A 576716-nucleotide genomic window follows, 5' to 3' on the forward strand; every position below is an offset into this window, starting at 1 on the left:
GAAGATTTAGTAAAGGATTTTCTCCATTCTACATATTCTGCTTACTTGGGTCTGCTAAGAGAGCAAATGTAATTTCATAACAAACAGACAAGGTGATTTAGCCATGCTCATTATTACCTTATTAATTATTACCTTGGGTTTGCATTAGTAATGCATTAGTGCATTAGGTTGGGCAGACATCTGCAACTTATTACTAAAAGATAAAGGTTTTTAAAAGATTTCTATGATGTCAGTCACAGCGGTTAGATTCAGCAGGATCACCTTTTTTCTGTATGTTCCTAAGATTAGTTAAATTATTTTTGAATATTTCATGATTTCACTAAACAGTGATTACCTAAATTTGATTCAGGCATGGTTGGTAATATGTTGCATAGTTACTTAACTTGGGATGGGCCAAAAAGACTTAACACATCAGTTTACAGGAAAAATAAAGAGAAATACAAGAAGATCTCTGGCTCAGCAATTGTATATTTCCATATTCAAGCAGATTCAACTTGCTTCACACAACATATATTTACATACATATATGCATTTAGCAGACACTTTTATCCAAAGCGACTTACAGTGCATTCAGGATATACAGTTTTTTACCAGTAGGTGTGTTCCCTGGGAACTGAACCCACAACCTTTTGTGCTGCTAATACAATGCTCTACCACTGAGCCACAGGAGCACAAATCTGTTTATCATAATTTTTTTTTTCAGTTAGATATAATCAATAAAATTTCAGTTAGATATAAATCAATAAATTTTTTGAGCTTTGGCAGAGAGAAATATTATTAGTGAATATTAGCCAACATCTTGGTCTGTTCCTCACACAAAGGCTATCATATGGCTTCAGAAAACTTGGAATATAGTAATATGTTTATATGCACTATTTTAATGGTATTTTTAGTTTAGGAATAGAGCTGCATGAACATTCTTCAAAAACTGTCCTTTTGTGTTCCATGGAAAAAGGGGTTCCAAATTTCTTCTTCTATTGTGTTTAATGGCGATTGGCAAACCAGCTTAAGGTGCATTTCCGAAACCTACTGGGGTGGAGTGTGAGGCCTCGATGAATGAAAATTTTACATACTATATATATATATATAAATCTTCTAATCAAATCTATTTCTCTCAAATATTTAAGATTATCATATGTCGAGTTTTGGGATGCACCATTCCATCTATGATCATATGTCGAGTAAATGTAATCAACATCCAAACCACTAAGTTTTTCAACAAGCTGCTTTTTCTGGTCTGTTATATGCCTCAAAGTGTAAGAGCACATGTTCAACTGTTTCTGTAATTCCACAGTAATTGCACCAATCTGACTCACTTTTTCCTGTTATATACAATGAATAAATATGGTTAGAGTGTCCTATACGGATCTTGGTTATAACAGTATCTTCTCTTCTGTTTCCATATACCTTTCTTTCAATCCCCACTTTATATTGAATGCTAAATAGGTGTCTCCCTTTTGACTCTTTATTCCATACATCTTGCCACATATTTCCCAACTGCTGTTTTAATAATACCCTTTACTTCTGTTTTACTTAAAGGAATTTCTAAGTCAATCTCTTCTTTTCTCATGTCCTTCTACACCTAGATGGGTATCCATAAAAACTTCTGTTTGATTTATTCTATATAAATTCTGTAAAATTTCATAAAGTATAGCCTGTCTAGATGCTGATTTCCCACTATTTAAACTGTTTAATACTAAATATGAATCTGAACAAACTGCTACACTTATAGGATTAATTTCTTCCACCCACTGCAAAGCCATTAGAATTGCCATAATTTCTGCTGTGAATACAGACACATCATTAGATAACCTCTTAACAGTGCTATATTTAAAATAGGGAATATATATAGCTGCTGCTGTACACCCAGAATCTGGATTTTTTTTACCCATCCGTATATATTTGAATATTATATGCTATGCTGTGATTTCTTCTTTTTTGAGAAACATATCACTTTAGTTTTTTTCTACTGACAGTCTAAAATTCCACTTATTTACCCATTTTTCCACTTCATTAACTGCTTTCTGCATTCTACTTTCCACAAATACTACATTTCTTCTCCTTTTCCAAAAAGCACCATCATCCACATATAAAGATTTACCAATTCCTTGTCCAATCATTGAAAATATGTCATTTATCATTATATTAAATAAAACTGGGCTGCGCACACTTCCTTAATCCATAATACAATTGTACATTTTTCTTTTATTCCCATTTTGTCTAATTTAGCCTAACTAAAAGTCCCTCTTTCCACAGCATATCGTAGGCTTTTTTCCACATCAAAGAACACACCTTCTAACACCTCCTTTCTAATTTCAGATTCTAGACATTTTATTAAATGCATTTTATTACGCTCTTTTCTAAAGCCACTCTGATATGAACATATTAGGTTTTTCTTTTCTACTACATAATTTAATCTGCTAATTATAATTCTCTCCATCAATTTGCATAATTTAGATGTTAAAGAAATTGGTCTATAATTTGATGCTTTCGGGTGATCTTTTCCGGGCTTTCCAGTTGGAATTATCAGTCCGCGTTTCCAAGAGTTTTAGTTCCAAATTTCATTCCAAACACTTTTTCTATACTAAGGGCTTCCCATCATGATCTCGCGTTTTTTCGGGTATCCATGTGACTTTTCCAGTCACGTGACGTACAGCTGTCTGAACGTCACAGCAGTCCTCGGTCTGGATAATTGTACACGAGCGAAAGATGGCGTTCACATTCGCGGCCTTTTGTTATATGCTGGCGCTACTGCTGACGGCGGCGCTTATCTTCTTCGCTATTTGGCATGTAAGTATTTTGATTAAACTCCGACCGAACTGGTGAGACTTTGAGCTAACAGATAATTGGCGGATAGTGGCATTAGTTAGACACAAAGCAGAGAGCGAGACAAACCTCGAATGAATGGCACGAGCGAAAGCTGGTGACATTTATTATCATCGTCATCATCAACACCGCTATTCTTCCGTTAAACAATAAGGGGCCTTTCATGTATTTAACCGTATTCTCTACAGAGTTAGCCACATTTAATGCATGCTATGTTTATCAATTTGTCATATCTGTTAGTGGTGACCACGAGCGGATGGGGCGCGCGCGCTCCCGTTTAGCTCTCGTGCATGTGTTTACAGATCAGTGATAAATCAGGACTGCTACTAAAATCAACAACATAAAGCAGACGCTAATAAACAACAAAAACCCGACGCAGTGAAATCTTTTATACATGAACCTCTCAGTCTGGAGTCACTGGTCCTGTCTGTATTATTAGGCCCTTTAAATGTTAGATTTAGACAGAACTGTTATGTTTTTTTGGTTGTTGTTGTTGAAATTAGGAATCACATTTTGAGTTATTTGCGAACAGAATAGCACCACTGTTCAGATATCTTAAGGCTGATTCATTGCTGCCTGGTGCTATTAACCAGTTTCAGAGATAACACTTTTATAACCAGCATCACATTTCTGCCTAAAATGCCAGATGCATTCAAATGCAGACAAATGTCACTACAGTGACAGGAATATTGATTTCCGTCCTTATTTTTCCCAAGATAAAAGGGGTAAATGTTTATATTTCATATAATAATATTACTTTTGGTAATAAATTAGATTTTTAGTATTTATGATTACTAGCTTTATGACTATAATATAATAATTATTATAAAAATTATATAATTCATGAGTAAATAATTATAATCTAAATGATTCAGGCATAATGGATAATACACTGCATATGTTCTGAATTTAGGATGAGTCAAAAAGATTTAACACTTGAGTTTACTTACTATTAAAGCAGTTTAAATTTACGCAAAACTCATAAAATATGAAGCTCCTCAAGCTTTCATGTTTGCAATTCATCTTTGTTAGCGTTTTATAATGTCTGTTTATAAATGAAAATAAATTTAATTCATTCATTCAGCACAAAAATATTTCTGAATGTTTAAAAAAAAAATGAAAAAGTGGTGTTTTTCAAAGAATAACATATTCCTGACATATGATGATGTGAGAAGTGATTGCATATTTACCCCTGGATCATGTACCCTGCTTTTGCCCCCCCTGTTTTTTAGATAATTGCTTTTGATGAGCTGAAGACTGACTATAAGAATCCTATAGACCAATGTAACACGTTAAACCCGGTAAGTGAGAGATTTTGGAGAGATGGCGTATGATGCATGCACTCCTGTTTCTTCTCTTCTACCTCAACACTGTTCTGCTAATCGATGAAATCATCTGCAGTGAATGTTGCTTTCCAACACTAACACTACTTTGGTTCGATTTTTCTGATTTGCATTTTGTGTCTTATTTTCTTAATATTTGCTTTTTACCTTTTTTCTCTGATTGGCTCAAAGACAGTTGACAGGGTGAAAAAAATTAAAAGGGTCAGGCTTGCTCTGAAGGTTGGTACCAGAATTCAGTTTAAGACCAGTAACAGTCTCTCTGTGTGCACGAGCGGAGTGTTTACAAATGTCTTTTCAGTTAACTAACACCTCACAAATGTACAAACAAGCCAAGCAGAGGGACAGGACCTGGATTACGCCAACTAGACAGCTTGAAATCAAAGGTTGTCTTTGTTAGAAACGCCATCACATCTGCCGAATGAACATAACCCAGATCGCTCCTTCAGGGTTGCTCTCATTTTGCTCATGTTTGGCTGGTTGAGTCCGTTACTGTGGGTCTGGGCACAGGCTCAGATGTCATCTGCACAGGTGTTTATTTGAGTGTAGGAAAGACAGCGGTTTACAGGGAAAAGTGTTAACTGAAAAGACTTGCAAATGCTCAGAACATGCATGTGCCGTTCTGTCCTCCCCTCCGTTTGCTCTTTACCCAGAGCGGCTAACTCCATTTATGACGTCTCGCCTAGATAGTGTATTTCTAAAATTGGCTCCGCTGTAAAACAATTGCACCATTAAGATCATGCAGAAGTAGTCATTATTTCAAGTGCACTTGAGTGATGAACGGGAAAAAAGAGCGGTGTATTGAGCATCTTTGGTGCACATAAAGTTAGAGTTTAGCAGTAGTATCCTTTAGAAAGGGGTATTTCTGGTGTCCGATCACTATCTGAGTAAATGCTTGATGAATTTTGAGGCCATTTTACATATTTATGTTCTTCATAATCACCATTGACAGTTTGAATAATTTTTTTTACAATGTGTTTGTGTTGGGCAAAAGCAGAATACACACACTTTCTCTCTTTTTGCATGGGCTTCATGTGTTGTCTACATTTACTGGTTATGATCAGGCATGGCAGGGGCAGCTTGGGGTCCTCGTAGCTGCTCCCTCCGTCAGCATGGCTGCTGTTCTCATTCTGCCTGGCATTGTCCCTGTGAAAAAACACAATCCTGCCTCTGTTCCCATATCTTTGTCTGTGGGCTGGGGGTGTAGTTAGTGTCGACTCATCTGTTTTTTGCAGAAATTTGCTAATGGCCAGATGTTCTATTTGCCTAATAAAAGAAACTATATTTAATAAGGGCACTCTATATTTAATTGAATCTAAAGCAGATGGGGTACAGTATGCTTTTGACAAAATTAAACCGCTTTAGGATATGATAGATGGTCTGTTTCGGAGGTTATTGAGCAGAGATCATTGGCAGGAGAGAGGGTCTCTGGTTGGTTTGAATTTTGAACTTGATGTCTTAAATTCTTAAATGGATCAAAGGTCCTTAGGCCATGTGTTTGAAATTTGCTGAAACTGTACTTGTCTGTGGCCATACATCATTTAGACACCTTTGTCACTTCATCAGAGCTTATTTGGAGAAATTTAGCATTGCATCACTCGCTCACCAACGGATCCATTGTAGTGAATGGCTGCCGTCAGATTGAGAGTTCAAACATCACAATTAACTACTAGTAATTCACATGACTCCAGTCCTATAATTAATGTCAAAAAAGCTGTATGTTTGTAATAAATCCATTACTTGTGGATTATTGTGATGATTTTATCAGCTGTTGTACTCTCATTCTGATGGCACCCATTACTGCAGAAGGTCTCTTTTGTAAGCAAGTGATGTAATACTAAATTTCTAAATTTTTACAGATGAACAAATTTATTTACGTTGTATTCTCAGCAGATCCTGCTCTTTTGAGGTTTCGAGAGATTTAGATGCAGATCAGTAAGTACTAGAAGCTCATGGGATGTGGGTAATATGAATGAATCTTACACCTGATTAGCTAGACTTGGGATGAAGGCTTCAGACGCAGTAGAACTCTAGTCTCTGAGATGAATCGGTGTAAATGTGTTGTTCACTGACCATGTATTATTTGGCTTCCTCAGCTCGTCTTGCCGGAGTACCTCATCCATGTGTTCTTCTGCGTAATGTTCCTGTGCGCCACAGAATGGCTGACGCTTGGACTCAACATACCCCTGCTGGCCTATCACATCTGGAGGTGGGTGAGGCTCTCAGCCCTAAATGAATCACAGAGAACATATCAAACCTCAGCAGATGTGTCAAGTTAGTTTCTCTAAAGTTAATAAATGATTAGTGTCATGCTCAAAGTGCAGCGTCAAGTGTTTGTTTGTGTGCAGGTATATGAGCCGCCCTGTGATGAGTGGACCTGGATTGTATGACCCCACTACAATAATGAATGCAGATATTCTGGCATACTGTCAGAAGGAGGGCTGGTGCAAACTTGCATTCTACCTCCTCTCATTCTTCTACTATCTTTACGGGTATGTAGAGTTTTTAAAAAATAATATGTATTTATATTTTAATTTTATATCCACTAATATTCAAAAGTTTTGGGTCAGTAAGAAACCTGATAGCTTATATTTTTCTCTGGTGTTTATATTATAGGATGATTTATGTTCTGGTGAGCTCTTAAACTGGATAGAGCTGGAAAGCATATATGGAAGCGTTTGAGATGCTGATTTTAAAACCCAAATGGAGCGGAATTTGGACTCTGCCATCTCTCTCAGTTCTGCTCGGCTGTTTCAAATGGACATTGACTTTATTTACTTCTCATTGGCAAAGAACGATCCAGGAATCAAGCAGCCTGCACAACTCCAGAACTACACATGCAAAAATGAACGATTACCAACTCTTCAGTACAACTAGACTAGACTTACACACATATGCCGCACCAATGCCAAAGCACTTCACACACTGAGAGCATTAGTAGATGAGATGAGTTTACATTGACCAGATCATGTCCAAAGCAGAGGCACAAGGGCTTCAACACTATACCACTGATGGATATGTGCAAAGATTTTACTCTTGTGTTTTCAAACTGTAGGACAAAATAAAGATCTTGATTGTAGCATTTTTACAGACTTATTTTATCTTCTATATATTACTGCCTTCCTCGTAGCTCAGTCAGTTCTTTAATTTGTCATTCAGAGTCTTGTGCTGCTTTGGTGGTTCATGATCTTGTAAGTCCATGAATTTGAACTCATGCTGGTGGTCTGCTTCATGTTGATGGTTCTTATCAGATGAATGCTCCATTTCAAGTGTCAAAACCACTGTTTACTGTCTTGTTGGTAGCAAATGAGAACTGATGCTTTCAGTGTGTTGAAGGCTTTACTTCGCTCATACCCTGGAAATACTCCATGTAACCTTTTTAAATTTATTTTTGTGTGCATTTTGTATTTCTAAGTGTAATTGTTTTCTGATTTAGTTTTACTTCCGTTATGTTTTTGTGAGATAGAAATGAATGTGGACACTGTTGAATAATTTTTGTTCATAATCACCAAGCTGGACCACCAAGGTGATATTCAGAATAATAGATTATTTTAGATTTTCCCAGTTATTTAGATTTTTATTTTTCTGTTTGCTGTTTTCCCCTGTGTGTATGAATCCAGCTTGATGTGTGTTTGAATGTAATAAAGTCTTGCAAGAGCTGTAGTAAAAAGATTTTTTTTTTCTTTTTGGCTTGTAATATTGTTTTAAAGATCCCAATAAAGCCCACCATAGACAAATCATGACAAATGCTCATAGCCTGTTTTATCATGGCATTCTGTGTGAACTTCAGTTTTTTTTTTTCCATTTGTATAAAGTGTTCATGGTTAAAAATGGGTTTTGTTTAAACTAAAAGAATAGGACAATAGTTCTCTTTTTTTTATGATGATTGTCTTATGAATAATTTTGTGACATAATACTTATAGCAGTTTTTCAGTTTGTTTGTCATTTTAACTTTAAACACTGAAAACATGAACTGCATACATTTTCAGTAAAAAAAATAAAAAAAATCCCAATGATAAAATTTAATCTCTTAAATTCCAAAAATATTATACAACATTGATACTGTTTTGCACAAAGCTATATTAGTAATAGTTTATCGAAAAGTACACCCATGTGGAAAACATGAAATATATGAAATATCAGTAGTGTGACAGCATTTGAATTGTTTTGATTGTATAACAATTAGTGTTGCTTTGTTTAAATTAAAGGTTTGGTTAACTTAACAGGTAATTGATGCAACAGATTTCCTTGCTAATAACCACTTTGATAAGAAAGAATTGCCAGGAATTATTGCAAACAGCTGCATAATTACTTATCCACCCCACCATCCAAATTACTTCACTCACATATGCAACATATGGTTTCCCAGACACAAAAACCAATGTTACTCACATATGGAAACTAAACAAAGCAACCTCGGTCACCGGTGTCCGTTTTCGACTCAACGTCTCTCCAGCACCTGACAGTCTGCCTGATTGAAAGCTTTCTTTTTCCAATGATATTCCTCTGAATATTGTTCTAGGTAAATAAATGTCTCCGCCATCTCTTCTACAGTCTAGTCAAACCTCCCGCTTGCTCCTCCCCATAATGAGTGTAAACACCCCAATTGCTGATTAGCTACAAGTGTTATGTGTTATCTGATCGGTTCAATCCACTTTGTTTTTTCCCTTATTTACACAGCCAGGACTATGTTCAAACACAATTTGGTTCAGCACACACACAGATCAAAATTGTTTGTTTGGGTGTTGATAATTTCCAACAGTGGTTCTCAGAAATCACTTACTGCACCTTTAGGACTCACTTACTGAACAAGACCCATTTAATTGCAAAAATAAAGTTATATATTAACTTTTAAGATAGACATAAAAATACAGAATTTTATAAAGTGCCATCAGAAAAGAAACAAATGCATTCATAAAGTAGAGAAAATCTTTAGTGCAAAAACTTCTATTAATGTAATTTGTCTTTTTTTCTGCTTTTACATCATCTGGATGTCAGGTTGATTATCGAGACACTGATCTCTCTGAAAGCCACTCTTTGGTTTCTTGATATGCTTCAAACTTCTCACGAAACTCATGAAGGAAGTTGTATTGCTATAAGAGATAAATGAGAAAGCATTATTAACAGCTTAGCTTTACGGTTAGGGAATGTGAAGCATTAAGGTTTTTGGATGTTGCCTCTTACCTTGATGGTCTGAATGGCTCCGCCTCCTCTCAGCTCCCTCAGGATCTCTAGAGCAGCACCGGGTGTTATGGAGACAGAGAGCTGCAGCAGCAAACATGCAGCAACTGTGACAATGAACCATAAGTTAAACTCCTAATCACACACACAGGACAGGACTAATCACACACACAGGACTAATAGTGACATTGCACCCTGTTTAAGCATTTGATACTTACTTAACCCTGAGCATCCCAGGCCTCCATAGCAACTGTGGGGGAATAAAAGCACACAGTTAAATGCTTTTAAATTAAGTCTCTTATTCTCACCAAGGCTGCAGTAAAGTAGTAAAATCAGTAATATTGTGAAATGTGATTCTTATTTTAATATACATCATTTATTAATAACAATAATAAATTAATTTATAGTAATAGCAATTAATAGTGATAGCAAAATTGAATTTTCAGCACATGATCCTTCATAAATCATTTTAATAGGCTGATCTGGAGCTCGGGAAAATGTATCATTATTATGAATGTTGAAAACAGTTGCATTTATTGTTTATTTAAAATATTATAATATTACAAGAGGTTTCTGTCATAATTTTTTTTTTCAATGCATCCTTGATGAAAATGTCTTGTAAACAATAATACTTTTAAATAAATTAATATTATATTTTAAATACATTTAAAATAAAGGTCAATTAAAACTAAAAGGTTTGATTTATATATATATATATATATATATATATATATATATATATATATATATATATATATATATATATATATATAGAAATAAAAATATAAAATAAGAATAAATATTAAAAAAAATCACTGATGGAAGAATATCTCTGAATGGAGTAAGAGAGAGTGCTTCTTACTGTATGACAGTCTTGCGTTGATTCTGCAGGCAGTGCTGCAGTTCTTCCAGAATGCAGCAGCATTGAGGAAGCTCTGGAGCGCCCCCGTCCGGGAAGGGGAGGTGGTGCACTCTGAGTCCATTCTGAGAATAAACCTCTAGCAGACAGGGCACCCTGTAGCGCACCAGCTCTCCTCTGGTACAGAACACAAACACGTCCTCCACACCCTGATCACACATCTCAGCTACACACAAGATAAATCACAGTCAGGACATCAAGCGGAGATCCAAAACAGTCAAATTTAATGTATTCAGGAAAACAAAAATATCCTTTAACAAACAACAATATAACAATAAAACAAACCATACTCATGCAAATAAACTCATATAGGTCAAAATGAAATGGAAATAATTATGGTCTTTTCTTTCTTATTGCGACATCCAAATAAAACAGCTTCTTGCTTCAAATGAAAGAACTTCTCAATGTTTGTATCTAAAGAATTTGTGCCTAAATACCACAGATTTTGATTAGTAAATGTGTTCTGGCGTCACCTTTAAAAGTTAAAAAGACTATTTAGCTTGCTATCCTAATTATTCATGATCAAAAACTTTATTTATGAATTTAGCACTGATTTTACCTTGCTCCTTCACAAACCGATCAGAACAGACCTGTAACCAATCAGTCAAGAACCACTGGTTTAGACCAGTACTGTATGTGTGTGTGACAGACAGACTCACAAACATCTTTCTGCAGGTTTTTTCTGATTTCTTTATATCTGCATCCTGAAATGAGCAGAAATTAGGGCTGCATGATTAACTGAAATAAAAGCGACATCATGTTATGGCTTAGTGCGATTATTCAAAGTGAACCGCAGCTCTGTGTTCATTTATACCCAACTAGCTCATGATCTAGTGTTTTTAGTTTGGTTTAAATTAGTATTAGTATTGTAATTTTACAATTGTACTGTAAAATACAATCATTATTTTTCTTAAAGTTTTTTTTATTATTATTATTAACACAACTAACATTGCAGCAACATTTTTATAGGCTTTATATGTTAAAAAAATGCAAGTCTACAATACACACAAGTGTAATGACACCAAGATCATTAATCAACCCGGACACTGACATATGAGAGCTGAAATGTGAAACTGAGATCCAAACAGCAGCTTGTTCTGATGGCTTTGGTTATCATGTAGGAGAGGAATTGAGAAACTTAGATCATTTCAGTCTAAACTGATCATATGTTGTGAGACATTACTAACAGGTTTATATATATTTATATTTATATATATATATATATATATATATATATATATATATATATATATATATATATATATATATATATATATATATATATTCTCGTTTGCACAACTCATATTTACGCACTCGACACCTCGAAGTTATTCGAAGAATGAAGCATTACATTTCTACATACAAACATAAGATGGTAAGCGACAGAGAGAATCAACAACCGAACAGAGACACACCACTCCGCACTGCGCATCCGCGGCTGTTTTAAAACATACTTAAAGGACTCGTCCAATCATGTTGCACATGTTTGAAAACCACGCCTCTGTTTGTAGAAGACACGCCCTCCGGGCGGTGTCCCTTAATCTGATGATTAAATATTAATGAGACGTAAACTTGATTAGTTTTATCAGCTTTTTCGGAGTGGGCTATGATGACAATGTGCGTATTTATTAAAACTTTGATTATACCTTTGAATTTCAAAGGTATAATCAAACAAATAATATCTGGGTTATTGAATAAAATATTTTGACCTAAGTTAAAATAATCACAAAGCACGTAAAGAGTCCCTAATCATCTCAGTGCATTCTAGACCTCTGATATGTGAGTGGAAGACAAATGGAGCTCTAATCAGCCGAAAAATTGCTCTTTTTCTGACTGCGCAGGAGCGCGTGAACGTTCCCGAGACACAGGACGGCGCGCGCAGTCCGTGTTCTGTTTCTCCTCCCGCAGCAGAAAAGACGCAGTGCACGACACCAGATAAACCGGACACCGGGACACAAGAGCTCAGGGATAGACACTGAACTGCAAAAATCATGACGTTGTCGCTGTGTCAAAGAAATGGAATAACATTTAAACTTAAAAGGAAATCTTAAAGATTTTCACTTCTGGTAAGTGAGCGCGCGCTGTACAGTCCCATTTCTTGCTAGTATTATTAATAATAATAATCGCCTTAGTTTGATCATTAAGATTTGTGTTGAATAGGCTGAAATACTAACTTTTTGAATTTTTTGAATTACTTTAGTGTCGTTTTCAGGCTGCTACTTACATTATTGATAGGACACTTAGTTTTACATCTGTATTGTACAAGACTGTAAACTGTTTTATGAAAGTAGAATATTATGCAAATATATTTTGGGAAAAAGGAAACTGATCATTTTTACATCTTTTTCCACTCTCTGCTGTAGGGTGGAGTTCTTTGGCAGGTATCTTCCCCCCACCTGGAATTCACTGACAGGGCGACCAGCTTTAGGTAAAACACAAGCACGCGCGTTGGTTTCATATAGATCAGAAACAGCCACACAACCCTTTCTGCATTTTTAGATTTTCTTTACTAATAACTTATTTAATTAAATAACTTATTTATTACAAGTTTTGTTCTCATGCTATGGGTGATTTCAGGTTTTGTTATTCATGCACTGGAAAAAATGCCAGGAATTTACAGGATTAAAGAGTATTATTTTACAGTAAATTACTGTAGTCAGAAATTGACTGTGAAATCAATGCATGCTGGGTCATTTTCAGCAGAATGATGCTAACATCACAGTAATTTACTGTTCTTGTTTTGCTGTGAATTCACATTATAAAATTGCCTTTAACTGTGCCACTGTGAGAATTGTGGTTGTTTACTACTGTAATTGTTTTAAAGTCACCATAATGGTGATCCCATTTGTTTGGGCTCTTTGACCTTGCATATTCATATTCAAATTTCTGATCGAGGCATGTCAGAAGTGTGACAAATGAAAACATTTGTAAAAATGATGACAAGCTAGAATATGAAATAAGTGAACTGCCTGATTTTAAGATGGTCAAAATATTCTTTGCATGAACATGATTTTATTTTAGCATTATTTAAGCATGAAGATTATTTAGTTGCTTATTTCATATTCATAACTGTTTGTTCACACTATTGAAGCAACTGCTGAGAAATGTCTTTGAAAAATATAAAATCCATATCCGACACACAAAACAGAACAATGGTAACACTCAACAAATAAAAAAACAACACTTACAACATAAACCAACATTACAAAATAAACATAAAATATAAACTGCTATAAGTGAACCAAAAACAAGTCCAATAGCACAAATAAAACCAACAAGAATTAAAAAACCAACAAGAATTAATAATTCATGCAATTATTAACCTGGATATACTATAACTTCACACTAACATTTTTAACAGTGTGTGATGACAAACGTGGATAAGATGATTATGAGTTACTATTCTTGTGGTGATAATTTGTTTAAAAAAAAATGATAAGATGGTTAGGTTAGTATAGGATTATACATCTGGTGACTAACCTCTCAAAAACTTACAATGGATAAGATGATCACAGATCGCTTCATGTAGTGAGTAACTTCTTATAAAACACGTTAAATGGATAAGATCTGCTAAGCAAGCATCAGACATAAGTACTGAATTGCTGTGCATCTTACTATGCCAACATAAATCTCAGCGGTCGTCTGGCAAATAAAGCCTCTCCACAGAGAATGTTTACAAACCTTTGAGACTGTGTTAAATGATGTTTGTGTATCCTCACACAGAAAATGAAATCTCATGAGGGAGAACTGGAGAGAGAGATCTCTAAGGTAAACAAACACACACTGACTTTCTTCAGCAGCTTAAAAAAATAACAAGAAATGTATATGAGCATTGTAAACATTCATATGTCTGTTAAAAACACATTATGGGTTAGTATGTGTAATTACTTGTGATTAGTAGGCCTGAAAAAAGTCACAAGTCATTTCTAGCTATACTCTAAAATATTAAACTGAATAGAAATTGTTCTTTAACAGCTTAATCTACATAAAGTAATCAAAATCTACTTTGGAGTGTTCAGTCTCACCTGATGGTCATGTGGATGTGTTCAGGTTCAGGGCATGGTGTGTGAGTTGCGGGCAGGGTTTTCTCGAGCGCTGCTGGAGCTGAATCAGATTCAGCAGGGAGACACTGAGCTGCAGAGCCAGCTGGAGGACACAAGACATGGCTGCAACAAGCGCTCCCTTCACCTGGAGAGTCTGGTGCTGTCCCTCAAGGTGAGGTCTTGTAAATCTCTTCTTTGGTTCCTTTTAAATCCCTCAAAATGATGCTTCCTCGTTTCCTTACTCCTCCATCCTCAAGCCCAAGTAATCAAAGTTAGCCATCTTGAAAGCCATCTCAAATCTCAGATTGCACCACGAGGAGGTGAGGAACGAGGAGCTGTAAGCGAGGATACACAGGTGTATCCTTTGTGGAAGTCTTTCTTGTCGAAAAACCGGATGCATGTATAAATTCTCCTCCCCTTTACATCTGAAATAATAATTTCAATTTATGTGTTACTTTTGCTATTTAAATAAACCATATGTCTCATATTTAAACACAGTATCTTGCTTTATAATGAATGTCTTAAATAACCAAACTTTAACAAGGGCAGATCACCTGATCTCATTATACTATGAATTGAAACTACACTAAACAAAAAAATAATAAAATAAAAAAAAAATAACCTCTCATTCCACCCCCCATACTTTCTTCCATGAAACCAAACCACTAAAGCAAACGAGGATATGCAAATAAGAAATAAGAAGCACCCTTTATGTGTTTGTCATAGGTTTGTTTTGATGTATGTCTCTTTAGGAGGAGCTGGAGGAGGTACGTTGTCAGTTTCGTCAACTCTGTGAGGCACAAGAGAGAACGCCACCAGAGAATCCAGGAAGAGAGAAGTAAACACACACACACACGCACACTGACATGTACACATTTACATTTAAAGTTTGACTGAAACTGCGCTATAGTGTTGATGTGTGTATGTGTGAATGCAGTAATGGAGTGGACGACAGTAGCGGACAGAGTAATGGTGCTGCAGAGGCTCCTCCCCTTTCATCTGTGGGTGGAGATTTCCTCATACACTGTTACCTGCAGGGATTACAGGTGTGGCAGTGGGCCAGACAGAATTCAGGTGAGCTTTTCTTTTTTGGGGTGTAAAAAGAAAAAAGGGTTTTTAAAAGGGTAAGGGTTTCAAAGTGAAAGTTTTTATATAATACAGACTACAAAAACACAACGATGAAGTCATGTGCATGCATATTACATGTTCAGTCTACTGGAATGTATATGTTTGTGCATAGCGCATACTGTTTCTTTAGAAAGGGACATTGCCAACTACTGGCCTGGCGTGCCTAATACAGCATTTTTAGTCGTTTTCACTGATCTGTGAAAACGGGGATCGTTTTGACAATGTTGTCATCTGTATGTGTAACTTTTCAAAAATGCAAAGGAAAAACTTTTCTGTTTTTAGTACAATCATTGTTTTGTAAACATACCCTAAAATACATATTTTTAAATATGTTAAAGCAACACTATGTAACCTTTTCTACTCAAAACCGTGTTTTGTCCTTAAATCACTATGGTAAGCCTATAATAACTGTTTATATTTTAGAGTGGTTGGAATTAATTTCCTGGTTAAATGCATACTTTCATCATTTGTCTGTGCGTGTTTCCATGTTTTTGCTATTGTTTTCATATTTGCTGAAGGTAATGACTGAAAAGTATTCTGACCAATATTGAGTAGGCATTGTACATAATCAGCCCTACAGAAAGCGGTTAAAGCAATGCAAATATGCATATACATATATTGGAGAATGCAGATAGCATGTCAATAGCAAAATAAAGCAAAAACCCAGACATTTTAGGCTATTTAGAAATCTCAGCCAGGACTTATGGTCACCCTACTTAGTAATCTCCAAAAATTGCCAAACTTTTGTACCTCAAGCCATCAGATTCATCCTCACAAAACAGCAGTGCCCAAGCACAACATGCATAATTACTAAAACAGTGTTTCTCTGAAAGTTACTTGTATTTTTAGGCTACAGACGCTATAGAAGGCCAAAAGTTACATGGTGTAGCTTTAATATATTGAAATAAAATGTTAAGTAATATAACGTGGCAAAAACTAATTAAGGCGATGCAAATGATATTTAAAAAATGCTTAAACAGTCTAATCACATTACAGTGAGTTTTGTTTACTGTTTCAGGTGCAGATTCTCTATCCTGTCATGTAACACACAGCTGCCTACGGCGGGGTAAATAATCTGTTCCCCAAGCCTTTGAACTGCTCAGCATTCACACGTGGATCCTCATGTCTCTCTGTTTCTCTGTCAGGCAGGAGGCGGGGTGTGGTGGAGATGCTGTTGCAGTCTGAACGTGATTATGTGTCTAGTTTGAATCAGCTCTACGAGAAATACAAATCTGCTGAGCAAAAGTAGAGAACTATAATCACTATCTGTGTGTTTCATGTAATCTCTTTATTTCTGTCTGTACCAGGCACTATAACAAGTGTATTTGTGTTTGTGAGACAGTGTGGCGTTTGTAAAGCACATTGATCAGATGCTACAGCGCCACCTGCTGTTCCGTAACACCCTAGAAGAACGACTGACCACCGATGAGAGAAGCTGTGCTGCTGGGGATGCTTTCCTCAACCTCATTGGACAGAACAATGTAATGCCATTGACTACTAAAATAATCATATGTAGTCCAGTTTAAAATTGATCAAAAGTGACAGTAAAGACTTTTACATTGTTACAAAAAAACTAATCTAGAATGATGTTTTTGAACTTTCTATTCATCAAACAATCCTACATTAATATCACATTTTCCACAAAATGCGAAGCAGTACAAGTGGTTTCAACATTGATAATAACGAATGTTTCTTCAGCAGCAAATCAACACATTAGAATGATTTCTGAAATTACACTTCAGAAAGACTGGAGTTGTGATGCTCAAAATTTAGCTTTGCATCACAGAAATGTATTAGGATAGAAAATGCTTATTTTAAATTATAATAATATTTTACAATATTACTGTTTTTATAATTTCATTGTTTGTCCTTCTGCAGAAGTCTTTCTCTGATGCATATCTTGGATACGTGGCCAGTCTGGGAACTGTCCTGAGAACAGAGATCAGTACAACTTCACCCCACAGCGACCCACAAAATGCACAGGCAAAATATTATGAAAAATGCTTAAGCACACAGTGATGCCTGTTTTGTGTTTAGCTCAGCAGTAGTGAAAGGACTATCAAATGAATCTACAGCAACCAGGCCCAGTTATATCTAAGTGCAAGTATATTGATTTTTACTTTTGCATAATATTGGTTTCATGTGTTTATGTTTTTATGCTAGGAGGAGAAAGAGAGCTTCAGACTGCTTTCATTACTATTTGCTCCTGTTTCCCGCATCCACAAATACCTGAACATCATACAGGTGAGTCACATACTTGAAGAATAAGCTTGATATAAATGAATGAAAAATATGTTAGCAGTAACACACACACACAATGCTTGTTATTTTGATCTACAAAGGCATGTAAATCCTTTAGTTGAGACTATTCTAGCTGCATGAACTTCTGTGTAACCCGTGATGTGTTTGTTTTATGTAAACAGCAGAGATTTTCATAGGAAAAAAAGGGGATTGTAAACTTTTGGGTCTGGAAATCCATGATTACTGGATCCTGTATGCATTGTAAAAATAATTTTAAAACATTCAGTAATAAAAAGATCTGATTTATGCAGTGATTAATGCTATAGCTATCACAACATACCCTACTGTAACTTAAAACAGCCGTTATTATTATTATTACGTTATGATGAATTTAGGTCAAGATACTTTTGAACCTCTAAATGCAGAAATATGGAAAATGTTGTGATGCTAGACGTGACACTGGGGTTGTAGCCCATGAGTGGGCAGTGAATGCTAGAGCATAGTCGAGCAGGGTCCAGATGGCATTTACCGCACTGCTGAACTCATGCCACCTTTGCACACTACTGCACTACTGTCTGAGACAAGTAGTGCAAGCAGTTCAGTACATACAGTATACATTTTCTTCCTAAAATGCAGTTTGCTATTTTCGAAGTGATTTTAATTTGCAGTGTTCCTACAAAAGATATTGCATCTTCTCTATTGCATGCCCTGCTTCCACCAGGCTCTGATACGCAGTTCTGGCTCTGGACATGCAGACTGGTGTTCACTGCAGGAGAGTGAGCGGGTGCTGTGGGACCTCTGCACAAGCTGTCACATGACTTTAGCAAAGACCGGGCCGTGCAAAGAGGGGGAGGGTCCTGAACAAGGGTCAGACTTATTATTTTGCCGGTTTGTCTGTCATGTAAATCGCTCTTCTGAAGTGCTCTTCTGTTTAACTGGATGAAACTGGCTTTTGTGGCAGGTGGTTGATGCTAATTTTAGTGTGTCTGCAGTTTTAGAAGCAGGTGCTGTGCTGAGAGCCCCGACTGTGGCCCTTCCGCTTTTACCAAGTACTGTGCCAACACTAATGCGAATACAGCCAGCGTCACAGCGGGCGCAGGCATAGACAGCACTGTACACCAGAGGAAATGCTGTCGTGTTGGCATGTCACGGACGCTACCTCGGCCCAGTGGCATTTTAAGGTACTCCAGCGTAAAAAAAAAAAATATATATATATCAATGCAGCCTATTGATCTTTTAAAATCTGAAAAAAAAAAAAAAAATCTGATCAACCTCAATATGAAAGCAGTTTCTATCTGATTGCAAAAGATGATGCAGATCTTAAATATTTAATTCCCATATAAACATTTTAATGTAGCTACTTTCATAATTATCATAATAATAGATACAAATATATTATCATTGCTGAACACACTTAGAATAAATACAAGAAAAAATGTTTGATTTATATATTTAATTTATTTAATTTTCATTACTAGAGCTGAAAATGAATACAAGTCATAAAAACATGGGCATTTCTAGTTATACTTAGTTTATAAAATATTACATTTGCTTCTTTTGACAGTGAATTACTGTTGAAATTGTTCTTTGACAGTGCAATTTGCATAAAACCCTAATTTTTTTTTTATTCAATAATTGCATTGAAAATGTATATAGTTTTAAGGCTTTTCTTTTTTTAGCTGCTTTAATGTATGACAAAAATGGCAAAACATTTGGAACTGCAACAAATCTAAATGTATTAATGTACTGAACAAAATCAATTTAAGCATGCAGGTACAGATTATGTGTATTGGAAACAAATGGCAATTATTTAATTTTCAAACAACATGTCATTTTCATAATATCAGTTTTTTTTGTTTTAATAAAACATACATGGATGAATCATTCACAGCAAGATTTAAAACATGTATTTAAAAAAATAAAATATATACATTTTCATTACATGTTGACAACTTTAGATTTTTTTCTTTAAAATTACATTTTTCTTACCTATAGTATACAACAATGTCTCCCCTCAGAAACGGCCATGAGCATATATGTGATCTGACCCCTGGTGGCAGGAATGCAGAGTACATGTGGAATGGCAGCGCAGGGCAGAGCCACAAGGGTCCCATCTGTGTACCCTTCGCTCGTCATCCTAGAGAAGCCGGCCGCTTTCTGAATCCTGTTCCACCTGTAGGTGTCGGGGGAAACCTCACTACTGCTGCCAATAGTCAGAGCTCTTCGGCTGGTCTGGCCGTGCGTGTGTGTGGGTCTCCAGGCCTCGACGGACGCATATACACATCTGACCTGTACCCTCCGTCACATCGTCTTGATGATGGGGACACAGACTGTGACGTGGCTGATGCATCCATTTTTGACTTCTCTTCTGTAACGACCTGTAGCCCAGATGAAACTCTGAATCGACTCAGGGGAGCGGAAGCACGTGATGATGAGGATGATGATGATGAAGAGGACAGTGAGGTTCCAGTTCTCCTCAAACCTTCATACACTCACAATTCTTCAGCTGTGCAGACAGGGGGAAGCTTATGCATGCAGTGGCAGATTCCTAGACGGGCTCCTATTCCTGCTGAGGTTTGCATTGGGGCTCAAGGAAAAACGCTTGCCCCAAAACCACACAGAATCCCTGTCAGTGCCTTCCGGCCAATTTGGGACCCGACTTATTCACAGGTTTGAGACTTCACACAAAAATTAGCACAGGCTGACTGCATCCTACAATTTTGAATCACTATTATAAGGCCCACTTCTAATGTTGGTCAAGCTGTTTGCACCAAAAACATTGGCTGTCTCCGAAATCACATACTGAGTAGGTACTCCTTTAGTAGGCTAATTGCTTCGTGAGCGTTAAAAAAAACGATGTTCTATATAGTATGAACATGTATAATATGAATGTAATCTGGACATACTACATTCATCATATTGTCATCATCATGTGACCTACCAGCATCAGTTTCACAAATCCCCTCCCGTGGCCTCATGGGATAGTAATGTGTCAATTGGATGTCACGTCAGAAGTAGTAAGACATCCAGGAACATTTCACCTGCTGTTTTATGAACACCATGAAGTCAGACATACTACTCTTTTCACATACTGTCACCTATTATGTAGTGCAGTGGTTCGCAATCCTGGTCCTGGAGAACCCCCAACACTGCACAATTTAGATGTCTCCCTATTCAAACACACCTGATTCAACTCATCAGCTCATTAGCGAAGACTCCAAGACCTCAAATGTGTGTGTCAGATAAGAGAGACACCAAAAGCATGCAGTGTTGGGGGTTCTCCAAGACCAGGATTGGGAACCACTGATGTAGTGGATAAGTATGTGATTTCAGATGCAGCCACTGAAATATCACATGAACCATTACTAACACAAACACTCACCTTCTCTTTCAGGGTGATGTGACTCCTGCAAAAGAGAACTCTGTGTCTTTCAGCTCAACAAATCAGATCATTAATCAGCAGCAAGAGACTGACCTATCACGGTAAGCAGCATACGGTAGCATTCAGAATAGCATTCTACCTGGATGACCTGCCAAAATGTGCATTACATACAACAGAGCATTTAATAATCCGTTCAATTTGAACTGAAGGCAATTTATTTAGCATTTGACATTCCGTGTTAATTACAGATGCCGGTGCCATCCATTTGTGTAAAATACTTAAAATAATCATATAATAAAATTTTACAATTATTATTTTTTAAATGGAATATTGCAATCTTTATTTTGATTTTTCTATGCACATTATTAAAAAATGAATGTACCCTCTTAATCTTTAATAAAAAAATGTACCTGGACACAACATTGTCTCCCTGCACACAGGCAAGACAATAAATCCTTCCCTTTAGCAACATGTCAATCACAGCAATTAGCAAACCACAATGAACCAATCAATTGTCTATGGACAAAATCAAGTCCTGCCCTCGTTTCTTCAAAATAGGAAAGAAAAGACGGTCACTATATCACGCCAACTTAAAACCAATTAACTACAAAACTACAAATTTTTAAATAATGCACAAGATACTGCATGTAACGATAAAGTTCTGAATTACATTACAAATTGGCTTAGAAGTCATCCTTTTTTAGTGTAACTGCAGTTTCAGTTTAATTTAGGGTGTTTACTTCATTTTAGCTACATATTAAACAAGCACTTACCTCTGAGCCTGCAAATACATCTGAGATATCTACAGTGCCAGTAGTTTGCCATTCCAAAAGATCTCTGAAATCAAATAAAAATGTTAATAAAATTATGTGCAGTTATCTCTGTGCTAAACTTAAAATAGTGTGATGCAGTTAAGGTCACTCCAAAGTAGTAATGTGTGTATATGTTGTTTTAGATCTGCATATAGAGGGACTGGAGTCCAGCGGGCTGAAGCAGTGTGGCATGACAGTGAGGACAGTGAAGGACCCTGCAGTACAGTCTGACACACTCCTATGCCAGCAAACAATTAATGTTATGCACTGGAGCAACTAATCATACACAAGGGGAACTTCTCTGCTTCATCCAATGAAATGACTGGAATCCTTTTTTTTTTTTTTAAATCTGAGATTACAAATGATAACTTTTTCTCACTGTGAACTGACATGAAGCACCAGCACCCTCACCACAGCTAAATTCAACAAAAGTCTTCCAGCATGATTTAATCTGTCAGAGAGAAATAAACACTTTGATGTAACAGAATGCACATAAACAGAGGAATAAAAACGTTCAGTAGAAAATAAGACTGCGAGTTTATTAATGAGTCTCATGGAGAACATGGTACAAAAGCAGTTACAGGCTTTGAATGCACACGCGCACACACACAAACAGTGAGTTTTTGGGAATTACTAACACTTCAAACCAACTGACCAATCATCTCTGTGGGAGTGTCCAGGATGAGATTCTACACATACAGGATGTGACATCACTACAAAACACTGCAGTCCCTCTATGGCTGATCGCCTCGGAGACCATTTCCGTGGTCTATTGGATAGGAATTGCTCTGGTGATGAAGCCCTTCCTGTATGGACCTGGTTTGGTTGATGGAGCGGACCTGAATGAGAGCAGGAGGCGTGATTTACAATAGAATACAATACAACATTCTGACCGCAGTGCAGAAACAGCCTGACGGTTGTCCTGACCAGCCCAGAGGACGGGGGTTAGCAGGACAGGGTCATAAGGTCACAGGATTGTGAGTTTGAGTCCTCTGCTTCTCTGTAACAGTACTGCCCTAAAGTGCAAAAAAGGCTCACCGCACACTATTAAGACACACAAACTAGACACAGGTCCACACCAAACACTCTACAACAGTGTGTGAATCCGGTGGGTCTCAGACTGCGATTGTCAGTAGATACATCAGCATCTGGGCCGCCACGGCGCCGAGGTGAGCAGTGAGGGCAGATATGTCACTCTGTACAAAATACTTGGAGCGCACGCACACAAACGGACGAACAGAGGTGTTGTCTAGACATTTGATCTAAGCATGGTCAAGGCGAATGCTTTCAGACACTTAAATTTTGTTCAGTACTGATATTGAAGGCACATTAAGAGTCTGGTGCAGAAATCGCAGGTTGTAAGCATCGGAGGAGGGGTGTGGCTTGTGATGAATCAATGAATAGATGAGTACACCTTTGAGGGGAGGGGTTAAGACATCATATTGGCTTTAAATAGTGTAAGGAAAAAGCTCTCACCAAAACTTCAGGAAAAAAGCTCTCACCAAAACTTTAAGAGTTCACCTGAAGGGTACAATCTCTGGTCAAGGTCACGGCGATGAGTTAAAGGCAACTGAAGAGAAGCGTACTGAGGGTATTCAGGTTGAACCCTGGTTGACCTTTGACCTGCAACCAAATAAACATCCACAGCAGAGTCTGATGGTGGTGAAAGGCCTCAGAGCAGCATTTCCATAAGTGAATGTGCTGTCGACGAGCACATGACCTTGCGTAGTTCTGCAAGCTGAACATCATGTGACGGATGTGAAAAATTAGTTATGATAATATTCCTCAAGAGCAATGAGCGTCTTCAGGTTTTTATTAGCATCAGATTGTCTGATTCCAGGTTAAGCGTTGTTAAAACACACACACACACACACACACACACACACACACACACACACACACACACACACACACACACACACACACACATTGTATTTTAGAGAGTGATGCTCTTATTCGTTGCTGTCCCTGTTGTCAACTAGTGAAAGAGTGTGTATGGATGGCTGTGAGAGAGTGTGTGTGGATTGAGAGAGTTCTCTTTTGTAAGTCTTGGGTGGCAGTTTTGGCAGCGCAGGGGTGGAGTTGTGCCGAGGCGGTATGGGAGGGGGCAGGTGGACCAGATTGGGTTGACTGATGCTGGGTGTGCAGGGGCGCCGAGGCACACGTGGAGAAGGCGTGCCGGGGGCCAGAGCACGGGGTGAGGGAGTCCCAGGAGGGGTGTTGGGAGTGCTAGGCGAGCTGGTGAAGTCCCAGGGGAAACGGCCTCCTGGAGATGGCTGCATGTTCACTGGGTAGTTGATGAAGATCTCCGGCGGTCGTTGCGGAACTGGCGGAGGTGTGTCTGGCAGGGGATCGCGGGGCAGAGGGGGTGGAGGGCTCGGCAGCGGCCCATCTGTTGGCCCATTGATCACTGGAACACGTGGTTGCAGGCGAGGAGGTGGCGGCTGTCGTGGTGGAATGGCGGGAGGACTTTCAGACCTGAAACTTAACAAGACAGGACAATGCATTCATGTAAATATGACAGCACAACACAATGCAATGATGAATTCCTGTGAATCTGACTAAATATTATCTTAGTAAAGCAAGAGGACAAATTTATTTAATTCATAAAAAACAAAAAACTAACTAAAAAACAAAATAAAACTAAATATAATCACATCCACAATTCACAAAAAAACTCAAAGTAATGTGCTCTTTTTTTTCCATCTTTTTTTTACCTTGTAGGTCTTAATTTCTTTTAATAGGGAAATTTGTAATTTAAGCTTGAAATGAATGAAGAAAACATCTAATCCTACACAAATTAAGCCAACTAATATGATATTCATGTATAGTTTCAAAGAAATGCAAAAAGGTGTGCACAACCAAAAAGACCCAAAAATTGGGTTCAAGTGCGCAACAGAAAATGATACATATAATAAACAAATACAATGTCAGCGCATTGGAAATTAAAGCACCAAAAAAAAAAAAAAAAAAATGATTTTTTAAAATGTTTTTGGAGCTGTAATTTTCAGTGTGTGGACATTACAGCATGTTTCAAAGTAACTTCCTCAACACTGTATGCAAGTCACCTTGGTCTCTGAAGAGGTATCTTTCCTGCGGGGAGGTAATGGAGGGGGTTTAAGCAGCTCATCCCCAGTCAAATGGTGTAAACTGCCACACGACACAGACTGAGACTCTGACAAATAGAGAAAACACACACGGTCTCACAGTCCGTCACATAAAGCAGGAGAGCTCTGCTTTGGGAAAATTATGACTTCACACTTACTGGACTGAGGCAGCAAAACTGAGGCAAATATGCTGTTGTTACCTGCGGCAAAACAAACAAAAAGACATTTAAGCATGTCTAGGGAAAAGTTTACTAGCTGATCCTTAACCCTTGAGTTACCGCCACTCCCCTCTCTCACCATAGGAGCTGCTCAGGTCATGCTCCATGAACACAGAGTTGAGGTCAGAGCTGGCAGACTGTGGAGGTGTGGGTGTGTTTGGGGAGGTTGGGAGAGAAGGGGAGGTCTCAGGTTCTGTTTCTGCAATGCTCCTGAAAGTGATTTTGTGAGGTGGTTCTCGTTCTAATGGCACTGGGTGACCTTTCAGCGTCCCTCCTCCTCCTGACGCTTGCCGCACTGGTCGAATGCCAGGAGACTTCAGAGAATACATAGTCTTCCTGGGCTAAAGGACACAACATGCTCAGTGCAAAACCAACATACTGTTATAAATTTAAACCACCACACTTTACTCATCAACAGTGGAAAAACAACACAACACATTATCTCTCCAATATATTCATCTCAAGAGATTAATCTTTTGAAGAATTCCTTCTTGTACCATCAATATTCAGAAAGAAGCCGTGGATCTGTAATAGGGATGTGCTAATCTACAGATTTTCAAAAATTTGTCAGTTTTCGTCTAAATGACAAGCATCAACATAAACTGTATACATAGAAAATAGGTTTAGAAAATATTTCACACAAAAATAATTTCCATCAAATGTCCAGTTGATTAGTGAGATTTTTTTGCTTTTATTATTATTACTACTATTCTTACTATTATTAAAGCTTTAATTTAAATTCATTTAATTGTTTAATAATTACAGGCTAAACTGTATTAATTTAAGCCAAAATGTCCAAAATAAATAAATAAACAAATAAATAAATAAACCAATCTCACTCAATAAACTATAAACTTAAACCAACTTATAAGCTGCCAAATAAATAAATTTGTTGTAAGTAAACATTTTTTTTTTTTTAATTATTTAAAAATTAAAAATGATACATTTAGACATATATGTTTATATATAGACATAGTGCTTTTAATAAAAAACTCACAAATCTGGGTGGCTGTCTGCAGTTCCGTGGTTCGATCTCTAAAGACTTGTTGAACAGGTAGTCAGAAAACTCCTTCTCGCTCATGTTCCCCATGGGATTCAGATTCTCAAAAAACCTCTACAAGACAAACAATCTCTTAGACACATAAGAACTAGACGGAGGAAGAGGAAACAGGTGAGAGTGAGTGATGAACATGTAAACCTTTATATCGTGTTCTACTTTGAGGCAGTAGGGTTGGTTCTGGTACTGCTGGATTTCTCCAGTGATTTCTGCTACTTTGCGTCTTTTGCTAAAGTTGATCAGTTCTTTTCCATCACGTTTTAGAAAATCTGGATTTCCCTCTTCAGTCTTCAGAATGTTAGTCAGGTAGATACCTGAATACACAGAACAAACAGACAGGAAACATCACATGTGCACACACAAACAGACAACACTGTTCAAAATGTTGGGGTCAGTAAGATTTTTTTTATTTAAAAGAAATTAATACTTTTATTCAGCAAGGACAGATTAAACTGATCTAAAGAGATGGTAAAGACATTCATAATGTTACAATAGATTTCTATTTGAAATAAATGCTGTTCTTTAGAACTTTCTATTCATCCAAGAATTGAATTCCACAAAAATATCAAGCAATACAACTTTTTTGAAGACTGGAGTAATGACTGCTGAAAATTCAGCTTTGGTATCACATGAATAAAAGTAACAATTTACAGTAAGGTTCCATTAGTTTATGTATTAACTAACATAAACAAACAATGAACAATACATTAATTACAGTATTTATTAATCTTTGTTAATGTTAGTTAATGAAAATACAGTTGTTCACTGTTAGCTCATGTTATTTCACAGTGCACTAAATAATGTTAACAAGCACAACTTTTAACAAATGCTGTAGAAGTATTGTTCATTCTTAGTTCATCTTAACTAAAGTAGTTAACAAATTAACCTTTTTGTCATGTGTTACCGGAATAAATGACATTTCAAAATATATAACAACAGGCAAGTTATTTTAAATTGTAATACTATTTCACAATATTACTTGCTTTTACTATGTTTTTTGACAAAATAAATGCAATGCAAAATAAATGCAGCCTTAGTGAGCAAGACTTCATTCCAAAACATTCAATAATCCTTACCACCCCAAACTTTGTAAATACATGCTAGTTTGTTAAAAAGCATCTCTTTCTCTTACCAAAGAAAGGTACACAAGGCGGGTTGATGGATTTGAGCTTGGCGAGATATTTCTTAAAATGATCTTGACTGAGTTCTACAGCTTCCTCTAGAATCCTCCTTTTCCTCTCAGGCACGGCCTACATATGCACAACAAAACCACATACTCCATTATTACCTGTCAGTTACTATTCTGATTCACACTGTGAGTGCATAAGGAATGAACAGTTCACCTCAAACGTGTGGTCGAGACGATACACCGGTACTGAGTTAATGGCACTTACAATCTCCAAAACTCCATTAAAGTTATTGAGCTCTTGAAACACCTGCAGGATCTCAATAATACGAGAGAATACAGCAACCCTCTCATCCACATTTTCAGCCTCTACTATACACCTGAGTGACAGAGAGAGAAACAAAGAATTTACTTACAGAATTTATAACATCAAGAATTGAGATGATGTTTTTCTGCAATATAAAATGTGTTGTACTGTTTGTGGAGATGATGCAGTTGGCTATGAGCTAGTTACTCACTTTTCAAACCACAGTGTCAGATTGGTTGTGTGTCTAATCATCCTTAGCAGATTGGGAGAATTCTTCTCTTTATCTTCCTTTGTCCAAACGCTTCCTACCAGCTCAGATGGACGAACGGCTCTATGTACACAAATGTACAATAGTCAGTCTAAGTACTGTTATCCTAACATATGCTTATAGTTCTGACTGGCTCACCTGTATAGATCAGACTCTAGAAGTGTTAACTGACGAGCAATTTCTATTGGATGAAGGGTCATGAGATCAAAGGTGTCAATGCTCCCGGGACGGCTGATGTGCCATTCAATAGGAGGAGGTGGGCTCTCAAAGGTGATGTTGTGACTGATGCCATTAGATTGAGTTTGTTTTTTCCGTCTCATGATCTTGATGATAGATTCCACCCACTTGCGCATCGATTTACCTGAAAAACAGAATATCAGACACAAGTCTTTAAATTTGTGTTTGTGTACATATAAGATCTACATGCTCATACATCATGCATGCACATTCAGAAATGTTACAGTGTGTGTACGTACCTCTAAGTTGTGTGGTGCTGGTGAGGTATTCTTCAAGTCCACAGCTGAGTTCAGGATCATTCTCAAAGTCATAAAAGTGATGTTCTACCCACTGACGGAATACATTCAGAACCCTAAAGACACACATACAGACATCAGACCGACGTGCTCACAGACACTATTAGAACTGATGGACAGCAGGACTGTGTGGGGTGACATTGACTGAAATGAGCAAAAGTTAAAGCAACAACATGATGGTTGAGTCTTACAAAAACAATAAAAAAAAATTAAATAAAAATAAAAAATATATACACACTACGGTTCAAAATTTGGGTTCAATAAGATTTTTTTTTTTAAGAAATATTTTTATTTAGCAAGAATGCATTCACTTTATCAAAGTGACATTAAACACTGTTTGCTGTTGTATTGCAAAATATTTCTATTTCAATTAAATGCTGTTCTTTTGAAGCTTCAATGAATCAAGGAATCCTGAAAAAAAAAAAAAAAAAAATGCATCACGGTTTCCACAAAAATATTAAGCAGAACAACTGTTTTCAACACTGATAATAATTAGAAATGTTTCTAATTACGAGCACCAAATCTGCATATTAGAATTGATTTTTGAAGACTGAAGACTGGAGTAATGGCTGCTGAAAATTTAGCTTTGCCATCACAGGAGTAAATCACATTTTTAAGATATATTCAAAGAGAAAACAGTTATTTTAAATTGTTATAATATCACGAGTGCGTCATGCATGAGTGTGCTTGGCGAATGAGAATGAGTGTGTTTTACCTGAGTTGGACAGGCTGCACATATTCTCTGCGAAATCTCTGAAGCTCAGCTGCCATTGGTTGCTCTCCATTCCAGAGTGCCTCTCGGTCTGCTTCTGATGGCTCTGGCTCTGGAATCTCAATCCTGAAGCATCATGGGGAAACAAGTAAAACTAAATGGCATGCATATACTGTACATCCTAACATGAAAGGGAAACGCGACAAGAAACATCAAACGATATTGTGTAAGTTGTGTAAATGCAACAAACTCCCTGATGGACATGCAGGCATTTCAGAGTGACGGCAGAGCTATGAATAATTTAACAGAATTCCTCTCTTCTCAGTGGCTGAACATGTGTGCGACACAAGTGTATGTGTGCTTTACCTTTCAATCAGTAGTGTGAGCAGGTCTTGTGGTTTACAGAAAGAACGGTATGTAGTCAGAAACGTACGCACAAAATTTGGGTCTGTGTGGAAAAGAAGAACAGTACTTATAATGGCATGCAGGGACAAATAACAAAGAAACACACTAGTAGGCAAAGGTTTGGTGACATTTGACTGAATTTCTTTCTTAAAAACCTTTAGATCTAAAGGAGTGTTTTATTCTGTACCTGCATACATGTGGTACGTCAGTCTCTCAATAAGCTTGACAACTGTCCCGGCCTTAATAATGGGGATTCCAGTCTTTCTCTGCGCTCCCTCCTCAAATACGATGTTTTCCTCAGAATCCTGTATAGCAAACCGGTAGATGTCCGGTGACGGCAGTCTCAGTGGTTGTGCTTGTTCCTCACGGTGCAGGACGGTGTCCAACATGCGGTCCAGAGTGGGCCGGTACTGCAGTGTGACCAGGGCAGCCATCCATGCACTCTTCTCTTCCGCTGAACGCGCGCTGAAAACCGCACCGCTTTCCTCGCGGCCCACCAGCTCAAATGCATGACAAAAATCTGGCGAATCCTCACGATCTACAATGCGATACTTGCGTAAAACAAACTTCTCTTTCAGACGAAACTCTGCCCCACTGCCTGCTCCCGGCAACCTGGAGCTCTGGTTGGCTTTGCAGCTTATCATGAGGCCATCGAACAGGAAGTTGTGTCGTTCGTGTTTAGCTCCGGTCCGTAGGAGCGCCCCCTCCATGATGAACTGGCTGCAGCACTGGCCAATATCTCTGCCTTCCCAGCCATCAATACACCTCTGGATGTCATTCATACGCTTTATTGCTGCCTGCTTGCTGCGAGATGCACGATTATATAACCGATACAGCGGCTCCCTAAAAGAGAAAGTCACAAGAAAGTAAATATTAAAATGGGATTTAGTACAGACATATAGGTTTATAAACCCTGGTGTTTTCATTACCCTTGTTTGCGCCGTGGTTGGTGTTTAGCATATATGCGTTCAATGCTGCACTGTAGGTTGATCAGTGCAGTCTGAGCCTGTTTTAAACACTCTCTGTCGTCTTGGTCTTCACTGCACTCCTGCAATTGCTACAGAGACAATGATACATAAACCTCAAGTAACACATTACACAGCTGTAGGTAACTGATTGTGTGAAGTGTGTTTAGTACTCACCTGTAACAGTTCAAAGTAGTGCATGCAGTGGTAAACGGGAACCATCATCAACTGAGGAAGCACATACTGCACTGCCTCCTTAAAACCCTCTGCAATTGACTGAAACACACCAGAGGAGACAGAACATCTGAGATCATGCCTGCAGAGATGAAGGCTTTGATTCAAAAGTTACAAAAATACAAAAGTTTCTTTTTACATTGTATTATCTGCCTTCAAAATGTGGTACATATAATTTCCCAGATCAACTAATGACAGAACAGGTTGTCTTAAGTTCAGTTAGTCTCATTTCTAAGAGGCACAGTACTGGATAAAAGTGAAGCAAACATGACTGATTCATGCAATACTAACCTACATCATAAAAACAATATCTCTACAAAAACAACTGGACTGATTAATAAACGAGTTTGAAACCTAAAAAGAAAAAAAAATCCTCAGTGTCTGGAGATATTTCCTATTTTTAAACAGGTTTAAATTTATTAGGTATATATCAATTATCAATGTAGATATTAACAAAAACTAAAATGAAAAAGATAACTGAAAATCAGAAATGTTGTCTTGGCAACTAACTGGAATAAAATAAGTTTTAGTACTATAATTACTAAAATTAATTTAAATCAAAGCTACGGAAAAATATTTAAAAAGCAAAAAACAATATTACTAAAACTTAAACGTAAAATGTAAAACATAAGTAAAGCTAATTCAAATATTAATAAATTTAAAAAAATAAAAAAGCATATAAATAATACTAAAATAACAGCTATCGACCAATATTATTATTTACATTAATTTATTAGTATTTGTTGAAATTGGATATTTAAGTATGCAAGCTTCTTTCCACATTTTTTTCCCATTTAGTTTATCATTGCTGTAACAATATGTTAGTAATTTAATAACACTGTTAATTGTAATCTTTATTAACTCACAATTCAAGATTGAAAAAAAGATGAACCAGTCAGAGGTCAATGTTGGTACTGACCTGGAAGTACAGAGCAACAGTGGGGCGGGACATAAGTGTGTTGAAATGTTGACAGTATTCTTTAGAGAGGATGTCCTGAGAGAGTGTCTCATAGGGATCAAACGCCTGCTCCTGTACACAACAGATATGCAAACAAACATTTATAACAACTCAGTAATGTACATCATACATGACGGTGTTTCTCATTTTTGGACTCTCATGAGTGTTTGAGTTTCTGTACCTCAGCAAGGTCTTCGAAGCAGCTGCCCACAAGGGGGTGTGGACTCCCATCAGCTGTCATTTCTACGGCATCCTCAATAAGACCCAACAGCTTAACTGTTAACTCGTGGACCTCTAGAATATTACTGAATGCCAGCTCCACATCCTACACACATTGCAGGCAGAGAGAAAACTGACAATAAATTTTAATAAAGAGAAAGCAAACAGCTAATCCCTGCCAGTATGAATGCTTATTTCCATTAGTTCATTTACTGATTGGTCAGAAGAATGCACCTGAGTGGAGAAGAGTTTGCTATTGGATGTTAAGGCTTGCCGGAATACTTTGATGATGAGATCGAGTTCCCGCAGATACTGACGCTCCTCAGCGATCTCCAGACGTACAAGGTCATCATATGTGAGCACACCAGAGGAAGACACCTCCTCTATACTCTGAGACACTAGCCCCATCTCCTCTTCCTGATCGAACATATCCATTAACACCTGAAGGCGCGCGCACACACACACACACACACACACACACACACAAAAGCAATACTAGGACTGTTAATACATTAAAATCAATTACAACTATTCACTATAATTTATGTATTTAACTTTTATTGGTTGTGGTATTCAGACCTAATAATTCAGAATAATCTTTCATTATTATTTTTATTTCTGTAGTATAATGGAATAGAGCAGCTTTGCATAAAATAATAATATTTGAAAATAACAGCAACAAGAACAATAATAAACTTAATAATATAACAGATCCCTGTAGACCATAATGTGTCAAGGTCAGTGAGCCTCACAAAACTTTAGATCATTTGATTTTAAGATATATTATAGTCTCACAGTATTAAAGAAAAAAAACATAAAATAAAACACATATGAAAACTGAATGAATAAAAAACAACATTTCTCGAAACTTAACACATGAACATATGTATATTAAACTAGATTTTTCTTTGCATCATCTTGATCAAGATTTATTTAGACCCTAGTGCCAGTGTCAACATATTGACATATGCAAACTTAAATTAAATTTATTGTAACAGAGAATTATAATTACTTAATTGCCATTTCTTAATTAATTGCTCATCTTGATTTAATTTATAATTAAATTAGGGATTAAGAAGGTCTTTCTCCATCATGTTTCAGACACAGTTGTAATAATTGTCATAATTAAATGTGTATCATCACTCTATTTTATTTCTTCAGTAACTTCACTTAAAACATCCTTTCAATAAACAAAAGCTATTTATACAGACGTAATGAATCAGTAACTTTTTAAACACACACACACACTTCTGACCTTGTCAGCACACATGGAGACAGTGATGTCTTGCTGGCTGATCTCATAATGTCGAATGTTGCTCACATAGTTTCCAGCCAGCTTGAGGATATCGGCTGCAATGTACTCCAGCACAGCAACAATATACAGACACACATGGTAGTCGATCTTATAACCCAGAACCTCCTGCACACACAAAACCAGATGCATGTTACTCAGTGTGCTAGCTATCAGTATGTGAATATTGACAATGTGTTTGAGGTTTTCACACCTTCAGTAGTGGATGTATCTTATCGACGGGCAGCAGCAGCGGGTTCCTTCGCTTGCGCTTCTCTATCGCAGACTGAGCATCTGACATGGCCCATTTATCGATGGGATTCGGGAACGTCTTCTGGACACGATCCTATGATTACACATCAAGCCAAAGGTGACAAAACTGATCAGGCAAACACATACTGCCAGACTATATGCATGCATTCGTGTTTAACTATGTCAGGTACTATTCAGGGTCATGGCTACCTCTTGATTTTACTATATTCATAAAAATATATGATTTTTAAAAATGTAAGAGATTTTGATTGGATGAGCTTCATTTGAACCTAGATTCTACATCAGCTGAATATTATGCAATGTGCATGCTTTATTAAAAGAAACCTTCCTTGTCTTGATTGTTTAGGACACACGTCAATCTGTATTTTTACATTCCTCTATGTATGTCCACTGTCACATGTAAATAATGTAAAGCAGTCATACCCACTTATTAGCAGCATAAAGTAGGGGTGGGCGATATGGCAAAACTATATCACAATTTTTTAAAGGAATATCACAGTTCACGATTTTTCACATTGGCTTTACTATTTTGCAAGTTGTCTGAGCAGTACAGCCTTATTTCCCCATTTTAAAATCAAATCCTTATAAGGTAAAATATAAAATAAAAAAAGAATGGAAGATATTTAAGCCACAGTGGCCGAAGATAAAAATCTTCGTCATTATTTTATCTTTGTTATTAAAAAATAAGAAAAAAGATACACAATACAAAAAAACAAAATCAAAAAATAAAACAAACATAACTTAAATTATCAGTAACAATAAGTATAATTAAAAAAAGCATAAAAAAAACTGAATTAACAAATATAAATATAAAAATAAAACACTATATACACTATATACATCAATATATATCACTCTCAAGTTGTTTTAAACCCGAATGAGTTTCTTTCTTCTGCTGAACATAAGTTATTTTGAAGAATGTTGGTAACCAAACAGTTGCTGGTCCCAAGTGACTTCCATAGTATTTTTTTTCCTACGATCAAGGTCAATGGGGACCAGCAACTGTTTGGTTACCCACATTCTCAAAAATATCTTCTTTTGTGTTCAGTACAAGAAATTAATACAGGTTTGGGACAACATATGAGTGAGTAAATAATGACAGAAATTTAATTTTTGGGTGAACTATCCCTTTAATGACAATCGGCAGCATGTTTAGTACTGTCGCTTTAAGACACGCGTCTAATGTAATGTGTTTATATGTAAACCTTGTGTATTTTTGACAGTATTAACGCAATCAGACGTGAAAGATACCTTGGTCCAATTATCAGGTGCTGTTTAACAGGCTTTTTTAATGTGTGCGCACTTCAGGTGTTCATGTCATAACAGCATACAAATTAAATGTTTAACTGGCAAGGCTTAAAAGCACATGCAAATATTGTACTTTTGTGAGCAGTGTCCTGTGAGAGTAACTCTACCACTGAGTTAACGTTTGATGTGAATCTATGTCGCATTGTACGGTTTATTGAGACGAAAGTGCCAGAACTGCAACTGATAGAACGTGCGCTGAAGCACAATACTACAATATTTCTTCAAAAGCAGATAGTGGAGATATTTTAAACGTCCACAATCAAATCATCATATCGCACATCCCTAGCATAAATGTATAGATCTGAATAGCACTATTGCTGCCAGCTGACACATTTCTCCCATAGTACACCATACAGTATGTCATAAAGCCCATCCCTGATGTGTACTTATGTTAACCTCGACATCAGCTATTGTTCTGGGCTGTGTAACACACAGCTTGTTCAGGAGCTGTAGTATGAGCGCCTCGATGTGCTGGAGTGCGTCTTCTTTAGCAGACAGGTTTGGATGCACTTGTAACTGCACCTGCGCATATAAAAACATAGCAATGTTATAACTTCATTGTAACACTGAATCATGGATGCATTTTAATGGTATCACCAAGACAAATGCACATAAAAAAAATATATATATATGGTCTGCGATCACAGCTCTCTCACAGATTTATAGATAGACACACTGTTGCAAAGGCAACATGACATCATCTGACATACACACGCACACACCTTCTCAGCTCTCAGTTTGGTGGACAAATAAAAAAAAAAAACTCTTTCCAATTTTATCCCCCTCCCACCTTACTGGGCTGTGTCCTGAAATAGGAATGCAGTCTGTTCAGGTAGTGTGGCAAAACCAGTCAGTGAGAGACTGCAAACAGTAGCAGTTTCAAATCAAATAAAAAAATAGCATTTGTGTTACGATGGGTAAAAAGGTTAAAGGTGAGCACAGGTTCGAACACAGATTTAATCCACTTCTGCAGTGCAACTGTGAAATACTGACCCAAAACAAAGCAAATGCATGCAAGCACATATATACACACACACACACACACACACAAATACACAGATGAGAGATGGCTTGTGCTCTCTGCTCTAGTGTCTGATTACATGCTGTCCTCCATTAGGCACTGAGAGCTACTCTACTGGGACCCTACAACACACATACACACATGCAGATACAAACACACACTCTACCCCTCTGTCTTCTCCAGGGATGGGGGGATGATAGTAGCAGACAGAAAAGTATTGACGTGGAGAATGGGAGAGCAGGCAGACAAAATGATAGATGTGAGTGCTAGTGAGTGTATGTCCAGAGTGAAAAACATACAGGATGAGATTTAAAAGCAATGCTCCGTATTTTACATTTTGAAGCTTTAGATTTGCATGAATAATATAACTTATACGGAACAGATCAGTGACTAATAGATAATTCTGATATTATTTATTCACCCTCATAACGTTCCAAACCTTTATGACTTTCTTCTGGAGAAGGCATTAACTATTTTGAAGAAAGTTGGTAACCAGTTTTGGTTACTACTGACCTCCATTGTAAAATAACCACTGAGATATTTCTCAAAGTATCTTCTTTTATGCTCCACAGAAGAAAGAAAGGCATACAGGTTTGGAATGACATGTTGTTTAAAGTTCTTTATTTGTCTCAGTGTGTCACTCACTTCACATTTATTTTTAAGGATTTGTTTGGTTGGAAGCACAAATCATTTTCAGCATCAGATCAGACGCAGCCTAAATCCATTTTTTTCTCACAGCCAATAACATTCACACACACCATCTGCTCCCACAGTCTCCTGATGGTGCTGAGATATTTTTCTTGCAGTAGTGAGAAGAACAAGACGGAAGGGAGATCTGGAATACATTTTGGCATTTATTCTGGCAGGGAAGCCCTGGAATCCCTCAATCTCAAACATAAATAAAAAGAAACTAACTAAATTAGTGTGTGTTTGTGTGTACCTACTTAACCATATTTTGGGGACAAATTTGTACCCAAAAGTGAGCAAAACCTGACAAAATTGCCAAAACCCTCCATTTGGGGACTTCCTCATTTGTAAAACTGGTATAAAAATAAATAAAAGTTTTTTTTGAAATTGTAAAAATGCATAAAGTTTTCTGTGAGGGATAAGTGTGGGTTTAGGTTAAAGTATAAAACTATCTGTATATAAAAACAATAGAAGTCTATGTAATGTCCCCATTTAGATAGCGAAGTAAACGTGTGTGTACAGTCTAATTTTTACTTTTTAAAAGAACTAACAAGGCATGATAGTTAAACATTGGACTGCTTGGTCAAAGGTAAAACTCAATTAAAAAGTAGAAGCCAACAAACTGAACTCTCCAAACTAGACACTAGACCAGACATGTCGCGTCAAAGTGTGTGTCAACTATGAAACCGTGACTGTATGGTGTTTAGGCCATGATATAATTTTAAAGAAACATTTTTTGCATCTTGCACAGCTGCATCCTTCAGGAACGTCTCAAAGCAGACACTACGTAACGTTACAGTTGTGCAAATCATCATACGGAGCGAACTCTGTGTTTCAGCTTTGCATAAATGCTCTGTAAAACTCACTCATTAAGTTTGAGATTCAATATAAGCAAAGTGAAAAGAGTGAATGACGGACCGAACAGGGTCAGTACCTTTCGTAGCGCCTGAACGAACAGGCCTCGCCATCTCGCGCTGCTCTCCTCGTTGGAGCTGAAGTCGTGCTGCATGCCTGCGGCTCTGCATCGGCCCCGCGCGCTCCCAGCAACGGGAACAACCACCCAAGTTTATCCGCTCTCACGGCGCGCGCACACAGTCAAAACAAACTCAAACTCTACCACATTTACGCACCAATAAGGCTTTTCGACACGTGAAGCACCTCATTATGTTGGAAAAAAACTGTTTTTAATCAAATTAAGCAGTTTTAAAGAGTGTAAAAGTGTCCGGATCTGTGTCCTGACAGCCGTTGGAGTGTCGCGGGTGTCTCGCGAAGCGCTTGTGCGCTAATTAGCCGCTAACATATACCGAAATTAGCCGCACATGCTAGTCGGGCAGTTCGCCCAGCTGCTCCTCAAACAGGACAACCGATGTCATGTCTTTCTCAGAAGGTGAAATGTTAAATGAGGCGTTGAGTGTCGTCAGGCTGGCGTTCGTCTCGCGGTGTTATTGTGCCTGCGGTTAACTGCAGCACATCTGGCGGCGCGCGGTGGCTCTGTGGCCTCGAGACTTTTCATGAAGCGCGTGAGCACCAGTTTCTCCAACGGGAGACTGTCATGGTAGTCCGTCTGCTGGGCATATTCCAGTCACCAAAGCGACGTCTGAATCCGCTATAATCCGACGAAAAATCGGGGAGTGCTAATGTCTTTGTTTTTGTTGTTGGCAACGTCCCGATTCAACTCCGATGTAGTGCGCTCGTGTCTATGACGGTGTAATCACAGCTGCTCACTGCGCGCGCTTCCCGCATCTGCGCAGCCCGGAGGGAGGGATCGCCCGCTGCGTGCCAGAGAGTGAACGAGCACAGCAACATAGCACATACATGAGATGTCTTATTTTGGCACAATAAACACACATGCACAGAAGCGTATTTTCCAAAATCATTTTAACAATTTCTCACATTTCACTGCTGATTATATATATGCTCTATATAATCGTGTATGTGACGAATAAAAATCTATTGTATTTGACGGCACTGAATAATCATTAATAATTAAATAAATTAAATAATAATTAAATGCTTAAAATAAGTTTAAATAGACCGTCGCCCCTTGCCAGTGCTACTTCCTAATATTACTGATTATTTTTCCTGATTATTTTAGTTACTATAAATCTAAAAATCCCCCAAATTTCCAGCCAACCACTGCCATCGTATGGTCAAGAGCGGAATGGTCACGTGGTATGATCATTTAAACACTTCACGGATCTGATCATGGGGTAACTTAAAGGATAAGTTCACTTCCAGAATGAAAATTCTGTCATCATTTACTCACCCTCCACTTGTTTCAAACCTGTGTGTTTCTTTCTTCTGTTGAACACAAAAGATGATATTTAAAAAAATGTTGGTATCCTAACAGTTGATGAGCTCCATTGACTTCCATAGTATATTTTTTCCCTACTATGGAAGTCAGTAGTGCCCGTCAACTGTTCGGATACTAATATTTTTTTAAATATATTCTTTTGTGTTCAGCAAAGAAAGAAACTCATACAGGTTTGGAACAAGTGGAGGGTGAGTAAATGATGATCTTTCCGAAAGAGAAATGATCCTTTAAGTAAATTATGCTCTAGAAAAGCATTGAGAACCAGGTGGCCGGGGCCCACAGCAAACCTTTTAAATAAGACAAAACAAGCATTAAAATAGGTTAAAACAAAATAAAATCAAGCTGTTTAAAAATCAATTAATCTCAACAACTATTCACAAGGGTTTGTAATGCCTAGGAAAAACATGGATATATGAGGTGTGTGATTTCCAGACAAGAAATGTATATCAATTCAATATTAAAGAGTAAAAAAAAATTGCAATTTAATAATAAAAAATTTCAGTTAAAAACATTAATGGGCATTTCTATAAAGAGTATACGTTTTTATAGTTATGTCAAGCTTTAAAATATATTTTGTCTAAAAATTTAAAGTAAAAAAAAAACATAAAATATAAAAGAAATATAAAATATATATATAAAAATCCTTTACCAGTAAAGCACAAAGAACTGTAATAGTCATCTATATTAATTGAATAAAAAGAGTTTCTCTAAAGAACATTCAGCTTCTATTATTTCGGGAATCCTGAAGTTTAATTTACAAAAACAGGCAGTGTTCAGGCTTTCAAATATTGTTACAGACAACGGGAGGCCTTGGAGTCAAAAAAAGATGAAAACCCTAATTCAACAATGAACAAATCAGAAGAGTTTTTTTGAATTACCCAATATCTTTCTTCAGACATGAGAGATTAGTGATAATTTAAAGACCCATCAGCTAATAGAATTTGCCATGCTTTATTTTTACAAATTGAGATATGTAGTGAAAGCATGCATTTATACATTGTTTTAAGGCAGTTCTTTTCCTTCATAAATTATCAGATTTACAAAGAAATATTAACAAAATAAATCTAAAATCTGTGTCATTTTCAAAAGATACCTTAGACAAGAGCACCAGAAATGTCCTTATATTATTACTGTTCCACACTACACTCTCAGAAATAAAGGTACAGTGAGGGTACAATTAAGTACTTTAAGGTACAAATTTCACAAATGTGCCAGCAAAGGAACAAACATGTATCCAGCTGAGTACCAAAAAGTACCTTTCCAAAGAAAAGGGGTACACAATGAAATATGCATGGTGAAAGGTACATATATGTACCCTTTGAAAAGGTACATTGTCATATAAAGTAATAGTTAAGGTACAACATTCACAAATGTACCATTAAAGGTCCTATCGTGTTCCCATGGGGTACTTAGAAGTACTTTTTGGGTACACATCCTGTAGGGTACAAGAAAAGTACCTTATTCAAGTCAAAGGGTACACTTCCTGTGGGGTACTAAGAAGTACTTATCAAGTTAGGGTACACAATCCTCTGGGGTAGCAGCTGCCTTTTCTAAGACTGATAGAGCCTTTGTCAATAATTTGTAAATGTGGTATGCTGAATAATCCTTTGTGATAAGTGCATAATTATTATCACTATCAGTTTTCGTAAGTATTTTCATTTGTTTCTGCTAGGAATTATTTACAGATTTATACTCGATTTTTATAATTGTTATCATTATCGTTTTCATTTAAATAATTGTTGCATATATTTTGGGTTCTATAATAAGCACTATTGGTTCAAATTAATTCAATATATATTATTATAGTTAAGATGGATGTGTGTGCTTGTTTGTGCGGGCGTGGGCGCGGCATTGCGCGCATTTAGAGAAGGAGTTCTCGCGATACGTTTCATTCAAGAAAAAGCAACGCTGATGATCGCGTCGCTTAAACTTCTTGATTAATGTCATCCTTTACAGGTAACGAATGTATAAAATCAATGGCATGAATGGAATTTGAATGTTTACATGAACAGCATGTAAACAAACGAATCGTCAACGGCGAAATAAAAGCCGCTAATGTAAGAGACCGGTGTTCTGAAATATTCGGTGTCTGAGATTTTCGGTGACGCTGGGCGGAGCTTACATGAATATTCATGAGTTTCCTGTTTCGCGTTAAAGCGTCTCTCTGATAATATTAGTACGTTTTCACCGGATCACAAAAAACTGTTCAACAAGGTAGGTTAATTACGTTTCAGCTTCTAACGAAGATAAGCAAATGTTGAATATAAATTGTTCGTTTGTGCACAAAATGTTATTGTTTGCTGTTTTAAATGTTTACTCAACGATTACAGCCACTGATTTGCCAGAAGCAGCCTATCGTTAGAATACGCTACAAGTAAATGGGCCAGTAGCTGTTAAATATTTTCTCATATTCCTCTGTTTTGCTATGAAAAGTATGTCATTTGAAGTTGTGTAGCATATGGTGGCACAAACTTGCTCACTGTATTGTAAGACTGTAAGGTGAGAAATGAAGAACGATATAAAGACTCTTATGTAGTAACAACTATTTAACTTTTTTTTCTCCTTAAAAAAGGTGTCACATGGAAGTGCATGACAGCCTACAGTTCATGTGGAGAAGCTGTTTGTTTGTAATTAATATATCTGTTACAAATCAGCAGAGTTTGATACTTGCACTTCTGCCTGTTATTTTTTTCCTATAGCTTACAAGCTCTTCTAATGGGGGAGACTTATATTTTTGTCAAGTTATATATGAGGCCACTATTGCACACATAGATGAAGACATGCGTAAACGTTCTCAGAATTAACTTTTGCTTTTTTATCTGATGCAGGGGATGGTGGATGTGTACTTTATCAGTGTAATAGTTAAACAAATCATATGCAAAATAAAAAACTTGTATAGCCTACTATTTGATACAAATGTTGTATTATTTAACCAGTTTTAAAGTTTTACTACATTTTGTTCCTGAAATCCACACTTTTGGAATCAAGATAATCAAAGGTAATCAAACCAAGCACAACCTAATAAAACATGTTTCATGGATAAAGGGTTTTGTAAAAAAGTTCATGTTGGTGGATATTCCACTAATATTAAAAACATGTGGGTCATTCTTGAATGGCTTATTCTGCAGTGGTATAAAACAATATGATCCCATTGATTTGGAAGCATGTTTCTTCTCCCAACATTTAGACTGATTTCATTGAGTTTGTTCATGGTGCATAAATTTCTGTTTGCCATTTCTTGTTCATATAGGAATTTACTTTAATAATGTATTTAATAATTTACTTAAAACAGAAGTCATATAACATGTGCTTGCTTATGTTGATCAGTAGGCCTATCCCTGAACACATATACAAGTTGTTACATCCTTGTGTAGCTTTCACCTGTTTTTTTTTTTTTTTTTCAAAACATGACCATGTATTTTATATTTATACAGGTGTGTAGTAAATGTCATTTATGTAATGTCTTCACCACATCGGTTAATAAAACTTTTAACACCGAATCAGTTGAAGTCTTTATTCAGCAAAAGCAATCTACTTTTATCTTTGAAATGAAAATATACAAATTACTGTATGTTTTGATATAGCCACTTTCTATTAAACTACAAAACATTTTAATTGTTATAAGTTTGTAGAAAATAAGCAAAAAATTGTTAAAGTACTGCAAGGTTGTGGATTTCAAAACTTGACCAATACACATTTTGAGTCAAAATGATTGTCAAGTGCACCACAATGTGTATATGATTAAATACAATAATAAAGTGTATAAAGACATTTGTACACTTTTGTTTAACTATATAGTGCATTTTATCTACTAAATGTATATTTTTTAGACAAATAAATAAATAAATACAGAGATTAAGAATGTTTATATTCCAGTTCATGTGTGCATTAAAAAAAAATTCATCTTTTGCTTTGTTATTAAAAACATTTTTTTGAATGATTGAGCAAACGATTAGGAATGACAGAATAATCATCATACATTTTATTATGGCACAACAGATACATTTTGGAACAGTTATTAAACGACACATTTTAAGGACTCTTAATATTATAAAAATGCTTAATTGTTGTAGGCTCATTTGGAGCGTAGCCTACATCAGGTAAATCATTACGACAATCACAATCTTTAAATTATTTTGCATATTAACAATAGTAATAAAAACAACAATACACTAAGCATAATGTCATTCTAGGCTAAAACATACCTTTTTTGAAAATCGTTTATGTTTCAGTGACAACGTACTAATATTATCAGAGACGCTTTAACGCGAAACAGGAAACTCATGAATATTCATGTAAGCTCCGCCCAGCGTCACCGAAAAATCTCAGACACCGAATATTTCAGAACACCGGTCTGAGAGACCTCCAGCTCACAGCGGGGTCTCTCTGAGCAGGACTGGCCGAGCGACGAGCTAGCGGCTGGGGCAGGCGCCTGCTGGCTGTCGCCTCACTTCATGGAGCTTCTCAACTCCGAAAACTTTGAAGCAAATTGTCAATTCGGCATCAATTTTCACAAGACTGCCCATATTCGAAATCTAAACAGTTCTTTTCTCGCCTAAAACGTTCTCAAAAGTGAATTTAGTGATGAATAAGATGGCGAACATTGTTAAAATTGTCCCGTTGCTGGTCTGTCTAATATTATGACTGGCTGTTCTTTCGCGCCGTTATTCGTGTTCTAGGTCAGCGGTCACGCCTCTTTCTTTCACTCGGCGCGGCACTCGCTGGAACCTGCAGGACGCTTGACAGCTCAACAATGGCCCTGCCAACTTTATCCTCAGATGAGCTGATCCAAACATGACAGAAGGTGGTGTAACTATGACAGAAGTTGAAGCACAGAAATTCAGAGGTGAGTAATACTGTCGTTAGCTAACGTAAATTTACATATAAGTGACACTTGCGGCCCGCTGATTAAAGATGGCTGCACGTTATCTCCAGTTAGATCGAAATAACATTATATCGGGACTTAATTGTAAGTTACCACTAACGTTAGTTACATGTAGCTAGTTGTAAAGATTGTAAAGAAAAAAGCATGACGTTAGCTGACCTTAGCTAGCTTAGAGATGGCTACAGCTATCGTTAGCTAGCTCGAGTTCCTCGTACAGCCAACGTACTCAACTGCAAAGTTGATTTAAAGTTAAGTTGGTGCCCAAATAGTGCTGCAGCTATGTAGATAATCAATTATATAAGTGTTTAGTGTATGGGTATTGTATATTTATAAGTTGATGTTCAATTCCATTTGTGCACGCGGAACACAGTTTAACGTTAGAAGATGGCGGCTATGTTGTGTACGTTAGAATAGACTAGTTGCACGTGGCCGCCATTTTGGATTTTGGACCAGCGAGTGTACGGTTAGACACTTCCGGTTTCTCATTACGTCCTGTGCAGGGAGCCGGAGAAAGCCGAAATGTATCTTTTATAGTTGTTTATAGAATCAATTATCAATTAAAATACTACTAAGATCCGTATTACTATCACACAAGCGTATTGCAATTAAATGCACGGATGCATAGTCAGATTAATGAATGAAATACCACTGTTCACGAACAGAAGATTGTATTTGACTCATGCTGCATACACATACGCAATGACAATTATGCCTACTGAAAAATATAGAGTTACAACTACAATTAGAGTTGTTTGCATAAAATGCACCGTGAACATTCACATGTTTGCCCCATGTCTTCTTTGCTGTATTCTTCAGGGTGAACACAACACACCATACCCAATTGTCCAGGTGACCCAAGAAGACTGGAAGTCCACATTTGAGGGACGAAGCTCCTGTTCCCTGAAGGTAGACAGGGTCGAGGTGTGTGAAGGCATGAAGGTAGAGAAAGCCATGATCTCCTCATTTTATTCATATTTTGTTTTCAATCTTGAATACCAACCCAAAAACAAGAACACTCTGACCTTCCTCCAGCGATGCATTGCGAAAATGACATCCAAGATAACCATGTCTTTCTTTCCTCAGTGGGAGAGAAATTGTTTTTTGAGGAAAACATTTCTGGATTTTTTCTTCTAACAATGGAGTTCATTGGTTACCATCGTTTTTAAGTCCAAATCAATGCAGTTTCAAAAGTCTTTGAAGTGTTTAAACGGGCTGTACGCGATCACAGCTGAAGAAGAGGTTGTTTTCTAGCGAAACGATGGGTCATTTTCAAAATAAATTATAATTTATACTTTTTACCTTCAATAGTTCGGATTGAGCTGATCAACAAACGGACAGAGAACTACATCACGTTGAAAGGTCACGCTGGCAATACTATTTTAACTACTATTCATATTCATCAGAATGTTATTCATATACTATTCATATTCACTGAATACTATTACTATGTGTGTATATATATATATATATATATATATATATATATATATATATATATATATATATATATATATATATATATATATATAATAGCAAACAATACTATTTGAACTATCCTCCTACATACGGTCGCATTGTAAACAGTGGGGTGGTACTTCTGCTGGCGCCGGCGTGACATTTCAACATGATGTAGTTCTCTGTCCGTTTGTTGATCAGCTCAATCCGAACTATTGAAGGTAAAAAGTATAAATTATAATTTATTTTGAAAATGACCCATCGTTTCGCTAGAAAACAACCTCTTCTTCAGCTGTGATCGCGTACAGCCCGTTTAAACACTCCAAAGACTTTTGAAACTGCATTGATTTGGACTTAAAAACGATGGTAGTCAATGAACTCCATTTTTAGAAGAAAAATCCAGAAATGTTTTCCTCAAAAAACTATTTCTCTCCCACTGAGGAAAGAAAGACATGGATATCTTGGATGGCATTGGGTGAGTAAATTATTAGGAAATTTTCATTTTGGGGTGAACTAATCCTTTAAGCATACAATGAACACTCACAGTAGCTTTTAGTCAATATAAAGCATGATGTTATGTTATGTTATGTTCTTACACTGCAGTATGTAATGCATTTATAAAGTGATTCTCTATTAAAGTTGTTTAAAATGTGAAAAACTTTGTTTATTAAAGTTTATTGTAAACGAAGATTGTGGTGCGCGGTGTCGTTATTCTCTTTCCAGTATTTTAATTTGTACAGTTTAACTTCTTTTAAATCATTGATTGTGGGAAAACAAAACCTTTGCTTTCTTTTGCTCTCATTCTTTTCTATTTGTCAAGGACATTTTTGCCACTTTATAGGTACAATGGGATCGTCGCTGGGGTGGTACCCCTAACGAGAACAAATTAGTACATTTTTGTACCAGTGGATTAAGGTACAAATGTATTGCTAAGGTACCATATTGTCTCTCAAAAGGTACAGTATAAAAGGGTACAACTCTGTACCTATGGTAAGGGTACCATTGCTGTACCCCGGGGGTACCACCCCAGCGATGAGCCATTTGTACCCTCAAAGGTACATATTTGTACCTAAAAGGCACAAACTGTAGGGGTACTTCTTTGTACCCATTAATACGGTACAAGTTTGTTCCCCTTGGGGGTACTGCCCCAGCGACGAGCATTTGTACCTTTTTTTTGCCTTTTCTGTACCTTTATTTCTGAGAGTGTATTATAAAAGTAACACTTATTCTATAATTAAGTTTTTAATACTCTGAATTGGTTATGGTAACGTCATTTGAGGTATGTCTACAGTTGAAATCTTTTCTCCAGCTCATCTGCGATCATCTCAGTGATGGCCAGGGAGGAGCCTGCAGTGGGTGACAGTGCATTTCGTACATGCAGAATCCGGCTGCCCAGCTCTCCCTTCTCTCCATCTAACACAAAATCATCCACCAAGTTTCCTTCAGAGTCCAAAGTCTGTGCACACAAACCTGAAGGCCCCCTGCACAAACCAACATGTAGAAACATTTACAGGCAGGACAATTGTAATAATAAATGTGATTATGCATGACTCGTATGACCCTTCTCAATAGTGTTTGTGTGTCTGTACCTGAGGACATCAGTGGGGTTCAGTTCAGGTATGAACTTCTGCAGGTGCTTTACCTGAGCACTGGTAAACACACCTCTGTATATTTCCCCCATTCCATAAACAATATTCTTCATTACCAACCTCTGCAGACCTATACATACACACATATACATTATGAACACGAGCAAGGAGCCTTGAATGAACCTCATCTTGAATGAACACCACTATGTACTTAAAGAAATATTCTGGGTTCAGTAAGCTCAATAGACATCGTTTTTGGGGTAATTTTTCGACTCATCCCTTGTTTTATACAAAAAAAGAGGAAAAATTTAGGTAACAACGAATCATTTACAAAGGAAGTAAATGGTACCAATTTACTTAAAAGCCATTTATAAAAACACATTAATTTGTCTGTTAAAGCATATTATTTAAGCTGTAAAATTTTAATTTTTATGGTAGTTTTAGGCATTATGTTGTCATGGTAACAAAGTTGTAAAATTGGCTATTACATAACATGAGTTAGGAAGTTAACGCACATTATTTAGTCAGGTGGCTATACTATTGAGTACAATGGGTATTTTAGCATTTAATGATTGACCCCATTCACTTCCATTGTAAGTATCTCACTGTAACATTCTCACTTTTTTTAAGAAAACTAGGTGAAATTAATTTTTGTAGTAATCAACATTATGCCACAGGTGTTGTCGACTGAGCTTAACTAAGCCCTGAGTATTTCTTTAAGTGCACTCTATGCATGAGAATGTGTTAATATGAGTGTGCACTACTGTTAAATGTAAGATCTGTAAGATTTTTAATTTAATTTTTTAATGCTTGTGCATTTATTTTTAGCAAAAACACAGTAGAAATAATAATATTGTGAATTAATAATGCAATTTAAAATAATTGTTTTCTATTTTAATATATTTTTTAAAAAATGTATTCCTGCGATGGCAAAGGTGATGTTTTCAGCATCACACAATCTTTTAGAAATAATTCTAATGTCCTGAACTGCTCAAGAAACTTTTTTTTTTAAATCATTATCAATGTTGAAAACAGCTGAAGTTTAATATTTGTTTCCAAGATTCTCTGACGAATGGAAAGTTCAAAAGAACAGCATTTATTTGACATTATTTTTACTATCACTTCTGATCAATTTAATTTGTCCTTGCCGAATAAAATTGATAATTTCTTTAAAAAGCATTTACTGACCCTAAACTTTTCAAGTTATAGATGCCAAAGTGTATTTCATTGCACCTGTAGGAGACCCCATTAAGGAAGTCTTGTGTGTCAAAGTCAAAGAGTATATCCCTCCCGTTTGGGCCCAGCCAGACGCTACCGTCCATACGAGGGGTGAAATGGAATCCAAGAAATGGGAACCGTGGGTTTGGCACAAACAGCATACAAATAGAGTCCTTAAACACACGTTCTCATATATCTGTGCATTATGTGTTTGTGTGGGGTCTTTCTACTCACAGAATAGATGTTCCTGACCAAGTAGTTTTTCTCTAGCTTGAGCACCAGGTAATCCCCTCTGAAGGGAACAATACGGGGCTCTGAACTACAGCCAGATATCTCAGACAACAGATCAGAGTAAAGGCCTTCACACGTCAACACAAACCTAAACTTCACCTCCTTCCCCTGCACACACACACAACCATACTAAAACACCAACCCAAGAGATCATAAAAACATGATACACATCAGTTTCTCACCTGTGAGCTTTTGACGGCGATGGGATATTTCAGCCCTAAGCACACATAAAGAGATGAATACAGTGATATTAAAGAAAATAAAGAGCTCTGAGACTTTGAGCAGGTCACGTGACTCTCCTTCAGCACTCCCAGCTGGGCTTTCTGGTGCCACCTTAATGTCAGATGCTTCAAAGTCAGTACAGTGCCACCCGCTTCCTAAAAGTCCTTACCGTAGGTCAGAGCTACTGACTGCCAGTCAACAATCCCTGTGTTTGGAGAGTCCAATTCCATGATGTACTATGTATAAACAAAAATAGCATACATTATTACATGTACAGTCCGTTCTCTGCTGTTTGATGTATACTCAGGGTTCCAGACTGCGACCCTTTTTTCTGCCGGTGCGACTAATTTTTGTGAACGGTCGCACTGGCGCGACCTCTGCGTTGTCCAAGTCCAACTCATAAGTGCTGCCATTTTTGTTGCATTTGAGAAACATCAAACTGCAAACTAAACGAAAGCGAAACTAAACCGCGCTACGTTTCAGCTGCGCAGCGCGGACCGCGACGCAAACAAACTTGTCCGAGCTCAGAACAGCTTTACTCGCGAGCCAAAGCTGATTTCGCGACACAGTTACTTCACATTCTGCACAGAATTCTCTGTCATGAACAGCGCTGCCATACAGTACGTCAGGAAACCAGAAGCGGTAAGACCAACTGTAACCATGGTGGTGTTGCGGTAGAAATAGTCGAATGTATTACATAATTCATTTAAGTGTTTGTACAACCTTTTGAGCGAGCAATTCAAGCACTTTTCAGTGACTTTCAAGCATTTCACACAACTATTTCCAGCACTTTAAATCTCTAAAATAGTCCAGTTTGAGTCATTTTTAATGAGATGATCAAAATATACTTTTAAACAAACACTTATGTAAAAAAAACAACAACAACAACAAAAAAAACAATTATTATCAGTAGACGGCAGCAGAAGAGTACTTATTGGCTTATAAGTTAGTCATTTCTACTTTTTCTCTATATTTTAAAATGATAAAATCACTATTATAAAATATCAAATCATCAGATTTTGTCAGAATCTTACACTTTTTTGTGTGTATGAAGTAAGGAAAGTCACAGTGCCTTGAAAAACAAACTTTTCTTCAATTTGCTACTATTTGCAGTTTGCTACGTTTATCTCACCAATAGACATGACATTGTTCACTGGGGGTGGCTCAATGCTGTTTTCTACAGGTAAGTTTTGGATATTTTTCAAAACAACAGTTATGTAACTAGTTTAATCTTTCTCTAATGTCATAATTTATATCCTTTCCCCATCCACAGCAGACTGTAAAGCACCTGAGGCCAATTACAACAACAACAAAAAAAATGTTGAGTGTTAGAGCCATACATACAAAGGGAGTAATGTCCAGACTGGAGTGATCAGTCTGTTCCAGGAATCCCGTCTGCTGATCCACAACAACAGCTCTTATTTAGAGTCTGAACTTGATATAATAATAGCATCTATAGCATAATAGCATCTAGTCTATGTTTTATGTGCTTTTACTGGTCATTATTTCTTTTTAGTTTCTACAGTTCACTTGAACAGTCCTGAAGCGTGACAAATTAATTTTCAAAGTTCCATGTAGAACATTCCTGTACAGAAGGTTAATAGTGGTCAACAAATATGTTTTTCATTTATCAAATACTGATGCCAAAAAGCTGTTTTGCTACTGGCTGCTGTAATATTTAAAAATGCATTTAGTGCGGTCACAACAATTAAGATATACAGTGCCATTCAAAAGTTTGTCATCAGTGAGATTTTATTTATATTTATTTGAAAAACAAAAATACTGGTATTAAGCAAAAATGACAGTAAAGACATTTATAATGTTGTCATGTTATATAATGTTATAATGTTGATTTATAATATTATAAATTGTTCTGTTTCAAATAAATGCTGTTGATTTGAACTTTATATTCATCAGTTTTCCCAACAATATTAAGAAGAACAACTGTAGTCAACATTGATAATAATAAGAAATGTTTCTTGAGCATCAAATCAGCAAATTAGAAGGATTTCTGAAGGTTCATGTGACACTGGAGACAGGAGTAATGATGCTGAAAATTCAGCTTTGCATCACTGGAAAAGAGTACATTTTGAAATATATAAAATTAGAAAATAGTTTATCTTAAACTTTCATAATTTTCCGCAATATTACTGTTTTGCTTGTATTTTTGATCAAATAAATGCAGCCCTGGTGAGCATAAGAGACTTCTTAAAAAAAAAAAAAAAATTTGAATGGTAGTTTATACAAAATTGAAAATGTGCACTATCCACTGAAAAAGGCTAAAAAGCAGACATTTAATTGGTCTATCACTGATTTTAGATGGCCCTAAACAGCAGTCACTGCTTGAAATGTTATGTCAGCTTCCCAGATGCAGTGAAACGTAACTGTTGTGTTCTTTGATCAATATAGAGTTGATTATTAGCGTATTAAAGTGGTGGATCCTGATCGAGCTGCTGCCGAATGGCTCCTGAGGTGCGGTGCAAAAGTTCGGTTCCGTGGTTTCGACCGCTGGCAGCATGACTACAATGGACTCCCGACTGGGCTGTTGGGACGGTAACAGATAGAAGCTATTGATGCCACAGTGTCCTGCATCATGTATTGTGGTTTTGATCATCTGGGTATGTAATCGATTAAGTGCATAAACACCCTTCTCATTGTTCTGACCCAGTTACCTTTATGTAGCAGAATTATCTTTGAACCTTTAGCATTGGGACATTACCTATGCAAATTTAATGAAATAATCAGTGACTGGAGAAGGTCAAATGCCTGCTTCATCTCTAAGATCTCTTACTCCATTTGCTTCAGCAAAACAGTCTTGCATTATTTATTAAACTAGACCCCAGAGAGGGAAAGTTTGTGAAGACACTACCATGTGTGTGTGTGTGTGTGTGTGTGTGTGTGAGATGTGGTGAGACACTGAGACACTGTCTGTGTGTCACAGGTGAGGATGTGAGGTTCAGTTGTGGAAAAAGTGACGTAAAGCTAAGGGGTGTTTTACACAGACCGATACAGTGCAGTCCTCTCTTTTTTTCAGTCTACTCACTGTCTTTTCACACATCCAGTTTTACTGTAAAGTACACTACATTTTACATTTCTACACTTAATATCACAGCACCAGCAAACTTTAACTTGCTAGACAATCTAGTCATAATGCCGACCAAATGATTATCAGAGGATGGCAACCTTGCATTTGTTGTTTATTTAGGATTTCTGTGGATGCAGAAGACAGAAATGATAGTCAAAATATTTAGTAAAACACAATGACATTGAAACTTAAATTATTGTAATTTAATATTTAATTACAATTTAATTGAATATTTATGAAATTCTGCTACATAAAGTAACTGATTGAAGTGACAGTAAAGAGACAGTAATATATATATATATATATATATATATATATATATATATATATATATATATATATATAAATACAGTTCATTTGAACTTTCTATTCATCAGAATCCTGAAAAAAAATCAGTTTCCACAAAATTATTAATTAGTACAACAGATCAGTTTAATGCATTTATCTCTACTTCAAAAATGTATTTCTTTAAAAATAAATCTACTGACGTCAAACTTTTGAATGTATTAATTATATATAAATAAATTATATATACAACATATTTATTTGTTTTAAAAATAAATAAAATGCAAGATTTTTCAAAGAATAAAAAAAGTCAAAATGGTTGCTGACCGTTTGGAATATAATTATTTATAATTATTTAATATTTACCAAAGGCATCTAAAGAATTGTTGGTACTAACACGCATTTGTTTTTGTGTTTAGAGGGTCTTGAGCACATAGAGGAAATCAGGTTCAGTAAGTGTATTTATATAGAAGATGCCTGTCTGGAGCATTTGAGTCAAATAAAGACGCTGCAGGACAGTTTGAAACACATGACGGTAGTTTCCTGTGGCAACGTGACAGATAAAGGAATCATTGCTCTTCATCACCTCAGGTATGACAACAGCATCTTTAATTTCAGTTTGGCTCTCAGTATTGCCCATAAATGTGTGTATGCCATATAGGCATAGTAATTGGATGATGTTGATAATCTCAAATGACCCAACTATTGGAGAATTAGTCAGCCAGGTTTCCCAGAAGCAGTGTAAAGCAGTTAAAGGGGTAGTTCAGCCCAAAAATAAAAATTTGCTGAAAATGTACTCATCCTCAGGCCATCCAAGATGCAGATGTTTTTTTTTTTTTTGTAACAGTTTAGAAGAAATTTAGCATTACATCACTTGCTTACCAATGGATCCCCTGCAGTCAATGGGTGCCGTCAGAATGAATTTTCAAACAGCTGATAAAAACATCAGTATTCCACAAGTAATCCTAGCAACTCCAGTCTAGCAATTCATTTGTCTGTAAATAAGTCTTAAGCTGCATGTATTATGATGTTTTTATCAGCTGATGGCACCCATTCACTGCAGAGGATCCAATGCTAAATGCAAGTAATTTAATGCTAAAATTCTCCAAATCTGTTCCAATAAAGAAAAAAACTCATCTACATATTAAATTGCCTGAGAGTGCGTAAATTCTCAGTAAATTGTCATTTTTGGGTGAACTGTTCCTTTAAGTTGATCATAGAGACTGGCTGATATATTGGTTTGTCACTAGAGTAAAATCAGTGGTTTCTGCTACTGACATAAGTGTTGCCTCTGATTGTGTGTGGATATTAGGAACCTGGAGTGGCTGCTTCTCAGTGATCTGCCTGGTGTAAAAGATAAAGATCAGACTGTGGACAGACTCCAGACTGCACTTCCCAGACTCACCATAGAACTGGATCTCGCTTAGCCAATCACAGCGCTTCTCAGAGCACATTTGGAAAACCACAATTCTCACAGCCTCATGACCAGACAACCCCTCTGGCTGATGTCCATGACTTGCTGTGGCAACAGTATCCAAGCAACTGAGCATCCCAGGGACAGATGCAGAGAGCTGCTCTGCTCACTTAACAACACTGAGTTAGCTTTGATCAAACAACATGGAGTTTTGTTTTATTGCCATTATCAATGAATTTTAAAAATTGTTGTTTCTTCATACACTACTTGTTTCATTTTTATAAAGAAGCTATAGAATCAAATATATGTTACAGAAAGATCTTTAATGATTTAGACTGAAAACAACCAAAAACTATTTAATTTTACAATATTCATTTTAACACCAAAAAAATAAAAAACAACAAAAAAACATTTTCACATATTTGTGAATCACATCTCTCAAATTTGGCATTTGGTGCAAGTCAGTGGCTCAATTATAAGCACCAGTCATAAAGGCAACAAAACATGTCCACAATGTGGTAATAAAGGTTAAACAAAATACAGGATTATGTCCTGGCCCACACAGAATTTCTGCACAACTCAAACTAGTTCTAAACATCTACAAACCTTTCATTTATTAAATAATTTGGCTAATTTGATCGTGCTTTCAGCAACTCAGAATTCTGATTTTTAAAATCCATACTGGAAAATTCCACAGTCTTTTATCTACAGAAAATCTGAAAAAAAGTGTTGATTCTGTCTGGGTCTGGTTACGTCTCTACAAAACGATTTTAGTCATATCTACACACTTCAAACATACATGAAGCATCATTAGGATTTATAATCAAGAAGAATATCTGGATCTAATAGAGGTAAAAAAAAAATTGGTATCACGGAGCAAACTCTTCTACAGCACTGATGTCAGTTTCTAAACAAACTATTAAGCACAGCATTCAGTTTTAACAATATTAGTACTGATGTTGTCATTTTACGTATTACAGAAATGCCTCTGTGAGTCTTTGGCAGTGTGACATCATTGTTCTACAGGCAGAGCAGAGCCCTTTGTCTTATCTCTCTCTCTCTCACACACACACACACAAGCTGGGAGGTGGTCGGTCAGTTCTCGGGTTCCTGATGAGTTGATATCCATCATATGTTGGGCAGATGACAGTTGAATCTGCGCAGGTTGTTGTAGTATTTTCTGTTCTCCACGGCTGGGAAGATGGTACTGCTGGCCAACTGAGGCAGATACTACACAGACAGAGAACGAGAATTTAAAATATTAAACTAAATAGGAGATTTCTATGGATAAAAGTAGGGATGGGCAGTATGACCAAAATATTTTATTAAGTAATTTAGTGCATTTAGAAATTGTTTATTTCGTAATATAGTTTATACCTGAAAAGAAATAAATAATAAACATAAATGTATAAATAAATAAATATTCTGTTACATAAACACTGTTCAAAAGCTTAGGGTTGGTAAGCTTTTTTTTTTTTAAATGTCTTTGAAAGAAGCGTCTTATGTTCACCAATGCTGCATTTTTAATAAAAAATACAGTAAAAACTGGAAATAACTTTCTATTTTATTTTCTATTTTAAAACTAAAGTCTTCAGAGTCCTTCATGTAGTTTATCTCAGTAGTTTATAAACTACTGGAATAATTGATAACTACTAAACTCCACAGCTTCACACACAATAAGGATCACACGGCCCAGCCCTTGATGTGAGTGTTGTAGTCAATAGCAACAGACCCCAGGAGGCAGGTGTTTGCGTGGTTTGCGCGTACGTCTCTTGCGGTCCAGTTCACGTGTCACACTCTCGCTCTCTTCTCGCAGACTGTCAAAGTATGGCAGTTCCAGTAACTGCTCACAGGACAACCTCTCAGCTGGGTCCATCCGCAGACAACCCTGAGAAAGACAACAGACAGACGTGCTGGTACTGGTTCTGAGTGCGCAGCGGACTTCTGTATGAATGGTGTGTGTGTCTAACTGACCTTCATGAGGCTCAGCGCCTGGTACGAGAGATTTGGATACTTCAGTTCAAGAGGCTCCTATAGATTAGACACATATTGAGTGTGAACGGGTTTACTTTTTAAGATCTTCAGAAAATAAACTTGAAACCTTGATCATCTGACCATCTCCTGTGGTTCAGGGACACAAACTCCGCTGAAGAACTGGTTAGTGCTGAACACCTGCTGGTGTCGAGGAATCAACTCGCCTATGAACACAACAACACACAAATAAATTCTATTCATTACATGCATCCATTCACATATCATATGAACAGCTGGAGTTGTGTGTGTTTCTTACCCAGAGATTTACTGATCAGATACAGCTGGTCTACATCGGATTTGCCCGGCCATAAAGGAGCACCAGAGAGCAGCTCTGCAAACACACACCCTACTGCCCAGACGTCCACTGGTGGACCATACTGGGTGTCTCCTACTAGCAGTTCTGGAGCTCTGTACCACCGTGTCGCTACATAATCAGTGTAATAATCACAAGGACCCGCTGGAAAAGAGTGAGCTATTAGATGAATGGAAAGTAGAAGGTAGAGAGTGTGTGTGGTGTGTATGGGTTATATGTGTACACGCACTGAGGATCCTGGCAAAGCCAAAGTCACAGAGTTTGATGACCTGATGTTTGGTGATGAGAATATTTTCAGGCTTCACATCTCTGTGGATACACTAAAAATACATGTTTAAGTCACTCCTAAAACATCTCATTTAAAACAAAATTAAGAGACTTTACTAAAATTAAATTGACTTCTTTCAGAGTCATTATGTGGTGGATCCACTAAAATAGGTGCTGGTTCCAATTCTAGATTGTTCATGAAACATATACAGGCTAAAGCATTTGATGTTGGGGATTTACTAAAATAGGTGGCAGATCCAGTTTGTGAAACAAACAAACAAACAACAAAAAAAAAACAACTTATTTTAGATTAGGGTTTCTTGGGGGTCTGTGAATAATTTAAATAATAACAATGAAAAAATACAAAATGTTTTTTAAATTTTTTTTTTAAATGTCAAAGAACATTTAGCTTAAGATATTCAATTCATTCATAAATATGTTTAATGCAATATATATTTTTAACATATTTAAAGAATTTGGATACTTTATACAAAGTAAATATTTTCTAGATAACATTGGAATAACTTTTTTTAATTTAGATGTATTAAAAAATACATCAGGGTTATTATAGTGAACTATTTTTAATAATTTGATTAATTTAAATTTAATAATTTAATATTTTTCAATAGTAATTAAAAAAAGATTTAAATTTCAGTTGCCAGGCCAACATCTATTTTCAACTTTGATTTTTCTTGTTTTAATTTAGTTTAACTTGATGTACTAAAATAACTAACACAAAACTGAAATAAAAATTAATAAAACTATATAGACAAATAAGTAAAACTACTAAAATGACAAAAATGCACAACAAAGTAACTTAATTATATATATATATATATATATATATATATATATATATATATATATATATATATATATATATATATATATATATATATATATATTATTAAATATATATGTACCCCCATCTATGTATAAAAGCAGCTGCCTTTATATTTTATACAGGGGGTACATTTAAACTCTTTAATCTGGGCTAAGGCATTAAATCTGTGAAAATAACACTGTTTAGAAGGCAATATAGTGTGAGACAGCAGCAACAAGTTTGAAATTCTTACGTTTTGTTTGTGGCAGAAGTTCACAGCCTGAAGTGTTTGCCAGATGATGCTTTTAACCATGTGCTCTGGAACGCTAAGTGAACATACACACAATAACCGTTACAATGCAGTTGAACTCAAACCTCACTTTAACCATTCATTCTGCTCCATTCCTTCTGTCTGTCTGTCTGAACCCTCCTACTGAACTCCACACTAGCCCTATAGGTTCTGATGATATAGTGTGTATGTGCATGTATGAGTGCTCTATTGTGCGAGCTTTGTTGATTCTTGACTTGTAAATCAAGAGGACGACACATAAAGAGTTAAATGTTGTTAAATGTTTAACAGTGTCTCCCTCAAGTGCACCACAGAGGACAAATGCATCCTGCTGTAAACATTCCACTAAAGACATGCTGTGCGTCATAGCAACAAAAACACAATATGTGTGTTAATGTGAGAAACGCAGAGCTGTTTTATAGGTGTGTCTGCGTGTGTGTGTGTGTGTGTGTGTGTGTGTGTGTGTTCTCACCCTCTTGGGTATCTTTCCAGCTCATTTAGGACGGTGTGGTCGCAGTACTCAAACACCAGGTGCAGTTTTCTCTTTCTTCTGAACACCTCAATCAGATTCACCAGGTTTGGATGTTTCAGTTGCTAAACACACACATAATGTAATGAACAAATCAGGATTTTTATGAGTGGAAACATATACAAAAAAAGTCTAAGAACACTAGAGAAAATGCTTCTTATCTGATTCTAATTTAATCATGTTTTCAGAGCATGTTATTATTTGGTAATCCCCCTTTTGCTTTAAAGATGAACGCTACAAATTTGTGTAAAACCTAATGATCATGTTCTCCGGCATAATTTGAGATGTTGTAAAGAGAATTTTGTGCTTTAATGAAAGGAAGAACAATCTGATCATCTGTCACAAATGTTCTTTTATAGTAACAAAATACTGCAGAATCTTAAATATTTCTTATTCATTTTGCATAATCAAAATCCTAAAACTTCAGATGATACAACGTTCATATTTCCAATGCAGTCTGAAACTTTTGACCCCACTTTATGTGTGTACATGTGATTTGGCATTCAAGTGTTTATACAAATATGTCTTATCAAATGTTTCATAACACACAATGACAAACACACCCCACATCAGTGTTGATATTGTTAACTAAAACTAAAACTTAATATGATAAGTGAAAAAAAGCTGAAATAAAATAAAATAAAAATATTACATAAACTTTATTGGATGGAAATGTTGCCTTAGTAACAAACTGAAATAAATTAAAGTACTAAAATTACTAATCCTGACATAAAAATAAAACTTAATAGAAATATTTTTAATATATATATATATATTAATGATATAAAATGAAATGATTAATAATTTGTTATTAGTAAAAATGACAAAAGCACATCACAAATTACTAAAATAAAAATGTAAACTAAAAATATAAAAAAGCTAATTTTAAATATTAACAAATAAACAATAGTAAAACAACACTGTCCCATATCACCAACAGAAACAGATCACCATCCACCCTAGAATAAATCCTAGAACCATCTTCAACTGCAAGAGTTCAGAATAAACTCTCTTTAGAGACAAAATAATATATGACTAAATAAATGGACTAAAGTCTGTGGTACAGTAACCTCCTGGAATAAAGCCCTCAAGGCAGGGGAAGGGAACAACAAGAATATTCATCCATCCATTCATGCATAAAAGAGTGAAATTAATTGGTAAGCCGGTGCTGGCTGATATGTCAGATCTTCAAAGGGCCACTGCTTTGCTCTCAGCTCAAAGGAAAGAGTTTGCAAATCACACAAGAGCTCCAGACACTGATTATTAAAACATCCTGTCCCACTAATGAGACTAAAAAACTACTAATAATATTCTTCAAGTCTACAAACGACGATAGTAACAAAACAAGAAGCAAAAAGACTTCAACATCTGCTTGGCTGGTCTTACTGTCTGGTGGCTGGTTTTAAAGGGGATCTGGGCGTACCTGGCCATCCTACAAAACCAGCTTGTCCAGAATGGGGAACTAGTTTAAACCATTTCAGACCATTTTATGCTAGTTTAAACTGGGATTATTCCAGCAGTGTCAGACTGAGTATTTACCTTCAGCATGCGGATTTCTCGCAGCGCTATTTTCCTGATGATGGGATCATCCTCAGTCTCCACAAACTTCTTGATGGCAATGATCTGCCCGGTGTCTTTATTCCTGCACTTGAACACAACGCCGTAAGAGCCTTCCCCGATCTTACTGATTTTCTCATACTTCTCCATCTCTGTGACAACAGCAGAACACAGTTAAGATACTGCCTCACTTTGATCTAAATGTGAAAGATGACATACAGGACTGGAGATAAAAATGTTACATTTTATTTCAACTCAGTTACAGTGTAATTACACAAAGTAGTACTACAATAGTAAGCACATACAATATGTTACAAGGACACTGTAACCAAAAATCCTTACTGTATATTTTTTCTGGGCCTCTTTACCTTTTTAAAAATAACATTTAGAGATTGTTTTGGGCCAGTAAATGTTCAGTTTTGACTCCACTAGGGAACCAAACTCCTCACATTATTTTTATTTACGTAATATCAGCAGGTCACTGAACTTTATTTCTTATTTAATTTGTATTCCGAGGTCTTCCTTGTGCTAAAAGACATTAGTTATGTAACATAATTGTGTTAAAAATCCGTTCTAGTCAAGTCTGCTCTAGTACTCAACTGTCCAGTTTACCAAGAAAACTCTAAAACAAAAACATACAATATGCATAACGTTACATCTTATATTATCTAATAATATAGAGAGAGCATAAAGTTAGGTATCCAGCTTACCTTGCGGTGTCTCATCCAAATATTTGCTTTATGATGAAAAATTGAAAGCGTATACAAATAGCAATTTCCTGAGATCGAAAGTAGTCAAAAAACCCGGATCTGTGTTGTTGAGCGAGTCTGAGGCACAGTTACAGCCGCGTGTCCGCGCGCCGCGAGAAATGTGTTCGAGTTCGAATGGAGAAGAGAACACGCTATTTACAAGCGGCCCGTCGTCTTAGCAACCGCGTCGAGACTCCGCCTCCACTCTGCACCGCAGCACGCTGAAAGCGCTAAACAATCCGCGCGATCTGACCTCAGATCAGCCATTTACGAAACGAGAGCAGCGGGCTGGGACTGTAAATCTCTGCATCCGATGACATAAATCAAATGTCACGCGTTTTTTCCACCTGTACACCTAACAGTGCACGCACAATGTTTCTCTTAAACGTAAATCCGCAGGAGAATGTCATTTCTTATTACATAAGGTGTAAGAACAAACAAACCAGTCCCTTAGTTGTTCACACAACACACAACACACTTGTATATAGTGTACTTGTACTAATAAGTACAACTACAACAAAAATACAACCCTACTCCAATATTTGGTCTAAGTATGGACTTTTTTTTTATTGTGAGCATGTCCAAATATATTGGTTTTGAGAGATTTTCATTATAATTCTGTGTTTTTTGTTTTTGTTGAAAAAATAGTTCTGAAATAACTTTCATAAACATCCCAAAGTATTAACAACTGCCTTTTTATTACAAATGCTGCATACATTAAACCTACAGCAACGGAAACACTTGAGATATCACAGTAACCTCACATCTCCCATGTTTAGTCATTTTTAAATACAAAAAAGAACATGTACAAAAGTGCTTACATGGTGCAACTATTGAGTTAAAGTTACTTTTAAAAAGAGATAACTGAAATGTAAAAATTTTACTCAGCTGGAGAAAATAAAAGAGCTGCAACAAACAAGGAGAAAATGACCTGCAGCAAAAAAATATTCACTCATGAGGGCCAAATGCTTCACTCACATAAATAACACTCACTCATTCTCCCAAAACTCTCCCCTTTAGCCGGCATGAAAACCTGACATTTTAAATCCACATTAACACAAAACCTCAGAAGTTAGTTATGTTTAATAAAACCGTTCTCTTATATGGCACTTTTTGAGCAGCAATGCATTTTGCTCAAAGTTCTATTTTTACAGCTTTAATGTTGGTTTAATGTTTAGAATTATTACATTTAATAGGGTTTTAAAAAACAAGTATTTAACACAGAGCACTATTGCTTGTAGTTCTGGCAACTGCTTGCTTGATTTGCAAAAATCTGATTGGCTGCTGTAGGACTGCATGATGTTTGATTCTGAATGGCTGAAGTGGCGAGAAGTCTGGGTGTCTCTGGCGGTGGGCAGCGTATGGCATAAGGCTGCAGTGAGATTTAGCACTAAACACAGTCTGCTCAGCAGCTCAGCTGTGGTTGTCCAGCGTTGGTGCCGTTCCGAAAGTAATGCATCATGGGTACTGCAATGGCTCCAGGAGCAGCGTGCCTGAACGGCTGAAGGAGGCGGAGCTAATAACTGTTCTCATGTCCAGCCAGGATGTAGAGGTTACTGAGAACAGTAGGGTTATCTGTAGGCCGGCTCTCCAAAACAACAACCCTAGAATGCACAAATGCCCACAAATATTAACACACAAATACTCTTATCAGAATCAACATGTACCATATAGAGGAGGTGAGTGTAAAAGGGTGGAAGAAAGCCATGATTATGCAAATATAGAGGGGTTGCGTGATGTTGTTGCAAATGGGAGGCTGGTCGTGTCCTCAGCAGCAGGCGTCAGATGAAATTACAGCACCAAGACACAAGCCTGGCACTGCCAGTGTAAATAAAATATGGAGATCTCAGAGAGAGAGAGAGAGAGTGAAAGAGAGACAGTATGTCCTAAAGAGGGTCTTGGGGTCGTGCAGGGCCATTGTGTATGTGGCATCAATGTATGGTGACAAATATGTTTTTGTGTTGGCAGAATGTTGGCAGGAAACAGTCTAAGACAGCAGAACAAAACCCTCATCAGTGAGCTTGGGTGTTAAACTGACAGACCTAATTTAATCCCGTACGTCATACAAAGCTCAGGTCCCCCATCAACCTAACCCAGGGCTTCCCTCACTATAGAAACAAAACCAGTAGAGACACTACGTTCTCTCCCTGTTGGCTTTTTTTCCTCCTCATGTCTCTATTTCTGTCCATTGCATGTGCTACATGCAGAGTTTCTGGCAAGACATGGAGGCAGAGAGTATTGTTTCCAGGATACAAAAGAAAGAAAGAAAGTCAGAAATGATTTGATCGGGTTCTAACCTGTCTGATCCCAGGAGTCTGAACACTCTACTTGGGTCCGAAATCTCCTGTGTCACCTGCAGACAAGTGGAAAAAATATTCTTTAATAAACAACTGTATACCTGGAGAAAAAAAGTTCCAGGAGAGCCATTTAATGAAACTTTTGTACAAGCATGGACATAAAAAAAAAAAACTTTTAAAATAAACAAAAAATACACTGAACAAATTAAGCCCCTTTCACACTGCCAGTGATTACCTGGAATATGTGCGTGCGTTCACACACAACCCGTAAAGGTCTCTTGAAAAGAACATGATATCAGGGTGTGACGTGTAATGTACGAGTTGAAAACGCTAGGCACGTTAACTTTCACTTAAGCTGGGGAACGATCTCAGCTTCAGCACGGAAAGTGAGGAATAGGGCTCACTTTTTGTTCGAAAATCGATTGCACAACTGATCGGACCAACCAAAAAAAGTTTCGAAAACGAAAATAGGGAATCGATTTTAACCAAATATGTACACTATTAATTTTAAAAGAATTAAACAATTAAAAAATATAGATGTAACATAACTCACAAGCAGAAAAAGAAAAACAATTCCGAAAGTGCAGTAGGCGTTGCGAAAGCTAGACAGAAAATACCCAGCAATTTTACGCGCCCATAGTTTCACGGTTTCAATTGCTGCATCTAGTGTTTTGCAAAGAAAATGGAGGACAACGGCAATAAACGTGTGCAACACGAGAGACATGTGATAACCCCGAATAAAATAGCCTTTTTGCGCATTTCATTATGCCTGCGTAGTGCCGCCTAGCCTAAGTGTCGGTTACGTTCAATAAAAAACACACATGGCCTGTTCTCAACTTCAAGTAAGTCCATTTAAAGTTTCATTTTTTAACAGTTGTTTGAAATGGATTGAATCATTATTTAAAATAATTTTGGAGTTTTTTGAATTGCCTAAATCATAAATGCAGCCGGGTTGAAGCCTACAATAATGTTTTTCATTTATGTTATGGCAGCAGTCCACTCTATATATTTTTTTTTCGAGAATGTTGCACTCCTGTTGCTGTTTGTTATTCTGCATGAAACTTCATGCCAATAAATAAGAAATATTGCTCTCTTTACGTTCGTCCGTTATTTGGCATTGAAAATGGAAACATCTTTTTTTTTTTTAGACATGGAAAATCGATTTTACAATCGATTCAATGAACACTTATGTCTTAAAAAAATCAAAAAAATTTTCACAAAAGTGACAGCCCTAGTGAGGAACTAACTGATCTCTGCTTTGTTACAGTTTGCACATATTTGTTTCGTTGCGAACGTTGATCTGCCTTCAAAACACCCGCTAAAAGAGTCGCGCGATAACATGCGTCATCACTACGACACACCCTGTACGGCATTACTTCTGGCTTTTGTTCTCAAAATACAATGGTTGGCAATGCAGGTGCACCACCTGGCAGGCTGTAAAGCTCTCCCTAAATACACACACAGACACACTTTTGAGGGGTGTAGGTGCCGACCCCTTTTCATTGGAGTCAGAGAGGAGGAAAAACAGCTGAATAATTTAATTCATTACTCTCTGGCCAGCTGGAGCTTTCTGATTGTACATGAATTTTACATCATCCATCACACTCTGTCATCTATGTCTCACACACACAATCACTATCATATTTCATAAACACTGTGCTTCACCTCCAGAAGACCTTTGGCATTTTATTGTTAGACACTACAGACCCAAGGAATGGGAAACAAAATCTCACTCACATTATACAAATAGATACCTCTGGTATGTACACAAGATGTTTCACCAGTGCTTGTGCTAGCATCACAGGTTTGAATGCATCAACAGATGCAATATTGAAAATCTGCTTTTACCTCATTTGATTTGAAATTCTTCCCTTGCATCCCATGTTTCCAGAAGGCCAGAACACTGTCCTGGAGACACACTGACACAAACACACACACATATATTTAAGGTTACACACACCCATCATACACTACACAATAGAATAAAAGCATATCAGAGCTATGCGAGTGCAGAAGTGAATCTCTCACCTACGGAGTCGACACAGAAATCAAAGCTCAGCTCAGATGCCAGTTTCTTATTAGACTTTAGCTTTCCCTGCAAGTTCACTATTTTTACGTTCTCTAAACACACACATGAAAAAAGGGAACATTAGAAATTTGTAATAATTTTTGTGTTTATGTTTTTGTAAAATAATGATTATTAATGTGTATGCTGAATGTTGTTTCACTCACTGTCCAGGCACACGAGTACAGTGTCTCTCTCCAGCTGCGTCACGTGGATCGCATCGACCTGGTTACCTCCTACACCAAGATAAACATACACACTAAAACTGTTAGGTCCATTTGACAGTACTGAAAAGCATGGTATAGGACAGTATGAAGGAGTAGAATAAAGTGAGTGAGTGAGTGAGAGTGTGTGTGTGTGTGTGTGTGTGTGTGTGAGAGAGAGGGAGAGAGAGAGCGTGCCATACCTGTGCTGATCTCAGTGAACCAGGACGAGCAGGAATTGAGATTGATGGTCTGGAAGCGAACCACCTGTCCCGGCTCTGTGCCCTGACTGACCGCCACACACACCAGAGGATACTCCTGCTCAGGGACCACCAGCATCTCAAACACACGCAGCGGACTGGGCAACGGGAAATCAAAGTGCTGTGAGAGCGAGCGAGCGAGCGAGAGAGAGAGAGAGAGAGAGAGAGAGATTTAAAAGCTGCCATTATTTAAATGTAATATGCCATTATGTTTTATTCAGTCTGGATTAAATTTAACTTTCCTTCTGGTTTGCAAATATTGTGTTCTGCATGTCTAACCTTTATAAGCATGAATCTCTGCATAGGTTCATACCACTGCAGCAAAACAATCCCAGACTGCAAAGCTCCGCAGAGATACTTGTGACCTGTGTACGGATTCCGCACTGAAAGAGAGAGAAAGTGAGCAGATCAATCTCAATCCGAGTGTGCATGTTTGTGTTTGTACAGAAGTGTTTAAAGCTTTACCAATGCAGCACTTGTGGCATCCCTTTGTGTCGGGGATCTTGGTGGTGAGAGCAAATCTCCTGTGAAGCACACAACAGTGTTGTTATTGTTAACTAAAATTAAAATGTTATTTAAATGTTAATTAAAAATAATTTTTGAAAAAATTCAATAAATTTGAATTAAAATAAAATAAAATATAAGATGAAAATTTTTACTTTTATGGAAAAATAAGTTTAAGTTCAAATTCTAAAATGGCTAAAACTGAAATAAACGTAAAATAGAACTATTAAAAAAACAAATAAAAATAACAAGTAAATAACAATGACTAAAACTGAAAATATAAAAATAAATACTACAAAATATAAACAAATACTATAATAGTACATAGATAATACTAAAAGGTCATATTTCACACGTTAGTGATATAACTAATAGCTTTAAAATATTTAATAAACTGCATATAATAGATTCATGTAAAATAATGTTAAAAGATAAATTATTATTTTTAAAATATTTTTTAAATTAAACTTTTTAAAAAATAAATCTTAAAATTATATATACTTCATCCATTCACATACATACACACATAGTATTAAAAATGTGCCTTGATTTTTAATGTTAATACTTCTTGTGTCTTTAGATCTAATTAAAAATAATCAAGGCATGTTTCTGACATTTTTAACATTTAAATACATAAACACACACAAATCAATTTTTTATACTATTTAACGATTTGCTCCAAGTGTAAGGACACTTTCTTTAGGAATGGCTAACAACTATTATCAAAGTGTTTCTTAACTTTATGTTGCTAATAAAATCCTGGCAAATATACTGTGAAATGTGCAAAAACGGTGTGTGTGTGTGTGTGTGTGTACCTGGGCAGTATCCTGTCAGGGAATCTGTGGGTGTGGAATTGTGTGGCCAGTCCAGGTTTCCTGAGCTGTTCAAACAGCCCAATCAGATTATGGGAATACAACTGAAATGTTTTCCCTTTAAACGAGAGATAACACACATCACACACGTACCTTACACAGGGTATGACAACACAAAGGAAATCCAACAAATGACAATTCATATCATTTGTGCTGATGAGAATGGAAAATGATGCCCCACAGAAATGACTAGTCATTACTCCCTGCACAAAGAAAAGCTGAGCTGTGTAGTTATGCAAGTTGAATCAAAATCAGATTAAGAATGAGGCCAGAAAGATGATGTGATATTAGCTGTGTGGATGTGTGCGGTAGAGGACAGAGGTTTGACATTTTACCTTCTGATTATGGTGATTTAGGCATTAGAAGAGCCAGCAAGCAGTGAAATCAGCCGTGAACACAGGGAGAAACGGACAGAAAGACAGAAAGGGATCATATAGGTTCTACAGAGAATCTCAGTAACAGAAAGACAGAAGAGCCGCTCCCACATCACTCTCACTCACCTGATAATGACATCAGATTATTATTGATTATGTACAGCCATGTGCATCGCCGTGGAAACAACTGAAACGCATCAAAACAGCAGGTTGTGAGTTCATGGACCTGTTGTCTATTCAAGGTCAAGGGTAAAGGTGAAAGGTCAGAGTTTAGGCTCTACCTGCTCCATGGTGGCTTCATGTAGCTCATTCAGGTTCAGAGTGTAGATACCGTCTTCAGTGCCAAATATCAGATACTGGTCTAAAAAAAACCCAAAAAGAAGTAGTAGTGTTTACAGGCTCATATCAAAGAATCAACATTTTCCAATACTAAACAGCAAAACTGCTTTCAACACTAATTATATAAAGAATCAGCATTGGAGTGGCATATGAGAACGAGCAGCAAATCAGCATTTTAGAAGGATTTCTAAAGGATCACGTGACTCTGAAGACTGGAGTAATGATGCTGAAAATTCAGCTTTGCATCACAGGAATAAATGACATTATAAAATACATTAAAACACAAAAGATTTATTTGTAATTATTTTATTATATAAAAATCTTAGCCATTAAAAACTAAAATTTTATATCAGACCTATTTATCGGTTATTGGCACTTTACCTTTAGTATCCGGGTGAATCCATGAAGTGGCACAGTTAATTTTAAGAGGACAACCATCAAAGACCTTTGAGAAACAAGCTCCCATCTGCAGACACGCAGAGAGGTAATATGTGAGCTTATGACAGTTATAAAATACAGAATTAAAATAAAGGACTGCGCCAATAACTGTTGAATAGTGAGATATTAGCATTTAATCAGCATAAGTGATGTGTGATGTCACTCACCAGGACTTTGGGAGTGGGCGGCAGGCCGTTAATAGCAGATTTCTATAAAAAGAGAACAGAAAAATGAGTAGAGAGCAACGTTCTTCTCCTGCGTCACACTCGTCTCAGCAAGACACATTTCACCCCCCCACCCACCCACCACAAACACACTTACAGGAAAATCTTTTCTCTCTTTTCTCTGTGGACGACCGGGAGGTGATTTTGAAACATCTCCATTTACACTTCCGTCTGAATCTTCCTCTACAGCGAGGGAGAGAGAAATCGGATCAAATCTGATCATTTATTCTGACTTTCTGGAATGTGTCATTCTGATCAAGTCTGGTCAAAATTCATTGTTCAATATTGCACCACATCAGCATATTAGAATGATTTCTGAAGGATCATATGACACTGAAGACTGGAGTAATGGCTTCTGAAAATTAGGTTTTGGCATCACAGAAATAAATCACATTTTAAAATGTATGAAAATTATTATATTGTATTATATTGTAAGTGTATTATATTATAATCCATTATTTAAATTGTAATAATATTTCACAATATTACTGTATTTATTGTATTTTTAATCAGAGAGACTTTTGAACAGTTCAATATACATGAGAGTGGTACATGAACAGTAGCTGTGTATAATCATGATTTGGAGAATGAGCGTGTGTGTGTGTGTGTCTTACCATGGTCTGCGGTGTGTGAGAGCAGTCCTGGGCTGCTGACGCTCACAGACAGGTAGTCTGAGTGGGAGTGATCTGCATTACTTCCTCTCTCAGGTGTGCTCTGTCTACGAGCCACTGGGACAGGCTCTGAGCCTGGGAGCCTCCGCACCGTCTGACAGCCGTCGGTCAAAGCAAACTCATCGGATTCACTGCTCAACCGAGGCTGAGAAGGCTGAGAAGAATAAGAATTTTCAAAAACACACCAATAAAAAAAATTGTTATAGAGATGTACACCTATACACAAAGTCACAGTCACCTTAGGAGGAAGCGGTGGTGGCCTTCCCTGTTTAAGAGTTGAACTGAGAGGGGGGAGATGAAACAGAGAGAGAAAAAGAATCGAGTGACTCAGTTGGACTTTGCTTGGGATAAATTTTGTAGTTTTCTCAGCACATATTTTTTCCAATGCTGATTTTACAGAATATGATACCTTACAACCCCAAGTGATCAAACCCAAGAAGAATAAAAAAGTCTTTAAGATAATGTTTAATGTGTAAGAGTGCCACACTTACAGATCGACATCCTCAAAAGCATCTTCTAATGGCGCCAAATGCCCTTCAGAGACAGAACGAGAGAAATGGACAGAAAGAGACAATATTCATGAGCTTATTAGTTCAAGGTTAAAAGAAACTAAATAATGGAATGAATATCACATTTTTTACCAAACCTGATATCGTATTTTTCCTTTTACCAGTTATACTGCAATTATTTACACCACACATACATTTCTATTCATTTCCTTTAGTACTAAAAGCCTGTTTTTTCTCTTATTTGGGCTCTTGGTGAGAGTTAATTTTAAACCCTGCGTTGAAGTTTCCATGGTTCTGTTAAAGAACAGCTACACAAACCAATTTTTTTACCGTATAAACAACTCCTCCTCAACGCTCTTCAGAAGACTCTTCAGTGGAGGAGTGCACAAGAGGGAAAAAGTAAAGGAAAACGGGGAAAAGAAAGAACACAACAGAACAGTCAAAGTAGAGGGAATGCAAGCAGATCTCATGTGAGATTCTGCAGAAAGAAGGAAGTGCGTAACTTTTGGGGACCTCAGAGAAATGTTGCAGACAGAACAGAGAAATGACTGCTTGCGGCGTTTTCATGCGGGTGGCAGTAGCGGGAATGAAATCATTCATGAAGTCACAAAGAAAACTTTTAATGGTTACCTGGAGGTGATGGGGCCCTCTGTAAACGGGCTCCAGGGGGAGGAGAAATCATTGTCTTTCACATCCTGCAAAGAAAGAACCATATATACACACACTCTCTTTTAAAAACATACAAGTCAGGGTCATTGCATATCTGATCTGGGTAAACAGACAATTTACCTGGCAGATATTTGCATGGAAAATGTTTGGTTTTAAGCTTATCAAACAATGAACTGCAAGTTTATTCTGTAGTGTGTGTGTTTAATATCAGTGATGTATTTCTCTTACCATCTCAGCACTTGCTTCAGTCTCCTTCCTCATCGGCTTCTCAAACTGAATCCTATCAACTGAAGTACAGAGATGAAAGTAGAGTTATTACTGCACTTATTAACCTAACATGCCACTGACAAGACAAAAACATTTCACCATTAATTATCTGCACTCTGCAATATTTTTGACATTCGGTTCAACACCACTGGAACACTTTGTACATATACATGTGTGTTGCCTGTCAAAGCCCTTGTTCAAAAAATTTATTAGAGTCATTTGATCTTTTATAGTGTGTTTTTGGTCCAACTCATGAGCATGGTCACACTCTTGATCTTATTTTATCTTTGGGGTTTTCTGTTGGTAATCTGAAAATTATTGATACTGTTTTTTCTGATCATAAGACTGTTCTTTTTAGCTCTAATTTTACATGTGATGTTTTAAGTAATGTTTCTGTTCCTGTTTCATCTCGTGTCCTCACTCCTTACACAGCTAGTAGTTTCTCAGCAGCTTCTGAGGTTTCTCTTTTACTTACTTTGTTTGAATCTCCCTGTCATAGTATGGATTTTGAAGAGTTCGTTAATCAATTTAACGCTTCTTGTTCTGCTAATTTAGATTTTGTGGCTCCTTTCAAGGCTAAAAATGGCTGTCAAATTAGCTAGAGCAAATTATTTTTCTGCCATTATTTCCAGAAATTCTAGAGTATTTTTTTCTACTGTAAACGCTGAGCTCCATCCTGTTGCCACCCCATCACTCATTCCTTCTGCTGATATATGTGAAGCATTCTTAAAAAAATTTATTTGCAAGGTCGCTGGAATTAGATCTCAAATTTCATCTGCTAGCAATGATCTGATCACTCCTGCCAATCCTATTAATCAATTGACAAGTTTTTTGCCTACCTTCTCTGCAGGCCACAATACAGAGTCTGCTCTTTTGATATCTGTCTCCAATGATATCTTAGGAGGCGCTGACTCTGGGAGTTGTGTTGTTCTACTTTTGTTAGTTCTTACTGCAGCATTTGATACAGTTGATCACGATATACTTATTGCTCATCTCAAGAATCATGTTGGTGTTCAGGGCTTAGACATTTTCAGTCAGTTTAGGTGATTACTTTTCTTCTACTGCTCCTCTTGCCTGAGGGGTTCCTCTGGGCTCTATTCTGGGACCAATTTTCTCTGTACATGTTGCCATTGAGTTTTATTTTTGAAAAATTTGAGATTCATTATCACTTGTATGCGGATGATTCACAAATTTATTTACCATTCAAACAGGACCATAAATGTGCTTTGCAGTCTCTGCATCAATGTCTGACAGAGGTTAAATGCTGGTTGGCAAATAATTTTCTTCAGTTGAATGAAGATAAGACAGAGATGCTTTTATTTGGTAATAAGGGTTATGTAAATGATGTGAAAGTGAAAGTCGTGACATTTGCCAAGTATGGTAACCCATACTCGGAATTGGTGCTCTGCATTTAACCCATCCAAGTGCACACACACAGCAGTATGAAGTGAACACACCCAGAGCAGTGGGCAGCTATATCCTGCGCCCGGGGAGCAACTGGGGGTTCAGTGCCTTGCTCAAGGGCACTTCAGCCATCGGTATTGAGGGTGGAGGAGAGCGCTGTTCATTCACTCCCTCCCACCTACAACTCCCGCCAGCACCGAGACTCAAATCTGCGACCTTCAGGTTACAAGTCCAATTCTCTAACCATTAGGCCACAGCTGCCCTAAATGTCTATGACTGCTTGGGGCAGTTTCCTGGGAAGAAACTGTCCAGTGTAAAAAAAACCTTGGTGTCATCTTTGACTCTGAGCTATCTAAGGCCCTTCAATCTAATGCTGTTGTTAAAAACAGCTTTTTCCATCTAAGGTCAATATCGAAGTTTAAGTCCATGCTCTCTTTTGAAGATATGGAGAAGGTTGTGTCATCTCATTTGGACTACTGTAATGTGTTGTATCTGGGTTTGAATCAGCTTTCTCTCTCTTTTTTGCAGCTTGTTCAGAACTCAGCTGCCAGACTTTTAACAGGTACAAAGGGGAGAGAGCATATTACTCCTGTGTTAATCAAACTGCATTGGTTACCTATATGATACAGAATTCATTTCAAAGCATTGTTGTATGTTTATAAGGCTGTGCATGGTCTATCAACTGACTATTTTACTGATTTAATTAGTGTTTGTCAATCCAGCAGATCTCTGCACTCAAATGATCAACTACTTCTAATGGTTCTGCAATCTTGTAGAGGGGATTGTGCTTTCTCTGTGGCAGCTCCAACTTTGGGTGTTTTTCAGAGGGTGCCTAAAACTCATTTGTTTTATCTAGCTTTTGACAATGTTTTTTAGCAGTGTATAATATTTGTTGTTACTAATATTTACTTATTTTGAATGTTCCTTTTATTTTACTATTATTATTTTTAATTTGTTTTTATACTATAATACCTTTTTTACTCTATACATCACTTTACATCACTCTTGTTCCAGAAGAGTTCTTTAAAAATCTTTATAAATAAAGTTTGAGTTGAGTTGAGTAAATCTTAAATGATCACAAGTTCGGTTACATAGATCTTTAACCAGAGACACCAGACCCCTCAGGCTACTACTTTTGGATTCCAAAGAGTAGCTTTTAGTAAAGATAATACTTTATATTTCGATGGTTAAGATGACCAGTATTATAAATTGAAATATAAGATTTCCAGCCAGGAACTAAATAGAGCACACAAAATAACGAATGAAACTGTTTTGGGGTTCAATGGGGATAGTATGACAGTGAGACACTCATAATCATGCTCAGGCCTGTGACTGACGTACAGTTGATCTGTGACTTTGTCCTTTCAGCACGAGAGCTTCTGCTGTGGGACGAGCGGATGGTGTGACGCTCAGCAAGTGGCTGCGACCAGAGAAAGAATAATAGTAAAAACAAGTTATACCACACACAATCGTTTGCACACATTTACCATTTAAAGTCATGTGGACTCACACTCATACACTGAAACTCTGACATTTACACACAAACTCTCACACACTAACAGACAGAGTAGATTCACAGACGTACATACTAACTTGCCATTTCTCTCGTACATGCGCATTTGCACACACATACACACAAAAGTCACATGGGTTACCTCCAGGTCATCTTCATCTCCCTGGCTGAAGTGAGACTGATGATTATCTGGGTTGTTCATCTTATCGAGTAGCTCTAAAGCTAACCGTCGAGTCAAACCTGTCTGAGCCACAAATAAGTGCTGCATGCAAAAACAGAGACAAGTACAAGTGGCTGCTTGTGAAGTAGCCTACGTAATATTCAGACAAAAATAACAGAATAGAGGAATGCAATCAAGAAGATAATTAATATTGACTGTATGAACACAAGCGATGAACACATTTTTTCATATTACACATATATTTCTAATTATGATACTTTTACCACAGCATACTGTGATTTAAACTACTGTTCAAAAGATTAAAATGGAGATTGAGAGGAATTTTTTACCGAGAGCAGCTTCTCAGCTGTTGGTCTCTTCTTAGGGTTTTTTGTAAGGGAAATTTTAACAAAATTATGGAAGGCTGTTGACCTGCAGAAAAGCAAGAAAGTTAAGACAGAAAAGGAAAGAGATAGGGATTGAACATTTTATTTGTAAAAGACTCATTCAGAACACACTGTATATTTCTCTATAACTCAAATATACAAACAGGCCAGAGAGACTAACCATTTGGTCTTGTCCTTTAACTTGGGTGGCTGGAAGTTGCTTTTAGACATCAGAAATAAAGCCCTGCACATACACACAAAAAGTAAGAAAGGAGGAGATCACATAAAGATACAAATCTCTGAGTAAATATGTGAGGATTTGGTGGTAGTCTAATGGTTAATTATCACGGCTCCAAACATTTTTGCACATAATTAAGTTATTAAGATTCACAATAACTTTGGGCCTGGAGCAAATGCCTTGGTTAAAAACATATCTGCTCACTGGCAACAACTGTGTGTGTGTGTGAGTATACCTCATGGGATGAAGGTCAAACATGGGAGGTTGTAGTTCTGCCAGTTCTATAGATGTGATTCCAACAGCCCAGATATCACACAGATGATTATAACCCCCATTCTTCTCCACTGCCGCCACCTCTGGAGCCATCCTATAAACACAAACACAGAGCAGACGAGACATTAAAATCCACAAACACTACTGTTCTAAAGTTTTTTCTTTTTAAAAGAAATGAGTCCCTTTATTCAGCAAGTACAGGTTACAATGTGGATAATAATCAGAAATGTTTCTTGAGCACTTAATCAGCATCTTAGAACGATCATGTCACAAAAAAAAAATATCCTCAAAAAACACATCTACAACAACACAAAAAAAAAACTTTTTTTTTTTTTTTTTTAAATATATTAAACCAGAAAACAAGTATTTTAACTGCAATAATATTTCACAATATTTCTGTTTTTAACTGTAGTTTCGATCCAATAAATGCGGCCTTGGTGAGCCTAAGAGGCTTCTTTCAAAAACAACTTAAGGTCTGATCATTTGCTCGACTTTTACAGACATTTAATGAGTGAGGGGAAACGGTTTCTAACATAATGGCGAAGCGGCTGGTTCTGCCCGTGTGCTCAGTTATCAAAGCTCATCATGAACAGAAATACACACAAAGTCTGATTAAGTCACAAAAGGCTATTTAACGCTCCTTAACTCTCTATTGAAAGTTGCAGGGCTGCATTCTTGTCTCGTGAGCTGAACTTCACATGCACTTTGCGTGTCCACCCTCGTCTAGCCGACTGTGTATGGCACAACAGTAGTTCACAGAAATCCTGAAGGAGCCATTCACTCTGAATAAGGCACTTATTGCCATGTTTCTTTGTTTTTTGGAAGTCTTTCAGCGTTTGGTCATTGAACTGCACCTCTGCTGTTCTTATGGTATACTTCTATTTTATAATGTGGATTATGAGATTCTATGCATGTTCACAGAGTCTTTTATAATGATGTTATTCCATTTTTTCCCCATGTTGTAATATCTTTTCCATACTTTTCAAATGTACATTGAGCTTAAAAGAACATGTATACCAAGCATATTTAAATATATCTGCTTCTTCATCATAGAACAGGTCTTACCAGTAGGGCGTCCCAATGAAGGATTTCCTCTTTGCCATGGTGGCCGTTATTTTAGCAGCGACTCCAAAGTCGGCTGTAAAACAGGAAGATTTGTTTAACATTCAAATGGCACACAAACACACACCCTGCAATTATTGCGTGACCATCTCACCTAATTTGACATCTCCATTGTCAGTGAGCAGAATATTCGCCCCCTATTGCACAATGAGTTGAGAGTTATTAACTAGCAGTTAGAAAGATAGTTTGAAACAGGTAGAACACCAAATATAATGAATACATATAATGATTATAAAGCTGTATTACCTTGATGTCTCTGTGCATCTTCCCTTTGGAGTGCAGATAAGCCAGACCCTAAACACACACACACACACACAAATCATCTCAAGATTAAATCATCTTAAAGGTTTAATATAATAATAAATAAATTCTCTACAGCATTAGACCATGTGAAAGATGACCATGTTTGAATGACCTTACCTGTAATGTCTCTCTGCACACATAGGAGATCTGAAGTTCAGAGAGTGGACCTGTAACTGCACATGTACACAAACACACACATATTTAGCAGTGTAATACGGGATAAAAAAAAATAAATTGAGGGTGTATATTTTCAAAACACACAACCAGTTTACCATGATAAATGTCTTGTAAGGATCCTCCACCGCAGTACTCCATACAAATCCACAATTTCTCACGGCTAGAGAGAGACAGAGAGAAAAGTATATCTTTAAGCTTAAATGTGGGGCATTTAAATAAATCTTTAATCTTTTAAATAACTAAAAATCTTATGTTTTATAATCGCAATAAAATTTTGTCATCTAAAATACTTTATTAATAGAAAAAATCCAATTATTTGTTACCAGAGGTAGCTGCCAAAGTAAGCCACAATGTTGTGATGGGTGCATTCCTTCACCATAAAAATCTCCTGCTGAATGATTGAGAAATCATCACCTAAAAGAGAGAGGAATCAATATATGAGAGCTGTATAATTTGAACAGTGAAAATAAAGATGGAGTGCTTGAATCAGACAACACAGACAGCATATCAGAACTCATGTCAGTTTTCCTTTACTTCTCCTGAGCGGATTTTTGTTAATTTTTTACCAAATATAAAAAAGGTCTCCTAAGGTGGAACTCAACCACTCTTTGATCTCTTCACCCTCCTCATCTCTAATTAGTGGTCGACCGATATATCGCCAAGGCCGATATTTGGCATTTTTCAAATATTGGCATCGGCCGATAAGTTTTTAAGTTTGGCTGATGCGTTCGTGGCGGGACTTTTATTTTGAACTGTTAAACAAAGGAATTAAAATGTACGCAAAAAAGTATTATAACGATTGCTTTTATACTGTTAATAATAGAAAGGTAAACGTTATAATACTTTCCTGTTTCCGTCAGCATTCATCAAATACGCATTTATATAATTGAAACAAATCGTTGAATGACTAATGAACATCTAATTTCAAAAACCTTGCAAATTTTGTCAAATCCAGCTGAGATCTTATGAAGTGTGCATTTTAGGGCTGTGCGATATTGAAGAAAAATGCGATATGCGTTTCGATATTGCTTAAAGTGTGTAAAATTAAAACATTTCAATTATATTTTATAATATTTAAAAATGAAAATTATATAATCAATTTGTTTCACATTCTTTCTTGGAAAAGAAAAGAATCACTACAACTTCTGAAAAAGTGAACAACAGTTTTTTAGCAGTACATAAAAAGAAATGTCACAAATCAGAAAATGTCATTTTAACATCAGTGTGAACATACAAACAAAAAAATTTATGACACTAATTTTATTTTATCGTAACTTTGCTTTCCATACACTTTCAGTACTTCTTCATATACCATAGCAAAAACTATAGTCTGAGAAAGTTCAAACATGATTAAAGGCAAGTGAACAGTCAGTAAAAAAAAGAAAGAAAAAGAAAAAAAAAGAAATACACAATTTACAAGCACAGATAAAAATAGACCGTATTATTCAGGTACAGAAATTTAATAATTAAGTGTAAAATAACACTGCATAGTGTTCATTGTATGAATTAAATTTAGATTAATCTTTGTTATAGCTGTTTTGTTGTTTGATTAACATTAGTGACATATTCAGCAGCACGGATTTATAGGCTGCTGTCCCTTTAAAACAGACTGCATGGATCCAGTATAATGATACACATCCGATTTTTTTCTCAGCTGTTTACATTCATTTAAAACATAACTGACTGCGTTTACGAGAATGATCGTCGAGGCGGGTACTATTGACATAATTCTGTGTGTATGTGTCTGTTCAAACATGAGGAGTTGCGAAAAGACGAATCAACTGTGTTCGTGCGCCATCTGAAACGCATCTGTGTGTGTGTGTGTGTGTGTGTGTGTGCGCGCACACACTTCAGGTGCGAGTCAGACAGCAAGACGAGATGGCAAAGAGTTGTTTTCTGCAAATTATTGCACTTATCTCTTTTTAACAGACCTAGTGCATTTGTATCCTGTCGATCATGTTTGCTCTGCATGACGGTCAGTCCTTGCGAATTGAATGTACAAGAGGACAGTCCAACTTTCATGTGACGAGCGATTGAAAAAATTTAAACTCGTGATTTCAAATTATGCTGCGCTTCATGCTTTTTGCCTAATGTCATATTCATGTCATTTTCACTGTGTGCTGTATGTAAAATGGGTTACCTTGGCTTTGTTTGAAAAAAAAAAAAGTGCTCTGTTGGTTACAGTGTTTACTTCCTTTTTAATTATATTATTAAATATTTGTTTATTTGTGAAAAATACATTGTCATTTGAAGTATAAGCATGTTTATTTGACTTATTTTTTTAATCCATTTTCAAATGATTTAAAATTTCTTAAATATTAAATAAAATTATATCTGCTTTATATCGGCCACCGGCCACCCTGCTTTCCAAAATATTGGCATCGGTTGTCAAAAAAAAAAAAACAATATTGGTTGATCTCTAATGCTAAATAAAGCCTGTGAGTGTGATGGGTTTCCCCCTGTTTCTTCCAGTAATACAGATAATTAGCTTAGCTTCCTGCTGGATCTGTGTTAATACCAACACACGTCATGACAACACTCAGGTCTCTTCAAGAATGAAGGCATTGAAAACTGCTGAAGTATAATTTTTCTGAACACCATATTTGCCTGATGTATCATTATTCCCATTATTATTACTCGTTTCAGATGGAGTTGAACTGGAGTTTGTGAACTTTTTTTTTATTATAAACACCTGACGATGCTCATTGTTTTTATATATTACTGAGAACATTGAAATAATTTTTTTTCCAAATTCAGTTTTTTTCATTTTAATTTTTCTGGATTCCATTTTTGTTTTTCAGTTTTAATATTTCTGGCCCCTTTTTTATGGTAGCCTATTAAATATTTTTTTTTCCGCCTCAGAAATTATGTGTTTTGCATTAAAAAAAAATCCTGGTTATCAAATAAAGGCATAAAACATTAATTCAACTGAGCTTTTAACAAAAAAAAAAAATAAATAAATAAAAAAATATTTAGTATTAACATTAAACCATGAAAGAAATATTGTGTAATTATTTCTTAAAAAAAAGTTGCAATAATTTTAGTAATAGTAGTTTAGTAATTGTATTTAAAAACTTATTTGTTCCACTACAGGACCACTTAAGTGAACTTTTATTTATTAAATTTATAATAAAAACTTGGTGACCAACAGCATCTAAAATATAGACGATACATATGCATTCACATGCACTGTAATCTAAAATCTTAAGTCAAATACTTAAATGAATGATGTGTCCTTTGGCCCATAAAAAAAAAAAAAAAAAAAAGATGCTATAAGGCAAAATTTCACACCTCAAGCTTCACAACCTGCTCTGTTAAAGGAGTGACACACACACCTTCATGTTTTAAAGAGCTTTCATTCACCGTGTGACTCAGAAAACAGGCATCTTTGCCCAAACACATGATCTGTTTATGACTTTAATGGCTGTGGTACAATAAATACTGCACTGATTCCTGCAGGTGGTGCGATTTCCTTTACACAAGAATTGGTCATCCTGATGCGCAGAGAATCTCTTGATCGGTTCAATACAACCAATAATCTAACCAACAAAAAAACTAAAAAAAAAAATTAAAAAAAAAAAGAAAAAAAGAAAAAACTAATACGATGGAGAAATGTGTCCTCCCTTAAAACATAAACCAAGGTTAATTACTAGATTTTAAAGTAAGATCATTACATTGTAAAAACTGCTTTTTAATATGATGAAAGAGGTAGTGTAGTTTCTTAAAACAGTCTTTCGATATGTTCTATGACCTCAAACCTGTAATAGTGTAATAGATGTTAAACAGCTATAGCCACTTCTCTATTCTGCTGCCGACCTTTAACTTAGAAACTCACACACAAAAAACAACCTCTTGTTCCACACCGACAAAAAAAATTACATCGCGGTCAGAACAGTGACAATGACTAGAAGGAACAATCAGTCACACTTTTGCATTTTATCACCTCATCCCTGGTACATCTGCAGCATCACAATGTATGTTTGTGTGACAAACAAGAATCAGCACAGCAATGAAGTCAAGCCCACCAGCTCTGACCACTTCCTCTCCACTCAAGATAAACAGGCCATGCCCAAGAGTGTGTGTCTATGAGATAATGAGAGTCTGTGTGTCAGAAACAGCAGCAGGGCCTGAGGGTTTGTCTTCTGAAAGCTGAACTTAGGCAGCTTCCTCTGAGCTTGATGCACTTCTCAGAAAACAAGCTGTTCATATATCAAGCTAGCCATAGCTAAACCTGTCCCTTTGGCTACAATCCCCGAGCTCCTCGATATCTTGGATTGGAATTCCCACATTTACAAAACTAATTACAATTTGGGAGAGGATACAACATTCTGTGAGATTTTTACTGTAATTCAACATCATTATACAGCCATTTAAATTAAAGGGATGAACACAATCACAAATGTACTGAATTCACACAGCAATGCAGATTTTTTTTTTTTTTTTTGACTAATACTTTATTATACTTTTCTAGCGAACACAGTTACCAGCAATGACAATACGAATTTTCATTTACTTCAGTTAATCAGTGTGGACAGTATGGCTGAGAACAAATATAAAAAAATATATATAAAACATAAATATATAAATACATGCATATATGTGTAATATATTCTATGAACTACATTATAGTGAGCAGGATTTTTAGATTGAGCTGAAATATTTTCTGTCTCATTATGAATATTCTCTAGTGTGTTAATGCCTTTGTCTGACCAAGGAGAGCAAGTGCATACCTTCATGTCTCGTAACAGGTAATAATTGTTCCAGTTTATTTAATTGTTTTCAGTTTATTTTTTACTCATTCCCATAGGTTTTGTGCTTATAAAATTTCCCACAAACACATCAAAGAAGCTCAGGACAGTTGATGGAATTCATCATTTGTGTCTTGCCATTTAAAGTCTTGCCATTTAAACATGCACATGATTTTAAACTATATGGTAAAAATACAATAAAAAGTATTACAGTAATTTTGTAAAATATTACTACAACTTAAAATAACTGTTTTCTACCTTTTAAAATGTATAAATATATATTTTAAAAAGTAACTTATTAAATTAATAAATAAGTAAAAAAAAAAAAAAAAAACTAAACTTTTAAACAGCAAAGTATCTAACACCATAATTACAGCATAATATGTGTGGTTTGTTTTCAAGGGAGACAATTCCATTTGTTTGTCATGAAATTGTTTTTAATTGTCTTTTACACCAAAGCTGACAGACCGAGAAGAAATTTATTAATTATAAGTAAATTCTAAATTTTGATGTAACAATGTGAAATATTTGGGAACACACTTAAAACTACATAAACGACTTGCGTGAAAAAGCCTCACTTATCTTGAGGCATTCAAATGCAACAAGTATACTAGACGTCACTGATTAGATCTCTTTTAATGTTCTGCCAACAAAATGTTTTCTGATATTAGACAGAAACTAGTACCAACTATCTAATATATTGGAGTTTATACAAAAAAAAAAAAAAAAAAAAAAAATCAAAGGGATGCTGCAAAAATAGCCCACAATCTAAACCCATGATCTAAACCTGTGGCAGAGAAATTAGCCAGTTGTTCGTGATAAATTTAGAATTGAAAGTATCAGCAAATGGATCCCAAATTAAAAGTGCACCAGAGGGGAAAACATTATTTCATCTTACTCACAATTAATGATTCCATTATATTTAGTCATGCTCTGCACATTTTACAATCGGGAATCATATTTAACATTTCCACAAACAAAACTGTGACAAAAACCACCCATCCGCTCTCAGCAGTGGAACAAGAGCCTAGACTTCCACAGCAAAAAAACACTCTTGACAGATGTCCCTCTGGTCAGAAACAGTTGCTATGCTCTGACTTAGTGTTGTCACGGTACCAAAATTTCACTATTCGGTACCAATACCAGTGAAAATCCACAGTTCTCTGTACCAATTCCGGTACCAATGCAAAACACAAAAACATACTAATTAAAAAATTTGACTATACTTTCATTTAATCCAAACTGTATACATATTTAATTTTAAAAGGATTTTAAATTTTAAAGCCAAGAATAACAACTAAGTTAGCTTAACAAAAAAAGCCCAGAACTGCTTTTCTGACTGATATGACACAAACAATGTTAACCATTTGTACATTCTCTAACACGTATATTTTAGATTCACAATTCATTAAAAAGCCTCTGGTGTGTAAAAATAGTAAATATCATCATATCATCCAGTTTTACCCTAATAAAAGTTATAGGAGCATTAAATAGTTAATAAAGAAACTTAATTCTAATGCTCATTATATCAGCGTTAGCTGCGCTTATGCTAACGATTAACTACTCTAATAACAGCGTTCATTTCAAACCGACATTCAAATTAAAATATTTCATAGTATTCATAACAGAAGCGGTGTTTCCCACAGCGGCATATGCAAATTCATTCTCTGCCTGCAGGAGGTGCTTGTAGAGTGCGCGAGAGAGAGAGGTTTCCCCAGTAACTGCTGTAATCAAATATGCGCTCACAAACACTTTTCTGAAGACAGTCGGTTTTCTTCAGAAATACAGTGAGATAAAAACACCTGCACCGGGTTTAGAATTTGACACGTGCAGTGCTCATGTTTATTCAACGAAGTCAAAGCCTTTTGGAAAATCAGTTTGTTGCGGTCAGTTTTGATATTTCCCAATGTATGGAAAACACTGTGAAACTTACCTGCTTAAACTCATCAATTTGACCTTCTTTAAAGTCTTTAAATATTTTTATTAGTTCCCTCCCTTTCCTCCTTTTGAGGTCACCTCATCTCAGTGCTTTTATGAAGAGAGCGCATCTGCGCACCTTTCGGATAGCGCACCAAGAACTGGGTTGACCGGGTACTCGATACCACCGGTACTTAAAAAAAAATGGCACCGTAACATTTTCATTTTTTTAGTACCGACTTGGTACCAAAGTACTGGGTCTTTTGACAACACTACTCTGACTGGATCGTTTCTAGGTGGTGGACTGTAAAAAAGGCAACAAACAAACAAAGAAATCTGTCCTCTACATTGACAAGAGTGTCTCAGCTCAATCTTTTTGAAGATCCTTTCCTGCAGCAGGGTAAGAATGTGGCTAGTGCAACAATAGTTACAGTCAGTTCTTCAGTTTTTCAGTTCTCCATGCGATACCGTTGGTGGTCACGTACAACTCTACACAAATACACACAGATGCACAGACAAAAACTGCAGCTGATGGGCTTCTTTTAAAGGCGACTGCTAAACATACAAGAACAAGTCAGCTTTCTAAAAAGGCAAACGCACAAAAGAGCTCACACCTGCTTTCCAGGTGGATATCAGATTCCGGTTATTTTTCATGCACACTTTGTCCAAATGTTCCTCTGGTGCCTCCCTTCTCAACTTCATATGTTTGATTTCACATGACATTGACAAAAACAGCAAATGACACAACCAACAGAAGGAATCTGATAACAATCAACAGCATCATGCGATCTGACACTCTCTGACAAAAACGCACACACATCATTCAGCTCACCCTGAGTACTATAAAAGGTCAATCTGCCTCTTTTGGGACCAGAGTATGTGAGCAGAGTGGAGTGGGAGTGGAGCGGCGTGATTTTGCCTGGAGCTAGGAGGGGATTTTTTTGAAAGTCGAGTGTTGTGGTTTTCACTCGCTCTGAGAAACCTCCGCTACCGCTGCATCATGAGCACAAATTATGCCAAATCACACATTAAACATAATTAGTTAGCTTGACAGATATATGGATCACATACGAAGGTAAAAATGGCGATGGATGAGTGGGGGAGATTAAAGCATGTTGTAAGTTGTACAGTTTGTTAATCTCCACTCTAAACTAATGTGCTGCTACACTGCTGCACACGGACAGACCACACAAGCTCGCACATAACGTACAGATCACGTGCATACATTCAGGAATGAAGAAAAACGCAGAAGTTACAGCATATTTTTTCTGTTTCTGAAGTAACTACCCTCAGCTTCGCCATAGTAGAGAGAGATGTGCACAGACATGTAAGCTAAGCGAGTTAAGCAGTCATTTAATAGGGACTTAGGCTAATTGTAGTGTTCCAATAAACCATGTTAAAACTACTCTTCTAGTATTATGCATTTACTTTTTCAAGCATAGTGAAATAATTTAGCCATGGAGCGAAGGCCAAGCAGTGTTTCTGTCCCGGAGCAGAGTGATTACTGAATGCTTGGAGCGTGGAGGGGAAACTGTTGCCGCTCCACTCCACTCACATACTCTGTGACAGAAGTGTTGGACATGGTTACATTAGAATTAAAGCAAACAGAGAGCATCAAAGGGAACTTGTGTAACTTCATTCTCTATAAAGGCTTCTCAAACCAAACCAATCACTCAGTGGGAAAAATGGTGAACTGATTTCTAAGTTTACTGGTAAGGGATGCCAAAGATTAAACTTTTTTTTAGCAACTTCCCAAGCAAAATTTCAAGGGATTGAGGCGACATATGATTGTGTCTACATATTATGGCTTTATACAAGATGCAAAACACTTCAAAAGTCTCAAACAGGGTTGTCCAAACCTGTTCCTGGAGGGCCACTGCCCTGCAGTGTTTAGCTCCAACCCTAATTAAACACACCTGAACCAGCTATTCAAGGTCTTCAGACTGACTAGAAACTTCCAGGCAAGTGAGCTGGAGCTGAATGAAGCTAAACTCTGCAGAATGCTGGTCCTCCAGGAGGAGGATTGGACCCCTCTGGTCTCAAAAATGTGACCCAACTGAACCGTACAGCATGGAGAAAATATATTTGTGGTTTGTTTGACTGTACGGTGCTCCCATCTAAACAGCCCTATTTAGGTTCATTTGAATTCTTTGAAGCACTATGGGAAGTGAATTTTTTTTTTAATTACAAGTATACTAGAGATGTCAAAAATTACCTTTTCATATTGTGTCATGTCCACCAGTCCCTTCAATAGGGTAACTAACAGGTATTCAACTGTAAACATTTGTTGCACACAAACAATCACAACTATGCACAAAAGAATTCACTACAGTGTGGTACAAAACTATGGTGCCAAAACTCTCTTCTAAGAAGTTGTGACTGAGAATTTTTTTTCTGTTTAAATGCACCACACAATTTGGGGGGGGGGGGGGGGGTCTAATTAAGGTGAGTGATTTAAAATAATAAATAAATAGGGCTGCACAATTTGACTATAATAATAATAAATTATGATTATTGCCAAAAATTTAAACAAAACAAATATTACTATTGCACCAAATAAAAATATTAAACAAAACAAGAAAAAATATTTTTGTAATACTTAATGGTGAAATAAAAATTATTCAAGATAAACAATATAATAACAATAATAATCAATTGTATACAATTGTGTGTCTGTGGATTTTTAAATTAAACCATTAAGCTTTTATTTTGTCAGAAACCATGCTCAAAATGCATGTTATAAGCATCCCAATTTAACATGAAGCACATGCTGAGATGAATTTGTGTGGACCAGCAATAACTATGAATCCAACCGTTCTGAGACAAAATACCAGATCATAATACCAGATCATAAGCTGCTCAAGTGAAAATGAACATAGTGCCACACTTCACTCTGAAACATGCAGCGCATATATTTATATACACCTTACTGCCATATTACATCCTACATCACTATAGCTGATCATCTTTTATTAATAAATACATTTTAACATAACAAGCACAACCAATATATATATGGGACATAATTCAAATATTTAGACTTTACCTATATTTAGACCACATTACTAAGTACTTCCAATGACAATGTTTGTTTCTCTTGATCTGGCTCTTAATGATTTCAGTCATCTCTTGGGATATTTGAAGTCTGGCAGTTTTGTCCATAATTCAATGCTATAACTTACAAATACATTATGTTAAATATGAACTAACTGCAATTGGACATGTGCGTGAGCTATCACCAAAGACCATTTCCAAGCAAGTATAAACTCTGCATAACTCTTTACACTCATTTAAAATTGTGGGACAGGACTCTGTCGAGAGGTCCCAGCAGAGCCTGAACAATCTTAATTTCTCCTTTCATTCTCCATTGGTAAAAACAAAACAGGATGTGTAATATGAGCTACACCACAGACTTCACATACCACACCTCCTCAAGCTCAAGAGAATGGCGTCATACTCACCGGGCTCAAGTTTGATGATCTTCACTGCTGCAAGTTCTCCAGTGGAGATGTTACGAGCCTGCAGAATACAAACACAGGGAGGGAAGAGTGATTCAAAAAGGAGAGAGCGAGAAAAGTTTCCGATCAAAACACTGGAATGTGAGCGTGTAAGTGAGAGCCGCGTCTCCGATGGAAACAGTCTCATCGTTTCCAAATGGAAGTAGGACGACAGCCATCAAAACACATAAGCACACACAGAAAAGAGACTTTTGGGCTGTCCTGGATGAAATGTTCATTACCTCTATTTTAGACAACTAGTATTTTAGCCAGTGAATTTTCTTACCATTTCTATTAATGTTTTATGATTACTGGATATCGATTTTTATGAACTTTATTGGGGATATAACGATTCACTTACTCAACGATTCGATTCAATTCACGATTTTGATTTCATGATTCGATTCACAGTTTTTCTTTTTTACAAAATGAGATTTAAGTCCTTTAATTATTGCTTGGACAAAATGCTGCACGTTTCTTTGTGAAAATTAAATATAACACTATAATAATAATATAGCACTTGCATATTATTGCTCTTTTGATGGTTTTGATTGCTTCTATTGTCCTCATTTGTAAGTTGCTTTGGATAAAAGCATCTGCTAAACATCAAAATTTAAATATAATGTAAATGTAAAGAACAAAACTACATTTAAAAAAATGTAAATCAATATTTTAAAACAAGCCCCAAATCAAATAAATAAGTAACAAATAAAAGAAATCTCTTCATATAAACAAAATAAGGCTTTTGTGTGCTCTTTGCATTTAACATCACTGCAACCACTGCATTTTAATCATGACCAAACAAATATGCTGCATACATGCAACATGAGCAGTTTTTAATCTAAATTAGATTGCATAATTTTGAAATTTGACACAAAAACAGAATGGTTTGACTTCAGTTTTGTAAAGCTATACATAAATAATATCTGAATGAGACGCAAATTTCACTCTCTTCCAGCAGGTGGCACTTAAAGCGTTTCCTTGGTTTCTGCTGTAAACAAAGCAGCGGTACACTTATGAACTTTAATATGCATTATACAGAGGCAAGATGAAAAGAAAAAATAGCATCTTAACTTTTCTAAAGACAGTAAGTTCCCCTCAGACATACATTCATATAAACTCCTACCCCTAATTGAATCGTGATTTGTTTTGCATCTCAACTGATTTGAATCGTCACATTTTGAATCGATTTTCAACTGGCTCGCAGTTAATCGTTACATCCCTAAACTTTATAGAGACTCACAAAGAGAAATTTCAAATTGACCATACAAATATCTATGACATTTATATGATTTTATGTATTCAATGTCTTCTCCAGATCTAGAAAATCACCATTTTCAAAATTCCCAGAAAGGATTTTCTGAACTCTGTAGCTTGCCATATAACCTGCAGGTTTGATTTAGCAGTTCATAAAAAGTGTTTATCTTAGGACTGAGCCAGATAAACAGGAAAAATATGATTGTGTGTGTGTATGTATGTATGAGACAACAAGATTAAAAAGACACATACACATCTGAGGGAGAACAGCAAGTGTTAGGGAGGAAGTTACATGTGGCCTGAGCCTTAGTGAGAAAAACACAGCCCACTACACGTAACACCAATCCCTGTCTATGCCGTCCATCGTTAACACACAACAAAGTGTATCAGTATGACTGATTTGTACTATCTTTATTGTAAAACACACAGTAGCACCATGGAAGCTATCAGTTATCTGGATCAGGTAACTACATTATTATTACCTGGCAGGTAAGATAACAGTATCCATAGCATGAATACAGTTAACTAATCTTAATACAATTTAAACTGTATACTGTAATCCATTATGATTCAGAATACAATTCCTAAACTAGTTTGTGACCAGTAAACCAGCCCATTTTGATATGTAAACTAGGGCTGAACAATATATTGAATAATCACAATATATATGCAATGGTTTTGCTGTTGACAATAAATTAAGCAAAACTGTGAAAAAAGTGATTATTTTAATTCAAACTTTCTATTTCGATAAATCAATTCAAGTCATAATTATGTAAAAAAAAAAAAACCTTACTTCTGTTTTTAGTATGTATTGTTCTATTTAGGGCTCTTTGAAATATGCTTTATTTTTTCTAAATTCTGTTTATTTTCCCCCAAATTCTATGTTTCTGTGTGTACGTTAAATTAATTTAATAACAAAAAAAGCATGTCTTATCAATTAAATTCATTAATATTTAACAACTTAACATATTAAATTTCAACAATATTGGTGCACATAAATTTTCTTAAGCAAAACGTAGTGTTAAAAATAAATGAATAAGTAAATAAGTACAATAAGCTGTTTAAAAACAAACACATAATGAGTTATTAAATATAATTAGAACAAATCCTGTGAAAAGGAAAAATTATATACATTTGTAATTGAGATAATAGCTTTAGGTGCATCATCCAGCCTTACAGTAAACAGTAACCTTAGGACCCTAATGTAATCGGGCGGATCAATGCTGCTGAACCCTCAGATAATCCACACACCCAGCCAGGAAGTGTGTCCAGCGAACAATAACAGAAGCAGTGAATGTAATATGCAGACCAACACACACACTCCTGCACTCTGCTCAATGAATGGAAACTACAACATTCACCAGATTTCCAAGCACTCCCAGACCGCTGGCTACATCCAAATCCTTTGGGGACAAAATGTGTGTGTGTTTAGTCTGCAAATAAACAAATTAAACAATAATGTTGCACTCAGACTCAGTAAGATTTTTTTTAATGAATCTCATTCAGATCAAGAACTCACAGATCCCAAATGCCCTTTTCATTTTCAAATATTTCTACTTTATTTCTTAACAAAATGTATGAACAAAACTCAAAAAGATTAATTCAGCTTTTAGCCAGAATAAACCAAGTATTAACATTTTCTGAAGAGTTGTGTTTGCATGTGTAAAAAACTGGACAAGTTATTTGTTGAAGTTCAATATTAAGGATTATTGGTTTGTTTAAATCTATTACTCAAGTATGAGCAGCAATAATAATAATGATAATAATAATAGTGATGCTTGCCACTAACTGCATCACCTAAAAATTTAATTTCCTAATGGTTTCCATCAGCTTTTTGTTTTTTAACTACAAAAGACACTATAGAAAACTTCACAGGAGTATTCGCTAGGTCTACTTACATAATAAAGTTCAAACCAAACTGTTCTTTTCATGGTAACAGCTAGGGCTGTGATGGTCGCCTTGACAACCACGTCACCGTGGTGGTTGGTTGCCACCGCAGTTGTCCACTGCCACCGGCGGGAGTGCACGTGACATCACGCACTCTACGCACACTTGTTTTGTATACAAGTGTATTAACAGTAATTGTTGCAAATTGTTTTATTTAGACTTTAAGTCTATGGTAACTTACAAATTATCTCAAACAGCGTTTCCTTTAGATTGGCAGGTTTTAGCGCAGGAACAAATAGTTTATGCATTCAGCAAATTGATTTTGTGTTGGGCGATTGACCTTGTTGGGAAGCCAAATAATACATCGTCGATCTGGAGCCATCTCCTTTCATGTCACCCATCCGCATTTGTACAAGTGTCTTCAAGTTCCCTGGCTCCGTTTTGTGAGCTTCCACTGACTGCATGCGCACCTTCCCAAACGGACAAGGCTTTTTTCAGTAAACCATGTCTACACCGGGCACAACACCGCATCGCAACAGCTTTGTCTTGTGTCTACACTGGACATTTGAACTCTGTGTCATGAGTGTCCGGTGTATTAATGACATATGTGGATGGTTGTTTCTAGGGCTGTGACAGTGGCAGATATTTACCACTGCGGTGTTAAAAATCTGCCACTGTCACAGCCCTAGAAACAACTAACCACATATGTCATTAATACAATGAAATGTTATTCTTTTCACAGGAGCTGCTACCGAGACATTTTCTGACCTTATATGGCCCTTTTCTCGAGGGATTTGGAAAGGCAGTAAATGAACTCATGCCGAGATAACGCACGGTCAGAAATGAGTCTCTTTATATTCAGAGCTTTAAATCTTGCCAGACATATTCCATGTGTGGTATGACAGACATTTCATGAATGTGACCTGCCACACTTCCTAAAAACAGCTCAAAACTAACAATATTAATAACTAAATAAATACATTATTCATTTATCTTGCTACAGCTCATATAGATAACCCTCTGTATGCAAATGGCGACCAAAGTGCCTGAGGCTGATGACTCCTAGTAAAAATCCAGACCCAACACGGAAATATTACAACCACATAATCATATTAACAAACTATTACTGGCTAAAATTGAAAAGTAATATTAACTATACACACACACTCCTGAAAAAAAGTTTGGGATCATTAAGATGTTTTAAATATGTATTCTTCTGCTCAGTAAGGCTGCATTTATTTGACCAAAAAAACAGAAAAAAAACAGGAATACTGTAAAATATTATAACCATTTAAAATGATGGTTTTCCATCTTAATATACTTGAAAATATATTTTATTTCTGTGATGCTAAGCTGAATTTTTATCAGCCATTACTAGTTTCTTCAGTGTCTCATGATCCTTCAGAAATCATTCTAATATGCAGATTTGTGATTTATTATCAATGTTGGAAACAACTGTGATGCTTAATATTTTTTGGAACCTGTGATACTTGTTTTTCAGGATTCTTTGATGAATAAAGTTAAAAAGAACAGCATTTATTTAAAATAGAAATCTTTTCTAACAACACTTTTTTATCAATTTAACATCCTTGCTGAATAAAAGCAATAATTTCTTAAAAAAAATTTTTTTTTTAAATAAATACAATTACTGACCCCAAACTTTTGAACGGTAGTGTATATTGTAACAAAAGATTTATATCTTGAATAAATGCAGTTCTTTTTAACTTTTTATTCATCAAAGAATCATGAAAAACAAGTATCACAGGTTCCAAAAAAAAATTAGCAGCAAAACCGCTTCCAATATTGGAATATTAGAATGATTTCTGAAGGATCCTGTGACACTGAAGACTGTAGTAATGATGCCGATGAAAATTCAGCTTTGCCTCAAAGAAATAAATTATATTTTAAAGTACATTAAAAAAAATTGCAATAAAAATTCACAATATTACTGTTTTTTTTCTGTATTTTTGATCAAATAAATGCAGCCTTGATGAACAGAAGAGACTTCTTTAAAAAAATTACATTACGTTACAGCTGTTTTATATATATATATATATATATATATATATATATATATATATCTCCATATATATATATATATATATATATATATATATATATATATATATATATATATATATATATATATATATATATATATATCCATTAGGATTTTACTATCTGCGCTAAAGGAGACATATAATAGAGTTGTCTCATGACTCCATGGTATAATGGGTCCGGTACCTTATACACGTCTCCATAGGTCCCGCTGCCAACTCTCTGGATCAGCTCAAAGTCATGCTGTGGGTTTCTGCGCTGAATCTCCCCTCCGGACCGGCCCAGCGGATCCATGCTGTCGGACTGGAGGATTTACAACTTTAATGACCCAGATTCAGTTTTACAACAGACCTGCAGTCCACATCCCCCTGAAAAATAACAGAAACCAGAACATAATGTGATTAATAACAGCAAACCTACGATTAAACTGACAGACAGACAAACAGGCTTAGAGACAGAGAGACAGGTTTACAGATAGAAAGATAGACAGCCTTTTTATAAAAACTTTTTCAGCAAATACATCTGTTAGCAAACTATACCTGCTTTTAATAGTGTAATTGGTGCAGATGTTTCTTCATTTTAAAAACATATATTTTTAAAATACAATATAGGAGATTTTAAGCTGTGCATTCATTTGTATCATATGTCATTTGGACACGTCAAAATTATTGACGGGTGTCAGGAAGCGTTAACTGTCCAAAACAGGTGGTTTGTTTTTAAAAGTTTCGCCCTCACTGTAAGAAAGAGAGTTTAACTTTTTTTGTTTAATGTTTTAATAATTAAAGTTCATTTTCTGTCTGAATCTCCGTGTGTAGAGCTAACTCAGCTAACTTCTGCTAACTAATCTCACATAATCACTTCAGTTTTAAACTTCATTTTTAAAGACAAAATATAAATACACAACGATGTTCATAACCCAGTTTTTACAGATATATAGTTGCATTTATCTGGTGAGTGTTTTAAGTGCCTCTCGCTCTGGTAACGTTAGATCAGCCAAAGCTAATGCTAATGCTATCAACAGCGTCAAACTAGAACACAAAATAAATAACTTAAATTCAGAAACTTCACCATTTGTGCGATTAATCTTAGTCCTCGGAACTCATGAAGATTTAAAGTTTTCCTAAATGCCGAAGTTCATTTGCGTCGAAATAACCATCCAAACAGGAACAGAGAGAAGCGCAAACTAACTTCCAACTGGAGACAGTTCACCAGACCACACACGCGCGCACGCACGCACGCACAGAAAAGCAAACATAATATATAAAAGCAAACACAGTGTTAAACATTACACAATATCTCTTTCACTTTAATTCACTCACTGAATTTCATGTGAATTTATGTGAGCAATAATGGTACCATTGTAGAGACAAAATAGTATCTGGTTAGACAACAGTTGCAGTCAATATTTATAGTGAGAAATAAATAATTAAAACAATATATAAAATAAATAACTGGTGTTATTTATTTTTGGTGTTTTCATGTGTAAGATGTATATATCTTTTACGAAGCGTATGAATATTATTCTTTTTTAATGATTATTAGACCAAACCGTTCACAGTTATTTGCAAATTCGCAGTCCGAGTGAGTATATTAAATAAACATAAAATCAGTGTTATAAATCAATGTATGTATTTTTGGAGACATTTGTACGATTAAAAGCAAATATTCTATTATTAATCTATTATTATTATGGTTTGGAACGACATGGGAGTACGCGATTAATGACAAAATGTTCTTTCTGGGGTGGAGCATCTCTTTAAGTTATTACATTATAGATGTTTACCACCCGAGCGTCCCACAGCGCCACCAGGCGATCTAATGGTGCGCTACACATTCGTTTCAGATGAGAATGAGCCTCCATCACAGCCTGCTGATTTCCAGCATCGCATTCGTCTCATGATCGCTGTTTAGAACCGAGCCGACTCGAATTCTGAACAAAACACCCAGTGCGACATGGCGCGAGACAAAAAGGACAGAGACAGCTGGGGTAAGTCCATATTTAATATAATAAACCACCCAGACGTGAGACACACTACGAGACGGGTTATTGTGCGATTCTGTAAATTATGAGGATGCTGTTACATAGACACTCTGTCTGTATGTTAAGGAACACACACAAGTAAACACAAACAAAACAATGCTTTTCCTCTGCCCAAATCAGCTGATTTGGTCCGGACCACAGCCCTGTTCCGCCCTGTATCTGTGCGTGTGTCTGTGATGACAGCTGTTTTACTGCAGTAATAGGCTGTCTATATTTAAAAGCAATGTGAAATTTGCGCTATTGTAGGTTTAATGTCTGTGGAAACACAAATTGGTGGTCGTTTATAAAATGCACCCACCCATTTCTCACAAATTTCAGTCAATAATATGCTTTATTTTTTTTAAATAATACATCTTTGTGTTATTGAGACTGATGTTTCAGTTGAATTGATTAGATCACACGTCGCAGTTCTTCTGTTTTTCTAAAATCAGAAGTGATCTGACTGTGTGTGAAGTGCTGTGCATTGATGCCAGCAGTGACCCACATAAGCAGAGCTCTGTACATCTGCTACCAGGCCTTGCATGGAGATGCTGGTTTATATAATATACATGGTAGCCATATGAATGTTTGCTGCTCTTAACAGGCCTGAGCAGGTGAATATGACATGGTAGATAGCAAGAGAGAGAGAACAGGAGAGATAGAGAGCTCTACAAGGTAATTTGAATGTAAATAATTTATAGTGTTGGGATAGTATTGGGGTTGCTTTGGTGCTGACCAATGGCAGAAGTGTAAATGCAATGCTATGAACAGCTTCATCACATCCTTATAATCTGAATTAGCCCTGGTTGAAAATATCTAATGTTAGAAATGTTCTAATTCCCCTGTCAATATCCTTCACTGTTCAGCTGCATGTAAGAAAAGCTTGACAAATGCATCAGTTTGAGGGCAGATCCTTGATGACAGAGGTTAAGATCATCACTAAAGCTCCATTAGGACGGTCTGCTACATTAAGCCTTACTAAAACATGACTCCACAGTTTCTCCCAGGAGAATGTTAGATTGAGAAAAGAGAGATTTGATCTTGGGCAACTAAAATATTCTTCCATAACATTTGTCTTATGATCACTTGTCTCTGATGTGGATTTAGGCTTCATTTGATATCAAATAGATGATTATCTTAAGCATAATGTGACATTAATGCTCCATTAATTCACAAAAAAATGCTGTTTCCCACACACACCCAACCAGAGTTATTATTGGTAACTGAACTAACTATTAAAAACATTTGTGTTAGTTAAAAAGTTGAAATTATGTGTAAACATAAAACATTTAAATAACTATAAACTGAAATAAAAATGAATGAAAAAGAATAATAATAATAAAATGACTAAGACATATTAAAATGACTTATTACAAAAAAATATGAAAATGAAAACAAAAAAAATACAAATAAAAGCAAATTCAAAATATTAATATAAAATATTATACAAATAATACTAAAATAACAATGGACGACAGTGTACTAACAAACAGACTGTCACTTTTTTGGTCTTTTGATATTGAGGTATCAGTACAACTCATACATTATGATCCATATAGAGCACTGCATTTAAAACCAGCAGGTTTAAGAACATTAACAGTACTTTACAGGTGTCTCTGTCGGCTGTGTTTTGCATACATTGCTGAAGATTATGTCTATGGTTACAAGTTACCACTTTGACAGTCATTGCAATTGCAGAAATAACATTTAAATGTGGTTGTGTTCAGGGTCTTTTGTGGATAAAAACGTGTATGACTGGAGTTCAGAGGAGGAGGAGACAGATGGACGGGCACGTCCCGTGCAGGTGTTGGTGGTGAAAGACGACCACACGTTTGAGCTGGATGAGGCTGCACTCTGTAAGATCCTGCTGGCCGAAGAGGTCAGAGACAGAGAGGTGGTGGCCATCTCTGTGGCAGGAGCCTTCCGCAAGGGCAAATCCTTCCTCATGGACTTCATGCTGCGTTACATGTACAGCCAGGTGAGATAGAAATACAGTATTATTGCTCTCAGACTAGTTCCAAATCACAATCAGTTTCTTGTTTTAAGTTTGTGTCATCTGTAATATGTGTGTTTGCATTCAGGCCAGTGATGAGTGGCTGGGAGACCCGGACGAGCCGCTGACGGGATTCTCATGGAGAGGAGGGTCAGAGCGGGAGACCACTGGCATTCAGATCTGGAGTCAAGTCTTCCTGGTGGACAAACCAGATGGTAGCAAGGTAAGATAAAGAAGTCTCACCAAGGAAAGATGCTTACCAAGGCTGCATTTATTTAATCAGAAATATGGTAAAACAGTAATACTGTGAAGTATTATTACAATTAAAAATAACTTTCCTATTTCATATATTTTAAAATGTGATGGTAGAGTATACTCACTCGCATGACTTGAGTGAATCTATAATCAAACATATTTATGTAAGACAGAGCTTGTAACTCAGCCCTGAATGTGAAAATGAAACAGCTCCACTATACATGAATGTAGTAGAAATGCATTTTGCTGTTTTTCCCTTAGGTGGCAGTGCTGCTAATGGACACACAGGGGACCTTTGACAGCCAGTCCACTCTCCGTGACTCAGCTACTGTATTTGCCCTCAGTACCATGATCAGCTCTATGCAGGTAGTACACAAATATCCCTCCCAATAAACCGTGACCGTGTTTTCAGTGTAACTGAATGGGACCTTGATCTCATCTTTTCTTTTTTAAGTGTATAACATATCTCAGAATGTCCAGGAAGATGATCTTCAGCATCTGCAGGTATAGCGACACTCATTTTACCACCCGCAATGCTGCTGAACTGTAGTAGTTATCTTATCAGACTTTTTAATGACTATTAAAAATTATTTATAAAGCAAAACAGAGTGTACCAAAAAGTGCTGTGTAATTACAAAAAGATAATATAATCAACATTATAAAATAAGAATGGCAATTCCAGGTTTATTCTTGAAATTAGATAAACTTGACAAGCTTGTACGCCATCATTTTTTGAATGGTATACAGAAAAGCCGCAGGTATGAAATTAATAAATATCTTGAAAGGACATTTATTAAGAGTGCAGTTTTTTGTTTTTGTACTGTGAAAAAGCAAAAATGGATTACTATAATAAAATGTGTTTGCGTAAAAAAAAAAAAAAAAAAAAAAATGTTTTTGTTGACCTTTATAGCTTTTCACTGAATATGGTAGACTGGCCATGGAAGAAACATTCCTCAAACCATTTCAGGTATTTTTAAAACTTTTTGTAGTTTCATTCTGAAACCGACTGTTCTTCATTAAAACTGTCATTATGAAATGCTTTTTCATTACATTACTATAAATGACCATAACTACTCATGTGGTATGTGTTATTTCACTAGTCAATGATCTTTCTGGTGCGGGACTGGAGCTTTCCATATGAGTTTCCCTATGGACAGGAAGGAGGAATGAAATTTCTGGAAAAAAGATTAAAGGTCAGTAGGTTAATATAAGGAAATCTGGAAGGGCTAACATGAAAATCCTGAAATCATTCAAATAGAACCACCACAATGTGTGTTTCTGTGTAGATCTCAGAGAATCAACATGAGGAGCTGCAGAACGTGAGGAAACACATCCATTCCTGCTTCACCAACATCTCCTGCTTCCTCATGCCACACCCGGGACTCAAGGTGGCCACAAACCCACACTTTGACGGCAGATTGAAGGGTATGTCTACAGATGTACACTAATCAGTAGATTGTAGCTGAGCTCATATATGTGGAAACTATGTTGGCGTCCTTAGACTGTGAAGTACAAAAACAGTGTAGAAAGACACCTGTTTCCAATCATGTGTTTCAGAGATCGATCAAGAGTTTATCAATAATCTACAAGTGCTTGTTCTGTGGTTACTATGCCCCAAAAACCTGGATGTAAAAGAGATAAACGGAAGCAAAATCACCTGCCGTGGACTTCTGGAGTACTTCAAGGTAATAGTTTGTTTGAGGTAAAATCACCACTACTAGGAATAAAATATGAATTTACCAACCAATATGTTTATTGAGAATGCACCAGTATTAAAAATCTGTCTGATAACTTTAAAAATATTTTTTATTAATAGCAGGCCAATAGTAATATTTTATGTTTTGTGTATCATTAACAGTGTTCATAAAAACTAAAACAATTTGATCACTTATATAAGCTAATCTGTTATTACTTATGCATAAAAATGACATGGTACATGCATAATACTAAGCTAACAACAGTTAAACAGCTACCAAAAGTGAGTCGTCCAAAACTTCAGAAAAGTTGGATGAAATTTGGCTTTTATAACTAGTCCCGCAATGTTCTGTAATTCAAAAAGCCCTAGAATATTCCAGAATGTTACAGAAACTTCTAGAATGTTGGCATTCTTGCAAAAGGAAAATATCTTTAAAAAACATGTAAAATAGTACAAAAACTTATCTGTGCTTAACCACTGTTTCATAATTAATGATAGTTCTAAAATTGACCTGACCTAAATATTTACCAAAATATTGATGCTATGTGAAAATAAATAGGGCAATAATAATAAGTACCACAGAATTACAGAAGAACCATAAAAAAAATAAGTGAAGCAAATTTGTTACATTAGTGTAACAAAAATAAAACACTAAAAACTAAAATTAATTCTTTAAAGTGAATTTAGGCATCGCAACATGCCTTTACTGTATAAAGTATAGTACAGTTTGAAAAATGGATTTTTTTAATATTTGCTAGACATTATATTTAACGGTGTTAAATGAGGCAGTGGTAATCTGATTGTAAAAACAGAGGAAATATCAGATGAGATCAGTAAATAAAAAATCTTCAACCAATATGGTAACAATATATCCAATAATAATAATGAAAAAAAAAATATATATATAAAGTCATTTTTATTTAGTTTAGAATTGTTACAGTACAATTTGATATTTTGAATTCTTGAAGTAAACTGAGCAGCCGTTTATGATTTTAGGCATATATCAAGATTTATCAGGGAGAGGAGCTGCCACATCCGAAATCCATGTTACAGGTATGACCTCTTAACCTTTAGCACACACGTTGCACATCCACAGCCTGACATACCGTAAATACACCCAAGAGCTAATAGCATCATACAGTGTGACAGGGTTAGGGTGTGTTTGTATGCACAGGCTACAGCGGAAGCAAATAATCTGGCCGCAGTGGCTGCAGCTAAAGATCTATACAACAGGAAGATGGAGGAGGTGAGTGTGACAGCTATAAACAGCTGACTTCTCATGGTATAAATGTGACTCATCTTCATAAAATTTGTTTTACGGTACAGGTGAGCGGAGGAGATCGGCCTTTCCTTGCACCGAGCGAGCTGCAGGCGCGTCACTTAAAAATCCGTGAGGAGGCATTGACATTGTTTCGCAGCGTGAAGAAAATGGGTGGAGAGGAGTTCAGCCGGCGTTACCTGCTGCAGCTGGAGGCGGAGATCGACGAGCTGTTTGTGCAGTACATCAAACACAATGACTCCAAGAACATCTTCCACGCGGCACGAACACCCGCAACGCTGTTCGTGGTGATCTTTGTGATGTATGTGGCCGCAGGGATCACGGGGTTCGTGGGGGTTGACATCATCGCAAGCATCTGCAACATGGTGTTGGGCTTCGCACTCATCACTCTGTGCACCTGGGCGTACATCCGCTACTCAGGAGAATACAGAGAACTGGGCGCCGTCATTGATCAGGTGGCCGGAGCGCTGTGGGATCAGGTAAAACACAACATTTCAGAATCAGGATCAGAAAGAGCTTTATTGCTAGGTTTGTTTATGGTGAAAGTAGCTTCCACAGAATGACAGATACAGATAATAAAAGCGGAATAAATAATAGAAAATGAAAGTGATGTGACATACAGCCAAGTATGGCGACCCATACTCAGAATTCGTGCTCTGCATTTAACCCATCCAAAGTGCACACACACACACACTCACACTGTGAACACACACCCGGAGCAGTGGGCAGCCATTTATGCTGTGGCACCCGGGGAGCAGTTGGGGGTTTGGTGCCTTGCTCAAGGGCACCTCAGTTGTGGTATTGCCTGCCCGAGACTCGAACCCACAACCTTAGGGTTAGGAGTCAAACTCTCTAACCATTAGGCCACGACTTCCCCCCACGACTTCTTACTGTCACGTTTTTTTTTTTTTTAGGAAATAGCCATATACAACACATTTTGGTAGAAAGGCACAATATACAAAATAGACAATAGATGGTATTTGTGTGTACAGGTGTGTTATGTACAAATGCTAGGAAATGCCCATAATCATGGTGTGTTAAATAAATAAATGCATAAACAGTGTTGTGAGTTACATGTTTATTGTAAAGTTAATTGTTCATGAGATGGATTGCCTGAGGGAAGAAACTGTTCTCAACAGTTCAAAGAGGAAGTAAAAGAGGAAATAAAAACTTACTGAACTTCAAAAACAAATAAGCATTTAGATGTTTTTCAGCAGGCATTACTCCAGTCTTCAGTGTCACACGATCCTTCAGAAATCATTTTATAATATGCTGAATTGGTGCTTAAGAAATGTTTTATATTATTATCAATATTGAAGTTGTGCAGCTTAATATTTTTGTGTAAACCGTAAAGATTTTTTTTCAGGATTCTTTGATGAATGGATCGCAAAAACAACAACAACAAAAAACGCGTCAATTTGAAATAAAATTTTGTATTTACTGTATTTAATTATTTACTGTCACTTTTCAATCAATTTCAGTAAGTCATTGCTAAATAAAAGTATTAATTTCTTTAAGAAAAAATCTTACTTACCCCAAATCTTTGAATGGTAGTGTATACACACGGCATATATAATAATAATAATTCATAAAATAAAGAAATAAATTTAAAAAAAATCCTAATTTATATGTCGTATAATGGTGTGTGTGTGTGTGTGTATGTGTGTATATCTATCTATATATATATATAAAAACAACTTTCTCATTTATGTCAATGAAAGAGTTTGATCACCTTGTTTTTGTGGATTAAAATGTTTACTTAAAATGTTTCAGGCAAATGATGCATGAAAAAAACCCTCTGTACTCTTTGAAATTCTTCAAAATATAGATAAGAAATAAAATTGTAAAATCTTTGATGAATTAAAAGTTCATACATATACACACAAAAATATAGATATATATATTTACATTTATGCATTTTGCAGATGCTTTTATCCAAAGCGACTTACAGTGCATTCAGGCTATACATTTTTTTTTACCATGTGTGTTCCCTGGGAATCTAACCCACAACCTTTTGCGCTGCTAACACAATGCTCTACCACTGAGCCACAGGAACAGGAATATATATATATGTGTGTGTGTGTGTGATAAAATTAGGTCACATTTTTACTACAAATTTAGTAACTGTATTCCTCATTTCTTTGTTTTAGGGAAGCACAAATGAGGTAAGAGGGGGTTTACTGTACCTGCACACACCTGAACACACTATTTAGGCATAAACACAATTTCACAACATCTTACAACCATAAAGTGAGATCTCACATTAACATGTTGTATCTTTCTGTTGGCTCTCTTAGGCTCTGTATAAGCTGTACAGTGTAGCGGCAAACCACAGGCAGTTGTGTAATCACGCCTTCCCTGGACACCAGACTGACCAACAGCCTGAGCAGAACAAGAAACAAAACTGACCCCCCACGGTTTCACACAGACGCACTGTGGACAGTGACAGTGGAGCGTAGTCAGAGAGAGAAAGATACGCAAGACTGTTTGGCACTACAACAGGAACATATCGCTACAATCACCCACCACAGCAACATCCTGCACCTACAGTTCAGGCCCATGGTCAGACGGTGAGGACGTCGGTGTGAAGAATCAGACTGAAAAGGGTCTCAAACGATTCAGTCTGACTACATCACTTGCGCCTGGATTAGAAGATCACAGTATTAGTTCTGACAGTACATCTTTTCACTGTAAATCCTGATACTCTCTGACACTCACATGAAAGCAGTCTGTTCTTATTTTGTAATGGATGTCGTATGTTGAGTTCAGTGCTATTTATAAGGGAATAAAACACTAAATGTTTAAAAACACAAGTATTAGTCATTATCATGGACTGAACAATGTGTTGAAGTGATTTCACCTTCCATCCCATCATATTTGGGGCAGTATCATTGTCCATTTTCAGAGGCATAAAACCTGAAAAAAAAAAAATACTCTGAGAGAACCTGCACATTTGCTCCACTCAATGGTAATCACAGTAGAGCTCCTGGGCTGCTATTTGCAGTTCCTGTCTATTTTAATGGGAAAATACCATTTGCCAAGTGTTTCCATAACAGAAAATCACCAAGAAAATCTGACGTTTATAGTATAATAAATTTACTGGCATGAGTGCAAAAAGTTAGTATGCTAAATTTTTTCATGGCAGTTTTTGCTTTCATGAATCTCAATTTTTTCCCCCTCACTTTCAATTTAGGAATTTTAGGCCCCAGATGATTCCTTTGTGATGCTACTAAGGATTGGCATTTTGAGCGGTAATACTTGGTTTCATCTCTCTCTCTCTCTCTCTCTCACACACACACACACACACACACACACACACACAATACAAGGTCCTGGTTTATTTAGTGTTGATGCTCAAAATAGATTTTACAGTCATTATAACTGAAAAAACAAAAAAGACAAATGTCACAGGCTCAAACGCTTCATACAAAGTGAAATTTTCACCTTTAAATATAAGCAGCAAATCCCTTAAAAAAAAAGAATCCACCTAAACCTTAAAGGATGAACCTCAAAGAAATGCCCAAGTCAAATTTCACCATGCCAGAAATCACAAGAAACAAAAACATTTATTTTACTTGAAGAAAATAAAGCACCGTGTAGATTATTGCATTACTTTCATTATCAGTATAAATAATGCAAAAAAACAAACAAAAAACTAGTGATTTTTGCTATTTTTTATAACTGTAAAGTATACATCATGATCGTATTTGATGTAAAACCATTCATTTATGCTGATTTACATAACCCTAAATCAAGCTTCATTTTCTTTAAGCATATTTTCTTTTTCTTTTAACTATAAATCCAATAATTTTTTAATTTTTTTTGGTGAAATGTGACCTGGATAAGATTTTTTTTTTTTTTAGATGAGATTCACCCTAAAAACAAAACTATAATTGAAAATATGAGTCTGATTAAACATTAAAACACTGATAACTGATAGTTGTGATTGTCCAAAAACACAATGCAGAAGGAGTGAGTCCTGACAGTCCTGACATGCACAAAGAAACACACACTTTCAACATGGGCTAACACATTCACAACAGTCAAACCAAGAATAGACTTGTATTATGGCTGATACGATATATAGGAGTAATAGTGTAAAGTTCCCAACAGGCTTTATGTGGTGTCTCTCTTTGGGCTTATATTTGGAGCCGTTTGAGGAAATAAATGAGAGTCTGCAACAGCAGCTAAGGCACTGATAACGATGGACTTTGGGTATGTCTTATACAAGTCACATGTTAGGAGGGAAGTTTTTGGCTGGTTGTTGGGCATACCACTGCTGCCGCTGTTTGCACGTGTCGAGTTCGCTGAGCAGCGCTTGTCGATATGCTTCATAGGATTTAACGATGCACTCCAGCTCCTTCATGAAGAGCAGCTTCAGCATCCCCTGATACGTGTCCAGATCCATTAACTGGAAGAGTTCCCACTTCAGGATGTGGTCATACCTGAGACAAAGCACAAACACACACTAATATGACTGAAGGTCAATGGCATTGGCCTTTACCAGACCCCATCATTATAGCCAGTTTACAACCTCTGATGTAAAAATGAAATGAAATAAAACTTTCAAGCAAGAACTCTTCTGGCTGATGTCGCCTCTGAAAAAAACATAGCCTTAACTGGAATGCTAGTCTCCCAGCACTGGTCTCTTGTCTGGTTTTAGAAGGGTTTTGGGTAATTTTCAGATGCTCAGACTGGAAAAGCAGCTAAATCAAGACCAAGACCTAAAATATAATTAGTATTCAAAATACTAATACTTACTATAATAATAATATATAATAATAAAAGTATAGTATTAATAATACTAAAATAACACTGTATATCATGTAACTTTTCATTTATATATATATAAAACTCAAAATACTAATAATAAATTATAAATATATAATTAGAAGAGTTGTGTTTTAAGTCCCAAACAAATAGCTTATATACATAGCTGCATACCTGTGACTGCACATCAGCTGAATTCTATATTAATGCAACTAGTAAACTACAGTTACATCATGCCAACAATGGACACATGCGGTGTGGGTTGATGCATCAAAATGAAAGCACTCCTATTACAATCAATGAAGCTGCCTACACCGAAGCACCCGTCTATGACGCAGACTAGAGTGTATGTGATAGTTTTAGAGTCTGACAGTGTGTGAAACTTACTTTAGCGGGGCTCTGGCATACACCTGCAGCCAGTCTGGGATCTCAGCTGTGTGATACGGGTTTGCTGGCACCAGTACGGGCTGGTTGCGTTCTGGTGGGCGGGGCTGGTAGGTGACTGGTGGGGGAGGGGGCTGGTCATAACGTGGAACACTGAGCGAAAACAGAGTATTTTAGATACAAAATGGCACCAAAAAGTCTCAGAATGTACTGGAACGTCTCGTCACTCACCTGGGAGCACAGGGGTGTCTGTACTGGGCACATTTGTTGATGTGATCAACATAATACACTCCAAACTCAGCTGACTCCACCCTCTCCCACCCTGGTGGAAGCCCCTCCCTCTCCAGCGGGTGGCTCCAATGAGTGGTGTTTGTGTTGTGATCGATGTAATACTTTCTGCCTCGAATCGTCCAATCAACAGTCCAGCCAGGAGGAAGAGCCGCCTCCTCCCCACTCATGGTCGTTAGATTACCCACCGACTTTGCTGGCACACGGCCGATTGCTAGGAAAACACAGACAGCGGGAAGCATTACAGATCTGTATGCAGGAAGTGTTTCTGTGTGTATTAGAATGAGATTTTGTATTTATTTTCAATCTGAACACAAAGGAGGTGGAGTGAAATGAAAGAGAGATGGGGAGAAAACAAGTCACAGCTGCAGGGTCAAAAATATAAAGCAAAAAACCCCAGAAGAAACGCATCAGTGTAGGGTGAGGAAGAGGGCAACCAAGAAAAATCCACATTTCTGTCATTCTCACACACAATGAGAAATACTACACGAGAGTGACAGCTCAGAAAGTGTGTGTGTATTGAGCGAAAACGTGTGTACTGAGGAAGGCTGGCAAAATAAAACTGAGAAACAATGTAAATATCTAATTTCTCGTTTATACTTCAATAGCAAAATGATGTTAGAGTTGGTTAGACTGATTCATTTTTACAAATCTGTTGTAATGCCTTGTTTGCATCACTCAAAAACATTCACTTAACTCACTTTTTTTGTCTTAAAATGTTTTAGAGTGTTATATATATATATATCATATACTATATTAAATGACAGTAAAGATGTTTATGGTACAAAAAAAAAATAAATCTAAAAAAAATACATACAGATATTAACAACAAAATAATCAAAAAAAAAATCAGTAGTTTCCACAAAAATGTTAAGCACAATTGTTTTAACATTAATAATATTAAGAAATGTCTCCAGCACAAAATTGAGCATATTAGAATGACTTCTGAAATATAAGACTGGCAATTCCACTTTTGCTGTATTTTTGATAAGAGCACAAGAGACCTTTGAAAAACAATAAAAATCTTGCAGAGTCAGACCCCAAATTTTTTAACAGTAGTGTATCAAGATATACATCAAGACATAATTTAAGCTGCGTCACTCTGCTCTAATCATGAGCATATGTTTGTGAGGGTGTGTGTGTTTGTGTGAGAGAGAGAGTCAGAGCTGGAATGTGTTATGACGTCAGTGTACAGTTTCACATCTCTTCTCCTGCTCAATAGCACTAGAGATTCACCTCACTCATATACCCTTTAATAGACACTGGCCCCCAAAAGTATTTGAACACTTATGCTAGACTTAAAAAAATGAATGAATTTTGTACATTCAAACCTTTTTAGTCTAGCCTAGTTGTGCAAATATATTGAGGCCTCTGCATCTAACTGATTCATTTAATCAGAGAACATCACGTCATACATATAAATACATTTACATTTACATAGTATACATTTATTATGCAATGTAGGATTTAGGACCAAGTAAATTTCAGAATATGCATGATGACACTACAAAAATAGAAAACAGCAAAATGTCGTGTCACTCATCTTAGCTGGTTAAGCTGTATTCAAGGCAAATTATTCCATAAAGTGTCCATTTATATATTTTGTAGAAAAGGGTCTTCAAGGAGAATATTTCAGGTTTGTCGTCACTTTGCTGCAGTAGTTCTGTGCTGTTTAGACACAATCCTTCTTAGTGTTTGACAGTTCCAATCATACACTTTCGGTTTTTGGCCCACTATTCTTCTGATGAAGTCTTGCCGGGCAATGTGTATGCGGTCATAATCATAAAGGCTATTGATCTTAAAACAACAACCAACTGGGCTATTAAGGTTACAGACATTCCTATTAAATTTGCCCTTTTTGGGAGTCTAACAAATCACTCATTTCACTCAAGGTACTAAACACTGCCGAACACAACTTATACTACACTGACATACAACCTAAAGAATACAGACAACAAAAAGATCATTAAAAAAATAACTGCAATAACTGTAGCCTTCACAAATGATATTGATCCCTATAATAACAGGTGTTCATATTGTTTTGTTGCAACCCCTTTACATCTTTCAAAGCTTATTATTACCTGTACTGTACAATCTAAACCAGAATTTCCCAAACTGTGGTTAGTGAAGGAAATGCAGGGCTTTCACGCATTTATAGAAAGCTAATATAAATAATAAGAATTTTAAAATAGAAAAAAATTAAATAATAAAAAAGTACTAAGTAAAAAGTTTAACTGCATGTTAACTGCATGACCGTTACCTGACATCATCATAAGAACCGTGAACGTTCAAATGTGCTATTAAATTATTTTAATTAATCTCAGGAGGTACTTCAAGTAAGTATTTAAGGTCAAAAGGGTTTGGTTAACAAAAAAAAGGGTGAATACCTGGTTTAGACAGAGGAGACTGAACGCTCTCATAGTCAACAGCATATGGTCTCATAAATAGTGTGTTTACAGTACAGAAAGACAGTCATGTTTGTTATTTAATGAGGAGCCTATTATAATGCGTGTGAATCTGTGCGGGTTGTGTGTGAACGCACACGGGGTGATGTGTTACTCACCTGGCGGTGGGCGACTGTGTGGCTGGGGTGTCTGGGACTGTCCTGGGTTTCGTGGGTAGTTGAGTTCATTTTGCTCATAGTACCTGTAGTTCTCATTAAAGTGGTCTGGTCTGCGTGCTCGTCTGGGTTGGTTATTGTAGTACGGCTCTGGAGGGTAGTAATATGGGCCGCCGTCTCCATTCTCCGTAACTGAACCAGCATCGCTCATGTAAGATGGCGAGGAAGGGGAGTAATCGCGATGAAAGTGTGGTGGGGCAGACAGCCGATGACTCTCCCTGCGTGACACCTCGAGGGGGGTCCGTGGCGGTGCGTTGCGCAGGAAACTCTTGGGGCCACTAACATCCCCAACAGAGCCAGAAGAATACGGACCTGCACCAGACACCCCGGCCGGAACTGGCTCCACTAACGGGGGCTCACGCCGAAGAAATGTTGGATGCCGGATAAATGAGGGCATCAAATCTGGAACGAAACATGAGGGACACAGAAGAGAGAAACCTGGGGTAAGTGGATTAAAACATACTCTGCAATATTTATTTTGTAAAGAATGCTCAAGATAAATTCTAACATTAAATACTATATCCAGTTATTCAGAAAATAGTGACAGTGACGCAAAACAAAGTTGTTTCAGATGTGCACAACTGATCATTATTACAATTCTTTGCCAAATAATGTTTCTAATATAAAAAGAATATTTACATTTTTAAATCATCATGATTTACTGGACTACAATTATTTTCCCATGTCCACAGAGCCCCACTTGAAATTTTTTTTTTTTTTTTTACAAAAATAAGGGCGAAAATAATTGGATTTCTAAAATTTTTTCCAATACAAATAGAAGTCTATGACTGAATTATGCTAAATACATTTGTGGCTAATTTGCAATTTTTATACTGACCGCAGTTTTTGTGAGTACCTTGAATTACTACTGTCCAGTACTCTTATGCCCCAATACTTTTACTTACAATTAAAAAACTATGCAACATTAAATATATGCACAACTATGTGTTATTCAAATAACTACAAAATACCTTTAAAAACGTCAGGGTAAAAAAAAATTCAGGGTAAAGTGTGACAAAATATACTTTATTTTAAAAGTAAGCGAAGTTTGATATTTTAAGAGGTGGACAAAATATTAATATGAAATGACACTTAAATTACACTATTAAATATAAGCATATGGCACATTATCTTAAAAAAAAATAATAATAAAGTACTCCCAGGTTTATAATAGAAGTCTATTAGGCTGATAGCCTTAAAATTTAATTAATGATGACATACAGACACTTAAATTAGGTTTCATTTTCAAAAGTTTTATAAACCAGAATGCGCCGAATGACTACATTATTTAAGAATGCAGATTATTTAGTGGTGTGTTTTCTGTTTAGTGGGGTTTGTTAGGCAGATTGAATGAAGTTACTCACTTCTCAGAAGCGGGGACGTTTCTTTCTTCACATATTTGCCCTGAACTTCTGCTGGCTTGGACGCTTCGTTTTTACTCTTCTTCCTAGAGAGCATCGTTAATCCGAATCGATTCTGGACCGATTAGATCGAGATTCGCACTGACACTCAGAACCGAGTCCATTTCGGAGCGTTTAGCAGAATGGCTAGTTTGTAGTTATCATGGCTAACGTTACAGTCTGGAAACATAAACACGACACAATTCTGGCGATTAGTTTGCATTTAGCGAACGTGCCGTTGTTTTAAGTGTTTAGTCGAACATGACGAATGTTTTTCGAATATTAATTAGCGCTCCCCGCGCGCACTGTCCAAATTACGCCCAGAGAAAAGCGTAGGAAAACTTTTACCAGCTGAATATGTCCAACCCAACCCTCAGTCTCCTGATCCCAGAGCAGCTCTCACTGGAACCCTCCTCGCTACCTGATCTCAGATCAGCTGTTTGGATCCATAACTTCCAACTGCCTGATTTCGGATCAGCTTACTTTATTTTTAGATTCAAGAAGTTTTACTAGTATCGCAAAAAGAGCTTACATAGTCAACGCTTACACAAATATGTTTATTTATTTATCGTATAACGTGGAAATCTATTGAACCGTTCCTTCGCCTGATCCCAGATCAACTCTCTGGATCGCTCTCTCCACAGCAGCCTGATCCCAGATCAGACCTTTCCTAAGACAGGTCCTCATAAGAGCAAAGCATTGTGGGAAATATTTGACTCTTGAAGAATTTTCCTCTATATCTCTCACATTCTTAAACTTTAGCAGGACAAATGTGGTAGTTCATTCAACACATTAGGTTCAAAATAAAGTAATGTGTTACAAAATAGGGCCTAAAACCCTTAAAAGTTTATTTATCAACAAATGGTCAGTGAAAGAAGTTACTTCACCTTCAGAAGGTCAAACTAAATGTAAACTATTTTATATTAGCAACTATGTATTAATTTTTGTGGGGTTTACCAAAGTAACCACAATAAAAAATGAATACATTAAAAATAAAATGATAAATTATAATATAAACAGAAGATATATATATATATATATATAGATATATATATATATATAATATATATATATATATATATATATCAAATGAAAACTCAAACCCAGTGTTTGCTAAAACGTTTTTTTTTTTTTTTTTTTTTTTACAAAAAAAGAATGTTTTGTGTTTTTACATCCAAGTGTTATACAATTAACACTTAAAGGGTAAATAACGTCATTTTCATAAATAGTGGTAAAGCATATCTTATACTTAACCTAAGGATGTTACAATACTAAAAACATAAGGACACATATTTCAAAGCAATTTCAAAATGTTTAAATGCCTGCAATTCTCTATGCATTTTTCCCCCCAAAGCATCAAAGCTCGTAAACTGTACTCCTTTAGAGACGTCTGAATGAAACATCATAACCAGTAATTTTCCTCTCCACACACAAATTACACAGTGGTTACCACAAGGCTGACATCTCCGAGCTTCTTTTACTCCACATAAATATTTTAATGTACTCCGTATTATTCATATTCACAGTGCTCATAATACACGATTACAGTTCATAAATGAAAAATAGGTACACAAAATAAATAAAAAAATAAAACTAAAGTAACATTATGGGATGTTTTTTGGTGCACATTCAAAAGTAAAAAGTGTTTATATTAACTAAACAATCACAAAGACATAAAATGCACCATAACAAAGAGAAAAAAACAGTAAAGAAACACTGATGCATTTTCCCTTTAACTTCCTTCTCTGAGATGCAGGGAATCACTGACTTTGTTTGCATTTCAATAATACTATGTAATGACAGGCGGCTGCGTGCACGTGTGTGTCTGTCTGTGTGTGTGTGTGTGTGAGAACACGGGGGCCTCAGCTGCTGGACAAGCTTCTCTAGGTCTAAGGAATTTCACCATTCCTTAAGACCACCTTCCAGTTGAAGTTTGAGGTCCAGACTAAAAGCAATAAAAAACTTAAAGGAGAAGTTCACCCAGAAATGAAAATGAATGGGAAGGAGATTTGGGATCTATGGCAGAGGGGAAGATTTTCAGTAGCCTAAATAAAACTTAATTTCAGTCTGCTCATTACACGAAGCTTTCGTATGGCTTCAGAGACTTAGAATATAGTGCACAAGTCACATGGACTACTTGGATTTCGTGTCCTTTTTGGTGCTTGACGTTGTATAAAGAGCAGCTCGGACATTCTGCTAAACGTGGAATCATACTGGAATGGCTTGTATGACTAAAATCATGTGTAATACAGTTTAAAATCAGGAGCGTGTGAAGTGGTAGGGCGCAGGAGTCATTGGGGAAGGGCCGAGGTCACGGACGATCTTATTGAGGCTGGAAATTTTCTCCTCTAGGAGGAAGTTCTTCTTTTCTGCTATTTTCTGACGCTGTTCTGTCTTATCCAAGGCTTTGAGCAGCTGAGCATTCTCCACATACAGGTCTTTGATCAACACATCTGATTCGCTGTTCCTGATCAACTACAGAAGCAGAGAGAACAGAACGTTATACTGGAAGGCTGATTTGGACACAGGGTTAAAGGGCAGGGGAGAACGTTTGTGCATTTCTGTACCTGTTCTTTCAGCTGAGAGACTTTCTCCTGTAGCAACAGTTTGAGGTTTCTGAGCGTGAGCTCCACTTCTCTCATTCTCTCCTCCATCTGTAACAGCACCACCTCCCGCTCGTCCTGCTGAGCATACAGATCAAGGTCAAAGGTCATGACAGATTATGATGGTTAACTGGTTTGCTAGAAATCCACTACCTTAGTTATGTTAACATTAAGTGCTTATAGAATAAAGTAATTTTGCATGGTTTCTGTACCCTCCCTTTCTTACAAACATAAAAAACCTCTAAAATAGATTATATATGAGCAAAACAACAAACAAACAAACCATCTAAATTAGATTATATGAGCAATGGAAACAAATGTATGTTTTTTTGTAATATACAGTAATGTAAAATCGGGGACATGTAAATAAGTCACAGACAATCAAGAGAAAAGCTTTTTTTTCCTTTAATTAAACTTAAATGCACTACACAAAATATTTCACCTAATAGTTTATTTGATCTCAGTTTTATATATAAACACATTCACATCAATAAGGGACATAACACATTTAAACCAAATAAAACATTCAACAGAATTCAGCTAATAATAAAAAAGATCAATAAATTAAATCAATAAATAAACGGCATTCATTAATTATAAATCAGTGATGCAAAACGTCCAGTAAAACATCTAGAGGTAGATAAAGCAATAGATTGAAGTTTTCATAAATAAAATTAAATAAACAACATAAAAACTAAAAAAAAAAAAAAAAAAAAGACAGATTTATCTCAGAACAATCATTCATTACAACTGAAGTGCAGTATCACATGTTAAAACTGTGATGCCATAACAGTGTAAACTTAAAACAATACAATACTGCTTATTTAAATGCCTTACGATCTTAAAATCAATTCATAATCATAGATTGTACTGCCCTTAAATGGAATTAATGTCAAAATGCTATTTTACTTCATGTGTGGCAGCATCTGGACCAAAGAGGAAACAACTCACAGCCAGCATACATGCAGCATGATTCAGGGCATTACCAGCTGTAAAGCTACATTGATCCCGACAACTCAAACAAGAACAACCAAATCTGGCAGGAAGGATTCGGTGATTGGACCACATAGACTAAAGGTCAGAGTTCAAAGGGGAGGTAATCTCACAGGTTGCAATTCTTCTGTTATTGATGCTGTCACATCTCTTACACCTGTAGAAACACATACACACAGCACTATATACAGACTTCTTATATCCACACACACACACATAGTTGTGATAGAACAGACTTACACAAACAAACCCCCAAACACTTAATAAAGATACACCAAGAGCGTCATCCAACACCATTCACATAAACAACATAGGGGTCACTCGAACACTGCTTCTACAAATAGAACAGGCCCAGTGCTTCCCACATGCCTCCTAAAGAGTGTGTATACAAGTGACGACTGTTTTTCAGAACAGAGCAAACAAACAGAGACACCAAGCGAGGCCAATTCACAGAAGGACCAGACGCACAGTAAATATTCCCCAGAAAGTGCTGTGTATATACACCATTACAGTGACCCCGAGAGTGTTTGGGTGCAAGTGTGCCTTGTTACCTGAATGTTGAAGTCTGGGCCATCGCTATGGTGCTGTCCTCTCTGTGCCCCTGGCAAATGTAGAGGAGATGAAGGCAAGACTGCAGCCAGCTGAGCCTAAAACAACAGAGTATCAATGTGTTATTATGAGGGTTTCTGCAGGATTTTAAAGCTCAAATTTAAGAATTTTAAAAGACCTGCACAATTAAAATTAATACCATATAAGCAGGGAAGGGCAGTATCTATGGTAACATTAAACTGTAAAATGATTGTAAAAGCATGATTTACAGTTCAGATATAGGTTTCAACACAAAAACAAGATTTAAAAAAAAAAAACCCACTATGATTACTATAGTTAATCCATGGTAACCACAAATTAACCATGGTTTTGCTACATTAACCAACTTCCTGATTGTGTCTTATTCTAATTGAAGTCAAATGCCTTTGATCTTGATACCTAAAAAACATATGGTTTAGAGGAAACATGAAATAAGTTTAATGTTATAGATTATAAAGTTTTTTATAATGAAAAAATCTGAAAGGTTGTCAAAAAGTTAACCCAACTTAGAGTTCCCCCAGTGAGTCAATATGCTAAAACAACAACAAAAACAAACAAACAAACAAACAAACAAACAAAAAAACACCTAATTACTACACTTTTACTATAGTAAAACCATGGTTAATTTTCGTAAGGGAAAACTATCAATTATTAATGTAAACAACTAACCAACTATTAATTAATATATTGTTTACATTTTATAATGCATTATCTTCTTGTTGATTCACCAGTTCAAATTTACAACTCTGCGTAAAAAAATGGGTTGAATTTCATATTGGTCCGATCAAAAACTGCAGCTCTACCAGCAGGAGGCGCTTTTGAAGTGGCAGAAATACGTGGTTTCCCCGGTAACGGCAGAACACAAAGCATTGCAGCGCTGGTCTCTGAAACTTGCAGTGCTCGTGTTTATTTCATAAATTCATTGCCTTTTGAAATTTAATCATCAAATTCAGCCATATCACAGTTTTTGTCTTTCTCGTCCCCAAATTTAAGACCTCTTGAAATCATAAGACTTAAGACTTTGTTGTTCCATTTAAGACTTTTAAGGCCTTACATTTGATACGACTAAATTTAAGACTTTTAAGGCCTTACATTTCATACATTAAATCTAGAAACTATATATTAGGCAAAAAACAATATGTAAAATGAGTGGTGTGTCCAAATTCACAGTATTCACAGCAAGCAAAAAGTTCCCGAATGACCTACTACTTCAGGAGATATTCTGAGGTATGGATGTGTTGTGAAACTGACGCTGGCAATGACAACATGACGGATATAATGCATCCAGATTTTATTTATACTAAACACGTTCCTACTATATAAAACATAATTTAAGGTTGGAAAGTAAGTTACTACCTATTTAAAAGAAATAACTACCCAAAGAGTATGCAATTTTGAACACAGTAATGGACTAACTGCTAGGTAATGGCTTTGATCAGCACTAAAAAGCATGTAAAAAGTTTAGTTTGGGGACTTGGGGGGGTAGGGGGGGTAACCTTGTTCCTTGTTGACAGCAGCTGTACATGCAGAGCCTCCATTTGACGTTTCAAGGCAGATTTTTCTTGATCTGCAGTTTTCACAAGTCCTCTCTGTTTCAAACTTAATGCCTCCAGCTGGCAGATCTAAAAAAGAACAAACTTCATCATCAAATGCTTGCACACATCCTATGGCTGGTGTTTAGTAAACATGCTCTGACCTGCTCCTTTGACGACTGCAGCTCTGAGCTCATCTCGCTCATCTGTCGCTTGAGTTGCTGGTTCTCCTCTGCAAGTGAGGCATGCTCCTCCTCCATCAGCTCAGAGAGCTCCGCCCACACACGCCTCCCTTGTTGCTGACCAACAGACACAACGGAAACCTCCAACAACTGATATAAAGATAGAGAGGAGAAGGAAGGAGGAAGGAAGAGAAAGTTAGTTACAGTGGGTGGGGGAGATGAAGAGTTGTTTCAGTGTCCCCATATAACAAATAACAGGAGCTCAGGTCCTCTACAGTATACTCACCTTCTCATTGGCAGCTTGCAGTTGTTTGTGCAAAGAAATCACTTCCTGTTTAAGGGCATCTCTTTCTTGCTGTGTGATGCGTAGGTCAGATTTGAGACGAGCGTTCTGCTGAGTGACCGTCTGTAAAGATGAATCCAGTGACATGACCTGAAGGAAACCAAGAGACATTTGGCAAAGAAGTCCCTTAAAGCAAAAAACAAAACCAGCCCCCCCCCCCCCCCCCCAACAAAAAAAAAAAAAAAAAAAAAAAAAAACACAAACAAGCAAAACCAAATGAAATCAAAAAAAAAAAAAAAAAAACAATAACAAAAATACACAAAACAAACACAAATGGAAAAAAAAAAACAATGGAACAAAAACAAAAAACTAAACACCATACAAAACAAAAATAAACAAAAGAAAAAAAACAAACAAAACACACATTAAAAAAAAAAACAAACAAAAAAAAAAACACCCAGAGTAGGCCGTGAGGTGGTCTTTCATTGTTTGTGTTTTTCATACCTTTTCTATGCACCGATTGAGTTCCGATCTAAGCAGTTCCTTTTCTGTTCTGGAAACAATCTCCTCCCTATCACACAACTGTAAATAATTGTGTATGTGTACATAGAGAAAGACAGGCACAGAGAAAAAAAAGATTTTTATTAATGTTCATCCCACTCAAACTCTTGAGCATATTACTATGAAACTGACACATTTAAAACCATACCCCATTCTTCTCATTGGCTGAGCTGTCATGCTGACGTATCACTTCCTGGAGCGCATGTCGAAGTACATGATCTGCATTCTGCTGTAATAAAAAATTCTCCTCCTCTAGCTGCTGTCCCAGGTGGCGAGGCTCAGAGAGCTGAAGAAAATGAAATTAAGAGTGTTTTTTTGTGTGGACATGCAAATTGTTAAATACAAACGTTTAAACGTGTATGCAATTTTAAATAGAAAAATTAGAGATGGCAAAAGTGGTTTATAAGTGTATACAGAATCCTAATTCTTAGAGTAACTCCATTTAAGAAAGTTTAACTTTATGGGTAATGGAATTTATTTCTTACCTGTCTCCTAAGAGCTTGTACCGATCTCTTCCCATGCTTGATGTGATGTAATCTGGACAAAGACATTTGTCACATCATTTACCAGCTCTTACATAGTACAGTTAAGAACTCTCAGTGTGCCTATCTTACCGCAGGTCATCCTGGTTCTCTCTCAAGTCCTCCTCTCTTACTGTTGAGATCTTGTGCCTCAGAATGATGTTCTCTTTAGCCAGACGACAAACTTCACTCCTAAACACAGAGTGCATTGCAAATCACTTGGTGGTACTAAACTGCATACTTGCATTAAGGCTTAGTGTAAACAGCTCCTTAGTCTGTTAAACTTACAACATGCTCCATAGTGCACTGAAAATTTGTAACAGTTTAGACAAGGGTTGGGTCAAAACAGGTACAGAATGTCACAAAACTTGAGTACAACTCCACCAGAAGGTAACAAGTGTGTTGGAGGGAGTAAACATGGTGGATGGGGCTCAATCTCTGCAAAGAGGTGGGGTTTACAACAGACACTCACGCAGAAGTGACTGAGCAGAAGGGAGCAAGAGCGGGGATACTGATCTACTGAAGCAGGACACAGGAGACAAGGACACATGGTACCTCCGATCTTGCATTTGTTCATGGATCCTAAGAGATTTGCCCTGCAGATCAGCAAGTGCTTGGCGTAGTTGAGAGTTCTGTTTCTCAAACTCCATGCAGAAGAATTCAAGCTCTGTCACAGCGGCAATCTTCTCCTTCAGCTGGGAGTTGTGGAATAAGTTGTTTGAAGTATCGGAAGAGTCAGAGTCCCACTGCAGCACCTTATCCTGCTTATCAAGTTCCTGGATAAGTACCTTCGGTTTGGAATTCTCCATTCGAACTCGTGCAGTCTCTTCTAGCACAGATGCCAGCTGTTTGTGGAGATCCTGGACTATGTGCATCTTGCCCTCCAGACTCTTGACTCTCCTCTCCAGTTTTTTGTTGTGCTCTACAAGCTGCAAGTTCTCTCGGATGCTTTGCTCAAAACAGACCTTTATCTCAGCAAGTTGCACATCTTTGATTTGCGTAAAGTGCTTTGGTACTTGAGGTGTGATATTCTCTTTCTCCAGATCCTGCCATTTAGGGCTCTGCAACTGAGAACTAGTGCATTCTATAGCTTTCCTAGACTGCATTACTGTTTCTTGAAGGTCCAGGATCTCCTGCATGCACACATCTCTCAGATCCGTCACTTTGTCCTGCTCTGTGTCAACTTTTAGGGTACAAACCTCCTTTACAAAAGCCCTGATTTCATTTTCAAGAATTGCCATGCTTATACCGTCCTCTGGACTTTCTTCAATCTCAGGTTCAACTGGTTTGCCATTGTATTCAGCCTGGGTGTCATCTTTGCTTGGAGATTCATGGTGTTGCAAGCTCTTCTGGTTATAGGAAGGTTTAGATTCTGCAGAGAAATGACCTTCTGTTTCTATGCCATTCAAAATAACCTCGGCCATCTTCAAAGTGTCATCTCTTTGAGTCTCTGTGCTATTGTTCTTAACATTCTGCTCTTTTCTCAATTCAGTAACTTCAAAACTATCCACTCCAGGATTCTCCTTAATCTTTTCCTTCTCTACTTTAGAACAAGCAGGGGTTTCTGTTCCACTGTTGTTAGATTCTACATAAGCTATGTTTAATTTAACATCAGAACACGAGATCAAAGTTATAACTCTGACCTCTGGGCATCTGTGTAGCTGTGGATTTCCAAGATCTGGGTCAGTAACTTCAAGCAGCCATTCCTCTTCATCTTCTCTGTTTAAAGAACACTCCCCACATATGATGTGCTTTGGACTGACTTCATGACTTTTTGGACTGAGTTCATCAAAGGGCTGTACTGTGGATTCTTTGCAAGTGTCTTTACTGTCATTTCCATTGGGTTCTACAGAGGACTCTATGTAAGGCTCCCCAAAAGTTTTTGTAGAAGGTTCTCCAGTGGTTCCTGTCAAATGCAACACAGTTTCCTCCAACTGCACCACTCTCAATGCCAATGCATCTCTCTCTGCAAGCAGAGCCTTTCTCTCGTCCTTTAATTCCTGACAGAGAAGCCCTTCACCCTCCTGCATTCTGCATTCCAGCTCCACGTTTTCAGAGAATAAAAGTACTTCCCCTCGCCTGCTCTCCAAAGCAGACAAACTCCTTCGCAGCTCTGCTCGCTCCTGGATAAAGTCATCCACGGCCTGCTTCAACATCTCTTCCAGCTCAGTGGATTTGTGTTCTGCTTGTGCCAGCAGCAGATCTTTGGCCTGCATCCTATCCTGCACATGCTTGTGCAGCTCATTGAGTTGACGGCTCAGCTCAATTTCTTTGGTTTGAGCAACACTGACAACAGCCTCCAGCTCGGCCTGAAGCTGTAGGTTCTTGTCTGTCAGAGCTTTAATATCTTGCGCGTGTGTGAGTTCAAGGCTTTGGCGCTCTTTTTTAAACTCCTCCCTCTCTAGGTCCAGCGCCTCCTTCAACAGGTTCCACTGTTGCTCTGCTTCCTTGGTGGCTGCCGCTGACGACTCCTCCCAGTGGATGCGATCTGCAACACGCTGTTGGGTAAGGGCTGCAATCTCACTTTGGTAATGTTGTTCGAGTTTATGTACATCCACCTGAAAACGCTCAGACACCGCCTCTTGGTCATCACAGAAACGGATTTCCACCTCTTCAATTCGCTGAAAGAATTGTTTCTCCAGCTCTCTCCTGTATATGGCCAATCAACATCAATAGCTTATAACTTGACTTTGCTGCCTTTATATCAGTGTTCCTCAAATTTTGCCCTGGAGGGCCAATGCGCTGCAGAGTTTAACTATAACCCTGATCAAACTCCCCTACCTGTGATTTTCTAATGATCCTGAAGACACTGATTAGCATGATCAGGTGAGTCTGATTAGGGTTAGGGCTAAACTCTGCAGGAAAGTGGATCTTGTGGGACAGATTTGAGGACCTCTGCTTTATATGGACCAAATTCCCCAAATATTTTAAACTACAATGAAAAAAAAAAAAGTTTTAAAATAATTTTTCAACCAGTAAAAGTAAAAAAATATATATATAAATACTTGAGGAACAATACTGCATAAGACTCCTTTTCAAAGAATGTACCTTTAATTCAAGTATACTTGTAAGTTGGTTTTATGGTGTTTATACTATAAAAATATACAATAAAAAAAAATTGCTAGTGCAGTAAGATTTATGTTTGTTTGTAATTTAACACCATGGCATTAAACAGGTAAAACACAATAAAAGATACTGAAGATTAAAATCTAAACAAGATTTTTAAATGTTTGTATTATTAAAAATAATTGAATAAGTAAAATTACAGTCCAGTTAAATTTGCTTAATATACACAAAGATACATTCTCTGAAAACTACTCTTCTATTCTTATACAGGAAATTTATCTTGTTTCAAGGATTCTAGATATTTTAATTAAGACAAAAATACATGCTAAGTAATTTTATATTTTTTGCTACGTATTCATTTTAAGCACCTACCTTAAAAGAAAATGGCTAATTATATGTATACAATTTACGTATAAAAATGCCAAAGGTTTAAAGTTAGTAATTCTAACTAGTATGTCTTACCTCTGTTCTGCAATATCTGAGCGTAGTTTCTCCAAAAGGCTGCTGAGTCTTTCTCTCTCCTCGCTGTGTTTGGCACTCAGCTCCTGCATGGCCTCCCTGTGTGCCACCTCCATCCGGCTCTGCTCCTCATTCAGCACCTGCTGCCACCTCCTCTCCTGCTCCTCCCTCTCTACTTGCAGTCTCTCTCTCTCCTGCTCCAAACAGGCTTGAAGTGCTCCCTCATGCTGTTTCTCCAGCTTAGCCCTCTCTCTCCCCCAATGCTCCATTATAATGCTCTTTGTCTCCTCCTGCTGTGAGCGGAGGTGTTCCCTCTCCTCCTCCAAACGCTGTAGGAGCAAAGTGTGATGTTTGTTCTCTAACGAAGCCCGCTCCTCATCCCACTGTTGCCTGAGCCTCCTCTCCCTCTCCAACCTCTCCTCAAGCAAGGCCTTCAGTGCCTCCTTACTGATCTCCTCTAGCTCCCGCCTCTCCCGCTCCCATTCCTCCTTGAGCCTCCGCTCTCTCTCCTCCAGCAAAGCTTGCAATGCCTCCTTACTGTTCTCCTCTAAATCCTGCCTCTCCCATTCCCACTCCTCCCTGAGCTTCTTTTCCAGCTCAACACACTCCTGTTCTGTTCTATGCTGCATCTCCTCAAGCTGAGCACTTAGCACCTCCTCATAGTTCTTTTGCTCTTCTTTCCACTGCTCCTTGAGCCTCTTCTTCTCCTTTTCCTTCTCTTCTTGCAGTCTTTCTCTCTGTTCCTGCAGATTGGCCTCCAGCACCTCCTGGTGCTTTAATTCCATCAGACTCACCTCCTCAGCTTGTACTCTGATCTGCTCCTCATAGGCAGTCTGTTTTTCCTCCAAAACTTGCACCTTTGCTTCCAGCTGTTCTGCATGGCTTCTGGCATCCTGCGCCTCCTGCGTGAGAGAGTGTAGCTCCTCTTTGTGGAGAGTCTTGAGGGCAGAAATTTCCTGCTCCAATCTGTTCGCGCTCTCTTGTTCTCTTGCCAGCTCTTCCCTCAAAACCTGCACCTCCTGTTGGTGCTGCACGGAGAGATGACTCCTCTCCTCCTCTGCAATGCGTTTTTCTTCATAAACCTACAGAGGGGGTCAGAGAGCGACAGGAAGAGTCAACTTTTATTCTTTGAACATCTAGGAGAGTCTGGCATATACTTTAATCTTGAAGGTACAGTTCACCTAAAAATGAAAATTCTTAAAGGTACATTTTCGGGTGAACTATCCTTTAAAACTGATCTGAATGCAAATACACGAACCCCTCCTTTGGTTTCATACAAATCACAAAAACTATACTGCAGCTATACATTTTTTCATAGTTTTAGCTTATGTGTGTCTCACCATTGCCCTGATGTTTTCTATCTCTCGTTGGTGCTGCTCCAGTAACATCTCGGTCTCTAGACTCATGTTTAATGGCTGCTGCTCCTGAAAACCTACAAATGCACACACACACACACACACACACACACACACACACACACACACACACACACACAGAACAGCACAGCTGAATACATGTGACAGAAGATGGACTCCAACTGTAAGCATTTAGTGTTCTATGAGTACATCTGAGTATTCAGTATGAGCAGACATGTTGGTTACCTGGGTCTGGACTCTTGCTGGCCAGTTCATCAGACAGGCTCAGTCCGGGAAGTGTTGAGGATATGTGGCCAGAAGTCTGATATTCCTCCAGCTGAGCTTCCAGCTCATCGATACGATCTTGCAACTTCTACAACACCCATACAGATATAGATGTGAATTTGAGTGAGAAATAAAAGACTGAAACAAAAGGAAAGCAAACATAAACAGAGATGTTACAGACCCTGCACTGCTGCTCATAGCTCCTGCGCAGCTGTCTCAGACGCTCCTCCTGCTGGTAAAACTCTGCGCTGTCTGGATCCAAATCACCAAACTAAACACAAAAGCATTTTCCTATTGTTCATGATTTACTGGACAAGGATTTTCCAAAATAAATAAAATTGGCATAACTAGAACATTGTTTATTCATAAAAATGTATAAAATGTCTACAGAGTTTTATGTTTTAATTCATTTACTTGACTTTTCCAGTCCAGAATAAAAAATCAACACAAAATAGGCTACTTTATATACCCAGATTTATCAAGATAGTATTCAACCTGATGTAAATAAATAGTTGTCTGTAATGATGTTAGCAGGCTTGAGTAAGTGATGTCGGGAAAGTTTGGTGTGTCTTTGGTGATGTTACTATTGACATATGCATGTTTCTCCTCATGTCAGTCCTGATGTCTGTGTCCATGCTAATTCCAGTACCTTCTCTTTCAAAACACCATCCAGATTTTTTTGCACTTTGTTCAACTGGTTTTCTGCCTCGACCAGTTTCTCTGTGGTCTCAATAAGCTCTGACTCCAGACGACCATTTTCCTATACAGTACAATGTTATTGAAGACAAACAAATAGAATACATTTTGCATTTCAAATCAAAATTAAAATGACAGGTTGACAGGAATGTGATGCGAACATGTAGCAGGCAATTAATGGTGTTAAAAAAAAAAAGCAAAATACTGATTACTTTAATAGTGAGAGATAGATGCTCTCGTAGGAAGGTTTCATCTTCTCTCATCTTGCCAATTTCCAGTTCAAGCTCATCTCGTTGCTGATTGGCCTGCTGCTGCACAAGCTCCACCTCTTTACTAAGCTCTGCCCTCAAAGTGGTCATACTGTCTTTATATTGCTGCTCCAACTTCCTGTTTAAATTGCATGCATGGACATAAACACACATGCATTTGACATGAATACATCCACATGCATCACCCGTCAATGTCCACAGAACAAGCCTTCTGTGTTTAAGAAGCAATTTCTACAGGTAAACATCGATACAGCTGTGGAAAACATCTCATCACAGATAATATGCAGAAAAGAGATGGGATTGGAGAATTTGAAATCTATAAGAGCTTTCTGAAGTATGAAGTAATATGGGTTCATTTATGAACAAGGTAAAAGGGGATTATGCATAAAATGCATAAAAGCTGATTGAAGGTGAAAGGTTACCGGAGGTTGAGTTCGTTATTGCGCTCAATGGCAGCATGGTGGTCATCAACTTCAGACGCCAGCTGAGATTTCAGTTTCTCTGCTTTGTCCAGATCAAAGCGAATCCTCTCCTTCTCACGCCTCTCCAGGTCAACACATTCACTGTCCCAAAGAATTATGAAATTAGAAGCAAACTGGAGCCCTGATGGTTGTAAAATGATCTTGAATAAATCTGAATAATGAGCAGAAGTGTGTAAAAACAATCTGGAGTGAGTCTGAATAATGACCTGGATTGAAGCAGAATAACAATAAGATGTGATTTAGAATAAGATAAAACAACAGGTTTTAGCATTCTAGTCTGCATCATAGTAGCAAGCAGGGGTGATCTGGAATGAAGTCCTCATATTAAATTAGAATCATCTCAAGTAAGTATGAATAAAAAGCCAACACAATTTAGAGTCATAGAAAAGAAAGGGCAGGAGTGATCTTGAGTAAGTCTGAATAATGATGTGGACAGTAGTTCTCAACATTCACAACCTCCAAAGACCTCCCCTTATTCCAAAACAATATTTGCAAAGCCCCCTTCCTGATAAAACATTTTAGCACTTGACATAGCTAGAACAAATATAAATTCATTATATTAATTACCATGACTTCTGAATATTTTATTACATTTCTAAGACGGTATATATCTATTTCTAGTTCGGTATATATATTTTATCTGTTTATATATATCCAAGTTTTTCAAGACAGTTGGAATCCTGATTCTTAAAGTGCCACTATTATGGGTTATGAAAAGTTCATATTTTGGTTTGGGGAGTCCACAACAACAAGCTGACATGCATGCGAGGTCAAAAAACACTTTCATTGTCTTATAATATGCATTTATTTTTAACCTTACTCGCTCAATGACTCCCAAATGATTTGTTCAACGATTCATTTTTTAAAACCCCTCCTTTGCGTGACACTAATCTGCGCTGCAGTGATTGGTCCGATGACCCAGTCTGTTGTGATTTGTCTACTGCATGCAGCACAACGCGAGAAGACCAACAAGGACATAAATATGTTAATGTTTCATGTTGACATCAACATGAAACATCGAAAGATTTGTTTTAAAAGCGACTCATTTCAATGACTCAGAGGCAATAACTTCATACACGGTGCACTTTCAGATTTAAAACTCTGCAGGATGTTTTCTTTCACATAGAGCGGTGTTACACACTGAATGAACGGTAATTTTCAAAAATCCATAATAGGGGCACTTTAAATAAAAATGAGTTAAGGTAACAAATAAAAATACCTCAATCATCTTGTTTTTAGCATTCTAAAACATATTTTGTCTTATTTTAAATCCATTTTGCGCCCCCCTTGGAATTGTACTAAGCCAACCTAATGGGCCCCAGCCTCTTGGTTGAGAACCACTGATCTAGAATGAGATGGAGTAAGTGTGAATAACAAACTGATCTAGTGTGATGCAAAGAAGACAGCTGAAGTACTCGAGAGGGAATGAGAATAATGAACTGGTGTGATCATTAGTACATTAGTTAAATTTAATGAATTATTATTTGGATGATCATACAAATTATAAATATGAATCATGCAGTAGTACGCTGGAGCAGTTTTAGTTCTAAATCTGGACCGAGCTTGAGTGAGTTGTTAGAGTTGGAATGAGCTAGAGTTCAGATACATGGACTCACAGCAGATGTCTGATTTCTGCCTTAAAGCTCACTAGCGCCGCCTGGTGGATTGAGTTCTTAGTGCACAGCAGCTCATTCTCTAATGCAACGGTCAGCTCAGACAGATTCACTTTACCTTCCAGATTGAAATCCAGAGCCTACAGACAGACACACACATATAAAACTTGTTACAAATATCTCAGTTTAAATGTAGAGTTTTGAAGACGCTCGATGTCTATGTAGGTTACCTGTAAGATCTCTGAGCTATTGTCCACTCCCTCTTCCATCCACCTGTAAAGCAGAGTTTCCACAGGAGCATGTCCCGTTCCATCATCCAAATCAGAAAACACCCGCAGATTGATTGTACTGCTCAAAGCACATGAGATCCTACGGCCCGACTCATCAAATTGAAAGAAAGATTGAGAAAAGAGGTTTAACACTTATATATAGGCATGATTTGCACACAGCCTATTTTTGTGTACTACCTGAGTGGAATGGAGTCTCTTTAATTGTCTGTAGGGTGTAGATGCTGATGGTGTGGGTGGTCTGCTGTGGTTTATTATGCATGAGATGAACTCCTGTACATCCATTGCGTTTTCATCAGCACACTGCAACTGATCCTCACCCACCTGGGAACATTCAAACACACAGGAAGCACATGTTAATATGGTACGTGAAGGGATAGTTCACCCAAAGATTTATTTTCTATTTTCATTTACTCACCCTGTTGGCCCAGACCCATAAGAATTTGGTTAATCTTTGAAACAAAGATTTTTAATGGAACCAAAAAGATCATTAAGGGATTGTAATATGATTCCATATGAATCAAGCTGATTAATCCAGGTCTTATGAAGAGATATAACTGTTTAATATGATGAACAGATTGGATTTAGGCTTTTATTTGCATCTAAACAACGATTGACACACACATACAGTGCATCACACATGGTAAACACTGGGTGTCATTAAAAATATCTTAATTTGTGTTTGAAGATTAACCAAGGTCATATGGCTTCTGAACGACATGAGGGTAGATGACCGTTTTCATTTTTGGGTGAACAATCACTTTAACCACTTAATGCACCTCAGGTTGTGATAATGGAAAATACCTCAATGCCTATGTGCTGGCAGAGTGTGTGTAGCTGTTGCAGTGTGGCCGTGCCGTTTATGGGTAGAGAGAGCTGATGGCAAGCGTTATGCAAACGCTCCTCCATGTCACAGAGTGGCACTGCATTGCCACGTGGTGTGCTGGGTTCATCTGGGTTCCAGAGGTGCAGCTGACCTGCACACAATCCAGTGTAAACGTCTTCCATAAGGGATTATTTATTTTTTTTTTTTAAGAGTATTTAAACTTACCTTCTGCTTCAAACTCTTCAGAAATGCTTATGTCAGCATTCCAGCGCTATAAAGAAAAAAATAAAATGCACAAATGAAAAACTCTGATAATCACAACCCCAGGAGGGGCAGTACCGAGCAACAATAAGAAAGCAGCAACTGATATGAGCTGAGAACACATTTAACAAGAAGTGTTAATGATTAAATTGTGGATTGAACGATTGTTTATCATTTATAATGTAATTGTTTAGGCTTAGTGACTGTCAATTAATCAATGTCAAAACAAATGCCTGTTCTTATTGATCCACTTAATATATGCACTATGGTTTCAAAATTTGGGGTCAGTAAGATTTATTAATATTATTTTTTTCAAGAAATTAATGCTTTTATTCAGCAAGGACACATTAAATTGAAGAAAAGCGACAGTAACGACATTCATAACTTTACAAAGGATTTCTTTTTTCAAATAAATGCTGTTCTATTCAAAGAATCTTGAAAAAAAATGAGCACATTTTACAGAAAAATATTAAGCAGCATAACGGTTTTAAATATTGATGATAATTAGAAATGTTTCTTGATTTTGCATCAGCATATTAGAATGATTTCTGAAGGATCATGTTACACTGAAGACTGAAAATTCAGCATTGCCATCACAAAAATTACATTTTACATTTACATTTCATTGTTTTGCTGTACTTTTGATCAAATAAATGCTGCCTTATATATATATATATATATATATATATAGTACAGACCAAAAGTTTGGAAACAATACTATTTTTAATGTTTTTGAAAGAAGTTTCTTCTGCTCATCAAGCATATGTATTTTTGATTAAATAAATGCAGGCTTGATGAGCAGAAGAAACTTCTTTCAAAAACATTAAAAATAGTAATGTTTCCAAACTTTTGGTCTGTACTGTATATATATACACACACACACACACACACACACACACACACACACACACACACACACACACATATATATATACACACATACATACATAGTAAATATATTAAAATAAAAAGTAAAATAAATATACTAAAATAATAAATCTGCCATAAACCTGCATCCCTGAATGCAAAACTAGCCACAGGTTGTGAAACTAAAAAGCCACTCAATCAACTACTTTTCTATTGTTTGGTCAAGATCATTGTGTGCGCATGTTCAAATATGGACAGAGTGAATTTCTGGGGGTGTAGGCAGCAGATGGAGAATACGTGCAATGGAATCCAGGGGGTGGGGAAGGGTCATTGTTGGTCAATAGAAAGACCCCCCCCCCCCCCCCAAAAAAAAAAAAAAAACACACACACACACCCCACACATCTGCTGTTGTAGAACTGGAGGATTGTTCACACATCGGACTATCAGAGAGAGCTCTGCGCAGCAGATTAATGTGTATTAATGTGCACCTGCTGGGAAGCGTGGCCAGAGTCAGACACAAAAGCTCACAAACACAAGCCAGCAAGAATTTGATAAAATTCTTTTCAGCATGAGACGTCATTGCCTGATAGTTCGAAGTAAAGTGGGTGTATCTTCTGAGAGTCTGAAATCTCATTAACTCAAACTAAACTGCTGTCAGAGCAGAGGGCAAAGACACACACACACACACACACACACACACACACACACACACACAGTCACACCGCAGCTAGCTCCAAACACAGACACAGACTGTGTGTTTTGGAGCTAGTTGCGGCTGAATAATTTAGATTGTTTCTGAAGGAAAATAGCAACTTTAACCTTCAGCATTATCTGTGTATTCAGATATGCTTGATTCCAAACGAGAAGAATTTGGCTTAATCTTTAAGCTTCACCGTTATTCATGTTTGTGTGTGTTTGTTACCTCACGTTTCCTAGGTACAGTCCTGTCATCGCTCTCTTGAGCATCTTCATCTTTCTGCTCCTCATCTTCAGCCTGTGTGTGTGAATCAGTCTGCGTATGAATGAACTCTGGAGCAGAGCGGCGGCCATAGCGCTTACTGCCCTTTACAAAGCGTGGCTGGACTTCTGGGGAATCTAGAAGAGAGATGAAGGGACTCTTACAACACAAAATAAATGCATTCCTCCACAGTGGCATCTAACAAGAGTTCAACTTTCAAAATACTTGCTACTCTTTCACAAATTTTAAACAATTTTATATATCAGGTCAGACAACTTTTTAAATAATTAAAGATACCGTAAAACACTAATATTTTGAAATATTACAAATTATTTTTTATTGTAAAACATTAAAAGTAAATGTAATTATTTTTAGTCTTTGGTGTCAATTCAGAAATCATTCTAATATGCTAATTTGGTGCTCAAGGAACATTTCTTATTATTATCAGTGTTTAAGGCAGTTGTGCTGCTTAATATATTTGTGAAAACTATGATACCCTTTTCAGGATACGCTGAAAGTTCAAAAGAACAGCATTTATTTGAAATAGAAATCTTTTGTAACATTATGAATATATTTACTGTCACTTCTGTTCAATTTAATGCATCCTTGTTACTTTAAAGTATATATTTTCACATCAAACGTTTGAACAGTAGTGGAAATGGGCACAACAGAGTTTAAACAAACTAAATCATAAACTCTGCAGATTTCATTACAAGATCATTCATGGTCTATTAGTAGCAATCAAGCCAGTGGCACATTTTGATAAGAGCGGAGGACATTTTTAGGAACAAAATCTGTGAACCATTTGTTTATCGTCCACCTCAGAAACCTTTGACTGAAATGCAATTGAGAGCATGAATGAACAATGAGTGCCAAGTTTTGTTTATTGAGGCCCAGGGTAACACTGTGTGTATAAATGTTGTCTACCAAATGTTTTTAAGCAGAAATGATTCGTTAAGGAATAATGTTTACTAATCATCACCATTTCTATTGCTTATAATTAGGCAAACATTTAAAACACTGTAGCAACCGCATAGCAATGCTTTGGCTACCATCATTAACTGTGAGATGTCATAATTAGAGAAGAGCTTGTTTTAAGATAGTATAGTCTTTATTTACACTCTCACAGTTCTCAGAATAATCCTCCTTAATCCAGATTTAACCTTACATCCTCCCTTCACTCTCTGAGCTCAGGCTGTCCGGTTTCTAATACATTCTCGATTACATCATGATTTCTAAATGCTGAGCAGAACCGTTCGATCACAATCTGTATTTAAAACTGTGTGTCCAATGTCAATTATAGTAAATAGACATATTTATTTGTTTACAGCTGTTCACTATTCGGTCTGCTTGATTTATGACTAATGCATGACTGATATGATACATGTATGACTGATACATACATACATACATACATACATACACACATACACACACAAGTCATACATTAGTCATAAATCAAGTGGACCAAATAATGAACAGCTGTAAACACATAAAGATACTATATTAGATTTAAATTGATATATAGAATTAATAAATGGATATTTATTTCTAAAGGTTTTGGTGACTTTTATGTAACATCACAGCATGTATAGATATTGTATGAAAAGGGTGCTTCAATGGTAATACCAATAACCAAAGACGATTATATTTTTAGAATGGAATAACTATACAACTTAATGAGACATTCATAAAACTGAGTATTTAAACTGCTCTTTTTACACAATATTGGTTCTAGCAGGCAAGATTACATGATGCCAATATTCTAAAATGATCAATTAAGTTTAATGACCTCATGTCCATTCATTTTATGGTTTAAAACTGCAACCTTTTGGTTACCAGCTCAGATATTATAAGGATGTTACCTGGTCGTTCAAGACATTCTTCTGGATCATTTGTGTTCGTGCTGGATAACACAAGGATCAGCGAATCCTTAAACTGTTCAAAATCAACCTGAAAAATCAAAACAGTAGCACTTAATCACTCCTCTTTTCACCAAAGCTTATCAAGCCTATGCAGTCTCGTGTTTTAGGTGCTCTAAAAAGATTTAGAACTAGTTTCTGAAATGTAAGCCACACTCTCTTGACCATTAACAGAATTTAATGTCTCAGCATTAAATTTAACACACACACAAATACACAAAAAAAAGACATTAAAATAAAATAAAATGACTAGATAAAATAAAAATAGAAAATGTCACTAAATGAAATCAAATCTAAATAACGCATGTGTATCTATATTATCTCTCACCCGTGCACGGATCTGGTCCTCCAGCAGTGTGTGTAAGAGTGTGTTCAGTGTGTTCTCCTCCAGCTGAAGGGCCCGGCAGAGATCGGTCAGTTCTTCAGGACTCAGAGAGCCCAAACCACTGCCATCAAAACTCTCAAACACCTCTTTCAATCGTTCCTCATACTGGTCCCTCGCTCCATCCATCAGCCTTTCCTACAGAGACACAGACAGAGTTACAAATCCCATCCACAGAGATCTAGCTTATTTAGGCAGAAAGTTCCCCTCCACACTCACAATAACTCCTTGTAACATCTTGTTCAAAACACAAGGATGCAAAAAGAACCATCAATAACCAGAGTGAGAGACAGAAAATGGACAGGAGCAACACCGAGATCAAGCGCAAGTGCTTGACAAACTCACTTTTACCAAGGAGGCTGTCAGCCATTTAAGGACTACAGCTTTTATAACAGCAGTACCATGTTCCCACACTTGACTAATGGATTTCCATGACTTTTTCAGTCGGATAAGGACTACATAGAAATCTTTTACATCTCGGGGCTTATTTCGGTTTTTATGTCAGGTACCAGTTTTTTTAATTAATAAGTGTACAGTATTATGCTTATTAGGGGTGCACAATATATCTGTACCATACACGTTATTGGCCAATATAAATTTTTTTTAAAATGCATCACCGATATTTAATTGTGCATGCTCATTTCCCCGTTTGAATATTTAGATATTTATTATATATTATTTTAATAGATCATTTTATAATAAATATGAATTAATTTGTATACTTTGACAACATTTGTTGTCATCTAACAAAAATGAAAAATAGATTTTTAAAAGACACTTAATTTAACACTGTTAAATGTCTTTAAAAAATCTTTAAAAAAAATGAATATCCATTTATACTTCTGTTCATACTAAACATTATAATGCTGAAGCTGATTTTACTTTTTAGTATTCTTTGTGTCATTTATTACGGTAATTGGAATAATCCTTCATTTATCAATTATCAGCCATATCATCATAGTTATCAGTATATCAGTTTATAAGGGACATTCCTAATATGTGTTAATGCACAAACATCTCCAATGAAAGTGCCCATGGACAGACATGGTTATGTTTGTTTTACTCAATGGCAATGCATACACTAACAAACAGCAATATATAATCAAATAAATATTTTATATGGCTCAGTTTCCATGACTTTTAAGACTTTAAACATTTCCATGAACTTCGTGCTCATAGCTATCAAGAGTAAATAAGATTCAAAATGGAACATTAAAGCTTGAGCCAGAAAAACGGAGAGCGCATACAGACCTACAGCACTATTTCTGACACTCACAATCCCTCCGATCAGGAAGAGAAGAGATCTGTGGGCTAAATACAGAGCGGAGCACAGATGAGAGAGGCCAACATCAGGACACACAAGATATAACATCTGAGCTGAACACAATCAAACACACTCTGCAGGCCGCAGGTGTCTTTTGTCCCAAGGAGCCCTGACCCCACTGAAAGCCTTACAAGCATAGAAGTCTGTGCATTCATTTATTATTCTTCAGTGGATGGTGCATACACACAAACACAAAAAAGGGGAGGGGTTTGGTATCCATCTGTTCCTTGTCAATGACATCATCAATAGCCCCTTACAAGGACGTCTGAGAGTGGCCAGGTGTCCTTCTATTCAGGAAGAACAGATTCTCAGGGGCATTTTTTTTTCAAACCATATAAAATGTACAGAATCATCCATTTATGTCAAATACTATTAAATCACAATCTGAACAAATATGACTGTAATATATAATATCATATCAATTTTAATACAAAAGTAGCTGTAAATGGGGTAACCACACCTTTTATCCAATTCAATTCTTTGTCTTTTCCATTCATTTGTGATTACTGGATAATCATATTTAATTTTTTTGCCATTCATTTAAATTTTATTCATAATTATTTTTGAGATTGGCTCAAAATTCCACTTTAAGAAAATTACAGCTGCGCATAATTGGAACAAATTAAACGTATTAATTATTTAAAATTAATATATTTTTTAATATTATTTAATTATTTTTTAAATTGTATTAATATTATATGCCACATACATAAATGCAAATTATGATATCTGGAAATCACAATTTTAAAATTCTCTGATATAAGCAGGTTTTCTATGACTAACTGTTTTTATCATGTACATATAATGCACAAGTAATCACAATACAACAAACATACTGCTAGAATACATTTTAAATATTTTTCCTCAAATAATTTCACTACATAAAATCACATATATGTATAAAGTCTGCTTTGTTGGTCATGAGCGAGTGGCACCCATTGCAGCTCTGTTATAGTACCTGATAGCAACAGGTCAAAAATATAGGGCTAGAATAGAAAAAGAGAAATCGGAGAAATCTCTCTGTAATAATTCACTCATAATAAACTTCATTGGCTTTTAACAAACAAGAGACCACAAGAGACACAAAGGAGGACAATGACAGACACACACACACACACACACACACACACACACACAGCAGACTGATCATCAGAGACATCTAAATGAACAGATGCTTTGATTCAGTTGCAGACAGAAGACTCATTCCATCACTTTGGTCCCTAATTCGGTTTCCACTTAGTTTTGCATGGCTTTTAAACAATTAGTCATTATAGAAACAGTGGCACAACCTGTTGAAAACCAAAACTACTTCCCGCATCACATGGCTACAGTTCTGCAATCTCAGAAGATCGAGGTCATCAGTCCGAAACAGTGACTTAGCAACATACACACAGCAACATTAAATACACAAACACAACATTAAACACGCAAAATACACACCCATGCTAAGATCACTGCCACTTCTTTTTCACTTCATTTATCTAACATGTTTTTTTGATAAAAAAATAAAAACAATCTTTCACTGTTAAAGAACGAAGTTCTGAACTTAAATACTGCAGCCAGTCATAAATGAATTGCCAAATCACGAAACATACTCAAACCATATGCAGGACACATAATACTAAAGGTTAAAGCCGGATGAATGCGTGAATTTATTATGAGTGAGATGACTGTGATTTATGTGTGATAAAGTCAAAGTTAAACCCATCAGAACTTACCCGGCGGGTTCACAGATGCGCGCTCTCTCTCTCTCTCTCTCCGTTACTCGACTATAAGTCCATTAGTTTGATCCGGAGCTCGCGCTCAAACTGAACCGATCTGTGTGTGTTTGGATCTGATGCTGGAGCTAAAGCTGTGAATGTGGTGCCTTTCCGCTGAATGCTCGGGTCAGTGTGCTACATTGTCTGTTATAATGGGGCGGTCACTGAGATTTTGAAAGGCCCTGCAGGAGGAAGAGGAGGAGACGAGCAGAAACAGCGCGCAACAGCGGCTCCGGCAGGGCACCGATTAAACTACACACCTGTTGAACATGACCTTTCTTCTTCTTCACTCTCCTGCTCCAAGTCAGTACAGCGAGGATATATTAGCTTGATTTACAGCATTACCAAAGCACTGCAGATAAATAATACAATTTACACTGCAGTTCAAAAGTCATTTATGCTCACCAAAGCTGCTTTTACTTTATCAAAAAACAGTATCATTTACTGTTAACAGTGAACAGTAACAATATATTCAAAAATACAATTTAATGGCAAAGTTCAAGTAACATATTTTCTATGTGTGTGTTGTAATATGTCTTATGTTTAATAAAACCTTCATAATTTAATATGTCTTATGTTTATGCAAACCGTGATACTTTTTTCAGGATTCAGCAGAGAATCCTGAAAAAAGTATCACGGTTTGCATAAACATATATATATACACACACAGTATTTCTCTTTTTTCCCCAAATATAAAACATTGAACAGTTGTGTATATTACATTTATTTATTTGCTGGATGCTTAGTGTATTCTGGGTGATTTGTTTAGCGTTGTGTTTCACTGGAATAGAACCCACAACTTTGGTGTTGCAAGCCCTTGCTCTGGTAAAACTATTTCATTTTCATTTGTACTATAAAAGTGCAGAATGTCTGTATGTTGACCCATGAAACTCATTGTCCTCTGCCTCTTATCCACTCTTTGTTTACTCAAGTAATTTTCTAATTTTTCTAATACATTTTCCATAAAATCTAAATATTTACTAAGACTATATGAATAAACTGACTCAGATGCTGAATGAAAATATGAGATTTATTTGAGCTTTTTGCTAGTACAAGGCACTCCTTTAGAAAGTCATGCATGAACATTTGAAAAACTTAAAAGCAAAAACTAAAAATGAATTCATACTAAGTTAAGTAATTATATTAATTACTGTAACAAGTCTTCTCATGATCCTATGACTCTGTGCTGACGTGTTCAGTTCTTGCGCAGGGTGCGAGCGGTTTCCTCCAGAGCTTCACGGGGTTCGCTGGGTGGAGGAATCTTCAGGTCAGTCGGCTCCACTCCCCAGATCTCAGTGGCGTACTCTTTAATGGAGCGGTCACTGGAGAACTTTCCAGATGCCGCAATGTTCTTAATTACCACCCGAGTCCACTCTCTCTGATCCTGTCCAACACAGAGAAATATGGACTATTTTAATTGCACTTGTAAGGTCTCTTTGTATTTTTTTTGGAGCATGACAGCCATGGTCACAGCCATAGTCAACTATTGCTACATAGAAAAGAACCGTGTAATCATTTTTAAGTCTCACATTCAGTAAATCACAAGATTCTTAAAATTCACCATAGAAAAAATAGCGTGGAGCTGGCAATTAACAAACTGAGTCAGTAAATGAGTAATGATGATGTGTCACTGAATGTCATTGAATCAAATGTAAAGTAGTGATGGGAGAAACAATGCTTTTAGAAACTCTGAATCAACTGAATTAATTCTCAAAATGATTCACTGTTACAAACATGCATATGGACAGTTCACCCAAAAATGAAAATCACCCTGAAGCTTCCCTAGGTGTATGTCAATATTTTGAAGCAAAATAAAGTGCATAAATCCATCATAAAAAGTACTCCACACATTCATGAGAATACATTTGTCAATGTGTAATGTGCGTACGACAATTAGCGGAAACTTTATAACCAGAAATAAAGTTTTAAATATGTATATTTTTCTTTCACAAACACGTCGATTCCCTTCAGAAGGCCATTAATAACCCCCCGGAGCCGTGTGGCGTACTTTTTATGATGGCCATTTAAAAACTATCACTGTACAATTTTAGAAATTAATGTTGATTAAATTTTATTAATTTAATTCAATCTGAATCTACATTATTAAACTGACCTGAGATCAGTTAAAACCATCTATTACAAAGCCTCATTCGCTAAAATCCTGTGACCTGGCCCGTTTGATATGTGCTGCAAATCACTGATTTGAAACAAAAGTTCTGCAAAGGTTTTGAAGCTTCACTGTTTCAAAAGTCCCCATCACTAATGAAATGAATGTTGAACATTAAATGAATCTCCGTGTGATAATGTTCACCTTATACAGAGCGCTGACTCTCTCTTGACACTTCACGTAAGACTCGTAGTCTGCGAAAACTTTAAACCTGGAGGACAGTTTTAGAGAGCGTGAGGGAGTTTGCAGTGCAAGAATTTGAGAAAGAAAGCGTGAGTGTTTTACCGATCATGATGGAACAGCATGTTGATGATGTCGCTGAACATCTCAGGCTGTTTCGGTGAGAAATAGCCACTTTTAATCTGATCTACGGCTTGTTTAAGCTCTGGAAGACTCTCATAATATTGTAATGCATCATAGCTGCACACACACACAAAGGAATTGTTAATGTCTTCAAAGATAGCATGAGATTTACTCAGCATTTATTTCCATGCATATAATCTCTTCATCTCATTCCCTACCCTTCTTTATCCATCTCTGCTACATCTTCCACCCTCATGCCAAAGATGAAGAGGTTTTCTTCTCCGGCTTCTTCTGCCATCTCCACGTTGGCACCATCCATAGTGCCAATGGTCAGCGCCCCGTTCAGCATGAACTTCATGTTTCCCGTCCCTGAAGCCTCTGTACCTGCAGTGGAGATCTGCTCTGACAGGTCTGTAGCTGGAATCACTGCACATAAAACACACATAATCATAAATGTATTCATCAATACACTCATCTTATACTTATGTTATCTGTGAGGGTGTATGTTACCTTTCTCTGCCAGTGACACTCTGTAGTTCTCCAGGTAAATGACCTTCAGTTTACGGCCAATCACAGGATCGTTATTCACAACATCAGCGACGGAGGTGATCAACTTAATAATCATCTTTGCCATGTGATATCCAGGAGCAGCCTGCATAAACATATGTAGTAAATCATACACTCTTATTAAAAAATTTTTGAAAAAAATTAATACTTCTGTTCAGCAAGAATGCATTAAATTGATTAAAAGCTGCAATACAGGCATTTATAACATAGAAAAATTCTATTTCAAATACATGTTGTTCTTTTGAACTTTCTATTCATCAAAGAATCCTGAAAAAACTGTATCACATTTTTCACAAAAATATTAAGCAGCAAAATACTGATAATAATGAGAAATGCTTCTTAAGCACCAAACCAGCATATTAGAATGATTTCTTAAGAATCATAAAACACAGCATACCATAACAATAATAAATAAAATTCAAAAATATAATAAAAAAAAAAAACAACAAATTTAAATAAAATTAAATAGAAATTGTGATATTATTTCTCAACATTACTGTTTTTACAGTATTTTGGATCAAAGAAATGCAGCCTTGGTGAGCATAAGAGACTTCTTTCAAAAACGTTAAATCGTTTTACTAACCCTAAACCTTTTGAACATGTACATATTGCAAATCAGCCCATGTGAGTGTGTTCAGAAAAGGCTGTTTGTTTTACCTTTCCACCGATAATCACAGTCCGTGGTACAAAAGGTTTAATGGGGCCCCTTTTGATGCCTGTGTGTGAAACGGGAAAGATTCTTCAGTGTCTTATTTTGTATTGCAGAGAAGATAGTCAGCCAAAGATAAGTCAATAATGACAAAATGTTCATGGTTTAGTTAAAGGAGTGTCTAAAACATTAAATAAAATGACACAGCTTAAATAATGTGTGTGTATGTGTTTGCGTTTCTGAACATACGGTTGTACATGGTGATGACGTGGAGGCAGTTGAGCAGCTGTCGTTTGTATTCATGGATTCTTTTCACATGGACATCAAACATGGATGCAGGATTTATGTCCACATTGTACACCTTCTCTAAATACTGTGCAAACTTCAGCTTGTTATCCTACACACAAATAAACACGGCAAAAAAAGACATTATCTCCTAGATTAATAAGATCTACAAATTTATTGAGAGGAGTGTGTGTTTTCTAACCTGTTTGACTTTGGCTACATCTCGGATGAAAGTGTCGTAGTCAACCAGATCATTCAGCTTCTGCAGATGATTTAGATCTTTCACATAGTCTTCACCGATAGCCTATAAGCACACAAACAAAGCATATGAATTTTTTTTTGGAAAAATTAACAAATCTGTTATAAAAATAGAGAAAAGCACTGTGCGTGTTGGACCTCTGCAATCAGATCAGCGAGTCCTGGGTTGCAGAGAAGCAGCCAGCGTCGTGGTGTGATGCCATTTGTTTTATTCTGAAATTTCTCCGGTTCAAGCTCGCTGAAGTCTCGGAATCTAAAGGATCAATTCAAGTCAGTTAAAAAAAAAAAATTGTAGGATTGTATGTATGTGAGAGAGCAAGAAAAAGAAGCCTACACGTCTCTTTTGATTATGTCGGAGTGAATCTCTGCAACTCCATTGACTTTGTGTGAGCCCACAATGCAAAGATGGGCCATGTTTACTCTCTTTCCCCCTTCCTCCTCGATCAGAGACATCCTGCGGATTCGATCCATATCATCTGGAAACAGAGATGCTATATGCTACAAAGACACACGCACATACACACATATATATACAAAAACATTAATTTGGTTTCTGCTCTAAACGTAAGTGTGCATGTGGGTTTATTTAGCTACACTTTGAAGACAAATTTGTCCACAAAAGTTTACTTAAACTGACAAATCCTCTATTTGGAACATTAGAGCTGTCTTCAACTGGATAATAGCTTATTAATAATTAAGTAAATGCAGTTTTCCTGAGTTTCCTGTTAGTGTACTCACATCCAAGTGTATTTGGTTGATCCTGTATATGATTTGCAGGTGTCGGGGTAAAAGTCTCTCCATCAGTTCGACCGGCCAGCGCTCCAGAGCTTCAGGCAAATTTCAGTAATCATGTTGCTTTGACAAAATCGACATAAGATGACTGTACAAAACAAAAAAAAAAAGGAACATCTCTAGGTTACGTATGTAACCCTAGTTCCTCGAGGGAACGAGACGCTGCGTCGAACGCTTTGGGGAACGCGTCTAGCGTGAGCGACTCTGAATATTGTGTGAAATCAGTCCAATGAAAGAGCGTGACGTCACGGGCGGGGTGAGGTATGCGACCAGGAAGCTATAAAAAGCACATGCCGCGCAGCTGGCATCAGCTTCGAGTACCAGCAAGCGCCGGCAGGGGTGCCTGGGGTATGGCTCCGAGACGCAGCGTCTCGTTCCCTCGAGGAACTAGGGTTACATACGTAACCTAGAGACGTTCCTCTTCAGGAACTCGAGCTGCGTCGAACGATTTGGGGAACGAGTACCAACGCTGCCAGACTACCAAACCCCTGCCTAGTGTGTATCCGCAGAGCACAGCTTAGGACGAGAGGACGGATGCGCCTGGAGTGACCGGCATGTCTAAGCCATAAAATCTTGTGAATGTAGAGGGCGTGGACCACCCCGCAGCATTGCAGATGTCCAGCATGGAAACACCTGCGAAAAAGGCCTTGGAGGCCGCCATACCCTGTGTGGAGTGAGCCTTGGCTCCCAACAGCGGGGGACGACCAGAGGACTCATAGGTGGCGTTGATAGCCTCGACTATCCAACGACTAATAGACTGCTTAGAAGCAGGAGAACCCCTCTTGGGGGGACCATAGCATACAAGCAATTGGTCTGTTTTTCTCCACAGGGCAGCTCTGTGGACGTATGCGTCCAGTGCTCGAACTGGACACATACAATTTAGCTTCTCTTGGTCGGGCTCCCGAAGGGAGGAGGACAGAAAGCCTGCAGCACTACAGGTTGTGGGGTGCCAGAGGGGACCTTAGGAACATATCCCGCTCGAGGGTATATGAACGCTTTGGTCATACCAGGTGCAAAGTCCAGATAAGTAGGGGCCACTGAGAGGGCCTGCAAGTCTCCTACTCTCCTCAGAGAGGTAATGGCCAACAGAAAGGCGGTTTTAAGTGTCAGATGTCTGTCTGAGATATCTTGAATAGGCTCAAATGGAGGTCTGCACAACGCCTCTAGCACCACAACCAAGTCCCACGGGGGAATACGGGGACCGTACTGGAAGTCTCAGCCTCAGCGCACCGCGGAGGAAACGTGTAACTAATGGGTGTCTTCCCAAAGACTGACCATCGAGAAGGGCGTGGTAGTCCGCAATGGCCGCCACGTAGACCTTCAGCGTGGAGTGGGTCAACCCTGCAGAGAGCCTGGCCTGTAGGAACTCCAGAACTGTACCAACTGGGCAGTTTACTGGATCTAGCTGGCGGTCTCTGCACCATGAGGTGAAGGGTTTCCACCTCAGGGCGTACAGTTTCCTCGTTGAGGGAGCTCTGGATTGGAGGAGGGTCTCAACAACCTCGGTTGAGAGACCGGATGCTATGAACTGCGCCCCCTCAGGGGCCACACACACAGCTTCCACAGCTCCGGGCGAGGGTGAATTATCGTGCCCTGCGCCTGTGAGAGTAGGTCTGTCCTGATCGGTATCTCCCAAGGAGAGCCGTCGAGGAGCGAGACCAAATCTGCGAACCATACTCGGCCCGGCCAGAACGGGGCTACTAACAATAGACGGACCCCGTTCCGGCGTACTCTCGCCAGAACTCCCGGAGCAGAGCAATAGGGGGAAATGCGTACAGACGAAGCCTCAGCCAGGTCTGTACCATAGCGTCCAGTCCCAGGGGAGCTGGATGAACTAGAGAGAACCAGAGGGAACATTGCGATGTCTCTTGAGTCGCAAAGAGGTCCAAAAACTCTCCATATCTGCTTCACCACCTCAGGGTGAAGCCTCCAATCCCCGGGCCTCGGCCCCTGTCTCAACAGTATGTCTGCTCCAACATTCAACCTCCCAGGAAAATATACTGCTCTGAGCTAGAGGAGTTTATCCTGGGACCACAGAAGGGTCTGGTGTGCCAGCTTGTACAAGGGGCACAAACGCAGACCTCCCTGCTGGTTGATATAAGAGACCACCGCTGTGTTGTCGGTGCGCACCAACACATGGTGACCTCTCAGGTCTGGGAGGAATATTTTAATGCTTGATGCACAGCTAGCATCTCTAGACAACTGATATGCCATGTAGAATGGCGACCGCTCCACAGACCGCGGGCAGGGTGGCCACTCATGACCGCACCCCAACCAGTGAGGGATGCATCCGTCGCTAGTGTAACACGGCGACCAGGAGCTCCCAGCACCGGGCCCTGATTCAAGGACCAAGGTTTCTTCCACATGTCTAAGGCACGGAGGCAGCGCCGCGTGACCTTGATAGTTCGAAGTGGATTGCCCCTCGGGGAAAATCCCTTGGTCTTGAGCCACCACTGTAGGGGTCTCATGTACAGCAGGCCAAGAGGTAAAACGTTGGACGCAGCTGCCATCAGACCCAACAATCTCTGAAATTGTTTGACAGTGAGTGACTGGCCTTCTTTGACTCTCTCGACTGAGATGAGGATTGACTCGATACGAGCAGGGGACAATCGTGCCTGCATCGTGGTCGAATCCCATACTACGCCTAGATAGGTGGTTCTCTGAACTGGAGAAAGTACACTCTTCTTGGCGTTCAGTCTCAAACCCCAGCTCCCCCATGTGGGCAAGAACGACATCTCGATGTCGAACCGCCATCTGCTCTGATTGAGCTAAAATCAACCAATCGTTGATATAATTTAGTATGCGGATGCCCCGCAGTCGCAGTGGAGCCATTTGAGCAGCATCCACGCACTTCGTAAACGTGCTGGGTGAGAGTTCAAGGCTGGACGGAAGTACTCAATATTGGTACACTACGCCCCCAAAAGCGAACCTCAGAAACTTCCTGTGTTGTGGAAGGATGAAGACATGGAAGTATGCGTCTTTGAGATCTGTCATAACAAACCAGTCCTCAGACCTGATTTGTGGTACAACATGCTTTAGAATAAGCAGTTTGAACTTCAGCCTCATAACTGAGCGATTTAACTGACGTAGATCTATGATTGGATGCAACCCCCTCATCCTTCCTTGGAACTTGTGAAATACCGGCTGTAAAACCCCGGATTCCCTGTCTTGAGGAGAGACCACCTCAATGGCCTCCTTCTCTAATAGGGTATTCACTTTTTGTTCCGTAACCAGAGCCTGCTCGGGTCCGACCAACGTCGGAATAACCCTGTTGAATTTCGGCGGTAAGAGCCAAACTAAAAGCAATAGCCTTATTGTCATATGCAGGACCCATTTGAGATACATCTGGCAGTCATTCAACTGCTGCTAAATGATCCATTAAGGGAATCAGTCTCTCGAGACGGACCTCTGGTGTAACTGAGGCAGCTAAATCGGCGCCTGAAGTAGAACACCATTCCCAGCAGCTGATCTAACTACTTTAGAGACCCCCGAAGGGGTTGCGAGCCTCTCAGCACCGCTACGCTCGCGGGCGGAAGAAACTGAGAGCAGCGCTCGCTGGAAACCGCTGCGCCCTGGAGCTCTGGCAGGGTTGGCAGATCGACTTCCCGAGGGCACTGAGGAGAGACGGGCACCGTGTAATGCGTGTAAACACCACTCTAACCCAGTAGGGGTCGCCCTCTGCAGTCGTGACCGATGTGTCAGGACTTCTTAGCCGAGGACCTCCCAGCCTAAAGCACGGCCCTCAGATCCGGCTTAGGATGGGAAACCCTGGCCCAGAGCGTTGCTTCAGCCACCGGTCCCGACACGGGGGAGCGCGGGCGGCAACACTCTGATTCTGTGCCTCCCTACATGAGGAGACGGTACACAGAGAGGGCTGCTCCCGCCCAGCAGCCCCTCCAGTATATATAACTCTCAAAGTGAGATAAATGTCATTATATTCCTCAGAATTTAATGCAGTCACACAATCAGACAAGTATACACGGTCTGGATTGTGATACAATTCATATCGAAAGTGATATATAATCAGACTTCTCAAAGTCAGGTAAACACTGAATTTAATTCCTCAGAATTAAATGCAGCTAAACAACCAGACAAGTATACATGGTCTGGCGTGGTAAGATTCAGATCAAGAATCAAAAAATTATATATCTAACTTCTCTCAGTCAGATAAATGCCTCATTTAATTCCTCAATATTAAATGGAGCCAAACAATCAGACAAGTAAACACGGTCTGGCTTGTGATACAATTCATATCTAACTTCTCAAAGTCAGATAAATACTGAATTTAATTCCTCATAATTAAATGCAGCTAACCAATCAGACTAGTAAACACGGTCTGGTTTGGTAAAATTCACATCAAAACTGAAAGTGATGTCATATACGCGTTGCCTCGGCAGCGCGCGAGCCGCTTAGTCACACAAACAATATTAATCTCCTCGGAGATAAATAGCTGCAGCTGCGAGTTCACGGTCAGAGGGGGAAGGAACCGCAGCGCGGGCTTCCGAGCCTCGAGAACGAACTCTAAATCTAGGGAACACGGGTGAGATAGGAAAAGCCGTCTCCAGCCCGTCCCCAGATATGCGAGAAGCACAGTCAGCCCCCTTATTTTTCCCGCGAGCTGACTGCGCGAGCTGCGCTCCTCATTAATGCTGCTCGTTATAAAGTTTAGGCATAATGTGCTTGTGAAACTGATGTCTGTGCAACTGAGGTTTATGCAGCTGATGTTTGTGTAACTGCGAACTCATCGACGCCCTCCGTGTCAATCTCCTCGGAGAAAGAAAGGCGGTGCGTCGCGGCCGTTACTCGGGTGGAAGGACCGCAGCGCGGGCTTCCGAACCAAGAGATCAGGCAGATCTGGCGGGTGAGGTAGGAGATAGGGCAGCGCCCGTCTCCATTCCCTCCAGCAGATCTATCTGCGAACCCAGCGAATGCAGGCGCCGCTCCGCCTCGGCGAAAGCGGGACCAACACCGCGAGGAACACTGGCGAAGACCCCCTCTCGAGGAAAGCCCTCCGGGATCGAAGTGTCCGCACTGGCCGTACACAGTGCAGGCAGACGGCTCCCTCAAGAGCCGAATCAGCGTGCTTCGATCCCAGGCAGATCGCGCACAGACTGTGTGTATCCCCACTCGTGATGTAGCGAGGGGGCAGGGAGGAACACACAATCTGAAACGCTGATCTGAATTCGCCTTTCAGATGTCTCATCTTAGCTTTGCACTTTGACTATTGCTTACTCTTTGAGGAGCTAATAGTGACAAACAACAATAAATAAGACTGACAAGACAGAATGACATGCACACACAGAGCGCTTGCTGAAGACGCGAAGCTGATGCCAGCTGCGCGGCATGTGCTTTTATAGCTTCCTGGTCGCATACGTCACCCCGCCCGTGACGTCACGCTCTTTCATTGGACTGATTTCACACGATATTCAGAGTCGCTCACGCTAGACGCGTTCCCCAAGATAACACAACAAAAAAAAAAAAAAAAATCTAAAACTCATTTTCAGTAATCATGTTGCTTTGACAAAATCGACATAAGATGACTGTACAAAACAAAAAAAAAGTCTATCCTAACCAGTTTTGTTGTTGTTAACTACAACTAAATCTATTAAAAATGTTTTTTGATAATTAAAATTACACTGAAATAAAATAATATTTATTACATAGAAGACTTACACATTAAAAAATTCTTAATTATAAGATTAGAAAATAGAAATGTTGTCCTAGCAACTAACTGAAATAAGATGAAGAACTAAATGTAATAAAACTAAAACTTGTAAATAGAAATAAAAAACTAATAAAAATGACAAAAGCATATAACAAGATTACTTGTTAATTAATTAACTAAAACTTAATTAATATTAAAACATACTTAAAAGTATAAACATAAAATTAAAACTGAACATTTAAAAATAAAAGCTAATTCAAGCTAATATTAATTACAAACTCCTCTTAGAGACCTTTAGCCTGTTCTGATTTAATCTTGAAGTACTTCGATTGCATAAGTATGATTTCATAAAAGCATTTTAAAATATGCTTAAGCTTTCAGGCCTGGCTATGTCAACATTTCATTTATACATTTTATATTAATTTTTGTTTTCTAATTTCCTCCTTCAACATTACTGAATACTGAATCTTAAAATCAATAGTAAAAATACTAAACATTTAAAACGTATGATATGAATGTTGTATCATTATTATTCTATTGTGTCAGTAAAAGCGTGTGTCACAGGATTATTAAAATTTGAGAATCATGAATTATTCATAAATCTTACTGTGTCCCAGTCTAGTTTCTCAATGTCCACAAATATCCTCATCAGCTCAGGGATGGCCATAGCAGGATGAGTATCATTCAACTGGATGGCAACCTGACACACACACACACACACACACACACACACACACACACACACACACACACACATGCATGCAGAATCACACAAGTACATTACTTAAAAGTTCATTACATAATGCAAAGCACTAATGTAGTGACTAGCATGGGTGGTAAGTGCCTGCAGAATTACAGTGTGGAATGCTTGTTTCAGGTCGAGTGAGATGTTTAGTGTAAAGTGTATAGCAAAAACAGACCTTATCAGGGAAGCTGTCAAATGACAACGGTCCAGAGCAGTTCTTCTTTGAAGTCTTAAAGCGCCGAATCACATCTTGTAAAGTCGCTGCCACCACAAAATATTCCTGCTTCAACCGCAGCTCCTTTCCTTCAAAGAACTACAACACCCACAAATTCCAGTGTCAGTGTCAAACTACAAAATTGCATAATGGAGAGTGTGTTTGGGCTACACTGGATAATTGAAACCTAATTTTCTGCACACAATAACTAATGCAGATTAATACAGTTTAAATGCAGAAAAGCCATTAAAACTTCAATGTGCCTGAGCACACAGAGAAAAAGGGTGAAAAAACTTACATTGTCATTTGGATAGAGTACGCGGGAAATGTTTTCTGCTAAGTTGCGGTCCAAAACTGCCTGAATGTAATCACCAACATTAACTGTGAAAAGAAAACAAAACATCCGTCATTGAATTAATCCATATAAATTCCGGTGGCACTGATTTCAGGTGTCTGAAGAAATTGCGCAGGTCAGGGTTACTAAAAATATATATTACAAAAAAAAAAATAAATTATATATATTTTATTTTATATTTAATATTTAATAGAAATTTTAATTTAATTTAATAGTAATTTCCACTTCAAATAGTTAAATACTGGTTAAATTGACTGGTTAATATTTGATAGTAATTTAAATTAGTTCAATTTAATATTTAACATTAATTAGATTCCATTTTGAATTGATAAATGCTGCTTAAAACTGAAAACAGACATGAATCGTTCACAATAAGACCAGGAAATGGGGTGGGGTACATTTTAATTTTGAAGCTGACTTTAGTTAAAAATGGCTTTTATTGTGTTTGTCTTATATATAATCACATAAATGTCTGCAGTTAATATGGATTGGTAATCTGTTCTGTTGTGTGAATGACTCACAGTCTCGCAGGTTGAAGTCGTTGGGTGCGCGTGCAGACCACAAGCGCATAGTGTTCACCGTGTTGTTCATGTATCCAGGGATTGGCGTGTCGTACGGCATGGCCAGGACCACCTATACCACAAACATGCATTACAAACCTGGCCAGGGTACCGTTATCTTGTTAGTGTGTATTTATTCATGTAACTGTGTTGATACCTGTGTATTGACCCATTTCGGCTCCTTCCCATCCTCTTCCTCCACACGGCCATAGAAATGCACGGGCAGCATGAACTCAGGACGGGCTTTCTCCCAGGGGTTCCCGTACCTCAACCAATCATCCGCCTCTTCAAACTAATAGACAGTGATATAGCTATGATGAAAGAGAACATCTGCACTGGAGGGAATAGTACTCAAATCTAGGGCAGGTTAAGGTTCAAATGTGTCCATTTTTTAAAATGAGCATTTTCACTGCACAAACACACCATTATCACTGTCCTTCTGCAAATAAATCGAGCTGCTGTTTCTTATCAGCCTACTACTGCTGGCACAAGATCCCTATTGGTCCAGTATTATCAGCTCTGTGACAAGCTCACATGCACCAGGCCAGTGACCACAAATGCAGTGAACTCCTGGCCCATATACACTGATTTTTATGTAGACAGTGTCCTACAAGTATTTCAAATAGCAGAGTACCCAAAATGTTGTGGAAATGGAATATATATATAGATTAAAAATATATTAAAAAGTACAACCACAGAAAATATATATATTTAAATAGGAAAACTTTTGACACTTTATTTGTATTCCGAAATATATTTAAAAATATATAATTTTACCTAAAAATATATTTTTGCTATATGGGTCAGAACTACTATAGCTAATTGTATTAGGACATCAGAAGTTTGCATATTGGAACTTCATGCATAAATTAAGGAAATCTGTGTAAATTAATTCACCTGCCAGCCATCTTTGATTTTCTGGTTGAAGATTCCATACTCATATCGAATCCCATATCCATAAGCAGCCAGACCCAGAGTCGCCATGGAGTCAAGAAAACAAGCTGTGGATTGTGCACACACACAGTTAATATTGCTAACTTATATTATGGTATATTATTTGTATAGAGTGTGTGTGTGTGTGTGTGTGTGTGTGTGTGTGTGTGTGTGAGAGAGAGAGAGAGAGAAAGAGAGACCTGCTAATCTTCCCAGCCCTCCGTTGCCTAATCCGGCATCTTCTTCCATCTCTTCCAGATCCTCCATATCCAACCCCAGCTAAAAGGAAAAAGAGAGATTTACAGAAAGCCAGACACACAGATGGATGGACAAGTGTTTAGTCCTCTCTCACCTGGTAGATAGCCTCATCACAGGCGTTCTGCAGACCTAGATTAATCATGGTGTTCTGGAGCGCCCTGCCCATGTAGAACTCCAGTGACAGGTAATATACGCGCTGAAGCACACAGAAATATATAGAACACACAAAATAAATAAATAAATAAGCATTCTTGCATTATGCATTGGGTGCAAATTATGCCAAAATATTTTTCATATGATAGTGATTTTAAATAATCTGTGCATAATTGTAAAAAAATCATTTACAAAAGAAGTTTAAAATTTTTATGAATTTATGACAGGAAACAACAATAAATACATTAAAATATTTTTTTATTATTATTTTTTATTTTATTATTTGAGTCCATAAAAACTTGCATGTTATGTATTACGTTTCAAAAATTAAAAAACAATAATCTTACACTTTACACGTTGAAACATAATGGTTGAAACAGTGCATGCACACTAAAAGCCTGTCAAACAGAGCCTGATAATTGGACTAAGTTATCTTTCGAGTCAGACTGCACGAATACTCTCAAAAACACCCAAGGTTTACATATAAACACAGTTGGTTATGTCTAAAGTGAAAGAAAACAGTTGAGGAAAACGGATGCGTGCCTGTATATTAGATGTGTGTCTTAAAGCAACAGCAGACTAATAATACTTAACATGCTGCCGCTTGTCATTAAACAATAGTTCACCCCAAAATTAAAATTCTGTCATTATTTACTCTCATGCTGTCCCATACCCGTATTAATTTTTCTTTTGTGCTGAACACAAAAAAATATATATTTTGAAGAATGTGGGTGACCAAACAGTTGCTTGTCCCCATTGCCTTTGATAGTAACTGATTGGTTCAAAATAACTTTTATGTTCAACAGAAGAAATTAATTCAGGATTAAAACGACTTGAAAATGAGTTAATGACAACAGAATTTTCATTTTTGGGTGAACTATTCCTTTAATGTTAATTAAACAACAAAAAACAAAGAGAAATATCACTCACTGCCCTTGACTGAAAAACTTTTATACAGTTGCTTTAATATGAATCTATAATTTATACAGTGAAGTGTTTATAGTGTTTTATTTTTATATTTTATTTTATATTCACTCTAAAAAATCCCGGTTTTTTTCAACCCAATTTTGGATCAAATATCGACTAACCCAGCTGTTGGGTTAAATTTTGAAATTAAAATTTTAACCCAAAAGTTGGGTTCGACCATATTTGACCCAAATTTGGGTTGAAACAACCCAGCATTTTATTGTTTTCAATTTCTTGACTGCTACTGCTAAAATCACCTACTGTAGGCCTACCTGAAAAATAAAACACTGTTTGTCTTATTTGTATATCATGTGTATTTGTAATGTGTATCTTATGTTATTATTTTTGCCCACTTTAGCCTAAACGTCTGCTATTCTTTTTTATTTTATATTTTTATCTTGTAAGGTTTTGTTTTTAAAATATGGAAATTGGGCTGTACTGCTCAGACAACTTGCAAAATAGTAAAACCATGAAAAAGAATCATCATAAAATCGTGAATCGTTATTTTCTGATATATTTTTACCATATCGCCAACCCCTACATCAGACTTAATTTACCAGACTGACAGCTTCACTACAACAGTGAGTTTAAATGAAAATATTTGTCTTATTAATGTAAATCCAATTTTTCCAAATTACATTTCGATAATTAATTTTAGCTGTGGCTAAAAGTTTCAAACAAAAGTTATCACCAGAACTTTATTTAAGACTTTTTGTTTGTTTGTTTTTTCTGCACTCACCTTCGGGTCGGCCTCATAGTAGAACTGCTGTGTTCGGATCCAGCGGCCCACCAGGTGATCACGCACCGTGTGCGCGAGCGCGAAATAATAATCCCGCGGCGTCGCGACGTTTCTGTCTTTGACCAGCGTGAAGTGCAGGTGCCGGTTGAAGCCCTGCTTCAGCTCTGCCACATTCTCCACACCGACGATCCCTCTGATGCTGATCTGCTTGCGCTTCTCCTGGTCCGTTAGAGGAGTCGCCATCCTGAAGATCACCGGTTACACCGAGCGCCTGTCGTCACAAGCCCCATATTTTTATAGGAGGCACAGAGGGAGGAGCAGAAAGTGTCTCTCTGTCTGTCTGTCTGTCTGTCTCTCTCTCATTTGACTTATTGAACCTTTTTTTTTTTTGATCAATGTCTTGACGTTAAAAATTCTTTCCAAAATACATAATAATGCAGCTCACACAGTCACTTGAATGCACATTTTCTATGATGAACATGTTTACAGTTTTTTAATTACTTTAATTTTAATTAATTTAATTTTAATTAGTTTAGATTTTTTTTACGGCTTCAAAGAGAAAAGACTACTTCAGAGCTACCTTTAGACGTTGTGGATGGCGACACGTTTGTTTAATAATCCATTTGACATAGCTCACAAATTGAATGAATTTTTAAAATCTGTTTTGCCATGATTCTCAAACATTTTAGAAAAAAATAGTATATATACTGATTATTTTTCACATAGATTCAGTCTATTCTTTACAAACATCAATATGTATTCAGAAAAAAAGACTTTGCTTCACCTGATTGACAAGGTTACCCTTGCATTTGAAAATCAAGAATTTACTTATAGCATTTTTTTTTAGACCTGTCAAAAACTTGATACAGTTTTTAATTGATAAATAAACTGATAAAAAAATTATACAATTTTAATATTTAATGGTTGATATTATAGCAAAGCAAGATTACTCTGTGGGGTTCCTCAGGGGTCCATACTTAGACAATTACTATTTCTTATTTATATAAATGACTTGTCGAATGTTTCAAATATTCTTAGTCCAGTAATGTTTGCTGACAACACAACCTTAGTTCTCTCTCACTTAAATTTCAATTAATTGATTAAGAATGCAAATGATGGTCTAATTGCTATCGCTAATTAGTTTCATTTAAAACTAATTATCTTTAAATATAAAATCTAATTTTATTATTTTTAGTGGTAAAAAATAATACCCTTTATGAAAAATTACAATTGAGTCAATTGAGGTGCCTCTACAAAATTCTCGGGAGTTTTTGTTGATGAGACTTTGAGTTGGAGGGAACAAGCTGATTACGTGAGCGGTCAAATACATAAATCTACCAGTATTAAGGAGGCTTAGGCATCTTGTTACTATTTCATCTTGTTAATGTCTTCTTACGGTTTACTATAGTTTAATTTATCTATATCTTTCATATTGTAATATAGTTTGGTCGAGTACTTTCCCTACTTCTCTTCAAAACAGTTTTATCCTTCAGAAGCATTTTGTTAGGACTACAACCCGATCAAAAGCATATACTTCATCTGCTTCTTTATTTCAGAAACTTCAGGTTCTTACTATTTATGACTATGATTGAATATTTTACAAATGTGTGTTTTCATCTATAAGATATATTCAAGTAAGGGGAACATCCAGAGCTATTTAGAATGTATTTTAAAGTAAATTCACTCATCAATTTTCATATTTTCATATTCCAAAAATTCTCACTTGTAGAGGTCCAAACTTGATAAGATTGAGAGGTATTAAATTATGAAATGGTTTATCCCATCTAGCAAAAAATAATATTCTTTAACATGTTATGTATTAGGATGTATAAAGGATCATTTTAGTGCTGCTTTGTAATTGTTTTTTGTTTGTGTGTTTTTTGTTCTTTATGCATTTTATGTACCATATAAGGTTTGTTTTTGGATTACATTATCTCTGGGTTTTGGATGTATGTTGAAAATTAATTTGCAGTCATTCACATTTACATATTTGTTATTGTAAGTTATTGTAACTTCCTTAATTTATTTAATTGTTTTTGTTTCTTTATTGTTTAGGAAGAGGCTCTAAATAAGCCCTTTTGGGTTTTCGGCATCTCCCTGCACAGTATATGGATTGTACTTTTCTACAATTTGTATATATTTTATTTTTGTGCAGATAAACTAAAAAAAACAAAAAACCTAAAAACTAAACTTTAAAGTAATAATGAAACTGTTATTTATTTAAATTATTAAAATATGTGTGTGTGTGTGTGTGTGTGTGTATATATATATATATATATATATATATATATATATATATATATATATGTATATATATATGTTACCTCACATTATTACAAGTTAAAACATTAACATTATTACAAAGTTTTGCCATTGCAAATTTGCACAAACTATTTTCAAAGGGAAATGACAGAAGACAGCTTTATATTGCAACTAATCCAGTTTATTGAGTATAGAACTTTACAGATAACAACAATTCAGACACAATATTAATAATAATAATAATAATAATAATACATTTCTTATATTGGGATTAATTTATGAAAAAATACAATTTACAATGGGTGAAATTTTCCCTCACACATTCAATTGTTTGTTGAGCATAAACCATCTGCTCAACAAACAGATAAAATACAGCACCTGCTCCATATTTTTAACCCCACCAGTGGGATTTTAAATATTTTTCTTAATGTAAAAGTACATCCTTTATGGTAAACTAATAGCCAATGCTTCAAGCAGCTACAATGTATGTCGTCTTGTTTAAAGTTGTCTCTCTTATGGATTTGCAGCTCTATTCTTTTATATTGCGATATTTTCTCACATTTAACATAAGCAGCACCAGATATTTGTTTAGCATTTGCGTTTAGCTTGTGCAGATTTGAGGCAGCAAAGGAGAAATAAAACAGAGAGAGAGAGAAACAAAAAGTTTATTCATTCTCATCTCTCCATAATACGTTACGCAAGGCTGTGAAAATGCCTGTGTGTGTATGTTTGCATGTATTTGTCCCAATTAGTGTTTCCTATTCTGTTCAACAAACAGAAAGCCATTACCTCCTCACTGACACACATCCAGCTCATTCTGGCATTGTCTCATATGTCCCAAATGTATGTTTGATCATCCACTGTGAATGTGGAAGGAAGGCTGGAAATATCTCATGTTGATTGAGGTGTAAAATGACAGAGTTTAGGTTTAGGGATCGGGTTTGGGTCAGGGTTTACAGGTATGGTTTAGGGTATATAACATTAACTGAGGCATAATATGCATGAGGAGGTTGTAATATCAGATATTTTACTCTAGTTTCTGTCCCCATCAGCAGTTAAAATCACCTTTATATGCAACAGAACATGTTTATGTAATGTAAAATGCATCCTCTAAGGTCTAACACATCAGTAACTTATTTCTAAGCTTAACTTCACACAGAGGATTTTATCATGAAACAACAGACAGACAGACATCTGTTCATATCCAGTAATCTGGGTGTTCACATCCATGAGCACCTTTTCCATAAAAACAACAATGACAACATCAATAATAATAATCATATCTAGAAAAGGTGTAAGAAAGAGAAAGGGAAATGATTCAAGAATTTCAATATCAAATTACCTCACTTACATCAGGGTCAGAGTTAAGGTTAGGGTTAAGTTAACACTAACCCACACATATATCACATCCATTTACATTTCAGAGCTCTCAGACAATGTTAAAATGAATTAATGACTGTCTGCAGCAATTCCCCCGCAAAGTACTCACAGCTGAATCCATGCGCACTTGTCTGTGCGTGTGTGTTTGTATATGAGTGTGTATCAGTTGTAATGACTCTTCAGCAGACTGAGGCTGCAGCTTCAGATTCTCCAGGTGTATAAAAATCAGGAATAGGCAGCCCAGAATGAAGAGTCACCTATGAAAAGAAACACACACAAAAATTAAAATATATCTTATTGCTCAAAAAAAGCCTTTTGGTTCAAGTTAGCATATTAGTATATATACTTTATATAGAACTTTTTGAAAGCAGATAGAAAGTGTGTTGCATCATAAAATCCACACAGATCCCATCACATCCATTTTCAGGTAAGTATATTCTTTTATAGATCTTATTTCATTGAATTAATGAAATTAATGTTACCTGAACATTGCGGTTGAGGCTGATGGCCGGGTAGTACATGCCCTCCAGTGTGTTGAAGGCAACGGGTCCCTGTTGCTCATCATTTATCAAAAACAACAGAATCCCACGAGTGAAATCCAGCAGCACACCCACAGTCGCTCCTTTACTTATTCCTCCATCGGTACTGAGAGAGGGAGAAGAGAAAACAGAAAATGAATGCATTGACCAATGCATTGACGATGCATTGACCAAATAAGAGTGCAAGACCTATAATAGACCCTATAATAGAAAATGGAATGCAAGAAGTGTCATTTTTATAGTCAACATTAATCTGAGCATTTCCTACAAATATATTACTGAGACTGATAGCCTGCTGTTAGCCTTGACCTCTCTCCTCTGCATGAGAATAATATGAACCAGCAGCAGGTGGCAGTAATGCATCACGTTTTTTCCATCCACTTGAATGTGCTGTAGTTTTGCTCATTTCCACCACAAATTAACCAGCCCCATCTTTTCATCATGTGCATTCTGTCTAAAACCATGCTTTCAAAAACATGATAGTCAACCAGATGTCAGCAAGCCTGAACATGCACATTAATTAACAGGCAGATATATTTTTGCTGTTCACAGAGCCTAGGACTGTCACTGAGACAGGTGTAATTTCCCAGGACACCTATTTCAGTGATATCCCTCAGATAGTAGGGACATTTTATGCATGTTAACCCACAACATATGGCGCCTTAGAAATAATATTCAGATCCAACAGCTGATTCTACCACACTATCTATAAACAGGTAAAGACACTGAAGGTGGCAGAGTATGGAAGATAAAAAAGAATGAAAACAATAAAGCATACTGTTCACTGTGAGAGTGTGGGTGAAGATGTTATTTCTATATTACCAGCTGACTGTACAACTGCGGTGTGATTTATGAAACTGTAACAATAGTGTTGGAATTGCAGTCTCTAGAGAAATGCCTTCTTCTTTTTTTATGTAAGTGGGTGTATTTTCTGTTTTGACAGAAAATCATGTTTGCTGGATTCTTCTATGTTGGCACCTTTTGTCACATTGCACATTGTCACAATTTTGTTGACATTTCACAAATATATGTTTTAAACATAGTTTATGAGTCATTATGTGACTAAGGACTATTACAACAACATTTAGAGGATATTCATTTATTTAATTATTAAAATTAGCTTCATTCATTGCTTCATCTAAGATTAAAATAGCATCCACTCTGTAACCAAGGGCAACAGTGAACATTTGTGATGAGGCGCTTTATTATTAGAATTTATTTCTATAATTTTATAATAATATAATATAATGCATTTTTTTTTAAAAGGTGATTGATATCTACACTGTAAAAAAAAATATATATTTTTAAAAGTTGTAAATGAAACAAAGATTATTGGAGTATACTATTACAGTTTTTCTACAAAATTTCACATTTAATTCAGTGTGTTACTTGTATCTTGTAACTGTTTGTGAAATTTATTAACATATTTTCCTGAGTGATAATTCTTTCCACACCAATCGGTTTTCAGTGTATGAGAACAAGCTGGTAAGCAATTAATTGCATTAAATTTGCTTGTTTTTAAATTTTGCTAAAAACTGTGAGCAACATGGCCTTTAATGGTCATGGCTTCTGAAAAAGTAATAGCATCATATATAGAAATTTAATTGTTTAAGATTATCATGCTAATCATGATAATTATCATGCTAATTTGTCCTAATTTTCATCTAAAGAAGTTTTAAAACACAAGCATGCACACATAGACAAACATGTATTTTTACCGATTGGTGTGCGAGTTGTTATGCATGAACCAGGAGCGGTTGTTGTCCACATACATGGCCCAGGCTTTATCATCCTTCCCCAGCATCACATCCTTCATGACATCCGCCCGGGCGATTCCAAACGCAGGGTCAGGGTGATTGTCATAGCGATCGATGGTCATCTCCCAGTAGTGCACGCCACGAGAGAACCCTGTGTTGCCCATGACGACACGGTCGTCGTAACTGTTACACGTCACCGTGAGGTTGTCGTTGGACAAGATGATGTCAGGGTGGGCCGATGCAGGGTCAAAAGTGAACCAGGCAACTGCAGAAACAACATACAACACATACATACAGTCATGAAGGCAGGTTGAGCTTTGATTTACAGTAAGAATAAAAGTCCAGATGAGTTTAAGAACACAGAGACACTGCAAATCAAACTTGTAAACACACACTCACTCTCACTCTCACACACGCAAACAAACACAAGCAGACAAGAAAGGGTATATGAGTTTAACGATGACGATGTTCAGATATTCAGGCATTCATACCTGCTGCCAGAGTGTTACTACCATATGAAGGTGGACTCACTGAAATTAAGAGAAAGAAAGAGGGGGAAAGAGCGAGAGAATGTTGAAGAGATAAAGAAAAGTGGAAAAGACAGAGAAATGCAGAGGACAGAAAATGCAGAGGGGTGAAGGAGAGAAAAAAAGAAAGTAACAGAATTGGGTACTGAAAGAGAGGAAGGAAAGCAGCAGATCAGGGAAGCTGGACTTACTTAGAGCTTATAAGTAATAAATTACTATAGAGCGTTAGTACAGTTAGTAACAGCACAGTAACAACGATATTCATTTATATTAGTAACATACAATTAGACATACAATGGTGTTCATAAAGTCCTCCACAGCAGACTGTCAATGTGACGTCACTGGCACTTTCCATGAATAGGGAAAAAAAGAACCTGAATGTCTTTAATTTTTTTTTTTTTTTTGCATTAAATGATCAATGGTAAATGCTCAAATTCCAGGAATTCAAATTAAATATTATAAGACCTGTTTGATATTCGATTTATTTTATATGATGATTTTGCAACAATGCAACAATGTGTGGTTTCATTATTTTCTAGTAATTTACAATTAACCTGTTAAGTCTGACATATTATATTTCTTATTACATTATTATTTTATTATTAATATTATTATATATAATATAATAAAATATAATATTATAATATAAAATGTAAAAAAAAAATTGTTGAGTATTATATTTGATACATCAGGGTTTTGTAGCTCATATAGTATGACATACGAAAAATATGGAGCTTAAATATGAGGAGGAAAAGCACCATAATTTTATTAAGCTATTTTATTTTATTACATTTTAAACAGAACATTTAGAAATTAGGTGCAGTTGCTGATATTTATATGGAAAAAAGTTAGCTAGCTTGCAATACAATAATGATTGAGAGATATATTAATAAATATTCCTCAAAAGCCTGATGTATCATATTTGATACTCACCTTTTAACATAAACATCAAAAATAAATATACATCTATAAAATCTGAAAAAATATATGTATAAAAAATCTAAAAAGGTAAAGTGAATTAGTTTTGAACAATGTTTAAGGGTGATACGTACATGCATCTAATTTTAAGTTAGAAACTAGTTTATAAAATGTATCTGATGGCCTTACTATAAAAATGTATGCCTCCCATTGCTTAAAAAAGACACCAAAGTATATACTATTTGTGGAAACTGCACACTATATTAACGAAAATAATACAAATCTGCTGTATTATCTTGCACTGACATGCTCAAGCTTCCCTGTGCATTAAGAGTGAGTGTGTATGTGTAACAGTGAGGTAACATCTCTTACTCTCTGATGTCTGCATGACAAGCGTTTTGCTGTACTGGCCGACTCCACTGGAATTATATGCTTTAACACGAGATTTATAAGCGCTGTTGAAGTGTAGACCATCCACAGTGCATATCATCTCTGTACCAACATACACTTCCTGCAGAAAACACACTTCAGTTAGTAAACACACGTGTTAACCACCTTTACTGCTTACTGTATACTGGACATTATATACTGAATACTGCCTACTATTTTTTAAACAGAATACATGAAACATTATACATGTTTCACACAATTTTGTGTGAAAATGTGTTAACGTGGCAGTCTAATCAAATACTGAATGAAGAAAAAAAGTTAAAAACCCTTCAAGTTTTTTGGTCACACTTGAAATGGAAGGCCAGACTGAATGCACTACATTGTGGAATATGCAGTAGTACCCAACACACAGTGCCCTGTTGTAAACTGCATTATGACTAACACCACACTCTATTACTATAGTAAGAGTAGTATGCTACTTAAACTTCAGCCTTGGTATTTCAAGGCATGCAGAAAGTATACATTCTACAAAAATAGTAATATGTTGTATGCTATGTGTTTTCTATTTCTGCAGTATGTAGTACACATACTTAGCATAGAATGCAAATTTCTATATGCTGTGAATATCTTGGGAAAAACACAATGGGATACTGTTGCTAAAAATCTACCCGAAAATGGAGCAAATATGAGAACACATGAACCTGACTTTCTAAAATAAGAGCTTGGCCTGTTTAGAGGATAGTGTGTGTGTGTGTGTGTCAATGTGTAGGTGACAATATGTGTGTCTAAGAGAGAGTATTTCAATGCATATATGTAAGTGTGAATGTGTGTGGCTATATATGGTAAAAACATCTAAGTTTAATCTCAGGTGATTCATTTTATGATCAGATCACTCAAATCAAATCATTATTCAAAGTTTTTTTGAAAGAAATTAATGTTTTTTTTTAATCAGTTAAATTATTCAAAAGTAACAGTAAAGACTTTTATGTTGTGACAAAAGATTTCTATTACAAATATATGCTGTTCTTTTGAGCTTTCTATTCATTAAATAATGCTGAAAGAAAATGTGACATGGTTTCCACAAAAAATATTAAGCAGCACAACCGTTTTCAATATTGATAATGATAAGAAATATTGCTGGCTCAACTGATCAGAAACATCGCTCTGCCTTTGCTCCATGATTAAACTTGTATTTCATTATGTTTTGAAATATCACAAAGTTCTTTTCAGAACATTAAACATAAAATAAACACACAATACTAGAAGAACAGTTCAAAATCAAAATCATTTCATCAAAAATATCTTAATTTGTGTTCCAAAGATGAACAAAGGTCTTACAGGTTTGAAGTGAAATGAGGGTGGGTAGTTAATGATGCATGTGTGATCGTGTAAATCTGTGTGTTTGTGGGTGCAGTGGTCCTCTAATATAAATAGACTTCTGCAGTGAGAGGCATGAATCATCTTTAGACTCTTTAGGCAAATGTGAGATGAGACACCATGTTTGTGCACTTGGTCTATTGGAAATGCATGCGTGTTCCTCATCATTTAAATGAACTTCACTCATTCTGACTGCTCACTGCCAAATGACAAACCCACGCAAAACAATATCACTGTATTAATACAATACACACTCACATCAGATGTGTACTTGTGTGCGTGTATGCATTAACAATGTTTACTCTAATTTTTGTTCCCTTAGAGCAAAACCTCTTTCTCTGACAGATCATTGAGTCAGCTGAGCAGAATCATCGTGCAGTGTCCAAAAAATAATAATGTATGGTCTCTGTAGGATTACATTTCCTTGGAATAGTCATTATTATTGGAGTTTTGCTCTATGCTGCTATGAAAATATCTGTACTATTCTACAATGCAGTACTTTTATCATAAATTTAATCAGTGCTGTGTATTTCCACAAATGATTTTGCACAGCTTCAGTTCCATATTGAAAATTAATGTGTGGAGTTGAAATGCTGGCCGTTCAATTATAGGGTTCAATTTAGAAAATATAAAGCTTTTCTAGGCCCACATTTTTTTTTTTTTGCATTCTGCTCAGAAATGTTTTTGGTGTGCATGCAGAAGCAACATGCCCATTCAAGCTCAGAACTGTCTGATACCTGGATCAAGAATCTAATAATTCCCATTCATCTTCATTGCAATATAATGACTTCAAAATAGATGTACAGAGGAGAGTGGTAGTTAAAAGTTTGGAATAATTAAGAATTTTTAAATTGAGGTTAATGTTTTTGAAAGAACTCTCTAATGCTCACTAAGGGTGCATTTATTTGAGCACCGAACGAGCATATTAAAATGATTTCTGAAGGTTCATGTGACTGGAGTAATGGCTGCTGAATATTCAGCTTTGCATCACAGGAATACATTTTATTTTATATAATAAAATTTTATATAAAATAGTTACTTTAAATTGAAATAATATTTCCCTTTTTATAGTATATATATATATATATTTATTTATTTATCAAATAAATGCAGTCTTGGTAAACAGGTAAACATAAGAGGCTTTTCGTCTTTTTCAAACATTTAAAAATCCTTAATTATTCCAAACTTTTGACCGGTAATGCATATCTAATCCTGTGAATGCAATTAGCACTGAAGGGTTCACTATGTGCACTGTGAGTGTATGTGACACTCACTCTGAACTGGCCTCCATTCCCATCATCCAGTTCTAAAATGTAGCCATCCACAGCAATGGTGGAGAGAGGCGGCTGTTTCCACGACAGAGTCGCACTGTTGGTTTGAGTACAGCACTCCTCTAACTGAAGAATAGGAGCAGCTGGAACTAAACACACACACAAAGCCACAAACAAAGACAGACTGAGTTATTTTGGGTCCAGTTTTCTGTCTTACTGTGTCATTAAGGAAAACCATGCAAAAAAATGAAACACACCCTATCACACACACACACAGACTCACCCTTCATCTGGACGAAGTCTAACTGGTGTATGGTCTGCAGCAGGGGTCCGCTGTCCAGCGTCAGGTCAAAGTCACTGCTCATGCGAGGGGTCAGAGAACCCTTCCCCCACTGATTCTCCGTCATATGGACCCGTCTTATCAGAGCATCTGAGATCTACACACACACACACACACACAGACTGTGATTCAGAATATATTACATGGCATTAAGTCAAATTAATGAAGTGTTGCCATTATGTAAATGTATGACCTTCTGTTAATTTAATTTAATAAGAATCCTTGAAGCAAGATACATTTTGTGATCAGAAAAGTTTTAAAAGGCAAGGTGTCATTGAGCAAGAGTGATTGTAGTTGAGGAAAAGTTTTATAGGATCACACACTTTTTAACAAATACATTTCCATGACCTTTCCATGCCCTCTCCACTCATTTATGAGTCATTTCTAGCCAGTTTTCCATTTGTGTATCAGGTACCAGTCTTTTTTAATGTTAGTGAATTGTGCAAAAGTCTTCACCAAGGTTCTCAAGAGACCAAATGAAATAATGGCTGATGACTATTATTTTAATAATAATTTTATCATTTAACTGTTATAATTATTAATAGTTATTATTATTTAAAAAGGAGATATTTGCTAAAAATAAGAGTATTATTAAATTGTAAGTGTTTTTAAAAAATAACTTAAATGAGTGTTAGATGATGGCAACAGTAATCCATATAAAAATAAAATAGAAAAAGATAAAATGAGCATGCACAAATATCTAATACTGACCAATACAGAAAAATAAAAAATTAAATATGGTACCAATACATATGTTTCACCCCTAATATCTAACCAATTAAATATTTTAGAGCAGAGCAAAGGTTGAGAAAAACACTTGCTGCAGTGCACTCTGACGAAGGACTTCATTGACCAATAAGAATTTCAGAGAAGCGGTCCAGTCTTTGGAAATCCAATTTGCTTTACAGAAAACTGATTTGGATCTTGGTATACCCTTAAAATAGATCTCATGCATTCCCATCCATTAAAAGTTTTATCTGATCTTTCTCTAGTGTATATTCATCCTAAGTTTCTAGCAGATTAGTGTGATACTAAAAGGTTCAATGACCTGCAGGAAACCGCTGGGGTCATTTTCTTTGATAACTTCCAGACAGTATTCCATTAGTCCTGTGGTCTGCCTCAACTTCACCGTGCAGTGGGATATCTGATCACGAACCACCTGAGACAAAAAGGAGATAAAGAGGCAGAAAGAAAGAGAAAGAATGAATTCATGATAACTGTGCTGTGGCAGGGTTGCTAGGCAACAGCAAAGACCAATTGTCAGCATCCTCTCTGAGCAGCAAACACATTACTGACCTTTTACAAAAAAAAAAAAAAAAACATATTAAAAATCCATTTGCACTTCATGTCTGCATATTTCAGTGGATGAATGTATGTGTCAATGTGTGCCTCTCCACCTTCTACTTAAACCTACCAGTTACATCTCCTTTACACGATCCACAAGTACACAGTAATACACACACGTCCTCTAAAGCTGTAGACAGTCTCAGAGAGCATCTAACCACATTGAATGATTCAAACATAAAACACTTCACATCAAATCCAAACAGTATGAGACAGAACAGAACTGAATAAATGCAGTCTCATCTCGCAGAGCCACTGGTCAAAACTAGAACCCCAACATCTTTGTAACCATGGGAACAGGCCTGTGGCAGCATGGAGACAAGAAGGGAGAATAGGCCTATATAAGATGCTAGCAAAAGCACCAAATCTCAAATACTAGACCAGGACCAGGACAATTTTAACATTACATTTATATTTTCATTTTTGGTTGGACTATTTTTGACAATTAAATTTAGCTTAAAAATTCTCACAAAATGATACAGTTTTTTTTTTTCAGAGAGAAAGAGAAATCTACTGCAAATGAGTTGAGTTAATTTCATCACTCAAGCTTATTAAAGACATTTGAATTAAATAAAATAGAAAACTTAAAAGAAATGTTGAGCAATAAAAACACCTCAAATATGCAAATCAAGTTTTACATTTGCATGCATTTCAAACTGGACACGTCATTTAACATTTAGTTGCTTTTTGCAGCACATTAGATGCATGCATTTATTCAAACACAATGGAACACGTCATTTAACAATACTGAGCTGCATTCAAAAGAAACCCTTTTTATATGGGCATCAGGCTGTCAGTGTTAGTTGCATTTATAAGGTAGAAAAGGGAACTTGACTAGAAATTCTTTAGACTGTTTAAAAGCACAATGTGTGATTTGAATACATTTAGTTTTCGTTACCTATTTTAATAACACTAACTATAGATGCAGTCTCACTGGATCAGCCAGTCTCACTGGATCAGCCCAACATAAACCCCCCCTCGCATGTCTCACTGTGATCAGCACTTCGGGATTCAGAGTCTCATCAAAGGAAAGAAAACACCCGCCCTTTTGGTCAAGGACACAATAACTCGAGGTTAAACCTAATGTCTCTGTGTTAATAGCCCAGATTTTTATCCACTGAGCTGCATTCCTTCCATGAAAGAAACCCTTTTTATATGGCATAGAAGAAGAAAACAGGCTGTTTTGACACACCAGTAATGGCTGCTGCCTGAAGCTTGAGTCCATTCTGAATCCAACTTTGGCAGAAAAGGGACATTGGTTCAGGTGAAAGGGAACTAATAATACAGAAATGTAATGAAAAAATATAAACAATAAACATAGCCAAATAAACTTTAACAAACTAAACTATGTAACACTAATGTTCCCACAACGCACGCATCACCAGCTGAGCGGACAACGCAGAAGCTACAACAACGGACAATTTCGAGCTCAGTTAAACACCCGATCAAAGCAAGTACTTTCTTATATCGCAACTTAAAAATTGCTGTTTAAGGTGGTCTAGGCTATTCCACTAAATTATCCAATGACTAAATCTCTCTGTCTGTTTGAAAATCACTTGAGAAATGCTCTCCTGCTAGAGTCAAAATAATTTATTTTGAAGAATTCTGATAACAAAACAGTTTCTGTTCCTATTGATTTATTTTTGTCCATACAATGGATGTCATAACAAAACATACTATTCATTTACTATTGACCAAACAATGTACATAAAATGGATCCAAAACGACTTATTTACTACTTTCATTTAAAATACTACAAACAGAAAATATCTTCTTATTTTGGTTGTTCCACATATTTGTAGCAAGTTCGCGGGACGAACGGAGTCTTACAATATTTTATTCCCTCTTTGGGTGGACTATGTGTTTTCACTTCATTTGAGTGAAAGTGATTTGCTACACTGTAGTTCTTAATTTCAAACTACAAAGCTGAAAATTCAATAAAAAAGAATCCTCTTGCAACTGAAAAAAAAAAACCCTAAGTGTTAATCTAATTTGTTCATCACTTCTATTAAAAAGCTTTAAGGTGGCACTCGCTAAACCTCCAATTAAGAAATCAAATTGACTTGTGTGATTTGGGTAATTAGCACAACATCCATTTATTCCAACCTTCCCTTTACCTTGAAAATAGTACAGAGAGCTGTCATTCTGCTTTTGTTGTGTATTAATGAAGTCCTAAAAATAAGGAATTAAACCCAGTAACTGAGAAGTGAATGCTGCATGTTGAGGAACATGCCATCTCTTAAAAAACAGGCTGGATAATTGGTTTAAGCTTTTAACCATCTTGCCGTGTTCTATATGATAATGCATATGAGTCCCTGCTGCCCTGTAGTTCATGTCACTACACTCCAAAAATCCATAAAAATTCTATATGACTCAATAATGTAAAAGACTCTGTAATCTTGGAGGTGTTTTACTCATATGTTGAATTAAATATTGTATTGCATTTTAGGTTTTAAAGGAAATGTCTATTAACGTCACAGAAAATATCCTGTCGCAAGCGGCATACTACATTCATCTTAGAGATTAACTTTTGGGGATGTTTTGTGTGGTTGTGCTTACTGAGAGTTTGTGTTCATGTTCTTTGGTTACTCTGCTGAGAAGCTGAGCTTTCCTGCGGTTGAGAGCTTCAATCAGAGCATCACACTGGGCCACCAAACACGCCTCGAATTCAACTCCATTCTCCTGAAACACAAGGTGAGGAAGAAATCATATCAGAAAAGTTGATATAGCACGGCACAGGTGTGTGTATGAGTGCATAAGTGTTAGTGTGTGTCACTGCTGTACCTGTATGTGTTGTACCATATTTCTGAGCTGCACCAGGAACTCTTTGGCCTCTGTGGCGCGATCAGACAGAACATTCAGTGCTTGAGAGAGCTGTCCCTGGAAATATAAAGACAAAAAGAGACAGAGATGTGAGAAGATATAGAAACTATATATAAAGAGCAATTGAACATTACTAACCTAATTTTAATAAAGTTTTAGTAATGGACTTATGTGTGGTTATGTGTGAACCTTTCTAAAGCTTTTTGGATAAACCAGTTCCAAAATCTAACAAGTGACATAATTTGTTAGAGGTTAGTCATTAAATCTGTCATTTAAAGAGTGGGTGAGAGAATAGGAAGAGGAGTGAATGTGTGTGCGTCAGGGAAAGTGAAAGAATGTTACTTTAGAGTGGGAAAAATTTCCCATTATAAATGTTCTCACATTGCTATGACAACCATCCGCCAAGAGACCTCCACTTTCATTTGTGGTCTGTTCTCAAACGAGGAACAAAAATGAGAGAACAAGGAATGAAACACAGTGCTCCAAATTTCATTCTATGGCCTACAAACTAAATCACAGCCTTGTATCACACTACAGCATTACACACTAAAACATTACATACTAGAGTCCTACATATGACAGCCTCACACACTAAAGCCCAGCACATTACAGCATTACACACTAAACTAATACATAACATCCTAGACATTCTAAAGTCCTACGATGAGAAACCAGCAGGGACAGTGTTACAGAAACATCATATCTTAAGCTTTTATTCTAATTGAGAGCTGAAATCACCGTTCTTGGTAAACAGATAAGACAGGATTCTAGAGTTCGTTTGGTTCTGTAATAATGGCCCAGTTGCTTCAAACCAAAATGTTTGTTTTTCTTGCACTGGTCAATTTTGAGATTTTGGGCTTTTGAGCTATATCATATATCATTTCAGACTAGTGGAAAGAAAACATCCAAAATACACATTTAAGAGTTCATTATACTTTATGCATTTGCATCTGTAGATTTTAATTGAAATGCATAAATTTTTTCATTCTGCACTAAGCCAGAGATCTCCACTTCAGTAACACATCAGTTACATGTGCCAAGTGCAAAATTTTACTACTATTTAATTTAATTTTTATTTTATTTTATTTTTACAGAGGGGTTGGTCATATCATTCACCTAATTTATATAACATTTTATTTCTAAAAATAAGGAGAACATTTATTTCTGTAAAAACCTTTAACTTTGTCAACAAAATGAAAGAAGAATTTAGAACTCGCTTTATCCAATGTTCAAATTTCCATTCTGAAAAATGTATGCACATTTGTGCATATTTAATAAGATAATGCCTCATTTGCATATTCAAACATAACACTTCAGAAAACATGTAATACAAAACAATTGTCTTAATGTACTGTGATTAATCAACCTGGAATGTATGTTGATATCTATTAGTTCAAATTTATACCACATTCACCTGCGGTGTCTTACCTTGGTCTTGCCAACAACTGTAAAGGTATTATCACAAGAGTTCTCTTACCTTGAAAGATTTAGTCACAATGGGATAATGGGATCGGTAAAAAGGGCAACAAGAATATTATGTGTTTATAATGTATATATATGTTTAGAAACAATCTTTTTTTTCGTATTTCCATTTGATTGCACTAGTGGTGCAAAATTGCACACTTTCAGAGAAAAGATGAAAATCATCCATCTCTGTTCTGGAACAGATTGAAATCATCACTCTGTTGCATTTGAACTTTACTATAAATCTTTAGCAATGTATGTTTTCCACTAGTAATAAACCAGTTCTCAAAATCGCACTTGAAATAAATAATTTCTGTTTATAATTTAGTAAACTATAAGTAAAATCTGTAATGTCTGTAAAATAACAATTCAAAATAAGTAAACTGTTAAAAAATACAAAATATTATATATGGCATTGTTGTATCTGAAACCCAGCACCATATCGACATTGGCCATATCTGCTGACTATTATTTTACCAATTAAAATATTAAAATGGAAATAATTTGCACTGTTGCAAAAAGCAGTAATATCATTTTCAGAACATCAACACATCAAGGGCCCCATTTCCTGCTTGCTGTGTAAGTGTCTGTGTATGTAACATGGAAAGATAGATGGAGAAATGGAGAAAAAGAGAAGCATATGGTGCCCTGAGGCTACAGCAAATCTACAATCTGTTTAGTGAATGACGAGCAAGTGTCTGCAGTGTGGAAAGAGGCCATTTTCCTCTGATATGAGGCCAGCTTGCCAGTGTTCAGTGAAACAGCTACATATGGGACCACAGTAGAGGACACTGATCCAAGATCTGATCTGTGCGTGCATGTGTGTGTGTCCCAGGTGCTAAAAGGGGGAAGCCGTATTTGGGTCTGCCGTGATGCTGCTGCTGTCCCAGTTCAAACTGATATTATGTAGCCACAACATCACACATGGAGCACTGAACAGAGAGTAATGTAACTGAACACACAAAATAATGTAGCTCAACAAATGGAGTAATGCAGAGCTCGAAATGAGGGGGTGGACAGTGAATAGGAATGGTTTCCTCATGCTGGGTCATTTTTTCTGCTCTCACATCTGTCTGCACCTGAAAATGTCTCCTTACCTACTTCAAAAGTGACAGAGGGTTGAATGTTAGTACCATACAACAGCAGTTAAGGCAAATTACAAAATAAAATGCAACCAAATTCCTGAAATGTACTATTTTTTAATTATTTGATTTGATTTCTTGATTAACAGATTTGATTAAATTTATAGTAATTTATCAGTCAGTATTAGATATACATAACTGTTAAAAAGTTTGTGGTCAGTAAGATTTTAAATGTTTTTGACAGAAGGTTGCCTTTATTTGATAAAAAATACAAAAATAAAAACAGAAATATTGTGAAATATTATGACAATTATATATTTTATAATGTAATCTTTCCCTGTGTTGGCAAAGCTGAATTTTCAGCATCATTACTCCAGTATTCAGTGTCACATGATGATCCTTCAGAAATCATTCCAATATGGTGATTTGGTGCTCAAAAAAACATTCCTTATGATTATCAATGTTAAAAACAGTTGTGCTGCTTAATATTTTTGTAGATACTTTGATACCACAGTTTCCACAAAAACAAGCAGCAGAGCTGCTTTAAACATTGATAATTTCAGGATTCTTTGATGAATAGAAAATTCAAAAGAACAGCATTTTCCGTCTATTACTCACATAAAGTTAATCTTTAAAAATACCAATAATTTAATAACAACATTAAAAGTAATCTTCAGCAAATATCTAAATGAATATAAATTTTCATACTAACAATGTGGTACTTTAGCATTTAAAATGACTGGTTTTACTTTTTACTCTACTTTGCCCATTTATCACTTATCAGCCATGAAATGACAATAATTATCAGGTTTTCATATCACCCAGAATATTTTATATCGGAGGATCACTAGGTGGTCTCACACCAACAATATTTCTAAATTCTAAAGTAATGTACAGGCATAACCTGTGTGAGCCGTGTTAAACCATGTACTTATTGATCCATCTCCCTTCCTGTTAATTGCTCATGTTTATGGATTAAATAAAATGGTATTGCTGATGATTTACCGCTAAATTAACTTACTCACAGTTTATTAACTTACAGTAGCATATTAGGACTAGGAGAGAAAGTGGGGACTCTTTCCTTATTCTTCGCCTCTCCTATGGATACAGTCTTTCTCTTCCACAGACAGACATAGTAAACCAGCTCACTGCCTCACTGTTTCATGTTGCCTCAACAACAGGCCACTGCAGTTTTACATGTTCCCTGAGGAATCCAGACACACACAGTTAACACGAGCATCCTGTACCACTGAGTTCCCATCAACAGATATTTTGAAAATTACACAACATCACAGGAGCATTAAACCTCCATAACTTTAAAACAGCACCAAATGTGCACTGTTATGATCATAGATGCCTCAAAATCCATACAAATATATATTTTCCACCCGAAGGCTTGCCTTGAATACTCATATTTGAATTACTTTGTTTTTTTCTGTTGAATCTAAGCTAGAGAGCTGGTGCGCAAGTGTTTTTCATTTGGCCTGAATCATGCTGGTTGTGTCGTGCACTGTGTTTTAATTAGACCGGTGGTGTCTCACCCGTCTTACTGCACTAGACCTCTAAAACCAGAGTGCTCAGCCTGCTGAAAGGAGATTTGAGCTGGTTTTAAAATGGTTTAGGGCACTTTTTAGCTGGTCAGGCTGCACACTCTTAAAAATAAAGGTTCTTTATTGGCATTGTTGGTTGCATGAAAAACATTTAAAATCCATGAAATCTTTCCACTACACAAAAGGTACTTTACAGTGGAAAAATATTATTTACAGCGTTCTTTACACTAATAAAATAATGGTTCTTTAAAGAACTGTTCATTGAAAGATTCTTTGGGGAACCAACAATTATTCTTCTCTATTATCACTGTGAAAACCTACTTTTTTTAGACCAGCTTAAACCATTTGGATAGGCTGAAAGTCATCAGTGAAATTTTTTAATAGTAAACAACAATCTCAACCAGTCCCCACCTTGTGGAGCTTCCACATGGCCCCCAGAGCTTTGACCTCATGAGTGGAGTGTTTGCCGTCCTCCAGACACTGGTAGCACACGGGGGTCTTACACTGGACGCAGTACATACTCAGGTTCTCCAGCTCGTGCTCAGTGCAGGTGGAGATCTTTCGGGGACTCGTGCGGCGGCTGATTCTGCCTTGCGCCGGCGGCACGAGCCGGTGTTTGGCTAGTGGACCCCTGGGCGGGTGGCACCGTAGGCGGCACGGGTCGCAATAAAACACGTCGCACTGCTCGCACATGACCGTCGCCTCGCGGGGACTCTTCTCGCACAGCTGGCACTTAAGCGCGGCCGCTTTACTCTGCTGGTACCGGTCCACAACCCCCTCCAGAACACGGTTCTTGGGGAAGCCCCGGAGCCCCCGGTCATCCAGCGTCAGGCTGCGGTGGCACTGCGGGCAGGTGAGGCAGGAGTTTCGCGGGACCGGCGGCAGGACGCCGGTGTGAGGCAGCAGGTGGTGTTGCGCCTGGGGCGGATGAGGCACACTAGGGGGGAAAACGCGCACCCCGTTAGGGGACTTTTGGCACGGGGTGGTCGGTGCGCTCACGAACCCACCGTAAGAGCCGTATCCGCTGTCCGCCTCGCTGTAAAGACTCATCTTATCCAGATCTAAGTAATCATAATCAGAGCCCGACGCGCGGCTGCTCTGCGGGGATTCGGCGTCGGGCGTCTGCACTAGGATGTTTCTCGCGCAGGCCAGGCAGATATTGTGCGAGCACGGCAGGATGATCGGCTCGCGGAAAAACGAGCCGCACACCGGGCATTTTAACTCCTCTTCCATTTCATCCATCTTGTTGTTCGAGCCGGATTCGGAGACTTCCTATAAACAAAAACGGAATATTCCCTCCGATGGCAGCTCTGTACGTACGCGTCTCCTTCGATCTCTCCGTATGTACCGGAGGATATAGGAGGGGGCGGTATAAATTCGGTGGGCGTAGGCTGACTGGTGCACGAGCGCTAACAGCTACTGCATAAAATCGCTGTCAGTTTACGTGATGAGCTCCAGGAATCCAATCACACTGATGATGCAAAGTATGGCAGAAGTGCTTGTTGAATTTGAGACACAGCCAATGTTTGTGGTAGTGCACCTGCTCTAACAGCGCGCGACTGATTTTCCTATCCAACGCCGCTTAAGGTGTGTTTATGTAAACTACATCACAAGTCACTCTTCAGCTCTAGTGTTTGAAAAAAACTCGGAGCTAAATCTGAAATTTTTCTCTTAATTGCAAGGTGGTGATAATTGCCTTAGGCATAATTTCCATGGTAACAAAAAAGAGAGCAGATAGAAAAAAAATAATACAAAAGAGAAAATGTGTCCAACGCGCAATTTTTTGTCCATTCCGTCCATAGACAGCGATCCAGCAGCTGCTATGGTTATCTCTCAACAAAAACGATATCTGTTCAGACAAACTTTTCTGGTTACTGGAAGGTTGTTGAAAATGTTGTATGCATACTTGAAAACGTGTAGATATAATTTATGTACATATACATATATATGTTTTTTAGACAGCCATCCGATATAGACACCACGTTATACAACAAAAACAGGCCTGCTTTAATTATTTATCACATTATTATAGATTTACACATCACAGTTATATCACAATAACTGTAATGCTTCTTTAAAAAAGTATTAAGATTGTCCACCGTGCTAAAAAAAGGTTGACCACCATCAGGGTCATTGAAAGACTGTCACAGATTACAGTAAGAGCTGCAAATAATGTTATTGTTAATGTTTGTTATGCATTGACTTTCTTGCGATCCCTGACAGGAAGGTAATTGTGTGTTTTAGAATAATCTAGGTGATGTTTGTCAGGTGTGTGGGAAAATTTTACAGTGCAGCTGCTATTGATTTGACCAAATTTGTGACCTCTGTGTTGTATTGTGTCATGTGTTTTTAAACACGTGTGAGCATCTGAAACGTGAGTGCCAGTAGAGGAGTGCAGGAGAGTGTGTGTGGGTGTATTGAGGTTGTTGTAGAGTTGAGTGTGTGTGTGTGTGTGTTAGAAGGCTGTGATTGAGAGCCATGTGAATTTTGTCCATGTGCCACTCTCGTGAGTATCTGTGTGAGAGAGACTTGGTGGGGGAAATTAATTGCTTAATCATTTTTATTCTTATGACAGTAATTGGGTCACAGAGCAGGCTCTAAACTGGGGACAGTATGTTATTGAAGTTCTCAGAGTAGAGAGTCAGCCATATTTGCATGACAATCTTCAAGGAGATGCTTAGATCTTGACCTTAAAAACAAACAAATCCAAGAAAATTATGAGAGAATTAATGTCTATGGAAAAATTATAAAATTGTATGCAAAGCCAACTCAAATAGGACACAATGCAACCAACATGCCTTGCACTGCAACACATATTATTTCTTTAAAATATTATCTAAGACTGCATGAAACTGTGTTTAGTATTGTTGAGATACTCATTAATCATTAAGATTTTGTTAATATTTTGAAAGTTTAGTCATTTTGTTGTAATTTTGTCATTTTTATTAGTTTTTTCTAAATATAGTTTTTGTTCATTTTTATTTATTTAGTTTTAGTTATTTTAGTATTTCATGTTAAACCAAATAAAAATGAGAAATGTTGCCTTGGGAACTAGCTAGAAAAAAAAGCTTATTTTTTATATATATATTCAAAATCATTCTCACAGACGCTTTTCTGGACTGTTCCCAGTTAGTGGAACAACCTGCCTATCTCAATTCAAGCAGCTCTTTAGCCATTTTCATAAAAAATCTAAAGACATCTTTTTGGTCAGCACCTGACCAATTATTACTAGCACTTATCTATTCTATTCTATTCTATTCTATTCTATTCTATTCTATTCTATTCTATTCTATTCTATTCTATTCTATTCTATTCACTCTAATTTATTTAAAATAAAAAACAAACAAACAAAAAAACACCTTGCTATGTGTACTGTGCTAGACTAACAGAGACTTGTCACAGCACTTGTATTATGTTGCTCTCTTGTTGGTCTGATTGCTTCTATTGTTTTCATTTGTAAGTCCCTTTGGATAAAAGCGTCTGCTAAATGATTAAATGTAAATTTCAGTTAACATTTATGAATGAAATAACTTGATTCTTCTTTCACTTGATACTTGTTTTATGTTGATACAGAATGATTTATTGATAAAATGCTTATATATTTAATTTTCCAAGCTTCAGAACAAATTGGAGAAACTCATACTATATTTAAGGCCTATACTAAAAAAAAAAAAAAAACCCTCTAATGAACTCTGAACAAACTGTGCTTTTCCTCAAGCTATTGATCTCTAAATACTAGCAGGGACAGCGATTGTACTCGCAGCTGCACAGTAAACCTACAACATCTCTCTTTGGCTCTCAGCTTCCGTCTGTCCATCTGGAGCTGCTCTTGCTCAAGGAGGTGATGCTGAATCTTTTGAAAGATTTTAGAGACATAAAATCTCCAGGCAGAAGCAGTTGGGCTATAAAAACTGGACTATAAATTGGCTTGGATTCTATCCCTAGATTGCTTCGACATCTTGGCTGTAAAAATTTGCATCAGATAGGAATCAGTCAGACTCCCGTGTGTGGATTTAGTGTTACGTTCTTTTTTTTTCTTCTTCTGTCTGTGTGCACAAGCTGTTCATCATCCACAGTTATATAAAAGCTGTACTGCAATCTAATGAAGACAACCCGCATCTATAATAGCATTTTTATGTGTATGTCTGTTCATTAGCATATGTGTGTGGCAGTAGTTCACAGAATGGGATTTATTTTTGGCAGGTCTGAAAATGAACCCGCTCTTTCTATAATGCTGAGAGTAGGCAGTGCCTTGCATAACAGGTAAAAGGCTGTTTCAGATTGAGGATGAGAGGGAGAGGATGAAAACTAGAGGGGAAAGTAGATTTCTCTATCCACCTACTCCTATTCATGCTGTCTCCGGCATTTTCTCTCCTCCCACATGCATCCTGTCGTGTGTGTATGTGTGTGTGCACAGACGTCAGTGAGAACTGTCACTGCGTAACACTCCGTACATGGTGATAACCGGATGGAATGTTGAGATATCAGAGTACAGAGACTCTTTTAATTACATAAAAAATTTATTCTACACATTTGAGATTTTTTTCCTGCCCAACTAAATAATTTAAGAACATTTTGCTAACCAGTGTTGGGGGTATACGCATAGTGTAACGCGAGTTACTACAGATTACTTTTTTCAAGTAACTAGTAAAGTAACGCATTACTTTTAAATTTAGAAGTAAATATCTGAGCAAAAGTAACACAATGCATTACCTTCCATAAAAAGTAACTAAGTATACTTTTTAAGGGAGTAATGCAGTATTGTAATGCATTACTTTTAAAAGTAACTTTACCCAATGCCGTTGCTATGTTATTGTTTTTATTGTAATGTTTTGAGAACATAATCAAAGACCAGATAACTTTGAGCAAACATTTTTAAAGTTACTGGAAGAATGTTTCTTTGTAATGTTATAATGTTAGCTTTTCTTTTCTGTCTTTTTTCTGTATTATTTTATCAATCTCAGACCCAGATATGCTTTTTAAAATTCATCATTAAATAATAATTATTATATTTTTTAAATTATTATAATCTAAACATAGAGTGAAACAATGACAACCCATTTCATTATACGGTGTAAAATGTTTTATATATACATTTTTATATATTACTTTATTTCTACCACAATTAATATCTTTGGTTACCAAGGAAACAAAATTATCAGGGAAGAGCATACTTGAGATGAGATATGAGACATGGTGTGTGAGGACACTTGACATGATGTGTGGATGGAAAAATTTTATTGCACGTCATTTCCAATGAGCTGTAATTTTGTCAAATTATTCAAGTGTGAAAAAATGCCATTTGAGATGCATAAAATGCTAGCAATGAATCCTAACTAGCAAAAAAATAAATTAAATAATAATAAATAAAAATTAAAAATGAGTCAGCTGTTTTATTCCAAAAATGTTTCAATATCCTTTTCACCACTTTTATGTCCACCACAGAATGTCATCAAACATAGTACATAACTGAAATGTGGTGTAAATGACATTTAAGATAAATTACACACAAGTGAAAGTATGAAACGTGTGTTGAGAGTTTAATTCTGAAACATCCACAGGGCCAGACATACCCATTTTTTGTATTTAACTACATTCACACAACATACAATATGTCAGTGCACTAGATCAAACCATGCGTTATTATATTTTATTTCTTTTTTCCCCACTGAGTTCATATTTTTGTTATTTTCAGCAATGTCAAAATCTGTTTATTTCCATGATCAAACAACTGGTCTTGATTGAATAGCACAGAAATTCTGGAAAATGATTTTTCAACTGTGGATTCTATGTAAACAATCGCCTAATTCCACCCCTACATAATCATCTTTCCTCAATAAATCAGTTTAAACAATTACATCAAACTCACAAACACAACACATTTACACTTTAATATATTCACTGTAACACGCAATTATCACATCACTGCTGTCATTAGCACTCATTTAATATCAGCAGAGAGTGAGTAATAGCAACATTCTCTGAGGGTGTGACTGCATGTGTTTGCATGTGTGCATTTCTGCCTGATTGTGTTTGTTTAGCAAACTGTGAAGCATTCTCTTTTTTATTGATCTGTGCACGCATGCACACACATACAATCTCAAAATCTATTTGCATAATCGTTAAAAACCTTGGCTTGACCAGGTTGCTTTAGGAAGAACAAGTGAACGGAGTAGACAGCTAAGGGGATAAATACAAGCAAATATATAACAAATATTTTATAAGTGCATTTTCTCTTCTTGAACAGCTTTTCACTGTAAAACACTTAATTTCCAGCTACTTTCTTCATGATTTATATATTCTCCTAATGGATTAATAAATTCAACTCAAGTTTCTATCACAAAGAGTGCAGTAAAATTATTGTAGGTTATGTGCTTTTACTAGAGCTCATAGCGCCACCTTGTGTTCTGTTTTTTTTGTGTCCAAGTATTTCAGTAAATATGTAAAAACGTTTTTTCGTCAATTTCATATGACAGGCGGACAAATTTTTTTTTTGCAAATTCTGAATGCTAAATCAGAACTTGACAACTTTTGAACTTGAAAACATTACTCAAATACAAATTAAATACATTTAAATGTAAAAACACTTATTGAAATATATACATAGAATATGTTTATAATTTCGATACACGTGCTTAAGCTAGAGCAAATACCCAATAGCAGATAAAACAAGACAAAAAGTACTAATTTTAATAGACTGTAACATAAATACAATGGGCCACATATACAATATACAATTAATTAATCATATGTTGTTATAATATTTTATACAACCAAAAATAGCCCAATTAGTAAATATCTGGCAATGGGTGATATAGTTTTTTTTATTTTTATATATAGTTTTTTTAGTTATAGGACATGACGTAAATGAAGCGGAACGTCAGAGTCGAGGCGGAAGAGGAAGCGAAGCAGTGAGCGCTGAAAAATGGCGTGCACATACACACGCAGAGTCAGGATGACAGCCGGCGCGTGTGTGTTTTCAGCGCTCATCGCAACATGTGTGTTGCAGCTGCCCGCATCGGCCAAACAGGGCAATTTAAGACTAATCACAGATGGAAACTGGGAGGATATCCTGACGGGAGAATGGATGATCGAGTTGTGAGTTACTAAACTGAGTTGTGCAAAAAAGTCTGTTTATTTATGTTTATCTATGCATGGTGATTAGTGCTGCACATCTAAATTATCTAAAATATCTAGCTTCCGATTATTACATTATTTCATATTGCAGGGTTCTTGTGCTGGGCTCAGAATAGAGGAAGTTCAGTGGTCTGACGTTAAAGGCATAGTTCACTCAAAAATGGCAATCATCAGTGCCTCCCCCAAATGTTGATTCAAAACCTCATGGTTTTCTTTCTTCTTTGGAACACAAAAGAAGATGTTGGAAAGAATGACAGCCTCAGTCACCATTCACTTTCATAGCTTCTGGTGACTGTCATTCAGCCTAACATCTCTTGCTGTGAGTAAATGATGGCAGAATTATCACTGTCCCTTTAATGAAATCTCTTTGTTTAATGTTTAAGTCGAAATTTTCCCCTGCACTCTTCCTCCAGCTAGAGCAATAGAACAAGAGGGTTGTAGTTAAATAGATCAGATAGAAAACAAATGAGCCTCGGTGTCTTTGCGTCTCCTCTGGCTGGGATTGTGTTACTGGGTTTAAAAGGTCTGCCTGTCTGCTGCAGCTTTGCTCCGTGGTGCCCAGCCTGCCAGCAGCTCCAGCCCGTGTGGAATGAGTTTGCAGAATGGGGAGAAGATTTGGGAGTGAATATTGCTAAAGTGGACGTCACCGAGCAGCCAGGTATGCTGCTATCTGTACACAACCTGTTCCTCTGCTCACCTGATCGCCCGTCTTTATGATACTCACACTTGTCTCTCTCTCTGTGCTGCAGGTTTGAGCGGGAGGTTCATCATCACAGCTCTCCCAACTATCTACCAGTGAGTCTCGTTCCACTTTACACACATTTTACCCTTTCTTTAGAAGTCAGTGAGCTCGTAATTGGTGATAGATAAGATTAAATTAAAAATAGTTGTGAACTATTGAAGTATTTACTGTCATTTTTCATCAGTTTAATGCATTTTTGCTGAATAAAAGTATTAGTTTTCTTTTGAACGATTGTTTAGATAGATGCATGCTAGCATTTTTGTTTTTAGATGTCTGCACAGTCTCTGTGTGGTGTAAAGGCAGTTATAAATGGTTAAACATGGCTGTTCGTGTGTGTGTGTGTGTCGCAGCTGTAAAGATGGTGTGTTTCGGCGATATCAAGGAGCTCGTTCTAAAGATGACTTCCTGAGCTTTATTGATGAAAAGAAATGGCAGAGCATAGAGCCGGTCTCTTCCTGGTTTGGCCCCTCATCCTTCCTGTGAGTACATGCAGTGTGTGTGGGTGTGTGCTGGGGCTGGTTTCAAGTTGTATAATAATGCAATGGCCCTGGGCGAGTCTGGCAATATCTCTAGAAAAGGGAGTTTAGAGAATCCACAGCATGTGGTTAATGAAGATTCACAAGTTGGCTCCCTTTTAATGTAATACTGACAGGCTATCTTTACATTTGATTTGATACAATTTCTGTGACTGACTTTTTATTTTTTATTTTAGGATGAAGGCAATGTCAGGCCTCTTCAAGTTATCCATGTTCATCAGGGTAAGTGTGTATACCAGTTAATATATAACTGCTGCATTCTTGTCAGTTGTAAGAATTCATTTTTGAAAGTATATACACTATTTTCCTAGCAATTTGAATAATTTAGAGTTAGTTTAGAGTAAACATCTAACTTGATGCGTTTATAGTTTGCTCATGGATGTTTTGATGCAGTAATTTAAATGATCTTTTAACACTGTGTTTTGTTTCAGAATTGCCATAATTACTTAACGGAGCAGCTGGGCGTCCCAGTTTGGGGCTCGTATGGGATATTTGCTCTAGCTACACTCATCTCAGGATTGGTCCTTGGATTGGTGAGAATGCACACAAAACACACTACTATACAAAAAAAAAAAAAAAAGGTTGTGCGATTTTTAATGGTTTGCGTTAGAGCATTGCATTAGAAGCTCAAAAGGTTGTGGGTTCGATTCCCAGGGGAACACATTTTAGGTTAAAAAAATGTATATCCTGAATGCACTGTAAGTCGCTTTGGATAAAAGCGTCTGCTAGATGCATAAATGTAAATGTAAATGCATAAATGTTTCAAAAAAAGTATTGTGCTCACCATAATTGCTTTTGATCATCAATAACTCTTTTATATTTTAATCTATTCAGCCAAGCTGAATTTTTAGCAGCAGTTACTCCTGTCTTCAGTGTCACATGATCCTTCAGAAAACGTTCTAATATGCGATTTGGTGAAAAAACATTTGTTGATAAGAGTTGCTGCTTGATAATTTGTGGAAACAGTGATGCATATTTTTTCAGCGTTCCTTTGGTGAATAGAAAATTCAAAACAACAGTATTTATTTGAAATAGAAATATTTTGGACCATTATAAATGTCTTTACTGTGAATTTTGATCAATTTAATGCATCCTTGCTAAATGAAAGTATTAATATCTTTTTGAAAGTATTATTGACCCCAAACTTACTAATGTTTATGCAAAAAAGATATGTTTCAAGTGATAATATTGGAGTGGGTAATCCCAGAATACATTGCAACAAACTCATTTATCCAAAATCTTAGATTTAAATGTCTAAATAAGTAGCTAAAGTATCAATAAAATGCTCAATTGAATGCTGTGTGCTTTAAACCTTATTAGAATATTGCATCGTTAGCTTTAAGCCAGCTAACATAAACTCTATTGCAATTATTTATGAATCAAATGTCTCTGATTTTATTTTCTCTCTCTCAGGTACTAGTTTTCATCGCAGATTTTGCTTTCCCATCACGGCGGTTTGCACCAAATTATCACCACAGTAAGTCTAAATGTTTATATGAACCTGCCTGCTTGACTACAGGAATGTACCAGAGATTCATTAAAACATGAACTATAGTCAAGTCAAGTCAAGTCATCTTTATTTATATAGCGCTTTAAACAAAAAAGATTGCGTCAAAGCAACTGAACAACATTAATTAGGAAAACAGTGTGTCAATAATGCAAAATGACAGTTAAAGGCAGTTCATCATTGAATTCAGTGATGTCATCATGCAGCTCAGTTCAGTTTAAATGGTATCTGTGCAATAATTTGCAATCAAGTCAACGATATCGCTGTAAATGAAGTGTCCCCAACTAAGCAAGCCAGAGGCGAGCAAGCAATATAATGAAATGACGTGTAAATGTTTCTGTAGGGAAACTGCCTGCTGGGCAGGCACGTCTCCTGCAGCAATTGGAAGATGAACAGGAAGCAGATGGAGAGGAAGAGGATGATGACGAGGAGTACAGTGGAAAGACTGAAGAGTGGCAGCGAGCAGATGGAGCCGATGTGCTCAGGAGAAGAGGCGTGGGTGTGCCGGAGGAGGACACCTAGTGGACTGGAGAGGAACTGCCTCTCGCTCAGTGTGCACAAAACAACCACACACCCCACATCGCTACAGCTATGCCCTGGCAGCGCTCATTGAGCTTGATGATGTCACATGTGATGTCATAGCTCCCTCTGAAAGATTGATGTGGTTGTGCTTTTCTCTCTTTCTTGCCACTGGTTTGTGTGTTTTCTCTTTTCCACCTGTCCAGTTTTAATTATTACACTCCTTGCTATGCATTATCTCTAGAGTGTGTGTTTGTGTGTATCAGATGAATATTAGGACTTACTTAAAGGAATTTCACGACTCACAGTTGCAATATTCCCCATACAAATTCTGAGCAAAATAACCAAGATCTAACAACGATCTCACTGTGAATCTGTTGTAAATGAGGCTTTTGGGGATATGAAAGCTTTTGTGCTTTACTTTGTAAATATTTTATCATTTGAGCTTTTTGGATGCCTGTTATATAAAGCCAGTATGTTTAATTTGCTGTTTTAAATGGTTATTCTTCCTACTAGAGTTCAGCTTCATTTTTTTTCTGGAAAATTAGAAATGGCTGAATTAATACTTGATTATTAATGTGTGTATGTGTGGTGATTGATTATTATTTGACAATGAAAGATGCTTCCATTAGTTCATGTCACTTAGGACATTTGTGTGCTTATAATTTGCTTTAAATGAGTTTCACTCATTTTCCACACCCTGTTTCTTTTAAATTTAGTTTGTAACTCTTTATTTCGATAGTCCACTTCAGACATTCTACAAAGTAACTTTGCAACTTCATGTCAACTCACTCTCATTAGAGCATTTGTAGACTGTTAGGTTAGGTTTAGTAGAATAACTTGCCGTATTTGAAAAGTTACTTACAGCCAGTAGAACGTTTGTTGAGCAACCATTGAAATATTTTGAGTTTTAGTTTTAGTAGCTATTAAGCAGGCAAACTACTTATACTCTAATGACTGCTAGTTGACATAGAGTTGCAGAAAAGTTATTTATAGGTAGTTGAATGTATTAAGTGAACTATCGAAATAAAGTGTTACCTTCTATGTTTTAGTGGATTTTAGGATGTGTCTTGGTCTTCCAACTTTTTGGATGCAGTTTATTTGTACCCCTTTGAGTTCTAATAGTTTTCTTATTATCATTACTATAGTCTGACCCCTGACATTTGACTGATCTGTTAGAATTAAAGTGCTTCTCAGTGTGTTCTGCTCATTTGTCCACAGCAGAACAAATGTAACGTGTGAATGTCAGCATTTACAACTCTTTTGCTTAAAGTGTGTGTGTGTGAGAGAGAGAGATTGGTTTTGGAATGTTTCTGTATTTGAGACCGTGTGAATCTGGACTGTTAATAAACAGTTTAAAGCTGCAGTGCTGAGTATTTTCACAGACCTGTAATGAACATGAGTCTTAAATGCAAATTTGTTGAGCTGTATTTGACATTTTACATTTCAAAAGTCTGGGGGCAGTAAGGTGCTTTAAAGTCTCTTATGCTCACCGAGGCTGCATTTATTTGATGATAAATACAGTAAAACTGATATTTTGAAAGATCATTAAAGTGTAAAATAACAGTTTTCTATTTGAATATTTTAAAATATAATTTATTCCTTCGACGGCAAAGCTGTTTTTCAGCAGCCATTAATCCAGTCTTTAGTATTAAATTATCCTTCAGAAATCATTCTAATATGCCGACTCAGTGCTAAAGAAACTTTGCAGTGCTGCTTAATATTTTTGTGGAAACCATAATCATTTTGTGCAATTTTTTTTTTTTTTAATTAACCAAACTCCAGGAGAGCCCCAATAAGTCTTACAATTATTGAGCCGTAGTTACATAATCTTTATTAAAAAAAAAAAAAAAAAAAAACTTTATGTATTTTTTTGCTACAGTTTGTTTTATTATAGTAGTACAGTAGTGTCATCTTAGATAGGATGGGCAAAGAGTGGCCTTGGAATCAAAATGGTTGAGAATCACAGCTCTAACATGCATGTATATTCACTGCATACATGCACATTGGAAAATATTTATAATGCTTTTAAATCTGTAGAGGGCAGTATTTTTTAAGTTTTCACTACTCCACATACAGTATGGCCTTAGATAAGAGCTCTCTGTCAGGGAATCTTCAATGAGCTTCACTGCACATCTCTGTTTAACAGGGCGGAAACCACACAAGAGCTCTCTAAAGAGCATGTTCTAATCTATGCCAGAAATATGTAAAGTGACACAACCAGTTCATTATACGTTTATTATATGATCCTATATTTAACCAAAAAAGTTGCCACTTTAACGGAATGGATGTTGTTGATACATCACCCATCCAATTTTTTTTAGGGTTTTCAGATTGAAGTGCTGTGGTTCATGGATGTTCAGGGATTCTCCAAGCGCAGTGTGTGTTTATCAGGGCTGGGTGGTGTACGCTCACTGATCCAGAACTAACATCTGGAAACTTCTTTCTCCTTTCTTGTCTCATACACACACTTTCACTGTTTCAGAAAAACAGCTGCTACTGCTGGAAACTTCACACTCTCTGAACGGTTTTCACATCTTCTGTACATATGCTTCTGGTACTTGGAATACGCATGCATTCTAATTCTGATGTTTGGAGATTCCTAATTTACACAAAAAGCTACCTACAGTTATGGACATTTTACATTATTGGCAGTTTGATCACTAATTAAGTAAGAAGTAATCAATAAATCTGTTTTACAATTTGGCTTAATTAAAAGTTTGACAAATAGTGTCAGTATTTTTTTCAGATGATCATTTTATTTATTTTTTTCATAAAGCTACATAGACACAACTCTTCAAATGCTTTATCAGTGTGTTAACAAAGCACTATATAATTATCAACACACTAAATGTTCTACATATTTATTGTTTTTAATGTATTTTGGAACACTAGATGCATGCATTTTAAAGATTTTCATTGTTATTTTCACATTTAAAGCTTATATATATATATATATAAAACGATGGTTAAATGTTCAGAGAATTGAGATTCTTTGTCTAGTTCCAGGCATATATGTGAAATCACATGCTAATGCACAATATTACATGGAAGTATCTTGCTTGTTTAACCTGTCAATTTGTATTGTGCATGCTGTTCAATGATGATGAAATTCAAAATAATTATTCATTGTCAGATACACGTACACACATTGCTGGAGGCTGCTTTTGCCCTTAACTTGTGCCTTTAGTTGCATAACCAATGACATTGTCTGATATTGAAACTCTCTCTCTCACACACACACAAAAAAAGCTCTCTGTGTCTGATATCCTTCACTCCTGTCCTCAGGGACATGCTAACCTCCTTTTCAGATGCTCTACTTTGATTATGTTGCTCCACACTTTTTATGCATTCATATACATGATTTTTACAGTCTTAAAAATCTTTGGCACAACTTTGAAATCTCAGGAGACCAGTGTTAATGTGGAAAATGTAAAAGAGTTTTTTTTTTTTTTTTTGGAAGGTGCATAAAGTATAAAGTTTCATTCATGCGACTATGAAACCAAACACTTCCATACACATGAGGACTTTATATTTTGTAGATGTAGTGACATTATCTAAGATAATGTCACTACGTCTACAAAATATAAAGTCCTCATGTTGATACAACATACTGCTGTCTTTCACTCATACAAATGGTGCACATAATCTGCCATAGTTGAGACACTGATCTCAGTATTGTGAAAATAAAATGGCATTACAGCCAGATCAAGCTGACAACAGTGTTGAATTATCAACATAAGATAGTATTGCATTGTAATTTAGCAGTGAGAAACGAGAATGTACCATTAACACAGCATAAAATTAGTTTGGCGGCAGTTTTCTTTTTTAAAGAAATAAATACTTTTATTTAGCAAGGATTAAATTGATCAAAAGTGACAGTTAAGACATTTTAAATGTCTCAAAAAAGCATCAAATCAGATTCAGCATATTCAGAAAAGTATTTTAAAAAAATCCCAGGATCATGTGACACAACTATTTTCAACACTGATAGTAATGATACTGAAAAAATTTTGTGTGATTAATAAATTACATTTTAAAATATATTAAAATACAAAATATATTAAATAAAAAGTATGTAAATTAATATAATTAAGTTATTTTTATTGTGAAGAGAAAACTCTGATAAAAGTGAATCTAATAAATTTTGTGTGATTAGAATTTTTCATTGAATTTTTATGTGCTGCAAAACATATAGCAGCCAAAATGTAGTTACAGCAGAAAAATTATAGTTAAACAAAACAACACACAAAACATTTTAACAAAAGATACGATTTAAATCTAAATATATAAATACAATATGTTATACTATGTGTACATAATATCAATATTAATAAATAAACGAATTTATTTATGCAAAAAAAAAAAAATATTTATTTATAAATGACACCTGATTTCTTATCATGCAGAAAAATTAATACTTTTTCAGTCTGTGAAACTGATTATACCAGAATTGTTTAATTTACAAAGTTCATCGCAAAGATAAAAAACTAAGACACAAGATCTCAGGCTAAACTTACGGCATCAGAGAGAATCACGTATGTTGTTTACAGGGGTGGTTCTCATTGTGAGAGGTAATTACTGTAATTCTCAGAGCAACACAGGGCGGCACAAAGACATCATGGGACTCTGAAGGGAAGGACATAAGTATTATTTTAGTTGTTGCATCAGAGTCCACGTTCCTTTTGCTTTTAGCATCTCAGTCTATATTAAAAACCAAACCTGCTCTGCAATTCTGTGTGTGTGAAACTAGAGATTTACAGGAGGACAGTGATTTGACCAGCAGGTGTAGTCACAATGTTCCTGGTTGGAATGTGCTTGTCTGATTTATTTTCCCATGAGCTTTTGCCTCCTAAAAACACACACTTTTAGACTCCAGTGCATGACTGAAACATGGGCCCACTCAAACTCTCACACAAATTTTTTATAAGTTTATATTTCAAATTTCTGTCTTTTTTTCCCCTCACAATTCTTAAAAAGAAAAATCTTAGAATTGTGAGATAGCCTACAGTATATCAATCCAGAATTGTAAGATATAAACTGAAAAGATGGGTCTGAATTGTGAGATTTTGCAATTACAATTGGAATTTTTTATTCCATGCAGAAACCCCTCCCAGAAACTCTATACTGTATATTCTCACTCAGAATTGCGAGAAAACTCATATATAAAACTCAGAAGTCAGAAGTGCTGCTTGTTGAGAAGCATGCTATTCCTGGTAATTTCCACCTTAACAGGTCTCATCTATATCTAGGGACTAGTTCATATCGTAGAACATTTTATATATTATAAGGTTATATAATATCTCTGTGTATGACCTTATATCATTTCATTCTTAAAATAAACAGCAGCTGTTCCTCTCTATACAGATTGTTTACTACTATGAAGCTGTAGAGACATTGTGCTTTTCGCTGCCCAATTTAGAACTTTTTCTGTCTCTCCAACCCCACATTACCACCCCACCCAAACCCATTTCCTGAGGAGGCCTCACAATACACACACACTCACACATAAATATACAAACACACACACATGCTCATAATTTTTACCCTGAAAAGAAAGTTTGAAATGAAAGAACCACTAAAATGCAGTGATTTTCTTCTGACTGCGGCATTGCATATGATTATAGGGAACATATGATTACAGAAAAAACACAACAGACAAACAAACATATTGTGTGAGCACTCTTCTGTAATGCATGAGAAACATTTTCATTTTTGCATGTTTTATGAGATTTTTTTTTTTTTTTTTTTTACGTTGTATGCATTGCATTGATGGTTCCATAAAGAACCTTGAACCTCCATGGAAACCTTCCATTGCACAAATGATTCTATATAGTGGAAAAAATGTTCTTTACACTAAAACGGTCCCTTTATGAATTGTTCACTGAAATGTTCTTTGGGAAACCAAAAATGGTTATTCTATGGCATCCCTGCAAAAACCCTATTTCGGAACCATTATTTTTAATAGTATGCTAAAAAGAAGCAGTTGCAAATGCATCCTGCAAAAATAAAGTTGTGAAGGCTATGCTATAAAGTTTGAGTTTTGGCCCTGCATGTTTTGTGTCTGAAGTGATCTGTTAGGTCCAGTGGTCTCTAGTTACAAACGGCAAGAACATCTGGATGTATTTAGCCGCTTGCTCTGCCCAGCTACAGTACAGCCTGCAGCTCAGAGGCATTAAAAGTTGCATTATGCTGTTTCTGAAATATGATTCTCAGCAAAAAGATGATGTGTCTGTTAAACAAAACCTTTCTGGTCAGATTGTTTACACCAAAGTCTTTGGACTTAAGCAGGTCTGATTTGATCTAAAAGCACTGTGGAACAGAAAGGGAGGAAATGCTGGGAAAGGAAGGGGTTTCCTTAGAGTTTCCTGTGCCTGGGCCTGATTCTTTTCTCCATTGGGGTTTTGTCCTGGTCTTGTTTTGCCAAATCAGCAGTGTCACGGTGGCGGTAAGGACATGGCTTTGCCTTCACGTTGCTGTGGACTGCTGGGATACTAGGTTAAGCAATGACCAACACTAAACATGAGAAGTGTTCTGCACTGATGCTGTTTGTGAATGAGTAAACTGTTGTAGGCTCTAAAAGTCTTGATTGTTTGAGAGAAAACAATGCTGCTTTCCTCTCTGAGGTTTCACTGTTCTTTTTCAAAACAGAACCACTGGAGGAGAGAGCAGCACCAGTTTGTATCAGCATGCTGTGTCATCTCATACACACACACTTTTCATAAAGCTGAAGGTTTATTGGTGAATGCACGATTGTAGCAGAAGAAACTGGTCTGGTGACTGTTTGGAGTTTCAAACAGAAGCATAATCAGCTTTACAACATGACACTGGAGCGTTTTTCAAACACTAGAATATTTTAAACGTGGCTCCAGTTGCATTTGGGCATGATTCAGCATGGTATATACAAACCATTTCCAGTCGGCCATTACAGTTAATGGCAAAAGGAATGTTTGGAAATGTAAAATGATATATCCTACTGACACACTACAGCAAAATATAGAACTTACTACCATTTTTCATTGTTTTTTTGTTGGGGAAAATACTAATGGCCCAAGAATTTTGCACAATATACTTTATATAGGTGTGTGTATGTATTTGGCGAGTTTCTCACCTGTCGCTGCTATTGTTTTCCAGATAAAATCTTTCAGATTATTTTCTCCGTGCACTTCTAAAGATGCTGTCTGTAAGACAGATCATACAGTGGTCATGAACAATATATCTTTTCAACAGGAAAGCCTCTTTGATGATGATGCCCAACACATCCAATAGGGAATTTGTATGCTGTGCTGACCTTTCTGTCTGGAGCATTTGTATTCGGATTAGTATTTGAAATATTCAGCAAATTTAAATTTGAATGTCTGTGCAAACTGCCAAACAGCAAATACTTTCTGCAATAAACTGTGTAAGTGCTATAAAAGGGTTGCTGACAAAATTAGACTTTAAAAAAAAAAAAAAAAAAAAAAAACTTAGCATCTAAAGATGTTTTGAGGACAACAGGCACTGCCTTTCTATTCTGAACATAGCTTGGTTTTAAGAAGCTTTTATCATGTTAAAAAGAGATATTGTGTGTACAAAGAGTTGTAGGATTAGTTTTGTTGTTAATGCTAAAACCAAAATAGCAACTACTATAATAAAATAATATCACCATTACTATTGTTCATAGGTCAACTGCACAACAATAATTCACAACACATAGGATTTGCACAAGCAATTCTATTCAGAAAATGTTAATGTTAATATAATTTTTTTTCAAAGACATTTCTGTCCACACTCACAGGCCAAAATGAGTCGAACAATCTAAAGAACAGAGGCCTGCTTTTATCCAGCTCATCGGGGATGATACAAACAGGAATTCAGGTCACACATAAGAACAGCATTAAATCTTATGGTAGACAGTCGATAGGCATCTTTAAGCAGGTTAGGGGTAGCATAAAAATAAAAGCTGTTTTGCGTATCACAGAAAAGCTGATCTGCTTGATCTTTACCAACAACAGAGTGACTTAAAGGATTATGGATATTACAGAGGAGAAATTATGAAAAGAGCACTACACCTGCACAGGCAGAGGTGTGTGGAAATGAGTACAGATGTACATTATTAATAATGACACTAAACAAATCATTTAACTAGAGGCAAATCTATTTATTTTGAAAATATTAATACACAACCGTGCAGATCACGTGATCAAAACCAAATACATGTAGCAGGATTTTACCCTCATAATTGACTCCAGTATGCTTTGTCTTCAGTGAAACTAAATAGGAAGCAGTAATGTCTCTGGACTCTGGACTGTACTGCGCACAGACACCCAAACAGGACCAAATATTTACTTAAATCTTCTCTGTTTCCCCCTGCAACATAAACTACAAAGTCAACCCATTTTTCTCACTATATATACTTGATTTTACGTTTCCCAGGCCAAACTAACTCTTTAAAATTATAATAATTATATAATTCAAAACCCCATTAGACTGACACTTACGAAAAAGAAGTTTATTCAAGTGTGCTATTAGTATACTTATTTTGAACTAAAAATAGGAAAGTATACTTTTAGTTTACTTTTTATGTACTTCTCAGAAATGGGCTTTATGTACTTCTAAGATATATACTTATAATGACAATTAAGTATACTTGACTTATACTTACAAAAAGTCAAAATATACTTGAACTTTACTTAAGTATACTTAATAAAATAAACTTGAAGTATACTACTTTTTGGTAAGGGGAGACACATGAAGAGAGACAGCGCAACACAAACCAAAGTCTGTGCAAAGTTAAGTCCAATTCTGAACTCCTGTCTTGACCTTGTAAAGGTAGCTAACGTGGTATGTAACTCTTCCATATGTACAAGGATGCTATAAAGCTACTGTTTATTTTGACAAAAACCACAGGAATTATATCTGTAACTCATATTAAGACATTAATCCACCCAAAATAGTATAACGTTAAAAAATATTTTAAGCCAACTTACAAACACTTTTCCACAGAACAATTAATGTAAACACAGACACGAGCAGCACATTTCTGCTTTAAGCCCTTTGGAATGGCTTGCCCTGCATAGACTTCCATTATAAGTATTCTGTTAGATGTCAGATGTTTTTAATCACTTGCATGACACACAATTTTGAATTCTAATTACCATGAGAGCTTATTATTTTTTCCTGAACACTTTTTTGTATGTTTCTTGCCTAATAGTTTTTTTTTATTGATAATATTGAATTAGCTTTTAGTTTTACATTTTCAGTTTTCATTTTAATGTCAGGTTAAGTTTTAGGAATTTCATTGTGCACTTTTGTTGTATTTAAAAAAAATATATAGATTTAATTTATTTCATCATTATTTCAGTTTTAGTTTTAGTTATTACTTCAACTTTAACTTATGTCACTTCAATGAATATTTCTTATTTACTTTTTTAAAGTTAAAATTTTCATCTAATGTTTGTTTTATTTTAGCTTTATTAAAATGAGCAAAACTGACTTTTAATACTTTTAATAGTTAAGTTAAAACAACTTCATTTGTGTCTGAATACATCACAGTCATTCTGCTCTCCTTGTTCTCCTCTGATGCGTTATTTAAGTGCAGTGCTCTGGGTGATTGTGTTAACATCCAGGACTCATCATGAGGAATCTCATAACAACATGTTTGGACCTCACATTCGCACAGCTAGAATGAGGACAAACAATCACTCCAGCAGTGAGTCTGTGTGTTCTCACACTCCTGAGAATCTCACTCAGGGTCATGACCTGAAACCGTCTCCATTTGTTCTCTTTTTTTAGTCCTTTACCCCTTCTCACCTAGCAAAGGTGTATATTAAGTGTAAAAAATAAACCCAGGCAATCCTAACCCAAACAGTTTAGAGCAAGAAGCCCTAACTCTAATCCTACATCATAAACCCTCCTCACAACATTTTTTTGTCATGATTCTAATCCTCCTAAACTAAAAGTTGACAAATTCACTTTTGGCAGCCTAGAATTTTTACTCTTCTAGAAAAAACTGGACCAACATATTGAAGATTCATCCTGCATTAGACATTTTTTTTGACCAATCAAAAGCTCTTAAAATTAGATTTGCCCTCTCCCAATCCTCAAGCAAATTCTTAAGGGTTTTATAATTATGCCTTTAGGCATTTTTAAGACTAAAAAATACATAAAGTGATGACAATTTTTTGAAAAAATGAAACGCAGAAAATAAATTCACTCCTTATTCACCCTATGTACAAGGGAACCATGCATGTCGATGATTTGTCAACACCCGCACAGTTATTCCAGTCCACTCCCGCATCAGTTACTGCGTTCCGAATTTCTATTACATTCGCAAAAGCGCTCCAGTTCTCGCCAGGCTGCGAATTCGAAACTCTACTAGGGCGAGGGCTTGGCTAATGAATATTAATCACGTAAAGTGACGTTTGCCTAATACGCATACGTGATTGGCTGCAACGCAAAGGGCGCTAGACTGCTGGCGAATTGGGGAATCCTGCCATAGTAAAGGCTTGGTTCATGGAAATTAATTTAGATACGTGACTGGACGCTCCAAGAGGGTTACCAAGCAACGTCTCACTTCATTAATATTTATAACGTAATCCTTCGTTTTGGTATCAGGATCATCCATACAGTCTCTGAGATCATCCTGCAGGAGCAGCCGTGGACACTACCAACGTCAGCTGCAGAGGGGTGGTCTTTCGTCCACTCTTGGTTAAATGTAAACACCTCGACCGAACAAAGATAGCGCAGCCGCTAACGTTACGTTGCTTTTAAAAAGTGTTGGAAAGAGGCGCTGTGTGGCAGACACGTTTCCGCCCGATTCCTTTGGAGTTTGTCACCCCTCCTACACAACGATTGGGAAATTCCCTCCACATGTATAGTGATTTGTGAGTGTTGGGGAGCCCGATGGGATTGAGTTCGCAGCTCGGGATTATGTGCTAGACTGGCGAGCGCTGTAGAGGTATCAGAACTAGAGTTATATGGATGAAGGTGTCTTTGGGAATACGCGGAATTATCGTCACCAGGAAGGTGAGTTTCGTTGTCTTAACTTTAGTAATTCGTCTACATGGGTACTAGGGTTTAGAGAGGGTTTAGTCTCCTTCCGTTTTCCCAAATAACTTATTCTACGTGGCAGCGCTGGCCCGCAGAATCACACACACACACACACTCGCGCTTGACCAAAACACAGCAGTGTGTTTGCATTCTGCCTTGCAAATTTACCATGATAACGATAGCCAGATACTACAGTTAATTTTACAGTAGTAAAACTGTGCTCAGTTGGCATAAGTCACCACTTTCTGAAATGTTTTACAGTGGCAAGATCCCGAAAGCTTCTTACTTTGTTTCACTGTGATATTTTCCACTCATTGTGGTCATTTTGGCGGAAACTATGGTTAAGTTACCATGGTAAGTTTCTACTGCTCAAATCCGTGTTTTGGATCATAAAACTAATGTTACTTCTAGACCATGATATGGCATTCCCTGGCTATTTTTCGGAGTAATTTGGTTGGTTTATAGCACCCAGTCAGCTCATGGCCTACACAACCCCGGGGGTTATGTGGGGTTTGTCCAAGTTAAGGTCTGCTGTAATAAGACTCTTTGGATGTGTCTCAAAACCAGACGTGCTGCCTACCAAGACAGCGTTTTTGAGCATCATAGCAGCATTATTGGCATGTTTACTTACATATGGGGTCTGAGAAACCCAGAGACCCCTTTGAGTATCTCATAAACATTCTAAATATATAAAATAATAAAGTATTAGGTATTGATATCGAATTTTGTAAGGGTTAATAAACAAACGTTCATGATTTGTAAAACATGCCTCACAAGTCTGCCAGGACAATATTATGTAAGTCTGAGTTTTGGAGACCTCAGATATTAAACACGAACAGTACAATTCTGTGGTTGGTGCACATTGGTAGAGGTCAGTTTTTTAGAATATATTTTATTTATTTTTATTATTGTATTTTTTCGACAATGTGTCGACAATCACTTAGATTTATAGATTAATGTAGAAATTACTATTTTAATTTTTACATGCGCAGCACAGGGACCCCAAATCATCAGGAAGTGATGTCAATCTCGGTGGAACATGCAGGTTAATTGCATCACAGCACAACATGAATCAGAAAAGATTCATTTTTATTCTCCCTCTCTCTCTCTCTCCTTGTCTCTTTTGGATTCAGGAATGCTCACAATTTCCTCTTTGCGGTCAGGGCGGGTTTAATATTAGCCCAGTGCAACTCTACACCGACCGGTGTTTAAGGGTCTCACATTTATCCTCTCTTGTGTTACAGTGATTTTCTCTAAGCACTGAAAATCTTTAATGCGTAAGGTTGAAGTGTAGGTCTCTGAAAATGTTTATGCCCTCTTTCTGTTTTTTTACCAGCACGGGGATCATTTCATCGGCTCCTGGAGAATAACATGTTGAGATAAAATTAATTTTTATTAAAAAGAGTTGTTAATTAGTTGTATTTTCTGACTTTTGTTTTGCTCAAAACAAAACAAAACAAAACAAAAACCTAAAATCGTGACTAAATCAATTTGTGTATTCAAAAATCGTTCATAATAAGTTATGTTTATGTAATTTTAACATTTGAATATCAAAAGTGTTTGATATTTTTTATTTTTTTTTTTACCCAGAGTAGCATTCCATCCATCCAGTCATACGTGTCAAATTGACTTTGTCATTGAAGATCGGTCAGTGTGTTTGCTTTGATGCAGGTTTGCCTGAGTCGATCTGTAGTCACATCCTGTGTGTGTTCTCATGTCGTGCCCTGAAGAATAATGAGGTCTAGTTTTGCCAGGCATAGTGTTAAATTTGCTTTTGTGTGTTTGTTTATTGTTGTTTGGTGCCAGGAAGCATTTTCTGCTCTCCTTTTGTTTCCTTTCCTTTTTCTTTTTTTAACCTCAGGATGTTTTCTTTGCTGAGCTGCTCTTCGTTTGTGTGTGTGTGTGTGTATATGTGTGCATGTTTGTGGGTGTGTTCATGAAGTCTTATTTGCCTGAAGGCAGCTAGAATAGATGTTCAAAAAAAGATTTCTCCCGAGTGAGTAAAGATTTTTCAGCCATCTCTGGTCTAACTCATCCGTGTGTTTCTGGAGAACATGGCTCAACTGGTTAATCTTACTTGGAAATGTCTCTTAAAGAATGTTTCATGATTATGTATCTGGACTGTAAACACAAGGTTGCAGTTTGAATCTGCTTACTGCTTAATTAATGCTGTTGACAGCCATTAAAATCCAGGTATTGCTAGTGCTTTTAGTGTCTCATCAGTGTGAACTAAGTGAATATTTTTCCCAAAAAAGGTTGTCCAGTCGCCTTTATTTATAAAGCTCTTTATACAATACAGATAGTTTCAAAGCAGCTTCACAGTATCAAACAGGAAAAATAACAGTATCAATGATACAAACTTTATTAGTTATAAGACAAAGATATTGAGCTTCCTTGTGCACCTGCATGAGCATGTTTCATGATCTCACTCCTCATGAACATGCTGCGTGTTTGAAGAAACCGTATCTCTCACATGACATGTTCTTTAATATTTTAAAAGAAAGCTTGCGTTCTGATTGGCCGTCTCAGGGGCAGTGTAGGAGTGGTAGAGGTGGGTTAGTTTACCGGCTCACTTGGGTAGGTTAAACTGATACGGCTATTGTTTGTAGGTTTGTTGTTATTGTGTGTGCAGCACCCTAGTCCTTTTAATGTGGTTTGTATGTAGTTCTTTGTGTTGCTTTTATTATTTGCCTCTCCAACAGCTGTGTTATAGTGATCCTTGTGTGTTAGTATGTTAAAGTTAGTTGCCTAACAGTTATATTGAATGGACGGAATTACTGTAAAAGGTTTTAGTTAATATTGTCTCTGCATGAAATCATCTGACTTGATATTATTCATGGTTGTTCAGTATAACATGTATAAATAATGTTTAATGGTAAAGGCAATTCTTTGGGTTCAGTGTCTTGCTCAGTGGTACTGTTATGATGCCTGTCCAGATTCAGCTGGCAGCCTTTGTGTTCACAGTCTGTATGCGGAATCATTAGACATCCTTTTAAAGATGTTTATAAATCAAAGTAATATCATGAATGGGTTCACCACACAGTGATACATACACATGGCATAGACCAGCATTGCCAGAGGATTTTTTAATCAAATAAAAGCAATGTTGCCATAATGTGTAAATATGAAGAATCATCACTCTGGATTAGGGATCTCGATTTACAAATTCAAACATCTGGGTTGTGCTGTTCTGTTGTAAATAAATCTTAACCTATGATTCCTCATTGCATCTACTTTCGGAAAGCCAAATAAAGTGCTTTTGCTTTGGCACAGAAACACACAGTGTCTCCCTGACATGGCTGCATCAACACTATTGTGTTTCCTGAAACCACACCTTCTTTCTTTGCATGAACATTTGGGCGGCATTACGCAAATATTTCCACATCGTGACGTTGACATGTGGGGGCTATTTGAACGAGGCATTTTAGCCCGGTCTGGATCAGCCTTCTCTTTTAGACAGAATAAATCCTTTTGTGGGAGACTCTGAGCTTTGTAACTCTGCAGATCTTATACATGCACAAATAGCTACATAACACACTAAAAAAAAGGAAAAATAGAAATCACATCATAAGACCCCTTTAAGAAACATTTCTAATCATTATCCATGTTGAAAACAGTTGTGGTGTTTAATATTTCTCTGGAAACTGTGATACATTTTTTTTTCCATTTCATTTCAAGAATATCAAAAGAAATATAGGAATCATTTTCCACAAGTTGATATGATTTTTTGGGGTCTTAATAAAAAGTCTGTAACATAGTTTGGTTAAAATTTCTCAAAAGTAGTGTAAAAAACACCTTTTTTTTACCCTGTCAAAAACAGCTCTTTTCAGAGCACACAGTTTTGTAGCATTTTTCTTTAAATGTTAATGAGCTATGCTGACCCTGTAAAAGACGACTGCTATGTTCATTATTACATCCAACAACAGAACACCTCTATCGCTTAGGAGACATTCTTGTCTACATCTGCTCAGGTGGTGAAACAATAGCAGACTGATGACAGCTCACTCAGAGCGGGTCTAAGGTAAGACGCCAGCCCAGTCTGTGCTAAAATGCTACTGTCAATCAAACTATCATGGGAGGGGCCTGTTTTTGTGACATCACACAGACAGGCATCTGAAATCAGCTCGATTTGAGAAAGGGGTAAAGATTTGTGCAGATAAAAAAAAAAAAACACTGGGTGGATTTTTATCATTTTAAGGTGGTTGTGTACACACTGCCAACACGCATTTCAGTACAAACAACTTGTAAAAGTGCATGTAGCATCATATGACCCCTTACCTCAAATGTTTGTAGTGTACATGACAGATATAGATGTTTATGTCATCTGCTTTTTATCTGACAGATTACTTATGTTCCCTGTTATAATCATCTACTAAGTCTGTCTTTTATTTGGTCTTAATTAAAAAGAATCTTAATGCTTCAAAGATAAAGTTCAAAGGCAAAAAATTACTCTATGAGCTTTTTAGTAATTATTCAGACAGGTGTGGTTTAAAATGGTTTAACATGAAATTAGGTCATGATATTGAAAATCATCCCACAGCTGATCTAGCTCAAACTCATACAGTTTGTTTTTTTAAATATATAGTTAATGTAAAAATACAAATAATATTTTGTCTCTTTCTGGTTCATTTAACTTTCTTTTTATTTGCCTTGAATGTAATTAAAAAAATAATAGGCCTAACTGCTGGATTTTTGCAAAACATATTGCTGAAAGATTTGTCCTGATGTTTGCTTCTAAAAACACTACTACCAAGATTACTGTATTGTATATTATTTGTAATAAGCTGTATCATAGCTGGCAGAAAACAAAAGTGTATTAAAAGACCTCTTGCTGAACTGTTCACCTGATTTATAGACTCCAGATTCCTCTTTTTTATCCTTTATTACATTCTTTTATTTTGGTCTTTAAACCCTCTGTTGCCAAAGGCTCTTCCGTGTCTTTTGTGTAAGGAGAACTTACTTGCGTTCTTCATTGAATTAAGAACTTTATACAGTGGATGTAATAACAGGTGTACAGATGATCTGATACCAAACTACTCCTCTAGTTGTGTCTTCTGCTGCGGCACAGAGAAACAGTTCAGTGCATGTAAAAAGGGGAATGTGTTTGGGATTACAATCACACTAAATAACTGTGGACCAACAGTGTCTGAGCAAGTCTGGACATGCGAATTCCACCTATCAGTGGCATTTCCTTACCTCTCATACTTCCATGTTTGCTTTGTTTTTTTACTGGAACTATTTTAGTTCATTTTCCTTAACTTTGGTGGAAGGTTTTCTGTCTGCATGGGTTTTAGATGTTTCCATTCTGAGAGGTAAAAGCACAGTGGATGATATAAGATGGTTCGTAAAAACTAAACCCCAGCACTTCGGCACGTCTTTTAAGATAAGGTAAGATTTGATCCCTGAAGGCAAAACGAGGCGTTAGCAGGATGACATAGATGACAGGCGTACTGTAGCAGATTATAACAGTCTGTGACTGGGACTTTATATGTGTGTGGGATGTATTTGTCTCAAAAATTATCCAGGAAGTTTCTCCATCTTTTCAGCAAGGAAATGCCGCACATAACGTCATGCAGATGTCACACATCCTGAAAAATGCAGTCGTCTCTTCCGTTCTGTTTTCATCCTGCTCAGAAGAACCAGCTTAAAATGGCTTCAAAATGTAACTTTAATCAGACACGTCATAGATTATATGATTTTAGGGCTGTTATTGAGCCCCTTTGGGCTGTTTGCCTGCTTTCCTTTTAACTATTAGTGTAGGCAATGTTTCTAGAAACCTAAAAGTCAATCCCTTATGAACTCCTCCTAACCATAATATGAAAAGCCAAAATCCACGTCATTGTCATCTGATGTATGCATCTCTATGTTACACATCTGTAGTACGTGTAGCAGAGAGTGTGTGTGTGTATGTGTGGAAAATCAAAGGCCTCTATTGTTGGAATGAGAAGCAGATGTTGGGTGGAATTCTCCTGACTGCTGCACATTTTCCTTTTCTCTCTGTCTCTAGCTCATGCAAAGTCTACTCGCTACTCCATTTTGCCTGACATTTTTTTTTTTAATGTATACTTGTTTAAAATATTTATTTTAATGTTACAATAGAACAAGCTTTAATGAAGGCTGAAAATGTCACAGCAGCACATACACAGTACCACAAACCACAAAGAATATTTTAAAATCAATTAATGGAGTCATATGAAAGTGTCTACTTGTGGAAAAAATAATTTAATAAAATAATTTAAATTCAAGTTTAAATGTTTTTTAACCATGTTTGGTTAAAAGTTGTAATGTGGTTAACTTGGTTTTGGTAAAACTAAAAACAATATTAAACCGATTCCTTTTTTTCCCCAGTTTCTGTAGGTCTGCGCTCGTATCACAGATACTGATGGAGACAGAGATATCAGTTTTTTAGCGTTTCATGTCTTTTCAAGCAGATGTTATGTCTGTCCCAAAAATATCTAGAATCACAGAGAGAATTTTGAATCAAGAGAATTTTGAAACGTGACAAGTTTTTGTACCTTGACTGCGGTTGGATGAGAAAATTTAAAACAAAGACATCCTAGTTTAGCAAGTTAGCTAACTAATCTGCAGAAAAGCTTGTCTTGCAGATGAATAATATAATTCTGTTTTGTGAAATCCAGTGCTGCAGTTCCTGAGTTTCTTAAAAAATGCTGTCAATTTTAGCTTTCTAATATTTATGTGAAATACTTGGAGAGTTGCCTGCCAGTATGTATGTCAAACAGGAATACTTTGTAGTTGCATTCTTGTTCAATTCATTTATTTCTGTCTTTCTCTCTTTTTCAGAGTTGTTACAGAGTGCTGGGGCTGCTGTGTGTTTGCGTTGTGTGATTGTGTGTTGATCCAGGAGAAACAACTGGTTTGATACAGTTGTGAGTCAGGTCTGATTGTGTGTGTGTGTGTGTATGTGTTTTTTTTTATGTCTGTTTGTCTGAGTTATCTGATCCATCGTGACTGGGAGGTGCTCAGGGGTGACGCTCCAGTGAGGGGCACAAATCTACAGGCTGCAGCCTCTCAAACATGAGCAAACTGACTTTTCACAATAACAAGACGATGCAGGACCGCCGGTGTGTGTGTGTGTTCCTCCCGAATGATGAAACGCTCAATGTAATAGTCAGTGTGAGTAGAACTCCATGCACTCAATGACGCACACCATTGGTGATTGCTTTAAGACCACACAGCTTCCATGTCATTTAAAAATAGACCTAAATGTAAAAAATGTAGTTGCAATTATCTATTTGCATCATGTACAAAGATTATTGTTTATGGACAGCAGGTTCTAAACATGTAATTTTGGGTCCTGCTTGGAAGTTGTGGGCTTGCATTGGAAACATAATCTGATCACAAATAAATATTGTAAAAATGTAGCTCTATTTATTGCATAATTTCACAGTTTAGTAAGAGTTTGAGAAGCAGGATTTAGGGCCAGCATTACAGACAGCAAAATAATATTTAAAAAAAAAATCCTTTCTCTCTTGAATATATCTGTTCTTTTCTCTCAGGTTAAGGCAGTGTGTCAGGAGTTGTTGGTGCAGGTCTGTGATCTGCTCAGGTTGAAGGACTGCCACCTGTTCGGCCTCAGTGTTATTCAGAGTAAGGCCAAAAACACTGAAACACACACACAAGTACAAATGGGCTAAAACAGCTTTATACTTTCTTACACTCTTATGCTTTTTCTTACACTTGTCTATTTAAAAACAACATAACATGCATTACACGGGTCTTTGTAGTTGATTCTGATTTGATTTGTCAGTTCCGTGTTCACATGTTTTTATATTAGGGTTGCTACAATGTATTGATTATCAGTATGTTATGTGCTTTTTCCCCCCTAGACAATGAACACATATACATGGAACTGGGACAGAAACTGTCTAAATATTGTCCAAAAGAGTGGAAACGGGAAGCCAGCAAGGTATCACACACAGGGTTTTATTTTCTTAGAAAAAATTATATGTGTGTGTGTGTTTATGATTTTCTTTGATGCACATTTTGACTGAATTCTTGCCAACTGCAGGGAATTGACCAGTTTGGCCCTCCGATGATTGTTCATTTCAGAGCACAGTATTATGTTGAAAATGGCAGACTTATCAGGTGAGTCACACGCATGTCTAAATTCAAAATTTTGGGGTCAGTAGGATCGAATGCTTATCAAAAGTGACAGTGAAGACTTTTACATTATTACATAAAATCTATTTCCAGTTGTTTTCTTTTTATTTATCAAAGAAATATTAAAAAATATCACACATTCCACAAAAATATTACACAGCACAACTGATTTCAACATTGATAATAATAAGAAATGTGTCTTGAACACCAAATCACCATCTTAGAATGGTTTCTGAAGGATCATGTGACACTTAAGACTGAAGTGACTGCTGAAAATTCAGCTTTGCCATCACAGAAATAAGTGTTATTTTAAAATGTATTACAATTAAAAATTTTTTATTGTAATAAAATTTCACAATATTACTATTTTTACTGTATTTTTGATCAAATGAATGCAGCCTCCTATGAGACTCCTATCAAAAACACAAAAAAGTAAACCTTTGAACAGTAGTTTATACATACAAAATGTCTATAGAAAAAAATGAATATGTTCTATGTCTGTCTGTTTTAGCGATCGGGTGGCACGGTTTTATTACTATTGGCACTTGCGGAAGCAGCTACTGCAGTCTCAGTGCATCCAGAGAGAGGAGGCTTATTTCCTTCTGGCTGCATTTGCACTGCAGGCTGACCTGGGAAACTTCAAACGGAACAAACACTTTGGTGCCTATTTCCAGCCGGAAGCATATTTTCCCTCTTGGGTATGTCTGCACAGCACCCCATTAAACTGCTTCCTGATGAATCATTATGCTGATTAAGCCTGTTAAATGTGCATATGCTCCGACTGCCCTCTGTGTGTGGTTTATGGGCTGCACTGTGCTGTCCCTGAATTTAACAGAGCCTGTTGTAAAAAGACGCTTTATTCATCACCATGTAGAGGATTGAGGTTAAAAATAGTCATAAGCTTTTAAAGAGAAAACTAGGGTGCATTAGCTTTAGGCTTGCTGAGCTGTGCTATCATCTGGATACACATGGTGTAAGACACTGCTTTACTGCAGGACGGTGCAGCCAGAGATAGACTGTGTTGTTGAACTCTTGAGAGATTACAGACAGCCCTGACAGCACTATGATGATGATTTTTGTGTTTTTATGAATGTTAAGTGTTCAGGGACAGCATCACCATAGCCATGGTTGACAACTAGTATTATATCTGCTGAATGTTAGTCTTATTTTATTTTTTTATTTTTTTTATCAGTTTTAGTTGAAGTTTTAGAGAAAATCTACCATAAAACTAAACTTTTCATTTGTAAAATAAAATAAAATGTATGCACTGCCATTCAAAAGATTTTTTTTTTTGAAGAAGTCTCATATGCTCATCAAGGCTGCATTTATTTGATCAAAAATACAGAAAGGAATGTAATTTTGTGTAATATTATTACAATACTGTATATATTTTCAATTTTAATATACTTTAAGATATAATTAATTCCTGTGATGCAAAGCTGAATTTTCATCAGCCATTACTACAGTATTCAGTGTCACTTGAAACTTCAGAAATCATTCTAATATGCTGATTTTTTATCAGTGTATGAAACTGCGTATTTTTTGCTGCTTATTTTTTTTTTTGGAACCTGTGATACTTTTTTTTCAGGATTCTTTGATGAAAAAAAAACTGTTAAAAAGAAAAGAATTTAACTTTTTTTAACAATATAAGTCTTTACTATCACTGTTTATCAATTTAACACATCCTTGTTGAATAAAAGTATTAATTTCTTAAAAAAAAATAATACAAAATAACATACCAAAAACATTTTAAATGTATTACAAAAAAATTCTAAAAAAAAATTATATTTTAAATAAATGCTTTTCTTTTTAGCTTTTTATTTATTTTTAAATGCAGTCTGCCAGTCTCTGTAAAATGTTTTTTTTTTTTTTTTTTAATCTGTATGCAGTAATTAAGAATAACAGGAAAATCATGTAAATTTATCAGTCAAGAGGTGTGCTTTATTATTATTCTGGTTCTATCTTTTCCAGGTAATTGCGAAGAGAGGATGTGACTATATTCTCCGTCATATTCCAAACATGCACAAAGAGCAGTTTGCTCTTACAGCATCAGAGGCTCAGCTGAAATACATAAAGGAAGCTGCACTCTTGGATGACGTGACTGTTCATTATTACCGCCTTTACAAGGTCAGAGAAGAACTATTGACTGTGTGTGTGTTTGTGCATACATACAGGCTGATTTTTCAACATAAGGTTTTTTTTTAAATTTTTTATTCAGGATAAGAAAGAGCTGGAGGCTTCTTTAACTCTGGGACTGACCTTACGTGGGATTCAGATTTTTCAGGTATGCTCCTTCGGGTACACTTACTGAAGGAGTTAATACAGCAAATTCAGATAATACATTGTGTATTTCTATGTATGATGGTTACATTTATTTTTTTCAGAATGTGGGAACTGTCAGGCAACTCTTGTATGATTTTCCCTGGACCAACGTGGGGAAGCTAGTGTTTGTGGTCAGTGTTACAGTGCTTTATTAGTATGATTTAAAGGTGAAGTGTATAGTTCTGTGCCATTAAGGTCACAGTGTTTAGAATTTTTATAGGAATCAACCTTTGACTCATTTCCTGTGCACAGGGGAAGAGGTTTGAGATTCTTCCTGATGGTTTGCCTTCAGCCAGGAAGCTCATCTACTATACAGGCTGTCCTCTGCGCTCACGACACCTCCTGCAGCTGCTCAGCAACAGCCACCGATTGTATATGAACCTACAGCCTGTGCTGAAGCAGGTTCGACGACTAGAGGAAAATGAAGGTATCTGGAGAATATGCATGCCAGATTTGCTGGAATGGTAGCATTTCTTAAACTAATAATTGAAAGTTAAATGAAATCTGTGATGTACAGACAGATAAGTCAACCTTTAAATCAAGCTAGGTTATTAAATTAACAAATAAAAAATTAACGGCATATACACTTTAAGCATTATTTTTATTTTTAAATCATACACTGTTAACTGACTTTACAAACATGGAGACACTAGAATATGATAAAAGCCATACTCAGCAGAATGAAATTCTTTTATTTGATTATTATTTATTTTATTTTATTTGTGTTGTCATGGAAGTGTTATTGTTTTGTTTTTTAAAGGACCTAGAGCATATGGTTGATATTATTAAACTATGTCTGTTCTCAGAAAAGAAGCAGTACAGGGAGTCATATATCAGTGATGCTCTGGAGGCGGACATGGAACATTTAGAGCAGCGTTCGCGTGCCAGCGGCAGCAGTGCAGGCAGCACGTCACGACCCAATCCCTTTTCACGTCACTCCACCATGAGTCATGGCAGTTCCCGTACATCCGGCATCGACACTGACAGTTTCCGAACACCTACGAACACACCCCATCGACCGCTGAGAGCACACACATCTTCCAACACCAGTCATGCCAGCACACACACGTCTGGCATCGAGAGCAGCAGCAAAGAGCACTGCCTGGATGAGGATGGTAGGAGACACACACACAGATGAATATGACACTTCTCTGATAGCCAATTAATTGTATATCACTGGCTTATTACATTAGTAATAACAGTGTCAATAAGAAATGCTGTATGGTTAAATGGGTGCACTGATCAAATCTCATCAGGGTTTTTGCGGGCCCTTTAAAAGTCTTAGATTTAGTTAAATTTAAGGCCATAAATACTTACTTGAATGTACTGTGGTTACCAGGGAAACCACTATATTTCTGCAGTTCCAAAAGCTCCACCTGCTGGCAGAGAATGAATGTGAATTTCCATTAAGGCTGTCTGCTGTTTTTCTTGAGACCAAAGCCAAAATCCACCCCTATTTTAACACAGCAAACACGTAAATGTAAACCGCTGGATCGACAAGAAGCTAATACCAATGCATTATAGAAATCTAAACAATTAATACACTAAGATATAGTTATATGTTATTAAATTAATATAATAATTGATAATTGTTTAAATAAATATAATTGATACTTTTGAATCCCTTTTCTTATAAATGGTTTAAAGGCTGAAATTTTGTTTGTGTAGGTGTTGAAAAAGGATTTAAAGTCTTTTTTGAAAAATCCTGCAGAGACCCTGCTCATTCATACTAAGCATAGTACTGAAGCAGTAGCAGTTTCAGTGCTCATAATTCTGTGTGTGTGTGTGTTTTTCTTCAGAGATTGAGATGTTGGTTGATGATCCGAAAAGTTGTGAAGATCTTCATGATATAGATCTCAACCAGGAGCTGTGTATTCATATCACAGAGGACATGCTGTCAGCACAGAACAGCGGATGCTACGGTATATACAAGCATAGATTATATTATATTATATTATATTATATTATATTATATTATATTATATTATATTATATTATATTATATTATTGTTAAAAAAAAAATCAGCAAGGAAGCATTAAATTCATCAATCGTGACAGTAAAGACATTTATAATGTTGCTTAAGTAGCACAACTGTTTTCAACATTGATAATAAGAAATGTTTCTTGAGCACCAAATCAGCATATTAGAATGATTTCTGAAGGCTTGGTTGTATCAACCACGCCTGTTGCTGACAGGTGGATAAATTCAAGCTGTGTCATCTCTGGAGGCAGACATTAGCTGTAGATTGACCTTTTAGTGCCACCTTTTCAAGTCAGTTGGTCAGTCAAATTCTTGCTGTCCTACAGTTGCCCAGGGTGAATGAAGGACTTTGTTAATTGATGATTTGCACTTTCAAAACTGTATTGAACAGGCTTTAATAAGAACATTTTTCAGGCCTGGAAAAGTCATTGGAGATTGCTAAATGTCCAAAAGCCATAGCAATTTATGCTCCACTCTAAAACGTTTCATTGACTAGAAATTGGTCTTTTGAGGTGCTTTATAAAATGATTTTTAAGAATTCAGATCCAGTAATAATGGATGGCTGGAAAAGTCATGGAAGAGTCATGAAAATAATCTTAGGAAGTCACTACTTAAAAAGTATGAGTATCCTGTCGCTTTAATTGACAAGTACCTGAAAGCGGTGGAGTTTGAATTGACAACTTAATTTACTGTACACCCTAGTCTGACCCTAGTGACCTTCAAATGTCTGATGGGATAAAATGATTAAGGATGCATGTGTGTTGTATATGTGTTTGTGCATTTCAGGGTTAGTGGTGAAGGAAGTCAGTTCTTCGACATCCAGCTCATCAGAGACCATAGTGAGAATGAGGGGCCAGAGCATCGAATGTCTTCCCCAGGTGCACCTATACACACACACATTTACACACAACACATTACCGCTGTTAAATGACATCGTCTCAGCCGCTGAAGTTAAACCAAGGACATCTACTCTACATTTTGAGCTGCATCGTTCTTCTGTTGAGTAATCATGTAATCTCTTTTAACAGTGCTGGTAACCCCACTTCCTCTTAACAGTATTTGTTTAGGGTAGCCTTACCCTACACCCAACAGCATTGTCGTTTCTCATCTGTCAATTCATGTGAGTGTACAGCTAACCGCTCTTGAGATTTTAGGGTTAGTTGAGAGTTAGTGTAGTCTGTGATTTCTGTGTTTTAATGCAGCTTGTTAGTTTCCTTTGTGCTGACATGTATTTCATTGTCTTTGTTTTATTAGACGGCGATGGGCAGGAAGGGCCAGAGCTCCACAGACCGGCACAGCCAATCACTGGATGATGTTCGTCTGTTCCAGAGGAACTGTCAGGAGTGGGCAGAGCTTTGCCAGGACACCGCACATAGCTATACGTTCGGCTGCGAGCCAGACCTCGGGGACACTGTCGGCTGTGGGTACCAGGGACTTGCAGATCACTGCACTGGCATCCGGAATAACCAGCATGCATTTCCCATCAAGAGAACCAGCAAGTATTATTCTCTGGATCTGGACAGAGAAGATCTGACCACAAAACACTTGACCACAGAAGCAGAACCGGAGTTTGTGGTGTAAGGCAGAGAGAATTAAAAAGAGCCCCAGAACAAATTAAAAGGATAGTAAATGGAAAAACAGAAATTCTGTTATTTACTAACTGTCACGTTGTTACAAAGCCAGCTTGCTTTCTTCTGTGGAACACAAACAAATTCTGATGACTGTGCTAGTTGCACTTTTCCATGCTGGTACAATAAAAAAGGATGGAAAAAAAGTGCTATAAAAGTAATTTTCTGTTCTATAGACCGTAGTCAGGGTAGTGACATATTTTATATTTGACAGGAATGAAAATGAGGTTGCAAGGGATAAAAGTACAGTGTGTTCAATGGACTGTACTCTTGTTTAATAACATCCAAAAGGACTTTTAAAACTATTGAAAGTTGTGAGAGAGAAAATTACATGTGATCTAGGACGTTTATACAATGTCTTCCATTGTGAAGACTAAGTCTATCACTTACTGCCCCGTTTTCATCCATGTCTACCCAAAAAGGAACATTCTGTCATTTACACATGCTAATATTTTTCCAAACTTGTATGCATTTTTTTTCCCTTCTGCTGATCACAAAAGAAGATATTTTGAAGAATGTTGGCAAGTCAACAGTTTTGGTTCCCATTGATTTCCATTGCATTTTATGTCCATATAATGGAAGGCAATGGCAACCAAAACGGTTGAGTTGCCAACATTCTTCAAAATATCTTATTTTGTGTTCCACAGAAGAAAGTCATACAGGTTTGAAATTACATGCGGGTGATTAAATGATGATAAAAATTTTATTTTTGGGTGAACTATCAATTTAAATTCAATATATTATCTACCCTGACTAAGGTTTGTATTTCAAATCTTCTAAAGCCACATGATAGCTTTTATGGATGGATGGTGCTACTTTTATGTTGCTTTTTGTAATTATTTTTACAGGTATGACAGCCCTGGTTACCCTTAAATTAAATTTTATGGAAAAAGAGCAGTGTGAACAATCTGCTAAACATCTCCTTTTGTGTCCCACAGAAAAAAAATTGACATAGAATTGTAATGACATTACGCTGTGTAAATGACACAATTTTAAATTTTTAGGTGAATTATCCCTTTAAGGTCATTTAGTACATGTGTGCGTGCATATCCAAAACTAGCAAGAAAATCTACAATATCCTAATGCCAAAATACTTAAATCTAGAAAAATCTGCCTTACCAAAGTATGCAAAAGATTGTGTGTGTGTGTGTGTGCTGCCCTAAATGAACCCTCAGTGCCTTGAATTCACTATGCAGGTTCTCAGAACATAAAACTAAAGTTTCTGCACTCCTGTTTACTTCCACCCTCATCTCCAAGGAAATGCCCCAGTCTTGTCTCCAAGAATAACACTAAACCTAATGAGCTTTTTGGGATTGTGGTAACTGAATCATGTGAGCATCATAATCAGAGGGCCCAGTGCCGGGTGTGCCGCCCCGCAGGATGAATGACTGATGGGATTTCAGGCCGCCAAGGCTCTTGATTTAGAGACATTTGCACAAAGCTGATTCTTTGCTGATCAAAGTCTTCCATGGACTTTCCCATTTTCTTTATACATATCATGACTTTGTTTATTTGTCAAACTGGAAGTTTATTTCTTTTAGTTTTATAAAAAATGACTGCTGTGTGTGTGTTTTAATGGTGTGTTGCCTGTCAGTATTAAGCTGTTAATGGGAGACAGTATTAGAAACCTTATGTAAAGGTTGCAACATGCAATGCTTCCATTTAAACAAAAAAAGAGTGTGTGCACACTCCGTTCAAAAGAAGGTAGACACTAAACATGAAGAATCAGTGCACATAAACCCATTTCCAATGAAAAGCTCCTCCTCTTTGCATGGGTGGTTTGGATGAACAGCACTTAAAAGCTCATGTGCATGTGGGCATTCATGTCATGACTTTGTGTGTTCTGTTAAACACTAGTAGAGTACCTGTAGATTCCCTCACCAATCTTCACATTCATCTCCGCTCCTTTGAAAAGCAGTAATGAATTTGAAATGGCCAAGCCGTCTAATAATAATTTTGGTTGCTGTTGGAGTTCATGGTGACTGAACACTTGCATCCGTTCTGCGTGCAAACGATCATACATGGGCTCTGTGTACTGTTTACTCTTTGTGTCTGCAGCTAGACCTTGTCCTTTCTGTGAAAGGAATTCCCTATGTGAAAATGAAATGATTATTTTTCCCAGTTTTTTTGCAGACCCATTCGACTCATTCGCTCTCTCATGAAAGTGTATTCTGTGCCTTGCAGGTGCCAAAGTCCTCAAATGTTTGCAATAAAAGGTACCTTCATTTGTAATTGAATCTGTCTTGTATTGTTTTTTGTCTGCAGCACTTTAAAGTAATTTACTTCATAAGTGCTACATGATTCATTCTTTCCTGATGATGTTCATGAATAACACCGTAATTAATATAGGTTACAGCAGTTTCAAGGTTCTCAAATATGATTAAACATAATCCTGTTGAATCACATTTAATTACCCATTTTTTCACAATTACCAATAACTTATGCTGACGTTTGCACTTTCTTTTGTTTCATTCTTTTATTTGCATTACTTTGCACTTCTTCTACAATCAAAGGAAAAACAAATTGTGTAAAGCAAAAACATTTTTTGTAATATAGTATTTTTATTGAAATGCTAATAATAATAATAATAATTGGATGGATGGCCTCAAATTTGACCCTACTGTAGAATACTTTGGTATACAGAAGAGTTCATGGTTGACTCAATGACTGTGAGGTGCCCAGTTTCTGTAGAGTCTGCGGTGAAGTTCTTGGGTTGTCTGCCATTTCTTTGAGCGATACACGGTATGTTCTTGGGGTGAATTTGCTGGGACGTCACGTCCATTTCTGGGAGGATTGGTGTCTGTTTTGAATGACTTCCACTTGTGAATAAATTTCCTCACTGTGGAATGATGGACTTCAAATTGTTTGGAAATGGCCATTTTACTCTTAGTTTGATGGCAGCAACAATTGCTTATGTAAGGGGCATTGCTGATGCAACATATATATATTATGTATATCATATGCTGATGGTATGTGTGCATATATATATATATATATATATATATATATATATATATATATATATATATATATATATGTATATATATATATATATATATATATATATATATAAACAAACTCTCTCTCTCTCTCTCTCTACACTAACTTAGTTATTAGTCTGCCGTCCACGGCTCAAACCTCCGTTACTAGGTCTAAAATGATGTTTTGGAATTAGCAACGCAGGCGTTGGATGTGATGCATAAGGAATTAATTCTACACAACAAATTGTGTTTTAGATCCAAAAACCAGATGAATGCCTTGAAATATATAATCTGATCGATTTCTCCGGGGGATGAGGTAACCGAGGTACATTAGAAATGACTCCGCTCTGTTGAATTATTAGAAAATAATGGACACCCAAGGTGTAAACATACTAATTCAATGGGCCCTTCCCCTTTTTTTTATAACAGTATTGGAAAATGTCCGCTCACTGAGACTTGATAGAAATGTATAGAAATTCATAGAATTAAAAAAAAAATGTATTTATAGAGCAATAATATTGTATAATAATTCTATATATGATTTGAACACTAAAATTATTGCCTTTTTGCCCTTGCTTTTTAATTCAAGCCTATGTGTGTTCATCATCTATAATGGACCTGACCTGCAAATGAAAATAGTATTTCTTTATTTGAACAGGCTTAGAGCAGCAGACATGTTATGTAATGTTATTTGAGAGATAAATTAATTTATGCATTTATTATATATATTTATTAATTTGTATTTCTATTATTATAGATTGGTTTTAATTTACCACTCAAACTGAAATGGTTCTCATGTTGATGTCAAAGTCGTGCCCCTCAGATCTGTGGTGTCTTTGGATCCATGATATCTTCCTGGTTGTAAACTATGATAAAGTGAGACAGAAAACAGCACTAGACTTCACTCTGCCAAGGTTGTGAATGGCTCATCAAGGCCCCTCTGTTCTGGACAGCTACAAAACACTTGAGCAGATTATCATTCAGACCTTGGAAAGGAGGCAGAGAAACACAATATATTTTTTAAGCAACTTATTCTTAATACAAGCTTAGAATAATAGATTGAAAAAAAAGTTGCTAAAAAGGAAAAGAATAATTTAAGAATAATATAATATACAGAACCTAGTTCAGGGTTTCTTAACTCTGGCCCTCGAGGTCCACTTTCCTGTAGTGTTCAACTCCAACGCTAATTAAACACACTTAAACAAGCTAAACTAATCAAGATCTTCAGGATTACTAGAAAGTTACTGTGAGTTTAATCGAGGCTGGAGGCAAACTCTGCAGAAAAATGGATCTCGAGGGCCCTTTTACGAGTCATACAGCAGAGGGCGACATAGGCTAGTTCATCATAAAGTGACCTTTTTTTTCATCTGTGTATAACTGTATAACTTACATGTTTTATCATTAAGAAGATGTCAGTTGATGCCACATTAACAGCTGATTCATTTATAAAAAAAAAATGTTATTTTGTAAAATATAGATTTTTCTTTCTCTGGTGTTGGATATGTCTTTGTTAAACAAATTAATGTTACTCTTAAATAGAAAAGAGATTGTTTCATAAGGTTGTACTTATTAGATTAATTTCTCTACATTTTCGCTGTTGTTGTGGATGTTCATGCACATTTGTTTACATGGTTGTCTAGTGTTTATTTTCCAGCTCACAGGACAAACAGCAGACTGGCCTTCACCATAGGATGGGTAAATATGATTAAATTACAAGCTTAGTAACTGACAAACTGATATTATTCTTTCTCCGGGGTGTTGAAAACAGTTGTGCACCCTAATATTTTTGTAGAAACTGTTATACATTTTTTTTTCAGGATTCTTGGACAAATAGAAAGTTCATAAGAACAGCATTCATTTGAAATATATATATATATATATTTTGTAACATAAGCATATTAACTGTACTTGATTAATAAATAAAAAAATAAAAATCCCAGACCCCAAACTTTTGAACGGTACTTCTATTGCAGTTTATCATTTTTAACTAAAGTTGAAACAAGAGCTGGTAGAAAAAGAAAAAAAATCTAGCATTTTTTAATATCTTCTCTTTGTTTTAGGAATGTAGACATATTTCTGATAATGAGTTTTTATTTTGGCAGATTCTGGGGCTTAAATTATATTTGCTTATGCCTTATTAAATCTTAATAATAACAAAGCATGTAATTAGCAGCATGAACATGAAATAATCTTCCTTAACAAAGAATTCACTCTCATATCGTGTCAAGTACTCTGGTGTTATGACAGAGATATTGAAACCGAATGTTTTAGTCACCTTTTCAAGTTTATATAAATTTGATTTCCTTTGAAAAATATTGAATATTTTCCATTGCACTGTCAAAATATAGCAGACTAATATTTAATCATCAAAGGGCACCTGCGTGTGTGTTTTATCTGCACTTGTTTTTTTCTGTTAATCTGTTTGTGACCTTTAATTGGTTTCTGGGAGCTCAGCGCTCTGTGGTTTATCCAGAAAAACTCAACCGTGATGTTCAGTGCTCGTTCACACTGGTGTTTATTGCCCTAATGGTCCAGCAGGTGGCGCTGGTGTTCCGTTCTGACCCTGTTTTGAGCATCAGCTGGTCTCACAGAATGTTTGCTGGACAAAAAGGCAAGATGATTAACACACACACACACACACACACACACACACACACACACACACACACACACACACACACACACACACACACACACACACACACTGTCTGAACTGAACGTGTAGTGGGTTTCCTAATATGTCTGAAACTCTAAAGAAACATTTTATGTTAGCAACCGTGTGGAATTTGCTTAATGAACTGAAAGGGCCATATATAGTTTATTCCCTGAAAAAGAGTAATTTCTGAATACATTCCAGCATTCAACGCCCTTTCCCTCTCCAACTTTCAAGAAAATTTACGATTGTGTCCCAGATTTCAATTTCCACAGCATCTGGCCTCAGAAAACCTCAGCAAGTCCAGCAAAAATGCATCGGAGGAGAGTGTAAAAAACAAAACAAAAACACAGCAAAGCGTTGGAATATCATGAGAAAACAATAGAAGCTCATCACAGTATATGAAACACTTGGCTGAGTAGTTTTACCTGTATTTTTAGTGAGGCTGAATCCAAACACAGCTGCACTGAATGAAATATCAGAAGAAAAAGAGCCAATTTTTGTGCATTACAGTGTCAGACCTATTCCAACAGAGGAGAAAGAGAAGAAAAAGATCTTTCTCTCAATGCCTTCGCTCATTCTTTTTTTCTGAACAGCATCAGCAAAGTCTCTCTTATATTTTGTTCCCACATCTTCAGAGGTATCTTTGTGTAAACATGGGATATTGCTTATGAATATCCATGTTCCTTCTCCAGGAATTAATACTGTCTACACTATTGTTTAAAGGTTTGGGGTCAGTTTTTTTTTTTTTTTTTAAAGAAATGAATACTTTTATTCAGCAAGGATGTATTAAATTGATCAAAGGGACAGTAAAGACACTTTATAATGTTACACAATTATATTTCAAATAAATGCTGTATTTAAACCTTCTGTTTATCAAAGAATACTGAAAAATTTAAATGTATCACTGTTTCTACAAAAACGTGAGCACCAAATCAGCATATGTGACACTGAAGATTGGAGCAACAGTAATGTCAGTCTACCACTGTAGATCAAATTTCATTAACTGAGAATTACTTTTTAGTAGCACTTTGCTATAATTTTCAATTTGTCAACTTCAGTTAATGCATTAGGTATCATGAAGTAACAGTGAACAACAATTCTTAACAGCCTATTGCATTAATTAATGATAACATTGAACCTTATACTAATTTTTCTTTACTTTTTCTTTACATTTGTTTACTTTAGATTCAGTCAAACTAAGGTTCACTGCATGCTCCATCGTCTTTTTACTGCTGTATACACAGTACTGATATCTTTTTCAAAACAGTACCTTGCAACACTATCAGTCACGTGAACTCAAAAGCCCAGGTTTGGGAAACTAGCTGCGTGTTGCCATGGCAGCACAGTCAGTCCTTCTTCTAAGAGAGGGTTAATGGAAAAATCTTCCTTGTGATCAGCATGTACATGGTTTAAGATAGAAATGTCAGTCTCTTTTCTCTTCTTTCTATTTTTTCTTCTGTTTCTGCTTCCAAGGTCACTTACAACTAAGACAAGATAAGCTACAGACTGTTCACAACATTCATCTCCATCACGTTTCTAACTATAGATGACAAAACTCTTATTCCATCATCAAGATGCCGGAGCCAGAAAAAGTGCCCAAACTTGAAAACTTCCACATATTTTCACCAAAGAAAATTTGTTTCTGGGGATAAAAAAAAAAAAAGAATGAAATCCTATTTGTTTTCTAATCGCATGTGATTTATCATAGTGTGAACGATTCATCTCTGCATACTGTTTTTTTTTTTTTTCAACCTCATAATTTTTCATTAAAATATCATATCTTGATCTAATACAACAAACTTCTTCCTTGTTGATGTATACCAGATTTCTAGATTTCTCCGAATATTTAGTCTGCCCCTTTAATACAATTGACTGCAAGCTCACATTCAGATTTGTTTCCAGCCAATCAACAACCACTGGATTTAACCAAGACTTTTTTTTTTTTTTAAAGCCATTGCACATTTACATTTATGCATTGAACAGTGAGGGTGAAGGTTTTGGAAAGTGACTTTTTCCTTTTGATGTACAAAGGAAAATAACGCTACTCACTAAAATTGTTACAGTGCAACTTTAAAGTGAGCATGCTAATCTTTTTTTTATTTTATTTTGTCTTTATTGTGACGTATATCCAGACGGATCAGCTCGGACATATGTCAGTGTGGGCATGGCATGATTTTGTCCATTGGAATTCATTGGATCATTGTTGTTTGGTAATTTCTGTGAGCTCTTTTTTAATGATATTCCATAAAAAAATAAGAATTTTCAGCTTTGATTTCATGGTGACTTTAAGCATGCTGACTTTGAACCATGAAACAATAACATCATAAACCAGGGAGTGCGGGACAATGCAAAACAACAACTCAAATCTAGATTACTCCCATTATAATCAAACTACCCTTTGCTACACTTTGATATCAGTTGACACTAAAAGTTCACAAAACTAGGAGTAAACAACCTTATAAACAAAGATCGTGATGTGCATGTTGAATCAGTAAAAACATAGTCCATTCCTGAAAGGTTTGTAGATCCCGCAAACAAGGACCAGGAATGTCATGAGCATTCAAACGCAAACCTCTTATCTCCTCTTTCTTTCCTCTCAAGGAGATTGATGTCTCCAAAGTTCTTCTCTCTCACCACCCTATCACCTTTAAACCTCATCTACATCTTATTTCTCCAGCATTCATCAGCTCATGTCTTACAACTAGCAACTTTCCCCATCATATTTAAGTGGCCTCAGATAATGGCTCTGCTCAAGAAACTTAAACCTACCAGGGCAGTAAAAGCAACAGAACTGTCCAACACAGGCTCATTGGAAAAACGTGCCTCTAAACTCCAAAACGTATCTACATATGCAATTCACTGCAGTTTCCAACTGAAGCTGGCTTAATGTTCCTTAATTCCTGTCTTCTGCATTTAGTGATTCAGCAGATGCTTGGTGGTACAAAGTCACTTGCTCTCTCTGTTCCTCTGTGATGGAGTTTCTCAACCTCCATCTGATCTGCTGAGACCATCACAATCTTCAAGACTGAAGACACACCACTTCTCTGAGCGTTTAAACCATAAACATAAACAATAGTAAATGCATTTTTCCTCTAATTTTTTTTTTTTTACTTTGGTTTAATCTTGAAATCAGGTGTTAAGGTGCTAATAATATTAGCATTTGTATGATAAATTGCTTGTGCTTGTCCTCGTTTGTGTGCTGTACACCGCTTTAGAGAAAATCATATCTTAAATGATTAAATCTAAATGACAAAATGTAATAAATGTGCAAAAAGCAGCAGCTACAGTGTTATGGCATTACAAATAGTGAAGAAACAGGAAAGAGAAGCATTGACTTCTGGCCTTGGTAAAAGGCACTTTATTCCAAAAGAGAGTGTGTTGCTTGTTTTTTAGAGACAGAAGGGTTGAGTGCAGTCTATTATTCAGACAAGAGAAGGTCTTTAACCAGCCAGTTCACAGACACTGCAACCTTAAAATAAGTCCTTTTTTTCGTAGCTGACTTGATGGATTCAAGTCTTTGAGCTGAAAACATTAAAAATTTAAGTAATTAAGCAAACAGTTTTAAATTACTCTCCTGGAAAGTCTGATTTGAGATCATCTAGCAGCTCCAGCTGTAACTCTGACAATCAAAAATCTGATTTTAGATAAGTTTTTGTACTTGTGTGTAAGTTCACATAAACTTGAGCCTGAAAATAATCTGAGCTTTAGACTTTGGCAAAACCTTTATAGGAAAACGTTTCATTTGTGCAGAATTGGGCAACGGGGAATCATAAAAACTCCATTAGGACATGGAACCAAATCCCAGACCCAGTTTGACAGCTCCCAGTTGCTGGTAGTCATTTGTCAAAGTCTGAAACGCTTTTATCCTCTTTTTTCCTATTTCCTTTTCTCTTTTTTTCTTCTCTATATTTCTGTACTCCTCTCTTATAACGTTAAGACCAGAGCTAAACTGGTTTAAATGAAGAGCTGGGATGTAATACTGGGGTACCCAGTTATCTATTGAAATATCTCCCCTGAGCCATTAACTGAACCAACCAATAGATCCATTTTGGAAAGTGAATGCCAGCTCATTTTTCCACCGGTTGGCTATTACAGGAGATAATGGACTCTCCTAAAACCCATCTCTGCCCACTCCACCTGGCATTTGCCATTACTGCTGCCATACGGAAAACAGTTGGAGAAATAACTGTAATTCAGAAACAATTACGAAGGGCATTCTGCAAAATTAAACCTCGCCTGCTGAGAAGCGGTATAACCAGCATATGACAGAACAAAAAATTCAACTCATTGCCCTCTCTTTCTCTCACATGCTCTCTCTCTACTCAGTTCCCCGGCAAATGAAAGACCATGGAGAGGTCTTGAAAAGGAACACACGGTTCTTTAATTTGTGTCCTGTTCCGGCTTGTGTTTCACTATTGTCTTGAATTGGAGCCGACCTGCCTTATTGGACAATGAAGAAATAACAAGATTTGCAGAGGACTTAGAGGGAAAAAAATAAAAAGTTTTTAAAAACAAAAATTTGGGTTGAGGGAGGATGGGGTGGACTGAAAGGAAGTGAGAAAGTTCCATTATGTAGGATAAATGGATCTGGAGAAAAATTTGTTGACACAGTGGTTAAATAACCATATATAATTCAAACTCTACATGGTTGAGTACATACGCATAAGTACATAGTGTGCAGTCGGCAACCTACGGCACGCGTGCAAAGACTATAGAATACCCAAGACATGTCACTCATATGGTTTTGAATAGGGAAAAATGCAATGTTCAGTATGGCCACTCTATCAAAGGAAGCCCTGCCTTCTGAATCAAAGAGCCAATCGCTAATCTGTAAAGTCACTCAGCTGTCCCATTTGTTATAGAAACAGTCAGCGTTCTGGAGATGTGTGCTTAGGACTGCACATGCACACTGGTCTAGCCTGAACAATAAGCCTTTTTAATGCAAACAAAACTACATTTATGATACAGTTGTTATCAGATTTCATTGGTGATTTCAAATATGAAATATAATTGTAAGCTTGGCGAACAGTTTTGGAGGATTTGATATTTCCATTCAAAGGGATAGGAGCTGCACTTGAATGCCCGAGAGACGTTTCAAAGATGGCCCCCAAGTGAAACGACTTGCCTTAAAGGGACTTTAGCTACGTCCAAAATGACGCACTATGCACTAATACACTAATACATAGTCATAGAACAGTGCATAAGTACACGTTTTGGGACGCATCTTTTGCCCTCACGGTAATCGCCATATTGAATATTTCGAGGATGAAAACGAGGCTGTGAGGGATTTGTTTTAGCTGAACAGTTTACATATTAAACCACAGTAAGATCCTGTTAAATCTCTCACACCCTTGTTTTCTTTCGTCAAAATTTAAATATGTATAAAATAGAGTGATATATAGGCCTACTGTGTCTTTTCTCTCAAATATATATATTTTAAATATTAGATTTTTTGATTTTAACATTCACATATGCTGCCCCCAAAACTCACTGGCAAAAGACTTTATCAGCCTTCAATTTAGTGCAGCATGTTAAAGGACCCACTCATATTAATGGACACACTCTTGATCTTATATTGTCTCATGGGTTCTCTTTAGGTGATATTTAGATATGTGATACTAGCTTTTCTGATCACAGTCCTATTTTATTCAACACATCACTGTCATTGAATGCTGTAAAACCTCATGTATCAGCTCACCTGATGCGGAGGATCAATGCTGCTACCTCTGCTTCTTTTTCTTCACTCTTTTGAATCTGGGTGTGGTGTTGGACAGTGCCTTAAAGCTTGATAGTCAATCAAGTTGTGAAGTCAACCTTCTATCGGTTGCGAACACTGGTAAAAATGAAGTCCTTTCTTTCTTTTACCAATTTTGAAAGAGTAATCCATGCTTTTATCACCACAAGGCTTGATTATTGTAACTCTCTTTATTTGGGGATCAGTCAATCCTCCTTAAACTGCCTTCAGATGGTTCAAAATGCTGTCCTGCAGTTGTTGCATTGGTTACCTGTGCACTACAGGGTTCATTTTAAAGTGCTCTTATTGGTTTTTAAGTCTTTAAATGGTTTAGCACCCTCTTACCTCTCGGACCTGTTGTTAGTCCACCAACCTGCAAGAGCTCTCAGGTCTGCTAACTTAAGGCTCTCAGTGGTTCCTAGAACCAGACTCAAGTCTAGGGGTGATCGAGCATTCGCCGTAGCTGCTCCGAGACTTTGGAATAGTCTTCCTACAGAAATCAGAACTGCACCAACAATATCCAAATCCAAAACAAAAACAAAAACATTTTTATTATTCATGTTTTGCATTGCTCTGTCCTGTGTCTTGCATTTCTATTTGTTATCCTTGCCTTTGTTTTTAATTCTGTTTGTGGTTGGTTACTTTGTACGGCACACTGGTCAACGGTAGTTGTGTTTAGTTGTGCTTTATAAATAAATAAAAAATTGAATTGAAAATTAAAATCTTTTAATATTGTGCATTATATAGCAATATATTTTCTACTAGTAAATTCTGGTGGAAGCTAGTAACCGTGAACTTTGACCATGGATATGGTGAAATGTGGTTTGATATGGTAATTTCCTCTAGGCTTGTTGTTTGTCTTAACTTGTAAATCTCTGCCTCATGCAGTAGCCCGAATCTAGGGGCGGCTCCGGGAGGGCGCGGCTGCCAGTGACGCGCTTTTCTAACCTTTATATCCAAAGACAGAATTTTGCCAAAGTACAACCAGGCAAAGTGCGCTACCAGGTGCTTGCATGTCTCTCTCTTTCTGTCTTGCGTCTATCGCTTTCTTCAGTGCTGTTCTTTATCTTTGTGCGCGCAGTAAATCAGATCGATACGGCTGCGCAGCGCGTTCACAGCTGATCAAACAGTTCTCTGCCCTCTAGCTCTCATCACCTGCTGTCGGTAAGTGCTATTTGTAACTAAGCTTACTAAAACGGTTACCATAGTTTCTGTCACTAAAGATGTGCTAACTTGGTACAAGTTGCCACGGTCTCAAAACAGAAACTGAACCAAATGAAAGAGATACTCGAAGCATCTTACACTGTTTGAAGGATTAACGTATTATGATTTTACGCAAGTGACAGTAGCTAACTATAGTAACTCAGGTATTTTGCCGGAAGCTATGGTTACCACCATTGTATTTTTTGTAAAGGAAATCAGCGAGAGATTTGTTAGTGTTCATGTGAGACAAAAGTTTTGGTAAACCTGACTTTGTTAAACTTTAAACCTTTTTGTTTATGTCTAACAAATGCGCATATGATGCTCGCTAAAAAAACCTTTATGAAACTTGTTACAATGGATGAATGAGTTGATATGAATATTAAGTTTTTATGATTTGATGTTCAGGTGACAACCCGAGTGTGCTTCAGTGTACTTTCCCGGGCACCCCAAAAGAGCCACAAGGGGGTGCTAGTTAATGTCACATAAAAAAAAGTATAAACAAGTTTTAGAATGGTTTTTAATAAGTTAGAAAAGTAAAGGGCACACCTCAAAATAAACAAACAAATATTTTTTATCCTTCTTTCTATACAATAAAAAATAAAAACAAAAACAGCCTATGCATAAAAAAAAAAATCCTTATCTAGGCCACTGAAAAAAAAGAAAAGAAAAAAAGATGTAATAACTTTTACAAGTTAATACTAAAAGCAGTGCCATTACTGTTGTATTTAATTTTTATAATTTTTACAGTACATTTCAGGTGATTATTATGGGTCTGCTGTTGTCATGTTCTAGACTTTTTGCAGACAGTGTTTATTGGCTCTGCACAAACACAGTTTATTACTCAATGTTGATCGTGATAAGATTATAATGACATTAGTGATAAGAGAAATGAGGGGTTTTGGGAGGTATGAGTTCAGTGAAAGAAGGAAATCATAAAATAGGGTGTTTAGACAAAGTGAATGAGACAGGATAACAGACCACCACCTGAATGGTGTAATTTATCAATCACGTTAAAATAACAAAAAGAGAGGGTTTCAAATAACACATTTGTTAAGTACTGTATAGTGTTAGCATGACCATCTGTTGGGGTTTTGTATTCATGGTTTGAGTTTTTTATCTCATAAGCTACTTGATTACTTGACAAAACATTGTTCACAGTGTTCAACATTGTTCATCATAGCTTCATCAGTTATTTACCCTTTTTACAGTCCACCAAATTATTTATTTTTTTAAAATTCCCTGACATATAGAACATACTATAAATTGCTGGGACATATTATCTCTTAAGTTCATGCACCTAAAATTAAACCCACAATCTTTACACAAGTTCAGAAATGGATTTTCGCTGTGTTTTTTTGAAGGGAGACACCCTAGAGAATGTGAAGGAGGAGAAGAAACTGTTTATCATTTTAGACAGAGGTCCTTGTCCTCTTGAGCAATGGATGAGAAATCATACGGAACATAATGGCCTGTTATTAAAAATCGGTGGTATTTGTGCTGATGGCTACAGACTGCACCCTTTTAAAATTAATATTTATTCATGCATTGCAACACTAGTCTATTATTAACGTAACATATGCAAGAATAAATTATTTGCTGTGTTTACTTTCAATTCCTGTAAAATCTATTAATATTGTTTTAATGAAAGGAACTAGCTGACATGTAATGACATTTTAGCATTTAAAAGGAGATGTTGCTGAGTTTTGGGTTTGCAGCAGGAGGTTTTATCCGTGGCACAGCAGAAACACACACATACGCGAGTGGACTGTTCTGTTGACAGGTTTGTTGACTTGTGTGACCACTGATAGGAGGATTGGATCAAACTTTATAGGCTGTAATCAGTCTGTGTGATTTAGTGATCTCAGAAATCATGTTATCTAACTCTCTCCCTCTTATTATTTGGATTTTTTGCACCAGAGAACTCTGTCTGGGATTTTAGAAGGCTAGCTTTTCTTATCACCCGTCACTCCCTGAAAAAGAAGTGAGTCTCAATTAAGAGAGCATGAATGGTGTCAGGGATTGGAGTGGTTTCAAGTGTGAAGAATGTGCCTATATACACAAATGTGTGTGCATAATTATTTGTGTGTAGGTTTGCTACAAGTGCAGATAAAAGGCTCAGTTAGTGGGGTGATGTTGGCCTTCGTGTGCCCGATGTGAAATAAATGGAAACTTAATTCTTGGGTAAGTTCAAAGAAATTTCAAGTTGGCAGGAGGACCTTATTAGGATGGAGAAAATTTCTCCCAGGGACTGTGTGTGTTATGTGTAGGGGTTTCTTCGTCCTGTCCTTGGCCTTTGTTCAGTGGTATGCGTGTCTGGATTGTAGCCAATCGGAGCTTTACAAGAGTGTCAGTAGGAAAGTGTTTAAGTTCCTCTGTCTTACAATCAAATTTAGATTCAAAAGTTGCTTTAGTAAATGTGACCATACTTAAAAATATATAAAATTGTTCTTATAAGTATTATAAAAATAAACTTTTGGTTTGGTTGAGCGGGTGATTTTTAAATGGTGAAATATAAGGAGCAGTCTCTTTATTTTAATGGATTTTCTGTGCTCTTGTACTTAGACCATCTATTGCACACATGTGTGTGTATCATATTCCAGTGTGTTTGTCTGAGGTGTCTTTTTAAGACAACAATCAACAATATAGCAATAAAACAAAACAAATTTTATGAATTATAAAACCAAAATAGTTTATAAACCACATTTCCCCCCATAAAGTAACACTTTTCAGTAGAGACAGCAGATAAAGGTAAAAGCAGTGTCTCTAAAAAAAAATCATTGGTTAGAAAGTGTGGGAACCCAGTGTTGTGTACTGCAATCACACACCCCGTCTCTCTATTCCTTTCTGTCTGCTGTAAAAATGATAAAGAAAAGAGTAAAAATATAATATAATATTATACTGTATATGCTAATGTTCAAAAGTTTAAGGTCAGTGAGATTTTCTTTTTAAATGATTCTTTTATTCAGCAAGGATGCATTAAATTAGTTAAAAGTGAAGGCATTTATAATGTTACAAATTATTTCTGTTTCAAATAGATGCTATTCTTTTGAACTTTCTATTTATCAAAGAATCCTGAAATAAATGTATCACCGTTTCCACACAAATAGTAAGCAACATGACTGTTTTGAACTCTCATGATAATAATAAATATTAGTTGACTGACTGATGCTGAAGGATCATGTGACACTGAACACTGAAATAATGGCTGCTGAAAATTCAACTTTGCCATCACTGGAAAAACAACATAAAAATAGATTTATTCTTTTTAATTAAAAATGAAAAAAAAAAGTTATTAGATTTGTTAATACTTATGATTTTTTTTATTATTATTTATATATTCATTTATTTATTTATTAATGAAGTTGTTATCATATTTTATTTGTTGTCAGCACTCAAATTATATAAAGACAATCTAAAAAACCCTCAACCCAGAGAGTGAACTTTGCCTCCTGATTTCAGTAGTCAGTCACATGCTGGTGTGTTTATTAGTGCTGGTTTAATGTATGTGTTCTATTTACACGGTGTGCTTTAACATTCTATATTTACAGAGAATGTTTAGCATAATGTTTCCGGGTATATTCTTTATGGATATGTGTTCTTCTTTCAGACAGAACACAATATTTAGTGAGTTGTCTCAGTAATAATGTTGGCACAGGGATGTCTTACCTTTACTCGTTGTGTTTACCGAGGCAGTGGGCCAGACCTCTGACCCAAGACCCACAGATTCCCTTTAGCCTAGAGAACAGGGAACCCTGGGTATTAAAGTAAAGTTAGAAACATTAAAAACATTTTACATTTCACACATAATTAATAGAAATGCTCATAAAATTATTTCACCTGCATGAAAACATATAGAAAATATTTTGAACTTTTGAGATTTACTCAAAGTAGTCTCTGTAATGGTTCTCTGTAAAGGATTTTAGACATTGTTTTAGACTCACTTACATTATTTGGTGATGGCTTAAAAAAAAAAACAGGATTTCCTTTTTCCTTATTTTTGTCTTGTTTTCCAGTAAAAATATTTAAACATTCTTAAATCAACAACATTACTTAATATATAAAAGGGATCGTTCACCCAAAAATAAAAATTACCCCATGATTTACTCACCCTCAAAGCCATCCTAGGTGTATATGAGTTTCTTCTTTCAGACGAAAACAATCAGAGTTATAATAAAAAAATGCATCCTATCATCCGCTGGAACACTACTTTCTAGTGAAATGCATGTAAGACAGTTAGCAGAAGCTAGAGATTATGGTCTATAAAGTCATAAATATGGATATTTAATGTCATGATTTTCGACCTGTTTGTGATTTTCATTGTTTGTTTCCAGAAACTAATCTTGGCAGGCAACATAAAGACAACACAGGATGCCTGGTTTTCATAGTTTTATTAGCAGATGCATTTCCTTTTACAAATTTTTTCTCACATAATTACTGGAAGATAGAAAAATGTCAAAGAGGAACATGATGCATATTTTGATATAATTATTTCTAAATCTACATGATGCATAGTGAGACTGTAGAGGGAGGTAAAATAGTCTCTGTGGCAGGTTACACTGGTCTCTTCTGGGGAACTCATCACACCAAACCAGATTGGATAAATGCTTTAAGTTTTTTTTTTGATTGAGTCTTTAATTAATATTCTACTGATGACTGTCCAAAGAAATGCTGTACAGATTTCAAATCAGTTTCAAAGACTTCTGTTTGGAAGTTAGCAAAGGTGTCTCTATAGGCGTTGGCCTATGAAAGCTGCCATAGATTCCAGACCTTCAGCTTTTACTAAGGTGAAGTCAAGTCACTTTTATTTATATAGCGCTTTAAACAAAAAAAGATTGCGTCAACGCAACTGAACAACATTAATTAGGAAAACAGTGTGTCAATAATGCAAAATGACAGTTAAAGGCAGTTCATCATTGAATTCCGTGATGTCATCATCTCAGTTCAGTTTAAATAGTATCTGTGCAATCATTTGCAATCAAGTCAATGATATTGCTGTAAATGAAGTGTCCCCAACTAAGCAAGTCAGAGGTGACAGCGGCAAGGAACCAAAACTCCATCGATGACAGAATGGAGGAAAATACCGTGGGAGAAACCAGGCTCAGTCGGGGGGCCAGTTCTCCTCTGACCAGACGAAACCAAGCAGTTCAATTCCAGGCTGCAGCAAAGTCATATTGTGCATAATAATCATCTGTTTCCTGTGGTCTTGTCCCGGTGGTCATCTGAGACAAAGTCTTTACATAGGATCTGTATCTGGGGCTCTAGTTGTCCTGGTCTCCGCTGTCTTTCAGGGCTGTAGAGGTCCTTTATAGGTGCTGATCCACCATCTGGTCTGGATACGTACTGGATCCGGGTGACTGCAGTGACCCTCTGACTTGGATACAGACTGGATCTGGTGGCTACGGTGACCTCGGAATAAGAGAAAAACAGACTACTATTAGACTAATACTAATATCATTCTTCTAACGATGTAGCAAGTACATCGGGTGTTATGGGAAGTGTTCCCGGTTCCGGTTTACCTAATTAATGTTACAAATTATTTCTGTTTCAAATAGATGCTGTTCTTTTGAACTTTCTATTTATCAAAGAATCCTGAAATAAATGTATCACCGTTTCCTCACAAATAGTAAGCAACATGACTGTTTTGAACTCTCATGATAATAAATAAACCATTCAGGGCTTTATAAGTAATAAGCAAGATTTTAAAATCTATACGATGTTTGATAGGGAGCCAGTGCAGTGTAGACAGGACCGGGCTAATGTGGTCATACTTCCTGGTTCTAGTAAGAACTCTAGCTGCTGCATTTTGGACTAACTGGAGTTTGTTTACTAAGCATGCAGAACAACCACCCAATAAAGCATTACAATAATCTAACCTTGAGGTCATAAACGCATGGATTAACATTTCTGCATTTGACATTGAGAGCATAGGCCATAATTTAGATGTATTTTTGAGATGGAAAAATGCAGTTTTACAAATGCTAGAAATGTGGCTTTCTAAGGAAAGATTGCTTTAGATACACACCTAGGTTCCTAACTGATGATGAAGAATTGACAGAGCAATCAAGTCTTAGACAGCGTTCTAGGTTATTATATGCAGAGCTTTTAGGTCCTATAATTAACACCTCTGTTTTTTCAAAATTTAAGAGGAAGAAATTACTCGTCATCCAGTTTTTTATATCGACTATGCATTCCGTTAGTTTTTCAAATTGGTATGTTTCGCCGGGCCGCGAAGAAAGAAATATAGAGCTGAGTATCATCAGTATAACAGTGAAAGCTAACACCGTGTTTCCTGATGATATCTCCCAAGGGTAACATGTAAAGCGTGAAGAGTAACGGCCCTAGTACTGAGCCTTGAGGTACTCCACACTGCACTTGTAATCGATATGATACCTCTTCATTCACTGCTACGAATTGATGGTGCTCATATAAGTACGATTTAAACGATTTAAAGGTGTCTATAACTTTAAGAGGAATCTGTCACTTTCATAATAGTCTAGAACTTTTAGAAGAGTATATAACTTGTTGAAGGCCAATTAATGGAACATACAGTAGAGGCATGTCAGGTCAGCATTGGTTTTGATTCAAATGTTTATTTAGTAAGAGATGCAGAGGAGAAAGTTCTTTTAAACAGTTTTTCACAAAAATCCATAGTCCACTGTGCTTTATTTAACACTGAAACCAGAGATGAACAAATAGACTATGAGAATTCTCAAGAGAGCCAGAATAAGCAGCAAGGCTGTGTGTGTGTGTGTGTGTATGTGTGTGAGAGACCATTCTTCAAAAATAAAATTATGTGTCAAACAATATGTTTAATGTGCATTTTTATATTTAAAAATAAGTAAATTTTCTTACAGTTTTTACAGGTGTTTTACTGCCATTGGTATTTTAAATTAGGCATTCCATAGTGTAGTTTTTTAGGGTTGTAAATGTTGTAATTGTAAAATGTTGTAAATTGTGAATAAATATAACAGAAAATGTACTGGAAATGGACTTTGAAAAAAACACATAAAGCCATTTTTTTCTCCTTGTACACACTGCTACAAGCAAACACAAAGAGTTCCATGCACAATCCCCCACTCCAAGTGGTGAAAATTACACCTGCCCTTCTCAAAAAAAACAAAGAGAATAGTGTGTGCTTGTGTGTCTTTCTTTATCCATAATATATCTCTATATTAGATCAGAATCACAGGACACATGAAATCTTGGATGACATGGGGGGTGGAGAAATTATCAGGAAATGTTTATTCTGGAAGTGAACTAATCATTTAAAGGTTTGTGCAATATGTACACTACAGTTCAAAAGTTTGGGGTTGTTAAGATTTTTTAGTGTTTTACGCTCCCCAAGGATGCATTTAGTTGTTCAAAAATATGATAAATCCAGCAACATTGTGAAATATTATTTAAAACAAAATGTTTTGTCTGTTTTAATGTATTGTAAAATTGTTTTTATTCCTGTGATGTTTTTTTTAGCAGCCATTACTCCAGTCTTTAGTGTCACATGATCCGTTCAAAAGTTTGGGGTCAGTATGGGTCAGTTTATTTTTTTTCTGAAGAAATTCATACTTTTTTGTTCAGCAAGAATGCATTAATCTGATCAAAAACGACAGTAAAGACATTATTACAATTTTAATAAATGCTCTTCTTTTGAGCTTTTATTAATCAAAGAAATCAAAAAAATATAAAAAAAAACACACTGACCCCAAACTTTTGAACTTACTGTCTGCTTAACATGCAGGAGGTGTAAGCGTTACTCTTAAATACCTCAGGATCTGACTTCTTTTTTTTTGTGTCCTTCAGCAAGAACTTCCTCTGACACAGTCGGGCCTATGATGCAGTAGTCTGTCAAGCCAGGACCTTTCTTGAGTTCTCCAGAATGAGCTCCTCCCCTGGTCCGGCCCCTGCATCAGCCTCCCCTGCCCTGGAATCTGGCAAGGCCAATCGAGGGGACCCATCTAATACCTTCTCCCGTCTCTACACTTCCCCACTCGACATGGACAACCAGACCGTCTGCATTCCATCTCCGTATGTGGAAGCCTGTCAGGATTATTCACCACTGCATGGGGGAGAGATCAGCCACGGAGCCTTAACGCTCTACAGCCCCATGTCCTCCACAGTGCTGGGGTACCCTCATCCCCCCGTGTCTGAAAGCCTGGTCCCACTCAGTCCGACAATCTTCTGGCCTCCCTACACCACACACACTGCACTGTCTCTGCACTGCCCACCTCCAATGGCCTACAGCGAAACACACGCACACACTGCCTGGGAGGACGCCAAGACACACACGCTTAACCAGAGCAGGTGAGAATCCAGTCATAGACATCACATGCAGAGTATTAATAACTGATATATGCATTTAAACTCCAAGTAGAATCTGTCAAATGGATAGTTCAGTTGCCATAGAGACAATAACAGCCCTGTGATCACATAAAAATATTTTATCGTTTAAATTCATTTTATCTTGAGGTGCTTGCTACGGTATTTTAAATCATGCAACTTTTTGCGCAGATACATGATTTTGCTTTTCTTATTAGATTTTTCACGGGGTAGACAATAAAACAGGTGAAAGGGTCAGGTGTTCAGGTCTGTTCTGATAGGATCAGAGACAGCGGGAAAAAAATTATTCTAAATGCAAATGAGAAAATTCACTTATAATTGTGTATAGTTAGCTCAGCAAAATAAACAGACTATTATACAAAATAAATAAATTAACATAAAAATGCATTAAAGGCTATAATGTAAAATATTAATTAACGTAAAAAACGTTTTCTATGATGTTTTTGATGCTCCTGACACAAATTACGAACAGGACCAACCAACCAAATAAATATTCAAATAGGATATTATCACAAAGGGTTTAAAAAGCAAATAAAAAAGATAAATTTAAATAGTAATAAAAAATTGCCTGGATTTTCTAAGCTGGGTTTATTGCACCAAAAATATTAAAAAATAGTTTTAAGTCAGCTAGTCCGTAAAGCAACATTTCTCTTTTTTTTGTGTTTTCTTCCTATTTTTAAAACATGATATACTAAAATAACTAAAACTGAAATTAAATTTTATTAAAATTAAAAATGATAAAAATTATAAAATCAACAAAATTACTAAAACTGAATTTAAAATGAAAATTGAATATATAAAAATAAAAGCAAATTCAAAATATATATAAAAACTAGTTTCACACAGCAAGCACCACTCAGGATTTCTTATCTGTACGTTCATCTTTTATAGTTCTGTCCTTACTCATGCAAAGCTGTTAGGGCAGCAACTGGACGGTGATGATGGCTTGAATCCTTCACCAGGCATTGTGGGTAAAGGAGACACACACTTCTGTGCGGTGTGTCATGACTATGCCTCTGGGTATCACTACGGTGTCTGGTCGTGTGAAGGGTGCAAGGCTTTCTTCAAACGGAGCATTCAAGGTAAAAATGGTCAAGATAACCATTTAACATATCAAATACATGCTGAAATGCCATGTTAATCAATGGAAGGTTTTGCCTTTTTTTTTTTTAATGAATCCTCAAATACTGTACTTCTTCTGTGTGTGGATTTCTTTGAGTATGTCAGGGTCAGTTCTCTGTGTTCCCCCATAAACAAGTTTGATTTGACCTTTCAATCTATAGACGCTACTCAAAAGGCCAGATATGTTAAAACACATACGTTTTTACAAATAATAAATCTCAGTAAAAACCACACAGTATTTTATTTTTTAACCAACACATTTTCTTATCACAGATTACATTAATTCCGTGCAAAACCTGAATTCCCTGGTCAGTTTGTGATGTTCCTACTAATATCTCCAAGGATTACTTCAATGAAAAAATAGATTATAGAGGAATATTTTGTAATTTAGATTTTGCAAACATCAGATAGAAGTCAATGTGTGTGATTAGAAGTGTAATGTTTTCATTATTATTGAGGTATCACTTTACAATAAGGTTCATTAGCTAACATTAGTCAACTACTTTAGTTAACATGAACTAAGAATGAACAATACATTTATCTTAATGGTAATTTCAGCATTACTAATGCATTTTTTAAATCAAAAGTTGTGCTTAGTTAATGCACTTTGTCAACTAAGAATGAACATATTTTCATAAACTAACATGAACAAAGATTCAAAAATACTGTAATAAATGTATTGTTCATTGTTTGTTCATGTTAGTTAATACATTAAATAACATTAACTAATTGAACCTTATTGTAAAGTGTAACCATTATTACTTTTAACTTTTACTTCTACTTTTACTTATTACTTATAGCTATTTAATTTGTTTCTTTTTGTTCAGTCTGATTTCTAATGAAAAAAGGATATATTATTTTTTTCTATTGAAATATATTTTAAAACGTAATTTATTTCTACAATGGAAAAGCAGAATTGTGAGTCTAGTCTTCAGTGTCACATGATTCTTCAGAAATAATGTGACACCCCTATTATTATAAATTTTAAAACAGTTGTGCTGCTTAATATTTTTGTGGAAACCGTGAAACATTTGTTTTCATGATTCTTTGATTAAAAAAAGTTCAAAAGAACAGCATTTATTTGAAATATATGTCATTTGTAACATTAAACGTCACATTTGCTAAATTTATAAACTTTTTATACACTGCCCTTTCACAAAAAAAGTCACACACTCTAATATTTCGTTGTACTGCCTTTAGCATTGATTATGGCACGCATTCACTGTGGCATCATTTCGATAAGCTTCTGCAATGTCACAACATTTATTCCCGTCCAGAGTTGCATTAATTTTTAGCCAGGATCTTGTATTGATGATAGGATAGTCAGACCGCTGCGCAAAGTCTTCTCCAGCACATCCCAAAGATTCTCATTGGGGTAAAGGTCTGACTCTGGACTCTGTGGTGGCCAATCCACGTGTGAAAATGATGTTGCATGCTCACTGAACCACTCTTTCACAATTTGAGCCCGATGAATCCTGGCATTGTCATATTGGAATATGCCCGTGCCATCAGGGAAGACAAAATTTATTGATGGAATAACCTGGTCATTCAGTATAATCAGGTAGTCAGCTGACCTCATTCTTTGGGCACATAACATAATCATCCATGCAATAATTATCCAATGGGAGGATCTTAAATATTTGCTTAGTTAAATCCAGGTGGTGACTTTTTTTTTGGACAGGCAGTGTATTATACATGCATCCTTGCTTAAAAAAAGTATTACTTTCTTTCAAACTTTTTAACTGTAGTGTGTATTTAATTATATTTTGTAAAACATTTCTAAAGGTAACACTGATTATTAATATAAGCTATTGTTTAATCACATACAAAAATTTGTTTATACAAAAAAGTAAAAAGAAAATATGTTGGTGTAGAGACAATTTTCACTCAGAAATTGCTAGTAAATTCCATAAATGATTACAAAGAAATAGCAAGTAACATTGAATTAAATTATATTTTAGAGTAGAAAAATAGTACTTTCTTGTAATACATAGTCCAGCAGTCTTCCAAAAAAAACAATTTTCACAGTGTAGTGCAAAAATGTTTGAATCAATTAACAGCCCTAATAATATGATCTTAGACAACAGAAAGAGATGACATTAAAAAGCTGAATTTAACCAAGGCGTTCACTGTAGATCCAAGGATGTGAGCTTAATATCATTTTTTCTCCCAATCTTCTTTAGGACACAATAACTATATTTGTCCAGCTACCAATCAGTGCACCATTGACAAGAGCCGACGCAAGAGCTGCCAGGCCTGTCGACTCCGCAAGTGCTATGAAGTGGGCATGATGAAGTGTGGTAGGCAGACGCCTCTTCCTTTTCTGTGTGTAGACACTTATTTTATATAGAGGGAAAGATATGTCATTCTTTATATATTTTTGGTCACACATTAGTTTGAGGACCAATTCTCACTATTAACAAACTATTAACTACAACTTCTGCCTTAATCAACTTCTAATTTGCTGCTTATTAATAGTTAGTAAGGTAGCTGCTTGGTATGTGGTTTAGGTATGGGTTGGATTAAGGGATCTAAAATATGCAGGATAAGACATTAATATGTGCTTTATAAGTTTTAATAAACAGCCAAAATTCTAGTAATATGCATGATAATAAGCAACTAATTAAATTAATAGTGAGAATTGGTCCCTAAAGTAAAGACGGTGTGCTGAGTGTGCGCTTTTGATGTGTGTTTGTAATTGTGTGTGTGAGAACAGGTGTGAGGCGGGAACGCTGCAGTTACCGTGGTGCTCGTCATCGTCGCAACCCCCAGATCAGAGACAGCTCAGATGGGGCATTAGGGGTCAGACGTCGTTCCCAGCATCATTTAGAATTTCCACTCAATCCCACTCATCACTTCTTCCCTTCAGGGGACAGAGCTGAGGGGCGTGGCCTAGGCCTCTCCCCTGAGCAGTTGGTCAACTGTATTCTGGAGGCGGAGCCTCCTCAGATTTACCTGAGAGAGCCAATAAAGAAGCCGTACACCGAGGCCAGCATGATGATGTCACTAACCAACCTCGCTGACAAGGAACTGGTGCTCATGATCAGCTGGGCGAAGAAGATACCAGGTGTGTGTGCTCATAGAAATATTTTAAATGTTCCCCTAATTTGTATGTTATCACACATTGCACTTTTTAAGCAATGCGTAAGTTTTCCCATATGGAAATTTAATATATGACTTACAGTATGTTGCCCTATATCGAGAGTGATATTGCCATATATGTTACCTATAAGGGGATATAAATGTTCACATACTATTTATGTGTACATTTATGTGTACAATATATGTACATTTAATATATGTACATATATTACATTTGTGTATGCTTTTTGATTTTTATCTTTAGTTTAAAGTGCTTTTAAAAGTTAAGTATTTTTATTCACATCAAATTGATTTCTTGTCATTTCTAAAAGGTTAATGGGACTCAGTCATCATTCAGTCACCCTCATGTTGTTCCAAAACCATATGATTTTCTTTCTCCTGTGGAATAAAAAACATAGTTTAGCAGAATGTAGCTCTTTTCCATTCAGTGAAAGTGAATTGTGAGCAGGGGCTGTCATGCTCCATAAATGACAAAAAGCATAAAAAGCATCATTTAGTGTGAGTGTATGTGTATGTGCACTTACATCCTGTATTTGAAGGGCAGCAGCTGTGTTAGAGTGTGTTCTGGAAGGCAGTTTGTTACTCCTCTCACAGGTTTTGTGGAGCTGACTTTGTCAGATCAGGTACATCTGTTGGAATGCTGCTGGCTGGATATTCTTATGTTGGGATTGATGTGGAGATCTGTGGATCATCCCGGGAAACTCATCTTCTCACCTGACCTCAAACTCAACAGGTAACATCTCCCACTGACACTGGAATACACAGATCTGATATGAGCACATTGTGGACAGTCATTAAAAATGGTCAGAAAATGTCCACTGGAGTGTGTGGAAGGAGCCGTTTTCTGACCATTATTACTGACTGTCCACAATGTGCTCATATCAGATCTGTGTATTCCAGCAGTCATTTTCTGGCTTACCTACTTTGGTTGCTTAAGTAATCAAGTTGCATTCAACACTATGCCAAGTTATTTTTTCTATAACAACTGGAAGCTGAAATCTGCCAGTATGATAGCATGCTGGAAATTGGACGAAAAAGTGGTATACATCTCTTTGTGTTTTGTCTGTCTATGCTATGCCATGGGATCTATGATATCAAAACCTGAATGATGAGGAATAAGCTTACATTTCAACAGGTCAAACTCACCATTAACAGAAACTGAATTGAAATTCAGCTTTAAAGCCACCTAAAAGTGTGATTTGATTGAGTGTGATTGAATTTGTTAAATCAGATCAGTGTTTTTTCCTGTCATAAACATAATACATAAAATAGTCGTGCTGTCATTGTGTATAATTCTTTAGATTAGAATTGTTTGAAATCTGAAGGCGTCTTCCATAAGTGGGAGAGATTGGCTCCTATCTTGCTTGATGGTAACATTGGAAAAACACTGATGATTTATTCATTGACCTTCAGATAATCTTCTATTGTGTGTGTGTCATTGAATGCACTGTGTGACACGTGTGAACATAGATTTTGAAGTACATTAATCAAGAAAATGGATTGTGGAGAGATGACACCTTTTTTGTTATGATCTGTTTTTGTTCTCTTTTGTGAATGCGTGGCTGGTGTGTGTGTGTGTGTATACCTGTTTATTATTTTGTGTGGAATTGAATATTCCTCTTCCTTGGTGATTATCTCTAGTGTCTTAACAAACCTTGGTGTGTTCTCATAACACAAGCTTAGTTTGTACTATTCATTTCTCACACAGGATTTAGTGCGTGTGTGTTTGTGTGTGTATAAGAAAGTGTGAGACAGCTTGTACTTCCTTTGTCTTTCACCTGACACTTTAAGGTCATCTGTATTCATTCAAAATAAGCTGTGTATGTTAGCTAGTATTATCTTTACCTGGTTTTTCTATTAATTCATTAATTATTATTATTGCTACATGGCTCCAGAGTGATTAGTCACAAGACATTTATGGCTTAAGTGTTTGGCATTTTCTGTTTTATCTCTGTTTCATACCCTCTCTTTTTTCTCTCAAATTTATTTTAGGGAGGAAGGGAATTGTGTTGAAGGCATCATGGAGATCTTTGACATGCTGCTGGCCACCACCTCCAGATTCAGAGAACTGAAGCTCCAGAATGAGGAATACGTCTGTCTCAAAGCCATGATCCTTCTCAACTCCAGTATGACACTACTCTGATTGTGTGTGTGTGTGTTATTGTGCGAGATTTAAATGCAGCTTGTATCTTGTTTTTTCTTTATGTAACTGTAGGGCTACTAATAACAACATGCAAACTATATTTAGCATGTTGTTCAAAAACAGAAGCTTTTGATTTACTGGTCAGCGGTCTGATCGCTGATTCTATGAAAAGACTGTGTCTAGACGGTAACCTTTGTTCACTGAAATTGTCACAAAATGATCTGTTTTCTCTTTAACCGTATCAGATATTGTGATTCACTCCTTTTGTGTGCTTATTAAAAGATAACTGTTCAAGCTTGCCACAGACTCCTGAAGATGTGGAGAGCCGTGGGAAGGTTCTGAGGCTGCTGGACTCTGTGACTGACGCTCTAGTTTGGACCATCTCCAGAACAGGCTTGTCCTCACAGGAGCAGTCCATCCGGCTCGCCCATCTGCTGATGCTGCTTTCACATATTCGACACCTCAGGTAGCACAGCAGGTCTCACAAAGGCGTATGTGTTTCAATTTTCCCCTCATCTGTCACTGGCTCACTGTTCTCTTCATCTGTTGTCCGTAGCAACAAAGGCATTGAGCATCTGTCAACCATGAAGAGAAAAAACGTGGTGCTGCTGTATGATCTCCTGCTAGAGATGCTGGATGCCAACACGTCCCAGTGCAGCCGGATGCTGGCAGCTCACACAGAAGCCTCGCTCCAGTCGGACACACAACAGACCACAGAGATCCTCCACACATCCAGACAGAGCGACCAGGAGTCCCGGCACAGTCCACAGTGAGTGGATACATGCACACTTGTGTTGAATTGTGCTGTTTTTGGTAATACAGAAATCATATTTTGTGAAAAATACACCCAAAAATTTATCAAAGGGTTAACCAAATGATAGTTAAGAGTTTATGTAACTGGTTGCTATTTAAACGGTGGGGTCAGTAAAAAAAAAAAAGAAAAAAAAAGAAAGAAATTAATACTTTTATTCAGCAAGGATGCATTAAATTGATCAAAAGTGACAGCAGAGACTTTGAAACAGTTTACTGTTAGAAAAGATTTCTATTTCAGATAAATGCTGTTTTTTAAACTTTCTCTTCATCAACAAATCCTGAAAAAAAGGAAACATGGTTTACACAAAATATTAAGCGGCACAACAATTTTCTATACTGATAATAATAAGAAATGTTTCCTGAGCGGCAAATCAGCAAATTAGAATGATCTCTGAAGGATCATGTGACACTAAAGACTGGATTAATGAGGCTGAAAATTCAGCTTTGCCATCACAGGAATAAACTACATTTTGAAATATATATATATATATATATATATATATATATATATATATATATATATATATATATATATATAAAAAAACGTTATTTTAAATTGTAATAATATTTCACACTATTACTGGTTTTACTGTAATTTTGATCAAATAACTGCAGCCTTTTAAAAGTTAACCTTTAAAAACATAAAAAAAAACTCTTACCGACCCCAAGCTTGCAAAATTAGTCCTTTCCTGTTCACATGATTTTTGTTTGTTTTACAAACTGTGTTAAATAGACTGTAACATGCTGAACCTGGAACATTCCTTCAACTAGTGCAATCAAATGAATCATTATATATTTCTTAAAATGACACTTTTCACACAGGTTTTCGATTTCTAAGATAACACATATTGTGTGTGTCTCTCTAGAGCTGAAGAGACAGTGGATAAGACATTACATTGTAGTCTGCATCGAGCGGACATGGACACAGACTGACAGTGAGTACCCCTTCTGTGGGGTAAAAAGCTCCCTGGATGCAGCATTGCAATTGAATCCAATTTCCATGCCGCGTATCCTATGTAGAGTCTCAGGGGATACAAACCAGACCTGAGAAAAAGAACTTTAGATGACCAGCGACAAACTGAACCAAACAGGGCTTTCAAATGGCGCTCAGTCCTGCTTCAACACAATGCAGTTTGAACTGTTGCTTTCCTACATGCTGTAATGTCAACCCGAAGAGGAATCCTCCTCATTCAAACCAATCATGTGTTCAATATTCAAGAAATCCAAAATGGAATCCTTTCAAACACTCCCCAATCTGCCATTTGTCAGCAAAAAGCTAGCACCACCCCTAAATCGGACCATTGGATGAGCCAATGTTATGTTGTGTCCTTTTGAGCCATTCAAACAGATTGTCGAAATTACACACTGCTCATTTAAATATTTTGTTTGCCATCCAAGATGTCTAACAACCTTTGACTCAACATGACTGTTTCTCTGAAAACTGGCCAAGCTAAATGAAATGCACACTTCTAATAGTTATGCATTTTGTACTCTGTGTCTTTGTATTTGTAAGATGTTGGAGTGCTGTTATTTGCTGTCCTGTGGTGCTTTTTGTGGTTTATAAAGTACTTGTCATTGACAGTAAATGAAACACTTTCTAAAACATCTGTGAGTGTTGACGCCTCTTTCAGATGTTTTCTTAAAGCCTGGCTTATGCGCACAATCAACATGTGAAAAGTGTATCATTCTGAAAATGTGACTTTGTAATGTGTAATTACAGATGCGGTTGAGTTTTCCTGGTGCTACAAGTAACGGTGCATCCTGACACAATTCCTTGTGTAAAACTTTCTGCACCTGAAGTGTCCTAAGAAGCAGGTATTTGCAGGAATTAAAGCTGAGTGTATAATTTCTGCACACGTCATCAAATAGTATTACAATGCTGCGTTCTGTCCTTAAGGGCTCGTCCCAATGTTCTTATCCCTTTGAAGGGTTTACCCTCCTGAGTGAGCGCTAGAAAGAGTGTGCACTTCTACGTCATCTTGCCAAGCAATTTAAGGAGTCGTCGTAGTCACATAATTAAAACTGTGCAAAAAATGGTGGGAGCACAGTGTCAGTTGTACCCTTTGAAATTCTTCTTTCTTAAGTGCCCTTCAGAGGTGGAGTTACAGTATCTTGTTTGGAATGCAGGATGAAAGTCATTTTTAAACACAGAGTCCTAAACTCAAGTTGAAATGCTCAAATTAGCTTTTTAATAGCTCCACTGTGTTTACAGTTTTTGGGGAATTAACCTACTTATAGTTATCTGATTAAACTGAGGTAACTGAAAAGAAATTGCACACTTCAGCTTTAAACGGGGAAAAAAGTACTGATGATACAGTGACACAACAGTACGTTTCTAAAGGTAGCAAAACTAAATTCATTTTTATTGTATACAGCTGCAAAATAAATATGTGGGAATTAAAGGAGTGAACACTTGCATATTTGCACATGGTTTATTTTTTAGTAAAACTGACTTCAAACTCAGAAAAAAAAAACCATTAACTTTATATTCGCTTTAACCATTGTTTGACACTGGCAGTGCAATGTGTGCTGCAAAGTAAATTCATGGATATGTATTTCATAGCCTATTTTAGTTGACCCATAATGTAATCCATACTATAACAATTCAATTAAAAACATTAAACAAACAACAGGATGAACAGCACTCTTTTAGTAACCGTAATGAATTATAAAGCAGTTTGACACTTTGGCAGTTAGTATGAATAAAAAGAGTGACTAATGGCCTTTTTACCATATTATCATCATCATCACAACTGACTTTCTATAGATTAAAAAAAAAGTCACATACAAACATGTGGACACTTTTGAAATGTGTTTCTATGAGACACTTTAACCATTCAGCAAAAAAACACACCTGGACACCAGAATTTCCTGCCAGAAAAAATCTAGCTATAATCTATAAAACATAATTAGATATAATTTAGATCTCCACTGAGATCATTTACCAATCATAATTAAATAATTTCAGTAGTTTAACAATATTCACACACACGAAAACAAGACAGCCACCAAACTTTAGGCTGAATAAATTAAAGGACTATTACATTTGCACACACCCTGATGCCTCTCTGTGACTCTAATCCATGGCTTTGACCAAGAAATGGCAGCTAAGAGAGCTACAATTAAAATATATTCATAATTGAAAGTAATTTTACATTGACTCCTAGAAACAAGACTGTATGAACATAACTGATATTTAAGCAAGCCCCTTATTTAGACATATAAACAGGGCTTCTAGTTAAAAAATACAGGCCGACTCAAAGCCTATGAGTGAGCTATAGGCTTTAGGTTCAATTATGTATCATTCACATTTCAAAAATAAATACATTTTTGTGAAGGAGTATTTCAATGTTTCAATGGATGTGCTGCTACATACTATACAGTTAGAAAATGAGTGCACCTTTGATGAGGAACTCTTGTCATTCTCTAAGATATACATCATGAGGAAAGGTTCCTGAAGAGAAGGTTCGGATTGCTTGAGAAGAATCCCTCTCCCTTTGTAACAGACCTCAGATCCAGAAACAAGATTTGATTGTTGCAGGAAAATCTACTGAATCACAAACACAAGGGCTTTCACTCAGATTAAACATAGCTACAGGATCTGCTACAGGAGAGTTAACCAGGAGGCTTGGACTACATCCCATTTCCTCTACTGATTCAGCTGTGGCCGTGTGTAAGTGAAGGGTACGTGTGGTCATTTTCATGTGGGTGGGGGTCCGTTGGTGTAGAGGAGCATGGGGTAGAAGGATCGGGCAAAGTTGTTGGAGAGAGTGCAGCTGTAGTCGTCCTCTGAGAGAGGCACCAGACACGCCACAACCAGCAGCAGCAGGAAGAGGATGTGGAGGGGGAAAGCCGCTCGTAGGACACGATATAGGAACGGCCTCGCTGGGGACGAATTAGACTTGTCAGCCCTGCAGAAAAGTCAAAAAGTTTGGATTTTTTACACTACTGCTTAAAAGTTTGGGTTTTGTCTTATTTTTTGAATAAACATTTATTCAGCAAGGATGCATCTGATCAAAAGTCATAGTAAAGACTTTGGTATTGTTACAATTTTTTTTTTCTTTTGAACTTTTTATTCATCAGTGAAGCCTGAACTAGTTTCCACACAAAAACCTTAAGCAGAACAACAGTTTTTAACATTAAGAATAATATTTCTTGAGCACTAAATCTGCATTTTAGAATGATTTCTGAAGGATTATATATATATATATATATATATATATATATATATAAATAGTATTTTAAACTGAATATTACTGTTTTACCATATTTTTGATTTTAAAAAAAAGGCAGCCTTGGTAAGCATAAGAGTTTTTCCTCAAAATCATGGTGTGAGTGGAGCAGATGTGTACAAGTGAGAAGAACTAGAGAGTGTGAAGAGAGTACTAGAAGACTTCATGACTGAACAGACGCATTATAACATATATACGTATAGAACAGCGTGTACCTGACACTCCCCTGTGTTACAGCGTGAACTCCTGCGGCTTCCTAGAAAGAGAAGAAAAATAACTCTGTGTTTGTTACCATCTTGTAACCATGATAAAAACAGACTAGAGATTCTTAGAAAAACCTCATTTACTGTCACTTTCAAAACCAAACTCCCCAAGAGCAGCGTTAGAAGACAAAATCTAAAATTACAATGACCTAAGGCTGCATTCATTTTACAATAAAAAATTTCTTATATCAGTAATAAGAAAATTAAAATTATAATAATAAACCTAGACTCTGTAAATAGCACCAATTTATTTCACCAGAAACTAAGTCAGATCAGTCTGAACAGGGTGTTAATGCAGAGAGTGCTTCTGTACCTGGTGTTGTGTTGGTGCTGTCCTTCCCACATTTGGACCTGAAGAGTCCTGTGACAGAACAGAAGGGATCAACACATCAGTGTGAGAGAGTGAAACCAGTCTGGCCTGCAGAGAAAGTTTGTGCTTCTGTGTGTGAGACTGAATGAGACTTACCAGTCTGCTTTGCAGTGTGTGCAGGTCGTGTGCGATTTGTCTGATCAGCAGTCGTAACTTGTTGCTGATGACATGAACCTTCTCTTTGGCCTCCAGGGTGTCTTCTCCATGGTCCTGTAGCAGGATCTGTGAGGAGATCTCCTGCAGGCAGAACACCTCCCTCTCACGAGACTGTAAGTCCTGCTGAACAGTCTATTATGCACAGATAACAACTTAACAGTTATTGCTATTATTAAAATGGATTTAACCCATATATTAAAATATAAAATTAAGAAATGTTGTCCCACAATTAATCATTTTTTAATTAAATATTATTTTTTGTGGGGACATGTTTAGACATCGTTGACACACTGTTGTACCTTAAGTGTGTCTTGATGCTCTTGCAGGATGTTGAGGTCTGTGTTTTGGTCATGGATGTTGACCATGTAGCGCTGGCTTTCTGCTTTAGCTAACCACAGCAGCAGAGAGTGAAGAGTCTCATGAAACTCCTGTGAAAAAAGAAAAACGAGTCTCTGTTTCTCTTCATTAAATGGTGCTTGTGTGTTTGGTTTAGGCTTCACTATATCAGGACCTTTAAAAAAGCCCTACAGGAAGTGACTGAAAAAAATGGTCAACAATTTTTAAATAAGCCTGAGAATACCCCCCCACCCACCCTTTTTTAAAGAAATGGCATTTTAGACATTTGATACATCTCTGTCATGGTATACTGTAGTTTCAAGAACAACATGTACCCAGCATTTCTAAAACCTTTTACACAAGAAGTAACAAGTGCAGATGTGTTTGAGTGCACAGACATGTGCTTACTAAACACAACTTGTGTTGCAGTTGCACAAAAAAACAAAACACAACACTCATGTTTTTTTGCTGTGTTGTCTGAACTCTGGTTTCAGTGTCACTTTTCACGCTTGTTTTTCCTCACCTGGCACTCCATGAGTGCTTGATGCAGTCGGTGTTCCCAGCTGTCCAGGGCCACACAGGCCTGTGCCCATTTCTGATTTGCTGACTGCAGATTCTCACGCAGTTCTCGTAGTTGAGTGCTGTCTCCGTACTGGAAGCCCCGCCCACTGAGATTAACGGCAATCATCACTGATTTGTAGCCATTAAAAGTCCTCTGCATGTCTTATGAAAGAACAAAATGACAAAATGAACCTACTGTATACAGTATATGCCTAAATAATGTACTATAAAATGTTTTAATGTTTTTGAAAGAGTCTCTTATGCTCAGCAAAGCTGTATTTATTTGACTAATAATACAGTAAAAAATAAAATTGTGAAAAATTATTACAATAATTTTTTTTACAATTTTAACATATTTTATAATGTAATTATTCCTGTGATGGCAAAGCTGAACGCTCAGCATCATTACTCCAGTCTTCAGTGTCACATGATCCTTCAGAAATCATTCTAATATGCTAATTTGCTGCTCAAGAAACATTAGTTATTATTATGAAAGTTGAAATCAGTTGTGCTGCTTAATATTTTTAAACAACGATACATTTTTTTTTCTTCAGGATTCTTTGATTAATAGAAAGTTCAAAAGAACAACATTATAAAAGAATAAAAGTATATATATTAAAAATATATTAATATAAATTAATTTTAATATATATGCACTCTTTCAAGTGGCTTACTGTTTTATAAACTTTCTTTGTGTCTGATTCTATCACTCTTTAAATGTCTCTCTCACTACCTTTAGTTTGTGGATATTGCTCTCCATGTCTCTGATGGTGATTTTTGGCTGTAGAGTTTGAAGTTTTTCTAGCTCAGGCATCACAGTGTTCAGCCATGCCATGACATCAGAGAGGTCAGAGTTGAGTTTGTGCCACTGCTGAAGATCCTGCGGCACGCTGCACGACTGCACCTGCAGGAGCTCCCATCGCTCGATCACACCTGAGGCCACAGATCCGAGGACAAAGGTCAGATGTCACTAAAACTCAACTGATGCATGAACAATCTGTAAAAGTGTGTGTACATAATACAAATATAGCAGTACCTGTCTTATCTGCTGCGGAGAGGACCGTCAAACCCTGATCGTCCAGTTGTTCTTCCTCGCTCAGAATCAGTTTCACTCGCTTTATACTGTCTATACTGCCAGCACACTCAGACATGAGTTTATCCTGAAGGATGAGAGAGGAAATAGAACACAAAATGTATTTATATGTGTGTGCCAATGTTAAAGTGTGCTTAGTGAGTGTGATGCATATGTGAGGACTCACATAGGCCTGTGGGTGATACTGAGTGCTGTTGTCAATGGGTGAGGATGTGAGACTGCGTATAATCTCTCTGTTCGCTCGCTTCCTGTCTGGGGCATCAGGAGAGTGCCATGTCTCCACCACTGACCTTCCTCCTACGCGAAAGACAGAGCAAGATGTTTTAACTTCCAAAACCAATCAAAACAAGCATGCAAAAAGTCATCCCTCAGTTGCACAGCATGCTACAGAAACAAAAAAAGAATATAGATGCAATTGGTCACAAAACCGACATGCATTATGAAAAACATCTGTACTGCAACACATGCAGAGGAAGATTCTTGGCAAACATAAAAACAAGCATCATGGGATTTCAAGAACATGGGCAGTTGCTAAAGAGATGAAGTTGTTAACCAGCCAGGCAGTGAGCATAAAGCAAAAAATGTTTATTAGATTTAGAGATTATGGAAGGAAACATGTCACATATGCTAAAGCACGCATGTAATGTGCAGTGAGAGTGCTGACAGCATGCAGCAGGCTGATGCCTACCGGACACAGCCTTCAGAGCTTTAGATGTAGCTTTAAAAAATAACTGAGAGCTCTCAGTGACTTCTACATCTGCAACAGAAGAGCAGCAGACAGACAGAGATCTAGAGACACTATAACAGACAGATAACCGACATCTATAGAGAGTCAAATATCAGACAGAGAGATCTAGATAAACTCAGAGCGTCAAATACAGTATAAAAGAGCGGCAGACAACAGGAAGATGTACAGTAGATACATTACCAGAGCAGTGAATAACAGAGCTTTAGATAACCTTATTCATCATATGGATCATTCTATAATTAGTAGTACGTTTCACAGCAACAAAATCTACATTTATTATCAAAATCAAGTTCTATTATTGTTATTTAATAGACCTGAGCTAACATGGACTAACAATGAACAGCTGTATTTTTATTAACTAATGTCAACAAAGATGAATAGATACTGTAACAAATGTATTGCTCATTGTTAGTTAATGCATTAAATAAAGTTAACAAATAGAACCTTATGCTTTATTAACAAAACGACTATTGGTTTCTTTATATATTTCATCAGTGTAACACACTTTACACTAACTAGTTGCCAAGCTTAATTATTATTACACCGTTTTAATATAACAATGTAAAAAAACTGCAAATTAAACAAAAGTTGTAAATAAATATTATTAGTGATACAAAAAAAACAAAAAAAATAATAGCCTATTTCAGTTTTTCTATACTTCAAAATTCCATAGTTAATACAATGTGTTATTTGCAATTTCTTTGTAATTGTTTGTTAAATTTACTAGAAAGTCGATGGAGGCAAAATTTGACAAAACGTAAGTAGACATAAATGTTTTCTTAATTCAAAGAAAATTAAATCCATACAATTAAAAAAAAAAAATCCTGAATAATTTAGATTTTAGAAATAAATATAATATTGATAAATTTGACTTTAACTTTTTTTTTAATTCATTATTTTGAACTCGAAACCCAATCACACAATAACAGACACTGCAAAAACTCTAATTTAAGGGACGTCAAGGCAATTTTAAGCAATAAAACATGATATCATTTTTTTAAGAAAAGTTTTAGAAGGAATATAATGATCATTAAAGGTCATGAAATGCACCCTAAATTGTAGAATGACATATATAATAGATAAAGAGATCTAGATACAGTATTACAGATTATTAGTGCATCTATATAGACTAATAGATCTACATTTACCTAAAAGTGCAGCAGATAACAGATATAGAGACTACATAGACTTTAACAGAGCAGCAGATTACAGAGAGTGATAAATAAATTCAAACAGAGCGGTACATAACAGACAATGATATAGAGTGCCTAGATCTTTCTGTTTCTTCTATACTGATTTGTTTGCATGTCTAACACAGTGTCATGTAAGAGACAAAGATTAATAGTGCAACATATAGCAAACAGAGTGATCTAAAAACATAAACAGAGCGACCTATAACAGACAGACAGATCTAGATATACGTACTTTAATAGAGCAGCATAGACCAGTCTGTAAAGAGGTACCTGATAGGGCACTGTAGAACGTCAACTCCTCATCATCCTCTGGAGATGAAGATCCTCCCACATCGACTGTGTGGTCCCACTCCAGCGGGATTGAATCCACACTGACGGGCGTCCCACGCCCTGAGCGCTCCAGAGCAGGTGGTAACAGCTGGGATACGGCCTGACGTACTGTCAGAGAAACATCAGAGCTCATTGCAGCCTCCTCTTCCTCCTCCCTTTCTTTCTCCCACACCCCACTGAAATCAGCCGAGTCCTCCGGATCTGTGTCTCTGTCTGAGAACTCTCGGTCCTCCTCAAGCACCTATGAAACAGAAAAGAGTGGGAAGGGTAAAAGTTAGTAATCAATCAAGAGTGTATTGTTTAGAGTTTGTGAGATGAGGCTTTTCAAACTGACCGGGCGTCTGCTGATAAGACGGTGGTGGAATCGGGCGACTCTGCCAAACACTTCCTGGCAGTAAGAGTGCAGCTCCTCTAGTTCATCTTCGATGAGTACAGCGTCCAGTGGAGCACTCTTCTGGATCAGGTTCTCTCCAAATACGATCAGAGCATCGATCTTATTTGTGTTTAGAGTGATCTCCTGCTGAAATGCCTGCAGGAATCAAATAACAAATTATGTTTCACTCTGACTGTGTGACCAGACTCATTCAACCTTTAATTTTTAAACCTTTAATAGTTACAACAGAAATTTTTACATAAAATCAGTGTACTGACGTTAAGTTGTTGCATCTTTTCATGGATATCGCTCTCTGAAAAATGCTCCACATTGGTGAGCTGAAGGTCCATTTCCGTCAGCCAGACCAGAATCCCCTCCCTTGTTCCTTCAAAGTCTTCACGCTGGGATGTGAAGTGCTGCACAGCAGAGAAGCATTTAGAGTTCTGTTACATTTTAGAAAATTTAGTTTTGCCCGCAAAAAGTATACTTTGTTATCATGGAAACGAAGAACTGAAGGTCAGAGATGCAATTAATTTGAACATTCTTACAGGTTTTAGGTTTATTAGGTGCCATTTCCAAACCAGGCAGTATTTGAAAATGTAATATATATTAAAAAGTACTGTTCAAACAGTGGGATCAGTAAGATGTATTTTTATGTTTTAAAGAAGTCTCTTGTGCTTTCCAATGCTGCATATATTTGAATGGAAAATACAGTAAAAATAGTATTGTGAAATATTATTACAATTTAAAATAACTATTTTCTATTGTAATGTATTTAAAATGTAATTTATTCCTGTGATGGCAAAGCTTCATTTTCAGTCATTACTCCAGTCTTCAGTGTCACATGATCCTTAAGAAATCAATCTCACATGCTGAATTGCTGCTCAAGAAACATTTTGCTGCTTTATATTTTTATTTAAACTCTTATACATTTTTTTCAGGGTTCTTTAATGAATAGAAAGTAGAAAAACAGCATTTAAAAATGTTTTATTGTCACCTTAGAAGCATTTATTGTGTGTATATATATATATATATATATATATATATATATATATATATATATATATTACTGACTTCTGAACAGTAGTGTATGACCCAAGTCTGACCTTTAACCTGCGGAGCACAGCGGTCACTCTCTTCTGTAGCGTATCCCAGCGCTGGTTTCCCTCATGCACCATCAGCTTCAGCTTACTGGCACCATCTGTCCGGTTCTCTCGTGCCAGATGTCGGTATTGTTTGTTCACCAGCTCCAGCTGTGTCAGGCGCTCATGAACCTGGCGCTGGAATGCCTGCGTGTGTGCAAGTTTAAAAAAAAAGTGTTAATTGTCCAATAGATTAATATGTCTAGATAATGACAAATGCAAAAGCCACGACATTCTTAAAAACAAGTTATTTATTGGCATCTGTGGTCCCATGAAGAATCTTAAACATCTACCGAACCTTTATATTGCATTAAAGTTTCTGTATAGTTAAAAAGTTTTATAGTAGAATATTAAAATATTCTTTCCAACAAGGAAAAAAATGGTTCTTTTAAGAATGGTTCACTGAAAGGTTCTTCGAGCAACCAAAAATGGTTCTTTTATGCTATTACTGAGATGATGAACAAGCTACTATTTGTGAAAAAATCCTTAAAAAGATCTAAACCTCAAACTTTTTGAGTTCCTCTTTAGCACAGGTGTAGAGTACATCTTTGGTGGCAGGGTTGGCTGCTGTACGTTCTGCTGTGCTCAGCCACTCTTCAAAGCGTGAATAGTCATCCAGGAACTTGCACCACAGACGCCATGTCTCCTCAATCCTGCAGGAGGCAGTATAGAATACAGTGGTCAGGAAAAAAAATAATAATTAGTGACACTGATGCAGCCAAACATGCTGATCTGGGTGTTTGTATTGACCTCATTCTCCTCTCCATAGACATGGCACATATGTTCCTCCAGCGGCGGTCCAGGCTGAGAGTGGTCTGCTGAATGGAGTCGTTCTCTCCATCGCTGCCACAAGCGTCCGCATCATGCAGCAAAACATCACACAGCGTCAGAACAGATGCCACACCCTCTGTGTGCTGTTCGATGTCTCTCTGCAAGTCCTAGTGGAGACCAACAAAATCACACTCTAAAGGCCCGTTCACACCAAGGACGATAGCTATAAAGTTCTAATAATCATTTTAATTCTATGAGAATAGGAAAGTTCACACCCCATTTATAACCATAATGACACAGATGAGCAATATCGTTAGATGCAATTTCAAAATCCATCGTGCCTTAAAGAGTTTGAGCATTCTTGGTGCAAATGGGCCTGAGACTAACTCATCAAACTGTCAGTCGTTTAAAAAATATGACATTGCCAAGACATCAAAATAATACAACAAAGGAGGAACATACATGTACACTTAATGGTAAACATGAATAGGTTTAGAGGCCCTCTTTACCTATACTCACCCTATACAGTATTGGTGCTTAGATACATCTTATGCATAACGCATTGTGCTTTTTGAAGGCATAAAATAAGTATGTGAAACATAGTTTGGTATAGTTATTGTGGTTTTGTTATTGAATGCACAGATTACCTGATGCTCTGCTAGTTTGCGCTGTATCTCATCACTGTGGCAGACGCTGTAGATGATGGGTTTGGCCAGCTCACCCTCGACGCGGGAAAGCCAGGTACGGAGATTAATCATGTTCTTATCCAGCTGCTGCACTGTCACCAGCGTCTCCTTCAGCTTCCTCACCCTGAAATACAATCAGTCAGTCTGTCAATTTCTTTAATTTTTTAAAGTTTTATTCAGTAGTACAGTGTAAGAGGAGACTTGAAGCCAAAAGAGCGAGAGGAACAAGATTGGGAAAGGACCTTATGCTGGGACTCAAACTCAAGTTGCTCAAAGTCACATTTGTTTCAAAAAGACAACTTTTTAAAACAGAATGATATCTTGTTATTTTTTTTTTCACTTATTCTAGACTCAGACTTTGAATTTTCAATCTTTCAATCATAAAAATATGAATTAGTACATTACTTACAAACTATCATATTCTAAACAAAGAGTGAAATAAACTATTCTAACAACTTTTAGAATATCACATAGTGTGTATAACTTCACAGTAGTTAAGAGTTTTGATTGGTTGGACATTTGCTTTTCTGTAAAACGGTTTCTTATTTAGAGTGCAACAGTGTCTGTCCACTTTTTTAGTGCCCTTTTCCCCATTTATTTTCCCATAGCGGAAAAAAAAGTCTTTGCTAAAGCAATTTTTGCAGTTAAAAATGATTATTTAGAAAAATAAGTTGAAAAATTGTTGATATGAAACACGGTTTTACCAAAACATGTTTTTTTTAGAGGTTTATAAATTATCGCTAAAAAACAATTTTCCTATGGAGACAATGAATGGGATTTTACTATGGGGACCTAGAAGATAAGGATATAGAAATGGATTGTTGTTATGAGTTTTGTTCTGTGTGGAACATGAGGAACAGTTCACATAGATAGCAAACATTCCTTGACCTAGTGTCATTCCTACACAGCAAGCCTGCCAGCTGAGGTTTACAAAGACACAATACAGGACAAAAGGCTTTTTATTAGGTCTGAGTGTGCAACGACCCACGTCAGGTCCGTCTGTCGCACTCTATTGAACCCACACCAGAAACACAGAAGTGTTAGGACTATCTGAGCATGTAGACGGCTGTCACCCCACTCTAAGAGTGACGTCATGTGACTAATAGGATGGGGGCATTCCTTCATAGTCATGTGACATTTCCAATGGAGGTCTGACCAAAACAAACCGGAGTGCTGATGTGGAAGAAGTGACATCACACAACAACTCAACTGCATGTGACAGCAATGCATTGAAGCGCTTGGTGTTCGTATCAGAGGGTTTATTCTTACTGTGACAAACACAAGTGCTATTCGCATTATCACAAACAAAATGAAGAGAAAACACACTTAAATAAAATAGCAAATGCATGCAGTCACTCAAAATATTTGGTGCAATGAAATAAGGCAATGAAACAAGATGTCCTCTGTATCACATCAATATAAACATAAAAGCCTTAAAAGATGACAAGATTTAGAAAGATATACTCTATAAATAAAACATTAGTTATGCATGATTCTATGCATGATGCATGATTCCAGATGCATGCATCTTTGCAGCCTGTTTTTGGTGCATATCTGTTTAGAATTGAGAACATGCACCATCTGCACATCGCCAGCATGCATGTCCTCCCTAGATACAAGTATGGTTCCATGCAAAGCAGAATCTGGTCAGTCCAGCACTGAAGCTAGTGTTAGCCACTGAACATACACTGACAAAAGCACTACCCATCCCCCTCACACACACACACCAATGTTTATATGAAAACCTTGTGTGTGTGCAATTAGCAAACACTTACTCGCAGACTGGTGAGGCTCCATGGCTCTCTCGTGTTAGCGTTAACATGTCTGTCTTAATGGCTGTGGCTGATCTCACACACGCTCTTCTCACAGACCGTGAGCTGCTGTATAATCCCACCCTCCTGTCCCTCTGTCATATTCAACCCCTCTCTCTCTTCCTCTCACTGAATGGCCATGAGATACGTCATTTACAGTGGAGATGTGAGGATACTCCATGCTCCCATCACTTTCTTCAACTGCATTACAAATACAGCAAGTAGTTTTAAATATTTAGGAGTATTTATATACTGTCATATCACAGACTGCATCTTATTCAGATGCTACAGCATTTTGGCACGAGCAAGCATATTTTAGAGATGGTTACAGGAATCTTGTAGAAAGTTTTATGTCTTTTATTATGATTCAAACTTCTCTAGCATGCTTAATTTCAAGCAGTTCAGCTAAATGAGCTGAGAAATCTGGGCCACAGGGAACCACGTTGGTGGGCCTCACACAGGCAGAGCTGCTTGTCAAAGGCTTTCAGTCTTTAGAAGAGGGTAATTCACGGGTGTTGGGAAGATTCAGAGCACACTTCAGCTCTCTGATGGGTTTAATTCAATCGTCCCACTTCACGGTTAGTCAGTATTTGATATCCATTCAGGATGATAGTCATGGTGGATTAAGATTGTTAAAACGTGGAATATTATTTGTGAGGAGACACACAAAACTGCACATACACAAAGAGGCAATGCTGTCACACAGCATAAAATAAGCTTATGGCAAACTTGTTGCCATAGACGCACTTCCAGCTACAGGTGTCTAAACTTCCGAGTGAAAACTGGAAAACAAATTTCGTCATTCAAGCACTTTGGTCAACATCCCACAAAGGAGTGTAAAATGGTCCTTAAAACAGTGAGTAGAAAATTTTAATGAACTTTTCTGAATGAGAATCTTCAAGATCTTTTATGTGTGTTTGTGTTTTTAGCGGGGGTGTTTTCAACATAACATCTGTCCCATGTTGGCCCTTTGTCCAGCAATAGTGAGCAGCTTTGTAAGACACCAAGGGTTCAATAATACAATGGCTGCCATCACTCAGCAAATAGCAGAAGAGCAGAGCCTTGATGCTGATTGGCCGAGAGACACAATAAATGTAGACAGAAGACTTATGGGATGGATAGAGTGGACACAAAGGCCTGTGCCAGCAGACAGCAGCTCCCGCGTGTGCAGATGCTGTGAGGGTGAACTCTGCTGTGCTTTTAGCTGACAAAAGAGTCGGACGTGTCTATGTCAACTTCTATAATCCTGCTTAGAGACTTGTCTCAATCACACACTCCCATTTGAAAGTTGTGTGAGTGACACACACAAATATGTACTCATAAACTGCCATTATAAAATTTAGGGTTGGTAAGATTTTTTTAAATGCCTTTTAAAGTAGTCACTTATGCTTACCCAAGGCAACATTTATGAGTTACAGTAAAATATTATTACAAATAACTTTTTTCTATTTTAATATATTTTAAAATTTAATCTATTTCTGTTATGGCAAAGCTGAATTTTCAGCAGCCATTAACTTGAGTCTTCAGTCTCACATGATTCTTCAGAATCTAGTATGGTGCTCAAGAAACATTTCTTATTATTATCAGTGTTGAATACGATTGTGCTGCTGCTTTGTGTGGAAACTGATATATTTCTTTCAGGATTCTTGGATGAATAGAAAGTTCCAAAGAACAGTATTTATTTGATTTTGTAATATTATAAATCTTAGTGACCCCAAACTTAGTAAATAATGGTACTGTATAGAGTATAATAACATATCACTTCAGATGGTGTAAATAAAAATTACAAATAATCTCTAAACACTTGATAGTGCCAATGAAAACAGAGCAACTGACTGAGACAGGCTGAGGCATGCTGGAGTTATGCTTGTGAACTCTGACCTCAGACACAGAGAAAAGAAATTACTTCAACAGTATTATCGACAAAAGCTCAACCAATCAATAAAACATTATGTACACAAAGTGAATTTAAAGGAAAAGTTCAACAAAATATATAAAGGCCAGTCAGTTGGATTATTATCCCTGACAGTGTAATCTTGTATCATTCTGAAGGTGTTTATTATTGGATTACAAACAGCTGGCTGCATGCGTTTTGGTTAAACTCGTGCTCATGGAGTCTCAGTGATTGATGGAAAGGAATACTGACAGGTGTAAAGCTCCAGCTCAAGGTGACAGCCAACATACAGACAGGTCTCGTGCCTGGTTATCTACTGATCCACAAAGCTACATTTAGTGTCTACAGGCACATGCACAGCCAGTGTTAGCTCTAAAACATTGACATTAGTGGCAGAGAGCCAGAGCTAACATTCAAATTGCTTATAGACGCTCAGGAATCTGCTCAGCTGGGAACTATGACAGAAATCTCTGCAGCAAGGCAAAATTTGTCTGCACGCTTGTTTACAAAGCAGATTAAAACAAGCAAACATGCTATTAACACACTAAGGCGGCCAGTTTTTGAGACTCGGCTACCTACAGAATTTTAATTACTGTCAGTGTGAATGCAGAGATTTTTGCTCGACTGCAGATGTGAAGATCTAAAGCTCTACAGGTGAATTTATCTGCTGTAATGAGGTAAGAGGAAGCTGCAGGTAAAGCGTGCAACAGGCCACCAGCTTCTTTCCCTTAAAACCTCCAAACCCTCTCTTGGAAGAGGCTTGTTTAAGCAACACAATTACATTAAATGACATTCCACCAGCTGATCTGCTTACTGTTGCAATGTGCCAGTTGTATTTTGAATTTTGAAATTTACAGTCTTTAAAAAAAGGCTCTTTAATGGTTCCAAGAGCATGACAACATTTAAATCTCTCTCTCTTGCAGTTTCTGACTCAGTGGATCTGATGTTTACGCGTCACTGAATGTAACAAACTGCACTTCCTGTCTGTTAAATAAAGTGTGGCTGAGATTTATTGGATTAACATCACTGTGTCATGCATCTTACAAAGTACTTTGCAGTTCATATCCCATGACCCAAATGCTTGTAAAAATCAAGAAAAGTTCTTATGTAACTTATGCACCACCATTTTATGGTCACATTCTAGCAGCATTTATAATAAAGGAGTATTGTGTGCTGCGTCTGATTTAGTATATTTGATGATGACCATGCTCAGGGTTACTCTAAGATCTTACCTGGCCTCAATGTGATCAAACAGATGCTGCCAGCGGTCGTTGATGTCCTTGATCTTGTCATTGATTTCTGTCTCTTTGGTCTTGTTGCTAGCAGTGATGAGTTGTTCTCCCAGCTGTTTCAGATGGGTCTTATTTTCACTGAAGAGGTTGATCTCCTCCATACAGTCCTAAAGAGAGTGAACATTTGAGTGTAAGAGCCAAGGAAAGTAATAATGATTAATATCTTGAGAGTCATACTCTTGTTGTTTGCTTGCTTGCAACATTAGGTGAAATAGAATAAACGCAAATAAATGTGGAATAAACATTTGTTTTGCTATCGTTTTGTGAAGACCTCTTTCTCACCTTCTTGAGTTTCTCCACCATCTCCTCAATGCTCAGCTCAGCGCTGTGCGCCACCTTGTTTTCCATCTGTGTCAGCCATTCACACAGCTCCCGATTCTTCTCATTAAAAATGATCCAGGCATTCAGCCGGTCAGCAATCTCCTGCTTACGCAGAGACACCTACAGAGAGAGAAAATACATAAGAGATATGACAGCATGACTGCAGCTCACACACAGACAGGGAATCTCACTAAACCTGAAACCACTAAAGATGTGCAGGTCACCAAAATCAAAAGAAAAACATGTTTTTTTGCATTCTGACAATTAAGAATACAAACAATTTTCAATACTATAATTTTGTAAATAAAAAAATAAAATAAAAATATTGTAATATTAATTATGGAAGTCTTGTTGTACTGCTTTTATACTGATTTTAAAAAATAACATATTACAGCTATTTTTACTGTATTACAATAAAAAATACTTAATCACAGTAATGGGAATCTAATAAAGTCTAACGAATCAATACTGAGAATACAGGGAATTACAAAAAAACTCAAAATTAAAATATGTGCATATTGTTGTAACAATTTCTGGGTCAAATGTACTTAATTAAAATCATTAAAATGATGTCAGTTATTTTATTTTTTATTCAAAACAATTTCTTTCCATATATGTATTTAAAAATCACTAGCCAAAACATCTTTATGAACCTTGTTACTCAAAAGTTTTAAAATCCAAACTAACTCAACAGCTGCCACATGTGGACTTCACTGTTACTAGGCAACACTTCCATACCCAACAGACACACTCACACACGTGACAGACACACACTGGGAGTGATTTCCAAAACAAAGAGCTAAAGACTCCTGCTTCAATTCACTTGTGTGTGTCTTTTTTCTGTTTTTTGTCACTCTATACCATCTGCTCTCTCGTTCCAGTGTCAAAGACCCCCACCCACCCCAAAACTCAGACCAGACCCCCAAAACATGACCCCAGGAGATTCCAGCTGTCTGAGCCAGCACCATATTCATTAAAAACCGCAGCAAGACCTCATGCGAGTGATGCACAGGTTCAGAAAGTAAATCAATACATGGTCACCAGAACAACATACATCAAGGAACTTCACAGGAACAATGACTCCAGCTGAATCAATCAGCACTGATGAAAAAACAAACAAATCCTCACATCTGTTTCTTGGGTATTGATGGTGTGCTAACATTGTATTTAAAATAGCTGGAATTCCTTTGAGCATGTCATCTGTGTAGGTTTACTTAGCAGTAGCTGGAGACAAAACTGTCTCCAAAAGTTAAATATAACAAAACATCCCCTTGGATGTTTAATAAATCAATAAATGAAAAAAATATTCATTAATATTTAATAATTTAGATTAATAAATAATTGTAATAAAAACTTATAAATAAATAAGTTCTGTTTAAAGCATAGAGTTTTAGTTTAGGTTAGGTTTTACTCAATAGTTATTATAATTAACTTTAGAAAACAACAAAAAATTTCATCTAGATTCATTCGTCTTCATTTAGATATCTGCAGGTAATCACGTGTTTTAACATCTGGATGTTTTAAAAGCAGAAGTTTCTAAGTATCTATACCTTCAACTACATTCAAATAAAACAGATGCATTCATTATCTTTTGCTGTTAAATATTTATACTTCTCAGTTCTCAAACACTAAGGTTTATCAGTCAGCTCAGTGCATTAGAGCTGTCAATGTTTAGACACAAGATTCCTGTAGGGAATTTATGTTTGCTCTGTTTTCTCCCATTTCATCAAAAAGTCTAAAGCATAAAATACAAAAGTCTCTGTTATGTCTGCTAGGTAAAGATATTTGTGGCTTACTTTGAGGCAGAGCTCTTCCCACTGGCAGTTTAGATGGTCCACTTGCTCCTGCAGGAGGAGGATGTCATCGGTGAGGATGTACTGGGACAGGTCCGTCTTCATGGTGCTGATCTCGGAAAGACTGACAGCCCAGTCCTCTAAACAATCCTGAACCTCCTGCATAACATAACACACCACAGTCACACACACTCACAGCAAACACTGCCACTGGTCCCAGCTCTGACTCACGCAATCTCTCTCTTTCACCCTCTGGCCCAACGAGATTAAAGCCCACAGGACAAAGGGGGAGGGCAGGAGAGAGAGAGAGGGAGGGAGGAGAATCACAGCTGAATAAGCCTATAGCAGGGAGGAAGGGAAATCCAAAGTGTCATGCAATACAAACAAAATCTGTTATGTGTGATTTTAGCACAAGCTCATGCTAACTTTGACCATTAGCTTTACTAAACACTTTTTTTTGAGTACATTATTAAATTATGCCTTTATTGCTCTTTTATTTATAAAATGCTTAGTGAGTAATTCTTTATCCCACTTCACTCCTTATTACACTCACTGTCACTAAGTCAGTCAACACAACAGTACATAAAGTGGAGCAAATCAGTTCACCTCTTGGAGTTAAATGTACCTTCACAAGGAGGTGTTCCTCTTCCATCTGCTCCTGCTGATCTGGGATCGACTGCTTCAGTCTGGCTCGTACCTCCTCCAGGCACAGGGCCTGATCAGCTAGCCTGGTCTCACAGGTCTCCCATTTCTGCAAAATTATTTGAAAAACATATGAATTTAGGCTGCTATAATGCTCTAACATGTTTTTGATTCAATATCTGATCTGTAAGCCTAAAAAAATAATGCAGAGAAAACACAGAGGGTACAGTAGATCTGTACACACAAACATATGTACAGATGGACACTAAATCAGACCAATGTCCCGGCTCAGAGACAAATGAAAAGATAAGACACGACTAGGGGTAATGTAAACACATGCATGCACAAACACACACGCATCTACATGTTTATACTGTACACACACGTCACATACACAGTATAATACAAGTAAAACCATAATATAACAAGACACTGCACAGAGGAAAATCTAGAGAATATGGCAAAATGTTTCAGTGCGCTGGCATTCATTTTATAAGATGTTGCAAGAGAAATAAAGACTGGCAATGTACTGTAAGAGAAAGACAGAAAAGCTGAGACAGACAGGGAGAGCTGTAAATCCCTAGACAGGCTTTACTATAAACCCTTTAGCACATGGCAGGTGCATGTACTCATGAACACACACACTGTGTTTGTTTTCTGTGTCTTCATATTATCTAAACTACAATCAAGGTCAACTATGAATGAGGAGCAGAGAAACAGACAAATAGACAGTGACAGACAAAGAAAAAAAGACAGACAGACACACAGGCAGACAGACCTGCATGAAGACTTTTCAAGACAGGAACACTGAAATTAAAATGAATGTGCTCATGGGGGTGTAGTAGTGTGTGCAAAGGTCTGATCTGGATTAGTCCAGCTGCTGAATCAGAGGGAATGTAGGTCAAACTCAGCTGGACTCATTCCTGCACAAAACCAACATACTGTAATACTGTACAGTGTCTCCTTATTCTTCACACACAAACACAATCCAAAATTTAGTGTTGCCCTGTATCATTCTAGAGTGGTATTCTATAATGGCAGACTTTATTCCCGGGGAAGTTTTAGACAGTTAATATTGGTTGTTCTCGGGAGCAGCTCTAAAGAGGTGTTCATAAGATTGACAATCCATAACCTGCTATTTCTTATCTAACCTGCAATTTCTTATCAAATCATAAAAATTCCAAGGGCAAATTTCACTTAGCGGTAGCTGTTTTGTTATATAAACTTTACTCGCATAAATGCTGATATATATACTACAGTAGATAGGAATGATATCTGACATCTAGAACATACTTTCCTATTTGTTCACAATTATAGGGATTTCCCCCTCACAATTATATATTTCTAGATAGCCAAATATTTTACAGATGAGTAGTGAAAAATCGTTAAAAAAATTCTGGACATTTCCATGATTTTTAAACAATTCCTTTCCCAGGTTTAGATTAGAAGTCAGAATTTTCTAATATTCCTAGGTTTCCATGATCATAGGAAAAATATTTTAGAAAAAAAAAAGTCTGATCACACAAACACACTCAAATAGCTTTATGTGTTTCCCATGTGACCTTTGACATTCAATATAAGGATAAGGATAAAAATAACTGACATTACCATGTGAGTCTAAATTTTAAACACAACAACATGTCTATAGAACTAAGCAATAAAACACAAGAGTTAGTTAATTCAGAGGTCCCATTTCAAAACCAGTCAATCCATCTTACCTTTATGATGTCAGATGTGAGAGTCTTTCTCTTTCCCAGCATGCAGTGGCATTGCTCCCAGTCCTCCTGCAGGGCTGCCAGGTCTGTCTGCAGCTGCATCTGCGTCTTCGGGTCACTCACTGAGAACAGCTGCCTGCCTACCTCCATCACACACAGATACGCAGAGACTGACCTTTGAAACAACAGCTCTGTTCGCTTTACAGGGACAGAGAGAGAAAGAAAGAGAGGAGGGAGAGAGTAAAGGGTACAAACAAAAAAGAGAGAGGGAGAAATGGTGAAAAAAAAAACTTTTGTCACTAACAACTGCAAGCGAAGGTGACAATATGAATAAATCTCATTATAAAATATATTAAAATAGAAAACTGTTATTTTAAATTATAATAATATTTTACAATATTTGCCTTAAAGTATTTTTTTAACAAATAAATCCAGCCTTGGTGAGAATAAAAGACTCCAAAATTTAACAGTAGAGTATATACTGTAGAGTACTGTGACTTATACAATATCTTCATCATTGATGATAATGATACTTGAAAATCATCTCGTTACCTTCAGATCTTCCAGCAAGAGACGCAACTGCAGGACACTACAGTGTGTGGGACCGGCAGGCGACAAGATTGTGTGTGTGAGTGTGAGGAGTTTGTGGAGTTTCTGCATTGTGTGTGTATAAAGGTGCCAGTGCTGTATGAGCCCTTCCACTAGAGCACGCCGTTGAGCCGCTCTCTGCACCGCTCCCTGCCAGTGCTCTCTCAGCTGTGCCAGTTTTAACAGGAAGTCACTCCTGAGGGCACAGGCAAAGTGGTTAGTAAAACTACAAATCTCATTTTGAATTTTTAAATATAAAACTTCCAGGTATCAACTTAATATTTATAAAAGTAGGTCATTTTTTTCACGACAAAGTGATAAAATACTATATTACACTACGGTTCAAAAATATGGGGTCAGTAAGAATTTTTTTTTTTTTTTGATACTCATTAATGCTGCATTTATTTGATCAAAAATACAGAAAAAAAACAGTAATATTGGGAAATATTATTATAATTTTAAACAACTCTTTTCTGTTTTAATATGTTTTAAAATGTAATTTATTCCTTTGATGGCAAAGCTGTATTTTCAGCATCATTACTCCAGTCTTCAGTGTCACATGATCCTTCAGAAATAATTCTAATATGCTGATTTGGTGCTCAAGAAAAATTTCTTACTGTAATCAACATTGAAAACTGTTGTGCTGCTTAATATATTTTTGTGGAAACCATGACACATCTTTTTCAGGATTCTTTGAATGAATAGAATGCTCAAAAGAATATTTATTTAATTAAAAAAAATATATATAAACATCTTTACTGTCACTTTTGAGCAATTTAATGCATCCTTGCTGAATTAAAGTTCTGATTTCTTAAAAAAAAAAAACTTACTGACCCAACTTCTGAATCATATTGTATGTCACAAGCAACTATACAAAATCATATTAAATTCAAAACAGAGATAAAAAAAAACAAGTTGAGAATCATCACCTGTCCTCCACATCTCCCTTCTGCAACAAGACGAGAGATTCACTGATCACAGAGTGAAGGATCTGATGGCCTAAAGACAACTCAGCCTGAAAACACTAGAAGAGAAACAGATAAAAAGATAGATTTTTTTGGGGGGGCGGATCTATATATGTGTTGCATTTGTGGGTGTGTCGACTGTTGTACCTGGTGTGTTCGTTGTTGTTCTCTTAGTTCAGGGTAAGTTGATGCAATTTCTACAGCCAAACTGTCCTCCATGCGCTGTAGGAAAGCCAGCCAGCTCTCACATCTCTGCTCAAAGCTCTGCTGCTGGAGAGAGGCTGCCTGCAACTCACTAAACACACACAATATACAGGTGCTTCTCAATAAATTAGAATGTCGTGGAAAAGTTCATTTATTTTAGTTATTCAACTCAAATTGTGAAACTTGTGTATTAAATAAATTCAATGCACACAGACTGAAGTAGTTTAAGTCTTTGGTACACATGTACCTGTACACATACACATGTAATATGCTGAGGACTGAATCATATGTTAGTGTCTTTCTCAGGTGATCTGATCATAAGTGCCAGTAACCTGCATTTCTCCTGAGCATGTGCGGAGGCCTGTGCCCACTTCCTGTTGAGGTGCTGCAGCCTCTGTGTCATGGGGTCACTGAGGGTCAGCCTGTAGCTGAGAGTGTTTAGTAGATCCAGATCAGGAGAGAGAGAACTGACCTCCATCAGACCCGACTGTAGACAAGGAAATAAAGAAACCATTAATACGGGACATCTCTTCAATAAAATGATGTGAATGAGTTATGCATGTGTATGTTTTTTTATATATATATTACCTGAGATATATCTGTGAGTTCACTGTCCATCCTTTGCTTGCTTTCCCACTGCTGTAATTGTGTTTCAAGGGACTGGAATGACCTTTCAAATTCTTGAAATTGCTCAAGATCCTCCTGAACAGACATATTTTGAATTGAGGAGTCAAAAATTATGTCATCATTTACTCACTTTTATGATGTTTGGACTTACAGACTACTATTATGATAATTGATGGTGCTATTATTGTGTTTTTTTTTGTCCTTTTTGAAACTTGACAGCACATGGACATATTATGGAGAAAAATAACAACAGATGAGTTTTTAATTGAAATGAGTAATACTTCAAACACTTCCATGCTTATTAAAGCACAGAGGCTAACGTGTGCAAGTCTTACCTGCATGTGTTCAATTCTTCCTTTCAGAGTTTGTTCTAACTGCAGGTAACCGCGTGTTAACAAACGACATTCTGATCTGATGAAAACTGCATCCCCATCATCCATCTGTTCAATCAGATCCTTAGACACTTCAAGCATTTCATTCACATCAGTCTGTAGAGTCTCTGAGCATTTCTGTAATACCTAAAAGAAGGAAATAAGACAATAACACAGTCTGTCACATATACTGTAATGCAGTCCAAAAGTCTTTTGTACTCTTTCTTAATACTTTTATTCATTCTTAATACTTTATATTATATTATATTATATTATATTATATTATATGATATGATATGATATGATATGATATGATATGATATGATATGATATGATATGATATGATATTATATTATATTATATTATATTATATTATATTATTGCGTTGTACTCACAGTCTTCAGCTCTGCGATGCTGTGTGTGAGTTGTTTATTGTCAGCAGGTGTTTTGGTATGCGTGTTGAGCTGCTCTTTGAGATGTTGGAGCTGCTCTGAGCAGGAGCATCTCACATCAGAGTATTTCTGCCACACCTTCAGAAGACTGTGTGACCTCTGCAAGGCCTCTGTGACCTTTTCCTTCACCTCTGACCACCTGTGGGTGGTGGGGTGATACAAAGTGTATAACCTTGAACATTTACATGCACATTCATATTGTTTTGCTGGTATGTGGGAAGTCTAACCTTGCTTTTTCTTTTTCTAGGTGCTCCAATAATATCTGGGTGGAGTCTGTACTAATTCCACCAGTAAGAATTACTGTTGTCTTGGTAAGATCCTCCCACTGGCTGTCAATCTCCTTTGTCTGTGCTTTTAAGACCTGCAAATAATAATTTGTGAATATAGAATACATCATAATAAGTATCTCTCTCAAGCCAAAGGTTTAATCTTAAGTTAACAAATTTGACAAATCCCCTCCCCAAAAAAATCATTCAAAGAAATCATTATCTAATGCAATCATATATGTTATCACATATTTAAATATAATGAAATAGTTCATACTGTGACCACACAGTTGTTGATTTACAGCACCTGTAGCTCATCAATGTTGTTCTGGATGGCAGAGAGGGAGGGCAGAGGGGCGTTACAGTACTCCAGTGATTGGAAGATCCTCATTGTGTTTACAATTGCCTGACTCCTCGCACCTTCAAACTGAGACCACACCTTACACAGCTCCTTCAACGTATTCCCAAGGACTATACTCTAGAAAATGAACATTTATTATTAAATTCCTAATTAAACGCACTCAAAAAATGTTTATAAATATTTGACGGTTTTGTTTCAACTCCATACCTGTTGAGAGAGGTCAGTCAAAAATTGTGAAAGATTGTGAACTTTTGAGAGGAAGTCTTTATCCCTGTCTTCTTCATCAGTGGTAAGTGTCCTCTTCCCCAGCTCAGCAAGTTCTGAGAATTTGGACTTCAACTTTTCCCCCAGCTCCTGAGAATGAAAGAAAGACAAGTAAACTTCCTCAAAAATGTAATATAAATAAATTCAAATAAAAACTGAAAAGCTTTTGAAAGTTTTAAAGGTATGTGAGCATCAACATGATCAGTTACCACAATCAGAAAACATCAGCGACTCACTTCACAATCCTTCAGGCTCCTCTCAGCAAATGAGCGACTGATGGGTCTTTCAGCCAGTCGCATCCATTGTTTTTGACCTTTGACCCAGCGCTGCAGGATTTGTAGTTTATTATCTCGCTCTGCACATATCCTCACCTGATCTTCAGCATGTTGGATCTGAGAAACACAGTACACACTATGTTAATCTGTATTGGTTTCTGGAATAATAATAAATAATAATAATAATAAACTCACCTGTGTGTTCAGGTGAGCCTGTAGAGTTTTCCATCGCAGAATAATGTTACCCAGGTTTTCAGCAAATGCAGTGTGTTTGTACCTGCTGGTGTGAGAGTCAAAACTGACCTGCTTCAGCTCACACTGATGAAGAAAGTCAACAGACATCTGCTGACATGCCATCTCTCTCTTCATCCCCTAGACAGAAAGAGAATAAGAGACAGGTAAGACCAAATGAAAGTTGATGAAAGTTAAAACTACTTCACTACATCAGTAAATTCAATAAAAATGTGCTCTGTCAAAAAAAAGTGTTAGAGAGATTTATTATACAGAGAAAAGGAAAAGTAAGAGTGAAATAGTGAGAGAAAAGGCTAATTACTCTTGTTTAATGTACCTTCTATAATTTTTATATATATATATATATATATATATATAAATTTGTTATTTTTTAAAAGAAAAATTATAATCTGTTATTTTGCACTGATGTTTAATTTTGGATCAAATAAAATCCAAATCGAAGATAATTATTTATTTGCTAATTATAATTTTTTATTGATAGAGAGATTAAAGGGATACGCCACCCATGTCGTTCCAAACCCGTAAAAGCTCTGTTCATCTTTGGAACACAATTTAAAATATTTTGGATGAAAACCTGGAGGCTTGAGACTGTCCCATAGACTGCCAAGTAAATAACAGTGTCAAGGTCCATAAAAGTTATGAACGTCGTCGTCAGAATACCAGAATATGCCATCAGATATGCAATCTGGGTTATATAAAGCGATAGGAACACATTTTGTAAGCGAAGAAAACAAAAATAATGACTTTATTTAATAATTCCTTTGTCAACGGTCTCCTCTGTGTCTCTCCATATCACCGTATCCTTGTGGTGCGGATGATACAGAAGAGCATACGCAACATACAGTGATATGGAGAGACCTAGATTGCACGTCTGATGGCAGATGCAATATTCTGACAACGACTTTCATACCTTTTATGGACGAACAGAGCTTTTACGGGTTTGGAACGACATGGGGGTAAGTGATTAATGACAAAATTTTCATTTTGGGGTGGAGTATCCCTTTAAATGTGAGCAAGGTACCTGATATGTTCTGAGCCTGTGTGTGAACACTGCAGCAGTACAGGTGCTGTGATCCTCTCGTTCAGCCGCCTGTAACCTGCTCTCAGCACTTGTAATCCAGCCACAAACATGAGCCAGCAGTCCTTCAGGAGATAGGCTCTCCACCACACTCTGAGAGAGAGAAAGAGAACAGAGAATGGGAATAAAGACAGATGAAAGTAACAGACAGAGGTGGAGAAAATAGAGAAGAAAGAAAACAGTAGAGCCGCGTTAGGGGTGACATATAATCAAAGAAGAAAAAGGGGAAGAGAACAAGAAAGAGAGACCAGATAATGGATAGTAAAAAGGACAGACTCTATTACTCAAAGATTTCATCAACTTCTGAGTAATACAGGAAATCATGCCTGGATGGCTGCCTGACTGACCTCCATGATATCTTTTTATACATGATGTTCTCCCTCAGAGAGACAAAGCTCCAAACTGAAGAACTTGAAACTGACAGGTCTTTCTATCCAACCATACAGGGAACTGTTAGTAATGATGCAGTAAAACGTACCTGATGCAGTCCCTGTTGGACAGCAGGAATGAGTGTCTGTATCTCCACCCAGTCTTGTTCCACTTGAGACAGCTGGGAGTGCAGAGTCAGGAGAACTGGGGACAGAAGCATCTCTTGTTTTACAGATAACTCAAATGCAGATGCGGTTGGTTCCTCAAAGACAGCACCTTCATTTATGATGTTTGCATCTGATCCTTCTGTTATAGAAAGGGTTTCTTCTGAGGATATGTTTTGAATAGAAGAAACATTGGTTTCTGAAGGAAGGGTGGTATCTACAGATGTGCAGTTGCTAGTTTCACTTGGCTGCAGGCCTTCAGAGGTTGTTGTATTTCCAGAGGGAGTGGACGTTCTTGGAGCACTGGTGGTTCTGCTGATCTTCTGTGTCTCTCTTTCACTGAGCAACAGGATCAAAGATCCAGAACTGATCACTGATGCCTTTAGGGCCGATTTCACCTCTAGCTCCTTCACAAACTCCTGCGTCAAAAACATCACAGTTTAAAAAATGTCCTAATATAACCAGTGTTGTCACCTATTAAAAATTATTTTCATTCATTGTTATAAAAATGTATTTAACACACATAAAGGAAGGTTGAATCTAGTTCCTGTAAATAGTCATCAAATTTTTTAATGTTCAAAAAAGTCTAAACTAGAAATTAATGATTAGAATCACTGGTTGACTGACTGTGAAGTGCTTAAAATTGGAAAGGGTGTCCGCTTCCGGTTCGGCTGTGGTCATGTGATCTCTCCATGTATGCAGGCGTTGTCTGGCTCGTCCCATCCACTCATTCAGAGCCTCTGAATCGCTTTGGTACCTGGAAAAAAGTGTAGTTGAAATTCTTTATATTTTTCCTCTGTGTAAATTTGAATGGCAAGAATGGCAAGAATTCTTTCAGAGTGAAAACTCTGGCTTGATTAATTTTACCCACATCATTCATTTTTACCTGTTCCAAAACTTCTTAAGATGGAGGGTGGAGTGGAGTCCTTGCTCCACCTTCCTCTGAAGTGCAGCCAATCGCTGCTCAAGACTTGCTGTAGACATACCCAATATATATATAGGAAAACCTATTTCACTATTAGAAATCTGCTGCTGCTGTCTGCAGCCCTCATCCAGAACCAGACTGATCCGAGCTCTGTTCTGCTCCAGAACTGCCAGCACACTCTGTCACAGACAACAAGTGGAGTTCAGGGATCTTCAAATATTGCTGCATTCTTATTTAAAGTTATATTCACCATATATAAGTTTAAACCATTACATGATAAACAGATATATTCTCGCTAAGCTGCTCCTCAGTTTGGTCCTGCAGAGGTGTTACTGGAACTTGAGTCTCTAGCCTCTGCAGAAGTGTTTCTAACCAGGAATGATCTTCATCCCATTGAGTGCAAACCTGAAATGCATCAAAATCCTTATCAAAGGCAGAGGAGTATTAACTAGAAATATAATAAAAGCTGCTGTTGGACATTCAGTCTACCAGTTATTTTATTCATGCACCCATCAATCCCATTTGTTTGTTCTTTTATTTATCCATCAATCTCTTTTCCATTCTTGAATCTTCTTGGTTGATGCAGCTTTCCATACAGAAAAAGTGTAATAAGTGTCATTCCACATGATTTCCTGATTTCCTCACTCTCGTACCTGCAGTGCTGAGTGCAGCACTGTGCCGACAGCCTGAGCCTGCTGCAGGACACTGGATACTTCACTTTCCACCTCAGACACTTCAGTCTTCCAGCCAGAGGCGGCGCTGTCTGGCATCCGCACACTCAGTTGCTGCAATCTCCTCAGGTGGGCACCCAGAGACAGGAAAAACACCTGCAGATTTAGGGAATTAGGGAGGTGAATGAGAGATTGCAGGACCTGTAATGGTGCTATGTTGTGCATGATTTATGTGTGATATACAGTAATGTGTGTTTTTTATTTTATGTATTTGTGTAGCTGATTTACTTAAGGGCTTTATGTGTGTGTATTCAGTTAGGGTGTTTGAAGGTGTGTGATATGTTTACCGTGTGTGTGTTGAGGTGTGTCTGTAGTTGTGCTGGATTCCTGAGCTCCAGGTGAGAGGTGCAGGTGAGTTTCTCTCTTCCAATAGTCAGGAGCATCTGCAGACCCTTCAGTATTTTTCCACTCATCTTCTGCTCATCTAGACTCCACTGCACAACTCCACAGCGCTGCTCTAGATCACTCCAAACACTGTCCAATACTGCCTACAGAGAGTGTATTTTATAATTTATGGCAGCCATTACTCCAGTCTTCAGTGTCACATGATCCTTCAGAAATCATTCTCATATGCTGGTGCTCAAGAAACATTTCTTATAATTATCAAGTGTTCCACTTAAAATTTTGTAATGGCACTAATAAATGGCACTTTTGATCAATTTACATTTTTTAAGGAACATTTTTGAAACAGTCTTAAAATTCTCTATATTTTAAATGCAATTGTCACAACTGTTTTCTGGAACATCAGAACTCTATTGCATGTCTGCAAAATGTAGTAACTCACCCAAAACATTTAATTCATGCTTCAAAACCTAGTTAGTGTTATTATTATTATTATATATGTTTTTTTCAGGATTAGAATCAGAATGAGCTTTATTCAGCAAGTGTGTTCAAACACACAAGGAAATTGTTTTTTTTTTTTGCAATTTCATTTAATATATGTTATATGCAAATTTAACATTTTCTACTTTTCTGATGACATACTGCTTTCTATACTATACAAGAATGTCAGTTATATCTGACACTGAGCACTTCGAATTTTAGATACAAATTTCAACAGTAGGTAAAAAATGTATTGGGAAAAGTCAATACTGTAGTACACAAAAAGAAAATGATTTTTTATTTATACAGTACATAAATTTTTGTGGATATGTGTTACCTGTAAACTGAAAATTCATTCAATGCATATTCAACACTTCCCCTAACACCACCACACATTCTTACAAATATTTCTATTGCTCTTCCACAACAAGCAACTGTGAATTTTCAGTTTACATGTAACACATTTCTACGGATAAATGTACTGTACTAATATACAAGGCAGCCTTTTTTGATCATATTTACCAAGGGGGCCAATATTTTTGGCCTCGACTTTAAATGTATTTATATAGTACTGCTGTTGTGACCTTCCTCCTTGTTCAAAAATGGTAGTGATTGTGCTGGGCAAACTCCATATACTGTATATGCTGTCTAACTTGATTGATTGTCAAGATTGTGATCCCTATTTCATTACAATGGCAAGTATGGTTGCAAAGGGGTGGACATGTTCTGTTAAATTTCTATAAACTTTCCAAAAGTTTAGCAATATTTACATAATTATTCCAAAATATTCCAAAAAATCCTGGAAAGTTTCCAAAAATTCTGGAAATTTCCTGTAATTTTGTGCCGCTTTGGAACCCTAATGGCAAGCTATTTGCCAACTTAGCAGACATTACAACCATTCCAAATCAGATATTTATGGAATATAAACACGTCTGACAGATTTTGATAACTGAATGGATCATTTATGCATTTGATGGCTCACACAATGAATGTTTTGTAGTTGTAAAGAGTTTGACAATTTCATTGAGAATAAACTCAATCAGTTTTGATCAACAGGCCATATGTATTAGTTATTGTGCAAACTGTAGACAATCGTAGTTACTCATTTGCACACATGTGCCAAAACATATGCAACTTGCCTAAATCAATAAAAAAATTAAATCTGATGTGAACAAGAAACTAATTGTTCCGACATCTGAATTTTTTGTTTTGAGAAAAAAAATTTTTTTTTGCCAGAGCAATTGAGAAAAACTGTAATGTGTCCTTGCTGAATAGGGACAAAAAACTTTTGAAAGGTACTGTATATATTTCATTATATTGTGTAAATATATTGTTTGTATTGTAACATGTTAATTATACTAATAAATAATAAGTTTGTAATAATTTTTAAAAACTACACTTACAGTTTTTGCTTTACATAACATTGACATTTTCGTCAGTAATTCTATTTCAATTCTACTTAAGTCATCTACTTTCAATTTGGATTTCAATTTCAATTGTGTCTCATGCTGGCTACCAGTTACTGGAATTTGAAAGGCATTTTATTCTGAATGCTGCGCACCCATACCTCCAGTGTGCTGATCTGCTGTGTGAGGGACGAGGACTGATCTCGACTCTCTGTCTCTTCTCTAAGTTCTGCCAGCTCTCTCTCGTTCTGCTCCACTTCCTGTTTCCATCCAGTGATGGCCCCCATGGAATCACAGGTAGAGAAAAAGTCAAAATCTCAGACTTCAAGCGCAATTAAGACCTAACAGGAAGAACATAACACATCTGCATTCCTGAAATGATGCTTGTTTAATCAAACGAGTGGATCAGAACTAATAAAAAAAACTAAATTACGACTGTCTCTGGTGCTAGAATTCCTGACTAACATTATGAGTTGTCTTCAGCAGAAAAATGTAAATGCTAAAAAATTGTAGAAACTTATAAAATGCATAAATGTACAATGAAGATATCAGCATTTTTTTCTTGCAGATATGTAGAAGAGTGTTACTTCTCCAGTAGTGTTTATTTTTCACACACTCATCCTGAGGTGTTACAGGCAGTGTTAATGACAGGCTCGTGTGCTTACCTGCAGCTGTGTGTGAAGGTCATGGTGGGATTCTCCGTTAGTTGTAAGGTGAAGGATTGACGTGTTAGTTAGTACTGAGTCATGCAGGTCTTTCACCCTCTTCTGAAGGTTTGACACACAAGGAAAATTACAATTTAAGTCACACTTTTACAAAAAAAGGTCAAGAATACAAAAAAGATTAAAATACGAGTAGACCTTAAATACTTCTAGCTCATCTTAAATGCAGAGATAGAATTATGGGATTAAACATGAGACTGAAAAGAACATTATGTCCGACATTATGATGACACAAGATTTTTCATAACAAACAAGTGTGAGTATTTGTGACAGTTATGAAGGCGAGATATCCGAAGGTTTGTGGTGTTAAAACTTGAAAAAAATGTAACTGCTGACACATAACACTGTAAACACATAAACATCAACTTTCTGAACCATTTAACGTGTCTAGTAACTTAAACTGCAGGAGAATTTTTAAGTGACTGTTGGTAATAAGCAGATAAAAGTCTGACCTGCAGCTGAGTCGTGTGTTTTATTCGTTCCTGTAGCTGCTCCTGTTTATCATCAAGAGTTTTTTGAATGTCACATACACGCTGAATCAGCAGGTCAAAACAAGTGGAGGTCTCTGATATCGCTGAACCCGAACCTAACAGCTTTATGACCTCTGACCCCTGGGAGGTCAATATGGCACCCAAGGAGGTCAGCTCTGCAGATAAACCCTATAAATCAGAGTAGAAATGAGGACTAATGGATAAATGGAGGGACAGAGAGATGGTCTGATGGATTGATGGACAGACAGACAGACAGACTAATGACCTGTAGCTGTTGTAGTTGGTTTGGTATGTCAGTGTTTGAGGTCGCTGGTTGATACATGAGAGTCTGTGTGAGAGAGCTGAGACTGAGATCCACTCCACTCAACACCTCAAACAGACCTTCATCCAGAGACTGATGATCCTGCACACAGACACACAGACAGATCAGTTCAATATAATTCTGTTATATCTGGGTTGGACAATATTGAGCGTCTGTACTCTGATCTTGTTCTTGTTTCTATCTGTTTAAAGTGTTATAAACAGTAACCCTGTGTGGTATGTGTGTTTGTTATTGACACCTGAGTATCTGCTGACTTGTGCAGTTCTTTAAGCTGTGAGATGTTGGATTGAATCTCCTGCAGACAGAGAGAAACAGCAGCTCCACTCCACAAACAGACAGATGGAGCGAGGATCTGTTCACACGCACAAATATGTTAGATTGCTGAAATATCACCATGCTTAAAATAACTAACACAGTAAATTAACTACACATTAAAAACTACAGGAAGAAATTTCAAATAAATATTCGGAAAAAAATTCTGGAGTGTTCAGACCTCAGATGGATCCTGATCTTTATCTCCATCTTGACCTTGCTCGGTCTCTGCTGTCTTGACCAATCTGCTGCAGAGGTGTGTCCACTTCCGGTGGACTGATAACTCTACTTCCTGTCTCTTGTCTTCATTCTCATTTGCTGGCGAGGGCCTGCAGACAATCAGGGAGGGTTATATGGTTACAAAGTGTAGGCATAAATTTGTACAAATAAGGGTGTGTATTTAGATACCCTGCATGTTCGTCTGCACTCTGGCTGTGTGCTCGAGCTCTGCTGCCTTGAACTGCGATAGCTTTAGTTAGATCCCTTTGTTCATTCAAACCATGCTCCAGTTCCAAACAGAGAAAAAAAGATTGTGAGAGAGCAATGATAATGATGGACCAATATGACATGTTATAGTCTTAGAAGCATTAGAATAGGTTAAAAATCAGTAGTGTTTTGTAGTTTAGGCCATAATATTCCAGCAGAAGTGTATGAAAACATAGCTGTCGTGGAGTTACATACTACCTTTATAATATCCTCTTTTTTTTTTTTTTTTTTTTGCTAATTAAAAACCAAGTACATTTAATTTTAATTTAATTTAATTTAATTTAATTTAATTTAATTTAATTTAATTTAATTTAATTTAATTTAATTTAATTTAATTTAATTTAATTTAATTTAATTTAATTTTAACTTGAAATGTGAAATCAAAAATATACACTACTTCAAAAGTTTGGGGTTCAGTAGGACTTCTTTTAAAAGAAATGAATACTTTTATTCAGCAAAGATGCATTAAACAGATCAAAAGTGTTAGTATATTGTTACAAAAGATTTCTATTTCAAATAAATACTGCTCTTTTGTACTTTCTATTTATCAAAGAATCCTAAATGTATAATGGTTTCCTCAAAATATTAAGCAGACCTTTTATAATAATAAATGAGTTATTGGGCACCAAATCAGCATATTAGAATGATTTCACATGTGACACTGAAGACTGGAGTAATGGCTGCTGAAAATTCAGCTTTGCCATCAAAAGAATAAATTAAATTTTAAAACATATTAAAATAATAATAAAAAAGTATTTTAAATTATACAAATATTTCACAAAATTACAGTTTTAGCTGAATTTTACTGTATTTTTGATCAAATACAAGCAGCCATTTAAAAAATCTTACCAATCACCCAGATTTAAATCTGCATTTATGGTAGGGTCAGTGGAAATATTGTTAGGGCAAGAAAAAAATCTAATCCCACTATAGGCTAGTAAAAAAAACTCATATTTTTAAGTGTGTGAATAAATGTGTGTTACCCTTTGTTGTTGAAGGCTGCTCTGTCTGAACAGTTTGGTTTTGGAAGAACTCAACATTTCTTGGACACTGCTGCTGTGTGTCAACCTGGCCTGCAGGGGCAGCTGACTCTCAACAAGCACCTGCAAACACAGAGAGAGAGAGAACATAACACCTCAGACGGTTCTGCTTTCACAGCTCAAATCCAGGCACTTTGTAGCCTCTCAATAGCAACACTTCTAGGTTTAATACCTCAGAATTGGCAAATGTGAAAATCAGCCGCAATTAGCATGCCAATGATCACTTTCTGTCATCACATACAATCTGTTCATTAAGTTCCTTTTTGGTTGGTACCAGACTAAATCCTGGTTGTATTAGTATACGTGTGTGTACCTGATCTTCTCCGTGTCTCTCTTGCAGCTGTAATTGGACCGTAATCAGTCTGTTCTTCAGCAGCTGGAGTTTGGTGTTGAGCGATTCAGCCTCATGTTGCTCCTGTTCCTTTAATCCACACACAGGAAGACTGGAGATCTTTTGTTCAATTTCCACCAGGATTGTCTAGAAGGATGCAAAAAATACATTTACAAGTCAGCACACTCAAACCAAATTCTTAATCACTCTAACACAACCAATACACTCATAATGACAAGTTGTTACAAAAAGCACCTATTAAGGCAGGTAATAGAGAAAATGCAATTAATCAAAAGTAATAAACACCATAAAGATCAGAGTCCACCATAGAGAATGAACTAGCAGGTCTGAGAGGCAGGTGACAGGTGTTTAATGCACCATTTGACACATTTTACACAACGCTTGTTCTTAGAAAAACAAAAATGAACAAAAATCTCATTAATAATCCAACACACAGACTTTAGATTGGGAATGATCAGTGTCTCATAGAGCACATAATTTGTCTTAACTTGATGATTCCTTGATGATAATAATTATCATAACTTCATTCAAAATTTCATTCAAATTCATTCAAAAGTTACAATTCTGTCATTATTTACTCACTCTCATGTCATTCAAAACCTCACAAAAAAATTTGTGAGAAAAAAAGTCACAATTACTTTTTACATTTTTTAAATCGCTTTGTTGGAAACAAACTTCCATAGGTTTTAAATAACATGAGGTTGAGAAAATGATCGCAAAACTGTAATTTTTGGGTGAACTATAGCTTTAAAAGGTTCTTGATCAGAACCAAATGTACGCAAATGATCAGATTTATTTCTCTACAGGCTGACTGATTCCTGCATATGATGGCTGTTGTGTTCGAGTGATAGCAATAAAACTGTGCTGGGACTCAGCTATATCTCTAAATCTTTGATGAAGGAGTTGGGTTACACACACACACACACACACACACACACACACACACACACACACACACACACACACACACACACACACACACACACACACACACACACACACAGACAAGTAAGTACAGTATACTGCATATCTGGTTCAACCACTTTAAAATGACGTCAAATATCTAACTATAAATAATAAATGGTGCACATCTGTTGCCCTTTCCTTGTGAGATACAAAGTAAATTTGCATGTCCAAAGTCTAGCATGACCGCACCTTTAGCCTGGTAGAAGCTAGCAAACCTTTTTAATATCACAGTAATATTAGCTCTTAACTGCATTACTGAGACACATGACCACCTCCAAACAGCACAACGAGATTGAAAGTTCAATGGCAAACTCAATAAATGAGAGGAGCATAAACATCTGTATACCTTTTAGTTTTTAAGACACACTGAAAAAGATTTGATAGGTTAAATTATTTTATTTAAAAGGAAAATATTGCATCAGTAATTGACAGATAAGAAAGATTTATGTCCAGCTATCTCTCTCCTCAAATAACTTTAATCTGAATGAAAGTGAGCACTCAATAACTGAAATATCTGCATAGAGAGTTTCCTTAAGAAAAGAGAAGTTGAAATTCATGATGCATTGACACGTTCATGCATCTGAAATAAAGTGCTGTGTGGGTATGCAGACATCCTCATGCATGTGTTTAAAAGAGAATAAAATAGGTTGAGAGAGAGAAAGGAAAGAAAGAAGCAGACAATGATATGTTTCTGATCGCTTCTTGTCTTTACACATCAATGTATTGTCATGAGCCGCAGGGTTTAATTTGGTTTTGTTTGTGTATGTTTTCTTGACTCTCAAAGCTGTGATCCCTATTCACTTCCATTATACTGTATGACTGACAAACTGCAACGGTTTGAGTTAAAAATCTTCATATGTGTTCTACTGAAGAAACAAAGTCACCGACATGCCCTGGGGGTAAGCAGATAAACATCACATTTTCATTTTTGGGTGAACCATCCCTTTAAGAGCAAAAGCAGTCATCCGTCATCAAATAAGACAATAAAATAAAATAATTATTTTGTTTCCATAGTCACTAAAACCAATCTAATCTTATCTAATTTGCTCCAGATATGTATTTTTTTTACACTACAACTATTATTCTAAACAAATAATACATTTTCAGTCTAACCAAAATTCTAATAGTTAAAATAAATTTTGAGAGTCTATTAATCATAAAAAATTACTCCATTGTGTTTAAATGTAGGCCTACATCATGAGATCTGAGTTTGTGACCTGTGATTACTGTCATCTGCAAAAACATTTTGATCTCCGAGCAGTGAAAGAGTTCACAGTTGTAAAACACTGCAGAACAAGACAGACAATGAAAGAGCAAGGCACCAAGAAAAAGTGAAAGACTTGATTATATAGGAGAGAACTGATTTCTACAGAAATTGATAATGAAGTCTTCTTAAGTTCTAAAGAACTGAACAGTTCTGCTTTTACAGACAGAAACATTAGAAGAAGATAGTATGATAGTGTCAGATTGGTCTATAATACTTATGGTAGTTTTAGAGGCAACTTTATTTTTTAACAGAAACAAATACATGAACAGGCTCAATGCATGACAGATCTCTGCTCTGAGCACTTCCTGTGCTGTTGAATCAGCTTTAGCAACAACAGTAGGCAGAGAATGTGTGTGTGTGTGTGTTTTGTCTTTTTTTTCCCCATGTCAATATGTCAGAATAGTTTTTAGTTAGAGTACTAAATTTTATTTTATTTTTTTGTAATTTTTATTTCAGTTTTAGTCATTTTAGTACATTAATTTAGTAAATGAATTTAGAGAAATGTTGCCTTGGTTGAAGTTTTTAAATATAGATTTTTTTATTTCAGTTAACTTTTATTTTTTTGTCAAATGGTTTTAGTTAACTATAATAACCTCAATATACATTTAGTCATGTGCAGAGATAAATCAAACATTAAAACATTTCCTTGACTTTTGAAATGCAGGTATATGTGTGTGTATAATCACCTGGCAGTGGTGAAGCTGTTGTTCAATACAGTGCTGCATGGCTGTGTCCTGTGCTTGCTGTCTCGACCCCTCTAGGCTGACCTGTGCTCTCTCCAGACATACCTCCAGCTGCTCGGCCCTCTCACGGCAGGCATGGAGCAGCCCATCACTGGACAACCGTCCACCTGAGCCCCCGGCTTCACTTACGGCCTGGACAATCATACACAACAGCAGCTCAGAGCCAGAACATGAAGAGAGAAAAGAAAATCATGATAATAGATGGATAATAGAAGGAGACAGGTGTACTGAGAGAGAGAGAGAGAGAGAGAGAGAGAGAGAGAGAGAGAGAGAAAGAGCACACCTGGTCTGGTTGAGTACAGCAGAAACAGTGAGTTCACAGCAGCACAAATACAAAAAACACACACTGGGTGTGTCCTCTGACCCAGAGACAGACTAATTTTCACACTCACTCGCACACTCTGTTTTCTTTCTCTCTCAGTTTCTGTCTCACACAGGTTTAACCCTTATGTTTGTTTCTCTGCCCCCTGGTGCAGTCTTTATCTCAATAAACTGTCTCAGCTTTCATACTAATCATTTGTCATGTAGCTTCCCTCTGTCTTTCTCTGTCTGTCCTTACTCCACCCACCTGCGGCTACAACTACTTCCTGGAATGTCGTCACTTTCGAGGGCAACTTGTGTGACAAGGAACACACTCACACACACATAAAGGAGGAACTATACTTTTGCCTTGAACTGACTCAAATAGCCTAAATTATTTTTTGTCCTTTATTCTATTCCATTACACTTTATTTCTTTCTAGCTTTAGATAAAAACCCTGCTTTTGTCCCTCTCAGATGTCACAGAATATCTTGTTAAACTTATTGGTATTACTGCAATTCATAGATTTTACTTCCATATATCAGAAAAATAGCCACATAGATTAGTAGGGACCTGATATAATAATTTAAGAACCAATCATTGGAAAAACCTATATTGATGGGCCGCAAACCTGAATATTGTTGGGAACGTTTCCCCTTCAGTGTCTTTGGTGGTTATGGCCCTGGGTCATATTTTATCAAACTCTTTTCTTTGTACTATGAAAACATACTTTCAGAAATCCAAAAATTCCTTCCCAGTCCACAGAGACCTAATATGCAAGATGACTACATTTTTGCTAACAGACAGACATATTTCAACACTCAACTGCGTGTATTTACATCAACAACGTCTTGTCTGTATTCATAGAGTAAACTAACAAGGAAGTAGGATTTCTACTGTAAATAACAGAAAGACTAATGATAATGATGTTTATTTTTTAACTTTAGCTCATTTCATATGCAAAGAGGGTATTTACATAGTAGTATTAAAGGCACAGCAGTAAAAAAGGGCCTGCTCAGTTGTAAAAATCAGAGAGCAAAACAATCATAAATAAACTAAATTAAGACTTTTGGATGAAAAAAAATTAACATAAGTGGACATTAGCAGAAAAATATGTAAATTGATCCCATTCAATATTTTCTGCATATGGGTGGATTCCTGACTTTGCGCAGTTTAACACACAGTAACCGTAATAATAATGTTAATAATATTAATTATAGTACGTCAAGCTGTTAATTATTAAATAATCATTAATGATTAATGAAGGATTCATTTTAGGGAATCACCTAGTTGCAAAGGTAAATTCCTGTTACTGTATCCAATCTTTGAGATCTCAGACTGCATGAATAGTACTGAATACGCTATTCTAGTGTAAGACAAAGAAAGAAAGAATTAATATCTCACTTGGGTGAGCAAAGATAAATGTGCAGATAAAATGCAACACACACACTCAGATTAATGTGAGTTGATGTTTCAAGTGTGAGTCAGTGGGGTGAGATTCACTATCAGCATCTGTGCTTACCAAAGATGCACTTGCAGCCTGTGGCTCTGTCCTCTCCAGGCAGGGTTTGACTGTGTGTGTGTCGTGTGTGCTTCTGCTGTCTGACCTATGGTCTTCTGCATTTGATGGAGTAGTGTGTGTCAGAGTGTGTAAATGTTTCTCTGGTGGTTTGTCCGATGGTGTGATTGTGGCGCTAAGGCTCTGAGGCGCAAAGGTGGTCTTCTCTAAGTGAGCCTGTTCACTGTATGTGAAATGTTTTTCTAAGGAATCACCCAGCCCTTCATCAGAGGTCATGACATTAGGTGAGGTCAGCATGTCCTCTGTTTCTGTGGGTGGGGCGTGTGGCTCTGAATGTTTCTTCGTGTCAAGTGTCATGTGTGTGAGTGTGACATTGGTGTGTGGCGTCTGTTCCCCCCTCCATGCACCCTGCTCCTGACACAGACAGAGAAAGAGAGAGACGAGCAATGTGAATTTTTGTTGGAATTTATTTTTTTCAGACTTGAAAGGAGCATGGTGGTAATCACACAGGAGGTATCAGAGGGAGAGATCAGGAGTACATGCACAAGTGTGTATAAGAGTCAGTGCGTTTACATGGCACAAGACAAAATACTAAACATAAATAAACCATATCCTGCTATTCTTCTAATATTCTTGAGAAGGAAAAGGCTTACTTTTAAAGAATGTGTCATGTAAACAAGCAATCATTCATGAAAAACAAATTTATCATAATACACATGCATTTAGACATAACTGTGCAGAGTGAGCAGCCATTGATTAACTTACTTTTAATGTTCACATTACATTTGTTTCACTCCACGAAAAAAAATTTGTTCAACAATCCTTTCAGAGTAACCATTTTATCTTGCAGTTGGATAAAAGGAAACTCATTTTTTTTTCTTTTTTTTTACAAATAAAATAAACACTGCTATATAAAAAAACAAAATAAATACATGCCATATAAAAGATATTAGGTATTATGTTTTTGGTATTATAGTATTGTATTTAATTATTAAACGTCAATGAGAAGATATCATGCAATGGAAAAATACACTGATTTTCTTGCTTAACAAAAATAAAGACATTTAATGCAATAATTACAATTAAATGCGGAAAATAGTAATAATGAAAAGATAATGAAAAGTAGGTGTCCACATTTTTGGCTAGTAGTACACAATGAAATTTGTAAATATAATAATTTTCTATCTTTATAGTTACTGTGCAGCGTATATAAAAAATAGTGGTTTTGAAATAAGGTGCAGTCATATTTATAATTGCTTTGAGAAATTTTGTGGGTGAAATTTCTACTGAATTCAGCACAATGAACTTTGCCCGATGGACTTCTGGTGGCGAAATACTATTTCCCCATTCACAAAGTCGAAATTCATGTTGGGTTCAGATTTGGTAAACTTTGACAATTCGTAGCACTGACCACTAGCAAGCCTCTTGGTTTGGCAGTGACTTCTGTGTGGGCAGAGATTTATATCATTGCCAAAGAGCAAAAATATCCACAACAAGGTGCTCATTCTATCAGTGTCTATTCAGCCATTTTTCTATAACACTATACTTCAATATTATAAATACATGCATAAAACATCTGTTTAGAAATCAATTATTTAGGGTTGGTTTGTTTGTTAGCTGCCAGAATAGTTTTTTTTGGCAAAATTCAGTTGAGCAAGGCTAAGAGTGAAAACATATTTATATTAAAGTTGATTATAATAGGATGCAGTTTTATTGTGCAACACCGCACACGTCTAGTATAGACACGGTATAGCATGTAAACAATGATATTATGGAAATAGACAAAAGTTTAAAATGCTCTTTGGTATTATGGTACATTTACACCATATTGAACATTTGGTATAATGTTCTCCCCCTTGATCTGCAGAATATCCTGACAGAATTAGTCAACATCATAAACATTTGAAAAAATAATAAACTCCTCAGGAAGTCGCTTAAAGCCCTTTTTAAACATTGATTTGTTTGATTTATATAAAAATATTTAGCTTAATTTTACCCTTGTTTCGTTATTGTGAACTCAATTCTGAACTATTTTAAGAGATTTTCTCCTCAGAATTCTTTATTTTTTACACATCTGCCATGTAAATGCACTGGGAATAGAGTTCTAGCTCTAGAAACATCTACATCTAGGGGTGGTAGAGGTGGGAGTTAAGACATGGAGGTTCTGTAAGGAGAGAACTACAACTAGGAGACCAAACACCACTGCTGGCTTCTGGACGGGGATGTGGAGATCTCTGTAACAGAGGAGGTATTGGTTACCATGTCTGCAGGGAGAGACTGGCTTTCCACTGAGGCATCCGTTTCAGATAATGCTTCTGACACACCTGTTCCCGAGGCCAAAGATGTATCTGCTTCTACCTGCGAACACAGGGAAAAAGAGCTTACATACTCGTACGATATCTGGCCACAGTTCCACAAGACTACAAAAAGTTAAAAATCGTTTTAAGTGGCCACTTAACACTTTTTAAAGAACACAAATTTGATTTTTTTTTCAGATCTTGCAAGGAAAACATACACATTAATGTGATCAAATTAAGAACAGCCATTACTATAGAGGTCTAGTGTTACCTTTGAGTATGTTGCTTCTGCTTTCTCCAAAATCTGTTCTGTAGAAGAAACCACGTCAGCAGAAACTGAGTCCTGCACAAAAAACAAAACAAAACAAAAAAAACAATGTCTATCACAATTGGTTACCTAAAACAGATTACGTCTAGTATCAAACTGAAGAGTTTGCATCATAAATTTATAAAGCACATTATGTTGTGCATTATAGTGATTTTCCATGGATAAGAGTTCTCTACATTGTGTCTATGAAAACCTCTTATGCATGACAGAATCATGGTATTGTATAGAACTCATGGTTTAGCAAAGGTACATAAATTGTTAAATTTTTAATAAAACAGATTTAAAAACTATACATTTTAAGACCAAAATTTTAGACCAAATTTAAAGTTAGATTTGCATGATGTTTAAAATTATTCATTGCATGCCACATTTGCAAATGGAGATCACAGCACTTGTGATTCTCAAGCAATGGGAGTATCTGAAAAATAATTAATGCAGACTCAATAAAAGAATGGAGTCATACTGCCCCCTAGGGGATGAGGACTCAATCAAACTGCATTGTTAAGAAAAGTCAAATCAAGATAATATTTATATTAAACTGGAGGCACAAAAAACAAAAAAAAACAAAAAAAAAACCAAACAAAAAAAAAAAACAACTGAAATGTGACAAAGCAGAACTATGAACCATGTGTTGGAAAGAGTAAGCATGTAGAAAACATGACAGTAAGAATATGAAACATCAGGAGGTGTCCAGGGCTGAAGTCTCTGATCCCTCTGCATTACCTCCACACTCACACTGGAGGAACCCTCAGAATTCAGAGAGGTGGGTGACCTTCCTCTTGCCTCCTCATCCTCATTTTTTATGGAATCTTCATAATCTTCATCATCTTCATCTGAAGCATCTTCCTCTCCATCTCCTGGTTTATCAAAGAGCTCCTCCTCTTCCTCGGGCTCCTGCTGTCCCATCACATCAGAGACACACACATGCACAGCAGCAGGCATGAACACAACCATGCAACCACAGAGACACACATTTTTTCATTTTTTTTTTTTTTTAAGAATTAACCAAAAGTGACAGAACAATAAAAATATTTACAAAAACACAGACTGTTGCTTTAAACAAATACTGTTCTTTTGTACTTTAATTTATCAAAGAATCCTGAAAAAAGGATCATGGTTTCCAAAAAATGACCAGCAGAACCATTTTCATTATTGATAACAATAAGAAATGTTTCATGAGCACCAAATCAGCATATTAAAATCCTTTCTGAAGGATCATGTGACACGGAACACTGGAGTAATTAATTACATTAATCAAATATATTAATTTATATGAATAAATATGCATTTTTAAATACATTAAAACAGGGTTATTTCAAATTCTAATAAGATTTCACAATAGTACTTTTTTCACTGTATTTTTGATCAAATAAAAACAGCCTTGGCTTTCTAACAGCTTATCTGTGCATGTATATAAATAGAAATGAACATTAATATAAAAAGACAAAGTAGATTATTGTACATTTAACATTTTTATAATAAATATGTGGAAATAACTACAAGAATATGATTCTTTTCAGTATTAGCATTTCTTATCATATGTAAAAGATACTTTAAAATAGGCATTATAAAATGAATATGTCCAGTCTATTTTTGTTATTTTGTTTTTTTTATCTATATATTTTTGTTTTGAAGTAACTGTTTCACGAAAGCAATAATGAACTATGCATCCTGTGCCCAACAAAGCCCTTTAGCCGTGACTATATACTGTACCTTATATTTATACACCTTATTTCTTAATTCTCATACCTGTGTTTCTGTGGGGGTATGGCTTCTCCTCTCAGAGATCCAGGTGAGCCTCTGCTCCGGTGTGGATTGCTCCACCGTCATCAGCGCTGCTCCTGACTTTTTCAGCCCATCCTCCTCTACATGCACAATCTTAATCTGACCACTCTCCTGCACACACATATTATAATCAGTATGTAACCATTGCCTCTGAATCATTAGATTGTAACAGTATTTAGTCTGACCTGTGTGTCTTCCTCAGCGATTGTGGGTGGAACACTGAGGGCCGGAGCATTGAGGGGTGTGGCACAGAGAGGTGGGACAGATGTCTCCTGTACCTCAATCGAGTATTCTAGAGCCAGCTGAGAGGAGACAAATATAATACTGAGCATTGTGTAAACTGTGTTTGTATGCTTGTGTGTGCATATACTGTATATGTATACCTGTTCAAGTTCCAGCAGTTGTTTCTGTAGTAGTTCTGCTTTTTTGAACACTAAGAGTGTATTTTCAGCTTTGTCAGGTAGACACAGACCATCCTTACAGTTCTGAATCTCAGCTACTGTCCTTTTCATCAGGTCAATCCTGTCTTTTGTTGACTGCAAACACACATGAAACACCCACCGTAATCAGGTGATTGATAGTAACTACATAATTTTAGTAATTTCCATGCCTGGTCAAATGTTTAAAAACAAGGCAAAATTTTCTTTTACCTTTAGACAGTCCTGACTGATGTCTTCTTTGGTGGTAAAAGTAGATTTGATTTTGGCAACATCTTTCTCCATGACCTTTACCTCTGTCTCAATGGCATCCACTTCTTAAAAAACGCGCACACACACATAAACAGATGAAATTCACAGATTCCTGAAATTCCTGAAATAAAATTTATTATTATTCCCTTTTACAGGTAAAACAAATGTGCATCCACATTTGGAAAATTATTCATAAATGAACTAATAAATTGAAGTTAATTATTTAATTAATCAAATATATAATTATGTATATTTAAGTGTGTATGTGTATGTCATATCCTCATTTATTTTATTAGATGTCAGTGTGCTCACTGCTGCTGCGTGCTCCAGCTGAGAGAGAGGTCCCAGCAGGCTGTGCTGCATGTCTGCCACACGTCGATCAGCATTTGAGAGCTCCTCCTCTAATGGACTGACATCAAAAACACTTCCCATCTCTGTCAGCACACTGCTGAAACCCTGTAGAGTCCGTCTCATCTGAGCAGAATCATCTAGAACCATCTAAAACACACACACATACACATTTAGATTATTATTTGACATGAAAATGATAAAGCACTTTTAGTCTAATAGCAAGTAGCCAAATACTAAGTTTAAACCCCACAGTGGGATGATACAGGTTTCTTCAGCAGTCAGCTAAATGATAATGATGTGTTTGAGAATAATACCTGCAGTGCATTCACGTGACTGTCCAGGCATCTGGCAGTGGTGTATGTGCATTGTGTCGTAAGCCATGACTGAGCCTCTGAAATCCAGCTCTGTGAAGCCTTCACCATCTCCTCACGCTCCTGCAGCCAGTCACGGACCTACACGGAGACAGTTTAAATAACACACTTTAGATAACACACAACTGAAGTCATGATTCAGTTATTATTCACTGAAACTCCTGTCTTCCTTTCATTCAACTCTGTCATGTTTAACTTCTTTGAAAAGCATCATGGGAGTCTGAGCAGGTGACCTTGCTGAGGAAGGTAGTCCTCTGTTCGGCCTGTTTGGTGAGGCGTGTGTGGGTCTGCTGAGTGTTGGCCAGACTGTCTAATAACAGGCGGCGCTCGTCCAGATGCAGTTCATTCACATCCTGTAGCTCCACCTCAACTGCCGTCAGACAAGTGTGTAAACAGTCCAACTCATCCCACACTCTCTGCAAAGGAACAATAAAACACAATAAACCTTCCATAGCTTTTTTTAATCTCTGTCTAGACTTCACAGTATAAAAAATAAAGTGATTTATGGATTATACATTGAGTATTTTGTTTAAAAATGGTGTAAATCAATTTAATAGATGAAACAATAAATTAAAAATTAGTTATTGGGTGTGTGCATCCAGTGAGCTTTTTCAAACTACTGTATGTGCAAGTACTTCAACTCTTTACTCTGTATTTAAACATAAATTGCAATAAGATTGATTTATTGAGCATCTTCATAAATGCTGATAAGCTCAGCATGCAGCACAATAAAAAAAATAAAAAATAGGCCCAGCACTGACTTGCAGCGTTACATTCACATTCACTAATATGAATATATTGTAATTTTACAATACAAAGTGTGTGAAACAGATCTTAGACTGAGCTAAACTTATGTCTGACCTTCTGTGTGCTCTCAGCTTCAGTGAAGTTCAGGCTCTTCTGTTCCAACCAGCTTTGAACTGATCCCAGACCTGCTTTAACCTCAGAGATTTTAGCACCCAGCCTGTGAAGTGGGCCACTTTTCTCCACAGCCGTCTTGACCTGAGAGTGAGTGAAATGGACATAAAAACAGACAAATGTCATTTAAAATCAATGGAATTACTATTATCACTCTTAATTAACAAACCCACAGGGCTTACCTAACTACTCTGGTGTGTGTGTGTGTGTGTGTGTGTGTGTGTGTGTGTGTGTGTGTGTGTGTGTGTGTGTGTGTGTGTGTGTGTGTGTGTGTGTGTGTGTGTGTGTGTGTGTGTGTGTGTTTGAGTGTGTATATGGATGATGCAACACACCTCTTACACCTGTGAATGAATGTGTGTGTTGAGTATGTGTCTCTGATGCAGGGATATATCTATTCTAGAGTGAGATGTTCTTCTTTCTTAATTCATTAAAGATTAGATAAATAGCAGTGAGTATGATGTTTAAAAGGTGTGAGCGAAGCACATTTATTTGTATTAAATTCAGTATTGAGTAAGAGTATTTCATTTTCTGGTGCTCTTGTAAGCGCACAATGTCAATATTAAAATAAGACATTTTTTAGACAAATGTAGCTGATATCTTAATGAGAAGTTCCCAACTAAAAAAAGTTATGTTTTGATGAATGTAAAATCTGGGTGCTAAAACAATAAGTTGGGAACCATTCAAAGAATGCATCAAACCTGCTCCTCCACTTCCTGTAATGACTGTGAGACTTCCTGTAATAGTCCCTCTATCTCTTCTGGAACTGATGTGTTTTTGTCAGAGCACATCATCTTCAAGCTTTCCGAAATACGCTGCAGAACGGCCTTCTGGGTACACAGTTGTGAGTGAACCTCCTGTTTTGAAAAAAAGCGACATTACTCATCAATTAGGTTACATTAGTAACGAGTACATCCATGTACTGCACAAATAACCATTTTCAATTTTGTCCATGTAATTTCAAAAGTACTTTTTGGTACAAGAGGGTTTTCTTTTTCCAAAACAAAGCTCATCGAAGCATCAAAAAACAAGAACAGCAAAGATAACTCAATTTGACTGGTTCCCCAAATTACACAAGCATTCACTGAGGGCAGTCGCAAAGTGAGCATAGAGAAACAGACAAAACTTTTGAAATTTGAAGTAGTTTCTGTGGTCAAAATATATATGGTGATATAATATTATAAAACAGGAAAATCATGTAAGAGTTGTATTCAAATAATTGTAAATTACAGATCCAGGAATAAAAACATAACCTATAATTTTCCCTTCAGACTCTTCCATTTTTCTTTGTACATCATGATGAATATCAGCAGATATTTTACCATGTGTTCACAAGTTTTACTTTAATAAAAACAGGTTATACATTTTACAGCGGAAGAATTTCTATTTTAAGATTCTAATGGATATAAAAGATCAAAATAGGTACAATAAAACAAACACTTACATTGATAGGAACACCAGAAAGCACATGGAAACGCACAATGTGATTTTCTTATATTTATGTGATATTCAATCGATGCATATCAGTCTTTCATTTAGCACTAGTCTTGCTGGCTGACCCAGTCACTGATGATGCTCTTAGTCCCTCAAGCTTTAAGATAACAGAACCAGAACAATCCACACAATAAGCTCTCTCTAGCTCTCTCAGCCCTGTTCACCTCTCCTGTTAGTGAGATAAAGCTTCAACCCCCTATTTATATTATAATGAGCCATTTTAGATCGAAAGAAAAGCTGCATAAACAAGATTCCAAAATTACTAAAAACCCAGAGGGATTCAGAGTCAGAAAGGACCATGCGTTAGAGAGAGAGAGGAAGATTACCCATTCAGATCACTCTATTTTATTAACAGTTATGACTTCTGCTGTTCTTCATAATATTTTATGTTTATTCCTGCTCATTCTGTTTTATTGCTTTAACATTTTGGTAGTATAGTATAGGACACATTCAAGAAAAGTGATTTGAGAGGGGGGGGGGGGGGGGGTTGTGTGTTAGAGAGATAGAGAGTGCATTAGCTGACATCATTACTGGCATTGGGATCAGACCTGGAGGATCCACTTACAGGTGTTTGTGTGTCTTAAGGGGATACTAAGTGTTTGCTTGTGAGAGTGAATGTGAAAAAGAGAGAAAGTGTGTGTGTATCTGAAACAGTGAAAAGAAATTGTGTGGGAATGTTGGACATGACTCAGCAATTCAATCAGAACACTAACACAGTGCCCTCTCTTCTGTGTGTGTGTGTGTGGTGGTGGTGGTGGTGGGGGGGGGTAATGAGAGAGACAAACGGCAGAATCTACTGCAGTGTGTGTGTGTGTGTGTGTGTGTGTGTGTTTGTGTGTGTTTGAGAGAATAACTGTTTAAAAGTCTTTGAATCTTTAAGAGTGTGTGTGTTTGAACTGATTGGATGGAACAGCCTATTCAGCGCAACAAACAGTCACTCTCTCTCTCACACAGTGTTTTAACTAGACAAAGCACAAGCAAATAAAAGGATATTTTGTTGATTGGTTGGTTTCCATTTCTACAAACTGCTTGTCTCTCGGAAGAGCCTGATTGAGACGACCAATACTGAACAATAAAACCTAACACTAAACAGCATTGTATGCCAGTAGCGACAGTATCTCTGATGCCCAGACATAAACACTGCCACATTAATTAATCTGTCAGTGTCTATGCAGTTTTATTAATTTGTAAAATATAATTTCAGTATACATCTGCACTTTTGTATGTGCTTTGCTCTTCCAGTATGTCATGAGATCTGTTAAGTCCAGGGCACATTGAATCTGTCAGTCTTCTCTTTCAAAAATCTACATGACAAAAAAACTGGCACAAAAACAATGAAGACTTCAGTTAGTAGACAGCATTAAATATACACAAAAAGCAAGCAACTAATCAAAATAGAAAACTCAAATTTACTTAATTTAGTGGAAAACATAGCAAAGAACAATAGCATTGAACTAAATGCATTGAACCATTGCTGCTACACCACAATTACAGTGGACATCCTTTGCAAAATTCACTTTTACATGGTGTTAGCATATAAATGTCTTAGTAGTTTATGGACACAACCACCCTACAATGATAAAAATCCAATCACTCCAATTCATTTTTTTTAATCCCCCAAAAAATAAACTGTCAATTATCAAGCCGTTTTGATTTTCTGAGGAATATGACACCATACTGCTCATGCCCCATCCACAACCGCTGACAGACTGTCCCATATTTATATATTTATATATTTCCACCCATCAGCCAGTTGTACACTGTCTACCATTTTCTCCATGCTCGAGCAGCTGTAACAACAATAAATATCTCCTAAGCAATGCAGGTGTTTTGTAGTTGGATGTAAAAGTGAACACAAGAGTCTTCATTTTCTCCAGACATTAGAGCCACTGAGGACACATTGGATTATTTTTGTTTTTGATGGTAATGCGCAACCAAATACACAAAAAATAGAAGAGAAGGGTGGGGTGAGCTGTAGCTTATTATCATTTAAAGAGACATGCACCAAAATGGAACAGCTGTTTTTGACAAGGTAAAAAGGGTGTTGTCTAACACGATCATTTAGGAATTTTAACCAAACTATTTTGCAGACATTTCATGAAGACCCTAAATAATCATACCAACTTGCGGAAAATGGGTATCCAATGTCCCCTTTAAAAAGCTACACTGTTTTGAAAGCAGATGGTTTGTCATGCCAACTGAAAAAATGTAGTCAATTAGTTGTGCAACAAATTATTCACCAACACGAATAGGTGGAGTATTATTCATGGGTGAGATGTATTATTAATGCAGTGCATCATGCAGAATGAGGGCAGTGATAATGAAGTTTGCTGGCCACAGTTAGGGACAAACAGAACATTGTGTCAATGTCAATGTGTCAATTAGTAATTCTCAGGCTGGTGCAATAGATTTACTAACTTTAATAAATCTTGCTTGTGCAAAGTTATAATGCAATTCTTTAACTCAAGTAAAAAAAAAAAATACAAAAAAAAAAAAAAACATCTAAAGTAGATAAAAACCAGCTTAACAAAGCACAATCACAAGACAAGTGACTAACCTGTAGTTGTTTCTTGCTGGGCTCGTGCTCCAGTACAGCGAGGTGAGAGTTGGCAGATTCCAGCCATTCTCTGACTCCCTCCAGCTGCTCCTGCACTCGTTCCCTCTCCTCCACCTCTGTTCTTACTGTCCTCAGACCCTGAGAGCTACGTTCCTTTAGACTGCAGGACACACAAGGTAAAAGACATGTTAAAAAAAAAAAAACATATATACGTCCCTGAAACCACATCTTCATACTGTACGTGTAAAATATAATCCAAATATTTAGCTGAGATTGTGTGCAGTTTAATGGTGTTAAGTATGGATGTGTTCATTTGGCCTCTCTGGGATGGGACATTGGCATCCAAAGTTGACCTACTTCAGTCTGTAAGCCCACTGATTTGGAATTAATGTGTGGACCACTGGGACATGGAGTCCACAATAGGAAATATTAGTCAAAAGACAATCATGTTTCGAGAAAACCAAAATTAAAGATAACCTTAAAATAGAAAGAAGGAAAAGAAAACTGAAAAAAGGCAATTAGCAATACGCAAAGTAGATGCCTGACCTATGGTAATGTTCTTGCAAGGCTTGAAGCTCTTGGCACAGCTCAATGGGCGGAGCCTGTTCCAGGTTGGGTGGAACGCCAAGCAACCTTGCAGCTCTTAATTCCAAAGCGGAGAGAGCTCTTTGTTCACAGTCCAGTCTGTCCTGGTACTGGGACCAGAAGAGCAGCAGATCTTGCAGCTCCTCACCAGTCAGATTCTCTCTGCTGCTGTCTGGAAGTTCTGCATCCATTTGCTCCAGCACAGTGGCTGCCTGCTCCACCTGCAGAATGACAGCAAAGAAGAACAAGCTTAGCTCTTCTTATCTGCACAACAGTCTTTCATAGTGTAATGTTCTATTTAGAGTAAGCATGCCGAAATGCATTACATCGTTAGTTCACATGCATGTTGATAAGTTTTGGTCATGGCACTTACACTCCTTGTGACGCTGCTCCACTCTGCTTCCAAGTGTTCTGAGCGTGTCTGCAGATCATTGGCACAGCGCTGTAATTTTGCCACCTGAGCCCAGATAGCACTCACGGCATCCTCCCTGTTGGCTCTGCACCCATACAGTGAACACCACTCTCTCAGATTCTCCAGTTTTCCAGGAAGTATGGCAACCTCTTCCACTAGAGCCTAAAAAGATGAGGAATATACTTAAATGTAATAGCCTACCAGCAAAACCATATGGATCTCATTGCATCAGTTGGCAAACCACACAGATAAATGATACAGATCTTCAGGTTAAAAGGGGAACTAATGCTAACAAATACAATTCTTTCTACAGGAAAGGGTTTTATTTGACTTTACCTTGAGTTTCTGTTGCTGGTCTTTGCAGTCTTTGTGTGAAGTAATTTTTTTGGAAGCACACTTTAACAGCAATGTTTCCAAGTCTCTCACTTGCTGGCAAAGCTTCTTGTAGCATTTACGAAAATGTTTCTGGCACTCAACACACTGTTATGGAAAAAAACAGGTTAATTTCGACATGGGGTATTTGTAAATTGATGACAGAATGATAATGTTTCATAAAGATTTGAGATTTGACAAGCATAGTAAGTAGATTGTGGTTAACAGTAATTATGTATCTTGATTAATGATTATGACCATTTACTTAGGAAAAAGTTTGTATACAGTATAATAAGCTTTCATACTATTGTACAGTATGTACCTCTTCAAAGATTCTACATGAATTTGAGCCTGGGCCTTGAGGGTTGATAGCCTGACCAGGAGCTCGCCTAGAACCTGCGTGTGTAGAAATTCAATCTGCTGTGGCTTGAAGCAGGGATGTTGGGGGGTTTGAGCTTGAAGCTGTGAAACAAGTGACTGGAACTCTGTGTCTAGGGTCAGTAAAGCATGCTGTGTGTCCTTGAGTCTTTCTGAGCAGCTTCTAGCAGAGCAGATTGAGGGAAGGAGGACCAACGCAGCTCTTTGGAGAAACCGAATGGTATCAATCACTGCTTTGGTGTAGTTCTTCAACAGTTCTTTAGCTTTAGATAGGCTCATCTGAAAAGCCAGCAGAAATCTTCCTTGACTTTATCTGCTTAAATATATATTTTCAACAACTATATTGCAAAGGAACAGATCAATGAAACTGTCAAAGATGAAACAGAGTAAACTTACCATTCGTTGATCACACTTTTCCAAAACCATATCCTTCAAGCAAGTAAGCTGTTTGGAGTCCTGTGGAGGTTGAGCTCCAATCTTTTTTTCAAGAAACTCAAGCACTCGCATTCTAGATTCTACATTCTTTCTAAGTACAAGGCACCTTCTTAGTTGTTTTTCGATCACTGCCTCTTTTGGTTCAATACTACAAGGCCTTTTCAACTCCACATTAGTGTCTTTGAGGAATTGCTTAAGTACTCTTTTTTCTGATGGATAATGAATATGTTTTAGCAGATCCCATTCCAATATCTGAAGATTATTGTTCACTGCCAACTCTGAGGTTTTGAGACTTTCCAGGATTTGTTTAAATCTTGCTTGTTCAGTAGAGATCTGAGATGGATATAGATCTGCTAAGATTTCCTCCAGTTCATCCATTGTTTCCTCACACAAGAGTTTTATTAAATTGATTTGGATCAGTAGGGCCTGACAGGCTCTGTAGCGTTCCTCTTTGCTGATGCTCTCATCTTTGGTCCTTGGGATTTGAGTCTCCATTTCTTCCTTGACATCGTCAATGCACCGACTGAAGCTCAAGTACCTTTCATGAGCTTGTGATTTGAGTTCCAAATCAATCATTTTGTGGTACAGTTCAGTAATAACACCTAACAGCTCTCTTCTCTTGTCCTCTGAACAGAGACTGACTTGCTCAACCTGAGATTTGCGTTCCATAATCATCTGTTTGAAGGGTTCAATAACAGAGAGGGTATCCTTGGTAACAGGAAACCTGTGTCTTTTTACATCAACTAACATTTGTCTCAGGCTGTTCTCAAGAGATGATACCTTCCTCTGAGAAGATTCTTGGCACTGCATGACATCCATAACTTTTTGGCAACATGCTTTCTCATAGAGAACAATGCTCTTGATGTCCTCTTGAAGGCTGGTGAGTTTCTCATAGAGCTGAGTATTCTCTGAGACACTTAGCTCTGATGCAATGTCTCTGCTTTTCATCAGAAGGGCTTCAGTGACCGCAGACTGCTTTTCTGCCTCTCCAAGAGTGTCCTGGATCTGTCTCAACCTGCGATCCAGGTCTGCCACACTCAAACTTTGATAATCCTCTTTTCTCAAAGCTACCCTCTGCCGATGTACAACCACCCAGGAATCAATATCTGCTATTTGCTCTGACATCTTCTCCCGGGTCTGAAGACCTGACTCCATCTCACGAACTGCCTCAGCCAGTTTTCCTGCTGTTGATTTGGACAAATTTTCTAGGATATTCAAGGATGAGGTCACCATCGAAACATCAGCCTCATCTAGTTCACAAATCAGCTCAGTGACTTCCTCAACCAAAGCCTTCAACTGGGTTTGCTTGGAGCTCATCTCAGACTGCGATTTCTTTAAATTTTTTATCTGTCGATGGACCTCTTCTGGAAGCAAAGACACCTTTTTCTGTCGTCCTATGACATCACATTCTGTCTGCTTGGCCCAAGCCAGAGCATCTGTCATCACCTTTACAATTTTACTTAACGTTGGGTTGCTGCTGCTAGGGGTTGCAGCTGCTAAATTTTCACCCATTTGAGCCTGCTGATCTTTTATATGCTGAAGGTCCTGCACTATGCTGGATGTCTCTGCCTTGAATTGGAATTCCTTGGCAAGTGCCTCAGAGGTCTGCTGAAGGTAGAGGCACTGCTGATGGGTGAAAGTGAGATCAGCATTTAAAGTCATAATTTCTTGAGCTCTCTTGCTATCCCATAAAACTGGTGAGGTTTTCGATGCATCCAAGGTCTTCTGAATGTTCTCGAGATGGTCTTTTAGGGCACTGACCTCTTGAATAAGGCTGCCAATTTCTTTAGCATAGGCTTTAACCTTGTAAAGACCAATCTCTGCATCCTTCGCCAGCGCCCTCCACTGGCTTTGCAAGTTGTTTTGCTGTATTTCAGCTGCTTGTCTCTGAGGCACACTGAGGTAGGGGGACAGTTTTGCATGAGTCTGAGTTAACTCACCCAGAGCTGTCTTTTCCTGCTCCATGTTTCTCAAGAAAGAGAGCAACCGTTCCTCCTCGGCAAAACTGCTCACGGCTGGGGAGCTAGAGATATAAAAGATCATTTATGGGTCTTTACATTCTAATAAGTGGTTTAGTGCAACAATAAACTTAGTGTTTAATGTGAGTAAAGAAACAACTTGCTTAATAGTAAATACGTACAATCTCAGTGCTGCATGCTCAATTTTGAGTCTCTCCAGAATAGCTTTGATTTTCTGGGTCTGTCTGTCAAAATCTGCAACCATCTGTAGCTGAGCTTCCTTGGAGTGAACAGAGCTTGCTGCATCCCACAAAGCTGCACTCCACTGGGCACTCAGCTGTTGCATCCCTTCGGGGTCATGAACTGTGCCATTAGTGCCACTGTCAATGTCTCCATTAGCCTGGTCTTGCCTAGACAGCATAGATACCTGTCTCTGGGCACACCTTCTACATTCCTAAAATAATATAAGAATACAAATGAGCCCAAACATAACTCCGGATTCTAATATAATAAATAATTAAATAAATAAAAATAAGCAACACTACTTTTACATATTAAATATTGTCTCACCTCAGCCTCCTCTAGTTGTTTGGCCATGTCTGTGGAGTTCAGAGCAGCTGGGCAAGTTCGGAGGTCCAGTAAATGGAACACTAGCCTTTTTAACCGAGCTTCAAGATCAGTGCTGGAAGTGTCAAGAGTTTCTTGGTACTTTCATGTGGCATACCCTAAAAAAAAAGCTTTTTGAAAGAACAGCTGACATAATGCACACATCATTTTTGTTTATGTTTATTCTAAACGTATGTCTTGACACTGTTTAAATCACAGTATTGAAAGATTATGTGTACTTCAATTCAGGTGCATTTACATTGTGATTGTGCCTCAGATGCAATCAACTGAAACTCTGTTTACAAAAGTGAGACCCAAATAACCCATATAATTAGCCCATAGGTCAGCATCAGGTCAGTGTTTCATGAGCTCTCCATAAGAGAGGTCCTATCAGGTCATCATGAGGTGCACTGGCTCTCCATGGGGTGTTATTGTATTGTTTATAGCACATTTGTTACCAGGTATAAAGATATGGTCTCACAGACATTACCTGGGGTTAAGATTCTTTGAAGGACTATAACATCATTGCTGAAGAACTGCTACACTACTGCCTTCAATAAATTTTTCTCCCCACAAGAATTTTGGTCAAGCTTACTAATTTTATGTATTAAAGAAATCTAGTACATTGACGAGCCACCCAAACAATTGCTAAGCCAAATACAGCAAAATCTAACAGTATTTTGAATTAAATGTTATAGTGGTTAACATTTTTAAATATTACCTCCATGAGCACACTTTTTGATCCCTTTTCCGTCATTTTTTTGATCTCCATGAAGATATCCTTCATTGTAGGTCCCTCTGGCTCCCCCTCTTCCTCTGCTGGACTCTCAGTGATTTCAGGCATGAGACCGACTTGGGGAGAAACTTCCATATCTTGATCTTGTGTCTGCAACACATAAAAGATTAGCAGAGTAAACTAATTGCTGAACTGAAGACTAGCAACTGCATAATCTCAAATACAGGATAAAAGACTGTAGATGCATAACTGAGATATTAAAGTAGTTAATGAACTACATTTAATCAAACTCAATCAACAACACAAATTAAAAATCAGAAAGCCATTCCCAACATTTACAGTGCCATAAGGAAGAGTTGATGGAACAGAAAAAATGTTTATGCCCTCTCCGTAAGCCTGACCATTTTTAATGATTTAAAGAGTATTTATTCACTGATAGAGGGCTCTAATGACTGCATGCATGGAGCTGAATACAAATAGATACATATAGGTGGGTTATTCGGGAGCTACAGATGTTAATTGATGGAAAAAGCAATCTTTTAACAAGGTTTCACAGTTAAAACCTAATGCTGTAGCTCTGCTTGCTCATTTAGACAATTGGACTGTTGGAAAAAAAGGGAATTAATTTCACCCTACAAATCAAATATCGAGACATCCTCAGTTGATGACTTCCATTACAGTCCAGCATGCAGATAACATGCAGATTTGTTCCTTTTGGTGAAATCATGCACATTAAAGTTACCTGCATTTCACTGATGTTCTCTGTTTGATTTATTACACTTATTGATTCTGGGTCCTGCCCCTCCTCTTGCTGCTCCTGACCAACCAATGACTTTGTATCATACTCATTTTTATCTTCCTGTTTAGTTATTGCTTCAACATCAGCTTTCACTTCCAGTCTTACAAACTTAGAAATATTTTCATTGTCTGAAGTTTCTTTGTCGCTGGTTGTTGGAGTTGGTATGACCTGTGGCTCTTCTGGCGCTAATGGAGCTCTTTCAGCTTCTATTTGATCTTTCTTTTGACTGGTTGGTGGAGTTGGTAGGGCAGGTAGACATTCAGGAGTGGTTGAAACCATCTCAGTTTCCACTTGGCTGTCTTTTTGCCTCAGAGGTGGAGTTGGGTTATATAGGCTCATATCTTCTTTTATATTAGAAGCAGCTGTGACGATTTCTTTTTCAACTTTGCTATCTTTCCTTCTTGTTGGCAGTGTGGGTTTCACAAAGGTCCCTTTCTCTTCTTGGTTTTTGCAAACTGCCACATCACTTTCAACCTGACTAATTTTGCGTCTGACAGGTGAAGTTGGTTTAACAGTGTGCTCCTCCTTGTCTTTATGTTCAACAGTTTGCTCATTATCACTTTTTCCTATTTCAGCACTGTAAAATAATGTGTCATTCTCTGGCTTATCCTTGCATCTTCTTGATGGTGGAGTTGGTTGAGGCGCCAGATCAACTGATAATCCTTGATCTTCACCTTTTTCTTTACGTCGTCTTGCCGGTGGTGTGGGTTGGGTCTCTAGATCGAGCGATAATCTACTATCTTCTTTTTCTTTACGTCGTCTTGCCGGTGGTGTGGGCTGGGTCTCCAGATCGAGCGATAATCTTCTATCTTCTTTTTCTTTACGTCGTCTTGCCGGTGGTGTGGGTTGGGTCTCCAGATCGAGCGATAATCTACTATCTTCTTTTTCTTCACGTCGTCTTGCCGGTGGTGTGGGTTGGGTCTCCAGATCGAGCGATAATCTACTATCTTCTTTTTCTTTACGTCGTCTTGCCGGTGGTGTGGGTTGGGTCTCCAGATCGAGCGATAATCTTCTATCTTCTTTTTCTTTACGTCGTCTTGCTGGTGGTGTGGGCTGGGTCTCCAGATCGAGCGATAATCTTCTATCTTCTTTTTCTTTACGTCGTCTTGCTGGTGGTGTGGGCTGGGTCTCCAGATCGAGCGATAATCTACTATCTTCTTTTTCTTTACGTCGTCTTGCTGGTGGTGTGGGTTGGGTCTCCAGATCGAGCGATAATATACTATCTTCTTTTTCTTTATGTCGTCTAGCTGGTGGTGTGGGTTGGGTCTCCAGATCGAGCGATAATCTTCTATCTTCTTTTTCTTTACGTCGTCTTGCTGGTGGTGTGGGTTGGGTCTCCAGATCGAGCGATAATCTAATATCTTCTTTTTCTTTATGTCGTCTAGCTGGTGGTGTGGGTTGGGTCTCCAGATCGAGCGATAATCTTCTATCTTCTTTTTCTTTACGTCGTCTTGCTGGTGGTGTGGGTTGGGTCTCCAGATCGAGCGATAATCTAATATCTTCTTTTTCTTTACGTCGTCTTGCTGGTGGTGTGGGTTGGGTCTCCAGATCGAGCGATAATCTACTATCTTCTTTTTCTTTATGTCGTCTAGCTGGTGGTGTGGGTTGGGTCTCCAGATCGAGCGATAATCTTCTATCTTCTTTTTCTTTACGTCGTCTTGCTGGTGGTGTGGGTTGGGTCTCCAGATCGAGCGATAATCTACTATCTTCTTTTTCTTTATGTCGTCTAGCTGGTGGTGTGGGTTGGGTCTCCAGATCAAGCGATAATCTACTATCTTCTTTTTCTTTACGTCGTCTTGCCGGTGGTGTGGGCTGGGTCTCCAGATCAAGCGATAATCTACTATCTTCTTTTTCTTTACGTCGTCTAGCTGGTGGTGTGGGTTGGGACTCTAAATCAAGTGAAAACCTCTCACGTCCCATTTTCTCTCTACGTCTTCTGCTTGGTGGGGTGGGAAGAACTTCTCCCTCTATCTGTGATTCAATATTTAAAAATAACCTATCACATTTATGTCGTCTGGTGGGAGGTGTTGGTGTGACATCCACCTTGTCTAACTGGACCTCAGTTTCACCATCATTTTGTCTTCTGACTGGTAGGGTTGGTTTAGGCTCAGCTTCTATGAATTGCCTTTTATTAACCAATGTCTTTTTTGTCACTTCCTCTTCAGGGATATGCATGGTGTCCACAGGTTCCTTCTCTGATGTTGTTGACATTTTTACCTTGTTTGATTGGACATCAGTTTCCCCCTTATTTTGTTCCCTGGCTGGTGGTGTCAGTATAGGTTCCCCTTCTAGGCATTGTGCTTTATCATCTAATAGAGTCTTTATCTCGTCTTCTACAATGACACTGGTAGCCTCTGCACCTTCAGGTTTCTTCTCTGATGTTGTTGAAATATTCACCTTGTTTGATTGGACAGCAATCTTCTTTTCATTTCTTTGCCTGGCTGGTGGTGTTGGTTTAGGTTCAGCTTCTATGGAATGTGCTTTTTCATCTGATGGGGCCTTGTTTGTCTCTTCTTCTACAATGACATCTGCAGTGTCTCCAACTTCATGTTTTTCCTCTGGTGTCAGTGAGACATTAATACTTTCAGATTGACCCTCAGTGTCCCAGTCATTCCATTCCTTAATGACATACAAGGCTTCTTCACATTCAGTTTTCTCCTCTGATGATACATCCACCTTTTCTGACTGGACATCAGTTTTGTGGTCACTCCTCTGCATGATTGAAAGTGTCAGTTCAGGTTCAGCCTCTACAGATTGTCCTTTATCATCTGATGATGTTGTCTTTGTCTCCTCTTCTACAATGATATCAATGGCCTCTTCACCTTCAGCTTTCTCCTTTTGTGTTAAGACGTCTACATTGTTTGACTGGGCGTCAGTTTTACTATCATTTCTTTGCCTGACTGGCGGCATCATTTTAGGTTCAGATTCCATTAATTGTGCTTTTTCACCTGATGGGGTCTTGTTTATCTCTTCTTCTACAATAACATCTGCAATAACAACTTCAGGTTTCTCTTCCTGTGTTAGTGAGACATTAATTATTTTGGGTTGTGCCTCAGTGTCCCAGTCAATTGGGAACTTGACTGGAGGTGTTAGTTTTGGTTCAATTTCTTTGGATTGTGCTTTACCACTTGATTGGGTCTTTGTCTCTTTTCCCAAAACGACACCAATGGCTTCTTCACCTTCAGGCTTTTCCTCTACTCTTGTTGAGACATGCATTTTGTTTGTTTGGACCTCAGTTTCTACCTCATTTTGTTGCTTGATTGGAGGTTTAAGTTTAGGATTAGTTTTAATTAATTGTGTTTTATCATCTGATGGGGTCGTTTTTGTCTCTTCTTCTACATCGACATGCATGACTCCAACTTCCCTTGTCAGTAGGTTTAGGTTTGTATCAGCCGGTTCAGATGCTGATGCTTCTAAAGGTCTGTTTGTGCTGGCTAGAACCCCTGTTTCTGTTTTATCAGATTTTGCCTCATATTCCATCTCCATTCTTTCTGATCCCTGAACCTGTGCCTCAGAGGGTTCCCTGGAAAGAGTAGCTTCACAAGCATGACGTCTCTGCATCTCCACACCCTCAGGGAAGTCTAGAATAATAGATCCGCATTGGATTACATGCAGACCATTATTTGTAGTCCAGTTCCTCTCTCTTTCAGCAATTGCAGCATTTGATCCATTGTTCCAAGTAAAGGTTCCAATACCTCTGGCAGCATCATCTCCACTACTGTGTTCTTCAGCAGGTGGACCTCCTGTTGTCTGCACTTGTCCGTTAGTGTCTGTTTCATTGAGCTGTGACTGCTCTGGTTCTATTGCTGAACTAATTTCTAAAACATTCACCATACTTGGCTCATAAAGAGAAGACTGTATGCTAATTGGTTCTATGGCTACTTCAGAAATTCCAGCTTCTAGAGGGGCCATTGTTTCATGCTCTTGCTTGCCCAGTGTCTTCTCATTTAAAATAGAACTAGTAGAGGCTGCTTTCACCGTAGCATCATCTGTGGATGTGTGGGAATATGTCTCTGCACTATCTGTGCCCACTGTATCCAAATTTAAAATGAACGCAGCAACCTTTTTGGTTTGTGCTTCACCTTCTCCACAAGGTTCCCCTTGAGAATGTGAAATATATGAGTCCTCTTCCTCTTTCTCTGGCTCTGCAGTCACTGCTTCAGAGTTCTCCACTTCTACTCTACCAGTAACTGAACTCACAACTACAATAGACAACTGGCTTTCTTGTCCTTCTGTGCTAAGACTCTCAGTGCTGTGTAATTCCAAGTCTGTGTCTTGCACTGTGGTTTCATAGCTGTAGACAGCTGCAGATGAGGAAACTGGCATCTTTTCATTTGCAATCTCATCATTATCAGACTTTGTTTCCAAAGCAACAGAAACAAAATTCTCACTTTTAGTTTCATTTGCACCATGGCTGCTTGTAGAAACCGCAGATTCATATACTCTTGCTGTTGGTTCAGGTAGCATCTCTGTGGTTAACGGTACAGTTGTTTTGACTTCAGTCTGTTCAGTGTCAGTCTTTAATATTGGTAGTGATTTTCTTGGAGCATGAATTTCTGTTTCAGTCGAAGTTTCTGAGATTACACATAGAGGGATCTTGCTGTCAAGGTATTCAGATGGCTGTACCTTAGCTTGTTCACTGTCATCTGTCATCTCAAAGCTCTCCGTGATAAACGATGAAGAAGAAACAAATTCCGAATGTTCAGGGTCCTTTGTTGAAGGTGTCACAGCAGAAACCTACAAATTATATTTATCATATATACATAGTACTGCACATAATAGCCAGATACAACAAAAGTCTGGAAATATGTTTGTATATGAATATGTAAGTTTGTGAAATTGCACCTGTGAATCCAGCTGAATGCTTTGAGCTTCCAGTGACAACCTCTGAGCTTCCTGCTTCACCTTCTCCTCCAGATTCTGAAACGCAGACACATCTGTTTAATCCACTACACATTTCATGTGAAGCATCATCCCACAGAATTGAGCAATACTCACCTTGAGCTCCTGTTTAAGGTCATTCATGTGAGTGTCTGCTTCGTTTAATGCTTTCGCTCTGTCTCTTTCAAGTTTGTCAGCCAAGTCAGGGCCCAGACATCCCCTCAGCAGTTCTTTATGGGACAGCACCACCTGCAGGCCTTTACACAATCTCACACCTTCTTCAATTGCAGCCTAAGGAGTAAAAATGTTGCATGTTTAAACGGTAAGAGAACCCTTACTCGTTCAAATGGACCAGTATAGTGCAGGTGCAATGTTTTGTTGTGTACTCACATACTGTATGCAAATTAAGACAAACACACCTGCATGGATGTGGCTGAGCTGCAGGAAGGATTTGCATGTGTCTGGTTCCATGCCTGTATGTTTTGTAAGGCCTGTCTCACACACTGCACAGTGCTGTCTGCACAGTCATTCTGCATTTCCGACAGTTTCAACCGCAGACTGAGGAAAAAACATTAATGATGATTCTCCAAAATGCACTTCTGATAAATAGATATTACACTGTAACATAATACAACATGTTACTACAATGGGCAAACATGCTATCAATTGTACAATTAAATAAACAGGATTGAGATTCAAACAGATACAAATTCATTATTACACACATTTTTGCTTTGAACAGCTTGATAATTTATTTCATTTGACATTCTGTATGTACCTGCAATATTGTTGTGTAACTGTGTCCACAATAGAAAGGACATCACTAGGGGGCTCCTCTTCCGGTGGGACTATTCGGAGGGCCTGGCCAAGGTCACGAACTCTGCACTCTAAAGACTCAAGGTCTCTCTCAAATGTCTATGAAAAATATAATAATAATAAAAAAAATAGTCAGGTTTGGATTTATTGACTTTCTCCAAAGTTTCATAACTAACCAGCTGAACCTGGATTAATTAATATTCTCCCACAATACCTTGAAGCTATGCCAGTTCTCCTGTAGCTGGCTGACATTCTGGCTACCCACCAGAAATCCTAAAGAGTGATCCTGAGCACACAGCTCATTCAGGAGACTCTCTGCTTGCTCTCTGAGAATCTGTGCCCTGCCAGCAAGCTTGAGGTCAATATCACTCAATCTGGCCTCACACACAGATAACCGTTCCCTTATCTCTTTCTCAGAAGCCACACAGAGGTCATGAAGATGACTGACCTCTAAGGTCAGGGCATCACAACCTCCTGGAGTGCAAAGATCCATCAGGGAATCTTTAACAGCAACCAGATCTTTCATTTCCCTCTTCTCCCTGTCTATGGTCTGAAGAAGAGCCTACAAAATTATAATAAAAAAATATAATTTTATTTATTAACAGGTTTGCCAAAGAACTGAAAAATCTATTAAATCTAAATCTAAATCTAAATCTAAATCTATATATATAAAAACAGACCTTAAGAGTGTTGACAGAGCTTTGTAACCCATGACGTTCAGTGGGCAGAGCACCGAAACCTTTGACTTGCTCTCTCAGCCAATCCTGTGCTACAGTGTGCTGCTCAACTAACTGAGCACAAACTCTCTCTCTCCGGATTTCCTCTTTGAGATTTACACAAAGTTCCTACTCAAACACACATAAAAAAAGAATGAAGAGAAGAAGAATGTCATACACGTTTCTATTATCTATTGGTCATGATTATTCAGAAATATTTAGCACAGCACACCTCTTCAGCCTTACCGTAAGATCTTTGATTAACTCAGGTATGCACTCCTCTATGGTGGCCCAGGATGGATCAATCCAGCTGGAATCATGGGTCAGCTGGCTCATCTCCCTCCCAAGTGCTCGGACAGCAGACAGAGATGGGGTTAGGGCTCTGGTACGATCTAGCAGACTCTTGGCTTGCTCCAATGTTTGCCTTCGATCCCCTAAACCAGGCCAGGGGAAGTGCCGCGGCAGTGCAGCAGTCTGCTGTTTCACCTGCTCCAGACGAGACTGAAGCTGGTCCTTCTGACACTGACAGGACACCAGACGTTCCCTTACACTTTTCAGCAGACTGCAGAATGAGGAGTAATATATGATATGAGTACATGGGTTTGAAATATATTTATAAATATGATTATTTGCAATTCATTTTTTATAATCTAGCAGTGTTTTGTGCAATCAATTTTTACATACAGTGTTATCATATCAAACCTATGCAGCTCCTGTGCTTGCTGCAGTGTTGTCTTCCACTCCTCCTCTAGATTTTTCATCTTCTTAATAAGAGGATGTCTTGCATCTTCATCAAGATCTTGACGGTTAAAAAGATGATCTATTGTCCATTTCAGGGCTGTAATCTTAGAGTTGCCCTCAGAGTGCAGACTCAGAATTGCCTGAAAGACAGAGAGGAATGCTTGTTCTTGACTGTCACATTTTTGTTGATCATGTGCAATGCAGTTTAAATACTTTTAATAAGTGTTTTACTACAGACATTTAATTTCTTCTTCTGTTTCTCTATATTGTACTACTTACTTGTGCTTTACTTAGTCTCTCCTCAATCTGCTCCTGTGTACCATGAGTGCTTTTCCCCAATGAGTCCAGGCCATCTTTCTGGTTCTTCACCCAGGTCCAGGTGCTCGCCTCCTGGGTATAGACATTCTGAAGCTCCCTTGCAAGAGAATCCTGGAGCTCAGCCTGGTTCTTTAGTTCTTGAGCACTTGCCAGGACATTCTTCCATTCTTCTTCAATGGATCTTAGGTTCAGCTGGATTTCCTGTTTTCTTTTCTCCTCCAGGCCTTCTCGAGAACACAAATCCTCTGCTTTCCTCCTCAGGTTGGCTAGTTTGTAATCCCCTTCTGATTCTGAGTTCAGGATGGCCTGTAGGAAACAAACAATGTCAGCAAGTAAGCCAGACTGTTTTCTTTAAGTACATATTTGGTGAAGGTTGAATATCACTCTTTGTCTCTTACATGAGCTCCATGCATTCTCTCTTGTAACTGAGTCTCTTGACCTAGCAATTCAGTCTTCAGATGCTGCTGTTTGAGCCAAGACTGAGTGTTCTCCTCCACTTCTTGAAGATCCTGAAGGTCCTTAGAAAGAGAATCCTCAAGGTCTGATTGGTTCTTCAGTTCCTGAGCCTGCATCAAAACTCCCATCCACTCTTGCTGTACATTTTGTAATGTGTGTTGGATTGTCTGACGTTTGTCCTCCTCTAGATCTTCACAGGAACATAGATTCTCTCCCTTCATCTTTAAGTCAGAAAGTTTATAGTCCCCCTCAGATCTATGAGCTAGTAATGCCTTTAAAAACAAAAAACAAACAAGATATTCATCTAGAACATAATTTTTTTTTTTTACCATGCTTTTATTTTTCATGCAATCGTGTAAGCCATCAAAGCTTTTTCACAAATAAGCAACAAGACCTGTAAAAAACAAATTTGTGTAGCCTTACACAATGCTTCAGATGTGTTGGCTACAATTCTTTAGTCGTCTGATGTAATCCAATGTATGCCCTGAGCAGTTGCTCTATTTTAAATATTACATTTTATCATAAATTAGGCTTACTCACTCACTTACTGTCCCTTACCAAACCTCTCACATACAAACACCATTTAATGGTTAAATTTTCCTCTCTATTACCTCAACTCCATTAAGCCTCTCTTGAATGGAAGATGCCACATGAAGGGAATCCAGGGTCTCTCTGAGATGTCTAATCCAGGATTGAGTGTCCTCTCCCTGATCACAGAAAGTTTGTAACTCTCTGTAGAGAGATTCCTCATGTTTGACCTGGTTCTTGAGCTCCTGGGCAAGTTGTAGCACTTTCCTCCACTCCTCCTCTACTGCACTCTGGGTTTGATGAATGTGGCTCCTCCTCTCATTCTCAAGCTCTTTATAAGAACATAAATGTTGTCCTTGTCTCTGTAAACTGGCCAATCTGGAATCGGCTTCATCGCCAAGGTCTATAACAGCCTAGAGGATATGCAGACATTACTCCCAACACAGTATGTGCACTACTAGAAACCTTTACTTAGTTTTACCTGGGTTAGAATCATGCAAGATCAATGAAAATATTTTAATAAAGCAAAATGTTTTCCTCTGTCTTTACCTGTACTTTGTTAAGTTTTTCATGTGGCTGAAGGTCCTTCCCCAAAGATTGCAGCATTTGCAGTTGTTCTCTCACCCATGACTGAATACTCTCTTCCTGGTCCTTTAAATCTTCTAGTTCCATATTGAGAGTGTCTTGGCGTTCTGCCTGATGTTTTAGTTGTTGAGCCATATCCAGAACTCTTTTCCACTCATCTTCAATGTTTCCATGGGTGTGAATGAGCTCCTGTCTTCTGGTGTCCTCCAAAATCTCATAAGAACATAAAGCATCACACTCTTCTTTCAAAGCCACGAGTTTAGCCTCACCCTCAGGACTTAGATTAAGAACAGCTTAAAACAGAGAGAAAAAAAAAACAATTTTATTCTAAATACATTGAGGATACTCATCATTCCTTTCAGTGTAAGATGTTTGACCAGTTGTTCCCCCAAACTACAGCTAAAAAATTCGAACAATTAGGGTTAGGGGGCCCACCTGAGTATTTATGTGTTTTTCCTGCGTTGGTGTGTCTGTCCCCAAGTACTCAAGTTCTTGCTTCAAATTTCTGATCCAGGCTCTGATCTGTTCTGCATTGGTTTGGAATGTTTCAATTTGACCATCAAGGGTCTTGAGGATTTGGACCTGATTCTCAAAAAGAATCCCAAGGCTGTGATACCTGTCTATCAGGGTCTCGGTGTCTCTAAGAAGAGGGTCTCCCCTAAGGCCACGCATCCTTACAGCAGATAACAGGCCATTGAATGCCTCCACACGACCGCTGTGGATTAAGGGTGAAAGTAAGAGTAATGTAGGTTTTATATAAAATAAAAAGACTGCACAATTAATCAAAATAAAATTTAAGTCACGATATGGCTTAGTGCGATTATCAAACTGCAAAAGGTTGCAGTTTAGTCAATGATGAAGTCCGGCACTGTGTTCAGTTACATGCAAGCAGCTCATGATGCAGTGTTTTCAGCATCTTGAAGCGGCTGGTTTTGCAGTAAAAGCTGCCCCACATGAACTCCATCTCTGCATGTGCAGCAGTTTTGGTTCATTTATAGTGTGCATTTGGGAATGCAACATCCTTCAGGATCACTTGATTTTAGACAATTTCAAACATTTTGTGGACAGAAGATTTTAGCATTTTACCAGATTTGTAACAAGACTTAATTTTTGAAAAACCATGTGGTCACCTAAGAACAAAAACTTAAAGTTCTCCTTGCAGTTTTCCACCAAATTAAAAACTTGAGATTTTAACATCTGACATAAATATTAGTATTGTACCGTAAACTGTAAAATAAAATTATTGTAATTAAATATTTATTTTTGTTGTACAATATAATTGTAGCTACTAAAGTAATATATTTATCTATATTTTTTCTAATAATAATAAAAAATAAAAACAATTGTATTAATATTATTACCACAAATTATAAAATAAAATATTTTATTTACCTTCTTGGCACGTGGACATTAATTGACATGCAAATGTGTTGTTATATTATTTTATTATAGTTTAATTTGAACTAAGTTTATAAATAAAGTTATAAACAAAAATACAAAATTAACATTTTGAATAGTGAGTGACCTTTCTTTAAGAAAATCCTCTTGGATTTGCCTCAGTTTTTCTCTCTGTTCTGGCACTTGCTCTCTCTGCTGCAGCCAGTCCTTCAAATGGTTATGTTCCTCTTGCAGACTAAATGCAAAGACATGAATGAACTGAAACAACAGTAACAACCAATAGCAATGATGAGAACTTCCATGTACCTGTTGAGGTTGTGGAGGATGTCATCTAACTGTTTATGGCGTCCCTGGCAGTGAGCCCTGAGTGTGGCCAGTTCTCCTTCCTGTTCTTGATGCCATGTGGAGAGCAAAGCTTGAGCCTCAGTAGGGAGCTTTGCCTGTCCACCTCGCTCAAACCTCTCCTTCAACTGAGCCAGACGCTGTTCTCCTTCTTTAGAGGCCAGGAAACTCTGAAGAAATCACAAACCGTTCAGTACTGCTGAACTAAATTTGAACCCTTCCTGTTTTGTAATTATGCTTTTGACTAAGGCTTCTATCACCTGGTGACTCTTGACATTGGACTGCTGTCCCTGTAATCAGTGTATTGTACAACAGATAGTATTGTACAACAGATAGTAAATGTTGAAACTGACATTAACTAATGTTTATAAATGATGTAGAAGGATTGTTCTTGCTTCGTTCATGTTAACTAAAGTAGTTAACTAACATTAACTAATGGAACCTTATTCTAAAGTGTTACCCATAATCATAGTGTTGCGACTTCACTGTTACTCACTGTCAGTCTCTGCATGGATGTTTCTACATCCTGCTTCCTCTCAGGGTTCTCAAAGCACTCATTCACAGCGAGCTGCTCATCCTGCAACCATTCCTCAAATGACTCAAACTCTTCTGCAGAGAACCAATAGGACAATGGACAAAACTCAAATCACTTTTTCCACTTTCACATTGTTTAATTGTAGCAATGACACAATGTAGAATGCAGTTTCTCAAACCTTTCATAGTCTGAAGGAAGCTTTTCTCCCATTGTTCCTTCTTCTGACGAATCAGCTCCCGTGTTTCCACAATGCAGTCTTTGAGGCGCTTAGTATGATTGGTCAGCTCCTCCAAGGCCTCTGATCCAGTAATGCTGGACATGAGATTGATTTCCTTCATCAAAGATTCAGCCTGCCCCTCCTGGTCCAAAAGCTGCTCACACAAGTCCTACAAACAGAAAAAAAAATATAATATTATATACCAAAACAGTGTGTTTATGCATGTCAAGTCAAGTCAAGTCTGCTTTATTGTCAATTCTTCCACATGTACAGTACATACACACAGAGAATTGAAATTGTGTTACTCTCAGGCCCTTGGTGCATACAGATAACACTAACAGTAGAACATTAAATACAGATAAAATATAAAGTACAACTAAACAAATAGGTCATGTAAAAAGAAAGATAAGTAATGCAGCACAGGGCACATGGCAGACAGAGTGCAAACCAGTGAAGTAAACAAAGTGCAGATATAATGATTGTAGTGCAAAGAGCTTATTCAGTCTGATTAAAGTGTCAAAAATCTCAGAGAGCAGTTCTTTATTTAAACTGACAGAAGAGGTAGTTGAATGTCTGCATGTCTGTTAATCATACCTGTAAATGTGCATCCAGCTCTGTGCGATCCTCTGAACTGATCATGTCTACTGAGGAGCATATATTGTTCACAGATGATTGATAGGTGTCAATCTTTTCTATCAGATGAGCTTTAACTGTAAGGAGCTCCTGGAACACTTCAGTGCAATCGGAGAAGAGTTCCTTCACCTGCTCCATTTTTTTCCTCAGGTTTGTTTCCATTACCTAAGGAATACAGTGTATGTGTACATTTAATGGTATGAATAATAAGGAATCAGGAAAGTCCAATAATTTAATAAAGAGAAAAAGTAAGATGCACATTCACCTGTAACTCAAGAGGAGATTCTTTGCTCTGAAGCAGCTCCTTGATCTCTAGTAACTTCCTATGGAAGTGTTCAAGTTTGTCCTCCTGACATTGAATCTCATTCTAGTAAACACACAAAAGACCCCATGGAATCAAAATGACATTTTGTGCCTTTTAGATCATGCCTGTGAATATTTTAAATCCTTTTAAGACAGATGAAGTAGTTTTTGAAGACATACCCTCATGCTGACAACCTCCGTCTCACTGCTGAAAGGGTGAGACTCTGAAAAGATAATGAGTTTAGTAGAAGTCCAACTGTCCACCTCTCCACCCAGAACCAGCTGTTTCTCCCACAACTCCAGACCCCCACGCAGGTTATCCATGTAACTATCTGTCTTCTCTGACACCTGCCATAGAGACACAGATTTACCACGAATCTAAAATGGCTGGACAAAATGTGATGCATATGAACAGATGTTATTCATATCCTCACATCCAGCCACGAGTCCACCAAAGCATCTGCCTCCATCTCAAATGGAGTTTCCGAGCAATCAGGAATTTTCTTCAGCTGGGACTGCAACTGTCTGCACACAGATCTGAACTCCTCCATCTTGGGTCCAAGGCTATTTAGATCGTCCTTTATAGCAACGACCTACAATATACAGACAGAAACATTACTAGAAATAGAAACACTGAAATAGAAACAGTATGAGATAAAATAGAAAAAATTAAATGACACTGGTGGTGGTAGTCTGATGGTTAAAGATCTAAGCTACTCTTACTCGGTACACATAACCAGACTTTTTTAAGCCTGCCTTTGAACATGAGCATAAGTTTTATAAATAAATGCACTGCAGGCCATGAAAGATCTGAACAAATAATAAAATTAATCTGAAAATTAAAATGAATTAAAATTGAAATAATGGCACTGATTTGTCAGATCAAATTGGATCTTTGATACTAAAAAAAGTGAAGCCCTTTCTGTACATGCAGATGAAGCAAATTGTGATTAGTGCTGATTTAAAATTAAATGGATAGTTCACCCAAAAATGTTAATTCTATCATTAATTACTCACCTTCATGTCGTTCCAAACCTGTAAGACCTTCGTTCATCTTCAGAACACAAATTAAAATATTTTTGATGAAAATCCCAGAGCTTCCTGGCCCTTCATAGACAGCAAGGGTACTGCCACATTCAAGGTCCGGAAAGGTAGTAAGGACATTGATAAAACAGTCCATGTGACATCAGTGGTTCAACCTTAGTTATACGAAGCTACGAGAATACTTTTTGTGTGCAAAGAAACCAAAATAATGACTCTATTCAACAGTTTCTTTGCTTCCCTGTCAGTCTTCGACACGCTTTCACGACAGTGCCATGCATGCATGTGGTGCTGCTGACGCAGGAGCCAGCGTTCTGACATAGAACCCAGATGTGCTGCACCTTGTTTGCAAGCAGAGGAATGCACACACATGCGTCATGGTACTGTTGTGAAAGTGCGCCAAAAACTGACAGGGAATAGAAGAAATTGTTGAATAAAGTCATTATTTTGGTTTCTTTGCACACAAAAAGTATTCTCGTCGCTTCATATAACTAAGGTTGAACCACTGATGTCACATGGACTGTTTAATCAATGTCCTTACTACCTTTCTGGGCTTTCAATGTGGACTTGTTTGTTTTCTTTGTGCACAAAAGTGTTCTCGTAGCTTTATAAAACGTGGTAGTTGTGTTGCTGTCCATGCAGGGTCAGAAAGCTCTTATCTCATCTTATCTTAATTTGTGTTCTGAAGATGAACATGAAGGTCTTACGGGCTTGGAACTACATGATGGTGAGTAACTAATGACAGAATTTTCATTTTTGGGTGAACTATCCCTTTAAATTATAGGATGAACTTAAAATAAGAATGCTTCACACTGAGCTCTACTGTACATCTGCATCTGAATTGTAATATCTGACCCCTGGTGGTGCATATCCAGTATAAAAGTACTTTTCTGTGAAAGAAACCAGGCAATTATAACATTAGTTTGCATTGTGATTAGTCTGAGGTTGACATACTTTTGCAAGGAGTCTTTGTAGGTTGTCTTTGCCCATGTATGAAGCTTGCTCATTGATTGTTTGTTCCGCCCTCTGGAGAGTATTGCCCAGGTAACTGCGGCAGCTCTGAAATTTCTTCAGCAGTTCTGTAAGAACAGTGCACTGCTCTTGTCTGTCAAACACACACACACACACACACACACACACACACACACACACACACACACACACACACACACACACACACACACACACACACACACACACACACACACACATAGAGTAAAACTCTGGGTTTCTGTCAATTACAGGAATACTTCACCCCAAAATTTTAATTCTGTCTTCATTTACTCACCTTAAGTTGTTCCAAACCTGTATGAATTTCTTTCTTCTGAATATGGGTAACCAAACAGTTTCTAGTCCCCATCGACTTCCATAGATTTTTTTTCCGTACTAAGGAAGTCAATGGAGACCAGCAACTGTTTGGTTACCCCCATTCTTGAAAATATCTACTTTTGTGTTCAGCAGAAAAAAATAAATTACTACAGTTTTGGAACAACTTGATGGTGAGTAAATGACAGATTTTAAATTTTTTGGGTGAACTAACCCTAACCCTAGGAAAAATGGGTGAATTGCACTTTTTAGTTTAGAGTAAATCTCAACTTAGGTATAGAAATCACCTGTCAGATACAGCTCTTTCAGTCTCTTCCCAAAGGAATTCAAGTTCTTCATTTGCTGGATCAGGGTGCTCTTTCTGTGGAGAGACTTCAGGCAGAGCCTTCTTGATGCTTTGGTATTCAGGGCGAAGAGAGTTCAGTTGCGATTCGAGATCGCACAGCGCTTGCATCCTAAACATAGTTGTATGCCCAGTACCAGAAGAATGAAGTAGAACACACAGAGATATACTATTTTATATTGTAATTTTATGGTACATTTATTCCTATTTTGGAACTTGATAGTGCAAGTTACTTTAAGTCAACTTTTGTTGTATAGAAAAAAACAATCTTGGACATTCTATGAACTAATTGTATCATATGCTGATTAGTTCAACTTAATCTCAATTAATTCCAAAAACAATATTTACTGAGCCCAAATAAATACAATTACAAGACTACAGCATCTAGGGAAGAAAGATCCATACCGGTGTTGCACAGCTGGCATGGTGGGATCCTTTAAACCCTGTTTTTCTGCTGCCACCTGCACCTTCCTCAACTCAGCCTGCATAGTCTTCCTCCTCAGGCCGAGGCTCTGGTTCTGCTGTTCCTTCTGGAGCTCATTCTGTCGAATCATCACTCGATCGTCTGCCTCTTCCACCCTGTGGACCAGTACCCCCACCATGTCCAAACAGGAAACAGGTCTCCCATCCTGGGTCACTTTGAGCTGTGCTCCACCTAAGAGCTGGTCCAGCTGTGGAGCCTTATCCTTGAGGCTACTGACTCCTTTTCTGATAAGGGCCAGCTTGGACCTGCTGTCCTGCAGGATCACAGCATCATTGCTGGGGGCGCTTTGCACAGAAGAGACATCGAGCTCCACAGTGCGAAGGGACATGAGAAAGCGGTCGAGCGCACGAGCAGCGGCGTCACTCTTGCGCACCTGTTGCCTGAGCCGGTCCAGGCTAGATCTGTGGTTCAGAACCACCTGGGTCAGAGGTGATCGGTCCCGCAGGTCTAGATGACTGGGCTCAGAGTCGAATTGAGACAGACGATCCATCTCTGACTGGATACTTTCATCTAAGTCCTGAAAATAAGAGGGAAGAGGGTAGATTTAGATAAAAAAATGGGATGGAGGCAGAGAGCTAAGTTTAACATATAGTGAAATTACTACTAAATACTTTACATGAAACATTCTTGTACTATATTTAAATAGTAACTGCACAAAGTACTGATAGATGATTCAAATTAATTGCAAGTAATAACAAAAATTAGTAATTATTATTATGAACAATAATAAAATATTAAAAACAATAGCTTTATATTATTATATTATATATTTTATTGTGTATAAGTTAATATATTATGAATAATGTAAAAATATTAACAACAATAGCTTTAATATATGTCTCTCACCTTCACATCTCTCAGAATGGCAGGGTTAGCTAGTGTATATCCCTTAATGTCTTTGGGCTCTTTGATGAAATTGTCCAGCCTTTCAGCAATCTCAGAGATCTTCAACTTAATAGAGTCCATGAGCTCAAGTGCTGCTCCCAGTGAATCCACCCTGACAGAATGCATTGATTTATTTAACAAACACAAGACACACACACACACACACACTTACATTATGGCTACAGGGTATCTTCTCAAGAACTCTTTGATTTGAGCAGATCATATGATTCTTTGGGTGGTACTGAGTGAAAGTGAACACAAGAAGCTGTAATATGATTTTATCTGAATATTCATTTTAGCTCACTAGTTTTAAACACACATTAAAGCTTATGCTGCTCTGAAAAATCAGTGTTATGTCATGTATGAACACATATCTTACAGGTGACATGTTCATAAGACAGGGATGTTTTCAGAATGCACACACATACAATGTACCTGCCCTGTAACTGTGACCTCTGCTCTCTCCACCGGACAGTGAGCTCCATGCGGTCCTGCTCAACACCTCGTTCGTTGTACTGAACACACTGCATAGACAGCGCTTCATACTCCTTCCACAGGGACTCAGTCTCGTCCCACAGAGACAAACACAGACAAAAAAAGAGAGGGGTAAAATGTAATTATTTACCTGGCAGTTATGTTAGTTTCTATTGCCTGATTTTTATAGTAATTGTCATTTGAAAATACATAATAATCTCAAATGACCAACTTTTAAACAAAACACTGTGCATTACCTTTAATTCTCTCAGTCGTTTCTGCAGGTCTGTGGGAGTGACTGATTCTGAGGTATGATCTCCAAGCATGCATTGCTCATTTCTGTTTAGCTGAGCCTGTAATGCAAATCTGGAGCTGCGGTACCTAAGCAGTTCGAGAAAATGGCATAACCATAAGATTCTGAAACAATACCACATGCAGTCATATACAGAAACACATAGATATTCTCTTTTTGTATCCATACCTATCCTCTTCTGTACTCATTTGTTTCACTATCTCTCTCTTCTCCACAGTTCTCGGTGGCTGGGGGCTAACCGGTGTAACAGCCTAAAACAAAATGTACCAAGGATTTTTACAAAAAATTATACAACATTTAAAACATAAGTTCTATAAAACAATCATATAGTTGTACCTCTAAAACAATAACCTGTTTGGGCTTCTCAGGTGGTGGTGGGACTGTTGGAGCTTTCTGAGTGAGTTGCTCTTTTGTTTGCTCTCTTTGTAAACTATTAGGCATTGAAAAGTGAATAAATTTACGCTAAAATTGTTTCATCAGACTAAAATTACTGATATGAGAAAGGTTCTTTCTCTTTCTGTTACCCAGTGTCTGGAGGTGATGTGTCTCTGTCTCCGCCGAACTGCTGCTGGATGGCAGCAAGCTGTCTCTCACATTCTCTGAGTTGGGCTTGTGCGAGCCTGTGTGCGTCCTCAGGGCTTAGAGTATCACACAACTCCTTCAGAGCTTCTAGCTGCTGTCCTGCCTCTGCCAGGCTGCCCTCTGCAGACAAACAAGCCTGCAGGAAGAGAGAGAGGGAAAAAATGTAACTTACAGATAAGCATATTTTTTGTTATTTTTACTCGTATCTTATCATTTATCATTTTATTTATTGTCACTATTTAATGCTACCTTCATTAATTTACTTTCAACTGTTGTTTTATTTTTCATTATTTTTAAGTTAAGTTTAAAGTTGTGCCATGTTTCAAGCGAGTGATTAGTAATGCGGTTAAGAGGAAAGACAAGAACTAGAACTTTAGGGATTAATTGACACCAAAAGCAAATATTTAATTTAATAAACAAAGGAGGAAATAAAATGTAGCTAAGAGAACTTCATCCCCACACCCATTTGTCCATATGACTGTTCATGCTCCGTGGTCAGGGTAGCTGTAACTTTACCTCTTCTTTTGATTCTGATATTGATACAGGCCTAAGGTTGAGTTTTTCCCTCTTAAAGTTTATCTCACAGGTCTCCACCACATGGTTAAAATGCAGGCGGGTTAACTCAAATCTGAGTTGCTTCAAAAATTCTGATATTTGCACTCGAACAGCCTAAAAATATTAATAAAATAAAAAACACAACAGCAAGCACACAAACCTCTTAATGTTTGTAACTTCACATACAATCAGTTTAATACAGTGAAGAGCATTTCAGTTAGTATCTAAAATAAAAATGGTTAATAATATTAAAGTCACACTGCAGATATAGACAAACAAGCACTAATATTACTATACAGACCTTCCACTGTGTTCTAACAGATTGTGTGAAAAACTCCATGTCTCTAAGTTCAGATGGGGTGCAGAAAGCTTCCATCCCTTCCACAGCCCTCAAGAACTCTTCAAGAAGTTCAGAGTCCAGAGTACGAAGCGTCTCCTAAAAAAAAAAAAACACCCAACACAGATACTTGGGGAGATTAACCAACATCTCTTATAAAAGATACAGGCACAACAATATAGTTTCATCATATTGTTTTTATTTTTAGCCCTTCCAAACACTAGAGGAAAACAAGCAATCTAACTCATGTCTAAAATGGACAAACCTCCTTAACTGATGCCTGTTCGTCCGTCATTCGCTTGTCCTTGAATACACTGATAGCTTCTATAATGTGCTCTTGAAGACAGTGCTTGGCTTCCTCAAATCTATTTCTAACCAAGGCCTGTGCCTTAATATAAGCCTCAGTGTAGGCTTGAGGTGGAGCCTGGGCAAGTGCTAACTGCTTAACCAGAGGAGCTGACTGCTGTTGGGGTATCTGATCTTGGGACTGAAGCTCTGCCTGGGGTGCTTGGCTTTGGATAAGGGTTTCAGATGGGGCCTCTATCCTTGATGAACTCCACTTTTGCTGTCTTTGCTGAGGCTGTTGTGGACTCTGAGGTCTTATGGGAGCTTGCGCAGGAGGATGATTCCATGGAGCTTCTGGCTGGAAAACACCATGTAACATAGTCTGGGAAGAGACTTGAAACTGATGTTCTGGCCGGACTGGACCCCACTGCCGTTGAGTGCTTGGTGGCCTTGGTAGGGCTTGATATTGGGACTGAGGAAGTGGTCCCTTGGGGCCTTGGGTTTCAGCCCCGGGGTATACTGGACTGACAGGCCTCCAATGATGTGAGGTAACCACATGCTGAGCTGGACCTTGGGGTCTTATCTGTGACTGACCGCAAGGTGATTCAGGTATAGCAGAGGGCCACTGCTGAGGCTGTGATTGCGGCTGGATTTTAGGGTAAACTGACATTTGAGATTGAGGTTGGACTACCTGACCTGGAACTTGGACAGTGGGGTAGGTCTGGTTCTCTATGCCTGGTCTTATTGGTGACCACTGCTGAGGCTGAGCTGGAGGGATACTTGGAGGTTGGGGGTGAGTTTGGAAATGGGCGAGATGCTGCATTTGGTCAGCAACAGATATTGGTCCTTGGACATTGGGGTATGTTTGGGTGACGTCTCCTGGTTGATACCACTGGGGTTGCCCCTGAGGTTGAAAAATAAGTGGTGCACTTCCCTGTGCCTTGACCTGAGTTTGGGTTTGAGATTGAAGTGGCATCTGGGGTTGTGGCATAGAGATGATTCTGGGTTGTATGGTGGATGCACCTTTGGGCTGAGGTGAAATTATAGTCGGATTGTGCATTGTGGGTTGCTGGGACTGAGCTTGCGCTACACCATGGGGTGACTGTTGTCCCTGCATCATTATTTGTGGTTGAAAGTGAGATGCTGGGTACTGTTGGGCCGGTCTGGAAGTGCCTTGTGGCATTGTTTGGGCCACTGAAAATATTTGTGGTTGTGGTACGGCAGGTTGAGGTTGAGCAATAGTCTGTTGTGGCTGCCACTGGGCCATAACCTGTGGTTGCATGGGTGTCATGGATTGAGATTGTGCCTGTTTCTGGATCATCACTTGAGGTTGCTGTGGTGTCACGATCTGAGGTTGCATTTGTTGCTTAATGGGTGCAGTAGCTTGTGGTTGTTGTGCTTGAGCTTGAGTTGATAAAAAGGGCTGAGGTTGGTTTAATATTTGTTGATGAATTGGAACAGTCACTGGCTGTTGTGTTTGTTTTTGAGTCACTGATTGTGCTGGAACTGCTGGCACAGTCTGAGGTAGTTTTTGTGTTACTACAAGAGGCTGAGCTGGCTTCAGGTCTTTCTCATCACTCTCAACAATGCTTTTTGACTGTGTTGCGCTTTGAGCAGGTCCCTGGGCCTCAGGTGAGCTAACAGCCACTATATGCTGTAGTGGTGTTTGAGAATTTAATTGACATTTGTCCTCAGGCCCTAACTGGGATTGTGGCACCAGCTGTGGGGCTGGTTTTTGGGTAACATTTTCCAATTGACTCCTCTGTTGAAGCCAAGGTCTGTTCTGCAGATGTGCCTGGGACTTCTTTACTTTCCTCTGCTGCTTTGGAACTTGCTGTGTTTGTGTTTCTAGTTGGCCCTGAGGCTGTGACTGGATTGGTACTTGTGGTTGAACATTCTGCTGTTTTGCAAGCTGAGTCTTCTCTTGTTGCTGTATGTGCACATATGGCTGTGTTGCTATTTGTTGTTCATTATGTACTTGTGATTCTGCTTGTTGTAGGTTCTGTGAGGGTTGGCTAGCTACTGGACCTTGCACCTGCCACTGGGTTTCTGTCTGTTGTTGTGTCACAGGTTGTGGTAAAGATACCTGGCTTTCTACATGATGCTCTATGTACATTTTTGTTTCAGCATGGACAACATTCTGTGACTTAACTTCAAAGGACTGAGAGTCTTTCACTTGCACAGAGGGGTGCATTTGTGGTTGTGGACTACTTTTCTCCTCTTCATAGTCTTGTACAACAATCATAGGCACAGTCTGACCACAAGGCTGGATCTTGAGGTCTACAGCTTGAGAAGATACCTCTGAGGGTATTTGAGAATATTTTGGGACTTTGGCCCTGACTGCAGGCTGAGGTTCTGGTTGGCCAGGGGCTCCTGATGGAGAGATAGGCTGGAAGGAGGGTTTTTGGGTTTGGGACGCTTCCTCTGTCTCATGATACTGTACAAAGTTCTTGGAAGGGGGCTGGTCTCTAACAGGGCTTCTGTCTCTGCAAGCCCCCAAAGAGCTGAGCATCCCTATGGCTTCCTGTTGAGATTTTGCAAAATTTCAAAACCATAATTCATTTGCATTCAATTCTGAAACAAGGTTACTCATTCCTAGGAATTAAAGGAAAATAACGCTTTAGATGCTATACATTAACTTTTTTTAATTCATTCATTTAAACTAATATTATATGTGGAATTATGCTGTTTTAAAGGTGTTGTTAATCTAAAAGCAGTCGACAGACCTGTGACTTTTCAACAGCAGTGCGGACTCTGTCCTGCATGGTGGATGCGATTAGATACTGCAGTGGTGAAGTCTTTTGACTATTCATGACCATCACCTGCAGATCCTGTTCCTCCATAACCACCTGACCTTCTAACTGTAGACCCTTGAAATCAACAGCTACAGGGAAAGAAAAGAGCCCTTTATTCCAAATCAGCTAAGTAAAGTGATGCATGAATATTTTGCGGTGCTTGTAGATACTCACCCGTGCTCTGGGGTCTTGCCCTCTCCTCTGCTTTTGTGATATCTCCTTCAGGAGCTGATACAACTCTCTGGCTTCCACCTCCCAGTTTAACAGTTCAGCAAGACGCCCGTCCAACCCGCTCACACTCACGCACAGCTCATCACACACCTGCTCTGCCTCACACAGTGTCTGCAAGACCTAGATATATACACACAAAAAAAACATGCAAAAATGAATGAAAAATGCAGAACTGCATACAGGCATCAGTAAAGATCATTGTTAGTTTTAGATTTTAAAAACGTGACATTCTGCTAATATGATATTATATAATTTGATCGTATACACAAAGGCAAGAAAAGTAACAATGCATATGAAGACCTAAAGGGCCAACCAAAGCAATGTGTTTGCTTACTTCAGGAATAGCTTGCTTAAGTTTGCACAGGGTTTCTGCGGAGCAGTCTAGAGATGGCGAGAGGGCTTCTAGATCCACATCCTTTATTTTCGTTATCACAAGCTGGAAGAAATAACAATTTGAAGTTAAATCTACTTGGTCTATTCTTAAATTTAGAAAACAAAAAGACAAAGCAAAAAAACACACAAATGTCTACTTATAAAAAAGCAGGGAATATGAAGTATATATTGTGTTTGTTTATTTATGTATGTGTGAATGTGCACATAAATCTATGTGCACACACTGCATACCTGTAGTCTCTTTGTGTAAATACGTAGTGATCCAGAAACCACCTCCACAGGTTCTTTCAGTAACTGAGTGGCCTCCCTTATCAGAGACTGAACTGTCTGAGCACTAGATGGGCCAGCACTGGGTTCCTCAGCTAAAGACTGAAATATACAACTTGCTTCAAAATACTACAAAAACCAGTCTATTTTATATCTCTGTCCAATGCAATTAGACAAATCAATATATTGTAATGTATAAGCACACGTTTTTTAATAATTTATTTTATGATTATGTTTGCACATGGTGTAACAAAGTTTGAACATGATGGGTAACTTACAAACTGCGCTGTTTTGGCAAAGTCAGCCCAGAGCAGATTTATCTTGCAGAGTTCATCTGAAATAGTGCGGCTAGTCTGTGGGTCTGTGACCTCTGTCAAGTAGTTGGCCACCTCGTTCAGGTGGGCTTGGCGAGAACTCCACTCTGACATTAGTGATAATGTCACCTAGGAAACCAAAGGGAGGACATGTTTACATTCCAAAAAAAAACAGCCATTAAAAATATTTGAGTTTTGTCTACCCAGTGCATAGATTGACAGTAACTTCAATAACATAGTCAATTCAGTTTTCTCTATACATGTGTTTGTTCACCTCTGTTCTCTGCCTGTGTCGCTGGCCATGTGGACCCTGCTCCAGCCATGCGTGCAGTGAGGTGTAGACATCACTATAAGAGTCCCATGCTGCCAAAACACGGCCCATAGTACCCCTCACCATCCGTACACCCTCCAGAGTCACTGTCACATCTGCTTCCAGATCAGCCACCTGATGATTTACCTGAGTCGAGTCTCCAGCTGAAGCAGACATTTGTTACAGTTTTACAGTTCTTCATACATGTACAGTTTTTATTGCAGTTTAGTACTTATAAATACTGTAATTTAATAGTCATTTAGGAGCATGCACACAGTTCCTTTGCATTACCCAAGGCAGCCTTGCTGGTGTATTTGTTGGCAATTAGTTTGAGTCTATGGAGGGCTCCATCCAGCAAAGAAGTCAGTTCCTGTTTGTTCACAGTCTCCTAAAAACATTCATTATGATCAAAGCTTAAAGCATCCACAATTTCAGAGTTTAATGTTTAATTTTAATTGCCAAGCAATGCCCAGGAGCAGATATATTTTTCCCATTCTGACACTTTATTTGACTTCACTAAAATTCTCACTCACATTCCAGTCCTGCATTAGCACACGAACTGCCTCCTGCGAAATGTAGGCTCTTTTCCAAGATCGCAGTTTAATGTTGAGTTGATTCAGCAGGTCCAACACTGTGTATCTGCACTCGCGGTACTCCAGCTTAATACCATGATATTTAGCTGTTACACGAACACCGGTGAACCTGGAAAATGGATGCATACACAAAACAATTAAATAGTTTGCTGCGTTTTATGAAATGGGAACAGCAATACTGCAATTAAAAGTGATGCTGTTTCATTTGCAATCGGACTCATGTCTGATTACGCAACCAAACTCACCGTCTCTTCATCTCTTCCATCTTGTCTGCCGGCACCAGAGTCTCTCCAAACTCATTTGTGTTTTGAAACATATTAAACCTCTTGATATGATGTGGCATCTCCTCCAAACACACCTGCAGATAAACCCACAGGCAGAAATGTGACATTACTTACATTTTCATGACTGAACGACTCTATAGGCATAATAAAATTAACGTAAGGAAGTCATTCAAACCTTTAGCAGCTCGAGTTTCTCTCGGGCCTCCTCTGCGGCTCGGGCATGATCTATTGGCTCACCCTCTTCAGCAGATAAAACCTCTTCAATACGCAATAACCAGCAGCCTACGGTGTCCAGTGGGGATGGGAGACTCAGGTTCAGCTCTGTTTTATACTCACGCAGCTACCACAGACACATATATAAGTGCAAATTAGCATACTACTGTATGAATTTCTATACACAAGGACGAAACTGCATCCATTTAGATGACATGCATTCAGAATGTTTTTCTAATGAGTCTGATGAATGCAGCACAAAATCGAGTACTCACAATAGATTAACAAAGCCCATCAAATATAAAAAAACCTAACACAACTGAGAAAGTTTATGTGAGGCAGTGACCTCTGACCTTCTCAGCGAGAGCATCCCAGGCTCGTCTGAGAGCTTTCTGCTCTGCACTGAGATGAGGAGTCCTCTTCATCGCTGTTAGTAACGGCATTACGGGCCGCCGCTGTTCATTAAAGGACACAATGAAGGTGTGGAAGACCTGAAACAAAATCATATAAATATTAATGCAAATATTAATGCATTAGTGAACAACAATAGCAAATAATCATGTACAACCAAACCGGTGCAAATCTAAAAATGTTCATTTCGTTTCTAAGATATCATTATTCAGCATCTCAACATATTCGATAAATTATATAGATTTAAAAGAACTGGAATAAAATATTTTTCTGGAACAAAAAATGTGTTACATTATTTGCAAATAAATAAATAAATGTTCTTCCCTCAAATTAAATCATGTATTTCCCAGAACAACTTTAGTGCATCTTGAGTCATTCAGCAGGGTGGACTTTTTTTCATTAAAATAAGATTATATCGAAAAATGAAAATTTAGGTCTTACTTGGTATCTCTCAGCATAGCTCTCTCCTTCAGTGGAGTCCCACCCCTCTATCAGCTCCTGATAGGCCTGATCCAACCAGCATGTGACCTCCTGAGCCTTCTGATTGGCTGAGGTCTAGACAGAGAGGAACAAAAAGAAAAGATCAACAAACAAACAAACAAAAAATAATTGTTTGGCTTCATTTGTAATTGCATAATGCCATACTGTATACTAATATAAAATCATTATGTGTAAAGAGTAGTATGTCAGAATGCACAGTTTTCATAAAATAGTAGGTGAAATAAAATAATATCCATGAATTGAAGGTGCATTCATACCATATCATAATTACCGTGATTACGAGATACCAACTTGTAAAAAGCATTCACGTCCTCGTCTGAGAGCTACAACGTGTACACCCTGACCACCTCAGATTCATTAGGTGCTATGTTTAGGAACCCTTGGACTCGGACTCGGAACTATCACACTATCAAGTCCAAGGGTGTGAACAGCTCCAAGTAGAATGCCACGTGTTGTCTTCTCGAATTCACAGTAATTACAACATGGCGTGAATGCAGCATGAGTTTGATACCCCTATACTAAGCAATGCAACGGATGCCGGTACTGTAGGTCACATGACACATGCCAACATGGATTAATGTTATAGAACATGCTTTTTTCATTACTTATTCAAACGTACCTACTCAGACTCAAAGAGTATGTGATTTTGACAGCAACAGAAAGATCTGCTTTATTAATTAAATTATCTTTAATTGCGTGGATTATCTCTATAATGTCTGGTTTTAATGAATTAGCTCTGTAATTTCTGGAGTTATCCTCATAATTGAGTTTACAGTTATTAGCATGTTTATACATGCAAGACACTAGTAGTTACTGAGCATCATACAGGCCATCTTAAAAGGGGACAGGGTTGATATTTTACCCCAGGGGCAGCTGCTCTAGCTGTCTCAGGTGATTTGGGAGGGCCTGATTTGATTGGACAGGGCAATAACAGGTGAGCCTGATCAGAGAAGTGGACCACAGTAAAAAAAATAAATAAATAAAAACTCCTCAGTCAACATGGGTACTAATATGTACCATTTAGGTACTAATATGTACACTTTAGGTACTACCATTTACTTTTAAGGTAGAAACATTTAACTTTTGAAAAGGTACTGCTCCAGTGACAGCTTTTGTACCTTTTTTGAGAGTGTACAGTACATACTGCATTTACACATTGGTTTAGGATTAAACAACAAGCCAGTCAAGTCCAAATGAACCTTACATAGACATTCATGAATAATCCTGGTAACAAAATGATAACAAAAACTAATGCACCTTTACCAAATTAAAAGAGAAGAAGCAGTTAATGAATCTAGCAGCTACTGTAAAACTAAGAGAGAGATAGACAGATAGATAGAATTACCTGTCTTAAAGGTGACGCAGCTATAGAAGGAGTAAAGTCTGATGGCAGATTGACAGGAGAGAGGCGCTGAGGAGGAGTGAGATACTAAACCACCATAGAGAGAGAAAAAAAGAAAGAAAAATAAACAGAGGAAGAAGAGAAAAAGAGATGCGAGAGCATAAATAGTCACTAGAGCATTTCGATTTGTTGGAGGAATACTGTCCTTGTGTACTTGTTTTGAAATATTATGCTTGGTGAATATTAAAAAAAAACAATACACACAAATATAGTAAAACCTAAGGTTGCATGCTTAGTGGAAAATTTCCAAAAGAAATTGAACTGAAGAAAATTTGTACTTTAATTAAAAATGTGATTAAAAAAAAGCTTTATTGTAATTTTGGTTTTATTTTGATTAATCATGATGGCCTAGTAACATCACTTAAAGGAACAGTTCAAAAAATAGCTGGAACAAGAGAGTGAATAAACTATGACAGATCTTTAATTTTTACTTGAACAATTCCTTTATTTTCATGCTTAGGACGTGGAATTAGGATAGTGCTCATTAATAACATTAAGTACTGAAAATTGAAAACATTGTTTTTATTAAAATATTAAAATGGCAAAATGTATCTGTAAAAGACCAGATTCAGGGTAAACAGCGAGAAAAAAAAAAAAAAAAAAGTAAATGAGAAAAGTGTGCACTTTTGTGTGTGTGTGTGTGTGTGTGTGTGTGTGTGTGTGTGTGTGTGTGTGTGTGTGGCTAACCTGCATTTCCTCATCAGAAACAGAAGTATCTTTAGAGTACTGCAGGAACTGAGCAACATAAGTCATAATAGATTTTTCATCAGGATCCCTAACATCAACATCTGAAATACAAATACACCATTCTTCTATGATTAGGTCATATAGAAAAACAAAAGCCTAAAATTATCACTGCTTATTGCAAACATGCAACAAAACAACACAGCATATATTTGCATGGCACAAACACACACTTACCGGCTGGATCTAGTAGTCTGGGGATGTGGAGTTCTCTTTCAGCAATGTGGAAGGCTTCCTCCAGGTTCTGTCTGTTCGTTCTTGTTCGGGCTCTGGTTAGGTCCACTATATTCGGTCTAAGAGCATGAAGTATCGCCAAAAACACTACACCACTCCTCCAGCTCTCCTTAAAATCCTTCACATTCAGGGTGCAACCAGCCCTGAGAAAAGATGCAAAAAGAATTGGGTTGTATAGAGCAGAATCTCACTGTTTCTGAGAATCCCTTCTAGCAGGTTGATCCTCACCTCTGGCACTGCTCTCTGACCCACAGCAGCAGGGCTTTCTTGGCAGATATGCGGAAACGGGTGTGCAGGGGTGAACCACGGGGCGGCACTGGACTGCTGCGGGCACTGCTGCTGGTCGAACGAGTGTCCAAACTCGCCAGTGAATCCAGAGATGACTGACGAGAGCTGAAGTTCAATGTGCTGGCCAACTCTTCAATCTAAACAATGTAAAATACCCATCAGAAAAATCACAAAAATGACAATCAATCTTCTCAGTTTAGTATATTCAAAGTACATTTTATATTAGTGCACTTTATTAGGATTTCTGGAGTATAGGGGTTGATATTATCTGTATCATGTCTTTTATTAGACTGAGACAGTAAACTTACATGAAAGTGCATGATGATGGTCCAGATGAGACCCAGAATGATGGAATGCTTCCCGTCCATAATGTCTGAGACATTGATGTTGACCAGTTTGATCTGCAGGACAAAGATGTTGATAAAGTAACAGATTGCCTGTCCTCAGCCTATACACATGCTCCTACTCTTCCAAAAAAAAATAATAATAATAAAATAAAAAAAAACACATGCATGCTCAGTACAGAAAATCCCCTCTCCAAACAAACAAAAATCATTACTGCAGTTCCAACACAAATGGATTAACATCTGTTTTACAAATTTAAATTGATTGCACACAGTTAAATCAAGTTGAAAACCTTCTCCTGTGGGGGAAATAAAAAAATCAAGAATTGAGTAGATCCATTAATGTGTTGCTCTCTTGTGTTGATACATTTTCATGAGTATTTTTCACTGTGGCCACTGCTGGTGCATCTTACCGATTTCCTCTTAAGGAATGCTAGACATTTCTCAATGTTTGTTCTGTGCTGAAATGTCCCCCTTCCTTTCTCACGGCTCTGAAATGAAGGTAGGTTGTGGTTATCGCAAAATAACTGCTATTGTTTTTTAAATAGAATGGTTCCAAATCAAACAATAACCTAGTGAATGGATAGTGTTTTTAAACATTTTTGAACAGATATGGAGTATAATTGTGCAAAATAAATATTAATCTCTTATCATAAATCTCACATTACATTTTATTGTATTATAGGCGTATAGGTATAGATGTGTATGTTTATTGGGCAATGGCCACTTTGTTCTCTAGATATCAGCATATGTTATTGAAAAATGTGTTGACCAATTATGAATCAGACACTTACCATTCTCTGACCACTCAACACCTCCAGCAGGTCCAATAGTCTACTTCCATCTCTGAATTCACTGAAAAGATCCACCACTGCAACTGGAGGACTCCTCTGAGAAAGCAAAATAAAATATCACATATTAAACACCAAAATGCACATGGTATATAAATTCATACCTAAACCATACAGGGGCTCACTGGGTTCTACATCTTTGTTTAGATCAGGGGCGTCAAACTCAATTCCTGGAGGGCCGGGGCCCTGCAGATTTTTGTTCCAACCTTGCTCCAACACACATAACCATGGCATGTAGTTTCTGAATAAGCCTGAAGGACTTGATTAGTTGGATCAGGTGTATTTCATTAGGGTTGAATCTAAATTCTACAGGGCTACGGCCCTCCAGGAATTGAGTTTGACACCCCTGGTTTAGATAGCAACAGAATTAAAAAAATAAAATAAAAAAAAATATATCCATCAGCATATCTCCCCTCAAAGTTAAGAAAAAATTAAAGTTTGGATTTTGTTTTGTTGTATTCAATTACAATTAATCAAATCTACCCAAAACTTTTTGTGTGTGTGTGTGTGTAAAATTTTATAGTACATTGCTTTGCTACATCGTAACTATTGCTTAGTTTCCATTTACACTTGTGTTTGGTAATAGAAGTCAATGTGCTCATAGCAGATTTTCAGACATGTCTAGAGGACAAATCACACAAGCTTGTGTGAACTCATCCGGTAAAAAACCTTTATATGAAACTGAGAGCTCCAGGCATTAGTAAGTGTTTGCTGGGGAGACGGAGAGAAGAGCATAACAAATTATCTAGAATAACACCTCTTATCCGTCCTCTGCTCATGCATGTAAGACATCAAGCCACGACAAACTGATTGTGTCATTTGCACTTTATAAGTAGCTGTGGGTGTGAATATGTGTGTTCACGAGTGTGTGTGCTAAACAACTCCTGTTGCTGTCTGTCTTTCTGGTCCATGTCTAAAAAGATTATATTTACACCCTGCCCACCCCTGATTCCCTCTCTGCTATTGGAGAACCTACAGGAATGACCTCTACCAAAAAAAAAATTCTCTCCATGTCCTTCATTTATCTGTAATTTAGTTGCAGATTCTAATGTCATTGTTATTTACTCTAAATACACATGATTAAAAATGATACAAGTGAAGTTTATGATGATTCAAATAAACACAACATCACTGATATAGCTTTTCTAAGTCAGGTTTAGGAGCTTTTGAACTTTGACCCTCACCTTGGACAGCTGGGCATTGATCCAGTTGGTGAAGGTTCTCTTCTGAATTTGCTCCTGCTCAACTGAAGGCAAAACAGACAGGAGAACGTCATGAAAACCAGCATGTAGAAATATAATGAGGGAACACACCTCATATAATTACACACACATGATCTGCAGGAGTGAATCACTATGTGCCGTGTTCAGTTCAATTCAAACAATGTCTAAGAATAGATCTAATAAATGCATGAGCAAGAAACAGGTGCATTTGTATTCAACCAACGATAACATTTTGGAGTGTATAATGACACTAGTCAGGTTTGTCTTTGCCAATTTTATTACAAAAAATGTGTACCTTTTAACCCAATATCTTTTACCCCAGTTAAATTACATTTAAATAACATGTTTTAATCTGTAGAAGAATAACATGAATTTAAACAATGGGAAAAGAAAAATAAACATCTGTCTGAGAGCAAATTCATTCATGCATTCATTCGTACCAACTGCTAAATAATTTGTGTGTGCTCCACATGAAACACAATGCAGACCTAAAAGTAGCAGTCACATCAAATAGAGTTCCATTTATGTTTACCGTTATAAAGTTCCACAAAGTCAATGAGCTCATCGGCTGTGTGAAGAATATCTTTCTCCTCCAAGCTCTCAAAATCAACTTCTTCCATTCTTCTTCTTGAACAAGGACACTAAAATCTCTCACAATATGACCAAGTCTACACAGAACAGCTTTTACCAATACAGTTTTCTCAGTGTTGACAACTCTCTTCTCAAACGAACATGTGAAATCTTTAACCCCTGTTTCGGCAAAACCCTTAAGATGAATCTGACTGCCAGCCTGCGGTGATTCTAAAAGAGCTCTCCCTCATTAACTGCTAAACATGGCCACACTCACTATGAACAAGACTCTCAGGTCAGTTGTCAGGATAATGTCTCAAAGATGTGAGAGAACGAGAGAATGTGTGTTTGAATAGATTCCTTGACAGGACTGGAAGGGTTTGACAATCACTGTTCACACACCCGTGTATCAGCAACACAGGATGAGAGGACGCTTTGAAATGGTTAAAGTTATCAGCTGACACCCACACTAAGTTTTCTAGGGATTTATTTAAAGTTCAGCTATCAAATACTAATGCACTTTTACACTTGACACTGTTAACCCAGGGTCATTTTACCCCAGAAAGTGATTTGTCAAGCACTGAGGAACTAAACAATACATAATACTGTTTTGTTACACAACAGGTACAAAAAAAAAGACCCACAACAAAGGTAACCATCTTGTGAAAGTAAAAATAACTAATTAACATTTGTTTATATAATTAATTTTACCACTCTGATGTGTTTCAGTCAAATGTAATTAATGACATTTATTAATGCCATCCATCTGTAGTTTAAAAAAAATCAAACTGCATGTCGCTAGTGTTGCTGTTAAGCAAAACAGAAACTGACACATGGATCAGGTAACTGAGGTAACCCACCAGAGACCTAGTCCAAAAAAATTACTCGTAACTAAAAGACAACAATGAAAGAAGCCAAAAGATATGAGTGAGGCAAGTGCAGCGAGGGAAAAACTCAAAAACTGAATCATTAGCCAAGGTGTTGATCAGAAAGAAAGATTTGAAAAAGATGAAATCCTCCCAGTGAAAACTCCCCTTTACTGGTAACTTACATTAAATGAACGTTACAGAAACACAATGACAGAAAAGACTGGAATGTTTCAACTGGACAAAGTTCATATCGTATGGTCTAATGTGTTTTGGGAGACAACACCTCCCTTTGAGAGAACAACAGAGGGAGGGGAAATAAAAAGAGGAGATAAAAAAGAAAAGACACATAACATGGATGACAGCTTTTGCTGACACTTCATTCAGGTGGGACAGACATGATGAACAAATGACTTTGATAATGATTCATAGTATTAGTGAAGTAAAATCAAACACACTACTATAACTGAAAGCTCCATGATTACTGCAATCTTAAAGAACTCTTTCAAGACATACAGCCAATATCGAACACTTAAAAACTATTTATATATATATATATATATATATATAAATTATGTGCACTTTACCTTGTGACCCATGTTTCTTCTTATGAGACCTTTCAGATTGGTGTTCAATCCTGACCAAATGAGGTAACTTCTTTTTGTTGTCTTTTAAGGAGACATCAAGAGTGGTGGTTGCACAATGATGTTCATGTGTGCATAATAGAATAATATTAATGTCAGTTAAAAAATGTTATTTTAATTATTGCACACTGTCTGATCTATGTTTAAACAGCATTTTGCAATAGAGGAACAAAAATATTTTTTACTTATTTCAAGCCAACTACAAACTCACCCATGCTGCTGTCAGCAGATTTGCTATTCCAGAATTCCCTGTGTTATTATCAGTTGTTGCATGTTGAAGTGTGCAACAACAGAAATGTTTCAGAAACCAACCTCATCTTGCAATACAGCAAAGCAACGCAAATCTCCCGCATTGAAATACTGAAGAAAATGCGTCAGCTGTAGAACTGAAATCTACTGTAAACACATAGCACACCTTGCCTGGTAACCTTTAGCGAAGTAATTCAGGATCACGTGCCAGTATAGCAGGTTTAAAAAAAAGCTCTGCCTTTTACATATGCCTAAAGAAGCACACACAGCATGTCCACACAGGTGCTGACTAACGCTCCTTCTAATGCAGTTCTGCTGTATCCCCAGGGCTCCGCAGTGATCAACATGTTAAGACATTAATTATTCACTGATTCTTGAGACATGGAACAAATATTGTGCAACACAATTTCACCTGCTATCAGTTTTTAGTAATTTCCACTGACTTTTTTAGTTCCCTTTCAGAACTCTGACAGAGAGAAATATTACCCAATTCATAATGTCATTTTTTCCCAATGATTTCAAAATGACAAAACAAACAGCCTGAAAACACATTAAAACATATTGACAAAAACATATGTTATTGTCAAGTGATCAACCCCTCATGAACAATTATGTCTTTTCAGAAGCAATCTTGCCTTAATTATTGCCTAAATTGTGTTCATTAAAGGAATAGTTCACTTAAAAATTGAAAATTTGTAGAAAAGTTACTGATGGACTGGAGTTGTGTGTTTTACTTGTGGATTACTGTGATGTATTTATGAGGTGTTTGAACTGTCATTCTGATGGCACCCATTCAATGCAAAGGATCCATTGGTGAGAAAGTGATATAATGCTAAATTTCTCCAAATCTGTTCCGATGAAGAAACAAACTCATCCTCATCTAGGACGGCCAGAGGTTAGTAAAGTTTCCAAGTTTTAATTTTTGGGTGAACTATTCCTTTAAGAAATCTTATCTACACATCCACATTACTTTACTCTCAAAACAACAACAAAGACACTACAAAAGAGACAGCAAAGAATTTTGTGGATTAAAAAAACATTTGATTTACCCACACCCTGCATTCTAGAAAAACACTTTTGTGCAACTCTTCATGACTCAGGGCAACAGAACTTTAATTATATCTATCTGTTACCAAACAATCAGAAAAACATGTGACCATGCATTATTTATGACTTATTCAAGTCATTGATTTAATATCACAGCATGTTTGGGTGTATGTACGTGTGAGAGAGATAGAGAGAGAGATTTTTAAACCATATCGTTTGGCATCGCCAATAAATCACTTTAATCTGCTTTTGAATAAACAGATGAAGAAAGATTTTTGAATGAATGAATGAATTTATAGAATCATCCAAATCCACTGAAAATTGCAACATATACATTTCGATACTGTCAAACCTATACAATGAGACACCAAATCAGATATGAGAAATATTTTATTTTAGTTTTATGCTTAAAAAAAAACCCTTCAATCTGACCTTGCAGTAGAATGTGGACATCATCGATGTCCAGTGGCAGTGAGCCACGTTCTCCGGGCAGGTCTTCAGATGTCCTCTGTGATGTCATTGTTCCTGCAGAGACAGGTCAGCTGAGAACAACCTGAGGCATTGCAGCATCTGTGGAGGAGACAGGTTAACACTCTTAAGAATAAAGGTGTTTTCACAGTGATACCATAGAAGAACTATTTTTGATTCCCCAAAAGAACCTTACAACAAACCCTTTTTTTTTCTTAATGTGAAGAACATAAAAAAAAAAAAAAAACTTGAAAATCTTCCATTGTGTTCAATGGAAAGTTTCCATGGATGTAAAATGTTCTTTATGGAAATAGGGTATAGATGTCAATAAAGAACCTTTATTTTTAATAGTGTACATTCCTTTGACCCTGGGGTGTATTAAGAGTCCTTTCTGTTATGCATTTCTTTTTTGACTCTGTAACTTTTATGCTGTGTTCACACCAAACGCGAATAAAGCGTCTGGCGCGAATGATTTCAATGTTAAGTCAATGTAAAGACGCGTTTACGCGCGTCTGGAGGTCTCGCGGCGCGAATGAGGCGTTTAGCGCGGCGCGGTAGACCCGAATTCGCCTCATTCGCGCGTCTAGTTCGCGCGAATGACGCGAATTGAGCGAATGTACGCGCGAATGTGCTTTTTGTGCATTTATGTGTTTGACGCGAATTCGCGTCTGCCGCCCGAGTTGAAAAATTTGAACTTTGGCGTCAATTCGCGCCGCGTTAACCAATCAGGAGCCTGCTCAGGAGTCACTCATTCATCATGGAGGAACGAATGATATTGTCAGTGAGCAGTCACCCGGAGCTATATGACAAACGTTCATATTTCTATAGACAGGAATAAAAAGAAACTCGCTTGGAAGAGTGTGTTGTAAATACACATTTAACTTTTGAGTCACGTACATGTTTATCGACCCGCGGCCTTCCCATCGTTTTTTACAAGTATTTTCCCCCTACTTTTCGCTAACAAGATAATGTGTTTATTCAGAGGACGTGTGCAGGAAAAAGTGGAAAAGCCTCGAATGCTCGATCAACATCAGCCATCATACAAACAAACAAACCGCCTAGCACTTGCCCCTCCCGCAAGAAGCGGATTTCGCCTCGGACGCGCGTCAATTTCGCTTCAACTTTTGCTTTCTACGCGCGTCTATTTCGCTCTAGACGCGCGAATGCATTCAAAATGTTCAAGCGGCAAACTAGACGCGATAGACGCGAATTTGACGCTCTATTCGCGTTTGGTGTGAACGCAGCATTAGGAAGTGCTTGTTTTGTAATTTAAGAAACATTTCTATAAAAGTGTATACTAGACTTACAGAAATATAACAATTCCACTGCTAATACTGGTTGTTTATGATGGTATTTTCCTGCTTAATTTGAGGACGTGTCAGTTGAAAAATAAATAAACTGAGTACTACTTAAAGCAATATTCTCAAGTATAAAGTATAATTTTTTTTAAACCTGGTTTTTCATATTAGAAGTCATAGAAACAGAAATAACTATGAGTTTATTATTTTATCCATTATATTAAGACACCTATGATGAGGAAATTGAAAATACTGAATGTACTGCATAATAGCAATGACACTTAAATTCCTGTGGATAGACAAATAAAGCAATGGCACCCTCTGGGGAGTCAAAACTGCCATTTTTTTTTTTTTTTTTTTCAGAATCTGAGGCATAATTACATTTATAGACATGATTAAAGATTATAAGTGTTAGATAAACACAAATTTCTCAAATAAACAGTAAAACAAGAAAGTCATGGCAAAATGTCATCACATCAATCAGTCTGTGACCATGTGAATGTGTGTCCTTGCAGCACAACGTGACTCTGGTAGAGAACTGAGGGGTGGAGGAATGTGTACTATCCTGAGCTGGAATCACAGGAACATGAACAGAGCGAGAAAGAGAGCGCACATACTGGCATAATAATTTGGAATGAAGGGATTAACACAGACCAGACACATTCCCAGAGTTTAAACATATCTGTGCATTATCTCTGAATCAGAGTGCTGGGATCATAGTCAAATCACACTCAGTGACTGAGAGAGTTACATGGAAACTTCATCCACATGGACTGACCACAACAGCATCTAAAGCATTTCACACGTACAGAACACAACACTCACAGGACAATCACCTACGCAGAGCAGAGACAAATCTTTTATGGGAACATATGTCACTATGCCTAACCAGAAAACTCCAAAAACACTGACAAAGAAATGAAGTGTCTGAAACTGCAGTTGAACAAAACACTGGGCATGATTAACTGTTCTTTATTCAGACAGAGTGTAGAACTGTATACCAACTAAAATTTTGAATTAAGCTCTTTATGCAACTCTTTTCCAGATATTGACAGAACTATACAGTAACATGACTAATTTGGATGAAATATTCCACAATTACTGTGTGTGTGTGTGTGTGTGTGTGTGTGTGTGTGTGTGTAGCTACTAGTAGTAATTAATATATATACGCTATGCAATTCTTTGCCATTGACTTGGTATGCCAGTGGGTTATTGTGTACCCTATGTTATAGTGTTTTGACCATTTGAATTATTAAATAAGTTTCCGCTGAACTGAGTCTTTCTCATAGTTACATGCAAAGGCAGCAGAAACGTTCCGCACACGGTCCAGAATAAACAGCGTGACCTCTTGAGCGCGAGAGGGGCGTTGCGCGCTCCACCGGCCCAAAATAGCGCTGGCGCGGGCATGTGTTACACTTCGAACACAACATAACACACGTCATTATCAATATCAACTATCAAACACATAGGCCTACAGTATACGATTCTACTGCGTGGCTTTATCTGAGCCCGAAAGTAGGCTACTCTTTTAAACTGAAAGCCTATTCATTTATAGTCTATTATAATGTGGTATTATATTTATTTTTAAAAGTATTTAGGCTATATTATAGCATGCATATAACGTTTTAAACTCTCAGAAGAAAATTCATAACAATAAACAATTAATACATTAATATAAGCATGGTGTTATTACGATTGAATTTGAGTTATGCGTTATTCAGTGACCTTAGATCTGTCAATGGGTCTGTTCAGATGAACTCGAACTCTACTTACATGTGTGCCAAAGTATGAAACTCTCTTAAATGTCCAATTGCACCAGTGCTGAAAGTTTCCCGTCGTCAACTAAAATAAGCACAAATACAAATCGTTAGGGAGTTCATATTACTGCGTGTAGCGCAGACTGACGCTCGTATATTCTCTCTCGCTCCCAGCTGAGCTCACGGGGAGAAACGTCCGCGCGGCGCAGTGAGTGAGTGTAACCCGACGCCCCCTTGGGGGTCTCTAATTATAACGACCACTCAGGGCAGCGAGCGGACCTAAAGGTGCATAGCACACAAACCAGTAGCCTTTATTAACCCCCTCTGTAGATCAATAACCCCACGGTGCGAATTATGAGGGGTTTTGTGCAGGTCACCCACCAACGCTTCAGCCACTCCGAAGGAAGTCAAAACAGGGTTCGTGGTCTTACTAAAAGTTACCGCAAGTTCCAAACAAGCAGTATACGCTACTGTGGGTTTTAACATAGATTTCAACAAAGTTTCAGTACTGATAAATGTTAGATGGATACAAGTAGGCAAAATTTCGTAGGAAAACGAGCGAAATCTGCGTGGGGGAGATTCCCCCCCCCCCCTAGGCAAAATTCTGGATCGCACGTAGGCCTATTCCTATTGAAATTAATTCGCCCCCAAAAATTCGCAGAGAAACAGTAAATGTAACCGCACTTTAAAAGTTAGTCGCTGCGTATATTTTTCACAAGCGTTGTTTAAAACATTATTATAGATTTACATAGGCTATAACCAGTTTGTCCTTTAGATAATTGCGGCGCCAAATTACAACAGCCAGTGCCTACATACATATTGCCTACAGCACACTTACATATAAATTTGATTACAAAGATTGTGGGACAACTTGATCACTCAGACACTCACTATACAGTGAGACAAGTGATTTGTGATTATGTCGGTTCTCTTAACCAAATCTCTCCCGAATTGACCGCTAGTCGTCACTGTGGCATAATTTCAGAAAAGTTTGTTCAACTTTACTAAACACAATTTGTTTAATCTAAATAATACTTTGTACATTTCAGCTAATAGATATTCTGCATGATATGAGTTTGTTTTATTCTACAAGAAGTTTTGTTTCTGTTCTACTATTGTTTTCTACACAAAATAAAAAAAAATGTATAATTTACCTATAATTTAGTGGCCTCATGCAGGTCAGTCCGTGTCTTTAGGATTCTGTTTTGGCTGCATAGTTATGAGTCTAATATGCCCGTTTGTCATTCATGAAATCCAAAGATTTATTTAATCCAAATGTAATAAAGAAAATGATTTTCTGATTAAATTAAGCCAGCACAATTGACACCCTGCACCCTCAGGTGTCAATTATATCAGACCTTTTAGGGAAAATCACTTCTTAGATTTTGCCACCATGTTACCATGGTAAGTATCTGTCTAAACTCTAACTGTTTGGAGCCTGACGTCTCATTTAACCTGTCGCGACACCTCCTTGTATTCTTTCTGGAACCAGGACTAACCACAGCCCACAGGGTGGATGGATGAATAAATGAATACATGGATTACAGGCTGGAGGTGCTTACCATTCTCTTCCATCTGGATGATTCTGAACAAAAGGAGGTTCTTCCTCTCTTTATTAAGTTAATGGATGTACGGCTGATGTACCTGAGCAGAAGGTAAGACATGCACAGGTTTTAGAGCCCAAGGGGCTGGCTCAATCTCAACACACATGGACTCATCGGCTCCTTCCCTGTTTGTCTTTGGTCTTTTGTGACATCTCTTTATTACTGATGGATGCACTTGGCGTTACAGAGACAGCCTTGTGTGTTTCAGGTGGGGTTGGCAGTGCCGTTTTTAATAAATTACAGATTTGTGCAAGTTCTGTGTCAGAGCTACTTCAGGAGAGGTGATATCAGGACTGGAAGTGAGATTTCTTGCTGATTCTGGAGAGTTTAGCTGTGTTGCATCTGCCATCCAGGTATCTTTGACCTTGCTGAAATTAAGACAAATAGAAGATAAGTGAGATTTAAGTTTTATTTAGTATTTTATTTGATTAATAACTGTTATTTTGTAAAAACAAAGACACCTGCTTTTAACCACTGAGATCCACAATCACTGGAATCAGCAATGGCTCCTTTGAGGTCTGGAGCACAGGGGTGAGAAACTTACATACTGTAGTCCTTTTTACAGCACTTTATGGAAATTATATTTATGGTTTATAGCTTTAAAAAAAAGTAAAACAATAATGAAAATACATAATCTTGAAAATTTTGGGGTTTGTACGATTTTTAATGTAATTTGTTTATTGTGAAATATTACAATTTTAAATAACTCTCCTATTTTAATATATTTTAAAATGCAGTTTATTCCTGTGATGGCAAAGCTGAATGATCCTTCTAATATAGAATTGTCTTTTAATAAAATCATTCTAATATACTGATTTGATGCTTAAGAAACAATTCTTATCATCAGTGTTTAAAACACTGAAACTTTAAACATTGAAGTTTTTCTGTGCAAACTATAGTTTATCATATATGATACTTTTTTGATTCTTTGATGAATAGAATGTTCAAAATAACAATTTATTTGAAATAGAAATCTTATGTAAAGATTATAATTGACTTATACTGTCATTTTGATCAATATAATGCATCCTTGCTGAATAAAAGTACTAATTTCTTCCAAAACAAAATACAAATAAATATATAATAAATATATAAAAAATCATGCTGACCTCTTTTGAATGATAGTGTACAGTACATGATGAAGGCATGACACAAATTTTACAAAACTTTTAATATAAGTAAAAAAAAAACAGCCCTGTTTTAATGGATCATTACAACTCAGAATATAAACACTTGTTACATTAATCAAGAGTAATTGCTTAATTTCTTGCAACCTACAGAGTATTGAATATTTAATCTTTCATCTGAGACACAACCTCATCATTTACTCTCACTCTTTCTGTATGTGTGCTAGGCTCTCTCCTGTAACTCTATGCTGTGTGACACTGGCTGTTTGGCTGTGTTGTGGAGCTCATACAAAGGCTTCTGTACTCAACCTGAAGCGTTTCATCGGCTGTGCAGTCAGAGAATTTACCTTTCTGGCCCGTAAGCCGGGATGCAGTGGGCTGCACATCACCACTGATGCCTGCTGGGGACGCTGTGAGACCTGGGAAGTAAGACTTATGTTACCAGCCCATGAAAAACATACTCACATAAAAAGAGAGAAGAGGTTTTGCAGCACACCTGCAATGTGATCAATGCTTATTTAAAATGATATGATAAACAATGTCAAAGTGAAAATGAATTTTGATGCATTGCTATTATTTAACAGGGTTTTATAATTCTCTAATATATCAAATAATAAACCCCAGATCCTGTATATTATATAGTATTATAAATAATAAACAAGGTGATTTTGCTTTTAATACAAATTGAAGCAGAAAAAAAGTTTTGACTGTTTCATAAAAATGCAAAGATATTATATTATAGAGTTATATTAGAGAGATTCAATTTGCAAAATACATTTACATTGTGTTTAAATGTTACACATAGAGCAGTTAATGGCACTTTGGGAACAGAACTCACTTTGACCCAAATAATAATTTTCCGAAAATGAAAAAAAAAAATAAAAAAAATAACAGCTTTTCCTTTAGTGCTTTTAAGAGAAAGGCAGAAGCTCTTGTGCTGATTGCTGGAAATTAAAAGGAAAAAATAACAGAAAAAAAGAGAAAAATGGTTGTGATATTTTTGGATTTGTATATATTTTCTGCAATAAATGTTTTACAAAAATTATTTACTGCTCTTAATAATCGATAAGAGCATATCTGAAGGAGAGTGACAATTTATTTTCTATGCGTACACTCAGAAAAAAAAACAAAACTAAAAAATATGTTTCATGTGCTAACAACGAAATCAACTACTTTTTATAACTCAAATATATAACCGGATATTTATACATCATCCTCACTACATTAGGTCAATTCAGCTTTAAGGGTCAGATCAGGACAACATTCATTTTTTTAAGATAAATTGCCTTCAGGGGCAAAATTTAACTTTCAGTAAATGTTATTTGGGTTGGAACAGACATTGAGACATTATTCAACATATTTAATTAAAGATTCTACAGTATATTATTAAATATTAAACTTTAAAGACGCTTTTAAGTGCACAGTCTAAAATCTAAAAATAAATCAGTGTCCAGATGAAAAGTTGACATTATGACATCAGTCTGATATCAGTCACACCCTTCTCTTCACCTGTCAATCACTGCAGAAACCAGTCCTGGACCCTCCCTTCATCGAGTCACACCAGCGCGTGTGCACTTATAATGAAACTCGATTAGAGACAGTGCAGCTGCCAAACTGCTCAGCAGATGTGGACCCGTCCTACACATATCCAGTAGCCCTCCGGTGTGACTGTGGGGTTTGTCTCACCAGCACCACGGAATGCATCACTTCGGTCTGATGGAGAAATCGGCCTCAACTTTAGTTATGGTTAAAACACCAAAGAGCATGTGCACTGCAGGAATATAATTAATAAAAAAAAACAATCTGTTTGATGTCTATGTACATGTGGGAGAGATTTTACTTTCAAATGGTCACTGTAGTCTGTTACATTCTCATCTTTGTATTTTCCTCCTCCCTTTTTAACTGAAACGAGCAAAACTGAATAAAACTGCAAACATCTGTGGTCTTCTGTCATAACCTGAAAAAAAAATCTTATAGCTATAAGTCATTAAATTATATAGCATTTTGAGTTCTATCCACTGATCTATAATAGAGAACTGGATTGCTCATGATGTCATAAAAGTGAAGCCATTCTTTTAATTGAAAAAAAAAACAACAACCTACAAATCCTCATGCACTTGCATTAAAAAATTATTAAACTGATCAAAAGTGACAGTAAAGACATTAATAATGTTACCAAAGATATCTATTACAAATTAATTGTTCTTTTGAACTTTCTATTTATCAAATACTTCCTAAAAATTTTTTAGCGCAATTTCCATTAAAATATTAGCAAAACTGTTCAACACTGATAATAATGAGAAATGTTTCTTGAGCAAACAATAAATAAATAAATAAATAAATAAGCTAAATAAATAAAGAAATAAGGAGTAATGGCTGCTGAGAAATCTACTTTGCCATCACAGGAATAAATCACATTTTAAACTATATTAAATGTAAAAACGGTTATAATATTTAACTAAAATACAGTTTTTTTTTACTGTATTTTTATTCAATAAATAAATGCAGGTTTGGTGAGCATAAGAGACTTCATTAATTAAAAAAAAATCAGTTGCACTTTATTTTACAGTAGGTACGTTGTAAGTTACAGTTAAGAAAGTTCTGGTAATACAAGGTAACTACATGGGGTGGGTTAGGTTTAGGGGTAGGTTCAGGGTTAGTACCTAATTACATAGTTATTGTAATTACTATAATAAGTACATAGTATGTACATGAGGAACAGGACTGTAAAATACAGTGCTACCAAAAAATCTTACTAACCCCAAACATTTGAACAGAAGTATGTTTCAGTATTTTCATATAAATTACCTTGATTAATTATACAGTAAATAAAGGCTGCGATTTAAAAACAACAACAACTGTTTAATCCGATGGCAAAAGTGCATGATGGGTAACAAAAGCCAATTAAAATTTAGCTTTTCTCATTTGTCAGGAGATTTGTTGTGTGTTTGTTTTGTAGACGGTAGAGGCAAACGTCTTATGACTATGACACATGTCCATATGTGTGTTAAAGAAATCATTAGGGGGTCCAACCACCTGCTCAGTGCTGCTCTCATCTCAATCACTGACTCATAGTGTAATGCCATTTATAGTCATATTTACCACCTGCTCTTAACTTTCCATCTAAGGCCAACCAGACAAACTTTTTCTCCATTTAAACTTTAGTGTCTTTACTTTACATTTGCTGATCTCACACATACGAATAATGTATAATTTTTAGTTTTCTCATCATCAGAATACTGCAGCACTGACGACTCATTTTTCTGAATGCTGCATTACTGTAAGTTTGCATGTCCCAGCAGTCCCTGCATGATAAATTATTTAAAACCTCACTAATGTGAAAATGATGAGAAAACATTGTATTGAGTAGCAGATGCATTATTACCTTTTCCATTATGAACACAGTGTGTAACGCCTCAGAGGTCAAATTCAGCAGTTTCTGCACTGGAAATTACATTTAGGTCCAGCAGTTTAATATAGTTTCATTTAGTTCCACAATCACAAATGTGTGCAGATTTTGTTCAGATAAATGTGGTTTCTTCACAAGAGTGGGTGACAAAAATGTTGTTTGTCATTGCGACAAAGATGTACTTAAAATAAGGGCAGCTGTGGTCTTGGCTTCTGAAAAAATAAATAAGTTTCTCTTGTGTTATTATTATATTTACTTTATTTTTAGGGCGAGAGTCGAGACCCTGTTTTAATTGTTTAGTTGTGCTGATTTGTATATTCTTTTAATATTTTTGTACAGCCCTTTGGTCAGCCGTGTGGCTGCTTTATATGTGCCATATAAATAAATTGAAACTTAAAATAAAAATAGAATAATAATATGATTTCTAAAGGATCATGTGACACTGAAGACTGGAGTAATGCCTGCTGAAAATTCAGCTTTGCCACCACAAGAATAAATTTCCTTTTAAAATATATAAAAGTAGAAAACAGTTATTTAAACTGCAATAATATTTTACAATATTACTGTACTTTTGATCAAATAAATGCTTCTTTGGTGAGCATAAGAAACTAATTTAAAAAACATAAAAAAAAAAATCAACCCCAAACTTTTGAATGTAAGTGTATTTCCATATAAATGATCTTAAACAATCGTGGTAAATGTTCAGGTACAGTAAATGTGATGGTTTCTTCACAAGAGTGGGATGAAGATGCAGATCATTTTAATTTTTATCCATAAAGTTGCTTTTCCAAAATATTATGAGAACTTAAACTGAATTCTTGATTTTGAGTAATGCAATAATAAGGGTTGTTACAAGATACTATTTTCACCATTTTAATTCATTGGCAAAAACCGTGTGTGCATGGTACAAGAGGGGGCCTCCAAAAAAGGCTGATGCCTTAGGGACATAATCCATCATGTACGATATTCACCAGAATTCCCAGAAATGTCAAACCTCCCCCAATGCTCCCTTTGTCCCAAATTAATTGCCAAAATTACCCTTCTGTCAAATCACTTCCATTCAATGAATTGTCAAATAAACAAACTCTAAATCTGGCCCAACTCATGGACAAGACAGAATCTTTCAAACAACTTGAGGCGTTTGAGCTGACAGGCACAGATCCATCTAAATGAAGTTCTAAATATAAGCAAGAAAGAAAGGTATGGGAGAGAGTGTACAGTCTTCTTACACAACACCTCTCTCTCACATTTACGTTAATTTATTTTTAAATACTATTATTTATATCTGCACTCACCGAATAAGTAAATCATAATGTAAATGTCTGTGATAACCAAATTTTATCACTGGATAATGAATATAATTAATCTTAACTTTAAGTAGACGGAGTCAACAAAATTAAATGTCCAGGCTAAAATGAGATTATTCATTTTAGAAGGGCAATGATTTTATGATTACTTTCCCATGCTTCGATGTTTCATATCATCTTAAGTTCACGTTGATGCCAGTTTCAGTTTGCTCTTTCAAAAGGCATAGAGATTGACAGAAAAAGAAAGCGACATGTAAAAGAGAGCTAGGCCATGTGACCTTGAAATATTAGCTTGCATGCATCTGATATCTGAAAAAGCTGATCAGTAAGAATCTAATAATTCCCATTCATCTTAATTGCAGTATATAGCTACTGCAGAATGGTAGTTTTACAGAAGAGTTTTAACAGGAGCTTAAAAAAATGTTGTTTCCTGATTTAATGTAACTAATGATCTATATACTGTAGAACAACAGCTCATTGAGACCTTGAGACCAACCGAAACGTGGAATATTTAGTACACAGAAGGCAGACCTCATCTTATATTTAATACAGCACAGTCTTTAGTTTTATACTTACAAACACACATTACTGCTGAAACGGCCTTGTATCTGTGAAACAACCTTTATGTGTGTGTGAGTCTATAAAGGAATATAAAAGCACAAAACTAATATTTTAAAACCAAGACAATACCAGATCTTTAGCAAGCTCAGCAAAAGAGAGACAGAGTGAGAGATAAATGGGTTGTAATAACAGAATCTTGAGGGCTTGATGCCAAGCTGCAGCACCACTACCTGAAAATTGACTTCAGCTGAGAGCTTCATCTGTCTTTCTTTTGTAGAAAACAGGATCATACCAGCAGGACCGTAACACAGAGAGCTGCACTCTTAATCTGTGCTGGTAGATTTAACTCTGTGCTACCTGGAAACAAAGAGGGAGACATTATTAAGCATATGTTTATTTAAACACATAAAAAAATCAAGAAAAATAGTTATGAAAAATTAAAATATTTGTAAAAAATTAAATACAATGTATATACATACACAATCCTTCAGAATTATTCTGATATGCTGATTTGCTGCTCTAAGAAAGAATTCTTATTATTAATGATGAAAATTGTTTTGAAACAGATGTTTCTTGTAACAAGGTAGTCACCTGTGATAAATTTTATGCTTCCGTATTGAATACAAGTATTGATTTCTTTAAAAAAAAAAATCTTACTGACCCCAAAATAGTGTACATAAATAATACTGTACATGAAGCATGAAGCGAACCTTCAGAAAGAGAGGAAATAAATATAGCAATACCTTTAAAAGATTACAATGCTTTTAGGCCCTTTTTCAGATTTGGTTCCATTTTCATTGTAGGGTCTGCAATCTGCAATGTTTTTCGGTTATGTGCATTCTAGTCCTAAGATAAGGGTCTTTGTTTTGAGAGTCTATGTTATCTTGCATATGAGAACAAAACGTGGTTTACTCTTACAATTGTCTTTTTTTTAATTTACCTTTTTTTTTTTTTTTATTAAGGCTGCATATAATACAGTCAACAGATATACAGTGGTGAAGCTGCATTTCAGGCCAAAAAGCTGTTACTGGTGCCATATAAAATAAAACGAACCCAATAACATTGAGTGGAACACAAATTAAGGGCATAAAATCCTACACCCTCCAAAATCCTGACACATGTAAGTTAAAATGTAGACAAAAAAATAAATAAATAAACAGACCTGTCCTACAATAACCAGTGCTGGTTTTTCTTCTTCAGCTTTATTTCAAGAGTGATGTCTAGGTCCTTTAAGGCAAAGTTCTTGAGTGCTGTTAAAGTCATTCATGCATACGTAAATGTTTCAAACAGGACACATTCGTCCTCCGTGATCTGTCATGCTACGTTCTGTTAAAAACCTGAATGTAAATTATGGTGATAAAGACAATCAACAGTCTCTTTCATTTAAACATTGAAAATAAGCATTCTGTTAGAATAAATACATTTGCATGCAGTCAACTGCAATAATATACAAGCATTTAAATATCATTTCAATTTTATAGACATCATCAGGGTTGTACATTTTTGGCAAGCCAGAACCCAGCTGGACATGCATTTTTATATGAAAAAGGGGGGGTGGGGGTGGAATAGTTCCATTATCAGTGTGCAAAATAAGTGCTGATTGAACATTAAAGCACTGAACTAAAAATCCTCTTATTTTTGTATTCATCAGTACATGCCACTGTACTCTGATTGGGTTAGAGTTCCTGGCAGTTATTTAGATCTAGAAACCAACTCCTGTTCTCATGCAGATGTTCAGGTGTCAGCCTTATCCTCAGTAATCAGAAGCTAGAAACCAACCCAAGCCCCTTTTTTGGGCGTTCCTGTGTAAGCTGCAGGTACAGGTGCCAAATTTGGATGCACCAAAACCCCAGTGATGCTACAAATGCTTCATCTCAAATGCTTACTGAATGCAAAGTCTTTTTTCCTATGGCAAACCCTCGTCCTTTTCAGAGTCTGGAGTACTGAGTGTGGACACTGGGATGCTGCTCTGTGCTTTGAGTTTGGGTCTGTGCATTTTTGGGGTTGGATCTTCACTAGATGTGGGCTTTGAACTCTCTAAAAGCAGCCTGAGAATTTGTCCAAGCCGTTCTTCTAAAGCTGCCATCCTTCCATTCAGGGCTTGGATCTCTGTCCGCAGCTCCAGCCTTGCCTCCTGCAGTGCAGCCTGGAATGAGCTCTCGCTACTGGGGTAAAAATCCCGGGCTGATCCTTCTCCTCCACCGACTCCAGGAACAGGGCTCTGGGGTTCTGAAACCCTATCCAGTCTCTGGTCGCTGTATGTCAAGCCACTATCCCAAGAGTCCGTTTTGCGGAGTGAATTCTTCCTGGATGCTCCAACCTCCTCAACACTTTCTATCTGAACTTTGATTTCTGGTGAAATGCGCTCCATGGACACGGACTTAGCTGCATTGTTTAATCCCTCTTTCCTCTCATCCTCTGGAAGTGAACCTGGGGCAGCCATGTTGTTTTTCAGTCTCATCCAACCACGGGTGCTTGCTGCAGGTTTGGTCCGTGCTGCGTTATTCACTTTGAGGTGGTTTGCGACTTGGTCACTGCTGGCCACAGCAGGTTTGAGTTCCATGATGTCGCGATTGTTCTGCTTAATGGAGTCGGCCGCTTTAGAGTAGGCCAGGCAGTTCTGGATGGGTGTGATCTGGGAGATGGTGACCACGCTGCTGGTGGACCCGTTCTGAACCGCATGCAGCGAGTTCTGCATGAGGGAGGTGTGAGGTTTCGGCATGCGTGTGGGCTGCTGTAGATGCTGCTGATTTTTCTCTAAGTCTATCTGGGCCGAAGCACCCTGGTTACGGAGCTCTTTCTGCTGTTTAAACTTCTGGAAAAGTTTTCGGACCGGGTGGTCCACAGGAATAGTGAGTGGAACCTCGTTCTTTGAGCGCTGCCTCTCTTCTTCCTCCTTCTTCATGTCGCTGATTTTACGGAATATAAACTGGATATGGAGAGAAGAAATACCATCAGTTAGATAGGAAAGGGCATCTAAAAGAATTCTGGAAACAAAACTTTCAATTAGCTAAACATTCTTTTTGTGTAATTTGACCAAATTCCTTGTTTGTATGACTTTTTATCCATGTTGAGTTATTAAAATTGCTTTCTCTATTATTTAAAAATCATAATCACAAAAATTGTATTAGAAAAGACAAAATGTCTGAACATTCAACCTAAAATAGTAACATGAATATCAAAAAAAGAAATGCATACCCCAGTACAAAAATAAAACATTTAACATAATAGGAATTTCAGCATAAGGGTATTACTGAATGGGTGCTGTGTTGGGAAAGAAAGATTTAAATTATACATGTTTTTTCTTCTTCTTTGTCACACTCAAGCTTCCATTTTTTGTCTTGTCATAGTCTGCCCACAGACTAAATATGTGTATATAAAAGATATATAAATTTTCATTACAAAATATAATTATAAATATTATTTATACATTTATAAATTGCATATAGAATATTTAAATAGTTAATCATTACAATAAGTTAATTAATACATTATATGAAAAATATAAATAAAATGTATCAAGAATGATATAAATATTAATATATTGTGAATATAAAATGTATATATATATATATACATATATATATATATATATATATATATATATATTATATATATATATATATATATATATATATATATATATATATATATATATATATATATATATATATATATATATATATATATATATATATATATATATATATGTATATATATATATATATATATATATATATATATATATAAATTATTTATATTTTTAAGCCCCATTCAATATGTCATATTGAAACTTATTTTAGATTTTCGGCTTGGCTTTAGATGAGTCTTCTCTAATATAAGTTAATCATAACAACAACTTGTATTAAAAAACAATGACAAACTGTTCATATTCTCACTGGCCCCTGTCTTGACTGTTTTTTCTCTCTGTCTTTCTTCTATCCGACCCCCGTCACTGTGACAAGAGCCCTCAGAGAAAGGTTCAAATTAAAGCAGAACCTCTGATGTTATTAGTGGACATAACCCGAGCAATTAGTGCATGAAAAGCATGTAAGTGATTAGGAGATAGAGGCTCTACTCAACTAAACCTCAAAAACATGAACACAATTAACACTATGGCTCAAAAGTTAACACAACCAATAGAAGTAGAGAAGATTTACAGCATATTCTGTAATTTTCACTAAGGCAATGACATTTACTGCTGCAAGAGATGAGATGAGATAATGTGCATTATGACATTGCAATCTTGTACCCTCTTGTGGAAAGGACACAATGCAAATCTGGAATATGCATATTCAGATTTGTGAAATGCATATGGTAATATCAGAGAAATTAACATTGCCAGAAGGCATGTTGTATAAACAATTACTGCATAATGAGGTGCAGGACTGAAATATCTACATGAAAATCTATAAATGCTTTTATATCAGAAGAAAAAGGCAGAAGAAGAGGCCTTTATAAACTCCAGCCTCAGTCTGGGTCAGATCCATTATCACATTCTTTATGGATCCGAAGCAATGATACAGTTTGAAATTTTCAAATAGACCGACCCACATTCACCTCGATGGACTTTAGCATCTTACAGTGTCTAAACAATCGACAGCAGTGGCTGACCTGACTGTCCTTCCCTGAAGGAATATCACACACAATGCACACGCATCACAATTTCATGTTTTTTTCTTGGAGTATTAAAGCACTCTGACAACGTCCTTTCCATATTGGAATAGCTATTTTAATATTCCACTTCTGATCTTGAAGCAAAAGAGTGAAAGATTAGTGCACTGGTGTGTGTAACTGTCAACAGATTAGAGAATGAGAGAGAAAAAAAAAGCTGTCATGATGCATGTGAGTGCTTAGGTCAGTGGAGCAATTAAAATATTCCATAGCAACCATAAGATAGACATCATATATCCATTAAACCAATAGCTATCAGATACTCTGTAAACATGTTTAAAACCCATCTTAAGGCATATTTGTTCGATTAGGCCTTTGCTGCTTTACTACTGGTTTGGATTAGATGCAGTTTTTATTTATTTTTTCATTAAATTTTTCTCTTGCTTTATTGTATTATATTTTATTGTGTTTTATCTAATTTCTTTGAAATTGCACAACACTTTGGTGGTTTTTAAGGTGCTTTATAAATAAATTTTGATTTGATTAGTCCAGTCGCTGATTTAGTTCTCAAGAAACATTTCGTATTATTATGCTGAATTTTTTTTTTTTTTTATCTACTTAATATTTTTTGTCAAAACTGTGATGCAATACCATTCAAAGCTTGGTGTTATTGATTGATTTATTTAAAAGTAATAATAATAATATTTTAATTCAAAAAGGAATAAAATTATATTATTTAATTCTAAATTGTTTTAAATTGTTTAAGAGAAAGTATGCTTATGTTACAAATTATTTCTATTTCAAATAAATGATGTTCTTTTGAGCTTTCTATTCCTAATTCTATATATAATACGAACCATTACTGATATTTAAACACCAAAAGGGTTGAGCACCAAATAAACATTAGAATGATTTCTAAAGGATCATGTGACTGACGACTAAAGTAATAGCTGCTGAAAATTCAGCTTAGCCATCGCATAAATAAATTATTTATATATATATATATATATATATATATATATATATATATATGGGGGGGGGGGTACATCTTTGGTTATCTGAACATGTCACTTGTCAGTCCTTTCCAGTTTGAATGTTTATTGTGTGTGTGAAGCACTGAGGTTTAAGTGACTTAAATGGCACAGAAACCTTTTAGCAACAGCATTGCATAACACATTTTGGACACACACACGCACACAAACTGCCATCCCACAGCGGGGAAGCGTCTTCTCTCTGACGAGAGGTAATTGGCTCAAAATGTGTCCACAACATTTACTGCTGAGAATCACTGACAAATGCTTCAGACCCTCTTACTATCACATTACAGTTAAGAGGAAACCAGGTGTGCTCACGCACATAACTCCTCATTATATACTAATAGAAAATGTAACCCCATCTTAAAATGTAAGAATCCCCACACAGGTGGAGAAATAAATTTAATTCCCTGACATCACGACAGCAAAAATATCACACACACAAGCTTTCAGATTTACAGCTGCCACATCATTCCAAGTCCCTTTCATGCATTATTGCCAGCAAGTGAAAAAAGCAGGCCTGCTGCACTCTTCCATCAATCTCTCACTCTCTAGAATGTTCTGGAAACACTCGAGAGAGAAGCCATTATTCCAAAGAAATCTGCAGGGGAGTCTCACCTTTTTGCATGAGGACCTGTGTGTGTGTCTGTAGGGAGGTCGCTGTGTGTATCCATGATTAGATAGGACTGATTTTTTTCCCTAACAGCTCTTGGGGACAATCTACCTTAGGGTAGTGAATTGAAGCATTTCATCTTTATCCATTTGTTTTTGTGTATGTGTAATTTCTTTCTACCTGCTTTCCATATATTTATCATTTAAAGTGTCTGAAATTGTATTTGTGTATCTCAGTTCTCTCCCGAGCCCTGACACTACAGAGAATAAATTTAAAAACACTTCTAATTAGACCACTAAACTGACCAAATGGAGATCAAGACAGGACTAAGAGGGAAAACAAATGAGAGAAAGAGAAAGAGAAAGAGAAAGAGAAAGAGAAAGAGAAAGAGAAAGAGAAAGAGAAAGAGAAAGAACGAGAGAGTGTGTTTGGGGGGAATTCACTTAAAATGAATGGCACCAGTTGCTAGCGTTGTTTGTGTTCTTGTGCTGTCCATGTTAAGCACCCGATTCAGTAAAGGAATTGCACTCAGGTAATGGTGCAGTTGTTAAAAAAAAAATTAGATTAGATTAGATTTGCAATTATCATAAAAAGGAGGCGCATTTGTTCTAAAATTAAAGACAATGATGTGATAGTGCCTAAAACATATAATTTCTTAGTTCTTCTTTTTTACTATATTTTTCTTTGTGAGTAAAACCTATTTCTACTGAATGGATCCTTTCATTACATGAGAAAAAGAACTAACTACACTATTCTTTACAAAAGAAATGTAATAATAAAAAATAATTGGAATAAATCCAATGCATGTTGTGATCAAGATCACAAAAGTGCTCAGGAGCAATATCAGAAGTACATGGACTTGCACGGATGCTGCTTAGAGGGAACACTCCCCCTCTCTTTTTCACTTTAAATACTATATCTTTTCTCATCTCTTTCTTTCAGCCCTACCCTGGTGCCATCACTGTACCGTAACCAAACCTCGCTCCTCTCTCTCACACACACTGAGGGAGAATGTGTCAGTCTCAGCGGGTGATTAGGTGACACATAGGGCTGTTTAGGTAATCTAGCCTGTCACCTGCAGTCACACATGCATCTAATGCAGCCATGCACTGAAACAGTTCTAATTCAGTCACACAAAGAGAGAGGAGATATGGAATTCAATCTTCTGTTCAATTTACTACTTAAAGAAAATAATTCTAAACCTGTCCAAATCTCTTTGTTGGAGATCCCGTTGGAAATAACACTCTCTTTATGTAAATCTGCAGTTGCTACAGGGTGCAGCATTTCTGCCAGGAAGCCAAAGTTACTGCAGTCATTTCTACAATAAGTTGACATTTTGTTTCTACATCTATAAATACAGAATTGTTGTTTATGAATTTATGAGAATTATTAATTTTTTCCATTAACTGGCCTAACTGTTGATTCATGGTGATCATGAATGTTCAAATCTGACTCACGATCCTGATCCTATTCCACTACTGGAAATGCAGTGTAAGTTACTTTGGATAAAAGTGTCTCCCAAATGTATAAATGTAAACGAAAGTACAATTCTGACTCATGATGCTGATCCTATTTCACTATATCCCCTTAATTTACTGTCCTCTATTTAATATTAATAGAGTAGTGAAAAGAATAACACTCAAAAATGATCAAAAATATCTTGAGAATTTTTTTTTTTGCCTCAGCATTGATGTAAGACTCTTTGACAGGGTAAAAGCAGGGTGGAAAAAGACAATAACATTAAGAAAAGAGGAAGAGAGGGAGACAGAAAGTGATAAACAGGGGAAGTATGTATGAGAGGAGCTTTGTGTTTTGATTTATTCATATCTGACCATTAACCTAGAAACACTATGTTGTTTGTAGGTTTGAATGTGTGTGTTTTTGTGGCCGTGTGTGAAAGAATGAGTGTGTGTGTGATTAAGTAATTGTTTAGAAAAGAGCAAGAGAGAGAAATTGTGGAAGGAAGGAGCAAACAATAAGCTTTGTGTCAACTCTAAAGCTAGTGATAAAGGAAACAAGTACAGATGAAGTGTTTAACAATGAGAAGGCACCTAGAAAGATGACAATTGAACAGTGGAAGGGAGAGGACTGAACATGAGCAAAGAATGAGAAAAGCTGAAAGCAAAAGAAAGCTTCAACAAAAACTAAAAACAGTAAAAGTCTGAGTCTTCTGAAGCCATACATCATATTTATGTGAGGAACAGACCAGAATCAAACTTCCACCTCTGCACATCTCTCAAATCATTAATAATGGATTGTGAACTGCTTTGATGCTAAATCATTGACTCCCTCGATTCGTTCAAACTGCTAATTCTTTCAGAAACAAAGCAAGTATCTGCCTGCATCCCAATTTTCATACTATATATCTTAAATAGCATGTGACATTAGAATAAGTGTGTCCCAAAGCATACTATGTTGAAAAGAGTGACAAACGTACCTGGATGGTTTACTATTTCAGGTAGATTTGTGTGGATCTGTGCACACTCTTAACGGCTAATATTGCACACAATAAATTGCGCCTTGGCAAAGGATTCAGTTCAGAACTACAAATGCAAATAAAAAGCTAAAGTAAAAAAAAAAAAAACTATACAAACATGGCAGATGTGCATGAATCAATGGTTAAATAGAGAAGTTAAGATAAAGGGGTTTGAGTTACTAAACATTTAACCTGGTAAAAAATATTTATTTAATCTTATCTGTGTTATAGTTCATCTGCCACAAATATGTGAATTTTAATAAACTTTTAATTAACTTTTAAATTGATCATTATGAGATGCAATTGTATGATGTGATAGTATGTCCCAAAGCTTGCCTACTTTGCTACTACAGTCTCAAAAGTGTGTACTTTTACTTCACCAAAAGAGTACATACTTTTAGGGCATAGTACAAGTATGCACATTGGAACGCAGCAACTGACTTTATGAATGAGTCACTGAATCACTGTTTCACTCAATTCATTTAGACAGATTATTCATCCAGAAATAAAGCAAGTGACTGTTTTTATGAACAAGTCACTGAGTCCTTGACTCACTCAATTCATTAAAAAATGTGGATTCTTTAGTAACAAATCACTGCTGTGAGTCAGAAAGGCACAAAAGTTCTAGAACTTTTTTAATTTGTGAAACAAACAATGTTGTTGCTAAAATGTAACAATGTTAACTTGTTTATTGAACTGTTGTATAAATCAATATCACATTTGTAGTCATACAGATATTAGGGAAAACTGCACTAATTACGAGAAAGGCTCTAAAATGTTCTCTTCTTGAGACCAATCTTTGCTTCCTTTTCCCTCCAAACTCTTGAGTGGTTTAGTATTCCATGACTCACTGGTGTACCCATCCACTTTCAAAGTATGAAAACAGAAGCCTAGACAACCATAAAACAAAGAAAGTCAAAAGTAAAAAAGTCAAAGTTGGGTGAGCGTAGCTTTGAAAAAGCTTCATGTGGAAGATGAGCTCCTGTGCTTCAAATGACAATGCATTTTGAAAGCAAAAACACCACTTCAAAGTCCACAACCCCATTCTTAGCATGTCTCGTAAAGCAAGGGTGTCCAAACTCCATCCTGGAGGGCCAGTGTCCTGCAGAGTTAAGCTCCAACTTACCTCAACACACCTGCCCAGAAGTTTCTAGTGTGCCTAGTAAGACCCTGAATAGCTTGTTCAGGTGTGTTTAATTAGGGTTGGAGCTAAACACTGCAGGACAGTGGCCCAACTGGACCGAGTTTGGACACCCCTGTCTTAAAGGAATACTTCAACCAAAACTTACAACTCATCCTGATGTCGTTACAAACCCATAAGACTTATCTTCAAAACACAATTTAAGATATATTTAACGAAACCTGAGATAACCTTTCTGACCTTTTTGGATCTCTTAAGTTTTGGTTACCTGAAGGGACAGAAACATTACAGGTTTCACGAAAAATATCTTAAGTCCTGTTTTGACGATTAACCAGTTTTATGTTTATATTTACTTATGGGTTTGGAACACCATATGGGTGAGTAAATGACATTTTTCATTTCTGGGTGAACTGTCCCTTTAATACATCCAACATATCTGCATAATTCTAATCATCATAATTCCTCTCTGGATAATTCAGTACTCTAAACCCTCTTGCTGATTTAATTAGTATCACAGAGTATCTTAAAAGAACATAATAATCAAGGTGTCAGATCATCAACTATTAAATCCATTTAACACTGTAATACATGACCAGATAGGGCCCAGAAATGGAAAGGGCAAAAAAATAAAAGCGCCTGCAAACTAACATGAGAAAGCATGAGATTTCAGCACAAAAGAAAAAAATATTTTCATTTAACCGAATAAAGCTAAAGTCTGACAAAGGAAACACTGACAACCCTAGCAAACACAATGAGAGAGATACTTAACATACAAGAGGTGTGCTGGCTAATGCATCTCACCCTTTTGCGTAGGTTGCAGGTGAGAGTGAGATTTCGGGAGAAAGAGTTGGCAAACGCTGTGTAGAAGTCCAACACTTTCAGCAAGGCTTCTCTCTTTATGATGTGAAGATCACAGTACGTTAACGCCCGAACGTTAGCGCATGAATGGGCCAAAGTTGTCTCCTTCCAAAACACATCACCAAACACATCACCTTTACCTGAGAGAGAAAGAACAAGAAGATTAGAACGATATTTAACAGAGCAGAGAGCTAGTGTGAGACTAGACTGCTTTGATTGGTGTCAATCAAATGCATAATTTCACAGCAAGGTTGAGCAGCAGAATGATCAAATCTGACATTTCAATTAATATTCTCTTTATATATCTAGAGCCTGGCACCGACTTGAGCAGGAAAATTACTTAACTGTATTGGAAAAAGTTTATAAAATGGGTAACTGACCTAAAAATTAAAATTTTGGAATCAATTACTCTCATCATTCTGAACTCATATGACTTTATTCAGTGGAATACAAAAGATGTTCTGGAAAATATCTTTTATGTTCCACATAAGAAAGGAAATCAAATGAGTTTAGAACAGCATGAGGGTGAGTAAATGACAGAATTTTCATTTTCTGGTGAACAGAATGGAATTACTGACAGATCTTTTGTGTGTGTTTCTTACAATCAAATCTGATTATGAAAAAAAAGAAAAGAAAAAAAAAGTAAGGCAGGGTCTTGGTTCAATTTAATGGTTGATGAACCGTTAACAACGAGATCAGTTTTTGGAAAATAGATAGGATGAATTTTCATTTCATGCCAAGTTAAAATTTTAAGGCCAAAAGGAAACCAAAACAATAATAAATGTGAAGCACACAACACACTTAAAGCTCAAGGATCTTCCTTTAATTATCTCTCATTATCAGACCTGACAGAAAGCTTTAGTGAATGAGGACAAGAAACCGTAAGAAAGCAGGATAATTGCTGCATTAGATAAATGTGGCATTATCCGAGAGGAGTGTAGTTGTCTCTACTTGTTGAAGACACTGAAGATCAATGGCACACTGATCTCTACGATCACTTTCTGCAGATCCTCGGCGCCAGAAACCTAAAATAGACCTTCAACCTTCAAGTCCCAACCCTGCACTGATTCCATAGGTCACAGCAGTGCTAAACATGCAGTTACCACAAGAACAGACATACACCTGGACAGACCTAAAACCTTATTTGGTTGGGTTAAAAATAATATTTCCTGTTTTGATGCTAGTAATTTTAACGCTGATCTCAGCATAATCTCAACACCGAGATCGTCTGTCGCAGGTGTTTGTCCTGCCAATTAAAGACTTATTACAAGTAGCAAAACAAATTTAATTGGCTGCACATGCCAGGCAAATTAAACCACAATTAGCAGCTGCTAGGAGTAAATGCACAAATGCACTCTAATTAAACATTCAAAGCAAAACTGAAAATTTCTCTTTTCCTAAAAATCATTGTTCTGGTGTCAATCTTATAACAAAGCAAACCACTCTTGTGTCAACTCTAATAATAGGTTGTAGAGTGCAAGCACAATGTTAAGATGCATTCGGTAGAAATCATATTAAAAAAACTTAACCTCTATAACTTAATACCTATTCCAAAATTATTTTCAAGCTTTATGTTAACAATATTCTGGTAATACAAGGTGTGATTCACAAGGTCAGGGTGTTTATTTTGATTCGAACACACTGTGTGCAGCAGATATGGCCTGCAGAGACTTTGTCAAGGGCTCTACTGAGAGTTTGAAGACATGTAGTACAGCGAAGAGACTGTGGGGATTTACAGTTTATCTCAGACAGAAGAGCAAAGCCACCAAACATGGGCTCCAAGGAGTTATGTGTTACCATGGCACTCTGTTGCTGTGGGGACAGTTGAACCCACATTCAGGATCCATACTGTAATATTTTATAATACTTTTATAGTGGGTGTAGAGCAGAGGTTGAGAATGTTAGGCAGAATATGCAAATAAGCAAAAATGCCAAAACCAAAAATGTGTCATTTACTCACCATCATGTCAATCCAAACCTGTATAATTAAGTTTCTACTGGACAATACCGAAGATGATATTTTTAACAATGTTGAATTTTTTTTCTCCATAAAATTAAAGTCAGTGGGATCCAAAACAACATTTAGACCCTACAAAATTTCACTGTATAGGCAAAGAATACAGACTATTCAAAATATCTTCTTTTGTTTTCAACAGAACAAAGAAATTCATACAGGTTTGGAATGGCATGATGGTGAGTAAATAATGCCAGAACATTCATTTTGGGTGAACAATCAATTTAAGTAAACAAGTGACTCTTGGGAATGTTTTTCCTTAATTTACGCACATTTACAACAGTTCTGTTGAAGACAGTCCAGCGAAAATTGTTTTGGGTAAATGTGAGCCATATGGATAAATGTGACTAATGACTTAATTTTTTTTTTCATTCGTCTCCTGCAGAGCCGCTCAGTTCTACACCTCGCTAACTCTGCTCTCCAGGAGCTCATCTTCCTCTGCCCAGACACCCACCACCCTCCTGGGCACAGAGAGACACTTTGGGTCCAGGTCTCCTGCTGAGGCCTCAACTTATTGGCCATTAGAGATTCATGATTAATGGCGCTGTATGGTTCCGTTGCTATGACGACTCAAGTGAGAATGATCATCTAAAATGCGATTTCTGTGAAGCAGGTTTGATTGAAATTTGAAAATGAGACAGTGTTTGTAGTGGAAGTCAGTCTGATAACAAAATGATGTCAAAAAGACAACTTTAAAGAAATGTCTATTTATTCAATCTATGAGAAGCATATGCTGGTTTTGTTCTGTTGTGTCACAAATCTGTTACTGCTTTTTAAAATTGTTTTCATCACCATGGCAACCAAAATGCAATAGATGAGATTCTTTGCCCATCACTTTCTCACACCATATATGACCTAAACATATCAGACGTTGCTGTACGAAACATGCTGAAAGTCATTGCAGAAACACGGTTGTGTTGTTGCGAAGTTGTCAGCCTGGTCTACACACTTGGTCTATACAAGTTGAAACCGATGCAGATGGCAGCACAGAATAAAGACATGCAAACATCTGTGTTGCAAAACCCTCCATAGTGCTGTTGATGTTTTTTGCAAGATATTTCTGGAAAACAAATCTAATCTGAACAGTTGCATTATACAGTGTGGAGTCAGTAATTTAGATACACAAATAATCGGAATTGGACTGGCAGTGTGAATAAAGCTGATGTTCACAGAATGTATTAATTAGTGCTTTTAAAAACTTTTAAACTTTAAAACTCAATTTTTAAACTAACCCAGTATAGCGATGACCTCGTCATCCTGGATGACCTCCAGTGACCCTGACACCATGAAGCAGAGCAGGTCCACGCTTTCACCCGCATGGAAGATGAGGTCACCGGGGGCGGAGTGTATCATCTGGAACTCCACGGCCAATGAGCGCAAGCATCCGTCACTGGCCAATCGGAATGCTGGGTGTTCGTTGAACACCTTCCTGTTCAGGTGCACGCAGATGTCTGCCCGCATGTCCTTGGGGCAGATGGAGAGCACCTGTGCACAGATGAATTTCCAATTCAGTATTTTCCACGGATAATATCAAAGACGTCAGTCATGTAACCATCCCAACTGTTTACGTCTCACCTTCTCTGTGTCGATGCCTTTGGACATGGACCACATGGAGACGATGTAGTCCATCACTCTTTCACTGAGGCCTTTGGGCACCTGGTAGAGCTTAAGGAAATCCCGCACGTTATTCAGCATTTCGTGGTAACGGTTGGTGTTTGCATACATCTGCTGGAAAATGGTTGTCACATTACCGAAGATAGTGGCGTAAAGGAGAGCTTTAGGACATGAGGAGAGAAAAAAATTGTCATGTCAGACAGATTTGAAATAAGAAAAATGGACTTTGGTTAATTTGTAACAATATTACACAATACTGTTCACTTTTGAGGGTCTGAATATGTGGCTGACTTAAGTAATTTAAATTAATTCATTTAACAATATTTGAATCACTTTTAATTTAATAATATTTGAATCATTTTTTTTTTTTTAAATTTGTAAATATAGCTTAGAACAAAGTACATGTGTATTTGGACAAAGAACATATTTACTTTTAAACAAACTGTAAAAAAATTCCAACATATTCTGTATCAATTGTAATACATAGTAATTGTTGTTTTATATATACACTTTCTAGATCTTGATTTAAATAATTTCTTTTAATTTCTAAAATTTATATTTCCAAATGTCACTTTTATATGACATTTATATTTTCAAACCCATGTTTACCAAAAGAGCTTGTAATAATGAAAGTCACTGGGTGTCATTTGGAACATTAGAAAATTATTTCAAAGAAGTACTAGAACAAGTACAAGCAAAAATTTGAGTTTTTCCATTTTTCCAGTATTTGAATATAAAATTTTACAATGGGATGTCTTATATATATATATATATATATATATATATATATATATATATATATATATATATATATTATATATATATATATATATATATATATATATATATATGAAAGAAGAGTACATGTACAATGTAAACTTCTGGTACTGTGTTTATTGCCTTTCTCATGAGTTCACTCCTCATCTCCATGGCAACCTTCCCTGAAATAGCTTTCCAAATACTTCCACTCACAACCAATAAGGGAAGAGCAGGAACAGAGAAGAAAGCAAAGAGGATGTAATATGATGAGATAAAATGGATGATGAAAAGCCAACGAAATTACCAAGAATTTGTACAGTAAGAAAAATGATTTTGATCACAGAAAGACTGCCAGAGAAAGGTAAAGAGAACCAACAGTTAAGAAAGAAATGTAAAAGTTAAAAGAAATTAAAAGTGGTGACTAGTTTTTGATCAAATATCAATCTTAATATGCAGAAAATATAAGATCTGTTTTCACTGAACAGTATAAATACTGTTGCTCTGTTCATGCTGTAAACTGAATAAATGTCCACGTATGATGTGTTTTAAATAGGCCAACAAATCAGACTGAAAGTATCAACACATTTTCACAATTTGCAAAGTATACAGATCACTCTTTTAGTCATGCCTGAATCAATGTTTTGAGAAACAAAAATGATCTATGCATCCATGATGTGAGCAAATCATTGAATCAGAGTTATTATGAATCAGTTCTTTAAAAAAAATGTCTGAAGTAACACTTCACACTCTCATTCGAGAAATGCAAAAAAAAAAAAAATAGCCAATATAATGAGCATTAAAATCATCACATTAACATTGCATGTGAATTATGAATACTGGATATATTTTCCAGTCCTAACTGGCTGTGAGAGTTCCTCACAGCATCAGTCCGAGCATAAAAGTCTGCTTGTTTTGAACATCTTGTAATAAATATAAACATTAAAAACTAATGTCATGAGGGATCTAGAGTCACCGGTTTATCTGGCATATGTGAGTAAAATACAACAATATTCCACCCTACATTTCACCCAGTGCCATTTAAAATTTTTATCCCAGTGTAACTATAGGGCAGATATGGAGAAAGTTGTAGAGCAAATGGCACGGATGGCACATGAGGGAGAGTCTCAGGGGAATCTTACAAACTATCACACATAATGAGGCCTTCTAGGACCTCACTTCCACAGAGACAGACACACACACAGACAGACAGAAAGATGTTGGCAAGACAGGAATAAAGACAGAGTGAGATAGAAGATTGGGATCTTTAGTGAAACACATAAATGAAATAGAAAAGATCTTGACTGAAGGATCAGTAGATGAGAACAATGCGTTCAGATAATTACAGACAGAGAAAGAGAGAATGGGACTCTGTGCTGTGTACAAGCCTCATCATAGAGTCACCAGAACTATAATTATTCTCTTCATTAAATGTGTACTGCTGTTTTTATTGGGCGTGTGTGATCTTCTCCCCTTGATCAAATCAAAGTGTTCTGAAGACAACATCATAAGTAAATCAACAGCCCTGTTAAGGGCCTTAGGCTAAAAACAACCTAATTTCTGGCCTTACACTTTGCAATCTCAGAAATAATGGCATAAAAGCTGTCACTAGGGTGGTCCCCTTTATACCTTTAAGGTACTAATATGCACCCTTTAAAGAGAAATAAGGTAAAAAGGTGCACCTTTTAAAAGGGTACTGCCCCAGTGACAGCTTTTGTACCTTTTTCTGAGTGTGGCCTTAATAATGTCATTATAGACACACACGGGAGAACTCCCTTCTTAGTCATATGCAGGTCATCCTGAAAGCTGTTTCTTGCTGTTCCTTGAAGAGCCATACATTTCATGCATCAGCACCCACAACAGCATCAACATTTGAGCATCCTCTTAAAGGTTCATAATGACCCATTAGTCTAATAAGCATTTAAAAATGACTCCTCCACCTGTGTGGAGGTTAAAGAATATTACAGGTCAGGAAACCGTTGTCTGGGTCAAAAGCAAGAAAATGCTTTATAATTCACAGCTCTAATGGGGGTACTTTTACAAAAAGACAGAGGAAATTATATGCTGGAGCAGTGATGGGAGGCAAGGCATATCTGAGTCAACTAAAACAGGCAATAATGCAAAGTCTCTTATGCTCACCATATATTTGATCAAAAATACGGTACAATGTTATTACGTTTAAAATTAAAATCTGTTTTTCATTATAATATTTTCTGAAATGTAATTTATTACGGTGATGGCAAAACTGGATTTTAAGCAGCCATTACACCAGTCTTCAGTGTCACCTGATCAATCAGAAATCATTCTAATAATCTGATTTGCTGCTAAAGAAAAAAATGATTATTTTTGTTATCAATGTACATTACCAATTTTAAAGGTTTTACTGTCACTTTTGATTCATTTCATGCATCTTTGCTGAATAAAAGCATTAATGTATAAAGCCTAGCAACATCAAGAGTTCTTGGGAATGCATATTTATACTGTAGGGGTTCAATTTCAACTATATTTATATACATTTGGCATTTGAACCTGGGTTTTCTTGCACACGAAAGAAACACTGTAAACTTAAAGTATTCTCAAAACATGGCTGAAGCCCCTGAGAGTCTGTGCGGGTCAGTGAGTGGGGTTTATGTGTTTTTGTGCGGGTCAGTGAGTGGGGTTTCTATACAGTATGTGTGTTTGTGCGGGTCAGCACTCACACATGCCAGTAATTATGACCGTATCTCTGTTTAGTCTCCAGAGTGACTCCTCACCACATGCACACTGCTGGAGAAGGACATTAACAACGACTGGCCTTGTTCCTTCATTCTGGCCAGTTATATCTCTCTCTCTACCAATTTCTCTCTATTGCTGTCTCAGAGATACTTCTGAAGGAGCTGCACTAGAAGCAAAGCACTGCTGTCTGGAGGACAGAGGGGCCAGATGAGATTAGTCTTACAGAGCAGAGAATAAACTAAGAATAAAGAAGCAAGAAAGGAACAGAAAAGAAACCCTGTTTAATTTACTTTGGGTGCTCCACTTCCTCCGATGAAAATGACAGTCTATCTCACCTGATCAGATCACCCGACTTAACCAAGACAATTCTGAAAAGAAGAAAAGCACTCACATCCGACCATCATCATGGCCACAGAAAAGATCTTCTCTCCGTCTGTAGTTGGTGCGATGTTTCCAAAGCCAATGGTGGTCAGGCTGGTCATGGTGAAATATAGTGACGTTATATACAGAGAGTCTTTCCCAGGGCCGCCCTCCCATTGGCCAGTCCCACTGGCATTGTACCGGTACGGGGATCCAGTGCTCGTGGCTAACTGGTAGAGCCAGCTGTCAGTCTTGACGGTGTTGGTTTGTTCATCAATGACCTCGTAATCTCCAATGCTGTACCATATGCAAGCAAGCCAGTGGGCCACCAATCCAAACACACAGACCAGTAACACGAGCACAGCTGCACCGTACTCCAAATAGTGGTCCAGTTTACGTGCAACACGACCCAATCGAAGCAGTCGAACTACCTTCAGAGAACTGAACAAGCTGCTGATGCCCTTTGAAAAGAGAAAGGTAAATAACAGACAGTTACATTTATAATATAATATAATATAATATAATATAATATAAGATAATATAATATAATATAATATAATATAATATAATATAATATAATATAATATAATATAATATAATATAATATAATATAATTTGTTTTACCTCTTACATATCCAGCATTTTATACTGTATATATATATATATATATATATATATATATATATATATATATATATATATATATATATATATATATATATGTATATGTATATGTATATATATATATATCTATGCGCACACATACATAAAAAAAAATACATCTGCTGATTTTCTTTAATTAATTCACAGATTTGCTTTTTATAAACCCATAATTAAACAACTGTCTACACACCAACATGCAGCACACAAAGAGAAAATCAATGCAACATTTAATCTGTCTGGTTAAATCAATCTTTCATTGTCATTTACTACAAAGATGCTTAAACAGACCATTGAGTTATATAATATTATTTGGCACACAGCAATGTTAATTGGATGCTGCATTCAGAAACAATGAGCGTTATTCAAATTTTTCAGTTCACGGAACACACTCTTTACAGTCCTAATTGCACAGAATAAAATTCTGCAAACAGTTTGTTCTCAATTTGGAGCAGGTGAGCTGAGCCGAGCTGACAGAAAAAAGGTGCAAAAGCGGTTGGACATCAGAATCACTTTGCGGGGAGAACACTCTGTTCTCCCACATGATCCTCCAACATTAAAAGGCCTCTGAAAATTTGATGTCAGGCAGCACTTAAGTCTTTCCACTGCATAAAAATGTTGCCGTTCAGTCCAGCCTGAGCATCTGAAGCACCTCCTTTCCAATAAAGTACAAATTCAGTTCCAGACATGCAGTGAGATTAGAGCAACTCTGTGTGCAGGAATGACCAACAATGTAGCCTTCTATACTTGTCAGGGTTCTGTCACTTCGGTCTAGTTTTTTCTTGGTTTTGTGACAGAGCCCCAACACTCCTGTATTGTCCTTGTGTGAGTGTGCAATCTCAAGTGTCCTCAGGCTGTGTGCTCCCTTGTCTGCGTGCCTTGTTTCATGTTCAAGCATGGTGTTTGGATTCCAGCACTCATGTCTAGTTTGGTTTTGGTCTGGTGTTGGGGTTTGAGCACTCACGCTCCATGTCTTGTTTCTCATGTGAGCACACAGGTTGTGTGTTCATTCACTGGCCTTGCGCTATTGTCTTCTGTGTTTTGTGAGCACTTGGTTTATGTTTTTATCTGCCAGACACACAGCTTGTTGTTTAACTCACCAGCATGCTTTCATTTTATACACCGTCCCCAACACTCTCATCTTATTTCATGTATTGTGTTGTGTAGCAAACGGCTTGGGTTTTCCTTGGCCGTGTGCTTTCATGTTGTCATGTTTTTGGAATACACTTAGCTGCGTGTTATGTCTTGTTTTTTTGTGAGCACTTTTGTTTTGTTTGTTTCTGTGTGCCATGTGCTCTCCTGTCTATTTTCCAACCCACACACTTTGTTACCTGATTATTGGTTCTTTTGCCCTACATGTCCTCCCTTATTACATGCCTTGTTTGTTCCCCATTTATTCTCCTTGTGTTTGCAGTCCTGTGCCAGTTTGTTGTCTAATGTTTGCCATTGTGTACCTTGCCTGTTCCTGTCCTGTCTTGTCCTGCCCAGCCAGTCAAATTGCCAATAGTGTTTTTTCCCACACGGAGTAGCATTAAAAAAAAATAAAAACACTTATTTTTAATAACAAAAACACCAAACTTCCTGCAATTGAGTCCTCTCCTCATCCCTTCACCCAACCCTGACAATACTCACTTAAACTTAGACAAAAATTATAAATCTAAACCAAAATATTTAAAGATATATAACTACACTTCAAACCACAGCCCTATCACAGGATTATAGAAGCAAATAAATAAATAAATAATATGTATACCTTCTTAACTAAGTTTAGACACATTAATGGATATTTAATTGTAAGGCACAGAGCAAACAAAAATGTGAATCATGACATTAAAAAAACTAATTTAAATCAGTAAGCCTGAACAAATACCAGCAAAGTGATACTAACCAAGCAAATATACCACTGAATATGTATGCATGCATACATATATTAAAAACAGTCCCACAGCTTTTTAAGTTATCATAAACATATTTTTTATGCAAACCACAAATTTATGTATTAATTTATGTAAAATGGAGCTACTGAAGCCTGAAGGCATGTATGCTCCTTGTGTTTATTTCTCTGATGCTGGCCTGCCTCGACACAGAAGGTCTTCATGAGAATAAACAAACGATTACATGATGTTTACAGCAAAACTTTGAATATAAAATTCTCTTTCATGTGATAAGACATTCACATGTAAGTTAACACGCCAAATTTGCGCTACAGGATTTTACTGAAAGCTTGTACTAAAGTAACTGTATATTTTGCTTGAGGTGTTTCTCGGAGCTATTTAACAGAGACAACACACAATACTGCATTCAATTCAGACACAGAGTTCTGTTATCAAGGAAAACAGAGAGGAGTGGACTTGAACTAGTAAACACGCACAATGCAGCTGTGAGGGATTTTAAGCCTTCGTTCAGATGCACATCACCGCTCATGACATGGACAAAAATATATTTATTGTGGCCATGAATTAACAATTTGAGGCCGCAAATTAACTACTCGCTCCCTGATTTTATTATTCTGTTCCCTAGTTTTAGTTAAATTGTGGCCACGTTGTACTAATTTGTTCCATAGTTTTTATTTAAAATCAAGGAATGAATTAGTATTCATGTGCGTGTCTTCTTTCTTTTCTTTCTTTTTTAAAATGTTGGGTTTAAGAGTGTTATTCATCATGTGTCATTCATATTCAGTGATTGCAAAATAAGACAATGGTTAATATTCCAGCTGAGCTACTTGATGCATCACCACTTTCTGAAGTTATATTGAATTTGTTGTCATAAATGAAAAGTGTAATGACAAATAAAAAGGACAGTTATACCAAATTATAAGAAAGGGTCAAGATAATAAATCACCTATGGTGGTTGGATGTAACATCACACCTTTAATGGCTAAAAGTGGCTTTTAAAGATCCAACAACTGTAGTTGATGATGCATCATAGGTTTAATTAAGATAATTATGTTAATTTCATTTCTGGAAAGAGAAACCTTGATTAAGTGGACTTGAGGAAGAAAATTAAAATACTCCAAGTCCAAAGTGTACAGCATTACATTTGCATGCTTGACTCACATTCATTCTCCTGCTCTTGAAATACAATAGATGCTTCTGGGACAGTCCAATTCTACTCCTGGGGCAGGTCCATTCTATAGCTACTGTTCTCTCAGAGCAGAGCACCACCACAGGGACAGTAGATTACAAGGTTGGTTCACACCAAGCCATCTGGGATCCCTCTTACATCATGACATAAAGGCTTTCTCAGAGCGTTTCTGGTACAGTGAGCAGCTCTCTGAGGTAAAACTTGTACATTAAACTTACATCATGTATAAAGTGAGTTTTGAGCTCTTAAGGGCACACGCCAACTTTAAAGAGCCATTAACAATTATGCATTGTGTATGAATGAAGACAATGACAGCATGCATTTTTTAAACAACTGGGAGATTTTTTGCAGATTTTTACCCTGTGGGTTTGAAATCTACATCACAAACGGCATCAAGTAGTATTATGAGTGTGCTTCCAGATTCCATTCATGTGGATTTTTGATGCAGAGCACAAATGCAATGCAGTTATTTGAGCATTAAATTACACATAAAATGACATGTTTGTGTTTGGTACTATGAGTTTACAAAACAGTATATATTTTGCACATTTTATTGCATGCAATTTTACTGAGAGCTGCATTACTTAGAGCTTTTAAAATGGTTCATAATTAGTCAAATGTTTTTTTCTTGTTACAGACCTAACTAAATAAAACACTAAATAAACAATAAAATACTATAAAATACTATAAAAATCAAGGTATACTGAAAGCTTAATTTCTTTTCCAAGAGAGTAAATGTATCTTGTTTTCAAGATGTACAGTACAGACATTTTTACTTGAAAATAAGATTTTTTTTTTTAAATCTGTAAATGTACTTTGCATGACCTAAATTCCATAACAGTCAATAATAAAAAGAAAAAAATATATAACTGAAAGCATTCTAGTGTTCAATGAAACCGTGTTGACAGGTGTGTGTCTGGGGCTCAGCTCACTGCACTGACTTCCTGAGTGAAAGAGAGAAGATGATCCACTGTACAGTATGTGCACAAATCAATATCTATCCTAAAGCACACTCATAAAGCATAACATAAACCAGGAGAGGATGCAAAGGACAATATGACTTTGTAAATGGTTCCATTTTCAAGAGGATGAACTTTACAAATCATCACAAATGATTTGCTGAGTATTTGGCCAATCAATACAGCGGGCTTATTTTTATTACTATCAGTCTGAAAAGGCCCAGCCACAGACCACACGTAGTACCTTCACTGACTGGCTTGTGAATACTACACACATAAATGATAAGAACCACAATGATACTACAACTTTTGTTAGTCGGAGTGGAAGTGAAGTATGTTTTTTTTTTCAGATACAGAGTTGATAAAATGAGAGCTTCTGGGGAAAAACTGAATTGTTAGAACTTATTGGCAATGTAGTGGCATTTCATTTGAGGTACTTGGTACAGTAGCTCATAAACTTAAAATTTTTGGCCAAAATAAGCTGTAAAATAGAACAGATTTATGCTGTCAGTGAAAAGTGTGCTCCATTTGTGTGACACTACCTTTCACTAAGGTTTCTATTGCTGCCAGTTCAGCTTTCTGTTTTTCTGTCCCAAAACTATCAAGCTCTTCAAAAGTTTAAATGAATTTGACCAAGAATCCTAAAGCATTATCCTCAGAAGAGTACATCTGAGGAGTCCTGACATAATAAAAATTGTTCAATCTTTCATCTTTGAGGGGTTGACTGGTAAAAAAAAAAAAAACTAAATCAAGTGTTTGAAGCACTGCTGAGTTTTTCTTGAAAAAGCCACCTACAGCTTCTCTTAGAACAATAAAGTACAAACATTTTCATAATATATGAATAGTTAATATTTAATTTTAATATTAACCAATTTTCCAAGTGTTGCCACTTCAAAAGGAGAACCACTTCCTTTAAACTGTGTCCTAATCTGGTACAAACCAACAAAACAGCAGCTTAATGGTTTCTCACCTCATCCACGTTTTCGAAAGCATTGATGATGTCATAGGGCAGACAGGACAGCAGGTCTATTACGAACCAGGTCTTCAGGTAGTTCATCCTGATCAGCTTCGGATCCGAGATCACCTCCCCTCCAGGCCCGACAAACGTGTTGTGGAAGTTAAGCACGATGTCCACAAGGAATATGACGTCCACAATACTGTCCAGAACCAGCCACGTGACGTTATTCTGTTTGGTCTTGAAGGAGACATTGTAAGGAACCATGATGGCAGTGTAGAAGGTCAGAATGAGGATGACCCAGTCCCAGGTGGTCTTAAAGGTGCAGTAGTGTAAGATGATGTGAGGCGGGGTCTTAGGGGCTTCCTGCTTATACTGCGGAAGAATGTCAGAGCCGAGTTGAAGCACCTAGGACAAATGAGACAAAAAGAGATAAAGGGAGAAAAGGATCTGAGACAAAGAAGAAAATAAAAATATTAAAACGAGTAAAAAAAAAAAAATTCTTAGAGAAGAAAATCATAAGGTAAAAACCAATGCAAGTGAAATTTCACAGTTTTTGACATGAATATTTATTTTAAATTTGATTGTAGAAAATGCATGGTCAAATTATACAAATATCATTTGACCAAATTATATATATCTATATATATATATATATATATATAAATATAAAATTCATATATATAAAAACTCATTGTCTCTTAAGATAATATTCCTATTATATCAGAAGTACTGAAACGAAAAAAATTATGGCTGTCAATTTAGATTAATTAATACTGAAAATGTATAATAAATTATATTAATTAATTTTTTAATTTGGTGTGTCCAGTTATATATATATATATATAAATTAATTTAATATAATTTATACATTTTCAGTATTAATTAATCTAAATTGACAGCCATAATTTTTTTCTTTTCAGTACTTCTGATATAATAGGAAGATTATCTTAAGAGACAATGAGTAAAAATGAATTGAAATACAGTGAGCCTTCAGGAAAGTGAGTTTGTATTAAATATTAATACTAGCACTGGAAATGTTCTGTTCTTCCTTGGACAATACACAATGCATATTTGTTTAAATGGAACATGATGTTGACTTAGAGATTTAACAGAATTTCCCTCCTAGAGACAATGAATATCAGAAGATAACGGAGGGCGAAAGATCGTTCGAGATCATTTATCGATGTGCAGTGTTTTTAAATTGTTGGTTGCAAAAATATGTTTAATGGAGATGCAAGAATAGAAACCTACAAAATGGCTGCATACTGTCTGTTACATTTTGAATGGTAATAATTATGTCAGTGTTAATCAAGAGGAGACCTTACTTTTATATTTAAGAAAAAATAAGTTTACAAATTTTTACATTTAAAGCTTACAAACAAAAAACACATACATACATTCCTCATCAGTGTTAATTATTAATAGCAGCTTCTGGCAGACCTCTGTAGACTAATGCTGTCCAACAGACGTGTGAGATTGCGTTACAGCAGCGTCCTGTGTGTGTGTGTGTGTGTGTGTGTGATTCTATTACAAGTTTGTCCTCCATGAGATGAAGTTTTGAATAACCTTGTACTGTGCAGTCAAGGATGTAAGCAAATGCTGCCTGTGTGTGTGTGTGTGTGTTCTCACCTCTGCAAGTCTGGATTGTTTATGTGAAGTGATGTCAGTTCTGCTCATGGGCGTGAGCTGCTGAACGGTGCTTTTGCTGTTCGTCAACGCTCGAGTCAAACGTGCAAACTTGGTCCAACCTAATAAACATATAATGTGTTTTTATAAAAATTGCTTCACTGAATTGAAAGACAGAAGCAGCAATTACTCCAGTCTTCAGTGTCACATGATGCTTCAGAAATCATTCTAATATGCTGATTGGTTTATTATTATCAATGCTGTTAATATTTTTGTGTAAAATGTGACTTTTTTCAGTACTTTTTGGATGAATGGAAAGTTCAAAAGAACAGCATTTATTTGAAATAGAATAAAAATCAATTTAAAGTATCCTTGCTGAATAAAAGTATTAAAGTATTACTGACCTTTTTGAATAGTATAAGCATACAATAAAAACATTAATTCAAAACATAAGTCCTCTGTGGCTCAGATATGAGTAAAAGTGCGACAAATGTTTGCTGTCACTGCTGCAATGATTTTACAATGAAATATAACTGCTGGGACACTGTCTGGAGCCGTTTCAAATCTGTCTCTCCTTTATTCCTTTGTGAGTAAAGCTCATCTCACACACACTGGTGAATCTCATGCTAACATGTTCACATCACATTTCAACCCAAAGTCATTTAGCATAATAAAAAATGTGACAAAATCCACTCTGACATTTTCCCTCAAAATTCTCATTACTCTTAATATAATTCCCGTTTATTCTCCATAGTGACTGATTACTGTAAAAACAATAATCAACTTATTTTAAAGAAAAGAATGCACTTAATTGTCATCAAGATAGTGTAGTAACTGAATAAAAAACAAAACAAAACATAATGCTCCTAAAAATATGCTTCACTTGTTTCTTGAAACATTTCATTTCTTGTTTCTTTATTTTGTTTTTGGGGTGAAATATGACCTGGACCTTGGTTAAAAAAGGATTTATGAAATTCACCCACACACACCAAAGCAGAACGTCTATGCCAGCACTATTGGGAGTTTTGGAATCAGACTCTATATAACTTTTCACAGCTCAATAAACAAGCTCCCACCAGCAAACACACACACACACACACAAAGTGCTTGAAAATAACACTTGTGTGTGAGTGCCAAAAGGAAAAAGCTGGCAACCCTTGCAATCATAAACAAATATTTATTTATATGACATAAGCACATTAGAGGAAGTGTTTATCTGTCATAACAAAATCAAGCCCAACAAGTACTATTGGCCAGTCTGTTACCATTAAATGTTCAATATAAACTGTGACTTTTAGAGAATCTGTTTTGAATGAATCATTGACATTACAAGTGGATTATACAAATTATGTATAGCATATATGTGAGCGTGAGAGTGTAAAACTCACCCCTGGTGCTTTCATCTTCAATAGGCTGTTTAAAGACAGTGATGTCCTTAAATGTACACAAGAACAAAACCACTTTGTCATTTTCATTTCGGATTGGCGCAATCTGCATGTAGAACCACACCGGAGTTCCTGTACAAGGTCAGATGTCAAAGTAAGCATTATCATATGATTTCTGACAGCGCCACATTTTAAAACTAGTTCACAACCTTTTTATATTGACTGTTCTAACCAATATATGATAATAAAAATATGCTCCTGTATTAAGTAAAACAATAGAGTATATATACCATAGTATATATTGTGTTTTATTGCATGACAATAAATTTATATGAGCACATTTGTATGCTCAAGTCAGAAGAGCTCACCTCAGAGGATCTATCATAATCCACTTGCTAAATATAGCTTTGATTTCTTGGATTTTTTTTTTTTAATGGAAAAATGGCAAAGCTGAATTTTATGCAGCCTTTACTTCAGTCTTTAGTGTCACATGATTCTTCAGAAATCATTCTAATATGCTGATTTTGTGCACAAAAACTTTTTTATCAATGTTGTTTTCTTGCAGAAACTGTGAAACATTACCACTCAATTGTTTTGGCTCTGTAAGATAAAAAAATAAAATAAAAAAACGTAATGACCTTTATAATGTCACAAAAGTTTTCTGTTTCAGAAAAATGCAGTTCTTTTGAACTTTGTAAAAATACTGAAAAAATGAATCACAGTTTCCACAAAAATATTAAGCAGCAAAAACTTTTTCAACATTGATAATAATAAGAATCATTATTAATAACTGAGCACCAATAATAACTGAACACGAAATCAACATTGAAAATTATTTCTGAAGAATCATGCGACACTGAGGTAATGGCTGAAAATTTAGCTTTGCCATCACAGGAATAAATTACATTTTAAATGTATACATTTATAAATAACATTTTAAAATACTGTATATTAAAATATAAAATACTTATTTTGTACTGTACTGTTAATTTTATCAAATAAATGCAGAATTGATAGTAAGAGACTTCGTTTAAAAACAGTTTTAAATATATTTTTACAAATTCAAATATTTTCAAACTTTTGACCGATAGTATACATAGCAATGTTTAATACACCAAAAGTGGTTTGTTCTGATATTCAATTCTGTGTGGAATTTAACGTGTTTTTCTATGGTTTAGAACACCTCTAAAAGACATATTCTGCATTCACCAGCATAAGTAAGGAACTTTAGAGGTGTTAGCCAGTGTTCATAGTTTTGTTTGAAGTCTCACTTACTGTTCTTTCTGTACAGCAGCACTTCAAAGCAGTTGGACTCGTAGTTGTCAAAGGCCTGTCTCACTTTTTCTATGGTCTTCTTGTCTGTCAGCTCCCCATACATAAAACTACAGAGAGAGATTATTCAGACAGATTGACAATATTCTCCTATTTTCAAACCAAATCATTCGGTTTAAGAAGAAATGGTGAGTTCTCCCTCCCATCAATCCTTTGAGTGGGATTTACGTAGATTCTAATGAATTCAGGAAGTCATATGACCAAGCAAAATTATATTTTTTCCAACAGACATGAATTGTGGTCATATGTTATAACAAAGATTAAAAGATTACAGACATTTGCTAAAAATTCATATGCAAAAGTGTGACCAATTATTCCATCTTAGCCTGTTTGTTTCTGTTGCAGTCCCAGATAAAAGCTTATTACTGACAAAAAACTGTCCGTTGTAAGCATGGCTAGAAGAGATGCTTTTAAAGTTTGGTATAGAGTCTTTAAGGCCTGCAAGACAGTATATCTGTGGCTCAGCATTTTATGACAGCCACTTATTGAAATTAGATTTTTTTTTGCCACTGCGATACTAGATCATGGCTTGGCCAAAAAGATACTTTCATCTATTTAAACTTAAATTCCAAATTCTTTTACAACAATTTACAAAAGAATAATCAGTACCAGAGATTTCAAGATTCATTGTACATGTTCCACTACTTTGGGCAGAGCCAAAGTGATTTAACACCTCAAGATTATGACATAATTACTTCTTGGTTTTGTAGGAATGAATCCAAAAGGATCCACAACTAAAAATGTAAAGTTTCGGTCTTAAACTGTTTTATTCAACAGGCCCGTAAGGTACCGCAAAAACTGTGTGTAACATACTCCTACAGATTTTTATTGTCACATGTATAGCCACTCACCTGCATGTGCTGCTTTTCTGCATGACCTCTGCTCTGTGGTATCCAGACAGCTTGCAGAAGCCGTCATTACTATAAACTACAGGCCAGTCCACAATCTGAGCGTTCCCCAGCAAGAAACTCGTCTCTTAAGGTTCAGAGATGATGACAAAGAATAAAAGAGGGAGCAGGAATTAGTGATCTGACACACACTACAGTAAATTACTGTCTCTGATCTACTTCAACATCTGGTGTACTCTCTATAAAATATAGACTTTCGAAAGCTCAAAAAAACAAAGCTACAAAATGTTGTCCTTCTTAGTGCAGAATGTGAATGGGATGTTTAAAACCTCTTATTAGATGTACATTCAAATCACTCACTTTAACTATCCTGTGTTATATTACATACTATAATCCTCAGATAAGTGTTGTTTATGATGCACTACAAAGAATCCAGACACAAACAGCATCACTGTAACAGGAAATAAGAGATGATGCTCCCTCTAGCGGTGGCAATCGCAACAGTCCGCAATTTTCTTCGCATCTCTAAAAACCATCAAACGACTTCATGCCAATCCTGATGTGCTGCTGGCGCAGAGATGTGGAGTGAAATTATATTGAGTGCCTTTTTAATAAACTGAACGAGAAATGCCTAATTATATAAAACTGCATAGGTTATAATTAACAGTACACAATAATTCTCTCAATTATGCTGCTTAACGTTTTATTGTTTATTAGAATTAGTACATTTCTGTAATGTTAAAATTCTGCAGAGCAGTAAAAATATAATAATTTTTATTAAATGACATAAAGTGCATTTGCAATGAAGACTGGTTCATGAAGTTTCTTTATTTAACTCGCATTTTATCTCAAAAACGACTTAAGAACAAACATCATGGTGTCAATAATGCATTGAAAAAATCCCCAAAAATTTAAGACAAACTAAAAGAAAAAAATACATTATTAAGTTAAAGCATTAAAATGTTCCATCACACCGTCCATGTTTCATATCTTAAATGTAATATGAATATACGAATAACTGTGCAAAACAGCTCCATATTAATTACATGTTTTTTTTAGTTTGAATTGCTGTCTAATCAGTATGTTAATGCAGAGCAAAACGGTCACTGTAATGTCAAGAGACCTAACGCATTTCAGAAAGCATAGGCGTGCTCCTCACCACTCGAGCGTCTAACGATATTCTCCAGGAAAGTGTTTTGCGGTGCCACCAGCCCTCTCTTTCCCCCGTGCATCGTGTGGCTGTGGGTGTCGCGCTGCTCTCTTCAGGTGGGCACTCTCTGCGCGTGGAGTCTCTGCCGGCGGAGCGGGGAGGCTCATGGTAACGTTGCGCGCTGGCTGCCCTGGAGCTACTGTGTGCCACCCGCGCGCACTCTGGTCTCAAAGCTACAAGTCAGTGGGCACGGGGAGCTCCTCGCGCACGCGCAACTGCGCCGAGGCGCACAGGCAGGCGCTGGGGATCTCCGATACCAAGCGCGTTAAATGCGCAAGAGCGCACAACAACCCCACTGCACAGAAAAAAAGGTTAGCTCTTAAGCGTTTATATTGTAATAGTCGACATTGCAAAAATATAAAATTAAAACGTCAAAAAGTCAAATTTCTGTAATAGTACCTTTAAGGGAAATGGGGGTAGTTGGCACAAGGGCTGTATTTCAATAAGTATTTTGTATCAGATGTCCAATTACACAAAAGTGTGTTTTCTTTAGCAGTGGTTTTAAACATAGAATCCTCTGTAAATCCTCTTAAATGTGAAAGTGAATTATATCCTAAATCTAAAATGTTAATGTTAGGATAATTAAGGTACAAAGAGGTACCGTCCCAGTGACAGCTTTGGTACCTTTTTTGAGCATGTATCAAATATAAGAGTCAACTATAAAATAAAAGCAGATACCTGAAATATTGAACAGGGTTCAGATTATTTCTCAGTAATGTCAGGTTAAGGCAAGTTGTCACATTTTAAAAGGGTTCTTTTAAAAATATACATCATATTTGTTGGTGAATACAATGGTTTTATTTTCCCTTATAATTCAGTGATTCATCATTTTACATTTTTATCATTTCATTAATTGTTTTGAGTTTCACAAGTCCTTTACTTCTAAACATTTAGATGCTTTACAGATTAAATATGAAATGATGTAATTATAGCACATGTCCAAAATGAAACTTATTGACAGTTAATGTTAATTTGATTAGGGTGGATATTATTACTGTCTGAAATATGACAATAGTGTGTGAGGTACAATGAATTTATAGAAAGCAAAAGTACAAAATAAAATCAAGGGCATGGTCAGCCAGGAACATACAGTAGTAGAGCAAGTTATTCAACTGAAGACATTCAGAAATTTTTCAGGACATTTTCCTATATTCATATTACTGGTTGACCAATAATTACTGTTTATTTAATGAATAAATACCTTTGGTCTCATGAATACTTGAATATTTAGTTCCTTGTCACAGGGCCTATGCAGGACAATGTTCCTAGTTGTCCTTTCCTAAAGAAAAAACAGCCTTGTCAAGACCCATTTGTACGCAGGCTTACACAACAGATTCACAAAAATCTGCCAAACTGTATAGAGTTGCTTCTTAAAGATTCAGTGCTGTCGGGTTGTGTCTGCCCTTTAGTTTCTATTAAGCTTTAATCACCGAAGGCTCTCACTCTGATGGGCCCCTCACAGAAACACCTGTTCTGCCCTCAGCCACCTGCCAACAAACAGACATGATAATTGGGTTGATAAAGAAAAGATTCATACTGAGTGAGTCAACATCAACATATACCTTTAGTTTAAAAAAGCAATCTGTTAAAAGCTATCGGCTTTGAGGTCTAAGAGGAACATGATACTAATAACTTGGATACAAGACTGATCACAAATGGGGACGGTGTAGTTTTAAAGTCAGGCATTGCATAATCCACACTTTGGCACTACAGGGGTGCAACAGCAGTCACCAGGCTAACTGACGTTTTTTAACTCCAGGTCAATTACCAAACCACAGGGTTTCATGCCCACATGCAGAAGCTCACTGAAAACCTCTTTTTCTGACATTATGGTGAATAGTGCACTTATATGGTTACATAAGTAACATAAAAGCATGTAATTAGGAGAAATCTCACAACAACATGTCCAGGTTCACGTTTTCCCTTAATTAAAAGAAAGAAATAAGAAATAATATGTTGTACACAGAAAATGAAGTCTATTAAAGACATTGTAATATAATATTTGTAATTTAATAAATATACAAATCTATTTTTTTTTAAAGTTTGTACACAAAAATCAGCAAAAACTTGATTTACAATTATACTTAAAATGTCATCAAAATATTTATTTTCATTTAAAAAATATATATATAAAAAATGCATTACAGTAATAAAATTTTTAAAACAATCTTAATAAAAAGAATGACATTTTAATTGATGTATAAAGAAAATTAAGCTTATTTTAGAACCATTAAGATGCATTTTTAATTGTTTTCATGTCAATTTAGCACATTTGCCCCCAAATTCTAATTCCAGTAATAAGTCTGCACTGTTCTCAATATTAATTCTAACTATTCATATTAGTTTAATACATTACTCTCTTTACATATATGTCTCACATATTACAATAAGTGGAGGCCTTGAATTTGCTTAATTTTCATTAAAAACATGCCACTATGCAAAAAAATTTAATGGTCCAAAGGTATGCTTTATTTTTATTATTCTAAATATTTATATTTTCTCCCACTTGTTTCAGGTAGAAACATGGTCTGGACATGTTATTGACAGGCTTTGACAAATTCACCCAGTTCATATACTAAAATACTGCACAGCAAATAACAGAATGCACAAAAGAAGGTTCAAGAAGAAAGCCATCAACATTCATTCAATCACTCACATGCTTTGTCTTTGCAGTTAGAACAACATGTGAGACATAAAGTGCAGATAGTCATTACAGAGAGACCGAAATAAAACACATAAGAAACAAGGATAGAGGACTGGGGGAGAAAGAGTGGTGAAGTGCAAGGAGGAGAGAAATACAATTGTCCTAGATGGGAACTTTAAAGGAGGCCAAAACTCATTCCGTAAGACATAATCTGATTATTACAGCTCTGTTGGTTCTTTCATGAGCAACACAGTTCAGGCTTGACAGCATGAACCTCAAGTGATCGATACATTCCCAGATGTTTAATAATTCAAGTTTCACTGTAAATGTCACAGACACAGATCACAGTGGGGGGGGCCGTGACCTCACTTTTCCTCCAAAGATGGTGACACACTGTGTGATTGCAGATATACACACATTCAATTACACAAAGTCATATACACACACACTCTCTACTGTATTCACTGACACACATTTACTTAATCTCTCATTCTCGCTCACACATATACACACACAAAAACCCTGCCATGTCTCCATTTCTCTGCATCGATTGTGACGGCTAATTAGCCCGTGAGCATATCTGTCTTTCTTTCTGGTCTCCCTCTTTCTCTCTCTGTGATGCCCATATATAGTCAGATATCAAACGTTCTTCTTAATTAGAATCCGTTTGAACCTCACTAAAAATATCCAGTCGATGAGTCAATAACCTCTGAATCTGAAAGTAGAGAGGTTTGCCTAAGCAACTGTGACAGGGTCAAAGAACGAATGATAACTTCACAGACATGATAGATTTTCCTTTGTCATTACACCATTAGTGGTCTCTGTAGCACTGCCAGACTTCCCTTAGAGGGCTGAATTACAGTAATGGCCTTTCCATTAAGTGAGGTAGAAATATTAGAGTCAACATACCCATTTTACTTCTGAATTGTGACACACTTCAAAGCAAAATTGGATATTTGCCTGAAAAACGGTAGAATGAGTACTTGATTTTATCCATTAGGATTTGATTAGAAAATAAAAAGTAGGCAATGGAATCAACCAGAATGGAACCAGACTTGAATGTAAGTTTGCAGGCAATTTCAAAAGACTACCAACTTTTAACCGCAATGTGTAGGCTAAAGGTCAATATTGTATCATAACAGTTCTTTTTCAAACATATCTGCTCTATTTACTTTTATATCCCTAATCTTTATTACAATGATGTTAAATGGTATTAAATTACTACGTTAAATTAACTATGTTAAAGGTGAAGTGTGTCATTTTATACGTACTAGCAGAACCAAACTACTATTTGAGCAGAACTGATAGTTTGAGTTTATGACAGAACTGTTGTTTTTGAATAATGGAATAATGCCACCAGCGGCACAGAAATGACACACTTTAATTACACCTAATTACATTAAGCTACAACAGTAGCGTTTGCTGTTGGTTAACATGAACCAATAACCCATGCGGCCCAGGCAACTTCAGCTGATAAGAAGACATATAAGAGTTTCATCTCAATACATTTTGATGAAAAATAACAGTTCGAAATATGGACGTATTGTATAACAGTGAGTGCTAATACAATGGACATAATCGTTCCTCTTTCAGAGGTGTTTTCTTCTTTCATCATAGTAGTCAGGTGAGAAGTTTGCCTCATGGTTCTCTAACAATCAAACGTGTGGTCAGTACAGTTCACAGAACACGGCTTAAATGAGTCACAGCAACACTCCAGCATCTGAAATCGACAGACATTCTGGCCTATTCCCATCAGGGAATGAAATGAGAAATAACAGGCAACAATAAAAGATTTCCAAATGCAGCAGCATGTTTTTTTTTTTTTTTTCACAGCATGATTCAAATTTGTCTTTTAATATGAGTTAAACTTCAGATTTAGGTATCAGGCTGCCTCTGCACATCATCAACAGCAGTATGTCCTAGAACTGGCCTCACATGGCGTAAGTGCTGTCACTCATAGCAATAGTCTTCTTGGAACCAATAAGATTCAACGCCATCGTCCTACTAAGTAGGCTTATTTAATATTTGTTCCCTGAAGTCAGAGTCCATGAATTTGTTTGTATGCAGTCAGATAAATACACATTGTGATGCTGCCGGTGATGTCGAGCACAAACCTGATCTCTTTTGTCTCCATGCTTGTGCTAATTACAGGTCTGCCCACGATTCCTGTCCACATTTTCAGATTCAGAGCCACATAAACATTTAAGAACAGGAAGTCCCTTTTGCAAGAGCTCTCCTGGAAATATAAAAACAACATGTTCCCATACATTAGCACCACAAGCAGAAAGAATATGCACTTATGACAAGAACTATTTTAACCATATTATAAACATTTTTATGGCAAAGCTGAATTTTCAGCAGCCTTCAGTGTCACATGATCCTTTAAAAAATGATTCAAAAGATTTGGTTGATTTTTTTTTCCCCCGGTAATTTTTGATGAATAAAAAGCTCAAAAAAACAACATTTATTGACTCCAAACTATTAAATCGTAGTGTAGGCCTATGTGATATATATTTCAGTTAGGGTGCATCCAGACTGGGACACAATTTCACAGTACAGTTTAGGTGAGTGAGTGTATTTGGTGAGTGTATTATCAGTTTACTTGACTGTAAAGCAGCATCGTCAGCAATGCAATATTGTGTCAAAAATAGCAATGTTTCGTCACACACTAATCTGAAACTTATTTTTTGTCTGCTGATTGCGTTTTACGGGAAAATCGACTGTTTTGAAAATTTGAGCTGCTGTAAAGCTAATGAAAAACATATTTAGTAACGTTGTTACTTTTTGATAGTAGGCTACACTCAGCCTAGTCCTATATAGGATAATGCACAACCGTAAAGACAGGGCCAGAATGAGAGTGAGAGGGAGAGAAAAAGAGGAAAAAGAGCTCAAGAGAGAAAGGGATCTTGATGCGATATGACTCACTGACATTCAGTCTGGCCCTCATTAAATTAGTTAAAACACTCCTGCATTATCCAGCGATGAAATCTATTTAATAGTCTCAAATCTCCCTAATCTCAATGAGCCAGCCTCACCTGTCTCCTGTTTGTGTTCATGTAGGGTTATTAAAAAGATAGTCCAGCCAAATTCTTTTGTTTACTCATTTGCTCATCCCCAGGTAGTCCGATCCTGTATTTTTACTTCTGTGAAAAGTCTGTCTACACAAAATAAGCAGTATATTTGCATGCATCAGATATTATATTTTAGCGTCTATATTTCTGTGTCTACTGCCAAGCATTCAGGACCAGAGCCATCCATTCAGTAATTGGGATTTAGTTTTTTCTGAACTTGTGTCACTTCAACAATTGTAGTTACACCAATAAAAACAAGATAAGGATAAAACAGTGCTCTTAATCAGTATAATCCATTCAATCTCAAAATGTCTCATGGCACCATGCTGGTGCATATTAACTCCACTAAAACACTTTGATATGTCAGAGAGTTTTAGATCCAGCTCACTAAACATCTTCAGAAGAACATTAAGACTGATTAAATATTCAGAAACGAATGGAGAGAGAGAGAGAGAGACAGAGAAGCAAAAATAGAAGCCTGTTTATGTGGGAGAAAGCAAGAGAGACTTAAAAAAAAATCCCATCGACCCAAACTTAAATTCATCGCATCTCATTAATAATACATATACAAACCCGATTCCAAAAAAGTTGGGACACTGTACAAATTGTGAATAAAAACAGAATGTAATGATGTGGAAGTTTCAAATTTCAATATTTTATTCAGAATACAACATAGATTACATATCAAATGTTCAAAATGAGAAAATGTATCATTTTAAGGGAAAAATAAGTTGATTTTAAATTTCATGGCTCAACACATCTCAAAAAAGTTGGGACAAGGCCATGTTTACCACTGTGTGGCATCCCCTCTTCTTTTTAATAACAGTCTGCAAACGTCTGGGGACTGAGGAGACAAGTTGCTCAAGTTTAGGAATAGGAATGTTGTCTCATTCTTGTCTAATACAGGCTTCTAGTTGCTCAACTGTCTTAGGTCTTCTTTGTCGCATCTTCCTCTTTATGAAGGGCCAAATGTTTTCTATGGGTGAAAGATCTGGACTGCAGGCTGGCCATTTCAGTACCCGGATCCTTATTCTGTGCAGCCATGATGTTGTAATTGATGCAGAATGTGGTCTGGCATTGTCATGTTGGAAAATGCAAGGTCTTCCCTGAAAGAGACGATGTCTGGATGGGAGCATATGTTGTTCTAGAACTTGGATATACCTTTCAGCATTGATGGTGCCTTTCCAGATGTGTAAGCTGCCAATGCCACACGCACTCATGCAACCCCATACCATCAGAGATGCAGGCTTCTGAACTGAGCGCTGATAACAACTTGGGTTGTCCTTGTCCTCTTTAGTCCGCATGACATGGCGTCCCAGTTTTCCAAAAAGATCTTCAAATTTTGATTCGTCTGACCACAGAACAGTGATCCACTTTGTCACAGTCCATTTTAAATGAGCCTTGGCCCAGAGAAAACGCCTGCGCTTCTGGATCATGTTTAGATATGGCTTCTTTTTTGACCTATAGAGTTTTAGCCGGCAACGGCGAATGGCACGGTGGATTGTGTTCACCCACAATGAGCCAATATTTGGCATGACATTTCAAAATGTATCACTTTCAACATTTGATATGTTATCTATATTCTATTGTGAATAAAATACAAGTTTATGAGATTTGTAAATTATTCCATTCCTTTTTTACTCACAATTTGTACAGTGTCCCAACTTTTTTGGAATCGTGTTTGTCATAAACCAATATAAACATGTCAAATAATCTGAATTATAAATTCAGTACTAAGGTCTGAGAATGATGTAAGAATATGTTATTTAATTAGGAAATCTGGTGTGTGCCATTTCAAACAATTTATAATATATTATATATAGTATAGTATTGGTTTATATTTGGATTGACCAGCACAGTTGTGTAGAAGCTTCAGATTTTCATTTTCTAATGTTCAAAATGCCTTCCCCAAAGTGACTGATGTTTTACCAGGTTTCTTCCTGGGAGAAATCACAACCCCACGCACACATCATCATCACCAGGAAGATTACGCAAGTCTAATGAAGGGGAGATGAGCTCAGGAGAGAGTAGGAAGACCATCTTTGTTTTCAGCCATTAACAAGACAGATAATTAGGGATTGTCGACCGGATGCACATTCAGAAGTTTTCTCCAAGACTAGTCATGCAATGTTTCTTCATGTTAATAAGAGTGTTATTTCATGCTATGACATCACAACAAGCCATGCAGGGAAAATAAAACATGAAAAAAAGAGAGACAGACAGAGAGCAACAAGAAACAGTCTCAGTAAAAAAAAAAAAAAAAAAAAAAACACAGACAGACAGAAAGAGAGACAGCGTGGATATGTGTGGGCCAGTGTTGTAGTTTATTTTAGAAACAGGAGTGGGTGGATCTCACGGTATACATCACCATATTACATTCAGAAAAACATTTAAAAATAGCATGACCCTCAGAAAAAGACAACATGAGAAAGAGAGTTTGATCTGTTTTATCACATCTTAAAGGTATAATTGACCCAAAAACAAATACAGTGTCATCATACACACCCCCATGTCATTCCAAACCTGTATGTATTTTACACAAAAGATTATATTTTGAAGAATATTGGCAACCAAACAAACAGTTTCGGTTCGCACTGACTTACTTTTTTTCATTGCATTTTACTGATGACATGAGTGTCAGTAAATGATTGGGGTGAACTATCCCTTCACGATTTGTAAAACAGCAAAACGAGCCCTTTGGCCAACCAAAAAAACTAGCCAATAAGAAACACGCTCTGCCTAAGAGGGATGGGATAGGGCTGGTCTCCAGTCCATCATTTAATGTCTTCTGAAGTGAAAAGCTGCATGTTTATAACATAATAAACAAATCCATCAAGACATTTTTAACTTCAAACACTGCTTCCTCTATCCATAATATCCATAATAAATTGGTAACAAGGGGTCAACTTTTTCACTGGAGGAAGCGTTTTTATGGATTTTGGCCACATGTAATGGTTTAAAGTTTAAACGATTGATCTTTGTTTTTCTTTTTTTTTTTTTTTTTTACAAACGCTCAGTTTTTCACTTTACAAGATGTTAATTGATGGACTGAAATCATGTGGATTATTGTGATGGTTTTATCAGCTGTTTGGACCCATTCACTGCAGAAGATCTATTGGTGAACAAGTGATTTAATGCTAAATTTCACCAAACCCGTTCTCATAAAGAAATGTCTAGCCTGAAGACGAGTACATTTTCAGCAAATTTTCGTTTTTGGGTGAACTATTCATGTAATGAAGAAAGCAAAAACAACCTTGACTCACCTGTTAAGGGACAGGATTGTGATTTTACCATAAATTTTGACATATTCCAGCATCCTCATTGGTCCTGAAACAAAAGTGTCGATCAGATGTTAGCAATGAACATTTAGCAATAGTGGATCATTATAATTATTTGTTGGACAACAGTGTTGTTCTAGGAAACACAACAGATACTGAACCAGAAATATGTCCTACCTGGGAATATCAGTCACTGAAGGGACAAATAGATGTTGCACTCTAAGTACAAACTCTGTTGACCTTTGGGACATTAAAATAAGGCAAAAAAGGAGTAACCATTTTTTTATGGTTCCAGATATGAGATCATTCTTGATGACTAAGTGTGGAGCATCTTACACAATCACTGGGGTAAAACCTAACAAAGCAGACTGCATAAAATGGGGTAAATTTATTTAAATAAATAAATAAAAAAGGCAATTTCACACTGGAGAAACAGCAGACAAAAATAATGTGTGAGAATTGTGACCTGAATATACTATAGATCCTATGTTAAATGTGAGAAACAAATAAAATGCAAAAAACAGCAGGAAAAAAAAAGACATGCATGTCTTAGCTAATTTGGAAGATCCTAATTATAATGTAAGCTAAGCATCAATATTCAATAGCTGTACACTCTTTACCTGTACACATTACCTGTTATTTTGATTAAACGCTTACTTAATCAGTTATGCAAATCAGAATCTGAAAGACATTGCCAACCTCACAGTACTCTTTAATTTTTTTTTTCTTTCTCCAGAAATGTTTCTTTATGTTGTTGTTTTTTATGGATGGCCCACCTTCCCAGGGTTACACAATATTTTAGAGGACCTTAATCAAGCCCCAGATAACTTTATACTGTTGCTATAAGGACCTAAAACACTCCTTAACCCAAGGTTACATAACTAGCGAATTTGAGTATTGCAGACAAATGCTCTAAATCTGCACTTCTCTGGCTATGGAGGAAAAATAAACTAGTTGACAAAAGAATCATGATAATCATTTTACTCTTCCATCATATTGACTGTGGCCAAGTGTGGTTAAGTGAGAAAAGTTTTTTTAAAATGCTGAAAAAACACACACATTATTAGCCAGTTTAAACTGGTCTTTGATGGTTTAAACTTGTCTCCCATACAGAGTTGTTGTTCAGATAGTTCAGCTTGTCAACATGCACAAAACCCAATTTTATTTTATTTTCAGCAGAAATGTAATGAATGGAAAGGAGTTATGAGCAAAAGTTGCAGTTACTTAAGAAACTCCTCTTCTCCAGTTATCAAGACTGACAAACAAAAGATTTTGCTTAAAATTACCCCATAATTTACTCACCCTCAATCCATCCTACGTGTATTAAAAAAATATTAAATATTAAAAAAAAAAAAAATAATAACGTCCTGGCTCTTCCAAGCTTTATAATGGCAGTGAATTCAATAGCCCAAGAGAAGTCCAATAAACTGCGTCCATCCATCTTAAAAAGTGTCCCACACAGCTCCGGGGGTTAATAAAAGCCTCCTCAAGCGAATGTCTAGCTTCCACTAACTGCGCGTTCACGAGAGAATGGCGTTCCAGTAGGACGCAGGCATAGCTTTGCTTCCTTTGCTTTGTAAACAAAACTTGGTTCTCGTGAGACTAATATATTCTCACCCAGGGGTGTTGCTAGGGTCAGAGAGCCCCTGAGAAAAAGAGATGGCGATCTGGCTATTTAAACATATTTCAAACACTGGACTGATGTTAAGTGAATTTGGACTAAAACATTTCATTAAATGTTCTCTGTTTGACCACAGATTTATAAACAGGCTCTCACACATTGAAAAACTATCACACACGTGCTGCTAAATTTATTCATCACACAGACCGATCTGTTTGGTCTTTTGGATCTACAAATAGCAGGGTAGACTGCTTTTATCATGAATTTCTAATACTTGGAGAACAAGTTAAAGTTATTAAACATTTTATCTGGGAAGTGAAACATGTTCCATCTTCAAAAAGATCAGGGGCTTAAGCCCCCTCGCGACTCAGTTGTTCTTACTGGAGCTTACGCTACACCTACGTCATCCGCTGAAACGCCACCCTCTCATGAACACATGTACCAGTTAGTGGAAGCTAGAGATTACAGTTTATTAAGTTTTAAATATGGATATTTTTCTTACAAAAACGGATCGATTCGCTTCAGGAGGCTTTTATTAACCCCCTGGAGCTGTGTGGAACAATTTTTATGATGGATGGATGCAGTTTATTGGACTTCTATTAAATTGGACTATTGAATATCACCAACTCAGAGCCATTATAAAGCTTGGAAGAGCTAGAGCATTTTTTTTAAATATAACTCCTTTAGTAGTCATCTGAAAGAAGAAAGTCATATACACCCAGGATGGCTTGAGGGTGAGTAAATTAGAGCAGTGCATTGAGAGCGGTGCATTGTCCATCCATAACTAGGGACCCACATTAGAGGGTATTATAATCACTGGAGGCTATTTGACTTTTAGAGGAGAATTTAAAGAAAATAAATGCATAATAATAAATGACAATAAATAAATAAAAATATTATTATTATTATTTACTCTCAATTTGTTCCAAACCTAGTTTGGATTCAAAGGGTGAAATAATTTTCAGTTCTGGATGAACTGTCCCTTTAAGAACATTTTTCTTTTTTCTAAAAGTACTGCTAGGCTTGTTTCCAGGGGTGATGTTAATTAAAGCAAGCAGTCACTCAAGTACACCCTTCCTTCCTATCCTTCCAAATATCTGACAGGTTAATGCTCAGACTGAAAGAATAAAGCCTGCATACTGTATATGTCTTAACTACATATATACCTGCCAATTTCAGAGCAGCTCTGAATCCTTTAACCCCTCAGGAAAAATCCTGCCAAATCCTACAAGCTCATACTTTAGCATGCTAACTATTAGGAAAACCGATGGACCTGCATCAAAAGACTACTTGCACAAAGGTTGAAAAAGTTTATAATTCACATCCAATGTTTTCCACAAAAGCAAAAGGCTGGTTTGAAAATTTTTAATGTTGAGCTCTGTTGCACTCTTGTGGAAGAATTTGGTACTGGTGAGTAAAGGGCTGGAAAGAGAGTAATACTGAATTTACAAACACACTACACATGGTCCTATAAACAATTGGTCAGTCACACTTTTTTAAAGTAAGGGTCAACTGAAAACAAACATACTCTTATTTATTCACCCTCTAGTCATTCTAAATTCAAGCTATGCACTGTGTTTACCCTGCAGAAAACAAAAGGAGAAAGTTTGAAAAATCATTACAAAGATTGTGCAACAAAATTGTATTCATAGTGGCCAGGTTCAGACTGGATTTGTGAAGTTGATTCATTGAAATGATCCAACTTAAAAGAATGGAACAGTTAATAAAACCAAAGGTCATGAAAATGATTCAGTTTTACCACTCAAAAAAAAACTGGAACCATTTTACAATTTTAAGATGCAATAATTGCCTATGTAAAAAGTGTTTTCACATGGCACATGGTGGTCAATACAGATACCTCTCCTTTACACTTTCATCCGCTCACACGCGCCACAAATAAGGCAATGTGCATTTCATCTTTATCACAAAACAGGTTTAATTTAATATCTCTTTATTTTTTAAAATAATTAAACATTTGTATTTATCCGACCCTTTTTAACTTTTGTAATCGTTTGATGTCTGGGGCTTTCTAAAGCACAGGTTCAATTCTGACAAAGCTCACCACAGCATCAGTCCTCCACAATCCCCCTCTCACTCCCCCCAATCAGCAACTAAGTAAAAAAAAAGGAAGAAAGAACAAATTCCACTTGGTCAAAAAAAAAAATTGCAGACAAAAAAAATAAAATAAACCCAAAACAAATTAGAAGTGAAACCCAAGAAAGAAAGAAAAGAAACCCCAAGAGGCTATGTTCAATCTTTCCTCATCATATACTGGATTCTCCTAAAGAAAAATACGCTAAAGGTTCTACTAGATACAGAGTATCAAAGTACTGCATTCAGATACAGTATACAGGTACTTAACACTGTAAGAAACTCCCTCACACACTCGAATGCAGAATGTGTGTGTGCACGTGCAGTTCGATTTCTCATGACAAGCATATCTAGTTTTGCTGCTGGAATTCTGGAAACCCGTTCAGATGTGTGTATGTCCCATTTTCTGGTACCAGTACCGGACTGGTGCTAAAGAGTCCAAATGAGTGTACTGGGTGGCACATTTGGACAGAAAAAAAATGGAAAAGGGGGGAAAAACAAGAGCTGGTGGGTATTTATGACTTCCTCTTCTTTGCTGGATACTGCATAGTGTCCTCTGCAACCCCTCAAGACGTCTACAATCCAGACCTGCTGCGCTTATCCAGATGTTAATGGAAAGACGAGTCAGGTTTCAGATATTCAGGACACACAGGTGGCAAATGTTGATCCAATTCAGAGACATAAAGAGAAAAGAAAAATCAGGGAGGAGTAAGGGACATAGAGAGGGGGCAAGTGAGGAAAGAGAGCAAATTGGGCTGGTGTTGGTCAGTAATGATGGTCGAGGTATGTCAGATCGGTGGGTTCAGATTCTCTGTTTGATTTTCTTTACAGCAGTCATTCATTTCAGTCCTACTGTCTGTTCAAAATCCTTCCCCCTCCAGTGCGGGTTTCTCTTTTTTTTAGTTGTTTTTTTGCTTATTTAAATTTTTTAATTTCCTTTTCTAGTCACGTTCTTTATCGGCATAATATTTTTAAGGGGGAAAAAAAAAGAAGATAAAATAAACTTATTTACAGTGCTTTTGAAATAATGAGACTGATGAGGTGAATCTACGGTAAAGTAAGTCGCACAAATACAGAAAGGAAAAAAAATGTGGCCAACGTTCCCGAGCACATGGTGGAGGCGTTGGAAAAAAGCGGTCCAGGAGAGGCGCGTCGTTAAGTGGGAATAATTCCGTCGCTCTGGAGGCTTCTCTTTAACTCCAGATCCTCCAACCTTTTCCACAGCTCCTCTCTCTCCTTCTCTTTTTTCTTCTCTCTGAGGAATGACAGATGGAACAAAAATGCAAATAAAGGTGAGGTATGTTTAACACTGCATGTATAAGCAGCATGAAAATGTAACAGCTACTTGTCACAAAAGTAATGAATAAAAAACCCCCGCTTACCTCTGACGATCTGACTTGTAAGTGGACGTGAGTTCATCAAACAAAGTACTGTTCATTTCCATGAAGGCCTTGAGAACATTATAGACTAAAGCTACTATGGCCCTGAAATCAGAAAAAGAGACAGAATCAGACCATTTAATCATGATTGGACAGGAAATGATTAATCCAGTTAGTGCTGGACAGTAAGGACAGTGTTGTGTATATCACATACAAATGTTTACATGGAGGCTGTGAAAGTACACTACTGTTCAAAGGTTTGAGCACAGTAAAGTTTTTTGAATGTTTTTGAAAGAAGTCTCTTATGCTCACTTTGACTGCATTTATATGATAATAATACAGTAAAAACAGCTTTATCCTGAAATATTATTACAATTTAAAGGGGTCCTATTATGCCAGTTTTAAGCATTCTAACGAACAGGCTTTTATGAATGATCTTTATAAGTGATCTGGGTTTTATTTTGTGTATGCCAGATGTAAACTTAGCTTGGGGTTATTTTAAAAAGATCTTTCTAACAATATGTGATAAGCATACTCCTCATAAATGTTTTAGGATGGCAAAGACAATCTTTGGTTCAGTGATGCTCTCTCTACCCTTATTAATCAGAGAAATGTTGCCTGGGACAAGGCGAAGAAATCAAATGATTCAATAGATTGGAGTTATTATAGAGCATTACCAAATATCTCCTAAATCAATAAAAAATGCAAAACGTGATCTGTGGTCAATGAAAATTTAAATAATCCTACAAAACTTTGGAAGCTAGTTAAATTTACCTCAGCATCAAGTTTATCAGTTAAAGTCCCAAGAATATTTTGGTTTTGATGAACATTGTCCTAGGAAAGTATTTAATTTCTCTCCCATTACAACATCTCAGATTAACAATGCTTTATTGAAATTAGATAAAAACCAGGAGTTGATAAAATGTAACCTTTTTTAAAAAATAGCTTCTGGTGCAGAGCCAATAGCTTTGATTTTTAATTTAAGTTTAATTTCAAATACTATACCGAAAACGTGGAAGTCGGCGACAGTTGTTCCGTTACTAGAAAGTGGAGATCCTTCTGATCCTAATAATTATCATCTGATTTCAAGATTGCCAGTTTTTGCTTATTTCAATCATTGATAAATGACAAATTAAACATTTTTAATGGATAATAATGTCCTTAATGATTACCTATCAGGTTTTAGTACCATAACTGCATCTCTGTTAGTTACAAATGACCTTATAGATAGCAAAAAGTCCTGTGCAGCATTATATATTGACTTTTCGAAAGCCTTTGATTCTGTTGGTGTTGACCGTAATTTATTGCTACAGAAACTTAGGCCTATAGGTATTAGCGAAGCTGCTCTAAAATGGGTTGATGACTACCTTTCTGAATGCACCCAGTGTGTAAGTTTAGAAAATTAGAATTCTCCTTTTCTCAAAGTTAAAATAGGAGTTCCCCAAGGATCCATTTTATCTCCTATTTTGTTTACATTTTTATCAATGGCTTTGGTGTGGGCTCCGCTAATATAGTATGCTGATGATAATACAATGATTTATTGTGCAGCATCAAGCTCTACTGAATCTACAAAAGGCATTTAGTGTAACATTCGTTGTTAAAATTCAAATTGGTTAAAAAAAAACAAAAAAAAAAAGACAAGGTACATGATTTTTAGTCATACTTACGGAAGAGGATTAGGGCCAAGCAATAATAAAAAAATAAAACCATCTTGAGATTAAAGTCATTATATTGCGAGATTAAACTCATTAAATTTCGAGAAAAAAAGTCGAAATACAATCTTGAGAATAAACTCATTAAATATCGAGAATAAAGTCGTTGTGTATCGAGATTAAACTCGTTAAATTTCGAGAAAAAAAGTCTAAATACAATCTTGAGAATAAACTCATTAAATATCGAGAATCAAGTTGTTGTGTTTCGAGATTAAACTTGTTAAATTTCGAGAAAAAAAGTCGAAATTCAATCTTGAGAATAAACTCATTAAATATCGAGAATAAAGTCGTTGTGTTTCGAGAAAAAACTCGTTAAATTTCGAAAAAAAAAGTCGAAATACAAACTTGAGAATAAACGCATTACATTACACACCATTAATGGCAATGCCGTACGTTTTTAATTTATCATAACTGTCCAAGTGCCAGAGTGCATTTGGGTGAAGCCAGAGATAACCTTGCATTTGTCCTCTGGTTGTCATTTCATGTTGGACAAAAGCGAGTAGCCTACATCGCGCAAATTGGACTGATTTTTTTCTTCTAAAAAGACCTAGCTGCTTGCAAATTCACTTTAAAGTTCGTGTATTAATTATTATTGTGTCATAATTAGCTAAAGTTGATAGTATTTCTTTGTTACTGAAAGATATAGGCTATGCAATGAACACTGATTGAATGCGTTATTCTCTACATGTCATTTCGACTTTTTTTCTCGAAACACAATGACTTTATTCTCGAAATTAAATGAGTTTATTCTCACGATTATTTCGACTATTTTTCTCGAAATGTAACGAGTTTTTTTCTCGAAACACAACGACTTTATTGTCAAAATTTAATGAGTTTATTCTCAAGATTGTATTTCGACTTTTTTTCTCGAAATTTAACAAGTTTTTTCTCGAAACACAACTTTATTCTCGAAATTTAATGAGTTTATTCTCAAGATTGTATTTCGACTTTTTTTCTAAAAATTTAACGAGTTTAATCTCGCAATATAATGACTTTAATCTCGAGATGGTTTTATTTTTTTTATTATTGCTTGGCCCTAATCCTCTTCCGTACATACTTATTCTAAAAACAGGTTTGGCAATTTAAACTTTAGATGGCACTCAAATTGAAATGATAAATTATAAATATTTAAGCATATGGACTCACGGGTTCCAGTGTTCTTTGGAGATCCTGTACAGACTTGTGAACATTATAGGAAGAATCACATTGGAGTTCTCCTCAATCAGACTCATGATGTACTCATTATTCCAGTAGTACAGAGCTCTCTCAGCCACCTGGACACACATATACACAATTTGAGTGTTTCTAAGCTCATAATATGATGTATATTTATTTTGAATGGTCAACTGCTTCATGCATTTGTAAGCGGTTTCCCTTAAAACGCAAAACTGTGAAATAGAGGATTACATGACTCATAAAAACTGGCAGCATAACTACACTTGGGCCGGTTTGATTAAGTCTTAGTCTAGAGTGGATTTGTGCAGACCTGAAAATGAGGGCTGGAGACACATTTGGAGATCTGTCTGAAGAGAGGCTCCTGGATCTTCACAAACTGTGTGGGCTCAATCACATCCAGAATCTCCTCCAACTCACCTAGGAACATGACCTACACACACATCAATGCAGAAAATCAGAGAAGCAGATATAGAATATCAGTGAATCCATCCTACACTGTCTTCAGTATTGCCCTGAAATCATGACTGATCAACCTCATGCTGTGACTTAGCTCTGTTCAGGAGACTGCATCTATCTCACCTCTTTCTGACTACAGGTTTTAGGCCAGAATTTCAGCAGACCTCTGATAACCTGTTAGAAGGTGGAAAAACATGACACTGATTAAATAAATGGACAAAAAAAAAGTGATGATTAGTGAAAGGCTGCACTCACTGGTTCTGTTAATGCAGGGTCTTTTTCTAGGAACTGTACAATACAATACGCCAGCTGCAAAAACAACAGTAATGTCACTGGACAGGATAAACAGGAAGTGAACACATAATAATCATCTGGATGTTTTAACATAGGCAGTACCTGTGCGTGGAAAAGTGAGAGGCTTCTGACGGTGTGAAGAGGAATCAAAACTTTCACCAGAAACTGTTTGTGCTCAGCCTTCAGCGGCAGAGCGAAGCCATTGATGATGCTGACAGGAGACAAACACAACTTTCACTAACAGCATTCTGGGATGGCTGAACCCTGAATTTATCACCACATTCAGAACAATGCAAAACTTAGTTTCATTAAATCATCAAGGTTTCTTGCTAATTTAATCATATTTCACAGAAATAACTTCCAGTTATAAGTTTTATAAGCATGACAAAAGATGCAGCAGATGTCAAGATCTTCAGTGAATAACAATTTAATTGGAGTTTGCTCCTCACAAAAAGCTTTTATCTGGCCAAGATGTGTAATACTGTACCAGTATGGATACTGTTTTTTATGGTGCTTTACAGCCCCTGGAGACTGTATGTTTTTCTGTATGGAAACCAATGCGCTTGTCATATAATTCCATGAAGGTGAATAAAAACTATTTTTATTTTCGAAAGAACCTTCCCTTTAAGAATGTTTAGATGATCAAGATTAATTCACATTTTATGTAAAAGGAAATCCCAACTTTCAGTTAATTCCAATTATATAATTATGTTAAGTGACTGAAATTATGTAAATAGCAAATTTGGGGTGTGTTAATGGCATGACTTTTTTGTCAAGCACAAACCCTGCACTGCCATTTCTAAAGATTTTATTGGTCATGTTAATGACAGTCCTAATTGCCCACACAACTCTAACACTATGTCTGCACTGGACACGAGCGGCGCCTATTATAATTAGTGATGCTGTCTACACTGGATGCGGCGTGACAAATCCAAAGTCACAAAGTTCAAATGATTTGCAGTGGTCGCTTTATCGCATCCAGTGTAGACAGCTTCTAACTGTTGCATCCGGAAAAAAATCACCCCAAACCTTAATTTGTGGAACATACTGATAGACAGAGATGGGTAGATTACTTACAAATTGTAGCCCATTACTGATTCCAAATTAAATGACAAAAAATTTAGATTCGCTACAGGGGGGCCTTTATTCACCCCTGGAGTCATGTGAGGAACGTTTTATTACTGATGCGTGCACTTTATTTCACGTCTTCTAAACTGTTGACAACAAACACGCGCTTACCCCCATTGAAAGGCTTGGAAGAGCAAGAACAATTTTTAATATAACTCCGACTGGATTCGTCTGAAAGAAGATTGTCACATACACCTAGGATGCTTCAAGGGTGAGTAAAAAAATTTACTTTCATTTTAATGAAACGTAAATAATTAATTAAATCATAAAAATTTAAAAATTAAAATAAATCATTTTAAAATAACATCAATCAAGATAAAACACTATTTTATTTGTTTACCTGCATGTCATATGATTATTAACCAACGTCAGAGAACCGTGAACATGCAAATGTGATATTTAATTATTAACTTATGACCTTAAAATCTCAGGGGTACTTCAAGTAAATATATTAGGTGAAAGAGGTTTTGCTGACAAAAAAAGTCTGTGAATCTCTGCATTACATGTAAATAAGAAATGTGGATTTGTGTATTTTAATGTGTTTGAAAGACAAAAGCCTTCCACAGACACAAGGTTAGACAACCCACCGAGTGATACTTTAAATAAAAATTAATGTGTTCATCAGTAGTTGATGCAATGTTGAAATGCTGAGAATACACTTTTTTAAAACTGAAATGATTTTATGTAAATCTAGCGGTCAAATGCCGTGTGGCCACTCAATTTTCTGTGTAATTATACCCATCAAACTAGTGACTAGTCTTTGTGTGAATGACCACAAAACTGGAAGACTTTCTGAATGTATACAAGCGGTAGGCTATTTTAGAAAGGAAAATGTAAAAGATAATACAGAAGAATTAGGGAGAGTCCAGAAATTATGAATAATTTATTGCTATTGTGTGAATTATTTGAAATCATGTAATCAATAGAGTAACTATAGTCTGATTCTGAGTATTTTAAATTGTAATTTTATCTAATTACAAGTACTTAATCTTTGGAATCTGATTACATAATTACGATGATTACTATCCAGCTATGCTGACAGGTATTGTTACTGTTTTTTTGCATTAAGCTCAATACACAATGTTTTTTTTATTTTATTTTTTTACCTAGTAACCAATTATATCAGTTGCGAGGTGGGATTTGACATGTTTGGGGAAAATATATATATAATCACACATAAATGGCCATGTATGTAAACTTAGCAATTCAAAAAATTACATTGTGACATTGTACAACTCACCTTCCCAAAATCTCCAACAATTCTGCAACTCCATTGAAGTGCTCAGTTTCATAAACAAAACTAAGAATGAGAAAGACAGAGATGAATGCTTGCACTTTATTCGTGCATGTGCATTAATATTATGTAAACTGTCATATCCCCCACCGTAGAAAAATATTATTAATCTGTTTTCGTATAAAAGCTCTTAGTCCCAGGAATTTTCCGTAGATTCTGTGTAAGACTGTCTTCAGGTAATCTCTCTCCCGTGGGTCCTCGCTGTCAAACAACTCCAGCAGCTGATAGCACAACAGATGGACAGCACATAAAAATGAGGGGGAAAACGATGATGAGCAAACACAAGTGAAAAAATAAGGGATAGAGGAGATTTTTAAAAGAACACCCTCACCTGTAAGACAAATTTCTGGTCTATGTACTTTTTCGCAATGCTGGGTTGGAACTCCTGACTCTCCAAAAAACGAATGAAGAACTCATACACCAGCTGAGAAGAGAAAAGAACAAGAGAGAGAGAGTTTCTGTTATTTGGTGGAGTTCTTTGAACTCAGCATGCATGCAAAGAAAGGGAAAAGGTCAAAGGTCACAGTTAAATTAGGTCACAGGACACACTGCTACTGCCACCAGGGGTCATTGCCATTATAAAACAGGTTCACATGTCTGGGAATGTGGCTTTCATTATTGGATTTTTCTTTTCTTTTCTTTTTAGATGAAGAAGACGATATCAGGGATTTATAATGAAACAGAAGAGAAAAGTTTTACCAGGAGGATTCTCCTTGAGATATGAATCTCATTTATAAAGGAGTCCTGGAAGCATAGAGTGAGTACACACACACACACAGAGGGTCAGAGTGTGTGTACAAACCCTCTTACACACACACACACACACACACACACACAGACAAACATGCTGAAACAAATAAAACAGACAGGAGCTCTACACAAGGTGAGAGGGACCAGAGTACAAAACAATATTCTCAAGAACCACCACCAATTACACACACAGACACACACAGACACACACAGACACACACAGACACACACACACACACACACACACACACACACACTCACCTGTAAATGTGGCCATGAAGCCTCTAGAGTGGGTTCATCCTCCTCTGGGTCAAACTCATTACTGTCACTGGGCGGAAGAGTTCGGAATATATTATAGGACACCTGAAAAAAAAAAAAAGAAATAAAAAAAGACGTAACATAACCATAAAAATTACTGAAACAAACTTTGCAGACCACTCACTGACCGTCTGATCCCTATTTCACACACAAAAAAACAAGCTTTCTTAAAAGTTCAAGCTCTAATCAGATTGACTTTTTATGCAACTTCTGAGAATCAGGGTGCACAAGTTTGTAATGTAGCAGTCAATCTGGGGTGTATTTCCCAAAAGCATTGTTAGCTAACTATGGTGGTAAATTCTATTGAACTCTATTAGTAACGACGGAACTTAGACCATAGTTGCTTTTGGTATGCACCCTTGGTTGGAGTGTGGGTTTGAAAGCTGTTTTAGGTAAACATTATTTTAGATTTTATTTATTTATTTTTGCATAAAATGCATGTTTTTTTTTTTTTTATTTAAACACTTTTGTGTATTGGTAGGGGTGTGCGAAATCACGATTATTGATCGTGGACTATAAAAATGTCTCCACGATCTGTTTTTACAGAAATACTGTAGTATCGTGCTACAGCGCACATTCTATCAGTTGCAGTCCTGGCATCTCCGTCTCAATATACTGTACAACAAATACATTCACATCAAATGTTAACTCAGCATTTACACTCACGGCATGGGACACTGCTCTTATTTGCAATCACAAAAGTACATTATCTGCATGTGCTTTAAAGCCTTGCCGGTTAAACATTTAATTTGCGTGCGGTTCTGACATGCACTTTTCTGAATGTGTACACCTGAAGCACATGCACACTAAAAGCCTGTCAAACAGTGCCTGAATACTGGACTAAGAAAGAAACTCATTCAGGTTTAAAACAACTTAAAAATGAATTAATGATGACAGATTCTTCATTTTTGGGTAAACTATCCCTTTAAATGTTAATAAAACAACAAAACACAAAGATAAAAATCACTCACTGCTCTTGACTGAAGAAGAATCAATGTATAATTTATACAGTAAAGTGTATATAATGTTTTATTTTTATATTTGCTCATTCAAGTAAGCTACTGCAAAATACACCTACTGTACCTGAAAAATAAGTTCACAGAGAGATGATGCACACTGAGTTGACTATGCGTGTTTTCACTCACCATTTTGACGACCTCTGGGTAGGCCTGTTCTGTGAGGTATCCTCGGCTGACTGTAACATAATCGACGAGTTCATTGAGGGTTGAGCGCTTGTATTCTTTCATCTTCAGGTCTGACAGAGTGTCCATGAAATCAAACACAGCACAACACTGCTGAAGTTTCTTCAGGAACAATTCCGGCTGCTCCTGAGCAGAGACGTCTGTGCACAAACAAACACACACACACGCATATGAGAAAAAGCTCAAAAATGGCATGCTGAAAATTCACTTTGTGATGGGTGTGTTCAAAAAAGCACTTAAGTAGAAGGTTCAGGGTGTACTTCCACATATACACAAATGCCATCTGACTCCGATACAGCCTGAGAGAAAAGCTAATAATGGGATTCATTTTAGTAGCATGTAAAGTCAGTAAACACATGCCAGACAAGACAAAAGATCCCATTTCCCAAAGAATTATCAGAAGAAAGATTTAAGGATGTAAAGATCGCACATCAAACATCACAATGGGCAGTTTTCCATTATCCAGGAACTGCAAAGGACTTGGATATGTAAACTAATCAGTAAGCAGCACAGGAAAGGGCAAAAAACCTAAACTTCCCAGAGTTCAAATGAAAAAAACAATTTGCTGACATGACTTCACACATGATGGCAGAACACTGATTTAGAAGCAAATCTATACTGTGGTGGATCCACTAGTTTGGTTCTCATCCTATGAAACAGAATATTACATTTAACCTGTATATCCAAAAGTGCAGAATGCAAGAAACACTAAAGAAAACAGGGCAGCCAAGACAGAGCAAAACAGCACTGCTACAGCAGAGGACACGCAGGTGTACATCTAGACAAACAACATCCGTACCATTGCTTTAGTTAGACACACTCAGAATGACAGTCATTTTGGCTCAGGTGATTCAATCATGTGCAGTTATTTTCCATTTGTGTCCAGAATGATTTCTTGTTCCTGTCAGTTTATCAGAAGGTTTTTGAGGTATTAAGAGACGCTTAAGTAAAAGGTCTGAATTGTAATAAACTAAACAGAAGGTCTGTAGCGAGGTCTTCTGAGACATTAAAGAGAAACAGATCTCCAAGATGCAGTGACACGTTCATATAAGGGGATGACTTGTGCTGCATCACAAACCTGGGTGGGGAAAACCCCACTTCAGTGGAATGGTGGTCTTGGATTACGTTAGAGAGACTGTTTGTGTGTGTTTTAAATGCACAGAGAGAGAGAGAGTACTTGCTACAAAGTTGTGTTTAGCTACTTACACAGACATAGTGCATGTGCAATTGTGTGTGTGTGTGAGTTGTTCCGACAGGTGGAACTAGCAGGTGACTTTCACAGAGCCAGAGACCGAGAAGGAAATGTACTCTATGCATTTAGCGGAAACACACACACACACAAGCAGAGACAGTTCCCTGAATCTAAAGGGAAGGCTTTTTTCACTTGGGCATGAAACTTAATTTCTGCAGTTACAAAAAAAGTTGACTCAGATGTAGTGATGCACAGATTTGCCAGAGAATTCTGGCTATAATAATAAAAATTTCCTCAAGTTATGGCTGATCACTGATAAATGGGAGATATTAAAATATATAGCCTACATTTTATTATTCAATTCAAGTTTTTCAATTCAAGTTTATTTGTATAGCGCTTTTTACGATACAAATCATTGCAAAGCAACTTTACAGAAAATTAAGTTTCTACAATATTTAGTATTATCTAAACAAATAAAACAAAAACTCAATAAGTATAAAATGTTTAGTTAACTTCGGCATCACAACAATATAATGTACAGTACAGAAAAAGATAATATTAATTTTAAGGTTTGCTACATATTACAATTATTTTTATTTATTTTTTTAAAGATTCACTTTAAATATGCATTAGCGACCAGAAAAGGTAATGAGGTAAAAATGCATTAACAGAGAAAATGAGCACAATTAAATATGCAATAAAGGCCGAAAATCAACCAATCCTGCTAAGTAATGAAAAAAATAATAAAAAATCTATATTATGGTGGCCAATAACTGATACAGCACCATTATATAATTTAACAGTACTTGTCCAGTGTAATCAATGATGCGGAATCACATACAAAATACAAGGTTATAGGCAATGGAAAAAGATAAAGAATGGTCTTGTCATGTAAATAGTTGGGGGGGGGGGGGGGGGGGGCTTTACTGATTCAGTCTAATTCCCGAATTTTACAATTGGCAAAACAGTATCAACAGAGTGATTTCTTTGTACAATGTGCAGCATTTTGGCCTGTATTCATTTTTTAGTACAGTCAGAGAGAGCAACACAGCCACAGATTTTTTTTTCTTCTAAATAGCAGTTCACGAAACACTGTATGACATATAATACACAAAAAAAGTAAAGAAACAGTGTTTTTTTTCCTTCTATTTAATATAATAAGGTAATTGTTTAACATACGTCCTGTAACCTGCATCAGGAACTGCCAAGCTGAATTCCTCATAAGAACATTATAAACTGTACCATAAACTTGATACAAAACAATGAACTAATTTTGAACACACTCAACTTGCATCTGCAAAAGTGACAAGTCGTGTTTGTAAAAGGCATGACAGAACATTCTGCACTCATACCATTGTTTAAGATCAGTATAGATGTTTTATGAGATCACTGGCTGACTGAACGAACAGAGTTTGCTCGCTAATCTCACTTATATCCACATACAGTCAGAAGAACCAGCCCCCAAAACACCAAACAACATGGAAGACAACACTCTAATAGACAGACATCTACAAAATGACAAAAATACACCATGACCACCCGCTTTTCCCTATCACTCACTCAGACAGGTCTCGCTCTCTTTTTCTCAATTTCTTCCTTCGTCGTTCGCTCCAGGGAATCGGTAGGAATTTAGAAGTTGAAGTATTTGAAAAAATAAATCAGAGATGACTGTTTGTAAGCCTTGTGTTGTGTGTTATGTGTACAGGGCACAGATCTGCACCTCCACGGAGGAACCCATGAGATCAGGTGTCGGATGGCCGAGCTGAGCCCACGGAAACACGGACGGGCTCTGTGTCTAATGTGCTATTTTCTGCCTTGCTCATTTAAGTTCAAGCCAGCAAGGTCAGAGGCACAGCGCGGACCTCTGGGAGGAGGGGCAGGAGTTTACGATAGGCTGGAAATGTATCTATGGTGCCCAGAACATGTCGCTCAACAAGAGCCGAAAAACACCAGAAACACATCACACGAATCAAGACTCTAAGCATTTATATTTAAAACATCTGCCTATGAATCTTCTTTCTTATTTTCACTGGACTACTGAACTTTCTGTAGTTGTCCAGAAAAGTAGCCAAATTTTTGGCAGGTCAGTGTTTTACTTAAGTTAAATGTTGTGCAGCATCAGCAGTCTGACAGCCAGCTGGAGGGAGTGTCCCACACAGATGAGAAACAAAAGTTTGCATCTCTCTGTTGATGCTTCTTGTGCTGCCACTTCCCACTTGCTTACAGTTTCTGACCACTTCTGGACAACACTTGGTTGGTTTTAAGGGTCTCTGACAGTTTGCACACTACCGTTCAAAAGTTTGGGGTAAGAAAGAAATTAATACTTTTATTCAGGTTCAGGATGCATGAAATTTATCAAAAGTGATAGTAAAAGACATTTGTAATGTCACTAAATATTTCTTTTATTCGTTACTTTGAATGTTAAATTCATCATGAATCCAGAAAAAAAGTATTGCAGTTCCTGCCAAAATTTTTAAGCAGCAAAACTGTTTTCAACATTGATAAAAAATTTACAATAAAAAATTTTCTTGAGCACCAAATCAGGCTGGAGTAATGGCTGATGAAAATTTTGCTTTGCCAAAACAGGAATAAGTTACATTTTAGAATATATTAAAATAAAAAAAAAAAAAAACATTAAATTGTAATAATATTCGTACATCTGAATGATTGTGTATGTGGCTTATTTTGGCTTGTATGTAAACGGATTAGCATGCAAAACACGACACTGCTTCATGTGCAACTGAAGTCATGTGATCTATGACTGATCATCAGTTATTTTCTATAAAGGTTCAGTGTTAACAGCTAAGTGGAAGTGAGTGGTCTAAACCTCTGCAACAAGCCATGAGTTGCAAGTCTCTTTAGGAAAGCAAAGTGATTCTACAGTGCCATCTACTGGCAACTGGGTTTCATGCATTGTGATACTTCTGTCCAAAACTAGTAAACATCCAAAGACATGACATCTGCATATTATGCTGAAGTCTGACTTGCTTTCTCTCTCTCCCCCTGATCATTTTCACTGTTTATTAAAGAGATGGTTCACTTAAATGAAAACTTTCTCATTTACCCTCATATCATTCCAAACCTGAAAGACTTTCTTTCGTTTGCAAGGCATAAAATAGGCCCAAAAGGACAACTTTTGTGTCAACAGGTCTGAAATGCTCACACACTGGCACTGGGCCAGCAGGCAGTCTTTATTGTTGATTCTTGCTGTTACACCTGCAGTTGGAGAATTTGAATACTAAAAAGTTTCAGAGAATGATTTTATCAATTATTTTGACATAATTGACATTCCCGATGAATATGCTAGATCTGAGTTTTTCTTTATCGGAACAGATTTTTGAAAAAAATAGCATTACATCACTTGCTCACCAATGGATCCTCTGCAGTGAATGTGTGCCGTCATAATGAGAGTTCAAATAACTGATTAAAATGACTTGTAAAGCGAAAAGTTGCATGTTTTTAAGAAACAAAATCAATCAATTCATTAACTTAAAAATAGGGCTGTCAATTTAACGTGTTAAAGTGGCATGATTAATTATGGAAAAAACAATGTGTTAAAATTATTAACACTTTAAATGCACCCTGTACCTGTATGACATTCCTATTAGAATGCAGCTATATGCACTTAAAATTGAAGACATGAGGGTGAATAATGCATTGATGAGCAAGTGATGTAAGGCTACATTTCTCCAAATTTCTTGTGAAAACAACATCTTGGATAGCCAGATTATGAGTAAATTTTCATTTAGATTTTTTTGGGTGAACTATTTCTTTAAACATTACATTATGCATTATTTATATTTAAACAAATACACAACAACTGCCATTGTACAGCAACACAACATGATATGAAGATACATATTTTGGCTACCTTGAAATCTCAAACTCTAAATACTTTTTGGATAAACCAGATTAAGTTTTCACTACAGATTACTGTTGTCATCATGCTCATGACTATTGCTAGGCTACGAACCATGACTGAAATTAGCCTATCATATCACACTCACACCATCTCTGTGACCTTTGAGGGAGTGACCCCTGTAGGGAATGAGATGCTTTGATCCCTCCTTCCCATAATCTTTCCTTACTGAGTGCTCTGCAGGGGGGCAAAGGTCATCAATCCAGAATGGAAACACTTTCAGTCACTCTTGCTCATTTCTTAGCCCATCAATGGATAGATCTGACCTATCTGAAATCAATAATTTTAATACTGCATCACAAGCAGAACAATCATTTTCTAGGCAAGGCAGTGAACATCTGACATGACACTGGTGAATCTGACAACAGCATGTTCTTTGATGAATGAACAATTGTATTTTGCATTAATTTATGATGAGAAGTAAACAGACAAAGACTCTGAGGGAGGGCAGTTACCTTGGCAATGACCAATCAGACACACTCTACAAATACTAAATCAACCTGTTTGTCCGCTCAACACACCGATTTGGATTCAAAGGTTATTTGGTCAAACAAGTCAGTCTCTTTAAACAAACAATTCTGCAGCACTGAAAAAGTTACATTACAGTTCTGATAGGGATGCAGAGTTATCATTCATAATCTTTGATTATTTCTATTGATACTGTAACTTACCCTTTTAATTTGATAATGAAATCGAACTGTTTTGTACGTAAAAAAAAAAAAACATTGTATACAGAAAATTGACTCAAAACAGTGCTTATGATTTTTTTATAACAGCAGCAATTATTTCCGATATTTTTCTATTAACCCTTTAAAACCGAGGTGTCCCACTCGTAACTTCAGGAAACATGCATAGATTTAAAAAAATGGCATGGCATTATTTTCAAAAAAATTCTCCAAATTAACAAGACCCCAAATTCACGATATTCTGTTGATTAGATCCAAAGATATTCCTCATAGAGCTATAACACATAAAATCAGACAGGGGCAAGTGAAGAGTAACTTTCACGTGGCGTTTTCATTCATAACTTTAAGAAACATGCATAGATTGTAGAAAATTGCATGTCATAATTTTCATAAAATTATCATGATTAAAAAGATAAAGATATTCTAAAAATATTCCTTATGTTGTTATAACACAAAACCACTAAAAAAAAAGGTATTTTTCACGTGGCATTTTTGTTCATGATCATGGAATATGGAATGTCATTTTTTTTTTTTAAATTCTCTCAATTAAAAAGAGCCCAAACTCACCATCATCTATCACTTAGATTTAAAGGGGTCCTATTTTGCTCTTTTACAAAGTCTTACTTTTGTTTTGGGGGGTGTTCTAGAATATGCTCTCATGCTTGTTGTTTCAGAAAAACACATTATTTTTCACATAATTTACATTACTAAAATACTTTTCTCCCCAGCCTGGCACAAATGGCTCAATTACTTCCAGGTGTGATGTTACTTCCAGGTTCCCGGCTTTCCGAAAAACTAAATGTGTTGCTATTGGTTAGCTGTCCCAGTGCGTTGTGATTGGCGAACAGCTTAGACAGTGTTTCAGTACTGCCCCGCCCCTTGCCAAATCAGCAAGTTGCGTCTGCTCCGGTATAGTTAAGGATGGCGTCAATATTGCCATATCAATTTGAGCCGGATTCAGATCCCGAAAATTTTGAACAAGAGGATCGCGCAGAACGTTTGCACGCACAGACATTGCAAGACATATTAGAGTGTTAATGTTATTGTTTTTTTGGCTAAATCACATTTTAGATACAATGTCAAATAAATTGCAACCACTGTTTCCTGACATCATCCACTCTCGGAAGCCCAAACAAAGACGTTTGGGCATGGGGGTGAAAAAAAACAGCGTTTGTTCGACATGGCAAAAACTTAATGCTTTGCAGCTCTTCTTCTTCGTTGTCTTGTCTGATGCACTCAACCAAGCTTTCTAACCATGACCTTGCCCCTCAAAACCCTGAAAACAAGGCTGTAGTCCAAATGAGCTGTTCGTTGTAGTTCTTGAAACTGTAAGTTTTGTAACTTTGTAGGTCTTTTTTATGCCCAAACACACCATACACTAAAATTCAAAAAGTGAAAAACCATAATAGGACCCCTTTAAAAATATTCCTCAAGCTAATGACACATAAAACCACAAATATCATATCACCACCACCACAATGAGTCGACTGAGGCAAGCAATATAAACATAGGCCGTCTCTCAAGTGTATGTTCTGTACTGTAATTGGTACTGTCTGCTGCTTTATTTTTCCTGTTGCCCTGATCTTTTCCTGCTTTTTATAATCCCAAATATTTGAATATGATATTTTTTTTTTAAATTCCCATCCCTAGTATGTCACTCAGAAAACAACAATTTCAAAACTGTCAAGGGCTAAGAAAAAGGCTACCTTGGTTCCAAATGCTGTAACTTTTGACTACTTCATGAAATCACCAAAAAATAAAAAATTAATTCACATACAGCCCACATGTTGGGGAATATTTTTTTCTCCTACCTTATTTCTTTTCTGAGATACTGAATGTCAAAATAAGAAAGATATGAAAAATTAACCTTGAGCAGACCCTAATTTTATCACCTATTTCTCAGGATAAGAATGTAATGATACTTAACTTTTGACTCTCCTTACTACTGTTTTATGAGTAATGTTATGAGTCATTACTTTTGTGTATGTCACTCAGAAAACAACAGTTGTTAAAATGTCTTCAGGGTGTCAAGGGCTAAACAAAAAAGGGCTTCTTTTGTTCCAAAATGCTTTAACTTTTGATTACTTCACTATATCACCACAAAATTTAATTCACTTACAGCTCAATGGGAAACATTACTAAAAAGATGTCCCCTTATTTCTTTCCTACGGTATTGAATGTCAAATAAGACAAATATTTAAAATTTCTCTTCAGCACACAGATTTTTCTTACACATTTTATCAGCTATCTCTCAGCAGGAGCATGTCCAAATGTAAAGAAAGTTTTTTTTTTGAAGTCATGAGTCATTATTTTTGTGTTTGTTGCTCAGAAAAAACAACAACTTCAGGGAGGCAAAACTGCCTTCAGGGCTTAAAGGGTTAATTGTGCAGCTCTAGACTATGTGAATGTGTTTTTTTTTTTTTACTTTAAAGGAGAAAGACAAAAAAGCAACTCAGACCAATGGACAAATGCAAGGCACATGACTGCACACACCCACGTTTTCACTCCATCACACATGCTCCACAAAAACAAGCTCTTCAGAGACACAGCCAACTGACATATAACTGAACCCTCGCTGAAATGGATAGATTTCTGAACTGATCTCTCCTCATTTCATTTTAGATCTGCCAGCACCAGCACTACAATTCTCAAGCAAACTTTAGGGTGACAAAACACTGAATATGACTCTGCATCTGTTCGTTTTCCCGTGTAGGTCTCAGTGTCTCCAACAGCAACTGAGAGTGATTCAGTAAATGATTCAGGGGAAGTCGTGGCCTAATGGTTAGAGAGTCGGACTCCCAATCGAAGGGTTGTGAGTTCGAGTCTCGGGCCGGCAGGAATTGTGGGTGGGGGGAGTGCATGTACAGTTCTCTCTCTCCACCTTCAATACCATGACTTAGGTGCCCCTGAGCAAGGCACCGAACCCCCAACTGCTCCCCGTGCGCCGCAGCATAAAATGGCTGCCCACTGCTCCGGGTGTGTGTTCACAGTGTGTGTGTGTGTGTGTCACTGCTCTGTGTGTGTGCACTTCGGATGGGTTAAATGCAGAGCACGAATTCTGAGTATGGGTCACCATACTTGGCTGAATGTCACGTCACTTTTCAGTAAATAACAGAAAAACATTTATAATTCAACTGAATCCACAGAATTTTCATAATGTTAACTAACAAATAGCAGAAAAAAATATCTCAGATCTGCGTTTCATAAAGAGTCATCATCCTGAACAAGCATAGACAAGTCAAGATGTACTCTCCTATCTAACATTTTACTGAAAAGTTTTACAGTGCCACGATGCATAAGCAAAACTTTTAAATTGCAAACTACCATATTTACTATTTGCGCAATGTGCAGCATATAGGCCTACACCAAACTTATTTGAATTTGCAATATTTCACAATATGACCGTTTTTGTACTTCAAATAAATGCAGCATTGGGTGAGCATAAGAGATATCTTTCAAAAACATACAGACCACAAACCTTTGAACGCTAGTGTAACTAGAGGAGACAACCACAGAGAAATAGTATATCCACACAATGCAATTCACTCAACTTGGCCTTTCATTTACAAACAAAACACAAGGAATGTATTTATTTGCACAATAAATATAACTATTGAAAAACAATAACCTAATGGAGCAAACAACACTAGAATGTTGACAATGAGTACTGTTCACACGTGACCTCAGAAAAATGCTTTAAATTTACAGCAAATCTTTATTCCACTGCAAAGCTGTATAGACTGCTGAAGCTGTCTGAATCAGAATCGTATTCTACTCTGTATCAGAGCTCAAGTGATTTCAGAGCACAAGTGGTTATGAGAGAATTTAGTAATCGTGAGTGAGTCACCTTTGAGCAGGGGAAGAGGCGTGAGTTCGATTGGTTTGCCCTGAGAGCGGAACTGTGAGGAACTCTGAGAACGTTTCTGCTTGGCTTTCCGGACAGACTTCCGGGAAAATCCGTCTACTTTATCCACTGATGGAGGCGTGGTGGCTGCGGAGGACATAGCCCTGGAAAAAAAAGAGCAAGGTGTTTAAGAAAACACATCAACACTGCAACAAATGCATTTTGCGCAAAAAAATAAAAAAAATAAATGTGCCTCTCCGTAGTATGTCTAAAAACTATATATATGGTATGATATGGTAAGATATAAGGTATGATAACCTTATGCAAAAATATCATGGTTTCAGGGTATTACGGTACTGTTGTTACAGCTCTAAAATGTGCTATTTTTAAATGACTTGAAAAACTTTTTTCCACTGAACACAACATATGGAAATGACCCTACATAAATCAGCCCATTTTCATCAAGTTTTGCTCTTGATCTTCATATAAAAGTTACACAAAAATACTGGGACAATAGTTATCATAAATCTTACAGAGTTAGTGGGTTGTGTATATGTATGAGTGCCTAGATTTTGAGTAATGAATGAAAGTATAAGACACACTGCCAAATGTTTGTATAATGACCATAATCGTCTATGGCTATAAATAACTGCTGTTGTTAACATGATCACTCTGTAAAGACTGTTTTTTAGATGGATATAATTAGAGAACACAGGTATATTTTGCATCATCAACTTGAGTTTAATATTTGCAAGGCACTTGGTTGTTATGAACCAAAATATTTACAGGTAAACACACTCCTACTGTCACTGACATCAATCAGGCTACAAAACTACACAATGATTAATGGTGAGTTATTCCTTCAAAACAACACACACACAAAAGAAAACATTTCATATCTGTAAATTCAGGTTCTGTAGGAACTTGTTCTGTAGGTTCTATGATGGATTAAATAATCTCAGATATTTAGGAAAAAAAAGAGAATGTCAAGTTACTCTCCAGCAGTACCGTAAACAGCCATTAGTTGCACTGAGGTCTTTAGATCAGTGATGTGTACATTTTCATTATATCTGTGCATTAAGCTGTTTTGTAAAACCAGTAACAGCACTTAATCCAGACCTCTTTTAATGACTTTGGACAAAAAAAGTTTGCATTTCAGAATTGCAACTATAAAACGAACCACAAATGGCTATAGGAAGGAAATGTGATGGCAAAAAGAAAATCTATGAGAGATGTGAATGAACACTGCAATGAAATAAAACAGCATGGAAACAAAATCATAAGCAAAATAAAAAACAAATACTCTATTGTGATGCAAGAAGGTGTGTAAAACAGCAGGACTCTGTTGACTAAAAAAAATAGTCTGGATCAGGTTTATCACGAGTCTACAGGTGTCAGATGCATTTACATTACATTTACATTTATGCATTTAGAAGACACTTTTATCCAAAGCTACTTACAGTGCATTCAGGATATACACTTTTTTTTTTTTTTCCCAGTATGTGTGTTCCCTGGGAATTTAACCCACAATATTTTGTGCTACTAACGCAATGCTCCACCACTGAGCCACAAGAACACATGCATGATATTAAAGCAGATAAACACATAGAATTACTGCCCTGCGTAAGAAACCAGATGCATTTGGGAATTAAGACACAGTAGCAAAAGAAAAAAAGAAAGTATTTTGAATGAAAACAAATTAAAATAATTTGATTTTAACTTTTTCAATTTCAACTTTTTCAATTTTAACAATTTATCAACATTTTCATGTTGGCGATTTCTGACGTCATGAGCGATATGAACCATTGGTAAAATGGTACAGTTGAATGTGACAGTCTAGTTGGAACTAGTGACCATAGAGATTCTACGACCTCCAGCGATTTAACCAGTGTCATTGTAAATGCCCCTTTAGAAAGGGAGGAGCAGAGAAAAGTTAACAGGCCAGTGAAGCAGAGAAAAAGAGAAAGACCACCTAAACTTTTCCTCTGGTCATGCTGGTGGAACTTAAGAAGCCCAAATCATATATATTTAGAACTGGAATCTTTTGAATACAAAATCTTTAAGCAGACACAAGTGAATTTGCATAGAAAAGTACAATTCAATTGATTATAAGAACTGGACGGTCCGAAGCCGGTGTGGTCTTTAATATGATTATTCAGAGCACTTTGATATTGCAGTCCGAGAGATTTAAATTAGCAGACATCAAACGAGTGAGATGCTGCCAACGTCTATTGATGACATCCCATAATGCTACAATGTGCAGCCTACCACAAACAATATCATCCCTTTTTTCAGCCACTTCTCCTGTTCTCAGAAAGGACAGGCCTGTCAGTATCGCTACCTGTAAAAAGAATAAACCTTCTCTCTCATGTACAAGAACAATGAATGCAAGCAACAATCGCACAAGAGAACATTGATGAAAACACATAAGGTCAGCAGAAATCAATAAACACAAGCAGTCATTGTGGTTAAGACTCTGAGAATGTCCCAAAGCTGGGATGTGTCACATTTCAGCCCAAAATCAACAAAGAAATACAAAAATGGATATAATTTGATACAGATTTTTTTTTTTACATTATTTTCATAATATGTTAAAGCACATTTACACCAGAAATCTCATTATAATAATACAAAAAAAATATATATAAATGATTTTTAAAAAACTTGTATAAACTATAAATAATTATATTTATATTTACATGCTGGTAGTATTTGCTGGATTTATGTTGATTTGAATAAATCAGTGATTTATTTAAATAAACAATTAAAACAACAAATTCACCAAATACTACCAATATGTAAAATGTATATGAACTTTTTTTACTGTAATATACAATGCATAGTGCATACATATTTTAATTATTAATTATGCAAAGAAATTTAATATTTTTAATTTGGGGTGAAATAGGACCAGGACATAAGGCTGATGAGGAGAGAAAAGGAAAAAGATCCATGTTCCTTCCTGTCCTGTTGTAAAGTTCACCCTGGTTTGACATTCACAGCAAGATTTCTGTGTGAGACCAAGACACATATACTACAAACTTCTGCAAAATATGAAGGATGACAACCTTTAGTCAACCCATGTTAACAGAGAGACAGACAGACAGATAGATATAATCATGTACTGAGCTAGTTTATGAGATAGTGAGAGATAATCCCAAATGTCCATGCTGTTCGGCGATCCAGCCCTGTATAAAGATCTGCAGGTATAAAAACATCCCAGGGCTTAACCACTGGATTGACTGACAAAGAAGTGAACAATCTAGGAAACACTCATGCCCAGCCGTTAATCCAAAACACTGATGCCCTGGCCCTAATCTCCATAACCAGGTATTTAGAGATAACCTTTCTCATTGGTTTTGACTAAAGGTCACCCAAAACATCCAGTCCAACTGTAATCCACTTGTGAGATGAATGTGTTGTTGTTGGTGACGAGATATTGCAACTGCCAGGCAGCTGAAGTGAACCAGACCATAGAAACAGGGCACAGAGGCATGGTGCCCCTGAGCCAAAGCAAGAAGTTGGCACAGACTAGTGAAGTAATGATCAGAACTGCTTGCATTTGGTGGGTTACTCCATAATGAACAGGCAGAGTTTGGAGATGCATAAGAGCAATTTGGCTCTGTGGTTCCTTCTAAAAGGACAGAAAAAAGTGGAAACCTGTGAAATTCTATGATCCACATGAGTGCAGATGATGCAGTTTCATGATCTCCTGATGGTCCTAAACACACAAGCAGCTGACAAATACCTAATGCATTCCAGAACACCAATAAAACAACAACAACAACAACAAAAACAGATGAAGAACAAGCTTTCTTTAAGATTTTCACTTATCCACCCATTCAAATGGTCGGACAATGTGTGAAAAACATTAAAAGTGTGGTTGCGTTTTTTATTCCCCCCTTGCGGTACACAACTACTACACAACCCCTAACAAACTCGGTATAAAAAAGTGTTCTTGGACCTAAAGTTCATTTATTTGACATACTACTCTGGTAAATTTCTGAAACACTAAAATGAGCCGGATCTAACGTAAACTTGAGCAGGACAGGCCAAAAAAACCTTTCAAATATTACATTTACCTTGATGTTTTCGATGTGAAGAGCTGATTTGGGTGTTTTTTACCGTCTTTCCTTCTTCCAGGCTTCTTGAAGCAGCAGAAAAAGAAAAAGAAATACACAAAATCTGTTTTTGGCCTTTAAAATTGCCAAACCCACAGCAATAATCCCACCAAACACTCAAATTTCCGACGATAGAAAAGGCTCCAGCAGAAATACGAACATCCCCGGGTATCTCTTTATATCCACACACCGCACTTATATGTTATTTTAATCCAGAAAATGTGTTTTATTAGGGAATATCGGTCCCTTTTTCGCCCTATTGTCAATATTACTGGGCTGAGTCCATAGCACACACAACACGGACGCGCTCTAGCCTGCTGGGCCGGGTTCGGGCCTACCGCGCCACGTCATTGGTCGGTTTAAAGATTTCTCGGAACATGATTGGTCGATGTAGGTGTCAATCACCACACATAGGCGGGGAAGACTCTAAGGCTTCTCTAACGATGAATAGAGAAGTTGGGTTGAAGTGTGTGTGAGCAGGAAAGAGTCAGACACCTTACTATTGCCTTATTGATGTACTATTTAATTCTGTTATGTACTCTATAGTAAAATAACTGTATAGTTAATATTACTCTGTATACGTGACTTGAATATTTTGGCAATACTAAGCTTACTAAGGAACAATCCTCTAAACGCATATGTGTTGTGAAAAGCGCTATACAAATAAAACTGAACTGAATAAAAAAAAAAAAATGATAACGCTAATACATCTTTATTCATAATGGCGAAAGGTTTGAAAGGGAAAAAGAAAAGGAAACAATCAATCTCTTCAGGAATGAGGTTAAACTTGTATGAGAGCCCAACCCATATGAGGAGCGCCTCATTCCGAGGAGCACACCTGGCGTGAACCATCAGCACATCGCACGAGCATCAGGATAAAATGGCACCTTTCACTCTCAGCCGCTGTTTAATGTATGTTTCAGGAAATTAGCAACTAGAGCGCGCGCGTATGCACCCACGTCATCACGTACACGTAGAACGGCTGGTTAAGCAAAAGGAGAGCTCAGTGCTGTTTCTATATAATAATATATATATATATATATATATATATATATATATATATATATATATATATCTATATATATATATATATATATATATATATATATATAATGTATTTTTATATAAATCTGCAATGACATAACTTGTATCGGAGACTGAAAAAGCACCAAGAATGATATAGTGATATATTAATTCGTTTTAATTTTTTATAATAATAATAATAAAAAAAAAAAGTAAATTAACAAATGACAGTTGCTTGCTGGGGGATTTTGGGGTGCTTTCAGTTTCAGATTAATATATGTATTTGAAACTGTAATTCTTTACTGTTTATTTAAGGGCGTTTACAACACACGTAGCATCCACAAACACCACGCAATAAACAGTTTCTCAGTTTATCTCATCTGTTGTTTCCTGTGTTAGATGCCAGATTCCGAATTCACGTGAACTGTTAAATATAATTGAGGGTGCGGCAGTTTCCGTTCGCTGGAATACGAACAGATGAACAGTGCTGTCCTGTTGTGGCTTGTGTTGAGTTCAGCATAGTTATCCTCACCAGGCAGCTTAAAGGTGCTGTGTGTAGGATAAACACAGAGTGGTTGAACTAGGTATTGCAGTCCAAATTCAAATATTTTTTTCATCCTGCCCCTCCTCCTCAGACTTGACGCACAGGCAGGTTGCCAGATTGTCGAAACCAACAGGAACGAGCGCACTTGAAGCTGAATGAAATGAAATACGCTGTGTTTTCTGCTAACTGGCAACCCGGGGTCCCGAAATACACTTGGGTAAACTGGCAGTGGGCGGGTTTCACAAACCAAAACAAGGAACGCACATTTTCAATGGAGAATAACTGACTGTAGCATTGTTTTTCTGATAAACAAGTATGTTATCTTAACAAGTTTCTTAAATATCAGGTATTTTTATGCTTTAGTCAAAAACTTACATTACAGCACCTTTAAGCATACATTACGTCAGAATCATTAGCTGGACTCCCATCCTGTTTTGACCGTCTATGGTTTTACACTATGAGAATCAAATACTGAACACGGTAGAATCTACTCTGAAAAGTGCATAACAATGTGCTCATAAATCACAGAGACAAACAAACCTGTTTAAAACTCACATTTGAATTTCAAAGCACACTCAGTAGTTATCCAAGATTACTAATGAGATTCAACAATTATATATATATATATATATATATATATATATATATATATATATATATATATATATATATGTATGTATGTATGTATGTATGTAGTCCATATAGTATAATACACAATTAAAAATAAACTCAGTCAGGAAAAAGTGAGATTATGAAGTTGTAGCCTACAATCAATATTTTTTCTAACCATATTAAATGTATGTGTCATCATTTATGTCAAAGTTTAAAATTGTATCACTAAATTTAAGTTAGAATAATAAGACGCTGCATGGTTGTAGTATAAACAAACTGCATCTTTCCACAGCAGAGGAAGCACAGAAGCTGCAAGATAAGAGGTTCCATAAATGCATTTATACAGTAACATTCCAAATGCATAAATAATGTTACAAGATTAATATTGTACTTTTTTTAACACAAATATGAAAGGTTGGAAAAATGCAATGATACTTTTAAAGAAACCAAACCACCAATAGGTGGCGGCAAGTCACTGTCTTAATGAGTGAGTCATTGATTCAAACGATTCATTAAACGGCTGATTTATTCAATAAATGAAGTGACTGTCTTTATGAATGGCTCACTGAATCATTGACTCACCCGATTCGTTCAAAAAAGGTGAATCATTCAGTAACACTGCTGTGTTGCTCGGAGATGTGCGACTGTTCTGCTGTGGCTTTGCTTAGAACTATTTCGTTAGAGAAATGTGTAAATAAAAAACTTTTAATACAAGATATATATATATATATATATATATATATATATATATAATATATATATATATATATATATATATATATATATATATATATATAAACATGCATTCAAGGAATAGTTAAAAAAAAAAGAAAGAATTGTACTCTCCCTCATGCCAGGATATAGTGGAGTTAGGTAAGGTTTCATCCTTGGAACAGATTTTTAGCATTACATCATCATTACTAATGAATCGTCTGAAGTGAATGAGCGCTGTCAGAACCAAAATTTCAAATCTGTTCTGATTAAGAAACAAGCTCATCTACCTCTTGGATGGGATGAGGGTGAGTAAATTTTTAGCTCACTTTTCTTTTTAGGTGAACTATTCCTTTAATACAATACAGCTGTTTAGTTTTACACATTTTAAAAACATGTTGCTAACAAAACACAAGAAATGTAAAGTTCTACATAAAGTCAAAAACTACCACATAGAGGAGAGTTTATCTGCTGGACAAATCAGACAACATCTGTAATTCTTATGTAGCAATGTTCACATCTTTTAAAACACTTTAAACTGTGCCAATATCTATAATAAGTTATGTTTTATAAGGCGGTAGATTCAAATTTAGTCTCCATATAGCATATCTTTATCTACCATCCATAAATTTGTGAAAACAAAGGCATCAAAGTAGATTAGTGCACTTTACAATTTCTCTGATATTTTTGTCAAAAAACTATTTGTTTCAGTGTCAACTGTCTCTTAGTGAAAAGTTTCTCCCAGGCATATGATCATGCTAGTTTGGACCGGCCTTTCTGTGTAGCTTGTTTTCTGTGAGCTTTAGTTTTGAGCTGTATGGAGGAGATGCTTTTCAGAGAATCTTTCATCCCCACACTGATTTCCTCTGCTCCCGCTTTCCACTGCAACAACTGGCCATCCTCCCCACCCGTCAACAGAGACCGACCAATCGCATCCCACTGGAAGCATCTCACTGTAGCTGAATGACCCCCTCTGAGGGATTTAATGAACCTCAGACCACGCCCACTGCAGTCCAGGAGGTGGAGCTCTCCATGATTACTCCCTCCCACTAAAAGAATACGCTCCTCGTCTGATAGCCATGTACCGCCCACAAAGTACTCAAGTGATGCTCCATCGGGGAGCTGGACCATTGGTCGAGCATCAGCCGAACTCAGAAGTGTCAAAGTGTCATCGCTGTCTGGCCGAGCCACATCCCATAGGTGTAGCCCTTCATCATGTGTCAGACAAAGCAGCTGGTCAAGATCTTTGCCTGTTAATATAAGAAATAAAATGACAGTTTAGGGTTCTGGGCAGTACAAAAATGGCGATGTTTAACATTTTAAAACACACATACATACATACATATATATATATATATATACATACATATATATATATACATACATATATACACATACATATACATACATATACATACATATATACACATATATATATACATACATATATACACATATATATATACATAATATATATATATATATTCCTGCAGGAATAGTGCTACCACACATAGAATGCAAGTCTGTGGGAAACACTGTATTGTTTGATTATATTCATAAAGTGAAAAATATACCATTATTATTGCTCATAGTTATTTATTTACAAAAAATGTATATTATTTATATCATTATTGTTTTATTATTTATGATCAATTTTGTCATGTACATATGTGTATATATATATATATATATATATTATATATATATATTATATATCTTATATATCTATATATATATAGATATATATATATGTATATATATAATCACATAAAAGTGACTGCACTTAGACAGCCTCACAATTTATTATTAAATGTAATAAATATATTTTTTAATATGAGTGTTTTACAGTCTTGGTCATCACAATTTAATAGCTTAGCATACCAAGAAAAATATTCTATATGAATATCATTATTATTAAAAAAAATAAAACATCTTAAGAAGTGTTTTACAGGCCTGGTCATCAAAATTAAAAAATTCTAATATTTTCCATGACTGAGGGATCTCTGTATATGGTGACATATAAAACATTGCTCAAGTTTTACTGTTATATTATTTGGATTGCTCAGTCAGGTGTGCTGTTACCTGTCCAGCAGAGGGAGCTTGCAGAGGAATTGCAGTTACAGGTTGTGACAAGAGCATCATCCTCACCACCCAGACTCAGATCGAACACGTTCACAAGCCCATCTGTGGCTCCTGAAGCCAGCCGATCTGCCTGCCGTGGGTGGAACTTCACCGTAGTGATGTCATCACTGTGTGACTCTGAGTAAACGCCCAGCAGACTGCCCGTCTCACCTCTGTCCTGAACCATACGGACATCCCAGAATACCAAAAAACTGTCCTCCTCCACCTGCTCCGTGCCTGCACACAGCACACGCTCACTACAGCTCACATCAAACGAGCAGTACGAATGTGTCGAATCGCTGCGGAACACCTGGGAGGCATCAGAACCGGGCCGCCGGATGTCCCAGCACCGCAGTGTCCCATCGGCGGAGCCGGTGAACAGCAGGTGAGGGGAGAGATGAGAGAAACGCACCCCACACACAGGAGCTGTGTGACCCTGCAACTCACCCACCAGGCGGAGTGTCTCTCTGCTGTGCAGGTGCACAGAGTGATTAGAGCAGCACACAGCCAGCACATCTGACACACTGCTGGCACAGGACGCAAGAGAGAGGTCCAGAATGTACTAGAGCCCGACCGATATGGATTTTTGGGGGCCGATGCCGATGCCGATATTAACTCGAAAAGAGCCGATTTATAAGCCGATATTTTGATTTTGAAAATAAACTGGATATTAGACCCATTTCCTATAAACTACACTTACACAACATTCAATAGCAAAAATATCTGCCTGTTCTATGTATGTGGGCTGTATAAACCATTTTCCAGAAGGGATTATGTTAAAAAAAAGTCTTAGATTACAGTCTCAATGACTAAACAATTGCACATCAAAAGTATATATTTTTTAAATGATCAAAAGAACACTGCATTAGAGGAATCTTTGCAGAAGTAGTCCCACACTTTGCTGCTACAGCGTTCACCTTTTTTCAGCCATCTGTAGGGCAGAAAGAGAGACAGAGAAAGAATAAGCATGTGTATTAATAATATCACCATGTATCATTACTCATGTCATCATTAGAATTATAATAATAATAAACAGGGATCTCCTACATAGGCAAAAATGAGAAATATAGATAAATATATATATATATTTTTTTTTTTTATTTGTCAAGCAATAGGTATTACCTATTACCTACTTATATTTAACTATATTATTACAACCATTTTCTTGTTATGTCTGTAAAGCTGCTTTGAAACAATCTGTAAAAAAGAAGAAAAAAAAAGCGCTTGTTCATCTCACATTTATTTACATGTCCCCTCTGGTTTAATATTTCTGACGCACCTACTGTAGTAACTGTAACTACACTATATTTGCTCTCACAGACACATTCACAACGGACCCGTATATCTTCTCCTCTTCTGTTTGTACAATCTGAATCAAAACATCGTCATGCGCTGGCGAACGTAAAGTTAGCCTACTGTTACCGGAAGATTACGGAATCAATTCGAAGTTGAATGGTTAACGTTAGTGTCATGAACACACCACTGTCAATTTTGAGAACAACCACCTTCAAACAAGTTAATAGCAAGCATTTAAGGGGCCTGCTAAAAAGGAAGCTATGTTAGCGTTAGAATAACGTAACAGTTGTTGTTTTTTCACGCGCCCCCCGCCACAGTTACGCGGTCATTATGTGGGAAACAAACAAAAAAAAAAATTATGTGGGAAACACTGCAAACACTGCAGATAATTTTAGAACAAGTTAAACGCTAACGTTATAGGTTGACCTCTTATTAACGTTCGCACTCTTCCACTGATAAACATGGTTTTAGCTTTGTGGCTAATATAATATAGCAATGCATTAGCGGCTGTAAGTGATGTTACAGAATATTTAGTAGTGATAATGATAGGACCGTTAGCTAGAACTACCACACTGTTTTTATATACAGTGTATGAACTAAATCTACAATCATTTCACATGACGAACGACAGACTCACCATCAAAAGAGTACATCTCCGTGGCTCGGCTGATAGCTTTCTTCTGTAGTGGATTTCTGGCGCTGTTGTCAACTGGGGAGTTGCAGAACTCCCTCTGGTGGGCAAACTATGCAACACTCATAACATGAGTGAAGCATGAGACTCTGTTTTTTTATGTTTCATCGGCCGTTATAAACGCCGATGCCGATTTAAATGCAATTAGCTCATATCGGCCGATAATATCGGCCGGCCGATATATCGGTCGGGCTCTAGAATGTACATGGCCTCACTGGGCTGCAGCCTCCTAGCGATGGAGAGGGTCCTAAAGGTGTCCTCTAGACTGTCCATGATCGTCACCGATTACCCTGACACCTTAAAGCAGAGGTTCTCTACTGGTCGCAGATAACAAAAGTATTGCCTGCTAAGAGAATGACAACATGGAAAATGAAGAGACAATTAAAAACCTTAATTGTCAATGTCAGTTTTAAGGACTATGGTTTGTTGCTACATGATGTAAAATCTGGGTCCGAAAGTGAAATAATTTGAGAGCCACTGATTTACTCTGCTTTTTATTAGACTTCTGCTTGAAGCAAGTCATTGTTTAGTGTCTAGATCAGGGGTTTTACATTTTTAAATGCCACAGACCCCAAATATGATCATTCTTGTACATGGGACCTGCTTTCTAAACTTTAAAAGTCAGCTATATATTTTCATTTGTTAAAACCCAATTTATACAGTTAAAACTAATATTATAAATATGTATAAAATACTATTTGGAAAATATTTAGTTTACTGCTACTATTACATGATTATATCATTTTTTACTCACTATGTTACTCTACAGTTAGATTTATTATTTATTTAAAACTGATTTATATGATTATTATTTGCATCAAATTCTCTATTTAATTACATTTATTTAAATTTGTTAGTTTATTATTAGTATTATTCCTTTTTAAACACTGTTTATTATTCTTTCTTTGTAAACTTGTCCAGTTTGAAAACCCCTGGTAAATCACCAGAGATCACGAAACCGATATGACTTTAGTTAAGACGATTATTTCTCAATTATCTAGAACGTGATGCAGAATTATTGTCAAAATCATGGCTATAATGCATAGCATGAAAGCCAAATCAATTTAGTTACTACATTGCAACAAAGCAGAAATCTCACAGCCTAAAGTACTCAAAACATACAGATCATTGATAACATTAGTAAATCTCCCTCTGTTTTATTAATCAACAGACACACTCACATGTGATCGCTTTGATCAGACATCAATGTGCTACCTCCTTCGCTTCTCCCCGGAAACACAGTGATACTGAACATTAGTTCCGCCACGGACACATTTTACGATACACTTGCTTTTTACGATGCATTTGTTCTAAAACTAAAAAGAACTGTAGTTCATCAACATTTCTAAATCTGAGACACGACGACGGACACTTTATTTATTCGTATTCGTGTCTAACATGCGAAGAGGTAAGAAACAGACACGATACAGCGCTTTGCCGCCAGTAGATGGCAGTGTTTTCTTTGTATTAGAAAATGAGAAATCGTAAAACTGGACGTATGGCATTTTCAACCATGCGTTATTCATTCATTCATCCTTCCAATATACATGCGAATGGTAATTTCGTTCTATAAGTCACTTCAAAACAAGTTGTATATGTGGTACTTTGCCAGAAACCCTTACAATTACAAGCTAGTACAGAAGCTAGTACTTTTGTTTTCAAAAACTGTTGAAGATTAAACAGGAAGAAATACCTGGAACATTTATACTGGAGAGTGAAAGAGTATAATGCAACAAGGGTGTCATTGTGATGAGAATAGAAGATGCTTTTTTCCTTTGTCCGCTTGTTGCCTTTTGTTACACTCCCAAAGGACACAAACAAGAGTGAAACTTGACATCTGAAACAGCAATCAGCAAAGACAGGAAGTATTTTGCTGACTTGAGCAGTACAGCAGACCCATGTTGACCTTTATGATCATATTTCCAAAAATCCTGTCCCTTTGTTCACTTTTAGCCTGTAGGGAGTAGGGACCGCGTGAAAGTCCCCAGGACTTTCTAAATAACAGGACTTTATTAAATAGCAAAGACTTGACATTTTGTTTGACATGAGACGTAAAACTTAGTAAACCTGTAAACCTTTGAGATTTGCTCCTGAGCTGCTCCAGCTTATTGTTGTGAGTGTATTTGTGGCTGAGTGCGTAATGAGAAGCAAAGAGGTGTGTATAGTAAAGAGTACAGTGTGTGCTGAGTAGGTATGCATACACACACAGGCCTGTGCCAGCAAGCAAAGCAAAAACAACCTGTCTTTAACCCTATAAAGCCTACTGCATCATATGTGATACATCTCTAGATCCAAGGCTTCTTCATTTATCAACATGATCAACATTGTGCTGAAAAACCTGTTGTTCACAATCTGCTACATGCCTTCTGCTGTCTGATTGAAAGTTCATATTTTCAGGTTATGTTACACGTGTCTTTTTGCAGTGAAATCTTTAATTAATTTTTTATAAAGTAAACGTAAGAATAACTTTTATAATATCAGTAATATTTTACTGGACTGAAGCAACTTAGGTTCACTTGATTATCCATACATAATATCAGTTATAAGGATCTCATTGATTTACATTACAAGCTCAGAATTTCATCTTTACTTTTCGGCCATAAATAAAAACTTCTGCATTAAATTTCATATTTTTACTTAGTTCGGTCCTCTGAATTAAACTTAAGTGTATTTTTTTTTTTTTTTTTGGGAAGTGTAAGCTCCATGTTCTCACTATATCACTATATCATATTAAAATCTGAATATTGAATAATATCAGAATAATAATAATCTGAAAAAAATATTTTGGCCAAGGTTTTAAGAAACCATTACATTTAAAAATATTTTTCTGACTCTTATATCATATGTCAAGCTTAACAGGGTTAAACCTTGGTCTAACTCGTGTGAAATACTCTACAATCTACTAAAAGCCATGTGTGTTCAGTATTTTGAATGAACACAAAAAAGCTCTTGCTCATTTTTCTAATTACTACATCTTACATGACTAAAAAGTGAAAGGAAGAGTTTTTTTGTAACGTGAACTGCCAGGACAAATCTATCTGACTAAACATGCTCAGGATTGCTCAAACATGTACATCAATATTTCAGGCATTACACAGAAATCATTGATCTCAGCAGGAACACTTCAGCTTCATGTGGAACAATTACTGAGCAAATGTGTGTTTATCAAACCCAGTCATACAATTCTGTTCATAAGATGCCATTTCTTTATTTTTTTTTCTTCAGAAACAGTCCAAAGTAATAGCCTTTTTCTTTTTATTGAGCATTATATTCAAACGTAATGATGTAGGAAACAATAAAGATAATCAGATAACAATTTCTATGAAAAAAATTTATTAAGTCATTTTATTAACATAAGGGCACGGGTCTCCTTATAAACACTAAATTCTAGGTTGGTCATTTGTGTTATATTTATGGGCTTTTTGTGCCTTTTTTATTTTGAGAGCACAGTGTAGAGAGGGGAGCAGGATCAGCAAAGGACCTCAAGATGGGAATCGAACTCTGGTCGCTGTGAGCACAGTTGTGCTATATGTCAACGACTTGACACACTTACCATGAGGCAAACGGCGTCGACTTGGTTGGTCATTTGTGCATTACATTTTTAGCCATGTGGGAGTTTGATTCTTCCAGTGTGAAGTGCTGGATGAAGGTCAGCAGACTTTTGTTTTGTCAATAGTTTTATAATGCAACTACACAGAGCTCTTAACACCTTCAGAATGCCTCCACTAATACGTAGAGATGGCAAAGTCATCTGTACTTACAGATCATCAAAAAGGAAATCAAAAAGACCAAGATTAATATCACACAGGAGAATCAGAACTCCAAAAAGAACAGTTTACACAAACACGCATACAGTATCCAAAGCTTCTGGGACATATTTGGTACAGAGACTGAAAAATGACAATGAAAAACACAGTTAGTAGCAAAACAACCAAACAGACATTTTAAACAATCCAACCAACAAGTGATTTCACATTGAAATAAACATCCAAAGCATTGGGAGGGTGTCTGTTCAAATGAGACAAATGTTACATTTCTGTAATATATTTATGAAATGGTTATGACAGCAAAGTGAACACCAGTGGAGGATAAATGACACATGCAACTTTTTTCTTTTTTTCTGAAAAAAAAAGAAAAAAAAAAAAACGGTAAAAAATGTAGAGCTAATCACAGATAAACCCAGTCTCATTTTAGTTTTTTTTTATGTTATTACAGTATTTACAAATATTTTGAATTAGTTTTTATTTTTATATTTTGAGGTTTCAATTTAATTTTGTGCTTTTGTCATTTAGTTTTTTTAAATATTAAGTTTTAATGTATTTCTATTTGTTTTAGTAATTTCCTACTCCAATTTAAACTTGCTTAATTTCATTCTGATTCAGAATGTTCCACTTAAGTTTAAAGTTTGTCAAATGCTCCATTTGCATGAAAGAAGAATGGAAAAGAAACAGATGGGAATAATTGTCTGTGCTTATCAAACATTGCAGACATTTACATTAAAGGCACTGTGTGGTATCCAAATCAGATCTGCTTATTCAAAAGAAGCAGTGTTATTTCCAGTAAACCACAGAAAACCAAATCAAAGGAAATAAAGCACTTTAAAATGAAAACTCCACCACTGGACCAGTTTCTCAGGAGATCAATCTAGGTCATGAGCAGGACCACACAGACTCTGCTGCCTTTTTCTTCATTTGGTGCTGATTATAGGGGAATTGTTTTCATTTAGACATGGCAAAATGAGGTAAAATGACCTGGGAGTACTACCTTTTTGTTGTTAAAGTTATCAAATGATATTAAAATACTGTTATAAAACATTAAATAAACAAGAAAGGGCTACAGCATGTCTTGAGCTTTTTGAATGATATGCAATCCAATCTTTTGAAAATCTGCAGATTCAGTGTATTGCTGAAAAGGGAAAAACTAACCTACGTAATGGATTTACAACTACTGAAAGCACTCATATTTTGTCATTAACACATGACAGAGTACTAGAACACAGGCCTGAGAAAAATGCTACAATCTACCTACTGCTATCCAAACATTATGGAACCACGCGGTAAGGAACAAGCCCAATTGGTCCAGAAAGCAACTTTGCTTCTTCCTTATAACCTCTAACCTTAAAATTACATAGATCTGCATTGTTCTAGGGTCAAAGGTCAGCATTGCTCTGAGCTGAGAAGAGTAACTGGTTGTCTCATCATTCAGAGGTTCCTAAACAATCCTGTTTACAGAAGTGATGAGTTGGGAAACCACCTCTTTCAGCAAAAAAGGAACTTAAGTGTGCACAAAGACACACAAGGCCACAGGAAGAGTATTAACACGCACACAGCAGTGTCATGCAATAAGCCTTACCTATTATAAGATCATCGCAGCGATATGCACAACAGCAGGCAGCAGAGCAGTGCAATCTGGGAAGTGCATTTAAATCAGTACCACAAATTCATCTTAACTATACATCAAACACAACCTTAACTATCATTTTATGACTATCATTTATTTATTATTCATAGGCTGAGTGACAAACCTGACATTTACGCGTGTTTCAACCTGACTGAAAACACACTGCTAAATGCTAAGAGAAAGCATTTATTAGTCTAGTGCTGCTTTTCTTTGCAATCAACACTGCACATATTTACACACACACACACACACCTTACCATATTCTAACCAGCAACTTACAGGGAATATAAGCAGACTGAGATTTAAGATCTAATAAAATTCTGATCACGAGCCAGACTCCCTGACATGTATTTAATATAAGAACAAAAAATCAAATAATAAACAATATTCAGAGTAAATCACGAGTGCATCATCAACACGTTTTAATGCCTAGAGAAACTATTTGAGTGGTCAGTTAAACGGACAGTGAAAGAAAAGAAAATTCTGTCATTATTTACTCACCCCTTTATGTCATTCCAAACCTGTGCGACTTACTTTCTCTGTGGACAACAAGTTGGAAATGTTGGGAACCAAATTAAAGCCCATTGACTTCCATTATATGCACAAAAAGACATTTCTCAAAATATTTTCTTGTGCTCCACAGAAGAATTAATGTCAATTAATGAACATGAGGGTGAGTGAATGACAGAATTGTAATTTTGTATGAACTATCCGTTTAAAGCTTCTATCATTACAAAGGTCTTTGGAGAAATAGTCCAACTTGCTTTAGATCTGAAATTAAACATCTCAATAAACTGCAACATAATGACTACAAAGATCAATGCTGTTTCCAACGCTGGCCTTTTCTTTTAACATCTGAGATTTCAGATTCAAATCTCGCAAACATAAGAAATATAAATGCTGGCATCAGTTCCAGCCTATTCATCGTAGAGATTTTGCATGAGTCACACCTTCAAAAAGAGAAATTTCAGTCAACTCTTGATGCAAGAGTTTGAGTCCTCCTACTGTGGCATGAACAAAACTTGTCAAAAGATTGGTCAAAATTCCTCTCAAGTTTGATAAATAGCAAAAATGCTGTATTGCTTGCGAAAAATATAACAAACACCGTAGGATACAAAAGTTTTACATTTTAGATAAGAATAGAATCTGATAGATATGCTACTGTACTGTAAATAGAACTGTATAGAAAAAAACAATATTCTCTGGATCAACACCAAACAGGTGTTTTGAATAGAACATCTGATAAACTACAGTGTAAATGATGGAAAACACATTTGAGGAGCATCTGGAAGGTGCAGCACAGTGTACATGATTGGCATTAGTTCCATCCAATCATTGATTCAAATGGAGTTGCCTCTGCAGTCCAATTGGGCTCTTATTGGTCGAAAGAATTGGTGTTTTTTGCATCTAATCACAACAGGCCCACATGTGCAAACAGGAAAGGCACAAGGAAAAGCGCATTTAACCCCACTGTTCCGTAGACGATATAACGATACGGCAGCTCCACCTCCATGTGCTGCCTGGCTTTCCGAACATCGTTGCTGGGGATCCCAAAAAGCCAGCAGACAAGCGGGATGGTGAGAGCCTTCATTACGGCTCTGGTAGCTAAGAGAATGATGACACCGAGGAGAAAGCGGACCAGACAGAGTCCGATCAGGCTGAGGGTGAAAGATGGAGGCTGAAGAGGCAACGCTGATGCAGGTGGGTCTGGCAAAAGGCCGAGGTGGTAGTTGATGTGGGATGCCAAGGCGATACCTGCCCCGGAGCCCAGGATTTGGGCAGTGTCGCCACGTGAGGTGCTCCAGGTGTCCAAGGTGAAGGAGAAGAGGCCTAGTCCTACGTGAAGGGAGATGATGATGAGCGGGGCGTAGGGATGCATGCGGTTAAAGGTGTCGATGATGTCCAGAACAGGACTGAAGACCAACAGGATCAGCAAACTGAACAGAAAACCAGCAATGATGTCCTGGAGAGCATACAAAATATATATATATCAACAGCAAACCACAGAAAGTGGACCCAAAGACGTTATTAAAAAAAACAAAAGGTAATTTACATTTGAAAGAGGCTGATATAGAGGATCTACATATTTGAATATCACCTTATTTGACATGTAAATCCAGGGTTTTTCCTACATTGAAAATTTTTTGGCGGCCGCCAAAACAAATTTTTGTCCTGCCAAAGCCTTATTTGATGTGTAATTGGGTTTTGTGAGTGAAGCAGGCTACAGAAGGAGTGACGGAGAGAATGAGCACAGCGCCCCACCCCCGCGACCGCACTCTCCGTCTTCAGTTCAGTCTTTGCTCTCTCCCTCACATCAAAATCATCTGATCCTAAAGGTCGGAAGACCGAATCCATGTTTCACGTGGTGCATTCGGAGAATATTTTCGCTGAATTACCGCTGGGTGTGAACTGCAGTCAAAAAATAAGAAGTTTCCTTATCTTCTCTTACAACTTGTGACAAGCATTCCGCACATGCAGCTGACATAACTTTAAATAAACGAAAAAAAAAAAAAAAAAAAAATCTATCCAGTTATGAAGTGTTTTGTGTGTGTGTGTGTGTGTGTGTGTGTGTGTGTGTGTGTGTTGAGTGTGTGTGTGTGTTGACAAATCTTTCGCGATGTCCTAACAGCCAGGATTCCCACACAACACATCCGCTAAAGTCCGATTCGCGACCTAATGACTCCTTTGAGCCGATTCATTATAATGAATGGTTAAAGCAATCGGTCTGCCCGTCAGTGTCTGAACCGGTGTATAACAAATCATCACTTCTTAGAAGAACATACACATGAATGTATGAAATGAGAACGTAAGTGTGCTTACCCCATTTAGCAAGAGCGTTTAGTCAAATTTATCCTTAATAATCCACAGTATGTATAGGCGTTTGACAATGTGTAGTAAATTACCTATAAAATCATTTAGTTTAAAGTTAGACTGGAGTGAGATGAAACTAGGTCAAAGCACAAAGCAAGCTGTTGCTAGCTAGCTGCTAATTTTATTACATTTTATATGGTAAAAAATTACACTATTACACCTTTTGATGCTACGTTTTTAATGGTACTTTTTAATTGATATGATTATACTAAAAAAATTATTAGATGTATCAAAAAAGGATTTTATGTTTCAAAACTATGAAAGCCAGTCGTGGAAAAATCACAGCTTTTTTTGCAAAGAGGGCAAGAAAGGATGACAGTGAGAGTGACAGGTAATATCTGTGTCTGATAATTGCATAATTTGTAAATAGATAAATTGTGATACCTTTGACATTTCAAATATACTTTGGTATCGATGATGTCAACATGTAAAATAAGTTGTAATCGCTTTCTTTTACTATCTAGCCTGACAGTGATCGTTTTTTCATGAATAAATAGGTTAAGAAAAAAAAAAATCACAAACTGTTTCTTGTATTTATTTTAAATGTAACATTTATTGTCAATATTGGGCTTGCAGATCATGTGGGTACTAGGGTACTCTTTGCTGTGTGTGGATGACCATGTCGGTCAGCCACCACCGAAGACCAATTTTGACCCAGGAAAAACCCTGTAAATCTGTAGAGGAAGTTTGACCTATTAATAAACAAATGTCATTCTGAATACGTTGTTACAAACAAGAATGGCAGGTGCAAAGGAAAAAGAGGAACAACAGGGGAAATAAATACCTGTTCACACTAACCCAAATGTTTGGAACCAAAATTTGTTCTGATTTTCTCATGTGTTTTGTCTGTTCGGACCAGTGTGTAAAAAACTGCAGACAAGCTGAATGAAAATGCAAACTCACTCTCTGAAAGTAGGTGGCACTTTTAGAAAAGCAGAGGTAGAAGCGGCAGCTCTGGGCATGTGACCAAATGCGCAAATCTTATTGGTCTAGCATTGAGATGAAAATAAAAACAATTTAAGATAAAAAAAAAATAATTCAGTGACACTGATGGCATGTGAATGTTCATGTTGGTCTGAACAGATGCATTAACAACCATGTTTTTTTTTCAAATTAAAATGTTTATCACACCCAATTTCCACAGCAAATATCATCATGGTATGAACAGGCCTTTATACTGAGACTGAAAAAGATTGATAACTCATACAAGCAACTCTATGGAATTACAAAAAATGAATTTATGATTAAATTACTTAATTTAAACAAACAGCTGCTGTCTGTATTTCTACCTTCACTAGTCTCCACCCTCTCACTGCTGTTACTAACCACAGACAACCTTTTCAGAACATTCCATATAAACTGAGGACTTAGATTTACTATGCGCTCATTAAGTGGGAATTGATTAAATATTATTCTTAAGTGGTCCGCAATAAATTTTAACAATGCAAAGTATTTTATCTGCCGCTCCTTTTTAAGGGAATATATAAATTACAAACGTCACAAGATTTGTAAAATTTAAAAATGATCTCTTGTACCCTCTCCTTATCATTTTTTTCATCATTCTCATAAATTTGCAAAGATCCAGATACTTACATTAGAAAAAGGTAAAACTTGTCTCAGAAAATGGCAGAGGGCAAGGGGTAAAATTATTCAGTTTTGCATAGCAAAAGGACAATTAACTACATTCTTGTCTTAAACACAGTTCATGTGTGTTTAACAGATAGCAAGACTTGTGGGAGACGTCTAATGTCAGAATACTTCAGCACTGAGCGAGAGATTCCACAGAGACCACAAACTCCCCTTCAGTCACACACGCACACACTTAACCCTAAACCTACTCCTAATCCCTAACCTCAGAATTGGCCTTTCAGCATTTGTAGATGTAAAAACAGAAACCATTAAGTCCCTTTATGAAGCTGTTTTCAATGTGGACCCCAAGTACATTTGTTTGGATATTTTCAAAATATGCTCAAAAGGACAGAAACACTGTCTTCAGAGATATGCCACACCTCTTTCTCTCATCTATCAGTCATTAACCATTATGGGCTCATTTTTCACACCTGCTGTTCAACATGGGTTTACTCTTTTTGCATGTGCATGACTGAATGAGTGAGATTATCCTATCTCTTTTCAGTCGGTTTAGTGATTCTTCAACTAGTGTGACAATCAGATCAAACAGTCTCCATCAGTAAACCACTTTTGTGTATGCAAACACATCATGAAACTCAGTAAAAGGCTAAAAATGACATTACAATAGAGAGAAATGAATCAAAGCTAGAGATAAAAGCTTAAAAAGGTTTGGGCAGCTGTGGCCTAATGGTTAGAGACTTGGACTAGTTACCCGAAGGTCGCTGGTTCGAGTCTCGGTGCTGGCGGGAGTTGTAGGTGGGAGGGAGTGAATGAACAGCGCTCTCTTCCACCCTCAATACCCATGGCTGAAGTGCCCTTGAGCAAGGCACTGAACCCACAGTTGCTCCCCGGGCACTGGCTATAGCAGCCCACTGCTCCGGGTGTGTGTTCACGGTGTGTTCACTTCTCACTGCTGTGTGTGTGCACTTGGATGGGTTTAATGCAGAGCCCCAATTCCGAGTATGGGTTACCAAAAATAAAAGAAAAGTTGACAACTTAATTACAATTCTTAAAAGATTAGTATTACTTTGGATCTTGAAACTGTCAATTTAAATATATATATATATATATATACATATATATATATATACATATATATTAATACAAAAATACAATAAATACATTATACATATATATATATATACATACATATATATACATATATATACATATATACATATATATATACATACATATACATATACATACATACATACACATACATATATACATATACATATATATACATATATACATATACATATATATACACACACATATACATATACATACATACATATATACATATATATAAAAATATATATACATACATATATATATATATATATACATATATATATATATATACATATATACAGCATATATATATATACATATATACATATATATATATACATATATATATATATATATATATCAGGCAGCCTTTTCAGTGGCACATAAGATGCAATGACGATATAAGTGTCACTGCATATTCCACATTCTTTTTAGGTCTACATCAGCCATCAGGCAGCCTTTTCAGTGGCACATAAGATGCAATGACGATATAAGTGTCACTGCATTTTAATGCTTTTGTTAGCCTATCCAGTTGAACCCACTAGATGCGGCGCTGCTACGTTGTTCATTCAAAATACTGCAGAAAACAAGAGCATCAGTGTGGAGAAGATGTTGTTTACATCAAAAATGAAACCAAGCCGTTCACACAGAATGCATATTTATCACATCATCTTGCATGTCTCGCACAAGAGAGCGGCATGTTTTAGAAAGCCATGTAAAATTAATGTAAGTTCAACTTTTAAAAAAAACTTTTCTTAATTGATATATTAGCATATTAAAACATTAGCTCTGATTTAACAGGCAATCAATAACAATGAATAATCATTTTAATAAAATTTTATTTGGCCATAACATTTCCCAAAGACTGTGTCATTTGGTTGGTTTCACAATCCCTTTTTTGTCTTGTGAATATGAGTGTTAAGACAATCCCACAGTTGCCAAGGGAACAATCTCTAGGGCAACAGCCACTCATCACCCCAACAGGGCGACCAGATGGATGAGGTCACCCTGAGTGTGACATTACTGCTTAAAGCAGGCATGGAACAGAAAACCCAGACGAAACACCAAATTTTCAGGACTGAGGAAATTACGTGTCATCCAGACAGACACCTCAGCAACAGATGAAATCATTTTGCAAAATTACACTGTTTGTTACTGTAACGAGACTTGTACAAGTGCATGATACATGCTTATGATGAATGTGGATTTTGAGGCAGCATCAGGCAACATGAGACCCAAACAGATGGATGTAGTTAAACCAGGCTGCTTACAGTCTATTTAGCCTCAGGTCACACAAATACATTTACTATTCAAGTCATGTGTGATTTTCCATTAAAAAGGCTAAATGTTTTATAAGGACTGAATACATGGCTCTTTGGAATAGTTGATTCTGATTGGTCAGTCGTGACATTCCAAGGTTTGTTATCCCTTGATAAAAACCGGTAAAAGCTGATAACACAGGCTCATCCGAGTAACTGAAGTAAGCACTATACTCTTGCTAGGAACAGTTTTTCTTCATGGAAGCTTTGAGTTTGGTTAGCTAATAAAATATTAAAACTCAATTCAATATATGTGTACAATTATTTAATTATGTCATCCTGGTATCAGGGACTCGCTCTCTCGTTTTCAGCTGCTGCCATTTTGTGACGATTGATTTGTACACTTTGTTTTGGTAAGATTTAAAAAAATATTCGTCCTTAATCAATATCTTTTACCATCTTTATTTATATGGTGAAATGTTGTGTAATAAGTGGTATGACTGCACCGTATTTCTTAAATGTCCATCAAGTTTGAACTTGCCACCTGCTCACAACTGCTGTCTTCACAGAAGCTTTGCGTTCAAATATTTCAAATCAATATTCTGTGTCTAATTATTTACTTATGTGGCAAGCAGCCGCGTAATAAGTAGGATAATGTACATCCAGCCGGTGGTTATCGCAGAATAACCCCCTTCAGGGTGATAGAAGACCCCTCCGCTTCTAGTCGGGGTCCTGATCACCTTGTCGAAGTTATTCTGTGATATCAACCGGCTGGATGTACATTTTCCCTTACATATTAAATTGACCTGCATCCACACACAAATACACACTACTGCTGGCAATTATCCGGCCCAGTAAAGAAACACCAGGGATTTTTTTCTTCCCAGTGTGACTGCCTTAAAACAAATACACACACAGCACACATAACATCGACATACAAACATAGATAAACAAACAATAACATGCATAAACACCCCACGAGGAACCTCACAACTTTTCCTGGCCTTTATGAAATTGGCAGTCTTCATAAGTGTGATTTTCAAGGTTTAAACGACACCAACAAGCTGACATTTATTTTCATGTTTTGGCTGATAACTGATAAATGTCACATGTTAAAATTCTATGCTATTTGTAAAAAATTTACCTGAAAGCTAAAGACAGTAGCTTTTAATGCTACAAGTGAATTTAGGAATCACAACATTATAATATACAGCAGTGATTCTCAACTCCAGGCCTCGGGACCCACTGCTCTGCACATTTTGAATGTTTCTGAATCTGACACACTCAGTTCAGTTCATGGATCTCTCTCCTAATGAGCTGATGATCTGAATCAGGTGCGATAAATAAGGGAGACAAACAAAATGTGCAGAGCAGTGGGTCCCGAGGACTGGAGTTGAGAACCACTGATATACAGTATGAAAAATGGATATTCTTTAATAAATATAATTTAATGGATATTCATTTAATTTAAAGATGAACATTAAGTGAGCATTAGATAACAGCAGAAGTATCCAAATCTGCAAATAGCAGAAATAGCATGCAAGATTAAATATAACAGTATGTGATATCGATATAGTACAAATTTATCTTGTATCAGGGCTGTAAAGTGCACGACATGACACAGGTGTTTTCACGACACGTCATCAATCAGGAAGTCAGCCGTGCTGGTGGCACTGAATAATGCCACTGAACCAAACAGAACTTGTGTATGAGCTTGGCGAAAAAAACAAAGTAGTTCACTATGTCGGGGTAAGAAATCGAAGTTGTTGTGGAGAAAAGTAGCCTTGCAAAACAATGCTCAGGAGGCAGAGTCCCAGCTCACATATGAGGCAAACTAAACTTTCACAAACATGCACTTAAGTTACTTCTTCAGTTGTTTTTTTATAGGGTAAATAAAATATTTCATCAAAGGGAGAACTGTTGGGTCGTCAGTCCACGACAAAGGACTGAGTGCAAACAGTTTTACCCTTTACTGTACTTTCTTTTTGCTATTTTCCTACAGCAGCTACTGAACTGGAAGTCTCACACATTCACAGAAAACGGCTTACTTCTGCATTTAAAAATAAGGTGGATGACATCAGTCGAGTGTTTGAAATAACTTCCTTTTGTGATCTGACGTGCTTTCATATCAGAGATGAGGCAGAAATCATGCTATTTTATAGTATTCTATACAGTGATAGAAGGCCAAGTAGACTAACACTGCATTATAAATATACTTTATTCTTTTAAAGATACCCGAGATGACTTAAAGAACACAGATAAACTATATATTGCCGAAATTGTATGTATATTGTATTGATGTTTCATTGGGTAGAAAGAATCTATCTGCATTTTACTCAGCTACAACCAAAGAGTGGGTTGCATTTCAGCACTTCCAGTTCTAGTGTCCCAGAGTCAATGGGTTTTGGGAGTTTGATTAAGTCGGCCACATGAAGCTGTTAGAAAGCAGAAATATTGAGAATTTTCTAGAAGCAAGGATAAAATAACATTTTGTGTAACCACCCTAGCAAAATGATAGCTGAAATGCAGTACTTTATTAACAAAAATAAATGTAATCTGTCCATATCCAAAAACTTGCTCACTCTGATGTTTTTAATAGATTAAATGCACTAGAATTGTATTGAATACTACGTGGAGTCATGCTTTAAAATTAAAATATTCATATTTTCAACTTTATTTCGAAATGTACAAAAATATGTGCTTTCATTTGTGCTTTAGTTGTTATGATTATTTCATTTATTCACTACTTACTATTCATTATTAATTATTCATTTCGGTTTTAGTTTGGCTCTAGTTTTGTATTTATTTCAGTTTTTATATGAAAAGGTTCATTCAACGTGGATTAAAATTCTTCCACAGAGTAAATCCTTTTCAATGATTATGTTTCTAAAAATAAGTTTGAAAAAGTTGTCGGAAGCATGGTGGTGGTGATGTTGAAGGTGAGAAAGTATCATAAACTATGGTTGAACACAGAGCTTTTTTTTTTTTTTTTTTTTTTTTACAATAATTCAAAGGCCTATGGAAAAATCCTATTGGCTTTTTGTCGAGGGAACCTGTGTGATGCTCGAATTTCTAATCGCGATTACAATCATGGATGCCACAATTACATAATCGTTCAAAGCAGCAATTAATCGTTCAAAGTCCACTTATGTTATTCTGTGTGCTTAAGATGTGTTTTTTCTTTCTACATGTTATCTTAAGGGTTTTTCCTATTATTTTAATTTTAGTATAACATTATAATACCATTCATATTTTTACTTTTTTATAGGCCTAATTTAAAGAAGAAACCAATCCAATGTATAGTTGACATTTGAGGCTTTATACTATAGAAAAGCACTAAAAGTTTTTCAGTTAGAGTTTTTTCAGCTTGTTTATTTTCATATAAAAATATGGCATGCAGTTGCATCAAACAACGGCATAAACATATAAAACAAAATAGAAACATCATTCAATGTAAATTGTGATAATCGTAATTAATTATTGAAATGACAATTTCAAGGGAATAATCGGCAATTATGATTTTTGTCATAATCGTGCAGCCCTAGCTTATAGCCGATTGGCCTACAATGTGATGTCATAGTTCCACCACACTATAGCTTGATGTCTTGCCTTGTCCATATGATGGATTTCCTGGAACGTCATAAGTAAGACTACTTCTGTGAGTCTCACTTGTGGAGTTTCTGTGCGAGAGCGCCCTCTGACTACGACATTACATTACGTGTATACTTACTAATGCTCACAACACCCTATTTTGGGTAAAAATAGGAAAAATAACAGTGTTCTATAAAGGAATTGTAAGTAAACATCCATATCCATAAATTTTTCTCCAGTGTAGAGAAGTGTATAGGAGTTATTTTTTTTTCTCAGTGGATGCATAAGATTTCCTGACAAAAATAAAGAAATTACTGTCAGATTTTTTTATCATGATAATTTAATATTTTATAACAAAACCTTAGACCTTTCTAGTGATTTATAGTTGAGGCCCCCTGCATATTAACGGGTCACCTTGCAGTTTTCCGTAAAATACAATGATGTAATAATTATATTTATTCTTAAATACTATGTTATGTATATTATAACGAAACGGTGTTATTACAATAGTCATATTTCTTATTTTGTTTAATGTTTTTACATAGTAATAATATTAGAACATTAATGTCCTGTATAAGTGATGAACTGCACTACTTGTTGTTTTCAGAGATGGTAACATGTTTTATTCTTGTGCTACAATTGTGTGTCCTGTGCTACAAACCTTTCAACCTCTGTAGCACCAGTGCAACCCTCAAAAACCCTCAAAAACCCTCAAAGAGTAAATCACTCACATATGTATAATGCAGTGACTGAATCTTCAGTCCGGACGACTACATGTCTATCATTAGCCATTGGCTAATAAATTCTAAGATTTTATTCGCAGGTGTGTGTGTGTGTGTGTTAGAAGCTAATTACAAGTTTAGCAAAGATATTTTATTTTCACTCGCCGTCGCCAAACACTCTGACTGTGCGCTTCAGAGTTTCGCTCTCTATTAAGCAATCTGTACTATTTCAGTTCATCTCAATGGATCCGCAGCGTACCTGTATTTGACGTACCGTAAACTCTAGTGTGAAGGTGCACAACTCGCCGTCGCTTTGGTGATAGCGCTGTTTCTCACACATGCAAAGAAAGAGAGCGAGAGTCTTACATGCCACGCTTTATTGACAAGCTACATGTAAACGATATTCTTTGTTGTATTTTCCTTCAAAATAACAGATTTCATTTAGAATTATTTAACTTTTAAGAACAAACAGAAGATATGCCCGTTTCTCTGGTAAGTTGGTGGAACTAATGTGCAAACAGCAATCTCATTGGCTGGCGCTCATCTATTACTGTCCCTGTTTGGATTTTAAGAAATCAGTTTGAGCACAATGTAATTATTATTCATGAACACAGCAATTCATCAATCATAGTGCGTTGTATATTGTTATTATAATAGTAGAATTAGTAGTAGTAGCCTATTATCTTTTAATAATAATTACTATTATCTATTTTTTATAGAAACCCCAAATGACCAACAATATCTTAAGCATCACCACCAGTCCGTTCATTTAAAATGACAAATATGCATTCATACATGGTTACCAAGTTTTAGTTCTAATCACTAACTTTCTATCATTGCATAGTGCTTAATTGTCATAATATAATGTAGGCACGATATTTAATGTGCATCTCGTCAATAAACCCAGTTCTGTAATCAGCGGTAAATCTCTACACATGCGTGCTTTCACGTGGAGCAGCATTTACTACACAGAGCCATGGTCCACTGACAAGCTGTGCAAAACCACAATCATATTTTGCGCAGCTTGTCAGTGAACCATGACTCTGTGCAGTAAATGCTGCTCCATGTGAAAGCACGCACGTGTAGAGATTTACCACTGATGACAGAACCAGTTTTACTGACGAGATGCGCATTAAATATTGTGCGATATTTATCGTGCATCTCTAATATAATGCTTTAATGACTGATTTAGAAGCTAAAGATTTAAAAAGTTGTGCCATTTTACAAAGATAGGCTGATTTGGTTGAATCAAATACACACACATATGTGTGTGTGTATTTGATTCAACCAAATATATATGTGTGTGTAATATAGTATAGTATATCGGTCTGGCGAGTAAACTAAAAAATTTACTAGCCAATGGCAATTATATTGCCAAGGTGTGCGTAGAGGGTTGCAGTACTATATGCAAAAAAAGGTTAACGTACAGCCCTGTCTATCTCTAAAAATTACATCTTTAAACAATTTATTATTAAATAAAAAATAATATGTTTTATGTTTTAGTTATTTTAATTTGTCTTACCAGTATGGAGTGCATGCCCATGTATATGCGGCTCGAACACACTAGGACACACCAGCTGATGGCCAGAGAGAGACCCAACAGCAGAGGATACTGTGGAAACAAACACACAGTTTAGAATATGCTTCAGGTGATGAGATAACTTTTGCAAAATTTCACAATGAAACTCATCAGTCCTGCCATAGATGTTAACCACTGGTTACCTGTGTGCTTTCATAACACTGTTTTCTGATTTATGTGTGAAATTAATTAAATGGTTAACATTGTTCACATTTTATCCACAACAAAAACTGCACAGTCATAACCTAAAATTAATTTTTAAACTGCTTTAAAAATGTATATGAATTACTAGCGAAGGATTACATAGGACTGATTTGCTTTTATCTTTTTGCACACACATGACTGCAGCAGATGGCAAAAGAGGAACAGCCCGCAAGAAAACATACAGTATCATCTATTATATGGACCCAGAGGATACATTATCTGTCTTACTCTCTGTCATTTCCATGAGTTGTTGTACTACAGAGTAAACCAGATTTGTAGAAAGTACTTCTTAAAACAACATATCAGCTTATGCACAGATGGTTTTCTGAAAGAAAAAAAAAAACAAGCAAGCAGACATGTGCACACACACACACACACACACACCTCATGTTTGGCTGTTGCCCCAGTGTCACCATGACACCACAGCTAATGCTAACCTGCTTTCAGCTGAAGGGTATCTGTTCTGGGTGTGTATCTATATGTCTCAAGTGTCCATGGTAGTATCTATGAGCGATACTATTCGCATCACTGCCACTTGCATAATACATTTGTCCACAGATTGATCCCTCCTGAGGTACAATGGCAGTTCAACCAACAAACACTGAAGTCAAACCCTCAGCACACCATAAAACAACAACTTAACTACAATTACTCTCCCACAAAGCAAAAGATGGTCAGGCAGATAAAGAGAAACTTTAAACAAAGAGCTGCCACACTTTTAACCGACCATACTGGTTAACAAAAATATCATTTAATCATAAACACTCTCTGTATTTTATCAGATATAATGTTACATTGCATAAATATTTAAAGCAGGATGTGTAGAATGAAAAGAAAAACTTTAGAGTACTAAATATTGCCCAATTGCCCATTTTGATGAGATTCTGTAGCCCGCAAGTCACAAAATAACTTCGATACATTTTTTTTTTAAATAGAAAGTTCAACTGACCAGCATTTATTTGAAACAGAAACCTTTTGTAACATAAATGTCTTTACTGTCAATTTTGATCAATTTAACATCATTACTTTATAAAAACATTTATTAAAAAAACTACTTTTGAACAGTATTGTAAGTTCATGCAGTATGCAGGGTTTGGGTTTCACCTGTTCTTGTGTTCTCAGGTTATTTTAAAACATTAATATGTATCAAAATGCTGAAACTTGCATGAAGGTTAAAAAGCAACACAGTTCTAGTCATCATTCATTGGGATGATGGGATCAATCAGTCTATCTGCGTCTTTGGCAGCTCACATCCTTCTCAGACAGATTACTGCTGAGTTCAAACACTCCAGCAGAGATTTATATGCACTCTTTTTAAACATGTACAGTGGTGGATTTACAATAAATGGCTCCAGCTGCCAAGAAAATGACACAGCAAATAAAATGCTGCTTAAATTCAGGGATTTCCATTCAGTGCAGTATAATAAAAGGGAACAGGACATTTTCCTCAGTGCTGTTCCCTTCAGCTCAGTGAAACTGGAAAAAAAAATTCAAACATTTAACCTCCAAGTTCTGCTTTGCCTAGCAAAAGACATCCCCTGAATGAAAGAGTAAAGGAGAACTTAAAAAAAAAAAACGGTTAAATGTGTCTATTATGTGGAACATTTCTCCTTTGGCAGGAGTGGTTACACAATTTTAAAAAACTCCAGAGACTTTTAATCACTTAAAATGTGTAGCATGTAATTTCGGTGCCACTACCATCAATCAACTGGAATTGCAAAAATAATGACTATTATTGGTCGACAAACAGAAAGCTCTGTCTCAAACTCATGTCACTGGTTGAGCTTATGCTGCTGTGTTGGGAACAACACATAACATGGCTTTTGCCTACTGCAGTGCAACGTGGCAAAAGATCAGAAGACACGATAAATAGAAGATAAAATCAAATCACAAGAAAAAGCATTTCACTGCCTATGCATAAAATAAATGACTTGAATGTTGAATTTACATTTCAGAGTTACCCGAATTAACTATAAAACTTTATATGGGGTCATACAGTGCCTACATTTACATGCACACTTTTTGGTTCAATCGGACTGAATTCATTACGACTGATGAATCTGATTGTAGTGTTTACATGAACGCTAAATAAAGTGATTGGGTTGATGTGCGAGTTTACATGTCACAAGCTTCAAATCAGAATAGATTTTTTTTTACATGCGCGCCGCACACTGCACAAATAGTGAAAGTGAAAAGTGACATATAGATAATATTGAGTTTCTCACTGTTTGCACATAATAACCACTCTCCTACACGGTTTCTTTATTTGTTTTTAACAGCAGAATTAATATTTACCCGTTTATGGATAAATATACATATAAACCGTGCTCATATTTATCACGCAAAAAAAACAACAAAAAGGCCCCTCCCCGCGCCCAAACCGGGTTGCCTGTGGATGAGTATCCAAAACAAGGTTCTCCTGCTCCACTTTACAGTTGTAAAAGACTTTATTCAAAAGGAAGAGCTGCCCGTTCCGTGTGTCATACGTCATTATGCTATTTCTGCATCATTGCACATGCGCAGTTCTTTCAGTTTCGTGGTTCGATCCGATCGAGTGTATACATGCACGCTCTATTGTATTAGAAGAGTAATAAACCACCCCCTTCAATCCGATCGAAATTTCATTCAAATCGAGCTCAATCGGATCAATTAAGGTGTTTATATGAATGTTTTTCAATCTGATTGAGCCGTCAATCCGATTACAAATGGATTATTTAGGTGCATGTAAACGTAGCCAGTGTAACTGCAGGGTAAACATGGAGTCAAGTGATTTAGATGAACATAAGAAACATGACCATTAAAAAACCAAGGATTCAAACATAGAGATTTAGACCGTGTTTGGTTATCCAGACCACACCTCATGCCCTGAGACCACATGACACAGACACTGGAACACATGCTGAACCAACTCACAGAGATCTTTTCCTCCCTTTCATTTGACTCTGAGCCTTCGCTAACCTCATATGCTGAACATCTGCCTCTGATTATAGACTATATTTGTGTGTGAGAGCTTTCTCCAGCTGTGTATGCTGGTGTGTGTGAGATAGAAGGCTAGACCTCTGATGCTAAGACTGTAAACAAAGTATACTGCATTATTAACGTGGCTGTAATCTCCATGACAACAGTATGAGGGAGTCTGTGAATGCACAGTGAGTGTCAGCCAGCAAGAGACTGAGAAAGTTTATTTTATATGTGCATGGGTGGTTTGTGTGTTGCTTAATCCTGCTGAAGCATCTTCACACAAATTCAAATAACAAACACAAATACTTACCCAAGAAACTGACTGAACCATATTGAGGGGACAATGGCTAAAAGTATTCCTGAAATTCTTATCTCAGACATCATAGACTTATGACTGAACAGTCATTTTTTGCCTCTCATTTACATTTGGCAGAAGCTATTATTTAAAGTAACTTACATTCACTTTGCATTCAAGGTATACATTCTATCTGTTTGCATATTGCCTAAGAGTTAAACCCATTAAATTTCCATGGCATTGGACACACACACACAAGGTAATCAGTAATAATTCAGTGTTAAAATGATGACAGAATTTAAATTTTTAGTTGGATTATCCCTTTAATGTATTGTATGAACTAAGGGTAACATTAAAATATGAGATTTTATTATAGTGGTGGGACTTTTCCACCGCATCATTACAAAAATAATCTAAAAAAAAAAAAAAGAAAGAAGCATGCACTCAGAAATACATTTTCAGCATCGGCCACTGGTCCCAACGTATTCCCAATATCTACACTGATAAAATTATAATAATGATATAATGGACTGATTATGTCTGAGGTGTGCATCTTATAAAATGGCACCTGAAGAGACAGAAAACGTTTTCCAAAAAAAGAAACCCTAAGTAGAGGAGAATAAGAAAAAGCAAGATAGAAGAGAAGAGTGTAATAAAAATAAAACAGACTACCGACATAAAGCATGGTTGAAGTGAAAGCGATAAGAAGAAAGCGTGCTTATCAAGTGAACCAGCAGAAGGTCTGCTGATGACTGATAGCAAATGACACGTCTGAGTGGGCCAAAATCAATCTCAGCACTTTAAGATAAGACTAAACTAAACAACACTTGCTCGAACATTCAAAGCCACTTGTCTCTAAAACCCACAGCAAAGACTGGAGTCCCCTAAAAGCCTCTCCACATAACCAGAGAATACATCTACCCAAAAATGAAAATTCACAATTTACTCAGTAATTTATAGCATTATGTCTAAGCAGCTGCTTTTTCCATGCTATAAAAGTGAATGATGACTTAAAGATTTCAAAGCATCTGTACAAATGGCTCACAAAATGGTTAGGACACACTGTACTGTATAAATACTGTGAGACAGCAGTTTATTTTATCATGTAACTCTCACTCAACAGAGTCACAGAAATTCCCAAATCATCAGTTTGCGATTCATATATGAGAATGTAGCCATGTTCTATCTGCTGTGAGATAGATAATCAAAGCGCAAAGGTTACACACGTGTGAGCATTTTCAAGGGTCAAACCCCTCAATGTTGTGTGTGTATTCTAAAGGTCATTCTGTAATGGTTGGCAACATTTCTCAAGAACAGTCTCATTTGATAGTTAAAGGGCCTGTGCAATAACAACAGGATAATGTGGTTATATCACAATATTGCCTAAATGACATTGACCTCCTGATTTGACATTGTAAAATCAGGAGAGGGTGAAAGTAAACATTTCTAACCCCAAGGTAAATAGCAATGAAGAACAAATGGCACATATTATATTACTTTGTTATCTAGGTGTTATCAGGTGGTGATAAGCTGCAAATGGAGCTATAATACTCTTTAATATATTTACTAAACTTACCAGTGGTAATAAATCCTCTTACCTGCAGCAACACATAACAGAATGATATGTTTGTAACACCTTTTTGTACACCCTGGATTATCTTGTTTTTCATGTTTCACATTGTTCATTCATTACCCAGTGAAGGAAATTTACACTCTATGCCTTTCAGCCTCCAATTAGCGCAGCACAGAATATAGAACATTGTTTTGAGAAATTTTAACACCCACGCAGTAAAGGATTTTAACAGATGAACGGACGGACTGCACAGCCAGATCTTGAAAATGCTTGTGCATACCAGTTTACCTATCCATCTGAAAATTTCCACAAAAAAAAATAAAAAATATAGCAAAACCTCGTAAACTGGTGAGGATGGTGCTGCTTACTAACAAAAAGAGCAAAAAAAGACCCCAAAATGCCTTAATTAACATGTAAAAATGCCTGTAGGTGTCTGGATATGGAAGCATGTTTTTGCTTCAGAACAAAAAGTAGGCCATTGCCTTATTTTTATTCATTTGCCATATTATATTATTTTTTATTTAATTCCAAAAATACAAAACAATTCAGTAGGTTCTCAATATATACTTAAACTATGTAAGTGTGAATAAGGACACAATAGCAACTATATAAAAAATTAATTATAATTTAAGGGCATCAGATATATTAAATTAATTCAACAGACACAAAGTTTTTTTTTCTTTTTGGTTGGACAACCTTACTGCCTAGCCACTTCATCAAGGATGAGATGTCACAGCAAGAGGGAGGGGCCTTTAATGTTTTTGATTAAAAATTATGAGTGCATATAAATAAAATAATAATGATGATGTGCAGATAAATCATTAACAATAAATACTGCAATATACCATCTTTATTGGTTTAAAAAGTGTATGAATGTCAATTCATTAAACAAAATATCTAAACAAGTAGAATCTGCAAACAAATGCTGCTTGAGTTTTTCATCAGAACTAACACTTGATAAACTATTTTGCAAAAACCTTAATCCAACAATCAATGTGACTTTTAGTGTGTTTTGCTTGAAAACTTTGCTTCAAAAATAAATGGGCTTTTTTTAACCCTAAAACAGGCAAGAGTGGAAAATGATCAGCAAAAAATAATTTCATGTCACTTTTTATATCATCTGGACTTAAGTAAAACATATAGTTAATAGTAGCTTTTTTTTTTTTTTGGAAAAAGTAAGATTACTATATGACTACTTTCTACATTTTCTGAATGTCCAGGCCCATGGATTTAGGTCAAAATGAGCACAGAAAATTTGGACCAAGTCATGTGACCCCTATACTCCAAACAACCTCAATTATGATAATGATAACAGTATTGGATTAAAAATTCTTTCTCATGTGTCCTACAAGAGACTAAAGTATATGTATCCTGTGGTGCACCTTGCCTTTTTAACCTTTTTACGTAATGCAATGAAACTTGTACATAAAGTGTGACTTCAGTGTCCAAATATTTCTGGGGACAAGTTTGCTGTGTGCAAAGTCACGCAACACTCATGCACTGAACGGTGTGATGTTCTTACCTCCCATCGACGGTAGGTCAGCAGGAAAAGGCACAAGGGTATGGCGGTACCGGACATGGCATGCGTGGAGGGCATGCTGTACTCCGAGTTGTAGAACATCTCCACCTTGACCACCGGGGGCGAGGCAGGTCTCGGCCACCGGATCACATCTTTCGTGCACTGGCCGAGATACATGACCAACACCCAGACCACGACTAGCCGGCGGCTCACATACGCGTCCACGTTCCACATGAAGAACGGGAAGAATGAGATATAGAACAGCTCGTTCCCTAGCTCAGTGCCAAGCGTGAACAGGTAGAAAAGAAACTTATTGTCGATGATGAACTCCTGCCCGACGTCCCCGGTGAGAGAGTTTCTGCGCAACGGCTTTACCGCGGATCCCTGAGCCTCGACCCCGTCTTTATCCCGCGCCTGCCCGTTGACGTTTTCTCCTGCAGCGCCGTTCGCCAAGACGTTACTGCCTTTCCCCCTGCCGCTCTCTGCTCCTGCTGGTCTGCGGCGGGTGGCATCCCCGCATCCGTTCTGAACATCCCCGTGGCGAACGCTTGGCGCCCCGTTACGAAGTCTGTCACGAGGTTCGGTCTCGCGTACCCCGCAAAGCCGCTGGAAGCGCGCGACGTGCTGCGGGTCCTGCAAATAGTGCATGAGCCGCACGAATCCCGCTTTCAACTCGCCTGCCATGTCCAGCAACAAACTGCGCAAGTTGAACTCACCCGGTAAGACCGGGAGAAGCTGGAGCTACTGAGAGTGAACCGTGCTGTGGGTTATTAAACCATCCCCTCCATTACTGTGATTATAGTAACAAAACGCCCGATATCTAACTAATACGGTTATAGCTAGACATATGAAGAGAAAATTAATCCCCAAAAAACTAACGTTACTTGCACCGGTTTACAAACCGACCCCACGCCGTATCCGGTCACTGACAGATCTGCGCGACCACAAGTCAAAATGGGCGAGGCTTAGCAGCCCGGACACTGTCTGTGATTGGTCGGTCTGGTACCATGGGTCTAAATAAAAATTATAATTGTTTACTCTTCACTATTTTATATTAATCCAAGTGCTATAAAATATAATTATTTACTATTTACACGTTTAAAATATTACCCAACCAGCCCCTGAAACATCATGGAGCCACATTGTCACGTGGTAGCTGTTACTTTTCACAGCGCTGTGGTTTGATTGGCCAATCATAGATGTTTATTATTACGCGAGAATGTGTTGCCTGATTTATAATTATATGCGTACGTCGTATTAATCGTTTCATATGTTTAAACGATTTGATATTTAAATACAACTCAGTGGATTCTAGTGCCACAAAGCACCCCCTGGAGTAAGACCACTTTTGTCAAAGAAACGTTTAGCAATATTTTATTTCTGACATGTCAGAAATTCATCCGACCATCCGATTGCAGCTCGGGAGCAGCTAATCACCCCTCGTTCACCTGTACACTGCACTATAAAACTGAAATTCGGCCCGACTCAACGCAAGTGTATGCCCGACCTTCCGCCATCACTGTGACTCGGGAGCGGCCGCACATGCTGGAGGAAAAGGCCAATACTGATACAGTTTTTACGTGCATATATTTAGTTTACACAGATAAATAGAAAGGACTTCGTGAAACATTCAATATTATATTTTATTTGACTACAGTGCCATGAAAATAGACAATTCTCATATGCTACTTTTAAATCTTTTGGCAAAATAGCACTAGATTCTCTGAGCAATAGTGTTCTCTTTGAAACAAAAATAATTCCATTTCAAAATAAACTGGATATCTATGTCTATGATTTGAAATGTCCAAAAGATAGCACTCTGAATTTAGATTTCAGTAAATTACATTCAGATATTGAAAAATTGCAATTCACATACAAATGTGCATAAACAAACACACAAAATATTAATAGTAAGAGTACCAGTCATTATTAACCGTACCAAAATATTTTTGCACAACTTTACCTGTTAGAAAACTTTATGTAACCAAAATATGTGAGATGTACAGCAATATGAGACAAGAAGAGGATCGTCTGAGGTTCTGTATAAGAGAGAACGGCGTAATTTACACTACATTGCGCATGTGTACCTTGTTTTCCCTGTTAGTTAAACCGTGGGTCTGTGCAGTGAATCTAGACAATTGTTCTGATATTCTGACACCCACATAGGGTTTTCAGATCCAAAGATTAGAGAGCTAGAAATGTGTGTGTGTGTGTGTGTGTGTGTGTGTGTGTGTGTGTGTGTGTGTGTGTGTGTGTGTGTGTGTAAAAGGAGGCATTGGAAACTCAGTATACTGGCCAGAAAACCTAAATTTGTTAAAAAGGTCAAATGAGTGTAAAACAGCATTATAAACTGTAGGTAGTGCAGTTGATAGCATGAATAAATCAAAGAGATCTATGTAGCTGATAATTCATAGCCATGACACTAGATGGCAGAGTTACCTTAACATAACAGTTTCTGCCAAAAGCCTTGAATGAGGCTGTATGAAATGAAACACAAGTAGCAAATGCAGTAAATTGTTTTTACAATGTGAAGGCTGCATGTCACTACACTCCCAGAAAAAAAGGTACAAAACTATCATTGGGCTGGTACATATTAGTATCTTAAATGTGCATATTAGTGCTTAAAAAGTACATATTAGTACATTTTGAAATGGACTGCCTGATATGGTGACAGATTTGTGCCTTTTTTTGCAGAGAGCGAGACCCTGTTTAAACCAAAAGCCAGAAGGCCTTGAAAGAAATATTATTTTCACTGCTCATTCGCCCTCATACATTTTCCTATTTTGTTTTATTTATTTTGTTAAAGGTAAGGAAATGTCTTTTAAAAAATCATTACTAGTTCGACACCAGTAGCCACTTACACAAAAAAGTCAATTTCACAGCAACAAAGCTTAAGTAAAATCACTCTATCCTTAAGAGCAGCTGGGACTTTGACACTTTAAATTTTTATTTTCGTCTCTTTTTTTTTTCTAACAACATAATATAACAACCACAAGGTGCATGGCTTTTTGTTTGCCTTTTTTATCCCTGAAAACAATGCTTAAGATTATAGCTCACTCAAGCAAATTTATGAAAACAAAATGTCTGTGGTCAAAGTTCATATCAACAGAGTGAGGCAGTGATAACAGGATGATATCTTTTTCCGGTTGGAAAAACACACCCTGATATGTATAACACCTGTCACATCACAAACCGCAGCGCTCACGCTCACCAGCACAAGCACAAATGCACACAAACCCGAATCCCCTTCTTCCTTAATGCTGGCTCCTGGAAATCAGTCGTAGACAGTTGGAAAAATCCCCTGCATGTGCGCGATGACATCTTATCCTTTATCATCCAAATGGTAGAGTAGCATTGAAGCTCCATGATCAGGAGGCAGGGTGTGGCAGCTGCCCAGGCCACAGATGCATGAGGCTGGGGAGGATGAATACGGCAGCAGCTTGTACTGCTGGAACTCCTTGAGCACAACCTTCAGTCTCTTCCGCCTCCACTCTGTCTCCTCTCCCTCTTCCTTGTCATCTCTCTGTCTCTCTCTCTCCCTCTGGGCTTCGTCCAGGTGGATCTTGCGTAGCAGGTTGTTGATGAGCACAGAGCGGTGAAGGTAAGCCTCAGGGTCGTCTAGGAAACGCAGCTTCTGCAGAGACAGGCGCAGGATGCAGCTGCGCTCCTCACGAAGGATCAGGTGCTGAGGAGAGACAGACCGGTGAGGAGGGACAGTTGGAAGATGTCAGGTGTGAAGACTTGAGACAAACAGGAGCAGACGTGAACAGGATGTTTACATGAAATGGACAACTGCCTAGATGATAATCTATCTATCTATCTATCTATCTATCTATCTATCTATCTATCTATCTATCTATCTATCTATCTATCTATCTATCTATCTATCTGTCTGTCTGTCTGTCTGTCTGTCTGTCTGTCTGTCTGTCTGTCTGTCTATCTATCTATCTATCTATCTATCTATCTATCTATCTAGCTATCTATATATACAGTACAGACCAAAAGTTTGGAAACATTACTATTTTTAATGTTTTTGAAAGAAGTTTCTTCTGCTCATAAAGCCTGCATTTATTTGATCAAAAATACAGAAAAAAATGTAATATTGTGATATATTATTACAATTTAAAATAATTGTTTTTAAATTGATTATACTTTAAATTATCATTTATTTCTGTGATGCAAAGCTGAATTTTTAGGATCATTATCACATGATCCTTTAGAAATCATTCTAATATGATGATTCATTATCAAAGTTGGAAACAGTTCTGCTGCTTAATATTTTTTCAGAACATGTGATACTTTTTTAGGATACTTTGATGAATAAAAAGTAAAAAAAATAATAATAATAAAAAAGAAGCTATGTTTTTAAAATATAAATATTTTGTAATAACAATATACACTACTGGTCAGTAATTTTGGGTCAGTAATTTTTTTTTCTTTCTTTTTTTTTTTAAATAAAATCAATACTTTTATTCAACAAGGATGTGTTAAAATTATAAAAATATATATTAAAAAAAATATATTATTAGAATATAAATAAATACATTTCTTTTTAATATATATAAATAAATTCAATTCTATAAAAGCTTTTATTCATCAAATATATTAGACAGCAGAACTGTTTCCAACACTCATAATAAATCAGAATATTAGAATTATTTCTAAATGATCAAGTGATAGACTGGATGTTACATGTGACACTGAAGGCTGGAGTAATGATGCTAAAAATTCAGCTTTGCATCACAGGAATAATTTTTTTTAAAGTATATTCAAATAGAAAACTATTATTTTAAGTTATAATATAATATTTCACAATATTACTGTTTTTTCTGTATTTTTGATCAAATAAATGCAGGCTTGATGAGCAGAAGAAACTTATTTCAAAAACATTAAAAATAGTAATGTTTCCAAACTTTTGGTCTGTACTCTTAATATATATATAAATATATATATATATATATATATATATATATATATATATGTCTGTCTAAAAACTTAAAAACTTTCAAACAAGGCTCTGTAAAGCCAAGATTTGAAGTTTTCCTTAATATTAGAAGTTTGCTTTAAAAAAAAATAATTTCTGTGAATTTCACTTTAATTATACTTTGTTACATTTAAGCACATTTCAAATGACACTCACTTTTTGTAAATATCCATGTAGGCTTCCCTGAACATCCTCCTCTTCCGCATATTTTCGCTTAAAATAGGCGACTTTCGACGTTGTTGACTGTTGAGGGCACTCTTAGAGGAAAGACCCTGCAGACAGCACACAGGGATCTTGTGAAAACCATGGCTTTGCAACTGGATGGAAACTGGATTTTTACAAATGCAACATCGCTTTTTTTAACCTCTTACTGTGAAAGATGATTCAACATAAAACAATTCCATCAGTGTAAATGTGTAAAGTGGATTAGGGTAGACTACAGGCAGTGTGTTATGTAACAAGGCCTGTGTGTTGTGTGTATTAATTACCTGAGAACTGCTTCAAGCAGACACAATCACACACCTCTCTGACAAATCCTCTATTCACCTGAGACGCTTTCCTCTGGCTCACACACATTGCCTAATGGTTCCTAGTCAGAGAAAGAAAGAGAGTATCGTTTACTAAATCTTATTGTTTACTTTCCGATTAAGGTTAGTATTAAATTGGTGTGAATGTTTGACAACTAGCCCCGATTACATACAGATATTCGTGTAGTTCTGTCTCAAAAAAGCGAATACATGTCATGCAAGAACTGTTGTAGTAAATGTAACGACAGCTGCAGGCAGCTGTGCTGTGTTGTACGATGTCCTAATTCAATTTCTGCGCGCGACTGAGCTGCGATCTGATTTATCAGGTTCAAAGAAAAGCGCCGCTCGCTCTGTCAACACAGCGGCGCGCAGTACCCGTGGGTGGAAAGATTAGCGTGGGCTGCGTGTGAGTTAGCGCTTTCTCTCTCTCTCTCTCTCTCGAAAGAGAATAAATATAGGCTAAGCCAAAAAAGTATTTATCTGCACTGTACTTTCTTTTGGTAAAATTGGTTAAACTATACAAATACAATACGTTTTGGTGACTGTATATTGTACAGTTCTAAATGTAAACGTCATTAAATGTACTCATTTTTAAACCACTTTAAATGCAGGTCCTGTCAACCAGTTTGAACTAAAAATCGGTTTGTTATTTTAATTGTACTGATAACATTGATAGTATATGCCACATGATGCCATAAAGTTTATATGAAGAGAATTCTGGCCAATTGTGCATAAATTATTCTTAATTTGTATATTACTCATAAATGGTTCTTAATTATTATTATATTTAATTCTATATTACTTTTATTTACTTATTTACTTACATATTTTATATTTAATATTAAATTACTTTATTTAGCCTATTTACTTCATCATAATTAAGGCAATTTAACATTTTTATTTGAATTTTGTATTCTTTTTTTGTTAAAGGAGCACTCTGGACAAAATAGCAATTGAAGAGTTCAGATGCAGAAGCCTCTAAGTGCCGTCTGAAATTTTCATCTAAAATTAGCATTTTTATCAGGTTCCTATTTATATTCAGTTTTTTTTTTTCACTTTAATGACATAGGAAAGGACCTATACATTGCCATTAAAGTAAACTGAACCTAATACATTGCCATTAAAGTATTACCTAAACACAGGAGCCTGATAAAAATGCAAATTTTAGAAGAAAATTTCAGATGGTACTTTTGCATCTGAACTCTTCAGTTGTCTTTTGATACTGGATGCAACACTAAAAGCAATACTTTTCGCTTTCTAATGTAATTTTAGAAATGCTATACTTTGCATTCAACCATGATCATTATTTTTAGCAACATCGTCCAATATTTTGGGTACACAAAATAAGATTAGCCTATAAGTATGGAGCTGGTCATGTCAATGTGGCCCATATGAAGTGACCAATTCCATGCAAATAAAAATATTTTTAAGATAGTAATTTGACTGGAAACAAAATTTCATTACAATCTAAAATGTACTAATCAGTTTCAGGGCAAACCTTTTAATTGAGAGAAAAAAATGATTCTCCGTGAAAATACTTTATAATTTTGCAAAACATTTTAGAATATTCTAAACTAAAAATTGAATTGGAATGGTAATGAAACTTACAGTTCTTTACTGTAGCATTTGATATTCTTTAAAGAACATTATTTTACTACAGTGTACCAAATAAATACCTTCAATAACTGAAAATAGCACAGAATATGCATGCGTGCATTGTATAATGCAGTATAAGTAGCCACTCAACTGCCACGCTAATGAATGAATAACAGAACGCGCATCTTCCCAAAAAAATCCAAACTAGAGAATGGGTCTGTTATGTGTAGTGCGATTATACAATTACATCTGCTATAACTGTTGCAAAATAAACAAAAGCATGCAGTAAAAATAGAACATTATGTTTTAAGTGCGTTCACAGAGATTAAAAAAAGAGAAAGAAATCAGTGTGATTAACAGAGCTAAATAATCCTACCTTATTTCTAAAGCCACATTAGCAATCCCCGCACGCGCATTATTCATCAAACCAGAGGCTCAAAACAGCTCATACTGTGCCGAATGTAGCCGGTTTCAGCTCCGCGTGAGCTTGACGCTTCGCCCCCAGATGTCGAAGTCTTGCTTTTGATATAATCCCTGTAGTATTCGGCTCACTCTCGGCTCTTAAAATATCCCCTTTCTGTGCAGCGAGCAATCCTGCACCGGTTCCTGATTGGTCGACGCTGAAACAGATGTTTCCTGTTGCTAGGAGAGTCACTAGGCAATGATGACGCTCCAGCATCAAACTCCATTCTTCTCTCATCCTCTGCTGCTGCCTTTCCTCCTCTCTCTTCTTGCGTATTTCTTAACATATGGCTTATCTCTACAACATATCTATCTGTCATGCATTAGTATATGGTATGTCATAAATGTTTTAAACATTTTAAACTCTTAAATGATCTTTTAACCTCCCGTCTCCATGCTTAATTATCTCATTGGAGCATAAACGATTTTTCCACTCCTATATGCAAACATTACATGATGGGAAAATTAATACACTCTTCTGGCAAACAGTTTCAGATATTATGTCAGTCTGATCCAAACAGCCTGATCACCAGATTATGATCATATGGTTGGTTACTGTCAATTGGAGCTACATTTTCCTCTGCCAGTATCACCTATTTTCACAGTTGTGATACACTAAAATCAATGCATAATCAGTGTTACAAAATAAAGATTTACTGATGTTCTGAATCATAAAAAAGCACAAAAGTAGTGTATTAGGGATGTCTTTAATAATAGACAAAATATGCATTTATCTCCAAAAAACACTTTTTGTATTTGAATGCATGCAAAACAAGCACTACTGATTTTTAAAACACTGTGGTCCATGCATTTGTAATGCTCCAGAGTATTTCATGCTTACAGGTCCTTCTCAAAAAATTTGCATATTGTGAAAAAGTTCATTATTTTCCATAATGTAATGATAAAAATTAAACTTTTATATATTTTAGATTCATTGCACACCAACTGAAATATTTCAGGTCTTTTAATATTGTTTTAATACTGATGATTTTCGCATACAGCTCATGAAAACCCAAAATTCCTATCTCAAAAAATTAGCATATTTCATCCGACCAATAAAAGAAAAGTGTTTTTTAATACAAAAAAAAGTCAACCTTCAAATAATTATGTTCAGTTATGCACTCAATACTTGGTCGGGAATCCTTTTGCAGAAATGACTGCTTCAATGCGGCATGGCATGGAGGCAATCAGCCTGTGGCACTGCTGAGGTGTTATGGAGGCCCAGGATGCTTCGATAGCGGCCTTAAGCTCATCCAGAGTGTTGGGTCTTGCGTCTCTCAACTTTCTCTTCACAATATCCCACAGATTCTCTATGGGGTTCAGGTCAGGAGAGTTGGCAGGCCAATTGAGCACAGTAATACCATGGTCAGTAAACCATTTACCAGTGGTTTTGGCACTGTGAGCAGGTGCCAGGTCGTGCTGAAAAAAACGAAAATCTTCATTTCCATAAAGCTTTTCAGCAGATGGAAGCATGAAGTGCTCTAAAATCTCCTGATAGCTAGCTGCATTGACCCTGCCCTTGATAAAACACAGTGGACCAACACCAGCAGCTGACATGGCACCCCAGACCATCACTGACTGTGGGTACTTGACACTGGACTTCAGGCATTTTGGCATTTCCTTCTCCCCTAGTCTTCCTCCAGACTCTGGCACCTTGATTTCCGAATGACATGCAAAATTTGCTTTCATCCGAAAAAAAGTACTTTGGACCACTGAGCAAACAGTCCAGTGCTGCTTCTCTGTAGCCCAGGTCAGGCGCTTCCTGCCGCTGTTTCTGGTTCAAAAGCACATGCCTGTGCACGGTGGCTCTGGATGTTTCTACTCCAGACTCAGTCCACTGCTTCCGCAGGTCCCCCAAGGTCTGGAATCGGTCCTTCTCCACAATCTTCCTCAGGGTCCGGTCACCTCTTCTCGTTGTGCAGCGTTTTTTGCCACACTTTTTCCTTCCCACAGACTTCCCACTGAGGTGCCTTGATCCAGCACTCAGGGAACAGCCTATTCGTTCAGAAATTTATTTCTGTGTCTTACCCTCTCGCTTGAGGGTGTCAATGATGGCCTTCTGGGTTAACCTCTTACCCATGATTGCGGTTTTTTGAGTAATGAACCAGGCTGGGAGTTTTTAAAAGCCTCAGGAATCTTTTGCAGGTGTTTAGAGTTAATTAGTTGATTCAGATGATTAGGTTAATAGCTCGTTTAAAGAACCTTTTCATTGATATGCTAATTTTTTGAGATAGGAATTTTGGGTTTTCATGAGCTGTATGCCAAAATCATCAGTATTAAAACAATAAAAGACCTGAAATATTTCAGTTGGTGTGCAATGAATCTAAAATATATGAAAGTTTAATTTTTATCATTAAATTATGGAAAATAATGAACTTTTTCACAATATGCTAATTTTTTGAGAAGGACCTGTATATCAAATATCACTAGCTATATATATAAAAAAAAACTCCATAAAGGATTGATCAGATCAGGCACTTTATATATGCATAAAGCATTACAGGCATGCATTAGAAAAGAGCTTGGGTTTTAACATCATAAGGATAGTGTTACGTTTGTCTGAAGATTTTCTTGAACATGCATAAGTGTCTGTGCTCTGAGTTTTGGTAAGCAGGATTGGTCTCTTTCCAAGAAATTAAAAATGAATGGGGACTGGAGCTTTCAAGCTTCAAAATGGATTCACAAGCATTATAAAAAAATAGTACATATGACTTGGGCACTATATACTATATAGTCTTCTCAAGCCATAGAATAGTTTTGTGAGAGGAACAGGCTGAAATGTATGCAATGATAATCTCCAGTGGTCTGTTAAGAATTTGTGATCAGATCTTTGAGGAATTGATTCAAATGAATTTAAGAACCAGATCAGTCTCGTCAAATGAATCATTCATACCATTTTCGTGAACTGTATCATTGAACTAAATTGAGTAAAAGGATTATTTCGTTAATCAGTTTCACTCGTAAACATGCACAGTAGAACAATGTTGGATGTCTAAATTTTCAATTAATAAAATTAGTCTTTTTAAAGCCTGGCCAGTACTAGTCCCCATTCATTGAAATTTCTGAAATGAGTTCAAAAACTTTTGTGTTCCAGTAGTAGAATGAAAACAATTCTTAATGGAACATTACGAGGGTGAGTAAATAATGACAGAACTTTCTTTTTTGGGTGAACTATACCCTGAAGTCATTTAGGGTATAAATTTATATTTTGACGTAAAATGTAATAAAAAAAATGTCAAATGTAACAAAAAGAAACAGCTTCCTCTCATCAGTAGGAGAGCATGATTGAAAGTGCACGTGTTCAACAGTTTTCTGCTCATTAAACATTTGGCCTCACCAAAACTGCTTCTGGTGTCAGTCTGAACTTGAGGCTTAAAAGGATCTGAAGAAAGACATTTAATCATTTCAAATCAATCCTCCATTCATGAAATCACTAGGCGACAATCACCGTGGCTCTGGCAATAATGCGTTTTGATTGGTTGCTGCTGGAGTTGAAGAGAGTAGTCAGTATATTACGCCATGAAGTCATTTCCTGGTTACCAGATAAGAGGCTGTATCAAGTACTCCCAGGGAGAAAGAAAAGTGGTGTGTTTCTTTGTGTTTGTATGTGCTTCCAAGATTTTTACAGTTGCATTATTATCTTTCTTTGGAACTGTTAAAAGTGCTTGTTCATTCCTGTTTTTGTGGTATTTTTGGTCTTGGCTTTCACCTCCTTCCCAAAGGAAAACCAAGCTGGATGCAGTAGGTATGAATGATTAGACTTCTATATCTCTCTCCTCTAAGCTTCCAGTAGTGTGTGCCAGCGGCAGACTTGTTGGTTTCCGCTCTCCTTCATGTCCTGCCAGTGAAGAAGTTCTTCCTCACCACTGCTGTTCTGGCCCAGAGCCACCCAGCCAATCATCTCCTTGCGCTTCATGTTCCGCCGATTGTAAATGGAGACCATTAATGTGACATCTGAGAGTTGGAACAGCGCGACCTGGAAGACAAACGTCTCCTTGAAGACAGGATTTGGCTGACTGCGACGGATGGACGTCTTACAGCGGGAAATCTCTTGTCCCATGGAGTTTAACAGAGTGAGCTTACCAAATGTATCTGAAAGAGAAACATAAGTCACTAAATCTCACTTCAATATATTTACTTAATAATCTTGAACATACACCTTTTTTTATTCCATTTTAGATTTATTCCATCTTAGCCTAGTGATCATATCTTTTTGTTATTGGATAATAATAATCTGTGAATTTGTTTTACATTAAGCAGCACAACTATTTTTAACATTGATAATAAGAAATGTTTCTTGAGCACCAAATCAGCATATTGAAATGATTTATGAAGGATTAGATGTAGATTAGTTTGTTTCTTCATAGGAATAGATTTAGAGAAATTCAGCATTACATCACTTGATCACAGATGGGTGCCATAAGAATAAGAGTCCAAACAGCTGATTACAACATCACAATTAAACCCACAAGTAATCCACACGACTCTAGTTCAACAATTAAAATCTTGTAAGGTGAAAAGTTGTGCTTTTGTAAGAAACAAATCTATCACTGTGTTTTAACTTTAAACCATAGTTTCTGGCTAAAATCCATAATCTATAATAATGCTTGAAAAGGTTCATGCCCTGTTGTCCTCTCACATCAAAATCCACCAAGATATTTTTTTTTTTTAGAATTGTTTCGGACTCTTTGGACTTGATCTGTGCATATTTCTCTCCTGAATCTGATGAGATGCCTTAATCTGGATAGAGCACTCTTATTTTAACCAGAAGTAATGTCTTGAAGTGGAATCATGTGGATTACTTGTGGATAATTGTGATGTTTTAATCAGCTGTTTGGACTCTCATTCTGACGGCACCCATTCACTGCAGAGGATCCACTGGTGTACAAGTGATGTAATGCTAAATTTCTCCAAATTTATTCTGATGAAGAAACAAATTCATCCACATCTTGGATGGCCTGAGGATGACTAAATTTTAAGCAAAATTTCATTTTTGGGCGAACTATTCCTTTAAGAGACATTAAAAGGGCACCTCAGTCGTGGTATTGCCGGCCTGAGACTCGAACCCACAACCTCAGGGTTAGGAGTCAAACTCTCTAACCATTAGTTAAACTCTCTAACCATTAAAAAAACCCAACAACCATTACACCACTACCCCCCCAACAAAATAAAAAACAATAATAGAATAGAACAATACAATAACAAAAACAAATATTGTTTTTATTTTTGAAGTAAGCACAAAACTGTGACAGCATTATATCACAGTATGTGATTGTGTGTGGTTTTCTTCAGAACTGACTCATCCACTTGATGCGAGAGGTGTGAGAAAAAGATCTGGGGTTCTGTGATCGATTAAATGCCCTGTAACTCCATTCACCGAGAAGCATCATTGTGAGATGTGACCATGACAGATTAAGAGTCATACGAACCGCATGAACGCTAAAAGCCTGATGTTTGACCCACAACACAACTTGTGAGGATGACACATTCAAGATGTGCTAGTACAAATGTCTGTTCTAGCTGCTTGTTTGTGTAGAAATGATTTATTGCAGTACATTTGCTCTAAATCAATATCAGACGGCTTCACAAAAGGTTATTTGCCAAGAGTCACTCCTGATGTTCTAATGATGCCTATGAATGTGTTTCTGAGCCTCTGTAAGTGTGAGTGGGATGTGTGTTTACCTGGAGGTCTGTTGAATGCGAAGTTACGGAAGTGGCTGCCTTTAATGATCTCCACAGACAGTCGTCCTGTGGTGGCGTTATATGATAAACCCAGCAGTAGTTCTGGGTTTCCACCGTGAGAAACAGAATGACTGGAGGAAGCACTGTCACTCTGAGCACTGAAAGGCACCGGGGCGTCTACTGTCTGCAGGGAGGGAAATCATTTGTACGTAAAGTATAATTCTACATAATTTTTCAGTATATGGACACTGTACTATTTCAATCTTCCTACTTCAAAATTTTTCTTTTTAATTATGAAATTATTTTTATTTATTTTCAGTGTACTGTTTAAAAATTTAATCCCTTGTTCATATGTACAACTTTACAGATGTACAAAATAATCTTTGCGAACAAATATGGTGGTAACCTCAGAAAAGTTCCAGCATTTTATATTCTGATGAGTCTTTAGGTAGAGAAAAGTTGATTTGTAAAGATTTGTAAAATTAAACATTCATAAAAAGCATTTCAGAAGCTGTTTGCACATAAAAGCATCTATCCAAAAGTATCAAAATGTATCTGTCCACTTGAGCCTTTAATATAAGGACAGTGTAAACGAAAAAAAATAAAAAAATCCACGCCAAAACTGCTAGTATATTTCACAAATATTTAGAAAAAACATGAAATTAGTAATAATAATAATTAGAAATAATAAAATAATAATTAGAACGAATGGCAATTAACAAGTAACTTAAATAAATGCTACATTTTATGTAGAAAAACATACGCCAATAATCTTCATTTACAACTTTGAAAAATCATTTTCAGCATTAGAGAATTCTGAGCCAGTGTTTCATTATCTCTATTGAATTGAAAAATGTGCTTTTCTGCTTTGCAAACCTAAATATTTTGCTTTCTGTGCTATATTTCATTTTGTCATTAATTCTGCACCAAGGTAATGTTATCTAGGATATGACTTTATATACTGTATATTTATAGATATATAGATAGATAAATAGATAGACCTTGAAATGAAGATTTAGAGGATCTAATTATGAATCAAAAATTTTAACAAAAATATGTATAGATGTAATATGTATAGATTATAATACAATAGAAATACAAATATTATTTCTGACACATATAAAAAAAAATATTAATAATAGAAAAATAATATTAACTTATTAATATTAATATTTAATATTAAATATTAAAAATGAATTTTGATTAAATTTGAAAAATCCTTACTGCTGAGCCATGGCACTTTACAAAAACACAAACAAACTTTTAATACTATTAAAGTGCACACACACACCTTGAGATTACTACGTGGCTCCAGCACCAGCGTGATCTGGAAGCGCCCTGTTTTATTCAGCCTGCTCAGCCTGTACATGGCCTCTCCCATCATCCTCTCCTTGTTCATCTTCCCCAGTGCGTACAGGCGGAACCGCAGCGCAGAGGAACCCAGATCCCCCAGTTCTAGATGTGAGAACCGGAATGTCTCCTCAAACCTGGGCATGGAGCCTTTCTGTACGGCCGTCTTGTGCCGCTGTCGTTTCCCAGGTAACAGCACCACGTGCACCTGCCAGGAGTCCATGCCACTCCGTGCCTTGTCTGGAATGCCTTGTGCCATTATCACTGTGACCAGGAGCCTGTGGGTTTCAGCCCGGTAGTCGAGGGCAAGTATGAGATCACCACATTTTGAGATACGATGCCCACGAGGGGAAGTGCTCAGCGGGTGGGATGGAGATTGTTCATGCTGGTAGAGAAAGGAAAACCTCATTTGCATATGTAAACACAAACATACTCCATGAATGTAAACATACAGATCTAAACACACTTTCACACACAACCTTCCGCGCCTCTCCAAATGGATGAGGATGATTTTACTGTGCAAAACTAATACATAAACACAAGGTGTTTCCATTAGCAACAGCTATCAGAGCCATAGAGCACAGACGACTCATGAATATTCATTAGAATTTAGTTCTCATAACACTTTGAGATGTGGAGAGAGATTTAGATGATCTAATTATGAACGGAAAAGTTAAAACATGGTGTAACACATAATAGTAATAATACACAACAGTAAAAATGTAATAAAATTTAAATAAATTAAAATAAGAAAATAAATAAAAAAATAAATCAGTAATCCATCCATCCATGTATCTATCTATCATCTTATAAAATTCACATTTTTGCATTATGTGTTTTGATTCATAAAGGGGGGTCGGTAGGATTTATTAATGTTTTTGAAAGAAACCACTAGTACTTACCAAGGCTGCATTTGGGTGATCAAAATACAGTTAAAACCTTAATACTGTTAAATATTATTTCAACTTAACATAACTGTTTTCTGTTTTAATATATTTTAAAATGTAGAAGCCTTTACTCCAGTCTTCAGTGTCACATGATCCTTCAGAAATCATTCTAATATGATGATTTGGTGCTCAAGAAACATTGTCTGCAATCAAACAGCTGTAAAAACAGTTGTGATGCTTAACTTTTTCTTTTTTTTGGAAAATAAAATATATTTTTTGGACTCTGATTTTTCAGTTCAAAAAGCATTTGTTTGAAATAGAAATCTGTTGTAACCTTGTAAATGCCACTTTTGATCATCCCTGCTGAATCAAAGTATTAATATCTTTTTAAAAAATTCATACTGACCACAAACATTTAAACCTAGTCTATATAGAATGATAAGAAAAGATCTGGCTTTGTTGCACACAAGCACACACACCTCAGAACTCCATGTGGGTGTACTATCCGTAGCCTCACTGTTGTCGTAACCATGATTGTCGACTGCCAGACTCCTTTGTGGGGTTTGCCGCCCCACGCGGCTCAGGCGGCTGCCCTCATCCCTGGATAGAGCTTCCACACCGTCCCCTGTGTCCTGGGAGCCCACAGAGATTTGCTCCGCCATCAGAGAGAGGGGGTCAGTGAGTGTCCGGCCCTCAGGAAGAGGACTCCGTGACAATGGGTCTCTCGGCTCAGACCCTACACGTCGCCTAGACGAGAGGGGATCCTGAAAACTCTGCACACTGTTTCTCTCAGCTTCTACACGGAAAGAATTAGAGAATTATTTTATATGACTGTTGCACAGAACATTTTGATGTTTCTCCTAAAATTCCTTGGCATAAATAAAAATGGTAACAGTGTTTTGATTGTGGACGTCTTGGCAATTCTGATCACAGTTTGAGACATCTTTAAGATCTCTGCTGAAACACTAAAGGAGGCCGATGTCAGGAGGACAATATAAGAAGCAAAAGTCTCCATTTAATCTCACTGCAGTTTATGAGAAACAACTAAGCTATTATAGAGATCTCATATGTAAATTTTAATTCCATTGGGTAATTCAAATAAACAGACGACTATATTTAGAAAGAACAATTTAGTAGTAGATTTTTAATAGAGAAATAAAGACATGATTAACAGCTCTGTCACACACACACACACACATACTTTCCCTGAATGTTTAGCAAATGAAATTTTATTGACACTCTGACAGATATCATAATTGCAGGACAGGCTCCCTTGACCAATCAGGCTCTCCGGAGCAGATGACAATGATTGTAATTTATGGCTTTAAGTGCTTGTCCTGCGTGACTCGATGAATTTCACTGAATTAAATCTCTTTCAGGGTGCAAACTGTTCTACTCAGCAGCAGTGACCAATTAACTGCAGACAGGGCCAGTTACTTTGTTACCACGGCAACTGAAAAGACGCTTTTCCATGGCAACTGATGCTGATGAACATTCTGAGAAATATAGCTCCATACAGCAAGAATTCAGTGGACATAAACAACCAACTGGAAGCTGTTTTAGTTGAGCTATGTCTAATATTTAATAAGCATTTTTATGTAACATTATCAGATTGAATGTTTTGAAAATTCATTAAATTTATTGGTTCTCATTCCTGGTTTGTTTTAAAACTCTCAAAACTGAATCAATCTAAGCAAAAGTCTCCATTTGATCTCCATGTAATTGCACTGCTCTCTAAGAGAAAACAAGCAAATATTAAATGCATCTCATTTGTTAAATATCATTCAAAAATATTACCAAAGTAAAAGGTCTCGTAAATGTAGAACAATATATTCCACAAACCACTAGTCAGCACAGTTTCTGTCCATCAAGCTTTAATCTTCTGTTTGTTAGGAAAACTTTTTTTTGGTTTACCACAGTTTTATTTCAGTCATTATAAATGACATTTTATTTATAGTTTTAATAATTTAGTTCTTTGTTTTTGTCACTTTAATTAGGCTTTCATTGTTTTATTTCCTTTTTTGTTTTAGGTTTAGTTTGAGTCATTTTAGTAATTCAACATAATTCAGTTAGTTTGCAGGGCTAAATAAATAAAACTTTTTTTTTTAAGTTTTCCATATAATATTTATATTTTGTTTTATTACAGCTTTATTTAAAGTGTTTAAATGATTTTTAATAGTTTTAGTTAACAATATCAACACTGATTTACCATAAAGTTAATTAATTCGATTTTTATTGACAAATCTTTTTAATAAAGATCAGCCCAACAGTCAGCCAAAGTCAAATTTTTTTTTGAAAGGCTTATTTATATATATATATATATATATATATATATATATATATATATATATATATATATATATATATATATATATATATATATATATATTGTGTGTGTTATTCTGATAACAGAATAAAAGGCAATATTTTATTCACAATCACCCACACTCACACACTGAAAACATACCCACACCTACCCTTCAAGTAGACATGCTTTTGAAATAACTGAATAACCTTAATGAATGAATGAATGAATTTCTTAAATTCATTTCACTGTCCTTTTTTTATTATTTTTAAACCATGGCTCTGAGCTCAATTTATCAGCGAGGAGCTGCTTCAAAGTCTAGTGAAATATTCAGTGTGGTTGACATATATGTGGCTGTCATGTATATCAGGAAAGCATAACTACGCTATGCATATTTATATACAAATGTCTGAGATAATAGGAGAATGTGGCTGTGTACCTTCACAGTCAGATGGCTCTGTGCTTCCTTCTTCCTGGTCAGACAGCAGCCGTTTAAATTTGTGAAGTTGGCCTGGTGCATTCTGGGTGTCGAGCTCCGAAACCCCTGAACGGAAGCTTTGTGAGCGGGAAACAGAGATCTCAAACTGCTTTGCTAACTCATCATCGCTGTCTGATGAGCTGGAAATCTCACCGTCATCGCCGTAACTATTCACTGCACGCACACAGATGGGGACAGATGGACAAAAAAGGGGCAAACAAAAAAGTTACAAAAATGTAGGAAGAGATATATGCAGAGAAAATGAATGAATATGGACCACTACAGGCCAACGAGTCCAAGGCATTGCTGTGGTTGCTATGGTGCTTTGGGTTATTACTGGGCAATTACCATTCCTATACTAGGTGGATGGTAGATTGTTGTTAACTAGTCAAAAGAGTCCTTCCTTGAGACATTGGCTCCGGTTCTTTGTTCAATGCAAGTCTATGGGAATTTTTTTCCCATTTTATTATACACTAAGCGAAAATCAAGTCTGATTGCTCAGAAAACTGAAAGAACACCTCTTCTCAACAAGTCACACAATTTGAGGAATAATTCATGTGTTTATAACAACCTCTAACCACCATTCAAAAGTTTGAAAATAGAGTAATAACAGTAAAAATTTAAATTATTATGGTTTAAACTTTGATACTTTTCAGTTTTAAAAAAATTAAAAAGAAAAGCATATTTATTTGAAATATAATTTTTTTTTTTACATTATAAAAGTCTTTACTATCACTTTTGATCAATTTAATGCATCCTTGCTCAATAAAAGTACTAATTTCTTTCTAAAAAAATCTTATTATCCCAAACTTTTACAAGGTAGTGTATACACAATTTAACTGTGATAATGCCTTAGCAAGAACCATTAATAAAAAATAAATAAAAACTTTTACTTCACTCTGATGCAGGACACTCTGACCGCAATAACCTTTTTTTTTTTTTCCCAATATTCCATCAAGTGAGATAGAAAGACAGTGTTGTTGGTAGGTGACTCAGACATGGTGGTATTTTGAATGATAATGTAGAGTGTGTAGACAGGCATGTCCACCATATTATCAATCATAAGAGAGTGGCCAATTAGTGTCTTTGGGTCTCTTTTTCTCTCTCATCCATTATAGTTGTACTTCCATTCATTTCACTGCATTTCACCACATCATTCACTAACAGACATCAAATTAGGCCAAGTGGCTATGTAAGGAGCAGCACTAGAGGTTGCCATGGTTACCAGTCCCTCACGCTGAAGTGTTCTCCTCAATGTACACACTGAGTGCATTCCATATGACATAAATGATACCTACGCAGGGAAACTGAAAGAAGAACAATCATAGCAGCTGTGCCATTCGTAACAGAACAGCTCATAAATAACTGCTGCAAAGAACTCTTCAAAACAAATGCCCTTAGAGTCCTACTCATTGACATTTTGTATGGAATACATAATGAACCAGGTTTAATTCTCTGATTATATACAGAAAAAAAACCTTTAAAACCATTACATTTCAGTGGTTAATGTTATTTTTTACATACATTAATAAATATTTTAACATTTTGAATGAAAACTTACTGTATTATGAATAAATATGAATGAACAATAAACATCAGATCAGTATATTTAGAAATAGCAATTATTATTAATATGTTCGAAAGATTAAAAAGCATTTAATATTTCTTCAAAATGGTAACATTTTAAAAAGTTTTGATCATTTAAAAAAAAAACAATATGAACTGTTAATTTACTAAGTGACAGACACGCCAATATCTTGTTTTAATTTTATTTTTATTTTTTATTGAGATGTGAATTTCAGAACCTTTTCCTGCTCAGCCCTATAAACAGATTTCTATCAAACCCCATATAGAAATATGAAATGATTTTCAAACATTTACTGGCTAACTTTCTTTTTCAATATATATATATATATATATATATATATATATATAAAAAATATTTGCTGGTCCCCACTGACTTCCATAGTAATATTTTTCATACTAGGGAAGTCAATGGGGACCACCAACTGTTTGGTTACCAACATTCTTCAAAATATCTTTTTACATGTTCCACAGAAGAAAGATACTCATAAACAGCTATTCAGTCAGTGATGACAGAATTTTCATTTTTGGGTGAACTATTCCTTTAACAAGCATGTTAAGAGTATCTTAGGTGAGTATATTAAGACTGTGTATGACTGAATATTTGTAAATTTGTGTGCGTGTGTGTGTGTGTCTGTGGGAGTGAACATGATGTGTGTATGTGTGCATAGTGTATTCATGTGTAAATTTAATGACTCTCCTATTTGTTTTGAGAGGGTGTTCTCAGTTTACTGATTATCTTAAATATTCAGAGAGAAACACAAAAACACACACACACAAGGCTGTGTTAAACCCTGCATATGACTGTCTGTGTATCTGTGTTTAGTGTCTTTCCAAGCAACAGAATTTCTCATAAACTTTTGCAAACAATCAAAATTTAGTATGAAGGATTGACAATAAAGATATCTGAAAGCTAAAGCTAAACCAAATGTGCGAGACTTCCAATTCATTAGCTGCTATAGGCAAATCATTTGTAGAGTGCAGTGAGCAGTAAGCTATTTGTGCTAAACCAGTGTGCATATCACTACAATGTTAACTAGTAACAATTTGATAACAAATACCATGTTGCAATATTAAACAGCATAATGGATTGTTTTTTTTTTTACAGCTAAAATAACTGGAATAACTGTCTGACACCGGATGCACATTTGAAGTACAAATGGCCACAGCTGCTCTTACATTAAAAATAAGGTGGACTGAGCAAGCCAAAAGTTACTGTAGCAAGGAGAAGAAGAAGAAAAATTAGGACCCTAACTAACACTACAATCATGAAGCTACCAGGCACTATTTTCACAGAGGTAACAAAAAGTTACACAGCAAACATGTAACCAGCTTTTGAAAAGAAAAGAACCACCAGTGATGTCTAAACTAAATGAACGGACAGCAGTCTCAACAAAAATGGACCAAGTCACTTGAACAACTTCTAACCCACATCTTACCAGCATCAGAGCAGCGTGAAGCCTGCAGACTCCTCCTGCTCTCCAGCTCATCTGTCTCTTCACTGATGGGAGTCAGACGTTTGACAGAGAGGGCATAATCAAACCTGCTGCCCTGACCTCGCAGCGCCAGCTTCTCCTGTGGATCCACTCCAGATCCATGAACAGCCATCAAGTTCTGCTCCACCTCTGAACTCTCATCCTTCACTGACACCTCAGAGTCAACAACCCGGTTTAGGCTGAGGCGGCGAAAGCCATTGGAAAAAGCATCTGAAATCTCAGCGAGCCATGAAGAGAATGCTGGGATACCTGCCTGAGGAATGTCTGCCATTCCATCAGATTTCAAACTGTTTTCCGCAACAGCTCAAAAGTAGGTCTATTTTCAGATGCACAGAAGACCAATTGAATTCCTTCATGACATCTCATAGGGCAGACAGAGTAAATGTTTACTAAAGGAGCTGCTTTGAAATACCACAACAGAACTTCCTCCAACACCCAGCTGATATACTGACTGTGTAACGTGTGTGTATAACCAAAAGGTGCAGGGTTTACTCATAGGTGAGTGTGTGTATATGTGTTTGCCAGGAATGAATAGAGATAGGGACAACCCACAGAGCACACAAAGATGTGTGTGATTCAGTCCATTTAATGTAGATAATTGGATCCCAAACACTCCAACTGTCTGCCAATGGTCATCAAACAGACTATTATTATATTCACCCTGTATTTGAGAAAATATTTTAATAATGAAGTTCACCTTTTCCAAAATAGAAAAAAGTTTGCCTGAACAATAATACTCACCGAGTCCCTGGTGAATCCCAGAACGGTCTCTACGTTTGCGCCGGCTGTACTGCTCGAGGCATGGCAGCCCACCGACACGAGCGAAACAAAGCATCTTATTGATGAAAAGAAAGAGTATGGCCAGCAAGATGACAAAGATGCCAACGGCTGACAGGAAGCCCACCGCCTCGGGAGTGACTGGTGAGGGGACAGACACACAGATACAAATTGATCAGAAGCATTTAAGTATAGAAGTTTAATTTTTATACTGTATTAATGACGTTTTCTGTCCTTTAAAGCAGAGGTCCCCAACCACCGGGTCGCAACCCACTACCGGGCCGTGGAGGAATTGTTACCGGGTCGCAAGAACGTTCGGGGAAAAATGTGTATATATGACACTCTGTAATTTATTGTGTTTTAATGATTGTTCTTGTATGCGACTGATATGGAGTAGCAATTTGACAATTTCATGTTAAATAAGTAAATGAAAGATTGCTCGGATCGGTCACATATTAGAGGTTAAACGGATCGCAGTTGATCCGTGATACATACGGACGAGACCCTATACTGTTCGGCACGCACATGATTCCCAGATTAATTTGAAACATAAAAAAATAAATAAATATATTAAAACCAAATAAATATATATATATATATATATATATATATATACATAAAAACTGCCCTATTGAATGTAAATAATGTTTGTGCCAAGATTTCTCTCAAATTCTTTTGCTGCTAATACAAGTGATGTATTATTAAATGAATTTAAAAATAACAAAATCTACACAAAGTCTAAGAACACAGATGTCTTCCTAGGCTGGATTTCCTACTTAAAAAGGGATTTAAAAGTGATCTAAAATGATAATTTAATGCAAATTATTACAGCATTGCTCAAAACATGTGCTGCAACAGAAAATAATTCATAACTAAATATATTTGCAAAAATGCCAGTCTGTATATATATACAAGTTCAATTAGTCATATTGCTCACATTTGCAATTTTTTCATTAAAAAGGGAATTTGTTGACTATACTGTAGACTGATCTCTGCCTGGTGGAGAACAGCCCTGCAGCAGACAGAGAGAAACCATGGCCTCATATTCAGCACATATTCATCAAATGTGCTTTGAAGTGAACACTTCAAGTGTAAAATGGACCATTAAGTTGCATAAGGGCGAATATTTCACAGAGTCTGAGAGGACAGGCACTCCTGAGTGTGTGATTGAGAGTGTTTACATGTGTGTGTTGAATGAAAAGCTGAAGCTGAACACTATTATGCTGAACCATCTAATCTGCACCCACACCAACACCCACACACACACACACACACACACACACAAGCCAATTACAGTCACAGTTGTCGCTGCGATGAACACAACTACCACTCACACAAACGAGTGTGAAAAACATGAGCAGAGACACATATGGTTATAAAAACAAGAATGAGAAAAGAGTAAACCTCCACACTCCACTTCTGCTGAACATCTTTCATGAGGGTGAGTGAAATGATGACAGAATTTGCATTTTTGGGTGAACTTTCAAGATTCAAGTGAGATTACGTGTGAATTTCATATCCAAACACTTGGCCATGCTTTCTGCACTCTTCTACATGTGCAAGCAAGAACACACTGACCTTGTAAGCTAAGAAACACACATTCACACACACCCACATGGACCTCTGTACTGCATGAGCAGGATGGTTTCCTTGGAAACAACTCAAGCATTCTGTGAGAAGTGATCTGTGCATGGCTTTGTTCACATAAACACACACGTTTCATGTTGCCATGGATTTTCCGTTCTTGAGTGCACAGAGTTCAGGCAAGCTCTAAATATTATTTAACATCACTATAGCATTATTAATTACTATCACCATACTTGGCCACGTCACCTCATTTCCTTTCCTTTCCATTTAGGAGCTTTTGCATCTCAAGGTACCACCCCAGTGACAGCTTTGTACCTTTTTCTGAGAATGAGTGAGAAGTGATTCGAACATTGCTTTTGTTAATAAATGAAAAACAAAATATGGGGAGATGGAAAGAAAGGAACTCAATAAAGACTAACATCATAAAGTTCTTGCCATGCCTGAAAATTGTAAAGCATCTCCATCTATTGGCCATTTGTATGAACTACATCATAAAACTGCTTCGAATGAGGAACAATTACTTGAAAATCCTCAAGTTAAATAGTTAGATTTTAAGTTTGTGTTTTATTAATTTATGTAACTAAAAGACTTTAAATTACATTAAGATAATGTAGTAGATATAAGCACACACATTCCACATCTAATAGCTGATTAGATATGGAAGAAGGAAAAATGAATGTTCATCAAGACAAACTTTTAATGTTGAGCTTAACAAAGCCTTTGAAAGTTACGTTTTTTTAAAATGCTCAAAATTTTGAAAGCCAACATTAAGGGCTTGCCATTATTTAATTGGTACAGGATGTTGTCTCTCTCCATTTTTCAGTAAGCTTCCTGTCAGACTCGAACACCCTTCCTGACAGCTGAAAACTGAAGGATTCTCTCTCAAAATCCACTATACTCTAAACATAAAGGTACAATGTTACAAAATATTTGCTTTTTACATATTTTTACATATATGCTTTTATTCTGAAAATTCTATTCATCAGAAAATCCTGTAAAAACTTTCCATAAAAATATAAAGCAGTAGAACCATTTGAACTGTGAAAATTATAAGAAATGTTTATATCATTTCAAATCAGCATATTAGAATGATTTCTGATGGATCATGTGACACTGAAAACTGGAGTAATGACTGCTGAAAAATCTGCTTTGCCTTCACAGAATCATTTCATTTTAAAATTAATTAAAGTAGAAAATAGTTTTAGATCACAATAATATTTCACAAAATTATTGTTGCACTGTATTTTAATCAAACAAATGTAGCCTTGTTAAGGATAAGTCTCTTCTTTCAAAAACATTAGAAAATCTTACCAACCCCAAACTTCTGAATGAAAAGTAACCGCTGATTTCTGAGCTGAAAAAAAATCTAGCCTACTTAGGACCTTCTGGAAAATCATATCTGTAAACCAATTCAATACATAATAATAATAATAATAATAATAATAATAATAATAATAATGCATTTTATTTATAATGGGCTTGCCTTGGACCCAAATCGCTAGTAGTACCCTTACGCTCACAAGCATATCATGTACAAACACAAATTCTTTGAATCCTGGATTGGTGTTGTATAATTTATACTGGAGCATCATGTTCACCCAAAAATGAAAATTCTGTCATTAAAGGGGTCATATGATGTGATTTAAATTTTTTCTTTCTCTTTAGAGTGTTGCAAGCTCTTGGTGCATAAAGAAGATCTGTAAAGTTTCAAAGACTAAAGTCTCAAATCCAAAGAGATATTCTTTATAAAAGTTAAGGGTCAACCACACCCCCTAAAACGGCTCTTTCTAACACATCCCCACATCTCTACATCACTATGTGGGAAGATTTGCATAATGCCGCCCAAATGTTCATGCAAAGAAAGAAGGCGTAACTTTTATTCTCGCTGTTGCCATGTTGTGGAGTCGCTGTGTGTTTTGTTGAAGTTAAACATTATTTGGCCTTCCAAAAGAGGACATGACTAGAAAAAAGTGGTTAAGTTGTATTTCAGCACTGTAGGTACATTGTAATTGTAAGTACATTTTTTATATTTAAATAATTTGCCAATGATGATTCAAATGCGACTTTTGAGCAGTGTAGAGCAGCGCTTGTTGTTTGTTGTTTCTCAGATCACAAATGCAGACATGGTTTTACGTTTATGCAGCGCGATACGCAAAGCAACGCAACATGTAAAAAGACAGTATAAGTCATTATAATCAGTAATTATGTACCCAATGGATGTAACAAATGCCTAATTTGTAATGGGTTTTATTGGTTTTGTCACATCTAGTGATGTCCGGATCGCAGACGAATCTTTCTATTTAACCAGATCTTCTTAGTGAACCGCTCGAACCAGTTCACCAAATCTATCTGAATCATTTGAAACGGTTGGCGTCTCCAGTACGCACTAATCCACAAATTATTTGGTTTATAAACGGGCCTTACACTCCCTCTGACGCGAAATAAACCATTATCCCGAGTTATTCAGTTATTCCTAACAGTACATTGACTGAACTGCTAAAAGAGAACCGATGTTGGGATGTGCACGAGCTGAGCAGCTGGACTGAGTCTCGTGCTGCTGGCCTGGGAGACGGCACAGTATGTTAAGTGGCATAACATTGCCGTCACACACTTGAGGCATTCGGCCAATCACAATGCACTGAGTAGCTGGCCAATCAGAGCACACCTAGCTTTTCAGACTGATGAGCTTTGTAAAAATTGATGAAAGGCGGGGCATAGAGGAGAAACAACAATGTACAGTATGTGGAAAATAATGTTTTTTGAACCTTAAACCGCATAAACACATTGCATTACACCAAATACATAAAATAATGTTCTTTTTGGCAACGTCATATGATCCCTTTAATTACTTACCCTCATGTTGCTGTTACTCATCTTAGTTCATCGCGATCTCACAAAGATATGTTATCAATAAAGTTCTCTACACTGTAAAACTAATCTCTTATTTACATTGTTAACTCTTTGTTATAATGAGATGATTCGCGCTGAACACAACCTGAACAAAACCTCCAGCGATTTGGGCAGTGAGTGGATTCTAACTTAAATGCCTCTGATTCAAGAAATCAACAGATATGTCTGTGATTAGCTACATTGCTCAACGCTGCAAAAACACACTGAAATAGAAATTGACCTCCAGAGCACAAACCATAACCCACTGGACAGTTTGCCAAATCTGCAATAAAATGCCATTAAACCAGCTTTATCTAAGGGTGCTTAGCACCTTCTAGCACCCCCGTAGAACTGGGCCTGCGTAAGACCTTCATTCATCTTCGGAACACAAATGAAGATATTTATGATGAAATCCGAGAGCTTTCTAACCCTGCATAGACAGCAACGCAACTGACACATTCAAGGCCCAGAAAGGTAGTAAGGACATTTTTAAAATAGCATGCGTTGTGGTTCTCTGATGAATGGCGGGCGAAGACTGACCTGGAAGAGTAGAAATCATTGAATAAAGTCATTATTTTTGTTTTCTTTTTGCCCAAAAAGTATTCTTGTAGCATCATAACATTACAGTTGAACCACTGATGTCACATGGACTATTTAACAATGTCCTTACTACCTTTCTGAGCCTTAAATGTTTCAGTTTTGTTGCGGTCTATGGAGGGTCAGAAAGCTCTCGGATTTCATCAAAAATATCTTAATTTGTGTTCTGAAGATGAATGAAGGTCTTACGGGTTTGGAACGATATGAGGGTGAGTAATTAATGACAGTATTTTAATTTTTGGGTGAACTATCCCTTTAAAGATGGGAAGGGTCTCTCTCCAATTGTTCATGTTTTACATGTAGATTAATGCTTTTCTGTCTCCTCCTTCAAAACACACACACCTGAGATCATAAAATCCCTCCGTCTCTCACTGTCACACTCTAATAAAGGCAGAGGTGGGGAACCGAGACACAGGTTAAGAGCAGAATGGAATGCAGCAGGATTCTGGTCTCTCCTGGGTCCAGAGTCTTTAACGATTAGACTACTTAGGTTGTAGGTAATTTTTTCATCTGAGCTATCTAGAGATCTAAATAGAACTAATGCAATTAGAGATAAAAGTGAAGTAATGCATAATAAAATTACAAAAATTAATTTGCACATTAATTTTTTCTAGGCAAAGTTTTACTATCTCACCCTGGTTATAAAAAATTAGGCCTATGTATTAATAGTAGGGTAAATAAATGATTAAAATAAAATATTTATTAGTTCTCCAACTACAGAGGAGAAATCAATAAGAGAACCAATTTATTATAAGTGAACTCCACCATTATGGAATATGGGAGACCAAATCTCATGTTTCTTGTTTTGACAGTAAATATTTCTCAGATTGAGATGTTTCTACGGACTCTATTAACATTTCCACCATTATTGCCTAGGACAAAATATGCAGATCATTTCACACAGTAAAGCATGTTTTGTTACATGGGGTAAGTTGACACAAAGGATTTTTATATTCTAACTGCTTACAACAGATTTTTAAAAACTATTATCAAAATTAAAAAAGTAATCCTCTTAAACATATCAGAATTTCAAATGCATTATAATCTGATGGTTTTCAAGCCAAATTAAAAAGTAAACATATAGAGAGAGAGAGAGAGAGCTATATATATATATATATATATATATATATATATATAGAGAGAGGAGAGAGAGAGAAGAGAGATTAGAGTACGAGAGAGGAGAGAGAGAGAGAGAGAAATGATAAAACTCTTGTGTTGACCAATAGAAACTGAAACTTATAGATTTAATACAATTACAAAACCTAAAAACATTCTCTCGGATGTTTTATTCTGTGCACTTGTTTAACCAGAAGCTATTATAAAATCAGAATGTTATTTACAAAAAACTCTGGAGAAAATATATGTTACCCCTATAAAAAACTCCAAAAAAAACCTGCACAATACATCACTACAAAACAAAAATGAACATTTCATTAATAGAAACATCTCTTTAATGATTTATTAACTGAACTATTTTAAGTACTTTGGTTATTTCAATTCCATAGCAAACAAAACAAAATTTAAATAGAAAAATAAATGACTTTCGAACAAACCTGATTTCTGAAGGTTTATTTCATAGAAACAGCTGCAAAATCTGCCATCTGAGACTGACAGTGGTTTGTCAGTTAGCTGAAGGTATTGGACAATCCTGAAAAAATGAAGCTTCTTCAAACTATGCTTTATCTGTGCTAAAATATGTATGACATCTTCTGTATTAAAGATCAGGGCCTTGAACAACTTAAAATGGATTTTAGTATAAGTGTATTGATGTGGATTTCTGATTATGTGATAATTAGCTATTACCTTTGAACTTGTAAGAATAAAATAAAAATAATTTCAATAAATTTTTATCCATTTTTTTCTATTCGAAAAACTAAATTGTTTTCTAAAATGATGTTGTGATGGTAATGACATACCGGGACAGATTTTTGTATAATTGTTGTTGATTATATAAAACATCGAATGAAATTCTCCAGTCGTGTTTATAATCGTTTAAATGACATGTCATTTGTTATAATGTCATAGTAGACTAGAGGAGATGAACCCTAGATGATATGAATGATGCTGGCACAATTCATCGCTGAGCCCTGCCGCAAAATCAGCCAAAGAGCTTTAATAAACAAACTTAATACAAAGCATTATAAAATTATGAAAAAATAATAAAATGAAAAAATTCAAAGCTTTATAAAATCGTTCAAAGCAACGCGATACTTACTATCTGATGCCATGTTCGCGTTGCACTGAACCACCGGCGTCAGTCACCCGCCCTATCGATCAATATCTATCCATATCTTCATAAGTAAAGCTCCAGGGAATCAAAGAGGCTTGGCGACCGGTCCTACTGCACGTATGAGCCCGTCTGTCCCCGACAAACCTGCTGGAGACGGCGGAGAAGCCCACCGGGACACGCTGCTTTCGCGGGCGAGAATGCATACGGGCACGCGGGCATCTGGACGAGAACGCGCTGCGCGCCCTGCTACGCTCTGCCGAAATGTCCTCTAAATTAGAACCTTCATCCAGGCTCAATTATGTAGACTACAATGTATGTTTTTACCATGTGCTGTAACCGTTTCCCTGATGGACTTTCAAATCTTAAAGTTTTTGCAAAAAATCTTATATTAAATTTGACTACATCGTAAGACTATGATTATTCAAACAAATAGTAAAATAATTTCGTATAGTGTAAAAATGACCAATAATTGTGCCACTGAGTTTAATCAAATATTAGTGTACTTGTTTACCAAGGAGACAACAGTGACAGCGAAGACCATGCACGTAAATAAATAAATAAATAAATAAATAAAAATAAAAAATACTTTCCAATTAAGCTATTTTATTATGCAAAATTATGCAAAGACTGAAAATATAATTTAATTGTGGGTATTTATGATACATAAAATACTAGCTATAAACAAAAACATTTTAGAAAAATTTGTAAATAAAGAATATGAAAACTGTTCTTTAAGAGTGTTTACACAATGCATGCAAATATGAGTCAGTCATATGAATCATCAAGAGCAACACTTAATAGTTTGAGATTTACTGAAAATCTACTCTCAGATCATGCAAAGCAGTTAGTAGCTAAAAATAAGGCTTATCAAATTTTTATAAGCATTATTATATTGTAAGCATAATTTTCAATCAATCTACAGGAACAGAATAAGTGGAATTAAAAAAAAATACTGTTATTTACAGTTAAACAAGGCTGGCAGCTAAATTTTCCGCTGAGTAATGTAATTTTACAGTGCATGTACTGTAATATGGAATGACAGTTTATTACTGTAAAATATATTACAGTACTGAACTGTAAAAAAAAATATACGTACAGTGTAATACTGTAATTTATTGGGGTTGGTATTATACAGTTTTTTATGTATTAGGTTTTTTATATTAAAAATGTTTGTTATTTATGATTTAAAATTTGTATTCTAAAAAGAAAATTTCTTAAACACAAAAGATGGCCTTAAAACTTTGGACTTTTATTAAAGCCAATATATAAAATACATTAACATTGTTTCCACTTAAATATGTGGACATTAAAATAATGGACAAAATACAATTCTCTGAACATGTACTGTAAAACAGCAATACTTTTTTCTGCAATGTACATGCACACTGAAGAGCAGCATACTGAAATCCTGTGAATTTAAATATGTTGTTGCAAAAAGTGAATTCACTTAATATTCAACAAAACAAAACAACAGCAGAACAATGCACTGACTTTGCATTAACACTCAATCGCAGAATACTGCACTGACTTCAACTGAACACTCAAATGCAGAACAATGTACTGACTTTGCATTAACACTCAACTGCAGCAACTGAGCACAAATGCAGAACAATGTACTTGGACATTCCACTCAACTGCAGAGCACAGCAGCGACTTCAGCTCTGAAACAGGATGTTGAACATCAGCTGTACTGGCTTTGTATTACTGCACAAAACCCCACTCAAAGTCCAAAAGATTTTTTATCAGGTTGGCTACGTGGACATTCACAGTTGCAGTCTTTTTATGGACAAGTTTCCCCTTCTTTTTGGAGATCACCTTCACCTGGCTGGCCTTTGTCCCTCTCTCTGGATTCAAACCAATGAAGCGCCTAAAAAGCAACGTAGAAATAACATATATTAGGCTTGGTAAGTCATGATGAATTTTATATAAGACTATTCGAAGAGGTTTACTCATGATAATAACCTCTGTGTATATTCATTATGAAAGAATGATCTCATTTCAGAGTCCTGACTGACACCTGTGACGGATGTAAAAAGCCACCTCGGAATCAAATGAAACTGACATATTTTTTCTCAACTGTAATGTAACTACTAATTTAATATCTTTATTATTTTACATTAAGTGCACACAACATGTGCATGAACTAACTGCATGATTTGTATTTTGGACATTTCTGCCATATGAGTGTAACAATGTGTATTGATAAAGCACTACATAAATAAAAGAGACTTGTATTAAATATGGATAATATATTTTTTCCAAACATAATATGTATGAGAACAAACATTAAATTATGGTGGTGCATGGTTTATGTTATTGACAGTTCTCTGCTTTCTGTTAAATCATTGCACAATTTATATTAAAGGGCTAATTCACTTTGAAATTAAATTTTGATATGTTTTAGCTTACCCCAAGGGCATCCAAGATGTAGGTGTCTTTGTTTCCACAGTAGTTTCAATTTGGATGTTTTTAGGTCCAGCCGTTCTTGTCTGTCAGTCATATAATGCATGCCTATGGTCACCTCATAAAAGAAAATACACAGGTTCAAATTAAACAGTCCAAATTAAACAATTCCACATCGTAAGTACACATTGATGACCTAAGACATGAAATGAGCGGTTTGTGTGAGAAAACCAACAGTATTTATATAGTTTTTTACCTCTTGAAAAACATCATATCCATGTTGAGGGCATGAGCTTCTTGGTGTGTGAGCGCGTTCGGCTTATCCGGGATGTTTTAAACAAGAAATGTTTTTTTAAAAAAATATATGTTTAGGGATGTTTAAAAAGAAAAGAATTGCGTATGCTCGCGCGAGAGGCACATACAGCCAGGAGTCGCGCCGGCGCATCAACAAGCCAGTACACGCTCACACACCAAGAAGCTCGTTCGCTGCAACATGGACATTATGTTTTTCAAGAGGTAAAAAATGATATAAGTACTGTTGGTTTTCTCACACAAACCGCTCGTTTCGTGTCTTAATTCATAAATGTGTACTTACGGTTTAATTTGAATCTGTGTATTTTCTTTTATGAGGTGACCATAGGCATGTATTATATGACTGACAGACAAGAACGGTTGGACCTAAAAACATCAAAATTGAAACTACTGCAGAAACAAAGACACCTACATCTTGGATGCCCTTGGGGTAAAACACATCAACATTTAATTTCAAAGTGAACTAGCCATTTAAATGACAAGCTCTTAACAGATCTGGGAAATAAGGCACAATACCAAAACAATATTTACCTTTGTACAAACTCCAGGGTCCTTGAAGCTTCTTCTTGGTACTGTAGATTAAAGATGTAGTAAGTAGAGAAAACTGCAGCTAGCCCTGTGATGAAGCTTTGGTCGACACCTTCACAGATTACATGATTTTCGATGGTGATCATCCATCCTCCAATTCTGGCTTCATCACCGGCAACTGATAAAGACAACAAATTGCAGCTAAAACAGTGTCTAATATGGTCATCAGTACTTTATTCATTGTAAATTAAATACATTGTCTGCAGATCAGAAGTTGTCATGACCTGGGATGGCTAAAACAATGTTGATGAGGTAGACTGATGTGAGAACCTTGCTTATCTGACACTTACACAGCAGTATCAGTCGTGGAGAGGCGGGGATGGTCAGGGTGCTCTCAACATCTGCTGCCGTGGCAGATATCTGCAGAACACAGACAATTGTATAAAAATTATAAATGACAGAATAACAAACCCAGTAATAGCAAGTATTATGTAAATGTAAACAAACATACATCAGCACAGAGTATTAGTCCCTCTATCCCTTCATCGAAGTAGGCCATCAGCAGCTGTATTAGAGTCAACTCTCCATCTTCATCCTGGGTGACGATAGACTGCACATCTTTGTTCTTTGATTTGGTCTGCAGGTACTTCCTGATTCCCTGTCCACATTCCTTAATGGATAGGTCCAAGACACGTAACACGTTAATGTCAGTTAGTAACTCGAAGTGAATGAAGATACCTCTTTGTGTAAAAAGGTAAGGCCACTGGATTCTCATATCTTCGATGGACGGTGATGGAGCCTGATTTATGTGTCTACGCTGAAGACAGAATGTTGTTTTCATAAGGTTAATCACTTCCCCCTTCTCACCACTGCGAATACCTTCTTGTCTATAAATGGTCTCCAACTGTTGCCTCTTCTGCTCCAGTGTTTCATATGTTTCTTCTGGTGGCAGTTCAGGGTTAAATTGTGTGCATCCATAAGAATCACTTGGCCTCTGATGCAGTTGTCCAGGCACTTTTGAAGTTCGGAGTCTGTTCTTTAAGATTAGACCCCGGATATCCTCACACTTTGAGCTACAAAAGTCAACGTGACACATTAAATCATCAGTTTTATGCAGTTAAGTCTTATTCTTTCCAAATTTATGACCATATGTGTGACACTTAAAGGCTGAAAATTTTGAAAAAACTCTTGTGCACTGAGGGAAACCGCACTTAAACGTTGCATTAGGCAAAAAACTATGCATCCGCATGTGCCTGACATGCGTAAAGGAATTGCTGCAGGTTTTATTGCAAATATTGCAGATTAACATTTTATAATGCAGTCAGCAAATATCAACGGCAAAATAACCATGCTAGTTTAACACAAGCCCTCTTTGAGCTAAAATAAACTAAACTTACGTTGAATGCAAACGTAGCTAACATGTTGCTAATTCAGTACATAATACTCAGAAAAATCAATTTGTTATTAGCAAATAATATAATAAAGGTTAGTACAGTGTAACATTGAAAATGATAAAATTGCATTTACCTCAAGCAAGGAGGGAAAACCCCGCGGATGGAAAACCCTTATCTCGACATAGTTCGAAAAAGATGAGGCTACAAACCTCAAAATTGTTGTGTTCTAAAACTCTTTATCCTTCGTTCTGCAATATTTACGTACACCAGGTGAAAAGATGAGGCTAGATTTGATGATCTTGCTCAGATTAGACCTGCAGGTTTCTCTTCTGAGGAGTTGTGAGCATTCGAAACAGCTTCGGACACGTGACTAGACTTAAAAAATACTGTTGTGTACCGTTGAATTAAACAGCAGTTTGCGATTAAAAGTTTTTTTTCCAAAAACGGTTTGCATTCACAGTATTCAACTGTATTTTTGAATAACAGTGATATTGTAACCATAATTTTCAACAAAAAAACAAAAACAGAAAAATTTAAAAACACAAAACATATGCACAAACCCAACAAACATAAACTCTCACACATATATGCACAAATTCAGCAAACAGAAACTCTGACCCTACACTGCTTATGTGTCTCATGTTCCCAGGATGCATAGAAAAAGATAAATCTAATCTTTATGTGCAATCAGTCACTATGATTTGGACTGATTGAATTCAGCTTAAAAGCTACGGCCTATTAGGTGCAAACATCAATCTTGACTGTGCTCTGCAGATCTAAATTATCTGGCTCCTCAGACTCCTCACTTTGGCTCAGGCACGAATGAGCAAGGTAGAGAAATGCTAGGATTGGAAGTAATAAAAGATATTGATTAAAATCAAACAGCCGAATGAGTACATCAATAAAACCTTCAGGTTAGAAAGAACTGGACCAGATGCATACAACAGAAAGAAAATGGAATGATATAAAGACAAAAGAAAAACGGAGCGCCAAACATTATGAATTATAAAATCTTTAACATCATTTAAAACGTCAAAATATACTTAAAACTATTCATTTTAAATAGCTGCTTTGTAACATGTTAATGTAAAAACTATCAAAGATCAGGAAACAAATAGCTTTTTTATATAAACAATTATAGTTATTGTCAAAATTTTATATCTAGTGCATATATTCTGATGCCAATTATTAAAATACAAAAACAAATAAGAAAGAGCTGTTTTGAAACCATGTCTCATATGATGAATAAAAGCTACTTACATTCCCTGCTCTATTAACCCAAAAGCAGCTAAGTTTAAAATTACATAAATCAAATGTAACTGAAGCTCCAGGCGCAGCTCACACTAGCTTTTAACACTGGGCAGCCCTCCAATCACACTCCATCCAGATGGTGCTGCTTAAGTGGGATCGCTGCTCTTGTCATGGCTCCAGTTGAATTTCTTCTTCTTTTTCTCTAGGGAATTAAAACGAAAAGTCAAAAAGTGAAGTTCTTGTATCAAACTGACTTTTCTTTATTATTAGTAAGCATGATCTTATGACCCCAGGGTATCTACAGGGTCAATTTAAGGCTTTTAAATACCTGCACATATAAAATGAATGTCATATGAATATGATAGGGCAAAATGACTAAAAATTATTCAACACAACAAAAAAATTCAAATACACAAAAACAAAAAAAAAAAAAAGAAATAAAAATCAATAAACCACACTTTAAATATTTTTTTGTAAAATGAATGAGTCAAAATCATAATTTACTATATTTATATTCATTTCAAATATATATAATTAGAATATATATTGGTCATTTTCATGTTGATCTGAACAAAAACAGCAGACAGCATTAATGAAAACGCAAATCCATAATGTTTGGCATAAATGTGTGGTATTCATTGATTGCAAACTGTTCTGTGACCGTGAGCCTGTAGAACATGGAACAGTTCTGTGCTTTTACTTAGAAAAGTGCACATTTAATAAATCATAGCCTTTTGAAGTTTAAAGTGCCCCTATTATGCCATTTTTAAGCTTTCTAATATGAATAGGTTTACATGCATGCAAGGTCAAACAACGCTTAAGTTTTCTCAAAATATGCATTTTATTTAATTTTAAAATGATTCTCAAACGATTCGTTCAAAGGAGTTCTAAGATTCAGTCTCCCTCCTTTCTGTGAGCCTACTCTGCTCTGATTGGCCAGATGGCCAAGTCTGTTGTGATTGGTTTTTCCGCGTTCAGAGCATGGTGTGCATAGTTTAGTTTAGTTTATAACAGCCTCGCAGACTGACCAAAGTGCTGTACATGAGCAGAGTAACAAATACAATATAAAAAATATGCAAATAATGTTACTCCGTGACCTGTAGCTGTCACAAAAGTGGGATTTGAATTACTAACGACTCATTTACGTTGTTCATAGTCGATTCTTTCTTTTGGGTGACAATAACTTTATTTAGTAGGGGCACTTTAATAATCAATCACATTACACCACATTTATCACATTAATCAACATGATATAATCCCATCCGTTACCTGGTTCCTTCTCTTCTTTCACTGCACCCACAGCCGGGTCAAATTCGTGCCCTCACTCTCAGATCCTATCGTATAGAAAATAAACCAAATTGTAACAACATGAGTTTGTCTGTGTGGGCAGGACTTACCCTGAGTTTTGAAGCACAATTGAGTGTGCGTTTTAAGTGATAGGTATCGTTTCTTTTTTGATGACACCTTTATTGAAATGTCTGGTCCAGCTGCTGGGATCAACACTGTCTGTCTGTGACGTCGGGACTTGGAAGCCTAACAGGGAAATTATGAAAAACAGTGCTTTACTTGCACAGTCTTATGCAGCTTATGCTTAATAACCTATCTACATGCAAAGGCCTTGTAAAGTGTTTATTTTATGTGCTCATGTTATTATGAACAATTTTAACAAACAATCTGATCAGTCTCTTATGCTGTCTATTTTTACCTCTATAACTTGTCCATATGATTTGTATTTAAACATCACTAACAGCTGGGCTCTGCTGGAGCTCTTTGGGTGGAAATAAAAGAATTTCCAGTGAATGACACACCCCTCTCGTAAAACAAAAGTACTGCAACATCACAAGATTGCTACACTGCTGCATTATGGAATAAAGCACTATGTAGTATTAAAGAGACAGATATAAATATTCATTTTAACTTAATCTCTTACTTCTTGATTTGAAAGTCCCTCTCCAGCATCCTGCTGCTCAGATGTCTGAAAAAACAAACAAGCAAAACATACAGGTGCTGGTCATATAATTAGAATATCATCAAAAAGTTGATTTATTTCACTAATTACATTCAAAAAGTGAAACTTGTATATTATATTCATTCATTACACACAGACTGATATATTTCAAAATGTTTATTTCTTTTAATTTTGATAATTATAACTGACAACTAAGGAAAATCCAAAATTCAGTATCTCAGAAAATTAGAATATTAATTAAGACCAATAAAAAGAAAGGATTTTTAGAAATCTTGGCCAACTGAAAAGTATAAATTAAACGTTTATCCGACATGTTCAAGGAAGCTGTCTTGGTAACAAAAGATTGAGACTATAGATTTCAAAACAAGTATGGAGATAAACATAAGTATGCAGAACTACCTGCTGGATGGTTACCCTGATTTCTCTTTGATGGGCATGTGACATCTTGCAGATGTATGTGTGCTATCTGGGAAAAAACCCAGAGTGTACGAACTGATAAACATCTTTAAGATGTCAGTTTTACATACATTATAATTCATAAATATCTTAAAGACATTTTCTAAACAGAAAATGTCCTAGGGATGTATTGCAGATGAGGAAACACTCTAAAAAAATACATCTTCCAGATGTAATCACACACAGAGACATCTCTGAGATGTATGTCAAAAAAAAGTTTTTAAGATGTTTATGATTATTCAGAATGTATATAAAACTTACATCTTAAAGACATTTATCAGATGTTTGTACGCATGTTAACAAAGATTTTGTTAACAAACATCTTGCAAATGTACAGTATGTGTGCTATCTGGGAAAAACATTTTTTTTTCTGTTAAACACTGACGTATTTTGCAGTGTGCCTGAACACGTGCCATTTATGTGCTGTTGTTTTGTAGATCACATCCTTGACTGGGTGGAAGGTATATGGCTTTGTGACAGTATTAACTTATTACTAAATACCTAATGTTATTGTTCTGCTAGTATTTGCGTCTAAGCATTAGATCTTATGTGACAGAAGATTGATAACTGCCATTTTTCCCCACGCCTTAATTGCCCATGCCAGTTTTCCATTGTGCTCAAATATTTTAAAACTGCTCTTAACTTTTGAAAACCAACCACAGGTTAGTTTTTGGATTGCTTCTAAAGACCCTGAATGATTTCTAAATCTATTTTGGGAGGCAGTGATGTCATGAGATTATTAAAGAAACAAAGAAGAAAAAAATTATATGAGGGTTGAGTAAAGTAATTTGTCATTTTATATTTAGGTGAATTAGGCTATTTCATTACAATGGTTATAAAATATGAAAAACAAAGAAAGTGCTGAGAGAAAATTTCTATTTAAAAATGGAATGCTGAGACGGCTACATTGCAGGTTAGAAAATGGCAGATAATATATTTAAAATTGCTAGGTATTGACACAGAAATACAGATGCATTTTGCATGTAATGTGAATAAAGTCATATACAGTCATGGCCAAAAATATCAGCACCCTTGGTAAATATGATCAAATACAGCTGTGAAAATGAATCTGCATTGGTAATTCTTTTGATCTTTTATTTAAAAAAAAAATCACAAAAATCTAACGTTTCACTGGATAATACGAATTTAAAATGGGGGGAATATCATTATGAAATAAATGTTTTTCTCTAATACACACTGGCCACAATTAACGGCACCCTTTTATTCAATCCTTTTTTAAACCTCCATTTGCCAGTTTAACAGCTCTAAATTTTCTTCTATAATGCCTGATGAGGTTAGAGGACACCTGACAAGAGATCAGAGACCATTACTTCATCCAGAATCACTCCAGACCCTTTAGATTCCCAGCTCCATGATGGTGCTTCTTCTCTTGAGTTCACTTCACTAATTTTCTATATAGTGCAGGTCAGAATGCTGGAATGACTATAGCAGAAGCTTGCTTTTATGCTCAGTGACCCATTTTTGTGTTGTTTTTGAGGTTTGTGTTTGGGTTATTGTACAGTTGGAACATGGCCCATTATAAGATTTCTAACAGAGTCAATCACTTACTGATTTTTTATCTGTTGGTATTTGATAGAATCCATGATGCCATGTATCTAAACAAGATGTCCAGGACCTCCAGAAGAAATATAGGCCCACAACATCAAAAAATCAGTATATTTCATTGTACACATGGGGTACATTTCATCCCTGTGTTCACCAAACCCATCTTGAGTGTTTGCTGCTAAAAAGCTCAGTTTTTAGTTTCATCTCACCATAGAAGCCAGTCCCGGTGTTTTTGGATGAGCTAGGAGAATTTTTCTTGAAACCCTCCCAAACTACATGTGATGATGTAGGAACTGTTTGACATTTTTTTTAAGGTTTTCTGACCCCGAGACTCAACTTTTTTCTGCAATTTTCCAGCTGTGATCCTTGGAGAGAAAGTGACGTGACATTCAGCCAAGTATGGTGACCCATACTCAGAATTTGTGCTCGTGCATTTAACCCATCCGAAGTGCACACACACAGAGCAGTGAACACACACACACTGTGAACACACACCCGGAGCAGTTAGCCATTTTTATGCTGCGGCGCCCGGGGAGCAGTTGGGTTTCAGTGCCTTGCTCAAGGGCACCTAAGTCGTGGTATTGAGGGTGGAGGAGCGCTGTACATTCACTCCCCCCCCTTCTCTAACCACCTGCCGGCCCGAGACTCGAACTCACAACCCTTCGAGTGGGAGTCCGACTCTCTAACCATTATGGCCACGACTTCCCACAAAAGAGAGTCTGGAGAGTCTTTAGCTACTCAAACTCTCACCGTGCATTAGGTCGATATAGACACACGTCCTCTTCCAGGCAGTTTTGTAACATTTTCTGTTGATTGGAAATTCTTAATTATTGCCCTGATGGTGGAAATGGGAATTTTCACTGCTCTAGCTCTTTTCTTAAAGCCACTTCACTAATTTGTGAAGCTCAATTATCTTTTGCTGCACATCAGAAATATATTCTTTGGTTTTTCTCATTTTGATGGATTATTGAGGGAATTTGGGCGTTGTTATCCCTCCTCTTTATATTTCTGTGAAACAGGAAGCCATGGCTGGATAATTTTATGTTCATAATCACCCTGGAGTGCTCAAAATTGTGAATATGAATGGGAATATACTTCAGAGATATTTTACTTAAGAATTTCTAAGGGTGCCAATAATTGTGTCCAACGTGTATTTGAGAAAAACAATTATTTCATAATGATATTTTCCCCCCATTTTAAATTCTTGTTATCCAATGAAAGGGTAGTTTTTGTGATTTTTTTTAATAAAAGATCAAAAGGATTAACAATGCAGATGAATTCTCATAGCCTTCTTTGATCATATTTACCAAGGGTGCTGATATTTTTGGCCATGACTGTATACAATATTTTAATACCATTGCAGACACTTGAAAACACACTATTTCTGTCAATAATGGTGTAAACAATTAAAAATATTAAAGTTTCGAGCCCCATTTAACATGATTTCTTGATTTGTAATTGTGAGGTGACATATCGTAAAAGAACCTTGCAATCTTGTCTTTGAGTCAGCGATAAAAACAAAAGACAAAATCCATATACATAAATTATTTCATTTGTTTATTAGGCTTACAAAATAAGGTCTCTACACATTCTAAATTCAACACAAATACATTTGCAAACACATACAAGGAGCTTACAAAACCATTTGGAGAACCTCTTAGACTTTCAGTTATATGAGAAACATGGATATAAGTTCCTGCAAGAACTTTAAAAACATGGCTCTTCCAATAACCCCATCAAAGAAGTTTCCAGCAGCGACTTCAATATATAATATATATATAATCAGTAGTTTATAGCAGAAACCTATAACATAGCATACTGATACAGCAAAGCATTTTAAATGATGCTGATCAATGAGACAGGCAGTGGGATAATGATCATATTGTTATATATATATATATATATATATATATATATAGATAGATAGATAGATAGATAGATAGAACTTATTACTGATACAATTGAACTAAGTACAGTTGCTAGCCATGCTTGCAGCTGCACCCGCAGCGGCTCCCACAGCCCCCACAAAGGCTTGACCTGCCAAAGGGATTCCAGCAGCACCTGGTGACATAAATTCACTTGTCAGTTGAAAGGCTTTGTGCATTTGCCACCTGCAAAAATCACTGTTGTAAAACTGGTTAAAGTGTTTTTTTAATTTTTTATTTTTTTCCTGATATGTGACTCACCGGCGGCTTGTAGAACTGCCACCATGGATCCAGCTGCGATCCCTCCTCCGTTAGCCAGAGCGGCAGCTGACATCATAGAAGCGGCATAAGAACCTGCAGCAATTCCACCTGCGGTGAAACCAGCCAATCCAAGAACAGCTGGAGCTGCAACAACTGTTACAGCTATTGGTGGAATAACAGTATATTTATATAAGCAGGTTAGTTCAGGTGATCACTGGCACATATTACTGTATACAGGACACTTTTTTTTTTCTATATTCTTAATTTAGACAAAACAACACCGGACAGACAATAAAATAATAAAAATGTATTTAATTTTTACCTGCTCCAGCACAAGCTCCAATAAACGTAACTATGGAAAAGAAAAAGAAAAAGAAAAACAAACAAACACACAAGTAAACTGTTTGTGAAATGTTGAGAAACCAACATTTTAAATTCCAGTTTTATTAGAATATTACCTGGGTCCATCTTAAGTCGATGCTACTCAAACTTAGGATTCTCTTCTAGCATTTAAGAGCTTGCTTTAATAAGGAGTGGGCGGCTACTTTTTAAGAAAGGAAACCGAAACTAAAATCACAAAAAATAGAGCGGAACACACCTAGTGTTCTGATTCGTCGGTTGTTTGTTTGCTGAGTAGCCTATAGCGACCATTCTATGTAGTTTAATTACAAAGACAATACAGCCACTGGACAACTAGAAAACACAGTTGAGAGAAGCCTGAAGAATGGCTTACTAGAAATGGGCATAGTGATATCTGCTGGTCAGATTGCAGTATTGCAGGCGATAACATGGCAGGTTGTAAATGTTCAAAATAGCCACATACTGTATCCACACAGAAATTAATGTGTAAAGTACATAAAGCCAGGGAAAAGAACAAAGTGCATCCCTCATTTTTTTTAATAGGTTGCAAATACCATCATTATGACGATGGTGCAAATTACTTTAAATGACTAGACAGTGAATTTAGTCAATCACCTTTATTTTGTAGTGTTTTACAAAATAGAGTTTGTTTCAAATCGACCTCGAAGTATTAAAAAGGTAAGTAACAGAATCAGTAATACCAACTTCAAATATAAGACAAATCCAAATTCTCCTGGAAAGATTTATTTATGATATTCAAGGACACAAATCATTTTAATTACAGTTTCTTGCATTCATACTGAAAATGTTTTAATTGTTTAATAAAAAGCGATCTTCAGTCACATTACATGCACATTCTACTTGTACAAGCATAAAATTAACATCTACATACAAAGTGCTCACACAAATGCATTGTTATCAGTTATTAACAGAGGCCCTTATTTTGGCGTAAGCTCTTTGGCCTCCTGCAAATTCATCATCTCTGTCTCCTTCTCCTCCTCTTCTTCATCTCCATCATCTTCATTCTCAAGTGAAGGTGGACTGTTGGAATGAGAGAGCAAATCTGCAGCTCCACCTATTACAGCACCTGCTGCTCCACCTACAGATGCCACGGCTGCTGTCGCACCTGCAGACAGTCCAGCAGCACCTGACCAGGAAGAACAATCTTTGCATTAGTGTTTTGTGATCGTAGCTCCGTGTAGCTTTGTTTTTCTGTAGAATCTTTATATTACTATCACTCTCTGTTGTTTAAAGTGATAAAATATAACTTAATTCCCACCATATTTCCTGATATTATCTATCAATCTAATCTGATTAATTTGATCGTTCACTTTTATTTTAAATCCGTGAGTGCAGTGCACCTGCATCGCGTTAGCACTCGTTAGCTTGTCATTAGCGTTTCCATTTGTGCCTATCGCTGTTTTCTTTCCTCCTCTCCTTTCTCTCGTTACTCTCTCTCTCCGGTTTTCACAAGTTCATCAAACAACTGTGGTAAGAATCTTTCATCAAAGCACGGTGAGTAATGGCTTCTCCTGCTATTGTTATTTGCACTACTTGCCACATGTATAGTTTATCTATCTCTGTCGGTGATGAGGGATTCACATGTGATAAATGCAGGGAAATAGTTAGACTGACAGAGAAGATTTCAGAATTAGAGACACGCATCCAAACTTTAATTGAGGACAGTAAGAATGTGAGGGCTCTAGATATGGCTTTGGATGCGTCTAGCTCAGGGAGTCCTGTACATTGTTCGGTTTTCGGTAACAGGGCCTTTGCAGCAGGGCAACTGGGTGACAGTGAGGCAGCATAGTCGTGGGTCTAAACACCACTCTTCTGTTCCGATCAAAATATTAAACCGGTTCTCCCCCACTCAGTGATGCACCCACTGAGAAACCTGATGAAAGTGCTCTAGTTATTGGCAATTCTATTGTACGGAACGTGAAAATAGAGACACCAGCCACCATAGTACAATGTTTACCGGGAGCCAGAGCGCCTGACATCTTAGCAAATTTAAAAGTGCTGGCTAATGCTAAACGTAAATACAGTAAGATTGTTATTCACGCCGGTGCTAATGATGTTCGACTTCGCCAGTAGGAGATCACTAAAAATAACATTAAAGAGGTGTGTGAACTTGCAAGCATGATGTCAGACACTGTAATATGCTCTGGTCCCCTCCCTGCTTACCGTGGTGATGAGATACATAGCAGATTGTCATCACTCAATGGCTGGATGTCTAAGTGGTGCCCGCAGAATAACATAGGTTTCATAGACAATTGGACAAGCTTTTGGGGCAGACCTGACCTGTTGAAAAGAGATGATCTTCATCCCTCCTGGGGTGGTGCCGCTCTTCTTTCTAGAAATATGGCACATAGTCTTAGAGTTTGTACTTGACTAACTGGGGCCCAGGTCAGGAAGCAGACAGACTGGCTAAACCGACCGTCTGCTAGCCACCTCCAGTCACAGAAGTCAGTTAATTCTCAGCACATAGAGACTCTTTCACCTAGATATCACACTATAGAGACTGTTTCTGTTCCCCGGGCTAGAAAATACAAAAAACGTCCAAACCAATTTAAGAGCAACAATTTAACTGAGGTTCAACAAATAAAAAACAGATGCAATACGGAAAAACAAATGATAAAGCTTGGCTTATTGAATATCAGGTCCCTTTCCACGAAAGCAATTTTTGTAAATTATATGATCACTGATCATAATCTAGATGCGCTCTGTTTGACAGAAACCTGGCTAAAACCTGATGATTATATTATTTTAAATGAGTCTACACCCCAAGATTACTGTTATAAACATGAGCCACGTCCAAAAGGTAAAGGGGGAGGTGTTGCTTCAATTTATAACAATGTTTTCAGGATTTCTCAGAGGGCAGGCTTCAAGTATAACTCGTTTGAAGTATTGGTGCTTAATATAACATTATCCAGAGAAACAAATGTTAATGATAAATCCCCTGTGATGTTTGTACTGGCTACTGTATACAGGCCACCAGGGCACCATACAGACTTTATTAAAGAGTTTGCTGATTTTACATCCGAGCTAGTGCTGGCTGCCGATAAAGTTTTAATTGTTGGTGATTTTAATATCCATGTTGATAATGAAAAAGATGCATTGGGATCAGCATTTATAGACATTCTGAACTCTATTGGGGTTAGACAACACGTCTCAGGACCTACTCATTGTCGAAATCATACTCTAGATTTAATATTGTCACATGGAATTGATGTTGATGGTGTTGAAATTATGCAGCCAAGCGATGATATCTCAGATCATTATTTAGTTTTGTGCAAACTTCATATAGCTAAAACTGTAAATTCCACTTCTAGTTACAAGTATGGTAGAACCATCACTTCTACCACAAAAGACTGCTTTGTAAGTAATCTTCCTGATGTATCCCAATTCCTTAGCATATCCAAAACCTCAGAACAACTTGATGATGTAACAGAAACTATGGACTCTCTCTTTTCTAGCATTTTAAATACAGTTGCTCCTTTACGCTTAAGGAAGGTTAAGGAAAAGAGTCTGACACCGTGGTGTAATGAGCACACTCGCACCCTAAAGAGAGCAGCCCGGAAAATGGAGCGCAGCTGGAGGAAAACAAAACTAGAAGTATTTCGTATTGCTTGGAGGGAAAGTAACCTATCTTACAGAAAAGCATTGAAAACTGCTAAATCTGATTACTTTTCGTCTCTTTTAGAAGAAAACAAACATAACCCCAGCTATTTATTCAATACAGTGGCTAAATTAACAAAAAATAAAGCATCAACAAGTGTTGACATTTCTCAACATCACAGCAGTAATGACTTTATGAACTACTTTACTTCTAAAGTCGATACTATTAGAGATAAAATTGTAACCATGCAGCCATCAGCTACAGTATCACATCAGACAGTTCACTATAGATCCCCTGAGGAACAGTTCCACTCATTCTCTACTATAGGAGAGGAAGAATTGTATAAACTTGTTAAATCATCTAAACCAACAACATGTATATTAGACCCTATTCCATCTAAGCTCCTAAAAGAGGTGCTTCCAGAAGTCATAGATCCTCTTCTGACTATTATTAATTCCTCATTGTTATTAGGGTATGTCCCAAAATCCTTCAAACTGGCTGTTATTAAGCCTCTCATCAAAAAACCACAACTTGACCCCAAAGAACTAGTTAATTATAGACCGATCTCGAATCTCCCTTTTCTTTCAAAGATACTAGAAAAGGTAGTATCCTCACAATTATATTCCTTCTTAGAGAAAAATGGCATCTGTGAGGATTTCCAGTCAGGATTTAGACCGTATCATAGTACTGAGACTGCTCTCCTTAGAGTTACAAATGACCTGCTCTTATCATCTGATCGTGGTTGTATCTCTCTATTAGTGCTATTGGATCTTAGTGCTGCGTTCGACACTATTGACCACACTATTCTTTTGCATAGACTAGAACACTTTGTTGGCATAAATGGAAGTGCATTAGCATGGTTTAAAATCGTACTTATATGATCGCCATCAATTCGTAGCAGTGAATGAAGAGGTATCATATCGTTCACAAGTGCAGTATGGAGTACCGCAAGGCTCAGTACTAGGGCCGTTACTCTTCACGCTTTACATGTTACCCTTGGGAGATATCATCAGGAAACACGGTGTTAGCTTTCACTGTTATGCTGATGATACTCAGCTCTATATTTCTTCGCGGCCTGGCGAAACATACCAATTTGAAAAACTAACGGAATGCATAGTCGATATAAAAAACTGGATGACGAGTAATTTCTTACTGCTAAATTCTGAAAAAAACAGAGGTGTTAATTATAGGGCCAAAAAGCTCTGCATGTAATGACCTAGAACGCTGTCTAAGCCTTGATGGCTGGTCTGTCAATTCTTCATCATCAGTTAGGAACCTAGGTGTGCTATTTGATAGCAACCTTTCCTTAGAAAGCCACGTTTCTAGCATTTGTAAAACTGCATTTTTCCATCTCAAAAATATATCTAAATTACGGCCTATGCTCTCAATGTCAAATGCAGAAATGTTAATCCATGCGTTTATGACCTCAAGGTTAGACTATTGTAATGCTCTATTGGGTGGTTGTTCTGCACGCTTAGTAAACAAACTCCAGTTAGTCCAAAATGCAGCAGCTAGAGTTCTTACTAGAACCAGGAAGTATGATCATATTAGCCCGGTCCTGTCAACACTGCACTGGCTCCCTATCAAACATCGTATAGATTTTAAAATCTTGCTTATTACTTATAAAGCCCTGAATGGTTTAGCACCTCAGTATTTGAATGAGCTCTTGTTACATTATAGTCCTCCACGTCCGCTCCATTCTCAAAAATCTGGCAATTTGATAATACCTAGAATATCAAAGTCAACTGCGGGCGGCAGATCCTTCTCCTATTTAGCGCCCAAACTCTGGAATAACCTACCTAACATTGTTCGGGAGGCAGACACACTCTTGCAGTTTAAATCTAGATTAAAGACCCATCTCCTTAACCTTGCTTACACATAACATACTAATACACTTCTAATATCCAAATCCGTTAAAGGATTTTTAGGCTGCATTAATTAGGTAAACCGGAACCGGGAACACTTCCCATAAGACCCGATGTACTTGCTACATCGTTAGAAGAATGGCATCTACGCTCATATTAGTCTGTTTCTCTCTTACTCCGAGGTCACCGTAGCCACCAGATCCAGTCTGTATCCAAGTCAGAGGGTCACTGCAGTCACCCGGATCCAGTATGTATCCAGCCCAGATGGTGGATTAGCACCTAGAAAGGACCTCTACAACCCTGAAAGACAGCGGAGACCAGGACTAGAGCCCCAGAGACAGATCCCCTGTAAAGACCTTGTTTCAGACGACCACCGGGACAAGACCACAGGAAACAGATGATTCTTCTGCACAATCTGACTTTGCTGCAGCCTGGAATTGAACTGCTGGTTTCGTCTGGTCAGAGGAGAACTGGCCCCCCAACTGAGCCTGGTTTCTCCCAAGGTTTTTTTCTCCATTCTCTCACTGATGGAGTTTTGGTTCCTTGCCGCTGTCGCCTCTGGCTTGCTTAGTTAGGGACACTTCATTTACAGCGATATCGTTGACTTGATTGCAAATTATTGCACAGATACTATTTAAACTGAACTGAGCTGCATGATGACATCGCTGAATTCAATGATGAACTGCTTTTAACTGTCATTTTGCATTATTGACACTGTTTTCCTAATTAATGTTGTTCAGTTGCTTTGACGCAATCTTTTTTGTTTAAAGCGCTATATAAATAAAGATGACTTGACTTGATTACCAAAAATTTGTTAAACGTTCTTGAACATTTTGGGAATGACATGGGGGTTCTTTATGTTTTTTGGAGAACTATTCCTTTAAAATAGAAAATGGACATAGGCACATGAATTTTAATAAAGAATACCTGCAGATTGGAGGAGAGCGACCAAACTTCCTGCAGCCACACCGCCCCCATTGGCAATGGCTGCTGATGACATCATGCTGGCAGCCATAGAACTTGCTGCTATACCAGCAGAGGTGAATCCAGCCAAGGTGAGCGCCACCGGGGCCAATGCAATCGCACCGACTAATGGACATAAATACAAATATCTATCTTGTGTACAACTGATGTGCTTTCATTTAAAGAAAAAATCATCAGAACACCGTTACCTGCCCCTGCTGTGACCCCGATTATGGTGAACAGTCCTGAAAATGGATAAAACTGATAAAATCACTGCAGAAATTATTTACAAATTATGGTTGCAAACTTCTGGGAATTTTCAAGACTGGAAAAATTCCATGGGAATTAATGGGTATAAACTGGGAATTTGCAAAATGCTGCTAGCCAGTTTTCTGTGTTATCATACAGAAGTACAGTACTGGTCAAAAGCATGGACATTGGACACATTACAATATTTAATGTTTTGAAAAGAAATCTCTCATGCTAATCAAGCCTGCATTTATTTGATCAAAAATACAGAACAAAACAGTAACATTTTAAAGTATTATTACAATTTAATATAAAAATAAATAATGGTTTTCTGTAATATACTTTAAAATAGAATGTATTTCCCTGATCAAAGCTAAATTTTCATCAGCCATAACTCCAGTCTTCAGTGTCACACGGTCCTTCAGAAATCATTCTAATATGCTGATTTATTATCAGTTTTGAAAACAGTTGTGCTACTTCATATTTTTATAACCTGTGATATTTTTTTTTTCAGGATTTTTTTTGTTGAATAATAATAATAATTATAATAATAATAATAATAATAAACATTTATATAAAATAGAAATAACAATAGAGTACCGTTCCAAGGTTTGGGTTGAGTCATTTTTGTTCTTTCTTTTTCTTTTTTTTTTAAATAAATTAATACTTTTATTCAGCAAGGATATGTTAAACAATAAGAAGTGATAGTAAATACTTATATTTTTAGAAAAGATTAATATTTTGAATAAATTTTGTTCTTTTCAAGTTTTTATCCATCAATGAATTCTGAAAAAAAGAATCACAGGTTCCAAAAAAAAAAAAAAGATTTTTTTTTTTTAATATATTAGAATAAAATGTATTAGTTTGCATACATGTCAGCTTATGACCAAACAAAATGTGTATGTTTGTATATGATACAGTTTCCCAAAATTTCCAATTAATTCCCATAAATTCCTGTTAAATTTCAAACTTGGAATATTTCCAGAATTCACCAGAATAAGATCCCATGGAATTCATGAGACAAAAATAACTCAAAAGAAACCATCATATATTACCTTTTGTAACACTGGTCCTAAAAAATACTTTGAAACCCTTTCTATTACGAGATCACAAAACAAGAAGCTTATTAAATCAATAAACATTCTAAAGCTTTTAAAATGTATGCAACTGCCCTAATATTATATAACACTTCTCCCATGGAAATATTCCGCCCCTTTGCAACCCTAGTACAAACCCTAAATTTTCTTAGAAGTGTTTTTTTTTTTTTTAATGTTCACTGGCAATTGTCTGACAAATATTGCATTTGAATAAGATTAGAGAGATACATTAGGATACTTCCCAATAAATGGTAAATAATTGCTTTTTTCTGATTTAACGTTACCAGTTAGACTGTAAAATGGTCTGCCATTTATTGTGTAATACACAATCCTTTTGGAAAATCTTGTAAGACCTCTTATTTGATTTTTTTTTTTTAATTGTAAATTCGTATCGTCATTTACTATAAATATATTTTCTTCTTTTCAAATACTCTCCACGATTTTGAACACGCCATTCGCTTATTTTACGCCGTTTTGCAGTGTACTAAACATTTGTTCTTCAAAATACAACCGCTAACTTACAAATAATACTATTTGAAATGTCTAAAATATTATGATTTCATTTTCTTATCGAGCATTGTGTTTATTTTAAATATTGCAAAAAAAAATAAAAAATTGCCCCATGCACCTGCACATATCTCATATTTACCAGAAGCAAAAGTTAGAGCTACTTACCGCGTCTCATGGTCTAAAAGATCGTCTAAAAGATCGTACAGAGCGAGAACGGTGTTTAATGCACACGGATTTGTGTCTCTGTAATATAAGCTGCACAAGAAGTAATGACGTAACAAAACCGAAACTTCTTACCGGAGCGGGAAATCACATGCAGCTGACTCCTTCCTCCGGGAAAAGCAGATCTGTATTTGTGCTCTAGCACCCAAACAAACTGCTGTCGTGTGGAAATAGAAGTGATTGTCTTTGTCTTCTTGAACATGTTTAACTTGATAATAGTTATTCATTTACATTTTTAATTATATTAATAAATGTCATCTGAGAAATATGTTAGCATTCCTTGTCATCTTAATGGTGACTGTCACATGACACGCTGACCCAACCAAACCCTGTAAGAGAAGTTTATTGTGGTAGTGTGAACTGGTCTCCTTGCTGATACAGGCAGTCAGCTGATCAGATAAATAATACCAGACTCTAACAGCTTTCCACTAAGCCGCTGTTATTGGTAATAGGAGTGAGCAAGTAGCAAGAGTCCATGCAAAACAAATGTAAAATGCAAACAGTGTCTTTTTTTTATTTTTATTGTACTCTAAAGAATAAACATTGCTTCCAGTTAGCTTCCTGTGATGTCATTGTCTGGTTCACAGTCCATACCTTGTAGATCAGGGGTGTCAAACTCAATTCCTGTGGGCCAGAGCCCTGCAGAGTTTTGTTATAACCCTGCTCCAGCAGGGAACTGTAATATCCCTGTAACTTTCAATTTCACAAAAGGTTCTTTATAGAGGAAAATGGTTCTTCAGAATATTAAAATGTTCTTCAAAAATGGGTCCTCTACGGGAAAACCCCATTTTGGAACCTTTATTTTTAAGAGCGCACACTTTAAAATAAGGTTCCTGAAGAGGGTTTTAGAAGGAAAGCTGTAGAATTACAGTTTTTGGTTCCCCAAAGAATGTGATAATGAATTCTTAAAAGGCCATTATTTTCATTGTGCAAAGAACAATTGAATTATCTCAAGAAACTTTTTCCACTGTAAAGAACCTTTCGTGCATCGGAAGAATTCCATGGATTTTAAAAGTTCTTAATGGAACTACAGATTTTTTATATATAAATATTCTATTTGGTTGTACTCTACCCTTTTGGTCAACTTCAGTACTCTGTATTGAAACTTATTTTCTCCATGATTAATCACGTTTTCAAGTCAGTGTGGATTATAAAGTGTCTATAAAGTAATTGTCAATGTAATGTGCGAAAGAATGCTAAATGTTATAGATTTGTTATAGAAATATTGAATTTTTAAAATTTGCATTGATCTCACTCAAACACATTTCTCTTACATATAGCTTTTTAACACTTTATATCTTTTGAATATAATCAATAATCAATAAGTATTCATTGATCAAGGTATTGTGTAGTCTAGAGAGTAAATGTGTTTTCTTGTGTAACTCTTAAGGGGTCACGCAGCTAGCATGAATTTGCCAGGTGTGAGCATACGCGTCAGTCTTTACATGTTTATGAACGTTAGCAATATGTCAGATATGACATGGCGTGATGGAGTCGACTCTCCAGGGAGCCTCCTGGTTGGTCGAAGGCTGAGGACCCAAGGGATTTCGGTCTTTATAAGCTATTGTGAGTCTGTTTGTTCATCTCTTTGCTCACAGACAGCAAGCTGTATGTAAACCAGCTCATTTTCTAAAGAAAATTAAAGCAAGACAAAGACAAAACTGTTTGGTTTTTCATTCTGTCTTCACAATTATTTTATTACTTTATTAATTCAGAATCCCTGCGACAGAAATCAAATTTGGTCACACTATTAGCAACATGAATTTACTACAGGGATTCGTTTTAAGGTAGTTACATTTTTGCAATCAGTGAAAAACAGTGAATATGAATAATTCTGCACAGGATGTAAACAAAAAAGTGCTTTTAGAACATTAATTTAAACACAGAGCACATTTTAATGTTCTCATTTCCTCAACCTCTTCAAAAAACCAAGTGCTCCACTTGCTAGAGCTCCTGCAGCACCGCCCACAGATGCCACACCAGCTGTTGCTGTTGCAGACATACCAGCAGCACCTGAAAAAATTCAAAAGCTTTATTTTCTAACCCCAATGGGGTAAAAAAAAAAAAAAAAAATCGTCTTTAGACAAAGGCTCAACCAGCAACACAAATAATAGTAAGATCCTATTTAAAATTCCAGTGGCAGTAGGGATAAAGGTCTTCTTATAATTGGCCTTTTTCACCAAAGGCACTTTATCCCATCTGCCAGATGGACGTAACTGAAAAGAACTATGCAGGTGATGGGAAGAGTCTGCCACAATAACATCCCTTTTTAATGCCCCAGTATCCACTGTATTCCTGATGAGCCTACTGCGTTTTGAATTATGGCTGGCACTTCCTGTTTGGGGAACTTCTGTTTGACTGAATGAGCTGTCGATTTTCCTTCATGTTTTATTTTCAGACATCATTAGAATAACATAACGCTTGGTCTTTTAATGTGACATGTTATAACAAGAATATCTATGGAAAGAGCTATTTTCAGTCGCTGCATTCTTTTCCTCATGATTATTTTCTTTTTTTCCCCTTGCATTCTGTTCTCCAGATTTAATTTATGATATATCCCAATTCATTGGAAGGCACGATGAATCTCTTGTTTTTTCTCCTCAAATCCTCACGTCTCTTTCCAGGTTTGTTTGTTTTCACAGGTAAAAAAAATGTATTATCTGTCAAAATGACGAAAATCACTTTGAAACAGTATCACACAATGCTGAAGTTAATCAACTATTTTGATTAAGGCAACATATATTACATAATACAGATATTACTACAGTGATATTTCACCTGTCCGTTATTGCTGTGGAAAGAATTGGGATTTTGGGGTTATTCATGGTCTGTTGAAAGTACCCTGTTTATGCTTTTACACTGTCACTGGGTGAGTAGAATAATGTCATCTCATTGTACCCAGTTTTTTTTTTTTTTTATATATATATATATATATATTAGTAAATAAAACAGCTTATTGCATTCGTAAAGCAAGCCTTTTACCGATTGTTCACAGCTTAACAGAAGTTACACCTATAATTCGCGAAAAAGGGTCATGGGGCGTAGGAATGAGGTGGATAGAGATCAGTGAGAGGTACTTGTCAGAACACAATAAGCCTTATAAAAGCAATAACTGAATCAGAATGACACAGAGAACTGGTGTACCCAGCCCAGTGATGTCATACAAGTTCATACGTGCATTTTAGAATAAAAACCATTCCATTTACATTACTCAGGTACTACTGTTCCATAACAATTCAGTTAAACCTGTAGCTTATTAAATTAATTCATTTCAGTACAGGTTTGTTACATTGTTTTGCTCTTTTTAAGGCATTTATACTCTTAATATACAATTAGAAAATACCTGCAGATTGGAGGAGAGCGACCAAACCTCCTGCAGCCACACCGCCACCGTTGGTGATGGCTGCTGATGACATCATGCTAGCGGCCATAGATCCTGCTGTGATACCGGCGGCGGTAAACCCAGCCATGCTGAGCGCAACGGGGGCCAAAACTACTGCACCAACTAATCAACAGGAAAATAAATAAATAGTTCAAAGCATTTCCGTGAAAAATTGTCATTTGTCATTTCAACTACTACATAAATAAGCAGTTCTCTATTAAATGAGTAGTTCACCCAAATATGAAAATTTCCTGAAAATTTACTCGCCATCAGGCCATCCAAGATATGGATGAGTTTATTTCTTCACCAGAACAGATTTGGAAAAATTTAGCTTTACATGCCTTGCTCACCAATTAGCAATGCACCGAATATTCGGCCACCGAAAATTTTCGGCCGAAAATGGCCCAAAAGTGCATTTTCGGTTTTCGGCCGAAAGACTTTTATCACTGAAAAAATACGGCCGAAATATTGTGATGACGCAAACAGAAACCACGACCTGCACGTGCACCTGCATAGCGCAGACCACGAGCTCCCCGCGACATTCACTTCTAACCAGTGGGTCTTAATAGAGAACATTCTCTCTCTCTCTTCTTGCCCCCTTTGAGCCGCTAGCTAAAGAGATCAGCTCCTCTGGTGCATCTGTAGCGGACGTTATTCCTTTAATCGCAGCACTAAAGCGTCTCCAAAGCAAAGAGGTTAAGACGGACCACGGAGTGAAAACAAAGAAAAGTACACCCTTAGAGTCTGTCAGCACACGTTTCACTGAGATCTATTCGGTTCCTCTGCACTTCATCGCGACTGTACTTTATCCGCGTTATAAAGACCATTACTTGGATGCGGAAATAAAGCAGCGCTCAGGAGAAATGATCCAGGCCGCGATGGATGCGGAGAACCCGCGTGGAGACGGAGCAGCGCACGGAGTATTGCACGGAGGAGATCAGAGCGCAGAAAAAAAAGACTCGTCTCTCTGCACTCTCGTTGTCTGATATGTTTAGTGAAATCCTACAAGAAAGTGCCTCACATAATAATATTACGTAGGCTATTTTGTTCTTAGACTATTATATATGACTATCAGATTGTAGCCATATTTCTGCTAGATATATTTTTTTAATTTGATATAAATGTTTATTTATGCCCTGGCCCTATTTAAATACACGCTCTCAAATCTTTCTCAAATGTCAGATGACAAGCTCAACCGCTCAACAGCTAGATGGTTATCTGTCTGAAGTCCCCATCCCCAGAAGTGATAACCCTCTTGCCTACTGGAGAAGTAATGCACTTTCTTGTAGTAGTCCTACAGGGAAAAATTTCAAATGCACTTTGTTTTTATGAGAGAACATTTAATTTTAAAACCTTTCTGCAGGCCAGTAGGCCTGTACATTATTTTTCAATGTACACATGAGTGGGGTCAATTTAAACATTTTAGATTGATTATATTGTGCATTGTTGCAATGTGCTAAATAAATATTTGCATAATTTGTAATTGATTTATTCTTTTAAACTTTAATATTAATTTATGCAATTACAATGCCTTGATTTTAGTAAAGTTAGTACACAGTCATAGCCATAATTGCAATGGTATTAATAATTGGCCTAATTTCTTTCAGTGTTTCGGTTTTCGGCCTTGGTTTCCTCTTTTTCGGTTTTCGGTTTCGGCCAAGAATTTTCATTTCGGTGCATCCCTATCACCAATGGATACTCTGCAGTGAATGGGTGCCGTCAAAATGAGAGTCCAAACAGATGATTTATTAAAAAATAAAAAACAACAAAATAAATAAATAAATAACATTAATCCAAATAATCGACACCACTTCAGTCCACCAGTTAATGTCGTGTGAAGTGAAAAGCTGCATGTTTGAAGGAAACAAATGTAAGAAAGTTTAACTTTTAACTAGGGCTGCTCGATTATGGTAAAAATCATAATCATGGTTATTTTCGTCAATATTGTAATCATGATTATTTAACATGATTATGAGGGGGCCATATGACCAAAACTTTATATGACTGATTTATTTTACTAAAGAAAGTGATACATATCAAATATATATTTTCTGTAAAGAAGGTTGCTATGACATCTACATTGTAGAGACCAGCGGAATTTCAAACAAACAAACAAAAATCCTCAAAATTATTTAAAATAATTAAACTGTCAGTAATAAAAAAAAGCAAAAGACAAATACGATAGAACAAAAAGATACAAATGAAACAAACTGTGCTTTAATGTTTTTTTTATGCAAGTCTCAAGCAGTTTACAGCCTACTACAGAAATGAATAATCAAATGTAAAAATAAAACAACAGTCTTCACTGTAAGAATTAAACTTTTCTGTTTCTTAAAGCTACAAAAATCCTTCACTCAAGAGCAGTGTATGATTTTGAATTTGTCTTTTGTTGTTTGATTAAAGGGGTCATATGATGCTTTTTTAAAGATCATTATTTTATGTATTTGGTGTAACAGAATATGTTGAAATGCTTAAATGTTCTAAAAAAATATTATTTTTCAAATACTGTACATTATTGTACGTCCTCTACAACCCCTGTTGTCCTCTCACACCAGCAGATCTGTTTAGATCGGTTTACGCTTGTAAATGGTGCTTGATCTGTACATATTTCTCTCCTGATTCAGACTAGACAATTTTTTCATTTTTCACTGGATAAAGCAATTTTTATGGATAGAGGACTGCTAATTTTGAAGGAGATAAAATTGTTTATTACAAACATGCAGCTTGTGGTTTACTTACCTAAAGTTTGTATAGTTTATATCAGCTGACTGAACTCATTCTGATGCGCTCTATTTTACTGGCATAAAGTTGGCTTGACGTTGGACGTTCGATATTCGCAAATCTAGGGACCGTCTCTAAAGTTACATGCGAAACTACTATACACTTCTCTAACGTCAATAGCATGCAAGGAGAATGACTAACACTCATGAAAACAACTGTTAACTGTTCATCCAGGTGTCAACTATAATGCACACCTTTTATTTTTTGATAATTATTAAAATAAACTGTAAATCAAATGTAAAATATTGCTAATTTTCATTACCGAATAGGCTCAAATGTAAAATATGCCATAATTTGAAGCTCAACAGAATTTGAACAGAATGACTCACATTCATAAACATACTGTAAAGTGTTCATCTAGGTGTAAGTAAACAATATTTTACATTTGATTTTCAGTTTATTTGAATAATTATGAAAAATATGAATGGTGTGCATTATAGCTGACACCTAGATGAACACTTTACAGTATGTTTAATGAATTTGAGTCATTCTGTTCAAATGCTATTGAGCTTTAAATTTGTATTTAAGTGCATTCGGTAATGAAATGTATCAATATTTTACATTTGATTTACAGTTTATTTGAATAATTATGAAAAATATAAAAGGTGTGCATTATAGCTGACACCTAGATGAACACTTTACAGTACGTTTTATGAATATGAGTCATTCTGTTCAAATGCTATTGAGCTTCAAATTATGGCATATTTTAAATTTGAGCCCATTCGGTAATGAAAAGTATCAATATTTTACATTTGATTTACAGTTTATTTGAATAATTATCAAAAAATATAAAAGGTGTGCAGTATACTTGACACCTGGATGAACAGTTAACAGTTGTTTTCATGACTGTTAGTCATTCTCCTTGCATGCTATTGACGTTAGAGAAGTGTATAGTAGTTTCGCATGTAACTTTAGAGACGGTCCCTAGATTTGCGAATATCGAACGTCCAACGTCAAGCCAACTTTATGCCAGTCTTAAACTTTTCCCCTTAAATGATGATGTCATGCTACATTTCTCCAAATCTGTTCCGATGAAAAAAACAAACTCATCTACATCTTGGATTGCCTGAGGGCGAGTAAATTTTAATTTTTGGAGTGAACTAATCTTTAATCTTGCTCAAACACATTTAAAAGGGCCTAGATTATTTGCTGGTCTTTGCTTTGACTTAGTACACTTACCAGCCCCAGCTGTAATCACAATTAATTGATCTGCAAATTAAAATGGAAAGTACTTAAAATCAAACAAGGAAACAAAGAGGAGATATATTTGCTTTGTGCTGTTTATGGAAATGCGGTACTCACCCTTCGACATGTTTTCAAAGAGATTACAGCGTTTACCACGGAGCGACAACCATAGACAGTAAGGCGACAACAGCCCACGGTCAACAGTATTTTCTTCTTGTACTGTTTAATGGCTGTTGACAAGCCAATTTATGGTGTATTACCGCCACCAACTGGACTGGAGTGTGAGGCATCAGCGGTTGGGGGAGAGCTCTTATTGTAATCATAATATTTGGATTATTTTAATGTAAGACATTATTTTAATGATAGAAATATGATTTAAGACGGTAATGTAAGCAAGTTTAGTTTGACAATTAGACAATATTTGAATAAAATAATAATGTTAAGAATAAATATTTATTTGCAACAACACGCGCAGCGTTGTCAAGGTAACATTTGGTCAGTCATTCCCTTCGTCAAGAGAGTTCCAAACACGTATGCACCGCACCCTTCAAAGAACACACTTAAAGGGCTCTGCCCTTCGAAGGGATTGGGGCATAGCGATGCTCACTTCCGTTTGGAATTCGCCCCCGATATCTATTATAGATCAGGTGGTCTACGTACTTGGAGCTGTCGAATGAGGCATCTATAATGTAAAGGTAATCAGAAACCCAGATTTGGAGAAAGATGCTCACAAACGTATTATCGATTGCATTTATCAATTCCATAATTTTGTATCAACAATAAAATCAAAAATATGAAGCAGAAAGTTACTTACAATGATGGTTTATTTAGTAATCACAGCCGACCGTGACTGGCCTATCCAGAGAAGCGCTGAGAAAAGTAACACGCACCACGTGACAACGGCATTTTATGTTGCTTTAGCGGCAGATTTGGGAAAAAAGCTACATGTGTGTTTGTGTAAATAAATAATACGTAAATACATAAGTATATAGAATGGAAATCACCATGACATGGTGCCCCAGTGCCAAGCACTATGGGTCTAAATAATTAATAATAATTATCCTGTTTTAACTAGCGCCGGATTACACTGCCCCCTGGCGACAGATCAAGCACATCACGAGTTGTTTGCTGGCTGAGGGTCAACAGGAAGTACTACTTGTGTCCCACCGCAGTTCTCAAGCGGAAAAGGTTGTGGTATAGCGACAGCGGCAACCCGTATGGCGTCCCAACAACGTAAGCGATAACACAAGTCCTTCTCCCACTATGCGCTGGCTCCTCGATCACAGTGACAAACGCGGTGAGTGTTTTATCTCGCATCTAGCGCAGAGTGGGCGTGCAGGAGCTCAGTTCGTTTAGCGCGAGGCCTTCCTGCGGTGCACAAGACGCGACTCCAGGCGAGTTTGTGCAAAAAGCCGCGTCGAATGTGCCGCTAACTATATATGCACCTTTGGGAAATAGTGTCGAACGCTTGTTGTTGATAAAAGTGAGTTTAATTCGGTCTGATGAGCGCGTGGGATACACGCAGTCTGGTTGGTAAAGGCCCCCTGGTACTCGCCGAAGCGTGTGGTGGTGTGTTTGTTTTGTAAGGCTTTTCAAATGCAGTGTTCTGATTAATAGACGAATGCATCTTTAGCTAACGCTAAGACTGTTTCTTCCAGATGCCTTCTCTGTTCAGAGAGAGTCTATGAATGTGTGAGCTGCTGAGGGCCGCATACGCTAGCTGTCTCTGCACGTGAGCCGATCTGTAGCCAAAATAAAAACACCAGTGGCTCTGACCAGTCTACTCTGAATGCAAAATTTGTGATTTGGGACATTAAACAATTAAAATGTTGCAACGAGTGTGTAGTCTATAATGCACTTTTTTGCAGTTTGACACTTTGTTTTACTTGCTGTTCTAAATAATTTTGACAAGCTGTCCAGTAGCTGTATTATTGTAAGTAGGGGAGACCGGGCTAGTTGTCACACTTTTTACTAAAGTGAATATTTAGTATATTTAGACACATAACTTGATGTAGATTTCTTGAAATTGCTCTAAGTTTTATGTCATTTCAAATAACAAATAAATAATTCAAGCCATAATGCACTCTCTGAAGCTTAATTCAATTTGAGTCAATTGTGTGTGTGTGTATATATATGTTTATATATATATTAGGGCTGTCAAATGATTAATCACGATTAATCACATCCAAAATAAAAGTTTTGTTTACATAATATATGTATGTGTACAGGGTATATTTATTATGTATATATAAATACACACACATAAATTATATATTTAGAAAATATTTACATGTATATACATTTATATATTTATATTCTTATATTTTATATTATATATAAATATTTAATATATAAACATAACAAATTCTTCTTAAATATATACATGCATGTGTGTGTATTTATATATACATAATAAATATACACAGTATACACAAACAAAAACTAAAAAAAAGCATTTAATTAATCGTTTGACATGATTAATCATTTGACAGCCCTAATATATATATATATATATATATATATATATATATATATATATATATATATATATATATATATATATATATAAACAAACTTAAAGGTATGGTTTTAACTTTTATATATATCATTCAAAAGTCATTCAAAACCTACTGCTAGAGTAAACAAACATTTGAGCAGTTGGACTTTGGACTTGAAAGGTTGTAGTTAGATACAGCGCTTTTGACAACTAGCCCCTGCATTCTCTATGTCTGTGTATGGTTTGCAATAAATTTGTGTATGGTTTTGCTTTAATGCCAAACATGCTACATTTTATAAAGTATGGGAAACTGTAGGATTGTTTTTTTCCCCTCTGCAAAGCAATGAGCATTTATGGGGAGACAACTCATTTGTCAAAATGGTCCATATTAGAAGATAATGCAGTGTTAAAGATACATTCATAAATGATCTGTTTTACTCTTCCAGAGCAAAACATACAGTGCAGGAATTCATGGATATAGCTGGTGGTCCATTCAATCATCTGGTTCCCAGTGACCAGTTGGATGATTCCTTACTGCTCGGACAGAACCTGGAATGTGAAGCTAGTGATGAGTTTGAAGCGGGTCACGGCCAACCCGAAGATTCACTGAAGAACATGCTCAGTGACAAAGATCCCATGTTTGGGTCTGCTATTGCCCAGTTTCATCTCTTAGAAAACGAAGATGTCAGTTTTAAGCTTGGGAGCTCAACAGGTACAGTAATTGCTTTTGAAGTCTGTGTTTTGAATTAGAAGAAGGTTTGTAGTTTAACTACTTCCACTGTGTGTTTTGCAGATGCAGATCATGACATGACAACTGCAGGTGTTAGTCAGAGTCCATCTGATGGAGAACACAGTCAGTCCAGCTTCTCACAGGGCGGAAGACTTGCAGGTCATTTACAGAGGAGACAAACAGGTACACATAACAAAATAGACACAACTGGATGGCTTTGAATCTTCTGAATCAGCTTGCAGTAAAGGTTCAGAAGTAAACCCAAATATTTTTTCCTTTTTATTTATTATTTTTTTTTTTTTAAATGGCACTTATAGTTCTCTATAAGTGACTTATAACAAGGTGACCGCGGGGTTTAAAAAGTATTAAAAGTTGATAAATTAACTTAGAGAAAATAAAGGCCATTAAAAAGTTTTAGATACCATTTTCCAAGGTATTAAATTGTCAAAATTTTGTCCAAAGAGGTTGTATGCTAACGTTTGCCTGAATTTAATCATTGTGTAGGTGAATAGTGGGATTCTGTGTAGTTTATTTATGGAATCACCCTCATTTTGGTCTCCTTTGATAAGGTTTAAATGTCTTCTGTATTGAGATATTAATAAAGCTTGAGGAGTATTTGGTTTAAAGTAGTGGAGTTCATAATTAGCGCATTAACGCAGGTGATTAATTCTTTTCAGTTTAACGTGTTAAAAATATTTAATGCAATTAATGAAGGGGGGGGGGGGGGCTATTGTTGGCTGCTTCTGCTGCTTCTGTCATGTTTTCTCTTGACAAGAAGTGCATTTATTCAGTCGCAGAACGACTGAGAACGGGAGATGTTTTGGACACGCATAACCAGCTGCTGTGATGTCTGTTAATCAAAGGACAAAGAAAAAAAAAGGAAAAAATTACTTTTATAGCTTTAAAGATTCATATATACAGTACAGGTCAAAAGTTTGGAAACATTACTATTTTTAATGTTTTTGAAAGAAGTTTCTTCTGCTCATCAAGCCTGCAATTATAATAACAAAAATACATAAAAAAAAATAATTGTTTTAAAATTATTACAATTTAAAATAATTGTTTTTAAATTTATTATACTTTAAATTATCATTTATTTCTGTGATGCAAAGCTGAATTTTTAGGATCATTATCACATGATCCTTTAGAAATCATTCTAATATGATGATTCATTATCAAAGTTGGAAACAGTTCTGCTGCTTAATATTTTTTCAGAACATGGTGATACTTTTTTAGGATACTTTGATGAATAAAAAGTAAAAAAAAAATAATAATAAAAAAAAAAGAAGCTATGTTTTTAAAATATAAATATTTTGTAATAACAATATACACTACTGGTCAGTAAATTTTTTTTCTTTCTTTTTTTAAAATAAAATCAATACTTTTATTCAGCAAGGATGTGTTAAATTGATAAAAAGTGATAGTAAAGAAATATATTATTAGATTATTATTAGATTTTTATTATTAGAATTTAAAAAAAAAAAAATTTATTCAGTTTTATAGAGAAATCACTGTTGGTTCTGGCCTTCAGTCATAAAAGATTCTGGCCTTCAGTCATAAAAAAAAAAGATGCCATTAAACAAATAATAAAAATGTTGTTTGTACATTAATTTGAAGATTGAATGTGAAATTATTGCAATATAAAAGTATATTTAAAAACTTTAATGTTAGGTGGGATTAATCGCAATTAATTTCAGAAAAATGTGCAATTAATTATTTTTTTTAATCGATTGACAGCACTAGTTTAAAGTCATCTGGAACCAATATATTTATTTCTGTTTTGCTACTGTGAGTTTATTGAAACCATTTTTCTCTTTCAGCGAGCCGTGGTAGAGTCAAAGACAGGCGCCCAGGTCCTGCACGAAAAGCAGCCGAGAGTAACAAGCAAGAGTCAACATGTAGCAGAAACCCGGTTGGAGATAAAAGCCTCGATGCAAAAAGGGAAGCCCTGCTCAGCCGTCGTTTTGGAATCCATGAGGTTGACTCCTCTATGAATCCAGTAGTTGTGTTACGCCGATTAACTGTTACTGTGGGGGGCTATAAAATTGAACTGCTTCCCGGCCCGTCGCATGCGTTTGGATCGTTTAGCACAAGCGCTCTTCAGTCTCTGGGCTTCCAGGATGACCGCGTCACTGCCGATGGCCTTGCACTTGATTTGGGACAAAATCAAGATGATGGCACACAACAAGTTGTTAACTCTGCACAAGATGTTGTCAGGGAAGTGAGCGTTGGCCAGTCAACTACTGAAGACATGCCTATGGATTTTGGGCCATATGTGAACCCTAATGAAGTACAAGACACTAACAGCACCATGTCGCTCAAGCCCAGTGTGGAAAACACCACACCAGCAGACGCCAAAAAGAATGACCAAATCAAGACCCGAAAGCTACGTGCACAAAAAACAGGGAACAAGAACGGCAAGGCGGTTCAACCTGCAGTCAAAAAGCTTCTGAAACACAAACAGGCTCTGTCTGCTGCCAAAAACAAACCATCTCATCTCACCAGGCCAGGGCTCTTGCAGAAAGTATCCAGACATCCCAGAGATAAAAAGCTACATACAAGCCGCCCCAAAACTCATAAAGGAAAGCCCATTAATGTTGGCTTGAAACGGCCAGGTGGGCCAGTCCCTCCTAAATCACCCTCAAAAATTCAGAAGGTACAAGATGGAAATCCTGCAAACCAAACCGTAAACCCACCTGTACCGGTGTCCCCGACTGTCAGCAGAAAACTGTCCTCTGATTCTGGTCCAGGTGTCAAGTCAGTCCAGTCTCCTCAGCCTCCAAAAAAGCCACAAAATTCTCCCACCCCAGTAAACAAAACAAACACACCTGTGACAAACAGCCAAGGAGAAGAGGAGCAGGAGAAGGTCAAGATCAAGAAGCTGGAGAAGATCCAGCAAAGACACAAGAGCAGAAACTCTAGGAGTATCTCGATAGAGGAGCCGCAGCTGTTTATCCCTGATAATGCCCCTGTGGTGAAGAAGGAAGCTGAGGGTGACCCTCCTCCTGAAAGCGAGACTGTGTGGGTTCCCAGCAAGCACTGTGGATTATGCAAGAAACCTCACAACAACCGGTATGGACTTTTATCTCTAAATCCATTCACATGGTCATATATCAAGACATTTGTCTATAAAATTTTAATGATTTTTAATTGTGCATGCTCTTTTTTTTTTTTTTTTTTTTTTTTTTTTTTATTTAGAACATCTTTGCCATCATCTAATACTCACTTAATCTTTAAAAACTCTAATAATTTAATAAGAATGTCAAATGCCTGCCTAAAATCAATAATCTAAATGTTTTATTGTATTTTTACAAAATATATAATTCGCCCTTCCACAATTTAAGGCCTAAAAAGGTGTTAAATCAGAGCAGAAAGTCTTGGCATTAATGTTGCATGCACTGCAAAGTTCCTCAGTATGTTTAAATATCCCTATAACATCTTTAAATCAAGATGCATTTACTTGAGATGCAAACTGAACATATAAAGTTGTTTCTGAGAAATTGAACAAAGCTGGGTTTATGCCTAAAACAAGTACAAACCTCTGTCAGTGGGGTATGAAAACTTGTTTTTCCCTTTGAATTAGGTTGTTGTTGTTTTTAAATCCAATGGAAGATATTTGTTTTTGTTTTAATCAAACTCACTTCACCAATTTCTCATAAAACACGACTTACGTAATTTTCTTAAGTAACATATCTTGATTTAAGAATATTTAGAGATTTTCAGTGAAAAAGAGAAAATTATTGATAAATTAAAAAAAATTTGCAGTGTGTTTAGGAGTACTGTAAAAGTTATTTCCATATTCTAGCGGTTGGGAGCAAAGCTTTTAAAGCCTTTTGCTATATTTTTTTAAATGAGTATAAAAGTAATGGATATTGGTTGGCAGTTATATTGTCACACTTTAAAGTGTTGCTAATACAACTCATTGTGTGCTTCCTAGATATATAAAGTTTAGAGACCAAATTGATGTACCTACCTTCAATTTATTCCTTATATTTTCTTCACTCTGTCTTAAAGTCTTACATTTACCTTCATAAAACCTAAAGAAATCCTAATCAATTGGTAGTAAGAAAAAAAGCCGCATGTTAGATCTGTATAGGCTGAAGACAGACCTGTAAGTTTCATCAACACCGCTGTTGTCTGTTTGTTTGATTAGGTTCATGGTGGGCTGCGGCCACTGTGATGACTGGTTTCATGGGGATTGTGTGGGTCTGGATCTGTCTAAAGTGCAGCAGATGGAAAAGGAGGACCAGGATTATGTGTGTTTGAAGTGCTGTGCAGAAGAGGATGGGAAATTCGGTGCTCAAGCCAAAGAGCAGTCAGAAGATAAACTATCTGCTAAACAAAAACAGGGACCCCAGCAGTCAGTCACCGCAGGTGGAATAAGACCCTTCCAAAAAGTAAGCAAACAAGTCAAAATTCATGCAACTGTCAGCATAAAAATTGGATACAAATACAGGAATTGTAGGAAGAATTGTTTTAATTATCTTTATTTTTAGTTATAAAGCGTTGCAAGTTTGTGCCTGAAAGTGTCGTAAAGACCACAGGCTGCTAAAACAGCATTAGCATGTTATTGCCTCAAATCAGGTTAAAAGGAAACTAGATTAACAGGATCTGATTTGTCCTGTATCAACCTAGTGCAAAACAAAAGTTGTAAGTATTTTGATGGCTGCTTATGGCAGATTTACAGTCATATTTTGTTCTGTCCTTTCTGATTTAGCTTTTGATTTGTGTGGTAGCCACCTGCTTTCTTTTAAAGGGTTTGTATAAATCTGCTTTTCTATGATATTAACACGTGGGTGTGAAGGGCTAAGTTAGCTTTCACTCAGGATGGTTCCTCACAGGTGTGTTCACATGGACAGGTGTGTTACAAACTCACATATAGCTACCATTGATATGGCCACTTGAATTTGTTTGGCTCAGATTGCAGTTTTCACTGCTATATTGTAGTACTCATTTATTTTTAAATTAATTTTTTAACAGGATGTTGGAGAACGACGGCCGTCAGAAGATTCAGCATCAAAGGGTATGAATATTTCCAGCAGTTATTTTATACACTTATTTCTTAAATAATTTTTTTTAAATATATTTTTTTAATAGTCAATTTATTAATAAAATGATCAAATATTAATCATTAATTTGTTAATATTTTAAATTAATACAAAATGATTTACATTAATAATCTTGAGTTAAAATTTTTGCAGGACCAAGTGTAAAGCATAAGGCGAAGAAAGTTAAAATATCACCTGCGACCTCAAAGAAACCGTCCACTGGACAAATAAGGCGAAGTGTTCGGGACTCGCTGGAGGAGATTCTTTTGAAACGGTGTGTGAAAGTGATTTTTGCTAGATTATCAGTTAAGTTAGTCAGTAGCTTTTCCTTGTTGCTGAAATAAAGCTGTCTACCTCTTGTTTGTATTAAGTGTGTGATAAGTTGTTCATATTTTCTTCGATGTATCTTCTTATTTTACAGACTGAAGGAGGCCGATTTAAAGATTTCATTGGACAAGCCTGCTGAGTTGGCCAGAAGAACGGAGAAAGAGCTTTTTGCTCTATTTCAGGGTGTTGACAGCAAATACAAAAATAAATACAGAAGTTTGACTTTCAATCTGAAAGATGCAAAAAATAATGTAAGTAATTTAACATTATTTTTGGAAATATAATGATTGTTTTTCAGTAATAGGCACTTTATTTTAAGGTGTCCTTGTTACAGCGTAATTATGCATTTAAATACTAAGTTATATTAATTAACTACATGTACTTACTATATGGTTAGGATTAGGGTTACTTGCATGTTATTATGCATAATTAATTGTTATTATAATAGTAAGTACATGTAACAAGGACACCTTAAAAAAAAGTGTTACCCAATTTTGCAACAATTTTGTAAAATACTTTTACAGATCTTATATTTGACATAATATTTCATGTCTCTGGGTAGCATATTTTCACTGTTTACCTATTTTCATTTTCATTTCACTTGTAAAAATCTAATGCTGTGTTAATGAAAGTAATGTTCTTTTGCAGGTGTTATTCAAGCGAGTGCTCAAGGGGGAAGTGTCCCCTGCAGATTTGGTGCGTATGACTGCAGAAGAGCTGGCCTCTAAGGAATTGGCTGCTTGGAGACGAAGAGAGAATCGACATGTTAGTAAAACATTGTGCTATTTTGGAAATGGAACAGAGCTACAGTTTATTTTTTGTTAAACAGCATCATAATGGCATTTGCAAAGTGTTTAACTTCCTGAGTTATATAAATAATATTCAGTGGGACACTAGTCCATAAGAAAAGTCATTTCAAAGTCATTCAGATTTTGATATTGATTGTTGACCCTATTGATGTTTCTGCTGGCAGACGATTGAAATGATTGAGAAAGAACAGAGAGAGGCAGAGAGACGTCCTATCACTAAAATCACCCATAAAGGGGAAATTGAAATTGAGAATCAGGAGCCTGCCAAGGCACCAGAGGCCATAGAGGTTGAGGTGAGATTTGGGAGACTTAATGCTCCATTCTGTGCAGTTTTTTTATATATATTTTATAAGAAAAAAGAAAATTGCTTTCTAAATTTTCATTGTGTGTCTTCAGCCAGAGCCTGTGCCGAAAGCTGCAGAAGTGCCTGAAGAAAAACCCGAGACTAAAGCTGAAAGTCCTAAGAAGTCTGTAGATACCACCAACTTGCACAAGTCTCATCTATTTGACCTCAACTGCAAAATCTGCACCGGTAAAACATTAAAATAAAGTTAATCTTTTAAAAAGTTGTTTTTTTTTTGTTTTGTTTTTTTTTGAGAAGGGGTTAAATCGTACTAAACTAAAAAGTATATTGGGTCTACTTATGTTAAGCAAAGTTTTTTGCACAAAAAACAAAGTCTGGTGAATTAAAGGGATAGAAAATTATGTCATTAATGACTCACCCTCATGTCGTTCCAAACCCGTAAGACCTCCGTTCATCTTCGGAACACAGTTTAAGATATTTTAGATTTAGTCCGAGAGCTTTCTGTCCCTCCATTGAGAATGTATGTACGGTATACTGTCCACGTCCAGAAAGGTAATAAAAACATCTTCATAAATCATCTTCTGATGTCACATGGACTACTTTGAAGATGTTTTTATTACCTTTCTGGACGTGGACAGTATACCGTACATACATTCTCAATGGAGGGACAGAAAGCTCTCAGACTAAATCTTAAATATCTTAAACTGTGTTCCGAAGATGAACGGAGGTCTTACGGGTTTGGAACGACATGAGGGTGAGTCATAAATGACAAAAAATTCATACTTGAGACAACAACCCCTTCAAACCCATTAAGAAACTCCCTCTTTTGATGTAAGATACAGCTTGTGTACAGGCATCTTAATTGTTAAAGCCATTAAACACTGTTAAAAAGAAACTTATGTCAAAGTTTCAAAAAGTATTTATTAGTAAAGTTTTCAGAGTTAGAGAATGTTTTTATGAAACAATTAACTTACCATGATTCTGATGTTTCTCTGGGTCGCATGGCTCCACCTACAGAGGAAGCCGCTACAAAGGTGGCAAAAGTGGCTACAACAGTTGTGAGGAGGCAGTCTAGTACGACAGATGAATCTCAGGCCTCCACAACTACACCTACATCAGCACTGATGGACGATCTATCTTTAAGGGCCATGGAGGAAGGTCTCCTCAATTTTTTGCCCGAATCCAGGTAAGATTCCTGATTAAGCAAATGATTTAAGTAATCCCATGTTTTGAAAACAAGACTTTAAATGACATTATGAAATTGTTGCTTTAATAGGTCAGATAGTCTGAGTAGCAAAGAAGATACAGCTACTTTCCTCAGCAGTTTGGAAAACCTGTGGGGCGGCTTTGTTGATATGCCAGCTGTGGCGAGGTTTCTAACAAAAGCGTATCCTGTCTCTGGAACACTGGACCACCTAACTCAGGTAATGTGGCAGTCAAACATTTTGACGTACGTCCTAAATGTGTCAGGTAGACATTGGAACTGATGTATTAGAAACATATCGAATTGTCTGCAGGATTTGCCGGACAACATCCAAGTAGGTGGACGCATCTCCCCTCAAATAGTCTGGGATTATGTGGAGAAAATCCGTGCTTCTGGGACAAAGGTGGGAATGATTTATCCTTGGATTTGTCATTGTCTGTATATGATCATTTGTATTTGCTTTTTGTGACTTACTTTTCCCTCCCCCCAGGAAATATGTGTTATTCGTTTCACCCCCGACAACGAAGAAGATGAGATCTCGTATACTTTGTTGTATGCCTATTTTAGCAGCCGAAGAAGATATGGAGTTGTTGCCAACAACCGCAAACAAGTTAAAGACATGTATCTCATTCCTCTCGGCTCCACAGAAAAAATTCCCCACCAGATTGTTCCGTTTGATGGTCCAGGTAAGATTTTCATTGCAGGTTCATTTGTAGGATCCGCATGATTTTTTGCAACAAAATCTTGATATTTATTGTGTAATCCTCCACATTGTAGGACTGGAGACCAATCGTCCCAATATTCTTCTTGGATTGGTAATTCGCCAGAGACCGAAAAGGGACTTTGGGGTAATCCTGCCAAGCGATGTCAGCGAAGCTCCAAGTTTCTTGGCAGAAAGCAAACCCCATGTCGATTACCCACAGAAAGCTCCTGTGGCTCAAGACGTGGAACGAAGTTTTATCAGCGTTTTGGGGAGCACGCAGAAAAAAGACACTGGAGACTTAATTAAGTCAGTCGTCGAAGAACCGATATTGGATACGGAGACCGATGAGAATGTTTGTTTGCGCTTTCTTCCCGGGGTGCTGAAGTTGCCCGGAAATGCGTCTTCGAGCGACACTGTGAAGAGTGATTCTACAACAACTGTGTCCAAGACTCCTACTGTTGACAGTGGAAACCATGTAGCAATCCATCCTAAACCTACAGCCAGCGCTCCTCGACTTGACCGCTTCATTATCAAGAAAAAAGACCCCAAAGCTGTTAAAACAGAGCAGGCTCCATCCAGCTTGAGTCTGGAGACCAGCTCAGAAAAGAAAGAGAGTGGAGTCATACTTTCTCTGAGTGACAAACCTGCAGATGTTTCAACAGAGAGTTTCCTCTCTTCTCTCACAGCCACTAAACCCAAAGAGGAGTCTGTGTCCGGCGGCACAGCTGCACCAGCTAGTCAAGAAACAAGAGAAACCACTTCATCAGATGCATCAAAAGATTCTGTTAGTGACGGCTCTTGCTCTATCCCCAAAAACGAAACAGTATCAAGTCCCACCAAGACTTTAAAGCTGTCTTCATCAGCTGAACCTCCTGAGTTAAAACAGCAACAACCAGAAAGTAATTCAGAAAAGAAAGTTACTCAGCAGCCATCAGCGCAACCCTTTCAAGAGTGCAAAGCCATGGAGGACATCCAAGCCATCAGCACAATCTCCTCCATTGGGAAAAACGAAGGTCTTAAGCAGTCCAGGACCTCTTCTTTTAACCCTAAAGTATATAATCCAGCCCCCATTTTTCATTCGTATCACGCTGGTCCACCTGTTCCCCAATATTATCCTCCTTCAGCCAATCCTGCCCCTTACTTACCCCTTCAACCACAGGTTCCTCTGCCTTTCTCATTTCCTCCTGGTCCACCTCCCCCACAGATGTTCCCTCCAACCGATCCTCACATGCTCGCTCCACCTTGGCCTCAAACCATCCCTCCCCAAACGCACCCTGCACCACCTCTGACGAATGAGTCAAGCTTGCCGACCTCTTCGCCCCTCAGCAAAGATGAGAAGGGCTCAGAGAAGTCATATGGTGACTTGGATGACAAGCCTTCCAGACAGTCCGATGAAACGCACAGGAAGGACAATAGGGAAAGAGACCACTATGACAAACACCATCACAAAAGCAGGCACTATGACAGGGACCGCGAAAAGCACAGGGACAGAAGTCACAGTCATAAAGAGCGCCACTCGAAAGAGGACAAGTATGAAAAACCGAGAGAGCGGCACCACAGCAGCAGTCATTACCGGGACAGGGATAAACACAGACGGGATTCTGATTATGAGAAACACAGGAGAGACTCGAGAGACAGACGCTCGTGAACTTGGCATGAAATTGCTCCACTTTCCTTAAATTTGTAAAACAGTAGAAGAAAACTATTTATAAAGTTGCAAAATGATTTTTATATGGAAAAGCAGCTAGTATGGGATTTTCATTTGTTGTTTTTTTGCAATCTAAACAATATTTGTTTTGTTTTAAAAATGTACATTTTCCCTACCTGGCTGTTCAGTTACCCACAAACATTGTCTTCACAAGCAGCTGGTTGTAATCAAGAAAATGAAACTACTGTTGTACGCAAACTGCCATGAGACAAAACGTCTCATGGTTGATGAGAACAGCTTCTTTTGCTTCACTTTTTATTTTTCAGTTTTAATTTTTCTAAATTTGGCTTCTTAAGTATTTTCTATGTTTTCAGGTCAAAAATATTTCTTTGTACATTTTGGCTCGTCACACAACAGAAATGTGCATATTCAGCACATTGTGTTTATGTACAGTTCATAATAAAATGTTTTTATTGTTAGTAAAGCGACTGAAATGAAAGTCTTTGTTTCTTAAAGAAGCTCATTTTTTTATTGTCATACACCGTAGGTACTGTTATTTCACAATAACAAAAAACAAAAGACTGCTATTGGGGTAAACGTTTTGAATGCCTTTTATGGTAGAAGTTGAAACAATTTGCCATTAAAGAGTTAATACATAAATGCAGAAAAGTCACCCCATTATTTTATTTAAAAGATATACACCTTTGGAAATGGTGATTTTTAAACTCACTGGCATATTCTATTCTACACTTGATTAACTGAAATCAAATATCAAGTTAGCAACAATACACACTGCCATTTTTCTACTCTTCACCTTGATGAACATTAAAACCTTCACTGGTTTGTAAAAACTCCAGCTGTCTGATGTCCCGATACAAGAAAACCTCTTTAATGCTCCCATCAAACCCTTTAGTAAATACACCAGACGTAACTGACGCCACATCTCTTTTCATTTCAAAACCCCCAAAATAAATCACTCCTCCATAATTTACTGCTACATACCGTTCAAAGGGGTCAATGTCTTCAAAAATGACTCTTTCCTCATTCACATAGACCTGGATGAGAGTTCGGTTGTGAGTGATAGACAGGTAATTCCAGTGATTACAACAGAAAGTCTTTTGATACACAAGAGGAAGAGCAGTTTTCTCACCAAGATTGACTGAAACCTTCAGATAACCGCCCTGCAGCCCAACTGCTAGATGGTCATCGTCTTCACTGTGTGCTTTCCCCATCCAAAGGATCAAACCGTCCCCTGATGACGTAGAAAAATTCAGTGACACCTCAGTGTACATCAAATTCCTAGAGTTGTACTTCGGATCCTTGTATTTCAAATAAGAGTTTCCAGTAAACCTTAAAGTCCTCAACATAACGTCTTGGTCACAGTAAGTCCCACCCCATCCCAAAGAACACATACATGAATATGAAGCAGACGTTGTGTTATGGACACAGACAGAATTGTGTTGACAAAGATTGTTGACACAGTGAACTGATTGCTGGCACCGTGAACCGGTCCACAGTGAGGGGCAAATACACCTGAATGAAGAAAGTCCTGCTGGATGGCAGTAGCCACTGTTCAAGCAAACCTTATAACCACATGCTGTCCCGTCCCAGTCGCCAACATTGGCTCCATCCAGTGCGCCTGTCTCTGTAATATCAAGGTCCTGCCCGTTGACTATGACCTCTCGAATGCCGCCGGTGAATCCCACTGCCTCCTTCTCCATCGCATCTTGGGACACCGTGTTCAGGGAGGACACGCCACCAATGAAAATATTCGTTCCAACATCTAGAGTGGTCGTGCCCTCCGAAGAGTTCCTGGTCACGGCTTCATCGTCTAAAATCAGAAACCCATGGTTGCCTTCTCTACCAGCCTTCACTGTGTGCCACCTCATGCCGGTCACATCTACACATTGTGGAGACTGTAATACAATAGTTTCGTTTCCCAGATTATAGCGGAGCTGCACAAATCCAGCTGACAGGGATATACTGAGGAAATCACCTGATGGGTAGAGAATGAATGTTAATTAATGCAAACTCTAAATTATAATTGTTTTTATTCACATTTTGTTACTGAAAATATCTTCAATATGAATATGTATGAAAATGTATTAAGGACACATTTAAATAGTTTAATTTAGCATATTGTAACTTCAAGATGCTGTCTTACTGGACCGAGTGCTCAAGTAGCCTGCGGCGTAGAACAGGATGCCCTCCGGTGAAAGAGTTTGAAACTGCAGTTGCAGATGAGTTCTGTGCCTTATGTTGATGGGAGGAAATGACATCCAAGATGACTGATTCCCACTGAAGAAGGGATCACTGATAGATACAGCTGGAAAAGAGAGAGAAACCATGAATGCACAGTGTCCAATATTTACTATTTGAATATTAATAATCTTATTTAAGCAACTTCTTGACTTTCATAAAGTGAACATAAAGCAGCAGAGTATATATATATTTTTTTTCCAGAAATATAAAAGGCAAAAATATTTAGCTTTAATTTTGATAAAGTTTCTTATTCAAGGTAACACTAACTTGACTAATATAAAAGGCAACAAAATCTCTTTATACTGTAACATATATATGTTTTTATATTTATGTTCTATTTATATATATATATATATATATATATATATATATATATATATATATATATATATATATATATATATATATATATACACACACACACACACACACACACACACACACACACACACACAATAAAGTTCAAAAGTTTAGTCAATATAATTTTATTTTTAATGTAATTAATGCTTATATTTAGCAAAGACACATTAAATTGATCAAAAGTAACAAATACATTTCAAACAAATGGAAAAATCATTATTAAAATTTAGTTTTGCCATTTCAGGAAAAAAAGAATTCTTAAACATTTAAGTAGAAAAGAGTTATTTTAATGTGTCATTATATTTCACAATATTACCGTTTTACTGTATTTTTGATAAAATTATTGCAGCCTTAGTGAGAAAAAAAAGACTACTTTAAAAATATTTTTTCTATGTTTATGCTTTTTCTAAAAAACAAATACTGTAAATGTGTAGATACTATATAAATATTATATGAAATATATTATTTTATTTTATAATATAATATAATATAATATAATTAATATAATATAATATAATATAATATAATATAATATAATATAATATAATATAATATAATAATAACTGAAGTGTACTTTTTCTACCTACAGTTACTGTATACCTGAAAAGAAAAAAAAATGGCTGTCAATAATAAAACAGTCCATAATCTCCTGTCTTTAAAAAGCGGAATGAGACAATAAAATGTACAATTGGCAAATTTATTTTAAAATATTATTTTTTACACCGTTTGTCTGAATCCTTTTGCAGAAGCCCAGCGGTTCCCTGGAGGTGAGACTGATTGTGGTCTAACCTTGCTGGCAGAAGAGTCCAGCAGAGCCTAGGGGACACTGGCATGTGTATCCATCAGGAAGGGGCACACAGGTGGCACCGCGAGCGCAGGAGGGTGGTGGGATGTGCTCAGCATCACAGAATGACACTTTCTCTGAGCAAAGAGCACCTTTCCATCCTAACACACACTGACAGCTGGAGGGGAAGGCCAAAAACAAATGATTAATAGTATTTGTCAGTCATTCACATGCACAAACAGGGGCTTGTTCTGAAGTGGAAGTCTTACTACACAGAGGATCCAGAGTCCACACAGGTGCCTCCGTTCTTGCAGATGACCAAGTTGCACAGATTAACACCACACTGCCCCACATTACGTCCTGACACTGGCCTGCCCTCTGACCCTCCTGGAGGATGAATTCCCATCTCGTCTCGTCCGAAACAGCAAATCGAAAATGCAGCCTTTAAAGTCAAAGAGAGAGAGAAAATCATGTCACTATTTACTCACCCTCATGTTCATGTTAACCGGGGACTGTAAAGCTCCTAAAAGGACAAAAACAAAGCAGCAAAAAACAAAACTAAAATTACTTTTAAAGTAGTCTTTATGATTTGTGCACTATATTCTAAGTGTTCAGAAGCCATATGATAGCATTGTGTGCAGGAATAGAGCAAAATATACAGTATTGAAAGCCAATATATACAGCATCAAAAGTTTGGGGTCAATAAGATTTTATTTTATTTTTTTAAAGAAATTAATATTTTTATTCAGCAAAGATGCATTAAATTGATCAAAAGTGATAGTAAAGACCTTTACATAGTTACAAATTATGTCTTTCAAGTAAATGCTATACTTTGAACTTTTGAAAGAATTATGGAAAATTGTCACGATATTATGAAGCACAACTTTTTTCAACAGTGATAATAAGAAATGGATAAGAAAACATTACTGTTTTCACTGCATTTCTGATCAAATAAACGAAGGAATAAATTACAATTTAAATTACAATACAAGTTATTTTAAATGGTAATGTTTCACAATATTGTTTTTTTACTGTATTTTTGACCAAATGAATGCAGATATTTGATCAAATAAATTTGAAAAGGACAGACCTCTTTCAAACACACACACACACACACACACACACACACACACACACACACACACACACACACACACACACACACACACACACACACACACACACAAACTTACTGACCCCAAACTAAGCTCTTCTAATCACTGAGGCAGCTGGAGGCATCCAATGAACATCCCAGCATGCCCCAGATGCCTTTTTCTAAAAGACTAGTAAATGGAACATTCAGAAAAAGAGGAAACATTTGTGCCATCACTGAAAAATCATCTAATCATCTAATTCTGGCACATGGCTTTCTACAGAAACAACAAGAAAAAAATAACAGTCCTGACAAAGTGTGATTATTTTTGGAAAAGCCATCAGGGAGAAGGAGAGAGAGAAAAAAATAGGTACAAATCCATGAGTTTGAGCTTGAGCTTTGATGCTGAAAAATAAAGCAATCTATTCTGTTCCTCTTTTTCAAATAATAGAAAACAAAAATATCCAGTAAATGGCAGATACAGATGAGTGTTGCAAATATCAAGAGCCTTGAGCTCCATGAGATCAGTTCATATATTCATAGGTGGGTATTAAATTCAGATGCTAATTTAATAGCCAGTCAATAACAATTTAAAATCATAATCAAGCAGTTTCAAAAATGTAATTTGAGGTTGAAGATGCCCCAAGATAGCCGTTTTGAAACTATATTTTATTAGCCCAGTAGACTTCCACTGTAAGTGAATTACTCTAAACTGAGGGATGAGTTGAAATTATGTTATGTGGTAGTAGAGAATAACTTAGAGCATTTCTTCAACAAAAGCGACTAAATAACAAGACATGCAGTGGTTGGGTTGGAAGCCCACTCAGCTTCAGTTTGAATATGTTTTCATGATGTTGTGCTTAAGAACATTGCACAGAATTTCAATGAGGCTGCAGTCAATGCCCAATTAAATTACATTTCTTAAATCACAGACACTCTGATGTTCTGGAACAGAATGTCTCAATTCAACTCTGCAGAAAATGCAACAATTTATGTGTGAACAGATTTATGAAGGATTTTCAGAGAAATTTGTTCTGCTCATGTTTCATGAATGAGGCCTACTGACTGTAAAGCATCCAAAGCCTGAGACAGAAGATCAACTCCATTCGACTCTTTTCAGCTTGATTCACAGCGGTTATGAAATGCTATGTAATAAGACGACAGAGACTAAAGATTAAAAAAAAAAACTAACAAAAAAAAAAAAAAAAAAAAAACACACCCCCTGTTAAAAGTTTGCACACACAGAATCTGAAATCCTATCAAGTTTTTTAAAGGTGTATCCTTCAAGGAATAGCTTTTGATGAAAAAAAAGAGACAGTTTGCACTCACTGGTTAATTGATGGACTGGTGTAATGTGGATTACTGTAATGTTTTTATCAGCTGTTTGCACTCTCATTCTGATGAAACTCATTCACTGCAGTGAGCCAGTGATGTAATGCTAAATTTCTCCAAATCTGATCTGATGAAGAAACAAACTCATTTACATCTTGGATGGTCTGATGGTGAGTGAATGTTTAGTAAATTTTCTTTTAGGGTGAACTCCTTTCATTAATTTTGTAGATTTGTGACTATGCAAATTTCTTTACAATGATAAAGTTTTAAAAGTCTTTTTTTTTTTTTTTTCAAATAATAGAATTTAAATTATTTGTTTGGTCAATACATAGTTCCCATACTTCTGTTTGTGTTATTTCACTGTATTATTTCATAAAGCAGGTGTGTCTAAACTTTTGATGGATCAATAGTTGTAACATTTTACGAGGAGTTCCCTCAAAATAACACCAACCTGCAAACACTATATTTTGTTAGCATTAAAAAGTCTGTTTCAATAAAGCTTTGCGATGGATGATTGCACACATATTGCACACAAGGTTAAGGGTCCCCTCAGAGCTGCAGATGTTCATAAAATAAGCAGAACATCAATTCACGCATTTTACTCTCTCTACACATCACTACACAGATGATCCGATGGATTTCATCATGAACTGACAATCTGAATCAAGACATCAAACAAGACCATAATGAAAAAACAGAAAAAAAAGAAAAAAAAATACTACCTTGAAAGCTGTTCTGGAATCGAGAGCCCGCAGGCAATAGCTCAGGTGTGTATTCTTCATATCCACCTACATAAAGTTGACTAAAGGTGTTTAAGCCCACCAGTGGTCCAGGGGATGTACCCATCCTCCTCTTCTGCCCATCAACCTGTTCAGAAAAGAACAAACAAACGTGACGTCAGCTGGTCAAAACGACCTTAGTGTCAAAATCAGTGACTCAGAACAAGAAAACGCTTTGAACTTCCATCCCCCGTCATTTCTTGTATTCATTTATTTTTTTTTGGTCAGCATTCTTAGAGGCACGCTACTGGCTTTGTCTTGCATTTCAAACAAAGAGCAATTATTATTTTATAATGGTACTTACATCTTGAATACATAAATGCCAGAAAACCTTTTTTTAATGAGTATTTTCATGTCGTTTTCAAGTCGTTTTCAAGTAAAGAAATATATGCATTTATTTGAGAAGCAAAATTTATAGCTAAGATTACAGTTTTACAGTTTAAAATGCATAAAAGATACTTCTTAAGATATTTAATATATATATATATATATATATATATATATATATATATATATATATATATATATATATATTCCCATGAGATTTTTCAATAAAATTGTTTTTTGCTAAAAAAAATTATATACAGTATTCTCTAAAAAACAACATTTAATATCTCTATAATATACATCATGTAATTTATAACTTTAAAATTATTTTTACTGGTAAGCAAGATTTTATTTGCATTTCTTTTAAATATTTCTAAAATAATTACAATTATTTTTACATTTAGTATAATATGTATAATTATTAAATTATTATTAATTATTTATGTTGTTTGAAGAAGTTGAAATATTTTTACTGGTACACAAGCCCCAAATATTTCTAAAATCATTATACAACAAAATATTAAACTATCTTTATTTTTCATAATCATTTTTTTCAGGATTCTTCATGACTAGCTGCAGCATTTATTTGAAATCTTTTTTAAAACTATAAATAATAGTTATAATCACTATAAATAAGTATTTACCATCACTTGAGATCAATTTAATGCATCTTTGGTGAATAAAAGTATTAATTTCTTAAAAAACCCCGCCCAAATTTATGAACTCTAGTAAATCTAAAAATTAAATTGTATTAGCACTGAATACAGTAGGTCAGAACAACCTTTGCCCCCAGTGAAGCCAAGCCTATAAATAAATAAGTATCATTTAATAATGTTTTATATTAATAAAAAAAAATACACCTTCAGCCATCCGTTTTTCAAATGTCTTCCAAAGTGCACTCTGTGAATGTTGATCCTTGGATTCAGGCGCTCGCTGATAATTGTTGCCAAACCCGAGCCGAGATTATATTTATGAACAATCCTGCCGTTCCGCACCCCCAATGCCAAGAAGTCATCACCACTGATGCCTATAGAAACAATAACACACAGAATCCAATTAGCACATGAAGTGGGGACCAAAACTCTGAGAACATATTGGAAATCTAGAATTTTTATTTCCTGTTTAAACCTGGGAATAAATGGATTTAGGATTTTGAAAAATGCATGAGGTAAAATGAATCACTAATTTTGATGTGATCACTGATCACTTAATTACTATGCAAAAATGTAATAAATTAGAAAAGTATGTCAAATTGAAACATTTTTACTGGTGGTTCAGGTCATCTATAAAATGTAATTTATTTTTCTTTTGAGCTGATGGATCTATGCTCCAATTTATCTGGCCAATTATCAGGTGAATAGTTGCCTTCTCATCCTCTCTGATTCCTTCTTTTTGATTTTGTCCTCCACTGTGCTGCATGGCTCCCTTGACAATTGCTTCATTATTCACAGCGCTGTCCTCTTCTCTCTTTCCCTCGATGAATCATCCTTAACTATAATCCCGAGAGACACTCGCTGAACTGAGGAAGATTCATACCCCCTTACGCTTTTATTCAGCTGCCTGTCTTTTGATTAAACATGTTCGTAGCAGTGACGTGTCAGTTAGCAGCCACCGAAACTGACCCTAAAATAAATTGCAGATAGTGGGGGAGAAAATCAAGACATGAGGAAACTTGACCGAGGTGCTGTGTCTCCCAAAACGACAGCTCCGCTTCTTAATGCCATTTTCAACAGGAAGTTGATTTGTTGGTTTTTGTAAAAAACAAACAAACATACATTTCTACATTTAGAAAATATATTTGTTTTACAAGCACTCAATTTCTCAAAGATACTGAAAATATAGATATTTCCAAAAGTTTTTTTTTTTTAATAAAATTTAAAGTCAAATTAAAATTTGATATAAAGTATCCTCTGAAAACTACTCTTAATATATCTATAATATCCTCCTTCTCAAGTAATTTTTAATTTAAAAATGTTTGTGACTTTAAAAAAAGGACATTTATATAATTATAAAATTATAATTTTTAAGTAAATATTTATTATATGTTATTACACCCTATTTATTATTAAATTATTATTATCAATACAAGATCATTTGAAGATATTTAAATGTTTTTATTGGCAAATAAGTTTGCATTTACTATATGTACAGCCTAGTTTGAATACTATGGTAAAGAGTTCTCCTTCCTTATCTGAGATTCTTTAGAGACCACATATATAACAGATCTTTCCCTTATGACAGAGAATAAAAATCATTGCCCGTTGTGTGCACAGATAAATTGTCTCTGCTGTTGGGTCCTGGTCTTACACTTACAGCACATTTCACAGCAGCTGCTCCATTAATATCTCCTAGTTGAGTGATACTATTTCTGAGCCTCACTTCCTCTAACATGACCTCATCTATTGCTGGGAAAACGTTTACAGCCAAACTGCTATGAATCCAGCTCTTTTTTTCATACACCAGTATATACGGCATAGTATGATAACCACTGAGGGATGCGCTGAAATCAAAGTGAATAATGAAAGATGGAGTAACAAATATAAAGGGATAAGACAATATTCCCATTTTCACTCACCTTGTCCCTTTTGCCCAGAAAAGAGAATGAGGTTGTTTCTCAAAGCGGAGACATTATTGGCAAAGGTGAGCTTCAGGTGGAATTCATAAAAATGACCCATACTGGGAATAGAAGGATAAGCCACATAGGATGAGTATCCAAATTCATCAAGTCCACTAAACCTGGGACGAGTGATGTTGACAGCTGCAAAGAAATAGCAAAATAGCAAAATAAATAAATTTTCCAAAAAAAAAAAAAAATTAAATTATACATTTTCAAATAAATAAATAAATAAATAAATAAATAAATAAAAGTTAAATTATTTTAAATTAATAAAATAATAATTAAAAAATATATAATTTTTTATATACATGAAAAATTTAAATATATGCCTAAAATAATAACATTAAAAGTCAGGGTTATGACAACATAATGGTTAATGGTGACCTATCGTAAGGGTTGCAGGTTCAATTCTTGCTACATTTACTATAATTATACTTGAGAAATGTGTTGTAACAAGTCTGAAGAAAAAAAACTTATTACAAGTTACAAGTTACCAGCAGTGGTCTGAGAAAGAGACACAAGATGGCGATATTGCACTATTTAAAACGCTTGTCAAACTATACATTATTATTTCTTGTGGGGAAAAAATGCTGCTGCTAACGATTATTATGGTAATTTTGTTCCACTTTATTCTGGGAATGGACACTGGTCGCAACAGTGATATCTGCAGAAATCATAATTTGTGAAATGGCTTTTACTTTGGACAATGCACTTCAGAGGTGGAAAATCTCAACAATTAATCACCTATTCCATCAAGCATCGCTCAGAAACATTTCAGCTTGGGTACATTAAGCATTTACACACGTTTTCTCCAGTGAAAAAATGTGCTACCTAAAGAGTTTTCTCCACCCCTCATTTTGTCTTTATGAACTGTGCAGTCTGCAAAACCTCTCCGGAGGATTTCTCTGGGAACAGCATTGAAGTTCTTCCCTCTGCTTTCCCCTTGAATTATTGATGCCTTTTGAAATTGCACATATATTACCTTGTCACAGTTTATTTGCACAGTGCCTAATGAACGACTGGAATGCGTTTTTAGCAGGGATGGCTTGATGGGGCCAGCTGTATTCTTAACTCACAGTGTCATGTAATGGCTCTGTGATATGTTGCCTATGCTGAGTTACATTTCTTGCTCCAAGTGGAATTCATTAATAAACTGGCCATTTATTAATCGGACATATTGGGTACTTTTTGAGAATGCAAATTGCCAACTGCAGTCCTGTGTAAGGGTGTGATCTGAGCTCATTTCCAAAGTCAAATGGGATTTCTGATTCCAGCATTCAGAACTGATCATAATTGCAATAATTAGACATGAAAAACTCTTGCTTTCCTTGATTTATTTCTCACTTCTGATACATGAATAAAACTTATTAAAAAAAATTATTCTAAAAAAAAAAAAAAAAAAAAATGTATCTCTCAATGTCCCATATGACAGGATAAAGATATGCCCACAGATAACCAATCAACTAACATTTAACTTTCCATGCGCAGGCACTTCAGAGCACAGGATGCTTCTCTCTGCTGTATTATTCAGCTGCTGTTGCTGGAGGTGAATAAAGGAACAAGAAAACAAAACCTCCAACTCACTGGCAGTTTTTACAGGTGACATATTACCCATTTATTTCCATTCGTTCTAGTCAAAAACCATTTGTGTGTAAGGATTTTGCTGTAGTGAAATTCAATAGCTTTCCTTCAGCTGTGTTGGCTGGACCCGGAGACATTTAGCTTTTTTGATTTCCTTCTCTTACCACTGACACACACAAAAAAGAAATAAATAAAGACATAAAAATAAAAGATATGCACATGTGAGCAACTCCTCACAGAATCTATTTGATCCTATACACCTCCCACAAGATGATTCTTTAATCTTTTGATGCAGAGTCTGGTGAGGGAGAAATGAAAATACAGGAAGTCACATGGTGTATGAGTTAAGGCAGTAAGGCGGTTTAGGACAGATGTGCTATTATGTTATGGGTCTATTTTAGGTGAGTGTGATGTTAACGGTGCGTCAGAGAACACAGTCTGTCCTCTAAACTCCACTGCAGCCTCAAGCTGCTTTCAGCAACACAAGCTCCCTCGATCAATCGAAAGATCAATCTATCTGTCTGCCCGTGAATTCTGACTTCTAAAAAATGCTAATTCTTTGATAATAAAGCTGCAATTATGCAAATAATAGATTTTGAGTTGGTCAGGTCAAAGTAAAATAATAATAATAAAAAAAAAACATGACTGCTGTTATTTTTAAATAAAAGTATTATTGGCCATTTAAGTAAAGCTGAAGAAATATACATATAAGAAACATAAATGAAAAGAAAATAAAAAAATTTGCCTTGGGAACTAACTGAAATAAGTTTTAATTTGAGCCATTTTAGTACTTCAACTTATGGTGAAATAAAAACAAAAAAAATGTGCATGGCAGTGTTGTTAAAACTAAAAATATTGGTAATTGAAATAGAATAAATTTTAAACATTAGATGAAAATCTAAAAAACTGTAAAAACAAATTTCAATGCCATGGCAACTAACTGAAATAATTTTTAAAGTTTTAAGAATTTAAGTTTTTGTATATTTTGTAATTCTTGTAAAACTGAAGTTAAAATAAATAATAGCTAAATGGAAATAAAAAAAACAAGTAAAAATAAACATTATTAAAATGAAAAATGAAAATATAAAAATAAACACTAATTGAAAATGTTAATAAATACTATCATAGTATTCAGATAATACTAATATAACACTGATGCATAACTTTTTTTTTTTGAAAGTTCATTTAAGATTTTACTTTGGATTGTACCACATCACATTTGCCATGTTACCTGGCAACTTAAAAAAAAAAAAGATTGTGCTCTTTGAAGCTTATTTTCAGAGTAATCTATAAAAATACATTACTTAAGATGTATCTAAATGCAACACTAAATCAATACATAAAACAGACTCAAAACACCCTTCCTATAATTCTATAATTCTATAATTCTAATTAGTCCAGGCTCTTTTGAAGAAGTCCAGCACATCTAAAGTTGAGTGACTGTCCAGAGACAGCAAGGCCTTGGTTACTAATCAATACTGATTGATGTTATCTGCTGTTATCAGCCTTTAAATTCAAATGTCAGTCCCACTCGGTGTGACACTGGGAGATTAGAACACTCTATTTGGCATCGGGCTCTTTACTGTCTGACAGAGCCACGTCTGCTAGCCCTGCCAAGCGGTCTTCAAACCACGCCACCCATTTAGATTACAGCAAAATAGCAGCAGTTCTTTTCCCTCTAAGCGCAGTTGAGAAGATGAAGAACTATCCATGTAAGCAGATATCAGACTTTAGCTGACTTAACACTGTGAGGTAGAGCCGGGAAGAGATGTACATTAGTTACACAGCGCTGTAGTATGTCTTCACAGCTATGTTATTTGAGACAATAAAACAAACCCAATTGCAGCGAGTACATTCTGTGACTAAGCTTTGATAAATTAAGTTTCAGAGTAACCTAATTTAAAGCACTTGGTGTGCTCATTATATCTGGATGCATACTCTATTACCTGTAGACACCTCGAAAGGTCAGTGCACATAGTGGAATCGAGTTAGCAATACAACGCAGACTGGCAGTTATCCTGAAATGTTCAGAGTTCAGTAACTGTTTAGTGAGTTTGTAGTGAGCGCAGAGCACTTAGCTTCTCTAATTGGAACCATATTTCAACGGCTTGCATCAGTTAAACAAAACTACTGGGAATACATTTCAATCTACCACCTATGGGTCTAACCTCAAAAACGGAGGTGCTCGCAGGAGATGGAGGAAAACAAACCTCAGAAAGCAACAAATATCAAACAAAACACCCTCTGGCCATGCTGGCTTTATTCTGTCTCCATGGATACTGGTGTAGATCACGGTCTACGCATGAACCTTGATGGGACCTACCCTCATTGCAGAGGAGACCCTGACTTCCATAGGGGCAAAGACACACTGCTTCGAGCCGCGTCTGGGGAACGCAGGTGGCGCCGAGTGCACACGGGTTTCGCTCGCAGGCGGTGAACTGGCACAGCTTACCGGAGTAAAGCGAAGGACACGTGCAGAACCAGCTCTCCGCATTGCTGCACACAAGGAACCAAAATAAGAGGGAAAAAACAGAGAGATCATTAGTACACCAATGAAATGTCCCCGTACTGCATCATTACCTTCAGTGGAGTTTGCGTAGAAAGCATACATTGGGAAGGGGCATTGGTGGGAGGGGGGATCAAAAAAGCAGAGGAGAATACAAATGAGAATACAGAGCAGAAGGGATGGAAGTCATACATCACCGGCCTGAACTCTAGCCCTGATCTAGACCTGAACTCTGAACTGATCTTGCAGTGCAAGACTAAGTAAAAGTGCATTTTTTATTCTTTTGCTAAGTAAAAAAATTCCATACATATGGAAATAAATTGCACTTGGTTTGGTATATGATTAAAATGATGAATACTTGAATAAGATGAAGACTTTTTCAAATGTGTTTGAAGTTTTCAAATCCCTAATGAACCACTGACAAGCTCAGATGAGAAAAAAGAAACTGGTCAGAAATAGTGGGATGAATCACTTAAGTTAAGTGTCAACTTAATACAAATAAAAAAATTTTCCCCAGATAATTTTACACACACACACACACACACACACACACACACACACACACGCGCACACGCACACGCATACACGCATACACACACACACACACACACATCTATATTTATACTATGGGGCCATGTATTGCTTAAATCTTATTGGCTGATGAACATTCTAAGGTGTCCAATTATTTTCAGGGAAACGCATGGCGAACATAGTTCCAGGCAGGTCTTGACCACATTAATTTACATGTCCAGATCACTTTGCTAAATTATTACAGTTAGGCCTATTTGAAAAGGTCCTTACAGCCTAAAACAGCAAAATAACCAAAACCCACAAAGACGCTGGCCAAGCAAATATATATACTAAACAACAGGATAAAAACAGCAGATTATTTCAATTTTTTTTGCCACAAAATTACATTTTATTATGTACAGAAAGCTCTATTTCTCCCGATCTCTCTTCTTTACAGTCATGCACACATACAGTACAGACACAGGCACACACAAAAACACACATGTTAATGATGTTACTGCTACTCTGACGATTTTATCAGTAAAACAGTTTAGCAATTTAAAAGCTACATGACATTTCTCACAAGCAAGGTAACAGCGGTGCTGTTCTTGAAGAAAATGAACTTAGTTTCACTATTAGTAAAGACGCTGCTGTTGAACATTGTTGAGAGACGCTTAGATTTAGAGACGTAATTCATGCGCTTAATCTCTCTCTCACTCGCTCTAATAACTTGGTTATTAACTGCATTAGTTTGCCACCAACGGCTCAAGCCTCCATTACTAGGTATAAAATGACATTTTGGAATTAGCAATGTAGGCATTGGATGAGATGTGTAGAAATTAATCCTACACACAAGAGCGTTTTAAGGACAAAAACTGGTGTTGTGGCCAATTTTGACACCCTGCCAAATTATTACCCCCCTTGTTTAAATCGCTACCTGATTGCCTAATCCTAACCCCACCCCTAATCCTTACCCCTCCCCCAAACCTACTCCTAAACCTACCAATACTAGGAGGGTAATAATCTTGCAGGGGGTCAGAATTGGGCACAACGCCAGCCTTAAAATATATAATCTGATTAATTTCTTTATTTCTTATATAATGTGTCAGTATTACTGTTTTATTGTATTTTGGTCAAAGAAGTGCAGCCTTGGTGAGCATATGAGACTATCAAAAATATTAAAAGAGTCATATGAAGTTGCTTAAAAAAGAACATTATTTTGTGTATTTGGTGTAATGAAATGTGTTTGTGCAGTTTAAGGTTAAAAACACACATTATTTTCCACATACTGTACATTATTGTTTCTCCTCTATGCCCGATTTTTACAAAGCTCATCGGTCTGAAAAGCAAGGTTTAATCTGATTGGCCAGCTATCCAGTGCTTGGTGATTGGCCGTATACCTCAAGCGTGTGATGGAAATATTACACCCCTTACCATACTGTGATGCCGTGTATTGCATGGCGGAGGTAGCAGCAATAATACTACAGCGAGAATCAAAGTCATGCCGTCTTTCTTTGCATAAACATTTGGGCGGTGCTATGCACATCTTCCCACACAGTGGTGTAGACATGTGGGGGCGTGTTTAAACGAGCCATTTTAGGAGGGTGTGGATGAGTCTTAACTTTTATAAAGAATATCTCTTTGGGTTTGAGACTTTAGTCTTTGCAAGTTTAGGGATCTTATCTAAACTCTAGGGGAAGTCGTGGCCTTATGGTTAGAGAGTTTGACTCCTAACCCTAAGGTTGTGGGTTCGAGTCTCGGGCCGGCAATACCACGACTGAGGCGCCCTTGAGCAAGGCACTGAACCCCCAACTGCTCCCCAGGCGCTGCAACATAAATTGCTGCCCACTGCCCTGGGTGTGTGTTCACGGTGTGTGTGTGTTCACTGCTGTGCACTTTGGATGGGTTAAATGCAGAGCGCGAATTCTGAGTATGGGTCACCATACTTGGCTGTATGTCACGTCACTTCACTTTGTCACTTTATTCACAAACAGCTTGTAACACTCCAAAGAGAAAGAAAAACTTGAAATCGCATCATATGACCCCTTTAAAATATCTGACCTAAAACTTTTGAATAGAGGTGTACATGAAAATATATTGCTGCCTATATTTGTGATTAACAAATAGGTTAACCATATTTACATGTCTGTGGCATTTAAATTAAAAAAAAAAAAAAAAAAAGGTCTTTCATTTTTAACATGGATTGGATTGTTCATGTTTTGAGATCACATGACCAGTCGTGTCATGCTGTTAGTAATAACTACGTTCACATTATATAGCACTTTTAGACAGTGTTCAAGGTGATTTATCCAGAATAAGCATCTAGACAAAATACATCTAAAGAGTATATGCATAATGCAGACATAACATACTTGTTAGGATGTCCATTTTAGGAAAGTTTTAATATGAGGCAGGAAAAAAATACGAAAATGAAAAAAGCCAAAATATTCTCAAGACCACCGGGATGAAGAAGACTCAGCATAAATAAACAAAAAACATATTGAGTGCACCTTTAAAAATCCCATATTCATTTAAATAAGAGCATAACTAGGCCTGAAGGCCATCTGCAAATATAGACTCACATTCTGCTGATGTTGATCTAGCCTAACTGTAAGCGAATGATTAGAAATGCTTGCGCTAACAGCTGACTCCCGTGGTGAAATTCCACAAACAGAACTTTTATAATTCCGGGCTTTATCCTCAAGCCAGAGGTAGAGGGTGGGCCAGCATGATAAGCAATATTCAGACAATACCTTCATAAGCTGCCGGAAGATGCAGACGGTTTTCAAAGGTATAATATCAGATACAGGAAGCATTGGAGGAGTTTCAAATCTATAAATTAATAATGTGTTTTGAGCTGCAGCACAGCTGACATGAAATATTTACATTCTGTCACTGGGATTTTGAACCAGTGCAAGTGACTGATACACACACACACACACACACACACACACACACACACACACACACACACACAATACAGAATATTCCTAAAACCCGGGCATGACAAGATTTGAATGACGACTACCTATGCAATGAGAATTTTAATCCACTGGTACGCATAAAAATGTTACAAAAATAATTGCAAACAACACTGGATAGGACAACATGCAACCTTCTCACTCTGTAAGTTACTAATCAAGTGACCTCATTTGTATACAAGCACTCTTTGCACAGTTCACAGGGAAAGACGGTGGACGGTTTGTCACTGCCTTTCAGGACAGCAGGGGGTAATGCCACGGCAGACTGCGAGATTATTGCCCCGCATTCTGTAGAACATGCAAACACATCTGTTTCTGTGACTGATTGCCCTTCACCAGGCATGCGAGCTCAGACTGACGCAGGGAACAGTCAGGGGGAACATTCAAGCGTCTGCTGTATACGGTGAGCCCTGTACGCAGCCAACTGTTTATGATCACAGGAGATATGTTTAAAACTCTTCAAAGAAATTCTTGACATTGCAGTGACATATTCTGTATTTTGATCATGACTCTTTTATTTAAAAAAAAAAAAAAAAAAAAAAGGAAAATAGACAAAAGTTGGAGTTTTTGGGATTTTAGCCTATTAACTTTGAGGCCATCTATATAATAATAATAATAATAATAATAATAATAATAATAATAAAAATAATAATAAAAAAATACACACACACACACACACACACTGTATATATATATATACACACACACACACACACACACACACATACATACATACATACATTCATATACACACACAATTTACTTTTTAATTAACAGCCTTTCTTCTGGAACTAACCATTACTCCAGTCTTCAGTGTCATGTGATACTTAAGAAATTATTCTAATATGCTGATTTGGTGCTTAAGAAACATTTCTTATTATCAAAGGTTACAATTTATTTTAAGGTGTCCTTGTTACAGTGTAATTATACATTTAAGTACTGAGTAATATTAATTAACTGTAATTACTATATAGTTAGGGTTAGGATTAGGGTTTGGCAGGGTAATTATGCATAATTAATTGTTATAATAATAGTAAGTACATGTAACATGTAACAAGGACACCTTAAAATAAAATGATACATTTTTTCAAGAGTCTTGGATAAACAAAGTTCAAAAGAACAGCATTTATTTAAAACACAAATCTTTTGTAGAATCATAGAAGTCTTTATGATTATGTCACTTCTGATCAGTTTAATGCGTCTATGCTGAATAAAAAAACACTTTTGAACAGTAGTGTATATAATCTTCTAAATTTGCCAAAATGAGCATCTTTCTTCACTCATTTTATTTGACTCCACAAAATTGGATTAAAAATGCAATTAGATGTTAATTAAACACCCCACATTGAATTGCAACATCATGAGGTCACTGGACAAACATTTGACACTTGTATAATATTTGGTCAAGCTCTTAGAAACATACTGTTGCTAAGAGAAACATTCTGTTGCACAGTTATATAAAGATCCTGATTTAAATGAACTCGATGACCGTGGGGTATCATGTAAGACAGTCAAGAGACTGAAACCAAGAACATTTGTCTGTGTTTGGGCAGAATGGAGGTGAATCAGAGGTCATTGCTACAAAGCAAGAGACTTGGGAATAAAAAAACATATATATAAAAAAAAACCCCACAAACTTTTCCTTGTAGTCTATGTGCTGTTCTGAAAACCTGGCTACAGACGTCTCCACTAAAAGTGAGTCAAATGCCTTCCTGACGCACACCTCTCCCAGCAGATATAATGAGCTGCCAGCACCACTGACCATTTCAGCTGCACAAGTGAGCTTCTGGAAGCAAACATGTATGAATAATTTAACAAGGAAAGCGTTCACCATGTCTGCTTAAGTAATGGTGCATCAAGAGAATAAGGTAAGCAGACAAAACGAGTCTCTGACTTCCGGCTTACTTTTCTATAGCTGCCGCACTGATTGTAAACATCTCAAATATCTTACAGGTATCAATAAAATAGATAAATCCTCATTCTGTTTAATAAAGTCATCTGATAGTATTAAAAAAGCAATATAGACCCAGATATTTTAACAATACTGACCAAAGGCAGCATTTAAAATTCAAAGATCTCAGCTTTAAACCGTGACATGAGGCCACAGCTCACCAGAGACCCAAAATGGAGAGGCCGGTCCTCCAAACGTGCTGGATTGCCTGTTTAGTGGGCCAAGCACTCGATTATACACTTGGGCGGGCGTGACACACTCAGTAAAAGAGTTTAGTGCTCAGCTCGACAGCCAGGTGAATGATGTCGCTTTACGGGAATGAAATGAACGGCTGATGTACAGCTGTTCGCTCCTGCCCTCCGCATGCTCCAGCCGTTACCCAGTGGAACTGGGCAGAATCTGTCTCAAAGTCAAAGGATTACAACCATTAAAGCCATGAATCACTGTCAGGACTCAACACTAGTAAAGGGACTTAAAACAGGAAGCCAGGTACTCTGAATGCTCACATCATGTCCAAAATCCACAGCCATACATGTAATTTTGGAAATTTTTTGATGTGCCAGAGAGAAAATGGGTGCGGAGAACGAAGGTAAAATACCATTATGGGAGATGAAAATAGAGAGAGAAATTACTCTAAGCAGAAGCAAAAGGCAAGAAAAGAGCGAATATGTTTGAGAACCATCTGTTGAGAAAAACTGGCCTGCTAACGTCAGCTGCTGGCTTTTTTGTGGCTCCATCCGCTCTTCTCGGCTAACTGGGATTACCATTAGGACATCTTCCAGGGCTATTATCTGCCTCACATGAGTGCAGCTAGTTTTATGCTTTTAAAGTAAATGCAGACTGTTATTTTATTCTCAATGCACAGGCTAAGTACTCTGCACTTGATGTAAAATAATAGCAACTGCCTTTCAGACTAAAAATGAATGATTACATACAAGATATCTAACAAGCGAATCAAAAGAATCCCATGTGATCAAAGGGAATACTCTGCAGATGAGTTTACAGGAAATTTCTCTGAAGATAAAAGAAAGGACAGTCATCGCCACAGAAAAAGACCATTCAAACACAAACCAAATGTCGAGACTGGACTTCTCAATGGCTCATCACATAAAGGTCAGTGAAGGGGGTAATTCACCAAGTTGGTTCTTGAGATAGATATATATAGATATAGATATATATATATATATATATATATATATATATATATATATATATATATATATATATATATATATATATAGCTAGATAGATCAATTTTCACAGAGCACTTGGGCGAAACGGGCTTCTCTGAGATGAGTTTATAACCAGAAATGAGGATGCCACCAAGTACAAGACTTTGTTTAAAATAGAATACCTACATAAAACAACATTTAAAACTATATCAAATAATTCTATCATTTAATAATAATATATTGTCATTCAATTATACCAATTATAACATTATTATTGTGTACAAAGATTATTAGTCATTTATCAAATAAACAATAAACAACAAATCAACAGGACAAAAGTTTGGAAAATGTGAAAAATCATTCCATTCAGTTCAATCAATGATTGGTCAGATTTGTCAAATAACAAAAGTTTGGAAATTTGGAGTAATTACAGGAAAAAAACTGCATATTACATTTCAAATTAAGAACCAAAAGCAAGATCGCACAGTATCAATGGGTCATTTGTTATGTCCAAACAAGTTGTCCATGGATTTTTTATTGCAATATTCTTTTTTGCTTATTCAGTATATAATGAATGAATTTAGACCATCGATTTTGTTCACAAAAAAGGTAAATGGCAGCTTATCTCTGTGCTTGGAAGTGTTTCAGAATAAGTTCAGAGGCAGTTCTCTGTAGTCCTTCAGGAGAACCGCTCCACAGCTGTCGATGTCCCTGAGCGTGCGCTGAGTGCCTGTGCTCACGCTGCTGTAGTAAAAGCATGTGACCGACTAAGCAAAAGGCATTTCCAAGACTGACATTTACATGGATTTGTAATGAATATCTCATTGGATGCAACTAAAAAACTCTGGTGGTCTTGTGTTGACAAATGAACCTTTTGTCATGTTTTACACTTCACGCCATAATTCCAGAACTCTGGTGAAGAGCAGCACATAGACAGACAGACAGGTCAAGAAACCAAAATTTGCTAAATTATTATATTGCACCACGATAAATTTTAGTATTGCAATAATTTTCAGTACCAGTATACTAGGATACTATAATATGATAACGCTTAAGAACACTTCTGTAAAGTTATATAGACATTATTTAAGAATTTTCCCAGAACGTTTTTTTTTTATGTTTTAAGGATGTTTTTTTTTTTGCTTGTTTATGCTAATGTTAAAGAAACATTCCATTTTATCATTTAAACATTATTGGAACATTAATTTTCAGTGTTCTCTGAGCATTCTGAAACAAGTACTAGTAACATTTAAAAAAAAAAAAAAAAAGTTAGATGAACGTCCAACTGAAATGTTTCAGAAAAAAACATTCCATGAATAATGTAATGATTTTGTGCTAACATTTTAAGATAACGGAATATATTAGTGTTACTGGAAGAACATTTGTTCATAACTTTGCCAGAACATTAGCCAAATGTCTGAGTATATTCCCTGTTAGCTGGGTATGCATTAAAATATTTAACTTATGTTGATGCATAATGTTAACTTGCAAATGATCTGCCACCTATTTGATTAGAGATGGATTAAGGGTCATTTGAAATTGGATCATGATGAGCCTAAAGATTCCCACCCAAAATATGCTTTTAACACAGAACAGTAAACATAAAACTCAAATAATGTGCAATTATAAACCACTGGTTGTAGGCAACACAAAAACGCTGCCTGTGATTTAACAAAAAGCATATCACACATCACTCGTGTCCCTGCAATCAGGCCTTTGATTACCGCTATTTAAAACTCAAGTGAGCAGCTTCATAGCATCTGCATATCATTGACAATATTTACAAACTCCATGCCCTGGCAAAAGCACTAAATTTAGTAGAAAATTTATTGTATGCCAAATATTGAAAACTTGAGAAATGCTGATTGATGAGCATAATGGCTACATATTCAGTGAGGAACTCCTGAGGTCACATGTTGTCTACAAACCAGTGCATCAACTAGAATGAAAAAGTCCTTTATCGAGACACAGCCAATTACAGTCATTTTCATCTGCAGCTTGTTTTACAGACACACTGAAAACACTAATTGCAGAAAGAACCTTTAAAATTATACCTGATACAGGTTCCTCCATTACGGCAGGGTTGGTGCTGGCAGACTGCAGCGTCACAGTTCTGAATATTTTGGCCTCTGATTGCTTCCCCTACCACATACAGCTCTTTGGAGCCCATCTGCAGTTCATGTATGCAGCCGATGAAGCCAGAGACATTCCCCATGTTGTGGTGCATCTCTGAGAGGGATGGAATGCCACCAAGGAACGTGGGGCCGAACATCACCTAAACGTTGGGAGGAAGAAAGGTGACATATGCTAACAAAAATGATGCTTTTATCTTGTTAAAGAGATTCATGTTAAATTAGCCTGCATTTTAAAATACAATACTGTTCAAAATCTGGGGTTGGTAAGATGTCTTTTTTATATTTTACATGTCTTATGCTCACTAAGGCTATATTTATTTAATGAAATGTACAGTAAAACAGTAATACTGTAAAATATAATTATACAATTTAAATAACTTGTATATTTGAATATATTTATAAAAGTAATTTATTATTGTGATAGCAAAGCTGAATTTTTCAACAGCCATTACTCCAGTCTTCAGTGTCACATGATCCTTTAGAAATTATTATAATATGCTGATTTTCTGCTCAAGAAACATTTCTTATTATCAGTGTTTTGCGAATGGTAGAGCTGCTTAATATTTTTGTAGAGACTGTGATACTGTCAGTCACTGTTCAAAATAATTTAATGCATCCTTCTTGAAAAGAGAAAACAACAACAAAACTTTTAATTGGCAGTGTGTGTTTTGGGATAGTAAAGTGTTAGATTTTGGCAAAAAGCTATATTGTGGGTTAGAATACACTATTCTTTCCTACACAAAGATATGTCATTACGGTGTGCAATGACTGTTGTGAAGTCAATGGCTCTTAAACCCTGGAAATTATAATTAGAGATAAAAGCAAAGTTTTTATCTTTGAAAGGATTTATGTGTAGCTGCTACAGTAGTTTAAAGGACTTGTGCTGCTGTATGCATTTAGCAATCATTGTTCATTTAGGTCAAAAGCTAATTATTCTTTTGGAGAGAAAAAAAATACAGTTTATTGGTTTTGGTCAAGACAAGATTAAACATCTTTCCAATTTACAATAACATAGTGAGTCCGTCTGAGATACTATTTGCCTTCGTAATTATATATTCTTGCTTAATTATGTTGGCTGGACAACAAACTTTGTGCAAACTTTCAAAAGAAAAAAATCTTAAGGCAAAAGTATCTTATTTTTCATCAGCCTTTTCTTCCATTTTTTCTATCCCCAGTAACTACCCAAAACACTTTAGCAAAGTCTTTAGCACTTTACTGCCCAGTAAAAATTCACAACCCCTTAGCAAGCACATTTATACATGTATAACTGTTTTCAAAGTACACAAAGCCTATATATCTTTCAAACATCACTTCATACTGTCTAACTATTCAAACTACACAAGACCTATAGAATCATAAGACTTACAACTAACCTTCATACTGTTTTAAACTTTCAGACTGGCCTTTAATAGTTTGTCGTCTTTGCCATTTGACAGATATTTCGATAAACGGCATCTCCCATAAGGAGTAATATTTTATTTTTTTTAATTTTTATGCAGCTCTATAAATGGATTTGTGAGGCCATTATATTCTGATTAAGTCTCTTATAGTCTGTTGAAACTGTCTGATTATTGCAGCACAGCACTCTGAGGTTCTCATCAATTAGGACAAAAACAAACCTATTATTTGAATGATTTTTATTATTTGAAAGTAATATCAAGTATTTTTTGAACTTTAATGATCAAACTTATTTTTGCAACAAATATCATTACACCAGCTCTCAAAAAGACTGAGGTGCCTTCTTTACAAAAGTAATGGCATAATAACCTACCTGACAAAAAAAAAAAAAAAAAAAAAAAAACCTTCTCCTTTACAATAGCCAAAATGCTGTGTGTAAATGTGGGTGTGAGAACTTTTAATCCTTCCTTTGTGTGTGTGTGTATATATATATATATATATATATATATATATATATATATATATATATATATATATTTATAGTGCAGCTTGAACATTTATGAACCCTTTAGAATGTTCTATATTTCTGCATAAATATGACCCAAAATATCATCAGATTGTCACACAAGTCCTGAAAGTTGACAAAGAGAACCCAATTAAACAAATGAGACAAAAATATATACTTTGTTATTTATTTATTGAGAAAAAGCAGTTTCTCGTAACTGCTGATCAGTCCGGCACAATGGCTCGTAGGAATTTTAGCCCATTTCTCAGTACAGAACCAGTTCAAGGCTGTGATGTTGGTGGGTTTCCTCCCTTGAACTGTTTGGGTCAGGTCCTTCCACTACATTTAAACTGGATTAAGGTCGGGACTTTGACTTGAACATTCCAAAACATTAACTATGTTCTTCTTTAACCATTCTTTAGTAGAACGCCTTGTGTGCTTGGGGGTGTTGTCTTGCTGCATGACCCACTTTCTCTTGAGATTCAGTTAACGGAGAGATGTCCTGACGTTTTCCTTTAGAATTTGCTGGTATAATTCAGAATTCATTGTTCCATCAATGATGGCAAGTCATCCTGGCCCAGATGCAGCAAAACAGACCCAAACCATGATACTACCACCACCATGTTTCATAGACAGGAGAAGTTTCTTATGAAGGAATGCAGTGTGTTCTTTTTCTCCAAACATATCGCCCACAAAATCATCTATCCACAAAACTTTTCTCCAATATTCCTCTGCCTTGTCCACATGATATTTAGCAAACTTCTTTTTGGAAGTGCACACCATGGTTGTTCAGTGTTCTGATGATGGTGGACTCATGAACATTAGTCAATGTGAGAAAGGCCTTTAGTTGCGTAGAAGTCACCATGGGGTCCTTTGCAACCTCACAGACTATTACACATCTTACTTTTGGAGTGATCTTTGTTGGTCGACGACTCCTGGGGAGGGTAACAATAGTCTTGAATTTCCTCCATTTGTATGCAATCTGTCTGACTGTGGATTGGTGGAGTCCATACTCTTTGGAGTTGGCTTTTTAACTTTTTCCAGCCTGATGATCAACAGTAACTCTTTTTCTGAGGTCCTCAGATTTCTTTTGCTTGTGCCATGATTCACTTCCACAAACATGATCAGACTTTGATAGATCCTTGTTCTTTAAATAAAATGGGGCACACACTGACACCTGATAGTCATCCCAATGACTGAAAATATCACTGTACAGATGGACTCTAATTTCATCTTGAAATTAAATGCTAATGTAATACAGTATTTGATCATTTTCCTGAATAAATAAATGACCAAAAATATTTTTGTCCCATTTGTTTGAAGTGTGTTCTCTTTGTCTACTTACAGTACTTGTGAGAAAATCTGATTATGTTTTGGGTCATATTTAAGCAGAAATATAGAAAATTCTAAAGAATTCACAAACTTTTAAGCAGCACTGCATGAGAAATAATATATATATATATATATATATATATATATATATATGTGTGTCTGTGTGTGTGTGTGCGCGCGCATACAAATGCATAATATACACTTTTAAAATTTCTATAATTTTCTTTTAATTGTTCTTATTTGTATATAAAAAATTGTGTTAAAATGGTTATAGAATGTATAAAGTAAATCAGACAATTCATAGATAAATTATAGATTGTCAGAGTCATTCAAATGATTGAATATGCAGAAGCAGGTTTACCTCTGACACAGGCTGATCCATGTATTTCTGCTGCCGATTAGCAGTTCCATTAGCAACAGCTATTTCAATAATACAGAGCCAGTCATTGTCACGAGATGGCAATGCATATCTAAGAGAGAAAGAGAGAGACAGAGAGGAGGAAATACAGGTCAAGAATGAGGGAGTAAGACAGAAGCACGGCATAGGAGGGAGGAAGGAAAATCTCATTAGATCATGCGGCATTCACAATAAATCCATTTAAGCATGAAAACACAAATTGGTGAAGGGAGTTCTGGGATACTACTAGGACACTCCACGGAAGAAAAATCACCTCAAACTCCTATACAAGCAGTAAAAATATTCATCTTCCGAGCTTGTGTTCTGTCTCCATCCTTTGCTATTCTGCTACTCCAGCAATATATTTTCTCAATCATCTCAAACTGTCAAAAGACAACTCCTCCCTGCTCACAGGCTGAAAAATAATCCACTTCACGAACCTAATGCAACAGTAAAAGCTGCCGATTGTTTCAACAATCTCCCCCACGAAGCTTTCAACTGTGGCTTCGCCTATATCCGGACATGATCCAACTGTTATTCTGCAAAAAAACATCATCTTCACAGAAAAATAAATACAAACATGTAATTGGCGTCCATATGCAAAAGTCATAGATTTCCTCACTGTACAATCAGCTCTTTCAGGCACTTGAAAAACTCAAGACTTGCTTATTTGAGCACCAGCTTTTGATTTCAGCCCATGTTGGGTTCAGGGCAAGGAGGGGAGAAAAATCCCCTCTCCTTTAATGACCAGATGCGAGCAATCAGGGTGATTGCCCTCATGCTAATTAGAAACAGCCTTGCAGGACACCTCCCTGAAGGCAATCAAAGCCCTACAGCTTCAGGTAGCACTAATTACAACACTGGGGAAGTAATGAGTCGCTATGCATACAGATTGACAAATTAATGCCCGATTGGGACCACAAGAAGGATATTCAATGTGACTGACAGTCCGCCATTGAACCAGTATTGCTGATGAATCCTGAACATAAGGACATGAGCTGATTCGATTGTTCGCGTAGGCTCCTGCAATGACTTTAATATTCTGATATTAGTCCAAGTAGCGTGATGTTATGAGGTGCTAATTATTTTAATCATGGTGCAATAATCACTTTAGGTGCATTGGACAGCTGTTTGCATTTATAGAGACTCCTCATCAGGTTTAATGTGTCCTATATGATATGATGATTTCAGCATTGGCAGTAAATGCAGGAGCATGTATGGACTATTTTAACACAAAAGATATTTTGAAAAATTAAAAAAAAAATGTGTTTTTACAGTTAGTATAGTTAACTAAAACTAAAACTGAAACTGAAACTAAAACCACACACACACACACACACACACACACACAAATCAGTTAACTTGAAATAAACTGAAAAAAAGCTAGTTGCCAAATTTTAATTTAGTTTACCCTGATATACAAAAAATATCTAAAACTAAAATAAACTACATTGACATCTTTAAAAAAATATATACTAAAAATGTAAAAGAAAAAAAAAAAAACACTACAAATACTAAAAACACTTTAAAAATAACTAAAATTAAAATGAAAACAAAATATAAAAATAAAAAACTGATTCAAAATATAAATTAAATCTACATTAGTATTTCAATACTACTAAAATAACACCAGTATAACAAATTAATGGCATGCTATTTTCAAGCAGTATTGTGGGCAATTGTGTTTAAAACGAAACTCCTTCCCAGCTTATGTAACTGTTTTCTTCTCCAGACACATTTAAATGCCACCCACTGAGATCTACAGGGGTTTGTCCCTTCAGAGCATTAAATCAAATGAACCACAGGCAACAAAGAGAGAGGAAAAGAATAAATGATTCCACAAACACTTACATTACATTTACGCTGGACAGTACAAACATGATGTTAAAAAGGATTTAAATGTCACTTTATAAAGTGTGGCAGATGACACATTCTTAAATGGCTAGATGCTACCAAATGGCAAAGACGGCTAATATTTCTCAAGGCGCATATTAAAAAGATCCAAAGGAACATCTAGTGCAGCGCTCCAGTGTCTGTGCTGTGTCTGAGAATGACTGTGATGATCTAACTGGGCGCTGGTGTCATTCTTTCTGATGAGCTCTTGTGGACACATGGATACAGTCCGGAGGGAATAGAATCAGCACACTGGTTATTTACAGAGAGAGAAAGGGCACAATGCAGTCATGTGGGAGTCTCAGTCAGATCTCATAATCGGTTTACTTTAATGGAAAACTTTGATTTCTTAAAAAGCACAAAGCTTATACACAAAGCATATATACAATTCAAAAGTTTGGGGCCGGTAAGATTTTAAAAATATTTGTGAAAGAAGAGTTTTACGCTCAACAAGGCCGCATTTATTTGATCAGAAACCCAGTTACAATATAAATATTGTGAAACAGTTTTGCAATTTTTAAATAACTCTTTTTTTATTTAAATATTTTTTAAAATGTAATATATTTCTCTGATGACAAAGCTGAATTTTCAGCATCATTACTCCAGTCTTCAGTGTCAAATGATCCTTCAGACATCATTCTAAAATACTGATTTGGTGTTTAAGAAACCTTTCTTATTAGCATCTTTGTAGGAAACTGCTGTGCGGGTTAATATTTTATAAAAAATATTATATAAATATCTTTGGTCCAATACAATGAATGCAACCCCAAGTGATTAGCAATAACAAGTAGCAAATTAATTATTTTAATATGTTCCATCCATTAGCACAAACAACACATTATATTTAATGTTCTCTTTTTAAAAACCATGAATAAATTTATTAGAACTGGACAGAAATGACATGAATAAACTGTGAATCCTGAACTGGTTCATTTGAATTCATATGAAATGTGACCAGGGAAGTCAAAACTGAGAGGAAGCACTGTATTTCTAAGTCTACAGCATAATTCAAAGTGTGTCTCCTGACACCAGCCCCATGTCAGGCTTAGAAATATGCCTTATCAAAATTGTATAACCCCTCAAAACACCCTTTTCTTCTTGTTCATTATTTAGTTATTCTTATAAATGACAATCAAATCTAAATGGACTTTTGGAGTTGAGCGCAAAGATCGAATGTTTTAAGAAAATGTGAGTTAACTTGCCACCATAATGCTAGGCTGTTATTCATGGTTGCCATGGTGTTGTCACGCAGTTGCTAAGGTGCTTTTAGTCATTGCCATTTGTTTGCAATGCTGTTCTGGGTTGCTAGGCATCCCACCACCCATATTTACTGCTAAAAAACCTTATTTTAAAAAGATGTGGTTCCTTTATATCATAGATTTATATTTTACTGGTAAAATATGTCATTGCTCAGAGGGTTTGTGGAGGTGATTCTGTGCAAATGTGCTCAGACCTGATGCAACATCGTGACATCTCACACACACACACACACACACACACACACACACACACACACACACACACACACACACACACACACACACACACACACACACACACACACACACACACACACATCACTCGACAACTATGAAATCTAAAAGCTGAATATAATTGCAGTTCATGCCACAGTTCACTAGAATGGATGCTGGGAGACGCAGAGGATCGCGGGGCCACTATTGGTCTGACTACAAAACATGTATAAAGCACTGGCAACAGATGGCAGTAAAACATCATGAAGCTGCAGTTCTGCAGTACAAACGCACACACACACTGCTGCTTCTTTATTGGTGGATGTGAAAACAAAGGCAGAAATTAGAAAGGACTTTTACTTCATGCCACATTGCAAGTCCAACAGGAACAGCAATAATAACAAGTGGCGATATGATGGGTGATAATCGCACACAGAAAAACCATCAACACAATTCCCTGTTTGCCCACAGATGATGTACAGAAAAAATATATGTTTATGCTAATTAAGGGCTGTTAAATAGATCTACAATTCTTGAATTCATTCATGCATTCACTTCGACCTGCTCTTCATCTGAATGGGAGCCTTTAAGAGCCACAATTGCAGCCACTCATTGATCATTTTTATCCCATTGTCCGCAACATGTCAATAGCTTAAACTGACTGTGCCATCATAAGCAACCTAAGATGAATACAGAACTGAAGAGCTTTGTTCCCACATGCATGTTTTCTGAGAGGCGCGCTAACATGTCAAAAGCCGGTGGCAGATAACGGCACTTCCCTTGATCACCCCCACTGAGGGAGCCGATAAAGACAGACGCAGCCCTTCAGACTCGCTCAACCAGCTGCACTGACTTTCTTGCATTAAAGCATCAAGCCAATTTTTTCATAACAAGCTCACTCCAATGGCTTCAGTTATTTTGGGCAGCCTGTGTTCTTAGTCATGTCTCCAGCTGATCTTCCAGACCCAAATTACAGGCACGCCCTACGGCTTTAAGACGCCGATCCAGATGAGGTATTTTGAGAGTAGTCTGACTACTTGCCTGATTAAAAATAACAATGCTTAAAGCCTGCCAGACACAAATATTACTTTCAGAAAGCTGGTATATTTTACAAGCATGCATGAAAGAAAAATTTGAGGAGTAGCTGTATTAGGAATAAGGCGATTACAGTAAGGCTCTTTTAAAGACTCGACAATTGTAAATTGGCAATTGTTCCAATCCCCAATAATGGCCTGCAAAATGGACCGCAAATGGTTATTTGGTGCATGAGATGTGACTGTGGCCATTATTATGACATGCGCTATGATGTAGTTGAGGACACATAAAATTGCATGTATTTTCATATTAACGCTAATGCTATCAAAAAATAGATTTATGTAAATATGCTTTATATATTTACACACACACACACACACACACACACACACACACACACACACACACACACACACACACACACATATATACATATATGATTTAAAAAAAGAAATGAATACTTTTATTCAGCAAGGATACATTAAATATTTAATTGTGAAAGTGTAAGTATAATGGTTTCCACAAAAATAATAAACAGCTCAACTGTATTTACATTGATTATAATAAAAAAAGAAAAGAATAAAACAAATATTAGAATAATTCTTGAAGGATCACTTGGCACTTTGAAATAATGTCTGCTGAAAATTCAGCTTTGCATCACAGGAATAAATTACATTTTAAAATATAAAATAAAAAAGTGTTATTTTACATTTTAATAATATTTAAAAATATTACTGTTTTTACTGTATGTTTGAATAGACAGACAGACAGACAGACAGACAGACAGATAGATAGATAGATAGATAGATAGATAGATAGATAGATAGATAGATGAACTACATAGAGAAGGAAGGAGCTCTTGCAAATCATCTGTTTGAGCACATTGTCCCCCCTGTTTTCTCTATATCACATACAAAAAAAAAACAAAAAACAAAAAAAAAAAAAAAACAAAAACTCGAGGAAAGAAAATACAGCACCAAAATAATGTCTCATCAGCAACTACTAAAAAATAAATAGGCAAGAAGCAAAAATATCTGCAGATCTAATGCATTGATCCACAGAGCAGCCACATTAAGAATGCTTCCCTTTTATTTTTTTTCAAACAAACCCAGCAGTAGTTCCCCATGAATAAATGGCATACATTTAAATGATAATATGTGCTAGGGAATGGAAAGTTTATGTGTAATAAAGGACGGGACGCGATGCTGTGTAATGCAGCCTCTCATGCTTGTTGACCTTTGGCTTTGTGTGAACAGAAATGACTCACACACAGCAAACTTGGGTAAAAGCCAATCACAGCAGAAGCATCTGACAATATACACAGACATACATAGGCATACAAACACTCGCAATAGACTTACAGGGTAAACAATATGCCACCACTGCAAGCCTTTAACCTTATTTAACCTGTCTGCTTCACACACTAGATTAAGCAAACTCAACATCGAAAAGCCTCCAGCAATACATATGCAAGATCAACAGACCATATTAGAGGGGTAACCTTACATGCAGTGTCGACCAGAAACAGTATGCATTTAAAAAAAAGCCAACAGCGATTTATACTTCTTAGTTGCTGTGTTTCCATCCATAACAAGCCAAAAAAAAAAAAAAAAAGAAAGACAGAAACGAGAAGAGGGACAGACTGCTTAGAAACAGCACAGTCAAACTGCATTCACCAAGTATGAATTAATAAGATCAACATGAATAAAAGATTGTTCTTCAAGTGAAATGAATACAAGAAACATTCACAACAGAACATTATTCCCAGAAATGGGAGAGAGGGAGAATGAGGTGCAAATTTCAGACTTCTTTAAAACTCAGAGGTATGCTTTGATGTCTAAAATCTAGATCAGCAGTTTAGGAAGACTGATCAAAAAGTTTGGACTAAAGTATTCCTTCTATCATTTCTTGAAGCATTGCAGGGGTGGAATGTTGCGCAGTCAACCCATCCACTTGTCCCTTGATATGAATTTATGTGAGCTGAATAAGATCAGATAAGACAGAAATGTATTGATCCCTGAGGGGAAATTTGTTTGTCACAATGCCACAGTGTCACGCAGAACAGAACTGTGCATCATGGGCCAGTAGACACAAAAGGGCAAGAGAGAAGAGAACAAAATGAACACAATAACAGAGTGAATCACTTGCAGTACCTAAAATAATAACATGCACACATAATAAACACCATACAAGATGAATTCAGCACACGAGTGGCTAACAGCATTTTTAATTGATAGCTTCAAGTCAGAATTGAGTTATAATTATACAGTTGATGTATTAACTACTGGACTGTTGTTTATTTTTTTCCCTTTTTCCTCTAGACTGTTATATGGTTGGTCAAATACATGCATGCAGTATGTATGTACTCTCAGTGCTCTTACTATTTAGCATTATGTAGTATGTACTGTATACAGTGCACTGTATACTAGAGCTCATGCATGAATGTAATATCAGATGAACTACTGCATTTGACAATGTGCAGGATAGAGCAGAATTCACTGCGTGGGATACTGTATCTAACAAAGTAATGCACTCAACTTGACCTTCTGCTTGCACTGCGATGAATGAACCAGAAGTAAATCCAAGTGCAACTTCAACTGTTTTGATTTTTAACTGTACTGTTTTGTATTTCAGTTTACCTGTCCCCAAACTTAGTCTGACTGTTGATATAAAAAAATCATTCTTAAACACACACACACACACACCCAACACACACACCACACACACACAACACACACACACACACACACACACACACACACACACACACACACACACACACACACACACACACACACACACACACACATATATTTATCTTGTTAACTAATTAGCCATAGGTTAAATACATTTTTCTCGACAATTCTCTTGACATGAACATTTGAATCTAAATGAGCATTCTGGCAAATGATATTTTTCTTCCATCATGGTTCATAAATAGACAATTAACATTGTGACAGATATAAATTTAACAAACATTTCAACAGTATATATATAATTTTAGTTCATATAAGGTTTTAGTTTTTACACACTGAATTTATTTTCATTGCTAATGGTGGGCTTTGCACCTTTTTTACATTTGTCCTAAAAACGTGACCCTCTAAATGAGTACATAATCCATAAGTAAAGGTGTAACGTGACATGTTTTCAGTTAACTGAGACAACTGACAAGGTTTTCAATCATTCTTCAACTGCTCAAACAGCTGCTATATTCAGTTGGCCTCATCTATAAACATTGTCATCTCAAGTGTTGAAGCACTTTTGCCAAATAGACCGTTGACACAGACTTGAGCATCTCAAACTCCCTGTACTGCTCTCAGGTATATCATCAGGGGCCAATGATTTCACATTACTTTCTCCAGTGCCTGATTTTTCAAGTGACCCATTACACTGTGGCAATGGAAAATCTGAGATGATGGGAATCCCCGCAAAAGAGTTAGATAATCAACAGTATCATTCAACATCAAGTCACACAAAGAAGAAACACACAAATGTACACAAAGTATGTAGACACCTGAACACTACATCCACATGTGACTGTGGAGCATTTTAAAATATATGGAGTTAGCCCTCCTTTTGCAGCTATAACAGCTTCCACTCTTCTGGGAAGGTTTTTTACACTTGATGTTGGAACATGGCTGCAGGGATTTGCTCCCATTCAGACCACAAGAGGTCAGGCAGTCAGCATTCCAATTCATCCCAATGTGGTTCAGGTCTGGGCTTTATGCAGGGCAGTCAAGTATTTTCACAACCAGGCTAAGTACAATAATGTCTTTATTCTACCTCGGGAGACTGTGAAGCTGAAACAAGAAAAAAGGTATGACCCATGTTTGATAATGAGATTCATGGCTATAAGCTTGATTTTTTTTTGCACAGACATATCTAGAATAGCCAAACCCTTTAATTATAACAGGTTGTCTAAGTACTTTTGGCCATGAATGAACATGTGCAGCCCCCACAATCACAACACAGACATAAAACCGGCAACACATTTATGTTAATTAAAAAGAAATAATTAAATAACTTGCCACTCAGATTCTCTCAGCTAAGAAAGGTACCACACTCTTTCTAGCTGCATTAAAATTCTGCTTAAGTGCCACTTGGCTGACCTGATCCAGTACCACGCAACGCCTGATCTCATCAGATCTTCACGGCTCCAGCAGACACACAGAGTGACCTCAAATTCAAGAGGCAGAATTATTGATATCAACAAAGCCAGGTTTATTCTCACCATCTGACAGGAGGAGGAGATTAGACCCTCATGTCAGTGCACGGGGTCAGGACAAGGGAGCACACTGTATATGGAGATGAAAATAGCAGGATATTATGAATAGTATCTATCAAAAGATGAAGACATTCATTTCAGATGGTTTAAAGTTAATAAAAAACTGCTTACAATTTACTCACTCTCAGGCCATCCAAGATGTAGATGAGTTTAAGTCTTATCGGAACAGATTGGCATTACATCACTTACTCTCCAATGGAGTGAATGGGTGCCGTCAAAATGAAAATTCAAACAGCTGATTAAAACTGTCACGACACGCACACAAACAGGTAGATCCAATTGCAGTATGTTTTATTAGGATAATCCAAATCTCATGGTCAGCCAGGCAAAGGTCACAATCCAGGTAAGCAGTCCAGAAAGAAGAACAAGTCTACATAACACAACAACCAGGGTGAAACAGGACAACAAGGACATGCTGTGTAATGCAGCCTCTCATGCTTGTTGACCTTTGGCTTTGTGTGAACAGAAATGACTCACACACAGCAAACTTGGGTAAAAGCCAATCACAGCAGAAGCATCTGACACATATACACAGACATACATAGGGACATACAAACACTCGCAATTCTAGACTTACAGGGTAAAACATATGCCACCACTGCAAGCCTTTAACCTTATTTAAACCTGTCTGCTTCACACACTAGATTAAGCAAACTCAACATTCGAAAAGCCTCCAGCAATACATATATGCAAGAAACATATCAACAGACCATATTAGGAGGGGTCACCTTACATGCAGTGTCGACCAAGAAAACAGTATGCATTTAAAAAAAAGCCAACAGCGATTTATACTTCTTAGTTGCTGTGTTTCCATCCATAACAAGCCAAAAAAAAAAAAAAAAAAAAAAAAGACCAGAAACGAGAAGAGGGACAGACTGCTTAGAAACAGCACAGTCAAACTGCATTCACCAAGTATGAAATTAATAAGATCAACATGAATATAAAGAGATTGTGTCTCAAGTGAAATGAATACAAGAAACATTCACAACAGAACATTATTCCCAGAAATGGGAGAGAGGGAGAATGAGGTGCAAATTTCAGACTTCTTTAAAACTCAGAGGTATGCTTTGATGTCTAAAATCTAGATCAGCAGTTTAGGAAGACTGATCAAAAAGTTTGGACTAAAGTATTCCTTCTATCATTTCTTGAAGCATTGCAGGGGTGGAATGTTGCGCAGTCAACCCATCCACTTGTCCCTTGATATGAATTTATGTGAGCTGAATAAGATCAGAATAAGACAGAAATGTATTGATCCCTGAGGGGAAATTTGTTTGTCACAATGCCACAGTGGTCACGCAGAACAGAACTGTGCCATCATGGGCCAGTAGACACAAAAAAGGAGCAAGAGAGAAGAGAACAAATGAAACACAATAACAGAGTGAATCACTTGCAGTACCTAAAATAATAACATGCACACATAATAAAAACACCATACAAGAGGAATTCAGCACACGAGTGGCTAACAGCATTTTTAATTGATAGCTTCAAGTCAGAATTGAGTTATAATTATACAGTTGATGTATTAACTACTGGACTGTTGGTTTATTTTTTTTCCCTTTTTCCTCTAGACTGTTATATGGTTGGGTCAAAATACATGCATGCAGTATGTAGTACTCTCAGTGCTCTTACTATTTAGCATTATGTAGTATGTACTGTATACAGTGCACTGTATACTAGAGAGGCTCGATATGAATGTAATATCAGATGAACTACTGCATTTGACAATGTGCAGGATAGAGCAGAATTCACTGCGTGGGATACTGTATCTAACAAAGTAATGCACTCAACTTGACCTTCTGCTTGCACTGCGATGAATGAACCAGAAGTAAATCCAAGTGCAACTTCAACTGTTTTGATTTTTAACTGTACTGTTTTGTATTTCAGTTTACCTTCCCCAAACTTAGTCTGACTGTTGATATAAAAATCATTCTTAAATACACACACACACACACACACACACACACACACACACACACACACACACACACACACACACACACACACACACACAACACACACCTCACACACACACACACACACACACACACACACACACACAATATTTATCTTGGTAACTAATTAGCCATAGGTTAAAATACATTTTTCTCGACAATTCTCTCTGACATGAAACATTTGAATCTAAATGAGCATTCTGGCAAATGATATTTTCTCTTCCATCATGGTTAATAAAATAGACAATTAACATTGTGACAGATATAAATTTAACAAACATTTCAACAGTATATATATAATTTTAGTTCATATAAGGTTTTAGTTTTTACACACTGAATTTATTTTCATTGCTAATGGTGCTTTGCACCTTTTTTAATTTGTCCTAAAACGTGACCCTAAATGAGTACATAATCCATAAGTAAAGGTGTAACGTGACATGTTTCAGTTAACTGAGACAACTGACAAGGTTTTCAATCATTCTTCAACTGCTCAACAGCTGCTATAATTCAGTTGGCCTCATCTATAAACATTGTCATCTCAAGTGTTGAAGCACTTTTGCCAAATAGACCGTTGACACAGACTTGAGCATCTCAAACTCCCTGTACTGCTCTCAGGTATATCATCAGGGGCCAATGATTCACATTACTTTCTCCAGTGCCTGATTTTTCAAGTGACCCATTACACGGTGGCAATGGAAAATCTGAGATGATGGGAATCCCCACAAAGAGTTAGATAATCAACAGCATCATTCAACATCAAGTCACACAAAGAAGAAACACACAAATGTACACAAAGTATGTAGACACCTGAACACTACATCCACATGTGACTGTGGAGCATTTTAAAATATATGGAGTTAGCCCTCCTTTTGCAGCTATAACAGCTTCCACTCTTCTGGGAAGGTTTTACACTTGATGTTGGAACATGGCTGCAGGGATTTGCTCCCATTCAGACACAAGAGGTCAGGCAGTCAGCATTCCAATTCATCCCAATAGTGGTTCAGGTCTGGGCTTTATGCAGGGCAGTCAAGTATTTTCACACCAGGCTAAGTAAATAATGTCTTTATCTACCTCGGGAGACTGTGAAGCTGAAACAAGAAAAAGGTATGACCCATGTTTGATAATGAGATTCATGGCTATAAGCTTGATTTTTTTTGCACAGACATATCTAGAATAGCCAAACCCTTTAATTATAACAGGTTGTCTAAGTACTTTTGGCCATGAATGAACATGTGCAGCCCCCACAATCACAACACAGACATAAAACCGGCAACACATTTATGTTAATTAAAAAGAAATAATTAAATAACTTGCCACTCAGATTCTCTCCTCTAATGAAAGGTACCACACTCTTTCTAGCTGCATTAAAATTCTGCTTAAGTGCCACTTGGCTGACCTTGATCCAGTACCACGCAACGCCTGATCTCATCAGATCTTCACGGCTCCAGCAGACACACAGAGTGACCTCAAATTCAAGAGGCAGAATTATTGATATCAACAAAGCCAGGTTTATTCTCACCATCTGACAGGAGGAGGAGATTAGACCCTCATGTCAGTGCACGGGGTCAGGGACAAGGAGCACACTGTATATGGAGATGAAAATAGCAGGATATTATGAATAGTATCTATCAAAAGATGAAGACATTCATTTCAGATGGTTAAAAGTAATAAAAAACTGCTTACAATTTACTCACTCTCAGGCCATCCAAGATGTAGATGAGTTTAAGTCTTTATCGGAACAGATTGGCATTACATCACTTACTCTCCAATGGAGTGAATGGGTGCCGTCAAAATGAAAATTCAAACAGCTGATTAAAACTGTCACGACACGCACACAAACAGGTAGATCCAATTGCAGTATGTTTTATTAGGATAATCCAAATCTCATGGTCAGCCAGGCAAAGGTCACAATCCAGGTAAGCAGTCCAGAAACATACACAACATCCGAGAACCACGACAAACCAGGGTGACATTCAACAAGGACTCCGTGACAATGACAGAACAACCGGGGTATTTATACACAAGGAAATGACAATGCTAACGGGGAATTGGCTGAGTGCAATGATTGATAACCACGGACAGCTGAGTGCAATGAGCAGTGATGAAACAGACAAGACTATGGGAAATGCAGTTCTAAAGTGGAGTGACGATAAGGGGAAGTGAGACCTCTAGTGGCCACCCAGGGAGACACAGAACAGACACCGTGACACTACCCCCCCTCTAAGGAGCAGCTTCCAGATGCTCCTCAGAACAAAATAACCAAAAAACAAAGAGACCAGGAGGGAGGTGGACTGGTGGAGGCAGAACAGGGGGAGGGATGGCGGGCCAGGCCCGTGTAGGGGAACTGGGACCGGCAGTGATGGCTCCCCTGGTAGCCCAGGTGGCTCGGTCAGATCAGGGGGCCATGGTGGACCCGAAAGTTCAGGGGACCAAGAGGGACCAGGCAGTTCAGGTGGCCACGGTGGACCCGAAAGTTCAGGGGACCACGAGGGGCCAGGCAGTTCAGGTGGCCACGGTGGATCAGTCCATTCTCGTTGTGCAGACGGCCAGGGAGGAATTCGCCATTTGAGTGGCCCGAACGGAACCTGCCAATCGGGGAGCCAGTAAGGAGCAGGCTGTGGCGATGGCCAGGTCACGGCATTGGGAACGGCATCGGGAACGGCCTCCAGACAAGGGCACCGCCTCGGGAACGGCCTTGGACACGGGTATCGCCTCCGGAACCATCTCGGGCCCCGCATCGGCCTCCGGAACAGCATCGGGCACCGCCTCGGGAATGGCCTCAGGAACGACATCGGACAAGGACACCGCCTCGGGAACGACCTCGGCATCGGGCACCGCCTCGGGAACGGTCTCAGGAACGGCCTCAGGAATGGCCTCAGGAACGGCATTGGACAAGGACCCCGCCTCGGGAACGGCCTCGGCATCGGGCACCGCCTCGGGAACGGTCTCAGGAACGGCCTCAGGAACGGCATTGGACAAGGACACCGCCTCGGGAACGGCCTCGGGCACGGCCTCGGGCACGACCTCGGGCTCCGCCTCGGGAACAGCCTCGGGCTCGACATCGGACAAGGACACCGCCTCGGGAACGACCTCGGCATCGGGCACCGCCTCAGGAACGGTCTCAGGAACGGCCTCAGGAATGGCCTCAGGAACGGCATTGGACAAGGACCCCGCCTCGGGAACGACCTCGGCATCGGGCACCGCCTCGGGAATGGCCTCAGGAACGGCATCGGACAAGGACACCGCCTCGGGAACGGTCTCAGGAACGGCCTCAGGAATGGCCTCAGGAACGGCGTTGGACAAGGACCCCGCCTCGGGAACGACCTCGGCATCGGGCACCGCCTCGGGAATGGCATCGGACAAGGACACCGCCTCGGGAACGACCTCGGCATCGGGCACCGCCTCGGGAATGCCCTCAGGAACGGCATCGGCATCGGACAAGGACACCGCCTCGGGAACGACCTCGGCATCGGGCACCCGCCTCGGGAATGGTCTCGGCATCGGGCACCGCCTCGGGAACGGCCTCGGGAACGGCCTTGGACAAGGACACCGCCTCGGGAACGACCTCGGCCTGCGCATCGGGCACCGCCTCGGCCTCCGGAACAGCATCGGGCACCGCTTCGGCATCGGGCACAGCCTCGGGGCACCGCCTCGACCTGCGGAACAGCATCGGTCACCGCCTCGGCATCGGGCACAGCCTCGGCATCGGGCACAGCCTCGGTATCGGAAACAACATCGGGCACCGCCTCGGCATCGGGAACAACGTCGGGCACCGCCTCGACCTCCGCCTCGGTCTCAGGCATTACATCGGGAACCGTCTCTGGCACCGTCTCTGGCACCGCATCGGGCACCGCCTCGGCATCGGGCACCGCCTCTCGGGCACCGCCTCGGCAACGGGCACCGCCTCGGCAACGGGCACCGCCTCGGGCACCGCCTCGGCACCGGGCTCGGCCTCGGGCACCGCCTCGGCATCGGGCACCGCCTCGGGCACCGCCTCGGCATCGGACATTGCATCGGGAACCGCCTCGGCCACCGCATCGGGCACCGCCTCGGCCACCGCCTCGGCATCGGGCACCGCCTCGGCCACCGCATCGGGCACCGCCTCGGCATCGGGCACCGCCTCGGGCACCGCCTCGCCTCGGGCATCGGGCACCGGGCACCGGCCACCGCATCGGGCACCGCCTCGGCATCGGGGCACCGCCTCGGCATCGGGCACCGCCATCGGGAACCGCCTCGGCATCGGGCACCGCATCGGGCACCGCCTCGGCATCGGGGCACCGCCTCGGCAGTGGACATTGCATCGGGGACCGCCTCGCATCGGGGGACCGCCTCGGCCTCGGGCACCGCCTCGGCATCGGCATCGGACATCGCATCGGGAACCGCCTCGGGCACCGCCTCGGCATCGGGCACCGCCTCGGGCACCGCCTCGGCAACGGGCACCGCCTCGGGCACCGCCTCGGCATCGGGCACCGCCTCGGCATCGGACATAGCATCGGGGACCGCCTCGGCATCGGGCACCGCCTCGGCCACCGCATCGGGCACCGCCTCGGCATCGGGCACCGCATCGGGCACCGCCTCGGCCTCGGCCATTGCATCGGGCACCGCCTCGGCATCGGGCACCGCCTCGGCATCGGGCACCACCTCGGCATCGGGCACCACCTCTGGCACCGCCTCGGCATCGGGGACCGCCTCGGGCACCGCCTCGGCATCGGGGACCGCCTCGGGCACCGCCTCGGGCATCGGGGACCGCCTCGGGCATCGGGGACATCTCGGCATCGCACCATCGGGGGAACCACCTCGGGCACCGCCTCGGCATCGGGGACCGCCTCGGCATCGGGCACCGCCTCGGCAACGGGCACCGCCTCGGCAACGGGCACCGCCTCGGCAACGGGCATCGGGGAACCGCCTCGGGCACCGCCTCGGCATCGGGCACCGCCTCGGTATCGGGAAACAACATCGGGCACCGCCTCGGGCATCGGGAACCCGCCTCGGCATCGGGCAACCGCCTCGGCATCGGGCACCGCCTCGGCATCGGGGAACAACATCGGGCACCTCCGGAACAGCCTCGGTCTCGGGCATTACATCGGGCACCGCCTCGGCATCGGGCACCGCCTCGGCATCGGGCACCGCCTCGGGCACCGCCCTGGCATCGGGGACCGCCTCGGCACCGGGCACCGGCATCGGGCACCGCCTCGGCATCGGGCATAGCATCGGGAACCGCTTCTGTCTCGGCCACCTTCTCGGCCTCGGGCATTGCATCGGGAACCGCCTCTGGCTCGGCATCGGGCACCGCCTCGGGAACGGCCTCGGCATCGGGCACCGCCTCGGGAACCTTGGACACCTCCATCTGGACGACCGCGGCCTGCTCGGGAACGTCCTCCTGGACGGCAGCGGCCTGCTCGGGAACGTCCTCCTGGACGGCAGCGGCCTGCTCGGGAACGTCCTCCTGGACGGCAGCGGCCTGCTCGGGAACGTCCTCCTGGACGGCAGCGGCCTGCTCGGGAACGTCCTCCGGGCTTTGAGGAACGGCTGACGCCTGTCTCCTCCTCCTGCGGCCTCTATGATGACGTGCCGGTGGCTCCTTGACGGAAGACTCAGGCGTTGAGTCAACCATCTTGTCTGCCAACACAGGTGTAGATTCGACCCTCCTGTGCAGTGGTGCTGGGCTGGTGGTCATCTCGTGCTGTGGTCTTGTGCTGTGGCGCTGGGCTGGCGGCCATCTTGTGCTGTGGCGCTGGGCTGGCGGCCATCTTGTGCTGTGGTGCTGAACTGGCGGCCATCTTGTGCTGTGGCGCCGGGCTGGCGGCCATCTTGTGCTGTGGCGCTGGGTTGGCGGCCATCTTGTGCTGTGGCGCTGGGCTGGCGGCCCTCTTCTCTGGAGACACAGGTGTGGTCGAAGTATCCCATTGAGCACGATGGCACAGGTAATGGGTAAACCCCCAAAAGTCTAGGATCTCCAGCCCCTTCATCTCCCATTGAGGTAAAGGGTCATCCAGACAGTTGTTAAAAAAGTCCTTCAGTGCTGCATCGTTATAACCCATCCCGACCGCCATGGTCCAAAACAATTGCGCCAGGCCACCCACCTCACTCCCCCTTTGACGAAGGGTGGTTAAGTTCCGGAATCTCCCCCTCCGTTCCTCCATGGTGGCTGGGGAACCGATTCGAAATCCCACACCGCTGGATCTAGGCATGACGGAGTCCTTCTGTCACGACACGCACACACAAACAGGTAGATCCAATTGCAGTATGTTTTATTAGGATAATCCAAATCTCATGGTCAGCCAGGCAAAGGTCACAATCCAGGTAAGCAGTCCAGAAACAAGAAACATACACAACATCCGAGAACCACGACAAACCAGGGTGACATTCAACAAGGACTCCGTGACAATGACAGAACAACCGGGGTATTTATACACAAGGAAATGACAATGCTAACGGGGAATTGGCTGAGTGCAATGATTGATAACCACGGACAGCTGAGTGCAATGAGCAGTGATGAAACAGACAAGACTATGGGAAATGCAGTTCTAAAGTGGAGTGACGATAAGGGGAAGTGAGACCTCTAGTGGCCACCCAGGGAGACACAGAACAGACACCGTGACAAAAACATCACAATAATCCACATGACTCCAGTCCATCAATTAACATGTTGTGAAGTGAAAAGCTGCATGTTTGCAAGAAACAAATCTTTCATTAAAGTTTAAATTTTAAACTATCGCTTCTGGTCAAAATACCAGTCCATAGCACTTACTCCAGTTAAAAAGTCCATCACCTCTCACATCAAAATCCACTGACATATTAGTTTTAAAATAGTTTTGAACTGTTTTCACTTCTAAACGGTGCTTAATCTGAGGAGATTTTTCTCCTGATTCAGATGACTTTTTCACTGGAGAAAGCATAGGGGTCAGAAGCAAAGAAATAATGGGTGTGTCCAACAAAGTGTAAGTGTAACTGTAATTCAGTGCTGCAACACTGCTTGATGCCTTTGAAAGCAACAGGTGAACAAATGATGAACATTCACTTAAATACCTGCTTGTTTAGAGACAATATGTGAGCACACAGCCAGACCCACCTGAGCAGCAGACATGCTAAGATGCTTTGTTTACATTGTTGTGTTGTGGGTATGTATGGCAGCAGGAGCAAGCACTGAAAACAAAGTGGAATGGATTTGAAGAAGCAGCAGCATAGAAGTCAAGGCTGTAGCTAAAACACGGAATGGAGTTTACTTTAGTAGGGCATTCCTCAAGTAGAACGGATTTGACTATGGCGCTTTAAAATGCGAACAGAAATACGTGCTCAGTTACAGAAAAGTGAGTGGGTCCAATTTCATAGATCTTAAAAAGTGGGTGGGTCTTGTCCCACCCACATACTATGGTTACGACGCCTGTGGGAGAAAGCAATATTATGACTTTTGCCAGAAGCATCAGTTTAAAGTTAAATAGATCTTGATGGATATGTTTATTACAAACATGCAGCTTGTGGATTACTTGTGGATTATTGAGATGTTTTCTTCAGCTGTTTGAACTCTCATTCTGATGGCACCCATTCACTGCAGAGGACCCATCGATGAGCAAGTGACGTAATGCTAAATTTCCTCAAGTCTGCTGATTAAATAAATTCATCTACATCTTGGATGGCCTAAGGGTGAGTTAATTTATTTTTGGCTTTAAGCTTTGTACAAAGGGGTAAACACAGCTAAAATATAGCAACGGTTTCCTATATTCGTTTTTTTTTTTTTTTTTTTGGTTACTTATACAAGTAAAATTAAATCAGTGTGTTACCCCTGTCGGTGTCTGTTGGTCAGCACTTATTTTCCCTGACTGAACATTTCTGCCTTTTTTTAGGTCTTGGAATGTTTGAAAAGTGATGTACAGTAATAAGTTGGTCTGAGTCTGTCAGTGTAGTGTAAATTGGCCTTAAAAATGACAACAGGTGAATAAAACACACTTTCCCAGTTGCCTTCAGCATGAGTTGTTGGCACAGCAGGGTGAATATTTATTTGTTTTCAATGATGTCCTTAACTTGCTGTCTTAATGCTATTTAAATTACAAAACTGCACTCGTTTTAAAAGGTTTTAGCTGCTGGTGCACATTGGCCAATTCAAGACAATCTTCTATACAATGTTTCAGATACCATGCTGTGTCAATTGCTGCTTTAATTTTTAACTAGAGATGATTTCTTTTTATCCTGTTGAACTTGCTGTTTAAGGAGATTTGGTATAAAGGCACAATTTTGATACTTAAGACACTTAAAAAAAAAAAAAAAAACTGTTTTCACATTTTGCCCCTAAAACTGACTTGTAAGACTAAAATCCAAGTCTTGTATTATTTTTCCTTTGTGTCTGTCAAGCATCATTCTCGTTTAATCTTATAAAATAACCTTGGATCTTAAAGGGATAGTTCACACAAAATTTTTTTTTTGTCAGTATTTACTCACCATTATGTAATTACAAAACTGTATGACTTGGAAAGAACACAAAAGAAGATATTTTGGATAATATTCCAATAATATGTATTTATCTTTTATGCAATAAAGGCACACAACATTGGATCCCATAGAATTTCATATTATAGAAAAAATCTCACAGAGAAAGTAAGTCATGCAGGTTTGGTACAACATGACTGTGAGTAAATGATGACAGAACTTTTTTTTTTTTTTGGTGAACTGTCCCTGTAATTGTAACTGATGCTCCAGCTCTAGGATATGTCAAATCAACGTAATACTTTAATTTCTCATTCTACCTTCTGAATCAGGTATTTCTAAAGGATTTCATGCACAATTTTTACAGTATCTCACATCATCATTCTAAATCTTATTGGACATGGATGTGCCAATGTCAAAAGAATGACTTATTCTGTGGAATCTTGAGAACAAAGAACGCAGACATTCAGAAGAGTGCAGATGGCACATCTGACAATATCACCATTCCATCAGCCAGAGTATCTCCTCAGACGGGTGACAGAAGGAGAGAAATCTTCTCCAAGTCCTAAGAGATGAGACCACTGAGTCAAACAAAACAGCAGGAATATCTAGAGACAACTGATACAGGCTGTCGGATTGTTAAGTTAGAAGTACTTGGCATCTAAACACATCCTCTATGGGAGAAAAGCTGTTCAAGAAACCCATCAAATATACAAGTGAAATCAGAAACCTAATAGCCGAGGACTGCTATATGCATCCACAAAATAGCCTTACAGCTAAGATGTTAAAAAAAATATATGCAATAAAATGTTGCTTAAATGCTCTCTGAACACAATTACATCTGGAGAGATTTCATTAAACTACATGCTTCACATGCATCCAGGGGTGAGCTTAAATGCAACTGAATAAATGCATAAATTAAACATAGGTTTATAAACATGCCACATGTATTATTATCATACTAATACAAATCTGTAATTTTTTATTTTTTATTTTTAAGTAATTAATTTCAGGTTAAGTCTAAGCAGGGCTGTCAATCAATTAAAAATTAACTGATCCTTAAAAATCAATTAAAAATTGAATTCTATCTGTAATAGTTTTAAACTGTTGTCCTACTGTAGACTTTTGTCTCTGCATTTCAGCCTCTTAACATAATTTTTTAAAAAACAATTAATTGCACTAACATGTTAAATTGAAAGGCCTAATTATAATATTTTATGAGTCACTTGCATCATTTAATACAGTAATAGCAATAGATATGCTAATAGTGCATTAATGCAATTCTATTAACAGCCTCTTGACATTCAAGTCTTTTGAATTCTTATGCAAATTACTTTAGCAATACATTCAAGCATGGTCATATTTACTAAATATATAATGAAAAACATAATAGTGCAATAGTTTGTGACTTTTAATACATCTCATATTTGAGTGGTTATATATGTTCATTCCATTATATTGATTATGTAATTATGTACACGAGCGGTGACTGGCTCCCTCAAGAAAATGTTAATTAGCATTATTGTTATGTGTTGAAAGGAACAATGACTAATATGTAGCAGTAAATTTAGCTGTTGCTGTGTGATTATGGAAATTACAACAAAGAAATCATTAAACCCACACCATATGAAAATGCAGCTTTGACGTGACTCCCATTTTTTCTTGTTTTAAAGGAAGGCCAAATGAAAAACTTTTAAAACTTTTTACCATGCCCTCATTATTTAGTTATGCAATTTTAAAAATGTAAATAATCAGATCAAATGGCTCAGAAAAAAAAGTAAAAATTTTAAATCACTGTTGGAAACTGTACATGAATGTGTGTGTTTATTAAATTTAAAATGTAAGAGTACTACAGATGCTTTTAGAATAATTTCTTGACAAAGTGCACTGAAAAAATTCCCTAAACCTCCCTAAAACAAGAAAAAAAAACTACTGAAAACAAGAGTTAATATCTTCACAGTTCGGCTTCTCAAGCTAATTAATCTAGTTTTCAGAATGTTCACATATTTTAAAATAGGACCAAATACTAAGAAAATTATATTTTGTAGTGTAAAAAAAAAATACTTTAAACGAAACAATTCTCACCTCACTATTATTGGCACCAAGGTATTGTTCTTGATATTTTGTGGAGCAGCTGCTGTCAAAACATGAATGCCGCTGCAGCCCAACTTGGCCACTGGTCTTCCATTCTGGAGAAACACGTGGAGGAAATGGACTCCATAATTCTGCTCCCGGGCTGAAAAAGATGAGAAATCTTTCACTCTGAGCTTATCATAATGAGATTTAGAGATGACCTGTTTTAATTTGGGACTAGAAACCCTGTTTCAGTTATACAGAATATCACTATATATTATTACCTGATTCCTTCAAGCACATTGATTCATTCAGGAACAAAACAAGTGCTTAAGAATGAATCACTCACTCAACTGATTTGTTAAAAATGCTGATTCACCTGCCGCTTACAGACTTCGTTTAATACTATTTTTGCTTGCACAAAAAAAAGAAACTTATGATAATGTGTCTAAAATGTAAATTCCTGAATATTCATTTATATTAACTTTATCTGACCCATCAGAATTATGTTTTTTTTTTATTTTTTATGAATAATTCATTTAATTGTTTTCTCCCCAGTTTCACATCAGCCAACAATAAGTGGTGAGAACAAATCATGAGAATTTCAGGAAATATAAGTATATTGTTTAAGTGCATAAGCACGTCATGGTTTACAGTGTACAGAAGCACAAGGTATCACAACTAAATCAATAACCGCCTATTTTATTCCCACTTGGGCTCGAGTAGTCACACAACAATACTGTGGAGCTTCCTGCTTACTGTGGCAACAACCCCAGTGATTGCAGATGCACTTTGCACCTACTGCATCAACTACAGTTGTAGTTCTACATCTTTTTTATGTTAAGGGGATGGTGTGTAAGAAAATGACAAATTACTCCATATTGTCCCAATGGCCCTGTTACCCTGTACTGGGTCTAACGGTGCGTGCATTCTCTTGTCAGTACCTGTCACCTGTTATATTCACAATCCCTCTTGTCGGCTGATGACTGAAGCCCAGCGGGAGTCTCACATTGTGCTCGCGGGAAGGTTTTGTTTGGAAGAGAGCGAACAGATGAGATGCAGGTGTAACTCTGAGCAGTTTTCTGCATTCTGCTGCATGTCCTCTGATCAGCTTCCTTTGATCTCTAGAGTTCTACCTTTTCTTACATTCAGACAAGAGAGCTTCTGCTGGGCTGCACACCTACACATCTGAGGGTTATGATCCACCAGCGGAAAAACTTTTGAACCTAAGAGGCTAATAATTTAATGATAGGCTAAATAAAATTGTATTAATTGAAGAATTTATTAATTTCTTATTACATTATAGATCAGATACCAGTGGTGTTTTGCTTCTTTTCTTTTAAGTTTCTTAGAGAGACACAGTGGGGTTCAAAAGACTGAGGCCACACTGTAATATAATGGCATTTAAATCAGGAAATAAACAAGTTTTATGGAAGTTTTCAAAAGGTTAGAAATGTTAAAAACAAAGAAAAGTTATTATGTAAATTAAATAGAAAATCTTCTTTATTTTTCATCTAATCAAATAATAAAATTGTGACACTGAGTATGCATACTTGTAATGTAATTCAATGTAATGTAATACAGAATGAACAATTTTATTTTTTTTAAATTAGAAATGTGCAAAATATAAACATTTTTACTGGTCGTCTCAGACTTTTGGACCCCAGTGTAAAAATGTAAATTATTTGGATGAAACCAAAAATGATTAACTTACCACAAAAAAAATAAAAAAAAAATAAATAAAAAAAAAAATGTTAATCACATTTAATTTTTTTTATTTTATTTTTTTACATTTTATATATTTAAGACAATAGTTAAGTAAAATAAAGAGGAAATATTCTGTATTGTTTCTAAATCAATATTCAAATAATAATTTGTGACACTGAGCATACAAACTAATCTAATCTAATCTAATCTAATCTATATAAATATGATAGAATTTTGTATTAAAAGCATTTTTACTAGTTGTCTCAGACAATTGGACCCCACTGTAAGAACTGAAATTATCTGGATAAAATTGACATTGATCAAAAGTCCACTCGCCACAGAAAAATAAATAAATTACTAATCACATTCACGCCGGGTTGGGAGAGCATTCTAATTAAATCAGTCAGTTTCCCTTCTCTAAAATTGATGAATGTGTCACAAGCCGAACGAGAGAACGAACCCAAATGCTTGCTCCCTGTCTTTTTTTACATGGCTAATCTATAAAAGGAATTTCACGAGGACTCTGACAGGTTGAGACATGAGATAAACACTGTCAAATTGGTCATGTCAGGTGAGCTGCATATGCACGGCTAATCTGACAGGATGGAAGTAAAATGAATTTTCTAACTTGACATCAAGAGCAATCTCATTCAAAGATGACAGTCCATCCAGCCCATCTGCCTTTAATGCCAACAATTTATAGACATGACTCATCTCCTTATCAGGTTATTTAAATGTCAGGTGATTGCCAAGACCGCTGCTACTGATGTAATATGGACTGCATTTTAGTCATTTGAAATAAGCTTCAAATTTTGAACAATGTGACAGTAAAACGATGATTGATAAAGCACTTCCCACTCAAACGGATACAATATTTCACACCTCTAGTGAGTCATCATGAGCAAAATATACAGACGAACACAATTACGCCACAACAGCTATTATTAGTAGAATCACAAGATGGTCCCGCCCACAATTAGTTACATCATCACATACATTTGCACGGGGAGGGTAAAAAAATCGCCTTTTCACATGTTCTGCTATAATACTGTTAAAAAATACTGCTTGATTTCTGCTGTTTCAAAAAACAAAACAAGTTCATTCTCAAACTGACAAGCTCTAATCTCATTGATTTACTTTATCCAACTTGCTGAAGTAAGAGTGCACAGAATTTTTAATCAATTTGCCTGGAATTTTTTTTTTTGTGTTTATAAGGTAGCAGATTAACAATGAGTGCTTTTGGACATATGGTTAATATGTATAGCCAATTATCACGTCAATCAGTTGATTACAATCCTGAACTCTCAAGTACAACAGAGATTTGTCAGCAAGGCAGCGTTTAATAGAACAAAACGCACCGTATATAATATATTCTTGTTTTCCAATAATGAAACTACTTAAAATTTTAATACATTATAATTAATGTAAATCTAATTCACTCTATTACAGGTAAAAAAAAAAAAAAAAAACCAAATACTCATTAATTTGGAGGTCGGCCCAGCCAAGGGACCATATTTGTTTAGGACAAAGTAATTGAAGAGCATCATCCAGCAGGGTTTGCCAATTAGCTAATGGGATCAGCCATCATAACTTTAAATTCAGCCCGCAGCATATATCCTGGTGTGATTGATTTCACCTAGAGACATTTGCTATGTCATTAACATGTCCTGAGAGAGGACTTCATTACTGGATAAAGAGGTACAGTCAACGGTCCAGCATTTTAATTTAGCACTGACACTTACAGTTATATTCACAGTCTCATAACTCAGTTTGTGTAATCTGCAGTGAGCGATGATTGGAAGCCAATTATTCATTAACACACACTGACAGAGTGTGAGTTATCAAGTCAAACTTTCTGCATCGTTTGGATGTGACTGCTATTCAATAGACACATGTGAACAGCAAATATATCATGAACGTCATGTCAGAATTAATCACTTGTGTCTCAAATCAAATTGACAATATTATTTTTACATACGCTGTGTGTATTTATATACAGCTGTTCACCCTTATCTTGGAGCAAGCAACGAGCAGGTAGCCATAGAAACATATAATTTATGATGAATATGTCAGTGGTTTGAAATTAGCACAGATAATAAAACCTGTGTGCAAGTTTTCAGCTAGAAATGTTTGAAGACCAAATGAGGTTTCCATGGTAAATTGTGTTGGATATATTTCTGGAGTAAAATGAAAAATGAAAGCCTAAAAAAATATGGACACATCTCATCTACAAGAATATAAGGGAGAAATTCAGTACCCAGACTCTTTTTTTTTAAATCACAGATATTTACCTGCCATAACACTTGGAACATTTAGCTACTGAAAGCAGTTTTCAAATGGCTTTTACCTCCAAAGTATCCAGCGTTTACATCCATGAGTTATACTTAAAATATACACTACTGTTTAAAAGGTTTTTTTGAATTTTTTTAAAGAAATTAATACTTTTAGTAAGCGAAGATGCATTAAACTGTGTCAGTAAAGTCACAGTTAATACATTTATAATGCTACAAAAAATCTATTACAAATTAATGCTGGTCTCTTGAACTTTGTGTAAAAAAGATTTCCACAAAAATATTAAGCAGCAGAACTGCTTTTAACATTTATAATAATAAAAATACCAGAATATTAGATACCAGCATATTAGAATGATTTCTGAAGGATCATGTGACACTGAAGACTGGAGTAATGGTGCTTTGCATCACAGGAATAAATTACATGTTAAAATATATTAAAACAGAAAATTTTAAATTATAAAAATATTTGACAATATTTACTGTATTTTTGCAGCCTTGGTGAGAATAAGAGACTTTGAAAAACATTAAAAAACCCTGACACCAGCTTAAACCTAGTATATGATGAAATATTTGATCAAATATTTGTGATTTACATGCTCACAAAAATGATATTTTGTAAGAATACTAAACAATTGAATTGCCATTAATCGAGAATATATTATTTATTTACAGCTAATGTAGTCTAGCTGCAGGGGTTAACGGGGCCAGCCAAACCTCGACCCCTTGCTTATACACAGATGGTATTAGGGCAAGAGGATATTCTCAGACTGCATTTTAATAGACAAAAATTAGTATGCGTCCCTGTGTGCAAGGTGAGTCATCTATATTTTGGTCAGTTTCCCAGAAGAGAAAGTCAATTTTAAATGTGTACATATCCTAAAAATTCATTTTAGCATATGGATGAGCTCAAAGACAGTGTTCCAGACAAGCACTAAAAAACACAAAACTCCATTTTGATTTCATGGGGTCTTTTAAGAGATGTATTCTCCCAGTGGCCTCAGATACTCACAGTAGAGAATAGTACCATGAGGTGTCTTGCTCTTCATTGTCAAATACATGGTCCTCCTGTCCTCAGAGGAATGGCTTGTAAAGTGAGTGTCTGACAGAAACAGGGATGTCAGAGACGGCAACTCCAAAAAAGAGGTACCATCAAATTGAGGGAAAAACACTGTGGTATCTGAAAAAGAAGAGAAAAATAACAATAATTCTGTTGGTAAAAGGCAGAGCTGGCAGTTCAGTTAAAAAATCCAAAATTTGCACCATTTTGTCCATAACAGTTAGGGATTTTAAATGCATGTGGTATGACGAATACATTTTATAGAAGTGCAAATATTTCTTGAAGTGTCAAAATTTTGGAATAATTATTATTTTATTTTTCTTATTATTATATTATTTAAATGTATTATTATTTTGTTTTTGAAATAATTTATTTGATCAAATATAAGTAATAACAGAAATATCGTATAATAGTAAAACAATTAATAGAAAATTGTTTTTGATTGGAATACAATTTAAAATATAACTTATGCAAAGCTGAATTTTCAGCATCATTACTGCAGTCTTCAGTGTCACACGATCCTTCAGATACATTTTATTATTATTATAATAAAATAATTAAAATTTAAATTTAAAATTATTATCATATATGTTGAAAACTGCTTGGTTTTGCTCCTTGATATTTTTTGTAAACTCTAATATACTGGCATTTAAAGATTTGGGCTTAAGTATGATTTCATGTTAAAAAATGCTTTTATTTAGTCAGGATGCATTAAATTAATCAAAAGTGACAGTAAATATATTTATAATGTTACAGAACATTTCTGTTTCAAATATATGATGTTCTTTTGAACTATGTATTGATCAAAGATAAATATTACATATAAAGATAAATATTTTTTCACAAAAATTAAGCAGCAAAAGCGGTTTTCTACATTGCTAATAAGAATTATTATTAATAACTGAGCAGCAATATTCATTGCTAAAATTAGGCACCAAATCAGAATATTAGAATGATTTCTGAGGTATTATTTGGCACTGAAACTAAAATAATTGCTCATCACATGAATAAGTTACATTTTATAAAAAATTAGAAAATAATATTTATTACTCTTTTTACTGTATTTTTGATAAAGCAAATGCAGCCATATAATTAAAAAATTGGTTTTAGACAAAGTATAGCATTCCCATGTTTAGTCATCTGATTTTTAGTCATCAAATACTAAAATGCATAAGCTATAGTTTATTTGACTTCTGGTCGTTTCCTAGTATAACCTCCAAGATGAATGCACAGTCAAGAGCAGTCAGTAATGTCTGCAAGACTCTGATAAGTGGCCTACACGCAAAAGCAGGAGGATCCTGTCAGGACGTGTTGTGGAGCAATGTTATCTCCCACAGGGTGACAGACGACAGTGACTTTAGGGGAAGAGGAAGGTGGATGTTGTGTGCTATGGTCCGGACCTCTCTGCAGCAGTAATGATCTGTTAGCTTTTACACAGAAGGCAATGTATGCAGCACGACACTGTCAAGGGATATGTGACAAGACTTCAACAGTGAACGTTTGTCAAGGTGTTGCTAGAACAGCGGTCTATATACCACACATTAAGGCTGATTCAGCAAGAGGCAGGATGCAGTTCTCAGGGAGGCCAGGAAAGGGAATTTACTGTACATGACTTCTGCAATGACATACTAAAACACATCTAACTAACCAACACAAGGGACCAGTTTTGGTTTTAACACTAGTAGAGACATTTTAAAGCCTTTTTTTAAGCTGTCATTTTGAAGAATAGTTCAAAATACATTCCAGTATGAGTAATATGTATAAATCTAAAACAAAAAAAAACAAAGAAAAAAAAAAAAAACCTATAAAACTAGGGCTAATAAAGTAAAAAAAACCCTGATCTTATGATTTCCAAAAAATCTTCAGAAAAAAAAAAAAAAATCAAATCAGTAAATTCTGTAATTTCTTATTTTATTTGTACATTTTCACACTATTTTTCATTTACAACATTATTTTACATATTATTAAAATGTGTATCATATACACATTCATTGTTTTACATTTTTAAAACTATTTTATTTATTAAAACATGACTTATTTATTAACAGAATAAAAATAATTTGTGATTAATCTTATTTATGACCAATTTTTTGAAAGCAGAATGAAAATGTAAATGTGTCAGATTCAGTAAATGTATTTATACAGTATAACAATATTAATATTTATATATTTAATACATACAGTTATAGAATTTGAAATTTCAACTTTCAATCTGTAATTTTTTCCATTTACAAAACTATTTAATTTACACATAAAAACATTTCATAATCATACAATACTTCTATGTATAAAGATTTTACATAGGACTGCTAAAAATAAAAACATTATAAATATGTTTAAAATATTATCTGGAAGGTACTGTACATTGTAATTTTGAAAACAATAAAAATGTTACATTTTGTAAAATGTTTTTACATTCATTGTATCAATGTTAATATTAATATTCTCCAGACCGCAGTTTGGAAATCCCTGTTCTATAATTTTTTAAGGATTTACAGCTCATAGACATATAAAATCAGATTATTTTTCTTTGCTCTCTATATACAGTACGGTCTGCTCTGGTTGTAGTTGCAGATGCAGAGCTTCAGATAATGATCCATTATGATCAGCATGATGAAGCGTTTGGGTCTAACATTGTGTCTAGCTGCTTGTTACAGATGCTGGTTAGGCAGAGGCTTGACTGCAAACCATCCATCTTGAAAATAATGACAGTAAGAGACAGAATATCCTCCCAAAGATGCTATGAAAAATTAATGAGTCTTTGATGACCCCTTTGACCTTTTGGATCTGCATTTATGTGACACTGTGCTGTTTTTGTTGTTATACCACAGAGACTCACATACTTTCATTTAAAGAAATATCTTCTTACTTGCTTAAATATGAGAATTGATAAATGCACTGTATCTATACAACACTGAGGCAATACTGTAGCAGAATTTGCCATTTTCACTTCAGAAACGTGTCTATAATAAGATTTTCAGGATGGACGATAAATCTGTTTAGTAGAACCAGAAGAATCTGTCACACTTGTGTACTAGGATTAATCTCGCCTGTTGCCCTAGAGAATATTACTGTTCCGCTCCTTGCATCAAGCACCAACAGTGAAAATAATTGTTGTGCCAAGTGGCAAACTCTAATTTGACTCAAACTAAAGGAAGAGAGGCTTTACTGTCAAATCCCTAGGCTTGTTATATAATTCTCATCGAAAAACTTTGTCAGCAAGTAAACAGCCCTCAAACTCCACCCTCTCCGGCACCCAGAAGGGCCACCGACACCGAACAGAGTTGAGGCTCAGAAAGTGGCCAAGCAAATCAAGCGATTCCCAGCGCTCCACGCAGATTGGACTGCAGTCAGACCGAAGGAGCCTTTCAAAAGGCTTCCCGATTCCTCTAACTCAGCAGAAAATAGTGCACACTCTCAGGGCTGCTGTTTAAGGGGGAGTTTTACGAGGCTGATGAACCATGAGATAAGCACAGATACTGTCTTGATGGATAGACAAAGGGAAAGAAAAGCAAACGACCAGCTGAAAGAGGTGACTGTGCCTTTTTCTTGAGTATTATAGACAACCTCAATGCAGCAAACAGTAGATACTATGCTCTCAGTGGTGACAAGGACTAACTGATTTACAAATGGTTACCATGATTTATAATATTTTTTTGAAGTTTTAAATAAAACAAAGTAGTAGTTTTACAAGAACATACTATTTCAGTCTTTCTACTTAAAAAATTCACATTCTTGACACTGTCGCCTTAATATTCAGTAATACTACTGATTTGATTCTACAACATCGACACTGTTACTGACCTGAACTGAATCAGCACTGAATGACTCAAGCTGAATAACGGCACCATTGCCTTCTGTAGAGCTGATTTATAGCCAAATCGAATTTGTTCAGTTGACGAATCTTGCAACACTGACACTTACTGACCTGAACTGAATCAACACTGAACAGACCGGAGCTGAATAATGAAACCACTGTCTTCTGTAAAGCTGCTTATAGCTGAATTGAACTTGTTTCATAATTGAACTTTACACAGTTATTGAACCAAACTGAATCAACACTGAACTGACTGGAGCTGAATAATGTCACTATTGTCTTGTTTGGATTTGCCACATATTTGATAAAGCTTGATTGATTCTGTTACTTTTCTGTTTAATACTGTGAAGCTGCTTTGAAACAATATAGTTTGTAAGAACTACAGGTGCTTCTCATTAAATTAGAATGTTGTGGGTTAATTTATTTCAGTAATTCAACTCAAATTGTGAAACTCGTGTATTAAATAAATTCAGTGCACACAGACTGAAGTAGTTTAAGTCTTTGGTTCTTTTAACTGTGATGATTTTGGCTCACATTTAACAAAAACCCACCAATTTACAATCTCAACAAATTAGAATACTTCATAAGACCAATAAAAAAAAAAAAAACATTTTAAGTGAATTGTTGGCCTTCTGGAAAGTATGTTCATTTACTGTACATGTACTCAATACTTGGTAGGGGCTCCTTTTGCTTTAATTACTGCCCTCAATTCGGCGTGGCATGGAGGTGATCAGTTTGTGGCACTGCTGAGGTGGTATGGAAGCCCAGGTTTCTTTGACAGTGGCCTTCAGCTCTTCTGCAATTTTTGGTCTGTTGTTTCTCATTTTCCTCTTGACCCATAGATTCTCTCTGGGGTTCAGGTCTGGTGAGTTTGCTGGCCAGTCAAGCACACCAACACCATGGTCATTTAACCAACCATTTGGTGCTTTTGGCAGTGTGGGCAGGTGCCAAATCCTGCTGGAAAATTAAATCAGCATCTTCAAAAAGCTGGTCAGCAGAAGGAAGCATTAACTGCTCCAAGATTTCTTGATAAACGGGTGCAGTGACTTTGGTTTTCAAAAAACACAATGGACCAACACCAGCAGATGACATTGCACCCCAAATCATCACAGACTGTGGAAACTTAACACTGGACTTCAAGCAACTTGGGCTCCTATCCTCTCCACCCTTCCTCCAGACTCTAGGACTTTGGTTTCCAAATGAAACACAAAACTTGCTCTCATCTGAAAAGAGGACTTTGGACCATTTGGCAACAGTCCAGTTCTTCTTCTCCTTAGCCCAGGTAAGACGCCTCAGGAGTGGCTTAACAAGAGGAATACGACAACTGTAGCCAAAATCCTTGACACATCTGTGTGTGGTGGCTCTTGATGCACTGACCCCAGCCTCAGTCCATTCCTTGTGAAGTTCACTCAAATTCTTGAATAGATTTTGCTTGACAATCCTCATAAGGCTGCACTTCTCTCGGTTGGTTGTGCATCTTTTCTTCAACACTTTTTCCTGGCAATGAATGTTTGTGGCTTACCCTCCTTGTGAAGGGTGTCAGTGATTGTCTTCTGGACAACTGTCAGATCAGCAGTCTTTCTCATGATTGTGTAGGCTAGTGAACCAAACTGAGAGACCATTTTGAAGTCTCAGGAAACCTTTTCAGGTGTTTTGAGTTGATTAGCTGATTGGCATGTCACCATATTCTAATTTGTTGAGATAGTGAATGGTGGGTTTTTGTTAAATGTGAGCCAAAATCATCACAATTAAAAGAACCAAAGACTTAAACTACTTTAGTCTGTGTGCATTGAATTTATTTAATACACGAGTTTCACAATTTGAGTTGAATTACTGAAATAAACTTTTCCACAACATTCTAATTTAATGAGAAGCACCTGTATATAAATAAAGGTGACTTGTTCCATTCAATTTACAAGCAATTTCTAAACGTAAATTGTTTCTACACCATTACAAAAAAAAAAAAACAAAAAAAAAAAACATTACAATTGTGAGCTCAAAGGAATTATTTAATACAGTGTCTGCTTGATTGTGATATTTCCCATGAGGAAACTACAAATGAGTCAGCCCTGAATATAGCAGCCCCCTTGCTTTGCATAGTGCCAAGAGGGACAAATAACATTTCAGTGGATTACTTAATTATCTGCAAATTAGCACTTTGAGAACAAATGGCGGAGGTGATGAGAAAAGGGCATAAGAGCGCAGAAGTGCGGAGTGAGCTATTGAGAGAGGTCACCGGTTGCCTTCCTGCTTTTTATAGGACTGTTGTCTCATCCTGGACAGTTTGTTTCATCAATAAATGCCTGAAAAAAAGAATCAGTCACTGCAAAAAGCCTGATCAAGAAACAGGTAAATGGATAAAGTGACGGACAGCTGTAAATGCTCTCCGAAACCCAGAGTGCACCATATGCACAACACAGAGCTCTTTTCTCCTTTAGGGACTCGTATGTCAAGATTATGCCCCAAAATAAGTCCGAAAGCAAGCTGAGCAGTTTTTTACGGAGGACACCATCTTGTTTATATACTAATGCCCTGACACGAAACCCTGTCTGTATTATTACTCTTGAGGTGTAAGGCACATGTGCATCCGTAGCTCCCAAAGGAGGGCACAATCTGACCAAGCTGTGAAAAATGCTGAGAGGCAAATAAAGTCATTTCATCTTGATGACAACTTGTCATTAGGAACATTGCTGACATCATTTTTTTTTGACTATTCAAATTTCACTTGTATATGTGCTGGTATTGTATTTTGCTCCCCATATTTTTTGGAATATAATGTAGGACTGAGGGTACAGCATTTGCATAATATGGTAACACTTTATAGTAGGTAGGGTTCAGTTTGTTAACATTATGCATTAGGTATCAAGTTCTTTTTATTTTTTAATCTAGGTTAATGTTAACTTATACTAATGTTCAAAGTAAATAATATTTTTTCATAATATACAGTGTCATTCAAAATTTGGGATCAGTATGATTTAAAAAAAGAAATGAATAGCTTTATTCAACAATGATGCATTAAATTAATCAAAAGTGACAGCAAAGACATTTTCATTCATCAATGATTTCTGAATAACCATGGGACATATAACGCTGCTGAAAATTAAGCTTTGTCATCACAGGAATAAATAATGTATTAAAGTATATTAAAACAGAAAAATTGTTAAATTAAAATAATATTTCACAATAATTAAATTTTATGCAGCCTTTTTAAGCATAAGAGCCTTCTTTCAAAACATTACAAAATCTTACCGCCCCAAATTTTTGAGCAGTATAATTACAGACTTTCCACAGCCTGAGACAATAATAATTTAGCTAGATGCTTTTGCAATGGTAAAACATTACAAAAAAGCTCCTCACCCACCCTGCAATGATTTCCAATACGAACAGCAAGGAAACACTGCAGCTGATTTAACACACTCACTTCACTCTCAGGTTGTAAAAGTCCCACAGGGAGACATAACAGAGAAAAAAAAATCACATAAAAAACCCACCATAAAAACTCTTTTGGACTCTTTGCAATTAATGTACAGTAGAAAGAGACTTTAATTATAAACCTCACAGGAATCAAGATGGTCTCAGACATGGAAATGCATCTTTAATTTTGTGGTCACTAAACACAGCCTCGCTCAAAATTAATTTTTTCAAGTTATTTTAATTTTGATAAAAATCATCAATTTGGTCATTTTGATTCAGAAAGAAAGTAAAAAGTGGTACTGAATGAGCAGATGAGTTGTTTATTCTGTAATTATTTAGACTATTTGCACCTGTTTGAATAAGCGGATGTTATTCTTTATACTGTACCTGTACCGCCTTTTAAAGGAAAATATTATTTCAGTCTTTCTACTTCAAAACTTCATGTTTAATTCAATGTGTTAGTTACTGTTTTCAAACTGGTATATCATCTCTGAGGTTGAGTTGTCCTCTTATTTGTCATGTGACATTGGAAAGATTGAGTGTGACCCTATCGCTCCCCTTCCATCATGAAGTCACAGACACCCTCTCATCTTTCTCACCCCTTCACCCTCAGGATGTTTGCCTCTGTTTTGCTGTGACATGTTTGCTGATACTAGCTGGTAAACAAAGTGATTATGAGAAGACTAAATTATAGTGACAAGAAGGTCAGTTTATCTATATAGAATTTTAGAGATCATCAAAAAAAAAAAAAAAAATTTCCCCAGTTTTTTTTCCCCTCTTAAAACTTTAAGAACATGCTGTCTTATGTTTGATTTCTATTATGAAGGTTATATTAACAGAAACAATAATCAGTGAACAATAGTCATGACTTGGGAAGTCGTGGCCTAATGGTTAGAGAGTCGGACGCCCAATCGAAGGGTTGTGAGTTTGAGTCTCGGGCCGGCAGGAATTGTGGGTGGGGGGAGTGCATGTACAGTTCTCTCTCCACCTTCAAAACCATGACTTAGGTGCCCTTGAGCAAGGCATCGAACCCCCAACTGCTCCCCGGGCGCCGCAGCATAAAATGGCTGCCCACTGCTCCGGGTGTGTGTTCACGGTGTGTGTGTGTTCAATGCTCTGTGTGTGTGCACTTCGGATGGGTTAAATGCAGAGCATGAATTCTGAGTATGGGTCACCATACTTGGCTGAATGTCACTTTCACTTTCAAGTTAGACAACAGATGACATAAAAGTGATAATTTAGGCATTTCATTTTGATAATGCAACTAATTGCCGCTGAATTGTTTCTTCTACCCTAGTCATTCTTCAAATCATGCCTTATATTATTATTTAATCACCATTACTTTTGCTGTGCTATCCTTTTAGTTTCTCTTAAAGATTCACTATGAAGCCTGTTGTTGCAGTGTTTGTTGTTTGTTTGTATTCCAAGTTCTTGATCTGTCTTTCCTAATTTGAATGTCCATTTGATACCTATATAAGGCTGACATGGTCAAAAGTAAAAAAAGCAAAATAAAACAATACAGCTTTGAAACAAAAGCTCTGTTGTGTATGCCTGGGAAAAGAAAAAAATAACAAAAATGAGAAAAAAGGAGAAAGCAGAACTACTGTCAAATGTACTTAGGAAACAGCATTCACAATAAAGAGGATGGCCTAAGAGGAAGGACTAGAAAACTGCTTTCCATCAGAATTTGAATTTATCACTGGTCCCCTTGTTTTATGGAAAAACATTTTCATCAGTTATTCCAAAAGCAGTTGCACTGAATGCAATATGATGTAATGTTACTATACCATTCAGTGCAGTAAATATAAATATATGCAGATGTCTTCAGATATGTGCTTGCTTGTATAATATACATCTCTATACATATGATCAGATTTAAAGTGCAACTTTTTTATGCAGAGAGTGCAAAACAGAGCTTAAAAAAAGCAAAACAGAAGCTCCTAAATATATATAATTTTTTCCGTCATTTTCAACAAATGGTCAATAAAAGGAGGTGCTTAAACATTCATAAAATGTTGAAACTACATTTTTACATATGATATATTAATTATATATGTACGTTTTCATATACGTAATTTTCTATATTTTTTTCTTTTCTTTCAGATTTGCAATTTACTGTATGATGTTATGATGTATTATATATATATATATATATATATATATATATATATATATGTATATATTTCATTAAAGAAGCTATTTTTCATGCTAGCCTACTTTTGTGTTAAATAATAGTTCTCAGTAAAATATTTGTGCCTTTTGTGCCTTTTTATTTAAAATGTAATTTTGTATCATATTCATGAGAAATGCCAAGTATTTTTCCATAATCAGTAGTAAACAAATCTGAAAATACTGACAGCTTTATCTGAAAAGGTCTTTTTTCTTCTCATACAGGAACTGAACTGATCTTTTTACAAACACATCAATCAATGTCTGGCAGTGCACAAAAATAGAAACCTGGGAGAAGAATAAATGATTTTTAATTAATTTGAAGCCAATCATCTCACCGCCAGAGCATCTGAATGTTACATCAATAGAGACAGATGAACTTGTAGCTCAGCAAATTAGCTCTTTACCTGAGCACTGACTTATTGATACAAGCCAAAACATGGTGAGTCAGCAGGAGCTGAAACAAAATACAATAAAAAAAAATCACTTTTCAATAAAAACTCGATTGGTGGTGATTTTGATAAAGGGAATGTCCATTGTCAGTTCAGAGTTGAGTGTGAAATAATCTGCCATATTCTGCAGTTCAGTACAGTACATTGAGCGTCAGTCAATATCAATTGGGTTCAATGTGTAAAGACTTTCCACTCACCAGAATTTAATATCATTCATGTCTTATCCTGGCATGAGGCAGAGGAGGTAAAATGAATCTGGAGAACACAGGTGACAGGGTCACCATCTCATTTGTAGTAGGACTCAAGAGGTGAGCAGATAGAGGGGTTTCTGACATTACAACTCGCTTACATGAACCTTACATTAATCACATCACAAATTATTTCAAGTGATCCCTGGACCAACAACAGTGCAAGATTTCCATTTTCCTTTGCAAAAACGGGCCATGCATCTGCCTCCAACACCGCTTCTGTAGTCAAAACATTTGGTGGGAGATCATTGCCTGGTTTAGGAGGTGAGGTACTATAGTATGTATCATTACGATATCAACCAAAATGTCGTTTTAAAGCTCCACACCAAATTAGACTGTTCATTAGAGTTAAATGAAGGGAGGTATGCTAATTTACTAGTTCAGTAATTCAGTAGGGAGGATTTCAGCTGTGATGTGGAGGGGAACTAGAGGTCTCACCTTGTTCACACAGGCGTCCTGTGAAGTGCAGAGGACAGTCACAAAAGAAAGACGAGGCTCCGCTGGGAAGAGAGATGGGCCGACAGGATCCGCCATTGAGACAGAGCCCCTGTGGGCAGACAGGTGAAGGCTGGGTGGGTGGGATACGCCTGTCAGGAGGGGTTTCCACTGTGATGAACTGAGGAGGGGAATCTGTGGAGTTTGCTGGAGGGTCGTGATGCCATGGAGATCTACAGTAAAACATGCGAGCAAATGAAAAGGCGAGGATTAAACACTGAACTACACTACCATAGGGCATATTTACTAATCAGTAATCACTTATAATTATTTCAGAGCAAAAAACATGTGTTTAATTCACTAACCACAAGCAATCAGGTTTAACCAGGCAAATTATTCACAATTACCCATTTATTCATGAAACTCAGTGATATCTGAGCCTAATCACATCAATTTGCTGTAAAAATGCAAGTGGTAAATGAAACGTCATTTAAAAGAGATGTTTGTAGGCTGTATGGCATTCATAATTTAATTGCGAATGCCTTTTAAACTCCAAATCAATTCCTGAATTTAATTTGAGTTAGCACAGAGGATACAAAATTAAAATGAATTTGAAATTTAAAGAAATTTAAAGGTTTTGTCTAGATAAAACTTGTTGATGGACAAACAGAACGATGGATGGACGGACAGACATTTGTGTTTCCTCCACACTCTAACACTCAGAAATTACCCACAAGATCAGGAATTGCATTTTCCTGATTTGCATAATTCCTTTAATGAATTGGACACTAAAACAATGCAGACTGCACATGCAAATAAGCAGTGCTATCAGTGGGTGACATTCATTTTTAGTGAACCCCCCCCCCCCCCCCCCCCCCCCCCTTGTGTTTTTATAAGAGGGGCAAAGGATATATAGAGCAACCTTGTCCACAATCCTTAATCTTATAATTAGACACAACACAGACAAGCCCCATTTGTAAAATTAAAACCATACTCACATGCATTTAAAAAATCTATATTAATTATGCCGTTCAACACAAAATAGATGTGCATCAGTATGGACATAATGACCTAAATCTAAAGACAGCCTGAGTAAAGATCACTTCAGACATCTGAGATGTTGTTTGACTATATGCTGTCATTTTATGGGAAAGAGCAGGTCCAGCATTCTGCTAAACATCTGGTTTTGTGTCAGACGAATGAAGGATTGGCTATGGGTTCAGAACAACATGAGTGTGAGTAAATCATGACAATGTGAAATTGATGTCAGCATCATCCCAATGAGTCCAAAGAAATATATTGGCCAGTTTCTCTGACTCTTAAACCATGATTTATAAATGGACAAGCAATATAATACACTTTATCATGTTATCATGTTATCACTACCCTAATTATCATAACTAAACAAATAAGGCATGATAGAGTAAGAAGCTTTCAAAACACACAGTTATGCCTACATATCAATCACTTCTTCAATTAGTAACCACTAAATCAGCTCACAGAACAAATATGATATATCATTCAAATGGCCCTGATTAATGTGTCCTTTCAAATCATGTGAGACTATACCATGTAAGATGCCACAAATTGTCTTATTCATTTGGAAACCCCATCTCTCCAGTCCACTGCAATTCCAGAACGATGACAGAACAAAATAAATAATAAAGTAAGATAATATATAGAGAGAGGGGAAATCTACCTCATTTAAATATTAACTAGTCTGTGTGGTTCCCAATTTTAGGTTCTTTTCAAGACTCATTTCCTGTTGCTTTGTAAAACAGGGTTTTTACAGAAACAGCCAAAAAGCCAAAATGAGTGCTTGCATTTTCTTTGGAACAATAACACATGATGTGTGAAGCCAAACACTTAAACATCTCCAGAATCTCACTCTTGATGAGCAATTTGCACACAGCATGAACATACAGCACCTGTGCACTCAAGTGACAAGCTAAATTATAGATTTTGTCTTTGAGAGACAGCTGACAAGAGTGGCAAATAGCACATCCAAGAGCCATGAGGCAAGAAGGAAAAATATAACTTATGGCAGCAACATTGTGGAGTGAAAATGCAGCTTTCCTTTTTTTTTTTTTTAAGAAGTATTTAACTACATTGTAGGCTATTAGGAAAAAGAAAACCAACATAGCAGCTATTTCAAGGTGCAAAATCTTAAAATATATATTTTCAAACTCAGAACTAACAGATTATATAATTTATTATTCAATCATAGCAGTATTTATACGGCTCAATACTTTTTGAATGAATGAATCTTAATGGCATTAAACAGAAAAATTCACATTTTATTTATTTATTTTTAAATAGTCCTAAAAAACTCCAGAATGTACTGTAACAGTTGAAAACAGCGATGAACTGCAAAGTTTAACATTTCTCTATTAAAAACTGAAAACGTAACCTTACCTGGATTGGACTTAAGATAATTCAAATGTCTGAGGTACCAATTAAGACATTTATGATTTTTTTCTTAAAGAAAATCTCAATTCATTAAAACAACATTAAAGACAACTTTACATTATAGACAAACATTAATGGCAAGGTTACATTTCATTACAAACACAAACACTTATCTTAAGTTGATTTTTGTATTGTTGTTGTTTTTCAAAAGTTTGGGGTTGGGAATTTTTAAATGTTTTTTTTTTTGTTTTAATTAAATTATTTGATAAAACAGTATTAAAAACAGTAATATTGTTAAATATTACTACAATTTAAAATAACTGTTTTCTATTTTAATATATTTTAAATTGCTATTTATTGCTGTCATGACAAAGCTAAATTTTCAGCAGCCATTTCTCCAGTTTTCAGAGTCACATGATCCTTTAGAAATAATTATAATACGCTGATGTGAGAGTTGAAAACAGTAATGAACTGCAAAGTTCAATATTTTTCTATAAAAAAGGTACAAATACTACACTGGAATTTCTATAGTGACAAATAAGCAAATCATTTATTTTTGAACAAACTGATTCACTAATATGAATAATTTAAAATGAATGTAGACTTTCAAACGCTGCAAAATTCCTGATGCAAAATCAGGTTCAATTACCTGCAGTAGTCAACATTGTTCCTGGCAATGGCATGGTCCACACGGAATCTTCTAAGCTTATTAATTTCGATTATTTCAATGCAGCCGGTATAGTTGTGGAAAGGCTCAGCTTCCTGAGGGAACACAGAACAACAACAAAGTCTCAAGCAGTTTCTTCTGAGGAGAACAGAAAAACATCTCAGGCCTAAGGGTGAAAATGAAAAATGGCTACAAAGCAGCTATTCTGGGAGAAGAAAGTGCCGTACAACAAAGAGGTTGCGTTTTAAGGCATTAAGTTCACCCAAAAATGAGAATTCTGTCATTATTTACTCACTCTCATCATTAAAAAAAAATGTTTTATTTCTCCTTTGGAACATAAAAGTAGATATGCTAAAGAATTGTTATAGAAATCTTTCCATACAACAATTCATAGTGACCAAGGGCTCTCAAGGACAAAACACACATCAACAAAAGTAGTTCACATGACTTGTGCACTACATTCTAATTCTTGATACAATGCAATGCACTGAGTAATGAAATTACTTGCGTTTTAGTTATTCACAGATTCAATTTTCACTTTTGCCTTTTTTGAGCAGGCGTTGGTCATTATGAGCTGTTGTTGTATGTCACGAGCTGCATAATGAATCTTCAAAAATGTCAACTTTTGTGTTACATAAAACATTTAATAGCATTAGCATCTGTTTAAAACTGATACACATAATGGAACAAGAATATGTATTAATACAATGACACTTTCACTTTATTAACATATAAAAATATTCAGCAGGATTTGTAGCATTCATATAAATATATCATATATTTATATAAATGCTTCAAATGCTACTGAATATTTTTAAAGGCAATAAAGATTCTTCAAATAAGACAGAAATGGCTCATACAGCATTACCAGTAGGATAGACTGCATTGATGACGAACAAACAAACAAACAAAACCCCTCTATTTCATTATCAGCACTGTGAAAAGAAAAAAAAAAGCATATGGAGCCAATCTTTGTTGTCTAGACGAATACATCTCAAGCTCTCCTTTTTCTTCTCCTAACAGTATCTCAAGTGCCCGTGACCTGCTTCTAGCCGCCTGAAGGAAAATGAAAAGTGTGCCTGCTAGTTTCTCAGGGCTTTATCACTGTCAATATGTAGACCTTGACAGTTCTTTGAAGCCCTCTAAACCAGTTTTTAGTAACCTGAAAATTACTGGAAAATTCATGTCCATTTTAATCCAATTTAAGTCGGATGTGTCTCTGCGGTAACTGGTCAGGTCATTGTGTAACATGACAAAGGCAAACCATCAATCTTTCCTTGCTTCCACATTATAATCAGAGTTCCCAGCGGGCATAACAATTTCAGTGACTTTTCAAACTTTCCAGTCATTAATAAAGTGTGATGTCACTATCTTAACACTAAAGATAGTGTTAACTCTAGTTCTCCAAATCAAGGTGAAATTATATAATGAAAAATTAATGTCATGTAAAAAAAAAAAATATATATATATATATATATATATATATATATATATATATATATATAAATAATTGTGATAGCTATCATAACTTACCAATTAAAACAGTTCAATATGATTAAATTTGATTTTATGGCAGAATTAACACTAAGTTGAACCCCCACCCCACCCCCACAAACATAAGATACATACATTGTAAATGTCTTTACTGGCATTCATTGGTTACTTTACTTGAATGGTAGTTTACATTATATACAGGGAGTTTACATAATAAACTCTTACTTTATAAGGTGGATAAAGAAGAGGAAGTCCTCCTATGAAGAGACTGTCAGTTCTCTGTAAATTCATGACTGTTGTGAAATTGCTTGGGATACTTCTGACAGTCCTAAAGCCTGAAATAGTGACTTCGGCTGCACACGGAGAAAGATACTGTCTGTGGAAAACAAAGATAAAAACAAAATAAAGACCAGTGTGATATGCATGTGGACAAAATGTTCTCTGTCTTGTTATAAATCAACATTTCAGGTCCCTTTTTCCTGTATCTCTTCACCTAATGGTGGTAAATGCACTCAATTAATGATCTTTAGTATTAACACCAAAGGCGTGTTTTAAGGCAATTTAAGGCAATGTTAATAAGATACATTTGCTATGCCTAAAGTAGAACACAATTACTCTAAAAGCTAAGCACTGCTAATGCCCGCATTATCTGTTATTATTTTCCGCTTTTTTAATATTCAGACCAAAAACAGGTTATGGTGAATGACTCCTAATGACGGTGTTGTTTCCATGGATACATGAGATACAGGAAAGCACTGAGAAAGAAAAAGGGTCCACAGTGAATTCATTAGCCAATACAGCATTTAAAATATCATGGTTATCGTAAGCTTTCAACTAGAACTAACAGTCTAGGGCCGTACCATGTATGCAAATGATTTAATCTTGTTTTAAATAGCAGCATATACCATAATGCATCAGACACAGCTTAAAAACAACTGTTAACTGTTTTATTGACAGTTAAAAGCTAATTAAAATGGCTCTTGCGACAGTAAATCATGACAAAAAAAAATAAAATCCACTAAATAAATGATTTGCTATGCTCAAGGGCGTCTTTCACCTGCGGCTAATTATTTCCCCTCTTCCTTTTAAAGACATCTTATGTGTCTTGGACAGACTGTTCCGGAGATGTACCCAAGCCTTGGGAGTTTTCCAAAGCTTATTCTGCCCTTCCAAACAACAGGGGAGGAAAGATAATTACCTCAGTGTGGATTCTGGGATAACTATGTGCAGCTGGAGGATTGGCCTACAGATGCTCAGCTCATAATGGCAGTATCCCCCCTAGCCTTCATATCCGTCTCCCCATCTTCGGAGGTTCAGAGAAGCCAATCTTGACTGATTTGTTAAGCCTGTAATTCACAGGCTGTGGAGTCTCTCTTGCTTTGCTCCACACCTCAGGAGGAGAGACCACCAGGCCCTGGATGTCCTCCCTCTGGAGCAGCCGGAGAGACTGTTCATTTAGAAGAGCTCCACCAGAGCAGCCTGGCATCTCGCCAGAGAGCCACTGGTCCCATCGAGTCTTTGATCAGACAGTTCCCCAGCAGGACATACAGAGAATGCTCCTTTTACTTAAAAATGCTTTAAAGGCGACAATAAAGCACAGCATGACCCTTTATAATTGTTTCACAGGTTCACTCGGTCATGTGAGACATGAATAAGGGAGCGAAACTTAAAGGGGTTGCATTGTAGCTTTTAATTTTGAAAAAATATCATTTTATATTTTTCCCTGTGGTCCACTTACATCATGTTGTGCACCAAAACTGGTTGTTACTGAATTTTACATGACCATTCTCCACCTTCTCTGTGAACCTCAGAACTAAACAGACTGCTTTGTGTACTACTGTGCCTTTAAGAATTTTAAATGCTCTCTTTACCACGGTTGGGCAAAATTCAGAATTGAAGAATCCTTTTCAGTTTATGAGCTTGAATTTGAATCGAATTGGCCACGACCCACAGGACGTTTAATTAGAATATGAATTGGAATATCAGAACGAGGAAACACTGAATTACAATTCAAAGAAATTCAAAACAATCACACAACAGAGAAATCCAATTAGTGCAGCAAGTTTCCTAAACAAAACATGACTAAAACTAATGACTAATTAAGCCTATACTGTATATTCCCTGATATGTAGACTATAATGGTCTTCTCAAGTTCAACACATTCAAAACAATTAACACAGCCATCAATTTCAAATTTGTCACATCTGTTCTTTAAAAAAAGCTAATTTTTGGCGCCAATCCGTAAACATTAAAATACTCATGTTGTTAATATGCATGTTAATTTGAATTTAGTAATGGTAAAATTCACTTATTAGACTTTTCTATCCAAAGTTATATCCAATTTTAATTCCATTACTATGACGATGCAATGCATAAAACCCTAAAATGTCCAAATAAATGACGAGAACAATTACACCTTAAACAAAACGATTGAGCTTACTGATCAACAATTACTGATTGAACATAATTTGCACTAAACCAGGCATTCTCTTTTAAATACTAACATCACCTATTGCAGTGCACATTATGCCTGGTTAGTGAAAAAGACAGGTTTTTATTCAGCATAAAAAAGTGACAACTGTTTAGTGAATTCTCACCTGTATGTTTTCATAGTATAACAAACTCTATTTCAATAGATCAAGAAAATTCTGATTTGAATAATATGACCCCTTTAAAGATATGGTCACTCAGCCCTGTTTTTTCCCCTACTCAGTCTTGTTTTCACAACTCTCTTTCACACTAAGTCTTTTGCTAGTTGGCACAAAAGTAATGACTGATTTGTGCAGCTGGCGCATCTTGGAAGCTTTTCAAATTCTCTATGAAAAACAGACATAAACAGGCTGATGCACTCAAGATCGGGAGCTGGCTAAAGCGTTTGGATGTGAAGAGGCTGCGCTGTCTCTCAGAGACTCAGAATCTGATCAAATCTTTCTATGACTATTACCGTGCATTTTACTTTCTGCTGAATCAGATGAAAAGAAACAAACCTAATGGACCTGTGTGAATTGTGCTTGCGAACATCAAAGTCATTCAGCAATCATTCAGCTCTCAGTCCAAATACCCAGGCCTGACTATCCTGGGGTTATACTGCACCCATTTACAGACTTGAACAAGTGTAAATACTGTATAAGAGCTGAACAGAAATACTCCCCATCATGTAAATGAATAACATAATGTGTATAATATCTGTATTTAGGTCTCTGTTAGGATCTCAGTGCCATTTGATTGGCTGCCACACATCAGTCGTCCTGTTATTGTAAACTTTTTCTTGTGGAACAAATTTATCATGACTGACAATCAACAGTGCCTGTCTATTCTCCAGTTTCTAACTGTGGTCTATTTCTAACTTATAGATAAGCTCCAAAGGGTACTTTACATTAATGACCAGTTTCACCATCTTCTTATACAACTGACATCTGATTCCTTTTAATCTCTATGATCACAAACTATATGGATACTGGAGGAGAAATTCTCTTACCTCAATAGCAGCACATGCTCATTTCCATCAGCAACCTGCTGTGCTGTATTGATCCGCTGAGGTCCCTCCTTTTGGTTGCACAAAAAGTCATACTGGAGTGTGTGGGAAAAGAATGTATCAGTATTTTTTAATTAATTATTCCTCGTGCATATTTTTTGATTTCTAAAGGTAATGACATAGCTTTGAAAAAAAAAAAAAGTGTATATGCATTTGCAGTATTACCTGAAGCGTTCCATTATAAATGTAGAGTTTGATGAAGAAGATGCCTTTTATGGCACTGGCTGAATACAGCAGGGTTCCGTACATGGATTCAGTCAGGAATCTCACCGTGACACTGAATGCAGCACCGACTTCAATGCCCTCAAACTCCAAAAAGGATTTCCCAGAATATCTCCCAAAACTAATATCTGCAGGAGAGAAATGTAGGCAGTTAAGCATAGTTCCACCATAGCTCCGCTCAACTTGAATAGTATAAAGTCGACATTTGTGTGAATGTTTGCCGCTACCTGGAACCAAAATTTGCAAAGATATCGAAGGTTTTATTTCATTATGGGGGTTAGTAAACAAAAACAACCTGTTTTTCAAAATACAGCTGAATTAAATATATATTTAATACAGTAATATTTCATCCTGGGTACAAGAAAATGTAGCCTCATGCTACAGTGAATCTTAATGAGAATGAACATCACAGAACCTTTGTTATCATGCCATTCCAAATAATAAGTGGGCAACACAACTTTATTAATATGCAGCGCTGTATGAGAACATGAGTGAATAAGAATAGAAAATCTGAATAAACTCTGAATAAAAATGAGTCAAATCTGAATAAACTGGAATAAATTACGTCTCACATGGAAAAGAAACTTTTGTGACAGTTATAATAATTAGTGAATATTTTAACTTTTTACTGTGCAGATCTACATATTTCATTCTGACACTATCCATTTTTAATCATCTTTTAATGGACTTAACTGAAACTGAAGAAACACATGAGTAACATTATGAACACTGGAAACCATCAAAGAATTGATACTCTCCACATTGAATTCCCCACAGTGAGCCAATATTTCTCAATTAAGATGATGTTGTTCTACCAATTTTTAATATTACAAGGTTACAAAGGAGCACAGTGCTAATAAAACTATGAATATGTTAATGCTAATTATGATTATGTATAGCTCTGAGCAGAAAGAATAAGCATTACATATTAACAGATTTAAAACTAACATAAAACTAACACTACTACTAATACTTTTGCTGTGCGATTTCTTTTTTCACTAATTTCACAAAAGTTAAGCCATTTTTAGTAAATTAAAATGCAATGAATAATTATAAACAATAACAAACTATTTTTAACATAGACTGCTATACAGCAATCAGTACACATTTATATAATCATATTGCAGTACATTCATAAAAAATAAATTTCAAATATAGCTAATATTGCATATTTGTCTAATGAGTGCAAACAGATTCTGGAATGTGCATAAAACCCCCCCCCCCCAAAAAAAAAAAAAAAAAAGAAAAAAAAAAACAAGAAAAAAAAACATAAGCATTAAAAAAACAAGGGATGAACACAAAAAAGAAGAATAAATAAATAAATAAAAATAAACCACTAAAATGTAAAGTTTAATTGCTTTGAAATTTTTAAGTCAAATCAAAGTGGTGCTGCAGATACACCTTGCAATGATAAGTTCATTGCACTTTTTCAACTGCTTTGAATTTACATTCAAAATATTCTTATACTTTGGTAAACAGAAATTAAGTATACATTATTTGGATGTTGTTATATCGATAAAAAAATTTTTTTTTGAGTCTACAAAACTTAAAATAATCTCAGAAAAAAGATTTTCCACATCTGATGAAAGAGTTTTTTTTTGGGCAGGAATTGGTGCTATAAACCGCTTTCATTTGACTCGCAGAAAAATCTGAACGCCTGTAAAACAGGTGGCTGTAAGATCCCTGTCTTTCATGTTAAAAGTATTTTATGATAATTGCGCCTGGTACAGTAGCTCCTTTCTCTCGCAGGAGTGTGATCAAAGCTAAGAGTGACCCATTACCTGCCATGACTTAGTACAGTTAAAAGGCAGTTTTTAGATCTGCTTTAATTGGGGGGGAGACTGAAGAATAATTCTCCTGAGGAAGTCTATTCCAATTAGTGGTAGGAAAGGGCCACTCGTCTAATGTTTTCTGCTGTCAGTGGATTCTGTGAAGCCACTGATGTTCACCTTAAAATGTCCTTACCACTGTAGTGCATCTGTCATGCTTAGACATGGCAGAAAATCACTCATCCATAATTAAAATCTAAATGCATTATGTATGTTTAACATTTCAAAGGATGCAATCCTTCAAATGTAACAAAAAGCACAGGAACATGTCAGTTACCATTGATCATTTTTTGCATCCCAAGAGCTGATAAAGCTAAAAAAGGGGCTTTTTTTCTCCAGCAGGTGCTTCGTAAATGAGAGTAGCTTGCTTTGAGAAGGTCTAAGAAGATCTCTCTACTGCGTAAACCTCTTTCTGTCAGCTTGAGGAACCTCATCCCTGTACCATAAGGGGTTTTTAGCACAAATGAACAGTAACCCACATGATACTTGCAGCAGCACATGGTTTGCAAAAAAAGGCACATAAATTCTCCTTGCAAAGATAGCGAGAGTGAGTGACTGTCTGAGAAAAATTATACCAGCTTATTACATGCCTCATTTTAAGCCATGATATCCTGCTCTCTGTCATCCGTATCAGTCGGCAATTATGGGACATTTTCAGAGACTTCCACCCTCTTTGAGATCATTTAGGGCACTGATGCGGACAAACTTAAAAGACCGGCTCTGACTTGAGCAATTTGGCCTGAGCATTAGCGTTGGTCTGGAGTTAATGCCCTTCAATCTCAAACAGTTCCTATGAAAGGTCTCACCTCGGGGTATTTTGCAATGAAACGCTCAATAATGTGGAACTGCCTGTGGTATTTCACCCTTCCTGTGATTGACCGATGCTAAGCTACAAAAAAAAAAAGAGCACACGTTTTGAGATTGCTGTCACGATTAATGGACCTACAGCAGATGAGGCCTTTATCAATATTTGCTTGACTTTAAATCTTTTTAATGCAGAAATCTTTTGATCTGCCATTGAAGGTCTCTGGGGTATTTTGTTGATTAAGGAGCTTGTAGAAAAAACCCCATGCATCTGCTAAGTCCTGCACTCCATAATAGGAAAATATCTGAGAGTAAGGCCTGTGACTGAAAGATTGGAGACTTATCAAGAAACGAGAGGCTATGATCTCCGATTAATGAGGATGAATGCCGGGCGACTACAGAGCATCTACCTTCTCCCTCTCCTGGTGTTCCAGGCAGGTTTACCAGTGTTGATGATGGAAAATTACCCCTCTGAGACTGAGCCATTCATTAATTTGAGATGCTTGTTTGGACTGATATAAGGCTTTCACGCAGTCCGTGATTGCTGTCGTGAGACAAACACTCACCTCATTAGCAATTAACTCCAGATCCCTTTTTGAAATCTGCATTTTAGCCACTGACTTCTCCACATGCTTGGCGCAGTAAGCTCTCACTGGTTCTTTAACATTCAAATCGTTGAAAACCAGTCAATAGGAACAGGTGACTGTGAGCTCATTCAGCAGTTATTATCGACAGAGAGAGCCATGAAAGACACACTACAGGAAATCTCGAACATAAAACTCTTATTGGATAAAATAAGTCCGCAAACACTTTGAAGGTGTAGTTATTGCTCATGTTTGTGAAATGCTGACTCTGCTGGATCGCTGCCAGTTGCGCTGATGAACACTATTATGGGATGTATAAATATAGATCTCTGTAAAGGGAAGAACAAGAGAGAGTGTGGAAAAGATCAGCGTTTTCTTTATGCCCATTCAAAAATAGTGTTGTTTAATGAATGAATGGTAAGGCTCATCCACTAAAACTGTAGAAGCAAGGAAAGTACTCATGAAATACTGTATATACAAATACAAGACTAACTTTGCACTTATGCACCATTTTAATCAGCTGCTTCTTTTACACTTAAATAACTTTAATTAGTATACAAACATTATTAGAGACTTTTGCTATTGTACATTTTGGCACATAACTCACCTGTACCACTTGTGCTATGAATGACACCTCAAATTGTGAGGCCTTTTGAAAAGAAGTGTGCTTTAACTTTTCTATGCGATCGTGATTTGTTGCCTGGCAGACCATAAAACATGAAAAAAGGACCCTATCTGAAAAAAAAAAAAAAAAAGTACAATACCTGTCACTGGGGCAGTACCATTTCAAAAAGTACTTGTGAAAGGGTATCATTTAGATAGTAATATGCACACTTTAGGTACGAATATTCATACCTGGAGTGTACATATTAGTACCTAAATTGTACATATCACTACCAACCCAGTGTATTTTTTTCTGAGAGTGTACCAATAAAACCAAGCAATAAAA

At 36.7% G+C, this 576716-nt stretch overlaps 30 protein-coding genes, 2 long non-coding RNA genes and 1 pseudogene across 55 annotated transcripts in view; 11 read left to right on the forward strand and 22 right to left on the reverse strand.

Annotated features, from left to right (window-relative positions):
• Positions 1 to 6362, reverse strand: part of LOC109078072 (galectin-3-like) — an 18538-nt gene extending 12176 nt beyond the window's left edge. For both annotated transcript variants that reach the window (XM_042769309.1, XM_042769313.1), the window contains exon 1: positions 6240 to 6362. In XM_042769309.1, the coding sequence (XP_042625243.1) occupies positions 6240 to 6242 (3 nt within the window). In that variant the 5' untranslated portion in view covers positions 6243 to 6362. The remainder of the gene's footprint in view (positions 1 to 6239) is intronic.
• Positions 2635 to 7906, forward strand: LOC109078083 (protein cornichon homolog 1-like). Its single transcript, XM_019093401.2, has 5 exons — positions 2635 to 2790; positions 4059 to 4127; positions 6263 to 6375; positions 6515 to 6658; positions 6783 to 7906. The coding sequence occupies exons 1-5, from the start codon at positions 2710 to 2712 to the stop codon at positions 6808 to 6810; spliced, it is 435 nt and encodes a 144-aa protein (XP_018948946.1). The 5' UTR covers positions 2635 to 2709; the 3' UTR covers positions 6811 to 7906.
• Positions 7907 to 8837: 931 nt separating this feature from the next.
• On the reverse strand, positions 8838 to 10485 carry LOC109078094 (cyclin-dependent kinase inhibitor 3-like). The gene is made up of 4 exons (XM_042769314.1): positions 10210 to 10485; positions 9566 to 9597; positions 9351 to 9454; positions 8838 to 9259 (listed from the first exon to the last, which is right to left on the reverse strand). Exons 1-4 carry the CDS (start codon positions 10425 to 10427, stop codon positions 9170 to 9172), a joined length of 444 nt encoding a protein of 147 aa, XP_042625248.1. The 5' UTR covers positions 10428 to 10485; the 3' UTR covers positions 8838 to 9169.
• A 1533-nt stretch (positions 10486 to 12018) lies between these two features.
• On the forward strand, positions 12019 to 18992 carry LOC109078064. Its single transcript, XM_042769316.1, has 13 exons — positions 12019 to 12332; positions 12630 to 12694; positions 13990 to 14034; positions 14317 to 14481; positions 15062 to 15147; positions 15247 to 15383; positions 16456 to 16503; positions 16583 to 16682; positions 16780 to 16918; positions 17316 to 17420; positions 17601 to 17681; positions 18400 to 18545; positions 18671 to 18992. Exons 3-13 carry the CDS (start codon positions 13993 to 13995, stop codon positions 18975 to 18977), a joined length of 1356 nt encoding a protein of 451 aa, XP_042625250.1. The 5' UTR covers positions 12019 to 12332; positions 12630 to 12694; positions 13990 to 13992; the 3' UTR covers positions 18978 to 18992.
• Positions 18993 to 19667: 675 nt separating this feature from the next.
• On the forward strand, positions 19668 to 22400 carry LOC122147276. Its single transcript, XM_042769317.1, has 3 exons — positions 19668 to 20348; positions 21073 to 21161; positions 22016 to 22400. The coding sequence occupies exons 1-3, from the start codon at positions 19683 to 19685 to the stop codon at positions 22101 to 22103; spliced, it is 843 nt and encodes a 280-aa protein (XP_042625251.1). The 5' UTR covers positions 19668 to 19682; the 3' UTR covers positions 22104 to 22400.
• LOC109078065 (son of sevenless homolog 2-like) lies at positions 22391 to 38373 on the reverse strand. The gene is made up of 23 exons (XM_042769315.1): positions 37496 to 38373; positions 35250 to 35375; positions 33487 to 33618; positions 33237 to 33401; positions 32216 to 32422; positions 31944 to 32087; positions 31724 to 31834; positions 30748 to 30846; positions 30535 to 30662; positions 29793 to 30448; positions 29567 to 29648; positions 29204 to 29326; positions 28432 to 28544; positions 28094 to 28316; positions 27899 to 28018; positions 27598 to 27760; positions 27387 to 27504; positions 26396 to 26568; positions 26195 to 26311; positions 25277 to 25538; positions 25138 to 25179; positions 24941 to 25047; positions 22391 to 24361 (listed from the first exon to the last, which is right to left on the reverse strand). The coding sequence occupies exons 1-23, from the start codon at positions 37568 to 37570 to the stop codon at positions 23825 to 23827; spliced, it is 4023 nt and encodes a 1340-aa protein (XP_042625249.1). The 5' UTR covers positions 37571 to 38373; the 3' UTR covers positions 22391 to 23824.
• A 2201-nt stretch (positions 38374 to 40574) lies between these two features.
• On the forward strand, positions 40575 to 45029 carry LOC122147277. The gene is made up of 3 exons (XR_006161544.1): positions 40575 to 40831; positions 43555 to 43721; positions 44577 to 45029. It is a non-coding gene; the product is annotated as an uncharacterized LOC122147277 (long non-coding RNA).
• Positions 45030 to 46677: 1648 nt separating this feature from the next.
• On the reverse strand, positions 46678 to 48981 carry LOC109059147 (L-2-hydroxyglutarate dehydrogenase, mitochondrial-like). Its single transcript, XM_042769325.1, has 5 exons — positions 48705 to 48981; positions 48496 to 48530; positions 48257 to 48421; positions 46805 to 48115; positions 46678 to 46696 (listed from the first exon to the last, which is right to left on the reverse strand). The coding sequence occupies exons 1-4, from the start codon at positions 48763 to 48765 to the stop codon at positions 48077 to 48079; spliced, it is 300 nt and encodes a 99-aa protein (XP_042625259.1). The 5' UTR covers positions 48766 to 48981; the 3' UTR covers positions 46678 to 46696; positions 46805 to 48076.
• On the forward strand, positions 48831 to 53694 carry LOC109059127 (annotated as a pseudogene).
• On the reverse strand, positions 53624 to 60415 carry LOC109059126 (cyclin-dependent kinase-like 1). 2 transcript variants are annotated; one of them, XM_042769323.1, is made up of 10 exons: positions 59842 to 60415; positions 59114 to 59283; positions 57518 to 57639; positions 57010 to 57082; positions 55896 to 55986; positions 55610 to 55810; positions 55435 to 55517; positions 55294 to 55350; positions 55087 to 55207; positions 53624 to 54549 (listed from the first exon to the last, which is right to left on the reverse strand). In XM_042769323.1, the coding sequence occupies exons 2-10, from the start codon at positions 59279 to 59281 to the stop codon at positions 54332 to 54334; spliced, it is 1134 nt and encodes a 377-aa protein (XP_042625257.1). In that variant the 5' UTR covers positions 59282 to 59283; positions 59842 to 60415; the 3' UTR covers positions 53624 to 54331. The 2 variants fall into 2 exon arrangements, with proteins under 2 accessions (XP_042625257.1, XP_042625258.1); XM_042769324.1 differs by having other exon boundaries at positions 55052 to 55207.
• Positions 60416 to 60559: 144 nt separating this feature from the next.
• Positions 60560 to 91747, reverse strand: LOC109059144 (mitogen-activated protein kinase kinase kinase kinase 5-like). 2 transcript variants are annotated; one of them, XM_042769319.1, is made up of 33 exons: positions 91581 to 91747; positions 90699 to 90880; positions 85275 to 85332; positions 75472 to 75562; positions 75244 to 75308; positions 75089 to 75144; positions 74915 to 74962; positions 74763 to 74805; positions 74612 to 74684; positions 73509 to 73640; positions 73217 to 73279; positions 73000 to 73081; positions 72632 to 72751; positions 72318 to 72396; positions 69534 to 69592; positions 69267 to 69331; positions 68619 to 68663; positions 68366 to 68408; positions 68071 to 68281; positions 67554 to 67639; positions 67400 to 67441; positions 67176 to 67260; positions 66737 to 66816; positions 66582 to 66642; positions 66025 to 66142; positions 65171 to 65229; positions 64985 to 65088; positions 64649 to 64826; positions 64410 to 64478; positions 64206 to 64298; positions 64026 to 64096; positions 62178 to 62233; positions 60560 to 61484 (listed from the first exon to the last, which is right to left on the reverse strand). In XM_042769319.1, exons 2-33 carry the CDS (start codon positions 90804 to 90806, stop codon positions 61397 to 61399), a joined length of 2631 nt encoding a protein of 876 aa, XP_042625253.1. In that variant the 5' UTR covers positions 90807 to 90880; positions 91581 to 91747; the 3' UTR covers positions 60560 to 61396. The 2 variants fall into 2 exon arrangements, with proteins under 2 accessions (XP_042625253.1, XP_042625254.1); XM_042769320.1 differs by having other exon boundaries at positions 66025 to 66139; positions 91581 to 91746.
• Positions 91748 to 92322: 575 nt separating this feature from the next.
• On the forward strand, positions 92323 to 100568 carry LOC109059145 (atlastin-1-like). The gene is made up of 14 exons (XM_042769321.1): positions 92323 to 92499; positions 94260 to 94510; positions 94614 to 94748; positions 95042 to 95146; positions 95234 to 95284; positions 95691 to 95747; positions 95881 to 95973; positions 96067 to 96205; positions 96338 to 96465; positions 97473 to 97529; positions 97651 to 97722; positions 97803 to 98234; positions 99906 to 99920; positions 100053 to 100568. The coding sequence occupies exons 1-14, from the start codon at positions 92466 to 92468 to the stop codon at positions 100161 to 100163; spliced, it is 1680 nt and encodes a 559-aa protein (XP_042625255.1). The 5' UTR covers positions 92323 to 92465; the 3' UTR covers positions 100164 to 100568.
• A 505-nt stretch (positions 100569 to 101073) lies between these two features.
• On the reverse strand, positions 101074 to 107823 carry LOC109059146 (protein salvador homolog 1). Of its 2 annotated transcripts, none has more exons than XM_042769322.1 (5): positions 107566 to 107823; positions 105761 to 106219; positions 103141 to 103411; positions 102913 to 103062; positions 101074 to 102200 (listed from the first exon to the last, which is right to left on the reverse strand). In XM_042769322.1, the coding sequence occupies exons 2-5, from the start codon at positions 106212 to 106214 to the stop codon at positions 101987 to 101989; spliced, it is 1089 nt and encodes a 362-aa protein (XP_042625256.1). In that variant the 5' UTR covers positions 106215 to 106219; positions 107566 to 107823; the 3' UTR covers positions 101074 to 101986. The 2 variants fall into 2 exon arrangements, with proteins under 2 accessions (XP_042625256.1, XP_018931886.1); XM_019076341.2 differs by having other exon boundaries at positions 107182 to 107804.
• Positions 107824 to 108437: 614 nt separating this feature from the next.
• LOC109074482 (ninein-like) lies at positions 108438 to 131582 on the reverse strand. 5 transcript variants are annotated; one of them, XM_042769331.1, is made up of 28 exons: positions 131252 to 131582; positions 128156 to 128347; positions 127771 to 127858; positions 125870 to 126042; positions 124044 to 124089; positions 123797 to 123969; positions 123173 to 123316; positions 122936 to 123094; positions 122709 to 122845; positions 121033 to 121173; positions 120554 to 120728; positions 120295 to 120405; positions 119827 to 119916; positions 119607 to 119733; positions 119346 to 119437; positions 118474 to 119087; positions 118009 to 118404; positions 115036 to 117129; positions 114574 to 114672; positions 114445 to 114496; positions 114108 to 114245; positions 113903 to 113980; positions 113402 to 113548; positions 113098 to 113265; positions 112898 to 113023; positions 111365 to 111460; positions 109785 to 109898; positions 108438 to 109692 (listed from the first exon to the last, which is right to left on the reverse strand). In XM_042769331.1, the coding sequence occupies exons 2-28, from the start codon at positions 128336 to 128338 to the stop codon at positions 109477 to 109479; spliced, it is 6177 nt and encodes a 2058-aa protein (XP_042625265.1). In that variant the 5' UTR covers positions 128339 to 128347; positions 131252 to 131582; the 3' UTR covers positions 108438 to 109476. The 5 variants fall into 5 exon arrangements, with proteins under 5 accessions (XP_042625265.1, XP_042625263.1, XP_042625261.1 ...); XM_042769329.1 differs by lacking the exon at positions 115036 to 117129 and having other exon boundaries at positions 108464 to 109692; positions 118009 to 119087; positions 131252 to 131574; XM_042769327.1 differs by lacking the exon at positions 115036 to 117129 and having other exon boundaries at positions 108464 to 109692; positions 109785 to 109901; positions 118009 to 119087; positions 131252 to 131574.
• Positions 131583 to 132305: 723 nt separating this feature from the next.
• Positions 132306 to 147192, reverse strand: LOC109074484 (glycogen phosphorylase, liver form-like). The gene is made up of 20 exons (XM_042769606.1): positions 146903 to 147192; positions 145139 to 145240; positions 144987 to 145065; positions 144751 to 144854; positions 144011 to 144145; positions 143815 to 143926; positions 143237 to 143319; positions 142900 to 143037; positions 142587 to 142679; positions 136261 to 136362; positions 135857 to 136020; positions 135661 to 135775; positions 135467 to 135568; positions 135229 to 135376; positions 134988 to 135046; positions 134274 to 134415; positions 133982 to 134189; positions 133746 to 133880; positions 133605 to 133671; positions 132306 to 132677 (listed from the first exon to the last, which is right to left on the reverse strand). The coding sequence occupies exons 1-20, from the start codon at positions 147143 to 147145 to the stop codon at positions 132489 to 132491; spliced, it is 2520 nt and encodes an 839-aa protein (XP_042625540.1). The 5' UTR covers positions 147146 to 147192; the 3' UTR covers positions 132306 to 132488.
• A 2131-nt stretch (positions 147193 to 149323) lies between these two features.
• On the reverse strand, positions 149324 to 167288 carry LOC109111358 (E3 ubiquitin-protein ligase TRIM9-like). Of its 3 annotated transcripts, XM_042769332.1 has the most exons (12): positions 166338 to 167288; positions 162212 to 162259; positions 161792 to 161887; positions 161567 to 161689; positions 158712 to 158822; positions 157607 to 157760; positions 157327 to 157472; positions 154658 to 154796; positions 153332 to 153370; positions 152802 to 153105; positions 151027 to 151189; positions 149324 to 150801 (listed from the first exon to the last, which is right to left on the reverse strand). In XM_042769332.1, exons 1-12 carry the CDS (start codon positions 167166 to 167168, stop codon positions 150724 to 150726), a joined length of 2232 nt encoding a protein of 743 aa, XP_042625266.1. In that variant the 5' UTR covers positions 167169 to 167288; the 3' UTR covers positions 149324 to 150723. The 3 variants fall into 3 exon arrangements, with proteins under 3 accessions (XP_042625266.1, XP_042625267.1, XP_042625268.1); XM_042769333.1 differs by lacking the exon at positions 162212 to 162259 and having other exon boundaries at positions 166338 to 167287; XM_042769334.1 differs by lacking the exons at positions 153332 to 153370; positions 162212 to 162259 and having other exon boundaries at positions 166338 to 167286.
• Positions 167289 to 172787: 5499 nt separating this feature from the next.
• LOC109111359 (thioredoxin-related transmembrane protein 1-like) lies at positions 172788 to 177733 on the forward strand. The gene is made up of 8 exons (XM_019124283.2): positions 172788 to 173024; positions 173606 to 173721; positions 173813 to 173858; positions 174156 to 174284; positions 174518 to 174563; positions 174773 to 174874; positions 175755 to 175818; positions 176192 to 177733. Exons 1-8 carry the CDS (start codon positions 172852 to 172854, stop codon positions 176368 to 176370), a joined length of 855 nt encoding a protein of 284 aa, XP_018979828.2. The 5' UTR covers positions 172788 to 172851; the 3' UTR covers positions 176371 to 177733.
• Positions 177734 to 186871: 9138 nt separating this feature from the next.
• Positions 186872 to 203682, forward strand: LOC109111360 (FERM domain-containing protein 6-like). 4 transcript variants are annotated; one of them, XM_042769338.1, is made up of 15 exons: positions 186872 to 187374; positions 194200 to 194532; positions 194916 to 195006; positions 195246 to 195325; positions 195428 to 195504; positions 196031 to 196217; positions 197491 to 197646; positions 197738 to 197803; positions 197904 to 197972; positions 198094 to 198268; positions 198648 to 198956; positions 199641 to 199763; positions 200609 to 200700; positions 200879 to 200942; positions 201077 to 201350. In XM_042769338.1, the coding sequence occupies exons 2-15, from the start codon at positions 194434 to 194436 to the stop codon at positions 201133 to 201135; spliced, it is 1647 nt and encodes a 548-aa protein (XP_042625272.1). In that variant the 5' UTR covers positions 186872 to 187374; positions 194200 to 194433; the 3' UTR covers positions 201136 to 201350. The 4 variants fall into 4 exon arrangements, 3 of the variants coding, with proteins under 3 accessions (XP_042625272.1, XP_042625270.1, XP_042625271.1); XR_006161545.1 differs by having other exon boundaries at positions 186873 to 187374; positions 200851 to 200942; positions 201077 to 201126; XM_042769336.1 differs by lacking the exon at positions 200879 to 200942 and having other exon boundaries at positions 186876 to 187374; positions 201077 to 203682.
• A 10095-nt stretch (positions 203683 to 213777) lies between these two features.
• esr2b (estrogen receptor 2b) lies at positions 213778 to 231956 on the forward strand. The gene is made up of 10 exons (XM_042769339.1): positions 213778 to 213985; positions 221822 to 222322; positions 223250 to 223440; positions 225664 to 225780; positions 226197 to 226547; positions 227177 to 227315; positions 228575 to 228708; positions 229008 to 229191; positions 229282 to 229494; positions 230405 to 231956. The coding sequence occupies exons 2-10, from the start codon at positions 221898 to 221900 to the stop codon at positions 230469 to 230471; spliced, it is 1821 nt and encodes a 606-aa protein (XP_042625273.1). The 5' UTR covers positions 213778 to 213985; positions 221822 to 221897; the 3' UTR covers positions 230472 to 231956.
• Positions 231957 to 320965, reverse strand: LOC109063916. Its single transcript, XM_042769340.1, is given in 130 exon segments — positions 231957 to 233449; positions 233986 to 234026; positions 234347 to 234394; positions 234500 to 234691; positions 234859 to 234987; positions 235419 to 235619; positions 236190 to 236389; positions 236493 to 236616; positions 236716 to 236846; positions 237238 to 237306; positions 238761 to 239061; positions 239155 to 239349; positions 239472 to 239609; positions 240300 to 240482; positions 240838 to 240988; positions 241086 to 241273; positions 241754 to 241916; positions 246730 to 246896; positions 247072 to 247230; positions 248907 to 249062; positions 249529 to 249654; positions 251264 to 251458; positions 251813 to 252044; positions 252778 to 252872; positions 252961 to 253108; positions 253350 to 253504; positions 253606 to 253719; positions 253980 to 254162; positions 254411 to 254606; positions 254695 to 254828; positions 255041 to 255211; positions 255302 to 255448; positions 255595 to 255750; positions 255829 to 256005; positions 256907 to 257056; positions 257442 to 257915; positions 258124 to 258253; positions 258383 to 258600; positions 258695 to 258826; positions 259075 to 259248; positions 259440 to 259640; positions 261542 to 261661; positions 262046 to 262147; positions 262555 to 262761; positions 262859 to 262996; positions 263154 to 263267; positions 263409 to 263556; positions 263636 to 263739; positions 264697 to 264816; positions 265067 to 265231; positions 268025 to 268213; positions 269904 to 270314; positions 272160 to 272258; positions 272469 to 272540; positions 273249 to 273422; positions 274275 to 274421; positions 274496 to 274612; positions 274694 to 274846; positions 274961 to 275065; positions 275312 to 275497; positions 275665 to 275802; positions 275955 to 276137; positions 276583 to 276723; positions 277338 to 277493; positions 280688 to 280847; positions 281234 to 281493; positions 281646 to 281846; positions 282021 to 282165; positions 282379 to 282713; positions 282831 to 284892; positions 285010 to 285281; positions 285398 to 285522; positions 285525 to 285552; positions 286155 to 286319; positions 286912 to 291705; positions 291814 to 291888; positions 291967 to 292140; positions 292269 to 292407; positions 292628 to 292764; positions 292880 to 293227; positions 293346 to 293510; positions 293628 to 293943; positions 294084 to 294262; positions 294402 to 294746; positions 294839 to 295168; positions 295508 to 295837; positions 295974 to 296303; positions 296445 to 296724; positions 297535 to 297642; positions 297714 to 297919; positions 298246 to 298358; positions 298463 to 298670; positions 299096 to 299299; positions 299400 to 299501; positions 299618 to 299785; positions 299872 to 300030; positions 301433 to 301583; positions 302092 to 302259; positions 302553 to 303148; positions 303478 to 303628; positions 303952 to 304097; positions 304248 to 304371; positions 304472 to 304554; positions 304640 to 304733; positions 304828 to 305021; positions 305402 to 305554; positions 305742 to 305876; positions 306043 to 308586; positions 308789 to 308946; positions 309028 to 309208; positions 309423 to 309524; positions 309713 to 309850; positions 310027 to 310191; positions 310337 to 310536; positions 310664 to 310760; positions 310906 to 311074; positions 311211 to 311323; positions 311425 to 311589; positions 311816 to 311953; positions 312315 to 312428; positions 313720 to 313803; positions 314464 to 314564; positions 314698 to 314897; positions 314983 to 315179; positions 315351 to 315443; positions 315800 to 315877; positions 316181 to 316276; positions 317422 to 317483; positions 319484 to 319564; positions 319752 to 320965. Coding segments are annotated over 130 exon segments (30582 nt in total). The 5' UTR covers positions 319756 to 320965; the 3' UTR covers positions 231957 to 233238.
• A 5058-nt stretch (positions 320966 to 326023) lies between these two features.
• On the forward strand, positions 326024 to 329028 carry LOC109112205 (glycoprotein hormone beta-5-like). Its single transcript, XM_042769635.1, has 4 exons — positions 326024 to 326316; positions 326421 to 326494; positions 327318 to 327516; positions 328616 to 329028. Exons 2-4 carry the CDS (start codon positions 326466 to 326468, stop codon positions 328805 to 328807), a joined length of 420 nt encoding a protein of 139 aa, XP_042625569.1. The 5' UTR covers positions 326024 to 326316; positions 326421 to 326465; the 3' UTR covers positions 328808 to 329028.
• Positions 329029 to 332963: 3935 nt separating this feature from the next.
• Positions 332964 to 372934, reverse strand: LOC109070008 (potassium voltage-gated channel subfamily H member 5). 2 transcript variants are annotated; one of them, XM_042769341.1, is made up of 15 exons: positions 371603 to 372934; positions 367383 to 367504; positions 364055 to 364111; positions 363826 to 363903; positions 362574 to 362919; positions 361418 to 361541; positions 360510 to 360616; positions 359238 to 359366; positions 357853 to 357971; positions 356236 to 356628; positions 350594 to 351023; positions 346693 to 346892; positions 346350 to 346602; positions 343047 to 343243; positions 332964 to 335296 (listed from the first exon to the last, which is right to left on the reverse strand). In XM_042769341.1, the coding sequence occupies exons 5-15, from the start codon at positions 362644 to 362646 to the stop codon at positions 334274 to 334276; spliced, it is 3048 nt and encodes a 1015-aa protein (XP_042625275.1). In that variant the 5' UTR covers positions 362647 to 362919; positions 363826 to 363903; positions 364055 to 364111; positions 367383 to 367504; positions 371603 to 372934; the 3' UTR covers positions 332964 to 334273. The 2 variants fall into 2 exon arrangements, with proteins under 2 accessions (XP_042625275.1, XP_042625276.1); XM_042769342.1 differs by lacking the exons at positions 364055 to 364111; positions 367383 to 367504; positions 371603 to 372934 and having other exon boundaries at positions 363826 to 364022.
• Positions 372935 to 374589: 1655 nt separating this feature from the next.
• LOC109111373 (serine/threonine-protein phosphatase 2A 56 kDa regulatory subunit epsilon isoform) lies at positions 374590 to 399136 on the reverse strand. 3 transcript variants are annotated; one of them, XM_042769344.1, is made up of 14 exons: positions 398762 to 399136; positions 394683 to 394843; positions 384982 to 385178; positions 383780 to 383881; positions 383100 to 383192; positions 382859 to 382989; positions 382715 to 382774; positions 380449 to 380557; positions 380308 to 380361; positions 380176 to 380226; positions 379907 to 380026; positions 379567 to 379694; positions 376712 to 376813; positions 374590 to 376584 (listed from the first exon to the last, which is right to left on the reverse strand). In XM_042769344.1, exons 2-14 carry the CDS (start codon positions 394837 to 394839, stop codon positions 376485 to 376487), a joined length of 1404 nt encoding a protein of 467 aa, XP_042625278.1. In that variant the 5' UTR covers positions 394840 to 394843; positions 398762 to 399136; the 3' UTR covers positions 374590 to 376484. The 3 variants fall into 3 exon arrangements, with proteins under 3 accessions (XP_042625278.1, XP_042625277.1, XP_042625279.1); XM_042769343.1 differs by having other exon boundaries at positions 380308 to 380557; XM_042769345.1 differs by lacking the exons at positions 394683 to 394843; positions 398762 to 399136 and adding an exon at positions 387791 to 388402.
• A 2607-nt stretch (positions 399137 to 401743) lies between these two features.
• Positions 401744 to 407557, reverse strand: LOC122147278 (WD repeat-containing protein 89-like). Of its 4 annotated transcripts, XM_042769351.1 has the most exons (5): positions 406980 to 407557; positions 406000 to 406144; positions 404259 to 404370; positions 403773 to 404048; positions 401744 to 402940 (listed from the first exon to the last, which is right to left on the reverse strand). In XM_042769351.1, the coding sequence occupies exons 2-5, from the start codon at positions 406069 to 406071 to the stop codon at positions 402444 to 402446; spliced, it is 957 nt and encodes a 318-aa protein (XP_042625285.1). In that variant the 5' UTR covers positions 406072 to 406144; positions 406980 to 407557; the 3' UTR covers positions 401744 to 402443. The 4 variants fall into 4 exon arrangements, with proteins under 4 accessions (XP_042625285.1, XP_042625284.1, XP_042625282.1 ...); XM_042769350.1 differs by having other exon boundaries at positions 401746 to 402940; positions 403773 to 404370; positions 406000 to 406141; positions 406980 to 407510; XM_042769348.1 differs by having other exon boundaries at positions 401746 to 402940; positions 403773 to 404370; positions 406980 to 407510.
• A 1557-nt stretch (positions 407558 to 409114) lies between these two features.
• Positions 409115 to 431423, reverse strand: LOC109073161 (sphingosine-1-phosphate phosphatase 1-like). The gene is made up of 3 exons (XM_042769347.1): positions 430482 to 431423; positions 423870 to 423959; positions 409115 to 413161 (listed from the first exon to the last, which is right to left on the reverse strand). Exons 1-3 carry the CDS (start codon positions 431160 to 431162, stop codon positions 412610 to 412612), a joined length of 1323 nt encoding a protein of 440 aa, XP_042625281.1. The 5' UTR covers positions 431163 to 431423; the 3' UTR covers positions 409115 to 412609.
• A 365-nt stretch (positions 431424 to 431788) lies between these two features.
• LOC109081632 lies at positions 431789 to 438451 on the reverse strand. The gene is made up of 4 exons (XR_006161546.1): positions 437962 to 438451; positions 435951 to 436051; positions 435619 to 435734; positions 431789 to 434163 (listed from the first exon to the last, which is right to left on the reverse strand). It is a non-coding gene; the product is annotated as an uncharacterized LOC109081632 (long non-coding RNA).
• A 1985-nt stretch (positions 438452 to 440436) lies between these two features.
• On the reverse strand, positions 440437 to 460175 carry LOC109047664 (synaptotagmin-16-like). 3 transcript variants are annotated; one of them, XM_042769354.1, is made up of 8 exons: positions 452571 to 452693; positions 451773 to 452490; positions 448711 to 448923; positions 446446 to 446762; positions 445021 to 445464; positions 443730 to 443913; positions 442131 to 442139; positions 440437 to 442023 (listed from the first exon to the last, which is right to left on the reverse strand). In XM_042769354.1, the coding sequence occupies exons 2-8, from the start codon at positions 452098 to 452100 to the stop codon at positions 441908 to 441910; spliced, it is 1611 nt and encodes a 536-aa protein (XP_042625288.1). In that variant the 5' UTR covers positions 452101 to 452490; positions 452571 to 452693; the 3' UTR covers positions 440437 to 441907. The 3 variants fall into 3 exon arrangements, with proteins under 3 accessions (XP_042625288.1, XP_042625286.1, XP_042625287.1); XM_042769352.1 differs by having other exon boundaries at positions 440438 to 442139; XM_042769353.1 differs by lacking the exon at positions 451773 to 452490 and adding an exon at positions 459895 to 460175 and having other exon boundaries at positions 440440 to 442139; positions 452571 to 452747.
• A 1186-nt stretch (positions 460176 to 461361) lies between these two features.
• Positions 461362 to 464703, reverse strand: LOC109081582. Of its 2 annotated transcripts, XM_019096567.2 has the most exons (6): positions 464680 to 464703; positions 464032 to 464225; positions 463664 to 463822; positions 463503 to 463572; positions 463156 to 463330; positions 461544 to 461776 (listed from the first exon to the last, which is right to left on the reverse strand). In XM_019096567.2, the coding sequence occupies exons 2-6, from the start codon at positions 464128 to 464130 to the stop codon at positions 461611 to 461613; spliced, it is 669 nt and encodes a 222-aa protein (XP_018952112.2). In that variant the 5' UTR covers positions 464131 to 464225; positions 464680 to 464703; the 3' UTR covers positions 461544 to 461610. The 2 variants fall into 2 exon arrangements, 1 of the variants encoding a protein (XP_018952112.2); XR_006161547.1 differs by lacking the exon at positions 464680 to 464703 and adding an exon at positions 461362 to 461491 and having other exon boundaries at positions 463664 to 464652.
• Positions 464704 to 471328: 6625 nt separating this feature from the next.
• On the reverse strand, positions 471329 to 472693 carry LOC109047735 (interferon alpha-inducible protein 27-like protein 2A). The gene is made up of 4 exons (XM_042769359.1): positions 472433 to 472693; positions 472297 to 472326; positions 471975 to 472136; positions 471329 to 471849 (listed from the first exon to the last, which is right to left on the reverse strand). The coding sequence occupies exons 1-4, from the start codon at positions 472440 to 472442 to the stop codon at positions 471755 to 471757; spliced, it is 297 nt and encodes a 98-aa protein (XP_042625293.1). The 5' UTR covers positions 472443 to 472693; the 3' UTR covers positions 471329 to 471754.
• Positions 472694 to 473062: 369 nt separating this feature from the next.
• LOC109047711 (interferon alpha-inducible protein 27-like protein 2A) lies at positions 473063 to 480936 on the reverse strand. The gene is made up of 4 exons (XM_019065393.2): positions 480803 to 480936; positions 478991 to 479026; positions 478746 to 478907; positions 473063 to 473481 (listed from the first exon to the last, which is right to left on the reverse strand). Exons 1-4 carry the CDS (start codon positions 480810 to 480812, stop codon positions 473273 to 473275), a joined length of 417 nt encoding a protein of 138 aa, XP_018920938.1. The 5' UTR covers positions 480813 to 480936; the 3' UTR covers positions 473063 to 473272.
• A 1587-nt stretch (positions 480937 to 482523) lies between these two features.
• Positions 482524 to 488463, reverse strand: LOC109047723 (interferon alpha-inducible protein 27-like protein 2A). The gene is made up of 4 exons (XM_042769358.1): positions 488325 to 488463; positions 488202 to 488231; positions 484203 to 484364; positions 482524 to 482872 (listed from the first exon to the last, which is right to left on the reverse strand). Exons 1-4 carry the CDS (start codon positions 488332 to 488334, stop codon positions 482763 to 482765), a joined length of 312 nt encoding a protein of 103 aa, XP_042625292.1. The 5' UTR covers positions 488335 to 488463; the 3' UTR covers positions 482524 to 482762.
• An 866-nt stretch (positions 488464 to 489329) lies between these two features.
• Positions 489330 to 501961, forward strand: LOC109047659 (PHD finger protein 3-like). 2 transcript variants are annotated; one of them, XM_042769355.1, is made up of 16 exons: positions 489330 to 489504; positions 491151 to 491416; positions 491498 to 491617; positions 493255 to 494506; positions 495588 to 495831; positions 496415 to 496457; positions 496636 to 496756; positions 496904 to 497060; positions 497458 to 497574; positions 497783 to 497911; positions 498015 to 498150; positions 498919 to 499108; positions 499199 to 499346; positions 499440 to 499529; positions 499617 to 499812; positions 499904 to 501961. In XM_042769355.1, the coding sequence occupies exons 2-16, from the start codon at positions 491176 to 491178 to the stop codon at positions 501475 to 501477; spliced, it is 4758 nt and encodes a 1585-aa protein (XP_042625289.1). In that variant the 5' UTR covers positions 489330 to 489504; positions 491151 to 491175; the 3' UTR covers positions 501478 to 501961. The 2 variants fall into 2 exon arrangements, with proteins under 2 accessions (XP_042625289.1, XP_042625290.1); XM_042769356.1 differs by having other exon boundaries at positions 489331 to 489504; positions 491504 to 491617.
• Positions 501962 to 501992: 31 nt separating this feature from the next.
• The window catches only part of LOC109101270 (protein eyes shut homolog), a 194177-nt gene continuing 119453 nt past the window's right edge, over positions 501993 to 576716 (reverse strand). The window contains 18 exon segments of the mRNA XM_042769360.1: positions 501993 to 503473; positions 503642 to 503803; positions 504889 to 505061; positions 505153 to 505284; positions 505286 to 505325; positions 508031 to 508175; positions 509275 to 509441; positions 510990 to 511172; positions 514936 to 515108; positions 523787 to 524007; positions 527464 to 527572; positions 548643 to 548793; positions 553641 to 553808; positions 564227 to 564456; positions 567282 to 567394; positions 569019 to 569169; positions 572272 to 572363; positions 572494 to 572678. Coding sequence (XP_042625294.1) covers positions 502281 to 503473; positions 503642 to 503803; positions 504889 to 505061; positions 505153 to 505284; positions 505286 to 505325; positions 508031 to 508175; positions 509275 to 509441; positions 510990 to 511172; positions 514936 to 515108; positions 523787 to 524007; positions 527464 to 527572; positions 548643 to 548793; positions 553641 to 553808; positions 564227 to 564456; positions 567282 to 567394; positions 569019 to 569169; positions 572272 to 572363; positions 572494 to 572678 — 3788 coding nt within the window. The 3' untranslated portion in view covers positions 501993 to 502280.

Source organism: Cyprinus carpio, chromosome A13, assembly GCF_018340385.1.
Source record: "Cyprinus carpio isolate SPL01 chromosome A13, ASM1834038v1, whole genome shotgun sequence".
Taxonomy (NCBI): domain Eukaryota; kingdom Metazoa; phylum Chordata; class Actinopteri; order Cypriniformes; family Cyprinidae; genus Cyprinus; species Cyprinus carpio.

Coding starts and splice junctions, on each gene's coding strand:
- LOC109078083 (XM_019093401.2), top strand. CDS start 2,710: ATGGCGTTCACATTCGCGGCCTTTTGTTATATGCTGGCGCTACTGCTG. Junction 2,791..4,058: donor TCTTCTTCGCTATTTGGCAT/GTAAGTATTTTG, acceptor CCTGTTTTTTAG/ATAATTGCTTTTGATGAGCT. Junction 6,376..6,514: donor CTGGCCTATCACATCTGGAG/GTGGGTGAGGCT, acceptor GTTTGTGTGCAG/GTATATGAGCCGCCCTGTGA.
- LOC109078094 (XM_042769314.1), bottom strand. CDS start 10,427: ATGTGTGATCAGGGTGTGGAGGACGTGTTTGTGTTCTGTACCAGAGGA. Junction 9,598..10,209: donor CAACGCAAGACTGTCATACA/GTAAGAAGCACT, acceptor ATTCCCCCACAG/TTGCTATGGAGGCCTGGGAT. Junction 9,260..9,350: donor GAGCCATTCAGACCATCAAG/GTAAGAGGCAAC, acceptor TATCTCTTATAG/CAATACAACTTCCTTCATGA.
- LOC109078064 (XM_042769316.1), top strand. CDS start 13,993: ATGAAATCTCATGAGGGAGAACTGGAGAGAGAGATCTCTAAG. Junction 14,035..14,316: donor TGGAGAGAGAGATCTCTAAG/GTAAACAAACAC, acceptor GGATGTGTTCAG/GTTCAGGGCATGGTGTGTGA. Junction 15,148..15,246: donor GAGAATCCAGGAAGAGAGAA/GTAAACACACAC, acceptor GTGTGAATGCAG/TAATGGAGTGGACGACAGTA.
- LOC122147276 (XM_042769317.1), top strand. CDS start 19,683: ATGTCTCCCCTCAGAAACGGCCATGAGCATATATGTGATCTGACCCCT. Junction 20,349..21,072: donor GGGACCCGACTTATTCACAG/GTTTGAGACTTC, acceptor CTTCTCTTTCAG/GGTGATGTGACTCCTGCAAA. Junction 21,162..22,015: donor CAAGAGACTGACCTATCACG/GTAAGCAGCATA, acceptor ATGTTGTTTTAG/ATCTGCATATAGAGGGACTG.
- LOC109078065 (XM_042769315.1), bottom strand. CDS start 37,570: ATGCAGCACGACTTCAGCTCCAACGAGGAGAGCAGCGCGAGATGGCGA. Junction 28,545..29,203: donor GTGCAGCCTGTCCAACTCAG/GTAAAACACACT, acceptor GTGTGTCTTTAG/GGTTCTGAATGTATTCCGTC. Junction 24,362..24,940: donor ATACCTCTTCAGAGACCAAG/GTGACTTGCATA, acceptor TGTCCTGTCTTG/TTAAGTTTCAGGTCTGAAAG.
- LOC109059147 (XM_042769325.1), bottom strand. CDS start 48,765: ATGGAATTGGACTCTCCAAACACAGGGATTGTTGACTGGCAGTCAGTA. Junction 48,422..48,495: donor TCGCCGTCAAAAGCTCACAG/GTGAGAAACTGA, acceptor GTGTGTGTGCAG/GGGAAGGAGGTGAAGTTTAG. Junction 48,116..48,256: donor TGGTCAGGAACATCTATTCT/GTGAGTAGAAAG, acceptor TATGGACGGTAG/CGTCTGGCTGGGCCCAAACG.
- LOC109059126 (XM_042769323.1), bottom strand. CDS start 59,281: ATGGAGAAGTATGAGAAAATCAGTAAGATCGGGGAAGGCTCTTACGGC. Junction 55,518..55,609: donor TCTGATCAGTAAATCTCTGG/GTAAGAAACACA, acceptor TTGTGTTCATAG/GCGAGTTGATTCCTCGACAC. Junction 54,550..55,086: donor TGAACTGGACCGCAAGAGAC/GTACGCGCAAAC, acceptor CTGTCTGTGTAG/TATCTGCCTCAGTTGGCCAG.
- LOC109059144 (XM_042769319.1), bottom strand. CDS start 90,806: ATGGATCCGCTGGGCCGGTCCGGAGGGGAGATTCAGCGCAGAAACCCA. Junction 73,641..74,611: donor TTCATTGGGACGCCCTACTG/GTAAGACCTGTT, acceptor TTGTGTTTATAG/GATGGCTCCAGAGGTGGCGG. Junction 68,409..68,618: donor GCTTTTGAGGATGTCGATCT/GTAAGTGTGGCA, acceptor CCCCCCTCTCAG/TTCAACTCTTAAACAGGGAA.
- LOC109059145 (XM_042769321.1), top strand. CDS start 92,466: ATGGCGCGAGACAAAAAGGACAGAGACAGCTGGG. Junction 95,285..95,690: donor ATGATCTTCAGCATCTGCAG/GTATAGCGACAC, acceptor TGACCTTTATAG/CTTTTCACTGAATATGGTAG. Junction 95,974..96,066: donor TTCTGGAAAAAAGATTAAAG/GTCAGTAGGTTA, acceptor GTTTCTGTGTAG/ATCTCAGAGAATCAACATGA.
- LOC109059146 (XM_019076341.2), bottom strand. CDS start 107,275: ATGCTCTCTAGGAAGAAGAGTAAAAACGAAGCGTCCAAGCCAGCAGAA. Junction 106,220..107,181: donor AACGTCCCCGCTTCTGAGAA/GTGAGTAACTTC, acceptor GTTTCGTTCCAG/ATTTGATGCCCTCATTTATC. Junction 102,201..102,912: donor TATGCCAGAGCCCCGCTAAA/GTAAGTTTCACA, acceptor GCTTTGTCTCAG/GTATGACCACATCCTGAAGT.
- LOC109074482 (XM_042769331.1), bottom strand. CDS start 128,338: ATGGATGGAGCGAGGGACCAGTATGAGGAACGATTGAAAGAGGTGTTT. Junction 118,405..118,473: donor GAGGAATGGGAGCGGGAGAG/GCGGGAGCTAGA, acceptor GGAGAGGGAGAG/GAGGCTCAGGCAACAGTGGG. Junction 114,673..115,035: donor GAACAAATGCAAGATCGGAG/GTACCATGTGTC, acceptor CTCTGTGTTTAG/GAGTGAAGTTTGTCGTCTGG.
- LOC109074484 (XM_042769606.1), bottom strand. CDS start 147,145: ATGGCGACTCCTCTAACGGACCAGGAGAAGCGCAAGCAGATCAGCATC. Junction 135,569..135,660: donor TCGCTGATCTGATTGCAGAG/GTCCAACACGCA, acceptor GTGTGCTTATAG/GCTATCGGTGAAGACTATGT. Junction 132,678..133,604: donor GAGTCAGCGCTCTGTATAAG/GTGAACATTATC, acceptor TGTGTTGGACAG/GATCAGAGAGAGTGGACTCG.
- LOC109111358 (XM_042769332.1), bottom strand. CDS start 167,168: ATGGATGAAATGGAAGAGGAGTTAAAATGCCCGGTGTGCGGCTCGTTT. Junction 162,260..166,337: donor CCATGTGGAAGCTCCACAAG/GTGGGGACTGGT, acceptor GTTTGAGAACAG/ACCACAAATGAAAGTGGAGG. Junction 154,797..157,326: donor GGAATGGAGGCCAGTTCAGA/GTGAGTGTCACA, acceptor TGTTTTCTGCAG/GAAGTGTATGTTGGTACAGA.
- LOC109111359 (XM_019124283.2), top strand. CDS start 172,852: ATGGCGTGCACATACACACGCAGAGTCAGGATGACAGCCGGCGCGTGT. Junction 173,025..173,605: donor GGAGAATGGATGATCGAGTT/GTGAGTTACTAA, acceptor TGTCTGCTGCAG/CTTTGCTCCGTGGTGCCCAG. Junction 174,285..174,517: donor TTTGGCCCCTCATCCTTCCT/GTGAGTACATGC, acceptor TTTTTATTTTAG/GATGAAGGCAATGTCAGGCC.
- LOC109111360 (XM_042769336.1), top strand. CDS start 194,434: ATGAGCAAACTGACTTTTCACAATAACAAGACGATGCAGGACCGCCGG. Junction 197,647..197,737: donor ATTATTACCGCCTTTACAAG/GTCAGAGAAGAA, acceptor TTTTTTATTCAG/GATAAGAAAGAGCTGGAGGC. Junction 198,269..198,647: donor ACGACTAGAGGAAAATGAAG/GTATCTGGAGAA, acceptor GTCTGTTCTCAG/AAAAGAAGCAGTACAGGGAG.
- esr2b (XM_042769339.1), top strand. CDS start 221,898: ATGAGCTCCTCCCCTGGTCCGGCCCCTGCATCAGCCTCCCCTGCCCTG. Junction 222,323..223,249: donor CACACGCTTAACCAGAGCAG/GTGAGAATCCAG, acceptor CATCTTTTATAG/TTCTGTCCTTACTCATGCAA. Junction 227,316..228,574: donor CCTGACCTCAAACTCAACAG/GTAACATCTCCC, acceptor AATTTATTTTAG/GGAGGAAGGGAATTGTGTTG.
- LOC109112205 (XM_042769635.1), top strand. CDS start 326,466: ATGGCTCCTTTGAGGTCTGGAGCACAGGG. Junction 326,495..327,317: donor TTGAGGTCTGGAGCACAGGG/GTGAGAAACTTA, acceptor TATGTGTGCTAG/GCTCTCTCCTGTAACTCTAT. Junction 327,517..328,615: donor GACGCTGTGAGACCTGGGAA/GTAAGACTTATG, acceptor CAATCACTGCAG/AAACCAGTCCTGGACCCTCC.
- LOC109070008 (XM_042769341.1), bottom strand. CDS start 362,646: ATGCACGGGGGAAAGAGAGGGCTGGTGGCACCGCAAAACACTTTCCTG. Junction 346,603..346,692: donor AAGGCATCGACACAGAGAAG/GTGAGACGTAAA, acceptor ATCTGTGCACAG/GTGCTCTCCATCTGCCCCAA. Junction 335,297..343,046: donor CCTGCAACCTACGCAAAAGG/GTGAGATGCATT, acceptor CTCCATATCCAG/TTTATATTCCGTAAAATCAG.
- LOC109111373 (XM_042769343.1), bottom strand. CDS start 394,839: ATGTCCTCCGCAGCCACCACGCCTCCATCAGTGGATAAAGTAGACGGA. Junction 383,882..384,981: donor ACCCAGAGGTCGTCAAAATG/GTGAGTGAAAAC, acceptor TTTTTTTTTCAG/GTGTCCTATAATATATTCCG. Junction 376,814..379,566: donor TCCAAAGAACACTGGAACCC/GTGAGTCCATAT, acceptor TTCTGATTTCAG/GGCCATAGTAGCTTTAGTCT.
- LOC122147278 (XM_042769350.1), bottom strand. CDS start 406,071: ATGGACAGTCTAGAGGACACCTTTAGGACCCTCTCCATCGCTAGGAGG. Junction 404,371..405,999: donor AGCCCAGTGAGGCCATGTAC/ATTCTAGAGCCC, acceptor GGGCTCTAGTAC/ATTCTGGACCTCTCTCTTGC. Junction 402,941..403,772: donor AAGCTCCCTCTGCTGGACAG/GTAACAGCACAC, acceptor TTATATTAACAG/GCAAAGATCTTGACCAGCTG.
- LOC109073161 (XM_042769347.1), bottom strand. CDS start 431,162: ATGGCAGGCGAGTTGAAAGCGGGATTCGTGCGGCTCATGCACTATTTG. Junction 423,960..430,481: donor TGACCTACCGTCGATGGGAG/GTAAGAACATCA, acceptor TTGTTTCCACAG/TATCCTCTGCTGTTGGGTCT. Junction 413,162..423,869: donor TGGGCATGCACTCCATACTG/GTAAGACAAATT, acceptor TATGCTCTCCAG/GACATCATTGCTGGTTTTCT.
- LOC109047664 (XM_042769352.1), bottom strand. CDS start 452,100: ATGGCAGACATTCCTCAGGCAGGTATCCCAGCATTCTCTTCATGGCTC. Junction 448,924..451,772: donor TTCACGCTGCTCTGATGCTG/GTAAGATGTGGG, acceptor GTGTGCGTGCAG/TGAATAGTTACGGCGATGAC. Junction 442,140..443,729: donor CGCATTCAACAGACCTCCAG/GTAAACACACAT, acceptor TTTCTCTTTCAG/ATACATTTGGTAAGCTCACT.
- LOC109081582 (XM_019096567.2), bottom strand. CDS start 464,130: ATGGATGCACACAATTTAACCCTGAACTGCCACCAGAAGAAACATATG. Junction 463,823..464,031: donor GACCATTTATAGACAAGAAG/GTATTCGCAGTG, acceptor CTATCCATTAAG/GAATGTGGACAGGGAATCAG. Junction 463,573..463,663: donor GACTAATACTCTGTGCTGAT/GTATGTTTGTTT, acceptor TGTGTTCTGCAG/ATATCTGCCACGGCAGCAGA.
- LOC109047735 (XM_042769359.1), bottom strand. Junction 472,137..472,296: donor TGGAGCTTGTGCTGGAGCAG/GTAAAAATTAAA, acceptor TTCCACCAATAG/CTGTAACAGTTGTTGCAGCT. Junction 471,850..471,974: donor GGCAGTTCTACAAGCCGCCG/GTGAGTCACATA, acceptor TTATGTCACCAG/GTGCTGCTGGAATCCCTTTG.
- LOC109047711 (XM_019065393.2), bottom strand. Junction 478,908..478,990: donor CGGGGTCACAGCAGGGGCAG/GTAACGGTGTTC, acceptor TATGTCCATTAG/TCGGTGCGATTGCATTGGCC. Junction 473,482..478,745: donor CGCTCTCCTCCAATCTGCAG/GTATTCTTTATT, acceptor CTTCCTGGTCAG/GTGCTGCTGGACTGTCTGCA.
- LOC109047723 (XM_042769358.1), bottom strand. Junction 484,365..488,201: donor TGTGATTACAGCTGGGGCTG/GTAAGTGTACTA, acceptor CCTGTTGATTAG/TTGGTGCAGTAGTTTTGGCC. Junction 482,873..484,202: donor CGCTCTCCTCCAATCTGCAG/GTATTTTCTAAT, acceptor GAATTTTTTCAG/GTGCTGCTGGTATGTCTGCA.
- LOC109047659 (XM_042769355.1), top strand. CDS start 491,176: ATGGATATAGCTGGTGGTCCATTCAATCATCTGGTTCCCAGTGACCAG. Junction 496,458..496,635: donor AGAAGATTCAGCATCAAAGG/GTATGAATATTT, acceptor AAATTTTTGCAG/GACCAAGTGTAAAGCATAAG. Junction 496,757..496,903: donor GAGGAGATTCTTTTGAAACG/GTGTGTGAAAGT, acceptor CTTATTTTACAG/ACTGAAGGAGGCCGATTTAA.